The sequence below is a fragment of the Mauremys reevesii genome, linkage group 10, assembly GCF_016161935.1.
Source record: "Mauremys reevesii isolate NIE-2019 linkage group 10, ASM1616193v1, whole genome shotgun sequence".
NCBI classification, from domain to species: Eukaryota; Metazoa; Chordata; order Testudines; family Geoemydidae; genus Mauremys; species Mauremys reevesii.
This window is the reverse complement of record NC_052632.1, coordinates 25,199,966-25,776,681: the sequence shown is the minus strand read 5'-3', so window position 1 is coordinate 25,776,681 and position 576,716 is coordinate 25,199,966. Positions and strand designations below refer to the sequence as shown.

At 41.9% G+C, this 576,716-nt stretch overlaps 2 protein-coding genes and 1 long non-coding RNA gene across 12 annotated transcripts in view; 1 reads left to right on the top strand and 2 right to left on the bottom strand.

The window, feature by feature from the left end:
• The window catches only part of LOC120373318, a 3,922-nt gene extending 3,869 nt beyond the window's left edge, over positions 1-53 (top strand). Inside the window, exon 3 of the long non-coding RNA XR_005585486.1 lies at positions 1-53. This exon is cut by the window's left edge and continues 101 nt beyond it. This is a non-coding gene — a long non-coding RNA (uncharacterized LOC120373318).
• An 18,948-nt stretch (positions 54-19,001) lies between these two features.
• On the bottom strand, positions 19,002-168,568 carry CGNL1 (cingulin like 1). 9 transcript variants are annotated; one of them, XM_039492997.1, is made up of 19 exons: positions 168,549-168,568; positions 90,405-92,010; positions 89,039-89,133; positions 85,692-85,785; positions 81,932-82,033; positions 80,775-80,923; positions 80,021-80,156; positions 78,573-78,785; positions 57,230-57,436; positions 56,643-56,747; positions 47,026-47,178; positions 45,901-46,071; positions 41,490-41,651; positions 40,259-40,348; positions 30,435-30,518; positions 26,886-27,010; positions 26,177-26,285; positions 24,658-24,821; positions 19,002-21,399 (listed from the first exon to the last, which is right to left on the bottom strand). In XM_039492997.1, the coding sequence occupies exons 2-19, from the start codon at positions 91,989-91,991 to the stop codon at positions 21,255-21,257; spliced, it is 3,891 nt and encodes a 1,296-aa protein (XP_039348931.1). In that variant the 5' UTR covers positions 91,992-92,010; positions 168,549-168,568; the 3' UTR covers positions 19,002-21,254. The 9 variants fall into 9 exon arrangements, with proteins under 9 accessions (XP_039348931.1, XP_039348924.1, XP_039348933.1 ...); XM_039492990.1 differs by lacking the exon at positions 168,549-168,568 and adding an exon at positions 133,515-133,606; XM_039492999.1 differs by lacking the exon at positions 168,549-168,568 and adding an exon at positions 133,515-133,606 and having other exon boundaries at positions 19,002-21,396.
• A 30,779-nt stretch (positions 168,569-199,347) lies between these two features.
• On the bottom strand, positions 199,348-530,338 carry TCF12 (transcription factor 12). Of its 2 annotated transcripts, XM_039490758.1 has the most exons (22): positions 530,018-530,338; positions 528,220-528,355; positions 527,353-527,425; positions 414,439-414,512; positions 407,689-407,757; positions 384,676-384,778; positions 301,174-301,238; positions 265,555-265,690; positions 262,129-262,181; positions 238,428-238,533; positions 237,161-237,300; positions 236,711-236,855; positions 234,211-234,275; positions 228,738-228,816; positions 222,803-222,876; positions 221,754-221,825; positions 220,793-220,999; positions 211,216-211,330; positions 209,095-209,266; positions 207,778-208,010; positions 204,277-204,430; positions 199,348-201,746 (listed from the first exon to the last, which is right to left on the bottom strand). In XM_039490758.1, the coding sequence occupies exons 2-21, from the start codon at positions 528,337-528,339 to the stop codon at positions 204,288-204,290; spliced, it is 2,244 nt and encodes a 747-aa protein (XP_039346692.1). In that variant the 5' UTR covers positions 528,340-528,355; positions 530,018-530,338; the 3' UTR covers positions 199,348-201,746; positions 204,277-204,287. The 2 variants fall into 2 exon arrangements, with proteins under 2 accessions (XP_039346692.1, XP_039346693.1); XM_039490759.1 differs by lacking the exons at positions 221,754-221,825; positions 407,689-407,757.
• Positions 530,339-576,716: the final 46,378 nt, after the last annotated feature.

Below are 576,716 nucleotides of genomic sequence, written 5' to 3'. Positions count from 1 at the left end.
CTTTTCAAGGAAAATGCTGTTCAGAGTAACAATTCTCAGACTTACTTCACAGTCCAAAGATAGGTAACTGGGCAGGAGGGTGAGGCTTAAGATAAAGAGCTATGCACAAACACACACTCCTATCATGCAGTGATTTTGTACCAGTCACAGTTCTGGGGCTGGCTCTTAGTTTATTTTTCCATATTTAACTGGCTGGCAATCAGGAGGGCAAGAGACACAGGTCTCTGTGCAAGGAAGGTGATGGCTGAGGAGCGAAAAACTTAGAGTGGTGCCCTAGAGGGATGGGACCAGGGATGGGGAATACAAGTGCATGTGCCCTGAACTGTGACAGAGGGCCCTAAGAAACTCCTCCACTCTCACTTCGAAAGCCTGAGGGGAAAGATAGGCTTTGCAGCACGTTTGGAGGGTTAACAAATCTGAGCTTTGGTTGTGTGTGTATCTCTCCATTCTTTATCTCTAGGTTCATTAATCACTGAGCTCTGCCCCGAGTGAGATCCTTCCTCCTGCTCTAGAGCAGAATCCCAAACACAGCTAATGTCATGGTTGCATCTGACTGGAATCAATGCAAGTTCAATGGCAGCAAGATTGAAGCCTTGGTCAGCAAGGCTGTATATGACATAGAATTTATGTTGTGTCTGATGAACCAGCTTAACTATTTGCGCGGGAACATAGTTCCTTATACAGCTTCTTAAGCACTCCTAAAACTTGTGTGGAATCAGCTCTTTTATCACAGAAGCACTTTGGGCTGAGCATTTCTTGCCAGCTAATGGCTGGCTTTGCCTCACTCCCACAGCCAGTCAGGAAATACCTTCCATGCTGGTCATTATTGCTTTACTCCTGAGGGCATTCTGTGCCAAAAAAATAAAAATTTTAGGCACACAGTTTTAAAATTCTGAAAAAATCTGCAAGTTTTATTTGTCAATAAATAAATGCAGAGGCTCCAGCATGGCAGTGCACAAAGGTGGGAGATCACCCTGCAGCCTCCCCACACCCTAGCCCGGGGACACGGACTCAGTGGTGAGGCTGCACCTAACCCTGACACAGCACAAGGCCTAGGCCTGCTCCAGAATAACCCTGGGACCGTGAACCTCTGCGCCAGGTGCAGCAGGTGTGGGGCAGGCAGACTTAACCAGGCAGGATCCAAGTGTGGAGGGATGCAGGTGAGAGGATTCTGTATGGGACAATCTGGGTGCAGGCAGCTCAGTGAAGGGTCTGGGTGGGGGGATCTGGATGCAGAGAGGCTAACTGGGCAGGGGGAGGGGGGGAGTTCCAGGTGTAGAGGCAATGGGACTGTGCAGAGGCTTCCAGGTGAAAGTGGTTGGGGTTCAGTGGAGGGGTTTGGGTGTCGGTGTCTCAACGGGGGTGGGGTCTGGGTGCTGAGGGAGTGGGGCTTTGTGGGGTGGGGGTCTGGGTGAAGCTAATTGGGGGTCAGTGGCATGGGGGTCTGGATGTGGGGGCTCAGGGTAGTGCAGGGGTGTGGAAATCATCAGAGTGGAGGCTTAAGTGCAAGGAGCTCAGTGGGGGATGCTGTTTGTGCAGGGGTGGGAGTCTGGAGGCAGGGGGTCTGGGTGCAGGGGACTCCAGATGCAGGGGGATGAGGTTCAAAGGGGTGGAGTTCAGGAATGGAGGGTTAAGGGGTTTCTGGGTATATGGAGTGAGGCTTGTGGGGGTGTCTGGGTATGGGAGGTCTGGATGCATGTGGGCTAGGTGAGCAGCTCCTGATACAGTGACCCCTCCCTCCTGCAGCTGAACAGCAATGGGGGCAGAAAGCAGGAGAGCATGCTGAGCTTCCTGCAGCTGGGAGAGGTTTCTTTGGGTGGGTCTGACACAGCCTCAGCCACTCCTTGCAGGGGAAGAAGTAGTCCCTCCTGCCTCCAGCGAGACGGGATTAGCAACTAATCCCAGCTCAAGGTAGGAGCCACTAGCTGGGGTGTCCCCAGCCCTGTGGTGATTTACCTTTTCGCCAACTGCTCCAGGTGCCTGAAACAAAGTACCTGCGCAGCTAGGGAATGGTGCGTGACTGCTCTTGCAGCTTCCCTTTGCTTCCTTGTCAGAAACTCATTTTTCTGCAGGGAAGCAAAGAAATATGCAGGGGACATGAATTCTGCACACACACACTGGTGCAGAATTCCCCCAGGAGTATTGCTTTAACTGATCCATGGTGACCAACCACCATAGTTTAGTTCAATGGGTTTCATTAACATCAACCACCTAAGATGAGTTGCTTAGTTCTCAACTGAGGGCTGACAGTAGGGTGACCAGGTGTCCAATTTTTGACCAGAACACCCAGTTGAAAAGGGATCCTGGTGACTACATTCAGCACCGCTGACCGGGCCATTGCCTGTCCGGTTGGTAGTGCCACGCAGTGGGGTTGGCATGCTCCCTGCTATCCTCCACACCATGCGGCTCCCGGGAAGCAGCCAGGATATTCCCCCCTCCAGCTCCTATGCGTAGGGGCAGCTTGGGGCTTCGCACACTGCTCCCACCCCAAGTGCCATCCCTGCAGCTCTCATTGGCCGGGAACTGGGACAGGGCAGCATGCGGAGCCACCTGGCCATGCCTCCGTGTAGGAGCCAGAGCGGGGACATGCTGCTGTTTCCAGGAGCTGCTTGAAATAAACACCACCCGGAGTCTGCACCCCTGACCCCCTCCAGGACTGTAACCCCCTGCCCCAGCCTCAGCCATGATCCCCCTCCCACCCTCAGAACCCCTCATTCCTAGTCCAGAGCACCCTTCTGCACCCCAAACCTCTCATCCCTAGCCCCACCCCAGAGCCCGCACCACCAGCCGGAACCCTCATTCCCACCTGTGCCCCTGCCTCTGAACCCTCAGTCCCAGCCTGGAACACCCTCCTGAACCCCAAACCCCTCATTTCCAGCCCTACCCCAGAGCCCACACCACCAGCCGGAACCCTCGCCCCCCACGCACACACCCCAACCCCCTGCCCCAGTCTTGATCCCCCTCCCACACTCTAAACTCCAGGGATGGTAGGAGGGAGAACAGCAAAATAAAGACAATGGATTCGAGGAAGGCCGACTTTAGCAAACTCAGGGATTGGTAGGTAAGATCCCATGGGAAACAAGTCTAGGGGGAAAACCAATTGAAGACAGTTGGCAATTTTTCAAAGAGACGTTATTAAGGGCACAAGAGCAAACTATCCCCACTGTATAGGAAAGATAGGAAGTATGGCAAGAGACCACCCTGGCTTAACCAGGAGATCTGCAGTGATCTAAAAATAAAAAAAGAGTCCTACAAAAAGTAGAAACTAGGTCAAATTACAAAGGATGAATATAAACAAATAACACAAGTATGTAGAACAAAATTAGAAAGGCCAAGGCACAAAATGAGATCAAACTATCTAGAGGCACAAAGGGTAACAAGAAAACATTCTACAAATACATTAGAAGCAAGAGGAAGACCAAGGACACGGTAGACCCGTTACTCAATGGGGGGGGGGGGAAACAATAACAGAAAACGTGGAAATGTCAGGGGTGCTTAATGACTTCTTTGTTTGGTTTTCACCCAGAAGGTTGGTGGTGACTGGAGGTCTAACATAGTGAAAACCAGTGAAAATGAGGTAGGATCAGAAGAGGCTAAAAATATGGAAAGAACAAGTTAAAATTTACTTAGACTAATTAGATGTCTTCAAATCACCGGGGGCTAATGAAATGCATCCTAGAATACTCAAGGAGTTGACTGAGGAGATAGCTGAGCCATTAGCGATTATCTTTGAGAAATCATGGAAGACAGTAGAGATTCCAGAAGACTGGAAAAGGGCAAATATAGTTCCAATCTGTAAAAAGGGAAATAAAGACAACCCGGGGAATTACAGACTGGTCATCTTAATTTCTGTACCCAGAGAGATAATGGAGCAAATAATTAAGCAATCAGTTTGCAAACATCTAGAAGATAATAAGATAAGTAACAGTCAGCATGGATTTGTCAAAAACAAATCATGTCAAACCAACCTGATAGCTTTCTTTGACAGGGTAACAAGCCTTGTGGATGGGGGAGGAGCGGTAGATGTGGTATATCTTGACTTTAGTAAAGCTTTTGATACTGTCTGGCATGACATTGTCATAAACAAACTAGGGAAATGCAACCTAGATGGAGCTACTATAAGGTGGGTGCAAAACTGGTTGGAAAACCGTTCCCAGAGAGCAGTTATCAGTGATCCATAGTCATGCTGGAAGGACATAACGAGTGGGGTCCCACAGGGATAAGTTCTGGGTCCGGTTCTGTTCAATATCTTCATCAATGATTTAGATAATGGCATTCAGAGTACACTTATAAAGTTTGCAGACAATACCAAGCTGGGAGGGGTTGCAAGTGCTTTGAAGGATAGGATTAAAATTCAAAATGATCTGAACAAACTGGAGAAATGATCTGAAGTAAATAGGATGAAATTCAATATGGACAAATGAAAAGGACTCCATGTAGGAAGGAACAATCAGTTGCACACATATAAAATGGGAAATGACTGCCTAGGAAGGAGTACTTTGGAAAGGGATCTGGGGGTCATAGTGGACCACAAGATAAATATGAGTCAAAAGTGTAACGCTGTTCCCAAAAAAGCAAACATCATTCTGGTATGTATTAGCAGGAGTGTTGTAAGCAAGACATGGGAAGTAATTCTTCCACTCTACTCTGTGCTGATTAGGTCTCAACTGGAGTATTGTGTCCAGTTCTGGGTGCCACATTTCGGGAAGGATATGGACAAATTGGAGAGAGTCCAGAAAAGAGCAACAAAAATGATTAAAGGACAAGAAAACATGACCTATGAGGGAAGATTGAAAAAATTGGGTTTGTTTAGTCTGGAAAAGAGAAGACTGAGAGGGGACATAACCGTTTTCAAGTACATAAAAGGTTTTTACAAGCAGGAGGGAGAAAATGTGTTTTTCTTAACATCTGAGGATAGGACAAGAAGCAATGGGCTTAAATTGCAGAAAGGGAGGTTTAGGTTGGACGTTAGTGTATCGTTCCTTGCCCAGTCAAGCACCTGCATTTCCAGCAAAAGCCTTGAGCAATACTGTCCTTTCGAAATGAACTCCCTGTTATTGAATATGAATAGGCAGCAATACAAAATCAAAGAGCAGCAGTTGTTTGTTTGGAATGCTTGTGATTTTGCCTTGTACCCTTACAAACACTAAAAACACAGAACAATGAATGTCTAATATCAGTATGAGAGACAAGGTGGTTGAGAAGGAAGGCTCTGGGTCGCTCGTAAGCTTGTCTCTTTCACCAGCAGAAGTTAGTCCAATTAAAGATATTACCTCACCCCCTTGTCTCTCTGATATCATGTGACCAACATAGCTACACCACCACTGCAAACATAACAACAGTGTGCTCATTCTTTCTGTGGGTGTGTAAGTGGCATCTGGACATTTCCTGTCCTAGCAGTTCAGTCACATCAACACAAAAGGAATCAGAGATCTCATACCATTCAGCTGACTGGTCAGTTAGTGTGTAAAAGCTGGTGGAACGACTTAGGGGGGAAAAAAAAGGTGCAATCAGCAACTAAGAAAATGACTACGAAAACCTCAAAAAAACGATGCACAAATGAAAACAACCATAGATAATACATAGGGGAAAAGAAAGAAGAAATTCCCCGGTTGGGGCTTTTATTCTATAACTAACGCCATCTCCCTTTCCCCCACAGCTTGCCAAACAGCTAATATTATATTCCTTTCACTGAACACCTGTGGAAGAGTTTGGAGAGGATGAAATGAGATTAATCCTTGCAGGGCCGGCTCCAAGTTTTCTGCCACCCCAAGCAGCTTCAGTCTTCGGCAACAATTCGGCGGCTGGTCCTTCGCTCCGAGAGGGAGTCAGGGACCCGCCGCCGAAGACCCAGACATGCCGCCCCTCTCCGTTGGCCACCCAGAGGAGCACCCCAGTGACCGAACATCCACAGCCAACTCAACCACCAAGAGTCACCTCTGGCGGTGCACCAATCGGCCCCACATGTATCCAGAGGTGCTGCCTGGAGCCCCGGAGGAGGCTGCGTGGTGCAGGGTGCTGATCCCTGCTGGCGCCCTGCACCAGCAGGGATCACAGACACCAAGGTGGCGCATCTCACTGCCCCAAGTAACAGCTATTCAGGAGTAACTGCTGGGCACTGCAGGGAGAAGCTCCTGCTTTGCTCCCCCCACCCCCATCTCTGCTCATGCTTTGGAGGCTGTTGTGGCCTCAAAAAAATCCACTGGTGGCCACGTTTGAGAAACACTGGCTTACATCACCTTGAAGTCTAGTTTGGTAGCACTGTCACCGAGCACTTGGCTTCCCAAATGCACTGAAATCAAGACATGGTTTTAGGAGCTGATTTTCAGAAAGTTGAGGCCCGAGTCCATGCACATATGCAATTGTGGGCCTACTTTGTGTGCACTGTTATCACCATTGCATGTACAAACTGGGTTCTTCATGCATGTATGTGTCTGGAGTAATACTTGTAATTGTAGTGACCACATCCATATATCATGTACACAACTGCATGTGTATTACCCAGGTTTCAGTTTTCGGAAACTTTGGTCCTTCGTGTTTGTGAGCTTGTTAATTGCTCAGGCCCTTTGCCACCAAAGATCCTAGACTCAGACTAATTTTATGAGGCTGTGCAAGTATATACAGACGTATGTGAATTCTTCATCATTCCAGCTGTCACAGCTTTGTAGCCCTGTGAAACAGGCTAGATTTCCCTATGAGGCAGTGTTTTCAATGAACATTCAGTAGTCCAAACACGTACTTACTCAAGTATGCATGTATTTAAATTAAACCTAATTAACCTTGTGCATGTGTCACCAACCCACTCAGAAGCAGGCAAGATTCATAAGCCATTTTTTTTCAAACTTATAATGAGCACCTTCCTGTCTAAAGGAAGGAGTTGGGGCTCTGACTATAACAGAGCATACCTGCTTCCCAGGTAAGGAGTCTAACTTGCACTGTAGTCCATTCTCTCAATGGTGAAACAGGGCTGCTGATTAGTTGATAGCCACATGGTAACAGCCTAGATTTCAGCAATGGAATCCCTGGAATGGAATACCCCATGCCTGAGGAACGAAAAAGGCAGGCTGTCTTTACTCACTTGACAAAAGAGCCTGTCACAGTTAAACAAAGCTGGTGGCTCTTTGGCTGTCACACAAAAGGGTCGGGTTTATTGGATGGTCTCCAGGATAGCGCTCATGTGTCCCTCCAGAACAATCAAACAGAACTGGTATAAAAGAGCACTTCATCTCCTCCTCCTCCGCTAGCTCCTGAAAGCCCATCCTTGGGGTCAGAGCAGTGACCTACCAGCTCCACGGCTACTTTGCAAACTACAAAGGTGTGTTGTTTAAATACCCTACCTGGGACTCTGAAGTTAGGAACAGGAAGGGCACCTTTCCTTCACTGGGCATTTCGCACCGACTTTAATACCCCAGATACAGAAAGGGATCACATTTTCTGTACACTAAATCATTTTGGCCACTAGTGAGGCTGGATGAGAGGAGGCCAACCCCCATTCAAAGATCATTCTCAGGACCAGAGATGGGCTCATTCTCTCTCCACCTTAGATGGTTGGTTGAAAAAGGGTCCTAAAATTGCTTTGGTTTCTGCCAGAGCAGCTTGACTCTCGTGCTGTCAGTTCACACTCATGAGACAGATTGAAAGGAATCACTGTTCCCAACAGGACAAGAAATTCTGGCTGGGCCAGTTAAAGGTGGAGGAAACAGTGACGTAACAGTGGCAGAACAGGTAACAAATATAGCACTGGCTGGAGGGACAAAACCCAGGTCAGTGCGGACAAAGCAGGCTAGCGTCAGGGAAAATTTCTCCTTCCTGTAGCTACGCTGCACTGGTTCCAAGTTCAAAACTTCCTTTGAAGTTAGATATGCAGTGTAGTTGTAGCCGTGTTGGTCCCAGAATATTAGAAAGACAAGGTTGGTGAGGTAACATCTTTTATTGGACCAACTCCTGTTGGTGAGAGAGACAAGCTTTCAAGCTTACACAGAGCTCTTCTTCAGATCTGGGAATGTCACAGCTAAACACAAGGTGGAATAGATTATTCAGGATAAGTAGTTAGCGTATTTCAAGGGATCATTCAAAGTGATGTGGCCCATTAATACATTTCCATTCATAGGCGAGAAAGGGAAGGCGAGAAAAGGCAGCTGGGGGGTGGGAATGGTTAATGGGTTATAGATTGTTGTAATAATCCATAAATCCCAGTGTCCCTATTTAGTCGATGATTTTTAGTGTCTAGCAAAATCATCATCTCAAGCTCCCAGTATTGTCTTTTGTAGATGTTGTACAGGTTACCTTTGAGGATGAACACTGAGAGGTCAAATATAGAGTGATCTCTTTGTGAAAAGCCCATGGTGATATGGCGTTTGTCTTTGATCATTGTTCTGTGTGAGAGACTAGTGATTGTCTGGTTTCACCCACATAGTTGTTATTGGGACATTTAGTGCAGTGGATGAGGTACACCACATGTAGGACCCATGGATCTTGAAAGGTGCGTTGTGGAGGGTTTTGATCATTGATGTAGTGTAGATATTTCTACAGGTTTTGAATCTGTTCTTCTGGCAGAGTCAGGTGGGAGCTTGCATTTGATGATGAGCTTGGAGAGGTTGGGGGGTTGTTTGAAGGCCAGATGAGGGAGCTCAGGAAATTTCTTTCAGGATGTTGTCCCATCGAGTTTGGATTGGAATTGTTTAATTACACCTAGTATGGGTTCCATTGTGGGGTGGCAGATGACAAATAGGAGTGTGCAGTTGGATGGGGTTTTATTTCTGGATTGAAGCAGATTTGTGGTATTTGGGTGGCGTGTTCCATGATGCAACTACTTCGCTGGTGGGATAGCCTTGTTTGGTGAAGACGATTTTAAGTGTGTAAGGTATATATCCCGGACTTTGTTCTACCATATTCTGCGGTATCTGAGTGCTGTAGATAACAGACTTTTTGGTGGGCTTACTTGATCTGTGAAGGTAGCGTGTGGTGATTCATAAATTTGTTGTATATAGTTGTCTGTAGGAATCCATTGCTGAAGCTGATCGTGGTGTCCAGGAAATTGGCATCTACTTCCTGAGCAAATTCAAGAAACAAATAATCATCCCCAGAGGTCTCACCACCTATAACCCTCTGACCACTACATACAACTCCATATATGCTGAGCAGCTCTGCAAAAACTGAGGAACCACTGGGCTTCGTATACTCCACAAAGGACCACCTCAAACAAGAAATCATCACATGCTCCCTTACTCTGGAAGAATCAGGAAATGGAAGAAACCCAAATCAACTATCAAAAAAACTTGATCACAGCCATCCAACACAAAAACAAAAAGCAGAACCAACTACAACAACTCCACAACTTACGGAACACCAGTTCTGGGAGAACCATTGCACCAGGACCCACCACATGGACACTATATAATATTCCAACATCATCAAGACTATCCCTAACTGGGAGCTGAATTATCTATACTCTTCCAGGGACTGAATTTCTGCCCCCACCACAGAAGCTGATACCATACGTGGAGAACTAAAAGAATTCTGCCACCAACTCCATCTCGAAAATTCTTTCACAACAATGATGAAACCACCCACAATAACCAGCTCCCTCCAGCAGAATTATCTGAGTGGACACCCCACTGCAAATGAAAACCACTCATGATTATTACATTGATTGCTTCAGGAAAAAAATTGACTGTGAAATCCTTAACAAACATCACATTCACCACAATCTCTTTACCGCCGAGAGGACAGCTATGCAGTCCCTGAAATTCAGCCACCAGATAGTGAGCAACCACCATTCATCAATAAAACTCTGTCTAGAACACTCCCACACTTACTTCGACTTCCTGGACACAACAATCATCTTCAGCAATGGAACCCTACAGACAACAATCTACTTATCACCACATCCATAGGCACTGATTCTATGGATGCTGCTCCAGGGCTGGATTGCCCACAGAAAAAAGTTAGTGGGTGCTGAGCACCCATCTGCAGCCAGCTCCTTCCCTCTCCCCCAGCGCCACTCATCTGCTGGCAGCTCCTCCAATCAACTCTTCCTTCTCCCTCCCAGTGCCTCCTGCCCGCTGCGATCAGCAGGAGGCTCTGAGGAGGAGGAGCGAGGATGGGGCATGACTGGAGGAGGGGGTGGAACTGGGTAGGAAGAGGTAGGGCAGAGCAGGGGTGGGAAGAAGCAGGGCGGGGGTGGGAGCTTGGAGGAAAGGGTGGGGTGGGAGCAGGATGGAGGCCGGAGGGGGGGATTGAGCACTGCTGGTTCCCAGAGGGAGCCGGCGCCTGTGACCACACCTACCTGTCACAGACTCAGTAGCCACCCCACACACACCAGACACCTTCAAAAGAGGAGCCTGGGAGCTCAAGTTGATAACTTTGCTAGATACTAAAAGTCATGGGCTGAATAGGGACAGTCTTAGGTGCCAACTCCGTGGGTGCTCCAGTGCTGGAGCACCCAACAGGGAAAAATTAGTGGGTTCTGCATCCACCAGCAGCCAAGCTCCCCCCTCCTTCTCCCCCCCAAGTACGCTGCATCCCCGCTCCTTACTCTCCCTCCCAGTGCTTCCCAATGCCCGCCACCTAACAGCTGTTTGGCAGCACTTAGGACTTTCCAGGAGGGAGGGGAAGGAGCGGGGATGCAGCACACTTGGGGGAGGAGGCAGAGAAGAGGCAGGGCAGGGGCGGGGACTTGGGGGAAGGGAATATAATGGGGGTGGGAAGGGGGCGGGGACTTTGGGGAAGGAGTGGAATGGGGTCAGGGTGAGGGTGGGGCAGGAGCAGGGCCAGGGGCGGGTGAGCGGGGAGGCCGAGCACCCATGGGGAATAGGGAAAGTCAGCGCCTATGGGGACACTAGATTTATGGTTTCTTATAATTATATTATAACCCACTAACTAACCCTCCCCACAGCTGCCTTATTTCCCCCCTCTCCCTTCCTTTTCCCTCTATGACTGGAGAGGTGTTAACAGTTCACTTCACCTTGAATGGTCCCTTGAAATATGTGTTAACTACTTATGCTTAACAATCTGTTCCACCTTTAGGTGTGACAGTCTGAGTACATTTCCCAGACCTGAAGAAGAGCTCTGTCTAAGCTCAGAAGCTTTTCACTCTCACCAACAGGAGTTGGTCAAATAAAATATATTACCTCACACATGTTGTCTCACTGAATTTCATGAATATGGCTAGTGCGGAATATGAAACATAGGCCCAGATCCTGTTTCCTGCTACAGCTCCTTTGCCCTATTTTAGAAAACTAGCCTGCTGATTATTTTCCCACCTTGGGGGAAATCACAGGAGGTATAGACTGGCTGTGTTCTACTCCCTCCCCAATGACATGGATGTGACTGGGGTGGGAGGTCTATGCTGCAAGACTGCTGCACTCTGACTAATCCCCAGGTGGCAAAATGGCCCCTGGTGGGCTGGTACTGGTTATCATAATTTAGAACAGCTTCAGGGTTCCTCTAAGTTATACCAACAACTAAACAGTCCTAAGAGTTGGGGTGCTCAGAGCTCACTAAGCTCAGCTCATCTGAACCCAAGGTTCAAGGCCACGGAGTGCACATAAGGCCTCTGAAGTGCAGACTGGAGAGAAGAATTCTGTCACTACCTTTCAGGAAGCTGGGACTGCCTGAGAAAGGGTGAGGCTCCTCTCAATCTGAAAAACATTTATCCATGCACAGACCTCCCATTGTGATCCCCTCTCCCCTCATAACATTTAATAAACTCATAGTTCAGACAGAAATGTTGACCTGGATTCTGAGTCTAATTTTATCTTAAAATTAGCAGGATAATAGACACAATATTTTCTAAAACAACAAGGCACAATGAGTTGGGTTTAAAGTTAACACTATGGCCTTATCCAGGAAGTTCCCTGCTTTGGTTGGCTTGTGTTACAACTTTTGCATTGTTTTATTGTCTTTTTTAATTCTCCCCCATTCCTCTTTCTATAGCAGTTATGACTAACACAATAAACCATTTTCTTCCTTCAGAAAAACAAAAAACTTAAAATTCCCACTAACCCAGAGAAATCTAGACTTAAGTCTGTAGCTTTGTCTTTGAACCACTCTCCATTGTACATAGGATATTTCATGGACTGCCCGACAATGAATTGGCTCTCATGGGGTGGTGTGTTAGATCAGCCACCATTTAGAGACCACTGCAACATACCACAGAGGCACTGCAGAGTGAAGTACCGATTGTAGCACAAGCTCAGTGGACCGATTTGCAGAAAATCACACTCTTTACATGTCTTTTACTTATTTTTTTATGAAATTGTTTACATAGGAAACCTCAGCCCAGATACAGTATCTGGTTTTCAAGGAGCTCCGGTTTTATGTTCCGTTTTCTAATCATGTTGACAAAGGCAGAGAGATCAGACAGTGAGTCAGTGGCTCAGCTGGGATTAGAAACCAGTATTCTTCTGGCTCCCAATGCTTTGCTCTAAACTACTGGACCACCCTGTCGTTCCTTTGTGGTCCAACTTCCTTTGTTTGTTTTTCATGTGTTTAAGAAAAGAATTAAGTGAAATCTAGGAACGCTATGTTGATAGCTCCTTCACGTCGGAGATATCCATGGACCTATAATGATTCAGATCTATGTAACTGTTTTCTGCTAGGTATTTATACTACACTTAGCACCATGGTAGCTGATGAGCTTTGGAGATCATATACATGATTGTATTTTCTTCTGTCTTTCAAACCAGATCTGATATTGTGCCAGCAAAAATGCACACACAAATATTTGTTGACATCGGTTTGTGAGTACCTGCACTTGCATGCTTAAATCATAGGAGCTGGATACCCAAATGCATGTCTTCTTTCATTAAACAATCTGTGCACTGCTTCTTGCATAGAACTGTGAGGGAGAACAAAATTAAAAACAAACTAGTCCCAAGGTCATCAACATTACACATTCATGTGCCAGAAAGGTGCCAAAAGGCAGCCAGCCCCAACAAGTCAAGTGGAACTTCAAAGTGAACAATGGCTGGGGCCCAAAATATCTAAAAGACCATGTAAAGCGGTAGGATGAGGACCGTAGTTAATATCTCAGCTCCATGTGCACAATGGCACTGTCCACCCAAGGGTAACGCTAATGATAGAACCTTTGCAGGGTCTGGTCCCAGACTGTGGAACAAACTCCCACAAGAACTAAGATCCATCACAAACCTCCCCACCTTCTGTTCTAAGTGAAAGTTGCACTTCTTGGAACTGCCTTCTGTAATATATGTACACACCCCTTTGGGTTTAATTAAAAAAAAAACCAAAAACTTTCTCTGCCACAACACTACATTGAACACAGAATTTTCATGCTGTGGAAAAAGACTATGAATCACACATGACAAATGGTAATAATATTTCTTATGTACGCGCTACTGGCAGATGTTCAGGTTTTCCCCAATGAGCGTGATATAAGAACCTATATAGAACAGAACAGCCAAAATGCACACAGGAACATAGAGCAAACCAGCATCCCCACTACCAATTTACACTTAGGAGCGCATGGCAAACCAGCACGAGCAACATTTGTCTATGCGGGAGCTACTTTCCTGTGTGTTCTTAGGTGAATTTTTGCTAGAGGAACATGCAAGAAACAGGCCCAAACATAGCCTGGACTACAAGTTTAGGTCAGTGCCATCTCTTTCCTCCCACCCAATCTTGCACCTATACCCACCCCAACTTCAGTCAGATCTGTAGGGGGAATGGGCTTGGTGACCTCGACTCCTGGCTTTCCCTTCCCAGTTCTTTGAGGGGTAGCGTGGGGACAAAACATGCCAGGCCAGAGCCACTGCTCCCCTACCCCATCCACATGTTCTTCTTTGCAAAACTGGGCCTGAGTAACATGGCGAGGGCAACAGCTTAAATATGTAACTTAATCAGCACATTATGGAAATGTGAACAAACTAAATGCTTTATGAACCTTGATGATCACTAAAGAATGTTGCTCAGTCAGCAAAGGATAGGAACACACTGCTATGTTACTTGATGAGTACAGTTAGCAAAAATTAAGTAACCGAAATGCCCAGCTCCACTGAAGTTCAAGCAGGCTAAATACATCAACATTTAATTACTGAAATATGCTGCTTGATCCTAAAATGCATACAAACTCAATTAGTGCATAACTGGGCACACTCAGCAAAGCATGCAGTTGGCACTCTACAAATGAGAGTTGCACGCATCTTCTAGAACATGTTACAAAATCAGCTATAAATCAGAACAAATTATTTAACTCAATCTAGAAAGGAGGAAAGCATTTGACTTGAAAAGCATGAAGATAAATCAATGAAATACACAGGTTAACCAGAAAATTATACAACCCAATAACCAAGATACAGTACCTAGAGAATTTTTTTTTAATGGAGACTGTATATTAAAAAGGCACATATGCTAAACTAGGAAAATATTTGCCCACTGATTCTCAACAATTTGTATTGATCTTTCAACTTGGTGCATCAGATGTGTAGAACAAGGGCAAAAGAAATCAATATGCATTACTGCAATGAAATAGCTCATCATTTTCAAAAGGTCACTCACTTTGAGACCCCAAGGCCTTACAAAAACCATGTCAGTCAGTCCTCATATCCAAGTCTGAGCAGGGGAAGCTTTCGACATCATTAATATCTTTATTTCCTCCCATTCTATATTTATCAATAGTTTTTGTTTGCCTTTTTTTTGTGGTTTTTTTGTTTTGTTTTTTTTTTTTACAGTGGATGGGAGAAATCCTGAGTCCATTGAAATCAGTGGGAGTTTTCCCACTAATTTCAAAGGGGCCAGGGTTTCACCATACAATTCTGAAAGGTACATTTTAGTTAACAGAATTATCCCAGATAATGGGAATTAAAGCCTAGAGTCCTCCCCATGCATCAATGAAGTTAAAGAAAAATCTGTTTGATTTAAATCATGCACCTTCTCTTTTAACATTTTGTTTCATCTTTTTTTACATAACAATTCACTTATCTGACCTTTCACCTCATTCCTCCTGCACACGAGGCAAGTTTTAATTGGAGTCTGAGCCACGAAGTTCACATCTGGACCAGAAGTTTCTCAAATACTAGAGGTGTGGGATGGGATATAGGCCCCTCTCTAGCTTTAGTTTTCTCCTTCTCCACCCATGCAGTAAAAGAAATATGACCTTTTAAACGTTTAGGTTTTACTGAATAGGGATCCCTTCTTAAATGAGGGTCTGTGTTTGTAGGCATTATAGTCTGGTAAAGACTGTTGAAGAATATGGGGGCAATGTTTTTGACTGATTTTTTTTTACATTTAGCTGAAAGAGGTGCTGTTCAACCTGCATGGCAGTTGGGCCAACTCATCCATCATCTATGCAGTCTTCTTCATACAACCAATGACATTGTTGCATACAAATTAGCTATGGAGTCAAGCTGGTGATTGCTTGAGCTATCACTGATATCACAGTGCTTTAGGACTCTTGGCATGGCCTAGATACATGCCTTACCGTACCTGAATACTACACTGGTGTATTTGTAAAGTAAAAAAGGCTGAGAACTTAAGAATTGGATGGTACTAGATTGCAAAGCCCAGTGATGATTGAACCTGCTGATAGACTAAACAAAGACATTTCTCAACCATGCTTGTAGCTGCTTCCATTGTGTCACACTGACTCAAGACATTCTAGGCTTCAGAGTGACACACAGATGGTGTGACATTCCCAGAATCTTAGTATATAGACACTTTGCACTAGTATAGTACGTCTCATTCAAGAATCTTAACATACTTCATAAATATCAGTGAATTAAAGCATCTCAATCCCTTTATGATATGTATGTTTTACTATTCTCATTTTACACATAAGGAAATTGATGCACAGAGAAACTAAGTGGCATAGTCAAAGGGTCACGGCCTGTTAGAGAATGAGCAAGGACTAGAGCCCAGAGCTCCTAATTCTCAGACCCATGAATTTGCAGTTAGACGACCTGTGAGCTGCCAGAAAATTTAATATGAAAAGGTACATATTTGTTTAAAGAGAGGAGACAATAACAACTGCAACATGAGTTTAGTTAGGCAGAATGTAATTTAAATGACCATGGTTAGCAGTTTAATTCTTATGACAGGTCACATGCCATCTTTAAATGACTACAAGCTTCCAGAAGCTCAGTTGAATATCTCACCTGAAAAACACCACCTCAGTGCTCTCTAAGCCCACGTAGAGGCATAAAGTATGGATACTTTAGACAGAAAGAGCAACAGCCACTATATCACCAATGCCTGGACTCATCTTGGAAATGATCTGGCCCTGTTTATCCTGTAAAATATGCCAGGGTCAAAGCAGAAGGTCTAAGGGCTGATGGGAAAAGCTTGAAAAATTCAGAGTATGTGTAACCACCAAATTCCCTTATGCTCATGTGGGTCTGTAAGGATGTCTACACTTCAAGCTAGGAGGTGTGATTTCGATCTCAGGTAGCCATACCAGCTCTAGCTCTGATTAAACTAGTGCACTGAAAATAGAAGTGTAGCCACCATGGTGCAAGGGATCAGCTGCCCCAAGGGCGATCTCATACGAGACCCTACGTACATACTTGGGTGGCTAGCACCTCCTACTGCTTGTGTCACTGCAACTACACTTCTATTTTTAGCATGCAGACTTGGTCAGAACTAGCATAGGTTTGTCTCCTCAAGCTGGAAGTTGCACATCCAGCTTGAAGTGTACAGATACTTATATCTCACAAGAACAGGCCTTCTTAGCTTCCCATAATTACTCACTTTTTGTTAGGCCAGCAGTGTCATGAGACTAGTTTCTCCTGAAATTCAGAAGTGCAGAGGTACATAAAATACTAGTGTGAAAAAAAGCAAGGAAACTTCCATAATCTGAAAAAGGATTTCATTTGAGTCTAGAACAAAGTTTACATGAGATGGATGGAGAAATAATTGCTTGCTAATCAATTTGGACATCCCTAATCAATCTCTTTATTATGAAAGCCGCTTTGGTTGGAATATCAAAGGTTCTCAATCTTAAAACATGGTAAGCTCCTGACTGGAGCTAAAAAATATTTTCTGTGCTAAACTGAAATAATTTAATCACTGAGGAGCTGACCCTCCAACCCTGGTAAACTGTGACTAGATTCTGGTTTTTGCTAGCTAAGGATCTATGAAGTGCAAAATGTGACAGTTTAAATAGATATTCAGCTAATATCAGCAGAATAATTTCCAAGATATAATACAGAAGTGTTGCTTGGTCATATTACAAAAAAGTTTAATTTGCAAATGAAATCCCAATAATTATTGACATGGTGCAAAGACAGGTGCCAGACAGCTCTCAAGGGATGATACTATTCAATCAGAACTGCTCTATGAGTGCTGAGGGTAAGTGCCCTTTTCTGTTGCTTCAGCACGGCCGTTTAAGGATTTCTATCACCTTAAGACAATATTTGTAGAAATCTAAAGGAAAAGCATCTTTCCCAGATGAGCAGAGTTGTATTAATTTAGATGAGCCCAAAGAATCAACAGTGTTAACATTAAATAACAATGTTAAACAAGGATCAGGGCTTGGTACACAGACACCTCAGGCTGCTTCGTACCAGGGCAAACACACCATTAAACACTATTTAAAAGATACAGAAAAAGAAGGAAATGTAGTTAAAGCATTTGAAAAGTATGGCTTTGATTTTAACAGCCCTTGTTCCCTTTCCCTTTAGCTAGAGAGAGTTTTTAGAAGGAAAAACTCGTTGTCTGACAGTCTTGTAGATGGTATTACAGATGGTAATAACTGTCCTTTTGGGGGAAAAGATAAGTTAGTTGAAATGGGCTGAAGCTGCTGTTAAAGTCCAATCCCATTTCCTAGCAGACAAGGCAAACACATGCAGAAGGGGAAAGAAGGGAACAGCAAAGACAGAAAATGCAGCTTCTATCTCTAGCGTTGACTTTCACTTGCAACTTCACTGCTGGGAAAAAAAAAGGCAGAGCACATGGTCTTATCAGCCACTCTGTTGTACCAGCATCAGGCTGGTTAGGGCATTGCTTTATCAGTCTGTCTCTGATCATAGGGTTACAGCAGTGTGGCAAAATATACAGACTTGGCCAGGTAAGCCAGACTCTTACTGAACAGAAAGCAAAAGAAAAGAGAACAAATAAGGTGGGGAAGGAAAAGGACACATGCAGGGAGGGAAAGGGCCAACAAAATCCCAAGTTCCAGATGGTATTCAGGATTTAGCCAGAGCTGGCGGAGGTGGCAATGTCATCTGGGTCCCTCTCTTTGGTCCTGGTCTTGTCAGGACACGTTTTGGAATTCAGATGATGAAGGTCCAACAACGTCACAGCAGACCCTTGGGTCCCAGGAGATGGTACGGGTGGCAGGCATGATGACAAAGGTTGCTGCAGCGGTTGTTGGCAAACAGCTTCTTCTGCTGCTTCTAATCTTTTTTTGTTTTGTTTTTAGGATCCCAAAAGGGAGTGCTGGTTGGAATTGCTCATCCCCTCATTATTTTGTTCACCAATTAGGCCTAATTTCTGACACACCAATTTTGGTCCATTGATTTCTGGTCGCACATTTCATTAGTTTACCAGATAGGATCTTAACACAATCCTTGAATTATATTAGTAGGCCTCTTTGTTTGGACTAATTCACTCTGACTCCCTTTTGCACCATTTCCCATCCATATTTATTGTTAGAGGTTATTGTGACAGTTAATGAACTTTCACTCACTTCCTTCAATTCAGATTATAATTAGGATAAAGTTGTAGGCCCAATTATTACAAAACCTAACTGTATGGATAAGGGCAGTGTTAATTTCATCTATACCTTGATTAGAATTTACAACGAATATGGCTCTTTCTTCTATATTATTTTTTATAAGCTTTTTATAAGATTTTCCATCTTCTTGTAAAACAGAAATGTTCTCGATTAAATCTACCTTTCCAAGTGGAAGGAAATATAGAAACTTGCTTATAACATTAATATTTCCAGGACGATTTTTTCTTAATATATTTTAAATGCATGCATTCTGCAGTATGCAGTTCGAACACCAAATCAACCACAATTTGACATAAAAAGTAGAAATGAATGAGTTTGGCTGATACAGTTTATTTTAAATGATTTTTCTTTTACAGTTTAGTGTACCTGGAGGTAGCTGCAATGTTAATTTATCCTTTTTCAATGGCTTGAAAGAATAGTAATTTATGAACATTAAAATAAGAGTGCTGAAACAGAACGTAAAATTATCAGCTGTTTACAGTTAAATCCATGTTAAAATGTAAGATAAAACAAAAAATAAATCATAACAGGTTATTACTGGATGATTGTCAATACAGCATAGCGCAGATTTTCCAGATTATTTTTTAACATTACTGAAGTAGTACAAAAGAGATCACTGAAAAGGGATTAAATTTATATAAACCAGAAAACTAATTAAGTGGAAAGCATATATAAATGTCAGAGATAACGTAATCTGGATGATAGTAGTAATTTATTTCCTACGAACGTCAGGTGCTATTGAAATCATATATAAGATGATGATGATATGGGCTCTGATCCTGCAATTTACAACAAGGGATAGATTGCTGCACCCTCACATTGTGAATGACAGGACTGGGGCCTTAATTGTTTAGTTTCTATGTAACTGCATTGGAAGAGATGTGATATTTGCTTGTGATATGGCTGTTTACTTATTTAAAAACAAAAACAAACCCCCAAAATAAACAGTTCCTTCACTTTCAGAACTGCCAAGTTTAACTTCTTCTGTAGGTAAGTTTGCAGGAGTAAAAGGAATATTTTAACATCTCCAGGTTCTAATAATTTTAGAACTACATCAAAATAAATGGTTATCTGGTCCATGTAGCAGAGAAGTGCTTACTTAAATATCATTTGAAAGAAGTTGCTAATCAGATAGGATTTAGCTATGGCTTATTATCGAAATTATTTGGCAACAGATTTCCAAAGATGCTATATTTGCAAAAGAGCAAAGCAGGGAGGAGGCATGATACAAATTATACAGGTGATAATACATTTAGTAATGAACTGTAAAAAGTTTCATATAAAACCCACAAATTTCCAATGCATGTTTTTCAAAATTTCTTAACAGGACTGATCAAGATAATCTCCAACATGCCATAAACTGAAACACTGCATATATTCCTGGAGACTGCAAAATGTTATGAACAGGCACTAAAGAACATGGTAGAAATATAAAATCAGATTATGGGATATGTGTTAAATATTAACTCTTCCTCAAGCCTGGGCTCCATCCTGCTAGGTACAGAGCACTCTGGGACCAGTTAATCAAAGCACTTAAGAATGTGCTTAACTTGAAGCCCACGAGTAATCTTACCAAAATCAATGGGAATGCTCACGGGCTTCAAGTAAACCAGGTGCTTAAAGTGTTTTGCTGATAAGGCCCAGAGTGCTCTGCGCCTGGCAGCAATGAGCCATCTTTGGGGAAAAACATTGCAAGTACTAACTAAACTTGTTCTCAGTGTTCCCTACTAATGGCAGATGGCTTTGTAGACAAAAGAGTCCTATAATCCTAGGACCACCTCTTGCTAACCGTACCCAAGTAACGGTCCCTTTGAAGTCAACAAACAGGATTAGGATTTTAGGGTTTAATCACGAAGCCAGCATCTGACCTCTAATTTGTAGATGACATATAGTAAAATTTATACTGAATTTAAAATTCAACTGTGTTTCTTGCCTTGAAAACAACGAATCTGCTCCCTTAATACATGCATTTGTAAAATGTATGTGTTTCTTTTTTTAGTTAAAATGCATAATGTTCAAAATAGATTTAAGTACTTTTCATATGAAACTGATCTATAAAATTTTTGAAGCTTTACAAAATGGCACTAGAGTAGTTAATAAAAAGTCTAGTTTAAAATATGTACATTCTATACATCAGTTTCCCCTACTTACAATCATTAAATAATCTTCTGCACTCTGGTTTCCTAAATTCTAGGAAAAAACTCTTTAGCAACAACCTCAAATAAAGTAATGTTCAATGACTTTCAGATGGCTCTCATTTCGGTTTACTTACTTTAAACAGAATTTTAGCAAAATCACATTTCTGATGTGAAACATCATCCCAGTTATAAATGTTTTCTCAAAGGTAACAGGTACATGCCATATTTCCAGATGTTTTACAATGCAAACTTGCTTTCTGTTTTCTGTGTTACACCAAGAAGATCTAAATATGAAAATGGCACAATACAGATGTAAAGATCTTCAGCTCTCGAATCTGTCTAGTCTTTTGGCTATTGGAATCTGCAGGTCCTTGATAATAGATCAGCCAAAATTAGTTTCACAGAATCGCAGGTTTGAGTCAGTTTTAGCTTTTTGTATCATTGTCTTTTGAGGATTTACATCCTGAAGGTGCTTCATAGAGACTCTCTCCATCCGTACTGAAATCATCATCGTCATCGTCGTCATCATCAAGATCAGTTAACACTTTACTTGGTGACTTCTTCCGTCTGCTACAACAAAAATATATACATGTCTATACAGCGATACCATATGGATGGATGTGTAACATGTATTCTGGAAAACTAACACAGTAGCACTGATTATATTTATTCTGGTTGGGATTAGTGCCTATGTTACTTTAAGTAAGCCACAGGGACTTATTCTTCTAAATTACTTAGAGTAGGATTTTCAAAAGCATGTAAGTACCCCAAACTGCTATCTATATATCTTCCATACAAGTGTGGAATGAAACCCATGTAATAAATTCATTTACCACATAGCTCCACAATTTATCATGCATCTTTGAGCACTTCACCTCTCTACTAATTTACCACAGCTGGCACTTATTCAGACATTTCCAAACCTCTCAAAAGCTTCAAATATCCATCATTTTGAAATGTTTCCACTAGCATGTGTAGTTTACACAGAATACAGGGTGTGGGAGGGCTGAACACCATTCCTGAGAATTTCACCCATCCCCAACTCATGTTGATAAAGACTTTATAATACACCAGGGGTCAGCGACCTTTCAGAAGTGGTGTGCCGAGTCTTCATTTATTCACTCTAATTTAAGGTTTCGCGTGCCAGTAACACATTTTAACGTTTTTAGAAGGTCTCTCTATAAGTCTATACACTATGTTGTATGTAAAGTAAACAAGTTTTTTAAAATGTTTAAGAAGCTTCATTTAAAATTAAATTAAAATGCAGATCTTATCAGTTTAGTGCAGTGGTTCTTAACCTGGAGCGCATGCACCCCCTGGGGCAGGGCCAGTGCAAGGATATTTTGTGCCCTAGGCTAAAATTCCACCTTGTGCCCCCTCACCCCCCTTGCACATTGGTTCATTAAGGGGGCAAATCCCAACGAGCCTTTATAGACCCCAGGAGCCAGCCTGCCCAGGGGCTGCTCCCCAGACCAGGCCCCCCCCCACAACTGCCCTGGAGGGTGCACACCCCCCAGCGAGCCCTCCCCACCCCACCCCACCCCGGTGGCCCTCACCCCGAGTCCACTCACTGGCTTTGCCGGGCTTGGGCCACTGCAGCAGCTTGGCAGGGAGGAGCCGCCTTCTGGAGGCACCAGAGAGCCAGAGTGTCCTGCTTGCAGCAGCAGCGAGCCCCAGCCATGGAGGGAGCTAGTGTGGTGCAGTGGGGGAGGAGCCCTGCAAAGGCGGCAGCACTGCTAGCGGGGAGCAGCCGCACCCCACTCCACCCCTCCTGCCCAGGCGGCGGCTCGGCGCCCCCCCACGGGGGCTCCTGCAGGCTGGCTTCAGCCCCCATGCGCCCCCCAGCTCCCCCTTCACCTAGGGTTACCATATTTCAACAATCAAAAAAGAGGGGAGAGCCCTGGCCTAGCCCTGGCCCCATCCACTCCCTCCCACTTCCCACCCCGACTGCCCCCATCAGAACCCCCACCCCCCGCTCCTTGTCCCCTGACTGCCCCCTCCTGAGACCCCAACTGCCCAACTAGGACCCTACCCCCTACCCGTCCCCTGACTGCCCCAACCCTTATCCACACCCCCGCCCCTAGACAGACCCCCAGGATTCCCATGTCCCCATCCAACCACTCCCCGCCCCCTGACAGCCCCTCCGAACTCCTGACCCATCTAACCCCCGCCCGCTCCCTGTCCCCTGACTGCTCTGATCCCTCTCCACACCCCCACACCCTGACAGCCCCCCCACCCCGCCAGAACAACCGACCCATCCAACCCTGCCCCTGCTCCCTGACTGCCCCCCGGGACTCCCCTTACCGTGCCCAGGCCGGTCAGACGCTGGCTCCACATGGAGGTAAAACACGCTGCCGGGCTGCCGCGCACACAGCCCCTCCGCCGCAGAGTGCGGAGGCAGCGGGAGGGGAGGGGCAGCAGCGGCTCACAGTTCTGGGAGCTGCAGAACCCAAATACAGTGAGGGGAGAGCCGGGGGGCGCACCTGCCCAGACTGCGGCCCGGTGCCCCCCCCACCCCGGGGGCTCCTGCAGTGGATGCATGCGGACTGCAGTCCCCTTGCGCCTCCTGGCTCCCCCCTCGCCGCGCTCAGGTTCTGCAGCTCCCAGGATTGTGAGCCGCCGCTGCCCCTCTCACAGCAGGCTCAGGGCCCTGCGACCCAGTGGCTCACACTCCCAGGAGCCGCAGAACCCAAGCGTGGTGAGGGGGGAGCTGGAGGGCGCACCTGCTGCCGGTCTGGGGTCCCAGCTGCCGGCCCCACTCAGCCTCCAGCTGGCCTGGGGTTCTGTTCACTCAGCCAGCAGTGGGCTGAGCGGGGCTGGTGGCTGGGACCCCGGCTAGCAGCCACGTGCCAGACAAAATCAGCTCCCGTGCCACCTTTGGCACATGTGCTGTCTGTTGCCGACCCCTGTAATACACCATAACACATCCCATACACATACATATGCCCACATGCTATGTATGTGTGTACACACACACACACTCACTCACTCACTCTCCTATATAGTAATTATCTTTTTACTAACTTTAGCAGAGGAAACATCTAAAACTGATCTTTTTCTAAATCTCCCCTGAGATTAGAATGTTTTTTCAGGGCCTTTTAGTGAACGTACAACAGCCATGAGAAACTCCAAACTTTGCACCCAGGCACCCTCCAGCAATGGCTCTGATAAAAATCCACTTTTACAATTAAACACAGAAGAACTATTCCCCCCAATTATCATAAACAAGTTTACCTCTGCAATGAAATATAGTTATTCTGTTCTTTGACAATGGGCACTTGTTCCCTGCCTCAGCAGCTCTGCTCAGCTCAACAACCCTGGTAAACAACTGGAGCACCTACCAGGGGGAGGAGGAGAGGGGGATTTGCAGAGAAAGGTATTGCAGGAGCATTGCCGCTGGCTCTGCATCTGAGTCAGCAAACATCCTAAGCTGCCAGAGGGCAGTCCCAGTCTGATGGGCCGGAGCAGTAAGAGATTAGCATTTTCCATTTGTTTTATAAGTACATTATTGGTTTTGAGCAATGGATACATAAACAAAGATCTGGAACTACAGAGTCCTGGTTTTACGCTCCTACAATATAATTTAAAATGAAATTTGACAAAGAAAAGCATTGTTCACAGGCTAAGACTATATGAGCCAAGTTAAGCTTGCAAGAAAGTCAGGGAAATGATGGCTTACAAGGGAAATGTACACAGGCCTTTAATTTTTGCACTAATTCTCAATGCTACTAGAAGACATTCATAAGTATTCTGTGAGAACTGCACTGCAGTGTACATTTGGTGGTGTGTGGGCCTGTTCTAGGGATCTGCTTTTATAAGAAATCCCACCTTAATTCCTTCTTCACAGCATTAAGTTGTCCTTGCAATTGATCATTCATGTCCATTTGCTCTTCTAACTCCCTCTGAAGTTTCTTTTTGGCACTTTCCAGTCTGTCTATTTCTTCTTCGGCTTCTTCAACCTGACGTTTCATTGCTTTCAAGCGCAAACTCAACTGAAATATTTAAACAGCAGCTGATTAGAGGAATATTTTGATAAAGGATTTCTGTTCTCCCTGCCATTTATAAGTTGGGGAATGAAGTCTCAACTTTGCCAATGTCATGATATTGCACAATGCTACCTGGGCAGTAGTTGAAAGTCAGCATTAGTCTTTGAGACCAATCAAGTAATGGTACAGGTCTGTCGCATCTTACGCGCATTTAACATGCGTGAATTCAGCTTTACGTGGTTGTCAACAAAAAAAAAAGAGAAAAATAACAATTTAAATACTGTTCCTGTAGTGCGGGAGATTCCGCCCGCCATTACACTCAATGTAATTTTGACTATACGTGGTTTTCGCTTTACACACTGACCGCGGAATATAACCCCAGTGTAAGATGAGACAGACCTGTAAATGTAGTTTTTGAAATTGAAAAGAACAAAACAGATACCTCCTAGCTACTGTGAAGATGTAGAATTGTATAGACCAATGCAGTGGTAGCATCCAGCGTTCAAAAAGGGAAAAAAACAACTGTGCCTGGAGTTACTGGAGTGTCATAGTTAAAGCTACATAAGGTGGGTGAGGTAATATTTTTTATTGAACCAACTTCTGTTGGTGAGATACACAAACTTTCAAACTTGGTCCAATAAAAGATATTACCTCACCCACCTTGTCTCTCTAATATCCTAGGAATGACATGGGTACAACTACATACATAGTTTAAGCTACACTAACAGAATTTATATTTTTTTATATATATATTTAGATACATAAAAATTACTTTAAAAGTAAAGACTGAATGACTGTTGCCACAGCAAACATTTTGGAAAGTGTAATCTGCTTGTTCACTAGGTGGAATAAAGACTATTTGACCCAGTTTACTAAAACACACAATGCTGTAAGCAAGTAATCAGGAAAAGTCATATGAAATGGTAATGCACATTGGTACTACAAATTGCAGAATATGCTTATATTAAAAAAATCTAAAAAGCTTCTCTCTTTAGAGAGGATTTTTTTTTGTAAGGGACAACATATATTGCTTTCTAATGTATGCATTTGCAGCTGGTTGATGACACTTTCTGGTGTTCAATGAAGTTTTAAAAATAAACAAAAACTACTGCACTGCTAGTAATCTGTACATGAAATGCCTTCATTTTATTAAAGTCTTAGGAGAAGCCTAAAACATCACATTTTCCCACTTACTGCTACTAGGCTGAGGAACACAATGGCATTGGGAATAAAATAATCTTGTAAAATCAGTTCACAAAAAATAATCATCAAGCATTTATCTGTATTCTAAACCTTAAGTATCGCTGTCTTTACAATGCTCGGTAATTTATATTTACAGAAATAACAGACTTTCTGTCTACCTGGTCCTTTTGGTCAGTCAGTGAGAGATGTTCATCATCTACTTGCAACATTAATTCCTTCACTTTCCGTTCAAGTCTGCGATTGCTTAGCTGGAGATTAGCCCGATCCCTAAAAAACACAGACACGTAGAAATGGCAGCTGGAATAATTCCAAATTCTTCTGAGCCTATGCCCTTGTGATATTGTAAGTGCAAAATAAATACTAATGGTATCTGCTTTGATGTAGTGATTCTGTGCAACATATTGAAATTTTATTCAAAGCATGAAACACTTCAGGAAAAATATACTTATTTTCTCAGTGCTGTACTGAGAAAGTTCAGAAGGTAAGAAGCACTTCTCACCAAAAATCAATGCTGAAATGCATCTGCAAACAGAAATGTTTAATTATAGCTGGCATTTCTGTGACTATAACTGATGGCAACTATTGATAAAATAAGAGATATGTCTAATGCTACTAGTTAGTATGGCAACCCAGTGTTAGGGGTTGTATAACAATTCCCATATTGATTTTGTATTGATGTAGCAATCAAAAAGAACATGTTAAATGCTTGCTTTTAAACAAAATGTCATGCAAATTCAGTGCTTGTGAAAATGTTTTGCAAGGATAGACCTGGAGACTACACAAACTTCCAAGTCACACTAAATTAGCACAGTGCCACCCACCTATGTGCACACATACTTTCCAGGCTCTGAACTTAGCTTGTTTTACCTCTCTTCATTTTCTAGCCGTCCCTCTAGCTCAGTGATCCTTGCTTCCATCTGAGCAACAAGTCCTTCTTTACTGGATCTATAAGAACCTTCAAGGTGAAGGATTCGGCTCTTCAAATCTTTGTTCTAGAATTAGAACATACATTATTACTATTATATATATATTTATTTAAAATATCACCATTGGCATATTAACAAACATAAGCACTGCCTTAATACCAAACAAGTCCACACAGAGAAACACAGGGGCTAAGGTGCTTTTACATTCAGTGAGTAAGCAAAAAGAGTTTTTGGGGTTTTTTTGGACAAGAGTCAGCCGGTGAAATCTTTGTGGGGAGGCTTGTAACCCCTAGCAAACCCATCTTTGTGCTTCAGAGTTATGCTTTAGAGGATTTAATCAAGATTAAGAATTAGAAACAGGCCTGAATTGGATTCCTTGGGTTGAAGTCCCCTGAACCTTCGGAAAGTTTGCCAGGGGCTCTGTGTTATCTAACTTGTGGCCCCCTCCATTCACTGTTCTGTACATAGGTCAAGATTTCCTACATCACACTGGAATTATTTTAATCTCCATGACAAATTGTTTTGTCTAAAATTCTGAACACCTCTATGGCCAGCTGCTGCATATATAATAAAAGGTGTCACATACATGTGAGCAGTATTATAGTTGTGTCCAGTGCCACTGTTGTGGGCAAGGATCTGACAATGTTTCCATTCTTAATACTTCCATTCTTACTTTAAAAGGGTCTGTGGTTTGGCCATGCAATTCTTTTGCAGGTGTAAAAGATAAAAGGTTTTTTCCTGAGAAAACAAGACTGAGGGGGGGACCTGATAACATTCTTCAAATATATTAATGGCTGTTATAAAGAGGACATTGATGAATTGTTCTCCATGTCCACTAAAAGTAGGACAAAACGTAATGGGCTTAATCTGCAGCTAGGGAGATTTATGTTAGATATTCGGAAAAAACTTTCTAACTATAAGGGTTGTTAAACTCTGGAATAGGCTTCCAAGGGAGGCTGTGGAATCCCCATCATTGGAAGTTTTTAACAACAGGATGGACAAACCTGTCAGGGAGCGTCTGGGTTTACTTAGTCCTGCTTCAGCACAGGGAGCTAGACTTGATAACTTCTTGAGGTCCCTTCCAGCCCTACATTTCTATGATGCTGTGATTTATCGTATTTGTGGTACAATCTACAGTCTATTGCTATTTTTTCATCTCAACTATAATATGCATGACGAAAAATACTGCAGAGTAAACTAAAAGACAAGTCACTGTATTATATTCATATGCCAGATAATTATATTCCGAACAATCCATAGGCGGACTCAAATACATATTAACTAACTTAAAGGAAAACAGAAGACTTTTTAACCAAAAGAAGTCCATCTAGGTTTTCAATAAGGTTTCCTTTTCCCTCCTAGGACTCGCACATTTAAAAAAGTATATAATCAGTAGTGAGAAATAAGTCAATCAAGTTTCATTCTAAGTTTTCATGTGGTCACTAGAAAATATCCATGGATTTATGTATCTTCTCTCACTTTAACAATCCATTACTCGCCATGTGATGCCATATGGAAATCTCTGATCTCTTAAAAAACAGACTCTCTACCATCGGCAGTACAAACTAAACTTATAATTAGAAGATATCAGAGAAACACGGTGGGTGAGGTAATAGCGTTTAAACTTTTGAAAGCTTGTCTCTCTCACCAACAGAAGTTGGTCCAACAAAGGATATTACCTCACCCATCTTGTCTCTCTAATATCCTGGGACTGACAACTACAGCAACACTGCATAAAACAGTTAGAAGCTATGACACTGAGTAAGGTTTTATGAGTTTCAAAATACACCAATCAGCAAGAGACTGAAGTTAGACTCTAGTATATTGTTTGCATGAAAATGTACAGACAGTGTTCATTTAAGATATATGCATAATGTTTTCAAAGTTTCAACTTAATAATTTTATATCAGAGTTCTCTTAAAGAACCCCTCAATCATTACAAAAGAAAGTTAAAAATCAAGCAGCAGTGAGAAGCTTATATGAAGAGAAGGGTAATATTGAAAAAAAAAGTTTTGAAAAATATTGAAAAAAAAAGTTACCTCAAGCTGTGAAGTCCTCAAATCTCATAAATTATAATTTACTGGGCTATAGGGGGATAAATCAGTGCTGTAACTGGAGGATCTATGGGGAAAACCCAACTGCTGATGTATCAGTAGGTGGCACTCTTTCCTTTAAACTCATTACTGAGGTGATGTCTACTAACTATAGCATTATGTTGGCATGGCTGACTCAGATGAGTCAGTAGTGCAGGATCAGGCTCTAAAATGGGGTGAAACAGTTCCATCACACTTTTTGTAAGACTATGGGCATGAATTTTGGAATCCTGCCCCAATCCAATTCTGGTAGTTACATTCTACCTATCTAAATACCTCTTTTATTGCAAGTGGATAAAGTATTGTTCATCTCCTTTTATCCTAAACTATCATGTGGTCCTGTTAAATAATACTTGACATGTTCGACCTCAGTGGGGGCTGTGCGTCAGCAGTTCCTAGCATATGTCTGTTTGTAAATTGCTTTGTAATCCACCAGGATGAAAGGCACAATAAAAAGGGAAGAAGATTAGCTGTCTGCAAGGGAGAGTATGATAACTGTTTCACAGACATTATCAAATAGTTTTAAAACACTTCCTATTGTATAAGATAAAAATTTAGGCAACAGAAAGTAACAGTTCTCTTTCTATTAATTCTGTACTTTTTATTTCACAAGAATGCTATTTTTCTGGATATTATTATAATTATTTCTGCAGAAGCAAACTATCAGACCAAATTGCGACTGCTTAAAATTATTATTTTGGTAATGGTATGCAGGACTCCAAAATTGTATTTAGAGTTTGGAAGATCTCTCCCTCCAAATCTGATGAAGGTTTTAGATCTAGGCTAGCTGACAGTATTTTTGACATTTTACTGCATTTTCCCTACATTAGTCTTAAAACCAGTCAATATAATTGGTAGTTCATTTTTCTTAAACTAATAACTGTACAAAAACAATTTATTTATTATTATTTATAATGTCTTTCATCCCAAAACATATAGACAAACTGTATAGGGATTCCTTCCTTAACACTGAAATACTGCCATCTCTGAGATGAAAGTAGGAGCTGATAAAACTACATAGCACTGTACAGTACAATGGGTTAGGAAATAAAAGTGACAAATGTTGTATTTAATTGAAACTGCAGGGGAAATCAGTGATGAAGTACCTAATTACAGAGTTGAAATTCAGTATCTTTACTCTTATGAAACATGCCTTGGGATCTTTATTGACAACAAGTGGTCAGAAACTCACTTTCGTCTGTCTCTTCTAAAGATGGTAGGTACCTCAAGCTCACTAAGCTGATGTCGCGTAAACTAGTGAATCACCAGCACTACTTCCCACAGCCCTTAGATGCCACCTGAATGCTTCCTATCAAGGCACTAATCTAGCATGGTCTTGCTCAGTTTGTGAGATTTGTAGGGATCACACATTGAGCTGGTATGGCTACAACTCTTACCTGTCTCTCCAATGAAATCTTGTCACACTCCAAATCTTGTCTTATAGCTCTTTCTTGAAGTAGTTCGTTCCTCATTTGTTCAATCTATTATAAAAAGAAAAGCCAGAAACTTCAGTTCAGTGATTCAGCATCTATATTTATTTATTTATTCAGATGTATAAAATTCCCTTTTCCATAAATGGCATATTGAATAGATATTACAACTATAACCCCAGACAAAAAAAAGACTGACCCCTTCCAAAAAGATACCTTCAATACTTCAGCTGATAAAACACCCCTATCAATAAAGAATTAATATAGGGCTATACCATTCCTCTGTTTTATCTGAATACTTGTTTTCACTGGAAAATCCTTGTGAAGATCAAAGAAATATAACAGCTGCTGGGAACCACACAACTTCACCCTTGGAAGAAAACCAATATGGGAGCTGTTCCTGAACTACAACCATATCAGTGCAACAAGGCAGTGATGCCCAAATTCCCTCCTGCCCCTGCTCCTTCTGGTGTTGCCATCAAAATCATTACAAATGCCTTTGCAAGTAGCTAGTGTATATACAGTATTTGCGCTATTCCCTAGATAGTACTGAGTGTAAGGAATATCATCTAGGGGATACAATGAATACCATGCTAACACCAATTACTGTACTTGTGAAGACTTTTGTGAAGCTTTCAGTAGTGACTACTCTGTTTTCTACCAGAGTCAACCCGTGCCTGCTAATAGTGGAGGGGATAAGGGGAGGGAAGGGCAGAGCGAGGGCAGCCGGCTTCAGCAGTGTTACTGAGGATGCTCAGTCCAAGCCAAGCGTAAAATCTAGGGGACACATGACCCCGCATACTCCTCCCCAAGTTGACTCTGTTTTCTACATTACTATAGTTATGTATTAACTCAGGCTGAGTAAACATACTAACTAACTTTCACTTCAAATAAATCTGTAACATAGAGAGTTATCTTACAAAAAACGTTTACGTAGCCATCAGGGAATCTTACATACAAATGAAATAAATGATGTTGAGAATGTGAAGGTTAAACAAGCAGCGCACATTGAACACCTTATCCTGGATCACTTTCACCAAATTATCACCTTAAAAATCATATCTTTAACTAATCACATGTTGAAAAGTGGTCATTTAAGTTGTTCCTATAAGTTTTATATGAATACAAACAGTGATGGAATTGCATGCAGTTGTACATGTTTTATCCATGTAGCATTTCACAACAGCAGAAGGCATTCTTGAAAACTAAGGTCATATTAGTTACTGGACTACAAATGTCAGCATATGGCTCTATTCTGGCAACAGCTGAATAGAGTTCTTTTGGAACTAATTGTTGCCTATAGGCCTGGAGGTGCAATAATATCTCAGAGGTGGTTTTTCCCCTTCTTTAAATACAGTAAACAAACATTTGCTCAGTTAAGATTTAATGAAAGATTGTTTTAGTATTATGCCTTTTATGCTTTATGAAGATATTTTAAAGGAGGCAGTTATAAGCCAAAAACAAATTCAAGATGACACAAGAGTATCTAGGTGAACTAGGGATTTCAAAAACATCCTCAGCCTAACAGTAGGAGTAATCTTAATGCCCCCACAAAAGGATGACTAAATAGAGTAAGCAGGGCTGTCCTTAGGGGGTGCGGGGCCCGGGATGGAAGTGACGAACCCGTCAATTCCAGGACCGACTGCGCCAGCCAATAGCACCGGCCGGCGGGGTCTTCCAAAGCGCGGCACCCGGAGCAGTCGCCCCGATTCACTGTACCCAAGGGACGGCTCAGAGTGATTTGCAAAGTTTCTTAAAGTTTGTTTTGATGCACAAATGTGTATGAGCATCATGTATATCAGCATTCCTGGTCTTTAAATCCAGGGGTGCTGGAACAACTTTTATAGTGGGGGTGCTGAGAGCCATTGAAGCAAACTGTAAATCCGGTATATGATGGAAACCACTTCAAGCCAGGGGTGCAGCCACACCCCCAGCAACCCTAGTTTAAGCATCTAAGTTTACATCTATGTACTTGTTAGTATATCAGAAAAAGCTCTGTTGTCAGGGTCATGAAGAAATTATTCATTCTGCTATAATTGCTTCAGTGATGCAAATAGGCACAGAAAAATAAGCAAGATCTGAAGTAAAATGAGTGACTAATTAAAAACGCAACTGTTAACTAGAGAAAGGGTTTTTGTTAGATATTAGAACTTGTTTAATGGGCCACAATGTAGCTCCACACACTAAAGCACTATTGTGCTCTTACTGTGTTCAGAGGCCGTGACAAATGTGCACAACCATCACCAGGTCTTAAATTAGGGAAATATTTAAAGGATGATTATTATATCGCCAAGATAATTTCTGCTGCTGCTGGATGTTTCATAGTAAAAGTAGTGTCACAAAAAAGGAAGAGAGAGGAGAAGAATACAGTCTGATTATAGTGGACCCCAGGCAGGAATTACACACAAATTACCATAAAAAGAGGAACAACAGGATCCAAATCCTGTTGGAGGCCAGCTCCCAGTTACCTCCCTGTACTTAACAAATACACAACACTAAATGCAAAGGAAAAACAGTGCCCTGAAAAATGTGCTCTGAAAGACTACACAACAGTTAAAATTTACTGTAGGTCTGTAGCATGCAGTACTTTGTGCTCAGATTCTACCTTTTTAACATATATAATCTATTCTAATTACATTAAAATAATAAACTAACTGTGCAGCTAAAGGCAACAGTTATCACAGTTGGATTTAGAGAACGTTAAAAACAAAGCATTGTAAGAACTAATAGTGTCAGATTCTACAAAGCTGTATTAGACATAACAGCAATTAGTGCCAGCTTTAGGATTAGAAGCAGCTGCGGAGTTTGAGGTTAGTGAAAAGTAATTTGATTTCTAATAACCTTTTAGATGCTATCACCATTGTTTACCATCTCTCACTGGGTACAGAGCCTACATTTCTTGAGCAAGGAAAAGTGGAAAAAATGTATATTAACCTACTGTACGCGTACAATTCTCAAGCAGCTGACTCAACAACAAACAAAAGCGGCTAACTAAGAAAGCTAATAAAAATTGTCATCCTTCATCACTAAAAAAACCTTCATTTCCACATTTTCATTTACTAGCTTTGCACACCTGGTGCCAACTAAGGAGCAGGTGTACAGTAATCCATTGGGACTATTCTACCAAAAGGAAGTGAAGAACACCGCCAATGCAACTTTATCCTCCCAGATGTACTCTGCCATTGCCATGGAAACTGGTCTCACTCTCATGGTTACTGGAAACAACTCTGGTATCAATAGATTCATGTTTGTATTTTTTTGTGTGTGCACACAAAGATTGGTGAAGCCATGTCAAACGTGTTTCCATTATGTTAGCAAAAACAAAGTAGCCCAAATAATTTCCTTTCTTTGCAGACAAAAATGCTGTATAAAATCATTGGGCCCAATCCTCCTCCCTTTGACTTCAAAAGGCAGCAGGTCTGCTCTCTCCTCCCTCTTGTGTTTGTTAAAGTCTTTACTTTTAACATAATTAGTAGCACTTTATCACAGATCAAAATGCAAGATGGACCAGATCCATAAGACTTGTATCCTGATCCTATGTTCCCCAATACTCAAAGCTGTTCAGATATCAGGTTTTGGTTAGGCCCAGCCATGAAAGTAGTGTCTGAATGCAAAATTCCCCAAGGTTTGGAGCTCTTTGGAAGTGGAGTTTGGATTCAGGCCTATCACTTGCTTTTCAAATTAATGAACAAACATTTTAGCTTTTGATCCTTTGCGAAACTGATACTGGTAGTGCTAGTCTATGCAGAGGACTAACCAAGATAAGATTTCTATTTTGCAGTGATCCAGTACTTTGAGCGCAAGTATTCCTTGCAATTATTTCTGGTAACTGCATGTATTTTGCACAGGAAATGGATCTTCTCTGTTATATACAGGATTCATAGTATAAATTGATGGTGTGTGGTTGATCCAGTTCAGGAAAAATAAACCTCTTCAACAATCTGAAGTTACTCCAAATCAAATTTTTATGGAGAGCTGGTATTAAGTCCATATAACTAAAGAAACGATTTTCACACACACTTTTAAGTGACACTGCACCCCATAAGGCTTTATGAAAATATGCTTATAAAAGTATATATGACATAACTGGAATATGTTTTATGCTACATATGCCATGTAGCATATCTCTGTAAAGTTTATGATCTACCAAATCTCTTCATCCTATTTGTATGCATGTATCATTTTTGTATTCGAAGGTATGAATATCGGCTGTGTACTTGCTTGATTTCTAAGTAGCCTTACTAAAGCATTCGGTCAGCTTCTTGAGAAAGGAATGTGCAAGTTAAGGGCTCAAACAAGAAGCACTTAATGGACAATGGATCTTGGAAGACTCCAATCCACATAAGAAGTCTACTTGAGGTTGTTCAAGGTAGCATGTGAACCATGGATGCTACCTGTAAGTTCTGAGTCATGCATGGACATGTGACTTGCCCATGTGACTTCCATCTTGTAGCTGGGATTCTACGCGGGGGAGCAAGGGGTGTCCACCCACAAGAGAAAGTCTATTTAAACCCCGGGGAGACCTCTTCATTTGGTCTTCAGCTGGCTCAAGAGATAGCCTCTTCACCCCAAAGGATATGCAAAAGGAAGCTTACTGGAACACCTCTGAGGGTGAGGTGTTATCTGTATTCAGTTTTCTTACTGTATTAGGCATAGACTTACGTGTTTTATTTTATTTTGTTTGGTAACTTACTTTGTTCTGTCTGTTACTACTTGGAACCACTTAAATCCTACTTTCTGTATTTAATAAAATCACTTTTTACTTATTATTTAACCCAGAGTATGTATTAATACCTGGGGAAGTAAACAACTGTGCATATCTCTCTATCAGAGTTATAGAGGGCGGACAAATTATGAGTTTACCCTGTATAAGCTTTATACAGGGTAAAACGGATTTATTTGAGGTTTGGACCCCATTGGGAGTTGGGCATCTGATGTTAAAGACAGGAACACTTCTTAAGCTGCTTTCAGTTAAGCCTGCAGTTTGTGGGACGTGGTTCAGACGTGTGTGTGTGGGGTGTGGGTGTGTGTGGGTGGGTGGGTGTGGCCGGCAAGCATGTCTGGCACAGCCAGGCAGGGCTCAACTAGAGGCAGGCACCACTGCACCAGGTGCTATAGAAACACATACTAAAAGACAGTCCCTACTTGGAAGAGTTTAAAGGTAAGATAAAAGGTAGATGAAGGAAGGGGGAACAGGATACAACATACTGACTGTCACAAACAACACTGTAAGCCTGTCAGCAGGGTAATTGTGGACAGAGGCAGGTGTGGAGGCAGGCGATATGGGGGGGATGGACAAAGTGGGGCACATGGGGCTGCTGGGGGAGTCACATAGACTTGGGATCAGAAGGGCTAGTGGAAGGGGGAGACTGGGGCAGGGGCACAGGAGCTAGTGGGGTGACAGCACTGAGCCAGGGACTGAATGGAAGTGAGGATGCAGGGCCACAAGGGGACAGAGGGGAGAGGGAGGCTGAGTGGGGGGTGCAGGGCCACATGGGGGCAGAGGGTGGGTGGTGCAAGGATACACAGGGACGGAGCAGATGTGCCTGCCTAAAAAGGAGAGGCTAGGGGTATGCCAGGGTATGCATAGGGGAGCTTCTCCAACTCCCTAACAACCTGCTCCCCCCAAACCTGTTCCATACTTCTCATATCTACACCCAACAACCCTCCAAGTTCATTTCCAGGCTCCTTCCCAACAATTACTTCCCTCTCTTCAGGTCCTCCATTACCTTGACTCCCCCAAGCCTTTGCACTGCTTCTGAGAGCCGTGGGAAATATGTCTCTGTATTGTAGTTTAAATGAATTATTACTCAAAGTTCTGTATTAATATGCCTAGTAAGGAATCTATTTGTCAAAACATATTTTCTGAAATTTTTGTTGTTGTCTGTATTGTTACAGACATACTCACTGACAGGTATTTTAAAATAAAGTATCAAAATAATTGAAACCAGCCTGATTATATTGTGTTTATTCTGACAAATAAAATATGCAGAACTTTAAAATATTGTGCACAGAATTTTTAGGCATCGAATTACCCCAGGAGTAAGATGTGCAAGCATTCCCCCACTGGCCTGCTGAGATCCCTCATTTCTGAACCAGAGGGGTAACCTTGAGGGGCTACAGTGTAGTTCAGTGCTCATGCTCATTCAAATCTTCGACCTCTTTCATGAAACCAACAAGAATTGTGCCAAGTTGGTGCCACACATGGCGGAGGTTTTAGTGACCGAGATATTTGCCCATTGGGAAGTGAAGAGAGATCATTTAACGCATTGCATACAAGCACATTCCCATCTTGTGTACATGCAGGCAGACTGTGACTAAAAAACAGAATTCCTGTGTATTTCAGTGCTCATACAGCAGAGTAGCAAGACAGTGTGACATGCTTGCATCACATGTACCTCTGAAGTGGCAGCTAGATATTTGTTATGAGTAGGTGACCTAGCTAAGAAACTGAGATTTCACTCTGTTGCTACCTTGAGTTGAGATAGGGGAGGGGAAAAGAGAATAATCAGTGTCTTCTGCAGCCCTATCTCAGATTCAGGGCAGTACTGAAATAAAAAGGGGGGTGGGATAAATTTTAATTGCAAGTGAAATTTTTGACCTGTCTAACTTGACAATGTTTATTTAAATGTTTAACTTGAGATGAAAGTTAACCAGTCATTTTAATGAGTTTTTACTATACACTGGAATATTAGTCTTCATTATCAGTATATTAAGATAACACATTCATAATAAAAAGGACATTTACAGACCACATATATTACCAGAACGAATCCATTATCATTTCTCATGTCATTATAGATGCTTAGCAGACCCTGAAATACTCTTCAGTATTGACAACTTAGCCACTATGGCATAAACTCAAAACAAAACAACCTTTGTAACTCATGCGTGAAATGAGAAACTCTGGATCTCAACACAAACACTTTTGCCTGTTACGTGACATTCTAGTTACCCATCTGTATTTTAGGTTTCCATTAAATTACTGAAGTGCCCACTAGTGCAGATTTGGCTAAGGTCTTTACAGCACAGACTTGCACCACATGCATGGACTCCAGCATTCAAAGCTTCCTAATTAAACAATGACACAACTACCAATTATAATGGGTCCTTTACAGTCTGAATCACTGCAGATAATGAGAGAATCTCATACAAACTGATTCCGAGCCTGTATGATCTCAGTGAAATAATGGTAAAAAGACACTACCGAAATCCAATAAGAGTCTGAGAAACCTTAGGCCCAACAAATTACTAACAGGATCAGTGGAGTTTCAAGGACACGCAAACACAATTTGAGGCTTAACTCATTTTAAGGCACTTCAGCTATCTCAGTGGGAGATACTATTTCACTGAAAAGAGATGGAAAGCAGGATTTTATTGCCTGTGCCTCCCACTGAAATTGAAGCTACTCGTATCTCAACAAGTCTTTTCCTTAGAAATCAAAAGAAATTAAAATAATATTATATGTATTCCACTGAGTAGTATCTGACTCTGCAAGTAGTCTCCATGATTTCAAGGAAACTCCTCACTAAGTGAGGTACTTAAAGTAATAATCAGAGCTGTCCCTAGGGCATGACAAATCAGGGTGACCGCCCCAGGCCCTACACTTTGGGGGGGCCCCACACTTTGTAAGGACATGGGCGGGGAGGTGAGGTGGGGGCTGGGCAGGCGGGGAGGAACCCCCCTCCCAACCTTCCCCTCCTCTGCAGAGTCTTCTGCCCACTGGCAGGCCCTGCAAATCAGCGCCTCTCACTCCCTCCCAGCGCCTCCCACTGATTAGCTGTTTCACCACATCTGGAGGTGCTGGGGGTGAAGGGAGAAGAGCAAGGGCGCAGCACGCTCGGGGAAGGGGGCGGAACTGGGCAGGGAAGAGGCGGGGCAGGGTGGGGCCTTGGGGGAAGGGGTAGAGTGGGGACATGGCCTTGGCGGAGCTGGGGGAAGCACCCCCAGCAGACAGAAAGTTGGCGCCGATGTCCTGGGCTCTGCACCCCCCCTAGGTATGGCCCTGGTGGTGGTAATAATAATAATGCCCAGTTCTCATACAGCAATTTTCATCAGTAGATTTCAGGTGCTTTACAAGTGAGGGCAGTATCATTATCCCCATTTTACAGAGCGAGAAACTGAGGCAGAGTGTTGAAGTGATTTGCCCAAAGTTAGCCAGCAGGCCAGTGGCAGAGCTGGGAATAAAACCCAGGTCTCCTGAGTCTCAGTTCTGTGCTTTCTGTGCTAGGCCACGCTACCTTCCTCAAATGTAGCCCTCTGTCAAGATAATGGTAAGTCAATAAAAGCAAAGCAATTTATTCTTAATATACCTGCTGCCATTGGTATGACATATATAAAGGCTAGAATGGTGGTTTAACTTTTTTCTTGCTTTTTAGATTTTACAGGCTTAGTGTTATTTCTAAACTTTGGGGGAAATTTTCAGAATGGATTCAACCCAGCTTTAAAAAATAATTGTTTTGCAAAATTATTATAGCCAAGTGTTTGCATGACTAAATCTCAGACTTGTGTGCAAGCTGTATGATGTCTGTCTACCTAGTTTGTGTGCATACATGCAGTTTGTGCACACAGGTAAATTTCTTGTATGCACAAAAATCCAGACCAGGAAATATTATGCCTGCAAAAAAAATGACAGACAAACTGCATCTGGAATTTTAGAGGATCTCTTTGAAAATCTGTCCGTGTAATAAGTTGTCTCATTCATAATTCATTGCACAACTAATTCCAATAGAATAAAGCACAGTATTGATAGGTAATCTGTTTAGGGTAAACTATAAATAAAAAGCTCTATCCCACTTTAACTACTTACCATTTTGAAACTAAAATCTAAAATGGAATGAACACAACATTACATTCAAATGGCTGTGATATGTGTGTTGTCTGAAAAGCAGATCAGAATTTCACATATGATCTATATCTTTATAACTGGTTTGACCAAAATCCAAATCTGAACAATCCAGAAGTTTGTGAAAAGTTTGAAAACTATGTAAGAATTTTGTGGTGTAAGTCAATTTATGTTTGCTGTGTATGACAGTTTAACACAATATACTATCTCCCCCGCAGGACAGCTGTAACCAAGTGTGTGTACTGCTGAAGGAAAGATGATTTTGGAGTTAGAACACATGAACAGAAGTCAGAAGATCAAGATTCTATATCCATGGTTCTCACACAGACTTCATAGGTGAACTAGGAAACTCAAACTCTCGTTTCAGTTTTCCCACGTGTAAAATGCTAAATACTACTACTTATTTCAAGGGTGTTGTGAAACTAAATTTATTAATATTCATAAGAGACTAAAAGAATAGGAGTACTTGTGGCACTTTAGAGACTAACAAATTTATTTGAGCATAAGCTTTTGTGGGCTACAGCCCACTTCTTTGGATGCATGGAATGGAACATATATTGAGATCTATATACACATACAGAGAGCATGAAAAGGTGGGAGTTGCCCTACCAACTCTAAGAGGCCAATTAAGTAAGGGAGAAAAAAAAAAACTTTTGAAGTGATAATCAAGATAGCCCAGTACAGACAGTTTGATATGAAGTGTGAGAATACTTACAAGGGGGGAGAGATTCAATGTTTGTAATGGCTCAGCCATTAAGAGACTAAGAGATTCTTGCACTGAAAGCTCTATTGTTGTTGAACATAATTACTATCTGGTTTGCATGCAATACAATAAGCATCTAACTTGAAGACTGATATTTAATGCATTAATGTTATTTGTGACCCTCTTCTTCCTCATCACTACACTACGGTTGGGCAAAGCAAACTTTGTTCACTGGTCAAGTACCTGTTCTCTGCACCTACTAATCCTCTCAGACAGCAAATCTGAATTGTTTCTCTCTTCATCAAGCTCCAGTTCCAACTGGGACAGCTTGTCCTAAATGAAAAAACAAAAGTGGTTCAATGGATTAGTCCTTCACCCTCTTTACAATGCTACAGAGCATTTCTCTTTAGGACTGCAAGGGCTCGATTTGTCTGAAAACACACACACATATGTAACATGGCAGAACGATGTTTGAAAAGTGCAGCCCCTGTGACAATTTGCAGAGAACTCAGGAAAAAGTATCTGTATTGTACTAGAAAAGCCTACAAGAGTTTAACAGCCTGTTTGCTATTAACTTCATTATTGAAAAACAAAACAAAAAACAAACAAACAAAAAATCTTCAGTGTAACTTCAGAACACAGCTTTCTTCAGTGCAGTTCAACAGCTAGCTTCCACTTTGAACATGATTTCCCTTTTCATTGCAGTAACAAATTGAATAAACTGAAAAAAGTGTCTGAGAAATTCCACTGGGAAGGAACTTTGCAAACCTATTACAAGGTGACTTATGCAAAAATGCTTTTTACAATTAATTCAGTTTCCAATAACCTATTATTAAATATTCGTTGGTCAGGGACACTTGCAGTAATTCTATGAGCATAAAAAATTGCAGATATATAATATTAAAAAAAAATTTAACAATAATATTTCTCAAAATACTCTAGAGGTGCTTCAACAGAGAGTTTTCTTTAGAAATTAATTTTAATTTGTTCACAGCTATAAAAAACAAGCCATTTATAAAAGCAAGACAAGGGCCTAATTCAGTGCCCATTGAAGATAATGCAAAGACTCCCACTGATTTCATTGGGAGTGGATCAGGTTTTAAGTGCCTAGGAGTTAAAACTTTCTGATTTTCGTGCCTGATGAATTGAAGGAGAACAACAGTGGTAACTGGTCAGAACGTCCATTTGTCACATGAGAAAAAGAAAGGAAAGTATTGAAAGAGCTCTCAAAATAACTACCATTCAGAACATAATATGCCCTATTAGATGTGCTGAATGCTCACCTTTGGGAGATGCCAAAATAGTTCTTGCCTAACATTGATTTTTCCATCAGAAGAGATGAAATTATGTTGTTGCTTCCAAGGCACAACCACAGTAAAAAAAAATTAAGCGTTTCCAATCATCTCTAGCAAAAAATGTACTATACAAAAGCACCAAGCATCCAAAGGACCCCCCATCCAAAAGCTCCTTTTACCTCCATTAGTTTCATTTGTCTCGCCCGATCACTTTTCAAGTGATTTTTGGCTTCCAGTTCATATTCCAAGCCTTTCACAGTCTGTTCCAGCAGCTGAGTTTTTGTAATTGCCTCATCCTGGGCTCTCTGGTGGTCCCGTAAATCCTCTTCCATAAGACGCATCTGAAACAAGAAGGCAGGTGGCACAATTTATAACACATTTCTTTGTAACAGTAATATCAGTAAATGGGCTACACTTCTGCTAAGACTTTAAAAACAAGTTATTAAAAACCAGGATGAGGGGAAGTAGGTAGTACTGTGCGCTTATTAGAGTCATTTTTATTTCATCCACAAGATGGCACCAAGTAAATAACTTTGGATCAGAGTTCTCAGATATGAAAATACCCTTCAGCGTACAGGTTTCACTGTAGTAATAATACAAACCGGATTTTTTACTTAATTATCTTTTTCTTAGCCAATTGTCCTACAGCTTTGTGCATGATTACATCTTTGGTAATTCTTTCCATCAGGTTTATTTGCTTTTCATACCATCACTACAGTTATTGATCTTTCTTATGCCCCTTGCTCTGGCACTAAAGCACTTTGATGACAACAATATTATATTTATGGTATAATTGCTATTGTATATATTAAACTATAGCCCCATACATATATAGTAGGAGGTACAACCCTTGAGGAAGAGGGTTTTCTCTCCTAACGGTGTTCTGTGTTTCATTAAATTCTCTCACTCAAGCTTACACAGTCCCATTAAAAGGTATAGTTAGCATGAAGCTCTTAGTTTTTGTGCTGTGATGAGGCGCTCTGATTAATTTGTTAGGTGTTATATACCTTTGAGTACACAAACTCCTATGACATGATCTGAGTTTCACTTTCAGTTCTCCCTCACATTACTTATATAAGAAGTATCCAGCTCAGTGATGGAGCATTACCAGGTTATAGATTTATTTACAGAGCTATTTTCCTGTTGGAAAGGCCAAGTGAGAGAAGGCTGGATAATTACAGGCCATACATTATACTATGCTACTAAGATAGTTATCTGCATACTAATAAGAAGCATCTATATGCCAGCGTGTGACACTAAGCACCCCTGTATTCACACCCAACACACGATTGTAACAATCTTTCTACAAAATATGCCTTGTGAGGTATCCTTTGAAAACTCATGACTCACTGATCAATAATATCATGGCGAAATGTATGTAGCAACATTATAAGTAAAGTTATGAAATCTCCCTGTGTGATGTTATTAGCATGTGTTCAAAACCAGACGGCCCTGCCTAGGCAAAAGTTGTCAAACAGGCCTATCCTAAACAAAGGAATGTGCGTTCACCTCAATATACATATATATAGTAAACAGGGCCAGCAAGAGAGCAGCGGGAGGAGATGGCAGGAAACAGAACAATTTGGATTTCAGTACACACACCTGGGGGAAGAAAGAGCATGGAGCCTCCTATGCCTGTCGCCTTCTTTACTGCTTGAATAAACTTTACTTTGAAGGGTAACCTGCAGAAGAATCCACTTCAAAGGTTCACTGAACTATAAAAGAAAGGGGCGAGAACCCCAAATTCACTCTCTTTCACCTAAGACAACAAAGGCAACAGCATATTTGGGCCTCTGGGATAGATCCTGACTGAGGAAAGAGTCAGTCATCATGATCCTGGGAGACTGTGGGTGAGAAAAGCCACCTTGAACAAAGCCTTGAACCAAAACTTGCTAGATTAAGTTTTGGATTTTTAGATGCACATTTTCACTTTTATTTGCTTGTAACCATTTCTAACTACTTATGTTTGAAGTCATTTAAAATCCCATCTTCTTGTGTTAATAAATGGTGTTCTATTTTTTAAATCAATCCAGTGCTGTGTTTAAACTGAACTTTTTGGTAACTCCAGTTAAAGTAACAATACTGACTCCATACAGAAGAAATGAACATTAATATCTGAACTGTCCAGGAGCGGGCTGGATATTGCAGAATTTGGGAAAGTTCAGGACAGGGAGTGTGTTGGGATCACCCTGAGATTAGTAACCTAGGCTGTGGGTTGGTGTATTGCTGACGGGATGCTGGAATCAGACCTGCTGGACCAGGGCTGCAACTATACATAGACCTACACGCTGGAAGACCGTTTGTGAGCAGCCAGGTTAGGAGCTTCAACAGCAAAATATTGTGAGGCACCCAAGGTTATGGAGCAGGCAGTGACGCAACCTCTCGCTGGTCTGGATTGCAACCCAGAACGTGACAGTGTTTCAAATTATACTGGACTGACATCCCTAGAATCCAGTGTCTTATGTCTCCAACTACAGCATGGGCAACAGTAAATGAAGAATTCCCATACTGCCTTACCCACATACCTCAAAACTGATTTAGAGGACCACTGATATGAGCAAGAGGATGATTTAGTCTTCATGCTCATTCAGCCCTCAGCCTTTCTGTTGAGACTCTCAAAAAGGATGCCAAGTGCTATATGAATTCTTGTTGACAAGGAACTGAATGGCCAACACTGAATGAAAATGGTTATCATGAGAGAGAGAGACATTTGATTGTTCTGAAGTTTGTTTTATTTTAATATAAAACTTATTATATGGATGCTTCTTCTGAGAGGAGCTTCTCCTGTAATTTAAGGATTATGCTGTATCTTGTGCAGCTAGCTATACAATAAAACATTTCATGCCCTAACAATTTACACACTCACTTATAGAAATATAATGCAGCACTCTACAGTCAAAGTCTATAGTGACACAGTTTAAAACAAAATTACCACAGTCTTTTTTGTAGTATAATATAGGGTTGGGTTTTTTGTTTGGGGGCCAGGAGTTTTTTTTTAACATAAGAATGTATGGACTGCTTGCAGTTATAGCAGATGACTTTTAAAAAAGAGTTTCAGTAATAGTTATAAGCAACATGCGAGTAACAAATAATATGGAAGGAAAGAAGAGAGAAGAACGTACAGCGATCCTTCAAACTAACCTTTTTGTGTTATATTTTTTCTATTAACTTACAGTCTAGTTCAGAGGTGGGCAAACTATGGCCCGCGAGACTCTCCTGCCCGGCCCCTGAGCTCCTGCCCCGGGGAGGCTCGCCCCGGCCCCTCCTCTGCTGTTCCCCTTCCCCCACAGCCTCAGCTCGCCCCACCGCCGGTGCAATGCTCTGGGCAGCGAGCTCCTGGGGCAGCACAGCTGCAGAGCTGCGGCCTGATCCGGCGCTCTGTGCTGCGCAGTGGTATGGCTGGCTCCAGCTGGGCAGTGCAGCTGCCTGTCCTGGCGCTCTGGGTGGCATGGCTCTAGTGGCGCTAGGCACCGGTGCTCCAGGCAGTGCGGCAAGGGGGCAGGTAGCGGGGGGGGCTGTTGGATAGAAGGCAGGGGAGTTCAGGGTGGTGGTCAGGGGGCGAGGGTGTGGATGGGGTCAGGGCAGTCAGAGGGCAGAGAACAGTGGGGTTGAATGGGGGCAGAAGTCCCCAGGGGGCAGTCAGGAAGGAGGGGGGGGTGGATGCGGTGGTGGGGGGCAGTCAGGGACAGGGGTCCCAGGAGCTGACAGTGAAGGGGGCGGGGTTGGATGGGGCAGGAGTCCCGGGGAGACAAGCAGGAAGGGTCGGATAAAGAGTGGGGCTGGGCCACGCCTGGCTGTTTGGGGAGGCACTGCCTCCGCTAACAGGCCCTCCATACAGTTTGGAAACCCAATGCAGCCTTCAGGCCAAAAAGTTTGCCCGCCTCTGCTCTAGTTCAACAAAGAGAAAGAGAAACGAAGGGGAAGTTCTGGCCTGGAAGCTCAAATTATTAAAATATATATTTTATATACCGAGGACATCCATGGACTGTTCATTCTCAAAGGTTTTCCAAATAACGAACAACTGTATTTAGAACTTTAAAGAGGTCAGACTAATAACTGTATTTAGAACTTTAAAGAAGCCGGACTAATTTTATGGTAGAATTTACATACTAAAAAGACAGAGACTTCAAGGCTGAGGCTGATTCTGGGCTGCACAAATAGCTTTGTCATTTGAATCTGAAACATCTCAAACATCCATGACAATTTCTTTAAAAAGCTAAAGCCAGGCTGTGTTGTTGTATTTTTAAAAAAAATAATAGATCTCCATCTTTTTCTGATTTAAGGCTATTTCAAAATTCTCAACTCTCTCTTCAGCAATCAACATTAAAAGAGCAAAAGAACTTGAGCAGAAACGTTATCATATCATTTTAATAAATTCATCAAACACACTTTGCATTTATCTATTGTATCCACTGAACCTCATTGCCCTTGTAGAAGTACCACTCTGATGCTCATCCTGGAGAATCAAACACAAAAGCATGGTGATTAAGTGCACAAGAGCATGATAGCAAAGATTCTTTGTCCTGAAAATTGTCTGAGGAGGATTCTAGGTCAAAGGTTAAACATGTCATTCAACTTATGAGCCAGTACCTCATCCTGCATTTTCATGGTTGTCAGGTGTGATTTTTCTAACTCAAGATTTTTGTCTTTTAGTTGTCTCTGCATTTCTGCAAGTTCCCTGCGATTTTTCTCCTTGTACTCATCAAGCTGGTTCTGAAGCTCCAGGGTGGATGACCGGGACACTTCTACAATTTCAGCCATCTGGCAAACAAACAAACACATAAAATTTCCCAAGAGTAAAACAATGCTAGAAGAGAATCTGTCTTCATTAGTACTACAGAAGAATATTTTTCTACCTAACTCAGTCTCCTATGTTACATTAGGAACATAATTCACCGTGTAGAGAACATTTTCAAAATGGTGTATATGTCCAGCTGAATTTCTATGCACCAGTTTGAAAATATGCAACTCTAAAATTGTGTTTCTAAAATGTGTGGCAATACATTTCCCTATTTCTGCCAGCAGCATTTACAGGTGGCTTGTATTTAAACCTGTACAAATTAGAATTTATTCTATGAAGCCATCACTAAATACTTTATCATACCAAAACTAAGCTGTGTGCTCACACATAGATGGCAAAACTAATACAACAATGCCGCAGCTGGACAAATCAGCTGCAAGTCACTGCAGTCCAGCTGATGGTTGTGCTGAGCAAGGACTGACAGGGCAGGTCTTTACTACCCACCGGATCAGCGGGTAGGGATCGATCTATCGGGGATCGATTTATTGCATCTCATCTAGACGCGAATAAATTAATCCCCCAACGCGCTCCCCGTCGACTCGCCGCTGTCCTCACGGCCAGATAAGTCGACCTAAGATACGCCAAATTCAGCTACACGAATAGCGTATCTTAGGTCGACACTCTCCCCGCCCCCCAGTGTATACCAGGGCTGAGTCTGTTGTACATAATGGCATCTTATTTTAACAAAATAGGAGTGTTTTACCATGGTATTTTCAGATTGCATTCTTCCAACTACTGTTCCAGTCCAGAAAGCTTTTATTGATAGTCACCAGGTCAAATACACTAACAGCAAAGTTCACATTTCACTTTCATTTACACTGCTTTTAAGCTCTTTTCTTTGTAATTTGGCAGTTTATTTGCTTTTTTCCATTAGATACCTTATCTCCTGCTGCCTCTTTTAACTGCAACCTTACCTCCTTGTGTAACTTCTCAATAGTCTTGTCTAGTTGCCATCGCTCATTTTCCATTTCATTCTTTATCCTCTTTAATTGTTCCTTCTGGTTAGTTTCATCTTTTAACTGTTCGGTTAACTGTTGCTGTTCCTGAATAACCTGATTACATTTTTTCTGCAATGGATGGAAAAGTTACACTATAAAACACAACAGCCATAACCCTCTGAGAAGTCAAAGGACTTTGATGTAATATACTAACATGTTCCATGAAGCAACAACAATAAAAATCATAATAATACGCTGTAACACAAAATCAAAAGGAAGAAAGTTGCTGAGTCAAGCTTTGACAGTCAGTCTATGACAAATAAAACATACAGCCATGTAATATTTACTTATAAATGTCTACAAGTTCCTGAAACACTGTAGAATTCTGAGAACCTATGACTGTCTGTCTTGTTGGCTCTATTACATGCAACGTCCATAGTCAGCTGAAGTTTCACAGTGCCCGGCAAATTTTACCTTCTGCCAGAGAATTCAATATTTTATTTCAGGTTTCATATTTCCTTTGTTGTTCTTGTTTATTCTATCTGAAAGTCTCTAAATAATATACTCTTTCACCTTCATTTGCTCTGCCTTTTCTTTCCTCAGCATTAAAGAAATGTGTTTGAATTGATTTAATAAAACAAAAGTATTCTTCCAAAAACCAGTGAAAGAACTATTTAGTTATTAATGTTTTAAATTATATTTCCATAGCACCCAAAAGCCCCAATCAGGAATAGGCGTCATTGTCTTAAGCGCTGTACAAACAGAAATAGACCGGGGTCCCTCTCCTGAACAGCTTGGCAGGTTAAATAACCCCTTCATCAAAGCGTTTTATGTTACTGTTGAAGCCAGGCCTCTCTTTATGCATTAAGGATCACCCAGTTTTGAATGAGATGCAGAGCTGTACTGTACAGTCACATAGTGGGCTAGGAGCTCCAGAACACCAAATATGCATAAAGACCAACGAAGAAATTCACCACTTCAGTCAGAACTACTTGTTCAATATCTTCAACCGTATATTCTATGCCCAATAAAAAGCCACACTGGGCACAAAATTATCAGTGACACAAAGCTAAGAGCTTTTTTCACTGGCTGTCTATATAAGATGAAGGGATTGATTTTAAGTTGCTCCTGTTTGATGTTTAAAGACATTAATAGAGCTGAGGGGAGCATAACTACATTTTGAGACCATGAGTCTCATGTGGGTGGGTTTCAACTCTTTGGGGTCCCTACCCTTTAGAATTCCACCAGAGGATCACGAAAGCTTTGGCCGTGGTGGCCCCCAAGACAAGGAACCAGCCTTCCTTAGAGAACCCTACTCAGTCCTTCCATTCACACTTCAAGACATCTGAAAACTTTACTTCTTCAGAGGCATTTTCAGTTTTGACCATTGTGGCTCAATGTTAATAACCTTCTCTATTCTTTTCTTACTGTCATGCCATTTGGCTTTTCTAAAAGGTTGCTATCAGGTTTAAGTAGGGCTTACTTTTATCAAACTGAAGATTCACTGAAATGTTTCTATTACATTAAAAAAAAAATTCAACAATAACGACACAATTTAGTGATTAATCCCCTGAAGCATGTGCAACACAAATATTGCAGCATGTGCTAGTGCAAGCACGAGAAACTGAAATCAACTAAAAACAGATGATACAGAAAAGTGAAACCAAGTCGTCTTTCTTAATTGCCCAAACTGGGAGAAAAGTAAATATGAAGCAAACAGCATTAAGAGTGAAAAGCAATTTAGATTTTAAGAGTCACTTTTTAAAATCTATGCTCAAACGACCTGGGTTCTATTCCCAGTTCTGCAGTTGGCCTTCTGGATGAATTTAGGTACATCACTTCCCCTTTTTGTGCCTCAGTTCCTACAGCCGGGGGGGAAACGTGCTCGCTCATGATACTGACATCCTCTTGTAAAACTTTGAGCTCTATGGATGAAATATGCTATAAAAGGGCTAAGAATTAAATATCTGCAAAATAAATAGGTTTTTTTTCCAATTCACAAGTTTTTACTTGACAGTGTCTTTTTAATAATATATCTGGCATTTATGTGGTTTGCTTTATTATGTTTGAAGATATATTTTAAAGCATTTGTGAGCACTTCCATGGGCACTTTATAATTAAAACCCTAATTACAGTTGTAGTTTGCATATAGGACAAGAAAAGAGAGTGTCAAATGCTTTAAAAAAATTCTCTCTCCTTTGAGGTCCTTGGCATCCCTTACAATTCCGTATGCTGGTGTTTATCACATCTGAACACAGAAATGTCTAATATGTGTGTTGAAGGTACAGGCAGATGCCTAAACAATGCACAGTGATAAAGCATAGTCATCTAAGAGCTATTAAATGCTGTTCAGCAATAGTCCAGCCTAGCTGGCACCAAAGAATTTAAAGAATCCTGAAAAGGTTTATTTTAGCATTGTAGAGATGCTAAAAGCTGGAGAATCACTGGGTCCCTGCTAATGTGCCATCTTCCAACAGATCATAAAAATCTCAGATACTCCCACACTATCAGACTTTCACAAATCATTTTTGTGATGTTGCACACCATAAAGCTTTATGGAAGTATGCTTATGAATGTAAATATAACTGGAATATGTTTTATGCTACATATGCCATGTAACATATCTCTACAAAGGTTATGATCTACTGTATACATATATCATTTTTGTATTCGAAGTTATGAATATCGGCTGTGTACTTGTTTGATTTTAAGTAGGCTTAGTAAGGCATTTGGTCAGCTTCCTTTAGAAAGGAATTTGCAAGTTAAGTGCCCAATCAAAAAACACTTAATGGACAATGGATCTTGGAAGAATCCAATCCACATAAGACGTCTGTAGCATGTGAACAATGGCTACCACCTGTAAAGAACTGAGTCATGCATGGACATGTGACTTGCCCATGTGACTCCAAAAACTCTTGTAGTGGGGATTCTATACAGGGGGAGGGAGGAGTCTCCACCCACAAGAGAAAGTCTATATAAAGTCCTGGGAGACCCCTCCATTTGGTCTTCAGCTGGCTCAAAAGATACCTGAAAGAAACTGGAACAAAGGACATTAACCACGCGAGTGTGATTGATTGCTGGACCCAGACTAGTCTGTAAAAAAAGCTTACTGGAACATCTCTGAGGGTAAGATTTCATCTGTAATCACTTTCTTACTGTATTAGGTTTAGACTTGCGTCTTTTATTTTATTTTCTTTGGTAATTCACGTTGTTGTGTCTGTTATTACTTGGAACTACTTAAATTCTACTTTTTGTATTTAATAAAATCACTTTTTACATATTAATTAACCCAGAGTATGTATTAATACCTGGGGGGCAAAGAGCTGTGCATATCTCTCTATCAGTGTTATACAGGGTGAACAATTTATGAGTAAAACGGATTTATTTGGGGTTTGAACCCCATTGGGAGCTGGGCATCTGAGTGTTAAAGGCAGGAACACCTCTTGAGCCGCTTTCAGTTAAGCTTGCAGCTTCTTGGGGATGTTGTTCAGACCTGAGTCTGGGTTTGTAGCAGGCTAGCGTGTCTGGCTCAAACAGGGAAGGTTCTGGAGTCCCAAGCTAGCGGGGAAAACAGGCTCAGGAGTAGTCTCAGCACACCAGGTGGCAGTTCCCAAGGGGTTTTCTGTGACCCAACCCATCACAATTTTATTTCACAATCTGTTTACACATGCTTGAGAAACAAACCCCAGAGACACAGATCAATGAACTATACTGTGGCAGAATGGTGGTGCCAACGGAAGCTGTTCTATGCCTGCAGCGTGCTGAAAGACGGGAGGAAACATAGTAGCAAATCTGGTCAGTTTCTCAACTTCAGAATTATCAGCAGAAATCAGAATTCTTTTCACCAACACAAATTACATCTCTACCTCGATATAATACAAATTTCTCCGGGGGGGGGGGAGGGGCAGGGCTGCACACTCTGGTGGATCAAAGCAAGTTCGATATAACGCAGTTTCACCTACAACGCGGTAAGATTTTTTGGCGCCTGAGGACAGCGTTATATCGAGGTAGAGGTGTATTTTACATGTGAACATATTCTATTGTTTATGGGAGCTTAGGGGCAGGGGGCACATGTCACATTATTGGACTGCAACACATTTGGTCAACTATTGTGTCATACAAATTTTTGCCTGGTGTTCAGATAGGTGGCAGTCTAGGAGAATGGTAATAGCAAATACAGCCTTTTTTCCACGTATTGTATTGGGCCATATGCTAACATCCTGAAATGAAAATTAGTATAATTCCATATACTCGTCTCTCTTCTCTTTTTCATTCACGTTACCTTTTGCTGTTCATGACCAAGGATATGTCCACACAAGCAGCGCTACAGGGCACAGTGCTGCAGCTACGCCACTGTAGTACTGCAGCACAGTTGCTACAGCGACAGAACGGGTTTTTCCTCACTGTAGTAAGTCTATCCCTTCGAGAGGCAGTAGCTAGGGTGATGGAAAAATTATTCAATTAACCTAGCTGAGCCTACAATGGGAATTAGGATGTGAAAATTTTCAAGGGAAAACTTCGATTTTGCTGAAATTTTTCAATTTTCCTTTTGGAAAAGAGACAAAATATTTCATTTTGAGTCATTTCAACATTAAATTGTATTTCCATGTGGTGCCACAATGCCTCCTGGGAGTAGTAGTTTGGGTACTTCATCTCCCTATTCTCCCCTATGGACTAGGCTCTTTTGCCAGATTACGTCTTCCACGATGCACCCCAGTCTTCTCTCTGACTCAGCCACATGGTGTGTCACAGGAATCCTATGGCTACAAGTGCACTATGGGAGATATAGTCCAACCAGGAAGCCCAGCCCATAAGGGAGAATGGGGGGCCAAAGGGACCCAAACTACAACTCCCATGAGGTACTATGGTACCTCAGTACATGCAGATTAATAAACAAACATTGTAATTCAGTTCAACAAAGTAAAATAAAAAATTTTGATTCGGGAATGTCAACATTTTTCGTTCCAATCAAAATTTTTAAAACAAAGTGTTTCTAAATTTCCATATTTTTTAAAAGAACTTTTAGTTCTGTGAAAAGTTTTGTTATTTCACTGTTGTACCCAATTTAGGATGAAATCAAATAGCAAAATATTGGAATTTCCCAAAGGGCAAAATTTCCAATTTTCAGTCAGCTAACAACAAACTGGAATAGTTACTTCTGGAATGCCTCTCCAGACTATTCAGTCCACACTTCATTAAACAGGAAGAACTAATGACCCGTTAGGATTGCTTTTATGTCATATACTCCAAATCCCTAGTCTTTAAAGGGCACGCTAACTGCCCTATGTTGGAGTCCTGCTAGGACTTGGTTTTCTTGGTCTGTAGCTACCAAAACATAGAAAACCCACACAAAAATCTCTCCACTTAACTTAGAGCCAGGCAAAGTCTAAGGGGTTGAAAAGGAAGGGGAAAAGACCACAGCAGCGCTCCTCTTCCATCCATCTGTCTGTTTCGTGGATGGGGAGAAAGGTTGAAGAGAACTAACTGTACCCAATAAAGGGTTCTTTAGCAGTATGGCTCTATGCTTGGCCCTGGCAGAGCTGTCACTAAATGGTACAAACTAGCTCTTAGGGAGAAAGCCTGCTGTATAAAGTTTGATACAAAATATAGTTCCCCTTTTTAAAGTGACTATCTTTCCTATAATGTGTCCCCAAATTTAACAGATCTGGTAGCAATACTTCAGCAGATGTTTTCTCATTGGTTGTCATAAAAACTATTTATGAGTGGGAGAGTATAAACACCATTTGTACTATGCTGTATTCACTAAGTATGTCCACCACACATGATTTTACAGCACTGCTTCCAAAGATTAACACATTTCTAATACTCTGAGTTCTATTAGCCATAAAAGGTCAAACTTCAAAACAAGAACGCACAATTTCAGATACACGAATATATTTTAAATGTTACAGAAGTACTACTATCACTAGCACCAAGGATGTGAATATTTTGAACTTTGGTTTCATTCTGATTTACTACTGAACATCCAAATGAATAAATAGCTCAGGGTATGTCTACACTGCCCACGTTACAGTGAGGTCACGGCAGTGCTGTGACGTGGGCAGGGTAGACACACTTTATCCCCGGGGGAGAGCTCTCCCGGCGATTAAAAAATCCACCCTTAACGAGTGGTGGTAGCTTTATCGCTGGGAATGCAGCTGTCTATACTGGCGCTTTTCAGTGCTAAGACTTTTGTCGCTCAGGGGGGTGTTTTTTCACACAGGCTCAGTCTAGCACGTACACTTTATAAGACTTCAGTATTTGATACCACTGCAGTTGCTCAAGTTACAGTTTGAGTTATTACCCCAAATGCGAGTCCTGTCCACACACACAAACCCTTAATTTAAATGTGGTGGTGCTTTTATCTCAAATTGGCTGGCCCTCCGGGGGTGTAGGCTACAGCTTGAGTTAATAACTCATCAGCTGCTAACACAATCACTCTGTGTAGCTCAATTAATATTTCACAGTGTAGCTGCTCTCACTCAAGCTAGGCTAAACACTAGAAGAGTAACCTGAGTTATCTATATACTGCAGTGTTAACTCGAGGCGACAAGAACTTTACATGTTTTTCCATCCATGGCCAAAGGGCCAAAGTCTGATCCCTTAGAAGTCAGTGGCACAGCTTCTGTTGACTTGAGCAGGATCAGTTATTCGCCTGAAGTATTGTATACATGACGCTATATGTTGCAATGTTGGCAAAGGATTTAGAACAATTAGTGTCTGTTGTTTTTTTTAATAGCCTATGAGTTCTGAGATGAAGGTGGGTAATGGAAAGAATGAGCAGCTTTCTTTGAGATAGCTCTCAGGAAACTCCTAGAAGTTCCTGTTCTCAGGGACTGCATAAGACCCTGGGGAAATTTTGGCATGTGTTTTGCTTCCAAAATGCTGGAATACTGAAAAGTGGTTAAGAAACAAAAGTCATACTACAGAGGTTAGCACAAAAAAATCACTATTTGTCTGAGCTGCCGCAGCTGAAAACTGCAATAAGCTCACATCATTCTAGCAACTGGAGTCTACTTTGAATGAAGCTATTTATTCCAACTACCCACAATAACCATTTTGAAGTGTCTTGCAGCTTTAACCATTTTGAGTATGAATTTGGGAAGGAGAAGCATTGCATCTTGCTGTGTTTACTGTAATGGTTACAGCTTTATTCAGTAGGTTTCTATTGGTTCTTGATGTGTTACTCCATTATTAGTTATTTGTATTGTAAAAAGCACAGAATCAGGAATTAGAACCCCACTGTTCCAGGCACTATACACACACACACACACAGAAAAAAAAAGATTATTCCTGCCCCCAAAAGCTCACTATAAGACTCATTTCACATTATTAATATTTTCTCTTCAGCAATAGGCTACAGCTCAAGTAATGTACAAAAGAATGTAAATTAAAGACCTGTTCACAATGGCGCACCAAACCATGCCGGCTACCACTGTAAGCAAAAACTGTTAAACATGGTTCTGCTGGAGTGGTGCTGCAGTACAGACAGGACACTATGCCAAGTAGTGAGATGAAATACTCAAGTCTACTTCTCTTCCTTGAAATCAGGATTAATTTACATGTTCTAAAAATGATTCTCAAACTAGAGCTAAGCAAACCATTCACAGTAAAATGTTAATTCAACAAATTTAGCCCATCTTTGTGTTTGCTAATTATCTGCAAACAGAATTTGCCTTGCTAGTTATTTGAAAAAGATTTGCTGAATGGCATTTTGAGCATACTTCCCACCCATGGACTGCTTGCAAACCATTTGCTACTTCAAGTATTCACTATTCATAATTTCCTGTTTGTGCTGTGTGACTGGCCACCTAGTCATGCAGGACCCATTTAAAAATGCACACAATCCAGATATTCAAAACATTCCCTTTCTGGGGTGCAATTTATTAAGTCCTGCACAAAGTCTTTCAAAACAGAACTCAACCCTACAGTTTTCATCCCAGTTTCAGCCTCTTTCTTGAGGGTCTGCCTCTCCTTAAAAGTGATTTATTTTGCCTCAGTCCCAAGCTTGGCACAGCCCTTCCTCCCCGAGGGTCTGTCTTCCTGCTCTCCCAGCACCTCTTGCCTGGATTTGGCCTTCTCCACAGGCCTCCCCCACTGGTATTTCTCCCCGCCTTCGCTGATGCAGGGCCCTCCAGGAACCTTCTAACTCCCTACGGTGTTTCTCAGGCATCTGCCTACTACCACCACATGCAGCTGTCTCTCCCTTTGTAAAAGAGAAGGTTACTTACCTTGTGCAGTAACTGAGATTCTTTGAGATGTTTGTCCCTGTGGGTGCTCCACTTCAGGTGTCAGTGCGTCCCAGCGCCGCTGATCGAAGATTTTCGGTAGCAGTGCCTGGTCGGGACGCGCAAGTGCAGTAGCTGTCTCATGGTGCCATTGGCGATTCAACTAGTGCCTGTGCATCCCAACCCCCTCAGTTCCTTCTTAACCTACCACCGTTAGGATTTTGGTAAAGACTCATGGAACTGTCGACAGTCCGAATGGCAGTACTCTGTATTGGAAGTGATCTTGTCCCACTGTGAATTGTCTCTGATCAGTGGTGCCAGGATGCACCAACACCTGAAGTGGAGCATGCACAGGGACAGCACTCAAAGAAGAACCTAGGTGCCTTCCCTTAAGCCCAGCTGGGCAGCAGGTAATCAGTCCAAGTGAAATGGACCCCATTCCCTCTTAAAAGAGGCAGTCACCCTTTAATATGTCCCTATCCCTCCAGTGGGGCACAGGCCCTCTCCCCAAATATCTGCCCACCAGAGAAGCCTACAGGTTTCTTCACATTTGTCTTCCTGCTACAAGTAGTGCAAGTTTCAGGTTTCTCCTCCATAGCAATTCCTCTCTCCATCTCTTCTTTGTGTCCCCACCACTCTCCTCAGCTCAGTAACTGAAATCTGGTATGGGAGGGAGAACTGCCACTACCAACCCCATCACTCACCAGTGACCTTTAATTCTTCCAGCTATACTTTTCTTATTTATATGACTGCCAGATTACAGCCTCTTATCCTCACACATGTAAAGTCTAGCTGAAACACAACCAAAGCTGACAGATAACTAAGAAGTAATGAATGGTCACAAATTGCAGTGGGGGAGGTTTAAGTTGGATATTAGGAAAAACTTTTTCAGTAGGAGGGTGTTGAAGCACTGGAATGGGTTACCTAGGGAGGTGGTGGAATCTCCTTCCTTAGAGGTTTTTAAGGTCAGGCTTGACAAAGCCCTGGCAGGGATGATTTAGTTGGGGATTGGTCCTGCTCTGAGCAGGGGGCTGGACTACATGACCTGCTGAGGTCCCTTCCAACCCTGATATTCTATGATTCTATTCCATGATTCTATAATTTAAAATTACAAAGCAGATTTGTCAAAAACTGAACAAGTTTGCTGGGGATTTATTTCCCTCCAACTTTGTTCAATTAAAAAAAAAAGATTTTTATTTTTAAAGAAGGCAAACTTAGTTAGATGAAGCTATGCTTAGAGGAAAGACCTGAATAGTGCTGTGAGGGCAAAACTTAACAGAAGGAATTTAAATATGACCAGAGAAAGTCACCACTGCAGAAAACAAACAAAGACATTTAATATTCTGACTAAGTTGTTGTACTTACCTGCATATCCTCCAGCTTGCTTTCCAAAGACTTTTTCACCAACAACAGTTCCTTTCCCTCCTCCCCAGCATGTGCCAGGACATCTTCTAATTTTTGCTTTTCTTTCTACAATACAAAAGTTTGATAGATTCAGGAATGCTGATGTTGCTTTCTCTCTAATCTGCCTTCAGAAGAGCCACAAGCATAAAACTGCAAACACGTAAAAACATTTTCACTGGTTTCCTCTTGCCTTCCACATCAAGCTCCTCTTCCACACCTCCAGGACTCCACATTGCACTGCTTCCTGCCTACAACCTCCCATTTCCTCTTAAACTCACTCAGGCACATCACCAATGTGCCCATCTCCCACTCTTCAGTGTTATTTTCATACTGTCATGTCAGCTGAAGCAGCCTCCGTGTACCTGTAGAAGAAGCTCCAGCCTGCTCTCTCCTTCAAGCCCACTGGTTTTGCATAGGTTTTACTGCACCAACAATGACTTTGCCTGCCTGCCTTCATCTCATCTTTCATCTTTTATTTGTGTGCACTGTACCCATCCAACGAACAGGAAGAAAACCACACAAGTTACACGTCTGGTTTTGTAACTTACCTCACATCTCTCTATTTTTTCCTTCATTGTATCTTCTTCCTCTTTCATATTATCAATCTGTTGATGGAGTTCCTTAATTTTGTTCTCTAGCTCTTTAATTGTTCTCTTCAATTGTTCATTTTGCTCAGCCAACTCCTTCACTCGATTTTCTGCACTATTTTGCATCTGTTCTGCAGTGTTTCTTTCACTGGCAAGGGCAACAGCATTCTAGTAAAAAAGATAACAGACAAAACCTCCATTTTTAAAGACAATGTAAAATATGCAATTTGTTTCCAAACACAGGTCTCAGTCCATGTAATCCTGGATGAAAATTTTAAAGATGGAAATATTTTCTGATTCATATAGATAAAGGAACACTGCCAACTGGAGTTTTTGGCATTTTGGAGCAAAATCCATATTAGAGTTAAAAGTAAATTAGTTGTACCATCAGAAGATACACATGCAACCTATGCTCTCGGAAAACTTGCTTTTGAGCAAGTTTTGATTCAGAGAAGCACAGTTGCCTGTTTTATTACCATAAACTCCATTTTGAGAACCTCAGCATTCTGAGCGAGCCCAAACTCCCATCCATCTGTGACCTATAACAAGCCAGTTTGCATCCAGATCCCTAGAGCTGAAAGGGTAATAACTCTTCTTCCATAACTAAATTCTGAAACCAAAGATACCATCCATACAAAACTGTGGATGTGTCAACCTGGAATATTCTATGAAAGGTCAGATTTATGTGGGCCACAAAGGTGCATTTGTATTACTTGCAGATCCATGAACCACAATACCCAAAGTTACCAGCTATGTAGGTAAAAGAGACCTCTTTTTGAAGGCATTATTACACTTTCAAATAATATCCTCTATATTTCAGCAGCCTTTTGTCTGTTATCTCATATTCTTACTTCAATACGTCCCATTTTAAGCCCTTAGGCAAGTGTAATCTCTGCTTAAGTATATTTTAAAGTTACTATAAAAAAAACCTAGTAGATCTCAACAGCAATGTGAGCCCTTGAGGAGTAAGTTTCTGTGTATTCAGGAGGAGTTTTAATCTGTTTAGCTATAAGTGAGTTGCTGTAGGTTATATGTTTTACTGGTTAGGGCAGTGGTGTTGGGAATTTAGCTGCTGGGGTTTTGTTTTATTAACATATGTCGGGGTGCTTAAGGTTTTCAAAAGGATGCTTTTTATATATTTGCTTAGAAACAAAAAAAATACAATGCATTAAAGACAAAATTATAATAAAACTACATCCGAGGTTTTCTCACATGACATGGTATTATACTGTGCATTCATAGTTTTTTTGGCAATGAGCTTGGTTGCAGCATTTAAATCTTTGCTTTGTATAGATCATATGACTTGTATAATATTTGTCCTACTGTTTATATATGGCTATGCAATGAATTTGTTACAGTTCAGAATCTAGAAACAGAAAGCTTACTTTAATACTATTACTTTTAAACTCTTTTTATTCATGTTTTCAAAAATTAAATAAAGCTAACCTTGTGCAACTGATAAAGAATTGGGGTTTATTAACATTCAAAATTAAACTCAAGTTAACAAAAGAACAGAGAGTCAGAGACATAAGCCTACTGGTAGAGAGAAGAAACTAGTGTATTGAGGAGTCATGGAAATGGCAATGAGAAGGAGGAGATGGTGAGGAATGGTGTCATTGTCAGGGGCGGCTCTAGAGCCCAGCGGGGCAAGCACCCGCCTGGGGCAGCCCTTTCCCAGGGGGGCGGCAGGCTGGGCCGGTGGACCTGCCGCAGTCATGCCTGCGGGAGGTCCACCGGAGCCCCGGGACTACCGGACCTGCTGCAGGCATGACTGCGGACGGTTCGCTGGTCCCGCGGCTCGGCTGGACCTCCCGCAGGCATGACTGCGGCAGCTCAACCGGAGCCGCCGGACCAGCGAACCGTCCGCAGCTGCGGGAGGTCCAGCTGAGCCGCGCGACCAGCGGACCCTCCGCAGTCATGCCCGCGGCAGGTCCGCTGCTCCCGTGGCTCGGGGGCGCCTCCCGGGCATGATTGCTTGGGGCGGCCAAATTTGTAGAGCCGCCCCTGGTCATTGTTATCATTATATGTGGTGTGGCAGGTTGTGGAATGGAAGAATCATGTGACAGAACAATCCCGTAAAGATTTGATTCAAGTGAGCTTAACCATGTATGCAGCATACACATTTTTAAACACTTCAACTCATAGGGGTGACCCCCTAGGTTGACCTGATCTTTGGCCCTTTGCTTATGTTTCATTCAAATCTTCCACCAGGAACGTAAGGCTGCTCTGTGATAAAAGGTTTGGTTCTTGATCCTGGACATTTAGGCCCTAATCTTGCAAAGGAATCCATCAGCACAGATCCTTATTTCCAATACAAAATCCCATTGACTTTTGCTTTAGTAACTTTAAAAATATTTAAGCACGATATTGTGTATGGGATTATATTTACATTCATCTCAGAAATACAAAATGGATTATCCCGTGTAGGTTAAGTGAATTCTTTTGTAGATAAAGTGAAAAGAGGGGTGAATAGCTATTTTACAATGTTTTTGCTTTATCGGCAAAAAATAGAGATAAGCAGTAATTCATTTGTAAATTGAAACAAAGCCAATTGCTTTTTAAATGGAGATTACTCTCCAGGTGTAACAGGACATATCAGCAACAAAGCTACACCGTGCTGTATGCTACTGGAAAAATCAACACAGAAGAAGAAGAAGAAGAAGAAGAAGAAAGGAGTACTGCAAACCTGATTCAAGTTATACAACAGGCTCTTATTCTACAAAGGACCCTTCACTAATTGTTTTCTAGTAAGCAATAACAAAAATATGCAAATTACTCTGATAAAGCTGTAACTCAGAAATCGCTCAGACTGTCCATTTGGGTTAATGAACTCTTTATACAAAAATTGGCAACACCAGCAGGATGACAAGTTCTAGTCTTTTTGCAAGTACACAAAAAGGCAGTCAATTTTTCGGAACATACATACTAGTTAAAGAGCTTTGAAATGTATTTCTGCTGATGCTGTAACTTCACATATTTTTTGGTAATATCCTCTGTATTCATTTATTTTTGCTTTTTGTAATGCGGCATAGTTTTACTAATTAGCAGGCACTCTACTAGTGGCTCCTTTTTGTTTCATTTTTTCCGCCTTTTACTAGCTGAGTGAAAGAAGCTTAGGCATGCTGGGGAGTTCAGTGAATGGAATGTTGATTTGTCTGTTCTTTCTCATCCAACCGCCTACACACTGCTCCAGAGTTAGAGAACACAGAACAGAAGGCCCATACTGTACCTGAAGTATCCAGCACCTCATCTTGTGTGTTAGGGCTATTCTCTTGTCATATCAATATTTTTTTCCCCGCCCTGGAAGCATTGTTCATTTAGAGCACAGTACCTACATCAACAGGAAGCACTGTATGTGAGGCAAAAGGAACTTTACCCATTAGAGTTAAAAATTAAGAAAGTTCAGCCCCGTCACAGAGGCTTAATACAGTCATATCTCAGGATCTATTCTGACCTGCCTTTTGCTTTATGTATATTATGTATCACTCAAATTAAACCAAATTGGTATTCTCCCTTCTCTTCCACTGCATGTCTTCAGAAACTGGCCAAGGTTGAGGTCAAGCATGTCTAAAAGGGGAAACTTAAAAAGGAACCAACTCCACTGAACAAGTTCCAAGTATTTTCTTCTCCAACATTAGTTAAAATCTAGGGGGGGAGGAAAGGAGGGGAGAACGAGTGTGTAAGTAAAAGCTGGCTCAGGCAGCCTAAACTTGTGTGACAGCACGTAATCAGCAGCTCACCACAGGTCTCCAATGATTCTGGCTATGTTGCAGGGGTTATACTTTCACATAAATGAACTGTTCCTGAACAAATTCTCTATAATGTATTACACCTAGCAACACAAGTAGCTGCAACAAGTTTGTTATCCCATCTTGTCTCCCCACCAGGTTTTGGTCCCAGCTCTGGAGTGGACAGTCACATGCCCACCTAATCAAGCAGGTTTTGGTCATTGCCAAACTGCAGCCTGTGATCCATGTGCTCTAGTTCTCTTTGGCTGCTGGAAACCAGCAACAGGAAGTGGTCCTGAGAACAGGGCACCAATCATGTTTCCAAATCTTGCGCCACTGCCAAATACCATGAGACCTCAAGCCCACCCCAGAAGTCCCGTGGGAGCTGGAAATCTCTTGTCCTTTTTGCCCTCTCCCTTCATGAACAGCTTAGGACTCTCTTCTGATTGAATGAAATGAAAAACCAACAAAAAAAAACCCAGAGTAATTTTTTCTGCTGCTCTACTGTGGAAGTTGATTGGCTCCACTAACTTCAGGGGAGCCACATGCAGGGGACAGATAGGGAAGAGCTTGGGTAGCTCGCACTGCCATCTTCTTCAGAGAAGCTATGTGAGTGGAATGGGCAGTGAAATATAGGCCTGACAACCTGCGCAGCTGACGGTATCCTGAGAGAAGGGAAGGGGAAGCTAGGGGAGTCCACATGTAATGAATCCACATGCTGCAAACAGACAGTTATTGAATCCAACGGAACTAGAACTCTGGTCCTTTGAATCCAAAAACCTCAAGACTCTGAAACAGGACAAAAGAAGCAGGACCTTCCATAGGCCAGTCACTAGAGGGCAATGTTACACACAAAGCTAGTATGTTACATGCACTGCTGCCTTTTCAGAGAGGACATAAAGGCAACGGCCTACCTAGTCCTAAGTGAAATCCCTGTAATAAAAAGCCAGGGGAAGAATTGAGAACTGCTGGACTAAATCACCTCTATGCTATCTGGTGACAAACACTGACTTTTTGAATGGTAATTACTGTATTTCACATTCTACAACTTGAGGATGGCAAATATAATACAAAGTTTAGGGCTCCATAGGCCTGTCTATGCAAACAAAAAGGTGCGTTTTTTCAGTTGAACACTAGGCTACAACATGGCCAGCTCAAACAATGTAAAAGGTGTTATGTGCTGTTCACAGAGGCATTTGGGGGGAGAGAGGGTCACTCAATTGAAAAAAAAACAACACTTTTTTTCCCCTGTGTAGACAGTACAAATTAGTGGTAAGTGTGCTGGGTATTGTGTCTACTGATATGTGGCCCTCCTCCCTAGAAGTGGCTGCATTTCAATGATGCTATATATAAATGGCCTGTGAAGCACTTTAAGGTCCTTCAAGATTAAAGGCACTAAATAACAACAACAATTAAATTAACGAACAGGATATTTCCCATCCAGAAAGCACCGAAAACTAAAGGCTCTATATATCAGTTTACTCACGAGTATAAGAAGTTAACCAGAGAGACAGGGTCACAAAAAGGGTCAGAACCAGAACTGTATGTTGAATTTGGAAAGTGAATAATCATTTATTTACCATAGAACCATTTTGTGTTCCCCAGGCTGTCTCTAACCCTTTGAAGAGTAACTATGAAAGTGTGATTATATATGTAAAAACATGCATGGCATTTAACAGGTACAGCTAGTTGGGTGAGATTCCTGAAGTCAAAGACTGGAATGAATGCATCCATATTTAGTATACAGAGTGACCTTTGTGGAACATTAAAGTAATGGTTGTGTTTTGTAATTAGCATATCTTAATTCTCAGATTGTAGTTTCTTTAAATATTCTAGCCATGTACATTCCACCCTTCTGTCTGCCCCCGCTTTTCTGTGTCACTGTGTTTTAAAAGTAAATGGCACATCACAAAATGATGGGAAATAACAAACATCTACCAGTTTGTTCACACTGGGCCAGGTGATAAATTGTAGGGCTTTGGCAGGACACTATCTTAGATGGACTGACCACTGATGAGACATTAAATCTGACAATTTCTGTATTGCTAAACCTCATTCCATGCTGCAGCCGGGTCAGATTTAAGTTCTGATCATCAGGACACTTGTTATTGATATAAATGAATTAATGCATATTCAAATACGCACTCTAATTTGCATATTGTTAACCAGGACTGTCAAGTGATTAAAAAAATAATTGTGTGATTAATTGCACTGTTAAACAATAATAGAATACCATTTATTTAAATATTTTTGGATGTTTTCTACATTTTCAAACATATTGATTTCAATTACAACATTAAATACAAAGTGTACAGTGCTCACTTTATATTATTGTTTATTTTTTATTACAAGTATTTGCACTGTAAAAAAACAAAAGAAATAGTATTTCAATTCACCCAATACAAGTACTGTAGTGCAATCTCTGTATCATGAAAGTTGAATTTACAAATGTAGAATTATGTACAAAAATAACCCTGCATTCAAAAATAAAAATGTAAAACTTCAGAGCCTGCAGGTCCACTCAGTCCTATTTCTTGTTCAGCCAATCGCTCAGACAAACAAGTTTGTTTACATTTGCAGGACATAATGCTGCCCGCTTCTTGTTTACAATGTCAGCTGAAAGTGAGAACAGGCATTCTCATGGCACTGTTGTTTAGCTGGTGTCACAAGATATTTAGGTGCCAAATGTGATAAAGGTTCATATGTCCATGAATGCTTCAACCACCATTCCAGAGGACACGTCTCCATGCTGATTACGGGTTCTGCTCGATAACAATCCAAAGAGGTGGACAGATGCATGTTCATTTTCATTATCTGAGTCAGATGCCACCAGCAAAAGGTTGATTTTCTTTTTTGGTGGTTCGGGTTCTGTAGTTTCCGCATCGGAATGTTGCTCTTTTAAGACTTCTGAAAGCATGCTCCACATCTCATCCCTCTCAGATTTTGGAAGGCACTTCAGATTCTTAAACCTTGGCCTGAGTGCTGTAGCTATCTTTAGAAATCTCATATTGATACCTTCTTTGCGTTTTGTCAAATCTGCAGTGAAAGTGTTCTTAAAATGAACAATATGTGCTGGATAATCATCTGAGACTGCTATAACATGATTGCTATAACTGATATAACATAACTGCTACAACACATATGGCAGAATGCGGGTAAAACAAAACAGGAGACATACAATTCTCCCCCAAGGAGTTCAGTCACAAATTTAATTAATGCTTTTTTTTTTTTTTTTTTTTTTAAAACAAGCATCATCAGCATGGAAGCATGTCCTCTGGAATGGTTGCCGAAGCATCAGGGGGCATACGAATGTTTAACATATATGGCACGTAAATATCTTGTAATGCCAGCTACAAATATCTTGTAATGCCAGCTACAAATATCATGCAAATGCCTGTTCTCACTTTCTAGTGACACTGTAATAAATAAGAGGGCAGCATTATCTCCTATAAATGTGAACAATCCTGTTTGTCTTAGCGATTGGCTGAACAAGAAGTAGGCCTGAGTTTACTTGTAGGATCTGAAGTTTTACATTGTTTTGTTTTTGAATGCAGTTATGTAACCAAAAAAATAAAATAATAAAAATCTACATTTGTAAGTTGCACTTTTGACAAAGAGATTGCACTACAGTACTTGTATGAGGTGAACTGAAAAATACTATTTCTTTTATCAGAGGGATAGACATGTTAGTCTGTATCCACAAAAACAATGAGGAGTCCAGTGGCACTTTCAAGACTAACAGATTTATTTGGGCATAAGCTTTCGTGGGTAAAAAACCCACTTCTTCAGATGCATTTGTTAGTCTTTAAGGTGCCACCGGATTCCTTGTTACTATTTCTTTTATCTTTTTTACAGTGCAAATATTTGTAATTAAAATAATATAGACTTTAATTTCAATTACAACACAGAATACAATATATATAAAAATGTTGAAAAACATCCAAAATATTAAATACATTTCAATTGGTATTCTATTGTTTAACAGTGTGATTAAAACTGCGATTAATCACAATTAATTTTTTAAATCACGATTTTTTTTGTTAATCGCATGAGTTAACTGCGATTAATTGACATCCCAAAAATGACTACTTATCAACGTGTCAGACAAAAATACCAGCCCTTTAGTTAGTCTCTCCCTACCTCCCTGCACTAAACTTGCTTTTCAAAAAGATGTACTTTAACAGACTGATACGTGTGTGTAAATGAATGTAGGTGTATAGACCAGTGTCTGTCCCCTTTATTCAGTGTAGCAAATCCATCCCGACAGTATTGCTACTTAAAATATGTTTCATACCACGAAGTGCATTACTGCTACACTCCTGTATCTTCTAATACTATATGAACCTAAATGGTACCAACACTGGATGCAGCCTTTCCACGGTGAAATTTCCCCACAGAGTGGTGCAGACTGATCCGGTTAGAGGTGGAGTGGGTCGAGAGGGTCAGCTACATCTCTCATTCTTTTTGACCTTGCTGATAAATTTACAAAACAGACTTAATGCTGGCTGCAGAGTAAGCGGGTTATCTTACCGGGAGATAAAAATCTATGTCTGGAACCGTATGCGCAGACACACACGGAGGCAGCAATAATTTACTGGGTCAAATTCTGCTCTCTGTTACAGCACGGTAAATCCAGAGTACCTTCAAATCAGCTAGCAAGTTCTTTAGTAAAAGCAAAGAGCTATTTACTGCTGGAATTATTTTTATTTCAATTAAAGACGCTAACATGGCGCCCTTTTTAGTTTCATGTATTGTTATTTGTTTGCTTGCATTTCTATTTGCTTTGTTTTCTTCCCACGACCATTTGTCTGGCTATGCCAAAAGAATGACAGGAAACATTAGATATGGGTTTAATCAGGCCACAACTTTATTATAAGATGTCTGGGACTAACCTGGCAATAAAATGTGCAGTGCAGGTGAAAACCCCCACAATTAACTGAGGGGAGTGCTTTTTTCAGCACCAGCGCTCCCCCCCCCCCAACCAACCAACCACCACCACCTTTCCGTTCATGTCCCTCCAGTAGAACCACTGCCAGGAACCTTCAATTCCAGCCAATTCCAAGGGTCGGGGGGCGGGAGGCCTTCCATCCGCCCCCCCTTCATCCAGATCCCTCCAGCAATTCCCTTGCCAGGACCTTACCAATTCCAGCCAATTCCGGGGGTTTGCGGGGGGAGGGGTTTCCCACCAGCTCCCCCACTTTTCATCCAAGTGCCTCCAGCAATTCCCTTGCTGGAACCTTACCAACCACCCCCGCTCATAGGCGGGGTTAAGGTGGACTATAATGATGGGGGTTGGCTCCCTGCTGTACTAATCAGAGGAGTCCACAACTGCCCCCAGCTTGCTCAATTATCAAGCACCTTTCCTTCATTCCTTTTCCAAGCCATTTATCCATTCTTTTGTGCCTTAATTTATGGAGTACCTGCCCTGAACATCCGCTATACAAATAAAGAGTTGCAACATATGGCCTATTACCTGTCATGCTATGCATGAACAGAGCCCACCTGAACTGCTGCGAGGAAGGCGACACCCTCGCCCCCCACCCCCCGAGCATCTGGCCAATGTGGTGGTAAGGGAAAACTTCCTTCCCAGTCCCTCTTTAAGTGGGCGGCTAGCGTAACGCCCACAGCAGATATAGCTAATCACCCGACATATTTCTGACCTAAATAGGAGGGAGGGTGGGTGCTGCCCAGCCTGTTTTGAGTGATGCGGGGAAGGTCCAGGCCCAGGCTGACCTTTTTAAACCCCTCATTTCCTAGGTGGTGAGTCATCCACCAGGCTGACTGCTTTTCCAGCAGTTTTACGTCTCCCCTCCTCCCCCAAGCCAGAAAGCATTGCCCTCTTCTCCAGGCCACCAAGCCAGCCAGCCAGTCCCCCTACCCACCGGTTTAAAGTACAGGACAGTGATTTGCCTGGCCTCATGCCTGCTCCTTACATATCATTCAGTTCCTCTCCTTCCTAATTTCACCCTCACATCTTCCTCCATCCCTAACTGCTCCTCTTAATACCTACTTCCCTGTTACCCTTGCAAACCTTCCCTATTCACTTGCATCTTCTTCTTTCTTAATACCTACTAACTAAGGATCTTTCCTGCTCTGAAAAACTATATTAGGAAGTCTCATGTTTCCAAGAGTTTACACGCCCCATCAGCAAAATCAGGCCGTAGGTATTCGTTAAAGAATCATAACCTGCTGGGGGAGAGGGTCGGTAAAGGAAGGGAGGGCAGTGGGTGTATCTGGGAAAAAGATACTAAGGAGAAAAGACTAAAGTAACAAAATGTAAGGGGCTTGTCTAGAGTAGGGAGATGTACATGGCTGTAACTACACTGATGTTGCCATACCCATGCAAACGCCTCACATAACCAACTAACTACATCTACATTCGATATAGTTACACTGGTGCACATATCCCCTAACACAGTGTTTCCCAAACTTGGGACGCCGCTTGTGTAGGGAAAGCCCCTGGTGGGCTGGGCCGGTTTGTTTACCTGCTGCATCCGCGGGTCCGGCTGATTGTGGCTCCCACTGGCCGCGGTTTGCTGCTCCAGGCCAATGGGAGCTGCCGGAAGCGACGGCCAGTACGTCCCTTGGCCCTCGCTGCTTCCAGCAGCTCCCATTGGCCTGGAGCAGTGAACCGCAGCCAGTGGGAGCCACGATTGACCAAACCTGCAGACGGGGCAGGTAAATAAACTGGCCTGGCCTGCCAGGGGCTTTCCCTACACAAGCAGCGTCCCAAGTTTGGGAAACACTGCCCTAAGAAAAGGAGTACAGAGAAATAAAAGGTTAGATTAAGACTGTGCTGATTGCTTTCTTTATTTACCAAATATAATTTAATTGCCAAATATAGCTACAGAGGATGAAATGTTTGGAGGCATTCATAAATATGCTAGTAAGTACTAGTCCACTATTAAAAAGTCAGAATTAAGAAAGATTGCATCAGATGCTGCCTTTACTCTGGGCTTTTTTTTTTTTTTTTTTTAATTATCACTGGGGAATTTGTACCTTTTTGCTGAGTTGGGATTATCCAAATTCCCCAGTGACAGTTAATTAACAAAAAAAAAAAAACCAAAAAACCCCCCCACAAAACGGTAATAATTGGACCGTCCCATTAATTTAAAAGTATTAGGTAACAAGGGATTCTAAACTAATTTTTTTTCTTTACTGAAATCTATGGCTTTCTCAAGCTGCCACAGTGGCTTTACTGATTTGCACTGTTCCCTATTTAAACAGCTTTTCATACACCTCCTATTTTCTGTTTTGTATTTGCTGTTTGTTTAAATACAATTTACTCAGTTTCCTCCAGGCATCTTAACAGGAATTATTCAATAACAACAATACGGTGAGAATGTTCTATTTGCAGCATCAATCAGAGAGATCCCATATGAGGGAACTGCAATTCTGTTTGCTCTTCAGACAGAAGCAATATAGCATCAACAATTGGCGACTGCCACCATTAAATCTAATGGGTCTTCAAAATTTAGTTCAGATCATTTAAATGCTCACCCCTTTTTAGTGTGGTCATCCAAAATAGGAAAAGGAACACTGAGCCTGAGTCACTGAAAATTGACTACAAAGTATCACACCTACAATACAACATAAACTTATTAAAAAAATAAAAGTACACCAGAGTATTAGGGCTGGCTGAAAATTTTCCATCAAAACTTCTTTTCCAAGGAAAATTGGGTTTTCAATTAAACAAAATTTTCCACAAATACCATCTGCATCCATTGAAAATTTCGACTGTTAATCAAAAAAACTAACCCCCAAAACATACAATTTTAGGTTTGAACATACTGCCATGGCAGTAATGGGAGTTGTAGTTTTGGGGCTTTGTGTCTCTACTCTCCTCTATGAGTTGGATTTCCCAGCTGGACTGCATCTCCCATGATGAACCATGACCTGGGACTACGATGACGCCCGGTTCCGCAAATGGGGAAATTGTGGTGCATCATGGACGATGTAATCCAACCAGGTAGCCTGGTTATAGAAGAGAATGTAGACATGAGGCACCCAAACAACAACTCCCATGAGACATCAGTGACATTTTCAATTTGACATTCAGCCAAAATTTTTCACTTTTCATTTTTCACTTAAAAGTTTAAATTTCCCATGGACATTTTATTTTGTGAAATTCCCTGAACCCAACCAGATCTACAGAGTACATTGAACATGAGATACTGCATTAGTGTTCCACAGATTTGGGGACAAATACATTTTTGCAGCTTTTACCACAATTATTCTAAATGTTGTGTTGAATCTGCAAACGGGTTTTGTAAACCCCACTCCTATAAATATAAAAAAAAATATGGTTGTGAATTGCATCCCCATTTGAATGGGGAACTAGTAAGTGTATCACTGTGTTAAGTGAGAGCCATGTATTATTTGCAACCTTGTCTTCATAGCCACCTTACTCAAAATCACACACGTGGACACTTACAGACCTGTGTCAGGAGGATATTTCCAAGCACAATAATATTGTATAAAATGATGCTCAAATTCCACAGGGGAAACAATAGCCTCTGCTTTCATGATGATGTCATTCTGCCATGCGGAAGGAGAATTAAAGCAAGCAGCTTCTTTCCCCAGCTACACTAGCAGCTCACAAACTCAGTAGCAATGCTGTTATATAAACTCAGCTGCACACGCACTCTCTCTCGCTCTCTCTTTCACATACACTGAACCCCTATTCTAAATCCTTAGAGCTAAATTCAGTCCGAGTGCAAACGTCCACTAACACCAGGACTGAATCTAGCTTTCTGACTCTATAGTACTAATAGCACATAATCAGATGACTGCAGAAGCTCTAATGAGGATCACTGTACACTCAATCTAATCATTGACAAGCATGTTGTTATCAAAAGAACATGGCAACTGTATTAACATATTATGTCTCAAATAGGAAAAAAATTATAAACTAATCTATTTTAAATATGAAACACTGTGTATGTTGTTCTCAATGATTTTATATAACCTTCAAAACAAGGCAGTAGTTTAGTATAAGTGGATTCAAGCCATCATACACAGAACAAGTGATCAGACTCAAAATGGAAAGGTCAAGTGTGAAAAATCAGTTTAGGACAAGAAAAGGTCACACCCCAAAGAAAATAATTTTTTTTGCACAGACCGAAAACATTGGAATCTTTACAAAGTTCCCATGCACTTTAATTCTGGAGAAATATCAGGTCAAACTGCAAACCTTCCACAGATGGTTTAGAGGATTAGCCAATCAGCTTTGTGGGCAATTACAGATTTTAAATGGCTGGCTTGACATTAGACATAAAGAAGAATGAAAATATCCCTGCCAAAATAAAGTGAAGAGCAGATGTGAGCCTAGTTCATTGTTTTTAATATGAATTTTGAATGTGAGGCTTAAAAGGCACAAATCTTTATTGCAAATTACTGTCCATGGTAATTAGAATGGAACTGCAATAGTATGTATCTCAACTAAAAACACCCCCGTTCTAAAATTCCATTGAATACAGCATGTGTAAACAATTGCGATGAAGTTTCCCTATTGAAAAACAACTACACCTAAGGCTACATTTAAGTGCCTCAGCTCCACAATAAGTAGAACTCCATGATGACAGCACTGCCCTTTAAAAGGCCTTTTCTCCTGCGGGAAAATTCCTGCCTACAAGGTTCATCCAAATAAACACGAAATCCCTGTTTAAAAAAAATAAAGACTAACTTCCTGCAGAAAATGAGGGATATTTAAAGGACAGGAAAATACACCGTGTTAAGTTTCTGCTGTGCTCCCTCTGGACACACAGCACATGTTCAGGGAGAGATAAATATTCCCTCTCCCACTTCTATCCTGAAAACATATACTATAAAATATTGTGGCCTTTTCTACACATAAATTTGCACTATATGCATATGTAAACTTGTTTAATTAAACCAGTACAAGAGGCTGTGTGGGTGCTTATTTCAGTTTAAGGCTTATTTTGGTTTAAACGTGTTCCTAATCCATTTAATTTAAACTGAAATAAGCATGTCCACCCAGCCATTTGAACCTGTTTAATTAAGAGGTAAATTGGTACAACTCTGCATGTAGACAAGCCCTGAGTAAAGGTTACTATTAAGAACATATAGTTTATTTTTCTTTTGTCCTGCATAATAAATAGATTTATAGTGGTCCCTGGACCTAGGCAAGTAGGCTGCACTGGATGACCCAAGTTACAAACACAGGCCTTGATAGTGCTTCCCTAGAAAGTGTTGGTAACTTTATCACTGACTTCACTTGGCACAGGACTGAGACTTTACTGTCAGTAGAGCCCTGTGTGGATATACCATTTATATTCATGGAGCTGCAGGGCTGTACTGGGAACCCAGACCAGGCAGCTCCTCCGGCGTGGCTGTACAACTCCCAGCCCTGCCCACTGGGGTGGGCACCAGGCTCACCAGCAGCTGTGCTCTGAAAAATCAGGTCCTACATGTCCCAGATTGGGCACCCAAAATTAGTGGATACTCTTGACATTACTCTCTGTGCCTCAGTTCCCCATCTACCACCCCCTCACCTCCAAGGGGTGTTGTGAAGATAAATTAATTCACATTTGTAAAACACTCAGATACTATAGTGAAAAGCACCATTAAAAAAGCCCATGAGGAAATTAATAATGCTGTCTTCTGAGCACGGTTTGAATTGCATGCAGTAAAAAAAAGCCTAGGACCACACGATGAGCAATGAGAAGAAAATAAAAATATGGAATAGCTGTTTACTGAGTACCATCCATTCTGTGCATCGAATAAGGCAGGGGTCAAGTAGAATAAAAATGTATGTGATAATGTAATTAAAGACTATCATAATGCATACGCACAACATTTTGACCTTCCCAGAATTGAAATGTTTCATTTAAGTTTGCTGAAATGACTCAAAACACTTCAAAACACTCGTTTCAACATTAAGCTGCATTTTCCCATTGTGGCACATTGCCTTATGGAAGTTGTAGTTTGAGAGTCTGATGCCCTTATTCTCTCCTATAGGCCTGGCTCCCTGGCTGGGCCATATCTCCTATAATGCATCACACAACTCAAGTCAGAATTAATAAGCACATTACCTAATAGGAGATGTAGTCCTCCAAGGTGTCAGGCCAATAGGAGAGAGAATGGAGGCCAGAACTACAACTCCCATAGACAATGTGATAGGAAAATGAAGTTTAATGTTTCGTGGTATTGGGTGGGTTCAAAAATATTCCAATCTGAGGTGAGCCCACCTTAATGAAATTTCATTGCAATTTTCTCGATAGAAAAAAGAACATTTTCCCATAAAAATTTCTGGATTTTGCTGAAACTGCATTTTCCAACAGAAAATCGTTCTGCAAAGTTAACTGCTTTTAAGTTAGCCTACCTTCAGTGAGAGTTGCCACATGGTGAACAAACATGTGAACTGCAAAGTGATTGGATTAGCAGTAAACAGTGAAAGTATTAGCAATTGACAAGTTGTGCTAACACAAGCTGTAGTCTGTACTCCTTGAAAGGCCAGCTAAATTGAGTTAAAAGCACATCCACACTCAAGTTAAAGGTATGAGTGTGGATGGGACTCAAGTTAGGGGCAACACTTGAGTTATAACACTGTATATTTACAGCGAAAACAAGTCCTCCTGAAGTAGGATTAATTATTGAGGCAGTGTCATCTAGTCATTAAAGCTCATGATTAGGAATAATGTGATTTTATTTCTATTCCCAATTCTCTTGCTTTTTCACTTTGCAGCTTTGTGCAAATCATTTAAATTTTCACATAACTTTATAAAGTGCTGTTAGATCTTGGGATGAAAAGCGCTAACAAGTGCAAAATTTTATTGGATAGGCGACAAAAACCCAGACTTTGGTAAAGGGGAAGAGAAAGATTGGGTGAAAGCAAATTGAAATACTAAGAGTACCAAACCCAAGAGAACTAATGATGGCAGGCAGTTATAACTACATGACAAATCTATTACAGTTCTAATGGCCATTGTTTTTATTTACGATTCCCCTCTTTTCAAAAAGAAATTTCTCTGTTTTAACATATTACTGTGCTTTTGGAGGTTACTGGTTCTTAGTCAGTCATTAACTAGAGTTTTAAAGGTATGTTTATCTCTGACCCCTGAGTGGCATGTGCTGCAACTACCCTGAATCCTCACTACATTACAGTAGGTAAGCACATATATCTAAATATAAGATCATATAGTATTTTCCCCTCCATTAACAACTATAATCTCTTTATCAATTGTTTTCTAGTAAGTGACTACCTCAAAATAGGACAACTGAAGAACAAATTATTTAAATAAAATCAAACCATCTGTCAGGCAGTTGAATATTTTTTCTAGCCAGGAATATTTTCACTGTTTTGTGTTATATACCCAATATCATTTTCAAAACTACTTGGATTTTCATCTGGGAAAAGGAACAAAAGATTCCAGCCCAACATTCAGGTGCCTGTGTTCGTAATACCTTTGTTACACAGAACATACTAAACAAAATTTTATTTCGTAATGTGAACAGGACCTAATACTGAGCATTTAACATGGTTACAATAGCAAGATCAGAGAAAGAATTAACCTCTCAAGAAATAGTTATTTCAGTGTCAAATTATCTTCTTAGCTATGTATCATGACATGCTCAGATTGGCTTACGCCAACAGTTTTGTCAAGGTCATAAGTAGACGCAAAGAATATAGTAAAATATTAACTAATGTTCTAAGCTTGTACTGTAGCTTGTTGAATAAGTTTCCTCTCCATCCTCATCTTACCAAACTTAACTAGGATGAGCCATAACTATTTGTTGAGACAAGAGCCACCTTAAAATAAGTAAGCAGACACTGCTACCCTACTGATAAAGATTTAAGGGCCTCACTGATGGCATTGTCAGACAGACATATAAAGACAAAAGCATTGGACTTACTTTCAGATACTATGTCTGCAACAAAACATACAGTAGGTTAAGAGAGCCTCAAAAAATAAATAAATTACACTCTATATTTTCACAGGGTGTTTACAGAAAGACTGATCCTATAATCTGTACCTTATAGACAGGGGCGGCTCCAGGCCCCAGCACGCCAAGCACGTGCTTGTGGCGGCATGCTGCGGGGGGCGGTCTGCTGGTTGCCGGGAGGGCGGCAGGCGGCTCCGGTGGACCTCCCATAGACGTGCCTGCGGAGGGTCCGCTGATCCCGCGGCTTCAGTGGAGCATCCGCAGGCACACCTGCGGGAGGTCCACCGGAGCCGCGGGACCAGCGGACCCGCCGCAGGCACGTCTGTGGGAGGTCCACCAGAACCGCGGGACCGGCGACTGGCAGAGCGCCCCCCGCGGCGTGCTGCCGTGCTTGGGGCGGCGAAATGGCTAGAGCTGCCCCTGCTTATAGACTTTGTCTAATGACTTGCCAAGATCATTAAGTAGATTTTTACATGTGCAAAAACTTTGTTTCATGGTGATGCACTTTGGAGATTATGAAATTCTATTACAGAGTCATATGTTTTATGCTTTAAAGACCCAGAAAATAAATTAGTGCAGAATTTTTAGAAAAACACTCTCTAAAGGCAAAATTAACATGGATGCATCAATTACAACTGAAGATTGCACCTCTGGAATTGCTTTTTAAACCAAGCATTACATTATTCAACTTAAATAGAGACAGTGATCTCACAAGGTATCTATTGGGTTTCCGGGAAACGGGGCGGGCGAAGCCCACCCCATGCTAACGGATCCCCCCCCAGCCTAAGGGGAGGTTCCACAGGGCCTCAGAAACCCACTAATTGCGGGGGACAACTAATAAAAGAACAGGGACAGGAGTGCGGTCAAAGGGTCATAAGAAGGGAGCCTGACGGGGACACTGAGCAGAGAACCCCAGGAACTGACCTGCTCAGTACTTAGACTAGAGACATTTCTAAGGGACAGCAGGTTTTCAAGAAACTGGTGATTGTGGCATTGTGAATCCACATGCAACTGATTTCTCAACATGATTCTCAGCAGCTCATTTTCCCTCAATAAAATGTAAAATGCTATTGTAATTTCACAAAATAGTTGTCACCCGCCCATTACCAAAAAGAATACTCAGTTAAAAAAGACCCCAAAAAGGACTCTGGTTTTGTATTCTTTCTGTATAAGATTGTAAACTCTTTGGAACCGGGATTATTGTCTTCTTCTGTGCCTCCTACTGCACTGAGCACACTGCTGGTGCTTAACAGTTAAAAATAACAAGGAAGGGGAACCCACTGGAGGTGCTGTCTTTGAAAAAGTGTCATAAAACGTACTTGATGTGCCAACATGTGATCATTAAAGTTTCCATGTGATTTTTCATAAGAGTAGCAATGTTATCTTGTGCTGACCAAGTTCCAACTCAGATAATTACAAGCTGCCTCCCTAAACTCCCACTAATATTTTTATCTACTGGGCAAAATTCTCCACCTTCTTCCCTAAACTGCTGTGCAGTGTTCTTCTGCACTACCCTGCATTCCACAGCAGAGAAGATTGCATTTTAGTGGCTGGCAAAGGGATTCTTATTCCTTACTTCTACATCCCTGACTGTCATTAGAGAGGTGCCATTAAATTAGTATGTGTAAAATGCTATTTACCCTTGGATGGAGAAGTACTATAGAAGTGCAGAAGTATTATTAAATGGAGAACCAGTGTATTCTCTGTGTCTTATTGAGAGTCTGGGAGCATTTCACTGACAAGTGAAACAATGTTCTCTGTGGCAAGTGTGACTGTCAATCAGGGACACCAAAATGAAAACTAAAGCAATGAAAACAAAAGTCAGGAGGAAGGTTGTTACAGGAAAGACAATGAAGATCTTAATATGGAAACCTTAATTTAATACTTAAATATTATTATCACACCATGATTTACCAATGATCTGTGGCAAAACCAACCATCAAATCAGTAAGCATATGTACAGAGCTGCACATGTGACAGACATCTGCCTCTGGATTCCCATCAGATTACCCTGGCTATGTTCTAACCTGATATGAAAGACATACAAGTGGTGTGCTAGTCATGCATACTGTAAGAGCTCAGTACTCTACCTGCCAATCCACTTGGTATCTCCAAGAGTGGAAAACATTTATATTGATCTAGGATTGCTACAAAGATTCCTTCCTGTTTGCAGGGAAAACAGTTCCTTTTAAGGCTAGGACAAATTATAAAACAACATTATTTGGTACAGGGAATATGAGGCCAGGGATGCAACACAAAAAACAAACAACCCTGTATGCACACTGATGCCTATGTAGCCCCATGTACAAGATACCAGTATTCCTTCCTCCTATGTGTAAACTATTCCTACAGTATTTACACATCTGCTTGATTCATTACATACAATAGAATGACTCTTTTCAGCAGCCTTTAATGTAAACTTCCTGTATCCTGTCCTACAATGTAAATCTTTCCATGCGCTAATAATGCAAACAACACTTAAACAGGTCAACACAACTTCTCTTATATAAACTATGCTTTTCATAGTAGATGGTTGTGTATCCACCACATAGTTGTGAGACTAATAAATTGAGTCATATATAAGATAATAGTAATCAAGATATGGAAATGACCCATTACAGCAGAGTCTATCCCCCTCAAAAGGCAAGTTATAGTCTCCTGATAGATGATCTGTCAAATATACCACAACTGGTCTTAGTCAAATGTTCTTTCCATCTGGTTTTTGCTTGCTAATCATTTGAGGAATAGAAATGCTTGTAACCATTGTGATAAACTGTTTTAGTTAAATAACAGAAAATCACTGAAAGTAAAAAGAGACCAGGAGGTGCCCTTAGAGCAATGAAAATGAATTAAGTTTCACTTTTGTACATCAGATTAAACTATCAGAGTCTATGCCAGGCAAGTAAAGAATAGCTATTTATAAACTACCTCTTAGCCACAGCAACCCAGTTATAGAGCTGTTTCCCAGACTGCTTTATTGTTGTACCAAACAGACTACTCATTCATTTCCTGTCATTTGCAATTACAGCTCCATAACTGAAATACAGTAAATTACTATGGAGTACCTTTGAAAGATGGTTCATTGGGGTTCAGCTGTCACAACAATTATTGTATAATAAAAAAAATGATTTTAAGAGTTCCAGTTCTCTCTCTCTTTTAAAAAAAGACTAATTTACTTGAAGCAGCTCACCGTGAAGCAAATATCTCAATATAAGCATGCAGATAAAGGAAAATGACAAATTTGGTCAGCTAGACAAACTCAACAAGAGGTACTGCACTCTACAAATAAACTGATGTGTGTAAACATCTAAACATCTCACTTTTTAAACCATTCAAATAAATTGTACTTGTATCAGAAATAACAAATATACAGTGCCTTTCACAGCATTTTCTATAAATGTCTTTTCCCCTCACACTAGACATAAAACAGAGCCTTCTTTCAAAAGCCTAATTTTATTTTCATTTTTCAGTATATTTTGGTCCAGTAATATCAAGATACCCACAAGTCACCTAGTACCAAAAGGTATACAGATCAGGTGAGTAGTTCAGAGCTAACCTGAGCATTTTTGATTGGGCCCGCAAAACTATTTTGCAATCCCTCCACTCCCTAAATATAACAGATTCCTGTCTACTATGATCACAATACTATGCACAGGGCTGGGTGGTACCATTTTGGAAAGGGCCATGGTATGTTTCATTTTGGAACTCCCAAACTTAATGGACACACCAGCCTCCTGCCATAAGAACAAAATTCAAATTTTATGAAAACACTTAGAAAAAGCGTACAAAGACTCCCAGTTGCTTTGTATCCTGAGAAGCTTCTGGAAGGATCCCTCTGGAGAACAGCACCAGATTCACACTTCTCAGAAAGGCTCCTGGTCCTAACCAGAAAGACCACCTTATTATCATCTTTGGTGAGCAAGATGCATTTGACAATCTAAAGACAACCCTCAGTGTTTCAGTCATGCCATTGGGTCTACCACACCTTTTTGTCATACACTCTCTTTCACTGTCTACAGAGAAACAAAATTAAGCAAGTGGTAAATAATTATTTGACTTTGGATCAGAATTTCATCTATTGTAAATCAGCATAGCTCCACAGAAATTAGTGAAGTTACACTGATATACACCAGCTGAGGATCCAGCTCAGGGGTGGCCAACCTGAGCCTGAGAAGGAGACAGAATTTATCAATGTACATTGCCAAAGAACCACAGTAATATGTCAGCTCCCCTGCCCCGCTCCCAGCACCTCCCGCCCACTGGCAGCCCCGCCGATCAGCGCCTCCCCTCCCTCCTTGCACCTCCGGATCAGCTGTTTCCTGGCATGCAGGAGGCTCCAGGACGGAGGGGGAGGAGTGAGGGCATGGGAGCTTCAGGGCCTGTGGCAGAGCCAGGGGTTGAGCGGTGAGCAAGCCCCCACCCCCCCGCACATTGGAAAGTTGGTGCCTGTAGCTCCAGCCCCAGAGTCAGTGCCTATACAAGGAGCCGCATATTAACTTCTGAAGAGCCACATGTGGCTCCAGAGCCACAGGTTGGCCACCCCAATCTAGCTCAAAACTTTAACTATTTATTGTGCTGAGGTCAGAGCAGGATTTGAAAGCATATAATCCAAAAAGCCTGGCATAGGTTAATTTTTTCTCACAAAAATGCATTGTCACCATTAAGCTCACCTTTCTTGCTTCTTCTAGAGCCTCTCTTAGATTCTGAAGTTCTTTGTCATGTTGTTCTTTAAGTTTATCTATCTCCAGGTCATGGTTAGATACTTCTTCTTTCAACGCTCCTTTTAAAGCAGTCAGTTCCCGTTCTCTTTTTCTCAATATTTCTTCTTGTTGTTCTTTTGTCATGAATATTTCTTGCAGATCCTGCTTCATTTGCATCAGCTCCTAAAAACATTTAGAAAACCCTCAAATTAAAACACGTCTTTTTTATCTGGTTCTAGCAAATGGATAATGGAAAGCGCATAATCAGTTTCTATACAGCTATGGTGTTTCAGTTACAGGATATGATATAAAGTATCTTCTCCATGGTTCAGCTGTGTCATCTCAACTGGCTCTGCTGCTTCTCTCGCAGGCCTTGCTAATTTTCACACAGAGCACAGTAAATCTCCTAAATGTTTGTTGATGGTTGGGTACTGCTCTCCTCTCTTTTCTACTCCTCCTGCATGTTTTTGTTACGGCCACCTCTGAAGTAACATTTTCATTTATTGCTCTACGTGCATATTTAAGCAACGATGTGACAATGTGCTTCTTACTTGCTTTGCTGTGGTCAGCTTTTCTTTATAGTCTTGTATTAAAGAAATGTGCTCTAGTAGATAGAGCTTAACTCTATCCCTGGATCAGCCCAAGACTCACTGTAACTTTGGATGAGTCACACTTACAACCTTTTTATTCCATTTTGTATCCCTCATTACTCCAGTCTGTAAAACTGGAATAAAGCTTACCTGCATTGTAGGGGCTTACCTGCATTGTAGGGGTGATATGAGGCTTGAACCATTTTACAAATATGAATTAAGATCCTTCAATGAAAGTGCTACACTCATTCACTACAGGACTGAGGTGGGAGCCCAGACTGTAGGTATTTCTCTGCTTTCTTTTCTATCAGTGTAAAGCTAGCTTATCCTCAGAAAATAAAAGCCATGATGAAGGACATAATTGGCCTGAAAGATTACTCTGCTGTATCTGTCACACCACGGATTGCATGTGTGCTTTTCAAATCAGTTACATGAAGGTTATCTTTAGCTCCCAGGAGTTTTACTCAAGCCATTCTCTGCTCATCAGAGTCTTTTCTATTGAGAACTCTGGCAGATTTGTTTGGTGGATTTTTAAAACTGCAACAAAATACTTTACATGAAAGTTACTATGTTTTCTTAGTCTGCTGTGTCTCAGTAGTGTACTTTCACGTCCTACAAAGAGAGCACTGACCACAAGTTGAAAGATAAACACCAAAGCAGTTCATATCTCATCCCACAGTCCTCGATATAAAGGGGAAGCCAGTATCTACTAGCTGACAATCTTTAATGTTAGATACTTGTTTCCACAACTCCCATTCAATGGGACATAGATACAACTGTTCAGGATATCCTCATACACATTATTCTTGAGCTTTTTTTATTACTGACCTCTATCAGAACCTCTTTCTCTCCATCCACAGCATGCTTTGCATTATCCAATTCATCATGCATTTCAGAGAGCTGGTCTTCAAGGTCCCTGATTTCAGTCTGGTGTTGTTCCCGTTCCATCTTCACTTGAAAAAGTCTCATCAAGGGGGGAAAGAAATGTTTAGGTTTATAGTGGTGTTAAAATTGTTTTTCAAGTACCATAAAACTCTGCTCCCACTCGCCCAGCCTGGGATGGGATGGAATGAAGCAATAATAGTGGAAGCTGTGCAGGGCAGATTGGTCATCCCCCCCACAAAGGAGAATGAGACTTTGTCTTCACTCTAACGGTAAAAATGGGATATTCTCTTATGCAGCAAAAATGCACATGTGGAAAACTGAACTTTATTTTAGACTTAATCCTTTTCATTGATAACATTGTTGGCTGTAGTGCTCATGCATTTCTGTGTTTTAAAAAACCTATCCGTACTGGATAACCATGCAGTATAAGTACAACCCGCATTAAAACAAATATTAAATTTTTTAAAAAAAAATCTTAGTTTTGCCTCAAATACCACCAGATGGTCAGTTTTGAGGTAATAGTTTAAACACTTCAGGTAATAAAAAAAGTAGCACTAATTGCTATTGTATTGGGTTAGTGTCTTCTAAGCATAAACTTGGGGGGGGCAGAGGATGGGAGGGAGTGATAGATAAATTTAATCTGCAGTATTTAATAGAGGAACAAACTCCACAAAAAGGTTTTCTACAAGAAACTCACTCCTCTAAGTTTTGCCTGAGTTCCTTCTCACTTTCTCCTAGATGCTTTTTTAAGGCATCTTTTTCTTGTACACTTTTGTCAAGTTGCTGTTGTAGATCTTTCAGAGTTGCTCTTGTAGTGTCTCTCTCTTCTTTGACATTTTGCTGATTCTAAATTGTACACATTGAAAGTATTAAGCTGAGGTAAAATGCTAACAACAAAATGAAAGGCCCCGTTTTTAAAGGTATGAAAAGATTCACTCTCAATACTTCATCCTTTTTCAATTACAACATTAAACTACTTAGACTATGAAATCTCATAAGACCTGTATTGGAGAAGATAAGCATGGCTTCTGGACTCTTATTAGAAATATGAAAAGGAAAGGCGTCTCAGTATTAGTCAGTCAGTCTCCACTACACTGATCGCTATCACAGACTTAAAGCAAACTATAATCTATTACAACTAAGTTGCTTCCATAGCCTCTTCAGTGCTTTTTAGCACTTAATCATTTAGAGTTTCAGATTGAAAACGAATGCTATACCTGTTTTATCAGTAACTACATGAATTAATACAGTATATCTCCTACACCAAATATGTCTCACCATAGTTACAAAGATTTTTTTTTAAAGCTTTACTTTTGCAGCTATTTAAGAAAGTTTCACTTATGTAATTCTCCATCATGGTATCCCAAGGGCTATGTGAAGCAAACAATGGGGAGAGATTATTTTTAGAAAAGCTCACTCTTTAAAAAAAAGAAGAATGTTCCATATAAGCAAAAGTGTAACTATATGATGCAAAATGGTCACACTTGTCTGATATATTAAGCACTTATGCAAATTCCACCCACTAATATGAGAACATTAGCATAATTTGCCATATATTTACTGATATATAAATAATGATTTTTTTTAAAATGTAGGAATTATGAGAAACCCACAGAATCTTCTAGGTCTTGAGTTTATAACCCCAGCATAAAAGTTCCAAAATTCAAAGCCCCATATTACATAAGCACAAGAAGTTTACAAAGCATTCACAATCATTAGTTTAGGGACAGAATGTTTACTGGCAAGTTTAGCATAAATCTTACATAAAAGAAAATGTTAGCTTTATCAGGTTGATTGTCACTTGTTTAGAACACCACATCTATTCTTTATAATGGAAGTAACAAAATATGATACCCTAATTTCTAGATCCAGCTTTTTCTGTAGCTCTGCAACCTTGCTCTCTAGTTCTGTTTTTTGTTCCAGCAATGCTTTGACTTCAGTTGAAGAATTAGAAACCTACAATTAAACAGAGATGTTTAATCCTAAAAGTCCAAGATATAATCTTTTTTATTTCCTTTTAAAACTTAAATTAAACCACTGACAGAACTAATAAAAAACATAGTGATAATTTGTTTTTTATAATTAGCCAGAATTATGAAAGTTATCATGGGACAGTTTTAATATGGTTTGAGATAGGATGTAATTCTTGTTCAACTTCTTGCTGCTTGCTCTAGGCCTATTTCCAGTAGCACAGAAAAAATCTCAAAAGAACCATGTGTGCGTTGTATAGCTCTAAAAAACTAAAACTCAATAAACAGCAATTGAATAAACCCCTAATACTTCAGGCCAAATTCCACTCTGAGATTACTTCGTGCACCTTTGACAGACATCATTGGGAGTTGAGTATATGGTTCTGAGGGCAGAATTTGGACAGATACTTTTTATAATTATACACTTGTGTTTTATATTTTCAATCTGATCCCCTATAATCTAAAATAAAATAAATTGATAAGGTACTTCAAATTCAGTCCTCTGATCAATAACATGGTAGCAAATAAGCTTTTTTCAGGTTTCTTTTAGAATTAAAAAAACACAACTGATATCTTGGCAGGTAATAGTAACATTTATTTTTTGAATATGCAGACTGTCAAATTATGTTACTGCACTATTGCTTTTAAACAACATCCTAGACAAATTCTTTATTTAAAACACACACAGCAGAAACAGCAATTCATGCCATTGTAATGAGAGGACATTCAGCATTCTTTTCAACAGCAATAAACAACAACCTTTCCTTTAACATAATCACCTTTCAATGCATATGAGACATTAGCAGGAATTTCTTTTAGGAGTTCACACAAGTCTCCTCTCTCTCTTCCACCACATAGCCACAACCACTGGAAAATACCTTCAGTACATCACAAACACCCACCCACAGCAGGGCCGGATTAACCTTTTAAACGCATTTGTGGGCCCCCATGTAGGCAATGGAGCATGGCGTGGGGACGTTAGTCCCCAGAGCGAGGGGCCAGCCAGAGGCAATGGGCATGGCATGGGCACTATTTACAAACTGGCAGTTGCCAGACACACAGTGGCCCACCTTCCCCTCGGGGGTGGGCACGTGCTGCGCCACACAGGACCCACGGCCAACACCGGAAACCTCCCTCCCCCGCCCCCCGATTCCCTATGGCCAGAGCCCCCCTGGACCCGCTATGCCAAGCACCTCCCCCAACCTCCCCACAAATGCACAGCATCCTGCACAACACCACCCTTGCCCAGCGCCCCCCTGCCCACAGCCCTACCACCAGGGCCATCCTTAGGATTTATGGGGCCCAACGCAGTATTATTAAACTGGTGCCCCTATGCCCGACTTGGGGCACAGCCACCACCCCCGCCCGCAGACCCCCAGAAGAATCCCCACCCAATGCTAACACACACTGAGCTTCATATGCAGCAGACACTGCAGCAGCCTGGGCTCACAGCCCGGGCGGGGGGAAGGGACGAGGCACCAAAGGACACCAAGCCTCACGGAAGCGGAGAGTCACAGTTCAGCTCTGTGAATACAGCCCCGGCCTGAGGAGGCTGCAGCGTGCACTGGGTGTGCAGGAGCCGACCCGCTCTTATTTGCTGTCCCGGTGGTGCCCCAAATTTTTGGGTGCCCTATATAGCTGCGTATGCTGCATATGCCTAAGGACGGCCCTGCCCACCACAACTGCGCAGCACCCCCGACAGAACCTCTATTCCCTAGTGCCCCAACACACACAGATCTTCCCCGCCACCTCACAGCCCAGCACCCCCCCAAAGACCCACTCCCCACCCCCTGCCTTCCGGCCACACTCACTGGCCCTGCTGGGAGGTGACTGCTGGGCTGAGCTAGCAGTGCAGCCAGAGCTGGTCCCGGGTGCCGGGAATCACCCCGGTCCCTCAGGAGTGGCGCGATCAGCCAGGCCAGGGCCTGCCCCACTGGGCTCCCTCAGGACCCACTTGCCTGGAGGGGCCCAGCCAAGGCCGCACATTGTTATTCCCTGACACCTGGCTGAGACTGGCCAGGCTTCTGCACCAGTCCCAGGCGGCTCAGCTCCGGGGCGTCAGGTGGGGCCCCACAGATGGTGGGAAGCAGAGACTGCCCAGAGCTGGAGGTGCACTGGGGTCCAGCCAGGGGGCAGAGAGGAACAGGGGGGTGGGGCCACGGGGCAGAGAGGAGCCCTTGGCCTGAGGAGCAAGTGATGGGCAGTGGGGAGCCAGCGGGCTGGTGGGGTCTCGGGATGCAGTACAAGCGGAGCAGGCCAGGGCCCCTTCTGAGCACGGGCCAGTGGCGCCATTGTAAACCCGGCACTGACCCACAGTGGTATTGACAACATAACCTTCAGACAGTAGTGAGGTATCCTAATGTTACTAGGGTTGCCAACCCTCCTGGTTTCGCCGGGAGTCTCCCAGAATCACGCCCTATATCCCAGAGTCTACTGAAGCCAAACCAGGAGATATTAGGCGCTGAAAATTTAGAGGCACCACAGAGCTAAGGCAGGCTCCCTGCGTGCCCTAGCTCCGCATCGCTACCGAAAGCGGCTGGCATGTTCCTGCAGCCCCAGGGGAGGGGGGCAGGTAGCTCCACACGCTGCCCCTGCCCCCAGTGCTGACTCTGCAGCTCCCAGTGACCAGGAACTGCGGCTAATGGGAGCTGTGGGGACAGCGCTTGTGGGCACTGGCAGCACGTGGAGCCACCTTCTGGGAGTGGCATGGGGCCAGGGTAGGCAGGGAGCCTGCCTTAGCTCTGCTGCATCGCTGCCCAGGGTAAGCACCTCCCGGCCGGAGCCTGCACCCCTCATCCCCTCTTGCACCCCAACCCCCTGCCCTGAGCCCCCTCCCCACACCCGAACTCCCTCCCAGAGCCCGCACCCTGCACCCCCCACACACACCCCAACTCTCTGCCCCAGGCTCAGCCCGGAGCCCCCTCCACCACCCAAACTCCCTCCCAGAGCCCGCACCCCGCACCCACTCCTGCATCCCAACCCTCAGCCCCAGGAGCCCCCTCCAACACTCTGAACCCCTCAGCCCCACCCCCCAGCCCAGAGTCCACACTCCCTCCTCTACCTCAGCCCCCTGCCCCAGCCTGATGAAAGTGAGTGAGGGTCGGGAAAGCGAGCGATGGGGGAGGGGGGAGATGGAGTGAGTGGGATGTGGCCTCAGAGAAGAGGCAGGGCAGGACCTCAGGGAAGGGGCAGGGCAAGGGTGTTTGGGTTTGTGTGATTAGACAGTCGGCAATTCTAGTTACTCCTTAATTTGGGTCTCCGACACACAACTGCAAAATGCACTTAGACATGTCCTACATGGCAGATTCCTCTACTCTTACATTTAAAAATGTATGTAAACTTTCACAGAGACCCCAGTCCAGCAAATTACTTAAGCACGTGCTTAACCTTAAGCACAAGTATTCCCACTGAAGTCAGTGAAGCTATTCGCATGCTTAAAGTGCTTTGCTGGATCAGGGCCATAGTATACAAATCCAGCTTGTAGCTTTTTTTGCAACTTTTCAAACTCACCTACTGTGTGTATTACGCACACCCTAGTCTCCTTTTACAAACCATGTAAACAGTTTTAGACAATGATATGCAGTTCTGTACTTTACTATTTTATAGCTATAAAACACACAAACAAAAGTGATTTGATTATTTACTTGTGTACTTCCAGCAGCTCTTGACTTTAAAGTCTGGATCTTCTCAAAAACCAAGTTCACCTTCCTCTTTGTGGCATCATCATTATCAGTGCTTCTGAAACATGGACACAATGTAAGTAAACAATGCAATGATTTAGGACACCAACTATTTTGCTCTGGCTGGAATAAACGTCAAGCATCCAAATTATAATAAAATCAATTAGGAGCAAATTAGAAATAGATTTTCAACTACTATTCCACGAAGACTTTAAATAAATTATTAAAAAAATGTAATTGCAAATATTTTCTGGAAAATTACTTGGCTCTTTGATTACAATTCTGAGCTGAAGGTCAGTATAGCAAAGATGGGTGTTCTGCACGTAAGTTATTGAACAAGCTGCCTGAAACTTTAACACAATAAAGTTTAGGTTCCTGATAGTCCTGCCTGCTATGTCCCAATTGTCACAACACCCTCATTCCGGGATATCACAGCTACCAGAAACTCTGCTAAATCAATAGCTTAAGAGGCTTGAGGGGTGGGGTGCATAGAAATGTTAAGTATATTGTGTGGGTTAGAAATTCTCTGCCCCCCACCCTTTTTTTAAAATTGTTTAATTTCAGAATATACAACATCAAAAAATGTGACAATCTTTCACCTGGAGAAGGCACTTGATGCAAAGGACAAGGGGAACTTACCTCAGACTTTTAGGTGTACAGTCCACTTTTTATACACCAATTTAGGAATAGTTTATGTGAAGCTCAATTCAATTGTTGTGGTTTTAAACATTTTCCAAACTTTGACACCACAGGAGATACACTTGTTTTTTGTTTTTTAAATTAACCAACCCACAAATTTATTTTTAGTTTTTTTAAAAAGTACATTTAATCTGATCCTGAACAATATACAGCATACACGTTCTGATTAGATGGGAATTTTGGGATTCTTTGTAACCTTCAAAGACATTGGTGAGCTTCAGAATAGTGAAGTGGTATAATTTTTAATTAATTTATCCTTTTTGGTTTACAGTCTAATTTTAACGATAGTGTATTTAATTGATAACTTCTTTAAGAAAGAAGGATTACATCATCCATCCCTCCATCCAATACAACGTAGCGTTTTACTAAGGGTATGTCTACACTACCAGATTAGTTCGATTTAACTTAATTCGAATTTGTGGAATCGACCTTATAAAGTCGAATTTATGTGTCCACACTAAGGACACTAATTCGACTTTGTGAGTCCACACTAACGGGGCAAGCGTCGACATTGGAAGTGGTGCACTGTGGGAAGCTATCCCACAGTTCCCGCAGTCCCCGCTGCCCATTTGAATTCTGGGATTTCCCCACAATGCATGCTGGGGGGGAAAATGTGTCGAGGGTGGTCTTGGGTAACTGTCATCATTCAACGTGCTTTCGGACGTCTCAAGGGGAGATGGAGGAGCTTACTGACTCGCTCGGATCTCAGCGAAACCAATATCCCCATTGTTATTGCAGCTTGCTGTGTGCTCCACAGTCTCTGTGAGAGCAAGGGGGAGACCTTTATGGCGGGATGGGAGGTTGAGGCAAATTGCCTGGCTGCTAATTACGCTCAGCCAGACAGCCGTGCAATTAGAAGAGCCCAGCGGGAAGCGCTGTGCATCCGGGAGGCTTTGAAAGCTAGGTTCCTCAGGGAGCAGGGTAACCTGTGACTGTTCAGTTTCTTTACAGAGAAGCTGAACCTGCCCCTGATTCAGTTACTGTTGACTTTCTTCTGCGGTTACATACCCCGTTCACCATGTTTCCCCCCTTCCAACACACGTTTAAAAATAAAGTTAATGGAACATTGTTAATTAACAACGTTTTCTTTATTAATGAATTCGTGTTAAAGGGTTGAAACAGGGACGCAGACTGTGGTGGGTAGGGTGTGCAGTGATGTTAACACCGCTTCTACTCTCGAGGAATGATAGGCTCCTGCTCCTAGAGCGGTCTGCAGTGCCGGACTGGTTGTTTCAACGGAGCCTGCCATCCCTCCTTTTCGGGACTCTGTGTGCAGGGGCTACGTGACCTTGTGGCGGGGGAGGACGGTTACAGATTCCCCTGCTGCGTGGCTCTGTGGTCCAGGACAAGGACCGCTGCATAAGTTCTGTAAACGCCCTCCCATGCCACAAAGTCACGTACCCCCCACCCCCACAGAACATGGAAAACACCTCCCAGACTGACCAGGGTGCCTACTGACTGCACTGTGTGTGTGACCTGCTGTTGATCCTGCCCCCGTGTCTGTACCCTGGTAAAGGTGACTGTCCTATGCAATTAACAACCCCCTTCCTCCCCCCCCCCCTTCACAGACAGTCTTCTGTAGAAAAACTTGACGGAAATAGTAATTAACAGCAACCTACTTTTAATAATCAACTACACAGTTGGGGGATGAAACTGGGATTGGGGCTTCGGTGAGCCAGGAAGGGAAGGACTTCTCAACATTTAGGGAATGAGAGCCTTCTTGTATTTGTGCACTCTGCAGGGGTGCAGTGACAGTTTTCACAGCCCCTGTCGCCCCTCCTTCTTGTTACTTTGGGTGAGGGGGGTTTGGGACTTTGTGGCGGGGGAGGGCAGTTGCAGATACAGTGCAGGGGGGCTCTGTCCTCCTGCCTGCGGTCCTGCAGAACATCCACAAGGCGCCGGAGCGTGTCAAATTTTCCCTGGGCATTTCCTGTGTGGCTGGTCAGAACATCTAAGCTCGGACTGCTGTCCAGAGTGTCAACAGAGTGGTGCACTGTGGGATAGCTCCCGGAGCTACTAAGGTCGATTTCCGTCCACACATAGCCTAATTCGACATAGCCATGTCGAATTTAGCGCTACTCCCCTCGTCGGGGAGGAGTACAGAATTCGAACTAAAGAGCCCTCTAGGTCGAACTAATTAGCTTCTTGGTGTGGACGGGTGCACGGTTAAGTCGAATTAATGCTTCTAAATTCGACAAACTCCTAGTGTAGACCAGGCCTAAGACAGTGGTCCCAGTGGCAACTAACTCTGCATAACAAATCAAAGACGTCTGCATTGGATACTTATAGAACTGTCTTGACAGAAAATTTAAAAGTTGTTTTTAAATAAGTTTCTTTTTGTTATATATTCATATTAAGGGTGAAGTCTCCACGGTAATTTTTCAGCTACCATATGCTGCTATTAATTGTTCTCTATGCATCACGATATTTTATGTCGAATATAAAACACATAGGAACAGACTGCTATGGAGATTAGGAATCTGAAAAACATCCAGAAGATTACAGGTACATACTTCAAACGACCAGATAACCTCTCCCAAAAAATTAAATAAAAATCCTCAAGCTGGTACAATCTCCAATTTCTACTACAAAAGTTAATGAAGTTTACTAACCCTTCCTTAAGGTAATTGTAAAGGATCTGTTTAGCTGTCTCCTCATTTGTTTGTTGCGTGAGGTCTTGCTGGCCCTTTAACAGATCAGGAGTTGCCTAAAAACATAAAGCTGGATATCAAAATACAGACTTTTTCAATGATTTGCTTCCCACTTTTGCTTCTGCTTTGAAATACTCCATTCTATATATAGTAGAATCTCAGAGTTACACCACCTCAGGAATAGAAGTTGCTCATAACTCTGAAACGTTCGTAATTCTGAACAAAACGTTATGGTTCTTTCAAAAGTTTACAACTGAACACTGGATTTAAAACAGCTTTGAAACTTTACTATGCAGAATAAAAATGCTGCCTTTAACCATCTTCATTTAAATGAAACAAGCACAGAAACAGTTTCCATATCTTCTGAAACCTTTAAAAAAAACAAATGACTTTCTCTTTATATTTTAGTAGTTTACGTTTAACACAGTACTGTACCGTACAACAGTGCTTCTCAAAGCCGGTCGCTCACCCGCACCGCTTCCCGCAGCCCCCATTGACCTGGAGCGGTAAACCGCAGCCAGTGGGAGCCGCGATCAGCCAAACCTGCGGACGCGGCAGGTAAACAAACCTGCCCGGACCACCAGGAGCTTTCCCTGAACAAGCGGCGGCCCAACTTTGAGAAGCATTGCTGTATAGTATTTGCTTTTTGGGAGGTGGGGGTCACTGCTGCTGATTATATACTTCTGGTTCCAAATGATGTGTGTGGCTGACTGGTCAGTTTGTAACTCTGAGATTCCACTGTAGCAATTTTACCAGACAAGAAGTTCATTGAATTTTCCCATTGACTTCAGTGGGTTTCAGATCAGTCCTTATAAGTGAAAGATACAGTGTGCTTGTTCTTACTTTGACAGTCGTAAAAAATGTCACTGATCTTACTATATTCTTAAATTTATCAAGTACTTCTTTGGGGCCATTGAAAGAAACGAGCATACTACAATTCAGCAGACAGGAGAGACACCTGTTTAAAAATATGAACATTTGGACCTTTTCCTTTATGTTGTTATTTGCTGCAGTGAGTATGTTTTAGGCATCAATCACACATTTCTTTTACAATAACACTCCTAATCCCCACCCTTCTCCCTCCTCCAAACAAGAATGTGACTCTGTTCCTTAAACTTGGCTTTCTACAGCCTTACTCAGAGAATAACTGTTTACATTTACTGTTATTGAAACCCATCCTGCAGACCTTCCTGAGGTCAAACTTCCACTAAACACCGGGGGATTTGACCCACAGAAAATGTGCATTTTATACAGTGTACATCAGACAGCTTTGACTTACACAGTGCAGGTAACTTAAGAGACAACATGTTTCATATTGAAAAGTTACCTGTGTATTTGGGGCAGAAGAAAATGTTTTTACTAAGATCTTCTTCGTTCCTGGGTCGGGTGGGATTGTAATTCGATTTGGCAACAAGAGCGTAGAAGTTACTATTTTAACTTCCTCTTTTTTATTCTGCACTGGAAGTGTGGATGACCTAAACATCAAACTTGCTCCATTAACTTTATTTTCTTTATGATGTTGCAATGAACTGTAATGGTTGTTCTGAATGTCTTGAGCAGTCGGTTGCAGTTTGCCGACAGTTAGAGCAGCAACTTGTGTATCAGGGGAAGGCAACGTTTGTTCAAGAGATAATTGTTTCTGAAGGCAAATTTTTGATGGCCTTAGCAAGTGCTCAGTTGATTTACCCAAATTTTTACTAAACTCATCTAAGTAATCTGAATTCACCTCCAGGCCTAAAGACAGTACACTGTCAACACTTCTTGATCTTTTACGATCATCTGGGTGAATTCTGTTCCTTTTTCCTGATCTACCCCTTCTCTGTGGACCAATTTTCCTATCAAACTTTTCAATTAGTTGATCAACTGCAGGAATTGAGCCAGTGTCAATATCACGGCCTGTTCCGGGCAAAAATGGTATATACCTTCTGTTTTCATGTCGATTAACATTGTCTGCATAGATAGCGTATTCTTGGTCATCAAGTAAAAATTTATACAAGGAATTTGCAGAAGTTGGAGTGGTTGATGAAGACGATGATCTTCGTGACCCATCCAATACTGATCCAGCTGAATCTTGTCTGCCGAAAGAAAGAACATCTGGTCTACTTTTCCTTGTTTCTGGTTGACCAGTTGGGCTAATATGTGGGGATCCTCCACTAGATGAAAGTGACTCAAATACATGCACTTCATTTGGAGTGCTAGTAACACTGGGGCACTTGGACAGATGCTTATTTTGGTCTTCCACTGCTATGGACCTGTTCAAATGAATTGTTTTCACATTTGATTTGGCTGACTCCACAACCTGTGGGGTTTTCTGTAGGGTCACTACTTTAGATGAAGAAGTCCAAGGTTTTGTTTCAATCTTGCCTTCATCTGCAAGAGATTTAGACTTATTGCACACAGAAGATTGGTAGCTATGCAAGTTCAAGTTATTTTTTTCTGGATCATAGGGCTGTAAAAGCTCAGGATGCCTTTGAAAGTTCAACAAATTGGAGGGTTTTAATGTTCCATATTTAGAATCTGAGACTCCATTCTCTCCTTCATTGATATTGGCTTGCTTTAGGCTTTTAAACATACTGGCCTCTGTGGACTGTGTTCCAGGAAATTTTATTGCTTCACTATTTTTCTCCCCCAATTTCAGAGCAGTATTGGAGTTTGGAGCTGACCTATTAACTGTCTGAGATGCAACCTGCAGCCCATTTTCAGATAAAGGTGGGTTTTCTGACAAACACCCCTCTGTGTTGTTTAGCACTATGTAGGGATGCCCATCAATTCCTTGGACCCTAATACTGACACCATAAGATCCAGGCTTGGAGTGTTGTGTATTTCTAGCTTTGTGTGTCTCATCATTTGCAAGCTTGAGATGAACTCCACAGTCCCGTTGCACATGCTTGAAACCAGCACAATATGGCTCCATGATTAATACAGGTTTTCAGCTATGAAAAAAAGGACATACAGATAAGATTTAATTTGATTACGTTTGGTTATTTAGAGAAAACGTATGCGACGTTGCACTCTATATGATTTTATGAAAATATGCTAATGAGTATGAATATAATGTAACTGGAATATGCTTCATGCAAAAGGTCTCTTGTAAGGTATCATTACAAAGCTTATAATCTACTGAGTGTGTTCATCCTATTTGGATGAACGTATCATTCTTGTATCTGAAACTAGAAATACGAAATATAACTCTGAGGGCCTATTGTAATTATGCAAAGTGTGGGCCATTAATGGTGGTTTGGAATCTTAATGGCTCCCATTAACCTGGACAATTGTCTGTAGATGGCTCTGTTTTACTTATAAGTCTTGCTGTATGTGTGTGTGCTGGCATGTGGGTAATGAAGTCTTACAGTGACATGTTATCACGTCACCTGAACTGGAATCCATCTTTAACCTGGTGCTTTTCTATTTAGAAGTGGGATGGGGGGTGGGAGGAGGTGGGGACCAAGAGAGACAAAAGATTCCCGCCTTGTGCCAAAGCTATATAAGGGGGCGGAACACAACAAAGGAGGCTGCAATCATGAGAAATCCCCTGGCTACCACCTGAGCTGGAACAAGGGCTATACCCGGGGAAAGGATTGTGCCCAGATTAGGAAGACATCCAGTCTGTGAAAGAAACTTCTTGAAACATCTCTGAGGGTGACATTTTATCTGTATTCAGTTTTATTGCTGTATTAGGTTAGACTTGCAATTTTTGTTTTATTTTGCTTGGTAATTCACTTTGTTCTGTCTGTTACTACTTGGAACCACTTAAATTCTACTTTCTGTATTTAGTAAAATCACTTTTTACTTATTAATTAACCCAGAGTATGTATTAATACCTGGGAGGGCAAACAGCTGTGCATGTCTCTCTATCAGCGTTATAGAGGGCAAACAATTTATGAGTTTACCCTGTATAAGCTTTATACAGGGTAAAACGGATTTATTTGGGGTTTGGACCTCATTGGGAGTTGGGCATCTGAGTGTTAAAGAAAGGAACACTTCTTAAACTGCTTTCAATTAAGCCTACAGCTGTTAGGGGATGTGGTTCAGACCTGGGTCTCGGTTTGCAGCAGGCTAGCGGGTCTGGCTCAAACCAGACATGGCACTGAAGTCCCAAGCTGCCAGAGCAGGAAAGCAGAGGCAGAAGTAGTCTTGGCACATCAGTTGGCAGCCCCTAGGGGGTTTTTGTGCTCCAACCCATCACAATGTACATGCTGAGCAAAAATCACAATACTCATTTTTACTAATAAGAAAAAAGAATACCGATCATTTACATAATATTGCCCTCTGTAGAGCTGGTGGAAGGACCAATTTAAATACAGAGAAAATGAAGCATAGAAAGTAAAATGGTTTACACAAGGTCTCAAAGCAAATAAATGGCAGATAAGGACTAGAACCCATGTTCCTTTACTCCTCGCCCACTGCTTCATACTCTGGACCGGGGTAGTCAATTACTGTTTGTCAGGGTCCAAATTTCTTGGTGAAAGTATAGTCAAGGTCCAGATTCCAGAGAAACATTTTTCACACCACAATCATCATCATCATCATAAGCAAATAAAAAGATTTAAGGGTCCATTCAAAAGCATCTGGCGGTTTGAATTTGGCCCATGGTCCACCAAAGTACCTAAAAAGTAAAATGCTTTTAACTTTCAATGAGATACTTAAAAAGTTTGACATTCATTCCACAAATACAAATAATTTACGGCGATAGATCCACTGGAGAGACCTCACTGAAAATTCTGAAAAACCAAACTCTTAATGTATTTATTTTCTGCATATTTTTGCCCCCTTTTTATTGATCAAACATTTCATGGAAGCATCTCACCAATGATTTCCAGATCTCCAAAGCATAACCTAGAAGTGTTGAGAATACTCCGATGTGCGAGGAGGAAAAGAGAGGATTTCATATTTCCTGGACTAGTGTCTAACAGGTGTGATGAATCTTGCATAATTTTTAGCAAAACGCTGCCATTTTGCCAACTAACTGTGTTGACTCAGGGATGTGATTGTATTGCAGTGGTTCCCAAACTTTAACAACCTGCGAACCCCTTTCAAGAAAATATCAAATCTCGCAAACACCCTCCTAAAAATGAATGTTTCCAGGGATTTTCTCCCTTACCTGAGCATAAATGATTATTGGAAATAATTTGTTTTTTTTATGACATGCTTATTACACACTATTTATTATTACATTATTATTTATCATTACATTATTAATTTTATTACATTATGAAAACAGACTAGGGACTGAATGGCTAGGCAGCAGTTCTGCAGAAAAGGACCTAGGGGTTACAGTGGATGACCAGCTGGATATGAGTCAACAGTGTGCTCTTGTTGCCAAGAAGGCTAACGGCATTTTGGGCTGTATAAGTAGGGGCATTGCCAGCAGATCAAGGGACATGATCATTTCCCTCTATTCGGCATTGGTGAGGCCTCATCTGGAGTACCGTGTCCAGTTTTGGGCCCCACACTACAAGAAGGATGTGGAAAAATTGTAGAGAGTGTCCAGCAGAGGGCAACAAAAATTATTAAGGGGGCTGGAGCACATGACTTATGAGGAGAGGCTGAGGGAACTGGGATTGTTTAGTCTGCAGAAGAGAAGAATGAGTGGGTATTTGACAGCTGCTTTCAACTAGCTGAAAGGGGGTTCCAAAGAGGATGGATCTAGACTCAGTGGTACCAGATGACAGAACAAGGAGTAATGGTCTCAAGTTGCAGTGGGGGAGGTTTAGGTTAGATATTAGGAAACACTTTTTCACTAGGAGGGTAGTGAAGCACTGAAATGGTTTACCTAGGGAGCTGGTAGAATCTCCTTCCTTAGCGGTTTTAAGGTCAGGCTTGACAAAGCCCTGGGTGGGATGATTTAGTTGGGAATTGGTCCTGCTTTGAGCAGGGGTTGGACTAGATGACCTCCTGAGGTCCCTTCCAACCCTGATATTCTATGATTCTATGAAAACGGCAACACTTTTCCAAGATTTCATTAATTTTGCTCCTATCACTTCGATTAAGCCTCCTACATGTTTCATCAAGGAGTACCAGATGTGAAACAGCATGAAGGTATTTAAGAAGCCAACTCAATTAAAGAGTTCCTCCCACAAGCATTCGGGTCTTGAACAGTCAAGGCAAACAATGCACAACTACAACAAAGCTTAAACTTGTTCTGCCACAAAGTCATGGTCCCGGGGCTCAGGCTGCCGGCCCCTGCGCCCAGAATTCCTAGGGACAGCTCTGTCTGTCATTATAGAATTTTTTTTCTGAGAACCCCCCGATAGATTTTGTGAACCCCAGTTTGGGAACCACTGTTGTATTGGAATGACTCTTAATGATGTAAATATAGCAATAGATTTAGTTGACACTGGCAAGATCGGCAAATATGGTAGTAAATGTAACCAAGCATCAATCTGTTTGAAGAATTAACATATGCTAGACCTTTCTCCTACAAGACGGCACAAGTGTGCCAGTGACTAAGAACACAGTGCAAGAGGTAACACTGCATGTTTACTGATGACGTAAAAGCTAATGTGCTAATTTCATAAAAAATTGGGCAAGTAGAATATATAAGGGTTAAAAAGGGTAATAAAAGGTAATAATTGGAGATATACCAATCTCCTAGAACTGGAAGGGACCTTGAAAGGTCATCTAGTCCAGCCCCCTGCCTTCACTAGCAGGAACTCACAACCCTGGGTTTAGCAGGCCAATGCTCAAACCACTGAGCTATCCCTCCCCCCCTTGTTCATGATTACATCTCATATTTGTCCTTAAGAAAATATATATAGTCCAACCATAACATTAACAAAAGCAACTTCAATCACTAACTTTATTTACATCTGTTTTCCGGACAGTTCCATTTACCAATTATAATATTGCATAACTTGAAAACTGCAGGTAAAATACTGATTATAATAAAAAGTATTCTTGTATTGTCTTAAATGGTTTAGGTACTTTTATTCCTATTTATTTAGTTAAGTGTGTCTGTGAAAGTGAATAGGGATGTGCAGTAAAATGAACTTATATGATACACAAAAGTTCAGAGTCAAAGTGTGATGAAACTGAAATGAATATCTGACAATTGATGTGGGTCTGAGATGTAATGCTGGTATAGTGAACACTGGTGCAACCACTAGTTTTTCAGACGTCAAAGTTTTTAAATATAACCCTTATACATGAGGAAACTGTTGGGATTCAAGTATCTTTTGATTTAGCATAGCTCTTATTCTGGATTTCTCTAGCTTTTTTACTGGAAGTACATACCCCTCCCACACAAATGGTCAGACTGCAGCCAATAATTAATATCAGCCCTACTAATAAGAGGATGGTAGTATGCCTCAGGAGAGGAAACATATAACCAGCTATTACTGGCTTTTAGATAGCTGAAGCAGTGGAAGAAGCTCCAACATCCTCATGCTTCCAAGCTCTGCTTTTATCTGTTTGGCTTTCAAAATTTGTTTTCAGAAAAGGAAATGTGTCACTGTTTCCTACAGCTTTGCCATCCTGTGGCCTGCAAAAACTTTACTATCACTCCATCACATTTTAGTCTAAAATAGTGTTAGATTCTTAGGGCTTCTGAAAGCAAATTCCATGTACATCTATCACGTCATCTGCAGAACCCATAATGGCACAAATATTGATTAATTATACTATCAAAAATTAACTAAACAATCCTGCCACTGCTGTATCATTGCTATTGGCTTGCTCCAGAAAACTCACCACCACCATACGGCATTGCAAACAGATTCTCTGCTGAGCAGTGGAAATGGAAAATATACTGTGAATATTCTCAAATTTGATATTTCAATTATACCAGCTGAAGCACCAATGCTACTAACTCCAGATTACATGCACCAAAGCTGTTTCATTTCAAGGAGACATCAAACTAGAACAAACCTGAACCCTCAAAATTAAAATCTGTTTTAAGAGCTATTTGTTTTGTTTTTACTTGCATTGTCTCTTTAAATATAATATGTCAATAAGATCACCCACAGGAGGAATGGGGACAATAATTACAAACTACAGACAGTGTGCCAAATGCTTTAGTCTACCAGAGGAAGATGAATTGTGGGTAGAAGGATTGTGGGTAGGTTAGCACTGAAGTCAAAATAAGCAGTAAGACCCTGTCAGAGTTATCTGGCCCTTTAATGGGGTTAGGGCTCAGCTGCACCTGTACCAGACAGGATTTGCCTCCCCAGGTGAAGGGAATTAAGGATAGTTATGTGACAAAGTGTAACCCTAAGAAGCACTCAGTGCCAACTGGCAAAGAGTTCACTGTTCTGTAACAGTAACTCCTGACAAACTCAATGCACCCACACATTGCTTTGATAATATTTATCCAGGCAGGATCAAGTGAGATCTCTATTAATAGCTTATGTCATACTGATCCTCATAGTTGTTGCAAGATATATGTATGCTAGTTGTTTATATGTACTGGAAAATACGTTTTCAAGTCTGAATCAAAAGCATGGGTGTCAAACATGTTCTGACCAGACAAAGGATGTATATTCACCTGTCTGCCTCAGTTCACATGTAAAACAGGCACTGTATATGAAGGCAACATGGAGCCAGCTCACCAGGGAATAAACCGGGGGGGCGGGGTTGTTGTGTCAGCCTGACTCTGGGGACAAACAACGAACTTAGGGGATATACGGAGGAGGCAAAAGGACACCTCTTTGTCCTTCACTGAGGAAAGCAAAAAAGGACTGCATTTTTTTGCATTCATGAAAGAGAAAGCCCAGCCATGTTGATTAGAGACACTGGGAGATTGTTTTGGGCAAAAAACTACTTTAGACAAGGGTTTAGCCTGTTAAAGTTAACTTTAGACTCCAGAAAGCACTTTATACTATTTGTTTTATGTGAAACCATTTCTGTTTCCATTGTTATCCTTACTCAATATCTCTTAAATCTTCACTTTTCTTAAGAAACTTATGATTGTTTTCACTCTAACGGTATCTTAGCAGTGTGATGTTATATAGGAGCTGAGTCTCAGTTGAACCAAACACATTTGTATGTACACTACCCTTTGGGGTGGCAAACCTGGTAACTTTTGAGGCCTGGGCTACACTAGCGGGGGGGTTGAACTAAGATATGCAACTTCAGCTATGCTATTCGCGTAGCTGAAGTCGAAGTATCTTAGTACGACTTACCTGGACGTCCTCACGGCAGCGAGTTGACTGCCACTTACTTCTCCTGCCAAGGTGGAGTACGGGTGTCGATTCGCAGATCGATTTATCGCATCCAGACGAGACACGATAAATCGATCCCCAATACATCTAACACTACCCACCGATCCGGCGGGTAGTATAGATGTACCCTGAAAGTGTTCAGTGATTAAGGGTTGGACACTACAGGGGAAGGCTTCTAAGGGTCTCAGAGATTGATTGGGTTGCGTGTAAAGTAAGGTAAAGTAAGGGCTCCACCCAGAGGAGATTGTCTGGGTGGCTGGGAGCTCATACCCAGTTAACCACAAGCAAGTCACTCTCTCACTGAGCAGAGGGGTATCAAGGTGACCAAGGAAGTGTCCCACAAGGGTCACATGACTGAATCAGGCCTGCTGGGAGATCAGAGTAGCCTGTGGCTCGGACAGCAGGGAGAGTAAGAGCAGACGGCCCAGTTAGGAGGTCAGTCTGGGAGAGCTCCAGGATAAGGAGAAGACATGGCCATTTTGGATTATGGGCATGTGTTTAGTTGTTCCAGGAATGGTTGCACTGGGTGGGCATGTGTTCCCCCTATATAACATTTTGTGTGGGAGTGCAGTGTCCCCTGCTGACAAGGGAAAGAGGAGACTGACCAGAATCCAGAAAAAGGGATGAATACAAGGTGAAAGAGGACAGATCTTCAGAGGGAAGGTTGTACCCACTGGAAGAGTCTGGGGAAGAAGACTTGATTTTCACTGTATACTGGACTTAGAGTCAGTGGTGAATTAGCCACTGGGTCCCGGCCAACTGGGGGGGACTGGAGCCCCGGCCGCTGGAATCCCCTGACGCCACTCAATGGCAGTAACACCGGGCGGGGGAAGCCCCTGAGCCCTGACCCTGCTCCCCAGCAGCAGCGCCGGGGGGTAAGGTGGGGGAATCTCCCCGGGCGGCCCCGGCCTGATGCCAGCAGAAGCCATGGGGTGGCAGGGGAAGCTTCTGTGCCCAACCCGGCTCTCCAGCAGAAGCACCAGGCAGGCAGGGCAGGAGAAGCCCCAGTGCCCCGACCCTGCTCCCCCGCAGAAGCACGGGGGAGTTACGGGGGAAGCCCCTGCACCCAGATCCCTACTGCAGCCCTGGGACTGGAGGAGCTCTCACTCCCTGCTGCACCCCAGGGCTGTAGCGGGGGACACTGCTTCTCCGGTCTTGGGGTCACAGTGAGTACAGGGTGGCAGAAAGGAGCAAAAGGGGCTGTGAGGCTCCAGGGTTGCCAACTCTGACTGAAGCTATTCTGGGAGATTTTTTTCTTCTTCCCAACATGACAATGTCATTTTCTTAAAACAGCCTATTAAAATCTCCTGGATTGCTTTCAATAGTCACCGGGAGATCAATTCCGGGAGACTCCAGGTCAAACCTGGAGAGTTGGCAATCCTAAGTGGGGGGACCCTGGGTGGAACAAGAGTGGGCCCAGGGGAAGGGGCAGAAAGGGGTAGGGCTGTGGGCAGGGCCGCAGGCAGAAGGGGTGGGGAGGAGTCCCCCACTTGCTCTGGCCCAGGAAACCTTAATCCGCCTCTGCTTCGAATTAAACCCCGGAAAGGGTGAACTTTTATTTAGACTTAGCCAGGGGGCTAAGTCACTGCAGCTGCCTGACCGCTCTGTGAGTACTGGGAGACGGTGAATGACAAACACTCAGGGGAAATTGAGGCAGAGCCCTCACTGGGTTCAGTGAGACCCCGTTACAGACCCTATGATTGTTAAGTCAAAGACAAAAGCAGAAGAGGAACCATTTCAAAATTACTATAGCAAAATAATTTTAAATTTGCCATTGTTTAATAGACCAGTGTCATACAGGTAAAATCATTACACTTTCCCTGCTACCAATGACATTTTTTCCAGTGAAATAATGGATTTAAATATTGAAGTTTTTATATTGCAAGAGCGATGCTTCATTGTTCCTCTTTTAGGTACCTGTCTTTAGGAAGCAATGTATTAGTGGAAGATGCAAACAGACATCCATAAACAAAGTTGGCAAAACACAATGGTGTAATGGCATTGATTTCCATAGTTACATCACAGACCCTAGCCAAACTTATGTGTTGCATATTACACAGCTCTCTCAGTCCACTCTTGCTGCTACTTGTATCATTGAAGGTCTGTTCATACCATATCTAGTGGCAGTGGTGCTCTCTCCAAAAGTATTCTTCTAGATAGCAAATAATTGCTGTAGATTTCAATTAATACAGAACTCTGTACAAAACTATCACAACATAAAAATTACAAGAACAACTGTTTGCTGCTCCCCTTTCATCTCAAACCCAGCACAGATCAAGAGCTTAGCTGCAATGAGGACTTCAGCCACTGGTGGCCTGCAACTGATATAGTTGCACACATCTAGTGTAGAAATGCAAAACCATGATTAGCATCAGTGCTGCTTATACCAGTTTCAAACAGGCTTACCTGAACCAGTGCCTGGCCACTGACAGCTATACCTTGGGCAAATCCTAAGTGTAGACAAGGCTTAACATATAGACAATTTTGATAAACTCTCATAAAAGCACCAAAGAGTTTGAAATCAGTAGCACCACTGAGGGGAGACAATACCACTTGGACTATAGCAAATATTCCTGAAAACAGCATTTCATCTAGCTCTAGGGTTGAGTTGACAGATATACTAGCCAAAAGATACTGAACCAAAGTGCTCCAGAATGGAGACTAATTAAATGCCACATGCTACTCAAAACTGACAATCGACGGGAATGCTCAGAACAACTAGGCATTCCTCAAGATATAGAGCTCAAATCCCATAAGTTGTCCTGTGCCAAAGGCCCACAAAACAATCCTAATCGGGCCACTTTTAATCTTTGTGGATCTCTGAGAACAGCATGCCAAGAAGCCCTGGGTAACTAAATGCGCACCAAGCCTCAGATCAATATTAAAAAGTATGCAGGAAACTCAACCCACAGATGCCATGGCAATAACAGAAAATAGAAACCAGGGCAACCTAAGGAAGTGAACAGAAAAAGAGATTCTTGGGTTTTCCAAAAGAAGCATCACAAGATGTGTCAGGAATTCAAATGGCCAGAAGGGACGCACAATAAAGACATCAAAACAGAAAACTTTAACAGTTTCATTCACCTCTTGTATCTCAGCAAGAAGTGCCCCTTCAGATGTTACAACTGACAGGAGGGTTTCAGACAACATGCAGAATTTGATCCATTTTTTCCAGACTAAAAGGACAGTCCAGCTCACCATTAACCAGCCAACTAGTCTGCTAGTCACCAGCCAGTTCAACTTCTTCCCAATGGACACCCTTCCCACCTTGGCCCAAAACCAGCCACAGCCCCCTTCTCCCAGGGCATTGAGAACTTGTCCTACTTAGCAAGTATTGCCCAGTACAGCCTGTCTCCCAGCTCTGATGCCACGGGGCCAATTGATGGTCCACACGACACAAACAAAGACAGCCTCATTGACCAATTTTTTCCTGGACTGTAAAAACAGTTGGTAAATTAGCTACCATTTCTGCCAGATGTTGTTAGTTTCAATACAGGGAAATAAAATAAACAACATGGAATTTGAATTCCCTTTAAGACTTCCAGGAATACGAAGAGTCATTGAACAAAAGAAAGGGCGAAACAGGGAAGGCCAAGGGAAAGGAAAAAAATGCAAGATGATGAACAATGGAAGGAAATGACAAATTTGCCTACGTTTCATTTTTTCAGGTCTCCAATTCCATACGTTTCCACATAATATTGGAGTTTCCTTTGTCATAGTGTATGATAATATCTCTCAACAGCTACACAGCTTCCAGGTATTATGATAACAGAGATACAATGACAAATCTAATACAATAGACATTTGCCTCATCATACTGAGGCTGATCCAAAGCACACTGAAAACAATGGAGAGACTCCCACTGTTTTCAGTGGGCTTTGGATCAGGACCTTAAAAAGCAACATTAGCGCTGAATACTTGTTGGCTAACAAAGCACAGAAGAAAAAAGATTATTTACGCAGCTCAGTAAATTCACAAAAAACAAATAAGTAGATAAGAACCAAATGGTACCAACTACGGTAGCCAGTCGCTGGAAGAACAGGACAGAACCCAGATGAGGGGTTCTCAATCCTGTGCTTTAAACTCTAATCCATGCTCTCTTGCTCTGAACACATCATGGTCTTGAAATGAACAAAAACTGAAGAACTGCAAGGAGAGTAAAGTGTTTTAAATGGTTTAGTTACTATTTTCAGAAAATGTAAACAAATCTAGAAAAATATTTAACTCTAAAAAAGGAAATCTAGTTTGCGGAAACCAATACACTGTAACAATACTAGTCTCCTCAAAATCAACCATGGCATATTTGCATGTGACCATTTACATAAGAGAAACATGCTTAATATTTAATTAACAGGATATACATGTGGTTCAGGGACTTAAGCGTTGGTATGCATGAAACGGGCTCTTTGTTGATTTTAGCTAGACAGCAAAAGTCACCAATGGCAAAACAAAAGAAATGCAAACAAAACTACTCAATACTTGAAAGCTTTCAATAGCATACTAGCAAATGTGGTTTGATATTACAAAGACATGTGTTTAGTAGTCCTCCAAGAAGAGAAAGAATTTGTCAGTAGTGATAACTTTTAAGATTAACAACTAATCTCCACAAGAAAAAGATACAAAACTTTAAGGCTATGTCTACACTGCGCCATTGTAAGGTCTCCCATGTAGCCACTCTATGCCAATGGGAGAGAGCTCCCCCATTGACATAATTAAACCACCCCCCATAAGCGGCAGTAGTGGGAGAGCATGTCCTACTGACATAGCACTGTTCAAACCAGCGCTTCTGTTAGTGAAACTCATGTTCTTTTTCACACCTCTGACCAACAAAAGTTTTCCTGACAAAAGTACTAGTGTAGACATAACATAAGAAATGATTATGCAAATCAAACAACAGAAACAATCAGAGCTTAAAAAATTCTCAAACCATCACCAACTAATGTGCTCTGAATATAACATTTCAAGCAGAATATAAACAAGAAATTCAGGGCAATTTTGCAGTTTTCAGTGGAACTAGCTTTTACCAAAAAATGGCAATTCATAAATTACTTTGCAATTTACAATTAAATTGCAAACTAGATTACAAAATTTAATGAGCAGAAAGACTAAACCCCCAATATGCAAGTGTATAATCTTAAAATTGCACAGAAGAAAGGGAAGCTTTTAGATTATGCATCAGAGTTCAGTAAATATTTGCTTAAGTAGAATGCAATTTCCTCAGTTTCCCACAAAAAATTCTATGGAACAAATGTATTCATATTTAATAAAATTTTGGGGGATTTATACAAGCAGAATGCTTCATTTTCTTGTCTCAAACTTTCTTATATGAGAATAATGCCTGTAGAAATAAAAGTTCTAAAATATAATAATCTAAAAATAATATCCATCATTATACATTGGCTTAACTTCCTCGATACTCACAATACCCATATGAAATAGGAAAAGTAATTAGTCAAACTTGCTTTAGGCTATTTTATTTATTGGCACCAAGTATATAGTTATCACGATAATAGTTACATACAGGGACCACTTATGCTATGGAATCCACCTGGGGCCAGAGAACCAGGTTCCAGATTCCAAGAAATCATCAAAAAAAAATTTTTAAATTTCTCATTGATGTTTCTAGTTCTTATTGTTACAACAATAACCTTCTAAGTATGGACCAAGCACAAGCTGCTGCAACTGTGTCTTCCTGAGTCTAAAGACAGCCTGAAACAATGGTTCTTAAAAACAGCGGGGCTCCGCCTCCGCCCCCTCCTGGAGCCTCAGCGCATCAACCGCCTCCGTCTCCGCGGGGGGCCCCGAGCCCGCCGCTCAAGGGCCGCGTGGGGGGGGGGGGGGCTGGGGGCTGCTGCGCCTGGCTCGGCCTCCTCTCTCCCTGGTGTGCCCTCCCCCCCCGCCCCTCCCCAGGCGCGGCGGAGGGCCGCACCCGCCGCCCCGCCTGCGCGGCGGCTGTGCGCGCGCGAGGCTGACGGGGAAGGGCTCATAAAATAGAGAAATTTTACTTTTTTGTTTGTTTTGTTCAGTGAAATTTCAAAGTTTTCTGATGAGCTCCTGTTCTGAACGGTGTGAACTTTTAACAAAAACATCCATCTAATGTGTTTATCCTATAGTCCCACACTGCCTCTTATATCTTCCTAAAGTGCAAAAGGCCTAACTGCCCCTACCCAGCTGTTATCAACTTTCCCTCCATTATGATATGGTTATGCAGTATCAATACAAAAATCAGTAACATTTGAAAAATGTAAATGACACCAGAGTTACTGTACTGCTTGTATTACTCATTTTCATATTTAATTCATTCAAGTAGGGTTACCATATTTCAACAATCAAAAAAAGAGGACGTGAGGGAGAGCCCCAGCTGAGCCCCGCCCCATCCACTCCCTCCCACTTCCTGCCCCCTGACTGCCCCCCTCAGAACTCCCAACTCCCCCCTCACTCCTTGTCACCTGACTGCCCCCTCCTGAGACCCCCCCACTCTAACTGGCCCCCTAGGGCCCTACCCCCTACCTGTCTCCTGGCTGCCCCAACCCTTATCCACATCACCACCCCCAGACAGACCCCCTGGACTCCCAGGCCCCATCCAACCACTTCCCGCCCCCTGACAGCCCCCCCAAACTCCCGATCCATCCAACCCTCCCTGCTCCCTGTCCCCTGACTGCTCCAATCCCTCACCACCCCCCCGCCCCTGACAGCCCCCCCCAACGAACTCCCGACTCATCCAACCTTCTCCCTGCTCCCTGTCCTCTGACTGCTCCAATCCCTCTCCACACCTCCACCCCGACAGCCCCCCCAACGAAGTCCTGACTCATCCAACCTTCTCCCTGCTCCCTGACTGCCCCCCGGGACTCCCTTACCACCATGCCATTTGAGCCACTGGCTCCACGTGGAGCCAAACCAAACAAGCTGCCGCACTGCCGAGCGCACAGCCCCTCCCCCGCAGAGTGCTGAGGCAGGGGGAGAGGGGAAACGGGGGAGGGGCTCTGGCTGCTGGAGGCCAATGGGAGCGGCTCAATCAGGCCCAGCCGCCCTATCAGCTGTGCCACACTCTGCATGGGGGGGAGGGGAAATCCCAAATCTTTGTACCTTATTACCAATTCCTCCCGTACGGCTATTTAAAGACGAAAAAGCCGAACATGTCTGGGGAAATACAGACGGATGCAGGTATTTTGCCGCCCCAAGCACGGCAGGCAGGCTGCCTTCAGCAGCTTGCCTGCAGGAGGTCCCCAGTCCGCGGATTCAGCGGCACGCCTGCAGGAGGTCTGCCGAAGCCGCGGGACCAGCGGACCCTCCACAGGCATGCCGCCAAAGGCAGCCTGCCTGCCGCCCTCGCGGCGACCGGCAGAGCGCCCCCTGTGGCTTGCCACCCCAGGCACGCGCTTGGCGTGCTGGTGCCGCCCCTGGACGGATGGTAATCCTACATTAAAGTCACTGTAATTTACATGAAGCTGCGCCAGAGCTCAGAGGCCTAGCCATAAAATTTGTTTACCAAGGAGTATCCAGAGCCATGGTTATGTATTCTAAAAACAGCATTCAAAGAATGAAGATACCTTTCTACTGTGAAGCCCACTGGCTCTTTTGGGTTCACTGGACACACCCCAGAATGGATCATCCTGGGATATCACAGACACTAGAAGAACAAGAAGTTGCATGAAGACTTCTCGGGTGAAAGTCAATAGAAGTTTTGCCATTGACTCCGGTGGGGCCAAGATTTCATCCGTGGTATCTGCAGTGCCTCAGAACAATGCATCCTGGGGTGTCACCAATGATCCCCAAAGAGCAAGGAAACTTCACACACATTGCAATCAATTTTTCAAAAAGTTTTGTAAAAATTAAACATTAGGAATGGCATGTAGTCTGGCTATTGAAAACATCTGCATTCTGGAGAAAGGGCAACAGCCACTCTAGTTAAACTTCCTAAGAGTTTTTATTCACTCATATATTATTTTGGTGGTTATCTTTCAATTTCTAATAGATTTATAGCATGACAGGTGGCATTTACTGGCACTAGTGGCTGTATCAGCAAAAAGACCAATACGGCTATGCCTACACTTGCAGAGTTTTTGCGCCGTCAGTTTCACCGGTGATAGTGAACCAGTGAAAGAAAAGCAGTGGTTTGTGTACGCACTTACTTCCACAGGCATCAGAGTATTTACATTTGGCAGCACTTCCATCGATGAGAGCTGTCCTCTAGGGAAGCTATCCCACAATGCAGTGCTCTTCATTTTGACGATAGGTCTTGTGGAAAAGGGGGCAGGGGGTGATTGTGGGGCATCCTTGGTCCCTGCACAGCCTCCTCTCCCCACACACTGATCAGCTCTGGTAGCTCAGCATTGCTCCAAGCAGGGGATTATTTGCTCCGTGGAGCAGGCATTGTCACCTGGCCAGATGATAAGTGAGCACTTGCCAAGAAAATAGGAAGGGGAGTGTCAAAGTTTCCAGGGCTTTACAGGGAAAGGGGTGGCTATCTGTTTACCTGGCATCAGAGCAGCAGAGCTGCTGGCCAGAGTGGTCACCTAGACACTGTGGGATATCCTACGGAGGCTAAAAGCTCTGTAAACAGGAAGAACGTTTCTTCACTTGCATATCACCGCAAAAGCATCAACGGTAAGAGCTGTACGCCTCTCGTGGAGGTGGTTTTCTTTTTGCAGTGAAACTTCTGAGTTTCACCACAAAAAATCATTGGCAAGTAGAAGCTCCCACGGTTTTTCCCGCAAAACAGGGACTTTTTCCGCTTTAAATAGCTAGTGTCCTAACTCAGTGGACATGGGGAATAATCACTAGAGGGAAAGACACCTTGTCAAGGTATGGGGAACTTTAGAGGGTAACATGAGAAAGACTGCATTGCTGCTGTTTCAGTTCTGTACATCCATCTCCAACACTATCAGTTTGGCACCTTTCACACACACTACTGCTATTCAAATGGAATAGTTCTGTTGTGTAACATAAAGGAACTGAGCTTTTTTGTAGTCACATAATAGGATTTGTTTCAAAGGTTTAATAAACTGTTAGTAAAAGTGGAAAATGATACAATAAATTCCACAGAAAAATTTAAAACTGAAACATTGCTCCATTTGGAAGCCAATGGACTGAAGATGCTCTCGCTTATTTTTTCAACCAGCTATAATAGCAATTAGAGTGTGCTTATTGCTTCTTCAAATAAATTGTTACCTTGAAACTTTTAATGGTTAAAAAAAAGCAACACCAAAATAGTCAAAGAGAACTGTGCTTAAAATTAAATGTGCATGCATCTTTAAAGCATTGTTGACATCATCAGAATTTGTATCAAACCCTTCTAATTCAGAGACACTATCTTCTTCTGGTTGTATTTATTACTCTTGTGAAATACCTTCCTGTACGTGCAGCAACAATAAATATTCAGATCCTGTACTTGGTACGTCCTCAGAACAAAAATGTGTGTGAAGAACGTGGATTTGATTAGATTGCTCCTTATCAGAAACAAACAAAAAATACACCCACTATTATTAGCTTTGTTGTAGAGAATATACAAAAGAATGACCAGTGTTATTTCTGGAATGCAAACACTGATATCATAACAAGTTTTTCTGCAATAATTTGCAACAAGAAGTTTGTAACTGGCAAAAATTACAACACATTTTGAACTACAAAAAATTTCCTTCACACATTAGGTATTTTCATATGCTGTTTGGGATGAATATATTTTCCTTTCAGAATGTCTCCAGAATATTATGTATATGTTAAACACCTCATAAATATAGAGTCACAAATTTTAAAAATAGTACCTCAGAGTACAATACCATAGCTTTATACAGATTGGTAATTATGGTTTGTTATAGACATGGACATAACGCAAACATAGGTGTTTTCTGTAAAAATTATTGAATCAACTCCTCCATATAGGTTTGTATCACTTAAAAATATTCAGAAGTTTTATGGACTTCTTACAATTTATTCTCAGAAAGAGTTACTATAGCATTTTTATTGAGGAAGAAAAAAGCCACATCAACAGCACTGAATGGACCAATCATGGTTCATGGAGGTATAGTAATACTCATACTATATTTTAATAGTATTTTAATTCAAGATTATACAGATCAGAATCAAAGTATCTAATTAATGTACGTCCAGAAATAAAAACTGTCTTTGCCAGTCTGATAACTGAAAGGCTCTGCTAGTAAATTTCATTTTGTAGCTTGGCCTCTGTCAACTGACAATAACCAAACCAAACCATGAAATATACAAGCATGTTGAAATGTCATTAAAAATGTAGGGAAATCGTAAATATTGGGTTTTTGTTATAAAACCTTTATGAAAATACACTCCTTCATACTTTATGTAAAAGAGTTTTAAACAGATGCTCCTTGCATTTAAACTTTCAGACAGAAAACTAACTTCTAGTGCTGATAATGGATTATTTATATTGACATACAAGTCTGTCCATCATGCGCGATATAACAGGACAGTCTTTATTTGCTATTTGGTTTATGAAAGGAGGTTAAAATATTTCTTTTCTTCAGTGGGTCAGTTATTGTTTTCTTACAGTTCTTTGTTAAGGAAAAAAGCTATGTTTATCAAGCAGGGCCGCCCAGAGGGGGGCAGGGGGGGCCCCCCCCCTCGGGGCCCCCCCCCAGAGAAGAGCGAGCTCGCCTCCCCTCTCTCCCTGCCTCAGCGCATCAGCGCAGAGCCCGCCCCCCGCCCTGAGCCCCCCCCGCCCGCCCCCGCCGTCTCGGGGCGGGGGGGGGGGGGGCTCCTCCTCTCTCTCCCTCTCTCCTCCGTCTCTCCCAGCCCCTCCCCTCCCCACCACGACGGGCTCCTGGGGCGGCCGGCGGCCCCGCCCCCCCCGCCCCGCGGCGCGCTGCGGGCCGCGAGAGAGAGAGAGAGAGAGGCTGGGAGAGGGGGGGGGGGCGGGGGGGGGGGGGGGGGGAAGGCGGGCGCGCGCGCGCCCGGCGCCCCGGGGGCGGGCCCCGGGCCGGACCCGCCCGCCCGGCCCCCGCCCCCCCCGCCCGCGGCGCCGGGCGGCCACGGCCCGCACCGGGGCGGCGGCGGGGGGCGGCGGCCGGCGGGGTCGGGGGGCGGGGGGGCGGTCGGGCGGCGGGGTCCCGGCGCCGGCCCCCGGCCCCCCCCGGCCCCCCGGCCCCCCCCCTGCCCCCCCTCTGGCCCGTTATCAAGGAAGACATAAATCCAAGGTCTGGGATTTCTCTCATACTAGCTGCAGTACTTTTGGTTTGAGTAACACATTCTTGCTATGTAGTTTCAAAGGAGTAAAACTTAGTGGTGCTCTGTAAGTAAAATACATGAAGTCCTTTTCAAATGCATAGGAGACATGATTTTCAGTAAAGATCAGAGCAGTGTTTTTACATAACTTTTCATGACACTGATTTTTAAGATAATTGGTTTCATTACCTAATAAAAACAAATTCCTCTCTCTTGTTTGTGAAGAAAAAATCACAAGGGTGTGTACTGATTCAGCTGCTTATGGGAAGTAATTAATTCTACAAATTGTTAACTTTTCAAAATATTCTACTGGCTTCAATTAGATAGACAACCTCCAACATCTTTTGAAGATCAAAAATTTAGCTGCTGTTTAGAACAATACAATTTTTGATATTTTCTGGCTGGCAACAGTGTTCCAGTGCTTCATGTTATGCCAGATTTGATTGAGCAACACTTTCACCTGGAAAATTTGAAAACAGTCCAAGAAAGTAATAGCTTGGCTTTTTGCAGTTGTATTGTATTGGACTAAGCAGCTGGATTTGCTCACCAACAAGCTTTCTAAATCCAAATATCATCCCAAGTTAGTCCAAATTTTACAGGGGCATTAAATTAAAGATCCAGGGGACCTACTCAGACAAGACTGAAGCTAATTCAACTCCACTGATATTACCAAGCAAAGCCATTACAAATAGAGGTTATGTCAAAAAAATTGTCACACTACACAGTTACTTGCTTTTACTTGTAATTTCAGCCAAAGGATTTTATTTAATCAAAGCACCTCAATTAACATATTTTTGGGGGTGGTGGTGAAGGAAAAGGATTTCAAAGTGAATTTATCCCAGATCCAGCCATCACTGAGCATGATCCTGCAAATAGGACCTTGTATATGGTCCCTTCCTCCCACCTGGAATCCCTCTGAAATTTGGGTGGGAGGAAGTGTACAAGCATATGGTTCTGTTTGCAGCATCAAGCCCATTATTTATGGGACTGTTTATGTGATCAGGGCTGCAGTATCAGGTACCTAAGTAGTTCATAAAGTGCCATTTTCCCACTGCTTACTTTGGTTCAACTGAAACCTATATTTTATGTCAGTTTGTATTATAATCCTCATTTTCCAGGGGATTATAAACATTTCTGTGGGGCTAAACCTTCGTACTCTCAACCTTTTCTTTATTTAAAACAAAAATATTTGAATCTTTTACATAATTGTATCACATTTTTAAATGCTTACCAGATCTGGACAATATTTACCAAAAACCACAAAAACCCAACAACATTCTCATTACTCAGAAATTGTTTAATTTTTCAAATGAAATTGTTGATTTTTTTGGCAATAATAGAAACCAGACCTTTTTCTTGTTTATAAAAAGAATTTATCCAGATAAGCTCTAATGTCTGAACATTCAATACTGCTCTTTATAATATACGTTCTTCTACAGCAGATGGTTCCTAGGATGTGATACTTCATAAAGAACCCTGGCAGAAGCACACTGAAGGTTTAACTGGTCAAAAGTCCATTTTAAAAGTGCTAGAAAATATGTTTCTTAGCGGCTGCTATTACCTTTTTTTAAAAGGCAAATGACATGGACTTTACAAGATGCTGCCTTACAAGAAATAACTTTTTGAAATCCTGTAATTCAGAGCCCCATGCTCCCCTCCATGGCTACACACAGAAGAGAGAAGCACCATCATGCAACATGCTCTCCCCCACGCAACACCACAGAAGCCCATCCTCCATGGAGGTTCTGCAGGGGTCCAACTTTTATGGAACTGAAAGGGGCAAGTAATTGTGCCAGCTGGTCTCTTCCAGATTTTCCTGCACCCAAATCTGCAACCTCAAACTATATTAGATTGTGTTGCTGCTCCCTTCACACCCTGTACCACCTCACGCACCCTTTCTAGGAGGGAGGGGGATAAATAGCAGGAGTTAGCCACATCACGGAGAGAGACGGAAACAGCTTCTGCAGGAGCCATCTGTGAAAATGCCCCGTGCCTCCTGCAGATTCTCCAAGACTCACATTGATCTCAGAGGATTTGCTGATTGAGGGCTTGGCTACACTCGAAACTCCAAAGCACTGCCGAGGGAGCGCTCCCGCGGCAGCGCTTTGAAGTGCGAGTGTGGTCGCAGCGCCAGCGCTCGGAGAGAGCTCTCCCAGCGCTGCACGTACTCCACCTCCCTGTGGAGATTAGCGTACAGCACTGCGAGCCGTGCTCCCAGCGCTGGGGCACTGTATACACTGGCGCTTTACAGCACTGTAACTTGCTGCGCTCAGGGGGGTGTTTTTTCACACCCCCGAGTGAGAAAGTTGCAGCGCTGTAAAGCGCCAGTGTAGCCAAGCCCTAAGGCTTCTTACATGGGAGAGTCAGGGGAAGGACATACCATGCCCCTTCAATAGAAGAGCAGTAGTAAACCAACACCTGAAGAGGAGAATGGAGCCCTAAATAGGGTTGCCAGGTGTCCGGTTTTCAACCGAAACACCTGATCAAAAAAGGACCTTGGCGACTCCACCATTAAAAATCCAGTTGGTACAGGCTGGCAGACTCCCTACCCGTCTCCGTGCAGCTCCCGGGAAGTGGCCAGCATGTCCCTCTGGCTCCTAGGGGTAGGGGTGGCCAAGGGGGCTTCACGCAATGCCCCTGCCCCGAGCACTCGCTCTGCAGCTCCCATTGGCTGGGAACCACAGCCAATGGGAGCTACGGTGGTAGCGCCTATGGGCAGGAGCCGGAAGAACAGCCACTTCCCAGGAGCCACCTTAAGTAAGTGCCACCTGGAGCCTGCACCTCAAACCGCTCCCACACCCCAACCCCTGTCCTAGCTCGGAACCCCCTCCCACACCGAAACTCCCTCCTGGAGCCTGCCCCCCTGCCCCAGCCCAGAGCCCCCTCCTGCATCCCAAATCCTTCATACCCACCCCAGAGCCCATACCCCCAGCTGGAACCCTCACCCCCACTCGCACCCCAAACCGCTGCCCCAGCCCAGTGAAAATGAGCAACTGAGTGAGGGTGCGGGAGAGCGAGCGATGGAGGGAGGGGGAATGGAGTGAGCAGGGGCGTGGCCTCGGAGAAGGGGCAGGGCAGGGACAAGGGTGTTCAGGTTTGTGTGATTAGAAAGTTGGCAACCCTAGCCCTAAATCTTTACATGCCTACTGACAATTCTGAGCCGTTAGGGTCTAGTATGGCAAATGACATTCAGTTACATCATAGTTATTTTCAATTAATCTTTTTAGTGTTTTTGCTAATTCACTGCCCATAGTATTTAACCGCTGCAGTAACACAGTCTTTACTATATCAGGTTAGATTTCTGACCCATCAAGTCTAGCATCCTACCTCAAAGAGCGGCCTCTATTTGATGCTTCAAAGGAATGTGGAAAATAACCTTTGATGCACCCAGCCAACTGTGCAAGGCTGAGTTGGGGTAAAACATTCCTTCCTGACCTTTGCATTCATCAACTGATGCCCTGAGGCATAAGATTTGACTAATCCTATTTTAGCATGAGGTTAAAATTATTTAAAAATTCAGCTACAGTATTCATATCTCTGGACTGTTATAAATCCAAAAGACTGACTAAATGATGTTTGCCTGCTATTAATTCAACTGAGTGACTTCTTGTTCTTGTATTATTTTGATTTTTACTGCACCTAACTCATACACTAAAGCTAAGAACAAAATATGCAAAAATTGTCAAACAAGTATCATATAGAAAACTGAAGATTATAAAGCTTTAGGTAATGAAAAGCTGGGGGGGGAAGAACAGACTACCACTGTATGCAGTAGTGTTTCCCCACACTGAAAAACCAAAAAAGGATTAGAAAATTTGGCCCAGTAGCTTAACACAAAATAGATCTGACCTTTTAAAACTAAGCAAGGGATTCTCTATGCAGCAAACTAATAAGCTGGCATCAGTGATGCCATGCAGCAACTAACTATGTGCTAGTAGAACTAGCTACTAGGTTCTGTGGGTGGGTAATGTGGGATCTCTGGACAAGTTTATCCCTATCCACTCACAAATGACTAAGAGCCACCCTGAATGAGGTAGAGTGTTAGGTCAATGTTAGGTCAATGTGTTAGGTCAATGTTAAAATGGCGGTGCAAAGTGAAAAACAGACAGAAGACTATTCTGGGAGAAGGAAGAGTTCTTGGCACTTAGTACAAAGCAAGGGAAACAGACAACACAGTATGTGGAAGGGCCAAAAAACTGCATTAAGAACACCACGGTGAAACTTATAGACAGTCCTTGCTAACATATCCGGGTGGATATGTTACTACTCAATCCCGCCTATGATGTGAGAGCTCTGCAAGGAGAACATGTGTTTGGGTAGGTTGTGTAGTCCCTTTGGCCTTTAGGATGGGACGTTAGAATTTTCAGGAATTGGGTTGGCCTACAGTGGGGACTGACCTGAGGCAGGTGATTTAATTTAATCTCCTGGGAGTGGGAGTCCCAAGAGGTCGGGAGAACAGTGGGATTTGATGGTTGTGGATCTGGGATTAGGCTATTGTGATGCTGAAATATGGCTAAGTCATGATGAAACCCGGCAATTTCTAGCGGGCAGCTGGAATGATCCAAAAAATCAGCATCTTTCCGGTGTTTCTCTTCTCCCTGACTCAAATTAACTTTTCATTCTGCACCTAGCATACTTTTGTCTCTATAGAAATTATATAATAAATAGCATCCATCCCCCAAAATTATCAGAGAGGATAGCACACTATGGATTCAAATCAATAATATTTCAATAAGACTTCCAGAGCAGGCTTTGTGTGCTCCTGTACTAAACTCTGGCCCTGCCAGGCCAATGTCTTCAGAGCCTCTGCAAACTGCCACTCCCTGCCCCAAGGGCCAAGATCCAAGTTTTCAAAAGGCTTTTAACCGAGAAGCTGCTACAGTATTTCATCTAATGGCTTTTCAAAGAGAGCACCTCTGACTGCAGACTCTTGGCAGACAACTGTGGAAAGAAGTGAACTTGAGAATTATTATATGACTGGTCAGCTTTTCTGATGGTGACATCAAACAACTACCTAACGCTTCACTTGATGAAGAACAGGAAATTAGACCAATGGGTTTTAAAATATTTGCTTCCTTTTGTGAGCAGCCAAGAAAAGCTTCACATCCCAGCTTCTCTCCCTACCCAAATGGAATGAAATACCCTGTGACAGATTTCATACTTGCAAAATCACGGGTAGCCAGGACCCCAGACTATACCGCATGTATTATTCACAACTCAGAAAGCAGCAGAACTACTACCTCACTGAAAGATTTATGCTTGGTATCACACACTGATGGGAGACCAAATCAAGGCTGAAGGCCACCTTGAAGACTGGGATGGTTTATGATGACATGCAGAATACAAGCATACTATTGTTAATTCTACAAACTTCACACAAAATTGCATTAGTGTTCTATATTCTGCACAAAATGTTATAGAGATGAGATCACTTTGAAACCGAGCATTGATGCTCCTTCAATCCATCAATTCAACATATAAAACTATCCTCACAATCCTGAAACTTCTAGAAGAAGACGACCTGCAGTTCTCAGCTACCACTGAACTTAAAGCAGGGCCAGTCCTGAGTTTTACAGGAAATCTATGTAAAGTAACCCCACCTAGCAAGCAATCCCTTCATCTATGACCAGGTTTCCCATCTCTACACAATCATGTTATCCCAGACTCCAGCTGCATTTTTGTAACCCCTCATTGTACCCTTATGAAGGGATCTGCTACCTTATGACCCTCACCCTTGCAAAAGCCAGAAAGCCAGGAGACTGAGCCAAAGCCAATTTTCCAGATGGGAAGCATAATTTGGAAATTAATTCTCTGCTACGACATGCAGGCATCAGACAGGAGAGCCTGAGCTGGTGCCCTGGCTACTAGGTTCTGTGGGTGGGTAATGTGGGATCTCTGGACAAGTTTATCCCTATCCACTCACAAATGAGTGAGAGCCACCCTGAATGAGGTAGAGTCCCATGTGTGACATTTTGTGCAGATTATTTAATAAGAATTTGCATATAACCATAAATTTCAGCTGTGAAGACACAGTGCTGGTGAAAGACACTGGACTGTGTGCCCTGGTGAATTAAGCCCTCTGTTTATCCAACAGGCCTCAGCAGGGCTATCTTCTCACATACACTGCCCTGGAAGCATGCCTCAGTCCAGATCGGGGAGGTGGAAGAGAATATCTTCTAGAGGAATAGGAGTAGTTCAGTTTCCATGGTCTATGGCATGCAGTTCTTGGCCTCTGCTGACTCTGCCAGTTGGTGTAAAATTAAAGCTGGCTAGAAAACCATCTTGCCCCCCTGAGAAAAATTTCAAATTTTTTAAAAACGTTAATCACGATTTGGGACGAAAGGTCAAAAAGTGGAATACCAAGGAGCCAGGAACCATGGGAGCCCAGGGAGGCTCAAGAGCTGTGATGTGGGAGCCAAAACTGAGACCCTCCAAACTAATCACACTATCCATACTAGCAACTTACAGGTGAAAGGCTCCATTTCACCTTAGAAAAGTCCTGAGACATCCAAGCCCCAAGTAAATCCTAATATCATACCTTCAAAAATGAGGACAGCTATCTGGGAAAAAAAATGAATTTATTAAATCAAGTTCTGACATTTAAGATGCTTGCACAAACAGGTTGGTTCATTCTCTGCTCACACAAGCAAAATCTCCTACATCCTGCTTTCAGTCTTCCTCAAACTCTATAATTAAGTGCACCACCCTGTTCTTGAAGGAACAGCTCTCATTAACCAAAATATTATTACTATACATATAACAATAAAGCAAATATTAACATAATATCCAACTTCACCTCTAAATACAATATTTTCCAGTATGAAATCAACTGTAACTATTCTGAAGCCCTTGCACTTCTGAATTTCCCCTACAGCAGTTTGAACACAGCTCAAACACATACAGGAGTTGTTGTTCAGGCCCCATATTCTCCTATGGGCCAGGCTCCATGGGGGACTACCTTTCCCAAAACTGTAATGCAGCTTTCCCTTTGACCAAGCTATGTGTTACCATCACGGGAGTCACATGACTCCAGGTTTGTTATGGGAGATATAGTCCAGCCATGGAGCCTGGCCCATAGGGGAGAATGGGAACATCAGGCTCCTGAATTGCATTTCTCCTAAGGCAATGTGCGATTATGGGAAAATGCAGTTCAATATTGAACTGACTCAAAACAGTTTCCTTTAAACTATTATTTCTTTAAATTACTAATATTCAATCCACTAGTCAGAATTTCAGTGCACTTGTCACCAGGAACAATACAGGAGACTTATCTATTGGCCTTGCTTACTGCAGAAATTAAAGCTTTATATTTTAATTGTAACCTCCTGACTTCTTCCTACAACACACTGAATTATGATGTATTACTGTCATGCTATTAATTTAATGTTATTAAATAAAAAAGCCATCATTTTAATCCAGAAAAAAGGACTTTCCAAATACACCAAATGTTAATCAAAAGCACATCTGTAATTAAATTAAATTCTACCAATTTATAAACCATCATGTATCTAAAATGTAACTGTAAATACAATTTATTCATCTGTAATCTTTCTGTCTCTATTCATCCTGGTCTACATACAGATTTTGTTATCAATATAATAATGTAGGCTGGGGTTGGGGTTTTTTTTAAATGGAAATAGTTATATTAGTACAATCTCCAACGTGGATGCAGTTATACCAGTATCAGTGTGCTTATACCAATATCACTTATTTCCCTTCTAGTACAAGGTAAGCTATAGAAGTATAAAACACTTTTATTCCAGTACAATGGCACCCACACTTGTGGGGTTCTACTATTTTAGCTAGACCAGATAGTTAAAACAGTACAATTTCTCTATATGTACAAGGCCCTACTGATCTTCAAATACTAAAATAAAAAAACAACCCCCCCCAAACCAAACTCTAAATACTTCTCAGTATTAATTGTATATACATACTTACATTCAATTTCTCCTTTGATTTTCTGCCAAACTTACAAAAGAATTGAAGAGAAATGTGTACCCAACTATGCTACTAAGTAGAATTTTGCCTTGGCTATACATGCTGATTTTGTAGAATCCTGTTAAAGTATAACAAAAAAATGGAAACAACTACAGCTGAATAATATGGGCACACTTATAGTTCTAAAAGAAGTTTGTGCTTTCAAATACAATAGCTGGTTTGTATCCAAACATCTGATACGACCCACCGTTTCTCCACAAGAGGTTTTTCGTTGTTTTACTACATTTTCCTCCAATTGTGACTCTTGAAAGCTTTTTATTTTGTTCCAAAATAAATTCTTAATACAGCTCAATATCATCATTATTGTGTAAATAAAGAGAGAGTATCCTGTACATATTTTTAGAGGCCTAGAGGCAAAATCTAAAGTTTGTAAAAGAAAGTCTTTCAGAGAATCTTTCTTACAGAAATGTAAACAATGGCTAGGTCTACACGGGGGTGAGGGAGTGGGGGGGTTGACCTAAGATACGCAAACTGCAGCCCGTGGGAACCACAATTGGCTGAACCTGCAGACACAGCAGGTAAACAAACCGGCCCGGCCCACCAGGGGGCTTACCCTGGCGAGCTGCGTGCCAAAGGTTGCCGATCCCAGTATAACTTATTCCCCTTCATGAACAAGAATAAGGTATAACCATATAACTACCTTTATACCAGTATAACTGTGTGCATCCCACAGGATTTGTATTGCTTTAACTATGCTGGTAGAAGTAAAGCAGCCCAAATTTTGGATATAGACAATTTAAAAAATGCAGGAAAAGATATACCATGATCTATAATAGGAAATAAGAGAACAAGTGGAGTGATGCCTGAAAGAAAGGAATACTTAGCAAGACAGGTAACCAATTACAAATAATAAATAATAAAAGGGCATTCCATGGATAGTCATTAATGGTAACATTTTCATTCAGTCTATTGTAAATGGTACACATTGTTTTATTTCTTTAAATTATGGGGCAGTGGCTGCATAGGTATTTTTCACCTTGGCTAGTGGCTTAGGTCAGATTTACACTAGAAACTTTTGCCACCATAAAAATGTCAGTTAGAAGTGTCATTACCCCTCCGCCCCCAACATTCCTATACCAGCAAAAGCCCTTGTGTAGACAGTTATATTGGCATAAGAGTGCTTTTGCTGGTATAACTTATTTCACTTACAAAACTGGTATAAATTATACCAACAGAAATGCTTTTATGCTAGTATAATCTGTGTCTAGATTAAGAGAGTTTGTTGGTATTGCTATACCGGTATGGTTAAACCGGCAAACCTTTTCTATTGTAGACTAGGCTATAAGTCCTCAGACTAGTGTCAGGTAAATTAGTCAAGTCTTGCACGAAGCTTGATAGTGCTAAACCAACCCCGTGATTTGTATTCAGAAATAAAGGCTCTTGCTGCTGGAGCAACCTGGAGAGCACAGGTGTAACATTTTTCCCATGTAAGTAACACTGCTAACTAATGCCCCCGTCCCAAAAATGACTGCATATTGCCACATTTGCTATACCCACACTGAGCCCTTCAAAGGGGCTTAATGCAGCTAGTACAAGGTTCTCATCACTGAAAGTAGCTTCCCCCCTCCCCACAGTAAAGCTCAAACTTTATCATTTTTGCATATGGTGCCTTTTTACTTTGAAACTAAGCAAAATCTGTTCATCTATGTTTGTATTAACATGAGGGTAATAAGTGTGTGTGTTCACATGTGCATACTTTTCTACTTTAAACAGATTTTTAAGACTTCTTGTCCTAAGATAGCTCAAAAAGTGCTAAAAGTTTCCAAATGGTTGCTTCTTGCTGAGAACTATTTTCTGGGAAAGGTGTGTGTGTGTGTGTTATAATACTGGATTTATGAACATTGCCATTTTTAACCAACTAGTCACATTTTCATTGTTATAGTATCTGTACTTATAATTTTTAATTCTATGTTTAGGTACCATTAGAATGGGGAATGTGTCTAATGTAAAATTGAGGATTCCTAAATTCCTGCATTCTGGCTTCTGTCATGCGCAGATCTTTGAGTGTCACGGGGCTATCTGAATATTAATGACTTTTAGCATTCCTGCATGACAGAGCACAGGGGGACCCTGTAGAAGTCAGTGAATGTGCTAATGACTCCGACATCATCTGCTGTGACCAACCACATTGAGTTTTTGTCTTTTAAATGAAAGCATTTTGCAGAAAGTCTCACCATCACTTTCCCCCAGGACAGAGGAATGCTACATTGGCCTTCTAGTACAACAAGAAATGTTACAAAATAAGTGGACATGAAAAAGGCACCCTTATTACGCCACATCTGAAATTAAGGTTTACATTCTAAATTGAATAGTGTGTCTCAGCAGAACAAATAATGGAACAATGTAATTCAAATACAGCGGATTCAATGCTTAGTTAGAGGCACATGTGGAAAAACTAAGTATTTAAAGTGAATTTTAAATGTTTGGCTGTGGATTTCATCATCCATTCCGTTCTACTTAAAAAAGAACTACACTTGGATAAACTCCTTCAATGAGACTGCCAACCCTGTTGGCAGAGATGGTACAAGGTCAGAGCAAAATCACTGTGCTATAATCCCAAACACTGGGGACTCCATGACTACCACTTCACTAAATCTTTTACACCTGCAGTCCTACTATTAGTTTCTCAAGTTTAAACATTAAATTACAATATTCAACCAGAGAAAAATTTTGCCATTTAGATTTATCTCCACTAACACACAGGTGAGGTCACAATAGATTCTGAAGTTTGTTAATCTGCTCAGATGAACATGTCTGAAATAATTATTCTATGGGCAAGTAATATTTTTCACTTATGGCAACATAAATAGTAAGCCAACAATTTCTGTTGGGGTTAGAAAAATCCCTTCACCTGAGGCGAATAGGAAACATTTTCACCTACAGGATCTAAGATTTCAAGAAAGAAAAAAACCTAAAACAGCAGCAAATCAATAAAGTGCTGTCTTCCTGAGTCTGCAGCCAGCCAGCCCGCCCCAATGCCTCTGCTGCTACTCACTGCTTTACCAAGATGCCACAGAGGGGAAACCAACCACCGTTGGTTCTCAATATTGTTACTGAAAAATCTGTTGTCATCAGTGAAACTAACAGGAATCTTGTTAATTTTTCTGCAGTGTGAGGATAAGCAGCAACGGTAGGCAAGAGAACTGTTCATTGAGGATATTGATTCAGACACAAGAGCTGGGATAAGAGTACCACAGTCCCCGTTTTCCCACTTAGGGTATGTCTACACTGCAGATGAAAGCAAGCCTCCCAGCCTGGGAAGACAGGCTCATGCTAGTGGAGCTTGAGCTAGTGTGTCAAAAATAGTAGTATGGATGTTGCTGGCTGGAGCTCAGGCTCTCAAGTCCACCCTACGTTTAGAAAGCAGGGGCTGGGAGAAATCACAGAGAAAGAATGCTCTGTCTCCAGAAAGAAAAACACTTCCTGGCAGGACAGACTTTAAATTTATCAGACACCCACTTGGCAAAAAGATGTTAGTCATCAAAAATTATACAGGGACAGTACCCTGGCCTCCCACAGAAACACCCATGGAGGGGAACTCCATTGGAGGAAATCACCACACACATCAGCATGTGTGTGTAGCACTGAGCAAGTCTGGAGGCTGCAGGAGGCCTGTGCATCTGCCCCTGGCAGACTTCCTCCTGGGACGGGACAGCTCTGAAAAGTTACTAAAGCCTTGTGGTATGTTTTTGTTCTTATTGTTTTCAAACTAATTTCCACAGATCTCAGGAGAGAGAATTTTCATCCTTTTGGACTGCACATCCCTTCCCCCAGCGGAAACCTCTGCAGAGTTCAGAATGGGGGTGGGAATGGCAGCTGCCTGCATTCCCCCCTTCCTTGAGCAGATCTAGAGAGCATGATCAGCACCCTGACAAGAACCCCAGGAACTGGGATTAGTTTCCCACCTGAGTGTTGCACCTGGATAACAATATTCCTCATCTTTAATACCAGTCTTCAGCTAGTACGTTTAGTCCTCCGGCTGTAAGTGTCTAACCCGATTTCCAAGTCGTATGCCTGGATGGGTATGAGTGGGTGGAAGAAAGACAGGGATAAATGATGGGATAAATGAGAAAAGAAAAGCATGACATGAAAAGTATGATTTGGGGAAGAAATGGGAGAAAAAAAGAAAAATGGGGGAGGAAGTAGAGAATGTAATTAATGTGTTGGGGAGTGGAAGACAAAGGAGTCAGAAGAAAGAGAGAAACAGGACACTGAAGACAAAAAGATAGGAAAAGATACATCATGATCTATGGTAGGAAAGACAGAAATTATGTGGAATACAAAACCAAGAGAGATCCTTAGGGTGCGAGCTCTAAAGAGTAGGCACTGTGCCTTCTCACCTGTCTGGAAAGTCCCTAACAGACAGTGGGCAATAAATAAGGAAATAAATTAAACTGGGTTAATCAAATAGTAATCAACAAATTATCTGAGGAATTTTACCAGCATTAATGTTGAATAATAATTCAACATACACTTTTTTCACAGTATTCATCGAGCTCTGCAGCTTGTCAAACTAGCTGGTGAAAATATTATCGGACAAATTCTGGTGCAGTGCTTTGAATGTACTAAAATATTTTACTATCTGTAGTACTACTTACAATTGTTCAAATATATTACATAGACAAAATGACTGAAAATGTTACATTTATATACAGTACACACCTGTCATTTTAAATTGCAGGATGCATAGCTTTGGGGAAGGAGGAGCATAGTCTTTGGACATTACAGCACGGGTATTATTCACCCATGCGAGTACGCGCAGTCCTCAGGCTAGAAGTTGTCAGTTAAGGGTTTCAAGTTGTGCTCCATAATCACAAACCCAAAGATCCCATTTAGTAACAACCACCATATATCAGAGACAATACACCTTAACCTTAACTCTGCCCTAATAGGGATGCCAGCTTTCCACTAATCCTTTATCTAAACTCCCTAACACCACCAAACAGATCACTATCTTTTCTGCACAGTTCTGGAAAATCCTGTTCACTCACATTTGGAGTCTGGCATCCCTGCTGGGACAAAGTTAAGGGGGTAGTGTGCTGTCAAAGATGCATGGTGGTGGTCCTAGTAATGAAGTGTGTGTCTGTGAATGGAGGAGCAGAGGGCCATATTTTTCATTTCTGTGTTTTTGTGCTTAACTATGTGATTTATAGACCAGACATAACTGACAAATAATGTAATGTTATTGTGTATTAATTCTCCAGGTTTTTTAGACTGCGAAAATCTCTTCAATACAACAGTGGTTACGTTAGATGAGAATAGGATCTTTGTGAACATGTCCAGCCAGCTCAGGAGCTCCGCTTTCATTAAGATACTTTTCTTCATGAAAAGTCAGTGCTTTGTTGAAGATCTTCATCTACAACAGTGATTCTCAAACTTCTGTACTGGTGACCCCTTTCACATAGCAAGCCTCTGAGTGTGACCTACCCCCCTATAAATTAAAAAACACTTTTTAATATATTTAATACCATTATAAATGCTGGAGGCAAAGCGGAGTTTGGGGTGGAGGCTGATAGCTCACGACCCCGCCATGTAATAACCTCGTGACCCTCTAAGGGGTCCCAACCCCCCGTTTGAGAACCCCTGATCTACAACATAACGCAAATGCTATTGGCCTAGAAAATTCACTCTCATACACCATGTTATACCCTGAAACACTCAGCACTTTTCAGACTCAGGCTCATAATGTGCCTAGTATTAGGGGCCTATTTTAAAATTTCCATCACAATACTGGCTGGAAGGGCTAGACATTACTGTTATGTCATTATTGCTATGGTAATGGATTTAGAAGCCAGACTGGTAAAATACCATGGTGTGGAGAGTGAAACTAAGCCAATTTCTACTTTTGGCTAACTTATAAGAAAAAGAACACAATTTTGCCTGAAAGAACACAGGGTACTTCCTTAATATTACACTTTAACTTCATGGCAAAGTTCAAAAATTCGGAGCTGATTTTAAGCCAGGCTGCATCAATAAACCACAAAAACTTAACAATGCATTGAACGTGTCATTTATCAATATTAGTTGTTAGGTAACCACAGTACAAGAGGTACAAGTAAATATTACAGTAAAACTAAAAACAGACTCTCATATATGTTTCTAAGGTTAGCTCTTTATTCTCTCCTTTTCAATTTCCCAAATTCTCATGTGATGGACCCATAACATACATTATAATAAACTTCTTGTATATTTTACAGTTAGCAAACAAGTTACAACCCAATTTTCATTGTAAACCCCACTCATAACTTTCTGAAAAACTCTTTTGGGCTGAAGCTTCCAGTGCTTGACTTCAGTCCAAAGGTTTCTGGAATTTGTGAGCAAAATCTTTTCAATCACTTCCATTTACAAGATGAGGAGAAATTACTTCCTCCGTTCTAGTACTATATAAACTTACATGAACAAGTAACTCAACATGCCTTAACTTTTAGAAGTTCAAACTTCATTTATAGTTAGTCCTCAATAAGAAACATGTCATCTGGAAATGTTGAAAAAATATTTTAACGTTTTAAGTGCATTCACTTGTGCATAAGTGCAGTAAAATATTTCTATTAGGTTTTTGTTGTGTTATTGCCAGTTCACAAACATTGCACAGCTCCACAGTGCAACTGCAAGGGTTCACTACCAAACTCTTCTCCTTCTATATTTAAGAAGAAGAAAAATTGCAGTAATATACTGTAGGTAAAGACCCTGATCCTGCAAAGGCTTACATATGCAAATAGTCTAAATGTAGGACTCATGTTTGTACATGAACTTTAAAAAGCATCTAAAAAGTCAGGAAATTCAGATGTTAAGGCTTAAATAACTATATTAACGTGTCCATATTACATATGTAGCATTTTTTAATTAGTAGGCTGTTAGTGTAAGTTATACATTTATATGGACAAATTAACTTTGCTAACACAACCTGATCCTTTCATTTACTAACTGTGAGAGTTTGACTTCACAACATTAATGCCATGTATGTTTTTGCATATCATATAACAATCTTATGTGAAGCTGGAGTGCAATTCCTACTGAAAGCATTAAATTACAAAATTAGTTTAAAAATAAGTCTAGAACGTTGACAGAATAGATCATTTGATGGTATATGAACCTAGGGTTCCTACATGCTAAAATAATACAAATAATAGTAGTAATATTATTTAAAGAGGAACTTATTCTTTTTGTAATGAAAAGATTCTTCTTGTCATCTACTGTCACAACATTACATAGTAAAGACACTACAATTAAAGTTTTGCTAGTGTTTCAATTACGAAATCCTTGTTTTCACATTGTTATACACCATTTTAAATTACAGGTTTCTGCAGGTTCCTAGCCTTTACATATTTGATCAGTTTACAATACAAACAGCTTGTTTCCATAGTAAGAACAGAAAACAGGAGGGGCACAGAAGCTTAACTTTTTGGCCTATGCTAACTAATTGGCTTACTACCAGTTTGTAAAAACATTTATCTCATGTTGCTCTATGACCAAAGGGTTAAGTATTCAAGTCAGAGGTCATGCCATTTCACCTTTACATTCCAGATGACATGGCAGCCTCCAGGCAAACTAACTTTAACCCTGTTCCCCAAAAGATCCACTTTTAGCTATTTAGTGTGAGTAGGACTTTGAATAGACATTATACTCTTATTCACCATATGTTTCATCCTGCTATTAAGGTAAACTTCTAGGACTGCACAGAAATGAAATTGATTGCATCCATGGCCCAGTTCTGAGGAAGCCACCTATTAGGGTATGTCTATATTATGTTTTTAAACCTGCAACAGCGAGTCTCAAAGAGGCTCTGGGGCCTGGGGAGAAGGGTGACCTTCAGGACCCAAGTACCGGCCTGAGTCATAATGTCTACCTGCTGGTTTTAGCAATGTAGCACAACCCCACCCAGGCTCTGAGACTCGCTGCCACAGGTTTCAAAACGTAGCATAGACATACCTTAGAGCAGGGGTGGATAACCTGAGCCTGAGAAGCAGCCAGAATTTACCAATGTACATTGCCAAAGAGCCACAGTTACACGTCAGCAGCCCCCCATCAGCTCCCCCGCCCTCTCCCAGCACCTTCCGCCCACCGCCAATCAGCACCTCCCCCTTCCTCCCCATCAGCTGTTTTGTGGAGTGCAGAAGGCTGGGGGGGGGGGGAGGGGAGGAGCAAGGGCATGGCAGGCTCAGGGGAGAGGGCGGGAAGATGTGGAGTGGGGGCAGGGCCTGTGGCAGAGCCAGGGGTTGAACAGTGAGCACCCTCTGGCACATTGGAAAGCTGGTGCCTGTAGCTCCAGCCCCAGAGTCGGTGCCTATACAAGGAGCCGCATATTAACTTCTGAACAACCACACGTGGCTCCGGAGCCACAGGTTGGCCACCCCTGCCTTAGAGAGTTAAGTTCCATTTCTTCCACATGTCCATTGTAAAGGGAAACCCACTGTGACATTTTACACGCCAGTGGAGTGCTCTGACCTCCCCATATTCATCATTTGCATATAACTGTGATATTGCATATAAAGCATATCTTGTAAGGTATGATGGGAAAGGTTATGATCTTCTGAAACACACAGTTCCATCTAAATATATATATCATTAATGCATATGAAATTGTGAGAATTGTGTTTTATGGCTGTCACTAGAATATGCTGTGGGTTTGGGAAGTGCCCAGATACTAGCTTCCTAAAGACAATAACCAGGGGGATAACCAATGCCCGGGTGGGTGTCGAACAACCATCAACAGCCATTGTCCAGCAAGACAGCTACAATGCAATGACTCACTTGCACAAGGTCACACCAGGGGAATTGCTCAACCTTGCCTGGTGACTCAGCAATGCCCACAGACATGCCTGGACTTGTGTTCTCCAAGCACATGGACTAAGGGTATAAAACAGAACACAGTGGCTCCACGCTTGGCCTTTTCTCCTCTCCCCAACCATGCTGCAAACAACAAGGACACTGAGACACTGAAGACTCCAACAGAGGAATACAGAAACCTGTATTCTATGAACTGCAATATCTAGTGGGATGAGAAAACTGTTTAATCTAGATGTTGCCCAGCCTAACAGGGTTGAGAGTGCAGACTGCATGATTTTATTTTATTCTGGTAACCACTCTGACTTTTTGCCTATCACTTATAATCACTTAAAATCTGTCTTTTTGCAGTCAATAAACTTGTTTTACTGTTTATCTTTACCAGTTAGTTTGCCTGAAGTGTTTGGTAAATCTGCTCATGTTTACAAAGGCTGGTGTATATATATATATTCCATTGATGAAGTGGTGAACCAATTAATAAGCTTACAAGACTGTATATTCCTGAGGTACAAGGCTGGTAGCTGGGAGGGTGGGGGGATCTGGCTGGTGCCTTTCTCTGTGTGATTCATGAGTGGCTCCGCGAGCATTCATGCAATCTAGCAACTGGATGTGGGGCTCTACATGCTGTTGTGCTGAGTGATAACAGCCTGGTGGGGTCTGTTGCTTGTCACTAGCAAAGGAGTGTGAGAGACAGCCCAGGCTGGAGAGTTAAGGGGACACAGTGGTCCCGCAGCCCCAGGTTGCACCCCGGAGATTCCATCACACCCACACAAGTACAATGTTAGGAACAATTATATGTGTGTTATTAGATTATCAGACTTGCACGGATATGATATGTGCTGCTTTGCTAGGTATAAATTTGGATAATATAAATGATTATACCATTTATTAAACTAACAAAAAATAGATATTGTATTAAAAAAAAGGAGCTAATCTGTCATGGAGAATAAGAACATCTACTGTAAGCAGATAAATGCAATGCACATCCATAGATAGGTCGCCTCATCGGTAATCACTTCAAGTTTGTGCATAATACATGTTTCCTGGCTGTGCTAGTGAGGATGACTCATTACTCTTCCATTTCCATTGTTACTTTTTTACATTACTGTAATCTATTTTAGATTACTGTTTTATAGAGTTTGCATTGCACTGACGCTCAAGTAACATTTCATATTCCCTGGGATCAATCCCATGAGCATGTATCCCTGAAAGAAACTTTTTTTAACTAAACAAACACATAGCAACTCTTGCAGAACTTTTCTGAATCTTAGAAATATGAAAAATATTAAGCTATGAAGAAGATACTACCATTTCCTTCATCAGAAACCACTGCAGTGTGTGCAGAACTACACAAACACCAAACGTAAGAAGTAATCTGAAAGATAAACTCACTTCAAAAAACATTTCTAAGCCACTTTATAGAGATAAAATTCTAGATATTTCAAAATATGTTTGTTCACATTATGCATACATAGCAGCACACTAAATATTTTCAAGTTATTTGTGGGTTCTTAGATACTACATTTTGAGAATATTACATTCTATTTTTACACTAAATGTTTAACACCTTATACTTAACTACACAGGTAATTATAACCTTGCTGAATGTTCCTTTTAAGATAGATTTCAGAGGAGTAGCCATGTTAGTCTGTATCAGCAAAAACAACGAGGAGTCCTTGTGGCACCTTAAAGACTAATAAATATAAAGTCAGACTGACTGAACACAAAGAGATACTGAGTAAGGCGCAATCTTGCATTAGCCAGTGCAATGGACTAGGTGATTTAATAATTTTCCTCAATGAATGTATATCTTAGAAGGAGTCCTTGTGGCACCTTTGAAACTAACAAATTTATTGGGCATAAGCTTTCCTGCATCTGATGAAGTGGGTTATAGCCCACAAAAGCTTATGCCCAATAAATTTGTTAGTTTCAAAGGTGCCACAAGGACTCCTTCTAAGATATACATTCATTGAGGAAAATTATTAAATCACCTAGTCCATTGCACTGGCTAATGCAAGATTGCGCCTTACTCAGTATCTCTTTGTGTTCAGTCAGTCTGACTTTATATCACTCCTTAAAATATACTTTTTCCACAAAGCCTTTCAGCAATAACCTACAAGTGCATAATATACATGTGAAAATAAAAAAAACTATATTTCCTGAAATTCTGCCCTTCAACCTAAATTAGCAAGCAATAGCTAAGTTTAGTGGCATTAATGATTGCAGCACAACACATCCTATCCACCCAAAACCCTAAAAGTACGGAAATAAGAACCTAAGGGGAAAGATTGTGCATTCTTTTCTACTTCCACATTGCCTGCAACAATACTGATAACACACTCTAATTCTCTATAAGGCTTTCATTTCCATCTCCAACAGATACCGAAAAGCAATAAATACCCAATTTAATCAAATTTGCAGTTTATCACAAAACTTTTTAATAGTGACCTCATATGCCTGTCTATCAACTATATCAACAATTCAGCACATCTGGCTGTCACACATTCCATGCTTTAGGTAAGCTATTCTGGGTTTTGCATGAGACAATCCAGTGAAAAATTGCTAAAAGGGGTGATTTTAAAAATATTATTCTCTCTTTATTCACTCATTTTTAATCAAACCACCCTGAAAAATTCAAATTGTGCTCAAAGTTTATATTCTATGTTTTGGTATTAGCCATTTAAATAAGATTTTTACAAAGTAAAGGTTTAACACTTCTATTAAACTGAACTCTGTAATGCAACCTTAACTATGGTGCAGCTATTCCAAATAATTGAACTGATTTGTCAGAGTATGATTTCAACACTAATCCTGGCAACTGATCCATTCAGATGTCCATTTGCAGGATCCAAGTCTTATGTTGTACAATCCTTGGGAGAGAGACTATGTCTTCTACATTTGTACAAGTCAAGCACACTGGAAGTGTTGAGGTTAAAAAACAAAACAAAACAAAACAAGCGTCTCCAAGTATGGACTTCCATTACTTCCTTCTGGATACTATTCCATTATCTGCAGCAATGATCCTTTAAAAATATTTTGTGCAAGGTAGAATATTCAGATCATACAGCAAGAAAATTACACTTGGGTGGGGGGGAGAGTACAGGCTAGAGGTAAAAGTTGTGACAAATTGTTCTTCAGCCAGCTGCTGATGCTAGTCCATATTCACCAGAGGCAGCACTGATCTCTCTGTCATGTATACAAACACATACAACGTAACATTCCCATGGTTAACTGAAGGAGGAATGAATAGGCAAATTGTCTTCCAAGACTTTCCTATGCAAGTGAACACACACAAAGCAGGCACAATCCCCTTCTCAAAAATAAGTTAATTCATAGAATAAAAGGGAGATGAAGAAGTCAGAGGTCCCCCCACTTCAGGAATCCCTGGAATCTGCTGAAGAATGTGTGTCTACAAGTTGGCACATCCCCATCTCCACCAAAGGGCCATGGTTCGAGGGTGCTAAGATTATGCCCACACTAACCCTAGCCAAGAGGCAGCCTAGTATGCAACTCCACACCCACACACCTCTGAGATGCATGATAACCCTACCTGTGTTTCCAGCAGCACCGGATCACATGAACTCATCTGAAATCTAAGGGCAGGGCCAACCCCAGCAAGTATATTATTACTATAAGTATCACCAGTGAGCTGCACAGCGGGTATGAAAATACAGTTCCTGCCCAGAGGACTTTACAACAAGGAGGGAAAGTTGGTAAGACACAGGCCTGGTTGCACTGACTTTATTTCCCCCCAAATTCTCCCTGCTTTCCTTGCTATCACTGATTCAGCTCCACCAGTGGCAGCAGAAATTAGAGCTTGATTACTCTTATTTAACATTTCTATTGTCAGAGCCTCAGTGTGGTATGGACTGTACAAACACACAGCGCAGGCAGACTCTGCCCCAAAAGGCTTACATTCCTGCACAGCTGGAGCCAGGTAGCTACTGGCCCTTAACCCCTATACCACGTACCACAATGGTAGAAACACCAGCGTCAGGCTACACTAGCAATCCCACCTTTATGGTCCAGGTGGAGCTGACCCAGGGAAGCAATGCTAAGGGGACACTTCAAAAGCCTGCTGTTGATGCGCTCCTGAAGCAATACTACCAAGGGTGCAATTAACAGCGGTTCCGGGGAGCCTCCTCATTTTTGTCAGATGATTTTATAGGGAGTCTTGTGCTGAGTAGCTGGGGAGTGAGCACTCCGCACCCTTGGCCTGTGGGAAGACGCCGGTGTGAAGAAGAGAAAACCAAACCAGTGAGCACAGCAACTCGGAGCTGGGAGCCACAGAGCAACTTATCAGCCCCAGCTCCGAGCTCACTCAGGCGCCGCACCGCCGATCCCCTTCCTCCGCCCGGGCAGCAGCGCCCCGGCCAGCACGGCCGCGCCCCTCGCCCCGGCCAGCAGCCACCACCCCGTGCCCTGACCCCCGAGGCAGCTCCCACCCGCGCCGGGCAGCCATGCCCGGGCCAGCAGCGCGCCCACCCGCCCTGCCCGGGGCTGCGGGAGCCGCTGGTGCCCGGGGAAAGGGGCTGCGGCCGGGTACGGCCCTTTCCGCTGGGAGGCGGTGACAGAGGCGCCCCGCCGCCCCTCAGCCTGCCTCGTCCCCGGCTCCGCTCGGGCGCTGCGCGCTCTCACCTGCCCGCAGCAGCTCCGCTCCGCGCCCTGCTCGCCGCCCGAGCCAGGCACGATCGCGCCGAGGGCTGAGCACCGACTCCCCGCCTCCACTGACGGGGGAGGGGGCCACCCCGGCCGGGAGACCTCGCCCCCGCCCACCCCGAGCCAGGGAGGAGTCAGGGACGCCGCGGGGCCGGGCAGGTGAGCCGAGCGCGGGGCTCCCCGCTCGGGCAGGGGCAGAGGCGCGGGCCCTGGGGGCTCAGAAGCGCCCAGTGCGGCGGGGGCTGCGGCGCTTTGACTCGCGGTGCCCGGGCTGTGGTAGCCTGTGAGCGCCTCAGGCCAGAGCCTTGGGCTGCCGTGTGCGCACCTCTCGTGTCGTGCGGTGTGTGAGGAAAAACCCCTCGCTCCGGAGCCCGGCTTCACCCCCTGTCAGGCCAGGCTGCAGGAATCTGGAAGGAGCGGGTCAGAAAGAACAACTTCCACGTGAACCAACCCCCCCAGGCCCCAGCACACTCAGCTTTGGGCTGGTTAAAAGTCCAGAGCTCCCTTTTCGCAGCTCCAGCCAGTCTCTGTTTAAAACACGGTTCCGTTCTATTAATTCCAAGGAATGTAAGACACTGATAAGCCGGCCAGAGCTCACGAGGAACAGGGGAAGTACCGCAAAGATAGAGAAGGGTACGTGCAAACCAAACGTTAAGTACAGTAGTAGATGTAGAACATTATTAACCTAGAGAAACAAGACAGTGAGGTGCTCTCCCCCTTAAGAACAAAATAGCAAGTACCCCTAGGAAAACCTGGACAGACAGATGCACTTAAGCATTTGGAAGATTTTCAGAATCACTTCAGCTAGACTAGAAGTCTCACGAGGTCAAGTTTCCGTAATATTTACAGTGTTTCCTGCTTGAAAGAACTGAAGTGACACACATCACACGCTATGGCATTTCTTCAGTGGCTCCTTGCTGAATGTAGGGTGGCCATATTTTCCCAAAGGGAGAATGGGACACCTCACAGGGCTAGCCTGAGGCCGCCCAACCCCTAGCGCAAGCTGTCCCCCCTCCCAGCCCTCTTTGGGGCTGGGAGGGGGACAGCCCCCTCCTACGTGGGGCCGGCCCGAGGCCACCTCTCCCTCCTGAACCCCGCTGCTGCCTGCCCATATGCAGGGCTGGTCAGAGCCCCTCCTCCCCCTCCCGCCACTAGGGTGACCAGATGTCCTGATTTTATAGGGACTGTCCCGATATTTAGGTTTTTTTCTTATATAGGCTCCTATTGCCCCCCAACCCCGTCCCAATTTTTCACACTTGCTGTCTGGTCACCCTACCTGCCACCCACCCTAGGCAGGCCCGAGGCCTCTCTCTCCCACCTGCATGTGGGACCGGCCTGAGCTCCCCTTGCTGCCCACCTACAAGGGGATGGCCCAGCCCAAGCCACTCTCCAGAGCCCTCCCTCCTCTACAGGGCTGGCGTTCTGCTTGCCCCCCTCTTCCCGGCATGTCCCTCTGCTCCTTACTAGAGGTCGCACCCCATTTTTTTTGGCAAAACTGTGCATTTGGAGCACGATGATGAGTTGGCAAGAGCAAAAAGGACAAATACCCAGTTTTGCCAAAAACGGGACAGCTGGGAGAGGGCTCAAAAAAGGGCCCGTCCTGGCCCAAACGGGACGTATGGTCACCCTATGAAGGTTAAATGAGTGCTGATTGCAATACTCCCAAGTGATTAGTATTTCAAGAGAATCAGGAACAAAGTTAACTTTCTGGAACCTCACAAAAGATGCAAGTTGTTTATGTTATCTGAACCAGTCAGCTATTCCAAAGTAAGTAGTGGAATCATGGGATAAGAAAGAGGTCAGACTGATGGCAAGATCATGTCAACTCAACCATTTTGTTAGTGAGGGAAATGTAGTAGGCCTGGTGTAACTATTATTATTTATTTGTATTATCGTAGTACCTAAGAGCCCTAGTCATGGACCAAGACCCTGTTGTGCTAGGTGTTATACATACAAAAGACAGTCCCGGTCCCATATGGTTTACAAGCTAAGTATAAAACAAAGAACAACAGATGGGAGAATACAAGGAAACAATGAGACAATATTAGACATTAGTGTTAAGATGATTTTTTGGGGAAGGAGGAATTCACCATATTTGTAACTATAATACAGAAGACGGCCAGTTACAAAACTGAGCTAAAAAAGAGGTTTAGGGATGATAGACAGTAAGATGAACAGGAGCACATAGTGTGATACAGCTGTACAGAATTGGCCTGTTTTATTAAGATGTATAAACAGATATTTGGGCCAGAAAAAGTAATTCTTCTCTCACTACTACGTTGATAATTTCATTGCTGACTCACTGCATATACTACTGGGGTCTGTACTGGAAATAAAAATCAGTAAAGCTAGAAGGAATCCAAAATAGTTTATAAAATTAAAACTGATGGAGATGATTTTAAGAAACTGGATTTCTGTAGTGTATAGAAGGTGTGTGCCATATTGGTCTATAAGTAGTTGAAAAGAATCTAGCATAAATAGATAGAAAAGAAAGGCAGCTACTACTAAAACACTCAGCAGTCATGACTACCAGTTATTAGTGTGAGTTTATAATAAATCTTTTCATGTTGCCCTACCTATCATGCACTTTTCATTTCTATTGTAGTCTGGCATACTCAGTAATTTAGCATACCTCTCACCATTTCAAGTGTGTTAAGCAGGATTCAGCGCCATCAGATTTGGCCCATCCAGCCCTCCATACATGGAGACTGCGGGGCAGACAGGCCAAACTTTGAGTGATGATGTGACCTTGTGTGCCAGGTCACAATGCCACTTGGTTTGGGGGCCCTCTCAAACCGGGGCCTAGGGCAAACTGCTCTTCAACTGGAACAGGGACTTGGGGGTTCAAAGTGGGACAGCCCCTGAAACCCAGGACTGTTGGGAGGTAAAGATTTGGGAATACTTGATTTAACAATGCTAGCAAGACAGAGTCTTAATTCAACAAGACCCATAGTCCAGCTGTAATACCCTAAAAGACTATTGTCCAGTTGGATGAGGCAGTCTCAAAGGGGTGAATAAAAATACAGTGACCATATAGTCTTGTGCTAAAGATAGATTTTCAGTTAAATATACAGCATATATTTCAGCTTCCCAATGTAAGCTACCATATCCTGCCCCACATTTTTTTCCCCTTTAAACTGAGGCATTGATCCTTATTTACAAAACTGACTTGACACCAGGATTCATGTTTTACAGACTGCACAGTTCATTAGCTGGCAGTTGTAAAATACAATACAAAATGGAGTAAGCAACAAAAGCTAAACAAACAGTAATGCCCTAGACCCCTGTGCTGTGGATTAATTCTAGCTGTCAGGTGCTCTAATACATCCCAAACTCTGTTTGGCATTCTCCAAATTCAGCTGTCCTATTGAATTTCTATTTATTGATCAGCACTGAGGTCACACTGGTTTGAAAACTGCACTTTTATAACCAGAATTTGGCTTCATGTGATACTTGGCTCCTAGCAGATACAACTTTATCGCTCACCATTTGACTAACCAATGTAGACTCTCACTTTAGTAAACTGAATTGAGGCTTTACATTTACATTTCCTTTCCTGGCTTTCTTATTTTAAGGGATATTGAACTAACAACTTTTACACTAGGAAAAAAAAGTACATTTCACGATACCATGCAACTAGATGCTGCTTCTGACTTGTCCCTTCGAAATGTGAGCTATAAAGGTTTGGCTGAAAATTAAGAACTTTTAAAATAAGATTACAAAAGGATAAAAGCCTATTTCTTTGTTTAAAAATTAACTAACACTATTTAATACAATCCGAAACTGAAATGTGCTCTTTTTGATTTCCAGGAATAGAAAGTCTAAACCACTATTTTTACACACTTGATACTTCTTCAAAACATTTCATTTTAAGCAGAATTATGTCTGAGAATTTTGTCCATGGGTGAATTACTCTGAAATGTTTTAACAAACTCAAGTCATTTTTGAGTTATACAAGTGAAAAAACAAAATAAAACACAAATCCATCCATTTATAAAAGTCAAAACACTTTTGGGCTCACATAACTCCAAGAAATGGTCAATTTGTAAACTTCAAACTTGTTATAGAGTTAGTCCTCAAGGCAGATGAGTGCATTTTGTATATTTGAAGAAATATTGTTTCCTGCTTTTATCTAATGCTTTGCCAATGGACAAACTCAACTTCTTCTTCAGCTAGAAGAATGAGGGCCTCACTAAATGGTTATTCCCTTCTTATTTCTTTTTCTTTTTCCCCTTTCTTTTGTATCTTCTGCCCCTTAGCACTTCTCCTATCTCAATCTGCTTTATTCCAGCTGCATGGGAGCACTGCTCCTACAACCCATAACACTTGAGCTCCTTCTAGCTATAACATGCACAAACTGTGGAGAGGAACATCATACCAGTCTGAGAAAATTGAATGATCCCATCAGTACATGGGGCTGAGAAGCATTCTCACACAGCAGGACTTTCTGGCAATTTGGCAGGACCAAAAGGGTATGTCACGCTACGGATGCTATACTGGCAAAGCTATCTCACCGTAGCTGTGCCAGCTTCACCCCATAGTATAGACACAGCCGCTGACAGAAGAGGTTTTTCCATCACTGTAGGAACACTACCTACCTGAACAATGGTAGCTACAACAACGGAAGCATTCTTCCATCAACATAGCTGTGTCTACACTGGTAGATAGGTTGGCATAGCGATGTTGGTCAGGGAATTGGTTTTTTCACGCTCTGAACTAACATAGCTATGTCGGCTTCACTTTTAGTCATAGACCAACTTTACGCCTTGGCAAGTGAAATGACTGAAAAGAGGGATGAGAATGTAGGACAGCTGAGATACAAGATCTTGGGTGCATCTTCACGAGAAAAAAAGATGTGTTCTTACCTCATGTTAGCTAACACATGGTAACTAGCCTGAGGCAAAAATTTTAGCAGTTTGTAGTTTACACATAAGTTAGAAGGTCAAGCTGAAGACTATGGGTGTGTCTACAATGCAAGGTAAGGCCAGGGTTAGTGGGACTCAAGTCACCTGACCTGTGTTAGGGGACTCTGGGTTTGAATGCCTATATTGTATTTAGACACTACTTCTAATCTATGCTTGAACCTAGGGCTCTGCAGTGCACAGACCTGACTCAAAGTAACCATATCCCAGAGTCCCTAGCACTCACCACCCCCAGAAATGTGACCATGGTGCACTGTGGGAAAACTTCATTGCCCACCCTACACATTACCAGGAAGCAACTCGCTTTGCAAAGTCTTGATCGGTTTGCTCTCCACTGCAAACCCAGGAGGCTCTCTGATAGTGTGCTTGCAGATTGGTGATCAGAAACAGAATAGGTTAACGCTGACCTGAGGTGCTGCTGTTTGCTGAGAAGGAGAAAGAGGGCGGCTATTGTTTTCAACAAAGTGGACTGCAGATTGTTGGGATAGAGAGGACTAACGAAGTTATCCCCTGGAATTGTGGGAAACTTGGTGATGACTCCCGAGACCTGAGTCAGCTGGGGCCGCAACTACACTGCAAAGCAATGGGGATGTGTCTGAGCCCTGGGTTAGCGCAATTGCAGTGTAGACGCAAGGGGGGTTAACCTTGAGCCTGGGCTTATGGTGCAGTGTAGACATACTATGAGGTAGCCTAGTGTTTACTTTGACCTCTAACTTGTGTGAGGGCTACAAACTGCCTTCTCTTCCCCAAGATTTTACCTCATGTTAGTTAACTTGAGTTAAGAACACACTTTGTTTCCTAGCGGAGACAGCTCCTTTAGTCATTTGACTTACTGCATAAGGCTGAGTATATGCATGTGGAAGCCAAAGGAAAGGTGTGGGCAAAGCTATCACTAATTCACTTCTGTAACCTTGGGATTCTGGGCTGGCTGTGGTCCAAGAGATCCTGCATAATTTAGGCAAGGCAATAGACTGCTGTAACTTTGAGCTGTCCAGTCTGGCCTTAGAGTTCTGCACTACGTAAGACACTGCCCTTGACAAACCCCAACCCGTCCCTAGAATACCAAAGGCTAGAGAAGAGGGAACAATTCTGCCAAGGAATAACTCCCTAGATGCTAATAGAGTTTTGTCAGTGTAAAACAGACAGGAGATCTGAATCACATGCTTAGTTGTCTCTATGCTTATAACAGTGCTGCAGAACATGGATATTTCATATATACACACAGATGGACTCGTTAAATAAATGTAAATTATAACAACAGGTTTAAAAGTATTCCTGCTCCAGAGAAGATGTAAAATAAAATTCCAGTGAGGTAACCAGAAATGCTTAGCTCTTTTCCTGAGCTGTCATTAAAATTCAATGTGTCCTATGCAAGTGGCCACTAGTGTCACAATGAGGATGTGGGCATTCTGACCTAGTGGTCAAAGCAGGAGTTGGGCCAGGTTAGATATTGGGAGATCAGAGTCTGAAACAGGCCAGGGGGTAAAACTGAGAGTCAGGTGTCAGATCACCAGGAGATCAGCAGCAGGAGACAAAATTGAGAGCTTAACCATGGATTGATAACCAGAGTCGGGCCAGTTTAGGATACCAGAAAGTCAAGCCATGGGAGCAGGAAGCACAAGGCACACATTCCAAAGCAAGATGGATCCCACTTGCATAGACAACTTCCTGTTCCTGTACTGGGTTTAAGTAGGTTGTGGACCAGTCAGGGCACTTAGTGTTCTGCTGATCAGCTCCCAGGACTGGGGTGCTCTGACTGAGTTCAGCTCCTATTCTGTCAAAACTTTGCAGATTGGAATCTGCTAGCTCCAATGAGCCCTCTGGACCAGGGTTCAAGACCCATAGTCCTGGATAACTAGACACTCTGGATGTAAGTCTGTATCACAAAAGCAATATAATGCAACAGTTTAACCCTGGGGCCCCTAAATGAATGAAACTGCTGCAATAAAATAGTGATTGAATGTGAAAAAAGTGACTTTATTTGTTATTACACTTGCCTTGCAATAGATGCAAAATTTGAAAACTAAAGCATGTACTTCCCATGTCAAAGAAAGTTACCTGTACACAGAGAAGAAGTGGGAGCACATAATTCCATACTGCCATTCCTCCAAAATAAACCATTTAATAGAAAATTAATGAGATAAAGCTACTGTGTGTATTTATTTAGATGACTGGAGGCCCCTACTGGTTTCTGTGTGTATATAGTAAACATTATATTTGCAGCAGCAGCTGTGTGTCTGATATAATATTGTTCGGGGGCTTCAGGATATAATTACAACTAACCCCACCCCCACCCCCCAGCCCAGCCCATACTTGTAAAGAAGGTAACATTACACTGAAGTACAGACAAAAAATAACAGTGTATAAATTTAACTATAAGTTACGACAGTGTCCTGCATATCTTACTTGGGCAAGTCTATGAAAACAATGGGAGTTTTGCCCAAGAAAAGATTGAAAGATCCCAATCTTGATTAAGGGTATTGGTCCAACAGGGCCGCCAAGCATGTTCATACTAAAGTATTGGCAATTGGCAGACTCTGCTCGTCTGAAGTGATATAATTCCCTTCTTTACAACTTTCTTAAATTCCCTAAGGCTATGTCTGCACTACCAGTTATGTCAGTATAACTTATATTGCTCAGGGGTCTGAAAAAAACACACCCTTGAGAGACATAAGTTACACCAACTCGTTGGGGGTGGTTTAATTATGTCGACGGGAGAGCTGTCGCCTGTTGGCACAGAGCGGCTATACACAAGATTTTACTGGGGCACAGCTGCATCGGTACACCTGTGCCATTGTAAGCTCTCTACTGTAGACATAACCTGTCTTTGTTGAGCAGATTAGGCCAATGCTCAGTATGTTTGGAAATCTCACTTTTAAGTGTCCAAGACAACACTCAGATTTGTTGTGTTTGTGTTCCTTTTAGTCGTGTGGATTTAACACTAATATATGGAGTTAATTGCCTGTTTACACAAGGTAGTTAACAATATTTTAAAGGGTAGTCTGAACACTCCCCAAATGTTTGTGATTTACCAGAGGGATGTTTTGCCCAAAATACATATTGTCACTCAATTTGATGAAATGAACAATTTCTGTGTTTGAAGAAATGATATTGACAGTATTGCTTCAGTCATCATGGTAAACAGAGAGTAGTTTATGTAAAGAGGGAAAGCACAGTAAATGAAATCTGAGTTACATAATGTTTTGCAATGGGTATAGCTCTTTTTAATAGCTATTATTATGACTGACTATTTGTATTACTCTAGCACATTGAGGCCCCAACCAATACGGATTCATAGATTCCAAGGGCAGAAGGGACCAATGTGATCATCTAGTCTGAACTTCTATATAACACAGGTCATAGAACTGCCTCAAAATAATTTCTAGAGTACATCTTTATGAATTATTTCCATCTGAATTTGTTTAGCTTCAACATCCAGTCATTGGCTCATGTTATACCTTTCTCTGCTAGATTGAAGACACCATTATTAAATATTTGTTCACCATGTAGATATTTATAGACTGCAGTCAAGTCGCCCTGAACCTTCTCTTTGTTAATCTAATATCAGACAGTCCCTTCCTGACTTCAACAGGCAGGAGAAACAAAAGGAGGAAGTAATATGAAATTTGCTTTACTAGACTCTGTAATTTTCCCCGGTAAGTTTGTAATGCACTCAGGTAACACTGTCAGAGGTCTCCTGTGGATAATTTCACAATAAAGACAATGATCCTGCAAACACATACACATGGGTTTTAAGTTAAACATGTGTACATATTTGCAGGGTCAGGGCCTAAATCCTCAAGACTGACAAGCAAAGACTTCAGTCCAGTTGATGAAATCTTTTCTTTATATTTCAGAGGTATTGAATTCAAACCTCTTTTGGTTTCTTAGATTGTATATCAGGGATCATGATTTGCACATTTTAGGATATATATGCAACTTGACCTAAATCCATTATACCAATAGTAGCCAGCACATAGGGGCATAAATAATGTTGGTTTTGCAGCTTATAAGTGTACCTAATCACTACAATAATACAAATTAATAATGATATCACCTTTTTGGGGAGAAAACCAGAGAGTGCCAAAATTTGGTCCAGTATATTTCTATTCTATTTGGAGCAATAGAAACACCATCCTAGATTAACCAGAGAGACTTTGGGTCAGATTTTAAATGTATTTAGGTATCTAAAGTTGCAGATAGGTTAATTGTAAGATTTTTGGTAGTGCCTCCCCCCTTGCAGGGCCCCAGAGCCTGGGCTCCAGTCTGAGCCCAAACGTCTATACCACAATTAAACAGCTCCATAGCCCAAGCCAGCTGACGTGGGCCAGCTGCAGGTTTTTAATTACAATGTAAACACACCCGTAGACACTTAGACGTCTAAGGCCTAGTCTACACTTAATTTAGAGTGATATAGCTACATTGTTCAGGCGTGCACTCACCCCCCTCAGCACTGTAGCTATGCTCACCTAACCCTTGGGGTAGACACAGCTAGGACAATGGAAGCATGCTTCCCTCAACCTACCACCACTCAGGAAGGTGGACAAAACAACCCCTTCTGTTACTGTAGGACAGTGGTCCCCAACCTTTCAGTGTGGCGGGCGCCGGACAAGCAGCCGCCAAAATGCTGCCGAGAAGTTGCAACGCCAAGAAGCGTCACCACCGAAATGCCACCGGGAAGCAGCGTCATCAAGAAGTATCACCTCCGAAATGCCGCCGAGAAGCAGCGTCATCAAGAAGTGTCACCGCTGAAATGCCGCCGAGAAGCAGCGGCATTTTGGCGGCAATGCTTCTTGACGTTGCCACTTCTCGGCAGAATTTCAGCGGCTGCTTGTCCGGCAGCCGCACTCCTCGGCAGCGGGGCGCTCCCTTGTCAGTAGGTGGGCGCACATAAATGCCCCAGCGGGCGCCATGGCACCCACAGGCACCGTGTTGGGAACTAATGCTGTAGGAAGTGTCTAAACTGTGACACTACAGTGGCATAGAAACAACACCATTGCTGTGCTGCTGTAGTGCCCATGTCTTAGACGTAGCCTAAGTCCCATTGACTTTCATAGAGACAGGCTCCTAAGGCTCAGATCCTCAAAAGTATTTAAGGGTATGCCTACTCAGCATTTTGGAGCCCACAGGAGTGAGACTCCCAGCCCAAGCCAACAGATTCAGATTAGCAGGGCTCGTGCTAGTGCTCTTAAAATAGCTGTGTAGACAGTACCTTGAAGTTGTAGCTTGGGTCTGCCGACCCAGGCTGGAAGGCTTGCTCCCACAGGCTCCAAAATGCTGTGTAGACATACCCAAAGTTCCTAGTTCCCATTTGAAAATAGGACTTAGGCTCCTAGGTCACTTTGGAAAATTTTGCCCTTAGGTTTCTAAATCCCTAGGGGACAGATTTTAAAGCTATCTACTGGGATTTTCAGAAATGTCTCACACCTAATTCCCATGCAGTTCCCACGAGACACCTGTCTTCGGGTGACGATACATCCCATTTTGGCTGGGACACTCCCTTTTTTAAGCCCTGTCCCGGCCGTCCCAACATTTTTGGGAAAAGTGTGCATTTGTCCCATCTGCGCTTGCCAACTTGATCAGTTGGCAAGAGCAAACGGGTGCAGTGCACAGGAACATGGCGTGGGGGTGAGCAGCGACGCCAGCCCTGTGCAGAGGGAAGGCAGGGCTCGGGTGAGCAGGGACCCCACCCTGACATGGGGGGAAGGAAGGGCTCAGGTGAGCGGTTCGGGCCTGACCCACGCAGAGCGTGGGGGAGGGTTCAGGCCAGCTGTGCGCGGTATCCTGTTTTCCCTTTGGGAAATATGGTCACCCTAAAATTCTGTCTGCATCGTTAGGCCCCTCATATGTTTGAAAAACTGTCCCTGAATAATCTTTAAAAATGTATCTTAGGCTCTGAAGTCACATAGACACTTTTGAAAATTTTACCTTATGGCCAATTTTTATAATAAAAATGTGCATGTGTCTTGGTATGAACTAGGCAACGTTTGAGGTTTATTTACGTTTTATAGTTTATATTGAAGTTTTAGTCATTGACTGTGTATTTCATTTTATTAGCAGAAAAATTAGAGCTTTCATGGGACAAAAATATTGTTTTTAAATTCTAACAGGTGCTAGGCAAAGTTTGTAAACTCTTGGATAAAAGCACCTTCATATCTCAAAGATAGTAAATTCAAATCCTGTCGTATTTTATTATTTATTTTTTCTATATATGGCCTTGGAGGTTAATTCTTGCCACTTTTCTAATTTTAAAAAGAAAGGATATGAAAATCTAAAAAAACCTCATCCAAAATATTTCACAATGCTAGCTGTAAACTAAAAGTTTGGTGTATGTTGTAGTTTCTTTTGCTGATGTTGTGCAATGGCACCACCTGGTGGACAAGTTCATTTTAACACTACTGATGCTCAGACTGGAACAGATCTCAGCAACAATAATATAAAAGCATGGAAACACTAAATTTAATTTTTTAATATACTGGAGATTTTTTTAGATTTCATCCATGCTATGTTTACTTTGTCTCAGTCAGCTGAGGAAGCATGATAAAAACATAGTCATCTCTGTGGAGCCAAATTCCAAAAATTTATAAAGAGTCATCATATTTAGGCCATGATCCTACAAAGACTTAAACACGTCTAAACACACTCTGAGTAGCCTTATTGACTTCAAGCATATGCCTAAGTCTTTTGAGGACTGAAGCTTTAAAGTTCACACTTTTAAAGGAGTCTCAGTTATCTGTATTTGTGTTTGAAAAGTTCACCAGTGTAAAGTGATATCCCAGATTTGTATTATCTACTGTAGACCTGTTTGAAGCACGGGCAGTTTCTGATAAGGAATTCACTATTAATGCTATCATACACAATCATATCATAATAAAACTGTACTAAAAGGAAGCCACATTACTAGCAATTGAGTGATTGTTCTGGTTTAGACTGAAGGGAACAAGTCCAATAATTTCTTTGTCAAAGTAGAAAAACTTACGGCACTACTCACAAGTAAGGTGAGCAGAATTTGTCTCTTAAAAATTAAAGCTGCAGTCTTAATTCCCTTTCAGTGTATAACTATCAGCGTAGGTAAGGTCTGAGAGAACACCAGAACCTTTGCAACTTCCTGCAACCACTAAGCAAGCTAAAATAGGTTAAAGGTTAAGAAGTCTTAGCCTGCTGGAATTCTCTGCTTTCATGGATTGTTTTGGCAGACATTAAAGCCCTGATTCAGGAAAGCAGCTCTGTTCAGGAATGTACATAAGCACATGCTTAACTGCAAGCATGTGCTTAAATCCCATTGAAATCAATTTTCCAGAATAGAGATGGATTTAAGTACATACTCACTGCTTTCCTGGATGAGAGGTTAGGATAGTATTTTAACAAAGTTTTTGTGCTTTACTAATGCAGTGGCCCTAATTTATAACATTACTCTGGGAATAAGAAGAATTACAGGGAACCCATCTCATCCTGGACTTGCCGATGAAAATTGCGGACATCCACTTCAGGCCTCTTTTTCAATTTCAAACCCCACAATTGTCAATTGTTTCAAGAAAGGTGTATCAAAGCCTGACACTGAGTCAACCAGAATCTTCCTAGATGTTCCAAATCCTGGAATATTAAAGGCTTCAATGCTTCAGTGTGGCTCTGTGCAGTCACAAAGGTCTGCCCATACAGATCTGATGGCAGTATCAGGCCATTCTTCATAATCTCTCTCAGTGAACCTTCCTAGTATTTTTAGGATGTTTATGCTTAACAAAGAAAACTGTTGCATGACTAGTCTGTTATATTTTGGAACTGGGTAAAAGTCTCCATCCATATATTTAAATATGTCCCTGGAAACTTCTTGAGTTAGTTTAGTTTTTGGAAGCATGTTTCTGCCAAACACTGATACTATCTTCTGAGAAAACTTTTGGTACTGTCTAACAAGTTAAAATAATTACTACATAGAACATATTTTTAGTTACAAGGCCATTGCAGAGTTGGATAAGGGCTTATTGTCCTACAGGGGAGTTTATACACTCCCAACAATTTAATTGTTAAGCGAAGATAACATTCACACTGAGCCAGCTGGAACTCTGTTGAGTAACTTCTGATTCTGGTGAGGTCCATAGTCTTATGAATTGCTCCTTTGCATACTGAACTGCATACTCCTTGCATAGAGTTAACCCAATATTCCTGCCTATATATTCCTATACACTACAAAACTATAGCATTTAGGGGTGTGAAAAACCCACACCCCTTTAATAACGCAATTAAGCCGACCTAATCCCTGGCGTAGACAGTGCTAGGTCAATGGAAGAATTCTGTTCTCTCGGGGAGGCAAATTATCTATGCCGATGGGAGAACCCCTCCCATCCACAAAGGTAGTGTCTTCACTGAAGCACTGCAGCAGTGCATTGCAGCAATTTAAGTGTAGACAAGTCCTCATTGATAGCTCCGAGGCGAGGGCGGCATACCAATTTAACAAAGAATCCTGTGGCACCTTATAGTCTAACAGACGTTTTGCAGCATGAGCTTTCGTGGGTGAATACCCACTTCGTCGGATGCAAGACTATAAGGTGCCACAGGATTCTTTGCTGCTTTTACAGAACCAGACTAACACGGCTACCCCTCTGATACAATTTAACAAAATCATTCTTTCAACTGATTTAGTTAAATTGGTGTAAAAACATAGGGCTTATCTACACTTAAAACACTGCAGTGGTGCAGCTACACCACTCATAGGCACCGGCTTCCTCCAGGCCCAGGGGGTGCTCAACCCCCTGCTCTGCCTCAGACCCCGCTCCCACCCAACCCCTTCCCCCACCCCAAGCCCCTACCTCTGCCCTGCCTCTTCCCACACAGTTCCGTACCCTCCCCCCAGCGTGCCCCATCCCCACTTCTCTCCCTCCCAGAACCTCCTGCACACTGCGAAAGAGCTGATTGCAGTGGGCGGTAGGTGATGGGAGGGAGAGGGAAGGGCTGATCGGCGGGGCAGCAGGCAGGTGGGAGGTGTTGGGGAGGGGGAACTGGCTTCTAGTGGATGCTAAGCACCCACTAATTTTTTTCTGTCATTGCTCCAGCCCTGGAGCACCCACGGTGTCGGCACCTATGACACCACTTCAGTGTAGATACTACCTACGCCAACAAGAGGGCTTCTCCCATCACTGCAAGTAATCCACCTCCCTGAGAGACAGTAGCTGGGAGCTCTCCCGCTGACATAGTGCTGTCTACATGGGGGGGACGGAGTTAGGTTGGTATAACTACGTCACTCAGCGGTGTGGATTCTTCACGCCCCTGAGTGATGTATTTATACTGACATAGGTCTGTAGTGTAGACTGGGCCTGAGTTACTTTTGAAAATGGGACTCAGACTCCTAAGTTACTTAGGTGCTTTGTAAAATGTTACCCTAGGTCACTGCATGCCATAAACTTAGTTTGCCTCAACTGATTCAGTTTTTAAAATAATATTCCAATTCTGATAGAAGCTTAAAAGCTCAGAGGGAAAGTCCTGCACTATATTCATATATTCCACACACTGGAAATTGCAACTAAAGCATGTGTTGGAATGACAAAGAGACTAATGGAGCCTTTCATTGAGGACGTGCAATTTAGAGGACGGATAACTTATTTTGGTGTAGACAAAGCATGAATGCAATCATTTAAACTAGGGGAACTCCCCTTTCATCTGTGGCCCCCCTCAGATACCTGATTAAATTAAATACTTGAACTACTTATACTTCCCTTCAGTTTGGGACCCAGGAGCAGGCACTCCAGATACTGATCAGGATTGCTTTCAGTCCCCTCTCCCAGGCTGGGGTGGGGCTGGACATGGGAATATGTGAAATAAAAGCACTTATTTCTTTCTCTAAATATGAGAGTACTTTATGAGGGGAGATTGCATTAAATATAAATGGTAATATACAAAATTGTGCACTAGATAAAACTAGCCCTAGTGGTGGGAGTCAAGTTATATTTCTTTTTTGGCATTTCAGAGTACAATGGGAATATTTGTCTAGCTTATTGGAATGGCAGGGGCAGGTGGTGATGTTTGCATTTATATTTCTCATGATACTAGAGAGACTATCCTATTCTTTGGGGGAAGAGAACAAGATCTAGTTTTGCAAATGTTTTATTCCTAATCTTACAGTACAGTTGGCTTTGAAAGAGAGCTTATGCCCAAATAAATCTGTTAGTCTTTAAGGTGCCACCAGACTCCTTGTTGTTTTTGTGATAAAACAGTAGGCTGGCTCTCACTTCCGTGGAAAAAAGGAATACAGGGCTAGCAGAAAACAGATACAGTGCCAAGAGTTAGAAGAAAAAGTGCTCGTGTATTTGTTTTTCTTAACCAGTACATTATAGCATATGTGTTAAATGGTTTTGAACTCAGAAACATTTTTAATTTAATCGGTAGTTTATAAATACAAAGGCTGTGTGAAGTAGGAGCTTTGGCCAGATTGTCCAGTGTAGACTGTAAGGCACGGATTCTTGAGTCTTATATGTCCACATTTAAAAAACAGACTTGCGGTGCTTCAGTGCAATCCACCTCTCCGAGAGGCAGTAGCTAGGTTGACTGAAGAACTCTTCTGGGGGTTAGGTCAGTATAGTTATGTCTCTCAGGCGTGTGGATTTTTCACACCCCTGAAAGATATACCTATATCAATGTAAATTCCTAGTGTAGACCAGGCCTAAACCTGCATTTCACAGGTCCCATAGTGCTAAGAAGGCTTAAACCCAGTGGACCTGGCCACCAGAGGATTCCTGTGGCATGGGAAAACTGTCTGGGGGAGTAGGGCTGCCATAGCAACTCCTATGTCATCATCCTCCAAGCACCCCGTGAGGAAGCATGGCTGACACACCAGTACCCTGGCTGCCAGAATAGTCCTTGGCAGCCACATGCAGCCAACCATAATTTACAGCAGGCTTTAGGCTGTTCTGACTTCCAGAGTCATACTTCCAGCGGGCTCTAGGATAGTGAAGGGGACTTACTGTTGTAACTTAGACAGCAGCTTCCACTCCTCACTTGCCTGGTCTTGCACTGAGCACAACTTGACTGAACCCAAGAATCTGGGCCTATATTTTCACATCCAGAATTGCATGTTAGTTTTGGGGCAATCAGTTTTTTTGGCACCAAGAAGCAGTAATGTACACGTGCAAGTAGCATTTAGTCACGTAAATTGGATAGTTACATGGCTAGCTACGTAATCTGAGCATAGAGATGTTTACATGTGCATATCTGAGTTTTATGTCCCCAGAATGCAGTCGTCCAAAAACCAGAACATACAATTTTGATCTTGAAAAATTAGAGGTTGGGATGGAGCCTTTAAAGAAATGTTGCCAAATGGCAATAAACTTAAACTACTTTAATCCTTCTACCAGGAGTTGGTGGTAGCAATAAGGCTGGGTTCAAAATATCTAGGCTACGGGATCTCTTTTTGAAAAATACTGTGGGACAAGCTCCCACTCAGAGTCTCGTTTGTATCTCTGCTCTGGGGAAAAAGAAATAAAATAAAATAAGACCCTCCCTGGTCAACCTTTTGGGGCAATTCTTCCCCATCACAAGCACTCTTGACTCTTTTGGAACAGAGAACGTCTTTTGAAAGAGAAGGGAACACAAAAAACAGAATACGGGGCACTTGGTATACAGCATACAGCATATATTCAAATAAAGATTAAGAAAATCCACAGTAACTTTCAGGGAGTTTATCTAAATCCTCCCCTACCTGGTACTCCACTCACTGTATATCAGTCCATGTCAGGATAGTGCAGGGTATCCCGGTGTGTCTCTCTTCACTGGTCCTTGAGTCTCCTGTTACAGATGCTTGGCCAGGGTCCCACCCTGAGGTGCAGACCAGCGGATTCAGTGTTTCAGCTATAAAAGGCAGCTCAGCTCGGCTAACCTCTACCTGCCTGACTATGGAGTCCATCCTGTTGCCGATCCAGTGACCACCCCATTTCCACAGCTACTGTTGGTCCACCTGGTCCTCTCTGCCACCACCACCAGTGCAGCCTGTCTGGAGTTTGCATCTTTGAAGAATCATGTCTGCTTCACAGGTGTGGTTGGGCCCAGTTCAGCTCTGCCCTGCTGCCCATGCCAGTCCAATCATACAGAGGTGCTGTAATTGTGTTGCTCTCAGGATATGAGAGAGTCAAGGTGGGTGAGATGATATCTTTTGCTGGACCAACTTCTGTTGGTGAAAGAGACAAGCTTTCGCGTTCCAGAGAGCTCTTCTTCAGGTTTGGGAAAGGCTGAGTATTCAGAGTATCACAGCTAAATATGAAGTAGATCAGATCACTAAGCATAAGAAATTAACACACATTGCAAGAAACTATTCAAATTAAAGTGGGAATTAACACCCCTGCAGTCATAGGATAAAGGAGAGTTAGGCCTTGTCAACACTACACATATAGTCAACCTATGTTAGGCATGGAGCTGACAGCCCGGGCTCTCAGTGCTCCCAGCTGAGGCACACTGTGCCTTTTCCCCTTGACACCAACAGAGGGATATAAGGAGCTTTATCCCTTTGAGCTGCCACCTTGGTGCTTTCACTAACTCAAGCACAAACATCTAGCATTGAACTACAAGTACCAAGATTGTCAATATCAATTCTAGGGGGGTGCCATTTCCAAATTATAGCTTCTCTTTCCTAGAGTGACTTACTTGTTCATAAGAGGAGACAGTATTATTCCCAAAGCACATTACTACATCAGAGTAAACTAATGGTCAATCAGGTTTTGTATGGTGTCTCTGACATTGGGTTATACAGGATCATTCAAAAGAAAGTCAAAACTCCGTCATAAGGCATCTTGCTTATTGTATAATATATAGTGAAGGAAATGTCTAATAATAAAGCTAATAATAAAGTTTTATTCTCAAGCATGAAGGGTTTGTAATTTTAGACATAATAGAAAATGCTATTGTTATTCATATAAACTTCTTAGTCCCCGATTCCCAGGAATCGGGCCCCACACCTAAGAGGGCCCCGCGCCTTAGGCGCCTTTTTAATTTTTAAATTTTTTTTTACTCAACTGGCACCCACGGGGGGGTGGTGTCTTTGGCAGCATTTTGGCAGTGGGGAGGGGTCCACTCCGGGTCTTCGGTGGCATTTCAGCAGCGGGGGGTCCTTCGGTGCCGCGGAAGACCCGGAGCAGACCCCCCGCCACCAAAGTGCCACTGAAGCCCCGGACCGCCACCAGGTATTTGAATCAGGCCCCGCAGTTCATAAAGTTGGCCCTGTGTGTCTCTGTCTGCCATGCTATCTCCCCTCCCTCCATTTGTGCTGCCTTGTAGACTGTGAGGCTACATTAACATTAATGTGTTAACCCTTGAGGGCTCAGCCAAGTGCTAGTTCATCATTTAGCAGTAAGGCATTCCCTGGGAAATATCCCACCCTCTGATTTCACCACCTCAACCAAGCTTCACAATCAGAATTACTGTGTACAGTATTAAATTGTTTGTTTAAAACTTATACTGTGTGCATGTGTGTGTGTGTGTGTGTGTGTGTGTGTGTGTATAGTCTTTTGTCTGGTGAAAAAAATTTCCCTGGAACCTAACCCCTCCCTCCCCCATTTACATTAATTCTTATGGGGAAATTGGATTTGCTTAACATCGTTTTGCTTAAAGTTGCATTTTTCAGGAGCATAACTACAACGTTAAGTGAGGAGTTACTGTATCTGAAAAGGAAAATAAATTTTAAATTGTAATATTGTGCTTAAGAGTCAGTGCCTATGTTAAGGATACGAACTCTGTGATTCATGTTTATTCCAGCTATTGCTGCATCTTGCCATGAATGGAAATAGGCTGATTGTGAAGAGTGTTAGGCTGGCACGTTGTATATATTAAAAGTGTCATTACAGTCACAGTTTCAGCAGGGCTGGCTCCAGCTTTTTTGCCACCCCAAGCAGCAAAGCGGGAAAAAAAAAAAGCCGCGGCACCTCAGTCGTGCCACTCCATTCTTCCATGGCAATTTGGCAGCGGGTCCTTCGATCCCTCTCTTCCTTTTCAGCAGCAGCTCAAAGAGGGACTGAGGGACCCGCTGCCGAATTGCCGCCGAAGTCCCAGACGTGCTGCTCCAATAGTGGGCGGAGTGCCGCCCATTAGTATTGGCTGGCCCAAGCACCTGCTTCGTTTGCTGGTGCCTGGAGCTGGCCCTGAGTGTCAGGCAAGGCAAAGAGACAGAGAGATGCCTTCCAATAAATACACCCTTCTTTCGGCACAAAGAGGCAAGAAGGAAACAATTCCTTCTAATTAGGAAATAAATTGTAAGCAGTGAAAGAAGTAAAAGCTTAAAGACTGTGCTTGTCAGGGAGAGATGTTTTCTGAGAAGAATTAGGGCAATAGAGGATTATTGTTAAGCCTTTGATTGAGATCTCGGACTTTCATCAGTTCTGTAGCAATACAAGCCAGAGACCAAAGACTCAAACACATCTCCAAAAAAGAGATCTTGGAGAATGCAAATAAAAACAACCTTGGACTTAGCTTTTGGATATTTATAAATCCGAATGGGAGTTGAGGAGGTGGTATGTCCGTGTTCGGCCAGTTGATTTGAGAAGCAGAGAAAAATAACAAGGTTGTTGTTGTTTTTGGTTTTGATTTCTCAGTTAAAATCTCAAATTATTTGAAAATTTCCAGACCAGAGTGCGAATGATCCTTTAGATGAGAGCAACCCTTATTAGAGCTTTCATTCTGAAGGCTCCCTGAATGTAATTCAGGCTTAGATCCTTTAATGCAGGCAACCTCTCACTTATCTGATCAGATCCTAGCATAATGGTGCTAGCGCATGACATCCTGAACAAGTTGTATAACAGTATTTCAGAAAGAAAGTGTCTAGTCATAAGAGGGGGTTCCACTAAAATTAATGCAAACAGCTTTAACTATTTGAGGTGCTTGTTAATTGGCTTTGAGCTAGAAGAAAGTTCATTAAACTTTTGTTAAACAACAAGTAGTTCATACCTTTCAGTAAAATGGTTAACAAATGGGTAGGATGGGAAAGTAATAAAGAGGATCAAGGAACCTGGTAATAAATGTTGGCAGGCTTGCACAATAACGCTTTAAATTCACAAACTATGACGTGTAAGCTTTATGTTTCTGTATTTGCCCCTAGGACTGTCTCTCACCAATAAATACTGGAGATTTCCCACAACTCATTTGTACTTGCAGGTTTTCGGCAAGTTATGTGGATACATCCAAACATTTATCAGCCACAACACATTGAGGTCGCAAGTCCCCAGCCTCATTAAGAAACAGTGAGCCAATTGAAAAACAACTCCCCTCTCCCCCCAGGGCATCTGAACATATGCTGTAGGAGTAATACAGTTAATTTTGAAACACTTGGATCTAAAGAGGAGGCTAAGCAGTTAGGCAACATGAGGGTAACATAAAGGGTATTTAGAGATCTGGCACTACTGTCAAGCAATGTTGTTGTTTTGAGTTATATTATCTGCAGGCTAAAACTTAAAGTGTACACATGTTTTTCAAGGTTTTTACATTGGAAGATCAGGGTAACAAGTAACTCTATTAAATGGTTTCATTTAATTATATGAACAGGAGCGAGACTGTACTTCAAGTTGGAAACTTCTCAAAGCTTCACAAAACCATTCCCACTGACTAGAAAATGACAACACTCTCAGACATTGTAACACAAGATAGGAACATTACATCATCAGAGCTTTTGTTATTGTCTGAAAACATATTACCTAGCAACTGCAGAAAAAGAGAAAGAAAGCTGCTGATTAACCCTTATGTGCATCTTGTACACATCACATTTTCAAATGTACAATTGCTTCTGGACTCAGGGAGACTGGCTGTGTCATGTTCTGCCATCCCAAGCTTAAAGACCACCACCACCAACGAGGACACTATAGCACTGGAAAGTGCTGGTTGATGGTGTGCTGTCATTCTCACATGATTTGCTCATGGGACTGACATCAAAATATAGTAGCAACTCCAGTGGTTTAGAATACCTGTTCTATACAGGAGGAAGCCAGAACCCAGCACCATTAACCCAGGTGAGGAAGGGAGGTGTTACTAGTGCTAGAACAGAGGCAGTGGGGCAGAAGTGGGCAATGGCCCTATTTCTCCTTCTGCACCAGAAGAGCATGCTGTGCCCAGTTATTGGGAGTATCAATGACAGTTGCTGTAGCACAGCGATTATCAACCAGGGGTACATCAACTCATCTAGCAATTTGCCTAGTTTTACATCAGGCTACATAAAAAGCACTAGCCAAGTTGGTACAAACTAAAATTTCATACGGACAGCGACTTGTTTATACTGCTCTGTATACTATACACTGAAATGTAAGTACAATATTTATACTTTGATTTATTTTTTAATATGGTCAAAAATGAGAAAGTAAGCAAGTTTTTAAGTGAGGTGAAACTTGGGATATGCAAGACAAATCAGACTCCTGACAGGGGTATAGTAATCTGGAAAGGTTGAGAGCCACTGCTGTAGCACACCTGAGAGCATTCCGCCTGACTTTGCTGTCCATGACTCTCTAGAAAGAGCTGCTGGTGTTATGAACCTCTCTGTGCACCCATGCACATGCTCACAAAAAAAAATAAACATCTAGAAGCTACAACTCTGGTCTTTTCTTTAAATAAATTTCAGAAATCAGATTTTGCCCTCTGATGCTCCCATGTCACTTCCGCTGACTTCGGAGGTTTGCAATCCTTGAAAGGTTTCACAAGTTTGTCTTGGAGCTGTTAAGGGAGCATTATAGCAGGCTAGAACCTCTAGAATCTTTGCTGGGTCTCTGACATTATCAGAGGCACTGACTGCTACTTTCTAGCGATATTACCAACAACCTAGAACAGGCTAAGAATGATTGTTTACCCTTAAGAATGTGAAGTTTCTGTGGCTGTGCAAACTGGACACATATTTTGTCCATGACACCATCTTTGAGTGGTGTCCCTTTTGGCAGTCTGGTTTCTCTCGTGCCTTGTAATTCTTTCCAGGAGACACCTCCTGACTTTTTTTTTTTTTTTTTGCATCTGGAAACATTTATTTTCATTTGGCAGCATGGTCCCTCTGTTTTAGCTATTGGGTGAAATCCTGGCCCCACTGAACTCAATGGGAGTTTTGCCATTGGCTTCAATGGGTCCAGGATTTCATCTACTGTATTTAAAAGCACCTAAATATAGAAGTATGGAAAACTTGTTCGTTTCAAAATGCTGCTGCCTTTTGTGGCTTATTTTTGTTAAAATGTCAGAGTTGGAAAATTAGCACTAGAATGGAGTGCTCATTTTTATCTCTCATGTGACTGTATAAATAACCTTAGTCTCATTTACTCCTCCTTTCACTAAAAGAATTCTCAGCTTTGAGTATGGACTTGATATAACTTTTTGAAAATAAAGAAAGTGCAAAACAAAACAAAACACCATTCAGCCAAGATCTAGGAAACCAATAAAAATGTTTGTTTAAAAATCTCATTCAGAATTCCAGTCATAAATGTTCTTCAAAGCAATGAAGACTTTTTTTCTAAACACATCTGTTCAAATTTAGATTTCAGCAGTTTCATTGGCTCCTTTTCTTTAGAGTTACAATAATTGCAAGACTTTCAAACGTGCTTTCATTCCCTTCACCAATCATTTTGATGTAAAGCAGAGATGGGCCAGAGCTTCAAAGTATGGACCCTGGTGTAGATCTGAACTCTGACTGGGTGTCATTGTAGAAACATCAAATCAGAATGGTAGAAGTGTACTCACTTTGCATGAAAGTAAACCACAGCACAAGATGCAGGTCAGTGGAGAATCACACCCCATATTTTAATGCATAAGCCCAAGGGAGAGAATTATGACTGAGCTTTCAAACTTAATTACTTTTCCTGACTTTTCAGTGCTTGATTTCTCAACCTTAGTATTATATTAGTGCTATTTTTGATAGAATTTATAAATGAATACAATATGTTAAATAAGCGACTTAGTGTCATAGTTTTGTTTTCACTGAGTTTCAGGCCAACTGTGTTCTAAAGAATTTCTGAAGAGATCCTATATTTTTAGTTCCTACACTAAATAGTTTGGATACTTCTGGCATAGCTCTTTTGTATGTTAGTTTTGACACTTATATTTCATTCCTTTTATCAATGCAATTAAACATCTATTGGATCTCAAGGCTCGGTTGATGCTTTTATACTTTTGAATGGTCTTCTTTGGTTGTTAGTCTAAAGCCTTTCAAAAATTCCCCATTTATTAGCAGTTGAAATTATTAAAATATATTCAGGCTTTTTTCCTCATCAGCTTAGAGTTGCTATCACAAAGTTTCAAGGCACTTGAACCGTTTGTCACATCTATTGATAACTAATATTTCCTTTGTTATCTTTTTCCCAGCTGATGTTATATACACTGGAGTCTCATGTTCTGGGACAGAGAGGAGGGTGGCAGCAGCTTTTCAGCATTCAGCTTATAACAGGCAGGCTACACAGCCTAGGAAATAACTTCTGATTGTTGTGGGTTAAAGAGGCACCAAGTGCCCACTCGGACTTGCTTTCCAAATTCTTCACTTTTATATTTAACAAAAAGCAATATTCTCTTGTTGACAGAGAGAACATTCCAGGCTCTGAAAACCTGAGCCTCGTAGGTGGGGACATGTGAGTCGAGCAGACCATAAAGAGTGATCAGTACCTCAGAGAAATAGGCCCCTCCTCTGACTATGTCAGTGTTAAGTGAAACATTGGAGTAGACCAAGGTAGTGAGCACTAGTTCTGAGTTCACATGGATCCAGTATCTGGGAACCCCAAAACAGGGGTCTGGGGCACAACAAAGGGGGGAACCAAGGGGAGCAGCCCCCCCCCACACACACTTGGCCATAGACTCTACTACAAATTCACGGTCCTGGTCTCTCTGGTGGGAGAGGCCCTGGCCAGTCTCTTTTACACGGTACCAGGCCTTAGAGATGGGAAGGGAATGGCAATTGAAGCTGTCAGTGATCAGCACAGCCTGAAGCAAGGACAGCAGCTCCTTTTGGGGCTCCGGCCCCCAAAACATCTGAGACCTGGCTCCCCATTTCCCAGAAGTCTGGTCCACCATCGCCTCATGCTACCTCCTCCATCTCTACCACTTCCAGGCCTGATCCAGAAGAAGAGATGGTGGCTTGGCGAGGACATACATGTGTTGCACCACAACATTTCATTGAAATAGGATATAAAAAATCATAAATTTCATGATTTCAGCTATTTAAATCTGAAATTTCACAGTGTTGTAATTGTAGGGGGTCTTGATCCAAAAAAGAGTTGCGGGGGGGGGGAGGGGATAGGTTTGCGGTACTGCTACCTTATTTCTGAGCTGCTGCTGGCGGTAGCGCTGCCTTCAGAGCTGGGCAGCTGGAGAACAGCAGCTGCTGGCCAGCAGCAGTGTAGAAGTAAGGATGGCATGGTATAGTATTGACACTCTTACTTCTGTGCTGTTGCCTGCAGAGCTGGGCCCTCAGTCAGCAGCCGCCACTCTCCAGCTGCCCAGCTCTGAAGGCAGCACAGAAGTAAGGGTTGCAATACTGCAACCCCCCTAAAATAACCTTGTGAGACACACACCTCGCAACTCCCTTTTGGGTCAGAACCCCCGGTTTGAGAAATACTGGTCTCCTCCCATGAAATCTGTAAAGTACAGGGTAAAAGCACACAAAAGACCCGATTTCATGGTCCGTGACATGTTTTTCATGGTCGTGAATTTGGTAGGGCCCTGCATATAAGGAAACCAAGGCATAAGAACTAGGAATGAGCAAATGAGACCTTCAGTAAAGGAAGGAAGACACTGCTCTGGTGTCGTGCTAAGTTTTGACTTCCCTAATAATAATGTCCCAGGCCTTAGATAAGCTGGAGATAACCTGGTAATGGAATGCTACCGCCAGAAAAACGAAAAGAGCAGGATTCCGGCCCAAGGCAAAGTCAAATGACAAGTGAACACAACACTGACTGACCCAAAGGAGCTGCAGCACACACCAGGGAGGAGTACCCAGTGCACCGAATGAAAGGGTAAATGAAGGGATTAGAGGAATGAACTCAAAAGCACTCAGATGGATTCAATTCCCCTGGATTGTCAGGAGAATGTCAGAGCTGCATGTCTTTGTCTCTTATAATTGTTTCGTTCATCAAACTTCCGCCCCCCCCCCACAACCCAGTTTTGATATTACAGTGGTTCCATTTATAAAAGCTGCTCTTGTCTATTTCTGTACCTTTTTACATTTTATCTGCTTACTGGGTTGAAGGTCAACAGAGCTCAGGAAGAGAATATTGTAATTTGTATTGCTACCAAGCTAGTCGTTTGCCAGAGTCACATAAACAGGGTGTAATAGTAAAACTGCCCTGGCTCTGGTATGTTCCTCATGAATTTTAACCTGCAATTCAAGTCACAGTTCTGAAAATGTAACTCTGGGCTAGCTGGAAATGTGGTTTTGTGCTCTTTTGAACTAAGTTTAAGCAGCTGGAAAGTTGTTTTCACATCCTGCTCTATGACAGACATTACAATCAATTCTGTACTCCTCAGTCGTTATACGTCTCATTTGTTTTCTCCTGTACAAGAGTCTCTGGCTCTCCTCTGATTGTCCTTCCAGCCTCTGCTGCAAAACCCAGTCATTCTCCAGTCTCCCCCAGAGTCCCTTAAGAAAAGCTCAGAGTAGACCTTTCTCTGGTTCCTCTCCCCAGATCTAACAAATCTCTACCTCCCCCATTCCTGCAAAGGAACTTGGACCCTTCTCTAGTCACCCCCCCACCCCCAATTCCCATTCCAAACCCAACCATTCACCAGCCTGCTCAGCCTTCCCATGCTCTGGCTTGAGGGGGAGGGAGATGAGTGAAGTGAGCCCTTGTGTATAGCCCCACTTTGCTTGTCCTGTGCTTTCGCTTTGATCTGATGCCTGAAGTGTGGCCACCAGCCAATGCTCATTGGCATAAGTAAGGAACTATATAGTCCAGGGATCGGCAACCTTTGGCACGCAGCCCGCCAGGGTAAGCACCCCTGGCGGGCCGGGCCGGGCCGGCTTGTTTACCTGCTGCATCTGCAGGTTTGGCCAATCGTGGCTCCCAGTGACTGTGGTTCACCGCTCCAGGCCAATGGGGTGGCGGGAAGTGGCAGCCAGCACATCCCTCTGCCCACGCTGCTTCCCACAGCCCCCATTGACCCAGAACAGCAAACTGCAGCCACCGGGAGCCGCGATCGGCCAAACCTGCAAACACGGCAGGTAAACAAATTGGCCCGGCCTGCCAGGGTGCTTACCCCAGCGGCCCGCATGCCAAAGGTTGACGATCCCTGCTATAGTCCCTTTCAGGCATTACTCATGCTAGCAGTCAAAGTCCGCAGTTCCCTCCCTCTCTCCAAGCTTGCTCCACTCCTTCCTTGTTTTTGTAGCACTGAGGATCCTCCCATTAGACCAGAGAAGGAGACATTGGAGTAAAAGAAGTCTGTGCTGAGAAGCAGACTGAGAGTTAGAGGATGAGATGGGATACAAGAAAAAACATGATTTGAACTGAGCCTCCCCTTGTCTAATGGGCTTTATACCAGTGGCTCTCAACCTTTCCAGACTACTGTACCCCTTTCAGGAGTCTGATTTGTCTTGCGTACCCCCAAGTTACACCTCACTTAAAAACTACTTGCTTAATAATCAGACATAAAAATACAAAAGTGTCACAGCACACTATTACTCCCTGCTTACTTGCTCCTTTTTACCATATAATTATAAAATAAATCAATTGGAATATAAATATTGTACTTACATTTCAGTGTATAGTATATAGAGCAGTATAAACAAGTCATTTTCTGTATGAAATTTTAGTTTGTACTGACTTTGCTAGTGCTTTTCATGTAGCCTGTTGTAAAACTAGGCAAATATCTAGATGAGTTGATGTACCCCCTGGAAGACCTCTACGTACCCGTAGGGGTACATATACCCCAGCCTGAGAACCACTGTTCTATATCCATACTACCCAGTTAGAGCAGGAACTGCGGAGAGGTTGTGTTTGCAGCAGGATTCATTTAACATGAGGGAGGGTCAGACCTGGAAGAAAGTTTCAGGTCTCATGCAGAGAAGGAAGAGTCTGGAGAATGATCAGATTTCCATTAGCTTTTCATACTGTAACAAGCGGAAGAAAGCAGGGAGGTTGTTTGGGGAGGGAGGTTCCAATTGATTTCTTTCTGAAAAATTGAATTCCATCATCAGAATATATTTAAATATTGTTTATATTAGAGCACTGTTAAATTAATCAAAACTAGGGCTGTCGATTAATTGCAGTTAATCGTGTGAGTTAACTCAAAATCGTGATTAAAAAATTAATTGTGATTAATTGCAGTTTTAATCACATTGTTAAACACTAGAATACCAATTGAAATTTATTAAATATTTTGAATGTCTTTCTACATTTTCATATATATTGTATTCTGTTTTGTAATTGAAATCAAAGTGTATATTATTTTTATTACAAATATTTGCACTGTAAAAATGATAAACAGAAGAAATATTTTTCAGTTCACCTCATACAAATACTGTAGTGCAATCTCTTCATCGTGAAAGGGAAAGTTACAAATGTAGATTTTTTTGTTGTTAAATAACTGCACTCAAAACCAAAAGAATGTAAAACATCAGAGCCTACAAGTCCACTCAGTCCTTCTTCTTGTTCAGCCAATCGCTCAGACAAACAAGTTTGTTTACATTGGCAGGAGATAATGCTGCCCGCTTCTTGTTTACAATGTCACCTGAAAGTGAGAACAAGAATTTGCATGGCACTTTTGTAGCTGGCATTGCAAAGTATTTATGTGCTAGATATGCTAAACATTTGTCAGTTGCACTTTCATGATGAAGAGATTGCACTACAGTACTTGTATGAGGTGAATTGAAAATACAATATCTTTTGTCTACTTTCTTGAAGTCCATTGCCTTCATTCTGCTGTTTTCCCTCTTATCATTCCTTAGAATCATGGAATCTATCATTTCATAATTATTTTCACCCAAGCTGCCTTCCACCTTCAAATTCTCAACCAGTTCCTCCCTGCTTGTCAGAAGTAAATCTAGAATAGTGTCTCCCCTATTCACTTTCTCCATCTTTTATAATGAAAAGTTGTCTTCAGTGCATTCCAAGCAGGGCCGGCTCCAGACCCCAGCGCGCCAAGCAGGCGCGTGGGGCGGCATTGTCGGGGCAGGACGGCATTTGGCTCCGGCGGACCTTCCGCAGTCATGCCTGCGGGAGGTCCACCGGAGCCTGGTACGAGCGGACCTGCCACAGGCATGACTGCGGAGGGTCCCCTCTTCCCGCGGCTCTGCTTGAGCTCCCGCAGGCATGACTGCGGATGCTCCACTGGAGCCGCGAACCAGCGCACCCGCCACAGACACTTCTGCCCCGGCCGCGGGATCGGGGAAGGGCGGCGAAACGCGCCGCCCTGCTTGGGGCGCCGTAATTTATAGAGCCGCCCCTGATTCCAAGAACTGGTTGGATAATTGGTGCCTTACTGTATTATTTTCCCAACAGACGTCTGGGTAGCTGAAGTCCCCCATCACCATCAAGTACTGTGTTTTGGATGATTTTGTTAGTTGTTTAAAAAAAGCCTCATCCATCTCTTCTTCCTAGCTGGGTGGTCTATATTAGACACCTACCATGGCATCACTCTTATTTTTTACCCTTTTTTGTCCTGACCTAAAGACTTCCAACAGGTCTGCCTCCCACATCTATCTCTACCTCAGTGCAAATGTATACATCTTCAATATACAAAGCTACACCTCCTCCTTTTTCCTGTATCTCATATGAAGGCTATGTCTACACTGCACATCACTGGCAGTGGTAAATAGGATATGTGTAACTACACGCCACAGTGAAAAGCAAGCTGCATCCACACTGCAGTGGGGTAGCTACATGTGTCAGTGAAAGACTCTGACAGGGGAGGCAGTGGGGAAAAGCTCTGGGAACGGGGAACATTCTCTGCTATCTCCCTCCTGCTAGAGTCTTTCCCTGTTGCTGGATCCTTTCTCTGTAGTGAAAGACAGTTTTCACAGTGGAAAGAGGTAAATAACACAGTCCCCCAAAGATCTGTACTGGGACCAGTGCTGTTTAACATAGTCATAAATGATCTGGAAAAGGGGATAAATAGTGAGGTAACAATGTTTGCAAACAATAGAAAATTACTGAAGATAGTTAAGTCCAAAGCTAACTGTGAAGAGTTACAAAGGGGTCTCACACAACTGGGTGACTGGGGAAGAAAATTCAATGAAATTCAGTGTTGATAAATGCCAACTAATGCACATTGGAAAACACAATCCCAACTGTACATACAAAATGATAAGGTCTAAAGTAGCTGTTACCACTCAAGAAAGAGATTTTAGAGTCATTATGAATAGTTATCTGAAAACATCTGTTCAGTGTGCAGCGGCAGTCAAAAAGCTAACAACGTTAGGAACCATTAGGAAAGGGATAGATATAAGACAGTAAATATCATAATGCTACTATACAAATCCACAATACGGCCACACCTTGAATACTGCATGCAGTTCTGATCACCTATCTCAAAAAAGATATATTGGAAGAAGTACAGAGAAGGGCAACAAAAATGATTAGGGCTATAGAACAGATTCCATATGAGGAGAGCTTGAGAAGACTGGCACAGTTCAGCATAGAAAAGAGACAAAGTGGGAATATGACAAAGGTCTATAAAATCATGAATGATGTGGAGAAAGTGAATAAGGAAATGTTATTTATCCCTTCATATAACACAAAGGGTCACCCAATGAAATTAATAGGCAACAGGTTTAAAACAAACATCAGGAAGTACTTCTTCACACCGCAATCCAGTGGAGCTCATTGCCAGGGGTGGTAGTGAGGCACAAAGTATAACTGGGTTCAAAAAAGAATTAACTAAATTCATGGCAGATAGGTCCATTACTAGCCAAGATGGGCAGGGATGCAACTCCATGCTCTGGATGTCCCTAAACCTCTGATGCCAGAAGCAGACTGGACAACAGGATGGATCTCTCAATAAATGGCCGTTCTGTTCATTCTCGCTGAAGCATCTGGCACTGGCTCCAGTCAAAGGACAGGATACTGGGCTAGGACCACCACTGGGCTGACCCAGTATGGCCACTCTTAGGTTCTTGTTACCATAGTGCTTAGGAGACCAAGTGACAGACCAGGTCCCCATTGTGATTGGCACTGTAAAAACTGATCACCCAGAATCTACGAAAATCTCTGTTAATACAATATTTTGAGATGCAAGTGTGGTGCATATTTCACATGAAGCAAACCAATGCATTTGAAATAACAGTGCTTAAACTGCACAGAATAATGAGAGGAATGAACCTCGGGTTGCTTTGCTAAAACATTCTTTAATTGCTGGACTTTCGGATTATTGGATTAGAAGATTAAATGGGATGCCTGAAAATCTTAATTCTGAGGATGGAGTAGAGAAAGACTTTTCATGAATCAAAGTGCAATATCTCTATAAACCTCGCAGTTTGTACCAGTTACTATAAAATTGTTCAGAAGATATTTTCATTCTCGGGTACAGAAGATGCTAACTACAGCTTCTCTGGGGGCAGTTCTAAAAGTATTCTTAACTGAAAGGCTAATGTATACCTTTCTTCCAAAGAAGCAATCACAGATTTTCAAGTGTCAGTAATTGCTACAGATATTCTAAGTGTGGGTCCATGGACCACTAAGCTTCCTTGCCCATATGTTACCAGAGGAATCTAGCCCTTTATCAGACATTAGATGGTGCCCATGATTACCACTTAATTTAATTACGAGCAATGAGAACAGCCCTGATTTCTCTGGTACTCTTGCATTTACAACCATGCATGCTGCATTGTCAGGTAAATAACATTTTATGCTCATATAGTGACTTTCATTCCAAGGAACCCAAAGTACTCTGAACAACTATGGGCTATATTTTGGCTTCTTCTGCATAAGCCAGCCAGAAACCTCCAGAGGCCCTATGCATGCCAAAGGGAGAATCCGTGTCTGGGTAAGACCAGGGCTCTGGCCAACCCCACTTTCACGTACCATCTAGCTAGCACCTACCCTGGGAGGGAATGAGCCCTGCACACCTGAAAAGTCCGGGGCAGGGGGAATGGCTCCACCCACTGCTGGCACATTCAGCCTTCTGTGGCTCTGGCAGTAGTACAAGTCAATAATATGCAGTCACTTGTTGGGGGGAACATGGCAGACCGGTTGTCAAATGTGCACAGCCTGTGCACAACAGTGAGGGAGGGGAGCTTTGAGCCCACAACAATGGAGCAAACCCCTATTCTTATTAAAGGTACCATGGGATTGAACATGTCCACAGAGAGCAGAAAGGACCTCAGCTTTTAACATCCCTCTTGGAAGGCCCACACATTTAATTCCATGGAACTCAATTTATTTGCCTCAGAAGGATGGGCTGAGTTGACCCCGCTGGGATTTGCTGGTCCAGAGAGCCTAGGTGTTTCAAATGTGATGCCTAGCAACATAATGAAATTATGCTACTCCCTCCAGGTCTGGTTTCAGAATTATAAGGAAGGTGCCTTTTAATCATGTACATGAAAGAATCTCAAGACACTAATTATAGTAAGATTGGCATCAAATTCCAGGAAACCTCAGATAATTCTACAAAACTAGGGAATTCTGTACGCAGGAAATGTTGCAGGAACAGTACTAGCCACATTCCCAAGCTACTAATCCTTTGGGTAATTGTCAGCATTTTTTTCCAAAGTACCATTCTCTCATAGATTTTTTTTTTTTTGTACAGAAACACTTGCACTGTAAAAATGATCAGTTCCAGCATAAAATCCAGGGTATCAAAGTGATCAAATATGGTGACAATCAAGGACATATAAGTACCTAGAAAGGAGAATGAAAATGTGAATTTTTGTATCATAAATTAATATTTCTATTTCTTTTTTCCAGGAAAAATATGTTGAGGGTGAAATCCTGGTCCCATTGAAGTCAATGGGAGTTTTGCCAGTGACTTCAGTAAGGCCAGGCTTACATGCTGTTTGACTGTAAATTTTGTCTGGATTTAATGTATTTTTGAGCTGATCTAATTCTATATGCAATAGACTGCTTATTTACAAAGTAAAACTGTAGAAATAAAAACAGTTATTTCAATTGTTTGGCCACAGAGGTTTACTAAAGAGAAGTGCTGTCACTAAATTTCCGTTACTAAACAAATTTCATAATTGTTTATCACTGAACTGTCCAACTTCCTTTAGCCTGAAACTTCACACAACAATAAACTGAAGTTAAGTGTGGTTTAAACTGGGATCCGATTAAAAAGGATTATATTACCTGACCTAGTGTAAAATAACTGGTTAGGTGATGTAACTGATCGGTGTTGGGATGCAGACATTCACCACTGCTGTAGGTGTCTGCTTCTCAAGCCAGTACTAATGGACAAAAGTATCCACTTCACAGAAACTTCTGTCATAACTGACACTCACTGACAGCCTTAGTTTTACTAAGCTTAGTATACACTTAAAAAATAAAGGTTTGTAATTTTCTACCAGTGATAGCAACAGTGGAAGACAGGGCTCAGGGGCTTTTACCACCATGACATCTACCTCTCTTCTGAGAGAATACAGCCTTGTTCCTGATTCTGTTCTCGCTGCAATTATACATTAGCATAGAGAACTGACTTAGAGAATATTCCTCATGTACACCAGTATAAGTATGACAAAATCCAGTTTTCCCTTTTGTTGCCCTTGATATATACACACCAGGAGCTGTGTCACCTTTTATGTGTGAAACATTTAATCAGAAGTTGTATACAGAAATCTAGGTCCCAAGGCTTGGAGGGAAGGTACAAAAGTGGCTTTTCTCCAACTGTACCCCCACCCCTGGAGTCATCCCGGGTCAGTTCATCCCCTAGCAAAACTTAAGTTGTACCCAGCCGCAACAGGCATTGTAATAGCTGCGGATCATAAGACTACATTGCTCAAGGAACATCCCCATGCTCTTGGGGTTATGAATGGGGTGAGAAAGAGCCCCCTATGCTAGTTCTGTCACCCAATCATTCCCCCTCTCCATCAGGGAAGTTCCTACAAAGCCAATTAAGTTGCCTAGTTGACTTTATGGTTCCTTTGCACCACTAGAATGGCACAAAGTGCCGTATGGGGCTAAGGATCTAATATTTATTGTTCTCAGATATATTCAAAAAGTAAAAAACTCACTTCAAATTATAGCAATTTGTAGCCTGGATCATGCCATTTACACTGTAAATCAGCTTAGAAATCAAGGTTATCCTCTCGAGAAACAATTTAAGATTTCCATAGCATTCTGAAATCCTCAGCTAAACAAAGTCAAAATGGATGATAAACAAAACAGAGTTTCTTTGTGGATGATCATCATGGAGCTGCACTCCCCTTTTACAGTAACCCACTAGCTATTAATTTGAATGACATCAGCAAGCAATCCCCAGTATTCCATTAATATCTTATGACAAGCTCATAATCTTTCCAGTTTAAGAAAACTAGCCTTAACTCATTTGTCATCTCTGGTTTCGGTTGCAACTGTAACCCACGAATACTCAGTACCTGTGATCTGTTCAAAGCACCTATAACAACTGTGCATTATAAGTCAGTCAAAGTATAATTTATTGTTTTTCTTTATGTTAATATTAAGGTCTTACTGAAAAAGTTATATTATACTGTTAAGCTATACTATATAGTGAATTCATGTCTATGAAAGTACTGTCTATAAGGATCAGTATAGGATAAAATTCTGAAAAGCACCTATGTAACTCAGTAGCCTAAGTTCCATTTTCAGACGTGATTGAGCCCTGGTCTACACTACGAACTTATGTTAGTATAACTGTGTCGCTCAGGAATGTGGAAAACTACTTACTTACGAAATCAGACATAAAAATACAAAAGTGTCACAACACACTATTACTGACAAATTGCGTACTTTCTTATTTTTACCATATCAATAAATCATTGGAATATAAATATTGTACTACATTTCAGTGTATAGTACAGGGGTAGGCAACCTATCAGCACGCGAGCTGATTTTCAGTGGCACTCACACTGCCTGGGTCCTGGCCACTGGTCTGGGGGACTCTGCATTTTAATTTAATTTTAAATGAAGCTTCTTAAACATTTTAAAAACCTTATTTACTTTACATACAACAATAGTTTAGTTATATATTATAGACTTAGAGAAAGAGACCTTCTATAAACCTTAAAATGTATTACTGGCATGTGAAACCTTAAATTAGAGTGAATAAATGAAGACTCGGCACACCACTTCTGAAAGGTTGCAGACTCCTGGTACAGTATATAAAGCAGTATAAAGAAGTAATTGTATGACATTTTAGTTTGTACTGACTATGCTAGTGCTTTTTATGTAGCCTGTTGTAAAACTAGGCAAATATCTAGGTGAGTTGATGTATCCAATAGAAGACCATTGCGTACCCCCAGGGGTATACATACCCCTGGTTGAGACCCACTGGTGTAGTGGATCACAAGCTAAAAAAGAGTCAACAATGTAACACTGTTGCAAAAAAAAAAATCATTCTGGGGATGTATTAGCAGGAGTGTCTTGCTTACAACACAAGAAGTAATTCTTCCGCTCCACTCCGTGCTGATAAGACCTCAGCTGGAGCACTGGGTCCAGTTCTGGGTGCCACATTTCAGGCAAGATGTGGATAAATTGGAGAAAGTCCAGAGAAGAGCAACAAAAATTATTAAAGGTCTAGAAAACATGACCTATGAGGAAAGGCTGAAAAAATTGGGTTGTTTAGTCTAGAGATGAGAAGACTGAACAGGGACATGATAACAGTTTTAAAGTACAGTACATAAAAAGTTGTTACAAGGAGGAGGGTGAAAAATTGTACTCAACCTCTGAGGATAGGCCAGGAAGCAATGGGCTTAAATTGCAGCAAGGGAGGTTTAGGTTGGACATTAGGAAAAACTTCCTAACTGTCAGGGTAGTTAAGCACTAGAACAAATTGCCTAGGGAAGTTGTGGACTCTCCATCATGGGAGGTTTTTAAGAACAGGTTAGTCGAACACCTGTCAGGACTGGTCTAGTTGTTACTTAGTCCCACCTTGAGTGCAGGGGACTGGACTAGATGATCCACTGAGGTCCCTTTTAGTGCTACACTTATGTGATTCTATGAGTCTATATGAATTATAGAACAGAAAACGGGCCTGTATTTCAACATATGAGATAAAAAAATTTAAAAACACCTACATGATTTATGAACCTATTGACTTTCATTAAGACTAAGTACCCAAGTCATTTTTGAAAATGTAACCCTTAGGATCCTATGACACAGACGCTTTTCAGAAGTTTACTCATCCACATTATACACGCACTGTAACATACACTGAGTATATGGTACACAGTGTACATATAGCAAAATTGAATATGCATATTAAGATAATGTATCGATCTTAACTTCCCCAAAATCTTTTCCGGTGTATATTCCACAGTGAGATAATTTTCTGAGTGTTGGTAAGACCATCTCAAACTGCTTTGCTACTTATTTTCCCCTAACCACAGTATAAACTAAATGAGCATGAATTAGTTTCATGATGCAACATGTCTGAACTTGGCATGTCTAAGCCTGATGTTAATTTAGGAAAACCCCAGCTCCTGGAACCTAAGATCTGATTCTGCCCAGTGATTTTTGCTGCATTTACACCTGTGCAGCAGGGAAAGTAGCTTTTCATTTTACTGCTTATCAGTATTTCATGTCTAATAGACAGTTGTGATAAATACCTGTATAAGTGAAGGATGAAATAATGTGAATGTACTGCAAATAATTGATAAGAGAGACTAGAGCAGGCTGCCCTTTTGAAGGTGATTTCATTAAATGAGGGTAGGACAGTTTTTATCCTGATGATACACCGTGGGTTTTTTAATTTTCAAGTAAGGAGAAGTCGTATGCAAGAGTCGTAGGAAAGAATGGTTTAGTTGCGGGGAGGGAGGCATAGACAATTGCTTTATAGGATCTTCAGTCTCAAATACATTTTAAAACAATGTAAAAATATGTTAATAATTAGAGTCAAAATAATGAAGATGGCTGAGGATGGAGGCTTAATGGTGTGATGTGATGTAAGTAATTGGGATCCTGGGATACGAAAACACACAGTCATGTTCCCATCCCTTGGTCTGTGGGGGAGAAGCTTTGCATCATGCTGTCTCTGCCCTGTGAGAGTGGTAGCCTCAAATTCCTCCTCCCCCGGACACTAAAAGGGTGTGAAAGTGAAAATAGCACTTACGAAATACTCCAGTGATCTTGAGAAAGGGTCCAAAACTATACCAATAGTATAAGCCAGTGGCCTCCAACCTTTTTACACACAAGATCACTTTTTGAATTTAAAATCAAGCCAGGATCTACCCTGCCCCTTCCCTGAGGTCCCACCCTGCTCACTCCATTCTCCCCTCCTTCCATCACTCACTCTCCTCCACCCTCACTGGGCTGGGTTAGGGGGTTGGGGTATGGGAGAGGATGCAGGCTCTGGGCTGGGGAGCCCACAAGCACCACCCCCGCAGCTCCCATTGGCTGGTTCCCGGCCCGTGGGAGCTGCGGGGACAGTGCTGGGGACAGGGGCAGCACGTGGAGCTGCCTCACTCCCTCCCCCTCCCCCAAGAGGCCGTAGAGATGTGCCAGCAGCCAGCTTCTTCCAGGAGCGGCGTGGGGCCAAGGCAGGTCCAGAGGTCACAATCGACTGGCAGAGGCTCCAGGATCAACGAGTTGATGACCACTGGCATAAGCTGTGCTGGTGTGCACCGTGACTCTGCAACACTGTAACTTTAGTACTAAGCGTTATTTTAAGTTGTCTATTTTTTTTTAAACTAAGGTACACTCTTAATTCTACACTATCTGTAATGGAAAGCTTTTGATAGAGCTACAGAGAATATTTAAATAGGTAAGACAGATAAAATAAAAAAGTAAAAGGGGTGTAAGCCTACAGGGCATAAGCCAGCTACTAACTGATGAGGGCTTGCTTCATGCTCCTGTGATAACAGTGATTGTTGTCCACAAACCACAGGTTTAGGAAATTGTTCATTACAGCAGAACTCCAACCCTGACATGGTATAATCCTTTTCCTTTGTCCTTCTTTGTGTATATTAATCCTAACAAGTTCATATATCAAGAATGCAGCTCTGATTACTTTTCTCTGTCCAAAAATAAACATGGAGCAAAAAGGAAGGATACAAAGAGAAGGAAAAAAGAGCCTGTCAATGGGCCACCCTTCGGAAAACCTCAAGATCTACTGCCTGTCTATTCACGGCATGGAAATGCTTAGGAAGTGATCCCAGCTTGGTGGTCTTATTTTTAATTAAAACAAACGAGGTTCCTTCAGCTGCTGCAGATAAATATTTGATGAAGAGAGACAGGGACAGATGTAAAAAAAACCCTACAGTAAATACAGAATAAGACAAGCAGAACAAATGTAGCAGCATGTTATATACAAAAAAATTTAAAAAAAAATCACTTTACAGATTTTGTCAAATATCTTTCCAACTAGAGCCTAGTTTTGCTAAGATCACCCTAATGGCAGGATATGTAAGTTTTTGTTTATAATCATTCTGATGAAGTACAATGGAAATACAAACACATACAGATAAATAGAAGTTAAAAAGCCATTTTATTGTAGGTTATGCGCTTAAAATATAGCAGGATTAGTTTCTAGGCCATTGATGAGAAAACAGTTTAACGTTGTTCTGTATTTCCATGTTGGCAGATTATAATATGCTACAGTGATTAATAGGGTTATTCCCTGAAAGTGTATATTAAAGATGGAAGGTGTCTTGTGATACCTTATTTTCTGATACATGCGTTGTCAGAACGATAAGTATAATAGCATCAGCTTTATTGCGAGGCCTCTTACCATGTCTGAGCTGACAGGTCCTTTATGGCTGGTTAATTTTAAAAGGTGAATGTGGTACCACTTGATGAGTTCTTCCAGTCACTTTTGTACTTATTTGTGCAATGCTGAAAGAGGATATTTTAGAATATTGGCTCTAGACTTACTTTGCTTTTTAGCATATTAATTAACATTACCCTTACAAAGACCATTATTCATGAAGTAACTCAATAATTATCCACAGAAGAGTTATTAAAGAAAGAACTCAACAGTTCCCCTTCTGATACTAACCTCCATCTGGTCGTCCATTATTTGTGTATCTGAACTGTATTGGCTGTTAGGTTAGAAGCTGAGTCTGCAACTCTTACTCATATTGAGTAGTGCTATTGACTTCAGTGAGACCAGGCATTTGAGTAAGAGCTATTCAGCGTGAGTAAGGGTCACAGTATTACAGAACCCTTCTGGCAAGGAACATGTTTTCCCTTCTCTGCTGTGTGGAGTCGATCACAGTACCCTTGTACTTTAAACTTACACACTCTGTACATGCAGTTGACAAGAGGCTCTGCCTTACATTGAAAATGGACATTCCCAGCAATCCTTGTATATGTTTGTATTTGCTGTAATATGCAATGTCTTATAAAGATGTACGTTAGTGGAGGATAGATTTTTTAAATATCTCAGGAACAAAAGAAGTCCTAGGAATGGTGTAAATCCATTATTAGACAGAGATGATAAAATTGTCAATAATGCTGCAGAAAAGGCAGATATTTCTGTTCTGTATTAGGGAAGAAGCTGAACAATGTATTCATGTCTTAACACTGGCAAGGAAATACTTTCTATTCTAATGGTAACTAGGAGGGCCGCCCAGAGGATTCAGGGGGCCTGAGGCAAAGCAATGTTGGGGGCCCCTTCCGTAAAAAAAAAATTTACAATACTATATTCTCGTGGGGGGCCCTGTGGGGCCCAGTGCAAATTGCCCCACTTGCTCCCCCGCCCATGGGTGGCCCTGGGAAAAATAAACCTTCTGCATCTTGGCACAAATCCAGTTTTGAGAAAACTTCTTTACAAGGTATCACTGGTTCTCAGCATCAGCTAGTGCTAAAAGGCACTAAAGCTTATTAAAAGGGTTGGACAAATATGTGCCATCAAAACTGTTTCTGGATTGAAAACTAGGGGTTTTTAAAAAGCAGAAAAAAATCACGGACAACGTCTGCTTTCCTTCAAAATTTGTTGTGGTTTTTTTTAATTGAAAAGCTGAAATTAGTCTGCCATAACCTGAATATGGTTTGGGGTTTCAGAAGCATGTGGCCAAATATCTGCTGCTTGCTGTTTGACTGTTTAAAGAAACAATAAAAAATTCTGCTTAAAAAAAAATCCAAAACTTTTTGAACCACCTCAGCTTGTGACCAAACGCCTGAGCCCATCCAGTCAGAGATTTTTCCAGGTTTCTGATACTCTGCTGGCTTCCTTGACTCATATCTGTCTCCATAACTTTGGGTTCATTTAGGTTAGAATATAAGAACAGCCATACTGGGTCAAACCAAAGGTCCATCCAGCCCAGTATTCTGTCTACCGACAATGGCCAATGCCAAGTGCCCCAGAGGGAGTAAACCTAACAAGTAATGATCAAGTGATCTCTCTCCTGCCATCCATCTCCACCCTCTGACAAACAGAGGCTAGGGACACCATTCCTTACCCATCCTGGCTAATAGCCACTAATGGACTTAACCTCCATGCATTTATCTGTTTCCTAGAGACTGGCTCCATGGGGTCCCTCACAAACTGGAGACGGTTACTGTGGGTTTGTCTTTAGTATATCTTATGTACATACTCCATGAACTGAGCATTTGAGCTTGTTCCAAATCTGGGATGAGCCTATGTTGTGAAAACTGAAATGCTCAAAATAGCACATGCATGTGAATGGCCATAGGTTGTTAAAATTAAATTACCCCAGGGGTTCTCAAACTGGGGGTCGGGACCCCTCGGGGTCACAAGGTTATTACTGGGGGCCGCGAGCTGTCAGCCTCCACCTCAAACCCTGCTTTGCCTCCAGCATTTATAACAGTGTTAAATATATAAAAAAGTGTTTTTAATTTATAAGGGGGGGGTCACACTCACAGGTTTGCTATGTGAAAGGGGTCACCAGTACAAAAGTTTGAGAACCACTGAATTAATCCCTCAGGAAATGTAGTGGGGGGTCTCCCTTGGTAGGTTAGAAAGGAGGTAGGTGGTGTAGGATATTGCTCTTCTCATGTGATCCCTCCCCTAGTGGCTAATTTTAAATGAAGCTACCCTCCCCTGACATGAATCTCCCTATGGCACTGAAATTAAATATAGACTATAATTTGGCATTTGAGAAGTGAAAGGGATGGGAGCCCTAATGGAAAAGCTAACAGCTTGGCTCTTCTGCAAGCCTCAAACTGCTGAATGAGCTTTAGGGTAGGGAAGGCTGTGCCTCCCAAACAGCTTGGCCCTGCCCCCATCCGACCCCCACTGACTTCCTGCCCCCCGACTGCCCGCTCCCCTCAGAATCCCTGACCCATGCTGCTCCTTGCCCCCTCACCGTCCCCCAGAGACCCTCCACTACCACCCCAGGACCCCACCCCTGCTCCCTGTCCCCTGACTGCCCCAACCCCTATTACCCCCTCGCTGAGTCCTGACAGATCCCTGGAACGCCCATGATCCAACCCTCCCATTCCCTGTCCCCTGACCACCCCCCAACCTCTGCCCCCTCCCTGTCCGCGGGACTCCCTGCCCCTTAGCCAACCCCCCCAGCCCTGGCCCCTTACCCCTGGCTCCCCTCTCACCCGGAGCCTCAGCGTATCCAGGAGCTTCGCTCAACAGAAGCAGTGTGTCTCCGGCGGGGCCCCTGAGCTCTGCCCCGCTCAGAGCCATGTGGTCAGGGGGCGGGGCCCGAGCCCCTCCCCGCTCAGAGCCACGTGGTCAGGGGGCGGGGCTGGGAGCTCCACGCTGAGCTCAGCTCCCTCACCACGCGGCTCTGAGCGGCCCCGCCAGAGCCACGCTGCAGCTGTCCGGGATGCTGCTGGATGGGCTGAGGCTCCGGGAGAGGGGAGGGGAGGAGACGGGAAGGGAGCCTCAGCCATGCTCGTGGGGGCCCCTGCAGAGCCCAGGGCCCGGGGCAAATTGCCCCACTTGCCCCTGCCCCTCTGGGCGGCCCTGGTAACTAGGCAGGATGTTGAAGAGCAACCTCAAAAGTTAAACAGTTTTACATCTGTAGTCCAGATAACTTCCACCTAAAAGGTTTTTTTTTAAAATAGTGAGTTCTGAGAGCCAATGATGCTGCTATTTAATATATCTTAGAATATTGGGGAAGTCCCCGCGGACTGGAAAAAGCTAATATGATGCCAATATTTAAAAAGAGCAAACTGAATGTCCTGTGTCACTATAAGTTGGTTAGCCTGACACTGCTCTCAGTCAGAATCATGGAAAGGCACCTGCAGGATGCAATCAGTAAAGAATTAAAGGATGGTAGTATAATTAATGCCAATGAACATGGTTTTAAGGAAAATACATCTCATCAAACACTTGATATCTTTTTGATCAGATTTCATGTTTGGTTGATAAAGTTAACTTTGATGACATAATATACTTAGACTTCTGGAAGACTTAGTACCATACAACACTCTGATTTAAAAAATTAGCAGTATACAAAATCAATGTAGCACATATTAAATAGATAAAAAGCTGACTAAATGATGGATCTCAGAAAATAGTTATAAATGGAGAATCATCATTCAGTGGAGTTGTTTCTAATGGGGTTCCACAGGGAGCTATTCTCAGCCCAAGGCTATTCAAAATCGTTATCAATAACCTGGAAGAAAATATAAAATAATTGCGGGTAAAGTCTGCAGATGACACAAACATTGGTGGAGTGTTAATGATAAGTGTAGGTCAGTTCTGCAGAGTGATCCTGAACGCTTTGTAAGCTAAGCTTACTTGAGTAACGTGTGTTTTAATACCAGGGGTGGCTGTAGGAATTTTGCCGCCCCAAGCCCGGCAGGCAGGCTGCCTTCCGCGGCGTGCCTGCGGACGGTCTGCTGGTCCTGCGGCTTCAGCGGACCTCCCGTATGCGTGCCTGCGGGAGGCCCGCCGAAGCCGCGGGGACCAGCGGACCCTCCGCAGGCACACCTGCGGGAGGTTCGCCGAAGCCGCGGGACCAGCGGACCCTCTGCAGGCAAGCCGCTGAGGGCAGCCTGCCTGCCGCCCTCGTGGCGCCGGCTGGGGCCTGGAGCCGCCCCTGTTTAATACTGGCAAATGCAAGGTCATGCATGTAGGAACAACAGATGTAAGTTACACTTAGAGGATGGGGCAGTATATTTTGTAAAGCAGTGATTCTGAAAGGGACTTATGGGGTCCTGGTGGATAACCAACTGAACATGAGCTCCCAGTGCAATGCAGTGATTAACTTTGGATTATAAACAGAGGAATATTGAGTAGGAGTTAGTATTGCTACTGTGTGCAGCATTAGTGAGACCATTGCTGGAATATTGTAGCCAGTTCTGGTGTCCACACTTTAAAAAGGATGTAGGCAAATTAGAAAGGGTTCAGAAAATAGAAGAATAATTCAAGGTCTGGAAAACCTGCCTTAAAGTGAAAGATTAATGCCAGCTCTACACTAAAAAGTTAGGTCTACCCAGCTACATCATTCAAGGCTGTCAAAAATTATTTAATTTTAGCATTTCTCAAATGCGGCCATGGTGGCCGCATGTGGCCACAAGGGACTTTTCTTGTTGCCACAGACTCTTGGGCAGTGACTGGGGCTGGGGGTTGGGGTGCAAAGCAGTGGCCCCTCCCCCAGGACAGCCAGCAGGCCCTGCCCCCCTCTGGAGCCACAAATTCTAGAGGAGCAGGCAGCCAGTGAGTTCTGCATCTTCCCAGGGGCAGTGAGGCTCATGCTTCAGCCCTGGGGTGGCAGGTGGCAGGCTCCAGTTGTGGGGCTTCAGACTCCAACCCTGAATCCCAGCTGCGGTTGCCAGCCCTTGGTTCAAGACCCCCCCCACACACACACATTGCCCCTGGCCAAAGCTGCTTCCCTGGCCCCTCATCCATCCCCCCATCACCCCTGGCCTCTGCTGTCTCCCTATCCTCCTCCCCATCCAGGGCTTAATTTGTTCCATGACTTGCCAGGGCTGAGTAAGTCTGTTGTGAAAATTGATATTTGCATGTTTGTTAATATCACTTTTAATTGCCTCCCAGCTAGCTAGTAAGTCTGCTGTGAAAAGTGATATTAACAAATATACAAATATTACTTTTCACGGCAGCAGACTTACTAGCTAGCAAGTCTTCTTAAAAAAGCAAAAGAAAAAACAACAAAAAGACAAGAATGTGCAAAGCACCTTATTTGTGTTACTATTCTGTTTAGGTCCAGTAGAGAATAAAGATAACTGTACATTATTTTTAGTTATTGCATCCACAAAAAACCTCTACATAAATAAATTACATTGATTTGGGCCTGTATAAGCATATTTATTTGTTTTTCCTAAAGTTAAGTATTTTAGGAAAAATTGTCAGAGTGGCCACCAGCAAGAGTTGCTGGCCGCACTCTGAGGCCACAAAAAATTTTATTGTGAGAACCCCTTTCTAGTAGAACAAATGCACAACAAGATCCAATAGCTGAAAACTGACAGAAAGTGCAAATTTTTAACAGTGAGAAGAGTTAACCACGTGAACAATTTACCTAGGGATGTGGTGGTGGAGCCTTCATAACATGATATTTTTTAGATCAAGACTGTATGTGTTATTAAAGGATATGCTTTAGCTCAATAAGTTGTTATGGGCATGATGCAGAAACCACTTGGTGAAATTCTATAGCCTTTGTTATGCAGGAGGTCATACTAGATCACTGAACTGGTTCTATTCTGGCCTCAATACCTGTAAAACTCTTGTGCGCAGGACAGAATATTGCTTCCCTGGACTCTCAGGGTATGTTGCAACACATACAAAACATCTAGTTTTTAATTCATGGAAATAGCTGATAATTTTTGCAGATTCCAGTAACAGAAAACAAAAGATGGTTTGCCCAATGTTGGAGAGATAAGTTTTACTGTGGAAAAATGTACTTTCACCATTTAAATTTTTCTATTTATTTTTAACATTTCATTGTTTATGCTTTGTGAACTGTACCCAGGAAAGGTTTTTATGGTGGCTTACAGAACGTGCCAGGCTTTTTGTCACCCTAGCTCATAGGCCTGTTCTCCTGCCATTATAGTCAATGAGAGTTTTGCCACTGATTTCAATAAAGGCAGGGTCCTTCGACAAGAAACATGGCAAAATATTTAAACTACATATGATTAAAGGCACGTTTATTGTGAACGCAGGTTGTATTATCAGTGAGAAACTCATCAGAGTCACTTGTATTTATTCACTGCAGAAGTTTCCAAACTGGTTTTATTTATTATAACCCATTGAGGAAAATGTAGTATAATGCTCCACACTCAGTATTATGAACTGGATAAAAACTTAAGATAGTCTAACCCCTAATAAAGACATCTTATTACAGTAACATTTCATCACCACACATACAGTCTCTGTTACTGATGTCTAACAAGCCATTTGATTCCATTGTCCTTTTTAATGACATAATTAATGGCATTTGTCAGCAAAAGTAATTAATTGGGTAAAGCCTTTGTGTTGCACCATCAGAAGTGGATAGCCTGGTGGAACGTTGCTATTGATTTTTATCCAATATTTATTAGCAAACTTTGTTGGTTCTGTATTAAGGCAATTGAAAATACAACCCAGTGCAACAGCAAACTGCTTATGTGATGTACCAGCCCCTCCCTCATCCTTCTTCAGAAGCAAGTGGATGTAAAGTCCTGGTGTTTGTCTAGCAACCTGTTCCCAATAAATTAAAACCTCTGCCAAAAGTCTCTTTGGCAGATAGTCAAACATTTGAATAGCTACCCTCCAGTCTAAGCTGTATGTGGGATGATTCACAGATCCAATTCTCCCTTTTGGAATTCAGACATTAGATTCAAATCAGGTAATAGGGCATATCTACACCACGAACTTTTGCTGACAGACATTATATCAGCATAAAGCTGCCGCAGTTAGCATATCGCTTGTGCATGTGCATGCTTGACTTCTTGCATCGACACTGCATATACTCACCAGGAGTGCTTATGTCAATGCACAGCGTGGTGCACCATGTGCAACACACCACCATTCGGCACATTGTCTTTTGGGAGGTTTTGTATGTATGCCCCCACCAATGTATGGTGGGGGCAGAAACGAGTCATGCAGAGGTGATTGGGAGAAAGGGGTCAACTTACCTGCATGCAACTGTCTCCATCATATAATGTTATCTATTTCCCACAATTTTTGCACTGTTTTTAAAAATTGTGCGATCCCGCACGACTCACCTCACAGTCTGCCATCTGTGACAGAAGCATGGAGCCTGCACAGCTCTGCACTATTGTCATAAATGTTGCAAGCACAAGACTCATGATCCGCCAGTATTTGCAAAGCTGTAAGAACAAAATCAGTGAGTAACATGGTGATTTCTTGGAGGACAGATTGCTGTGGGACATGGTGAGAACCATTTCACGGTTATTGGCATTCACAGAGCAGCTGCAGACAGTGGAGCGCTGCCTTTGGGCTGGAGAAATGAACACTGACTGGTAGGATCACATCATAATGCAGATTTAGGATGATGATCAGTGGCTGCAGAACTTGTCAATGACCAAGGCCACATTCCGGGATTGTATGCTGAGCTTATCCCAGCCCTGTATCACAGGGCCACCAAAACGAGAGCTCTGCTGACAGTGGAGAAGCAAGTGGTGATTGCACTGTGGTAACTTGCAATGCCAGATTGCTACTGGTCAGTGGGAAACAATTCTGGAGTTGGAAAATCCACTGTGGGAGCTGTTGTCATGAAAGCATGCGGGGCTATTAATCATCTGTTGCTACATAGTATTATCACTGTTGGCAATGTGCAGGAGGTACTGGATTGATTTGCAGCAATGGGGTTCTTGAACCATGGTGCAGCAATAGACAGCATGCATACCCTATTTTGGCACCAGACTACCTTGCCACAAAGTACATCAACAGAAAGGGGTACTTTTCTATGGTTATGCAAGCGTTGGTGGTTCACCGGGGATGCTTCACTGATATCAGTGTTGGCCAGTCAGGGAACGTGCATAACACTCACATTTTTAAGAACACAGGAATGTTAAGAAAGCTTAAAGCAGGGTCTTTCTTTCGCATTGATGGGAAAGAAAGCCACCTCGACACCACCAAGGAAAGATTCAAATACCAGCTCAGCAGGTGCAGAATGACAGATGAATGCACTTTTGGTAGATTGAAGGGACACTGGCATTGTTTACTCACAAGACTGGATCTCAGTAAATAAAACACTCCAATGGTTACAGCTGCCTGTTGTGTCCTGCATGATATCTGTGAAGCAAAGGGGGAAAAGTTGCTGCCAGGGTAGAGGATGGAGTTGGAGCAGCTGTGTGCTGAGTTTGAACAGCTGGACACAAGTGCTATTAGAAGAGCTCAATATGGAGCTATTCAGGTCAGGGAGGCTTTGAAAGAGCACTTTAACAGTGAGCCACAGTAATATGTTGTGGTGGACAGTGCTCTACCTGGCCTGCTGTTTTGGGGCCCATTAAGAACTGTGTGGTGCTTGGTGCACAACTGTGAATGTTATACCATCAGTGCCTCTATTAATTGTGTGGTGCTTGCTGAACATTTATGATTATCACACTGTGGTTGTCCCTGGTCCTATGAGTTGTGTGTAAGCCTAACGTCAGTACTGGGCAAATTGAAACCATAGAAAAGAACAGAATTATCAGACACATAGATGACACATAGTCAACGTGGTTTTTGTAAAGGGAAATCATGCCTCACCAATCTACTAGAATTCTTTGAGAGGGTCAACAAGCATGTGTATAAGGGTGATCCAGTCGATATACTGTACTTAGATTTTCAGACAGCCTCTGACAAGGTCCCTCATTAAAGGCTCTTAAGCAAAGTAAGCTGTCATGGGATAAGAGGGATGGATCAGTAACTAGTTAAAAGATAGGAAACAAAGGGTAGGAATAAATGGTCAGTTTTCAGAATGGAGAGAGGTAAATAGAGGTGTCTCCCAAGGGTTTATACTGGGACCAGTGCTATTCAACATATTCATAAATGATCTGGAAAAAGGTAAATAGTGAGGTGGTAAAATTTGCAGATGATACAAAACTACTCAAGATAGTTACGTCCAAAGCAGACTGCGAAGAATAGCAAAGGGATCTCACTAAACTGAGTGACTGGACAACAAAATGGCAGATTAAATTCAGTGTTGATAAATGCAAAGTAATGCACATTGGAAAACATAATCTCAACTATACATATAAAATGATGGGGGTCTAAATTAGCTGTTACCACTTAAGAAAGAGATGTTGGAGTCATTGTGGACCGTTCTCTTAAAAACATCCACTCAATGTGCAGCAGCAATCAAAAAATCTAACAGAATGTTGGGAATTATTAGGAAATGAATAGATAAGACAGAAAATATCATATTGCCTCTATTTAAATCCATGGTATGCCCACATCTTGAATATTGCATGCAGGTGTGGTCGCCCCATCTTCAAAAAGATATATTGGAATTGGAATAGATACAGAAAAGGGCAACAAAAATGATTAGGGGTATGGAACAGCTTCTATGTGAGCAGAGATTAAAAAGAGTGGGACTTTTCAGGTTGGAAAAGAGACGACTATCCTGTCTGCTCTTTCCTTCCCAGGCTGTCTGCAGTACTCATCCTCCAGGCCCTTTGCTCACAGTCTGATGCAGCACTGGCTTGCAGGATCTCACTGAACATGTCATCCTGAGACATCTTCTTTCTCCTCCTTATCTGGCTCAGGGGTCTGTGGGTGTGGAGGGGAAGACTACCACAAGGCTTCAATGACAGCAGCTGCAGATAAAACACACAGAGGTACCAATGTCAGTATAGTCACAACGGAAAGTGAAAGTTAAGATTCAGAAGTCCCTTCCCTGGTCTCAAAGTTTTAAACTAGTTGCATATGGACACTTCTGCTTGGGATGGCTTGTACATGGTGCTAGTCACAGCACCAGCCATGGTGAATATGTCCCACTGGGGTGAGGGAAATGAGGGGGGAATTGCTCGGTTGCATGAAATTATGAGTATAGGACAATGACACTGAATACTGGCACCATTTTCCACAGGTGGTGGTGATTTTAACAGATATCTCACTCTGGAGGGTAACAAAGGCAGAGAGAAGACAGCTGCTGGCGTCCTGAAGCTGCTCTCACCCATATGCTGCTCGACGGTGTACTGCAATGGTGCCTGCTGAAGTTATTGCTGACTGGTGGGTGCTGTGTCTTACCACAGAGGAAGAAATAAAGGCTGCCATCCCTCTCCCAAAGGAAATAAAGGCTCTCCCAAAGATCCCATCAAATCTTTGGGAGAGGACTGCAGAATATCCCCATGAAAGTTTCACTGCGATCTCTCAGGAGGATTCAGGTAGGTTGGCCACTCATCCTGTACTAAACCAGACAGTCCTGCTTTTCTAGGGTTTGTCCCCTATCCAGTATTCAGACAAAACTGGACATGGTGTTGTCAGTATCTGACAGGAGATGTCATTTTGAAGAGTGCGCTGCTTGCTCCCTGCTGGCATGACCTTGCACATAAGGTCATGCTGGCAGGGGTAGTGTGGCACGGTCTTCAAAATGGGTCCCTCAATGTGGCGTGAACTTGGATGCAGAAGGAGACTGCTCTTTGGAAAACATGTCCCTCGATGTCTCTGAACTGCCAAGGGTAACTGTGATTAATAGAAAAGGGAGGCAAGGACCCTGTTACTACGACCCAGAGAAAAAGATAAGGACTTTGATAAGGACATCACAGTGGGCAATGAATGCTGAAGTCAACTCTTGTTTGAGTTAGATTAACCGAATGCATACTAAACATGTGAGAGCAAAGAAACAATGTTAGGAATCTGTCATTTTCAAACAACTTCTTGAGGATTAACAAGCTCTCACATGGAGATAAATGGTCAAAGTGCTGGTGTGAGAATCACTAGTTGCTCTTCGTTTCATGGACCACTAAATATGGATTATTTGCTACTCAGTCCCTACAATGGAAGAGGCTGTGTCCCCAGCTGAGTGGAGGGGGTAAAATAGGAGGTCCAAACAAGATTAGCATCCTTTGCAAAAGGCAAACACATAGCCTGCATCTCTCTGCCCTCAGGAGGGATTAAAAAAAAAAGTCTCCCAAGTAGGATCAGACATAAAGAACTCAATAGCAACCTTGCTCAGCATAAATTTAATCATGATCTGATGGACCCAATCTTAATTTGACAAGCTACTAGAGATAACAGTTAGTCAATTTCCCATTTCAACAGGCAGAGTGATAATTGAAAGCTTCCAGATATATCACATGGAGATCAAACTTGCAGCTAGCAGTAAACTTTCTGATAAAGGGCCCAAGCCATCTTCCACCGAAGTCAATGACAACCCCCCATTGACTTCATTGGTCACTGAGTCAGGCTCAAGGTGAAAAGACATTTTTGAAAACAGTTACATTCCCCTACATCCCCAGTCAGGACAAAAGACACGTCAGAGGATGCTTCATCCAGATCGTACCATGTATCCTAATTCCTTGTGTGGTGAGTTGCCAAGAGTTCTGACACTGCCCTTCAAAGGACAGTGACTGCTGACATCACTGTGCAGGTTAAAGAGAGAAGAATTCAGACAGCAAGGGGGTAAATAAATAAGGAGCTGGTGAAGACCAAACTTTCCAATAAGATTTCCCCTGTTTTCAAAGCAGTTGTAAGGACAAAGACTGCAGGCCGGGTTCTGGCCAAGCTGTGCTCAGTGCAGGACCTGAGGGTGGAGGGAAAGTGAATCTATTGCCACCTTTCCAGTCCCCTGAACCTGGGTATAACCAGGGTCCAATTAAACCGTGGCATAATGGGCTTCTCTAATTTACACTGGCCTAGGGGTCATTCCACTGGACCAGGATCACTGCACTCCAGCGGCAAACTCTGCAACTGCAGACAAGTCCCCCAAATACCCGCACGCCAGCTCTGTGCCACCTGAGGATTCCCTGATGCCAAGGATATCGCCGCCTGCCCATTAGGGGCAGCTTTACAGGCTACTTTGCTGAGCAGCTTCCCAGCTGCTTTTCTGAGAAGTGAAAAGGAACTGGATGGGGGCCAGGCATCTGGCCTCTCTTCTGATTATTTATTCATATTACAGTAGCACTTATTGTTCCCTGCTAAGCTCAAGGCCCCATTGGGCTAGGCACTGCACAATCACATAGCAGAAGACAATCCCTTCCCAAAGAGCTTCTATTTTAAATAGAAAAGACAGATGAAGGGATGATTTTACAGATGATAGAAGCACAGAGAATTTAATTACTGAGGCACAATGCGATTAAGTGATTTGCCCAAGTCACACAGGAAATCTGTGGCAGAACAAGGAACTGAACTTAGAACTTCTGAGGCCCATTGTCCCTCTCAAAATTCTCCTGCCTTATGCTGGGCAACAAGGATAATCTCATATAAGAATTTGCTAAAGTGAAGGACTGGTGCAAATACATTAACCGGTGGGAGTGTGTACTGTAGGTTCATGCTGCTACACACCTGGCTAGTAAGGGATTTCTAGAGAACAGTAATGGCAGACCCTTTTGCTAAAGATGAAACTGATTTACTGTATAATATGCTTTATTCTCCACCAGCCTGGGAAGCGGGATTACTAAGACATTGTCTATTGTGTGCCAGCAAAGATCTCTGCTTCACTGACCTCTCAGACATGCAACACTAAAATGATTTTTCTGTTTTTCAGCCAGGCCTATAAGGATTTTAAAAGACTAAATGCAATTCCATTCTTTTCAGTAACTGCAGCCAACTTCTAAGTTGCTGAAACATGAAATTTCTTCCCTCGAATAGACAACCTTGGAACGTCTAACCCAAAAGAAATCCCATTAGTCATACACTGAGTCTGTCTCTGGGAAAATTGCTAGTGGAAGTGGGACAAATAGACCAGGTAAAATGAGTAATGTATTTATTCTGGATTCATAAGAGCTGATCCACCTTTGATTTCCAGTGGGGGTAGATGGAATCGCTGTGAAATGTGTGGTTAAGCAGGGAGCTCAGACTGCTCTCTCTTTGGGAGGGGTGGTAAAGAGGTTACTAGAGGACAATTGTCTTGCTCACCTAGGGTCAAATGCTGACTGGCCTATGCACAGGGCTGATGGGAAAGACACAAAGAGCCCCTCCCCATTTTGTGCGCCCCATCCCAGGACATGTTACAACTGCAGTCCCTGCACTTGGGAGGTACAGACATTGCTATGTGTCCCTGGGAAGTACACATCACCCAAAGGGGGCAGAGAAGCAGGGCAAAGGATCTATGGCAACAGCTGTGCACCGCTCAATTCTCCCTAAAATCCACAGAGCTACACACTGCACACCTGAACTCAGAGCAGGCCTTGGGGTGGGAGCTAGTGTCAGGGGATAGGGTCAGTGTGTTTTATCACATACACTTCCTGCCCCAGCCTCTCTCAGATTTCTCTTGCCCCTCGGAAAAACATCGTGTGTGGAGCTAGGGCTAGGGCAGGCAAAAGCTGCTTTTACAGCATAAACATGCATCCGTCTCCGTGCCAGGAAACTTAAATAGGGCCTGACCGTGTCCCTAGCCTCCAAGATCAGCTCATTTAAGTTTGGGGCACACATTCTAAATTGGCAGTTTTAGGCCAAAAAATATCATGCTAACGAATGTGCTCTGCTCACGATATACTGTACAGACTGGTTAGGAAATGTTCTCTTACCCCAATTTCAGTCAGGTTTTGAAGACAAACATCCTCCACAAATGACAGTAATGGAATTTAACAGCAAAGACCACCCAAGACACTGGGAATCTCAAGTTGCTTGGCCTCAGGTTCTCTGGTTTGTTCTGCTTGGCCTCATATGCACTCTTGGTTGAGATACAAAGAAAAATTGTTTCCTTCCTTCCTGACTTGGATTTTTCTTTTACTTCTAATCTGACCATTTAGTAGATGGGCTGGAAAATTCTAGAATTTTAAATTCAACTATAGATACAATAACAAATGTTATAAAAGAGCCAAAAATCAATTGCCAGTTTATAGAGGAGCCTGAGTAGGGTTTGCCTTTTGTAAATAACTTTTCTCTCTCTGGGGTATGTTTGCATTGCAGGTGCTGCAGCAGCACAGCTGCCGTGCTGTAGTGTACACACTTACTGCAGTCAGGGAAGAGGTTTTTTCATTGCTGTAGTAAATCCACCCCCTTGAGGGGTAGGAGCGAGGTTGACAGAAGAATTCTTCCATTGGCCCAGTGGTGACTATACTGGGACTTAGGTCAGCTTACCTGCATCTCTCTGAGGTGTGAATTTTTCACACCTCTGAGCAATTTAGGTATGTTGACCTAAGTTTTATGGGTAGACCAAGCCTTAAAGAGCCTCTCCTTGCCTCAGGCTCTTTGGGAAGCATCTCAGCTTATATACCAAAAATGTCTTTTTATCCCCTTCCCTGTTCCCGTTTTCTGTTGAACTGGCCAACCCGCACAAACTACAGGACTCTTTTCACACAGTTAGCCATGGACAGGAAAAACAACCAATCAAAATGAAGCATTTCCACCCATCTCAGTAGCATCTCCTCCGTTTTCTGATCCTACTTTGAGCAGTCAGAGTAAAGGCCGGGTCTACACACAAAATTTTGTCGGCATAGCTATGTGGGCTGGGATGTGAAAAACACACCTACACCCCTAACCGATACAGCTATGCTGGCAAAACCCCAGTGTAGATGCAGCTGCGCTGACAGAAGAGTGTGTCTGTCGGCATAGGTAATGTCATTCAGAGAGATGGTGGTAGTAAAATGCCTTCTGTTGGCATACATTGCATTTACGCTAGGGGGCTCTGCTGGAATAGACAAGGCCAAACATCAGCTCACCTAAGCACCTACCTTATCAGTCTTTATAACTTTGCAAACCACAAACCTTTGATCTGTCATAGCGAACCCCACAGGAAGAACTGCCTCAGCTACACATCCATGATGGGGCCATCTCTTCCCCCCTTCCTGGCAGTGCAGGATGGGATGCTGTGTGGTTTGCTGCTCTAGTATACCCCTCCTTCACTGGATTGTGTTAACAACTTTATATTAAAGCAAAGTTACAATGAAATGATAACACACTATGACTTATGCAAGATCAGGCTAATATTCAAAGAACCTGGCTACTGGATATTTTAACAGCCCCTCAAAGCTGATGTAGATTCAGCTGTGTGGCCTTCTCCAGCTGTACTTAATTCCTCACTGTCTGGCTTGCCCTTTGATGTCTGATGAGCAAGGATCCATCTCCTCTTCCATCTCTTCACAGGTGCCTGTTAATTATTCAATTCAGAGATGCTGTTTACAGACTGTTACTCTGTTTACAGTTGACTACTGTTAAACATTTGGTCTTCACAACTCTCTTTCTTCCGCTCCACTCTATGCAACTCCTTCCTGATTTTTCAAAATAAATGTCTCCACATCAGTCTGGAAGGTCTCAGACTCACTGCCCTTCCCTCAATTGCTGCCCTTGCTCCACTCAGAGAAAGGAGTTTCCTCAAAACAGCTGCTTGTCTCCCCAAGACACGAGTGGGTTTTTTCCTCCAGTTCACTAAGGACTAGGAAACAGTGAGTCAGCATCACCATTCTCTTGCTGGGCATGTCCACACCTAACAGCATTGAAGAAACACATTAAAAAACCTACAAGCTTTAGGGCTCAGAACTGCAACAAGGTAACATGCCTGACTTTAAGCTGCTGAGCAGTTCTATCAAACTCAGCTATCCAAGTGTTTAAAGAGAAGCTTGCACATATGTCTTTGCAGGATTGGGGGCCTCAGAGGACAGAAGATATTCTGACAAACTAAAGGAAATACATACAGACGAGGAAAAGAATGAGTTATTTGTTTATGGTGCAACAATTCAGATCTGGGCTAAAAATGATTTCAGCGCTCTTTCTCATCACTCCATATGGATTTTAAAATATATTTAAAACATAAAAAAATGAAATAAACTTAAAACAAATGTTCAGTTAAAAACCTGAATAGTTTCCAATTAACAGATTATTATTACTCTCTTGTAGTGCAGCAGCACAAGCTGAGCTAAGGGATTGAGGCCCAGTTGTGCGAAGTGCAGAACAAATGGAAAGGAAGGCATAGTTTCTGCCCCAAATGCTTAGGACTTAACGTAAGACAGAATGCTCCACAAGTGTGTGACCATTGACCAACAACAGGAGAGAAAGGGAGGAAGGAAGAGTGTAGCAATAGGTTCATGCATTTACCTAATCTAACAATGGGCACAACTTGACTGTACCAAATAATTGTTGTTTTAAAACACCTTTTTTGTTGGCAAGCCCTCCTCCTTATTACAGATGGAGCTGATCGCACCACCTCTAATTAAAGGTGCCTGACACTTTCCATTAACAGACTCTGTTTTCAGTTGCTTATAACTTTGCCAAACTTTAACTGTGCAAATTGAAATCTTCCTGCCTTAGGCTGAAGTTTTTTGGAAAGTTTCAGTAAAACTGGCTCAATCATTTCCAAGACAGAGATTAAGGTAAAATATGTTGCTTTTCCTGTGTTGTTAAAATACTTACAACAATTTTGTTGAGAAGCTTTAGAGAATGGACTTGAAATTTGGCAGGAGTACAGCCTTTCTGTTGGAGAAAGGTTTTTTGCTATTCTTGTGAAAAATGCCCCAAATTTGGCCAAGTTATAAGCCTCTGAAAAATCTCAGTTCTCATGTACTCAGTAGAAACTTCTTAGAGTTTGGCAGCCAGATTCCCCAGAGATTCATCCAACGTGCACCAACCTGGGGATGATCAAGATTTTCCCTACAACTGCTCATCCCAGCAACCAGGGGCTGCTTTGCAATGGCACCAATTGAGATATTTCTTGAGGAGGACAAATTCCCACTAGCAGGGCCCCATTCTGCTCCCCACTTGCCTCCCCCTCCTCCCACAGGGACCCCAGGTCTCCCTCAGCTGGGGAGTCTCCCCTCTCTCTTACCCACACAGTGCTTGAGCCAGTGCTGCCAGCAGTTGAGTTGTCAGTGGACTCCCCGAAGTTCCACCGCACAGGAACACTCCCCATGTGCCTGGATCACAACCAATGTTCCCTCTAATTTTTTACATCCATGTGCAGAATGAATGTTGTTATTTGCACAATATGGAGGTGACGTGTGACACATCACCTTCATATTGGTGCATCTAACAAAATTAATGTGGTGGGGGTAGGGCTGAGGGGTTTGGAGTGTGGGAGGGGGCTCAGGGCTGAGGCAGAGGGTTGGGGTGCAGGGTCTGGGGTGAGGCCAGGGATGAGGGGTTTGAGGTGCAGGCTGCGCAGGGGCTGCAGTGTGGAGAGAGGACTCACCACGAGCCCTCTCTCGCCACAGCAGCTTGGGTCCGGGGGAGAAGCGCCTCTCTCTGGCAGCTCTGGCAGGCCTGGGCCTGGCCGAGGGGCTCCTCTCCCCTGGCGGTGGCAAGTCCAGACAGGTCCATGCTGGGGCTGGTGCCTGGGGAGGGGTGCCTCTCCCCACTGTGGCAGGTCCGCACTGGGGCCGGTGGGGAGGGGTGACTCTGCTCGCCACAGCCCTGAGCCCCTCCCACACTCCAAACCCCTCAGCCCTACCCGTGGGGCTTAACAGGCAGCTGTGCAGCTTAGAGGGAACTTAGGTCACAACACCCCTATATCTGACCCCGGGGGTGGCTGGACCAAATTTGACCTGCATGCCAGGTCACAATTAGGGTGACCAGATGTCCTGATTTTATAGGGACAGTCCTGATATTTGGGGCTTTTTCTTATACAGGTGCCTATTACCTTCACCTCCTGTCCTGATTTTTCACACTTGCTAACTGGTCACTCTAGTCACTGTGTCACTCGCTGAAATTTGGTATGAGTCAAATTTCAGTGGTGTTGTGACCAGGCAGCTGGAACGACACAGCAGGGCTCGCCCACAGAAGCCATATTGATTTAGTACAGGACTACTGCTTACAAGTGGTTGGGTCATAGCCCTTCCTCCCCCCACCCAACTCCACAGCCTATGGAACTTTGAGCAAGTGCAAAAATATTGGGGGGTTTGGTGCCCCACGGTTGCCACCACTGCTGCTGTGGTGCCAGGCACAGGAACTGAGAGCAGGCGGATTGTCTCTCCTTTGTCCCCACTGCTCCCGCTATTGGCTTCCAAGCAGTGGAGGAACAGGAGGAAGCTGCCTTACTGGAATGTAGAATGTACAACAGGGAGCCTGGTGGAGAGATCAAATGAGAGGCCCCGGGTGGGAATGGGAGCCTGAAGGGCTGAGGGAGGCTGGACTGGCTGGGCAAGGATATGAGGACTGAAAGCCAGGGATTGGCAGGGTGTATGTGAAGCCAGTTGAAAGGGTTAGATGGGACAAGCAGGCAAAAGGGGTAGTGCTGGGGGGGAATAGGGGTAAATGTCTGTGCCCACTACAGCACACTTACCTCTGGAGGCTGGAAAAGAACCCAAGATTGCTGAGTCTCACCATTCCTCTGCTGTCAGCAAAGATCCATGAAAGCCAGTGACAAAGCGTGTCTCATCCCCCTTCAGTGGCTGGTTCACATAGAGGTTAACAGACTACTGCTATTACCAGTTATTCTATTAGCTCAAGTGGCAGAAGTCTACACTGTGAATCTAAAAGTTCTAACCCTACTGATGAGCCATATGGGCATCAGTAGCATGCCACATAAATAAATTTCCATTTTTTTCAGGAAAGCCTAGGAAAGTAGGCACCAAAAACTAAACATGTGAGGTTGCAAAGTCAAGCACTCAAAAGATAGGAAACGCCAGAATTAAGGTTGCCTGTGCAACCTAGGTTCTTCGAGTGCTTGCTCATGTCATCGGAGATTTTTGCCTTAGCAGTATCTGTAGGGTCAGCAGTGGTGCCTCCTTGAGTGCCATGCTCATGCGTCGGTATATCAGGCGCTACCAACCCTATGCCCTCTCAGTTCCTTCTTACAGCCCATGGTGGTTAGTTGGAGTGCTTTCCCTTGCATTGCAAGGGCTAGCAGTTTTCGTCTATTGTCTTAGAGCCTTAGGGTAAGCCAGCCACTAAGACCCCTCAGGGGGAAGTGGAGTGCCGCTGATCCCCTGAGATGAAGCAGCACTCTCCACCTCCATGCCACAAGTCACCAGAGCCACAGCCCGGATGCTGTGGGGCTCGTCCTCGGTCACCAGCACCATGTTTCCGGTCACCGCCGTCTCAAGGCGGATCGCCTAGAGCAAGATGCTGGTTGCCGTACTACCAACGCCGCTCACCATCCTGCAGATAGTCTTCTGGGCACAGGTCCCAGTGACCCGCATAGTGGGAGTGCTCCCCGTCATGTCTTCAGTCCCCCCAGCACCGGTCCCTAACAGCAACAGCCAGCAAGCAGACCCAGGCATTGACGGCCCCACCGTGGTCACTGGAAGGGGATTCCTCTGGCACAGAAGCCCAGTTCAGCCCCTCGCCTGGTCTGCACCAGCACGAATGGGCACCCAAGGCTGCGTCAACGTCGATGTCGCTGACTTGGCAGCATGGCCAGTGACCTTATTGGGGCACATGGGGAGTGCTGGTTGTGGCGATGCCCCCTTCTCACCACTCATCGGCCGCCACCTCGGAGCAACAGCTGGCAGCACCAATGGCACTGGGCTTGGTGCATGAGGCATGCCCGGTGGTCGGAGCAGAGGGAACAGTGCCCACTGCTAAGCAGGAAGATGCCCTGGAACCTCCCCCAGCGCTGCAGTCATTGTCCTTGTCCCCGGATGAGACAATTGCAGGACCCTCAAGGGCAAGCCCACCAGACGATTTCAAAGACCATCAGGCCCTGCTGTGTCAGGTGGCTGAGAACTTGGGCCTGGAGATAGAGGAAATGGCTGAGCAGACGGACACCTTGTTTAACCTCCTGTCAGCTCCACCCTAACATGTGTTGCACTACTGGTGCACGATGGTGTTCTTAAGATTGCCAAGGATCTTTGGCAAACTCCGTCCTCCATCCCTCCCACCTCACAGAAGGCTGAACAGAAGCACTTTGTCCCAGCTGAGGGGTGTGAGTACCTCTATACCCACCATCCCTCCCCCAGTCTCGCTGGTGGTCTCTGTGGCCAATGAAAGAGACAAATGGGGGCATACCAGTTTGACTCCAAAAAATAAAGAGGCCAAACAGTTGGATCTGTTTGGGAGAAAGATTTTATTAGACAGCCAGTTTGCAGTTCTGGCTGGCAAACCATCAGCCCCTCTTGGGCTGTTACAACTTTAGCTTATGGTACTCTCCATAAGTTCAAGGAGTCCCTTCCACAGGGGTTGGCCTAAGAATTTGGCACCCTGGTGGAGGAGGGCACTGTGGCTGCCAGGTGCTCCCTTCTGATGACATGGGACGTGGCAGACTCGGCAGCCAAGGTGGTCACGTTGGCGGTGAGGCACGGCTTCTGACTGTAGGTCTCTCCCTGGAAATGCTGACCTCCATCCAAGATCTCCCACTGGATGGGAATGGTCTCTTTTCAGACCAGACTGATGCAAGACTGCATGGACTGAAGGACACCAGGGCCACTCTTCTCTCACTGGGAATGCATACATCACAGCCTGCGAGGAAGCAGTTCCAGCTGCCCCCGCCACCTAAGCCTTAGCAGTCTTGCCAGGGGCCTGCAAGAAAAAGGGACAGAGACGCTAGTTCAGCCACCGTTGCCCTTCTTCCTCCCACTCACCTGCGCAGCCCAGTCCAGCAAAACACTCCAGGGACCAGAAGCACTCGAATTGAAGGTGTGGTTGAGAGCGACACTGCAGTCACTGTCCAGAATCCACCCTGCTCTTTCCTCAACAGTCTGAGTCCCCTCCATTTGGCCTGGTCCCAAGTCACCACAGACCATAGGGTGCTGGACAATGCATCTTATGGTTACACTCTGCAATTTTTGGCTGCCCTTCCCTCCCATCCCCCCCTCCTTCTTGTCCCTCTTCATGGACCCTTCTCATCAGCAACTCCTCGTTCAAAAGGTTTAGAACCTCCTGTGCCCGGGGGTGGGGGAGGAGGTCCCTCGGGACATGAAAGGAAAGGGATTCTACTCCCGCTACTTCCTAATCCCAAAGGCAAAAGGGTGCCTCAGGCCATTCTGGACCCGCGATGCCTCAACAAGTCTATGGTCTCCCTGGAGTCCATTATTCCCTCCCTGAATCCTGGAGACTGGTGCACCACCCTTGACTTGAATGATGCCTTTTTTCCACATCTCTATAGTCCAAAGTCACAGACGTTTCCTCCGGTTTATAGTGGGCGAACGCCATTTCCAATTCATGCCGCTCCCCTATGGTGCCGGTTACCTCAGACATCAAGGGGTCCAGGTCTTCCCATACCTCAACGACGGGCTCATCTAGGGCAAGTCCCAGAACCAAGTACAGAGAAGTCTCGATCTGGTGCGTTTCGCCTGCCACGAGCTAGGCATGTTGATAAACGAGAAAATATCCACCTTAAGGCCAGTCCAACACGGAGTTCATTGGAGCAGTTCTCGACTCCACGCGAGCCAGAGCCTTCCTCCCAGAGGTGCGTTTTCAGGCCATGTTGGATCTGATCTCACCATGGCTCACACCTGCCTGCGGTTGTTGGGCCACATGGCTGCCTGTACCTATGTGGTCAATCATGCCTGACTCCACCTCTGGCCTCCGCAAGCGTGGCTGGCATTGCTTTACACCACCACCAGACATGATCTAGACCAAGTGGTCAGGGTGCCGGATCGCATCCTGTCGTCCCTGAATTGGTGGTTGGACACTGGGTCGGTATTGCAGGGAGTCCCCTTCATGATCCCGTCCCCATTGTTGACCCTTGTCTCCGATGCTTCAGACCTGGGCTGGGGAGCCCACCTGGGCAAGCTGAGCATCCAGGGCTGATGGGTGTGGGACGATCTGGCCCTCCACATCAACGTCAGAGAGCTCAGAGCGGTTCGCCTGGCCTGCCAGGCCTTCTTGCCCCACCTGAGGGGCAAGGTAGTGCAGGTCCTGATGGACAATACCGCCGCAATGTATTACATCAACAGACAGGGCGGAGCCAGGTCATCAGCCCTCTGCCAAGAAATCTCAATCTTTGGCACTTCTGTGTGCAGCATGCCATTTATCTGGTAGCTGCGCACATGCCCAGCACCAAGAATGTGCTAGTGGATCACCTCAGCAGAACCTTCTCGTCTCACCACGAGTGGTCCCTCCATCCGGGGGCAGCCAGTATGATCTTACGGAAGTGGGGGACTCCCCAAGTGGACTTGCTCGTGTCCTGCCAGAACAGGAAATGCCACATGTTCTGTTCACTCCAGGGGATGGACAGGAGTTCCCTGTCAGATGCTTCCTACATCCATGGTCAGGGGCCCTGATGTTCACCTTCCCGCCAGCGCCATTGATCCACAGAGTCCTAGTGAAAATCAAGCGGGACAGGGCGAAGGTTATTCTGATAACTCCCGAGTGGCTTCGCCAGGACTGGTTAGGCATGCAGCTGGACCTTTTGGTAGCCAAGCCGCTGCGACTCCCTCTCTGGCCGTACCCGTCTCAGAATCACAGCAGTCTCCTGCACCCGAACCTGGAGGCGCTGCACTTCATAGCATGGCTGCTGTGTGGCTAAATGCGGACGAGCGGGATGTTTGACCCAAGTGCAACAGGCCTTGCTGGGTAGCAGAAAGCCCTCCACCAGAGCGACCTATTAGGCAAAATGGAAAAGGTTTATGTGCTGGGCCTTGGATTGGTGTGTCCAGGCCAAGCAGGCCTCCCTGCAGGTGATCCTGGACTATCTCCTGCACCTCAAGCTCCAGGGTTTGTCACTGTTGTTAGTCAGGGTCCACCTGGCTGCTATTTCGGTTTTCCACTCTCCGTTCCAAGACAGGTCGATCTTCACTCATGACATGACGGCCTGATTCCTGAAAGGTCTGGAGCGTCTTTACCCACATGTCCGGGATCTGGTCCCTCTCTAGGATTGGAATCTTGTGCTGTCAAGGCTCATGGGAATTCCATTTGAGTATCCGGCTTCCTGCTCTCTTCTCCTTCTCTCCTGGAAGGTGGTGTTCCTGGTGGCAATTACGTCCACCTGCAGAGTGTCTGAACTCAGGGTGCTTACATCGGAACCGCCCTATACGGTGTTCTACAAGGACAAGGTCCAGTTGCAGCTGCACCCGGCATTCCTGCCAAAGGTAGTTTCCCAGTTTCGTATCTGCCAGGACATTTTCTTACCAGTCTTCTTTCCGAAGCCCCATAGTTCCAAAGAGGAGCGCAGGTTACACGCCCTGGATGTTTAGAGGGCGCTGGCCTTTTATATTGACAGGACACAGCCTTTCCGTAAGTCTACGCAACTGTTTGTTGCTGTGGCAGATAGGATAAAAGGTCACCCAGTGTCTGCTCAGAGGATTTCATCCTGGATTACAGCCTGCATCTGATACTGCTACGAGCTCGCAAGTGTGCCTCCACTGACAATAGTCAAAGTGTACTCAACTAGAGTGCAAGCGTCATCAGTGGCCTTCTTGGTTCATGTGCTGATCCAAGAGATCTGTAGAGCTGCTATGTGGTCGTCTGTCCACACATTTACATCCCATTATGCACTTACCCAGCAGGCCCGGGATGATGTTGGCTTTGGCCGGGCAGTGCTGCTCGATACAAAACTGTGAACTCCAAGCCCATCTCCATTGACACTGCTTCTGAGTCACTTAGAATGGAATCGATATGAGCAAGCACTCGAAGAAGAAAAAACAGTTATCTACCTTTTGTAACTGTTGTTCTTCGAGATATGTTGCTCGTGTCCATTCTATTACCCATACTCCTGCCCCTCTGTCAGAGTTGCCGGCAAGAAGGAACTGAGAGGGTGTAGGGTCGGGCAGTGCCTGATGTACCGATGCATGAGCGCAGCACTCAAGGAGGCACCACAGCTGACCCTACAGCCACCACTAAGGCAAAAATCTCCAGCGATTGCACACTTGGGTACCTACACACCTCTAATGAAATGGACATGAACAACACTTCTTGAAGAACAGTTACAAAAGGTAGGCAACCATTTTTTATTCCCTCCCATTTATCCTGCATATGCCAAAAAACTGAGCAAGAAAAATAGTTAGTGAACTACGACAATGCTTACAAATAACATTCCAGTGTCAGGTTTGGTTTCAGCCACGCCCTTTCCCCTGACTCAGCCAGCCCTTGATTAAATATTGTAAATGCAGTATCTGTATTTACATTCTTGGAAACCTTATAATAGAAACTTTATTGACACATTTGTTATAGTCCTATAAAATGAACTGATATGACCATCTGGCTTCAGAGAGGGACAGACACTAATTTATTTTAGGTTAATACCCTTTCATTCTGTAGCCTGTCACTTTTTATGGATTCTTTATTTGTAGCAGTCTTGCGCTCTATTGTACTCACACTTTATGATCTTGTCATTTTAAGTCCTTGCATGCTGGGATGGGAATAAGCACTTAAAAGCACTGAGTTTAATTACTCTCTCAGTTGTTATTAATTAGTCAGGCAAATTAAGTGGACATTTAATTAACTATGTTATCACTTCAAGATGGAAGCAGAGTCCAGACACTTTAAACTGGTTTTGTGTTCATTTATCTCAATTAGTCAGAAAGTGTTGAGTAAATCAGGTCGTTTAGTTATTTAACAATACAACTAAGTTACTATTTATGTTGCAGTACAGCCCAGAAGCTCTCATCCAGATCCATGCCCCATTGCACTAGGTGCTGTACAAATACAGCTCTAAAAACCTCTCTAAGATATGGCCTTTCCACTCCATCCACACAGCTACAGCTCTCACATCACAACTACTGCAACATCATCATCTTTGGACTTGACAAGTGCAACCCGGCCCTGCTTATATCCATTCAAAATGCTGCTGCAAAAATTGTTGCCCTAGCCCATCACTTTGACCATGTCACCCCTTTCTTTGTATCTCTCCATGGGCTCCACAACATCCAACACAAACTACTTGTCTACATGTTCTAGGCCTTTTACAGACCCATCTCCATCCAGCATACTCTCTCCTGTACTCTTGAGATGTTGACTCCTGCCTTTGCTCAGCTAGCAATGCTAGCCCTTATTGCCCACTTGTTAAATGGTCAAACAAGTACTGTAATGCTTCCCCCCATGCTGCCCTCGTGGTTTGGAGGAAATCCCATAAACATCTGCAACACAACTTCATTGTCCCCCTTCGGATCTCTTCTGACAACTCTCTTTTGATGTGATGCCTACAAAAATCTTGATGTTTAGGCAGCTGATGAGTTGGGATCCCAGCGTATCATGTTGACCAGCACTGTATCATTTCTCTGTGTTCCTGTGTCTGCGTGTATCCACCAGTTGTCTCTTGTCTGTCTTTTGTGGATGGCTTGTCCTACAAGGGAAAATTTTACCAGTTGAAGAAGAATACTGCTATAGTTAAACTACTGTATGTGTAGTTATACCAGTATAAACTAAGGTGTGAGTTTAAATCAAGCTAGATATACCAGTCTAACTACATTTTTTACAGAAGAGTTTTTTTTTTCCAATCTAGCGTATATCACTTTGGAAGGGGTACCGCCCCCAATCCTGCCCCCAGCCCTTCCACACAGCTGTCTCTCCTGTCTGGGGTCTGTACAGCCCCACTGGAGGATGGGGCTGGGGGCAGTACTGGTACAGCCGCGCCGGAGGAACTGCCGGCACAGGGTGCTGGCTCCTCGTTCTGCTCCTTTCACCGCTGCGGTTCCCGGGAGAGCTCTGCAGTTCAGCAGATACCGATTTCTATCTACAGATATCCACATCTGCGGATAGACATTTGTATCTGCGCAGGGCTCTACAATTCATTCTTGAAAACATGTTTTTCCAGTATGGCATACCGGCAATAAATGTCTTAATGGTACAGTGTACCTGACCGCACTGGCTTACTTGCACTACTGAATCCATTGTATAATAATATTCTGTTTACATGAGCTGCATACGAGAGCTTGTTCTAGCATACAGAGATTTTAAATTAAATGGGATTAGCCAGGAAAACAAAAGCCATTGGAGGAGCAGCAGCTTGGCAGTCCAGCCACATAATCGATCGTTTACTGCATCTCAAGGAGTAAGGTACCTGGACCCTCAGGAGCATGATGAATCACCACTTTCTGCCAAGTCATCCTGCCACGCCCTGTCTTTCCAGCAACCAGACATAGTAAGGCTCGTGGTGGGTTCTAGTTAGCTCCTTAGTTAAATGGGCACTTTAGACACCCCTGCCTCCAAAGCAGATTGGCCTCTGCTAAGAGGCCAGTTCTGGGAAGGAAGAGGTTGGAACAATGGCCTTATTCTCCTATGGGGGTATTGTTTGTTTTAGTAATGTATGTATAAAACCATGTCTGAAATGGCAGCTTTTGTCCTTTAATCTATAGACACCATCTTTGGAGAACTTAATTTGCAGTGATCTAGATTAATAGTTTAAGGACAGAAGGGATCATTCGATGAGAGAAGCTGGCACAATTGAGACCTATCAATGTTTGAGAACTTTTAAGAGTATAAAGTATCCTAGAGTTATTTTTATTAAGGTACATAAATTAATTACCAAACTACTGCTCTAATTGCTGAGTAAGAGCTAGGGAGTGGGACTGTCAGTCTAGAAAATAGTGAAAGAAATGAAAAAAACCAAATGAACAAAGAGAAATTAAGGCCAAAGTATTGTTTTGTCATCTTACTGACCAACGATCATAGTTTCTTTAGTGTTAATTTTCTTCCATGAGTTCACAGTCAAATCTTTTTGCTTTCAAGAATATTTTACTCCTGGATTTTCTTTACTAGCTGAGCAGACACTTCAAAACAGATACATCTTTTCTAAGTACATTACCCTGAACTTTGCTAGGAAAAGGACTGAGGCAGAACTTTCTCCAGCAATATAATCTGTATAGGATCACTTTTCTTCTTAGTACAGAAATAACAAAAGCTTATGTCCATCAATCATGAGTGACTTTTTGTTATTGTTGCATGAAAAAAAAAGAGATCTTTTCCTGTCCTTCCACTCCTGTTATGTAGCAGTTACTGTTCTGCCTGTTGTAGCTTGCATTTCATTCCCTTTGTGGGGCATTTAGGTAGCAGCATTAAAGATGTGCTGGTTCTTCCTTGAAATCAAGACCCAGCCATTTTGAAGTTCTTTTCAGAAGCTCTGTTAGTTCTTTGAATTGTCACCTGAAATTCTCAAAATTTGAACATTTTTAGCACTGACCTGATTTTTCTGGAAGTTCTGTTCTCTGTGGTCAGCCATAGCCCTCAGCTTTTCCAATTGGTTTGATCTTGGCTGCCATTCTGTCTAGCTTTTCCTATGCTCATTTCATCTTCATAGTGCTCATCTCTCATTAGTTATCAACAGTTGTTACTTTAAAGCCTGTGGAACCAGTGTGGGCTCGTGGATAAGAGACCAGACTAAGAATCAGAAGAAATTTTATTCCCAGCTCTGCCAATAACTCACTGACAACTTGGAAAAGTCACACAATCTCTGCCTAAGGCCTGGTCTAAACAGTTGGTTTATTTATTTTTCTTAAACTGGTATGAGTATTTTGTTCCTCCCCAACCCCGCTAAACAAAATAGTTGTACTAGTACAATCCCTACCCTGGATGCAGTTATATTGGTATAAAAGAGACTTGTATCAATATAGCTCACTCCTTTATGAGAGGAGAATAAGCTTATATCAGTAGGTAGCACCTTTCCATGGATGTAACTGTCCCCGCACCCACTAGTGCGGATGCAGTGTACTACTTTAACTGTCCTGGTCGAGTTAAAGCAGTACAACACCCTCCCCCAACCCTGGTAGCACTGGAAGCACCATGGCTAAGGTTTTCTATAAGATGTGTGTAGCAATCGCCTTCATTTTCCAATCTGTAAAATGGGGACAAAATTGTTTCCCTCCTTCATAAAATACTTCAAAAGCTATAGCTGAAATGTGTTATGTAAGTGCTAAGTGGTGATGTTACAGATTCAAGAGCCAACTGTATTACCCAGTACCTGGAATTTCTTTTTCAGGCTCAGTTACATCTCTTATTCTGCTCTGTAATGGCTTCATGGATAGCGAGACTATTTTTCTGCAGTTAGAGTCTGAGAAGAGGAGGGTCCAACAGTTTCTGCTTCGTGATGGGAGAAGAGCAAAATCAGGTTTCTATGTTTTTGCCCATTCACCATTTTGGAATGACAGAAAACCTTACCCACCATATTTCAGATGCTCAGAGATCACTAATAGGGCTTTGTTTAACAGAGACAGCCCAGCATGTATCTCTTCCCCTCAGTGGCCAGACCAACATCCAAACCAGGGGTGGCTCCAGGCACCAGCACGCCAAGCACGTGCCTGGGGCAGCAAGCCATGGGGGGCGCTCTGCCAGTCACCGCGAGGGCGGCAGGCAGGTTGCCTTTGGCAGCATGCCTGCGGAGGGTCAGCTGGTCCCGTGGCTTCGGCGGACCTCCCGCAGGCATGCCGCCGAATCCGCGGCACCGGGGACCTCCTGCAGGCAAGTTGCCAAAGGCAGCCTGCCTGCCGTGCTTGGGGCGGCAAAATACCTAGAGCCGCCCCGATCCAAACTTATTACATTTTTAAAGAAAAAACAAGACGACAAAGAAGAAGGGAATGTATCAGTGCAAAGAGATGAAAGGAAGATAGGGGCGAGAGAAAGTTGATGGAAACAAGCCAGAGGTATGGTAGAAACAGAAAAAGAGGGTGAAGAAAGGGAGAGACGTTTAAAAAAATGTATTGTTTTCAACTCCTCACACAGCCGTCAGTTTCTGACATTCAGAGGTGGGACAGGGCAGCTGTTTGTCTGAGGAGAAAGTAGGGCTAAAAGGCTGACTTTAGAATTATTACCAGGGTAAGAAAAAAGGTATTGGGATAGAAACGTGGTCTGTGCTGAAGAAAGCATCAGAAAGATCAGTCTCTCAGTCCTCAAGGGCTAGGAAAAAAGGTTACAACTGCAATGTTATGCTATGTAATGGCAAAAGTATTCATTTCCCTCCACATGCATAGGCTGGTTTTACCTGCATGGTAGATCGAGCCTCCTATACAGTATTAGGCCAGGTCTACACTAGAAATGTTTGCCAGTATAATAATGTCAGTTGGGGAGTGATATATATATATATATATATATTATATTTACAAAATACAGTAGATTCCATGTAATTGCAATCCTGATATTGAGCAATGGCATGCTGCTAATTGGCAACTTTTTTTTTTTTAGAAGAAAGATGCCACCCACTTGCAGGCAGGTCTGCAGAAGGAAGCGCTGGGACATGCCAAGCACCCTCTACATGCAGGTTTGCGAGGCTGCAGCTCGGCACACCTGCCTGTGGCTGGTGCTCAGCATGTCCCAGTACTTCTTTTTGGGGCTGCAGCCCAACACACCTGCTTGCACACAGGGCCCACACAGGGGGTGCGGGCTGGAAGGGGAGGCTGTGGGCCAAGCACTAGCAGGGACAGGGGCTGCAGTCCATATGCTGGATCTGCACAGTACCTCTTCCTGTGCTCTCCAGGCTACGGCCTCCTGGGGGGACTGTGCAGAGTGAAGGAAGATTGGGACGTGCTGAGCCCCGACCCCTGGAGAGTGCAGGCAGAGGTACCATGTAGATTGTAGCCCCAGCGCCACCACTCCCTGTGGAAAGCCCCAGCATCTAGACTGCAGCCCCGCTCCCTGCTGCTGCCCTGCCCACAGGTTTGAAGGGCTGCAGCCAGAGAAGACACATCCCAGTGCTTCCCTCCCTGGCTGCTGCCTCACAAACCTGCCTTCTGCTTATTAGCAACTGCCGGATAATAGCAACTTTTTCCGGCAAGTGAGGGGTTGTTAATAAGCAGAACTGATGTACTGTGTTTTTATACAGGCAAAAACCTACAGGTAGATGCAGTTAATACCAGCATAGAAGTGCTTTTGCTGATATAAGGCATTTTGCTCTAAGAAGCAGTATAAGTTATACTGACAAAAGCATAAGCTACATCTATAATAGGAGGGTTTGCTACAATAGCAAACCTATTCTGGTGTAGACTAGGCCTTAGTTAATACAATCATTTTCAAGATACTCTAACATTGTATAGAGAAAGATACAGGATGAGTTGACAGCTACATTTTAAGTAGTAGCTCTAAAGATTGATAATGAACACACTGACATTTCAATGAAAAATGTGTACGATAGCCATCCAATCCCCTGGTATTTTGTAATCTCTTAATTTTTCTTTTTCTTCTACTTTTCTTTCTCGGACTATTATTCTTATTTTAGGCCACAAGACAAATAAAATGTAGAAAACATTATTTAAGGTGTTAGGAGACCAAAATTTAATTGTGCTACCACTTAAAGTATTTGGTTTTAAACAAACTGCAGATTACAAACCGTAAATAGATTTCACTGTGATAATTTATTTATGCATAGTTGATACCCAATTCCTTTTTCATTTGTAATAATGGGGAAAAAAGCTAGGAAAACTTTCAAGCCTCACCCGTGCATATCTCTTTCACAAAACTTGAATAGATGTGCCAGTCAATCTGAAAGTAACGCGGGCACCCATGAATCTTATCAACACACAGGGAGGGCTTAGAGCTTGATAACATGTTAACTTTTGAAGGGCAGGTGAAATATTTCCTACTGAATTTGTAAACAGGAGGAATGAAGGTATGGGGTGCAAACTATATGCAATGCAGTAGCAACTGCAGCTACCAATTTGCTGTTTGCATATGCACATACACCTTTTGGGGGCTGCCAGTACTGCTTGACTGTTGGTCCTACTGAAATGAATGGCGGGGGGCGGGGGCGGGGTGTTTGCCATTGATCTCAATGGGAGCAGCACATACCCATTTTGTGCCTGCAATTTAAGCTGCGTGCTTTGAAAATCTGTTTGATTTTTATTGGAGTAAATAGGGTTTCCAAGCAACACAATCTCTGATGAAAGAGAAATTTTAAAAACTCACTGATTTACAATGTTAAAAAAAGATGGCACATTTATTGCTACATAAATGTTATATACATAGTGTTTTCTGTTACATTGACAGAAATTTTTTTGAACTTCTTGCTGCTGGTTGAAAAGGTTTTATCAGCAATACCTTGAAATTTGACACAGGGTACAAATCTGCAATAAACCAACAATGGAAACTGGAGAACAAGATGAGAAGCAATTCATCTCGGACAATTAGCTCTTACAATACTCCATAGGTACTACACGGTATGCTAGAACCCTACTATGGTCTTACAATGCTATTGTAAATTTCTGATATTAATGAACATGTTATGGTAAATAACCCTACATTTTTACTACCTAATATAGTAAAATAAAGTAAGAAACTTTTTACTGAAAACTTTTTCGATTTCAAAAATCTAGAAAGAGTAATATTTAGAATTCAAGAAATTTTCTTACAAGATTATTGTATAAAAGACTAGCTACAGTGAAAAATAAGCCAAATGTTTTTTTCTTTCTATTTTATGAAGGAAAGCTTCTGGGCATACTGCAAAGTCTAATATAGCCAAAAAGACGACAAGCTTAGAAGGAAAAAGGCCTGGCAGTGGCACGTGATCACTTTCACACGTCATAAGCGACAAATTTGTTTAGCTGATAAACACTGAAATGAAGAACAAGGCCACAGATATAGTCAGATATTATCTGATGATATATTCAAATTAAGTAATAGAATGTAATCACTAATTTCACAAACTACTGGTTTGTTAGGAACCATCCAAAACATAATTTTAAATTCATTAGTCTGTTTTAACAATCCTTTTTTTTTGTTCTTTCAAAATAATTGAAATTATTTAAAATGATTAACTGTTTTGTTCCTTTTTTGTATGTGAGCTAATTGGGTATTGCCTCTTTCACTGGTGGCAAACAATAGCTAAGACAACCTTGGCTTGATAGTTTTCCCCCCATGGTCATTGCAGTGGAAGACAGTTTCCATGGAAGTTCAGAGGGATTTTAACAATCAACACATTAGTGACAAAGGAATACTTATGGACACTGTTCTGGTGGAGCAACATTTAATGGTTTAATGCTAATATGGCTTGGGAGGGGGCGGTTTGTTTGCAACTGATTGAATCACACTGAATTCTTCTCCACTGACAAGCCATACAAAAATGACAAGATAATTAATGTATACAATAAGGAAAAAGATTGGTGACCATTGCTCTTATCTCCCATTATGTAATTAGCCCACCACAGCTGTGTTTAGTTCATCACACTACCTGCCATGGTGAATTTAGGATTTTACTCTTTCACCATAATTACAGCCCAAAAAGTCTCCTTTGTATTTTAATGCATTTTGTGCTTACGTACAGCTAACACTTTACATGTACTATATGTAGTACTTACTGCTTGGAAAACAAAGCAATTCTAACAAAGTAGATTCTCCTCACCCAATTTACACTTCACGTTACAAGCTTTACTATGAAGCCTAGAAGCCTAAAAAGGTTTGGTTTATAATTAGAAATAAAAATATTTATTTGAGGAAAGTCTGAGGGAAAAAATACCACTTTTTAAATCCAAGAAATGGCATGGTCACACTACTGCTCCTGTCTGCGTTCTTCACTGTACCTTCTAATGGCTTGAAGTATGGAGCTCAGTATGGAAGCTGACGATGACCATAACTGTTCAGATTACCAGAGACCAAAAACAAACAAAAAAAAAGCTATGCCAAGGAATATTTTCCCATTGCACGGAAAACACTAGTTATATGGCAAAAGGAGTGGAAAGGACAACAAAAGACTTTTCCCTTCCTTTTTTAAGACACTAATAGGTATGCTGGGAATGCTAAGGGTCAACGGTTGTCACGGCTTTGTTCTCTGAATGTGAACAGCTTTAACAAATGCTGGCATCAGCTGAAATTCTATCAGCTTTCAACATGTTAACTTTTCCCTTTATATGTAGACCTTTACAGTTCCATAACAATAAATAAAATTTGTAGTTACAATGCATTTGTCAATTCAGTTTAGGCACAAGGCAACTTCCACGATGAGTGGAGAGATCACAACAGTCTCTGATTGTGCAGAAGCGACACACTGCTTGCAACAGAATGATATGTTCAGAGTATTTCATGGGCTGAAATTCTATCTGAAGATCTTTGTATCTTGACTTCTGATGCAGGTGTTGACCAGTAGCTTTGATCATAAGATTGCATTTGGGTTTCTTGCTTCAAGTGTTTTCTCCTGTCAGATTTGTGTCTTCATATAATGTTAGTTGTCTGTGTCCTTGTGAAGAAAGGTCACCTTCTATATATCCTACCGATAATTCTGGAATTCTGGCATGGAAATAGGAGAAAAATTGTATTAGTAAAACAATTAATGAAAAATTAACAACACTATTATATAGACTGTAGCTGTATCATATTTGTAGTGTTGTTGCAGCTGTGTCGGTCCCAGGATATTAGAGAGACATGCTCGGTGAGGTGAAATCATCTTTTGAACCAACTTCTGGTGGTGAAAAAGACAAGTTTTCGAGTTTACATAGAACTCTTCTTCAGGTCTTTTTTCAGTGAATTTAGTGCAATGAAATGTACCAAATTACTGCAGTTCTGTGTCCCTCAAGCACATCCAGCAACAGTGCAAAAATATCCTACTCCACTGATATGCCGTGAAGATGGCCTGGGAAAAACATCTTTTGGTGAGGTTGACAAGATAGCTCATCATTCCAGCATGGACTTCTCAGCTGAGACTGCCAACTAAGATGTTGGTCAGGATGGTAATTCTTATAATGTGGAAACCTATCTACCAGGAATTGGACTGAAACCACTAAATCCATTTTATCTAGGCAACTATTAAAATCTTGAGGTAGCAGCAGCAGCAAGATACCACTGATTATATAGAGAAACCAAAACTAACTTATTTTTCCCCTCAACTCAAAGGAGAGCTTCACCTCTAGAACAAAACCCTACAATGGAATGGAACAATTCTTAACAATTCAGTATGGTTTAGAAGCACATGACCACTCTGTCATACGTTTTGTGTTATTTTAAAAATAAATGCCTCAACCTAGCAAAGATGAAAGAACTGCAACCAACTAAAGAAACTGATGTGGGAAAAACTGTTAATAGCCTACTCTTTTTCAGAATGGCACTGAAAATTTCCCTCTGTCTGGAATATCATGATTGTTTAGGAGGTGGTAGGAGGGGAAATAAGTATTCGTAACATTCAATTTGCAGGTCTAAAAAACCAAACAATTGTTTAATTTGTCTTTACCAAGACTACATATTTAACATTTTTCATCTAAGAATTGGACACTTTCTGCAGAGCTCTTATCTTTTCCCAAGTTATACAAATGATTATTCATATTCTAATTCACATCATTAAAGGTCAAGCTGTTGTATGTAACTAGTCAGTACAATCTTTTTCATCAGTGTTCAGATTTTGTTACCCTAGTAGGGTAATTACTTAAAAGTTTAATGACATCATGGTACTTCTTGCTACACGTTCTTTGTAAAAATGTGCACAGAAATTCAATTCTTATTGTGGCATGAAAATCCACGGTGTTGATTTGACAGGACTGTCCTTTGGCAAATTAGAAGGGGCCTAGTGTAGTGGTGTGAAATGGAACAAAAACTAGAGGAACTCAGTAGGGCTTTTTATGCTTTGAGGTAGAAAAAAGAACATTTCTTTAATCTAATTTACAGTGGAAGAAGCTGACTGGGATTGCTATGGCAATGGGAAAAATATCACCAGAAATATCTAACAAGGTTCAATTTCAGTGCCACCTTGATGTTTTGGAAGATCTCTCAGAGGGTACGCAGCTACCTTGGGATACATTCCAGGATGCTGCAGAAGGATTTGCCACACAACTTTGACCAAAGTTAATAGAAGCTATGATACTAAATCCATGGACGATGCATCCAAAATGTAATCTCTTGTCTTTGTAAAATATAAGTGAAAATAAAGGCACTGGAGCCTGACCATGGGCATAATAGCTTTGATGAGCTCAAGTGGCCAGGAAAATACTACTTTAAAGAATTCTAACAGGAATTTGCATGGTCAAAAGCGGCTTTTCATTTTTTTTTTTTTTTTTTTTTTTTACCAATTCTGTTGAAAAACAGACTGCTATCCCAGTATGGGATCATCAACTGGAGCTTTCCAATGAATGATATAGTAACCACCTGGCTACATGAGACAATACAAACATTGGTTTTTCGTGTGTGGATTCACAAAAAGCTGAAATTGTGTAGCCACATAAAGTAGGATTTTATTGAAGATGTTGACTGCAGATTGCAAAGACAGTCAAGTAATGCCTGTCAGACAAGTGGTATGATTTAAATGACTGGCCTCAAGCCAAATACCAATCCTTTTCTATTTGAAATGAAAAGCCCCTTCTGACTATTTGAGTTGCTGTATGAATCAGCACTGGGAAATAATGAGCTGATAATTAAACAAGTGAGATCTTTATATCTCTTGAGTATGCACAATTAATCTCTATTATTTTTGGCTTATCTAACCTAGTTATGAGTAGTTCCTCTGAGGTCACACTGTGAAGGCCAACTGACCCAGGAGGATATATCCATAGGCAACAATGCATGCAAATAAAAAGAAGCTACCTAAAATTCCTGGTTCTTTAGTTTATAACTAACATCTGAATACACTTACTTGTGGCTCAGATGTATAGAAGTGCTTAGTGCACTTTAATGAAGAGGCTAATGTCCACTGGTAGCTCCAATTACTAAGAATAATCACACAAATTGTGTTTTTGTTGGCTTTCAAACTTCAGTCAGTAAATCAAGTTACAGCCATCCCAGTACACTGATGGGACCCTCTCCCCAAACTGATGAACATGAAGAAAAGACATACCTGGCTGGTGTTCACATATGACCCATAGGGTTGGTAGTTTCACTAAGCCCAGGGTGGCTTCCTGGGTGTGGTGTTGGTGGCTCTGCCGATACGGCAGAAACTTTTTCTTCTTCCCTTCTCTTAAGGCAGGCTGCTTTAGGGTTTAGGTTCCTCTCTGTCACAGGAGAGAAAACAGCCCTTAACATCCTATGCACTGCTACCAACAGTGGGCATTTAGCATATTCACAATAGGCCATGGTACTGAAGAAATCTATCCATTTGACCAGCTTCTGTTTCTGATTTTTGAAGATATTTAGGCTGCTGAAGATTCAGACAAATGCCAAATGGAATTTTCAAAAGTGCCTATTCATTTTAACTTAACCACCTACATGCTTTTGAAAATTCCAGTGGGCACCAATCTGTATTTTGAGGTGCCCCAACAGCTTTGAAAATGTGACCCTTTGTTACCACAGAAATTTGCTAAACTGGAAACCAAAGAAAATGCACTTTGGAGTTTTCAGTTTCCTTAAACGCAAACCAATGAGATCCTGCCCCTGTGCTGAAGTCAGGGCAGTGAGGATGACATCATTCAACTTGCTAGACAATAACTGTGTTATACTGCCTTTTGGCTGGCCCTCAGCAACACGTAGGGGAAAGGCAGCTGAATTGGCTGTGATGGTGCTCCTCATCCTCCTTGCACAGTCCTCAAACTACCCACAGTGGGCCACTCAGTTTTCAGAAGCCCGTTAGCATTGTTAGGTGACAGCAATGTATTCCTCCCCACAAAACTTCCCACGTAACTTTGGCAAGTCATACTCAGTTCCTTACTTACTATCTCTGCAAAATGGGTCTGGGCACATTTCCGCTAAGCCAGGAGAATGTTTGGATGGGTCATCTAGGGTGATGAGTAATTTTACTATATTTCCTTTCTCTTTAGAATGTCAGCCTTTGCTGGTTTGTACCTGGCAAAAATATTCACGCTTGTCATGTTTTTTGTCAATAAGCTTCAATGACAGAGAACTTGGTCTAGTTTTCAAATCATGGCAATTTCTTAAACATGTTACTTTTCCTATTCATGAAAACTGCCTCTTCCATGAGCCAAAATAAAATTAATAAAAAACCTAGATGTTTTAAATTTTGTGGTATAATACAATCCCACTGGACAGACAAAGGCACACAAAGAATTATTAGATGCGGTCACTTTAAAAAAGGAGTAATTTTAAATGTCAGACCACTACCGAATGTAACTAACATTTTCAGATAACATTTTAGTTGTCAATGAAATTTAACCAAAATCTGAAATGTGAGGATTTCCCTCACTCTCTCTGGGATCTTGAGTAATAATAAAAAAGTCAGGTCTTTTTTTGGTAGGACCAAGGATACAACTGAAGAAATTACAACCAATTTACAACCAACCTGCAGACCCAGCACTGGAACTCTTATCAACGTGCTCCATACTTACTGACTCTACCACTTGAGCTACTAGAAGAACTCTGTTGACCATCAGCTACAGAAACACCCTCTTGTTATTTATAATTCAAAATGTGACAGTTGTGGGCAACGTGCACACATGGTGTCTATTCTGCTTCGGCAAAAGTCTCCCAAGAGCGACAATGAGCAGGATGGGGCCCCAAATTGCTGAGAGCAAAAATTGTTAACAACTTTGCTTAAGTACAACCCTTTTTTTCCTGTGAGTTTCAAGGAGGCTCACCTAAGTGGAAGCTTTGAGGGGTAATGGCAAACCATTATTTAGCTGGTGGGAGACAAAAATATATTAGGCCAAATTCAGAGTTTTAAAACAGTGTAGTTTTAATTTTAAATAAGGTGACCAGATGTCCTGATTTTACAGGGACAGTCCTGATTTTTGGGTCTTTTTCTTATACAGGCTCCTATTACCCCCACACCTCTGTCCCGATTTTTCACACTTGCTGTCTGGTCACCCTAATTTTAAATTGACCCGTAACTCAAAAAAATTGTTTGATGAATTTTCTTCCTCTTTTGTAGAAATAATCTCTTGCCTTCATAGAAATTATAGTAATTTTCAGGTAAAATCGATTTTCCAAGCCCAAGTTGCAAAGGGGCTGAAACGGGACTTCATATTGAAAGCTGGCTGCAACCTTAATTCTAGAAACACTATTGCCTCGCCATAATAACTGTGTTCATCCAGTGTTCTCTGAAGGGAACTTAATTCCATTAAAAGCTGTATCAACAAAACTATGCCTAAAAGTAAGACGTCAAATGTTTGACACAAAGTACTTATGCTCGGTGTCATTATTCACGCTGTCACTTCTAACACATATTCTTCCAGTGATTGTTTTGATATACCATGTAAAATACCACTGAAGGTGAAAGTAAAAATGAGGTGTAAGTTGCCAATATAAGCTGCAGAATACACTACGTGTCATTTAGAGATACGACACACTAAGCAAACATGAATGTTGACATCATCCACACCTGCAAGACATTTACATTCAGATTGGAAATGCATCAGATGAGAAATACAATAAAGGACAGTAGTTCAACCAGCCCAAAGGGAGACAAAATGAGAACGCTCACCCAATTCTCTTAGGCATCAACCTCACCAGGGAGACAGGTGGCTCAGATGTCTTTTTCATCATTTCTTTGACATAAATGTAAAAGGAGCTTAGACATTAAGGTCAACAGTAGCTCCATTAACATAGGACAATGGAAGTGTTATCAAGGACTATGTTTATTTTTCAACATGACCTCTAGAAGGGGCATCTAAAGGATGCCACAGATGTGTATTTGTTGATAAGAATTAAGAAAAATGTACATTGCAGAGACAGAAGTAAAAGAAAACCAAGTATGTTTCTCTAGTTGTTTTCCTTAAAGTCACATCAGTGTACAAAGAACTCACTTTCTCGCCTCCTTGCAGTGCATGTTATTTCCTTTTTTAAAAAAAACAAACAAACGTGAATTGTGAAAGACAGAGGAAAGGAGAATATATGAAAGATCAATTATGGAATTAATTTTTTTTATATTTCCTTGTATGAAGTATGAAATAAGTAGCTAAGGCATTACTCATAGTAATATATACTGTAATTTAAACTTAATTAAATCCAATCAAACTTACTTGCCTCTTATAGAAATGTGTAGGACTAGCCTTAAATTACAGACCTTTTCTTTTTGCTAACATTTCCATACTGTTAAATAAGCATATGTTGCAAATCAAAGCAGGACATTCCTCAATCTTTTCCTTAATGAGTCTATTCTGGATGCATAATGAAGAGCTGGCTAATTGCAAAGGAGCAAACACAGGATCAAAGGATCCTAAAGCTATTTTATTTTGAACAGTCCCTTGCTTTTCCCAAAGTATGTTAACATTTTTACATGAAGGCAAATATGTTTCTAATAAATTGTACATCTGGTTAGTTGCTGTGTGTGTTAGAAAAAAAATGCAAATGAAAAACATGATGCATGCAGTAAAGGGGACTGCGGACTGTTACATGAGTAAAACAACCCTCTAGCTGTGACAGCACAGTGGTTAGGTAGCCTACTAACCTCTGACTTGTTGCTCTAGACTGAGGATGACTGCCACAGCCTGGTGAAGAATAAGCAGTTTTGTTTGTGGTTTTTCACTCTTTAGGTGAAGCTGACACATACGGCCAAGTTCTTTAAATGCCTCATTAATATCTCGTACACGCAAGCGTTCTCTAGCATTATTTGCCATTCTCCTCTCTTTCTCTCTTTCTATCTTCTGTTCTGGGTTTAAGTCTTCATCTTCATTAGTACTGCTGGAAAAAAAAAACCCAGGGAAGATAAAAGTTTGATAGATATTTTGGAGGTCAGGATCCATTTTAACAACAGGTATAAACATCACAAGTGTGTTTGGCAAATGACATGGCTAAAATATCCACGTTAGATCAAAATTCCTATTTGACTCATTTTATGCTCGTATATTCATTTAACAGTGAAAGCATATAAATGGTCTCATCTGAAAAAGAAAAGTGATGATTTCAAATTGGCACATATACACAAGCAAACTGATAAAAATATATATATATTGCTGCTGCCATTCTTGCCACCTTCAGATTTCCCTGAAAATATGCATCTCAATGGCTTTTACATAGCTAGTTCACGTTGAATTACGTAAAATTCATATGTAAAGTGTCCATACATAGCACACTATTTCCAAGAATAATGGAGGACTACATTGCACCCTTGGCGAAGCAACGGTACATATAGCAAATCTGCTGCCTACTCATTGGTTGGGGGACTTCCCAAATTCAGAATTCCCCAACCATCAATTCAGGGATGCATAAAGCATCCATAATAGATTTTTAAGCTTTCCAACAGCTCAACTGCATTAAAAAAAATCATACAAATTTTCAACTTAATAAATTCATAAATTTATGAAAAATATGGTTCTTTCCTATTAAACATTTGTGCAGTTTTCAGAAACTTTCCCTTTTTTATCATCCATTGCAGATCCAGTGGAAGTTTTGCGGCTAAGGACTTCTTTATCACTCCACTCCAAACTGTGATAATTATATAGCTGCACACTGTAGAGAGGACTATGATTAACTTCAAAACTGTGTAAAAATAAGATTTCAAAATCTTCTGCTAATTGCTCTGTGCATTATTAAAATGCCAATGTGTAAAAATACCATGTTCTGCCTACTGATATATGGACATTAAGTCAACATTTTAAAACACAAGCTTATTAATATAGGACAAAAAGGAAGCTTGGAGACTGAATCTAAGGTTACCAGTGGTTTACATGCTCTCGCTGCTATTGGTAAGGACACAATATGCAAAATAGCCTGCGCTTTAAAAAGAAGCAGAGTAGAGTCCTTTGCTGGCATACCAAGATCATACCTCGTTCTTCCTCTAGATGAAACTTTGATATCCTTTTGCGAGGATTCATCATCTGATTTCATGTCATCAGATGAGGGAGGTTCATGTATATTTTCATCCTTCTCCTTATGTTCTGACTTGATTTCTGCTGGACCTATGGCCACAGATTGGCTCTGCAAGCCACCTGACAATGCTGCAAACAAACACAGCTCAGTATAAATTATACTCAGGAGAACAGCCCCCCTTCATGCTGGAAAATATTTTATAAGTGAATTGCAAGCAAGTTACCACCTTGTTGTTTATTAAGATAGAGAGGGGAGGTGGGGCAAGCTTTGGAGAGGCCTGGAGCTTAGGGGGTGAGGTTGTACAGTGAGGAAGGTGAGACAGGGATAGGCAAGGAGTGAGGGTGGAAGAGGACTGGAGGCGAGTGGAGAAGGAGGTGGGCTAGGAGGTCAGTGGGAGGACTGAGCAGTGGCAGTGTGGATATGAGAAGGATTCAGGGGACATACTGTACTTGACGTGTTGGGGAGAAGATAGCAATCAAAAGGAGTGGCTGTCAGAGGACTGTGTATCTGGCAGTAACACTGTAACCTTTTGATCTACCCTACTAACAAGGCACATGAGCTCTCTCATGGAAGAGAACCATTAACCTCAGATAAATACATTCTTTGGAATTTATTAGACAAAACTAATTCGATAGTATAATTGGTAAAGTTAGACAAAAATATTTCATAAGTTTGTGATTATGTCTCTGAATTTGACCAAATTCACTACTCTTTGTTTTTAACTCTTAAGGTAAGATGTACCAAATTCAACTGTTACGATATCATTCTCTCTGAAGAACCCTTGATTTTGGAATTCACTCCCCAACCTCTTGCTCCAAAGTAGCCTAAACTTGTTGACCTTCAGAGCATGTTGCAAGATCATTTACTTACTCTGGCCTTTGGGAAGGGTTGAGATGCTTGCGGGTGGCTGATGAATTTTTACTTTCCTATATTCAGAGGAACGGCTGGTAGATTTATGTTCATTCGGGATTGATCCGGTTTGACTATCATGCTTTAATCTTTGAGTTTTGTATATTTAAGCTACAGGCAAGTGCCTAGAGCCTTCACGTATCAGCACTCTAATTATAAACGGAAATGATTTACAGTACTGAACAAATCAGTTCTATCCACTGTTATGCATGAAACCTAGGTTTAATGCTCCATACACAGAGTGTGAGGCTCTGGGAAGATTATTTAGTATTTAGTGAAAAATGTTTCCTAGGGAATACAATGACACAAGACATCTGATAGAGAATACTGGATTGCATTTCAGGAGTATTATTTAGCATACAATTTAGAGGTTTGGTGAAAGCATACATCAGCATGCAAAAGCTTGGGTTAGGATTAAGGCAGCTTCCTGCAGAGGGAGAAGTATACATCAGCTATTAGTGATAGAGCTGATGGTGCAAAAACAGTGGAAAAGAATGTAAGCAGTTATTGATCAAGACTCCTGTATCAGAGCTAGTCACAGCACAACTATTTGCAATCTAACAGGCAGAGCTGACAGAATAAGGAGGGCAGGACCGGATCTAAATGATGCTTCTGAGCTCAATATATACTGATATATTTAGTGCAGTAAGCAAATCCTGCACATTAAGTATGAAATGCAAATCCCAAACAGCGCAGGCATGCTGGTGCATGAATTGCCTTCTTTTATATGGCCTACTTTCCAAGCTAAGAATTGAGGCAGTCTCCCCACAGCACTTTAAGGCTTTTTGTCTTTATTGGTCATGTGTTGAAATACAGGCTTGTTGTGTATTATAAAAATCACATGTGTCAGACTCCTCTGGCTGATTTACAAATGGCAACCAAGCGCTGCAAAGAAGTTCTAGCCAGTTCACTTCAGCTGGAAGAATGGTGGCTGTGATGTGAAGTCTCACATGGAATTTGGATCAGGGAGTGGCATGAAACAGGGTTATATCTGAATTCCTGTAAGAATCCAGAGCTTGGTGAAATTGGTAATCAATAGAAATTAAGTCATATGTCACAAATTACGTGCATCATCCATCTTATCTATGTATTTATGCATATTTACCTAGATCTATAGCATTCTTGTCCTTGGATTATTAAAAAGATTAATTTACCACTGTACAGTTACCTCTGTAATTTTCTTGTGTTTTATGATTTAGTTCTGTGCTCTGAGCAGACACTGTACTGGGCAGGACTGAATGGTTGCTGTTGAGGCTGACACTTTCTTCCCGATGAGTTCCAGCCTAAAGCAAAGAAAAGCAAAACTGTTCCCATCAACAATTTAATCCAAGGAAATAATCCACACTGTACATTTACACTCAACATTGATGTAAAATACAGGGTGTTTCTACAACAGAAAAACAACACCTGTAAGTATGTTGATAAAGTCTTAAAGCTTTTTTAAAAATCTAGAATTGTAGTCTAAAATATTGTGAAATGAGACATTAATATGGACATACTACATAAGGCAGATTTTCTTTCAGGTGAAATATTTGTAAACTGTTGCCTGGTCCTTTACATGGTATACAAAGTGTTCCAAAGTGCCACACTTCGCATATCCAGATGGATCACTGTTTAGATCTGCTGATGGATCAACTCATGAATAAAATGATGCATGTGCTTAAGTGTTTGCAGGACTGGGGCCTTGAGTTATGGGTCAGCAAAGGAAAGCTATAACTGAAAGAGACTATATATTGGACTAAACCAGGGGTTCTCAAACTGGGGTCCAAACCCCAGGGGGTCGCGAGGTTACTACATGGGGGGTTGTGAGCTGTCAGGCTCCACCTCAAACCCCGCTTTTCCTCCAGCATTTATAATGGGGTTAAATATATAAAAATGTGTTTTTAATTTATTGGGGGGGGGTGGTCATCACACTCAGAGGCCTGAGGTCACCAGTACAAAAGGGGTCACCAGTACAAAAGTTTGAGAACCACTGGACTAAATCACTGGATTACACCATACTGGATTAGATAACTGTTCCAGGCAGTGACCAAAACCCGATTATAATTATACAACAGCCTAGCACATTTTCAGAGTCATACCATGGAACAGGGATTTTTTTTCCTGAGGCATAAGATTTGATTTCCATTGGATCAGCTTTAGTTTGCGTAGCTGTGAATTTTAACAGTCATGAAATTGTGTTCTTTAGATAAAGTCCTCCTGAATTAATGGTCTTGACCTCATGTGGCAGGGATTTTTTAAAATCAGCTAAACCCTTGTTCTTGTTTTATGAAACAAGATTAAAGAAGAACACAATCTATTTTCACAGTACCTTTATTTTATATACCTCAATAAGTACTCTCATTCTCCTTCTTTCAAGGCAAATATGTTAATATCTATCAGTCACATTACAGTATGTGATCACATGAAAGAATACCAGTGTCTCTATCTTCATTATCTTTTCAATCTCTATTCTTTCTTAAAATGAGGTGACTAAAACTGAACCTACTTCTAACAGCTGGGGGCCTAAAGATGAGTAGTCTTAAAAAAATAATTCAAGTTTTGCATGAATTTGGACTAATGATACTTAACACCTATGTACATGAATGAAGGATATATACACAGTTAGATTTAGCAGGTAAATTCATTAGAAAACTGCTAGCCAGTAAGGAAAACTCTTCACTGCTATCCATTTAAACACTTTTACCTTAAAAATTTACATTTTTAAAAAAATTTATAAAGAGGAGATGATGAGAAATGCAACCTGAGTTTAAAATCATCTGGAAAACTGGTTTATTAAAGCTTCTAATTTCTTGACACACAAGCCTTGGGAAACATTCAGTTTTAAAACAAAAACCAAACTAATGCAATTAACAGTAAAAAAACTAAGAGGAAAAGACCAAGGATACCATCATTATTTTATACTTACAAAAATTGGCTACAGATGAGGCTTTTATTGCAACAGTAGCAAACATGTCAACTAGAAGATTAAGCCTTTAATTAAATAGGTTTATTGCCTGGAGTTACACATGAGAACCACTGTTTTTCAATAAATCCTTCAATCCTAGTAAACTGCTGAGCTTTGAATCCCTCTTGAGTAATTAATGCAGCTTTTACCTTTCATGTCTTAGTATGGGTTTTACCCAGAGAGAGATAAATACCCTTATGCAAGTTTATCCTTTGTTTAATATACACTGTTTTCTATGAGCTAACACAGAGGAACAAGAAAGGAATAATAATAATAAAAAAAAAGTTAAGCAAGCAAGCTAATACCAGGTCATTCTGGTCTATTATTTGTATCTATTGTTTTGTAGCCAATAATCCCTCACAGAAAGCTATATAGCTTGGCACTATTTACAGTGTATTTTCTGAGAATGTGCGTTATCTTTCGTATGTACTAGTGTTTATTTATGAGAAAAGTTCTACTGGAGATACAGTCATCTCAATCCTGCTCAGACTGCAGCCAGTGCAAATTCTGTGATTGATTTCAGTGAGAGCAGTGGCAGCCCCAGGCTCTGAAAATTCAGCCTACAATACAAAACAACCGTCTCAAAAAAAGAGAATGTGAAACTCTTTCTTAAAAAAAGTTATTAATATAAGACTTTATAATATACTGTCCTGAAGGTTTTGTGCTTTTTTCATTTTCCTGGTTATTCTTAATCCTAACACATGAGGGTGCTTTTATTCAAGCTACAGACATTAGATGTCTTCAAGGGCAAGTTAGCTCCAAAACCTATTTACAAAAAAATCTTCAAGCAATGTACAAACATAACAACAGCTGCCAGTTTCTTGGCAACTTTAAAATCTAGGGATGATCTAAAAATGACAGAACAATAGATCAATTCTGACAAATTCAGAAAATAGATTGGAAATAAAAAAAAGCTGAATCTAACACTACGTTCCAAAACCTGGTAGTATATGCTCACAAAACTGAAGCAAACAACTGAGGCTAATGAGCTTCGTAGAAAAATTTTACTTCAAGTATTTCATATTATTAAATTGACCAGCACATCAAAAATGTGTTCATTTTGGTCTCAAGTGTGTGATGTAAACTCAATGTATTAGACAATTTTAAAATCAAGATTGGATGTTCTTCTAAAGGATCTGCTCTAGGAATTATTTTGGGGAAGTTCTATGGCCTGTGCTATAAAGGTGGTCAGAGAAGATGAGCACAATGATCCCTTCTGGCCTTGAATAATCAACTGAATTAAAGTTAACAGTGAGAGATGACAGTTGTACATAGTTGATTAAAACACAAGTTATCAAGAACAGTACAGGTAGGTGAACTTTAATTAACTTTAATTTAATTTAAAGATAGAGCCCCAAGGAGAAATGCTTTAGATCCAATATAACAGCTTAATTTTATAAATTGTACTCTGCTTCTCTCTCTCTCACGGCTTTCATATTAACCAGACAAATCACCCTCACACACCCAAACACTGGAATTCTAATTAAAGGACTGATCCTGGGAAGGTCTCAGTCAGAATCTCCTAAAAGGTGCCCAATGCCTTCAATTCCCACTGACTTCTATGCACATAGTTCATCAAAAGGCTTGGGCCCCCTTAAAGAGATGTGAAAAGCTTGCAGCCCCTTAACTTTACTTTGTAACTGAATCCTAACTCAAATGATTTCACCTTTTCATCCCATCAGCACTTTTAATGCTTTCTTTTGGCGGGTGTGTGTATGTTTTCCCTCTTTTTAGTAAATGAACATTGGGTATATTTTTAAAAATAAACACTTCAAATACCGATCCTTTGTTAAGACTCTGCGGTTCCCTCTAAGACTGTTTCAGTCTGTTTTCTTGCACTGCAGCTACAAACACCAGTTACAGAAATACATTTAAAATATTATTTTCATAAGAAAAACAAAAGCATTTGCATTGCAGTGGAAGTATTTCCCTGTATTTACACATGTATCACAAAGCAAAAAAAAACAAAACAACAAAACCCCCCACCATCCTGTTACATCATACTATAGCAGAATGGGACTTGTTTGAAGCACGCAATCTGGAATATTTCAGCATAATGAAGTTAGCAGAACTCTTTCTTTGTAACTTGATTCCTCTCACAAATGTTTCTCCTCCATTTCCTGGAAAATTTAACTTTCACAGTCACTGTTGTCCCTTTTAACCCTTGCTCACCATATCCCTCAAGCTTTTACTCTAATCTTTATACCACATTAGAATGGGACTGTCCACATGCACAACAGGTGTACAAACAGTTCTTTGTCTCAGTAGAGCGGCCTGCTCACTAAGGCCAGATAGGATGGCGTTTTAATTGTTCGGCTCATTAGCATACAGCTGACAGCCTGCTATTTGAGTGAGGAGGGTTGATCCTCATGCAATACTTGTCTAAATTTCAATAATTGTGAACCTTCTCTTCAGAATAAAAGTCAGACTCCAAAAAATGGCATCATCTTGCCTTGTGGATTCTCCTTCTACATTGCTGTACGTACACTATGGCACTCATAGAGGGACTTGTTTGCATTTAGTTAGACCAATGGGTTTAGTTCTCACAACAGAAAAACGTTAAGTCTAATGAGTTGCTCCACAGTGAGAAGAATAAAACAATGGCACACGATGAAAAAAACCTGCATATGAGTAAAGGTGAACTAATTCTAGATCTCATTCAGTCTAGCTGTTTAAACAATAGTGCATGGATTACTGATGATCTCAAGTACGTAACTTTAATCCACATCTTGATTATTTGTGCGTCCCGAGGCAATTCACCTAATGTAGTTTATTGAAAGAGGTGCTCTATTATAATTAAGGTGGTGCCAGTATGTCCATTATAATGGATTTGCAGGATTTAATTTTTTCAAACAAAAAAGGATTGTTCTGAACTTTAACTTAGAAGTTTTCATGTTTACTTTTAAGTAAACCTTAAAGATACTTCAATTTCTCTTTATATTCCATTTTTATGTATTGAAATCAATTGACCAAGACATGCTTTATGACTGTAGATGAAAAACAGTTTCAGTTTTAGAAAAATCTGGGAAGCAATCAACCTAAAATATAATACAAATATTTTAATATTTTTCAAAGTAGTTTAGGTATTTACCATGTGTGGTAGATGCATTACTTTTCTTTGATATCTATACAAAGCACACAATCTACCACATATTTTCACTACATTGCAAACACAAAAGCTCCCAAAGATACGCTGAAATCTATTGGGTAGATGGGGGTTTTAAAAATGCTCTTTAAAGTATTTACATGATATAGAGCAATTATTATGGTTTACTGAGTGAATAATATTTATTTTAAAATGTTTCTAAATACAGGCATACATAGATAATCCATTCATAACATGTATGTAAACACTGACTACTTAATCTAAAGTTGCGTATTGTCAAATTTTTAAAAAACGCGTTTGCAAACTGATTTGGATTAACCCGATATGATTTATGAATTTAAATGGTAGGCTGTAGTAATCCTAAAGGGCCATAGAGAAAAGTGGATTTCTGCAGAGTATTTTTGATGATATAATTAATGAAAAAGTAGATGAAACATAAAAAACTGTATTAGACTATCCTAAGTGGGGAAGATTTAGAATGATATGTAAGGAAAGAAACCCATCTCCTGTTAAGTACAGTTTTGCTTCACATGCTTCACTCTAAATATTAAATTTAAACCATCAGGAGGCATAACTCACAAAAGCTGGGAAACTGAGAATTAGTCTTCACCTACATAGACAGGCCAGAGAGTTGAGCTGGACAAAGTATCAGAGGGGTAGCCGTGTTAGTCTGTATCCACAAAAACAACGAGGAGTTCGGTGGCACCTTAAAGACTAACAGATTTATTTGGGCATAAGCTTTCATGGGTAAAAGTCCCACTTCTTCAAGTGCATGAGTTTTTTACCCACAAAAGCTTATGCCCCAATACATCTGGACTAAATATTTTTTGAACTACATGACCTGGTCAATTTGGCCACAACCAAGTTTAAACTATGCTGAGTGCAGTTGTTAAACTCAGCAGAGACACCTGATGGAGCTCAGGAGTCAAAATTCTACACTCAGGCCCAATTCCACAAGTTGTTCCATGTGAATATAGTCTCTATAGAGTTGCGCTGACATCAGTGGAGACCTGTTCAGGGACAGGGGTTGGTCTGGACAGAACAGCTTGCAGGACTGGGGCCTTAAACTGCCCTTTGGTGAAAAGGTATTACAGCAGATATGGTACTTCCTGCTAAGATCACCCACTCTTCAGAGATTCCTGTTGTACCTGGGAACAACAGAGTGAGCTAAGAACTGATTTTCATCCTTAACTCAGTTTCCTGGCTTTTATCAATTCATGCTGTGCCCTTTCCATTATATTACAGACCAGTAAACAGAAAACACACTAACTGGTTTGAATAAGAATTGAAGGAGTATTTCTTCCTGTTTACAAGGAAATATTACATGAAATAAAAAACAATCCTCTGCAAAGGCCATATAATATTTGACGACTTTTAGTTATTAAAACATTTCCTTGAATAAAGACCACAGTAAGTGTAATGGACAGCCTTGCAAAACAGAAACCAAGGACATTCAGAGAGCAGGAAATGAAGCCAACTGGAGTTTTAAAATAAACCTGGCTCAAAAATTAAGCAAATGTTAAAATAAAACCATGTCTGGTTACAGTAATTACATAAAAAGGAGTTAAATTACTCATTTCCTAGCTTCTTCTGCCAAGATCATCTTCTAGGGAAATTTAATTTATTATTATTATTAAAGAGCTAAAATGTCTTGTATTCAGATTTTGCAGAAGATGAGATTTCATTTAAATCCAGATGAACATAATTCTTTGGGTAGAGAAATATATTCCAAATCACAAAAACCTTATCAATATTGATTTCTTCTATTAACATATGCATTTTGTTGGCCGATAAAAGCTCATTATTTCCTTAATATAAGTTTTATGGAAGGTTCCTCCAAAAACATAACAAAGAGATAATTAGTTACTAAACAAGCAAACAAAGGCCCATCTCTTAAAACCCAGTACACACGTCACATAAAACTCTCTCTCTCTCTCATTAGAATTCTTCCTCCCGTTTGCTTGTGTAGATACCATTTAAAAAAAAAAGAATGGTAAAATAAATAAAGCTTTCCAAATGAACAGATTGTCAAATACTGTGTCTATGGCCTTCCTATGTATATGTATGGACCATGTCCATTTTGGTCATTACTGTACTAATGTTAAAAACAGCCAGTCATGTACCACTAAGCCTAGATGCCAACCTCTGCTATGCACATGTGCGAAGGCTACACCTTGTGACCTGCTGAGTTCATTCAATTCCAAGTGACATCACAGGGCGTGCAGCAGGTCGTTGGATCAGCCATAAATGGGTCATATTCTGCTCTTTGTTGCAATAAATAGGGTTACGCTGGTGTAACAAAGAAACAGCTTCAGCTGAATGACATTTCAGTTTACCCAATTTTCAAGACAATTGAAAGGAGAAGACAGAGTGCTTTGACGGAACTTTGGTTCATACACTCAGGCAGCCTGGAATACAAAGCAAAGCATGCACTTTCTTGTTTTCCTGCCCTAAATTACATTTGCTGCTTTATTTTTTGTTTTAGATGGATGGCTAGCAACTCTCAATCAAAAATAAAAATCCAGTACAGTATTACAGACCCAGTCTACAATCACCACACTGCTGTGCTTAAACAATTTAAGCCAAAATCCTGAGGAGCTGTTTTATAATATAGTTTGGCCAGCAATTTTCCATTGGTACATATTTTGTTAAAAAACTTTATAAAGCTTATCCTAACCTACTCTAAAACACAATTTAAAAAAAAGCATTTTAATACATTTTGGCATCATCTACACTTGACTGACTATGCCCAGTGTAGTGGGAAATTCAATATGTTTTTAACCCATATATGGGGACAAAGTTTTCTGTTGGTTACAATAGATTTATACCCGTGACCAAAAGCAGCACATGAAATATATTGCTCAAGATCTTTTGTTCGAACCCTATTTTTCCTCTTTTAATCCCCCATTTTCTTTTCAAAGTGGTTAATTTGTTACCCCTCCACCCTTTTGAAAGATACCTCCACAAGAGAGCAGGGAATTAATTTTCCTGCTCTACAACAGCAGCCATAATCTATATACCCTGATACACCCTAAGATGCTTTATGATGGTGTGTGGCATTTCAAAGAATGTGCAGATTGTTTGAGTGTCTTTAGGGTGGGCAGATGTTGCTATGGCTCAACACAAATAACGGGTCAGCCACAACTCATACAGAAACAGGAGGATATACTAACCACGTAAACAAATTCAGAGTGAAGAGAAAGAAGATCAGAAGGTTTCACACCTCAGACAGAGCAATCTCCTTTGCTAAAACAGTCTTGCAGTTTCAGAGACACACATTATTTCAACTAAAAGAGCTACAGTTTTCCACCATAATACTCAACTTCAGTCTCTATATACTGGAATACCATACAATTCTCCCTTTTACAGCATTCCTTAACTGCTTGGGCAACATAAAGAAGAGAGAATTCTAATTTCAAAGGATTTATACATAACCTGCTTCATTACTTAAAGCCTATTGTGAAATGATGGGAATGCCTGAAGTTGCATGTGCTGCTGAAAATAAAAACAAAAAAACAAAAAACCTTTTTATAGGAAAGTAACCAGCCTCTTTTGAGGTTTACTGCACTGGCTCTAAAATTAATATAAATGGATATCTGACCTGTGAATGGGAAAACCTGCAACTAATTCTGTTTTATAGAATACAAACCCTTCAGCAATTGGGGTACCTAATTATTTTGATGATAGGTGAAATTTCACCTTGATCACACAGCACCCAGCTGTGAATCTGTTTTATAATAGAAAATTTCACAGCATGTAACCCGTCTTTAAAATTATGATGTAAACATGCAAACATATGGCACACCATAATATGCATTTTTAAAAACTTTTTTTGTTTAAGCTCTTTTTGGGGAGGGGCTGGTGAAGGAAGCAAAGTTATGAGCAGACTTCATTTGCTATGTAGTGTGATGCTTTCAACAAATATTTTTGATCTACAAAAGTCTTAATGCCATTTTTCTCAGAATGGTTCATATGTTTAAAAGAAACTAAAAAAGATTGATTGAATTATTTCACTCTTCTTAAGGATTAATCTAAAACTGGTTTCCTCTTGATTGTTACTTACACTACAGCTGTGCTCAAAACCCGTTTTCATTTAAAGGGAAAAAAAAAGTTAAATTTTGAGTCTGTACACACTATGGTTCCACATTCCTACAGCTTCCTTCCAGTCTTCTGCCAGCATCTGCTATTGAAGACTAGTACCAATTTACAATAAACAGCTTTTCCAGACCAGAACACTTGAAATTCTGTCCTCCTTGACTGCTTTTCCCACTCAATCTCCCTATTCACCATTTCAAGGAGAAAACTGTTCTGCCAATTATTACACATCTGGAAAAAATGCATGTATAAGCTCAAATACTCTCAGCAGAAAGTCTCAGCTTTCTGCATATGGTCACAGCAGGATTTTATGGGCCACTGACCAGGCCAAAGTCTAAGTTTTTCTCCTCCTTCCCCCCTGTGCCCCACCCTCAAAATCCCCTCTAATTGGAAACCAGTAGCAGGTGCAGCAGCCTGCCATTTCTTTTCTACAATCAGTGCATCTTTAGTATTCTTGATAAATTTCACTGAAAGTGTACATAGCACAAATTTCAGTCAAGCTTTAACATTTTAGGCTGTACTATGATTTAAGGAGATTAGAAGTTAACAGTTACAGACAAAACACTTATTTATTCATGTGTTTTAAAAAAATATTACCATTGAAGCTTGTCGATTGGTTGTTACGAGGCTAGATGCTCCATAATTTGAGTTTAGGCTTCCAATTGGCCCATTATGGGATGGCCCCAATAAACCATGTATATCTCCATGGCCACCTGACAGGCTTGTTGAAGGCCCCACAGCATGGTTTCGTAGCACATGGATGGCATCATCAAGTCTATCCAAGCGATCCTCCATTCGAGACTGCTGTTGAGAGTTAAGAGGAGCCCTAAAGGTCATTTATTATATACATCTGCTTAATTCACTATATTGTAATGGTTTCTACTTTGGGAGATATACAAGACAGCAAATGAAATGCAAAATCAAAAAGAAAGGCTTCAAAGCACCTACAGCACTATAAATAAACAGGAAAAAGAATAAGATATCTAGAGATATGAAATGAATGCCATCTCAGAAACAAAGAGATGGTTGCTTCTTAAAACAAAGCATACTATAAGGTCAATAATGTTATTTAGTTTCTTCTACACAGCCTGAACAGAAAAAAAAAATAGAACGAGTAACAAAAAATAAAAAGCTTTGTAGTGCATGAGAAAAAATATAAAATCAGTATCACCTTTTAGATAACAATTCCTAAGGTAGTGACTTTTTTTGAGGGTATATAGTTACAAAAGCTGGAAAAGGCTTTAGCCCAAGGTTTTAAGTAATTGTTTTCCAAATCCAGCTCTGCACAAATTCTGAAATGTTGTTATAAACTTCAGAAATTAAATGTATGAACATATGTTAGAACATTTTCCAACCCAGTAAATGCACAAGTTCTGTACACTGCCAGAATTTAGAGAAATAAGCAAAGATGATTCTGGTCTTGCAGCGCTCTAGAAATTAAAATGGCAAAGTGTTGGAGGCAAAAGACTGGACACTGTGCTAATTTAAGATTTTAATAGGAATATGTAAGTAGAATTAACTGAAACACAAAAAGGCACCATCTGAAGAGAAATAGTACCTCACAGACATCCTTTAAGAAGGACATTGCATCTTGCAAATGCTCGTGAAGTTGCTGCTCAACTCGATTTTTCTGGCAAAGTCAAGACAGAACAGGAAGCAAAGCACAGGTTAAGATTAATTCAAAAAAGAGGTGAGGAAACAGCTGATGTGCATGTCAGCATAAAATGTTAGTCAAGTTAATGCAACAGAGATCTGATTATATTAAGGTATGAAAAGGCTAAATGCTCAACACTGCAGTTATGTTAGCATTCTAAGATGCACATATTGTTTACATGTAATTGCAAAATGTGTGAAGAAAAGGAAATTGATTTATTTTACATTTGTTTCTGTTAGTCACAGAAAAAAGGAATTATATTTTTGAAAACTAGAATTATTAACAAATAACCAAAGCCTTGCTCAATATTCTATCAGTTCTTTTTTCCCCTTCCCGACACTGTACCAGCAAAGGAAAGACAGCAACTAAAACCCTTTGGAGATTTTTCAATCCTATTACATACAAATTCCCCTCATCTCCCCAGCACTGTAGTTTCTTCCCTGTGTTTTCTTCTGTATAGAAAGTCTGTCCTTTTCAGCACAATACAGTAATTAATGTTCCCCAATAACAATAAGTTTATAATACTTAAACCTAAACATGCCCAATTTTAATACTTTAGTGACAGTGTAATGACAAAAAGCCCACAGGATTACCATGTAAGAAAAAAAAAAGTACATATAAATGCAAAGATATTAAATCTTTTACTTTATCTTTACTCTACAAAGTGAGCTTTAGATAAGAATTAGCTATGGGTTTGTGAAAAGGTACTGGAATCTCATAACAGTGTTTTGGCACCAGCTGTCCTTAGCATAGAAGCCTGATGCCCAAGGAACAGATGGTGAAAGACACACCCTGCGTGTCTTATATTGTTCAATTGAACCAGACCATTTGTTAGCAAAAAATTCATTTGTAATGATATCCTACTGTTATCATTAATGATATGCAGGATTTATACAAAAATGAACCTTCAAGTGTTAGCTAGAAAGTAGTATGTAGCTTCAAACAATTCTTACCAAAGAGTGGAGAGAGTTTTCATAGTTTGGAGATGAGGGAGCTTGTCCTCCAGTCCTAGACCACTGACTGGCACCTGCCAAAATTGTACAGGTTAACACATACATTTATGCACCGAACGAATTTTAACATAGTGAACTATAACATAATTTGTATGAAGACAGGTTAATTTAAGGGTTGGCAAAGGAGATCGAGTTTCTTCATTTTTCTCTGTAACTGACAATTTTTAGATAATGGCACCTGCAGGTTTAAATGTTTATTGTTGATGAAAGATCCAGCTACTGTTACTTATTATTATATACAAAGTTATATTTTCTGATTTTCCAAAAAGCCAGCAACTAATGCAGTGAATTATACCTGTGAAGCTCCTGTCTCTTCCCAGTATCATGATAAAAATGTTATTGAATTTTGTTTTAAATTAGTGATGTGTAATTACGCCCCTGAAGCAGTTATAAATAAATTAGTCTATATTCTTAACTAAAAATCAGCTGGGCGTGGAACTGAAGATAAAAATTGTTTTGGATGTCATTTTTCCATGAAATCTCTCATTAAGTTGCACGCGTTACTTTGCTTAGTTTTATTCTAAATTAGTTTTTTCCAACTACCGCAGCTGAAATCTTTCTGTACACATTATGCATGTCACATTTAGGAAACTAAAGATTTTTTTTATATATATATAAATAAAAGATAAATATGATCCAGCTGTTATCTCAGATGTATTTAAGGTAAATTAGAACACATTTCATTTCAGCTGAAGAAAAACAATTCTTTATCTCTGCAGCAAAGTAGCAATTATATTCAAATTACCCATATTTTTATTGCAAGTTTAAAATATAAACATTCTAATCTGCCATATAAAATATTCACGACCATGTACAATTTAGGAATAAATAGGTATGAACTGCAATGACTGAAAAAGAACTTTCTAAACACAAAGCCTGAAGTAGTACACGTATTTTTCTCATCAGCTAATAATGCATCTTTTATAAAGACTACATGTATTTCTATGTCCATTAAAGACAGCTTCCTTTTAGCCATACAAATGTAATAATAAAGCAATTACATTAATAAATTGTGGACATACAATCCAAAACAACTCATTAAAGGAAGAGCCTGTGGGCTCGTTCCTTTAATAACAGCCAGAGCTCTGTTCCTGGAAACCCGGGAAGAAGTTTAATAATGTTATAGTTCCTTTGTTCAGTGATCCACAAACAGTTACCCTTTAAAACAAGAGTTTCATTTAAGAAACGAACTGCATCCTGCACAACTGCAAAAACATCTCGGATATCTCCTTTCAAAGTTTAAGTTAAAATGAAGATCTCTGATTTCATACAAGCACCGATTTGCCATGACTGTACTAGGATTTTCTCTCAAAATAAATATCAGAGTATCAGGGTGTAACCACAAATGTTCACCTCACTCATCTATTCCTGGTCTTGCATCTATAATCTCCTCAGCATTACCTGTCATTTCCTACTTTTGAGGATAATACTCAGTTAAATCTTAGAAAAATGTTGTCTAAATAGCTTTCAGAATTTTTAGGCTCAGCTCGAGGATCATACCGAAAAGCCATTTTAGGAGACAGCAACTTCTTATGGAAACCCATTAACTGCAGCTTTAACGAGCGCCAGTTATTGATAGGAGGGAATGAATACACCACTCCCTAAAGTAAGTGGTATTCTAAATATTAGTCAGAAAGGAATAAATAAAAGCAGAATGTAAACTGAAAACCTCAGGAAAGAAAGCAGCCTACTTATTTAATCAGACCATGAATCTTCTAAACCTGCACATATTCATCTAGCATTCAATGTACGACTACATTTTGGACAACAGAGGTGTTGTTCACTATAATTACGCCCAGAGCAAAACTATTTGGCTGAGACCCCTCACAAAAACATCTGAGTGCAACCTGCAGTTAATCACACTTCTGGTAATAATGGGGGACTTTTTAATATTACTGGTGTATTTTGTTTCCATGGCCATGCAGGTTGCCAGACGGCACTAATTTCCTGCTTGCCTCTCCCCACTGCCTCTTACAGAAATTTGTTCATGAAATCTATCAATTACATTAAAAAGCATTCTGGCACCACTACCCCTGCAATTAATAACTGCAGCTTTTAGTGCAGCACCCACATAGCAGCAGGAAAAAACAAATAAGCCAAAGAAGTGAAGATTTCCAGGGGTCATACATAACAATCTTAATGCTGTTGAATCATAGAATATCAGGGTTGGAAGGGACCTCAGGAGGTCATCTAGTCCAACCCCCTGCTCAAAGCAGGACCAATCCCCAGGCAGATTTTTGCCCCAGACCCCTATAACGGTCCCCTCAAGGACTGAACTCACAACCCTGGGTTTAGCAGGCCAATGCTCAAACCACTGAGTTATCCCTCTTGTTTTCACCTTCTCAGCCCAGCCTTCCCCAACTCCTTACCTTCCAAACATATGTTAGGGCCAGCACTGGGCTATTTCCCCTCCCCCTCCCCCTCCCCCACTTCCTCAAAGTTCACTGAGTGAATGCCTCCAATCCCAGAGGAAGAGATTCTCAAAATGCCAGGGCTCCAATCATGCAGATGTGTACACGTGTAACATTAGACACATGTACAGGTCCATTGAAGCCATGTTGAAAAGTTATGCGTGTAAGTTTTTGCAGGATGGGGATTCAATTTAGGCAAGGGAAGTTGAGACAGAGGAGTTACCACTGCTCATGATTTTACTGTTAGATCACAATATTTGGTGTTTTTCTTAAAGCTCCAGCTCTTGGAGTCTTCTTGTTATGGCATCTCTCTTTTTTAAGAAATGAACATTTCTAGTCCTCGTTGTTGCAAAGAAAAGCTTGGGAATGTGAACCTAGAGGCTCAAAAGTCAGAAGGCAAATAAAAAACACTAAAGTTATTATTTTAAAAAGATCTGTCGAGTTTTAAGGCAATCTCATTATTTCTGAACGCTTGATCCCTGATTCACAATTAAAGAATGAATGAGTTACGAGTTACCCAAGCCTAGAATAACTAGACTAATAAATAAACAAGGCCTTTTAATTATATAAAAAGGGAAGAGAGGTGAACTCTAAGAATACCATTAAACGTGTCAGCAGCCATTTTAGATTTGGCAAAAAACATCACCATTCATCCTATTTTACTGAAACTATTTTTTGGTTGGGGTTTCTTTCAACCACCGATTATAAGAAATATGAAGTGTTTTAATACACTGTTCAGAAAACATTTTTTATTTTAGGATACATTATGTGTTTACTTTTTAATACTTTTATCAAGTCAGTAATGGTGGTGGGGTTTTGGGTTTTTTGGTCCAGATAGAAGATGGCTGCCAAGAGTGTCAATAACGATAAATATAATAGTAATAACTCTGAATTTTGCCTCACTGGGTATGAGTGGCATAGCTAGGAATAGAACCCAGCATTCCTAACTCACAAGTGAGGGTAATTAACCACTAGAACAACTTATCAAGGGTTGTGGTGGATTCTCTATCACAGGCAAATTTAAAATCAAGATTGGAGGTGTTTCTAAAAGAGATGCTGTTCTCTCCCCTGAAGAAGATCCCAGTGCTATTTGGTGGAACCTACTATAGGTTACCAATTAGAACCTAGAAATAAGGATGGAATCAGGTTGAGAGTACTGGGGGGCTCTCCAATCTCTACGGAATCTAGGAAACAAGGGCAGTGGTGCTGGGGCAGAGTCAGAAGTGCAGGGACTCAAGTCTCCATTCCTCAAAACTGAAGGTCAATTCCACCAATGAATGTCATTCAAGAAAGTCTACAGTGCTCACAAAGATTAAGTGGTGTGGAATTCTTAATCAGGAATCCCAATTTGGATCTTTTTCACAGTACCAGCTTTGAAATGTTGCACCTACTCTCCTCTACCCACAAAGCACCCCCCTTTCAAGTTTTGCCTCGTTGTTAAAAGATAAAAAAATATACTGCATAAACCTATAGGCTGTGACCTGCCATCTCAGCAGAACAAGGATACACAAGACATTTTTCTTCAACTGTAACCATTGAATCAAAGAAATGCATTAATCCCTTCATTACACAGTTCAACATGCATTTTTCAGTTATTACAGAAAAAAACGCCTAAAGCAGCTGTTCAGGTATGCCATGTCAGCCAGGAGATGTTCATTCATCAACTGAATGCACGGAAAACTAGCACAGCATCCACTAAATATGGCCAAAAGACTGGATGAGGTGAGTGCATTTAAAAAAAGTGTCAAATAAACAAATAAGAGATTTACTGATTTACTTCTCTAAATTACAAGACACTTGGAGTCAAGGACACTCCACAACTTCTGCTAGCAACAGATTTAAAAAAAGAAAAAGCCCTTATTGAAAACTGGTCAACAAGGGAAAGGAAAATCAATGAGGAATGTGTAATACATCAGATAACAGAGAGTGGGAAAATAGGCTGATGTAAAAAATTATGTCAATAATTTAACAAAATTGTACTACAGGAATGAACAGAGTTAAAGTTACATCACTCTGCCCATAATTCCAGTTCTTTGTTAAACAACAAATTTAAGTCAATGGGGCTTTCACAATCCTTTCTATGTACAGAACAGCTGTTCAACTTTTACTAGACAGCTGAGGCCACAGTGTCTGTGAAAACTGCAATACTCACTAATAGCTCTAAGCAGCTGCTCATAGTTCATCTCCACACTGGAATGCTTCTTACCAAATTCACACTACTAACACACAAAGTGTGGGGGGCAGAAATGGCTGCAATATGGAGTACGTATTTTGAAAACTGCAAGAAGTATGTTCCTCACATTATGAAAATGTTCATTAGAAATATGAATGAAAACCTGCCCCACCCAAAAACTGAATGACTTCACAGGCTACTGTATTTTCACCACAGGGAACACACAACTTGTTTTGGAAAGCTACTCCACTATTATCTTGTATACAGTTCGGGGGAGGGGGGGCGGAGGGAGAAATTTCTCTCAAATGGTAGAGAAAAACATTTAACAAAGTACAGACTTTTTAATATGTCAAGTTTTACTATTCTATATTTACAAATAAGATTACTCTTATGTGATTTCTTCAAATTCCTAGCAAATGAGAATTTTTTTTAATTGGCCAAAGGCAGCATAAAATAATTATGCAAAAGTGATATTGGACTTCTTATAACTTTAATAGCAATAAGTGTTTGTGTTACAAACAAGGAAAGAAATACATCAAGGTCTTCCCCTCAAATCTGTTAAATCTAGGCTTGGGAGGATTAGATTTTTAGTAGTCAACATTTGTAAATATCCAATTTCATTACCCCCACGCACCCAGAGATGATCATCAAAATTTACAGATAGGCAAAGTAAGAAAAACATTGCTTGAGAACTTACAAGAATTTGATCTAAGGATATTTATTTTGTATATTTTGACATGATGTTGAGAATTCATGTTTTAACAGCTATAAAGTTTTAACTTTTTGAATCTCAATGTCTACTGTAATTAAATCATTATTGTCTGAATCCCTACTCTGACTCCACCTATAATTTCCCATAACCATGAAAATTTAAATTGATAAAATAAAACATGCTTCAACCCCAGAATTTCATGCAAGTTTAAAAATGTAAACAGATAAACATCTTTAAAATGTTAAAAATAAACATGATATAGCCATCAAAATGGCAAATAACTAAAAATCAAATTCTGCCAAGACTAGTTAAATAAGACATAAATTAGACAAACAAGTGGGTTTGGGTGAGGGTTTTTATGTTTTTTTGGTTACTATTTAAACAAGTGAATACATTAATTAAAACCATTTTTAATCAAGGTACAATACTAGTACATTCTACAAACAATAGACTGAAAGTTTACTGTAATAGCCATATTGCCATTAGATATGCATGGAAACTACCATGGATTTCATTGTGAAGTCAAACAAGGAAATTTTCAAAATAGCAAATAAAATATTGACAAGCTGTAGATCCTACCTGTGAGAGGTGATGGTGATCCAACTGGTGTTGATGGATTTGATGGAAAACTACTGCTGGTATGGTCAGGAGAATAAATCTAACAACAACAACAACAAAAGCATGTACACATCTATCAATACACGTGAAAGCTAACAGTAAAAATAAAAATCTGTTGATTTGGATTCACTTTTATACTTTCAGTTGTCACCACTAATGTTAATTTGATGAAAAGATTGGCTCATTTATCGTAGCTCTGTTTTATTATGTGGAAGGTTTTAAAAACGGACAGAGTCCGTAGAGCTTTCATTTTCAAGTAGTTGTCAAAACAAGCAGTGCCGAATATGCTTTTTTCAAACTACAAGAACTTTAGGATTAAATTCAAGAAGAATTGCGGGAGTCAAGTTAACAAGTCTACAGATAATTAATGAGGATAATGTATAAAAACTTCTTCAGGAAAATTTGGAGGAATAACTGTGACTCTCCTTTACACAGACAAAAGACCCTATAAAACTTGACAAATTATGCTTATTTTAAAAAAAAAATTAATCCTTAGTAAAATAGAATACCGTGAAAAGGACTGAACTCTAATTACTGGTGCCATCTAACAAAATAAAATAGTCATCTGAAATTGTGCTGTTATTACTAACATTATTTTGCAGATAAAGATTTTCCCTGGTTGATTTCTAGACAAATAGCTTCCCAAATATACACATAATACAAAGTTTTGAACTTTTAAAGTTATTACTAACTTGCCAACAATATCTTTCTATGCTTTATATAATAATACAGTTGGGTAACTTTGGATAAAAAACAGCAAATTAAATCTTTAAGTTTCCAATTAAAATCTAAAATTTGTAAGCGCCTTGAAAATCTGTTCTGGAGAAGGAACTGGATAGGTCTAGGTACTGGGATATGGAACATTTTTCTTCTAGGTCATGAGTTCAAATCTCTCACTCTAGGGCTAGCAGAGATGAAAATGTTTTAACCTTCAGATGGCTGTTTGGCAGTCTGAAACTACATTCACCCACTAGTTGTGACTTTGCACAAACGCAATCTGACATTTCAGTGGTAAAATGATGATAAGCTGGAAGCTGGTGGATTAGTATAATATTTCCTGAGCTGTCAAAGGCAGGACTTTATGGGCTGCATATACTTTATTAACTGATGTAAATATGAAAGACCAAGAAACAAAAAATACCAAAACCACACTCCAGAAAACCCCACACACCTCATTTTTCACATGTGAGATAGAAAATATATGTAAAAGAACAGTATTCCACAGACCAAGGACTTAAATGAAAGAACTTCAAATCAGTATAAAATTACAATTAAGTCTTGATTACACTGTCTTGCAAAATTTGCTATGTAAACTTTAAAAATTCCAAAGGAAAGGGTGGTATACAAAATAAATTCCATGTCCAAACAAAACATATCAAATTTTCTTTTTGCATGACCTTATCGCACATTAAGTGGTGGGGGCTGTTGTCTGGTTTGTTGGAAAAAGTGTGCGTTCATTTAAGGGCTAGAGAACCAGAGAAGGACTTGCTGCAACAGCTTCAGACCAGGTCAGGGTGTGGACGCTGACCATCCCCAACACAACTGACCGGAAGAGGAGGAACCATTTAGGTCCATGCTGGTGCAGGAAAAGCCCTCTTTTACCTGGAGCAGGTGGAGCAGCACCCATCCTCCCACCCATGGGAGTAGTTAAATACCAGGGTTTGTCATGATCTGCCGTGTGAATTATGCTAGTCGCTCCTCTCTTGGGGGGCTGGGAAGGACTTTTTCCTTCAGCACCAGATTGGCCAAGGCAATGTGGGGGCTTTTTGCTTTCCCCAGAGCAGGTTGGAGGCTGAGCTGGGGTGAACCTGGAACGAGGGTTAGGCTGTGATGTCACAACTGATTATGTGGGCGTGGGGAGGATGCCAGAACGAGTACTCTATAGGGAAGGGATATAATGATCAGATGAAATGGATTGGTAAAGAATTTAAAGGAGTTATTAAAAGAGTGGAAACGGAGAGGGAGGGTTGGGGCCCCTATGACTGGCATTGTAGAATCCAACATCTGACTTTATAGCCCCCCTTAACCCTAATTCGGGGGACGGAGGGGGGGACACAGGATGACAAGTCCCAGCAGTGGGTTGGCTAGGGACCAGGATGGGTAAAGGGGGAGGGCTGACAGCAGCCTCACCCCATTGGGTATATGTAAATGATTATGAAATTACCTGCACTGCACACTTTTATCTGCTGGGTACCTCCAGACATTTAGGAATAAAGTTGCAGCCTAATTAAACTACATCCAGGACTCGTGAAGACCGACTAAATTGACAGCAAAGTGCTCTCCAGTCAACCCCGGAACTCCAGCTCCCCGAGAAGATTAAGGTAAGTCGACCAGAGAGCATCTCCCATCGACATGGCACAGTGAAGACATCGGGGTAAGTCGACCTAAACTACTTAGCGTAGCTAGTAGCGTAACTTAGGTCGACTTACCCGGTAGTGAAGAAAAGCTCCCAGTGTCTCCTGGCCTTCTTCCAGCATAGCCAGAAAATCCATTTTTTTCAGCTATCTACATAGAAATCTTATTAAAAAAAATCATTTTAAAAAGAAAAAAAACTGTTAAAACCCACAGGTTAAATACAAAGTCAGAACGCATTCTGCATGCAACCCATGGCTGCTGTATTGTTAAATGACCAATGATGAACAACTCTGACACCTTCTGCCAGGCTTAAACGGTAACATGACTCATTTTACTGCAACAAATGAAACTCCTCCTCCTATCAGTCATGGTCCATTCCGATCAGCAGGGTGCCAATATGCCAGTATCTAATGAAAAGGGTCTTAGACAAAAGCTGCACAATTGAGAGCCCGCAGCGCCAAACCTCAGAGCTGTTAGTCCAATTTTTTAAACACTACAGTGTACATTTCAGTTAAGCTTTGTTATGTTAATGTTATTGAGTCTAAAGCAACAAAGAAACTTAATTCATGAATTACTTTTAAAAGTCAACTTCCCTACATTTTCTTGTCTTTTGTTAGGGGACCACTGGCCATTTAACTATCCAGATCACACAAAGGCCTTTACCATAGTACTGAGGTAGGAATCAAAATGCAAGTTATCACAAAGAGGTCTGATATAATCAACAAAGTTAAACAGTCCTCCTGTTTGATCTCCTCTAAATTAAAGACCAAGTGTTTTGATTTGGCATTAGGCACTGAAATAAACCAGATGTTTCTCCCTCCATATAACCCTCCATGGGCACAATCTTAAAGGGTTATTGTTTGGCAAATGTTCAGGGAAACACATTAGAAATGGCACAAATACCCAGATTTTCTTTTCTTTCTATCTACACTAGTTCATTATCCAAACTAATGCATAATCCACAGGGCTTTCGGAACTTTGTGTAAATACTTTCATGTACAATTCTCTTTCTTGCCTACCCTGAGATTAAGACCACAATTATCCAGGCTTAAACCTAAAATAAAAGAACCTTTGCAAATGTATTATCTGGCCTTACATGTTTAATCACACAGTATTCTGTATGGTCTTTAATACCTAAACTGAGGAACAAATGTTGTAGCCTCTGATGTTTCACACATGAAAGGCCTTTGTAAGATGTACATCAACAGAATCTTAGACCTAGAAATTCCTCCTAATAATACTAGTAGTGGTGTTTAACATCTAAAAAAGACAGACAGTGGCTTTAAATATGCAAGACGATTTAAGCATTTAAAAAAAATCTTTGCGAAAACAGATAAACTTTGTGAAATTGTATTAGCCACTGAAATTTAAATGCACCATTTTCACTCCAAACATTATGATTCCCTTCCTCAAAAAGTAATGTTGCTGTACTACTTACTGAACAGTTGTGAAAAGTGTGCTCTGTGTGTGTATTTGGGGTAAAGGGAGCAGATGGATGAAGCAAGGGATTTGAAGTGTGCAGACTATGGCATGCACTGATAGAGCAGATGGAATGCATCACCATCAGCTATGACAGAAATGATTTATGGAATGACCTGGCTGCTCCTGCCAAGCAACAACATAGGATGACAGAACTAAGTTACTATGACAACCAAAGCCCACCCACCAGTTAGATTAAACATTCCTGCCCTGACTTCCACTCACAGTAAATTTGGAATTTTCTCCAAACATGAGCCTGGTTTTCCCAGCTAGTCACAGTAAGAGAAAAATACCCGTGGATCTGTTCAACAGGAAAAAGATGGAGAGCAACTGAAAATCTCACAAGATCACATGGGTCTGGGCTAGCCCATAAGGCCAAGATTTTAGCAAAAAAAAATTGGCCAGGCTGTGGACCATACATGCCCTAGGAAAACTGTACAACAATGAACAGCACGATGCTTGTAAGCACTGCTATGTCCAAGAAGCTTTTCCTTCAGATTTATCAGAGCCAAAAATGGCCCAAATTCTTTACTAGATGGACAGTTCATGCAGCCAAACACAGGACTGCCCTCTGCACTCTTGAATTGTTAACTAGGTACCTCATCCGCAGAAGCAACAGGGGCAATATTTTTCTCTCCAAAGCCAGTCAGATTTAGAGAAATCTGCTACCTGATATGGACATCAGTGAAGTCCATCTGACATTATCAGAGCTGGTCATCCTTTAACATATGATCATCAGAGGAAAGCAAGACTAACAGCATCAGCATGAGTGTGCATATTTGTGTGCAGTGGGCTGAGGTGGGGAGAACAGAAAGCAGCCCAGACATAGTCTTTTGCAGCTGGAAAGGAGTCATTTTTATCTCTTGAATCAGGATTAGGCGTCCAGAGTGCTAAGCAACAGAAGTTTGCAGAGCTTTCCCAGCCACCACCCATAGATCTGGAATTTCTGCTATACAGAGCATTAAGTCAGACACTGAATATAAACAATATTTCAAAATTTGTTCTGTATTGGGGACTGTTCTATTAAAAATAATGGCTTCTTTAATACTATTAACACATACCATTTTACTGCATTGTAAAATTATTATTATTATCTACAAAAGTTTAAATAATTTTTAATAGATTAGGGACTTGCAATGTTTCAATTTATTACTTCATTTTATTTCACTTTTTGCCCTTGGATAAATTTAATTGACTTAAATGGGAGTTCTATATACATATCACAGAAAAGAAATTGCTTTATGATTAGGCTAAACAGCCAGTGTTTGTAAATTTTGCTTTGTGTACACAACTTTCCAATCCCTGCTCATCTGTGATCTTCCGCAGAATAGGAAAATGCCCAGCAAAAATCTGATGGGAATCTCGCACAAATAAAAGCAATAATTTCCATTTGCCTTGATATGGACATAATGTACACAAATGTATCATGGAGTGTTGCATTAACACATTAGGTTACTATGTTTTGGACATATTTAATGGCTAACTGTAGGTATTCATAAGTAACAAAAAGATAACTATGAATAAGAGAAACCGTGATCAACATTTTAAACAAGATGTGGTTTAAATTAATCTGAATACTGTGTCAATAATCATTACTTACAGATGCCAATGCCTTTCCAAGTGCATCACCCGTCTGTGAGCTTCCAGTCCCATTTCCTCTGTTTCCTGTAATGGGGAAATAAACACAATGCTTATTTTAAGGCCAAAGAACCAAGTTTCTTTTATTAATCTAAATTTTAGCAAATGCAGTTGAACACACTATCATTGTTTTAATGGGACACTGTCAGGAAGTCAAGATTAACCTCATGTCAATAGAACATGTTTTCATTATATTAAAACAATGTGAGTGAACACAGTCTTGTGTTTAGATTTTGGTAATCTCATTTCCCTGCACCATTTGCAGCCCAAATACAACGGCATTGTTCCAGCACGAGGATGAGAAAGTCAAGCTAGCCAGGGACAAGAGTGAAACAGATTTGCCTAGTTTCATTATCCAGGCTGAAGGAAATGCAAAAGGAAAACAGACTGTGAAAAATATTTAATTAATTTTAATAATATAAAGCAACACTAAAGGGTTGCAAATTGAATTCCTTCTGTAGGCAGGCCAAGCTCATGGGACTCTCAGTGGCTCTTTGCATTCCTCCATTCCCTCCCACAAGCTCCCTGTGTGTCACCCTTCCAAACCCTCTATTTCAAGGACTCCCTGCCACCCCACCCTGCATGCTATGGACTCTGTCTCCCCATTTCCACCTGTGCCACATGCCAAAGGCCCTGTGTGCCTCCTCATTCCAAAGGCCATCAAGTTGAACATAAGGCTTCAAAAGCTCAGCCAATTAGAATCACAGGTAAGGAATTTTTTCTTTCAAAATATGAATTTTAACCTGAATATGTCCCTTTAAGAATACAGATAAATTCTTTGCACATCAAATTCTGCCAGGAAATATTGCACTTTCATATAAAGCTGTGCAAAATGTTCACCATGGAATCCAAATCATGGATCGATCATCTGATTTTATATTTTATAATAAACTTCAAATCTTGCACTGGATTCAAGAAAACCTTTATGAACTGGACTCATTTAAGGATCCAGGTCTATGATATGTCCCCACATCAGGGCAAATATAACCAACCGAACTAAGTTTCACTTACACCAAGACTGAAAGTAAAGCTGTGTGTGAATCCATACCAAATTGAAAAAGCACTCATGCAATCTTGAGAATGGAAACCACTGAGTTTCTATGGCTGTATTAATAAGTGATTTTATGAGATACATCATTATTCACAAGTATCTATGAAAAGAGAAAAAATGAGTCCACATTTGTACTCTCTGGATATGCGGTGAAGGGATTAAAGAGAGTTAATAACCTGCCACTGACCTTTTTACTTTGGGACTGGCCAGTGATCTGAGGTCAAACTTGAGGGGAGGGGGCACATAATACACCATGAAAAAATTTGTAGCAGATCCACTCCAAAGACAAAATACCTCGAGCCACCACAACACTCCATTAATACTGCGATGGCATCTATATCACAAAACAGGAGCCTTCTACATGCTGTTTATGCACTGATTTCACAAAGCCTGGGGGACCACTGGCCATTTATTAAATGGGTGCAATTCCCTAGTAGGGGCACAATTTAAGTGTGTCTGAAATCAGTTCAGTTTAAGGCTATTACAAACCAATTTAAGCTAAACCGATTTAATACAATCACACCGGTTTGAGGATCCACACTGGGGGGATGGGGTGGTTGCACTGATTTAACTAAATTTGTTTAAAAAATATCCCCTCTTTAGTTAACTGGGCATAAATTTGTGTGCAGACCAGGCCTACCTCTTAGGGTATGTCTACACTACCCGCCAGATTGGCAGGTAGTGATCGATCTATTGGGGATCGATGCATCACATCTCATCTAGACGCAATAGATCGATCCCCGAACGCGCTCCCTGTCAACTCCAGAACTCCACCAGGGTAAGAGGCGGAAGCGGAGTCGATGGGGGAGCGGTGGCCGTCGATCCCACGCCGTGAGGACGTGAAGTAAGTCAATCTAAGTCCATCTAAGATACATCGACTTCAGCTACACTATTCTCATAGCTGAAGTTGCATATCTTAGATCAGCAAAGAATCCTGTGGCACCTTATAGACTAACAGACGTTTTGCAGCATGAGCTTTCGTGGGTGAATACCCACTTCGTCGGATGCAAGTAGTGGAAATGTCCAGGGGCAGGTATATATATGCAAGCAAGAAGCAAGCTAGAGATAATGATCTTGCTTGCTAGCTTGCTTCTTGCTTGCATATATATACCTGCCCCTGGACATTTCCACTACTTGCATCCGACGAAGTGGGTATTCACCCACGAAAGCTCATGATGCAAAACGTCTGTTAGTCTACAAGGTGCCACAGGATTCTTTGCTGCTTTTACAGATCCAGACTAACACGGCTACCCCTCTGATACTTGATATCTTAGATCGATCCCCGCCCCCCCCCCCCCCCCCAGTATAGACCAGGCTTTAGTATCTTACAGAACTGAAAAACAAAAGAAAAGGAACCTTTATTGGCGAAATAACTTCAAAGAATTCTTATTTAATCCTAAGAGAATCTTACCCAGTATATTATCTGATCCATTGATGGGTGGAGTATGTGAGGCAGCGACATAAGGTGAACTACTGGCACTGCTGCGATGGAAGCTAGACATTGGAGGAAGACTGGCATTTATATCTGTAGGCGAGACTGAATGTGGGGGATAGCTCTAGAAGGAAGCAAAACAAATAAGAGCCAATTAACCAGAATCTTTAAATACATTTATATATCTTGTTAAGATACCATTATCTAAGAAAGGGACTAGCTGTCCATCAGCCAAACAACCCATTCCATTACCAAAAATAATTTTAAAATTATACACAGACAAGATGCAACAAAATCAATATGCCACAATTATGAATTCTGACAATCTAATTTTGAATTGACACTACTAGAAGATCAGACGGGAAATGAAACAGATCAGTCTCCAGAAATATATTTACATACGCAATTGCATTAGCCTATATAACTTACCAAGCGGTCATGTGTGTGTAGACTGCCATAACTGCTGGACTGTGACATGTGAGAAGAGGAGCTTCCCAGCATTCCACCATAACCAGGCTGGCTCATCCCATTGGATGAATTCCAAAGATCAGAAGAGTTGTGGGTCCCATCTATGTTTTTTTAACAAAAGAAAAGAAAGAGCTCTCTCTAATACAAGAAGTGTACTGAGTTCTCCTTTCCTTTACATTATTTAAAAAATACATAATTCACCAACTCAATTAGCCTAATATCAGTACTGAAATAGGGAACAGCTAATACGGTGTCTCCCATTCTCCTGCCACCACACTGTGTTGCTATATTTAAAAAAATGAGGCTTTATAGCTGAAATACAATCCAACCACAGCTGAGAAAATACCAAGTACTCTGCTAATTACAAAGACCTTCAGTAAGGCCAGATTTATATCTAGAGGGATGATAAAAATTCCAGACTGCAAAAAAACTTGATGCTTGGCTAAGTAATGCTAACCATAAATATACAGTGGAAAAGATTTCTCAATCCATAATAGGCAATTTATATTTGCTAAAACATTCTAATACTATAAAATAAAAAAGGTTCCATAATAGCAGACTTAAATAACTAATAATTACTACATTATATAAGCCTCAAACCAAAGTGTGTCAGCACTGTTTTCCCTCAGCAATAAAAATTGCAATGACATTGTACACTTCAGTACTCAAAGATGATGTTTACGATATATTTCAAAACCTCATCTAACCAAAGTAAAAGCTAGTTATGTGACATCAAGTTGAGGAAACGTGGTCTCAATCTCATGAATTCTGGTCCCTGTTTGTGTGCAATTCAAAGTCATCTGTATTTTTGGCACAGTGGAGACATAAGCATTCACTGAGAACCCAGATTGATAACAGATATTGTACAGCCAAAATCCAGAATGACCAAGAAGCCCTCACCTCATTTTCTGCTATCATTCTGGTGCGTTGTTCTGAAGCTCCTACAAATCAAAGAATGGGGAATTCTGTCCATCTGGCCTGCTGGATAATCCCCTTAAATTACAGTCAGCAATTAATGTCACAAAGAAACCTTTAAATCAAAGGATAGCTCCCTTCAGCTAACAGATTGTAGAAGTATACAAAATTCAACGCTACGACTGAGCACAATACATTCTCTGGAAATGTATTTATTATATTATTTGATGCAACGCTGGGTTAGCCTCACATTTCCACCTAAAGGACAAATTACAAACATTACTGTATTTAGAGTTATCGGTACTTTACTTACCTTGCATAAAGAAAGTGCTAGCAAACATACTGCTTGGTGGTTTAGGAGATGGGTAACTTGGAGATTCTCTATTGAAATCATCAGAACTTGGGGATGGTGCATATACCTAAAAATTGGAAAGCAACAAAAAGCATGGATGTAATATTTGGCTGTTACACATAAGAAACAGCATGCTAGTACAGAGACCTAAATTAAAGGGAATAGTGCAGCAAGTCCCAATATTTAATTCATTTGTTGACATTATTTTGTTTTTAGCAAGTTGCTAAAGTACTACTGTGATCTTAACACCACACTTTCTGGTGTGCCAATTCAACCAGGTGGCCCGATAAAAGCCTAAGTGCTGATTCTGCTTACAAAGCACATATCTCAAACAGAAACAAAATAGTGGTCCCAAAATAAGCTTTGATTTTAAAATAACTCTATTCTTGTTTAAATATTTAACAAGTTGGAATCCCAACAACTCAGGTAAAACATTCATGTCCAGTGAAACTGTTGGGAGTTTAGTGTCACTGCACTGCATAATTCAATCAGAAACCTGTCTGCTTTTTTAGAGTTACCGGTGGTAGGGGGTGGGGAAAGGGGAAAAGTAATGCAAGTCTATATCATGCTGAGTGATCTAAAAACTTCAACATCAAATAACCTTTTAAGTCTGGCACAGCTTTTAAAAATCTTGTTTTGATTTGGCAGTAGAGTACCAATTTCTTCTGGTAAGCCCTTGCTTCAGATAAGCTCAGTATGAACATTGCACTGGTAAATAACCAACTTTCTCATCAAATTGAAAACTATACAGGGGACCAAATAAACGTAACGATCAAATGATTCTAATTACAGCAACTATGGTATGTATAAACAAAATCAATATAGATAATTCATCAATGACTCATAGTATAATGCAAGTTGTGCCATGGCAGGCAATATCTTTATAATGATAATTTTTCTAATTATTCCAATATGAACAATTTATATTGTTATTATTAATAGTAGTAGTATTGTAGTATCTAGGAGGCTCCAGTCATGGACCAGGAACCGAGGCATAGTGCAAAAACAAAATAAAAAATGTCCTCTTAAAATTATTTTTAGTTTATGAAAAACTGTAGTGCAGATACATTAATGTAGTAAATGGCTACTGAGTACACAAAAATGTAACTTGAGCTAAAATATTTTTGCCACATAATATGTTAAAATAAAAAAGGTTATTTTTAAAAAATTACTCAATTTTCTTCTCCCCTTTTCCCCAAAATAAACTAATTTATTTATAGGTTTCAAATGTATTATTTTTAAAAGTCTAAACTTAATAAGTGCATAAGAGATATGCCAAAATTGTAAGGTGCATATTGTGCATATTTTTGTGTGTGCATGCATACACCTAGGCACACATGCATACACCTAGGCACACATACATACACAGTTAGGTCACTCCCCTACCACTGTAACAGGCTGGGTACCACTCAAGAGAAGAAAGACAGAGACTAAAAAGGGTCTATGACTACCACCAACATCTAGGAAACCTCTATTCTAGTATGCAAGGGTGAATGTTCTAATATGGGAATTTGAGAAGTTCAGTGGGTCACATCTTGTATTTATTTGCATACAAAAACCCAGAATGCTTTTCCAGCCTGTTGTTGTCAGACCAAATGGGTCAGCATGTGTTTGGATAGAGTAGTTGTACGCAATGTGACTGATTTGCCATTCCTTTGCACAAGTTTGACACCGATGTAACTCCAATGAAATCAGCTAAGCTATACCAGTGTATAAAACACTGGTAAGGAAGTACTGAAGCCACCCTAGGCATCTTCTTTATCAAGAACTGGGTCTTGAAGCATGGAAGATAGGGAGGAAAAGTGGAAACATTTCACAACTTTTAGCATCTCTCTGTTTTTTGCATTTACATTTTGCAAACAAACTCAAGGGGACATTTTTGTTTCTATGTTTTTGTTATTTTGGCAACAAAGTTAGTGTTTCCAAGAGCTTTGGTTCAAATTGGTGGCTACTTTTTTCTGGTTACTTCCAAATGTTGAATTCCTGGAAATAAAGAACATTTTACAATGGAAAGTGCTAACCAAATCTGAGCTACAGCATGACAACATGTTATAAACTGTGTTAAGAGTATGTATGTATTTATGGTACATAATAAATATATATATGTATATATACACACACACTTCACACAGTCAAACAAAAGTGATAAGACTGTCAAATTTTAAATGCTCATAATCATAAGGCTACAAACATATTAGGCAAAACTAGGTGTAATTTACAAGTTGTCTGTTGTGCAAAATAATGCAGCATATGCTATAGCTGATGGATAATCTATCACTGTCACAGGACAGCAGAGGAAACAAAGCTCAATGACATGCAGCACTGACATAGAGATGTGCACTGATTAATGTGAAAAAATCCACCATGACATATTATACATATTTTCAACTTTGCCAAAGTAATGCTATCAACAAGAGTTGTAATGTAGGCTACAGACTGAAATTTCAATCACTTCTAATAATTTTGACATTTTATAAAACTGTCTAAACAAGCAAGCACCTCAGAAGGGAAATTAAGCTAAAAAAGTTCAGCTCCAACAAATGCATCATTTATGGTTACACATGTACAGGACATTAGCATAATAAAAATGTTCTGAAATATTCCAATGTCAGAGAGGCCCTTTCCAATAGCTACATGAAAGTTCTAGCACAGGCACATAAGTTTATATAGTTTCTATTTGTTTTTGGTATCCTAACTATAGCTTGCAAAAACATAGCTGCAATGTTATGAAGCTGCACTTGTGCCAGTCTAGATTTTTCAGATCAAAGGGCTCTGGCGGCAAAACACAACTGATGTGGTCTCAAAGACTTCATTAACTCCAGATGTGGGGAAATAGTCAGCCAATTCCACAAAAAGAGCAAGTCTCTTTTAGTTACAATCAGACCTACCCGCAAATTAAAAGCAGGCGTCTTATGTCATCTGATCACCTGCAGATGAATGCCAGTTTTTTTTTTCTGGTTAATGACCTAATCATAAGTTTTACTCTGTGTTATTATGAACAGAATTTAAAAGCAAAGGAAAAAAAAAGATTATTGAGATTAGACTACATCTACAAGAAGCAAAATGCAAACTTTTAATTATAAGTTGACAATAAAGGAAACATGTTTAAATACCCTTTCAAGTTAGGAAAAGATGCATTAGATCATGTAGCTCAAACCTTTTAAACATATTTAATGCTTAGGGCCCTTATCCAGCCTATGTGGCTCTTGGCCCTTAACAGCTCTGCAAGCCTCTCATCACACAGTGATGGAATTTGTTCCCTAGTTAGAAGGTGTTCTCTTTTGCAGCAGCTGTGTAATGAGGTTTTAAGTATGACCTGGCTGCCCAATATTGTCTCTTTGGGCTATCAAGTGATGGGAATGACACCTGGGAGGAACCAAAATAGTTCTTCCCCAGCTGACATTCTCAGGGAGCCAGGGAATAGTGCTAAAATACCATCCAGCCCAAAAAATCTGCTTGGCAGACAACTCGGTCAAGCAGGTAGAAGAAAATCCATCCTGCTAAAGGTTTCCCCAAATTCCCCTAAGCACATTGGAGGCAGGAGCAGAAGGGAACTTCAAAGAAAGCACCCATATTAAACTAATGAGGGGTGGGAGAGCTCTTCCAAAACACCCACTCCAGAGTCAATATTTAAATGGTCCATATAGTAGAGGTCTTGTCTCTCTCGACGCTATATGCAGACTTTACACTTCAATCCTAAGGTTGTAATAATTCCTGCAGACTGTGTGGCCTGAGCAGGAAGGAAGTGGGACAAGGGAGTTGCAGAGCACAGGTCAAGAGCTCCTCTTCCCTCTCCTTCCCCTACCCTGAGCCGTTCCACATTTCTCCAGTATGAATGGTTGAGTGATTCTGGATTTTTTTGTTTTGTTTAAGCTCTCTTCAGTTTGTCGATGTCTTCCCTCAATAGGCTGTACTACTGTAGTGCCAGCCTGCTTGGCCTTTCAGCGCTGGGGCAGCTCAGAACAGCATGGACTGTTCCTACTGAGTCAGGTTTAAGCAGCATATCTGCTTTCAAATGTGCGGTTATTTTTAACATATTAAATTGATACTATTATAAAAATCATTTAAAAAGTGTAATAAATCTACAAAGTATCAGGAGATTATATGCCATGTCCTTCGATTTACTAATTTAAAAATTTCCAAACATAAAGGCATTACTTTATCCTAAAAGGTTTGAGTTACTGATTTTGCTTTGTTAATAAAATTAGATCTTCACTCTATAAACATCAATTAAAGCACCAAAAACACCTCATTTGCATGCTTTTCAACTAATTTCCTTCCTATTAACGGGTTTGGTATTTTTATATGCTCATGATCCATACTACATGTAGATGTAAACAAATGAAACATGCCAGTGAAGCAAAATATCAAAACCTATTTTAAACATGCCTCCACTAAATCAGGACCAAATCTCCCAACATGCATGCTGTATGTGAAATTATAAATTATATTATTCATTTAAACCTTGCTATTCAGAAAGTTTCAGAGGTTACAAAAACTAACATTTATCAAACTGTTACATACAAACTTATTTTCTAGGGCAGTAAAAATTGATACCCACATCTCTACCTTATGAACTCCACTAACTGGCCTTTCTAAATTTCATCAGCACCAGTCATGTATTATATAAGTATGCACTGATGAATGATCCGGGGACGTGGCAGACTTTCACAATATATTATTTGTATGTACTGTAGTAAAGGCTTCTGCTGCTGAAAAGGTATTGTGATAAATGGAAACTTATTTTAGTGCTCAGCTCCTTCAGAAACATAGTGAACATAAAAACTGAGGGAATGAAGAATGGCAATTATAGTTATTCCATCCTGTATTTATAAGAAGATACAAGTACTCACACTGGCAACAAAATATATTAGGTATTGTCAAATTTTAATGAACACACAAAAACAATATTTAAGCACAACGAAAGCTAGGAAATACAAGGGTCAAGTTAGCTCTGTACTAAATACTATTTTCTGCCAAGGTCTTCAGACACCAGGTATGACGTCTCAAACTGATCTGAGAATCCCTCAATACTTAAGCACAATGGGAAAAAAAGGAGAAAAGAATGCCAGTCTAAACTATTAACCTGACCATAATTTTTAATGATAGCATAAATCTATAGAAAAATACTACAACTGTAGGAAGATATGGCTCCTTCAGTGCCTTAAAGTCCATCTTGTAAATAAATGTTTATACAGTTTTTAAGCTCATGTCATAAATGCCTATTTGAGGAGTTCTGAAAATGTGGAATTATTGATACCATAATGGTGCATTACGCAAACCCGTCTTACTTCCTGGGTTAACATGAGGTTAAGAAATGCAGTATCATGTCAAGGATGTAGTCAAATTTAAGCACTAAACTAACTTCCTAAAAATCCTGATTGAATATCTGAGGTGGAGGGGGGAGAGGGAAATGAAAGAGTGGGAGCGGAAGTAAATACACAACATATTTGAACATTCCTTTTGCGAAAATTTTCTAAACAAGTTGCCTTCTCCTCCACTTCCTAAAAAAAGATCAGACCACATTTTTGACTAATGATATGTACAGTTTAGTCTATAAAAATTCCAGTGTTTTAATTAAAGGAATTCAAAGGAAGAATGAAACTGATCATTTTAATCAACCCATTTCCAGTACTTGTTTGTCAAATTTCAGAACACCTTTATGGCTATGATATAAATTCCTACATAATATTAATACTGACCACATTAAACTAGAGGAGTACCGATACATTTTCTTTTGCTTTTAAGTTCACTTCTCTTATCTCACTGGTAATCTCAGTTTCTACAACTCATAGGCATAGACTAATGTGTTTCTACAGGCTGTCTTCAACACCAGTGTGTTTATCAAAGCAAATACACTGAACAAATGAGTGTATGTCACTGTTTGGTGCCCACAATTTTGAGAAATATAGATCCATTCAATATAGCACCTGATCCCCTCCCTAGCTGCTTTCATTTGCCCATAGAAATGGACATAACCTTCACACTGAAGCATCAATAAAGCATGTTGTAGACAACACACCCTCCTAGCAGGGGACTGCTCCTCAATAGATTGGCAGTTCTGCCCATTGGAGTTGAGCAGATAAAACTCTCCTGGGCTATCACATTGCGACCCATAATACCTCTTTGGAGGGGAAAAAAAAATAAAGTTGACCAATGCTACAAGCTCACTTTATTCAATGCCCAAAGCAGTCTACCCCCTAGAGATTTCCTGCATGATCCTATGTTTGTCCTGACTTACAAATGTTAGCTTTGACCTTGTCTGAGCTGCTATGGGCAGCATATGGTATAGGGTAGATTTAATTGTACTTTTCTCTCTGTGTGCTAACTGGTCCAATACTAATAAAACCTGAATCAAAATCCCTCTGGAAAGCAGAAAACATTTACATTATTAACACTTGGTTGGTGTAAATTTTGCAAACTGAATATGTCTACATTTATGTAAAAACAGACTTTACAGGTTTATTCCTTTTAGAAGGTACCAAGGAAAATAAAATTGGATTGATGTATTTCATCTGAGGTAATCTGCAAAATTCTAACACTTATAGTGATATGTGCTATCTTGATATTTTAATTCAATGTGCTATGAAATAACACTAACAAGCAAACCCTCTCCACACCCCCCCCAACCACCTATTTCTAGATAGTATTTTATACACCTCTCAGAAAAATGGAGAAAATAACTTTACTCAGGAACTAGTTCATCTCACTCAGGAATTAGTTATAATTTTCCACTGAAAATGTGGAAAACATGAATGATCTTCAGGAACATACATTATAATTTATGTTTGTTCTTTCCTTCTCTGTTTATCACCATTGTAACAACTTGCTATGGCAGAAGCTGAAACTCCTTCATAACAAATCCCTCTCTATGAAATTTTGCCCTACGCTAAGGAAAACATAAGAGTAACTACTTACATACTTAGTAACTAAACATAACCACATGGGACTGAGGTACCAAATTTATTCATACTGTGAACAGTACCTGGAGTATAACATGCTACTAAATTATGTCATTATATTGAATAGTGGCATTAAAAGCTGCACAAAATACACTTGAAAATTAAGCAAAATGTAGCAAAAATGTTTCTCCAAGTGATCTGATATTGTTTGATAAGCAGTAATATTGGCATATTATTCTCTATTCTGTCAAGTTTTTAACCAGTTCTCACTCACTGCTTATTTGACTACATAAGATAGTTTAAAAAAAATCATATAAATAATATCCTACATGTTTTTAATTTTCAGGCGGCATTGCTGAAAAAGCTGAGAACATTTATTTGTTTTATCTCAATGGAAACACAAACAAAAACTGTATTTTTAGACCTCTATTGGTTCCCTTTTCTACTTTACAGGACATGAACAAAGAAGCACCAACAAAATAGGTTTCCCTTTATAAAAAAAAAAAAAAAAAAAAAAAAAAAGGGTCGAAAGCAACTACCTGTAGCCATTAAAAAAGCCTGTCAGTACATGCCATTAAGTTGGCCTCAAACATCTGATTTTTTCCTTCCAAAGGATATGAAGTTAGCACCTAGCAGAAATGAAAGGAGATATGGAACTTGATAGACAAAATGGCTTAATATTTAATCGTGCTTTTTCACAATTTGAAAGAACACTCTTTCTGACTTAATTCAACCTTCCTTCCTCCCAGCCCCCAATGTATAGTTGGATGTTCTTCCCCGACACTAAGAAAATAATTTCTGGATATCAACAGGCGAAGAAAAAAGAAAAAAACATGCAGTTTTCTAGTTTAGTATAAATAGCTAATGCAGAAGAATAAGCTCATCTACTTAGTTTTTAATTTAGGGGACACATTACTCAAAATATTTCTTGTTTCATATTATATAATCCACATATTAGTAGTGTTTTATTGCTTAGTAGAGGATTTATCCTAAAATTCTAATTTTCCCTACATACTTCTCTTCTGTAATATATGTTAAAATTACCAAATTAATCCCTTCAGACAGCACGACAAAATCACATTTAATTTGTAAACTTTTACTCTACTTCCACGTAAATGCATCTGAAACCTCTTATGATCACCCACTCCGTATTACCTAGCAGTATTTGGAAGCATCTTTTTCAGTTTAATCTTATTTTGCCTATGTATTATTTACTTTGCTAACTTTTTTCCCACTTTAAAGTTAAAAATATCTTTCAAAAATATAATTCACAGATGAAAGTTTAATACTGGTTTCTGGATGCCATTTTCCACTTGCATTTTTGCATACAAATCAGCATTTCATACAGTTTAGTAGATAGCAGGCAATATGTTGATATCTAAAGTCAAAATCACCATTCAAATAAAATCTCAAAACATGAGCCAGATGCCATTATCTGCTAAGTGATCAAATGATACAAATTAAAGTAGTAGCACTTCAATATGAACTGTGGTCTTGCAGTCTTCTCGAAATGTGGAGACGTTCACACACAATCCTGAATATCAAATTAAAATATCTCTCTCTTCATTTGAAGGTTAAAAGCATTAATGGAAAGCAAAAGATGAAGGGAAAAAAAACCTCAAACCAACACGCACATACGCACTCTGCTTACATATATTGAATGAAATAGTAATTACATTCTTTATTCTAATTTATAGAATTATTTGAGGAAATAAAATACCGAAAGCTGGTAATAAGTTTAAAAAAAAAATCACAACCAAAATTTAAGGCAACATGATATAGGATTGTCATTTGATTTGTCATCTATTTACTAACTCTTCAAGATCATAAAGGTCACCTCTGACCTATAACAGGCACATGCTATCAATTTTCAGGCCATGCTCCCCTACAGCACCAGCACTTCCATCTACTATAAGCCTGGAAATGCTTAATAAGATCAAAGCTTTTTTTCCTGCTACAGAACAAAGAGAAATGTTGTAATAAGGCGATCTGTGTTCAAGAAAGAATAAAAATCAGAACTCCGTTCAAATCACACTCCTCTTGCTTCAGGGGTATTGTATTGTTAATTTTACTTAAGTCTAATATATATCTTCACATAAAACTTCAAAAAGACTGTTAACTTAGAAGCAGACATGAAAGAAAAATCATTTCACATTTGAAAGACAGCTGGCATTGATACGAAAGGAAATGAAACAGAGATGCAGTTTCACTTATTTCCCCACTCTCTCCCCAATATATTTTCTCTCATTCAAGAAGCTCATACACCTAGTTTTTAATGAGTTTAAAGATCATTCGTTTGATCATCATTAATCAGAAAACCTTGGCAAAAAGTTTACTACTAAATAAAGACAAAACTCATGTAAGCTTATGGGACAAGAAAAACAAATGAAACTGATCTATGTTACCGATCTATATATATTCCTTTTAAGACCAGGGACAAGCCAAAATCATATACAAGTAATATGAACATAAAATTCTTAAATAAAACGATTGTGCATACACTGTATAAAAGACCCCAGATTTGTGTTTTGTATTCTGCCATATAATGATATTTTAAAAAATTAAATATCAATTATGAAATAAAAACATATCATTTAATACATAGCAAATTAAAATAGAGGAATTCAAAAATTCTGTTTTAATTTTTTCAAAAGCTGGTGAATGTCCATTTTTACTTGGTAATCTGCAATAGTTCCAATAACATTTTTTCATTTTACTTAAAATGATTCTGGAAAAAATCAAATCTTGAACAAGAGCTTAATGCTTGCTTACAACTTGAGATGTACTATTTGATTCAAATGCCACCATCTCAGCAGTATGGCACAAAATGACCAGAATCCAAAACTATGAAGCCAGTCACTAAAACAGAAGTCTTGCAAGTATAAGCAAAAATGTAATGTTTTGTAATCTTTTGGAAGAAAATGGATTAAAACCCCTCTAGTGCACTATTAGGTACAACGTCTACTGAAAATGTTTTAGTGTAAATAGTGATTAAAGTTTGTGAATCAGACTAACTTTCCTGTATATGGTCAAAATACTAGTTTGATTGGAAGCAGATGGTATAACAGTAAAGTTAGTCTCTGAACCTCAAACTCCAAACAGGAAACGCAAGCCTTAATGGCTGACTGCTTCTCTAATCATTCCCAGAGATTCATACTTGTTATTTTTATAAATAACCACAAAGGCTTTCATCTTTTCTCCCTGTTGTACAAAGCAGCCAATAAACCTAAATGTCGTTTTTTTGTTTTTTAACTATCAGAATCCCCCCCCACCACCACAAACACCATTTGCAAACACATTGCAAACATGGAGATCACAGATGGTCTTTTAAAAAGAAAATACATTAGAAATGTTATGTAGTTCAATGTTAGGCTAATGTTTAAAAAATTACAAACTATGAACTTAACTGTATATTATCATAAATGCCAGCCTTACAAGTCTTCTAAAATATGCAAGTGAATTACACCAGCAATCTAAATGTACTTTGTTAGACTAATCTAAAAACACACGGGTTTCAGTAAGTGCCTATTCAGCTATGTCAGCCACTTTGAAACTATATGAACAAAGGAAAGCACCCTTACCGTTTTCCCATTGTAGTAATACATCAAAGAATTGCTGCCCATTCCAGGTACAGGGTATGCACAATACATACTGATTCTAAAAATGACACAGTCTGCAGTTAAAGTGCACTGCTTCTCTCCAAGACATCCATCCACCCGATCAAACAGAGTAATTCTTCAGTACTATGTGTACACACATGGATCTACTCAAAAGGAACTTATGCAAAACAGGACTGAACCATTTCATATGGGGAAGAGGGGGTGAGAGAGAGAGAGACATACACTGTAATCTCTATAAAATTCTATCAACCCCCCGTTTTTAGTCATAATTCCAACCAGCAAAACTCTTGCAAAAACAGTTTTTTTACAACAGTTAAGATACAGAGGTTTGTAGCTACCAGTACACTGAGAAATTATTAGCTTTGTCCATACAAATAAAATACTACAAAGGAATAACAAATGGAAAAATCCTAGTTAATCTTCTATTTTTTGTTTTAATTCAATTAGAGCACTTGTGGCAGTAGAGTCAGAGCTTGATGCATCTTCAGTGACACTACCATCTGGCTCTGTCTAAAGTTGCTTCCAACTTTGACAAACACACCACAGAGCAATCATGAACTGGAAACACTGAATCATATGTAACAAGAAGGACTAGACAGTTAAGCCTTCTACATAATCACTTCCTGGGCCAAAAAGTATTATGTCCCAATTAATTAAGTATCTCTACTAGGCCACGGGTTGTTTCTAACTGGGGAAAAAGTATATCCTCTTAAACGAGTACTGTATAGCTGCCAAACGAAAGAAAAATACAGTATGTCATGTTTAGTTAAATATATTACATATGTTTAAAACAGACAACTAAATAAAGGTAAATATTTTAATATTACAAAATCCAAATTTCATATTTAAATTACATAGCATGAAAAATGTATGAGTAAGTTTGGCCAAATTTTAAACATTTTAGACTATAAAAAGCATTTTTGTGAAAAAAACATTTTTCCCCCTCTCATACATATACACACACACACGAGAATTGGCAGAAACATACAATTTTAGTGTTAATCTGACAAAAATGTATTGCACATATACTACATAGAATCCCTCAATATACACACACATTTATAGTCTATTCTTCCCTAAACTGCATCCTCTTGGTGAAGAATATGAAATTCCCTCAGTTTGCTTGATAAATTAAACATATAATATGAAAGCCAATACGCAAGGAATGAAGTTACCACTGTTGGGGGCGGGGGATTAATACTAAAAAAAATCCCCTTTAGTATGTTACTCAGTACATCAGGAAACTACTAATCCATATGTTTGTACATAAATATGTTTATATTCTATAGATGAATACAATTGTCTGTTAAAGAATGTGCAGGGTCCAGTGAGCCTCTTTAAAAAAAAAAAAAAAAAAAGTCAAAGGGCAGAAAAAAATTACAGCAGAAAATCTTTCCCACTCTCTTTGACTGTGTCAAATGCCAAATCTGTGAGTTTGCCCTGCCTTCCCTTCTGTCCAGAACAGAGAACATACAGTAGACTAAGAAAAGAAGGGGTAACGTTCAATTCAGCCATGTGTAGGGAAAGAAAGCAAACTGCAGAAATTAGGATACCTTTGACAAGCACCTTTGATGATGGGGAAGTCATCTAACCACAGAATGAAATTTAGCAAAGAAAACAGCCCAATAAGCTGAAATACTATGATCATGTGAGACTTCCATTAGGTTTTTGTACAGTATCCATCACCTTAGTAAATAAGCACTGCAATATCTGTAAGTATACAGAATATATGCAGATTAGACACAAAAGTTTAGTCAGTGACATGCACCAGCAAAACGATATATAAGCATGACAGTTAAACTACTGTGATTATTCCAGTTTTGAATTAGGTTATCCTGAAATGTAAATGAATCAAAAAGCATGTACATTTTTACTGTTTAGCTTTATATGTTGATCAGATTGTTGCTTTTAATACATACATACACGGGGGGTGGGGGGGTGTAGAAAAGTATGTAGCATTTTAAAAGCTAATGAACCAAATTTCAACCAAACTCTTCACCCATACAAAAGACTAAGCAGCAGCTGCAAAAAAGAACATCACTGTACATCAGACTATTAAAATGCCAAGCCTGCAGAGTGACTTGCAACTTCCTCCTTCCCCCAGGGATCACAAAGCCCCATTTCAGTCCCCAGAGAACGCCGTAAGAAGCTTTGATTTACAATTAACAATGCCATTCCTTAAACCTCCTCACTATGTTTAGGCTTCTATAGACATGATATGCTAAAAGATCTTTAGATCTCTTAGACATACTGCTTCCCTAAGTATATAGTACTCCAGGATTAAAATGAATTATTTAGAACAATGTATCTTTTTATATTCAGGAAACACACAAAAAAAGCTATACAACAAAAGTCCAATTTTATTTTGGAAAAAAGAGGCAGAATAAAAGCACTCTCTCTTTTAATCAAATAGTTCCAGCACATAAGAAACTTTTATAGTGGTCAAAAATGTTTTAGCAGTGGTTAGATTCAGTTCTCCAAAACAAGGATGGACATTAATGTGCATCTTGTAAAATCAACTACTGGGTGTGTGCATGCAATAATTTGATTATTGTTGAAACACTGCAAGGAATAAAAACTGAATATTTTACTATGTGGCATATGTGTTTCATCTTTCTTGCAGCTCATCTTCTAAACTTGCACACAAAACCAGTAGAAGTTAAAAGTGTGAAGGCAATATTAATTGGTATTGTTTGCTAACTTGAGTAACATCTGTTTAAACAAGTAAATTGCTGAGGCTCATCAACACACAGGTAAGCTAGTGTCAAAAACAGCACAAAAGAGGAGGTCTCATTCAAAATGCTGCCTCTGGGCAAAGATAGAATAAAGACAAATACTCCCAACAATACCGCTCTGACTAAAAGGATTTACTTCTGACAAACCAAAGAAGTAACAATTTCATCATGCTGTGTGGGGAATTAGCTATTTTACTGGAGCAGCACAGGTACACCTATATGCACTGCACAGAAAATGATCACCGTGTTGTATGCTTATAGCACCAACATACTATTTCCCCAATACATTAGAATCATAGAATATCAGGGTTGGAAGGGACCTCAGGAGGTCATCTAGTCCAACCTCCTGCTCAAAGCAGGACCAATCCCCAGCCAGATTTTTGCCCCAGATCCCTAAATGGCCCCCTCAAGGATTGAACTCACAACCCTGGGTTTAGCAGGCCAATGCTCAAACCACATTGTCACTCAATGTATCATATTTTGGGATCAAATTATTCTGCTTTCAAGCATATCAGATTGTTATGAGTTTTCTTTAATCTCACAGTTTACATTGCCTAAAGATGATGACAAACTGACATATCTCATAATTGCAGCAAACACCACTGGATATACCTATAGAAAGTTCAAACTGTAAGTACTCCAACATGGTTCCAACAACCAAAAAAAGTTCTCTTTGTGTATGTCGGTGTTTTATTTTTTATTTCACATTTATTCTGAGCTGCACTGATTCCCCCCCCCCACCCCCGCTTTAAGAAAATCATGTTACGGTGAAATGGATCATATATGGATCAATGATATCATAGTGAATACAGTTATTTATTCTATTTTTCCTTGGTGACAAATCAAGGGTTAATCTTATGACTCAGTTTGACAGAACTAGTGAGCTGGAGACAGGGCCAATTTTTTAAACTTGATTTCAGACAGACATGCCGTCAGCAGAGAAGCACTGAATGGACATGCACTTTTGTAGCCTGAACGGTTTCCATTCACGACTCTGCACTGTGTCAAAAACAATAACCTGTGTGTTTCTGTAAGTATATAAAGAGATTATGATCTCTGACGCAGAGTGAAATGCTGACCTAATAATAAACTAAACTACCTGTTTAAGAATGTTCTCAAAAGATTAATTCATTTTCAGTCTGATTTTAATGAGATACTTGCTCTTTAAAGTCCAGCTGTTTTGTCAAACACAGAATTTAGTCTATTTTTTATCTTTGTCCAATTCAAAGACACAATGAAAACACACACAGCAAGAATGAATCACCCACCTTTTTAACGAGTTTAAAACTACCACTAAATTGACATCATATAGATCATTGGAAATTACTCTTTATAATATACCAGAGATAGGCAGAGGATCTCATCTCCACACCAGAGAGCATATCCTCTATTCAAAACTGTCCATAAATATGACCAAACATCATATCAATGTTTAAAATAAAATGTTGTGTTATATTGCTTGTTTTATTATTACAGTTATTATAAGAACTAAAAACTTTTACATTGAATTGTGTATTCTTTTCCCTTCCAATAAAAGTTATTTGCCCACCATCAAAAACAAATACCAGATAAAATATTATGAACTTCCTGATGGAGAGTCTGTTTTTCCCAAGGACTTAAACATCAGCTTACAAAGGAAAACCTCAAATAGGATACCAATAGCTCATTTTTTCTTACTTTTTTGGTACTAGTTGAAAAATGCTCTTCAATATTCGTACACAAAATCTTTGTGCCAAGGATTCAGAAACCACCTCTAAGATTCTCAATGAAAAAAACTCCAAATGTATTTATTTCTAAACAAAACGTTTATGATGATTAACTAGATCAAGCCTGGCGAGATGAATACCTATAAATTATATTGTCAGCAAACAATTAAAACAGATTCAGACTTTAAACTGTCTGAGAATTGCATGTAGCTACTTCTAGAGGAGAAAAATAGAAAATAGGCATTGTCTAGAAGACAGACCTCTACTCATGTTAACATTTAAATATCTAGCAAATTAAAAAAATCCTGAAAGCATGCCATCATGTTATTAGGCAAGAGAAAATTATCCATTTATCATGTACTATATAGTAAAAATATGCAGCAGTTTGTTTTAAAAAGCACCATAATAGTGCTTTTTAAAAAAAGAAACAGCCAAGAATAAAAACCATTATAATAAAAACAAAATCGAAACAAAATTCATAACATTAAGTTAATTGGGTCCAATTAATTTACACTAGTGTACTTTCAAATCTATGTCAAAGTTAAGTAGTAAAAGTTTTACTGTTTTCCAGTTCAAATGGTTGGTTTTCAACTTTAATATCTGTATTTCTGCAAAGAAAAAAAATTACCTGATACTAAATAAAAAATAAGATTACATATTAAACCAGTATACAGCATTCCAGAAAATAATCCTTATACTATATATACATTGATATCAGATTTCCAAACCAATTCCATGATGGCTACATGTGAAAACAGGAAACAATAATATTTTAAAAATAAGAAATTATATAGTCAGAAAAACTGAGTTACAATCGATGGGAATGGTTTTCCTTCTCAAGTACATTTTCAGCATGCGAGTTATTTTATATATTTAAATAGAAATAGAATAATGCACCTAATGAGAAGCATCTTTAAGAGCTAATGAACAACAGCAACTTCTATCAATTCCTCATATTCAGGTATTGTACAAATATTCCTTATTAGTGATATTTAACATAAATTCATAATAAAGTATCAAAGCAAGGAAGGTATTCAATATGCATCATTATTCCTAGCTTCGGAAAGCTTCAGAACTGTACTGAAGATTTTAGATATTTTGTAAAAACAAAAACAAAAAACCTAAGCAGTTTAATAGATGGCTTTGAAATGTCCTCAGGTATATCTCCCTAAGAGAAGCACTTAGTTGCACACAATTTCATTTATGACAAAATGTATGTATACATTTGTTTGTTATCCTTGACAAATGAGTAAGGGATGTTACCAAACAACAGTACTTCCTATTGGGCCAATCACAACTCTACAACATGATAAATAAATGCAGGCACATTATAAAAATCAGATGTGAATTAAATAAGAGATTTAAAAAACCTTCCAAAGTAAATGATTCCACGCTTCTGTTATTGAAAGATGTAAAAGATTAAGTTAAGTTACACATCTCTTCGTCATGAACTTAGTATGACCAAGCAAATGTATTTGAGAAATTAAAGGGAGATAAGGGGTCCCTCTGCTGGTCCAACTCCAGTATCATTTTGCTTTATTTTTTGCTCAAGTGCAATATGTTTAGCATTTCTCATGTACTCCCCCAAATGATATATAGTAACATAGCTTCTGATGCAGCTCTAAAATTTTCCAGTAGGTGGTTCTATAATCAAAACCCTGCTCCATACGAAAAACAGTATTTTAATCTATTTAATAAATTAGCATCAGAGAAGCTTTAGGAAACTTTATGTCAAAGTGTAGGTAGCGAGTTGTATAGAAACATAAGCTCAGAGGCACATTTCCCCCTTTTTTTTTTGGTTCGCTGCCTGACAAAATTCTTCAGCAAACGAAGCTGTCTGGATGATCTGTCAAAAGCAAATGACAATCCTTTTGTCATCTATAGTTAGGGATCTAGTTAGTACTCCCTTAAGGAAATTTTTTTTTAATAGGCTACCCAAGCTATCACAGAAAATGTCATGAAGTCTTGTGATTACATCTCCAGGATTGTACAACCTGTTTTCTTTATAGCCTTGAAGTGCCAAGCTCAACATCACAAGAAACTCAATGGCACTAAAATGTTAGGCAATTTTAATTCAATTTTAAATTTACACTCAGAGACTGGAACCAACATCTGCATCTTTGTGTCAGGATGACAAGTGAATCAGTAGTCTAGAAAACTTACGTCTGAAGTTTATTCAGGGGGTTAGACAGTTTTTATTTCAGTGCAATTCTTTCCAACAGCAATAATTTTTTACTGGCTATTTCTGATAATTACAAGGTTAAATCACAGCCAAAGCAGCCTGTCTAGCATTTGTATTGATCAAGCAACCAATCAATTCAACAGCATGACACAGGTAAAAGTCTTATAGATATTACCACCTATTACTCTTCTAACAGACTACACAGATTTTCAAACAGCCTTCCCACCAAAATCACAGTGAACATCATCAAGTGACAAACTATAAGAAATAATCTTTTACTTATAAAAGCTTTCCCTCCCCCCATTTGTTGTTGTAACGAAGAGCATCATCAATAACGGGGATGAACTGGCACGTAGTCAGATGGAAAGCGGTAGTTTCAGCAATAACATATAACCTCTTTGTAAAGTTACAAAAGCTGCAGTCTACTCATGTTGGGTTTTATTAACATTTTAAAGGTACATATAAATTTAAGACCTTTCTATTCAGATTTCAATTATAATTTAATAGCACTTAAATACATGCATCTGGGATGCTGTGAAAACTTAAACAGATTAGCTAATGTCAACAGAAGGCCCTCACTGAAAGTCCTGAAGACAGCTAAGGAGACCTTCTGGCAGATATAACATAGGAGGGAATTCTACAGACATGATCCCTGATCAAAGCAGGCTCTGCTTTGGTCCAATGCAGTCAGAGAATCAGGACAGACAGCCTGGATAATTCATCTGATTTCAACTGTCTTGGAAGGACATTGTTGAGAGATGATCACTTAAGAGCCCTCAGCCTAGATCAGTGAGAGCTTTACAGATTGTCAGCAAGACCTTGCAACAACCCAGTTTGCTACTTAATGACAGCTGGACACCTTGATTATGGGAGTGGAGGAAGCAGAGAAGTAGACAGGAAGCCCCATGTGACTGACTACTGCTGCTTCCAGATCAATTTCAAAGGACGCTCAAGTAGAAGTGAATTACAATAATCTAGCCTGGAGATGGTGAAATCATAAAAGGCCTAATGAGGTCCATTACGACACAGAAAAAAGGGAGGGATGGAGATGGAAACAGTCACTGCTTAAGAAGAGTAGGTCTCAACAGTAAAAAATTTTTTGGTATGTTACAGAATTTTGGGGCCTAGACACTTTAAACATTTACTATTTATTTGCTACTTTACAAAAAAAAAAAAAAAAAAAAAAAAAAAAAAAAAGCAAGCTCCTACTCTGAGGAGCTCACACTTTGATTCAGCCATAACATGTATTTTGATCCAGAAAGTCACCTTAATCCCATTCCTAATAAGCATGGCCCTGTGTCCTCCAAGTGGTTTATTGTACTATAGCTAGGAACACAATCACAGCAATAACTTCATGTAAAAATACCCTCACGGTAGAGTTAGTCAAAGGGATACTCTCAGTTTGCCAGGGAATTTTGCATCAGACCTGACCACATCACCTATTGACCTCAGAACAACCTCAACATAAGAACGGACATACTAGGTCAGACCAAAAATCCATCTAGCCCAATATCCTGTCTTCTTACAGTGGCCAATGCCAGGTGCCCCAAAGGGAATGAACAGAACAGGTAATCATCAAGTGATCCAACAAAGGATAGGGACACAACCCCTACCCATACTGGTTAATAGCCACTGATGGACCTATCCTTCATGAATTTATCTAGTTCTTTTTTGAACCCTGTTATAGTCCTGGCCTTCACAACATCCTGTGGCAGGGAGTTCCATAGGTTGACTGTGTGTTGTGTGAAAAAATACTTCCTTTTGTTTGTTTTAAACCTGCTGCCTATTAATTTCATTTGGTGACCCATTGTTCTTGCATTATGAGGAGGAGTACATAACATTTCCTTATTTACTTTCTCCACACCAGTCAGGATTTTACAGAGGTATCTCATATCCCTCCTTAGTTGTCTCTTTTACAAGCTGAAAAGTCCCAGTTTTATTAATCTCTCCTCCTATGGAAGCCATTCCATACCTATCATTTTTGTTGCCCTTTTCTGAACCTTTTCAAGTTCCAATATATCTTTTTTGAGATGGGGCGACCATATCTGCATGCAGTATTCAAGATGTGGGCATACCTCAGAGTTTCCTGGCATCAAGGATAATTCTTCAAAAAGCCAGGGCACTCCTATGCTCCCCATCTGCTAGAAGGCTATTACATTCACTCGCCATCTCAAAACAGGTAAAAACAAGTTGCCTTCATGAGGGAAGATGCCCAATGAGCTGTTACCTTCCTTCAGGCCAGCTTCCTGTCTCTTGTCTTTATGGAACACCACCCCAGCTTTATACCTACGGGATTGGGGAGGTGAAAAGCCATTCTTTTGAGGCATCTGTGAGGCATCTTTTCCATTTCTCTTCTATGCATCCAACCCAACACTCAAAGTCAATGTATAGACTCACGACTACCATAGGTGTTTGACTGGACATTTGACTGGACTGCTTACTTCTGTGTCTCTTTCCCACCCCACCCACATGAAACAAATGTAGGTCATTTTCCTTCTTCTTGCTATGTCACTGCTCCAATATAGCTGTTTTTAATGGAGGAATTCTTACAATAAATGATAAATTGGCACATGTAAGTGGCATATATCCTATAGCTGGTGACATGTCAAGACTCCCATAATCAGTGTATGAATTCTTTTATCCTGAACATGATTCTAAACTGCAGTGGACTTGAATTTAGAAACAGGGCTTTGCTATTAGAATATATTCATTGATAATTTCCTGTTAAGTGGAATTTTAAACTTTATATAAGAATTTTAAAGTACTGTCTAAAGACTTAGGTAATATGTTGACCAAAGTACATAAGATTAGTAAAATATGCAAAATAGACAGTAAATGCATTAAACTTGGCGGGGGGGGGGGTTAAACTTAAATAATTAGTACACAGATAAAATCAAGACTCCTCTTGGTAAACAGAAAACTATCTTAGCAAAAAGACAGAGGACTTGATTACTCTCTTGCATACACAGAAGAGTTGTAGATCTCAAGAAATTAGATGACTGCATATGTGTTTGTGCAGTAGCTGATTTTCTAAGATATGCATGTAAGCTGTGTACTGTAGGTCACAATCTTAGTTGGGATGAAGATGATGAAGTGGCAAAAGAAGGATCTAAAGGTATTTCCAGCATTAATCTTCTGATTTTTCACATTTAATACAGTTCTATTATTAATCTAAATTAAATGCTGATTATGGTAGTAATTAGAGCTGAATAAATGTTTCATACTGAATATTTACCATCTTTCTCTGCTAATGGAATGTCCACAATTAGCTTGCACTTTCCTCAGGTATTCAAATGCACTTGATTTATTTTTTAATTATTTCCTCCACAGACTGACCAGTTCACTGCAAGAATTCAGTAAATGCTCTTCAAAATCTGAGCTGCACTGATTAGTTACAATTGGTCTCAAGTCACATGGCACTAGTTCTGTTCCCCGAGTCTGACTGGATGAAGGTAACACTACAATCAGAAGGAAGACTGGGACAAAGGGCTGGTGTTTTTGAATCTCTATGAGAAAGGTAGTAGCCGATAAGCAGAAACTATAGAATAGTGTAAACGTATGTCTTTCGAGGTGACACAGGCCTTGTGCGAGACAACACTCTCGAAAAGTAGGCTACTGTAAAGATTTCCTGGATAGGTTTAGAGGGTTTTTTTTCTTGCCGTCTTTGCACAATATGCATGGATAAACCTAGATTTAAAGCACGTACACAAACACTCTGTGTGCTTTGGGAACCCTTGTCTCCCTGCTGTGTCAAACTGAGTCAAACTGAGTCCCATCCATATAAAATATACTATTTCCAGAGTATGAAATCTTAATTCTTGCAAATAAAAGTCACACGCTTTAATGTCTGCAGAAAGCGAACACAAAAGGGATGCAAGCAAAGCTAGATTCCTTCTGATACAAATTTCATTTGTCACTCACCAAAATGTTGGAGGTGTTCATCCAGATCTAGCAATTTTCTAGCTAGCTTGGTTTCACTACTATGACACAATCAAGAACAAGTGGAAAAATTCATCTAAAAACAAATAGTTTTGAAAAACATCTGACATGGGATGTCTACCACAAAGCAAAAGTCAAGAGAAAAAGTATTTTTACAAACCATAGGAAGATTATTTATTTTAAAATCCTTATCTTTCTAAAAGAGCAACATTAGTTTTCCAATTAAATGAAGATTACCTAGAAAGTTAAAGTACTAAGAAGCAGCATCTATGTTTACATTAAATTCATTATAAATATTAAAAGAATCTATTTTTTAGAAACTCAATTAGAAATGTCTTCCTATGGCTTGTAAAATATTTTAAGTAATAATTAATGCCTCTTTCCCCACCTTTGTTATTTTCCATCTAATGATGATTTTCATTTACTGAGTGGAACATCTGCAGCACAGAGATTAAATATGCTGATTCACTTTTTACCTTCGCCAAAATACAATCTGACTTGTTAGCACAGCATATTCCAAATAATTATGTGGGTGTCCCTTTTCATTAATTCCTACCTCAGAATTTCAAGAAAACACAAAATTCTGTAACAGTCAGTAAAATTTAATTTTGTTCAATCTTCCACCAAAGACAATGCATCTTACATTAAAAAAAATCAGAGTTTTGTTTGAATTTGGCATCATCTTGCTTAGAGGTTACAATCAGAACCTTAGCCATTAGAATACATAGAAACAATGACTTACAAAATATATCACCAGCAACTGATGACTCACAGTATCTGCTTTCTTTCTCCATCACTGAGATTTGTTCAGTGTTTAATAAAATCAGTCTTTTGCTATCCTGTTTCTTCATTTAGAAGACGAAAAATTAAATAAGAAACATTAAAAACATACTGCTTCTTAACATTAGTGTTGGGTAAGAGAAATGAGATGAATTTTTCATTCACTAATATGATCTCTTTACCTGGCCAGTGCAACTAAATATTAATATGTAATTTAACTTTTATGACTCTCCTAGAATTATAGTAATAAATTAAATGAAAATTGCACTGTTACATGTTTTAGCTACTCTGTCATTTTTAATATATTTTTGTTAATCTAGAAGAAATCATCTGTTAACTGGAAAGGCACCCCTGCATAACACACAACTGTTAAAATGTAAATTGCCAAACTATTTTTAGCTGCTGCCGGAAAAAAAAAATATTCCTGGCCTGGGGAATAATGATTTGAGGCATTGTGTTCATTTTGTTTATCAAGCAGCTATTCAGCCTCTAGTGGGGCCCAAGTGCTTATGCAAGCAAAAGCTTTTAAGAGTGCCTGCAGCTGCAATCCTGGCTTCCAGGTAGGCTGCAGGTTCAGAGCACAGCTGCCCCAGGCTGTCTAAACTATCTCAGTTCCATCTGGAAGTATTGTTAAAATGGGATTTCTGATTCAGGTTTTTGTATATTACAGTGAAAGTGGGAAGTGGAGGAAAAGGGGGTGACTAGAAGACACCATCTATGGCTTCAGATTTAATACAAAAATAAAAACATAAAATAAAAAGATCAGACCCTTTTTGCTCCTACTGTATTACTGTTGCCTGTGCAGTGTATTCTATTCAGCCTATATGGCTTTGAGTTATGACTCATCCAACTGCACCTGCACCCATGTGTTAAGTACTGCCAAATAAAAGCCCGACATCCATTTACACAACAAAGAGATGTACCCCGCAAGGCAGTAGAGCTTCTCTCCCCTCCCCCCTTGTTTATTGTGAACAGGGGGAAAAATCCTTCCTTCACTTCACTGGGGATTTTTCACTTCATGTGGATTTTTAAACACAGATTCATTTATAAACAATTTTCTTCCTTTAAAGAATAAAGTATATTTAATACCACAAAACACCCCTATAGCATTAGATTATCACAGCCATTAATGATTTTTCAACCAAAACCCTTCCAACCTTTTTCATCAAAGCCCTTTATTCTCAAAGGATAAATTTTCTAGCAAAGAGGGATCAACAAACTAGTTGCTTGAAAGCCTTCCTGATGGTAGGCTGAAGTTAGGAAAAGCTTAATGAAGGCTTTAAAATCCACCAGGGCTTCACAATGAACATCTGACTTGGTGATTTATGCATATTAATAACCTCAGTCCTACTGAGGCAAGCTGAGCCATACATGTCCTCCGAATCTTAATGTCTTCAGCTCCATTGGGATTATTACAAATGTAAATTTCTAAGATTCTCAGCTATTAATCTCTGTCTGTCCTCCTGTTCAGCAACATAATGACTAATTAAACATCAAAAGACCTGTACAGGAGATCTTCTTTGACAGCTCCTGGCCCAGCTCTCTTCCCAAGAGGGGAATTCAAATGACAGGGACAAGTGGGTAAGTGCATATGAGTGAGGTACAAACCATTGCTATGAAATCTAAAAACTACACATCAAATGTGTATTTAGACCTTAGGAACTGATCCAAAATAGCTTGGCTGTTTATGGTCACTAGATAAAGCCTTCCTAATGATAACTTAAAAGATCTGTATGTCAAGTAAACAGTGCGCTTTGAGCCCAATTTGTTTACTAGAAGTTAAAAATTCAGTACTTACAGAAGAAGGCAAACCAGGGGGCACCTTTCTTACTTTCTTTGTCTGTAAAGGATCTGCACACAGAAAACAACACATTTCATCAGCTATGCTGTGTTACAAAGGAGTAACAAGAACGAACAGCCACACTAAACAACTGATTATTTATTTTCCCCACAATACAGTCCCCATTTTCTAGCTTTATGCATCTTTTCCTCTGTACCAGTGAAAGGTGCCTTACACACATTACAAGAAGGTTACAATGACTAACACATTTGTGCCCTTTTCTACAATCCTGCCTCGCTCACATTACCTTTGATCTCAGGGGATTCTCCTTGTGGAAAGGCAGTCACCCCTGACAACAATAACACTATTAGGTACATCAATACCATAATGCATTCACTAAACAATGGCCTGTAAAGTGCACAAGGTGGAAGGTGGATTGACTGTGGACATAAATGAATCCCCTGCTTGCGTTCTTGGTAAAATTAGAATTACAAACACCTCTATGGTACATTAAAATCCAAATTAATGTAAACTGTGGCTTTTTAAAACAGTAAATTCATCTAAATGGATTACAACATTCAAATGCAGGGTTTATTGTAGCACCTCAGCTACCAGCAACAGTGAAGCTGATTAACCAACTAGTCGACACTCTTCACAAGTCACCAAGAGAATCCAAACCATCTTTCAGAACATTTGGAAAGTTGGAAATACGGCACCCACTTCTCTACCCCAATAATTGACTTCCACGTCACCAGGGAAGCCTATGGCTGCATATATTAAGAACTTGAAAAAATGCACAAAATAAAGTTTAACTCAACCACTACAGTCAACATGCAAATTAGATTTTCTGGCATTACGGGTCTGCCCCAATAAATAATTGATCTGGTGACATCATTGTTTATACTTTGGATTCATCCAGTTTTCAACCATAATACAAAACAAACTCTTTCATCTTGATTTAGAATTACAATAGTGAATTTAACATTTGGTTGTAGCAAGCTGAAAAGTCTCTTCTTCCTCTATAGTGTAATAAAGGTGAGAAGGTTCAGGAAGAGAAAGATAATAAAAGCAACGAATTTATTTTCTACCCCTCACTTCTCCTCAGGATACCTCTACTATGGTATGTGCCACATATTACGTTAGAGAAAAACTACAGTTCAGAAGTGCTTACACTGTATTTCTTAAAATTATTGCATACATTTTCAAGGGGATGGACCTTTGGTTGAGAGCACCCCTACTTTACAGCCACAAATTCTCAGGTCTTGAGTTCCAGCCACTCAGTTCCAGCAAGGACAACAAGGACTCCACTACAGATCCGCAAAGGTTTATGTCCCTTGATTTTTGCCTTCTAACAAGCACCATAAGCTGGCGTGAAATTCCTCTGGAAACAACAAATTGGACCTAATCTTAAATCAAAAACCTGTAACACCACCCAATTTTATATAGTTTCCACATAAAATCATAATTCATCCTAAATGTTACGTTTGTAACAGTACCTAAAACTAGACTAGTTTGACATGGTTGGAGGTCCCACTATGAAGGTTTCACATATCTCTAGTGTCTCACTTCATATTCAGTGCTGCTCCATACCTGTCCAGAGGAGACACATACAGTTACCAGACACCAGTCCCACTCAACACCAGAACATGTGCTCTACAGCATTCTGTCACAGCTGATTCAATCAGCACAGGAGTAAAGATCAGATCCAGCAATTGAAATTGTGGCTATGTCTACACATTTGTGCCCTTTCCTAAAATCGTGCCATGTTCACATTAACTTCGATTTTCAGGGGAAGGCAGTAATCTGAAGAGGATTACATTATATGTGAACTAGCATACTTTTAGTTCGCACCTGCAGCGTCCACATGGGGGAGTTACAGTGCAACACTTTGGTCTGAACTGTGGGGCAGTGTAGACAGTCTCCTACATAAAACTGTCCATCATCCTAGCTCTAGCACCCCGGCCAGCCTCCTCGCAAGGTGTTCTACTAAGTGTCCAGTAAGACTACATTTTCTTTAAATGTTCCTGTTCTCGGCCACATCCTGGAGAACTTTTCAGGTTTCTTTATTAGTAGTTCTTACCTGTGTTAAGAAGCATGTGTTAAAAAGGACTGTGTAAAAAAAGGCACTCCCCAAAACTAAATGGCAACTATCTTTGTGAATGAGTCTGAATGTCAGAAATGGACAAACAGGAATTAGTTATAATTTTTGTAAAGGATAATTCTAGAAAGTCTGCCATTTCTAATTTAAGACATTAAAAAAAACATTACTTCAAACATATTCAGTACCATTTCAGTAAGTCACACAAATGGATAACTTCTATTAACTGCTAAAACTCCAAGAAAAGAGGTCTAATTTCATGAAGTTTTGTTGTGGATAAACAATGGTTAAAATTGTAAAGTTAAGTACAGTCAAGTTACATATACTATGTAGCCTAAATAAATCTTTATTTTATGTATGTAGGTAAAAGTAGCACACAGGAAGAGAAGCCAAAAATGTGCAGAAATAAAGCAGATAACAACAGCAATTTCAGTGACCTAAAAATGGAAACTACAGTTTGTGATAATTTTCTAAAATGGAAAATCAGATGGGGACATTTAAATTTTTTTTTAAAAAACTAGAGCATGCATACAAAATGAAATATTTTCAACTTGGACTTTATATTATTTTGGATAGTTTCAGACTAAAGAGCATTTATATCAAAGTAATATAAACGACTAAGCACTGGATTGTATGGTTGATACGAAGACCTTACAACTTGCAGTAGTCAGATGTTCTGTTAGTGACTAACAGTAATATGTACAGTAAGGTCCACTTATCTCGGAGCAACTCCAGAATATGAGGTACATAATATTATTTAATTGTGACCAATCTTAAAAAACTCCCTTGAAGTATATTTTGCTAACAACATAACAAACCTGTTATGCATCTGATGGTATACACTAAATAAGTCTCATTTTCCCATTGATTACTATCTTTAACTGATACATAAATTACTGGGATCCTTAAACCAACTACATGCAACTCTAGATCATCCAGAACAAAGTAAGTTCAAGCATAAAAAAAAGGATAATTATTCTTCCCTTTACATTTTCATAGTGTATAATGGTAATGACCTCAAGGTCAGGCATTTCCAGGAGTTAATGATGGCCTGGGTTAAGGGCACTCAGCTACTTCAGCTGGTCATCAACTGCTACCCATCTGTCATTACTGCTTACACAATTAAGAATTTTTTGTATGCAATACTGATCAGTGCTGAACTCAAATCAATGTATTAAACAAAATTACAGCTCATTTTATATTATCCCTCATTTAGCTATCTTAAGTAGCAGGCATTGCCCTTGAAAGGATAATTTGCAACATATAAAAAAGATATTATCTAAAATAAGGTGGGATGTGAAAAGTGCATCAGTGTTAAAGGTTTAAGAATAATCCACATTACTGACCAAGAGCTGATGAGTCATGAAGTGGTCTTCGACGTGGATTTGCAGAAGAAAATGGGTAATATGGTGTTCCAGGTTTTCCTGAGGATGACAACTGACCAGGGCTTCCAAGCCCCATATCTGATCGAAGGAGACCGGACTGTAAAATAAACAATGACAAGCAAATTATTGAAATTACTAAGCTTCAAATTATGTTGTAAATGAATTATTAATTATGGTAGCTGCTTGTGACAGCTTTAGCCGTTATTCAAATTTTAATCAAGGTCTTAAAGTTTAAAGAAATGTTGATATTTTTTATTATTATTATTCAGAGAATGCACCTTTGCAATATCAGAGAGACTTACAGCCCAATTTTAAAGACCAAAATAAATTTTGCTGTGACTCTGGGAAAAGCACTTAATTCCACTTAAAAGGTCTACCTACTAATACATCATACCATACTGTAAACAAAATGATATTGATTTGCTTAATTTGTAATATAATATAAAAATGGATTCAACTGTTAAAAGATACCATATTTATAGTTTGAGATTAGGATACATTATTCAGATTTAGTATGCACACACTGGTGAATTCATAAACAGAGAGAAATTATCCTGAAGAGCAATCTAAAACACAAAAGACAAAGTATAACTTGATTACATGTAATGTGTGGAATATTCAATAATGGTGACAATGTTGTAAGCAATTCTGTATTTACACATGCATAGAGAGAGTGAGTCGTTGTTTAAAACGTCATTTTAATGTTGCTCCTGCCTGATTTTGGGTTTCATCACCAACCCAAATCTTGGGCTGAGATTTGGTCGCTGAGGAGGGCCTTTGCCATTGAAGGTGGAAAACATGCTTAGCTCTGCAGTTACAGGTTGAAACAAACCCAAAACTCAGAGTGAAACTCAGAGTGCTCTCTATACAGTAAATATATGGCTACTGAACAAAAGAAGCCCCTTTCTCTATAACAGTAACACTGAATACCTCCCACAGCTTTCCCTCATACATTAACAGTCCACACTGCATGAGCCATTTCTTACATAACAATTTGGCATCTACAGTAATATACCTTAATGGCAACTCTGAGCCAACTAGCATCTCTTATGTAAGTTCTTTGATCTCTTTTTCTTCATGCTCGATCACCACCTGAAACCTGGTGCAGATCCAACCAATTTATTTTATGTTTTATAGCTTTGCTTTTATTATACGAATCTAATTTGTGATAAAATCAACCTCCAAGATAATTATGCAGATACAAAGAAGAGCTGCTAAAAGCATGCTGCTGGGTATTAGGACAAGTTAATATTGTTAGCCTAGGCTTAAACTGTGCTAACAATACCTGATAATTGAGTTGCAGGACAATAAGTGACAGGAAATGTTGAAAATAATTTATTATTAAACATTTTAAAAAAATGCACCTTCAAACAGAGTTTCCCAAGCAGCAGAGTATTTTACAGGGGCTAAAAGTTAGCTTTGATTTTTAGTAACACTCCAAATCATATGACGTAAACAATATATAATTCAATATATAGATGGCCTTAACATTCAAAATTATCTTCAAGTCAAATTTAGTGATGTGAAAACCAAGTGGCTTACTATTTGTATCTCACCGAAAGGTGCGCTAGATGCTGCACAGCTGCCGTGAATTCCTTTCCTCTAATTCCTTTCTTGACCCTAGCCAATCTGGCTTCCACGCTCACCACTCCACTGAAACTGCTGATGGTCATTTCATGCCAATACAATGGGTCTATGTCACCTTACTTTGCATCCCATCATAACTAGGAGAAAAGCAGTGTAGCTACAGCACTGTTGTTCTCTTGTGATCTCCAGCAGCCAGAATGGCCCCTGGGCACACAAGTTGCAGCCACCTTTGTCCTCAAGCTGCAGCCATGACAAGTACAGCACTTAATTCAGTCCTGGCACTGATAAATGTAACTCCTTTTCTACTAAGCACTCTCTAATCTCCCTCTATATGTAGCTTTTTTTATGTCACACCACAATCCTCTACGTCACTCAGGCCTGTAACCTGTGCATTCTCTCTTCAATTCTTCCCTCTCACTAGTCCACAGATTCAAGGGTCCCACATCCAAATCTTGCTATCTCCTCCTCTTAAAAATGTCCAAGATCTGTCCTCTTCTTTCTGTTCATGTTGTTGACACTATTATCCACACCTTCATCTTTTCCATCTTGACTACTGCAACTTCTGAGAGGATGCTGATTACTCAAGGTCACTGATAGGCTCTCAACAGGACTAATCATAGAATATCAGGGTTGGAAGGGACCTTCGGAGATCATCTAGTCCAACCCCCTGCTTAAAGCAGGACCAATCCCCAATTAAATCATCCAACAGATTTTTGCCCTATGTCCCTAAATGGTCTCTTCAAAGATTGAAATCACAACCCTGGGTTTAGGAGGCCAATGCTCAAACCACTGAGCTACCCCTCCCCATCCCTAGTTCCTCAGCCCCTCTCCATTTGTTCTGCATAACTCTGGTGCTGAAAAGCTGTCAGAATAAAATGTGGCCCAGGGATCGCATAGTGTAAGGAACAACTCTGTGTTACTTTGTGCTGATACAAGGCTCGATACCATACCACCTTTACAACCCCTCGCCCTCAGCTGCCGCGAACCATCATTTTTGCTTCTTTATGATGAATAAAACAAGCCTGAAAACTTGACTTTAAAAATAAAAAGGGACAAGGGGAGGCAAGTCTGTGCTTTGTTTTAACCTTATTAACTTCAGGAATAACAAGTCTGAATTTCCCTGTTTTAGTTGGAGGATGCAGAGATGCTAGATGTTTCTTACATATCTTCTTTTCCAGCAGTGTACAGGGCATTTGAGTTAGAACATAAGAACGTCCGTACTGGGTCAGACCAAAGGTCCATCTAGCCCAGTATTTGTCTACCGACAGTGGCCAATGCCAGGTGCCCCAGAGGGAGTGAACCTAACAGGCAATGATCAAGTGATCTCTCTCCTGCCATCCATCTCCATCCTCTGATGAACAGAGGCTAGGGACACCATTCTTACCCATCCTAGCTAATAGCCATTTATGGACTTAGCCACCATGAATTTATCCAGTCCCCTTTTAAACATTGTTATAATCCTAGCCTTCACAACCTCCTCAGGTAAGGAGTTCCACAAGTTGACTGTGCGCTGCGTGAAGAAGAACTTCCTTTTATTTGTTTTAAACCTGCTGCCTATTAATTTCATTTGGTGACCCCTAGTTCTTGTATTATGGGAATAAGTAAATAACTTTTCCTTATCCACTTTCTCAACATCACTCATGGATTTTATATACCTCTATCATGTCCCCCCTTAGTCTTCTCTTTTCCAAACTGAAGAGTCCTAGCCTCTTTAATCTTTCCTCGTATGGGACCCTCTCTAAACCCCTAATCATTTTAGTTGCCCTTTTCTGAACCTTTTCTAGTGCTAGAATATCTTTTTTGAGGTGAGGTAATCTGTACACAGTATTCGAGATGTGGGCGTACCACGGATTTATATAAGGGCAATAATATATTCTCAGTCTTATTTTCTATCCCCTTTTTTAAAATAGTTAAATAGGTGTTAGCAAAACGCAAAAAGTTTTAAAGCATCCTGAATTAAAACAGCTTATCCACTGAATCAGATTTCACATTCTTGATATCTATGATGCCATAATCTTACTAGCTCTCTAGTCTGTCTAGAGAATCTTCCAGGAAAAGCAAAGTAGACAAAGCACAAAAAGGGAATGAAGCAATTTCCTTTCCTTTCCCAGGTCCTCTTCAAAAACCTGTACAGTTTGCCTTTAAAAAATACATAAATATACCTCATTGTTCTGCAGTGCTACTGAATTATCAAAGCTGCTACTTAAACCATTTGGCAAGTTTTTAGGGGTGACCACCATACAGAGAACTTAGTTTAGGTATGCAACTCAGTGCTTCCCACCTAACATCATTTAAAGGAACAAATGAAAACCAGTCAGCAATAAGTAGTGTGCCTATTTTAAGGTTGCTCAAAGGGCTGCAGAATTTGCCTGCAGCCCAGGAATATGTGGCTTTGGAAGAAACTACCCTCCTGCTTTGCAAAAACATCTCAGATTGGCCAATATAGCAGGGGAAAGATTCCAGTCAGTATTCAGCTGTCTCAAGATGTCACTCATAAGAGCATGCAGTGGTGTTGCAGCCTTGTTGGTTTCAGGATATTAGTGAGACAAAGTGGGTGAGGTAATATTCTTTTATTAGACCAACTTCCGAGCGAGACAAGCTTTTGACCTATGTAGAGCTCTCCTTCAAGTCTGGGAAACTCTGCGTAGGTCAAAAGCTTCTTTCTCTCACCTATAGAAGTTGGTCCAACAAAAGATATTACCTCACCCACCGTGTCTGTCATAAGAGCAGTCAGAGAGATATTGGAGCATTCTAGCAACTGACCTTATGTAATGACAGTAGCTTTCATGACACCTTTGGGGGTTTCCCTGTACCTAAAAAGGGGAACCTCAAAAGGTCATCTCTTTCACACAGGCAACAGGAGATGCTGCTGGAAATTATCCACATGAACAATCTCTACCTATACAGGGAGAAGTGGGTACTTAGTATCTGATATCTTAGGAGAAAACACTTGAAGGAAGGAAAGGACAATGAGTGCAGACATGCTCTCTTCTACCAATTCACTTCCGCCAAGTAATTCCCCAAAGACAGATGCCCACATCCCTCCCAACCCCTACTTCTCAGCTGTCAGCCTCCATTCATGAAAATTACAACCCTCAATCTTTCGAGTTGTCAAACACACCACACCCCTGTCACCTTTGCTTACCTCCTAAGTTTTACCATAACCTGATTATTTCTGCAAGGACATGAAATAAGTGTTGAAACATTCAAGAACTCTTCATTATTACTGTGTTATAATACAACTAAAGGAATCCACTCCTTTGGTTTGTTATTGCATTTATTTTACATTGAAGCAGAAATGTTAGTCAGTGGCTCCAGTACTGACATGATACAGCAACTAGGAGTCTAGAGCTAGTCAGACACAGAAATCAATGGAATAATCACAGAACTTGCATACAGCAAGTCTCAGAATATACAGTGTATTGTGTACAAATCTAATAGCAGCACAGATTAATTTGTAAATCTATGCTATAGAGTTATTCTCCAAGTATATTCTTCTGATGTTACTGCAACTGAGTGAGGCATAGTAAGTACAACTGGTTAAACATAGTTTTTTGTCTGCCACAGTAAAATAAAAATAGATGTCATTAGCTCCTCTTATTGACTTTTCTGCCTGTCTGAACCAATTGAGAAGCAATATAGACTAGGATTGATCCTGTCCTAAAGGCATCTGATGGAGAAAGGAATACACAAATACCTCTGAGGATACAATGACTAGCAAGGAAGCTTTGTATTATCAGTACAAGGCTACTCTGGGCTAACTGCTTCTAGTCTCTTCACAGGCATCAGTTTACTGAGATGATACATAGCTTAGTTCTTAGCATTAATACAGAATGTTCAAGTCCTCAGTCACCTAGAACCTCATCTGCTAAACATGTATCCAATTACTAAGGAATAATCAATGACAAGTTATCCTCCAGAAACACTGGCTAACACTGCCTGGATTAGTGTCATCACAGATAAACAGACATCATGTTAAGTAACTGCCTCTCTGAATTACATGAAACAAATACCCATATTGTAAATAAACAAGACAATTAATATAAAGGAATTTTTCTAATGATTTGTAGTAGATACTAACCAGAAAAAAGAAAGGGTTTTTATTTCAGTCAAACAAGTGACAGAACAGCCCTAATTCCAAAGAAGAAAATGACTGATTATGGAGGCAGGGAGAGTACACTCAGCTGCACTGCTTTTCTGCACCCACCCTTCAATTTAATCCAGGAAACAGCTTTGATGATGGCCTCAGTGGAATCAACGTGACCTGCCCCAAGAGGTAAAAGTGCTACAGCATTCTAGGGGAAGGGGTGATTCAGCAAAATATGCCACAGAAGGATGAAATAAAGAAGAATCACCTCTTCACACACAGGGAATAAATAAATACATACATACATACATAAAAGAATGACACACAAACATGTAATGTGTCTACTTTCAGAATACAAAAGGTTAGATTTGTATAACAGTTTTTACATGTACTGCAAGATATATATTTAATTAGTTTCAACTTGCATATTAACTGAATCTAATTAACTCTATGCCTAATTAAACCATTATGATTTTGTGAATAGTAAATATTTTGTTTGTTTGCTTTTTGAAGCAAACATGTATTTTCAAATAGTTTTAAAACTGGATTCTTTCACAGGTTTTGGGAAGGAAGAAAGGAAAAAGTTACCCCTACTATTTTTTAAAAGATCATTCTCTCTTACTTCTATGGACCTCCAAAATTCTGTTGACAGAATCTGATTCTGAAGTAGCATCTGCTTTCTATAAAGATGTTTTTGGTAGAGTGCAAATAAATAATTTGAACACTCTGGTAAGCAGCTCTTCGATTTTTCAAAGCATAATTTATGAAAATGAAAATCTGGGTGAACAAGTGTTTTAAAATTTCTCTGCATTATATTCTCCGAAGGCTCTCAAAGATTTGGGTTATTTCTAGACTAAGAAATCAGGTAATGCTTAAAAATTTGTTAGCTAACATTTTTTAACTAACGTCTTTAAATGTTAGTATAAAAATGGGTTTGCTGGTTGCCGCTGACCCAAGGCTCTCTTCTAAGGGCTCACCATGATCACTACATACATTTTTGAGGGTACTATTATGTTTGTCTTAGTTTCAAAAACGTTTTAGTTAAAATATATCAGCTAACCATGTTTCATTGGATGCCCCTTGATTCACTTTATCTCCTTGAAAGAGGGGGAGATGTAGAGTGGTGATTGTGTTTGGGGACACCAACCCCCTTCCGCATATTGATCTGAGGTCATAGCTCATCTCACTTCAACGCCATTTGTGGAGTATTTTCCTCTTCTTCCCTGCATCCAGTGTTGGTCTTCACTCATAACACCCTTAGCAGGGGCCCTTATCAGATACTATCAGCCAGAACCAGATGGAACCAACGTTTGCATTGGCAGGTGCAGGGGTGACCACACCCAAAGTAGTGCAGCATATACTGCCGCCCTACCCATTACCTACGAAACCTGGTCTATGCTTTAGGACAAACTCCATAATGTCTATGACTTTCTTGACTGATGAGAAAATCCACCAGATTTGCCACCTGGAATGTACTAACCCCAAACAAAGTTGGGTATCATCTTTTCGTAATCCCAGAGATGGAAAGACATCACATTCAAGTTGCTAGAATAACCGAAATGAAACTCAACAATAACTGTCAACAATTTGTGGAGGACACTAGTCTATTGTACTCTGGAGGAACCAGTCATATAAACAGGATGGCATTCATCCTACAAACACTTAATAAAACACTCACAACGTAGCACACTATTTCTGATGGACTGCTATATGCTAGGTTGAGGCACTGCATGGGAAGCTGTCCATCATTGTTGCCTATGCTCCCACCAAGGGGGCAACATGTTAAGAAAGATTAATTCTATCCGCAGCTAGCACCAGTAATGCAATCTGTTCCACCACATGATGAACTTATTATACTCAGAGATATGGCCACCACATCTAGTTGTCCCAGAAATGGCTTGCAAACTATTCTTGGGCCATTTTTTTCTGGAACAATAAATGACAACTCTAAGATTACTCTCCTTTTGCACTTCTCACAACATTACCATCACTGGAAGTTGATTCAGGTGCTTTGAATCTATCAAGAAACCTGGATATCCAGTGATGGCCAGACAAGGAAGGTATATTGTTCCTGAATCATAATATATTAAGGTCCTACCAGGTTTACCAAGGTGCAGAAGCCCATCTCCTTGTTGATGAAGTGGCACTTACTCCCTAATTTCAACATAAAAGTGAGCATGTTATGCTACATAAGGCATAACGCATCTGTGAAAATCCAGCACAAGTACGCTGTCACAAAGAAAAACTAACCTGATGTATTTGGTGCTTTCCTGGATGATGTAGAATTAGCCTGGACAGCTATAAACACAGGCATTTGAGAAGCCGTAGATGCCATTCTGGCCTAAAACACTACAAGTGATGGGATCTGGCCCTAGCCCTGTTCAGCTGTGCAATGGATTGGCTCCTTGAATACATACATGGTAATATCAGTATAACTGTCAGTTCAACCTCTCTGCTGACCTGGATTAAGTGGATGTCATTGACTAGTTTGGTCAGGACACAAATGATCTCAAAGATGCACTAGAGAGCTTCCAGTATGAGGGAGCTGCCCTAGGGCTAAGGGTTTCTTGGGCAAACACAAAAATCCACAATGTTGTCTTGTATCACAATTTTTGTGCCATCTGTGCTTCTGGATAAACTGTGGAAGTAGTGGATGACTTCCTCTATCTAGCCTGTAAAATATCATCAGATCGGCATAGCCAGCCAGATATCCTAAGGAAAACTGATTTAGCAGCTTCAGCTTTAAAGGACCTGCACAGGGTCGGGAACCAAAAGAATGTGAAACTATATACAAAAGTACAGATTCATCGAACCTGCATACTGCCAATTCTCTTATGTTGCTTAAACAAGACATCAGCAGGCTGGAGGCATTTGCATGTGTTGTCATAAGCCACTACTGAATACAAGATGTTTTGACTATCCGTATTAGGCACATATAATTGAGAACTGGCTTCAAGAGACATCACTGGCTACTGCCGGCTTACTCGCCTCAGCGACAAAGTCTCCGCACATCAATCTCTGAAGATCAGAATTGAGGTCAGAAGGGCACTTGGCCCGGTCATGGACTGGTGGCACTCATGCAGTTGCCTGCAATTAACATGGCTAAACCAGATCAGTAATAATTCTATGGAGCTCTTAGACTCCTGGAACTAAGTCATATAGTGTGATCATGGACACTCGGCACTATGTACCTCCATTGCCTAACCGTATTCCTTTTATTGTAGTATGTTAGCTAATATGTTCTTAAGCAATCTAATTTTCTAGTCTTGGCTACATGAGGCAAAATTCTGCCCTCAAACACAATGAGCTTGCACAATTGTACCTATTACCCAACTACTAAGGGGCTGCTTATATGAAAAGGAGGCCAGAGTTTATCCTGTTATAAATATTTCATTATGGCAAAGCCATTGCAACACCATAGTTAAGGTTGTATTCTGGTTTGTACATGAAACAGGAGTTCAACATTCAATACCAAAAAAAACCAAAAACAGAATATGACTGAAATTTTCAGCATGCAATCCACAACTATTTGAATCTTCTGAGGAGTTTCAAGAAAGTTAGCCAAATCGTTTCTGAAATTTAATCAATTAAAATCCCCCTTCCCAAATAGTTCATATTTTGAGTCTCTCTTTTCAGGCCCTTCTAGCTGAAAAGCTACAAAGTCAAAGTAGATAGTAAAAAAAAAATGTAATATGCATTCAGTGGGTACTTTTGGAGTTATATAATTATTTTGTTAATTAACAAAAAGAAAATGAATGTGTTAATGTTGTTTTAACTGAATCCTTATGCACCTTGATTAACTGATGGAGATCAAGATTTACAGAGACCAGTACCCTCTATGAAGTAAGAGCTGCTGGTTCAGCATCCACTTTCCTAAGCATGAATGAATGATTTCCAGAAGCATGCAGAACCGATCGTAAAGAGAAGTTTGGTATGTTTGTGATGCTGGGAGAGGGGGAAATTTTCACTGGGGCGGAGTTCAGTTTTTGGTACGTTGTCTGCCATTGTGCAGGATGTTTGATTCCGGGTGGAGGAAGCGAAGTCATATGCTGTTAGATGCTTTAAATTTTCATTTTATTGCTTTGGTGAGTTTGTGTTAAGTAAGCAATCTTAACTCTGACTCACCTTAGTATTTCTCTGTATAATTGAATAAAATGTGGTGATAAAGGGAACAGTCAAGCTCCACTAAACAAGGAGACATAAGGAGGAAGAAGTAACATACTTTATTAGCCCAATTTCTGTTGGTGAGAGAGAGAAGCTTTCAAGCTCGTCCTCTTTAGGTAAGTTGCACACGTACACTTCTTTTTGACTGAAAAAGCTTGTATAAAGTTAAAAATGCAATAAAGTAATTTCCTTGGGAGATTCTATTACTTTATAGACCTTCTGGCGACAAGATGGCAACTTACCCGAGTCACATGCCATTCATCACAGTCAAGTCCAAGTAAACAACTAAGACATGTAGTGTTGTATTTTTAACTCCATTCAGTTTTCTGGTATTTTTTGACAAATTTATACAAACAGACCACAATAAACTCTGAATTTGGAAAACACTGACTTTTGTGAAATTATATTATAATGTAAATTTTTTAAATTTAAATTCTAGGGATATGTTCGCAATTATCAGCATGTTAAAGAATCCTATCCTGAGAATCTCATTAGATAGTGATGTGAAATACAGTTGTTTCCATTTGGAGAACAAAGGGACCTTGAATGAGTAATCAATAGCAACGGGCAGAAAATGAGACATTAATTATGATCCTCTAGTGTTTTGTCTCAGACAAGGTTTCATTAAATGTATTGTGCTAACCTGTACAGTTTCAAGTCATTACCAATACATTTGACCATATACATTTATTGGGAGCAGGCGAGAGCATCTCAAAAAAAAAAAAAGTGTGTTACATGAAGTCTTGAATATTGTTTTTCTTGCTCAATTTGAAATAAAAGCATGGATTGCAAAACATTAGTCATTTTTTAAAAAAATACCCAAATCTTATAATCTCAGTGTAGTCTCTTGAAAATTTAATTATCATCTTCTATACCTAAAGTGTCACGCAGGTTTGAGAAGATAATGACAGTCATCCATCAATTGCACCCTGCCAGTGTAATCAGGCTAATCTAGCTCACTGGAGTAAAAAGAAGCTACCTAGGGTACTAAATACTAAAGTGCTACAACATCATAAACAAAATAACAGATATTTAGTTTTACTATTCTCCTTAATTAACATTAACACTGAGAAATACTGAGATCTCAATATATTCCTCCTCCTCTCTTTAAACTAAAGCTTTTTTCAGTACTACATCAGCTGCCTACTCAATATGTAAACCCAAGCAGAACATGCTATTGTGGATATTTCTATTCCAAAGAAAGGGTGGGGGGAGGAGGGAAGGGGAAGAAAGATGAAAATATCACAGTAAGTAGGTTCTAGAAGAATCCAAACCAAAAGACTTTTTTCGGGGGGGAGTGAGAGGGGAGGAATAAATATGGGAAGGGAGGCATAATGTTTTTGTGTTTATTCGGCGTTTAAATTACTTGAAAGCATCCAATCAATAGAGTTATTTTTAAATGACTACCTCCCTCTCTCCACTGTGATGGTTGGTTTCCCGCACTGGTACCCTAAGTGGTAAGACTACAAATGCTGTTATAGGCTTCTAGAAGCAGAACCCTGCTGATGTTGGTGTCCGATCCCTGAGGTTTTGCTGGCTCAGCTTGTCTTTTGCTCATCCCCCAGGGTGAGGTATTTTTGCTTTGCATACTGAATTCTGGGAATTCATTATTAAATACTGTGATTACAGCCTCCCCCCCCCCCGATTCTTTTTGCTACATTATGAAAGGAATAATTTGAGCTTTTTCCTTTGCATGATTATACAAAGGAGGCAGCTTTATATGGTACTGAGAAGTGTCAGGCGAGGAGCGGCTAAAGGGGTATTCATTCTACATTTTAATTTTTGGGTAACCTGCTTTTCTTTATGATTATGAGATGTGGGCATGAGAAGTTGACTTTGTAATTATAATACAGCATTCTGCCAGCTGAGTTTTAGTGTTTTAAAACTCAGAGTGTAAATATACCAAGACACTATCTCAAGCTCTATCTTTGCATCAACTTAAGTCCTCTGTATCTTCAGCACAATCATATTTTAAAATGCAGGACCACTGCACTATGTTGTATGTTTTTAGAATTGAGGTGCTGCTTCTTCTCCCCAACAACATCTAAGAGGAAGATCCCCAACCTCTTCCAAATGTTCACTCATACTGGGTTCAAAGTAGTGATGGCTCAAATCACACCTGGAGTGGATTCTAACAACATCATTTGTATAGCACTGATTTTTTTATTTTTTTTTTAAAGACCTGGGGATGACGGGAGGAGAAGGAAAAAGGTTTGCACTAGGGCTATTGATTAATCGCAGTTAACTCACATGATTAACTCAAAAAAATTAATCGTGATTAAAACAATTAATCGCACTGTTAAACAATAGACTACCAATAGAAATGTATTAAATATTTTTGGATGTTTTTCTACATTTTCAAATATAGTGATTTTAAGTACAACACAGAATACAAAGTGTACACTGCACACTTTACAAATATTTGCACTGTAAAAATGATAAACAAAAAAGTATTTTTCAGTTTACCTCATACAAGTACTGTAGTGCAATCTCTATCATCAAAATGCAACTTACAAATGTAGATAACTGTTCTCAAAAAACAAAACAATGCAAAACTTTAGAGCATACAAGTCCACTCAGTCCTATTTCTTGTTCAGCCAATCGCTAAGACAAACAAGTTTGTTTACATTTACAGGAGATAATGCTGCCCTCTTCTTATTTACAAGGTTATCAGGAAGTGAGAACACAGGTTCGCATGGGACTTTTGTAGCCGGCATTGCCGGGCCAGATATGCTAAACATTTATATGCCCCTTCATGCTTTGGCCACCATTCCACGGGACATACTTCCATGCTGATGATGTTCATTAAAAAAATGTGTTAATTAAATTTGTGACTGAACTCCTTGGGGGGGAATTATATGTCTCCTGCTCTGTTTTACCTGAAATCTGCCATATATTTCATGTTATAGTAGTGTTGGATGATGATCAGCACATGTTGTTCATTTTAAGAACACTGTCACAGCAGATCTGACAAAACACAAAAAAGGTACCAATGTGAGATTTCTAAAGATAGCTACAGCACTCGACCCAAGGTTTAAGAATCTGAAGTGCCTTCCAAAATCTGAGAGAGATGAGGTGTGGAACATGTTTTCAAAAGTCTTAAAAGAGCAACACTCCGATGCGGAAACTACAGAATCCAAACCTTCAAAAAATAAAATCAACCTTCTGCTGGTGGCTTCTGTCTCAGATGATGAACGTGAACACGCATCGGTCCGCACTGCTTTGAATTGTTATTGAGCAGAACCTATCATCAGCATGGGCGCATGTCCTCTGGAATGGTGGATGAAGCATGAAGGGACATATGAATCTTTAGCGCATCTGGAATGTAAATATCTTGCAATGCCAGCTGCAACAGTGCCATGAGAACGCCTGTTCTCACTTTCTGGTGACATTGTGAACAAGAAGCAGGCAGCATTATCTCCTGCTAAACAAATGTAAACAAACTTGTTTGTCTGAGCGATTGGCTGACCAAGAAATAGGACTGAGAGGACTTGTAGACTCTAAAGTTGTACATTGTTTTATTTTTAATGCAGTAATTTTTTGTACATAATTCTACATTTTAAGTTAAACTTTCATGATTTTTTACAAGTTGAAAATAGGTCCACATAATGGCTGTGTTAATGTACATGTCACATTTAGATCTTCTTGTCCTCTGCTGGGTTTCCCCACCAATATGTGATGAAATAAGAACCCCCACACATGCACAGACCATAGAGATTTTGCCACCAGCCCATATAATCCATTATTAATGTAACAAAGAATGTCTCTAGTGGTACAATGAAACTATGTTAGCAAAAATTTTTCTGATTAGTGGACCAAATAACGGTTAGCATTTTAATGCCTAATCATGTATGTTTTCACTTACAAAGCTGTACATATCACTGAATAACGAACTATTCTAAAGTGTTTTGATGCCAGGTTCAGTGTTATCATAGAATCATAAAATATTAGGGTTGGAAGAGACTTCAGGAGGTCATCTAGTCCAATCCCCTGCTCAAAGCAGGACCAACACCAACTAAATCATCCCAGCCAAGGCTTTGTCAAGCCAGGCCTTAAAAACCTCTAAGGATAGAGATTCCACCACCTTCCTAGGTAACCCATTCCAGTGCTTCACCACCTTCCTAGTGAAATAGTGTTTCCTAATATCCAACCTAGGCCTCCTCCACTGCAACTTGAGACCACTGCTGCTTCTTCTGCCATCTGCCACCACTCAGAACAGCCTAGCGCCATACTCTTTGGAACCTCCCTTCAGGTAACTGAAGGCTGCTATCAAATCCCCCCTCACTCTTCTCTTCTGCAGACTAAATAACCCCAGTTCCCTCAGCCTCTCCTCGTAAGTCATGTGCCCCAGCCCCCTAATCATTTTCATTGCCCTCCACTGGACTCTCTCCAATTTGTCCACATCTCTTCTGTAGTGCGGTGACCAAAACTGGACTCAATACTCCAGGTGTGGCCTCACCAGTGCCAAATAGAAGGGAATAATCACTTCCCTCGATCTGCTGACAATCTCCTACTAATACAGCCCAATATGTCACTGGCCTTCTTGGCAACAAGGGCACACTGCTGACTCATATCCAACTTCTCGCCCAAGTCCTTTTCTGCAGAACTGCTTCTTAGCCAGTTAGTCCCCAGCCTGTAGCAGTGCATGGGATTCTTCCTTCCTAAGTGCAGAACTCTGCACTTGCCCTTGTTGAACCTCATCAGATTTCTTTTGACTTAATCCTCCAATTTGTTTAGGTCACTCTGGACCCTATTCCTACCCTCCACTGTATCTACCTCCCCTCCAGCTTAGTGTCATTGGCAAACTTGCTGAGGATGCAATTAATCCCATCATCCAGATCATTCAAAAAGATGTTGAACAAAACCGGCCCCAGGACCAGGGCCGCCCGGGGGGAGGGGGAGCAAGTGGAGCAATTTGCCCCAGGCCCCCACAAGAGTTTTTCAGGGCCCCTGGAGCGGGGTCCTTCACTCGCTCCAGGGGCCCTGGAAAACTCCCACGGGGCCCGGGCCCCCGGAGCTTCTTCCACTCCGGGTCTTTGGCGGCAATTCAGTGGCAGGGGGTCCTTCTGCTCCGGGACCCACCGCTGAAGTGCCCCGAAGACCCGCGGCGGGGGGGGGGCCTTCCGCCCCGGGACTCGCCGCTGAAGTGCCAGGTCTTTGGCGGCAATTCGGCGGCAGGGGCCTCCCGCCGCTGAAGACCCCAGGCCCCCTGAATCCTCTGAGCGGCCCTGCTCAGGACTGACCCCTGGAGCACTCCGCTTGATACCAGCTGCCAACTAGACATCGAGCCGTTGATCACTACCCATTGAACCCGACAATCTAGCCAGCTTTCTATCCACCTTATAGGCCTGATAGTGTTCCAGTAGGCTGTTGGGCTACTCAGGGTTAAATATTAGACAAAAGGTGAAAAGTCCAATAATCAAATTATATTTGCATCCCAGTCCTAATATACAGGTTATGGTCATATTCCCGAGTACAAACATTATCTCAGTCTAGAATAGTTCAATAAAATATCTGTCACCCTTCCCCATCCCAGGCTACGACCCACACTCTTGAAAGATCTTCTGGGATGGTTACACAAGCAAGTATGAGTTGCATGGTTTGGTTCCCCTACTGCTATTATCAGAGTACTCAACTAGTCCTTTGCTTCCATTCAGCTTTTTTCAGGATACTGGTTTGGAGATGCACTCTCCCCTAACTCAGTTGAGTTGACATTTTATAAGAAATGGATTGTCTGCACAAACTTTATCCTCTAACAGTAGTCATCAGAATGGACTATTTGCAATTTTCTAAAAATCTCACAGCATAGCAAACCAGCCAATTGCACCTCAAAGAAATACGGAGTGGAGTTGTGGCACCTCCTCTTAACAAGACTTATTTTTTGGGTGTGAGGGGCAGGTAAATGGGGGCTTACGCAGGGTAGAAAAGTTGGAAGCATGGAAACTGAAGCATCCTTCAGTGAATTCCAGGGGAGGGAGCTCCGGGTAATTATGCTGATCTTCCTGGTCCCAGTTGGCAGCCAAGTGAAAGGGGAACAACTGGGGTCAGCCTAAGATGCAGGAACCAGAAGTTCTGGGATGCGCTGTGTAAGGCTTGTGAAATAGCACTGTTATTCACACTATTTGGCAAGACAAAGTTATGTTCTGCTCTCTCTATTACACTCACCAACAGACAGAGCTCTTACTTCCTGTTACACAGCCCTCTGTAATCTATCATACCATCAAGCATACATTTGTTTATGGAATATTCATAACCAATCTGCAACTAAGCACAGCCATAAATTCAAAGATGACAATACTGCATTCAGAAAAGCTTTCAAATGCTTCAACCCCATCTAAAGAAAAAGGTGAGAAAAGAAACAAGTTATTTATTTTTTGTCTGCCTCTTTCCTTAAGACATTCAAAATGATTTTTCTCACAGAAGTGCTCCCCATTTATAAATAGCAGTCCTCCTTCCACTATGCCTAATTTATAACACCTGCTACCCACTCCTCTCAGGGATGTCTTCCCTGATTAACTTCAGGTGATCACCTCTTGCTTCAGAAAAGCCTTGCCTCTGAGCAAGTACATCTTTACTTTCTTAAGTGTTATGCCTATGAGTGGACTCTTTATCTCAGCTGAAAAACAAGAGCCATTTTTGTGCTATTGGCAGAAGAATGATCCTCTAATAAAAGTCACAATCAAGAGAAGATTAACAGCGTGCATAATATAAAGCAAAATAAAACTTGGTTTCCAGATTTAGAGGGGCCTAAAATACATAAATCTTTATTACGGAGTATCATATGGCAGAAGCCAGAATCACTGCTTCACTTAATGTTGTGTCAGACCTTTCATTATAAAACCTGTTTTTCAAAAATTTACAGCACACCTGTAACACTGTGCTTGGGCCTGACACTTGATAGAAAAGGTGTCAGCCAAGAGAAGATTAAAAGGCAAAAATTTACAAAACAAAACAAAATTAATTTATCAGCTTTTAAAGTTATATTAGTGGTTTTTTAAAAAAACACATGCACAAATGTACAATTCTTGGGGGTTCTGCTATTTATTTATTTGGGTACTTTTGTTACTTAAAATTGGCTTGAATTTAAACGGATATTGTGGTCTCAATCAAATTCCTATTGCCACCAAACACACAAAACATTGTAACTAGCACTGATTGTAGCATTAGCAAAATCATCAATGAAGAAAACATGGAACATTTAGGAAAGGTCCTTCCAAAGTTAAGACATACTGCTGAAGCAAGGGTGGGTGGGGAAACTCACCACACCACTGATTATCTAATACCTTCCCTATGGATAAAGAACATCAGTGTCCAAGCTGTCATAGATTAGCATCTTTCTTTGGCACTGAATTCACTTTGAAAAAATTGAAATAAAAAAAAAGTCTGGAGATACAGGTAGCCTTTAAAGTACACATACACACACACATATATATATATATTTAATTTTCTGTGTATAATATAAAGGGTGTGTATACCTATTCATTTTTGCAGTTTGTATATTATACTTTATCTCAGATATTTTCTCATGTTTGTTTATTGTGTATTTAGATTTAGATTTTACTTAAGAGAACCCATTGTGTTATTGGTGGTCTTAGTATTGGGATTTATTCAAGAAATTAGAGATGTGCAGGACCGGTTGACTTAGGTCATACAGTATAACAGACTGATGAACGTGCTGAGTTTTTCCCTCTTCCTATGAATGCCCTTTGTACCACCTCACACAATTCCTCCCACTCCCTATTCAGAGGCAGATTACCATTTTGTGGGGCCCTGGGGCAGAGCAAGTGGGGGCCCTCCCTACCCTTTCTGCCTGCAGCCCCCATCCCCAAGCACTCCTGCTGGGGAGTGGGGTTGAGATGCAGGGGCTATAAGTATTTAGCATTTCCCCCTCAGTAACTTTACTTACATACACACACACCCCCACACACCAAGAAGCTATACATAAAATTCTCATAATATGTAAGCTTCTCACAATATATTAACCAGTTACTACTTAACCTTAGTTATACTTGAAATATTTAATTACATAAAATATGAATAGATACAAATTATTTATATTTTATTACACAGTTTACAAACAGCAACAAAGAGTCCTGTGGCACCTTATAGACTAACAGATGTATTGGAGCATAAGCTTTCGTGGGTGAATACCCACTTCGTCAGATGCATGTAATGGAAATTTCCAGAGGCAGGTATAAATATGCAGGCCAGAATCAGTCTGGAGATAACGAGGTTAGTTCAATCAGGGAGGATGAGGCCCTCTTCTAGTTGAGTGAAGAGGCCCTCTTCTAGTGAACACCAAGGGAAGAGAAACTGCTTTTGTAGCTGGCTAGCCATTCACAGTCTTTCTTTAATCCTGAGCTGATGGTATCAAATTTGCAAATGAACTGAAGCTCAACAGTTTCTCTTTGAAGTCTGTTCCTGAAGTTTTTTTGCTGTAGGATGGCTACCTTAAAATCTGTCATTGTGTGGCCAGGAAAGTTGAAGTGTTCTCCTACAGGTTTTTGTATATTGCCATTCCTCATATCTGACTTGTGTCCATTTATCCTTTTACATAGGGACTGTCCAGTTTGGCTGATGTACATAGCAAAGGGGCATTATTGTTGGCACATGATGGCGTATATAACATTGGTGGATGTGCAGGTCAATGAACCAGTGATGCTGTAGCTGATCCGGTTAGGTGCTGTGATGGTGTTGCTGGTGTAGATATGTGGACAGAGTTGGCATCGAGGTTTGTTGCATGGATTGGTTCCTGAGTTAGAGTTGCTATGGTGCGGTGCGTGGTTGCTGGTGAGAATAGGCTTAAGGTTGGTGGGTTGTCTTTGGGCTAAGACTGGCCTGCCTCCCAAGGTCTGTGAAAGCGAAGGATCATTGTCCAGGATGGGTTGTAGCTCACTGATGATACGTTGGAGAGGTTTAAGCTGAGAATTGTAGGTGATGGACAGTGGAGTTCTGTTGGTTTCTTTCTTGGGCTTGTCTTGCAGCAGGAGGCTTCTGGGTACACACCTGGCTCTGTTGATTTGTTTCCTTATTTCCTTGTGTGGGTATCATAGTTTTAAGAATACTTGGTGAAGATCTTGTAGGTGTTGGTCTCTGTCTGAGGGGTTGGAGCAAATGCGGTTGTACCTCAGTGCTTGGCTATAGATGATGGATCGTGTGGTGTGTCCGGGATGGAAGCTGGAGGCATGAAAGTAGGCATAGTGGTCGGTGGGTTTTCGGTATAGGGTGATTTTAACATGACCGTCATTTATTTGTACTGTGGTGTCCACGATTTCAACAGCTTCTACCCCACCATCAACCTCATCCTAGACCAATCTACACGAGAGGTCCACTTCCTAGACACCACAGTACAATTGTACAGTTTCAATTGTTGGTCATTTTTTGGTTCTCCATTTTTGTAGTGCTAGTCTTTTAGCAATTATTAGTGCTCTGCCAAATTTTTTCAGATTTATTTAGCTTTCAGTTAATGGCTATTAGGTTTAAAATTATATGTTTAGCTTGTAACACAATTGTATTTGATAGGAAAAATTTAAGTCTGCAATTAAGTTCTGCCCAAAATATCTGGGTACAGGAGCATTCCCAGAGCATATAGGTTAAGTTAGCACATGCTGAATCACAGTGCCAACATTTGTCTGACTTAACAGCATCTGTTTTGAACAGGCAGAGACAGGTTCAATTTATGCTCCATTATGATTTTCTCATGATTAATACAGGGCCACCCAGAGGATTCAGGGGGCCTGGGGCCCTGCCGCCAAAGACCCGGCACTTCGGCGGCGGGTCCCAGAGCGGAAGGACCCCCCGCTGCCAAATTGCCGGCAATGACCCGGAGCGGAAGACGCTCCGGGGGCCTGGGCCCCACAAGAGTTTTCCAGGGCCCCTGGAGCGAGTGAAGGACCCTGCTTAGGGCCCCCGAAAAACTCTCATGGGGGCCCCTGCGGGGCCTGGAGCAAATTGCCCCACTTGCGCCCCTCCCCACCCCGGGCGGCCCTGGATTAATCTTAAACAGAAGTCGAAGGAACAGTTTGGCGCACTGACTAAAATTTGTTTCCATTGGTTTAATCTTCTTTTTTAAGTCACTTTTCAGTTCCACTATTTGCTTTTTTTGTCTTTTTCTTGACTCATTACGGTTTATCTTTCTGCTAATACTATAATGCCATATGAACTGATGGGATGCCTTTCACCTGGAATGACGTTCTGGTCACTTCTCTTAATAAAGACACAGCAGAGATTGGAGGAGGTCAGAGACAGGCAATGCAAAGGATTAAAGGACTGGACAGAATTCCTTATGGGGAGAGACTGAAAAGTTTTGGACTGTATAGAGAGAAAATAATTAAGAAGGAATACATGACAGAGGTACATAAAGTAATCAATGTTATAGAGAAGGAAGCCTGGGTACTTGTGATGAGTTCCCCGCAGGGTGCCATTTAGCCCTCTGACTAACCAGTCTGGGCTCCCTCTCAGCACTGTGTTGCTGTGACAAGCTATAGATTGCTTCCAGTCCTACACTTCCACCAGTATTCACACAGGCAGGGACACACTCAGCTGCAGTTACATGCAGGCTGACCAGCCACTGCATGAACCAACAATAGAGAGGCTACAGCCAAAATAACCCCAAGCCCCCCAACATAGGACCCCAGATATGTACCATCCTGCCCTGATCGAAGCCCTGACCAGTATGAATTTATTACCCAGTTCGCCTCTCCCTAAACGTGGAGAGTAATATGCACAATATGCTTGTGTTAAACCAAGCTGAGATTTTTTCCCCAGACATTTCACTTACAGGCACACTGTACTGCACTGGATTTGCAGCTTGGGCTCCCCACCCCCGTTTCAAGTTCTTTTCTTTCAGAGTTTCTCTTAGGTGTTTAGTTGTGGGGGAGTTAAGAACAACAGATGATGTCACTCCCTGCCTTATATAGCTTTACCATATGGCAGGAACCCTTTATTCAAAAACAGTTTGTGGAAAAATACAGGTACCCAGAATGGAGTCCAGAGACATGTGGTCTATCACATGGCCTTGCAGAGTCATAGCGGCCATTGCTTACTGGCTGGCCGAAACATCCACAGGAAGGTTTACCAAGTGGGGGATAAGCTTCTCCTAGGGCCTATTGTTTTCCCTGATGGCTCATTTCCCTGAATGGGCCTTTCACAACCAGCTATTAAGACTGGAAGCATCTTGCCTAGTGGGTGTCACCCAGGTACATGTGGGCCACAGGGAAGTGCTGGCCACTACTTCCCGACATAGCACTGTCCACATTGGCCGTTAGGTCGATGTAACTTACGTCATTCAGAAGTGTGGCTTATTCGCATCCTTGAGTGGCATAAATTATACCAACGTAAGTAGTAGTTAGACATAGCCTACAACAACTTTTTCAGAAGTTCACATACAAGTTTAAAGAAGACTGAATTATATCAGGGCAATAACATTGCCCATAAGCACATTTTAAACAGAGGTGTGTTGCTAATTTTCTTCCCTCCTATCATTAGTTCATTTTTGAGCATCACCTTTGCTGCTAGTCAACATGACAAAAATTAGACCTAACTTGCTGTCCACAATCACAATCACTTTCACTTTTTCTGCTTCTCATATTTCTTCAAGTTATAAAGCATATACGTTTCAGATAATGTTTTCTCAAACATATGATCTTGCATTTTCCATTTATGTGAGTAAATCTCATTGAATTTTCTGGCTCTATTTCTAACAATTTCTGTGTTCTCACCTCCCAATTTTCATATCTCCAAATTTCATTAACATACTGCTTACTCTTTCTTCCAGTTCTTTAAAAAAATACTACGACTGGACTCAATAAATCACTGGAGAACCCCATAAAAAACTCATAGTTTGAAACAGTATTTCTTGTTTCTCATTGTTCTCTTGTTCCTCAATTTTTCAATAGTTTTTAGTTTTATGACAATGTATAAAACCAAGCCAGCCTGAATTAGTTTGAGGATAAGGTATCATGAAACACACTATGTATCTAATATTTTATTAAAATCTATATATTGTCTGCATTCTGTTCATCTACTAATTTTGTATTTCTGTGGAAAAAATAGTTTTTATTGCAAGTTTTCTTTGAGCTTGTGTTATTTCTCATAGTTATCCTCTAGAAGATTATTCCTCCAGTACACTGGTCCTCTCTAGTTCAGCCTGACTTTTCAAAAATAGACAGTATTTCAGAAAACTGTTTAGCTAATTTCCTTAATAAACAAAGAATGATGTCAAGATAAGTAAGCCAAGTAGCATAATTTCAAATTTTCCAAGTATTTTCTTAGCAATTCTTCATGAATAGTTATTTTTACAAAGTACTGACTACTAGAGCTAAGTGAAGTAGTAATTTTTCAGTTTGGTAACTGAAGCAGAAAAACCCAAACATTTCTGTGTCAGGTCAAACTAAATGTTTTGTTCTACTCAAAACAATTTTTGTTTTAATTTTTATTTTCTGCCTCACATTTTTAAAATAAATCTACCCAAATTACTGAACAAAATATCATTTTGAAATGAAGGCAAAATGTTTTATTTCTAAAATATCAAAAGAAAAAGTTACTCACCTTGTGCAGTAACGACTGTTCTTTGAGATGTGTCCCCCTATGCGTGGCTCCACTATAGGTGTGTCTACATCCTTGCACTGCTGATTGGAGAACTTCGATAGTAGTGTCTGTTGGGCCTACACATGCACTGTCTCTGCTTGTGTTGTGCCACAAGGCTAGCCAGCACTCGTGGGCTAACCATCCTCAGTTCCTTCTCTACTACAGAGTCAGAGCGAGAACTCTGAAGTAGAAGGGAGGACAACGGGTAGTGGAGCACCCATACAGGGACACATATCAAAGAATCATCGTTATTGCACAAGATGAGTAACAACTTCTTCTTCAAGTAGTGTCCCAATGGGTGCCCCACTGTAGATGACTCCCGAGTAGTACCCCGCCTTAGAGGGCTGGGACTTCGGAGTCGCGTTAGTCACAGATGACAGTACTGTGGCGCTAAAGATGGCATCAGAGGCAGAGTCCCCAGTGACTGGATAATGTTCTTTGAAGGTGTGGACTGACGCCCACTTTGCCGCTCTGCAGATCTTTGAGATGGGAATGTTCTTGAGGAGAGTGACAGATGAGAGATTGATCTCATGGAATGTGTACGGATCAAGTCCAGAGGGATCATGTTACGAATTTGGTAGCACTGTCTGATGCAATTTGAGACCCACTTGGATAGTCTTCGGGCTGACATCGCTGAGCCCTTATATCTTTCCGCCATAGAGAGAAATAGGGGACTTCCTGAAGACCTTTGTCCTATCAAGGTAGAATGCAAGGGCTCTCCTAATGTCTAGGTTATGCAGTATGGCCTCCCTAATGTCTCAGTGAGGCTTGGGGTAGAAGGTGGGAAGGTGAATAGACTGATTCATGTGAAACGAAATCACTTCAGGGACGAACCTTGGATGCAGTCAATGTGTAACCCTATCAGGGAAGAATACTGTGTACAGGTGATGCACCATCAGAGCTGCTATTTCCCCTATTCTAGCTAAGGTAACTGCAACCAGAAAGATCATTTTCATCTATAGGTATGCTAGTAAACAGGTAACCACAGGTTCAAAGGGACAATCCCCTGTCACTACCCACCAGAATCAAGAACTCCCTGGCCTGGTGGAAGAAACCGGCCAATGCATGCAAAGGGATCCCCTTCTTACAGGTGCCACCTTCATCACTCCTTACCACAAACACATCTCTTATAGGATGGGGGTGCACATTTTAAACAGTCTCACAATGCAAGGCAAATGGTCGCTTGCAGAGATCTCCCAGGACGGGGGTTTGTCCTGTAGCGTATCTAGGTCAGCCCTTATGAATTCTGGGCACTGCACTGGCATGAGGGTCAACTTCTGATGAATTGATCTGCAGGCCCAGCTCCACAAACAAGCATATTGTGTCTTTGGTGGGTTGATGAGCCTCCTGAAGCAATCGAGCTCTAAGGAGACAATCGTCCAGGTAAAGGTAGATCACTATCCCTTGAGATTATAGAGGCTGGCCACCACTGAGAGAACTGTGGAAAATATTCTCAGAGCAGATGAAAGTCTGAAGGGGAGGATCCTGTATTGGTAGTGGTTGTGCCCCAGAGTAAACGTGAGGAAACGTCTGTGAGACGGTAATGCTGACACGTGAAAGTAGGCATCTTGTAGGTCAAGGGCCGAAAACCAGTCTCCCTGTTCCATTGATGGAATGATTGTTGATAGGGTGACCATCTTGAACTTCTGAGCTTTGACAAACTTGTTGAGAGCTCTGAGGTCCAGGCTGGGTCTCCAACATCCTTTCCTTTTGGATATTAATAAGTAATGAGAATAGAACCCCTTGCCTCGCAGATGCTGAGGTACTGGTTCTGTGGCTCTTAACTGCAGGAGTTGATATATCTCCTGAGACAGTAGACTCTCGTGAGAAGGGTCCCTGAAGAGGGGCAGGGAGGGGTGTTGTGGAGAGGGTAGGGAGGTGAAGTCAGGGGCGGCTCCAGGCTCCAGCGCAGCAAGTGCGTGCCTGCGGCGGCAAGCCGCAGGGGGCAGCGTGCTGGTCGCCATGAGGGCGGCAGTCAGGTAGCCTTCAGCAGCATGCCTGCAGGAGGTCTGCTGGTCCCATGGCTTCAGCGGCAATTCAGCAGAGAGTATGCCGATGCCAGACCAGCAGATCACCCACAGAAGTGCCGCCAAATCTGCCTGACTGCTGTGCTTGAGGCAGCAAAAAACAGAGCCGCTCCTGGGTGAAGTGGATGGAATAGCCAGATCTGATAATCTCTAGGACTCATTTGTCCGATGTTATGCGCTCCCAGGCACAGGAGAATGTTGCCAAATGGTGGCCACCAAATGGGTGTGTGGTCACAGGTAATATAGTGGGGTGTGGTCTCACAGCGCCTCGACCTGCCCGTCAAAAGTGATGCTTAGGGGCAGATGGTTGGGTTGAGGACTGGGAACCAGAATTCCAAATTGAGAAACTTCCCTTTTTCCTCTGGTGCCATCATTTCCATAGTGCCGTTGTAATGGGAATTCCGATGAATAAGGCCCCTGTTGTTATTGAGGGCTAAAGTGTCTCGGCCCTGGAATCCTTCAAGGAGTGGAAAGAGGCGTCAGTTTTCTTGGCAAAGAGCTTCACCCCTTCAAACAGGAGGCCTCCACTGTGATCTGCACCTCCTTCAGAAAACCCAAGAGGTGGAGCTGCAACATCCATCTCATCACCACAGCCTTAGAGATGGTCCTGGCAGCTGTCTTGGCGGCATCGAGGGCTGACTGAAAAGCTGTTTTTGCCACCAGTTGCCCTTCCTGAATGATGACATTGAAGGAATCCTGGGAGCTCTCTGGTGGTTTATCAATGAAGTCTTATAATTTATTGTAATTCGTGTAGTCAAATTTCGCTGTGAGCACGTGATAATTGGCTATTCAAAACCATAAGGTGGCAAAGGAATACGCTTTCCTACCCACGAGATCAAAACACTTCCAATCTCTGTTGTAGGGTGTCTTAGAGTGGTATTGTCGGCCATGAGAGTTCACAGCGTCCACCATGATGGAATTGGGCAGGTAAATAGAAACTCATTCATTTGTGGGAACATAATACTTTTTGTCCACTCACTTGCATCTTGGGGCCACCGAAGTTGGAGTTTGCCACACTATCTTAGGTGGGTCTAGGATGGCCTCATTGATTGGGAGGGCAATTTTGGAAGTAGTTGAGACATGGATGATATTGATAAGCTGGTGGTGTGTATCTTTAACCTTCTCCAATGGTATGTGAAGGGTGTCTGCCACTCTCTTTGCCAGCTCTTGGAACAAGCAGAAATCATCCACCATGGAATGTGGTGATGGCATGATCACTTCATCCGGTGAGGAAAAGTATATGTCCTTGAGTGTGACCTCCTCTGTGTCCAACAGTTACTTCTCCACTTCTTGGGGTTCTGAGACCTGTGATGCTGTAGTCAAGGGGGCATGCCTGGGAGGTTCTCAGGCGATGCTCGGTGCCCTGAAGGAAGGCTGGCAGTACGCCACAGAGGGGTCCCAGTATGGCCATTGTGCTGGCATAGGGCCTGGTGGAGGTTCCCACTGGTGCCTATACAAAGATGATGGCAGTGCCATCTGGTGGTCCATTCCTGAATGCTGTTGATATTAGGCCCCATATGGAGATTGAGAGGAATATAGAGAAACCCAGTCCGGCTCGCTGTCTGATCCCTCACTCAACATCGGAAGGGCATGGCATGATTGTGGGGAAATACCCTTTGATCGGCAATGGCTAGGTGCCATGATCCCTGAACCGAGGGGGAGAGAGTCGGGAGCTTCCAACACAGCCACTGGTCTGATGGAATTCTGCTGGTAATGAGCGTTCCAGTGTCGGTGGCAGTGCTGGGGACCTCACCTGTACCACTCTGTGAGGGATGGGGCGATGCCGCTGGCAGTACCGATGACAGCTTGCATAACAGGAGCATCTTAGGGCATTTGTCCTTGTCTTTTTGTACCAAAGATTCGGTGCCCGTCACCAAAGGTTCTGTGGGCCTATCAACAGTACCAGACACCGATGGTCGCCATGAGACGTAGGTGCTGGATGATCTCAGTGCTGAGGATACCGAGCAAGATGGTGATCGCCTTTAGCTATTCCTGAGCTCGCTGAGAGAACTTCCCGCTCTCTTTTTTGATGTGTGAGAGGAGTCTGCAAAGTTGAAGGTTGAGGGGAAGACTCACACCCGGCAAAGGGCTGATGTCGGAGAGCCTCCTCCATAAAGATGATTTTCTGGTGGGGTGCTCTATCCTTACAGGATCTCTGTCAGAGCTGCTGGCAGAGGGAACACTACTGTTGGATGTGTCACTTGCCAAGGCAGTGAATGCACTGGGAGTGCTTGTCCGCATCCGGAATCACCTCGCTGCAAGTGCGACAGTTCTTGAAGTCTGGAGAACAGGGAATACCCTTGTCCGGGTGGGTCCTCTCCAGTGAGGGTCGACACAAGAACAGTCTTTTCTTTCTTCTTTTTGTTGTTGCTTTTAAGGCCTAGCCAAATAAAAGTCAAAAAGTGGCTAAAGGGTTTCTAAAAGCTGAAGATTAACAACTGAAAAGGAGACTTGATGAAGTGGGTATTCACCCACGAAAGCTCATGCTCCAATACGTCTGTTTGTCTATAAGGTGCCACAGGACTCTTTGCTGCATCTCCTAAAGGACAGTTAAGGGCTTCATCTCTAGCCAGGGTTGGTTGAGAAGGAAGAGAGGACCATTACCTGTGCATGCTGGCTAGTCTCCTGGCACAGCACGAGGAGAGACAGCACATGTGCAGGCCCAATGGACACTGCTACCAAAGTTCTCTGATCAGCAGTGCAGGGACACAGACACACCTACAGTGAAGCACCCACAGCAACACTACTCAAAGAATGAAAAACTTAGACTTTTTAGAAAAAGTTTTCCCTTTCTTTTTTTAATCCAAAACTATTTGCCAAATTTACAGATTGTTTTGGTCAACCCGAAACTTCATTTTTCAGTGAATGAACTATAAACTTATCATAGGGGATAGAAAACTGAACGGGGAGAAAGGATGTAGAAACTGTGTCCCTCTGAGGAGGCTGCTTTCTCAGATCTTTTCCCACTCCCAAGACTATTGTTTCCTAGCTTCTTCTTTCTTTCAGTCTTATTTTCCTTTCCACCCGACAGAAGATTGGTGGTGCTCAGGGGCGGCTCCAGGCCCCAGCACGCCGAGCGTGTGCTTGGGGCAGCAAGCCGCAGGGGGCGCTCTGCCAGTCGCTGCGAGGGCGGCAGGCAGGCTGCCTTTGGCAGCATGTCTGCGGAGGGTCCACTGCTCCCGCGACTTCGGCGGACCTCCCGCAGGCTGCCGCCGAATTCACGGGACTGGGGACCTCCCTCAGGCAAGCCGCCGAAGGCAGCCTGACTGCCATGCTTGGGGCGGCAAAATGCCTAGAGCCGCCCCTGGTGGTGCTCTCACTTTCTGGAGTATCTGTACATATTGATTTTTCTCCTCCATCCCCCCTGGTATAAAGGAGTTCCCACAACACTTGAGCAAAACTTAGGTAGGAATGCTTCCAAGATCTGCACTCTGCGTGCTCTGCTAACAAAAATCCCAGTGAAGTTTTGAAAGAGGCAAAATACTGACTATGCAAAGCAATCTACTTTTGCAACCAAATCTGGATTGCTGCTGCCAAAGTAATTAAACTGACAAACTGCCCAAGAAATTGACACAAATTACCGTATATATTCGATCATAAGCCAGTTCGTTTATAAGCCGACCCCCTCGTCCCCCGATGGATAAGTAAAAATGGAAAAATTTTATAACCCATTCATAAGCCGACCCTATAATTCAGGGGTCAGCAAACTTTGGCTCCCAGGCCATCAGGATAAGCAGCTGGTGGGCCGAGATGGTTTGTTTACCTTGAGCGTCTGCAGGCACAGAGGTAAACCTAAGTAAACAAAGTGCCCCGGCGCGCCAAATGCTTACCCTGAAGGGCCAGGACAGCAACTGGTGAGGATATTTTTTTTTGGAGGTGGGGGAGAAGCTGGGAGTAGGGGAGTAACCCCTGTGACCACCCTCCACATGATATCACCCCTAGTCTGGGAGCCCCACACTCTCCCCATCCCATCCCACTTTATCTGGGGAGGGCCAGAGAAGGATGCCTCTGACCTGGCTGGAACTGCTCCAGCAAGCTGGGCAGTGCGGCCGCAGCCTGCTCTGGTGGGCCAGACTGGGCAGCGCAGCCGCAGCATATTCCGGCAGGCTGGGCCAGGCGGCACGACCACAGCGTGCTCCAGCAGCCCAGGCAGCGCAGCCACAGCCTGCTCTGAGGGTCAGGGCCGAGCGGCACAGCTGCAGCCTGCCAGACCCGGAGCTGCAGTTGCTTCAGAGGCTGGGGGGAGAGCAGCGTGGCCAGAAGTGCAGAGACTCTGGCCCCGCCTCTTCCCTTTGGTCTCTGCAGGTTGTGCTGCCTCTCCCTGCTCCCTCTGTTGGGGGGAGGGGCTGTGATCTCACCTCTCCCTCTCTATACCTGTTCATAAGCCGACTCCCTTCTCTGGTGCTTCCCTTTTTCACTAAAAAAATTTGGCTTATGAATGAGTATATACAATAACTTCTATTTTTCTTATACTCTCTTTACTTTTTACTCTCTTTTAAAAAGTTGTGGCACAAAATAAAAGTGACTTGTTTGTTTTGTGGGACATTTACAACATGAAGGTCAATGCAACTGGATAATGCCATATCTGGATTTTATTCTCAATGCTCTGATCTAAGTTTTACACAATGAGATGTAACCTTTTAAAATCTCATATTAAATTCTGATGTGAATTGTGCTGACCTGGTTAGCAGCGAGGCCAGGAATTTCCTATAGAGAACAGAAGAAAAATCTGAGTGGACAAGCTCCAATAACTAGTGCTTATGTTCTATTTTCTATTTAATTATAATATCCTCCAACCTGAATGAACCATGAGCTTACACTCCAACCTCCTTATGACTGGAATCCAGATGAAGAGGATGTTTGCATATTAAAATGTAGCAAGGTTGGAGGATGATCCATAGGGTCAATCTGAGTTTTACAGAGAATGAAAAGCCAGCTAAATTCTCCTTCAAGGGACATGCCAAATAAGTGCTATATTTAAAGTGATTTTATGAACTATAAAACATATTCCAAAGCAGCACTCAGACCACTGTGTCTGCATTTAGTATTCCCTTGTAGTGTACATTCTATCCCTGTTAAACAAAAAAAATTCCCAAACCCCGTATAGTAATATTTACACCATAGGAATAAAATGAAAGTGAGAAAGAACAACAACTGTGAAAAATATACCTTAAATATATTTGCTTGAGATAAATTCCCATAAGTAACACTAACTATGCCATTAATGTGCATAAAATGTTACTGACATATTGTAAAACTCTGGCTAATTTAATAATGCCTGATGTGCCTTACATCATGTTCAAATGATGTAATAATATGCTGCTAAATGAGTCACCTCACATTAGCTTCATGGCAATAGCATAACTGATGGGTCATTAAAGTGAAACTGGTGTAGCATATTACTGGAAATACTGTTTATTTTGCCATTCATTTTTTCTTCTTTTTTTATTGATCCAAAACATAGAGCTTCTGGAACAAACATCGTTATTAGCAATAGCCACAATACTTATAAAATACTAACAGCCACAAATAAGTTAAAATCCATCTATCGTTACAGCATAAAATATTTTACAATACAATATTTTACACTGGTTGAGTAAAATGTAATTAGTCCATCACAGCAAGAAGATGCTTCCACATAATTGTATCTTTCAACAATCGTGTTTCATAGATTTATATGGCTATCAATTTCATTCTCTTAGTGTCTTTTATAATAAGAATTAGAATGTCTTGTCCACATCTGCACATACAATTTATAGAATTATTAAGTATATCAAGGCAACTGAACTGTTCATAAACATGTTACATTTAAACTGAAATATTGCTGATTTTTCTCTTCATTCTGTTCAGATCTTGTCTACTATTTATTATACTTCAGGTTTGTTTGTTTTTTAAAACTACTTTCTTACATCTTGGTAATAATTCAAAGTCTAGATAGCATTCAATACAGAATAAAAGGGATATACTTCTACACTTCAAAAAATCCACCACTATGTTCTATTATTCCTTCATGACTGTCTGGATTTACTGAAGTTGAGCATTTAATATATTATTTTCCTATATGTACAAAATGTTACTATATAATTAAGAATTAATCCAACCATAGCTGTGAACCTTAACATACAGTTACATTGTTTATGCCCTCCCTATTTACCTAGGGTGCATTTTAAAGATAATGCAGATTTGATTGCTTATTATAAAAACCAAAATCTGAATGGTTAAATATATGTGCACTGACCTCCAGATACTTTCATGACCCTAGTTAAAATCCAGCATGCATTCACCATTCAAAATGTAAAACGTAATCTCTGCTCATTTCACTAACAGAACATGTAGTTTCATTCTTACCATAGATAAACTTGATTAAAATAGGCACTTTCCCTTATTTACAAGAACTAATTTCAAAATAATGCACTCTTTAAGGTTCACAGAGGAACAATTAAAAAAAAAACCTTAAATTGATAGTGTGATTCCACATAGGAAAATATAAACATAAACCCAATTTAAAGGGACACCAAATATGGTGTTTTTATAAAGTGGCCTAGCATAGCACTTTATTCTATTAGTAGATCACAATTTCTAGATTTCTTCTAAAAAACAATGACAGTCACTGGTTTGGTTACGGCTCAATTCGACCATCTTACTAGATGTGTCCTTGAGGTTTTGCATTTTTCAAAGGAGAGAAGCTATAGGAGACAGGAAGGTGCAGGACATACCAAGGATCCAGAGGGAGGGAGGGAACATACATTGAAGCCAAAAGGAGGGAAGCAGAATCAGGGGCGGCTCTAGCAATTGCGCCGCCCCAAGCAGGGCGGCACGTCGCAGGGGACGCTCTGGCGGTCGCCAGTCCCACGGCTCCGGTGGACCTCCTGCAGACGTGCCTGCGGAGGGTCCGCTGGTCCCGCGGCTCCGGTGGAGCATCCGCAGGCATGCCTGCGGGAGGTCCACCCGAGCCGCGGGACCAGTGGACCCTCCGCAGGCATATCTGCGGCAGGTCCACCGGAGCCGCCGGATGACCGGACCCTCCGCAGGCACGCCTGAGGGAGGTCCACCGGAGCCACCTGCCGCCCTCCCGGCGGCATGCCACCCCAAGCGCGCGCTTGGCGCGCTGGGGTCTAGAGCCGGCCCTGAGCAGAATCAGGTCACTAAACACTTGGACAAACCAATTTGCTATGGGGTAAAATACCAGAAGCCGCACACAAAGCTTGTTTGGTTTGCGGAAATAGTTTTTGTGATAAATTGGAAAACTATAGTAGGCTGCACCATAATTCAGGAAAACTGCCTACAGGGCATTGTTAAGTACTGGCTATATGGGTTAAAAATGAAGGGCCTGATACTGCAAACATATATGTAGGTAAATATTTTACACATCAATGGTGCCACTGAGATGAAACAACTCCTCACATAAACAAAGTTACTTACAAGTGTTTTTGCAGGACTGGGCTAAAAAAACAGAGTAATTGGCCCCAAAAGCTTAATACTCAAAGATGCAGCAGAAAAGCATCCTAAAAACTTTTTGCTAAAAGTAACTTTGAAAACTCAAGCTCCCTATTGAGTAATTTCAATATATTTATAATTATTTCTTAATAGTTCTCTATGGCTTTAAACATTCAGCATATATAGTTTACTGCATTAAAAGTTTTATGAAGATAAATGACACAAGCCTTTGAAGATTTACAGTAAAATTTTCAAAAGAGCCTAAGTGACATACGTTCCACTGACTTTCACTAAGACTTAGGGCTAGTCTACACTTACCAGCCGGGTCGACGCGGTGAGTTCGACTTCTCGGAGTTCGAACTATTGCGTCTAATCTGGGCGCGATAGTTCGAACTCCGGAAGCGCCGCGGTCGACTCCGGTACTCCACCACTGCAAAAGGCGGTGGCAGAGTTGACCTTGGAGCCGTGGACTTCGATTCCGCGGCGTCTGGATTCCCAGGTGAGTAGTTCGAACTAGGGTACTTCGAATTCAGCTACGCTATTCACGTAGCTGAACTTGCGTACCCTAGTTCGACCCCCGCCCTTAATGTAGACCTGCCCTTAGGAACTTAAGTGCGTAAGTCTATTTTGAGAATGGAACTGAGGCACTCCTGAAAATGGTACTAAAGGTTTTACACATTTCACATTAATATTTCTGCTAGAAAATTCTCATTCAGGTCCCAATTCAACTAATAAGAAGTCAAATAAAAATCCCGTCACATTTCCACATCACTTTCCACAATGTTGAGTTACAAACAGGTCTCTGCAGAGATCCATGTCACACAGCACCACATCTAAATCAGCAAGCTGATCAATTATAACATGAAATATTGTACCATGTATCTTGAAGAGAGACATTTAAGTTAAAGCACAAGTTGTAGTCTGTCACAGAAGTTCACTGAAAATAATTAAATCAACAGATTTTACAGTATCATAATTCTAAGCCCCCTGTAAACATTAAGAAATCTTGTATTTGTAGAGGGAAAACAAAACAAAACTTTCAAAAAAATACAACTGGGATCAAAACTAACACAGAGGAACCTAATCTACTAAAAACTATTTTTCCCTTTTATTTACAGCTTCTAAAATGGGGATGGAGGGAGATAAAGAGATTGGGAAATCCCAGGAAAATCTTTTAACAAAACAAAAAAGATTAGAATAAAGAAGCTTTTGGCTTCAAAATAGTTTAATCAACAGAAATTAAAATAAAATGGAGAACTGGTGTCATTAAAAAGTGGGCATACAAAACCAATTTCTTTGAAGCGAAACTACAAGCAAAGTTAACCTCTTCTGACTGCAGAACAAAACACAGTTTTATGTAATTTGATTGTAAACCTGTTCTGCAATATAAAAAATTAGCACTAATGAAAGTAATCAGTAAATTAGCCTGCTTCCAAAATAATGTCAAACTTAAATTATTGTATTTAAATATTGCACGTACTGACTTGTTTTAACACTAACGTTAATACAATCTATCATTGTCTTGACTAGCAATCATATAAAGTCCATAACTTGCATTTAAAGAGGTATTGCCACTTTTTGGGAGACTGAATATTAATAAGAGCTTTGCGGTACAGATACAAATGGGTCTTTGTTTGCAACATCTGTGTTGCAGAGAAAAGAAGGAGTAGAGGAATCAAGATGACCCTTACTTAATAGGAGAAGCAGTGCTAAAATCAGTACTGCCACATGGTGCTGCCTTTTCACGCCTTACAAACTACTATTTAGAGACTTGGACAAGTGTCAAACCCAAGAGCTAAGTTTTTCCAAGGTTAGACATTCCTGAAAACACTAATTCAAAGTGACTAGAATGTTTACTGGAAATAAGAATATATTTTCCCCACTGAAAATAAATAATAACAAATGAATTTCTATCCTAGCACTAGACACGTAATACACTAGTTATTTAACAATTTTGGCAAAATAACATTTGGTTTTCACCATAAATTCAGGAGTACTGTCAAGGTGTAGTTTAAAAAATGTAAACATTTGCAGACCACATTCCTTTTAAGAAAAGGACTAACATGTTTTGTTTTATAAATTGTTCTGGCTATGAGCTACACCTGGATTTTTTTTTTTAAATCTAAGATGAACATATTGATACTAAAATGGAAATATGCTTGCATTTTACAACTTATTTTAAACATTACTAAAACCATTTATTATAAGATATTACACAGGATTATGTTGGTGAAAAAATTTAGAAATCTGAGAATATTATCTGCCTCAGGAGCATTAACATTAAACAGAAGAAATAGAAGAGTTTGCTAGTGCAGTGTATTACACTTCTACCTTGATATAATGCTGTCCTCGGGAGCCAAAAAATCTTACTGTGTTATAGGTTAAACCGCATTATATCCAACATGCTTTGACCCACTGGAGTGCGCAGCCCCCCCCTCCCCCGAGCACTGCTTTACCGTGTTATATCTGAATTCATGTTATATCAGTGTAGAGGTGTATATACACTACCAGCATTTCACTTCTAGAAAATTATTCAAATTATAGCTTGAGTCACAAATGAAAATTAATCTGGTGGACTCAGTGCACATTCTACTCTCACTGACAATTTGGCCTGACTAGTTGTCTGCTCAAGAAAAAAGAAGGCTGAGATTTTCAGACAAGCGATTTTGAGTATCTCTGCTTCTGGGTTCACACCTGGAAAGACCTTGAAGTGTTCTAATTTTCAGGTAGTAAATGATCAGCATTTTCTGAAATCTAAAGTTGGAGATCTCCCAAACAGTAGCACCCAAAAATCACTAGCCACTTTTGAAAAACTTGGTCCAAGACTGGAAAACCTGAGTAGTTTCAGGTCAGGATGAAAGCACATTGGCAGAAGAATACACAAAGGAACGGGAGGAAGGAGGGGGGGCAACCAAAGACTCAAGGGATGGGGTTTTTATACAGGGACTTAGTCCTCCAGGTTACTATTCAAATCCAGCCTAGGTAAGTAGTTGCAAGAAGTTCATGGTTTGGTGGCCTATATGAAATAAATCTGGTTACTTTAGTCTAATCCCAGTGAACCATCACACCAGCTGGCCAGGAGGCCAAGAATTGAAAGGACTCAGTCCAAGATGATCCCATCTAGGAAAGGGGTGGAGCATATTGGGGAAGCAAGTTGCCAAACATATACAGCACTCATAATATATATATATATATATATATATATATATATATATATACACACACACACACACACACACACACACACTCTTTTGTTAAATAAAGGACTTCAGTCTCCAGAACTGTGGAAACAGTTCCCCTTTCACAAGCACTAAACTCATCTCAAACATACACACAAAAGGTTTGTGAGGCAGTTGGACAACACTAGCTCTCACAAAGTACAATTCAAGCCAATGCTATTAGACCTTTACATTCATTTCTGTCTTAGGTAAGAACTACACCTCTACCCTGATATAACGCTGTCCTTGGGAGCCAAAAAATCTTACCGCGTTATAGGTGAAACCGCATTATATCGAACTTGCTTTGATCCGCCCCCCCGGAGTGCTGCGTTACCGCGTTATATCCAAATTCCTGTTATATTGGGTTGTGTTACATCAGGGTAGAAGTGTATTAGCCTGAAATGTTCAAGTGAATTCAACTAATTACTGAATGAAGATAATTCAACTTCTTTTCAATGATTACCACACTTACTTGACAACCTGGTAGTCCTGGGTCTCTGCCATATAGTGGAAATGGACCCCTATCCGATGTTTTTCCTACAAAGCAAAAGAAAAAAAAGGTTTGAAATAAACCCATTTTTGAACAGGCTAGACATTTTACATTAAAAATATTGTCCTGCACAACATTAAAACAAAACCTGAAGCCCTGTGCAATCTACAGAAAGCAAGTTGCCAAGTTAAAAGTGGGCTTATTCATATATTTCTTTTATATGGTTAAATATCACTCTTTAGTCTCAGAGGGGTAGCTGTGTTAGTCTGGATCTGTAAAAGCAGCAAAGAGTCCTGTGGCACTGTATAGACTAACAGACGTATTGGAGCATGAGCTTTCGTGAGTGAATACCCTCTTCATCGGATGCAACAACCATAGTACAACATACCATAGTACAGATCAGGGATAATTTTGTACATTGTTATAGCTATCAATCTGTTATAAGCAAAATGAACATTTCTAATGCTGGCAGTACTATTTGGAAAAGTGATATCAGAATGACGCAGTGTAGTAAATTGATGGCATGCAGGAAGCTGACATATAAATCTGGATGTACAGACTCATTACCAAAGTATTTGGAACTCAGAATTGAAGAGGTAAAACGTTTGGGTTGTGGTGTTAGCATGATGAGTACGCCCCTGCTAGTTGAATCACAGAACAAAAAACAGTCCACTAATGGAGACAAGGTGGTATAACAACATATGAAAACAACAGAAAAAATGGGAAAAATTAAGGAGAAAGTGCTGGCAGCAGAATAATCATAATAAAGGAAATTCTGAAGATCTTAACCCTCCAGTTCTTAAGCACAAAATGAAGCTCACATTCAGATGCCTAGGGAAGGGAGGACAAGCGCATGCAGGGGTGCACAAAAATTCAAATTTGTGAAATACAGAAACTAAAACCAAGTAATTCACAACAGGTTACTGTAATTTCATGTAACTGTTGCCACCTTTAATAAAGACATCTCATATAATCAATCATTTGCTGGGAAGAATCAACAGAGCTACTAGGGTATATTGACATTTGAAACAAATGCCACAACACAATAAACTAAAAAGTAGTGCAGGTGGTGGCACACATCCCTTCTCTGGTATTCTGTAGTGCGGCAACATGAGTTCCAAGTTTAACCAGAACATTCAGTGTCATACGTAGCCTACTTCTGTAACAAGCACTAACTAATTTAATAAACCATTTAAGTGACAATTAGTGTGGATTTTTTTCTTTTAAATAGGTTCTTCCATGTACTAATAAAGGCATGGGGTGGTGAGGAAAGAAAAATGTAAAGCAGCAGCTTAGTTTAGGCTTTCAGGAAATCAGCATTTGATGGTTCACTGCAACTGTGATTTAGTTCCCAATGAAGCAAAAGTTCAGAGCTATTTAGGATACTTCACACCCTCCCATCCCCAAACCACAAAGCAAAAGAAGTTATTGACTGCAAACAAATTAAAATGTAACAGAAACACAGTAATTTTGTAATCTATGGGCTTGGCTACACTTACAAATTTGCAGCGCTGCAGCAGGGTGTGAAAACACACCCTCTGCAGCGCTGCAAATTGCGGCGCTACAAAGCGCCAGTGTAGTCAAAGCCCCAGCGCTGGGAGCCGCGCTCCCAGCGCTGTCCGTTATTCCCCACAGGGAGGTGGAGTACGGACAGCGCTGGGAGAGTTTTCTCCCAGCGCTGGCGCTTTGACTACACTTAGCGCTTCAAAGCGCAGTTTAAGTGTAGCCATAGCCTATGATTGATATAATCAACCCGGGAAACCCACATATGCTCACTCATCCTTTAAAACCTTCTTCTCAGGAGAAAACTAACCATATAAAAAGCTCAATTAACCTACTCATTCAAGGGAACAACCAGACTTTCCCCACTTAGCCATACTTTTGTAAGGCTGTCTCCTGGCTTGCAGGCACCACACGCAGGGCTGTGCTCATCATGCAGAACAGCTGCCCAAGTATGTTGCTGGTTGGGGTTGGAGGGTGTGAGGTGTGGCAAGGTATTACAGTGCTCCACCCTTACTCTGGCCACTACTGGTAGCAATGGTCAACAATGAGAAAGAGGCTCCATGACTCCCTGTAAGAACAGCCACTTCCCAGGCAATACCATAAAGGGGTGGGAAAGTGCTCCAGAGCTCCATTTACTACAGTCATTTCCAGTGCTGCTGGCTGAGTGGGAGGAGACAATCCAGGGCCCCACCCCTTACCCTGATTATTTCAGTATGAGGGACCTGTGGGAGACTTCCTAGAGGTTCATCTTTCTGTCCCCTGCCAATGCTTATGGTGGCTTATGGTGGGGGTGGCAGATGATGGTTTTCCAAGGCTCCCTGATTCTGTTTGCTCATGCTGTCCAGGGAAAGAGCTTCTCCCTGCTCTATCCCCCCCACCCATTCTCATCTTATTCACACCCACACAATGAAAGTGAGGGAGGTGTAGTGTGGGATGGAGAGGGAAAGCAAATGGCAAAGAGGAACCAATAATGAAAGTGGGGTATGGAATAAACAAGGAGGGAAAGTGGAAAAGGAATAGAGAATGAGTGAACGATTAGATGAGAGTGGGAAAAAAAGTGAGGGGAGGGAGGGAATGGAAGGTGAAGATGTTGTGCTCATACGTTTTAAATTTAAGCTCAGGCAGTTTCAAAAAGAATCCAGAATCTGCAATATCCCTCACACAATTATGTACTGATATGTTCTAATCTTTCTGTGTTCATTGTATTCTCAGATTTATCAAGCATGTGGGATTGATGTGATTCTTTTTAAAATTTACTACTTGCTAATACCAGCTTTACAAATTGAAGTCCCAATCCTGGAAACACCAAAAGAGATAGTGCTTGTCACCAGGAATATTCCACTGAAGTCAAGTATTTACAGCATCCAGCCTTAAAATGTGGCTTTGAGGTTCTCTGTTAAATCTCAGATGTTTGACAAATAACATTAACATTGAGTAGGAACAGCCTCCTGAGTGTTGCCTCACCATCAAAGATAGTTAAAAAGTCAATCTCTGCCAAAGTGTGGAAAAAGTCAGAAGACAATCACTGACTATAGAAAACATTAACTAGATACCTATTCCAAGTGTGACAAACCATAGTATTGGACTCAAAAAATATCCAAACACACTATTCAAACCCTAATCTGAAGACAGTGATTAATAAACCAAGGATACCCACAATATTAAAAGCTCACAACATTTGAAGCATTTGAAAATGTCTATGCTTATTTAGCAACCAATGAAAGAAACCTCCCCCACAAATAATACATGTATTTTGTATTATCTTTTAGTATAAATCAGAAAACACAAATTCCAAAGTTGCACTTTGCTTTAACAATGAATATTGCTGAATTGCAGCACTCTTGGTGCATTCAGAAATAGTATACAGCTAAGAAAATCTTAGTGCAAAATAGTAAACATTAAATAAAAAAGTGCGTGATGAACTAGATAATACGCAATGAATACGGTTAGCTTTAGATATTTACCAATTTTAAATGCCAATTCTTTACTAGTTTAAATTTTTGCCTGCTAAGCAAAAGTTCATCTTGTTCATTTTATACAAATTACTACTTAAAATAGAAAAATGTCTAACTCCTTCTAGAACATCATCTCTGCATGATTATTAACATATTGGTTACTACAAATATTCTATTATAATTTGCTTGTGAAATGGGAGCATTGCTGTTAAAAAAAAAGAGAGAAAGAGAGAGAGAGAAAAAAGTGAACATTTTTCTGCAGAAGCAATTTGCCTCTAACAACCATCAGGCACCAAACAAATAAAATACCTAGCATGCAAAATTATTTGAAGTAGCATGAATCATACTGTTCACGTTAACCAGACTCAGCATTTTCTTTCCAGAAAATGAGACTCTTACACCAAATGATAAACAACTTTGACTAAAGTATGCAGTATTCCAGGCAGGCTTTAAAACAAATATTTGTGCAACAGTAAAGTACAAAGACTGGAAAAATCATCATATATAGATGGTTTATGTAACAAGTAGGAATTGTTAGACACAAGTAAAATGAACATTTTATAGATTCAGTATAAAAGCATGGCGGGCCCATAGTACCCCACCCTACGGGGGGGGGGGGGGCAGAAAATTTCACCACACCATATAGATTTGTTCTGAGAAATGATTCAGAAAAGTGAAAACTATAGTTGAAATGTCATCACCTAGAAATTCATCAAACTGATCTGATTCCTCGGTATGATAAAAATTTGGAGCAAGTCACACCAAATCAGTCCTCTAAAGGCCAAACCTTTTATGAAATACTTAAAACCAGACAGCTTTGGGATAAAGTACTGGAGCATGCTTTAGAGGGTATAAAGACTCTACTGGCCACATCCCCAGTGCTGGCATTTTATGCTCCCAAGTCTGCAGTCATTTCAGCAGAAGCCAGCTGGTCCAGGTGGGGAGCTACTCCAGTTACACAGAAAATTGGAAGCCTATAAAATATTGTTCTAGATGGCTTTACATCACCATCTCCAGGTACGCCCCGTGATGATGTATAAAGGGGAAGGTGATCATCTACACTAATATGGGTCACCACTTTTACAAAATTGTGATAAATCTTGTACAAAGCATACCTTGTGAGGTATCGTTGGAAAATCTCTAATCTGCTGAGTATTAATATCTGGTTATAATGTGTATAGTGACATGTGTGGAATTATGAAATTTTGCTATATGTTTGTAACTCAAGCATGTTGTGAGTCTGAGAAATGCCCTCAGGTTAGCTCTTCGGGAATAACAAAGGAACTGTAAACAAGAGCCACTGCATGTCATTCCCAAAGACACCTCAAACAGCACATATGCAAAAGATGCAAGCAAAAATTTGCAATTCATATGAAGAACTGATGGCAAAGCACGTCCACCATGGAACGGCTTGACCCCATAACACAGCAAGCATTTTTCCAGCAAAAAGGGTCAAAATATAAAAAGCGAGAACAAAGGCCCCAGGTACTTCTTTGTTACCCCATCTCTGGGCTGGTGAATTCTGACAGGGGAAATTCTGAACGAAAGGACTAAGGTCCCCAAAAACTATTTGGGCAACATAACAGATTTAACATTCCCGTTGTTCGTTTTGGAATACATATTTGAATTCTGCTAATAAATCTTTAGTTAGTTTACTAAAGTATTGGCTACAGCGTTGTCCTTGATGTAAGGTTCTGAGCATCCACTGACCTGTGTAAATGACTGGCCCCTTGAGGCTGGAAGAACCTAATGTCTGGTGATTTTTGGTATTAATAACCTATTATCACCAGTTTGTCTGGATGGTAATATAGGCTGGAGCGTCTAAGAGGACTGTCTGTGGCTCCATATTAAACCAATATAGTGATCCACACATTTGTTGCTAGTTTGGTTAAATCTAATTATTGTATAGAATATACCAGTGTTTCCCAAACTTGGGACGCCACTTGTGCAAGGAAAGGCCCTGGCGGGCCAGGCCGGTTTGTTTACCTGCCACGTCCACAGGTACAGCCAATCGCGGCTCCCACTGGCCATGGTTCGCTGCTCCAGGCCAATGGGAGCTGCTGAAAGTGGCGGCCAGTACATCCCTCAGCCCGCGCCACTTCCAGCAGCTCCCAAGACCTGAGGACGCAGCAGGTAAACAATGTTTACAGCAAGCCAACTGCCATCGCAGAAGTGAGCAAGGTATTTGAAATGTCTTGATAATTTCAAGTTTCTGATAGACCACGCCCCACTCATTCCATTAATAAACAAGGAAGACCTACACATGGTGTCTCATACATACCAGAGATCACTGATGCAGTAAATAACATTTAAAACACATCGCATAATGTTCAAAAGTGAAGTCCATAGCAGTAGATGGTACCCTAAAAAGAGCCCTGTTAGTCACCCAGATTCTCTAAAGGTTTAGGATGACAGAGAAGCACACCAGTAACATTTTGAGGGGCAGACTTGTCAGAGAAATGAAATGGTTACCTACTGTAACTGTGGTTCTTTGAGAAATTGTGTGTATTCCACTGAGGCATGCGTGCAGCCAGGGCACTGGAGCTGGAGAATTTTACCTCACAGTACCCACAGTGGGGCAGCACTCATACCTCGTGGCCATAAACACTCCCTTGGCTATATGAGGCAGCGCAGCTCCAACCGCCTCAGTTTCTTCGCACCGGACACTCAGAGACTAGACTCAAATGCAGAAGGTGTACAGAGGGTGGTTGTGGAATACACATCAGCATCACAGCTTGAAGAGCCAGTTACAGTAAATAACTTTCTTCTTCTTCGAGTAGATTCAGCCATGTATTCCACTTAGGTGATTCACAAGCAATACCTGCAGGAGGTGGGGCTCAGAGTCTCCTTAAACAAGGGGTGAAGAACTGCCTTCCCAAAGTTTACATCTGCTCTGGATGCTGCAGTAATGTTGTAATAGTTTGTAATTGTATGTATCAATGACCATGTGACAGCCCTGCAAATATCCAATATTGAGATGTCACTTAAGAATACTATTGACAGAGCTTGCACTCTCATAGAATAAACTCACACCTGTAGAGGGGGTGTAGCTGATGCTGTTTCATATGCAATCTGGAGGCAAAAAGTTACTCATTTAGAGATCATCAGTGAGGAGACTGCCTGTCCCGTCATGACACAAACAGAAGAGGCGAAGCCGAAAAGCGTTTAGTCCTGTACAGATAAAATGCCAGACATCGTCTCATGTCCAATGCGTGAAGACCCTGCTCTTCTGGAAATGAGGGCAGCTCAAGAAAAAACACAGGCAAATATACAGCCTGGTTTAAATGAAACTGAGAGACTACTTTAAACAGAAATTTGGGGTGCAGCTGCAATGTCACTGTCTCTGGAGAACTGTATGCAAAAGGCTCTGTGATCAAGGCCTGCAACTCTCACACTCGTCTCTCTGATGTTATCGCCACAAGGAATGCATTTTTTTGACATAAGAAAAGAATGGGGCAGGATACCACAGGCTCAAACAAAGGTCCCATGAGAGCTGCTAAGACTATGTTAAGGTTACACAAGGGAACTGGTTCCCACATTGACAGATGGAGAACTAAGGATACCTTTCAAGGATCTTGCTACCCATGGCATTGGAAAATACCAATCTTCCATGAATGGGTGGATGGAAGATTGAGATCACCACTAGATGCACCCTCAATGGGCTAAGCGTAAGGCCCGACGACTAAAGAATCAGAAAATACTCCAAGATGTCTTGGATACTAGCCAGCATTGGCTGAACTCAGCAGACCAATAATCACACTGAAAAACACTTCCACTTTGCCGAAGAGATCATCCTGGTAGAGGGCTTTCTACTACTAAGTAGGATCTGTCGAACATTTGCCAAACATCGCTCCTCCTCCTCATTCAACCATGGAGCAGCCACGCCATGAGACGCAGGGACACAAAGTGTGATCGTGATTCTACGTGAGCAGATCAGGATGGAGAGTAAGGGATATAGGAGGCTGAATCAACAGCACGAGATGATCAGAAAATCAACACTGCCTCAGCCATGCCAGGGCAATGAGGATGAGATTGGCCCAATCCACTTCCAGCTTGAGGATGACTTGTGGAATGATCAAGTTAGGAGGAAAAGCAACAGGAAAGCCAATTTCCAGCTAAGGTGGAAGGCATCAGTTAGAAGCCTGGCCTGAGGCCCCCCTGAGAGCAGAATAGATAGCATTTCCAGTTGTCCCTTGTAGCAATCAGGTTGATCATCAAGATGTCCCAGGCTGCAAAGATGACTCACAAAACACTATGCTTCAGACATCACTTATGGTCCCAGGAAAAATTCCTGCTGAGATGGCCTGGGAGATGATTCTGGACCCCATGCAAGTGATCGGTTATTGGAGCGATACTCTCATCAATGCAGAACTGCCACAACCTGATCACCTCTTGGCAGAGCACACTGGAGCACACTCCTCATTGCCTGTTCACAATACATGGCTGCAGTATTGTCAGTAAGCATGTGAACTACTGAACCCTTGATGTGATCTAGGAAAGCTTGACAGACATTGTAGGTGGTCCGAAGCTGCAGGACACTGATATGCAATGGAGCTGCCTGCTCTGACCCCAGGCCTTAAACCTCCAGTAACCCCAGTAACTCCCCAACCTATCAAGGAGGCACTGGTGACAAGAGTCCTGGTTGGTAAGGGCCAGGCAAAGGGAATGCCTTGGCATACATTCCCCTGAACCTAACTAAATAAAACTAGAAAAATACACTAAAATAGTGAGAGATTGTGAAGTTAAGACCACAGAGAGCTGAGAGTCCAGCCACAGAGAGTAAGAAGAAACTTAGAGGGGTAAGGATGGTGCTGCCTCATATAGCCAGGGGAGGAGCTATGGCCATGAGGCACGAGGGCTGCCCCTCTATGGGTACTGCTAGGCAAAATTCTCCAGCTCTGGTGCTCTGGGAGCATACACACGTAAGTGGAATACACAGCTGCATCTACTCAAGAACAGAACTGATTATTATGACCACTAGCGTGGATACAAAAGTGGAAACTCTAGCCAAGTTTATATGACAAGTTCTCTGTTTTAGAAATGGAATAATCCAGAACGACAAGATGGATTTTGCAGATGTGGCAGGACCTAGGAAAACCAGTACGCCTGGGGGAATTCTGCACCTCTGCACAATGCAGAATTTGCACAGAATTAATGTTCTGTGCAGAATTTCCTTTCTCTCTGCAGAACTGGCACTGCAGAGCTGTTGGTTGCCACTTGGGGCCACTGGACCTGGCAAAGTCCAGCTCCGCAGCTTGTAAATAGAAGACACTGCTCGGGGGGTGGGGGCATGGAGGAGGAACTGGAAGGTTCTGGGCACCTGCAATTTCCAGCATGCCTTGAAGGAAGGAGGCAACATGCAGGAAACTCCATACAAGCCTGGGACCCAGCATCAGGCTCTATCTCCCTCTGGATCCCCGGGCTCTGGGGAGTAAGGGATGTGGGTTGTTTGTGCTAGGGGGATGCCCCACAGCTGGGCTCTGGTGGGGAGAGGTGCGGGTGTCTGGGCTGATGGGGGGAGAGAGATTGCCGGTGTCTGGCCCCCCCCAGTGGGGAGAGGACACAGGTGTCTGCCCCCTCCCCAGTGGGGTTCTGGAGGGGAGGGGGCAGAGAAACAGGAACTGGGCTGTCATAGGAATTTCTTTAATTCTCTACTCCTGGGGAAAAAATTGTTGTCTGTACTGTTACAGGCAAAGTTGCTGACAGGTATTTTGAAATAAATTATGAAAATAATTGAAGCTGGCTTGGTTATATAGTGTTATTTTGACAAATAAAATATGCAGAATTTTAAAATATTGTGCACAGAATTATTTTTTTTGGCGCAGAATTTTTAGGCGCAGAATTCCCCCAGGAGTAATGCAGGAGTTTGTCCCATGAGACTGCCAGATTTTCAAATGACAACTTGCTAGTTGCACATACTGTAAAATAAGTAACTGCAATATATCAAATTATGTGCTTCCTTTGTTTTGGTTAGATTAGTGAACAACTTATTTTGCACTATCACTCAGAGAGCCATATGAGATTATAGGGAATTCAACTCAACATATTAAAAAATATTGGAATTCTAAATTGTGACATGAGTAGAGCTAAAACGCAATTATATCACAATGTTAAGTGATATGACTAAATGAGTTATGGTCATATTGCTCAAAAACACACTTTTTCTCTCAAGTGTGAGGAGTTGAGTAATTCCTATTACAATATACAAAAAGAATCGATCAAACAATTACTATCTGAAAAAGGGTCTGTTGAAAATCTTGAAGCTCTGAATCAAAATTATCACAACTTTAAAAATACATTTTATAAATGCAGTGGATTTACATATCTGGAGAGCTTGCTTCATGGAATTCTCACAGATACAGACACCTACCCCACCATGCCATCTGAGCTGAGAGGAGGGAAATCCCTAAAGGTGGTTTATACGATTTTGTATTTTAAGAACATCTGCTTAAAAAGGTAGGCACTCCTCTGCACACAAACTGCTACATTTTACAGATTCAGAAGAAAGAGTGGGAGAACATGCAATTTAGATTACACAACTTAAAACTACACACAAAAAACTATGTACTTTACAGTTGCAAAGTCAAGTAGTCAAAAGTTAGGAAATGCCAAAATTAAGGTTGCCTGTGCCTAGTGTATTAGACATTGCCAGTGGTAGTTGATGTCAGCATTTAAATTCTCCAAATTAGGTTAAAAAATTCATACCCCATGAAGATCAAATGGACTGAGAGGGGGTAATTTAGATATTGCACTGATATCTCTCTATGGCTGTATAAAATTAAGAGAGATTAGTCAGACGACTTATGCATCTAAAAGACATTCCAAGAATCTTCTTCAGAAAATCACCCCAACCCCAAAATGAATTTTCTATTATCCACTCCATAACTCCTCAAAGAAAAATCGGGGGAAAACAGGGGAATCTTGCAGCATATCTTGAAAGTCAACAACTCTGGGATCTGGAGAACCAAGAGGAAGTGAATTCCTAGAACCCAAGATCCCTAGTCAGGAATGCCCTGTCTCATTTGCAGCAGGGACTGTACACTTGATTACATTTGTGGTCATACTGCACTGCCACAGAGGAGGTTTCAGGTAGCCTTGTACAACTTCATAGGTAGATAGGCGTTTGGGAAAATAGAAATTATAATGAACATTCATTTGGAACTTGAATCATAGCAGGAATTGTTAGACACCCACTAATAAAATTAAACATTTTGGGGCATTTTGAAATATTTTAGCTTTAAACCATACAAAATAAACTGGCATCTCATGTTTTTTTCCTTCTTTCCCCTTCACATTACTCCCTTTATGTCTTCCTGAGTGGTAATATAGATTTTCCTCAAGTTTTCCCCTCTAATTTTGTTTTTTCTTTAACAGACATTCCCTGTTTCTTTTCTTTCTTCCCCTACATTGTGTTCACTTTCTCCTCACCACATACTTCCTTTAAGCCTCCTTTCTTCCTGTGTGTTACAAAGCCCATTTCCTTCAGCCAGCTTTCCACGGCTCACCGCTTCTCTAGTGCTATATTTTTCTTACGTTTAAAAAAATAGCAATTAAAGCCTTATACACAGCATTCTGCAGCCTTTTATTTTATTTATTATTTCATGAGTTGACCATAACATCACATAATACAATGATAAATAGATGTTAAAATGAACTAATTGGCTACAATTCTAAATCACATTCTTGCTTTATAACCTATCACATCCCTCCCTTCTCTGCCCTTCCTTTTTCTTGTGTAATTTCCTGTGTTTTACACTACGTTCCAGCTCAATCCATATTTCATTTAATTCAATGGCAGAATCCCCACTGACTTCCAGTTTTCATTTGCATGATTTGCATGAACATCTATTATTGTAAACCAGTGGGCAGATATACCAGCCAGAAAGATAAAATAAAGTCCAAACTATAGTTCAGGCCAAGGCCCTTTCTTCTTCAGGACTTGCTTATCATCACAAAATGATCCAAGACAGGACAAGAGTACCTCAAAGCTTTCCTAGTTTTCAGAAAGCTGGGAGGGGAGAGGCTACACCTACCTTCTGCATAGCCTTCACTGGATATCTCCTAGACCTCCACAGAGGAGCTTCCTTCAAGATCTTATCTCAACCCTTATCTTCTCCAGAATAAACCAGGAGCATTCCATTATTAAGAGCTTTTCTACATGGGGTAATTTACCAGCATAACTATACCATTATAATTATACCACATCAGTATAACTCCCTGTGTAACACTTATTCAAGACTAAATTTCCCCATGTACACGTGCTCATAGACTCCAGTAGGCAATCATATGACACCTCGTCAGCTGACCTCTCTTCATTATCGCTTGTCTTGAGCAAGCCCTGCACTTAAGAGGGCTATGTCTCATAACTGAGGTTAAGATTCTGTCACGGGTATTTTTAGTAAAAGTCAGGAAGAGGTTGCGGGCAATAAACAAAAATTCATGGAAGTCTGCAGCCTGTCCCTGACTTTTACTAAAAATAAAAGCCCAGAGGGGGAGCGGACCTAACAGTCAAAGCGCTGCCAGGGCTGACCTCCGGCAGCTGCTCCAGCCCTGCTACTGTGGCAGGGGCTGACCACCACTGGTCCAGGGACCACCACTCTGGAAGCTCTGGGGCCAGCCAGCTGCTCCAGCCCTGGGGCTGACCACCAGCCAGCTGCTCCAACGGCCCCAGGACTTCTGCTCCAGCAGCCCTAGCACTGACCACCAGCCTCTGCTCCAGCCCCAGGGGGGCTAATCTAACTCCAGTCGCTGCTTCAGCCCTTGGGCTGCTGCACTGGCCGCCCTGGGGCTGACAGCTGCTCCAACACAGCCCCGTCCTGAAAGAAGTCACGGAGGTCCTGGAAAGTCACAGAATCTGTGACCTCCGTGACAGAATTGTATCCTTACCCATAACAGAAGTATATTGGTCATGCTTGTACCTACATTCCAGCACTGTTACAACTCTCTTCAGTTATAATCCCTGTGGGGTTCACATCCCATAGTTTTGCTTCAAGTTCCATGTTTGAATCAACCCAAAAGACAAATCAAAACCACTGAGTTGGTTTTGTATCAAAACCTTAAGTCTGCCCACGGTTACTTACAAGGGGATGAGTTTTGTGTTTGCAACAAAACTCCAAATGAAGTGAGCTTCATATGGTTTCAGAATGAAAATTTCACAAAGATCTAGCAATCACAAGCATATGTGCTCTTGGACCAGAAAACTCTGATTTGCAGAAATCAAACTATAAAATTCTCACTAGACAATTTAAACCATTGGCATTTCATAAGTTAGCAAACACTGGCATATGTTGGACTAATTCTGGCATTATTAAGATTTTAGTTAACACCTGAAGTGTTATTAACTGTAATTATTTGCTATGCCCAAATGTGACACATGATTGCAACATAATATACCTCTCAAATACTGTACAAGAAATTAAATACAAAAAATTCCTCATGTTGCCTATGTAGATTTTAACAGAGAAAAGGACTATAAAGACAACAGGACACAAAGTGGAAGTTAGTCTAAAACTGTTCACCACACTAACTCAGTTGTGAATTACTTCAGAGAACCTGCTATAAATGTTTGTCTGAAGCCAAACACTCCTTTCCCATTGATTCAAAGTAACGCTTAGCATATGAGAGGATGACAGAACTTAATTGTACAGCAAATTACTTTAATTTCAGCTGAATTAACCCTTTTGAGCCTACAGATATTTTTACATATCCCCCAAGTATTTATTTGGCTGGCAGTCTGGAAAGCACCAGCATTTTTAAAGCAAAGCAATGTTCATCATCTAACGTAAATGGTGTAGTGACCACAGCTGGCAGCTGCTCTATTTATTTGTCACAAAGTGTGACTACACTACCCATACAGAGAAAATTCTTTCAGCGAATTCTGAGACATGTCTTTACATTCCTAATGATCTTTTCATTGTTCATTTTCTATATTTATTTAAACATGTCAACCTATATCCAGCATTAAACTTGGTTTATAATAAAACATCTAGAATATATTCCAGAGAAAAATCCATTTTTTTTTAAAAAGGCCTGGCATTTTGCTTTTTGTTTCTTTTTTTACTTAAACCTACATCAATTAATTTAATGAAATCAAGGGCATTTGAAAGCGTTTCACGTAAGAGTATACCTGTAGATCTGACAGTTATGATGACAACAGCTACCTACTTGCCAAACCATAAATAAACAGAAGAGTCTGATTCATCTATATCTAACCTGAAAGAAAATCTTGATAACATTTTAAATGCTTAAAGAAATTCATAATTTGTGTCTACCTCCTGAAATGTTGAAAAGTGTCTTAAGTCGAGTTGATATGAGTAGTTTACTGTTGGGAATCATATTAATTACTGTTTTAGTGGGTTTTTTAAATTTCTAGTAATAAAACTTAATACAGTATACGTTTATTCACCCACAGAATTAACAATGTTCAAGTAATTTTCTCATATTACTGTCTACCCTATTAATGAATGAACTGTAAATTGTACTGATGCTGGCAGGTAACACTCTCTATATATACTGCATACATACAACGACTTGCAAAAAAATGCACTGCAGTACATTTAGTTATTGTTCTGTAATATTTAATATTTCTTTCCATATTAAAACAACAACAGAAATAAAGTGTATGGCTGTATCATAAACTTTATGGCATGCCTACCTTGCTGTTTCCAATAGAGGTCCCCTGTTTCTACTCATAAATTTTTTTTATGGAGACCCAAAACTCCAATTCTTGCTCATCCTAGTGTAATAGGCTTCATTTCGATTACAAGATGAAGACATCCCGGCCCCTAATGTTTGTCCTAGGGAGATGGTGGGCTGCTACCATCTTAGAAACAACAGACTTCTGAGTGAGACACTACTATAATTACTGTATATGAAAAAATTGCTCACCACCTCATCGTGAAGGATCAGCTCTTCACCTCTCACTGATATTTAGTCCTTGTCCCCTACTAGAGAATTTCACAACTCCTGATTAATATCTTCATCTATTTCACATCAACAATCTGTTTCTCTCTTATGCTTTTTAGGCCATACAAAACATCATACATCATCAAAAGTAGAATTTTCTTAAATCTCTTTTCAATATTTCTGCCCAAACGTATAGAACAGAAATGAGAAAGATCTAACACAACACAGTTTGAAGAAAGCACTAAATATGAATGCCTTCCTATTCTCTTCACAACAATTTGTTTAAGTGTTATTTGCTAACATTTGTGCCAAGCACGCTGCTGGCTACACTGTAGATGTTTAAATATCCAGTGCCAACAAGCGCAGCTGCTGGACTTGCTGCACCCTCCTCCTGTTCATTCCACGCCAAATTACTCACTCAGCTATGAATGATGAACAGCAACATAGGAAAATGCCAAGTGCAAGTGAGATTAGCGATAAACCAGAGGAACCCTATAGAGGTCAGTGATTTGCAGGTCTCTAGTTGTAATCACATTTTTAACCTAGTCTTTATCTCATCATATACTCCATCTTAACTCAGCACAGTCTTCTTGTGACAGGCATCAGGAACTGCAAGCAGCTTCCCAATCAATAATCCTTGAAGTCCAACTAATACAGCAAGAGTGTTTTACCCTTGATAATAGCAGCAAGATTTAGTAATCTGAATTGTCTGCAAACTGCTTTTAACTTGCAATTTTAAAGCTTGAGATTAATAGCGGGACAATTTATACACACTACAGAACCAGTTATCCCTAAATCTTCCTGGAAACCAAGTTAATTGATACAAACTAATGCAGATTAACTAGGACTGATTGTGCATTGTAACCTTATAAAACAATACATGAGCAAGAACACTGGTTGACTGTATTCATAGGGGGAAAGGGAATTAAAATGTACAGATTCTGACTAGCCAAGTTCTTGTGTTATTCTGGGAGTGTTGTTTTACTGCCCCATCACTTAAACCAATTTCACAGGAAATAAAGCTCACAGAACGTGTTTTGTTTTTATCCCTTCAATCCGGATTTGAAAGACTTCACCCATTTTTCTTGGGTCCAAATTTTAAATGGACAAAACAAGAGAGATAATAGAATCCAAGAAGAACAATTCTAATACTAAACAAATAGAGGAAAGATATTTGGAATGGGACTCAAAAAACCTGAGTCTAATTCCCAACTCTGCACATGTTTTCTACACGACTTGAAGCAAGTCTGTGCCTCAGTTCCCTATTTGTAAAATGGGAGATAATACTTCCTTTTTCCAACCCTTTGTCGGTTTCCCTATTTAGACTGTAAGATCTTCAGGGGAGTGACTATCTCTTATGTCTGTGCAGAACATAGTACAAAGAGCCCCTATCAGATCTCATCTACTACTGTAAGAAAATTGGTAGTAGTCGCAGCAACATCAGCATCAAGAGCTCTGCTCTAAATTACAATACACTGTTCAAGACACTAAATGACTGCCTTTTACTTGTAATTAGTTTCCAAAAATATGCCTTGGTCTGAAAAAACAACTCATCTTTTGTCCTTTTAATTTTGCAACCCAGCAGTAAAATTCTAGCAGTGAAGATATTCTATTACATCTAATAATACTAAATATAAATCCTTGCACGTAATGTCTCTTACTATTAGAATGCCACTGACTGAACTGTTTACTTGTAGGGGAATTCTGCACTGCTATGCGTACACAAAATTAATGTACCCCATAAATTTTTTTGCCTCCCTGCAGAAAAATGCGGGTGCATCGTTTTGGGTGCCTGAAGCAACCAGCGCAGAGGTAAATCACCAAAGGGGGGGGGGGGGGCGGGGAGAAGGCTGGGGATGCCCTGCCAGGCTCAGCTGCTAGTGGCTGGGAGCGGGGGAGGATAGGACATCCTCTTCCTCTGCAAAGAGCGGCAAGGGCCAGAGCCACTCCCAGAAACCTCCCCCAGCTGCAGGAAGCTCATCTCCCCCCACCGCTTCCTGCCCCCATTGCTCCTCAGCTGTGGGGGAAGAGCTCACTGCTGCTCCCCCATTCACCCAACCCCTGTGCATCTGGACCCTACCATACCAAGACTCCCTCACCAAGCCTCACCCCCCGCACCTAGAACTCCCCCAATGAGCCTCCTGCACCCAAAGTCTACCCCGCTGAGCCTCACCCCCTGCATCCAGATCCACTCCACCCCCAGATCTTCCCCACCTCCATCCATCCAGACCCCAACCCCTGCATCATGAGACCACCTCCTGCTGAGCCTCCAAACTCGAACCCCAACACTGACAAGTTCTGCCCTCTCTGCAACTGGATCACCTCCTGCACCCAGACCCCCACCCCACTAAGCCCCAATCCCCCAGCACCCAGAAACCCCGCTGAGCCCCCCCAAGCCCAGATTACCATGGCTGAGTCCCATCCCCCTACACCCCCCCCCGTTGATCCCCAAACATCTTAACTTGGACCACTTGCAGAGTCCCATTCCCCCTGCATCCAGTACCCCACACCGAGCCCCTCCCTGTATCCAGATCCCTCCCTGCATCCAGACCCCCCCCACCAAGCCACCCACACCCAGATTGCCCCACACAGAACCCTCTCACCCCACAGCTCGATCCCCTCACACTAAGCCCCTCCACACTTGGATTCTGCCAGGCTGAGCCGGCTTGCTCCACACTTGGATCAGGGCCAGGGCTGGGCGTGCATGCGAGAGATTGTCCCTCTTGCTTGCTATCTTGGTGCACCTGGTGAGTGGGGCAGGGTTCTGGGGTATTTCTGGGGCAGACCCAGCCCTTGTGCTGTGTCAGGGTTGGGTGCAGGCAGCCTCAGAGTCACCACCGACTCCATGTCCCTCAGGATCAACTGTTTAAGCATTACATTATTGAATGCATTTACTAATAAATTATACACCAAGTTCTGGGGGTTTCTCTTAACTTTTTAGATACAGTATTTTTAAAATAAATGTCAGTGTTTAAAGAAGTTTTAAAGAACCCCATTCCCTAAACAACTTCACCAAATTGTCCAAGACTCTTCCATCCCATGGATATGTATCTGTTTACAAATAGAGTATTCAGACTGTGTTTGCAAAGCACTACATATATCTGGTGCTATATAAACACATCTATTAATGACTTTATGTAGTTCAGATACATAAGAGATAGGAGTGAACTGAATTCCACTACAGGTCTGTCGCATCTTATGCAAATTTGACATGCGCGAATTCAGCTTTACGTGGTCGGCAAAAACAAAAGAGAAAAATAATTTAAATACTGTACCTGCCTGGGTTTGTTTGTTTGTTTGTTTGGCTGACAACTTTCAGTGTGCCACTATAGGGGGCGGAGGAGGGGAGCGGCTGCGCCCTGCTGTGAGTGGGCTGCGCGCTCCGTCTGCCCTAGCCGGTGCCAGGTCTGCAGCAAGCCTGGCAGCCCGTGTCCTTCCCTCCCCGCCGACTGATGACTTTCAATTCACCTGCAGGCGGGAGTGGCGCGGAGCCCTCCCGGCAGGCGGCGCGGCAGGAGGGGCCGAGTGGCGAGCGCCCCGGCTGAAGGAAGCCCTGGCCGCCCCCTTTCTCTCTCTCCTGATCCCCTGCCCCCACTAGCCAGGGCGCGCACTCCACTGTCCGGGGCATGTCTGCAGCGCGGGGAGTCCCGCTAGCCAGAGTGCAGCTGCCACCCGCCCAGAGGCTCGCCAGCATGGTGGGGGAGGCAGTTACGAGCTGCCAAGTAAGTGGCACTGAAAGTTTGTACCTGTTTTTGTTGTTGTTGTTGTTGCTTCGCCGCTCCAGCTGCCCTTTTTTCTGTTGTTGTTGCTGCTGCTGCTTAGGGCAGCAAAACAGCCAGAGCCATCCCTGCCTGTAGTGTGGGCGATTCCGCCCGTCATTACACTCAATGTAATTTTGACTATATGCCATTTTTGCTTAACACTCTGACTGCGGAACGTAACCCCAGCGTAAGATGAGACAGACCTGTAATGGCTGCCCCACGGCCAGTTGCAAAAAGTCAGCTCTAGTTCTTGCAACTTGAAAAGAACATTGTTACTGCACACATATCAGTGAGATTTCATGATGATAGCTGTAAGTTACTTAATGTTAGCAAGGTAGCTTATTAGCCTAATAAACTCCAATGCAAAAGGATACAATTATTAAGGTAACAGGAAGCATGCTCAAATTATACTGAAACGTGTTCATGGTTCAGGAAAAATTTTGCCTATGTTAAATTCTTACAACCATTCCACTGGGACATTCTAACACTTCTATGCTTTGAAATAGAGACTTTACATTTGTCAGGAAGATGAGGGTCAACTGCATTAATTTAGATGGAATATGTGGTCCCAAGAGTCAAAGGTGTTAACATGACCCTGAAACTGTACAACATTAAACAGTTTTAAACAAGGTTTGAAATACAGAGCCCTCAGCCTGCTCAGTACCATGGCAAACACAGCATTAAGTCTTTTCAACAGTTAAAGCATTTGAAATGTAAAGTATTAAATAAGGATTTCATTTTAACTATAAACTTTGTTCCCTTTAGCTGGACAGTGTTTTTAGAAAGAAACCCCCCTTCTCTGACAGTCTCTTAGATAACTGTCCTTTTGGGGACAAGAGAAGTTAGTTGAGACAGGCTGAAACTGTTGTGGCTGTTGATAAAGTCCAATCCTGTTTCCTAAAACACAAACACACATAAAAGGGGAAAGAAATGAACAGCAAAGACAGAAAATGCAGCATCTGCCTCTCGTGTTGACTTGCACTTGCTGGAAAAAACAGAGGCACAGCAACAGTCTCATCAGCCACTCGGAGATCTGGCAAACTTGTACCAGCATTGGGCTGTGTAAGGCAGTGGTTTTCAACCTTTTTTCATTTGCAGACCCCTAAAAAATTTTCAAATGGAGGTGCGGAATCCTTTGGAAATCTTAGACATGGTCTGCAGACCACAGATTGAAAAACACTGGTATAGGGAGTTGCTTTTATCTGTCTCTCTCATCACAGGCTTAAAGCACTGCTGCAAAATATACAGTCTTGCCCAGCTAACCTGACTCTTATTAAACAGAAGGCTAAAGGAGAGGGATAGAAAAGAGAAGAAATAAGGTGGGGAAGGTAAAGGACACACAAGGGGTAGGGAGGAATGAGACAGTCTCATATCCCAGATGGTATTCGGAATTTAACCAGAGCATGTGGATGTGATGTTGTCATCTGGGTCCCTCTCTTTGGCCCAGTCTGGTTAGAACTTCTCTCAGGATCAGGACAATTCAGGCCAAGTGGTGCTACACTGGATCCCTGGGTTGCAAGAGATGGTGAAGCTTATTCTTTTCCATTCTTTCAGTCAGCCAGCATTGCAGTAACCAACTCTTTCTCCCTTAATTCCACCTCTGCAAATTTGCACCCCTCAAAGTCTCTTTTTTGAAGACCTCAAAAGGGATTCACAGGTTGAATAGCCCATCCCCTCATCATATTGTCCACCAATTAGGTCTAATTTCCAACAAACCAATTTTGGTTAATTGATTTCTGGTCTCACATTCTTCCTGTTTACAAGGCATGATCTTAACGCAGTCCTTGAATTATATCACTAGGCCTTCCTGTTTACACTAATCCAGTCTGTCTCCTTTTTGCATCTTTTCCCAACATCTCTTATTGATTACTGTGACACTATGAACTTTCACCCACTTTTCACTATTGAGCTCACAATTAGGGTAAATTAGTATGCCCAATTATAAAACGGTCCTCTGGGAAGAGATATGCCTTTTGCTAGTCCCATGAATATGCACCCACATTTTACCAAGTAAGAAACCTCAGAAAAAAATCTCGCTTTTTACAAAATCAAACTTGCTAAAAGTTCTGCAGATAAATTCTCTGAAAATTCCATCTGTGCTGAACATGCTCCAGCTCATGGCTACATAATCTAAGCCAGACACAGAGACTGTGATCAGGGAGATTCTCTACTGTGCTCTCAATATTTCCCTTGTTAGCACCCAGACAATGAAGTGGAGAAAGAGAAACAGCCTATTGGAATCCAGAATGGCGAGGAGACTGGGACTGAGACAGAATGGATGAACCCAGGCAGAAGGGGTCACGTTGTGGGGCGCGGAGACTATGTGGCTAGATACAGAAGTATCTGTAGCTACTAGACCACACATTCCTCATAAAGTCTAGAGCTCAGGATTCCTGAGACTCATAGTTCCTCTGACATCAGCGAATAGCTGTAAAACCCACTGGAAAAACATGTTCTTCATCTCCCTCTAGTAGCTAGCCCACACAAAAGATGATGTACTAACAGAGTAACTGATAGCAGTAATAGGCCAAGTGATAGAGACTGGATCTAAAGGTTCTACACTTGCTGATGAAACTGGTGGTAAATCAATATGGTCCCACATGATGGAACTTTCTTTAATTTACTGTTTTAAAAACTCAGAAAATTAGATACAACTACTAAATTAAAAGATTATTCTTCCACAGGATCCATCTCATTCAGTGCACAAGACAGATAATGCTCAGGGGATGAACCAGAGTTATGCAGTGAAAGAGGCTATGGATTGAAAATTGGATTCTATCCCTCCCTCTACCAGAGTTCCTATGGGATGCTGGACAAGTCACATAAACCAAATTTTTCACAGGTAGTCACTAAATGTGTCTTCCTCATTTTCTGGGTTTCCAACTTGAGACACCTGGGGTCTTACTTGCAGAAGTGCCCCGCATTCACAACTGTAACTAAGGTCAATGGCAGTGCTCTGAACAAATAAAATGCTATAAAATGCTTAGTACTCTAAAAATCAGGCCCTAGACATCTCAGATTGGGCATCCACAATTAGTGGATACTTTTGACATTAAGTCTGTGCCTCAGATCCCTATCTGTCAAACAGGAATAAAACCACTGGTGTTGCAAAGAAAAATTAATTGTTTGTGAAGCACTCAGATACCACGGTGTTAATTGTCAACGAGTCCATTAGAAAATTAATAATTCTTTATTCTGTGCAGGGTATGACCGTGTGTAGTAAATAATGCATGGGGCCACACAATAAATTATAAGAAAACAAAATACTGAGTAACTGCTCTTTCAGTAAGCACCATCCATCCTGTGTACTAATGAAGGCAATGTGTCCTGGGGAAAATTAGTATGTGATCATGTAATTAACAGGTGTATCATAATGCATTTGGACAACGAGGCTGAATTAAGGCCACGTGAGCAATCTTAATTATAGCATTTCCTAACTTGAGTGCTCAACTCTGCAACTTTAACATTCTTTATATATAATTTTTTGTTTGCAATATATTTATACATGTGTAATAAAACAGACAATAGAAGTAATGATAGCTGGGGAGTTATGCACAAAATCTGTGTAGTACCAAAATTTCAAGTATGACATTTTGTTTGCTATACAGCAGTGCCACTTTGGTGTTATCAGAAATAACTATCATTATTAATTAGATAAGTCAATATATATTTAAACACAGCAGTGCAAACAAAATCAGGATCTTGTTTTCCCTGTGTAGTGTGGACAACGAAAAAAAAACTCGAGTCAAGATTGGTAAGACAACAGGAAGAGCCATTAAACAGTGAGTTCCATACTGAACACTGTGGTCTATGGAACACTTGCTGCTGGCCTGCAGAGAGCTGGCTGGTCAGAACATGTTGGTCTTCCCCCTTCCAAGTTGCTTCAACAGGTGTCTGGGGTCTTCACTGTAAAAAGAATCTGGAAGCCTGTAAATGCAACTATGAAAAGGAAGAAGAGCCAGCCAGCTGCCAGCCACAAGTATGTGAAACATGACATGGGAAGTAGCCAGACAGCATATCCAAAGGAACAGGAAACAAATGGCATGTGGAGAAGATGACAGGCAATGGAAGAGAAGGAGGCGGAACAAGGCTTTAAAGGAACGTAAGTGGAGATGGAACAGGGAAGGAAAGATTCAGAAAAATTGGATGGGAGAAATGAAGTTAAGAGCAAAAAGCAGACCATGTTATGTTTTTTGTTTTTTTAAAAACGGACTAAAAGCAGTTACTACACTAATTTCAGTTGAATATATACACTTTTTCTAATATTAGTTTTTCATGCAAGCAATTGCTGTAGTTGCAATGGAAAATGTTATGCAATCACAAATGGGAAGGGATATGGTCCATAAAGCGGACTCCCAATTAACTTATGACCTGCGTTATGACAAAGTATGAGATGCCATGTCATAGAATTTGTTTATTTCTGGAAATTTATAAGTAGAGACAAGACAACACAGCAAAAAAAAGTGCAAAAATAGTCCAATTAACTCTTAAATAAGACTGGTCTTCTGTGCTGGAATCATTTCTGAATGCTTTCCCTAAACATTTGATTTCTACTTACAAAAACGGATTGCAGAAAGAATATTGCAAAATCACGTCTGAGTTTTCACAGAAATCAACTTTAAATTCACCAGTGGGAGTATTTTCAACAAAAGGGATTGCAAATTTATCTGATCAAGGAATAGAAATGATACCTGACCAATCACAACCAAACAACACAGTATGACCAGTACATACTGAGAGAATTGCACAATCAATCCATGGAGTTTAAAAAAAAAAACCCAAAGTTTGCAAATAAATTAGCAACAAATCTGAAGAAACTGCAATCAGCTAACAGATATCCTGAATAAAAAAGAATAATTAAACTTGCAGGGTAAATTATTCATGAAAAATTATTTGCTCAGCTCTGCCTAAAAAGCTCTTTTGGGATACGGGAAAGGAACAGTTACTTGTTTCGTAATTGGCGTTCTTCAAGATGTGTTGCTCAGGTGTATTCCATAGTAGGTGTGCGTGCTCGTCATGTGCACCGGTGCCGGAAGTTTTTCCCTTAGCAGTACCCATAGGAGGAGAGCACTGCTGCGACTCCTGGAGTGGCGCCTCTATATCGCGCTATAAGGGGAGCTGCACACTCCCCCCACCCTCGGTTCCTTCTTACCAGACAACTCCGACAGAGGGGAAGGAGGGCGGGATGTGGAATACACCTGAGCAACACATCTCGAAGAATGCCAGTTATGGAACAGGTAACTGTCCTTTCTTCTTCGAGTGATTGCTCACGTGTATTCCTCAGTAGGTGACTTCAAGCTATGTCTGATGGAGGTGGGTAGGAGTTTCCGGGTTTCCGGGACGCAGTACCCCCTACCAAACCCGGTGTCATCCCGTTCTTGAGAGACGATCACATAATGCGAAGAAAAGGTGTGGACAGAGGACCACGTGGCAGCTCTACATATGTACTGGATAGGGACATGTGAGCTATGTAGGCAGCCGACGAGGCCTGAGCTCTCGTAGAATGAGCCTTAATGATAGGCGGCGGGGGAACCCCTGCCAGGTCATAACATGTGCGTATGCACAATGTGATCCAGAGCAAAAGGCGCTGGGTGGAAATTGGCTGTCCCCTCATCTGTTCGGCTGATGCAACGAACAGCTGCGAGGATTTCTGGAACAGCCTGGTTCAGTCTAGGTAAAAAGCCAATGCCCTACACACATCTAGCGTGTGTAGGCGGTGCTCCTCGTTGGAGGAATGGGGCTTAGGACAGAGTACCAGTAGGAAAATGTCCTGATCCATATGGAAGGCAGAGACCACCTTCGGGAGAAAAGCGGGGTGTGAGCGAAGCTGGACCTTATCCTTGTGGAAGACCGTATACGGGGGTTTCAAGGTCAAGGCCTTAAGCTCCGAGACACGTCAGGCTGATGTAATGGCCACAAGGAATGCTACCTTTCATGACAGGTGAAACCACGAACATGTGGCCAAGGGCTCAAAGGGAGGACCCATGAGGCGGGATAACACTAGGTTTAGATCCCATTGCGGCACGGTGGGCCTAGCATACGAGAATGAACGAACCAGGCCTTTTAGAAAGCGAAAGGTCATACTGTGGGAAAAGACCGAGTGGCCCTGTTCCGGCGGGTGAAAGGCCAATATGGCCGCCAAATGCACCCTGACGGAGGCGGGAGCCAGCCCTTGGGTCCTAAGGGACAGGATGTAATCGAGAATGAGTTGGAGTGATGCAGACGATGGGGAAGTTCCCCGCTCCCCCGCCCACCTAGAGAACCTAAACCATTTGGCCAGGTATGTCCATCGTGTGGACGGTTTTCTGCTTTCCAACAGAACTCGTTTGACATTCTCTGAACACCTTCCCTCCTCCTCATCTAACCATGGAGCAACCACGCTGTCAGGTGAAGCGCGGCCAGGTTGGGGAGGAGGAGGCATCCCCCTTCCTGGGAGAGGAGATCAGGGTGAAGCAAAAGCCTCCGTGGAGGAGCTGCTAAGAGTTGCAGGAGGGTCCCATACCAGTGTTGATGGGCCCAATCCAGAGCTATGAGGATGACCCGCATCCTGTCTGCTTTTACTTTTTGCAGGACTTTTCCTATCAGGGGGAAAGGTGGGAAGGCATCGAAAAGTTGGCCCAACCACCGAAGGAGGAAGGCGTCCTAGATCGCCCCCCTTCCTGCCCCTCCCCAGAGCAGAACTGGGGGCAGCGTCGGTTCTGGGCGGTTGCAAAGAGATCGACCCGGGGAATTCCCCACTCTCGGAAGAGCTGTAGGGCAACCTCCCAGTGGAGTGACCACTCGTACTGGTAGGAAAAAACCCTGCTGAGGTGATCGGCCCACACATTGCGGGCGCCGGGTAGGTGGAAGGCTCACATGGAGATATCGTGGGCTATACAGAACTCCCATAGGCTCAGGGCTTCCAGCAATAGGGCCGAGGAGCACGTTCCTCCCTGTCTGTTGATGTAACACATAGCAGCCGTATTGTCCGTGAGGACTCTGACCACCTTCCCATAAAGGTGCCCACTGAAGGCCACACATGCCAGCCGTATAGCCCTGAGCTCCCTGACGTTTATGTGTATGGATAATTCCGAAGCCGACCACCTCCCTTGGGTTTGAACATTCCCTATGTGGGCTCCCCAGCCCAGGTCCGAGGCATCCGACACCAGGTCTAGTGAGGGGCAGATTTCTCGGAAGGGGACCTCTTGCAGCATGTTGCGTGGGAGGGATCACATTGTAGCACAGCAACTACCTTGCCCAGCCCGTCCCGAGCCTGGGAATACTAAGAGCCCAGCCAGAGCTGGAGGGGCCTCATTCTGAGCCTGGCATGGCGAACCACAAATGTGCATGCCACCACATGGCCGAAGATCTGAAGGCACACCCTCGCCGTTGTCACTGGGAAGGCCGTGACTGAGGCAATGACACCTTTTAGGGTCTCGAACCTGTCCCGGGGAAGAGAGGCTGTGGCCTCTAATGAGTCCAGTAGAGCCCCTATGAACTGTATGCGTTGAACTGGGACTAATGTAGACTTGGCCTTGTTTACCACTAGGCCAAGATCTCTGCATGTGGACAGAAAAAGTCCCACCTGGGCCTGTATCCGGGATCGAGAATTGCCATTGAGAAGCCAATCGTCCAGGTAAGGGAAAATTTGTACCCCTTTCCTCCGGAGATAGGCTGCTACCACCGCCATGCATTTGGTGAAAACTCTGGGGGCTGTGGAAAGGCCAAACGGGAGGACCGTGGACTGGCAATGGCCCCCCCCCGCTACCAGGAATCGGAGGAAATGCCTGTGTCTCTCGAAAATATGGATATGGAAGTACACGTCCTGGAGATCCAGGGCCACGAACCAATCCCCCGGGTCTAGGGAGGGAATGATAGACACCAGGGATACCATATGGAACATGTAGCGGACCATAAAACTGTTGTGATCCCAGAGGTCTAAGGCCTGGTCCACACTAGGACTTTAATTCGAATTTAGCAGCGTTAATTCGAATTAATCGTGCACCCGTCCACACCAGGAAGCCATTTAATTCGACATAGAGGGCTCTTTAGTTCGAATTCTGTACTCCTCCCCGACAAGGGGAGTAGCGCTAAATTCGACATGGCCATGTCGAATTAGGCTAGGTGTGGATGCAAATCGACCTTCGTAGCTCCGGCAGCTATCCCACAGTGCACCACTCTGTTGACGCTCTTGACAGCAGTCCGAGCTTGGATGCTCTGACCAGCCACACAGGAAAAGCCCCGTGGAAATTTGAATTCCTTTTCCTGTCTGGCCAGTTTGAATCTCATTTCCTGTGTGGACGTCGTGGCGAGCTCAGCAGCACTGGCAGTGATGCAGAGCTCTCCAGCAGAGGTGTCCATGCAATCTCAGACTAGAAAGAGGGCCCCAGCATGGACTGACCAGGAAGTCTTGGATCTCATTGCTGTGTGGGGCGATGAGTCTGTGCTTTCGGAGCTGCGCTCCAACAAACGGAATGCAAAGACCTACGAGAAGGTCTCCAAAGCCATGGCACTCAGAGGATACAGCCGGGATACAACGCAGTGCCGCGTGAAAGTCAAGGAGCTGAGACAAGGCTACCAAAAAATCAGAGCGGCAAACGGACGCTCCGGAGCCCAGCCCCAGACATGCCGGTTCTACGAGGCACTGCATGCCATTCTCGGTGGGTCTGCCACCACTGCCCCACCAGGGTGCGTGGACTCTGAGGATGGGATACTGTCGACGGACTGTTCCTCGGAGATGTTTGTGGACAGAGAAGATGAGGAGGACGAGGCAGTCGACAGCGCTTACAACGCTGATTTCCCCGACAGCCAGGATCTCTTCATCACCCTCACTGAGATCCCCTACCAACCCTCCCCAGCCGTTACCCCGGACCCTGAATCAGGGGAAGGATCAGTCGGTAAGTGCTTTAAGCATGCAAACATTTTTTCTAACAGAACAGGAATATTAACTATGCGAAAAGAAGGTCAATATATATGGCGATGGAACAGAAATCCTCTTGGGAGATTTCCGAGAAGCTCTCCTGCAGGTAATCGAAAAGCCTCCGCATGAGGTTCCTGGGGAGAGCTGCCTTATTGGGTGCTCCGTGGTAGCACACTTTTCCGCACCAGGCTATCATCAGGTACTCCGGGAGCATTGCCTCCACGAGCATGGCCGCATAGGCCCCTGGTTTGTGCTGGCTTTCACGCAGCATGCGCTCTCTATCTGCCTCAGTGACCCTCCTCAGGGTGATCTCGCTCGGAGACTCCTGCATTTAATTACAGTAATTTGTGTACTATCAGTATTGGGAGTGCTTCACTGTTCCTTTGCATAACAATGAGCGTCACTTTACAGCCACGTGGTGGAGGCTGCAGAGTGGCATCATACAGGGATCTTTCACAGGGAACAGACACGAGGGGGTGCAACAGGGGCAGAGTTTATGCTATCAGGATTGCTTGTAGCAAGAGGACAGTGGTATACATTGACTTTTAAGCAGCCAAAAGTTTTTGGCTTACCATGCCTGCCTGCTCCACGGATTCTGCTGTCCCGCCCCGCTTGTCTGGTCTGCAGTGCAATCCCCCAGGCAATGAAAGCGAATTCCGAAAATTCGAACTTTCCCTGAGTGAGTGCTGTGCATGGTCTTGTTCACAGAGACTGACTAGACTATGTTTCCTCTTTGCGGAAATGTATCTTTATAAGGAAGCCAATCCCTTTTTCCCATCACACAGCTGCACCTGTATCCCGACCTGCTCCAGCATGCCCCTCAGAGAGGCTGGCGCAGATTAGGCAGCGCAAGAAAAAGACACGGGACGAGATGTTTGCAGAACTTATGGGCTGCTCCCGAGCCGAGGTGGCCCAGCAGAGCCAGTGGAGGGAGAACCTCTCCCAGCAGCTCACACAGCGAACGGGAGGACAAATGGGGTCTGGAGGACCAGCAGGCGACTCAAACGCTGCTTGGACTAATGAGGGAGCAAACGGACACGCTCAGGCGCCTTGTGGATGTTCTGCATGACCGCAGGCAGGAGGACAGAGCCCCCCTGCAGTGTATCTGCAACCGCCCTTCCCGCCACAAAGTCCCATACCCCCCTCACCCAAAATAACAAGAAGGAGGTGCGCCAGGGGCCGTGAAAACTGTCACTCCACCCCAGCAGAGTGCTCAAGTACCAAAAAGCTCTCATTCGCTAAATTTTGAGAAGTCCTTCCCTTCCTGGATCACCCAAGCCCAAATCCCAGTTTCGTTCCCTCACTGTGTAGTTGATTATTAAAAATAGTTTGCTGTTCATTACTGTTTCCGTCATGTTTCTTTACAGAAGACTGTGTGTGAAGGGGGGGGGGGTTGGTAATTGCATAGGACGGTCACCATTACCTGGATACATACACGGGGGCAGGATCTACAGCAGGTCACACACACATAGTGCAGTCACTAGGCACCCTGGTCAGTCTGGGAGGTGTTTTTCATGTTCTGTGCATAGGCGGAAGGTGCCCTGCTCCAGCTATATTTGGAGCTGGGTCTCTCCCCCGCTCCTGCCTGGATCGGGCCCTGGCCCCAACGGGTCTCTCCCCCGCCACGCCGCGCTCCGTACCTGCCTGACAGTAGAGCGGCTCCCCGCAGAAATGCTGTCTGGTGCCCCAGGGTCCTAGCGCCTGCCATACACAAATGGCAAGGCAGGCTGCCCTTACCCTGCCTTTCCACCATAGCCCTGAGCCTCTCCAATGCCCCAAACCCTCAGCCCCAGCCAGAGCCCTCATCCCCCTACCCCTCCTCCCACTTCCCACACCCCTCACCCCTACGCCCCCACCCCCAGCCCAGAGCCTGCACCCCTCACCCCTTCCTTCACACCCACCTGTAAACGTCCTGCCCCCAGTCCTCCCCCGCCACAAGGCCACATAGCCCCCGCACACAGAGTCCCGAAAAGGAGGGATGGCAGTCTCCGTTGAAACAACCAGTCCGGCAGTGCAGACCGCTCTAGGGGCAGGAGCCTGTCATTCTTCGAGTGTAGAAGCAGTCTGTACATCACTGCACACCCTACCCACCACAGTCTGCGTCCCTGTTTCAACCCTTTAACGCGAATTCATTAGTAAAGAAAACGTTGCTAATTAAAAATATTCCATTAACTTTATTTTTAAATGTGTGTTGGAAGGGGGGGAAACGTGGTGAACGGGGTATGTCACCGCAGAAGAAAGTCAACAGTAACTGAAGCAGGGGCAGGTTCAGCTTCTCTGTAAAGAAACTGAACAGTCACAGGTTACCCCGCTCTCTGAGGACCCTAGCTTTCAAAGCCTCCTGGATGCACAACGCTTCCCACTGGGCTCTTCTAATTGCACGGGTGTCTGGCTGAGCGTAATCAGCAGCCAGGCGATTTGCCTCAACCTCCCATCCCGCCATAAAGGTCTCCCCCTTGCTCTCACAGAGATTGTGGAGCACACAGCAAGCAGCAATAACAATGGGGATATTGCTTTCGCTGAGATCCGAGCGAGTCAGTAAGCTTCGCCATCTCCCCTTGAGACGTCCGAAAGCACACTCCACCACCATTCTGCACTTGCTCAACCAGTAGTTGAAGAGCTCCTTGTCACTGTCCAAGGCACCTGTATAGGGCTTCATGAGCCAGGGCATTAGCGGGTAGGCTGGGTCCCCGAGGATCACTATAGGCATCTCCACATCCCCAACACTGATTTTGTGGTCCGGGAAGAAACTACCTTCCTGCAGGTGTCTAAAGAGACCAGAGTTCCTGAAAACACGCGCGTCATGAACCTTGCCCGGCCACCCGACGTTGATGTTAGTAAAACGTCCCCTATGGTCCACCACTGCTTGCAGCACCATTGAAAAGTAGCCTTTTCGGTTAATATACTGGCTGGCCTGGTGGGCCGGTCCCAGGATAGGGATGTGAGTCCCATCTATAGCCCCACCGCAGTTTGGGAATCCCATTGCGGCGAAGCCATCTATGATGGCCTGGACGTTTCCCAGGGTCACTACCTTTGAGAGCAGTAGCTCAACGATTCCGTTGGCTACTTGCATCACAGCAACCCCCACGGTAGATTTGCCCACGCCAAAGTTGTTCGCTACTGACCGGTAGCTGTCTGGCATGGCAAGTTTCCAGAGGGCTATGGCCACTCGCTTCTGCACACTCAGGGCTGCTCGCATGCGGGTGTCCTTGCGCTTCAGGGCAGGGGACAGCAAGTCACACAGTTCAAGGAAAGTGCCCTTACACATCCTGAAGTTTCGCAGCCACTGTGATTCATCCCAGACCTGCAGCACTATGCGGTCCCACCAGTCCGTGCTTGTTTCCTGGGCCCAGAATCGCCGTCCCATAGCATGAACATGACCCATTGCCACCATGATCTCCATGGCGCAGCGTACCGTGCTTTCTGAGAGGTCTGTGCCACTCTGAGACTTCATGTCCTCACCGCGCTGCCGGAGCCTCCTCGCCCGATTTCTCAGCATCTGACTGTTGAAGAGGTGGACGATAAGGTGCGAGGAGTTGACAACGGCCATAAGTGCAGCGATGATCGCAGCGGGCTCCATGATCGCAGTGGAGTGCTGTGGCGTCCGCGCTGTCACTAACAGGAAAAGTGCGCGAACTGATTTCCCGCCGGCGGGAGTGACGGTTGAATGCTGACAGTTACCCAAGACCACCCTCGACACAGTTTTCCCCCCAGCATGCATTGGGGGGAAATCCCAGAATTCCAATGGGCAGCGGGGAGTGCGGGAACTGTGGGATAGCTTCCCACAGTGCACCGCTTCCAAAGTCGACGCTGGCCCCGTTAGTGTGGCATCACAAAGTCGAATTAGTGTCCTTAGTGTGGATACACAAATTCGACTTCGTAAGGTCGATTCCACAAATTCAAATTAAGTTGAATCGAACTACTCTTGTAGTGTAGACATACCCTAAGATGGGCCTGAGCCCCCCTTTTGCCTTCGGGATCAGGAAATACCGGGAATAGAAGCCCTTGTTCTGAAATTCCACCGCCCCCAGGTGGAGGAGGCTCACCACCTCTTGCTCTAGGAGGTGGGTATGCTCCGGGTCCCCGATGCTCGCCCAGCACAGGGGTGGGGGGCGAAGTGAACTGCAACGTGTAGCACTTGGAAATAGTGTTGAGGATCCACTGGTCCAACGTTATTTGGGACCACTCCACTCGGAAGGCAAATAAACGGTTGCAGAACACAAACTTTATTAACCAGGGGGTCTCCCTGGCAACAAGCCCAGTGGCCCCCTGCAAAGAGTCAAAACCGCTTCTTTCCCTGCCTTTTGACCTTCAAGGGGCCAGGCCGTGGAGCCAAGCAGGACTGATGCTGGGACCTGTGTCTCTGTTCCCTCGGTCTCCTAGGCGGGGGCTCGTATCTGCCCCTAGCAGGAGGAGCCGAAGTTTGCAGCCTAGGTTTGTCCTTCACCGGAGGAACGTACAGACACAAGGTTTGTAAGGTTGTACAGGAGTCTTTCATCCCAGGCAGGCGGACGTCAGTTTGGTCCGCAAATAACACTTTCCCATCGAAGGGAAGGTCCTGCATCAAGGACTGGGACTCTGCGGACAGTCCGGACAGGAGAAGCCATGATGCCCTGAGCATGGAGATGGCGGAGGCCATCAAACGGGCTGCTGTGTCTGCCACATCTGATGCCGCATGGATGGCTGCTTTCGCCGCTGACGCTCCTTCCTCTACCAGATCCCTGAACTCCTTTTTGTCCCGCTCTGGGAGGAGACGTTCGAACTTTGGTAGGGACCCCCATAAACTGAAGTCATATCGACTTAGAAGGGCTTGGTGACTGGCCACCCTGAGCTGGAAACTCGCCAAGGAATAAACTTTCCTGCCAAACGTGTCCAGTCTCCTGGCATCTTTGTCCTTAGGAGTGGGTGCAGGCTGACTGTGACATTCCCAGTGGTTAACTGACTCTACCACCAAGGAGTTAGGTGCCGGGTGGGAGTACAGGTATTCGTGGCCCTTAGCCAGCACAAAGTATTTCCTCTCCACTATCTTGGAGATGGGGGCGAAGGATGCTGGGGTTTGGGCCACATGGGATGACATTAAAGAGAGAGTCAGACGGCTCCTCCATCTCCTCAGCCTGGAGCTGGAGACTGGACGCCACCCACTTGAGGAGCTCTTGGTGAGCCTTGAAGTCCTCTTGTGGGATGGGCGGCAGTGCCGCTATGGTATCCTTTGGCACCAGCAAGGGGACCGGCACGGAGCCTAGGGCGTCGGATGGTACCGGTGGGTCAATCCCCAGGTCAGAGTCTGGGCGCAGTGCTGTCGGCTCGGGACCTATTGATTTGTCCCTCTGTCGTGGAGGGGAGGCCGAAGGAGCCTGAGATTCTCTGGCCACCGAGAGGGGTCTTGCCTGGGCAGGGATCTGCGGCCACGGTGCCCATTGACACCACTGCCCTTGCCACAGTGTTCTGTGCCACTGACCGACTTGGGTGCCGGGTGGTGCAGTTTGTTCTCACAGAGCTGCACGACTTGGAGACGGGCGGCTAGGTGCCGATGAGGAGGTCGCCGACGACCGCACAGTACCGTAGGAGTGACGGTGCCATCCACGTGACCGGGACCTCGGGGACGAAGATCGGTAGCCGTCTGAGGTGTTGCTCCTGTACTCACCCTGGCGGCTGGAGCTACAATGGTTCGGTGCCGGTGAATTGCGAGATAAGTCCCAGGCGCGATGTCTGGTAGAGTGGGAGCTTGAGTCAGATCGTCTACATTGGCAGCGACGGGATCGGCTTCGATGCGAAGAGGCGCGTCGGTGCTGCTTATCCCGGTGCCTGTGTCCCCGGTTGTGGGGCGTAGAGGAGCCCCGAGGCTCCCTCGCGGGTGGCGAGCCAGTCAGCCTAAGCAGGGTAGAGGGCTGGCATGAGCTGTGGGAAGACCGTGTTGAGCAGTCCTCGGAGTGGGGACTGTGCCGCGTTGGGGAGGGTTGTCGTGCTCCCAGTGGCGGCTTCCCTCGAGACCGGGGGCCCATCTCAGGCAGCGCCCCAGGTACCAGAAGGGTTAAAATGTCACGCGCAGCCTGTGCTGCCTCTGGCATCCTCACTGCAGGGGAGGCACACGCGGACTGAACCAGGCTGCTCCACTCAATGTGAGTCAGAGGCCTGGGTCCCAAGGGGGATCGTGGGCTGCCCAGCTCGGGTCCGGCCTCACCCCTATCTTTCTCTTGGCACCGCTGAGTCTTCCCTTGCTTCTTTGAAGGGGAGCGGTGCCGGCTAGTGGAGGGGACTTCACTCTGTACCGAAGATGCAGTGCTGGGTGCCGAATCCGTTTGGGGCGCCGGGGTCAGCACTGATTCCATTAGGACAGCACGAAGTCTAATGTCCCTCTCCCTCTTAGTCCGCAGTTTGAAAGATCTACAGATCCTACAGCGCTCACTTATGTGGATCTCCCCCAAGCAGCAGAGACACTGCATGTGCGAATCACTTCTTGGCATAGAACTGCGAGGGGAGTTGCACGACTTGAAGCCTGGGGCACGGGGCATGCCCCGAACCCAGACAACTAACTGGAGAAACTATTTAAACTATTGAAGAACTGTACTACTAAGGCTAACTAGAAAAGCTGCAGCAAGGCTGGAGCACGAAGTTCCAACTACCTTCACTGGCAGCAAGAAGGAACTGAGGGTGGGGGGAGTGCGCAGTTCCCCTTTTAGCGCAATATAGAGGTGCCACTCCAGGGGTCGCAACAGTGCTCCCCTCCTACAGGTACTGCTAAGGGAAAAACTTCCGGCACCGGTGCACATGGTGAGCACGCACACCTACTGTGGCATACACATGAGCAATCACTTGAAGAAGAAGGATGGATGTGATGTGAATGTGAATGTCTGTGGACCATTTCTGCAGATTGCAGATGGATGGGGATCCAAATTTTATATCTAAAGCCCTGGAAATCTGTGGATATCCGCAGATCATTTTTGTGGATCGGATGCAGATACAAATTTTGTATCTGTGCAGGACACTACTGATGTGCCAGCAGACTGAGAATATTGAAAACTGATTTATTTAGAGACATTTTTTATTAAACAGTGACATTGTACTCATGCTATGAGCTATAATGCTCTGCATATACTTAGCAAACTGAAAATAGTCATAATACACCTTTGCTTACAAACTGTAGCCATCCAGGAACAAGACCACCTGGGATGAGAACATAATTAAAATGCTAATAGATCTGACACAAAGAAGGGATGTGTGCTTAACTTACACCCATAGGACGTGTACCTGTAACAAAAGGTGCAAGCCATAAAAAGGACAACAGAACTCTTTAAAATATTCATACAACTGAGGACAAGGGGTGTTTTTAAAACAACTACACTAAATATAGGGAAATTGAAAGACTGTGTAACATCAGAAGTGCCTTACATATCAAGGCTTATGCCATGTCTCATCATGCCTGTGAAAACTTTGACACCCAGCTGCCAAAGCTTAAGGGACTTTCTATTTAAACTGTCTGTGCACCCTATGAAAGAGACTGGTCTTCAACAGCTAACACAGAACCATAAAATCACAATAGAAAAGACAAGCTAAGAAGCAGACAGCTTGAAGGATGCCAAAAACCCCACCACACAATTACCATTTTTTAACCTTTAAATTAAGTCTATTAGGTCTCCTATCTTATGTCGACATAATAAAAAGTTTAATTGCTTCTACTTGTGTGTGCTTCCACTCTCTATTAAACAGTGTGCACTGTTTAAGTACAACTGTATTTTGGATTTGACTGTTAATTCTGGGGAACAAGTGTCAACTGACCATCCCGGGAGATGAGACATGCATTATCCTTGGGGGAGAAAGAACACAGGTGGGGTTAACTGTGCACAGGTGACATAAGGTGGTGATTGAGAAGCAGCAGAAGCATTCCTTACCAATATCAGCCTCTGGTGCAGGGAGATCAGAGGTGAACATCAAAGAGACCTTGGAGTACTAAGGAATCTGACCTGCCATTCATTACATAAATTATTTAGACTTCTCTCCCACTGTTTCATATCTAGGCTCCATCTCAATTGTCAGCTCTAGACTACGTTACTTCTTGCTACTGAAGGTTTTAAAAATCATAGTTTATCTGGATATAAAGTCCTCTTTCCTCCCATGAGTTAGTCTGCTAAGTCTCCATATCTCAAACATATATTTTGCTCCCTGGGACATTTCATAGCTGGGGAAAAGTCTTTTCACTGTATGACCCCATCTGTCACTCTTCCATCCCAGAAAAGTCACTTAAAAATGCTCATCTTCAGCTTCCTATTCACTCCAGTACATAAATGAAATTAAAACCTACCTACCTTACTCCTAATCCCACTCCTGTATCCTCCCTCATATAGGTAGGAGAATGGAATCTGCAAAAACTACCTACTTGTACCTTTCCTACCCTCTCTTTTTATTCTACTCCATCTTTATCTGTTAATTTCCCTTTCTACCTGTGAGAGAGCGAGTCCTCTTTAAGATATTTAATCTCTGCAAATAATTTTATTATATTTCTTTGGCTATACAGAATTTATGATATTTGACTATATAAAAAGTGAATAGTATTGAATAATAAAAACCTATTTTAGGTCCTGAAGTAAATGGTTTGTAGACAAAAGGTAAGGAAAGTTCTAATGGAGTAGGATAACTTGAAATTTTAAAATTCCTTCAAGTTTGAGATTAAAATTGCACAATTACAAACAAGCACTGAATGGTCACTTGATTTCAATGTTATAACTATATATTAAAAAATCTTAATTACTGCAGTTACATTTATTAAGTTCATCTGTATGTTCAAACAGAGAAAAATACAATTATAGAAAGTTTTGAGGTGGTTTAAATTGTTGCACTTTTAGTGTTTCAACTTTTGGGGTTATAGTCACAGTATCTATTTAAAGAACTGCTTTGGAAATGACTGATGTTTTATGCAGGGAACTGCTGTTTTCCCAGATAAACAGAATATCTGTTCTTTGGCTCACAGTTTCCATGACACTAAAAACAAAACATTCATCAGCTCCAACTTGGAGTTTGATGGTAAATGCAGCTGCAGCTCACAACAGTTCACAATGTATCTCATCCCTCCTCTACTGAAGTAAGGCACTGTATTTCCCCCAAAGCAACTTTATTGTTTTTACCAGTAAGTTCTTTTCTGCCAAAGACCCAAATATATAAAAAACTCTGTCTGGGTCCCATTGCTGAAATCCAGATTACATACAAGATGAGCAGTTATTCAGTTCTGCCAGCAGACATGCCTATACTTCAAAATTACTGAAGACTGATCATCTTAAATACACAATAATTAATACAAACAAAAACTTCATTGCTAATAGTAAAAAATACTTTTCACTTATAAAGTGCCTTTTCACCCAAGAATTTCAAAGCATTTTTCAAATATTAACTAAGTTTCAACTTCCTTGTGAAGTAAGTACATATGACCCCATTTTACAGATAGGTAAATGAGGTAAAGTTTAAGTTTAAATTCCTGATAAATATTACACAGCAAGTCAGAAATAGAGAAAATTAGAATTTAAATGTTCCTGACTCCCAATTCTGCCTATTCCCCCAAACCACACAGAAGAGCACCCATATATTTAGAACAGAATTTAGAATGAGACACTATAGCAAAAAAAATAAAAAATCAAAGTTAGAAATGTAAAAGACCTATTGGCTTATCTAATCTATCCTCCAAGCAGTATAGACCCCCCTGGGGGACACCACTATTTACCTCTCTCCATTCTGAAAACTGACCATTTATTCCTACCCTTTGTTTCCTATCTTTTAACGAGTTACCAATCCATGAGAGAACCTTCCCTCTTATCCCATGACTGCTTACTTTGCTTAAGAGCCTTTGGTGAGGGACCTTGTCAAAGGCTTTCTGAAAATCTAAGTACACTGTATCCACTGGATCCCCCTTGTCCACATGCTTGTTGACCCCCTCAAAGAATTCTAGTAGATTGGTGAGGCATAATTTCCCTTTACAAAAACCACGATGACTATTCCCCAACAAATTATGTTCATTTACGTGTCTGACAATTTTGTTCTTTACTATCGTTTCTACCAGTTTGCCCGGTACTGAAGTCAGGCTTACTGGCCTGTAATTGCCGGGATCTCCTCTGGAGCCCTTTTTAAAAATGGGTGTCACATTAGATATCCTCCAGTCATTTGGTACAGAAGCTTATTTAAATTATAGGTTACAGACGACAGTTACTAGTCCTGCAATTTCACATTTGAGTTCCTTCAGAACTCTTGGATGAATACCATCTGGTTGTGGTGATTTATTACTGTTTAGTTTATCAATTTGTTCCAAAATCTCTTCTAATGACACCTCAATCTGGGACAGTTCCTCAGATTTGTCACCTAAAAAGAATGGCTCAGGTTTAGGAATCTCTCTCACAACCTCAACCGTGAAGACCGATGAAAATAATTCATTTAGTTTCTGCGCAATGGCCTTATCATCCTTGAATGCTCCTTTAGCATCTCGATCATCCAGTGGCTCCACTGGTTGTTTAGCAAGCTTCCTGCCTCTGATGTACTTTAAAAAAATTTTGCTATTACTTTCTGAGTCTTTGGCTAGCTGTTCTTCAAATTCTTTTTTGGCCTTCCTAATTATATTCTTACACTTCATTTGCTAGAGTTTATGCTCCTTTTTATTTTCCTCATTAGGGTTTAACTTACACTTTGTAAAGGATGCCTTTTTGCCTCTCACTGCTTCTTTTACTTTGTAGTTTAGCCACAGTGGATCTTTTTTGGTTCTCTTACTATGTTTTTTAATTTGAGCTATACATTTAAGTTGAACCCCTATTATAGTGTCTTTAAAAAGTTTCCATGCAGCTTGCAGGGATTTTACTTTTGGTGCTGTACATTTTAATTTCTGTTTAACTAACCTCCTCATTTTTGTGCAGTTTCCTTTTCTGAAATTAAATGCTACAGTGTTGGGCCTCTCCTCTTGTGGGTTCCAGGACTAGCTGCTCCAAGAAGCAGTCATTTAAGGTGTCAAGAAACTTTATCTCTGCATCCCTTCCTGAAGTGATATGTACCCAGTCAATATGGGAATATCTGAAATCCCCCATTGTTATTGAGCTTTTTAGTTTAGTAGCCTCTATAATCTCTCTGAGCGTTTCACAGTCACTATCATCATCCTGATCAGGTGACCAGTAATATAGCCCTACTGCTATAGAGTCTTATTATTCAAGCTGGAATTACTATCCATAGAGATTCTATGGTACAGTTTGGCTGATGTAAGATTTTTCTTCATTTGATTCTACGCTTTCTTTCACATATAGTGCCATTTCCCCACCAGTACGACCTGTTCTGTCCTTATTATATATTTTGTACCCTGGTATTACTGTGTCCCATTGATTATCCTCATTCCACCAAGTTTCTGTGATGCCTATTATGTCAATATCCTCATTTAATACGAGGCACTCTAGTTCACCCATATTATTTAGTCTTCTAGCACTGGTATATAAGCATTTTAAAAAACTTGTCACTTTTTAGCTGCCTACCGTTAATGGGACTTTTTTTTCATTTGACTGTTTCTCATGAGATTGTACCTGTATTTTATCATCTTCCATCGTCTCCTCCTTATTAGGACATAGGGAATCTCCATTTATAGATCCTCCCCTAAGGATCTAACCCACATGCTGCTCTGCACATGTCCAACCCACATGCTGCTCTGCACTTGTCGGCTTTCCCCAAGCCCTTAGTTTAAAATGTGACCCCCTAAAATAACCTTGTGACCACCTCCCTGCAACTTACTTTTGAGTCAGGACCCCAATTTGAGAACTGCTGGTCTCCCCTCATAAAATCTGTAAAGTATAGGGTAAAAGTACACAAAAGATCCAATGTCATGGTCCATGATGTGTTTTTCATGGCCGTGAATTTGGTAGGGCCCTAAGTATAGCGATAGCTCCCTCTTCTCTGCTGGTGTTGTGGTGAGAGCTCCCTCTCCTGTTTGAATCTACTCTAACGACTGCTGAAGGTCAAACAACCCACACACCTAGAAATCAAACCATTTCTGAAGACTCTTCATTTATGAAGATTCTGCGCTCCCATACCAAGCCAGAACAAAGCCAGGACTGCTTTTCTGAAATGAAAAAAAGATTTCTTTCTTGAAAAACAACCCAAACCAAACACAGAAGTAGCCAACCAATCACTACAGTGGATGCTTTCCCTACCAACCCAACTGAGACACAAAACCATTCCCTAAATACTACTTCAATACCCCAGACAGACGACTTCCTCTTCCAACAAAACTCCTTCCAATTCATATCAAACTGTAAGAAATTATTGGAAGCCTATGACAATGATATAAATGTTTACAATCAAAATACAAATGAGATACATTTTATTCTTCACACACAACCTTCTGCCTTCTTTAGTTTGAGATCACACACACCCATTAAGGCAAGAAGTTTGTTTTAATGGCCTGCGTTTAGAGGCTAATGGAACTTATGCATTTCCATGTGTTATTCTTCACAGTCAATCTGTACAACAAGCCACTCCACTGATGGCTTAGTAGGATTTTATTCTCTTATCCTGGATAATCAATATAGTGGGTACTGAATGCTCCACCCACAGGTCACCATGGTTTACAGATGTAGTGAGGAGCTGGCTAGAGCAGTGCAGCTCTGCAGGAGGAAAAGGGGAAAAAAAGTATCATCACTGTCAATAAACAAAACCTCACACAGCAAAACTGATCATGCTAGTGGATAACCTGGTTAATCTGAGTTGCTTCCATTCACCATTGGAAACCAGTTTCTCTCCAGGAGAAATGTTCATGTTATTTTGGATGTATTTGCTCAGAGCAATCTCCATGGGGAAGGGGCGGAGAGGCGGGTGGGGGTGAGGTGTGATCGAAGAGGCAGAGAAGCATGAGTGGCGGGATCCTTGAAGGAAAAGGCAGAGCAATGGCAGGGCCTCGGGGAAAGAGGAGACTGGGGGCAGGAAATGGAACAGCGTGGGCAGGGCCACAGGGGAAGAGAGGATGCAGGAGTGAGACCACAGGGCGAAGTATGGGCTGGGCCACAGCCGGAGTGGCCTTTCAGAGGTGGCAAGCACCATATCCTGTTTGGGGAGGCTTAGCCTCCCCTGGTCCATTATACCCGCTGCTTATGAATGTCGTCAGTGTGTACTGTATGTGTAGCTATATGCTACAGTGAAAATAAAGCTGTGTTCATGCTGCAGTGTGTAGCTACACATGTCAGTGAAAGACACTGGCAGGGGGAGGCAGCAGGGAAAGGCTGCTGCAGCTCCCACTGCTGGAGTCTTTCACTGCAGTGAGGAAAGACTCTGCCCTGGCCAGAGCCTTTCCGCACTGCTATAGTCTTTCCCTGCAGCAGGGTAGGCTCCAGAAGCAGGGAGCTGGAAGAACCTTTCCCTGCTGCCGGGGTCCTTCCCTGTGGTGGGGGAAGGCTCAAGCAGCAGGGAGGCAGCAGGACACTACACTGCAAAAAATAGCATTGAGACGGAAGAGGTACTGCTTGAGCTATAGAGAGCTGCATAACCTATACATCCAGGTTCACACCCACAGCCTTCAGAAATATCTTTACTCTACTCACCCAAGCAGTGCCTCCAGGGGTGAAAGTAACTCCAAAGACTTACCAGTACGGGGGCCGGGGCTGGCTCCAGCTATCACAAGGGGTGGGGCCTCAGGCAGAAGGGGCAGGACTGGGGGTTCAGCATCCCCCAGCCAGCCCTTCCAGGCTACCTGGCCCATGCAGCCCGGGGCTCCAGTGGCGATTTAAAGGGCCCAGGGCTCCGGCTGCTGTGGCAGCTGGAGCCCTGGGCCCTTTTAAATCACCGGCCCCAGGACAGCTGCTCCCTTTGCCCCATCCGGTTCTCCCCGTCGGCGGCTGGCGGGGGGGCAAAAGGGACAGGGATGTTAAAACACTGCCGCGGCAGCGCTCTAAGCAGGATCCTTTGCCGCAGCAGCACTTTACCGTCACTGCCCCTTTTGCACACCCACGTCAGTGGCTTGGCTGGTAGGGTCCCTACCGGCCGGGCCGCCAAATGGGGGGCACAACTACATTAAAGCACTGCTGTGGCAAAGGACCATCCTTAAAGCACTGCTGGGGCTTTAATGTGGGCTGTGTGCAGGCCGGTACCGGCTTCTTGCCAGTACACCGTACCAGCCCGTACCTGCTCACTTTCACCCGAGTGCCTCACAGTCTACACTGCTATTTGCTATTAGAAGGGACATCCCTTATTTTTTCATCTCTGTACAACAAGATCAGGAGTTGCTGAGTGCTGCAAAAGGAGAAAGAAATACCGCTGGCAAATGTGGGTGAGTATTGCTTATTATTATTATTAATTATAATAATAAAATAATGATGATATTGATATCAATAATAATATTGGGAGGAAGGATGGGGTGGGGGTAATAAGAAAACAGTCCCTTATTTTTGAAATACAGTGTTGGCAACCTAATTTATACCCATGCTAGGGGGAGGCTAGCTGTGTATGTACTCTACAAACCACGGTAAGAAGTCTGCAGTGTAGACATAACTAACAAGTAATTATCAATGATTCGCTGTTGAAATGGGGGGACGTATCTAGTAGGGTCCTGCAGGGGTCAGTATGGGATCTGGTACTAGTCAACATTTTCATTAATGATTTGGATAATTGAGTGGACAGTATGCTTATAAAATACATTGATGACGCCAAGCCAGAAGGGATTGCAAGCAATTTGGAGGACAGAAATCAACAAAATGAAATTCAATAAAGATAAGAGCAAAATGCTACACTTAAGACAAAAACAAATGCACAACTACAAAATGGGGAATAATTGACTAGGCGTCAGTACTGCTGAGAAGTTATAGTGAATGCTGGAGTTACAGTGGATCATCACTCATCAAATATGAATCAACACTGTGATACAGTCGCTAAGAAGGTCAATATCATTCTGGGATATATTAACAGAAGTGTTCTATGTAAGACACAGGAAATAACTTGTCCTGCTCAACTCAGCATTGGTGAGGCCACCCGGGAGCACTCTGTCCAATTCTGTGTGCCACACTTTAGGAAAGATGTGAACAAATTGGGCATATTTAGTCTTGAGAAAGCAAAACTGAGAAGGGACTTGATAACCATCTTCAAATATGTGAAGAGAATGGGGATCGATTTTTCTCCATGTCTACTGAAGTAGGGCAAGTAGTAATGGGTTTAGTCTGCAGCAAGGGAGATTTAGGTTAGCTATTAGGTAAAACTTTCTAACTAAAAGGGTAGATAGGCACTAGAACAGGATTCCAAGGGAGGCTGTGGAATCCCTCTCATTGGAGATTTTTAATAACAGGGATGTTCTAGGTCTATTGGGTCTTGCCTCAGCACAGTGGGCTGAACTAAATGACCTCTCCAGGTATCTTTGATCCCTACATTTCTATGAGTCTATATCAGCTTGTTCCAAATATTTTGAAATGCCTTTTTGACACTGATACCTATCAAAACAATTTTTTTTGCTATTTACCTGTAAATAGTTTTAAAATATTCTACAGACTCAGATTATTTTATTGCTGAGTCTTGCTAAAACATTGTTGGAAGATTCCCTATTCTAATGATTCTCAAACTATGATCCGTGGTCTACCATGGGTTAGCAGAGCTGGCGTTCAAGTGGTACTGGCTCTCCTTTACTCCAACTGCAAATCACATTATAAAGAGACAGCTAAAAATACATTAGGTTTTCCTAATATTATTTTCCCAGAGCAACAATCACTGTAGTTGCCATAGAGACAGAGCTGTAACTAAACATGTTAGCGCCCAGGGCAAGCAATCATATTTGCGCCCCCTAGAGGCAACATTTGGGGGGGCACACGTGGTCATGTGTGCCCCCAGGTTTCTGCCTCCAAATTTAGCACAGAAGTTTTCAAACTGTGGACCATACCACCCTAAATGGACACATGCCACAGTTTAAAAACTGTCGTCTCCTGCCAGGAGCCAGCAGACGGAAGCTGGTGGAAGTTGCCCAGGCCACTTGGGTCCCTGGCTGTGTGCTGTGGGAGCCGGAGCACTGGTTGGCTGTCCGGCAGGCCTCCCTGCCCTGATCCCCGAGCTGGCCGCCTCTGCACAGCCGGGCACTCCCCAGGCAGGGCAGGCGGCACAGCTCAGAGTAGCACTCTGACACGCTCTTGCCTCTTCCCCGAAGGAGCTGATGCCAGACAGTAACACCCCCTGAAGCTAGGCTTTGTCCATGGAGCCTGGCTGCCATGAGATGCTCCCGGAGGTGCTCCCTGCACTACTCATCCTCCTTGAGCACCAGCTCCAGCTGCTGAAGGGATGCTGTATGCAGGGCCCCTGCTCCCACCCCCATTCACCATCCCCTTTACTTCCCCATCCTATCCCTCTTCCCCACTGTCCCTGCCCCATCTCCCTCCCACCACTCCCACATCCCCAACCCCCTGCCCTACTCCATCCCCCTTTCTGCCCCACTGCCTCTTCTCCTCACCTCACCCCCCTTCCCCAATATCCCTCCTGCCTCCTTTTCCCTCCCCTTTCCCTGGGCACTCACCCTTGTACAGAAAACTCTATGCTGGCCATGCAGGACACCCAGCACATGTAGAAGGGGAAAACAACTAGCATTAGGACGCAGGAGGCACCTGGATGCAGAGGCACCATTGGCAGGAGAAGTTTTCTTCTTCTGAGAAGAAACTGAAGTCAACTTTGCAAACAAAATGATGCAGCTCTTAATACAGGCACTGTATGTATTGGTTTTCAAGCACCCTTTACAACCCATTAGCTATTTTGGAATTCTGAAGTTCTATTTCCATTTAAGCTTTTGTATTTTAAATAAGATGTGCAAAGTGACACACAAGGTCCAACTCTGGACTTCCGGGGTCCTTAGATTTGCTTGAGTGAGAACTGCACAACCAAGCTCATACATATTTTAAGGAGTTCAATGGTAAGTGGAGTCAGAGTAAAGTGTAAAATATTATAGAGTAAAATATTATAACTCAAATTCTAAAACGCTGTCCTACACAAAACTTTGAATAAAATTACACTGAATTATGTGACAATTGTTACTCTAGACTACTGCATCTGATGTCTACTAAGCATTTTAAACAAGCAGATTCAAACCAGTTCAAAGTTTAACATTTTCATGTTTTGTATATGAAGAATTTTATTTAGATTGAAACTCCCATGCCATACATGATTTAGGATCCAATTCAACAGAGCATTTAAACACATGCTTCGCTTTAGGCATGTGTTTAAGTCCTAGTGACCTCAATGCAATTTAAGCTGATGCCTCCGTGATTTGCTGAATTAGGCCCCTTGTGACTACATCAGTCTTCCACCAACACCATCCCTTTTCCCAAAGATGTCTACTCCTTCGCTTACCTTAAAAAAAAAAAAAAAAAAAAAAAGACTGCCACTTGTGAAAACTGTTTAAAGAAAGAACGTACACAATTACCTTGTATAAGTAAGGTTGTTATATTTTTTTGGGGGGGGGGGTTTCCATAAGAAGGACAACATTCAGCAAATGATGGTGCTTTAACTTAAACTCCTAAATTCATATTTGGACTCCTACAAGAGGTCTGACTTTCATAAGTGCTGAGCAATGCCAACTTCCACTAGAGTCACTGGGAATTGCAAGGGTTCAGCACCACTTTAAAAAAAATAATAATAATCAGGCCAGCTCTTTAAAATCCTAAACACAGATATAAGGGCCTTATCCTGCAAACACTTACATACATGCTTAATGGGATTGCTCATTCTTGAAGTTACCCACATGCATAAGGGTTTGCAAAACTGGGGCCTTTTCAATACTTCCCATTAGACTGTGGCAACCTTTGAAACACAACACCCAAGTATAGGCAGTTATGTATTTAGTACCACTCTTAGACTACTCTAGAATATAACATTTAAAAAAAATATTTTGGTTCCATACAGTATGAGGAGTTAGTTCACCTTTTAAATGTGCTATATGAGTGCTACTAAAGTGTCAGAAAAGTCACTATTTTTTTTATAGTGCATAATTTATTATACTTGGCAAAAACAGGAGTTTGTTTTAACTAGCATTTTCCACTTTAACTTTGCAAAGCTTGGCGCACAATGATGTATTTCAACAGTTAGGATATAAATTAGGATATTCTTGTGCATAAATCATTTCAGGGTTTGTTCTAAAAGATAATGATCAATTTACACCTAGGTAAGTTGTGACTTTAGGTAATGTTTCTGTATATCCAGAAATAACCCTTTCACACAGTTTCACTGAGACCTTTCTTCTTTGAATAATCCATCCCATTCTTTGTTTACTACTTTTATTTCTTTAAGAATATGTCTTGTTTTCCCATTACAGGGAGGAAATAAAAAGAAATGCACCTCTTTTATGTAAAGTAAATCCATCTGGATGTTTGCTGCATGCTATATTATAAACTTGTGATCCCCAACCACAATGAGTTATAGTGAACCTGCAGGCAAACTTGTCTCCATATACCACAATCCATTATCCCTGTCAAGTTAATGTTCCATGTTGAGCCATATGGCACGGGTACACATTCAACAAAGGAAATTCCTTAAACTTGTTATAATCAGCACTTGCAGTCATCCAAAAAACTATATAAACAGCTTGATTGTGTTTTGTGCATTTCAGTTAATATCCATGACAAAAAAAAAGCAGGAAACAGTGCAGGAAAAGGAGAAAGAGAAGGAAAGTGGGGGAGTGAAGTTGCAGTTAAAAAAAAAGAAAAAAGAAGACAGATACTGTATATTTTATAATTACACAATTTTTCCTAAGCAAGTGATTTTCGATTACAATAAAGATCAAACTTTCTGACACTGAACCACAGTGCCAGATTTAAAAACAAAAAAATCTGCATCAATATCCTGTTCTGCATGCAAGTAAAAATCTTAAAGCTTCAAAGCACCTAATTCATGTAAAACATTTCATTTTTTTTAAAAACTGGATCATTTCTAATTTTCATGTTTGTTTCTTCCCTACAGTTATTGCATAATTAGTTTTTTAAAAAATGGAACAGAGCTTCATTAACAATAAGGCAATTTAAATTAAGTATCTTTATATGCATTAAGTGTAGGTCATAGATGAATTAAGGACTCCCAGAAGCCTCTGGTACCTGGCACAACCCATCACATCAAGCCGGAGTCAAGGTACAAGTAGAGCAGAACTTCATTCCAGCCCCCGCAGTGACAACAATAAAACGCTGAGAAAACACACTATCAAATACTGAACTCAGCATCCATTTCTGTTAATTACAGCCTTGTCAGCAACGTGATTATTCAAACAGCTCATGCAAATGTTAATGAGTTCTTATTTGCATATTTATTTTTTCCTTTGTTGAAATGTCATTGATTATTACATTCTACAATGATGAATGCTGCTGATGATGTGCTCTGATATGTAATTAGTCATTAAGTGGAATGAATAGATCAATTATGAAAAAGGACTGAGATTAAGAAATATCAAACAAGACCGCCCAATGTAACTATAGAATCTTTTTTAAAAAGGGAACTAATAAATAATTTCTTGGCATTTAAACTGCAACGTCAGTAGTTTTCAATAAATAAACTGCTACTTTTTTTTAGGTTAAATGAGGTCTTAAAAATTCATCACTACTTTGATAATCCAATTACAATCATTAAGATATTTTAAATTACGAGTTTGACGTCAGAATAAAAATGTAAGATTTTTTTATTTCAATTGTTTCTTAAAAAAAGACTGCAAGGCCTTCTAAAAACCACATATACAAAAATACAGAGTACAAAATAATTGGTCTTATGAAATAAATGTAAAGAAGATAAAGTACATCTTGAAATCCTAGTTTGCTTTAGAGGAAAAGACGTCTCTAGCCTCTTGCAACTGCTTGCTGTAACTACCCAGCCAGCACTTGCTATTCGCAGATGAAAAAAAAAACACATTACTGAAGACCAGATGGGAACATTCCACATGACCAAACCAATCAATCACCTCGGTGGGGCGCAGGTGCAACACAGCCGTGTAGCAACACACCATTTCACAGTCTATCGGGCACAAACACATGGTCACCAATCAATGGCACCCTAAGGACCTCAGAGGGGGGAGGCTCTCTCGAGTCTTACTGGTCCATGCCTGATGACTTCATAATCACACATCATTTCATTCACTGGAGGATACAAACTAGCATTCTAATAACCTTCTACTGAAAATGGTCATGTTGTGCATATTAATAGAGTGCTGTTTATAGCGGAGCAACTGACTTTATGCTGCAGTCTAGGCATAGCATGCAAGAACGGAACAACCTGAAGCTAAAAACTTCTGTCTGAGGAAGCATATTCCACTCAGGCTAAGATCAATGACAACATTATTCATTTTGCCACATCAAAGTCTGTGTACGGAAGCTCAGACCTTATACAAAGCAACTGTTAAAGAATAGGAAGCAGGCAGAGATAAAGGACAAAGCAGGATGAAAATCAATCAGGGACTATGGTTCTGTATTTGGTTGGGGGTTTTTTTAAACCACTACACTAGATAAAAAGCTGCAACATGACCATTAATGAAAATCAAGCAAAAACTACCAAAAAAATTTTAGATCTACACTGTCCAAATGCTCTTAATGGAGGAGTTGGATTTGATTTGTTTTAAGAGACCTCATGGATTTACAATCACCAGATGAAAAATTATGTAATGCAAAGCATTGCACCAATACACAAAACAAATACTGCTAGGTACTCTATAAAAATGGTTTGACCACGGGAACACATTTTGTTTTCAGTTCTCTGTTCAAAGAAGACAAGCATCAAATATTCATTGTCATTTACGTTAGTGACCAGTTACTAGCATTATAAACATCCTGCTTTTGGAGAAGTGTATTTTTGCACATTCTAGCCACAAACCATTCTATGCGATACTACCACAGATACTGTCAGCTTACTCTATGAAAAAAGGTAATCTTTGAGAAAAAACATCATAACAAGCTAATTTTTGTATAATTACACAATAACTCGAGGCTAAAAGTCAAGTGACTGCCAGCAGTAGTGCAATTAAAGTTAAAATGCAGCAAAAGTTAAATCTGGTAAAAAGATTTTCCTTCACTTTTCATAATTAACCTGTAGGACTCTATACCACAAGGTACTGAGGTAAAGAGGTTTTTTTTTGTTTTTTTTTTTTTAACAGATAAGATCAGATGCTTATATAAATGCAGGTAAACCACTTAAGATAAATATCTATTCAGAGATGTTAACCTTCACGCTCTAAGACGCAAGTCAGCAATAATTGCCTGGAAACAGGAAGAAGTTCTTCCATAGACATGATACTGCATAATTGTTATGGGGGCTCAGTCTACACTAGCAACTTATGTCGGTATAACTATATCGCGCAGGGATGTGGATTTTCCACACCTTTGAGTGACATAGTTATACTGACCTAACCCAGTCAGTGTAGACAGTGCTATGTTGCCAGCAGGGCTTCTCCCGTTGACATAGCTACTCCCTCTTGTGGAGGTGGAGTGCCTACGCCGATGGAAGAAGCTCTTCCATTGGTGTAGGCGGTACTTCACTAAGCACTACTGCAGTGCAGCTGCAGTGCTGTAAGTGTAGACAAGCCCAGGATTTTACAACTTCTCAAAGCATCACACACTGTTCAGGTATGGCAATTTTTGTGTTCACAACAATCTCAAACCAATAAATAAGGGGCTTGAAACATATTACTTTGCAATTAAATTAATTCAAAATAAGGAAAAGATCATCAAGCGCCATGCATTCACAGAACAACAATACCATGACGACTTTCTGAAAGTCAGAAAGCTCACTTTGTGGCCAGAATCGAAGCCATTTATCATTTATAGATAATAGTATCTACATCTTCCCCCTTGCAAATAAATTTTAAAAACTACTGCAGAATAATGCACATAACATTGCCACTTCAGTTCAAGTCAATGCCTTGTTATTTATCTCAAAGAAAGCAAACCCACAGAGAGGAACTGCATTAAACTACCTTACACTAGACTTTCTCAAATAGCCTCTCCGTGTGCTCTCACACTTGTTAGTCACTAAAGTGGAAACAGCGGTAAGAACTAAACAGAATAATGCGGAGTCATGCCTAATATGGTTAGTATTTGAAAAGTAAAACAATTAAGTGGCATGTCCTTTTTCAGTGGTAAGGTGATCTACAAAGCTCAGTTACGGAAAGCTAAAACCTCATTGCTAAGAGCCGGAGAAAACATTAATCTGCCACCACAACAAAAATAATGCATCAGTAAAGGAAGAAGAACAATTCTACCTTGACACGTACAGAAAGCCAATCATTATAGTGTCTGGACACCACACAGCATGCTAAGATCAGAATAATCTTTACATTTAAAGTAGATTCTTACCCTCCATAGGTTCAGACACTTATACTTAAAGAGTTCTCCCTCACCACAATGCTTTTTCCTTCTCTTCCCTCACCCTAACCACCCTCCTTGCCACTGCTTCCCCATGTGACATTTTCATGTGTGCTTGCGGGAAGGCGTTTACAAAAAGCTGACTTTCCGCCAAATTCTGTGAATGGTAGACTAGAGCAGTGGTTCTCAAAGCCAGTCTGTCGCTTGTTCAGGGAAAGCCCCTGGCGGGCTGGGCCGGTTTGTTTACCTGCCGCGTCCGCAGGTTCAGCCGATCGCGGCTCCCACTGGCCGCGGTTTGCCGCTCCAGGCCAATGGGAGCTGCGGGAAGAGGCGGCCAACACATCCCTCGGCCCACGCCACTTCCCGCAGCTCCCATTGGCCTGGAGCCGCAAACCGCGGCCAGTGGGAGCCATGATCGGCCGAACCGGCGGACACGGCAGGTAAACAAACCGGCCCGGCCCACCAGGGGCTTTCCCTGAACAAGCAGCGGAACGGCTTTGAGAACCACTGGACTAGAGCTGAAGTTAATGGAACTTCAGTTTGACCGAGGAGTTCAGAATTATGCCCATTTTTCAGTTATAGCAATTTGTGACCGAAATAAAAAAAGGTGTTGTATAAAAATGTGTTTGATTTTGCCTCTTTACCCATCCACCTTATGGTTAATTATACATACATTTCAACAATTACTGGGCTAGGTAAGACTAGAACAAGCAGCAGAGAATCAATGTGTGCCTAACAAATGTTACATGCATTTCTCAAAAGTTAGTTGTGGCAAGTAAAAAAAAAAAAGTAGTAGGAGAAACATATGGTAAGTAAAACCTGCTCATAACATACATAAAAGGGTAATTCTCTTTCAACAAAAACATACACACAGCCCTACCAACACAGCACTAGCTGTCCTGATCAGATTCTGCCTTTGGGAGAATTAGAGGTGTAGAAAGAACTTCCATATTTTTTTTAGAACATTAAGTTGTTAGCCTCAGACCCCCCCTTTTTTTTGGAAGGTGAGCACAGAATAGGAAGGGGATGGAACCCTAAGGATCCCCCCAACCATAGTCACTCCCCTCCTCACCCCACCACCACAATGTTAAATAAGAACATCAACTTTGGAATCATCCTAATAATCCACCCAAAATCTTTTGATAGCTCTAGATGTTGGCGTGACAAGGCTGACAAGGATTAAAAGGAAGGTGCAAAACATGTTTTTCAGCCCCACACAAAAATGCTAAGGCCAGCTCTGGTGCTGCTTAATATGGAAGTATTTGTTATCGGAAGACAAATGAGTAGTGGGGTCGGTAATGTACCAGTCTGTTTTCTAGAAGACAATTTAAGTTTCTTTTTGTTTTGTTTGTTTTTTGCAAACAAACCAACCAATCAAAAACCCACAAGGGCCAAAAGTCTCAAGACATTTTACAGAATTTATGGATTTTAGATTCTCTAACCCCACGGAGTTTTCAATCTAAAAAATAAAAGATGATACAAGAAAGATACAAGAAAAAAATAAAAATGAGGGGTGAAAGGAGAAAGGTTACAGTGAGATTGTCAGCTCCCTGGGGTATCTGCCTCCCCTTCATGCTCACAGAGCAGTTTGGAAATAGTGGCAGCATCAGGTAGATTCTGGGATAGAGTGGAATGGATCATGGAAGTTTGATTCCTGAAAGCACAATTCCTTGAGCTCCCAGGAGGCATCCCACAATCTTCCCTGAAAATTGCCTGTACACAGTGCAACATACTCTGATATAGTGACCCAAAATGTAATGCACTACAATGTAATGCACTGCTTGCACTACAGCTTGTGCCAGTGCAAGCAGCAGTGCCTACATGGCCAATCCATTTAGTTACATCACTTTACCTACATCAGTGTACACTGTCAAGCCTGCGTCTGTACTGTACCCATACAATGGATCACAACCCTGAATAAGAAACAAATAAATATGATTGCTTAATTAGTAATAATTCATGCAGCATAAGGAAATGTTCAGTTGTGATTTGTGTGTGGAGGGGTGGTTCTAGGATGCTTTTAGCTAATGTTTAATTATATTGTTATGAGTTTGGGGGAAAGCTGGCAATTTGAAGCATAGCGGGGAAGGGCAATAGATTGTGTAAGTAAGAGAAGAGAAGCTCAACCTGCAAGGTGCTTCTAGGAATGCCTTAGAGACACACACACACCCACACCCACACACACACACACACACACACCCCAAGCCCTTAGGAAAGGTTTGGATTACAAATACTGGAAAGCTGAACTCCAGTTCTTGTGAAGATGAAAAGCTCAATATAATGAGCTAAGTATTATTATTAGTCACACTTCATATGCAGCATGGGGTATGAAAGAATTGATGGGTAAACTGCAGACAAGATATCTCCCCTCAATCAGAGCCAGATAACTAAGGAACAGCTGGTGACAGTTACAGCACAAGGGATGGGGAGTAATAGCTGGGCAAGCACTCTCAGCTAAGCCTCCAGGAAAACCTCATTAAATGTTCCATTTACCTATAACCCTTAAGGGAGAGGGAGATTCAGAGGACACTTTTGGCAGAGGTGTGGCTGGGCCATCTCCATTATCACCCAGCACTGCCCCTGCTCACAGGAGTAAGCTCCTCTGTAACCTTCTGGGGAAACAGGATGTGTCTGCCATGTCTATGCTGTTATAACTCTCATGTCCTGAGAGCCAAATCTATAATGATCTGCTGCAGTAGATGATTACAGTACAGACAACTAACCCCTTTTCTTTTTCATTCTCCTTTTTTGGCTTTTACATTCAGCTGAAAAAAATATGTGAAGAACACTGTTATCGTGACCCTTCTTTGTGTCAGGAAAAATAATGGGAAGGGAGGTGGGGATAGAAGTTGGAAGAGACAGTCAACTGGAGGTGCTTAGAGTGAGGAAAAACCCATCCATCCCAAGTTAGCAAGTGCAGAAACAAGGGTTTCTCCTCCCAATTGACTAGCAGTGGGATTTCTCCTACAAAGACAGAGTAAAATGCACTAGAGAAGAGTACTAGCACAGGAAATAACGGAACTCCTCTGAAAACAGAATTTGCAAGAAACCATGGAGCAGTTACTTAATTCCTTAGTAAAGACAAATATAACACCTTGCTGTAAGAAAGGTAGGAGAGAAATACAGGGTACTAGAAAACTACCAACTAATAGTCAAGCTTTTATTCTGAGTCTATTCAATAGTGTAAGGGAATCAATCTGACAACAAAAGAAACTCATTCTCTTCATTAATCCATTAACAAAATGTTTCTCAACCCTTGTAGTCTCATTCCACTTTTGAAAAAAATATTTCCTGGCAAAGGGCTTGAATGAATGAAAACTCATTCATTTTATTAAGACTATTATATCTGGCAAATATACTGAAGTGTATTTACCAGTAAAACATGACGAATTCTTCAAACTAAATTATATGTGGAAATAAATGAGCAAAGCATGTTTTGTCATGCAGTAGCTTCCACTGTTTCTCATGTTTGTTCACTCACTCGTTACTCTGCAATGATCTTTCTGTTAGAACAAATTAATAAAGTTCTACTGTACTTGGGAAAGGGGGCGGGGGGAAGGGGTCTAATAACCAGTGACCAATACTGGGTTATTAAAATTAGCTCATGTCAATTAAATGCAATGGTGAGTGTTTACTGGTTTAATGTACAAGGGATTTCGGTAAGAGGTATGTAATGCAGTGCCATGTAATATACTCGGAGAAATCAATAATTACAGTAGATAAATAATACAAATTCCTCAGCTGATTCTATATCAGCTGCCTCAGAAGTTTTAGAATTTTCTGGCAAAAAATAGAATATTGAAGAAATCTTCACCAACCATCCTATGAAAAAGTGCAAGATTTCTACATTCCTAATGTCAAAAAGTTATGTTATGCAAAAAGCTGAACATATAAAGCTTGTGAATGAAAATGCAGCTTAAGTACTACACATACACCCCTTAATAAATGCCATGCATCTTAACATAAAACCAAGTTTAAAAAAAAAATCTATAGTGCTATTAAAAATAGTTTAATCTACTCAGTATGGATCTCTTATCAATAAAGAAGCATAAAAGCAGCTACATTTGGTACTTCAAAATTTAGATACAAGCTAGCATTTAAATCTTCTCTCTTATTTGTCTATACTGGTATCATTATTCAGCTATCTACAGGATCAAGGAAGGTAGAATATTCATTTTGTGTCCTGCCTAACTGGATCACTCATATCAGCTGATAGCAGAAAGCCATTTGATTTCTATTGAAATTTCACAACTGGATTTATTACAATATACAGGAATATGAAATATTAAATATGTAATAGACATAACTGGTTTCAACTTCAAAATACATATTTTTTAAATAATCGCACTATACCTCCAGCGATTATATCAGATGTAACCTTCATTCAAATATTTCTTCATTTATGCGCCACAAGATGTATAAATTTAAACGTATCGAACAGTTAGGAAAGCGCTTGATACCAAAAAAAAGGGGGGGGAAAGGGAAAACACTGAAGAATTTTTTAAAATGTATTTTTAATAAGAAACAGGTAATCCCAGACTAGGATTCATGAAGATTTTATCCTTTGTTGATGAAACATCATTTTCTTTACTGTAAAATAGGATTAAATTTAAAATATTTCCCCTATCAATAAAGCTTTTGTAAAGTTGCTTACAATAATATTTGTTCTGATTTTTAATACATCTAAAGTGGTTTATTTTTTCAAATTTTTGTAATGTGAAATGTGTATATCTGATTTTCACACATTTTACTCATTTGAATCTGATTCTTGGTAACAGGACATAGTTTGTGATTATGCTCTACTCAGAACTACATACATATACATTACTATACATATATATATATACACACACATACACACACATATACATATACATATATATATGTGTGGCACTCCCAAGTACGTTCAGAGTTGGCGCTCTATCACCATCTCAAAAACTAAGGAAAAGGTAGTCTGTCTAAACTATAACAGAAGCATGGCTTTGTTACACAAGACAGCCCTTAAGTCTAAGAAGTACAACACAGCACTGGTCTTTAATAATTAAATGGAAATACTTTCTAAAAGTGTGGGGGTTGTTTGTTTTAATTTTTCATTATTCTCAAAATGTAGGTCAATGTCCTCTGGCAAAAATATAGTTTTCCTTAGCAAAGAGGCAAGGGCATCTCTGAGAAATTTCAAGTTGAAAGGTAATAGGTGAACACCTCCTCCAAAATTTCCACATTTGGTGGGAAGGGAAGATTAGAACATACTCTCAAAGCGCAAATGAAAGAGATCATAGAATTCAAGATCAGAAGGGACCATTATGATAATCTAGTCTGACCTCCTGCAAGATGCAGGCCACATAAGCCGATCCACCTACTCCTTAAGCAAGCGACCCCTGCCCCATGCTTCGGAGGAAGGCGAAAAACCTCCAGGGCCACTGCCAATCTACCCTGGAGGAAAATTCCTTCCCGACCCCAAATATGGCGGTCAGCTGAACCCCGAGCATGCGGGCAAGACTCTCCAGCCATACCCTCTGGAAAAAGGCTAACAATATCCTATCATTGACCCATTGTACTAATTACCAGTGTGGCACTTAATTGACCTATTGACTAAGCCCGTTATCCTATCATACTATCTCTCCCATAAACTTATCTAGCTTAATCTTAAAGTCATGGAGGTCCTTCGCCCCCACTGTTTCCTTCGGAAGGCTGTTCCAGAATTGCACTCCTCTGATGGTTAGAAACCTTCGTCTAATTTCAAGCCTAAATTTCCTGACTGACAATTTATATCCATTTGTCCTCGTGTCCACATTAGCACTGAGCTGAAATAATTCCTCTCCTTCCCTGGTATTTATCCCTCTGATATATTTAAAGAGTGCAATCATATCTCCTCTTATCCTTCTTTTGGTTAAGGAAAACAAACCAAGCTCCTCAAGTCTCCTTTCATACGACAGGCTTTCCATTCCTCGGATCATTCTAGTGGCCCTTCTTTGTACCCTTTCCAGTTTGAATTCATCCTTCTTAAACATGGGAGACCAAAACTGCACACAATACTCCAAATGAGGTCTTACCAATGCCTTATATAACGGGACTAGCACCTCCTTATCCCTACTAGAAATACCTCGCTAATGCATCCCAAGACTGCATTAGCTTTTTTAACGGCCACATCACATTGCCTACTCATAGTCATCCTACGATCAACCAGGACTCCTAGGTCCTTCTCCTCCTCCGTTACTTCCAACTGGTGCATCCCCAGCTTATAACTAAAGTTCTTGTTAGTCATCCCTAAATGCATAACCTTACACTTCTCACTATTGAATTTCATCCTGTTAGTAATACTCCAGTTTACAAGGTCATCCAAATCTCCCTGGAGGATATCCCGATCCTTTTCCGAATTTGCAATACCTCCCAACTTGGTGTCATCCGCAAACTTTATCAGCCCACTCCTACTCTTGGTTCCCAGGTCAGCGATAAATAGATTGAATAAAATGGGACCCAAAACCAAACCTTGAGGAACTCCACTGGTAACCCCCCTCCAACCTGACAGTTCCCCCTTCAATACGACCCTCTGCAGTCTCCCCTTTAACCAGCTCCTTATCCACCTCTGGATTTTCATTTCGATCCCCATCTTTTCCAATTTAACCAGTAATTCCTCATGCGGTACCGTATCAAACACCTTACTGAAATCAAGATATATTAGATCCACCGCATTTCCCTTGTCTAAAAAATCTGTTACTTTCTCAAAGAAGGAGATCAGGTTGGTTTGGCACGATCTACCTTTCGTAAATCCATGCTGTAATTTGTCCCAGTTGCCATCGGCCTCATGCTCCGTAACCACTCTCTCCTTTAAAATTTTTTCCATGACTTTGCATACTACAGATGTTAAACTAACAGGCCTGTAGTTACCCGGGTCACTTTTTTTCCCCTTCTTGAATATAGGAACTATATTAGCTAATCTCCAGTCAAACAGTACAACCCCCGAGTTTAGAGATTTATTAAAAATCATCGCTAACGGGCTTGCAATTTCACTCGCCAATTCCCTTAATATTCTAGGATGTAGATTATCCGGGCCCCCCCGATTTACTTCCGTTTAGCTGTTCAAGTTTGGCTTCTACCGTAATGTCTACCCCCATATCTTCATTCCCATCAGTCCCTCTATCATTATTCCTTAGCCCTTCATTAGCCTCATTAAAGACCGAGGCAAAATATTCGTTCAGATATTGTGCCATTCCAAGATTATCCCTAATCTCCACTCCGTTTAAAGTTTTAAGCGGTCCCACTTCTTCCTTCTTGGTTTTCTTCCTATTTATATGGCTAAAAAACCTATTGCTATTGGTTTTAATCCCCTTCGCTAGGTCCATCTCCACCCGGCTCTTTGCCTTTCTCACTGCTTCCCTACACCCTCTGACATCAATAAGGTAGGTTTCTTTGCTGAACCCTCCCATTTTCCACTCCTTGTATGCTTTCTGTTTTTTCTTAATCACCCCTCTAAGACGCTTGCTCATCCAGCTCGGTCTAAAACTGCTACCTACGAGCCGTTTTCCCTTTCTCGGGATACATGCCTCTGACAACTCCTGCAACTTCAACCTGAAGTAACCCCAGGCGTCATCTGCCTTTAGATCCCTAAATATGTTAGTCCAATCCACTTCCCTAACTAGTCGCCTTAATTTAGTAAAGTTAGCCCTTTTGAAATTGTATACCTTAGTCTCAGATGCAATTTTGATTATCCTCCCATTTATTTTGAAACGAATTAGCTCATGATCACTCGAGCCAAGGTTGTCCCCTACAACTATTTCCTCAACAAGGTCCTCGTTACTCACCAAAATCAGATCTAAAATGGCATCCCCCCTCGTCGGTTCAGCAACTACTTGATGAAGGAATTCATCAGCTATCACGTCTAGGAAAAGCTGAGCCCTATTATTATTACTAGCATTTGTTTCCCAATCTATATCCGGGAAGTTAAAGTCCCCCATGATCAAACAGTTCCTATTAGTATTTACCTCCTTAAAAACATTAAAGAGCTCTCTATCCATATCCAGGCTAGATCCCGGCGGTCTATAGCACACCCCAATCACTATCCCAGGGGAGGCTCTAGTAGTTTTCTTCCCCAATGTGACCATTGCCCAAACAGACTCCGTATTATCCATTGCATTGCTAGTTATTTCGTTACATTTCACCTCATTATTGGTATACAATGCTACTCCCCCACCTTTACCTTTGCATCGGTCTTTCCTAAACAGCACATACCCTTCCATACCTGTACTCCAGTCATGGCTACCGTTCCACCATGTTTCGGTTATTCCTACGAGATCCGGTTTCAATTCCCGGACCAGGAGCTCCAGTTCCTCCATTTTGTTACCTAAGCTTCTCGCATTGGTGAACAAACATCCTAATTTTTGCTGTTTGGCTCCTCTCATCCTTTTCACCCAACTTGGTAAGGACACAGTACTACTAGTATGACCTGTCGATCTAGTATCCGTCCCCCCGCCCCCCTTCCTTACACCTAACCGTCCCCCTCTGGCTATATCTGTTGTTATCCTGTTGTTCTCACTCCCAGTGTATAAATTTGGCGTGGAGAGCACCTGGACCTCTCCCAACCGTCTCCCCCCAGTGTCTAGTTTAAAGCTCTTTTAATCAGATGAGCCAGCCTCCCTCATAGAAGTCTACTTCCTTCCCTACTTAGGTGGAGCCCATCCCGTGAGAACAGTTGTCTGTCCCCAAAAGCCTCCCAGTGCCCATACATCCCAAAGCCCTCCTTGTAACACCACTCCCTCAGCCAACTATTAATTGTCACGATCCTGTCACCCCTTTGGCGCCCTTCCCTAGGGACAGGTAGGATCCTACTGAAGATCACCTGAGCCTCAATTTCCTTGAGCGTCTTACCCAACCTGGCATAGTCTCCCTTGATCCTCTCTAGCGAGAATCTAGCCGTGTCATTCGTTCCTACATGAAGGATGATCAAAGGGTTCTTACCTGCTCCTATTAGGATCCTTTTCAACCTCAGGTCCACATCCCGTATTTTAGCGCCCGGTAGACAGCACACCCTTCTGTTCTCCGGATCAGCCCTGGTCACAGGCCTGTCCAACCTTCTCAGTATGGAATCCCCAATCACGTAGACCTGCCTTTGCCTGGGGACAGTGCGGTCCTCTAACCTATCCTCCGTCCCCCCTGGTTGCAAGCTCCTTCCATTCCTATCATTCCTTGTGGTTCCCGTTAAGCCATCCTGTATCCTCCCTTGGCCCACACTTGGTGCTGCCTCCATAGACTCCTCCCCTCTTTCTATCGGACTAGCCGCTCTTCTCTTTTTCCTTGGCCTCCCACCGTCAGCTACCACCTGCTTTACCCCTTCCTCATTCTCCAGACCTTCGAACCTGTTCCTTAGCTCTATTTCTCCCTCACTGGCTCTCCTTTTTCTCGGCCTGCTTCTCATGGTCACATGCTTCCACCGCCCATCTTCCTCATCCGGCGGTCCCCCCTCACTGGCCTTAGCCCCTGCTTCCCCCTGTACCCCTGGGCATTCCCCTTCAGTCACTGCTTGCCATTGCTCCATCAGCTGCTCGAACCCCCTTCTATGCTCTACCTGGGTTTCTACCTGCAGCTCTAGGCCTTGGATTTTTTCCTCCAGCAGCTCTATTAGGCGGCACTTCATGCATACATACTGTTCTGGGTCCCCCGCTAGAACCATGTACATACCGCAGCTGCTGCATGCTCTCATCCTCGGTGTATCCTCCGCTGCTTGGCTCATGGCTGCTGCTGTCTCAGCCTCGCTCGGTGTTCCTACCTGGGGAACTCGAGGGACACGGCGCCGCCCCCTTCCGCCTCCCCCTGTAAACTCCCACTCAAACTCCCCTGTTAGCAGCCCCGTTGGCCAGCTCCTGGGCCGCTGCGATCAGCTGTGCCACTGCCTGGCTGGGCGGCCGCTTTTATAGGCCCCCTCCTCCGCCTAGCTCCGCCCCCTAATCAGGGCTCAGCAGTCTGCCCCGACAGAGAGAGACACAAGCACCCCAAAGACAGACGCAAACACAAAATACCTGGCTCCTCCAATGGGAACTCCCACTCAAACTCCCCTGTTAACAGCCCCGTTGGCCGGCTCCTATTACATAGCCATCTAGTAATTGCAGGCCATATCCCACCCCATCTGAAGTCATCACTCTGCTTGTGAAAAATCTGGCAATGATATTCTACATCTTCCTCCCTAACCCATGAGAACAGAACTTGCATGGATAATCAAGGGTAAGGGAGACTACTGCTTGCTGCCTGCCTGGCTGGGGTGAGAAAGCATTTTATCAGAGGAGGGAGGAAGGGAAATTTAGAAAGAAAACAAGAAGAGAGCTCAAAAATTAGTGATTTTTATTTTCTATAGCCTTAAAAAGATAGTCAATTTGATATCTAGCCAGTTTCAAGCAATAAGTTAGATATGAGTAATTCCTGGTAATGTCTCTGCCTGCCAATATCTGTGATTTTCCTATATTTTTAAATTCCATATCCCCGTCCCATCTACACCCACTACTTTAAAGACCCACACAAAGAGAGGAAAGTAGCTGACTATACAGGGGAAACAGTGAAACTGGCTACACAAAAATTGCTGCTAATTGTACAGAATAAATAATCTGAAAAAATATGGAATAAATTCTCTCTCCTTTAGTTATAAGCATCTATGTGCTTCTTGTAACAAATTCAGTAAACAATTTTAGATAAACATGAATTTTAAATTAATGTGGTCCTTTTAAAAGGGAAAACTGTTTCTCTTTGTTCCTCTCCTTTAATTTAGATCTGCTGTTTCTTCTATATAGGTACTAATATCACACCTATTCGCCCTGCAAGTGGAGACAAAATGTGATAAAGGCTGCACTACAACACAGCTGTAAGATCAGGTAGATAGTCTTATAGGGCCTCCTTAAGCACAAGACATAGGGAGAAAGAGCTACCCCCAGAAGCTTTGTGGGAGATAAACCTTTGGGCAAAGATTGATTCATCATGTACTGCAAAATGACTGACATCCAAAGATTCCTGCCTTGAGCAGCACAATATGTGCTGCAGGGGAACAGCCTTTCCAAATAGAATTTACTGTACATCTCAGAAGCCTGACCGAAGAGGACAAGCTCTAAAAGTAATACAATGCTGGACCTTGAAATATCAGGTATTTCCTAATCATAAGAGAAAAACTAAACTATAAAGTTTCCCCTTTTGGGACTTTTGCAAATATTGGATTTCTGCACAAGTGCTGTTCATTTAGTACAGAAAGCAAAAAAATACTATTTTTGCATTTAGACCTATTCTTTTACAGGAAAAGTGTCCTGGGGAACTTCCAATATTTGGTTTGCATTCCCAAACCATTAATAAATGGTAGCCTAGCTAGACAGATTTTGTACTGAAGTGGCCCACCAGGAAAACGCGCTTTTAGCCTTTGAACTATCTTTTCCAGATTGGCAGTTACAATTTCATTGTCCATTCATCACAATCTTTAACTCTTTATTTTAAAAAAATGACAGATGTCATATTACTAGGACTCATTTTACCAACTTGTTCCTCATTTTCTTCAGAGACTAAAATAATCACATAGCCTTGATCTTCCCAACTCTAATATGTAACAATGCTTCCCCCACAATAACAATGATCCCTGCGCTGCCACTAGCATGTGGAATCTGGTCTTTTGAGCATGTGACTGGAAAGCACCTAGCACATTTTGGTTCTGTCTGTCCAAATCCCACTTAGCACTTCATCATCCTTTGCATATGAAGAGTATATAAAGTGGTGGAATCTAGGAAGTGGGCGGAAGAGAAAGGACCAGGCAAGCCTGAATCATACTGTTGACTAATATATGCTGGCTAGCATATTACATAATATATATTAATAATATGTTTATCTGTACCATAAATAAGTATGCATTAAGCACCAGTAAATATCCTGACAGCGATTTAGCCTAAACTGGCCAATACCATAATCCTGTTCCCTTATGCTAAGTATCCCATAGCTCCTTGCATTTGCTAAGTAAGCATTTGGCATAAGTAGATAGGAAACTTTTCAAAATTAAGATACATTCGTTCTATGTCTTAGTACTAGCTGGGGAAGTACCTTCACAGATGAGTACCTGGAATGCTAGTATCCAAACAAATATAAGGAAGGATCAGAACAAGTTAAGTAACTGGGACAAGCTGATGGTTGGATTTTAATGATCTGTAAAGAGACACGCAACTTGTAAATCATCATATAAATAATACCAGCTGAAATGTTTGGAGCCAACATCTGCATAAAGTGAATGTAACATAGCTGCACAACATTGCTTTTTGGAGACTGGTATCGTACAGAACCTTTTTCCTGTACTATGTTAACAAACCTGACCAACCCTGGCTATTTGGTCTCTCGAGCATATTTCATATTGAACTAAAGTGTGGTCAAGCAATTGACTATACAATTTGTTAACAGTACTTAGAACTTAATTTCTCCTCATCTTGGATATCTAAGATAAAGCAACAGGTTCTAAAAGCCTTTTACATGGGGAAACATCTCCACTGCAATGTGACATGGGGCTTATCTACAACAGTTAAAAAAAAAATGAAACCAAACAGAGACATGAAAATCCCAAAGTGCGATTGCCTGCATGCCACATGGAACTGCTGAAGTGTAACAGTCCACTGGTCCAGATAGGTGGATCTGAGGGACAGAAATACAGGTTAAACTACCAAGTAAAAATCTATGAGAAAATTGTACTCAATAGATTTGAGGGCTAGATGTTTCTGTTGGCAGTTACTGTGTAAATTAAGGTTAACATTATTTTCACCTACTGATGGTTATGGCAATTAGTTAAGAAGATAATAAATTGGCTGATGTCACAGAATTATTATGCAGAAGCACAAAAATCAGAAAAAAATCGTATAAAAAATTGCCCATCAAGGCAATGGACTGAGGAGGAGTGTTCAATTTTAACGTAGCCGTTGCAATGGAAGCTGAACATCAAGAGAACCATCGTCACTGGCACTTTAAAACACAGATTAACAGAAATGAGAGTTAATCTGATCAGACAAAAAAATTTTCTTAATGAATCACCGCCCTTCAATTTGCTATTTTATTTAAGATTTACAAAGGTTTTTATTGGCATTTGCTATATAGCTGTACCAGGGGACCAAGCTGTGTCTGTGCCTAGAAAGAACACAATGGAGACAGGGAGAAGCAATAATCAGCAATGAAGCTTGCCTTCTTCATATTGCCAAAATGTGTCCTGTTCCAAGCAACACCATTTTCAATAATAAACAGTCAATTAAAACTAATTATTGTATTGAATACAAAATAAGACCTCTATACTCCAAAATTTGCTCTATGTAGATGACACACAATGAGTCCAACACTTCTCTATACATTTCCAAGTATATATATTGAAAGTAGTACTGCATATATACATACACTTAAAATGTAAACATGTTTCACATAAAACATATAAATTTAAGGAAGTCAGATGGGCTATTTTTCCTTCTGTAAATCATATTCTTTTTAGTATTCTATAACCCTACTAGAGTGACAATGATATAAATTAATAAAAATAATTATAGTGGTTTTACTCTGGTTGGGATTCTGCAACTATTTAACGGTATTATCTTAAAAAAAATATAATGGACATTAAACTACTCTTCATCTCATGTTACACTCTGAGCCATTACGGAGATTTTTCTAAATTGAGAAATAATGCTGCAGTGATCCCCTTCCTGCCCACCAAAACAGCTAGGCTTATAGATACTTCATTTTGGGGGGGATTGCAAAACTATATTCTACCATTTCTTTTTCAAAAGATGTAGCTCTAAAGATATAGTTGTAGTCTAATAGCCAAAGTGTTAAAAATACTGTGATAGAAATAGTTACTATCCATTATTTACTAATGTACATACAGGAGAATGTAAAACAGCGGTCAAACAAAGGTGCAAAATAATGTAGTTTATTTCTGCCTTAAGTGCCAAAAATTGAAAAATATGTACTGTTTATAAATTGTCATCCATGCATAAAACCTCAGGAAATTTAGCCAGCAGCCACAAAGGCAAGTCATCATGCTTTTTTATTTAAATATACCCAACTGATCTAAAAATCAGACTAGTATTCTGAACAAAACAATGTAGCAATACATCCTAAATTAAGCATTTACAGCAATTATAGAAACAGTTGATCTCAAAGTGCACTTGGAAAGATCTAAAGCAAGCATATGCAATTGCAATACAAACTCAGATGTCCGTAAGTAACTGGCATGTGTGACTCACAGGCTTTACTGTTTGCTGTTTATAAAGCAATATTCAAAACATAATAGAGACAACATTTATCTTAAACTTGAAAAGTCTGTCACAGGAGATGAAAACTAAAAATACTGTTACATTGTAAGATATGTTACTAGATCTTATCACCACAGAATCCCTGGCTACAGAGGAAAATAATGTCTCACTTTGTGATTCTCTCATTTGAGGTTTTACATTTTGCCCCTCATTTTACTGAGCTATCATTTTCACTAACAATGTTAGTGCGTCAGACGAAGTGGGCATTCACCCACAAAAGCTCATGCTCCAATACATGTTAGTCTTTCAGGTGCCACAGGACTCTTTGTTGTTTTTTACTAACAATGTTGACTTTCCTAGACAGAAATGTAAAATGGTGCTGAATTCTCCTTTGTAAATTAAGTGCTTTGGTTCTGATGTTAGTCAGTGACCCTATATTTATTTAAAATCTGGTATGTAAATTGCACTTTTTATAAAAGCTAACAAAAAAGTGTTGTGTCCATGAATAAAATATTCTCCAAAGCTTAAAAGCACAGAACTTGCAGGTAAGGACTGATAGAGAGTGAGATTCGGTAGTTGTCTTGGTTGATTTCTAAAGTCACAAGAATGCTAGTTGGCTGAGTACACACATTTGTATTAAAAAAGAAAAAAAAAAACTCTGCCCTCTAATAAGCATATGAACGCCCACTGACTTTACTGGGTGTTGAAATTACCTTTCTGAGTACAGAATTTGATCCTATTTAAAACTATAAAAGGGAACACTTGTTTTACAGGACTTTTACAGATATATAGTTGCATTTCCTCACTTACATTTATTTATAAGGTTTATATATTATATATACACACACATATATACACACACACATACAGACACACACTAAAATTCTCACTTATGACTGAAATGAGTCAGGTTCTAAAGTACTTATTGCTGACCTTAGAGTTCAGTACTGAGGTTCGGAATAGCATTAAAGAGTCACACATTACTCTTGAAGCTTGTGGTACATCCTCTTCTCAGTGTCCAACAAAATCACAGAGAGAAGTACGGTACTAAGAGGTCTTATATTATTTATTTTGCAGTAGCTCCTACCAGCACCATTCATGTATCAGGGCCCCACTGTACAAATTCATAACAGAAAAAATCTCTACTCCAATGAGTTTACAATCTAAGTACAGGATAAGACCAACTATAGGGTAAAAAATTTGTGGCAGCCAACTGCAGGCTGCCACTAGTAAGATCCTAGGGGAAAGCTAGACTCTAAAGTAGTGCTCGCAAAGGCTACTTAATTAGAGACCAGCTTTCAAGCCTGAATCCTTTCCCAACTCCAAAATTCAATAGTGGTCCTTCTTGATTCACTCTCTTGCTTCCTTGCCAGATGCTAAAGCAAAGATCCCAAAGTCAACTAACAACTACTGCTGTAGGTGCATTAACTATGTCTGGCCTCTATGTGACTGACAACACAATGAAATATACAATTAAAATTATTCACAACTGAAGGAAGAATGCCACATTCTCTAATCCAGGTGCCTCTTCAATTACTATGAATATTTGATAGTCCGCACACTCTAACATAGTGTGTATTTTAATGGACACCCAGCTTGCACTTCGGCCACACCAGCAAGAAGTCAGTCAATGTACGATGGCTAGAGGCTGCAGGGCCACTAGGAAGAGTCAACATTTATGTAATTACAGTACCAAAAAATAGCATTATTATAGATGTATAGACTACATATATTTGTTTCTATCTCCTTAGTCCTTCAACCATCGTTTATCTTCTTAGATTGTAAGTTTTTTTGGAACAGGGACTGCGTTCACCTTTGTATTTGTACGTTACCTAACCTAATAGGGCCTTGATCCTGACTAGTGTGTCTGGGTTCTACAGCAAATAAACAGATGAAAATGTTAAACTCTCTTAAATTAAAAACTGTGCATACAATTGCTGGCTTCAAGGCATTCAGCTGCCTTCAAAAATAATTTTGTTCCATGCTCTTTTCCTGTCCCTTATGGGGATTTTTTTTATTAATTTTCCTGAAGAACAAACAATAAAAAATCCAGAACTGAACACACACAAACAGTAAGCTGTTTAACCAAATACAGAACATTTCACAGGATATCCAATACAATTATACAACTCTATAACTTGTCAAAGCTGCAAGACTACACAATTCAAAATCAGACAATACCACACAGTTGTAACATGTTAGGATGAGGATAACAAAATATACAAATAGTCAGAAGAGAGAAAAAGCAACAAGATCAGGTGGAACATTATTTGAGATCTCTCTGCCTTCTTTACCCAAAACATATCAAGTAAAGGGATCCAAATTTATCTGAATTCATATAATTGCTGTCTATGTCGATGAGCTATTCTGTCTTTCGCTGCTAAGTCACAGTTCCAAATACCACTGCCCTATTCGGCGCATAAACCTACTTATTCCTGCCCCTTTTTTAATACAATGTAACAATGAAGATAGCTACTGTTACAAGGAACTTCATTGTTCAGAACTGTGAATCTGAGAAGTAGCCATCTATCCTGTAATCCAGAGAGGAAAAACTACTTAGGATAGTATATATTTTTAAGTATGATCTGCAAAAGTAAGATTAAAGTTAGGGTGATCCTGAGCTGCAAAAATTCAAAACCCAATTTTTCAACATCTGAATCTAAAGTTCTGGCTTGTGCCCATCTCCACTCAAAATTCAGTTACCCAGATCAGTGTACAGACTCCCCATCACTAACTGAGGCAGGGGAAGCTCTCCGAAAAGAAATGCTTAAAAACCAAACAAAAAAAACCCTCCTGTCCAGCACCCCAAGTTAAATTCTCTTGAACTTCCTGGTTCACAAACATATCCCAGGAGACAGAATTCTGAGACACCAGATACTATGGGTTGCAAGGAGTCCTTTAGTATCAACATTGTCAAGGAAAAATGCACTGAATCTGGGATATTCTTAGCAAGCCAGTAGATGTAAAGATGATTTTGGACAGGCTCGTTAACTGTACAGTCCCTCCAAATAAATAAAGAGGCAAGACTTGCTTGTGATAAATATAAAGGGGATTCTTTATTGAGGATAATAGACAGAGACCGGTCTCTGTAGTTCTCCATGGTTCCTAATCTAACTGAACAAAGCATCTTCCTACGCAGTTAAAGAACGAACTAAGGAGTGCATTATATTAACTTCTTTCTATGATGAATGCTCCTCCCTCCACCCAACCATCAATTCATTGTTTTTCCCTTAACTCTGCACTTCACCTTCAAAGGTCACTACTTCCCTTAAAGACATCAAGATCTGCAATCCCAAAACTCTTATCAGTTTTCTTGCCCTTCCAATCTTTAACATAGCAAAAAATATCACAATATAACAAATTACAATCAAATTTAATATAAAATGTCAAAATTTCTGCCATTGCGGTTATTTAATAACTTGCCTTTACATAGAAAAAAATACTGTTTGGAAATGGGGGAGGAAGAAGAGGGATAAGAACAAAACCAGGAAAGTGTGACCTAAAAAGACGGTTACTTACCTTTGTAACTGTTGTTCTTCAAAATGTGTTGCTCATATCCATTCCAATTAGGTGTGCCGCGCCACGTGCGCAATCGTCGGAAGATTTTTACCCTAGCAACACTTGGTGGGTTGGCTGAGGAACCCCCTGGTGTGACGCCTTTACCGCGCCAGATATATAGGCCAGCCAACACAGCGCCCTCTCAGTGCCTTCTTGCCAGCTACTCCGACAGAGGGGAAGGAGGGCGTGTTTGGAATGGATATGAGCAACACATCTCGAAGAACAAAAGTTACAAAGGTGAGTAACCGTCTTTTTTTCTTCAAGTGCTTCCTCATATCGATTCCAATTAGGTGACTCCCAAGCCTTACCTAGGCGGTGGGGTCCGAGTGAGATGTCGCGGAATGAAGAACAGCTGAGCCAAATGCCACATCACCTCTTGACTGCTGGACGATCGCACAGTGAGAAGCAAAGATATGTACCGATGACCAAGTTGCTGCCCTACAGATCTCCTGTATGGGTACATAAGCCAGGAATGCGGAGGATGAAGCCTGAGCCCAAGTGGAGTGAGCGGTAAGGTGCGTAGTTGGGACACCAGCCAAGTCATAGCACGCACAGATACATGATGTGATCCAGGATGAGATGCACTGGGTGGAGACCGGAAGGAGACCAGAAGGCCCTTCATCCAGTCTGCCACAGCTACAAACATCTGGGTCGTCCTCCCAAAAGGTTTCATTCATTCAGTGTAAAAGGCGAGGGCCCTGCGAAAGTCCAGAGAGTGCAGCTGTTGTTCTCGTCGAGAAGCGTGTGGCTTCGGATAGAAGACCAGAAGGAATATGTCTTGGTTGACATGGAAGGCAGACACCACCTTAGGAAGGAAGGCAGGGTGTGGTCAGCTGTACCTGGTCCTTATGGAACACCATATACGGTGGGTCCGACTTGAGGGCTCTAAGCTCCAACACACATCTCTCCGAGGCGATAGCTACCAGGAAGGCTGTCTTCCAGGAAAGATACAGGAGTGAGCAGGTGGCCATCAGCTCAAATGGGGCATCCATGAGTCTGGATAGGACCAGGTTGAGGTCCCACGTAGGGGTCGGATGCCGAATTTGCAGATACAGATGTTCTAGTCCCTTGAGGAACCTGCTGACCATGGGATTGGAAAAGACAGAGCACCCATTTTCGCCCGGGTAGAAGGCCGAAATCACTGCTAGGTGTACTCTGATGGATGAAACTGACAGGCCCTGCTGTTTCAAAGACAAGAGGTAGTCTAAGATGGTAGGTACTGGCACCTCCAGGGGGGCAGTATTGCTCAGAGAACACCAGCAGGAAAAATGCTTCCACTTGGCCAAATACGTGGACCTAGTAGAGGGCTTTCTGCTACCCAAAAGTACCCGCTGCACCGAGCGGGAGCAACGTAGCTCAGATTGAGTTAGCCATGCAGCATCCACACTGTGAGGTGGAGGGACTGTAGGTCTGGATAACAGAGTTGTCCGTGCTCCTGAGTGATCAGGTCCGGCCAAAACGGAAGTGGGATTGGGGTGGTCACCGACAGATCGAGGAGAGTGGTATACCAATGCTGCCTGGGCCACACCGGTGAGATCAGAATTAAGAGGGGCCTGTCTCTGCACAACTTGAGAAGGATCCTGTGAACTAAACGGGAATGGAGGAAAGGTGTAATACAGGTGGTCTTTCCACGGTATCAGGAAGGTGTCCAACAGGGAACCTGGGGAGCGTCCCTGGAGAGAGCAGAACACCTGGCACTTCCAATTCTCGCGAGAGGCGAATAGGTCTATCTGGAGAAACCCCCACTTCCGGAAAACAGAGTGGATGACATCCGGGCGAATCAACCACTCGTGAGCCTGGAAGGACCTGCTGAGGCGGTCTGCCAAGGTGTTCTGGACTAATCGGAGAAACGACACCACTAGGTCGATCAAGTGGGCTATGCAGAACTCCCACAGGTGAATGGCTTCCTGACAGAGGGGGGGGATGATCGCACTTTCCCTTGTTTGTTGATATAAAACATGGCTGTTGTGTTATCTGTAAGAACTTCAACACAACGGCCCTGAAGGTGCTTGCGGAACACTTGGCACGCCAGGCGCACCGCTCTGAGCTCCTGTATATTGAAGTGTAGGGATATCTCTTGTGCAGACCAAAGGCCCTGCGTGCGAAGGTCCGCAAGGTGGGCGCCCCAACCCAAAGATGATGTGTCTGTGGTGTGACAAAATTCCTCCTCTACCTTGGTGGGTCCTGCGCTTATTGACGGATTTGCTTGCCTCAGAGATCTTCCCCTCTGGTGGAACCCACAGTCCGGGTCAACTCCTCCTGCATCTGATCAGGAGTTGGGAGGTTTGGGGGGAACCCGGGCCCACCCTCTACTCTGGGTTCCAGCCCAGGGGCCTGTGGACTGCAGCTGTCTATAGTGCCTCCTGTAACAGCTGCATGACAGCTACAACTCCCTGGGCTACTTCCCCATGGCCTCCTCCAAACACCTTCTTTATCCTCACCACAGGACCTTCCTCCTGGTGTCTGATAACGCTTGTACTCCTCAGTCCTCCAGCCTCTCACTCTCAGCTCCTTGCGCCTCTTGCTCCCAGCTCCTCACATGCGCCCCACAAACTGAAGTGAGCTCCCTTTTAAACCCAGGTGACCTGATTAGCCTGCCTTAATTGATTCTAGCAGTTTCTTGATTGGCTGCAGGTGTTCTAATCATCCTATCTGCTTTAATTGTTTCCAGAAAGTTCCTGATTGTTCTGGAACCTTCCCTGTTACCTTACCCAGGGAATGGGGACCTACTTAACCTGGGGCTAATATATGGGCAGTCTATCACTCTCCTGTAGCCATCTGGCCTGACCTTGTCACATATCTCCCCCCCTCCCGCTCAACCCACAGGCAGTGTACCCGTGACAAGCCATCTGCATTGCCATGGTGGCATCCAGCCCGGTGTTGTATGGTGAATTGGAAAGGTTGTAGGGACAGGAACCATCTGGTCACTCCTGTGTTCTTCTCTTTATTTCACTGCATCCACTGGAGGGGTGCATGGCCGGTCACAAGGGTAAACCGTCGTCCCAGAAGGTAATAACTTAGTGTTTCCATCACCCATTTCACAGCTAGGCACTCTCTCTCAACCACGGCATACTTCTGCTCTCGGGAGGAGTTTCCTACTGAGGTAGAGGATTGGGTGTTCTCCATCTCTGACCATCTGCGATAAGACAGCTCCCAATCCTACTTCAGATGCATCTGTTTGTAAAATGAATTCTTTGTTAAAGTCTGGGTCTATAAGCACGGGGTTACTGCAGAGGGCTGTCCGTAGATCCATGAATGCTTTCTCTGCAGCACCTGTCCACTTGACCATGTCTGGACCCTGCGCTTTTATCAGGTCTGTCAGGAGACTCGCTCTGGTAGCAAAATGGGGAATAAATTGTTGGCAGTATCCCACCACACCCAGGAATGTCCGGACTTGCTTTTTCTGATTCGGCCGGGGCCAATTTTGTATAGCCTCTAGTTTGTTTAGTTGGGGCTTGACCATGCCCCTTCCTACAATGTAGCCAAGGTATTTAGCCTCAGCTAGCCCTATAGCACACTTGGCTGGGTTGGCTGTGAGGCCAGCCCGTCTTAGCGTGTCCAGAACCACTTCCACCTTTTCCAAGTGGGTTTCCCAGTCAAGGGTGTGAATACCTTGCAAATGCAGTACTTATCGGACTGATGGGATTCCCCCAGGCACTTCAAACAGGAGTCATGGGGGTCTCCCGTAGACATCGGCTTAAGGCAGGCCGAGCACGGTTTGAAACCCGGAGACCTAGGCATCAGCTCAGGTACCGGGAAGGAAGGGGAGGAGCCCCTTACCCCCAACTACTATTTACACTAAAAAACAATTACTATTAACTACTACTAAAGAACTAACAACAACTACTTTAAAAACTATTTACAACTATAAACGAGTGCTACACTATAAGCTAGGGAAGTGGAGTTCAGTTAAACCGTGCTCCACAGTTCCAATGACCGTCATGGGTGGTAAGAAAGAACTGAGAGGGCGCTGGGTCAGCTGGGCTATATATCCGGCGCCGTAAAGGCGCCACTCCAGGGGGTGCCTCAGCCAACCCACCGAGTGTTGCTAGGGTAAAAATCTTCCGACGATCGTGCATGCGACGTGCGCACACCTAATTGGAATCAATATGAGCAACACATCTTGAAGAAGTATCTTTTCGGAACAGCTTCTCAGAGGTCTTCTCTAATATTTAAAAAGGGAACAGAGCTCCTGTTTTTCAAGACAAAGTGGTACGCTCTCTGGGTTTTATAATTAAAATAAATCCAAAAAATCTTGTTAGAGTATCTTAGGCCTCATGCTTGATGCATGAATATCGGAGAGTGACATGACGGAAGAGGAGCTCACACTGTAAAAGTCACAATACTGTTACCCTTAACGAACATATGGAGTGATCCTTGTTTATTGTTATGTGAGTTTAACTGAATGGAGTAACCTGAAAGGCTAGAGAAACTTAATATTTGTGTTATACTTCTATGAGTTAGAGATTATTTAAAATGTGGAATGTTGAGCATCTTAATACAAATCTTTCCTGCTATGTGGATCACTGACCTCTGACCCCATTACCTTTCAATACAGTCAATTACGGCATTAATCAGGCATTAAAAATTATGATTCTTTAGTTTTAAAAATATATGCTTATGCATAAAACAGTCTCAAAACATTTTAATATTTTTTCTTTTGATAATTATTAATTTCCCCCTGGTATCCCCACAAGCATTAATCCACAGCATTAAACAAAGTGGAAGTATTTTTATATAGCATGATTGCTGTATATGCCACTGTGCGACAATTCAATCTGAGAAGCTTATAATTCTGAAGGGTCAATCCTACAGTCTTCATTCATGCAAACAGACCCACTACAGGGTCTCTATAAGATAAGGGGAGATGACAGTGGACCACTGGAAGAGATCTTTGGATTTTTATTTTTATTTTTTTAAAATTGACAGCATTTATTTCAGACTTCCACAATTGGCCGGCATGTGTTTTATTCCCTTACCTGAGGAATTTGTATGCCCAGTCTTAGAAAATGTATGTCCAATTTCAGCCTGCAGCAAATGTTTATGGCTCACTTAAACTGAATCTATAAATGAAGTGCTGAAAACCCTAATCATATTAATACAAATTGTTACTATACTATTCCATAAGGCATAAACAGCAATCCCTTGGCAAAACAAAAAAAATTACAAGATTTTAGTTTCAGTTCTTACATTATCATACATTAACCAATGGCAAAAGGTGGCAGTAGTAAAATATCTAATTGCTTTTCTACATTGGAAGCCAGTGCACAGCAAGCGAGGGTGTAAATTTACAGTGCAATAGCCTCTCTGCACTAACTCCCTGTGTGGACATTCTTACTGAGCGCTAAAAGAACCCTCAGGCAGTTTAGCTTAGAATACTTTAAAGTGTAGTAGGATAAAGCACACAAAAGAACTCTTAGTGTGCACTGTCCACACAGGGAGTTAGTGCAGAGTAGCTAGTGCACTGTAAATTCACACCCTAACTTACACGTAAACTTAGTGCGCAGCACCACAAGCCCGTAGGCTAAAACACTTAAAATATTAGACAGTTGGAATTTGACAGGCTGCAATAACATGCATAGAAAATGAAAAAAAAATGAATGAAATAAAGACTGAAAAGAAAATGAATTTTATGCACCTGTGATGAAAGCCAAAACATCTTTATTGAAAAAACAAAGGCAAGATATAAAAAAGAATTATGAAATTATCTTTGAATCACCAGTAAGCTTTACATATTTTTCTGTTTGGAAGGATAATAGTTATTATTATGTAGATCTCTAAGCAACTGCCTCATGGGGTACTTACATCACCAGTATCAATCAAAAAAATTATCCTTTCCTCCCTTCTCACTAGAAAGGAGCATGGCGCCTTCAGACAGACTGAAATTTAAAATACTACAGCTTCACCCAGCTGATCCCATGCACTGGAACACATCTACAAGTGCCCAGGGATGGCAGGAGTCACAGGAGAGAAATATACCCTTTCGGCATTTCATGCACTGATGAGCCTCATAACAGATAAAAATACCCTACAGCCAGTTAAACTGACATGTTGTAATAAAGAGGAAATGCAAGATTTAAAAATTTCATCCAAGTACTATTTATTCCCCCTTTTAGGGTTGATGGAGTTTTATGTTACTACTGACACACAATTTACCTGGAGCAGATCAAACTACATTAACCTTAATTACAACCAAAACTAAAATGGATCTTTTTAATCCAAACGAGACTAATCAGAATTATTATCCTCCTCACGTTATTTTTTATATAAAGCTGTACACACTTAAATTCCTAGATTGGCAATTTAGTATTTCAAAATATTTAGTATAATAGACTCCAACATTATTAACAAAGCTTCCTATACAAATTCTTTTCTCTGATTAATATACCATAAAAATCAATGACACATTCCATCATCATTACCTCACTCAGACTGCCAGGGTTCAGAATTCCACAATGGACTGGAACAACTCTAATCTTCCTAGGAGAGATGTTTTCAAAAGGCTGCTGAAGTACTGAGGCATCATGAATGACTGATGAGGAGATCCCATAAGCTCTTTTTGTCCTCGTGCAACATTTCACATATAGTTTGCTTGGGGATTTATTTTGAAATGGAGACTTATGATTCACTTCCATGCTCCCATTAAAACATTTTAGTTGGCACAAATATTGACTTCCATGGGACAAGTGAGAAAGTGGTTCCAGGATCAGGTTCTTATGCCATTTTATAAAACTGGGCTACAATCATAGGCGTATGCACAGGGTGTGCCCAGGCACACCCTAATGCCCGCAGGCCGGATCTAGCCCCTCAGGGCTTTGGATCCGGCCCGCGGGATATGTCCCCCCTGGTTCCACAGGCCCCGCGCCGCTCTCAGAAGCGGCCGGCACGGCACCACATCCCTGGGGCCCCTGGGGCAGGGGGGCAGAAGGCTCCATGCATTGCTCCAGGCACCACCCCCCGCAGCTCCCATTGGCCAGGAACAGGGAACCATGGCCAATGGGAGCTTTGGGGGAGGTACCTGGAGGCGTGGCAAGGACAGCGCACAGAGCCCTGTGCGCCCCCCCGCCAGGGGCCACGCAGGGACGTGGTGAGCGGCGCGGCATGGGGCCAGGGCAGACAGGCAGGGAGCACGCTGCTGCAGGTAAGCGGCACTGGGCCAGAGCCCGAACCTCTCCTGCACCCCACCCCCCAACTCCCTGCCCTGAGCCCCCTGCCTGCACCCCGCCCCCAACCCCCTGCACTGAGCCCCCTGCTGCATCCTGCACCCTAACTCCCTGCCCTGAGCCCCGTCAAACCCTGCACCCCTCCTGTACCCCAACCCGCTGCCTGCACCTTGCACCCCAACATTCTGCCCTGAGCCCCCTGCTGCACCCCGCACTCCTCCTGCACCTACATCCCCTGTCCTGAGCCCCCACCTGCACTCCACATCCCTCCTCTGCCCCAATCCCTTGCCCTGAGCCCCTTCCTGCAAACCGCACCCCCTCCCACATCCCACACTCCCTCCCACATCCCAACCTTTATGATGTTCGCCTTTAAAAAAAATAAATAAATAAAATTCCCTGGGTGCACACCCTAATGAAATCTGCTGCGCACACCTATGGCTACAATGCAAGGGAATCATCATATTTTGTGAAGTCAGAGACTGCTCAGCTTTGTTTCACAGTCCTCAGATCTACAGCATTTGAACAAAAAAACTTCAAGGTGTACTCCCAACATTAATATATAGATTGTAAGTAACAAATAAACCTTAATATACTTGTACTATGCCAAGCAGAGTAATTAAGAATAATTATTTTAAAACATTCCAAGCCCCTTCAGAACATCTGAATATTCAGTGGGGAACAAAAAACAAACCAACCAACCCTATTCAGCACCTAGAGTCAAGATGGGTGAGGAAATATCTTTTACTGGACTAACTTCTGATGGTGAGAGAGACAAGTTTTCAAGCTTGGATAGAGCTCTTCTTCAGGTCACCAATAGAGGTTGGTCCAATAAAAGATACCTCCTCACCCACCTTGCCTCTCTACTATCCTGCTGGGACCAACGCAGCTACAACAAATGCATATTCAGCACCTACTCACTTCCCCCACCTCTTTAAAATGTAAATGCAGTGCCCTTAAACTGCTGAGGGCAGCAAGCTAGCTTAGTGTAAAGACTGCTATGAGCAGCTGTACCACAGACAAAGATCAGTATGACAAACACCTGTGACCTGCAAGTTCTACCTAACAGATTCCACACCTGATCACCACCTGATGACAATCACTGATACAGTACTTCCATTGCCACAGCTGCTAACTAAGAGGAGGCAAAAAATCTCAAAAGGGGGAGTAGGAGGATGGGCACCTGCTACAAATAACAATACCAGAGGATTGAGGAGAGAATATAAATTCTCTACTATATTTGTAGAAAGCCTCCAGGTACTACTGTATTCAAAAAGAGACCAGAAAATATATTTGATTGAAATATTACTGTAACTAGAAGGGAAAACTAAGCTTAATGCATGCTTTTGTGTACAAAAACCCAAGGGTAAAAATGCCCTGCACTTAGCACTGTCACTAAATGACTGTGTAATTTAATTTCCCTGGAACCCATTAGCTTTCATGAAAGGAAAATGAAAAACAGATGAGAGCAATTCTTTGGTGTGAGCAGAATTCATTTAATATAATACCTGGGAAGAAATCTAACTGTATCAACAGATATGGTATATCAGATCAGCTCTCAAATCCTTCAGACTGCAGACAGACTGTTTTGATTTAGCAATAAACAGGATGGTCAAATCTGAGGTCTCCTCAATTACGAATCATTATAATCTTCTTCTTAAAAACAAATTTTTAAAGATCTAGAACCTTGGAATTTCTTTTGTTTATTTAAGATATTCCCAAACATTTTAAAAATTGGACATTAAAAAAAAAGCCACGATTGTTTAAACAAAAAGCCTTTAGATTAGGTTGCAGAAACAAGTAAAATGTAAAATTACCTGGAAACCAACAAACAACTTCATTTCATTTAAGCCTGAAACAGCTTAGAATTCAATTCCTTTTCTATTGTGAACATCAAGATACCTCAAAAATGAAATTAGGAATTGACAATTTTTTGTTACTCTATAGAATCGTTAAACAAACAATATAATACAATGGTGCATATAAAGTCACTATACCATATGAAAACAAACATTTTTCAAGAAAAACAGGTTTTAGCCAAAATAATGTTTCAATCTCAAACATATATAACTTTGAACACAAAGACTAGTACTTTTTTAAAACCCTGAATCATGACTAAAAATAGCTCAGTATGGATTAAAATTACAAAAAATGTTGGCAATGTTTATTTTAGATTTGGAGAAGGATGAATCAGTACCCAAGTGTCAGTGAGACATTATAAATTTGACATACCAATTTCTTAGTTTCATAAAAATCTGGGGCACGGTAAAGCCTAAAATGCTTACCTAGAATCAAGATGCAGAGGTCAACACTAATGGAAATAAGCAGGTTTCTACTTAAAAAACCATTCCATAGTTAGGGCAGTTTACTTTTCACATAAGAACAGCCATTGCAGATCAGACCAGTAAATTGACTCTGACGGTGATTAATGCCAGCTGAGTAAAAATAAGGTGCAAGAAACCCTGTAGTTAGGGAATAACCTGTCAATAGAGGAAGTTTCCCCCTAACCTGATAGACTAGTAGTTGGCTTGTGCCATAAAGCATGAGGGCTTTCTCTTTTTTTTTTTTTTAATTATTATAATCATCTCCTATAAATGTGGATGTTATTTTGAAGTCTGCCAATCTCTTGGCCTTCGTAATATCAGGAGGAAATAAGTTCCATAAGTTAATTACACATCGCGTTAAATTACCTACTACAGTTTGAAATTTGCTGCCCTTCAATTTTACTGAATATTTCCTTATTCTTGTAAGTTAAGAAAGAGTGGAATAGGATAGGGGTACAATCCGTTTACATAAATGGCATTATAAATATTTTCAGGGTTTTTTCTTCATCTCAATATTTTCTGTCCAATCCCCCCTTTTATTTCTTTGGTCAATGTGCATTGATTAGAAGTTTTCAAGTCATTGCCTGCAAGGATACCCAGATCTTTTTTCTGAGTTGATATAGCTAACCTATATCCCAGTGACATCAGTGTAGACTTCAAATTAATCTTTCTAATGTGCATTACGTTACTGAATATCACATATCATGTTGTCCATTTAATATGGCTTTATTAGGTTAATCAAAACTAGAGATGACAGTGAGGAACTTCAGAAGAATCTAAATCATTTTGAGACATCTCCGGATTTTGTCACCTAATTATTCACCCCTTTTTCGAATCCCTATAGCACAATCTTAGCATGGAGTCTTGGGGCACCACACTTAACATTCTGCCATCTTGAGAATTGCCTATTTACTACTCCTCTCATTCTGTCTCCACACAATTTCTAATCCATGGTTGAACTCCATTTCTCTCCACAGAACCATTTAATTTCTCTAATAGCCTTTAGTGAGGGACTTTGCTAACGGCTTTTTTAAAGTCCTAAGTTATATTCATCTTTACCCACTATTTTGTCAACCTTCTCCAGATTGGAGAGGTGCTATTTTCCTGAGAAAAAGCCCTGCTGGTTTGTTCCCAACATTAATGCTCATCTAGATGTCTTATTTTAAAATAGAGATATAAATATCCGTTAAAAAAGTTAACCATTTATACAATTAAAATTATGTCATTTAATTGGTTAACCGATTAAAGGGAGATGGGCTGTGGCCGCTGGGGCTGCTCCGGCTGGCCAGGCCTAGGGCTGGGGGTTAACTGGTAAGACTAATAATGTTTTTGCTGGAGTGCTACCAAAGAAGAAAAGGTTAGAGATATTTTAACTACTTGCCATATTTGGTTCCAAATCACCCCAAAGCTCCTTTTTGAAACACATATTATTCTTCCTAGGCTGCTGAAGTGCTTAAATCTTTGTAAGCCAAAGCACAGATTTACAATAAAAATTAGGTATACTAATTTCACAGATTTGAAAGAACACATTGGCAGCAGAAGCATAAAGCAATCAAGAATGGTGCCAACACTACCATGCACATAAACCTGTATAGAATGAGGCAATCAGAAGTCCATTAAGATAGCTAAATGACTTCTAAAAAAATTCAGAATAAATCCAAAATCTACTGTCTGCTGATCACCCATTTAAATCTGTGACATAGTGTAATCTGTAGATACGTTGACTGCACCTTCTAAAACTTCATGGTAATTGGCTTCACTAAGGGTACGTCTAGAGTACGAAATTAATTTGAATTTATTCTATTCGAATTTTCTGAAGTGATTTTATACATTCGGTGTTCTGTGTCCCCACTAAAGCGCGTGAATTCGGCAGAGTGCGTCCACAGTACCAAGGTTAGCATCGACTGTTGGAGCGGTGCACTGTGGGAAGCTATCCCACAGTTCCCGCAGTCCCCACCACCCACTGGAATTGTAGGTTAAGCTCCCAGTGCATGATGGAGCAAAAACATTCTTGTGGGTGTTTCTGGATGTGTGCCATCACTCGCTCCTCCCTCCGTGAAAGCTATGGCAGACGCCATACTGCCAGCAGACTGTGCAGAACGGTACACCACCTGTATCCTGGTACTATGAATCCACCTCGCAATGTCCTCTCGTCTTTCTATCTACTCTTTTATCTAACCAGTTCCCACCTTTTTTCGGCTACTGTGAACCGAGCAGCACAGCTTCTGCCGCAAACTCTGCTCTCCCGCTCTTGCATCGCAAGCTGCAGAAGGCAACAATTCCCTGCCGTTTTTTGGCCATTGTGAACTGAGCCACACAGACATAGAAGGGGGTGGACCTTCATGCATACTGTTAAAATTCGCATGTTGGTGCAAGCAGAGGTCAGTTTAACAAGGCTCTTTCTCACATAACTGGGAAAAGAACTAACTTTCTTGTGAATATTTTTCTAGAATGTAAAGTAATTAAAACATTAAATATTGAATAAGCAAAGATTAGCTCTAAATGGTGCTACATTATGGCCCGTATATTTTAGTCTAATTTTGTAGAGTACAAATCTATATGATACTAATGGCATACAGAGATACCAAGAGGATTCACTAGTTTCACATGAAATACAAGGAATGGCCTCTTTTTCACACTGACAAATCAACAGGATAATTCTGGAATTCATTAGTGAGGAACACTAACTGATCCAACATAATAGCTTTATTTCCTCTGCAAAACACTTCAAAATATCTAAATGAATATGGAAATGCATCTTTCTGAGGCAAATTGTTCATTATTGAATCATTATAAACTCTTGTTAGACAAAATTTCTCTCTTTTGCAATGTACAAGATCATTAAAGTGTTTGAGAGCTCCATCATGAAAGACAGTGGTACTTTATAATCCTCTATCTCTCCAGGCAAATATGCTTATGGCTGAATGTAATAGACAAAACAACAACATCCTCTTGACATACAATTCTTTCTTTTTAATGGTGCTTTTAAGTGTTGACAGCAATGGTGAAATATGATTTTGCTCTTTCTACTAGTTTTAACTATTTCAGTCATATTACTATGTTGTAATAGACAGCCATTTTGAAGCATAGATCTCAGAGTACAATCCCCTTTAAATCTAGTCAAATCTTTCAAACAAGCATGTCAAGCTCACATTCTCAGTGCAATTCTTCCTTTCCTCCCCAAATCATGAACTATCTAAACTGCAACCTTTTAGAATAACTTTGACCTATGTTATAAGTGCACATCTTTGTGTGTGCAACTGCTAACTACAGTAGCTCACAAAATGGATTGGCTTTTGTGGGTAGAATGGCTCTGCAATTTGGGAGATTCTCTTAACCAAGAACAAACTATTGTTTCCTATCTAGTCAATCTAAACATCACAGTCTAAGAACTGTAACTTTAGTTGAAAGATCTCATTTTTCATTTTTATTTAAGGTAAGAGACAAAGAAGCCCAACAATTCAGGTACCAGTACTGAGTAATGAAATCCTTTTTACCATATGTAAGTAACCTTTTCATTTCCTTCTAGAATTCAACATCTCTTTAGTTCTGCTGAGAGAATTCTGTGCCACTGCACGTGAGCATAATTAATGAGCTGTGCATATTTTTAATTTTTTGTGCAGACAAAAAACTTCTGCTGAAAAGTTGCTGCAGTTCCACCTTTTGCCCGCCAGAGGGTGCTGTGGCGATAGATCACAGCAGCAGCTCCCAGCAGAAAATAAGGTCTGCAGTTCTGCCTTTTGCCCACCAGAGGGCATTGTGACACTAGAACACAGCAGCCGCTCCCAACCAGCTAGGGAGAGAAAGAGCCTGCCTTCTTCACAGCACCTTTCTGGCCGGATCAGGAGACAGGGGCTATTGGGAGACAGACAGTGTGGGGCTGCTGGGGGATCAGATGGGGCTCATAAGGGCTAGTGGGGGAGGACAGACTGGGACAGGGACTGAATGGGAATGGAGATGCAGGGCTACAAGGGGCAGGGAGGTGCAGGGCCACATGGGCAGAGAGGGAGGGGGTACAGAGCTACAGGGGGAAGGGGGATGGCTGAGTGGGGGCACAGAAACATGGGGACAGGGGGAGGGGGTGCAGAGACACATAAGGACAGGAGGGTGGCTGAGTGCGGGCACAAAGACACATGGGGACGTGGGAAGGGTGCAGGGCCACATAGGGACAGGGGGTGGCTGAGTGGGGGCACAGAGACACACGTGGACAGGGGAGAGGGTGCAGGACCACATGGGGATGGGGAGTGGGTATCTGAGTGGAGGGATCCATGTGCCTGACTAAATGGGAGAGGCTAGGGATCAGCCAGGGTCTGCATGGGAGATGCTCCCTAACAATCCCAACCCGCCCACCCCCACCACCCCCAGAAAAAAACTTGTTCCATACTTTTCTCACCCATACACAACAACCCTCCAATAATTGGTCCTTCCCAGCAATTATTTCCCTCTCCCTCGGCTCCTCAATTAGCCCTGACTCTCCCCGCCACAGTTTTTGCACCGCTTCTGGGGTGTATGGGAAATATGGTTCTGTACTGCAGTTTAAATGAATTATTATTCTTCAGAGTTCTGTATTAATATACCTAGTAAGCAATCTATTTGTCAAAAAAACATTGTCTGAATCTTTTTTGTTGTCTGTACTGGTACAGACATACTTGCTGGCAGGTATTTTGAAATAAATGACCAAAAATAATTGAAACTGATGCGATTATATAGTATTATTTTGACAAATAAAATATGCAGAATTTTGCAGAAATTGAAAATATTGTGCACAGAATTTTTAATTTTGTGGTGCAGAATTCCCCCAGAAATACTTCAGACTTTGTTAGTTAAAATTCACAGTGAAGAGGAATGGTACACAGAGTTGCACCTTTTTACCATTGCAATGCAAACAAAGTGAATGTAAATTGTTTTCTGTGAATTGTGCAAAACAGACAATCCTGCTGGCATATTTTTAAATACTATTTTATGGCTCTGGGATATACATTCATGCAGATGAGCTTTAGTATGTGTTCTATGGACAGACAGAAATTAAAGACAGTAGCTCTAATGGAGGCAAAACCAATGAGAAGCATTAGCTGTAATGCATTACAAGAATATTTTAGTCCACAGCTGTTACAAGCAAGTGATTGATATGCATACCTCTTACGATTCATTTAATTCCCCCTCCAAAGCAATCTCAATGGAGGCTTCTTCTCAAATCTGTACTAATGATATAATTCCATTATGTTTAATAGAATCATCTAGTCATCTTAAGTAAAACTGAAAAGCTAGGATGATATAGTAAGGCCAATAGTTTCTGCAGTTATTTATAATTCTACATAGTTTAGGAAATGGTGATTCAAAACCAAACATGAGGACACAAAGTCTGTCCCTCTTTTGTACTACAAATCAAAATATAGTTCTGCTATATATAATAATTTAGCAGAAATAAAGCAAACAAAAACAGTAAAACATGTGACTTGGAAGCCATATGTACCCTTGATTGGTATTTTGCTCAAGCCATAAATATATTTAAATGTTTCTCTCTTTTCAGCCTGAGGCAAAAAAAATTGATTTTGTTATATGAAACAATAAGGGAAAAATCTTTGTCCTCTAGCATGTTAATAGCAAGCCGCAAACTTTACTGATTTCACTGATCTTCAAATATAACACCACTGATCTAGTGATATGGACTATATATTCTCATATATACACATACATATACACAGTTATTTTAAAACCACACTATTATATTCTGAGATTCATAAGTAAGATTTAAAAGGATAACTGCTTTTAGCAATAGATGCTATCAGCCTTTGTCTGCTTCTACACTTTGCAGACGATTAAAGTAGTAAACAAAGACAGAGCAAAGTAGAAAGATTTCCAAAAGAAATTGCAGACCACCAGGATTTGGATTTAGTTAATCCACTTAGATTACCATGGCTCTGTCTTAAAAGGACAATGCTGAGATCACAAAATAGGTCACATACACAAGAAACAAAATACATAAGTAAAACAATGTCAACTTTACAAATACAAAGCAAATGTACAGAACCATCTCTAAATTTAAGGCACAAACTAGACAGCATTAGCCCCAAGACATTGCTCTGCCGAAGAGTAAATATTTGAAATTGATGTTTTTAGGCCACAAGTTCAGAGGGGTGAAAAGACAACCATCAGTACATTAAAATGTTCTAGCAATAGTGGTGTCCAAGCAAGAAAAACAACTTGTTCAACAGTTAGACTGATAACGTGTCGCTTTCTTCGCAGTTTTGACATTGTTCTCAGTTTCAAAAACAGAGGGTGAGGGAACTACAGGCACAGAAACAGTAACAGCTGGAGTTACTGTATGTATGTAAATCACTGCATATTGAAAGGAATCTATACTGTATGTTACAACCTCAATTTTGCTAGAATATCAAATGCAAATATCACCAAAGACAATGACATTTGAAAAGAGACTGTGCAAGCAAACAAGAAGGACAACAATGAAGTGTTAACTGGAGAACAACCTACAAAAATATGCAATTCAGTGTTCTACATTCTTAGAAATTGACATCTAAATATTGCAGAAAGTGCATGAGTGACTCAATTTCTTTGCAGCAGAAAAAACAAAACAAGTCTTTCTTCCAGACTGTAAGAAATCATCTTATCCATAGCTTTCTAGATCAACTATCTAAAATACTGGCACTTCAACCTCTTTCCAAAATCATGGATAATGTCCCCGTGTTAAGAAAGCTGCATTTTTGGTGCAACTTGCTCTCTGAATAAAGACTTAGATAACAAACCACTGTTTCCACGAGAAATGCAGTAACTTCCAGATGCTTGATGTGCCAGGCCTAGACAAGGGGATGAAAAATGTCTCTTTCTGACCAAAGAGGCTTTGAGGGGCTACTCGCAAAGAATTACCAACTTACCCATCAGATTTGAGTTCATGAAAGGTGTCGGGGACAATCCTTCATGGGGCCCTAATCGACTGTCATTCAAGTGATCACCATAATGAGGGCTGTCTGCAAAACCCTAAGGAAAAAAAAGACCAGAGTATTAAACAGATTATTTGGCAGCCCTGCTAATTGAGTGTAATGACACTCTCCTAATTAAATGTATAGCATTGCAACGGTCATTCATCATAAAGTTGGCTTTCATGTCTGAATATCTTGTGGAAAACACACTCTGCCCATATTTCACACTGTTTGTCTCCTCTCCCCCTCTCATCTGAAAAGAAGCTGCATCGTTTTTCAACCTAATAAGTTGTGTTTCCATGGATAAGGTTTCCAAAAATTAAATAATATAGAAGTATTACAATCTGTTTGCAGCTAGAGCACTATAGCTTCTCCTGAAATATACAGTGTTGGGCTGAAGTTATGACTGACATGAGTTTAAAGATTACTGTTCACATCTTCAAGCACCAGATATAAGGTCTGGTATGAGGAGAAAATGTATTCCAGTGAATGAGAAGAGGAAATACCACTCCCCCTTTGAAGGCTAACTTAAGGTTACAGATTAATAGGCATTTTAGTGCTATCAAGCACTAAATGCCACTGCTCATCTACAACAGGTTTGCTTACAAGAACTGATTAAGCTGAGACACCCAGCTCTGCCACCTGTCTTGCAAACAAGCATTCAAAATAAAAGGTTATTTGCACCCTTTCTAATATTAGAGTAGCTAACCTAATATACTTGGAAAGATGACTCATGTGTAAACAGGAAATACTGGCTTATCTGATAGCTTGCTCCAGAACCATGAAGAGAACAAAGAATGGATGTAGCAAACCCCTTAATGTTTCAAGCTGCATATATTGTTCCATTAAGGCAATTATTCAATTTCCTTCCATGTAGGTCAGAATGCTTTCATCTTTTTCAAACAATATTGAGCCCTAACTAGGAAAATGGTGTTAGTCACACAGACTGGTCAAAAGTATATCTGGTTAAAGGATTACACTGAATCAAAAATATATTAAATAGGACCTTGCTCTCAAAATTGCATCTGCTTCATAATCAAAGTTTTGCACAATATTCAGTAAAATCTTGCGTAACTTAAAGTGTCTGGCTACTCATTTGTTTAAATTTCCTCATACTAAATGCTACACAAACTTAAAGCAGAGGCCCAAGTAAGGGAGGAAAACCGCTCAGGCTTACAGCAACCAGAAACCACCCAGAATCCCCTGGGACTATAAAATCATCAATCACTGAACATTTATCATTTTCCAGACTGCAGGCTCACATTCAAGACGACATTAATGGGGCTGAAACAGGCCTCACTATCTTTGCAGGCGTGCTGTCAGTTCAACCAAAGGGCTAGTAACTGAGGGCTAAATAACTGTCAAATCACTCCAACTGCTTATGGATGCATGTCACAACTCCTTCTGCTATTCTGCTTTAAAAGTAATCTTCTGGGAGTCCCAACTCCCAAATGAATCTTTGGCTCATTTTATCTACTTCAGAATCAGTGATACACATGTGACAGACATTCAGAAAGAATCTTAGTGACATTTACAACTTGGTTATGACCATAAGGGTGTCCTGTGGTAACCATGACCTAGCCCCGTCTGTCAGATAGGCAGCATGTAGCAGCAGCTGCCCAGGAAATGGAGTGGCTTGTAGCTAAGGTCACCACATGTGGTTTATTTTTGTGTTGAAATGAAACAACATATTAAATGTGCCAAATGAAGAAACAAAAGATTTTACACATAATATATGGTCTATGCAGTAATCTCCAAGATGCTTAGTTGAGTGTTTAATTCATCAGCTTGTGATCAGACATTGAAAAAAATCCCAGTAAAATTGATATCAAGTACACAGAAATCAACAACCATTTTACAAGACAGCACTTAAATAAGTTTAAAAGAATAGAAGAACCCGATAAGTAAATTATTAATAAAGACATTCCATATACTAAGATAGAAAAAAAGCAGCAACATAGGCCAGATCCAGAAACATTTTAAAAAAAAACAATTAAAAAAAAGTATTTTTAGGATTTAAGTAGTCCATCTTTGGTGCAGGCAGAATACACTTCTAAAGCAAGACTCATTTCACCAGTCAACATAATTTGGGTTCTCTTACACAGCATAAGAGCGACAAATACCTATCCAATACCCAGGGCGAAGTGCCCCAAAGAACAAAAGTTAGTGTTATAATCTAATACTTCTAGGGATTTTTTTGGGGAGAGGTGGGGGGAAGAAAGAGAATTAAACAATTGTACTGGGGGTGGGAATTTACATGAATGGCAAGTCTTTTACTCTCCTCCTGTCAGTACTTCAGTAAAAGTGATTTTTCAGATTTCATTTACATATTTATTTATTCATTCATTTATTAGACTTAGTTTCCCTTCGATCATGAGCCACCATCTGATTACAAGACCCTCATAATCATACTGTTATAGTACAGTTGTTCCTAATTAGTTCTGAGTTGTTCTAAAAGGGTTCTTCCAAATATCAAATGCCATTAGACATTCAAAAGTTTATTTCAAAATGTGTTCATATACATCCACACACCGCTGATGGAGTTGGTCTACCTAAGCTAAATTGAATATTAATATTCATTGAGCCCGATTCTCCATTGTATTGCATATTGTACAGTTATTTACACCTGTGCAGAATATAACCTGCACCAAATGGCTTTGTTTCCCTCTGCTGGCTAGACCAAGCACAGAAGTTTATTGAACCTGCTACCACCTTTGAGATTAGATATTCCGACACAATTTTAGTGATTGGTCCTGGTGCTTCAGCTCAAGTACTAGAGATTTGTGGTTTAAGACCCAGCAATCCTTGGTTCAAACCCCACAGATTACTCAGATAGGGCATCATTACAAACATGAGTGCAAAGCAGCTGTAAAATGCTACCATTCTGATTTGATAACATTTCACAAATAGTATGCAAAAGAAATCAAGAAAAACGATAAAAAAGACATAAAAAGGAAATTGATTTAAATTAAAACAGAGATATTTTCCCACAAAGTAGTAGTCCTTTATATTTCTCTAGTTGTGTCTAGAATTCCCAGCCTTTAAATATCTGTATGTCATTATTCGCTTACACAAATTTTGTTAAGTTCTATATGCAAGAGCTTTATAATCTGTCACGTGTCTCGAAACCTTAAGACGCTTCCAGCAATATAGTTGTAAGTTAAGAATTCAGATTACTAAATAAGGGCATGGCTACACTTGCAGATGTAGAGCACAGCAAGTTAAACTAGCCCTCGGAGACCGCAGCAGGGAAAGCGCTGCCCTGTGTTCACACTGTCAGCTGCAAGCGCAGTGGTGTGGCCACATTTGTGGCACTTGCAGCGGCATTGGGAGCAGTGCATTATGGGCAGCTATCCCACAGAGCATCTCTTCCCATTCTGGTGCCGTGGCTTGTGGGAAGGGGGCGCACAGGGCATCCTGGGTCTTGTCCCAATGCCCCTGATGCATCACTTCGCATCCCAGCGCTTCCGTCCACATTTGGTGCCATCTTTCCACAGTTTTTGTACTGTGCACTCTGTCTTCCCTTTCGGTCTGGAGGAATGGATCCCAAACTTGTGAGGAATATGCTGATGGGTCTCGCCAGCACATCACGAATTGCAGTCGAGTTACTCCTTAAGCTACAAAGTGACAGCGAGGAGTCTGACGATGATGTCGACACACATACCGCATACAACATGAGATTGCTTGTGGCATTCATGGACATGCTCACCACCGTGGAACGCCGCTTTTGGGCTCAGGAAACAAGGACTGAGTGGTGGGATCACATCATTATGCAAGTCTGGGATGACGAGCAGTGGCTGCAGAACTTTTGGATGACGAAAGCCACGTTCATGGGACTGTGTGCTGAGCTTGCCCCCACCCTGCAGCACAAGGACACAAGATTGAGAGCTGCCCTGCCGTTGGAGAAGTGCGTGGCTATTGCAATCTGGAAGCTGGCAACTCCACTCACCTACCAATCAGTTGCTAACCAGTTTGGAGGGGGAAAGTCGACCGTTGGAATCGTGTTGATGCAAGTGTGCAGGGCCATTAATCGTATCCTGCTCAGAAGAACCGTGACTCATGGCATAACACATCTGTGCTGTGCGGGAGGAGGGAAGGGGGCGGGGTGGGGAACGGGTCAATCACAGACTTGCATATGTCCTGTTATCATTTTTTGCCTTCCTGTCTGGAGTGCCATGCAATGAGTGCTTCACTTCAGGCTGCCTAAAATTCATGGTGATGGGGGTTGAGTGCAGTGGGTAAGGGTCGTAGCTTGCAGGGCTGGGTGGTGAAGCTATAGGTGTTGAAGGCAACTGGTAGCAATAAGAAACTTGATGTTGGGGAAAGTGGGTTGGTGGTGACATGGGGGCACAAGGGAAAGAGTTATGGGACAAGGGCTGCAGGGGGGCGGGCACGGATCTGCTCCATCTGCATTGCTATGAGTGCCCGCATCACATCCACTTTGCGCTCCACAATGCTTAGGAGCCGCTCCGTGGTTTGTTGCCGGCGATCCGCATTCTCCTGGCAGAGCCTCCTTTCAGTCTCCTGCCACTCCTGTACTTTCTTATTTTCAGTAAGGGACTGCTGCATGGACTTCATGCAGAAGGTCCTCCTTGCTTCTTCACGGACGCTTCCCGATTCTTTGCAACCTTTCGGCGGTTGATTACAAAGACAGCTGGGATCTCAAGGTTGCATCTGTAAAGCCAAAATGCAACAATTAACAGAGGGAGCATTGTTCACACTAGACAGAGCAATGATTCGGCCAAACTTGAAGACAAGCACAGTGAACATAATAGCAGAAAGTGCCTCTCCCAAAGCGAGCGCACACAACCCACAAGAGCCTCAAAATGGTGAGTAACCACAGGGGCAAGGGGGACTGATTGTTTCAGGGCCGTACTGTCCTCTGCGGTTCTGTGCCTTGGGGAGAGCCAATAGCTGTAGGGGACTCCTGTACTGAACACTGTCCCCACATTTTCCACACATTATCTTTGTCCTGGAAGATATCTTGCTGCTGAGGGTGACCTGGGAAGCAAGGGAAGGTCTTCTACTACAATGCGGCTTCCGCCCTGGCCCTTATGCTGCTTGCTTGTGTGCAGCAATGGTCCCCTCACAGCATAGTGGTGCAGACATGTTAGCTTTACTGGGGCAAGGAGCACAGTAGCTCTGCCAAAGAACCTGCGCAAGCGGATTGCCCAGCTTCTGCATGAGACCTTCGATGAGATCACTGAGGCAGATTACCCCGATGTAAAAGAGCACAACAATGCCGTATTCCGCATCTAGGCATGCACACAGCCCTAACCCTTCTTTCTGCAACCCTCCTCGTCCCATGAGCCCGCACCGAACTACCACCTTCTCAAAATAAAAGCCACTTACCGGGCACCTCCTTCGCTGTTTTTTCTTCCACAAGCACTGTGAGTGGCTACCTTCCTCCTTGCTTGGAAACAGCTCCTGGATGCATGCATCTAGGGATGCAGGGCCATCCTCTGGCTCTGGGCCCCCCCTCCTCCTCAGCATCCTCGTTCCCACTTTCCTCCTCCTGCCTTGTTGCACTCTGGGCTGCCACGGACTCTGAAGTGTCCATGGTGCTCTTTGGAGTGGAGGCGGGGTCGCCCCCAAGTATCTCGTCCAGCTCTTTGTAGAAACGGCAGGTTGTGGGTGTAGCACTAGAGCGGCAGGTTTTCCTCCCGTGCTTTGTGGTAGGCATTCCGCAGCTCCTTCACTTTAACCCTGCACTGCACTGCATCCCGATCACGGCCCTTTCTATTATGGCCGTTGATATCTGCACATAGGTATCATAATTCCTATGGCTGGAGCGCAGCTGGGACTGGACAGTTTCCTCCCCCCAAACACTGATGAGATCCAGCACCTCACCGTTGCTCCATACTGGGGATCGCCTGGTGCGTGGATGCATGGTCACCTGGAAAGATGCGCTGAGCGCAGTCCACACCTTGCTGAGCAAACAGGAAGGAGAATTTCAAAATTCCCAGAGAATTTAAAGGGGGGGGTCTGATGGTTGATCACCTAGGGGCAGGGCAGTAGAGTTCAAGTGATGACCAGAGTGGCTAGAACAGGCATTGTGGGACACTTCATGGAGGCTGATCAGAGCACATTAATAGACCAGGGCATCCACACTGGCACCGTGGCACTCCAGCCGGGGCGCAGCAAGCTTTATGCTTCTTGTGGAGGTAGATTACTAGGGGCGCTCCAGCCGCGGAGTCCGGGCGCTCTACGTGCTTTGCCAGTGTGGACACCTCAGGAGTTAGGGCGCCCATGCCTGATTTAATGTGCTCCAACTTGCAAGTGTAGCCAAGGCCTAAGAAGACAGAAGGTGGTACAGATTCAGCAATTCACAAAGTAAAACTGCTGTTCTAGTAAGAATGTTACTCTCTGTGATTTGATGAATATCCCTCTACTACAATGACTACTCAAACTGGTCAGATTATCTCTAGAGTCCCTATAGCATGGCTGTGGTCCCAAAAATATCACTGTCTGGGAGCACTAACCACTGGAGCTCAAGGCAGTTTTGTTTATTGGGCTATTGTGCAGCTGGTACCCAAGGCAGCCCGAATTTCAACAGAGAAACAATCCTTCTTTATAACTGCCAAGCCAACATGAATAACCATTCAGAACACAATGGGCCCTCAACTGTCTTCAGCTAGCCTTGCTGGTATGTGACTTGAGAAAGACTAGGGAGTAACAAGAATAAAACATTAATCAAAGGCCTTGATCTTCCTTTGACCTGTTTTATCTACAGTCAAACAATGACTTTATCCACATATCAGTAATATTTAGATAGGCTACAAGCTTCTATCAAAGAGTCAACCTTTTAACATGGCAGATTGGAACAGCTGGTGAGTCAGAGAAAAAGACATCTCTTAAAACAAGTAAGTTGTTGCATATAAATGCATGCAGGGTCACCAGATGTCCCGATTTTATAGGGACAGTCTTGATATTCGGGGCTTTTTCTTATATGGGCATCTATTACCCCCCACCCGATTTTTCATACTTGCTGTCTGATCACCCTAAATGCATGTGCCAGTGCAAGGGAGTCACAGCTAACTAAACTGAACAAAGAGCAGCATAAACAACCATAAAATAATACCTCACATCAACAACATACCAGAATCCACAAACTATAGCTACCAAAAATCACACCAATTTTACTTAAAAATTCAGCTTAATATCAGTGCTTCACTTCAACAATTAACACAAATCCCTTTAACAGGCATCTTGGGCATTTTCCTGTGCCTTGATCCAAGCAGAAACTTTATTCCAGAACTCTCAACTATTTTGAGCTGCAAACCAAATGAACTCATTTTCAGATGCTATGTGTCTAATTTGCTTATTTCTTCTATGACTTCATTTTCTTTGGAAATTCCACCTTCTCATATCACTTTCCTGACTCCATGGTTCTTCTTAAGCCTCATGCAACACATGTTTATAAACCATGGTAACCTTCCTGAGTCTATCTGGCATAAATACAGTCAGAAAAAAAAATGAAGTAAAAGCAATTTAAGGCACACTCCCAAGGTTGGAAGGTCTAACATTTTATTTGCTTTTAATAATTTTCATCTTTCAACTGCCAAGTTCTGTTTGATTCTCTGAATGAGGTTCATAAGTAAAACAATCCAACGGCTGCACTGTGATTTCATCTGCCTGTTACGTCTCATCTTAAATTAAGATTGTAAGCTGCTTGTTTCTTAATATACATGCTTGTATGGTTCCTAGCAAAATGGGTCCCCAACCTTGTTGGGGCCTCTAGTTACTGCTGTCAATAATAAAAATAATTTAGTAATAATAACATCAATGCTAGTGCACTATAGAGCCTACAAATCCCACTAGCATGGTAGCATGGTGGCTAGCATGTGTAAAATTAACCTGTGCAAATATCTACTACAAGTTGCACTTCCTTGCTATGTCTGTCTATTATGTTCTTCTATTTTACCATCTGCTTACACAAAACCTGATCTTAAATGACTTAGGGTAAGATTTTCAAAAATGTCCAACTGCTTATACCCATATAGCTTATAAGCACAGTTATACAGGTATAACTGCATCTACACTAGAGTTTTTACTGATATATCTTCATTGGTAAATATTAAAGAGTCATGCCCTAACAAACATATTTATGTTGGTAAAACTTGTGTGTGTACACCAGGTCTTAGGGGCCTAAGTCCCACTGATGGTCACTTTTGAAAATGGGACTTGTGCTTCTGAAAACGTTATCCCTGATATTTTGGGTGAAATCCTGGGAATTAAGCTATAAACTTCAACAGGTTCAGGATTTCACCTTTAAAATTTAGACAAATTTAATTCTGCCCACATGCTGGCAATCTGAATTAAGTAATTCATACCAAATTACACAAACTTGACTAACAGGGAAATCCAAGTCTGTTAAAAAAAGTGGGGGGAGAAGGGGGAGGGAGAGAACAAAACAAAACAGTGGTTCAAGTATTCCCACTCCATGCCCCCACCAGCCTTTACTCCCACCTGTTCTTCACTTCAAAAAGCAAGCCTTGTATTGTCCCAAATTATGCTCTTTCAGAACAGAATACTGGGCAGAAAATTACATTCTTTCTCCTAAACTCACTGAAGGCAGCAAATTTCTTTTTGAAGAGCAAAGTCATGAGTTTCACTTCACTGTCCCAGTCTTCTCCAGTCTCTTCAGTAGATAACTACAAAGTAGTTTGCACAAAGTACATACACACATTGGTCCCTCACTTACTTACTATCACTGCTCAGCTATAATTTGTTATTGTAGGGTCAAATAAATTATAGTGCAGCCTTTTATTTTGCTCAAATACTCTAAACTAGAGCAAATAGCTGAGGTCCAGTTTTGTCATCCCCCGCTCCCCCATATAGGACCTTGGAGACAAACCAAAATCCAACCCAGCTGTGCCTCATAACTGAGCTTCAAGGATTTGAGCTGGGTGTTTGCTTTTTGGCTACTTGTTTAATATATCAGAGGGGTAGCCGTGTTAGTCTGGTTCTATAGAAGCAGCAAAGAATCCTGTGGCACCTTATAGACTAACAGATGTTTTGCAGCATGAGCTTTCGTGGGTGAATACCCACTTCTTCGGATGCAAGCAGTGTCCACTGCTTGCATCCGAAGAAGTGGGTATTCACCCACGAAAGCTCATGCTGCAAAACATCTGTTAGTCTATAAGGTGCCACAGGATTCTTTGCTGCTTGTTTAATATAGTGTTAGGATTTAAATGATCACAGCTAAGCTGTGACATTAACATTCCATTAAAATGAATGGCAGAGTTCACACCTCTGCTACTGTTTCAATCAGTATATCTGTAGACTGAAAAAACAGTGCATTAACACAAGTAGCAAAGACTATCTTGTCCGGGTGTGAAGAACATGGGAGATACAATATTTATGTAAATTGTACAGGTATGTATCTCTGTTTGATTACTAAGTCATGACCAGCTCTATGAAACACTAAGGCCTGGCCTACAACTAAAACGCAGGTTTACCTAGCTACATCGCTCAAAGCTGTGAAAAATTTCAGGCCCTACACGACGTAGTTAGGTCAACTTAACCCCCAGTGTAGATGCAGCTAAGTCAACAGAAGAATCCATTCTTCTGTTGGCCTATCAAATTCCTTTCTAGGGGGTGAATTTACTACACCAACAGAAAACCCCCTTCCATCACTGTAGTAAGAGTCTATGCCACAGTGTTGTAGCTGCAGCTGTGCCACTGTAGCATTGGTAGTATAGACATACCCTAAAGAGCTAATTCCACTGGAACTCTCCCCACCTACCCAGGAATCAGGAACTGACTAATTCAGTTGCTGGTGCACATATGGACTGGAAGTCTAGAGACATGCATAAACTGGACTGACCAGGTTCAGATGTCCCAGAATGAAGGACATGAAATGGATGAAGGACAGCCTATGAACTCATGGGAGGGACAGAGAAGCAGGGCCCGCATGAGTGCAATCTGCCTTATCCAGACCCAGTGCTGGGGGCAATCCTGGGACGAGGGTAGCCTACTTAAACTTTCAAGGAAAGGCCAAGATTTAGATAAGATAGTATATGGACAGGCATTTTGTAGAAAGGAATTTGGTAGGCCAACAGGAAGAATGGATTCTTCTGTTGACTTAGCTGCGTCTACACCGGGGGTTAAGTTGACCTAACTATGTCATGTAGGGCCTGAAATTTTGGGTTGTTATAACCTTAATATATATATTCTTCAAAATGCTGAGAAAGATGAGACCCAAACTGGGTCTCTCTTACGGCCTGCTGCTATTATAGGTTTTCCCTCCAAGTGAGAGAATGGTATGGTAGATCTCAAATCAATGAAGGCTACACTCAGAAAGACCTCAAGACTTCTGGAATATGCTGCTCAAACGGTTTCACTTTTGTATCTACTGCCTGTCCCTCCCTTCTCACATTTCTCTCCAGACTTCTTCTCTTTGTCCAGATCTATTTCGTCCCCAAAAATCTTCTATTCATTGAACTTTTTGAAACTTTGCACTTTTAGAGAGAGGTAAGGGATTGACTCAGTGTACACAAATCTGCAGAGGGACAATAGGATTGAGGTCTGTTATTTCTCACCTCTATATATTATTTATTTATTTAAAAACATTTTTTGCTATTAACAAGCATGTTATCTCTGGAGACAAAAATCCAGAGTTTGAGAACTGCAAAAGAAGCATCTCTGATGGTATCTTCTAGACTTAGCACTGAGTAACATTGGGTAGAGAGAAAGATTAACCTAAATAATCTATACAGAAGCCCCTGGAACCGCATAAGATTGGGTCCCTAAATCCATGAACTATTGGAACTTTTCTTAAACATTACATGAATATATTGTCTCATACTATAGAATTAGAATGTATAATCCCTATTCCATGATGAGATATCTTTGAGCTATAATGGATCTTAATTAAAACTATCTTTAGATAGGTTTTTTCCTCAAAAAGCATTTTACCAAAAAAATCCGATTTAAATTCAGATTTTTTAGATTTTTTAAAAAGAATCATTGATTTTTATCCACCCTGCTTTGTGTATATTTTCATTCTAACAATATTATTGTAATGAGTCTAAATTTTCATTCACAATCAACAAATATTAAAGACCAGTTCAAGCTACAAAGCACAATATCCATCCTCAGTTTCCTCCATGACTGACACTAATGCTGTTTATTATTAAAAACAACAAGAGAAAGAGATGCTTCTGCTGTAAGTATGTCACCTTTCTCTTAGCCCTGGAGATCAAGCACACTATATTGATGATATGCCTCAGCTCCAATTGCCCAAGGTGGAAAAAAACCCGGTGATCTCATACTGCACCAAAGAACCAACACTAACACCTCAGGTTATGAATTTTAAGGGAATGTGAAACATTCAAAGAGTCTCACAGTAATGGTTAGTAAATATTTAATATGGGTAACAGAAAACTCACTTTCTCAAGTGAAAAAAACAACCAAACTGGAAATGGATGGACATGGGGATGACATGTTCAATGTTATAATCAGTGTCCATTTGAAAACAATGCTGACATGTTTCAACAAGATGACAAAAATCAGATTTAAGATAGTCACTACAGTGAAAGAGAGGAGCAAGACATATTGGCCCAGCATAGCTCACACCTTACAAATCCACAGTTGACACAACAACCTCAAGTAAATATTAGAGAATGGTTACCACCATTATAAATGGCTGCAGATTAAGAATCCAGATAGGTTTAAAGACAATGATTCAAATTGTGCATGACACTTACAGTCTAAAAGCTACACACAGTATTTAAAGAAATTCCACCAGAAGACAGCAAGATTAATTGTTTAAAATTCAGTATAGAATTAGTCACACGTGGTTCTCAGCCTGGAGATCGAGAACACTAAAAATTTTTATGGCTAGTTAGAAGTGGGGAAGACAGGAAACTTTTTTCCTGATGTTACATAGGATTTTGGTACACGTAAGGTTGAGAATGACTGTACTACTTCATAAATAAGGAAACATTGTATAAACTTCTCACTTATAACCAAAGACAACTGAAAAACCCAATTTTTGTTCGTCTTGCCAACACCCAGCCTTTTCAATCCAGCGTCACTATTGTCTGGCTCTATTATTTGGTATTCTGTCTTTCCTTGGTATAATACCACTTGCTCCACAAACCTGCTATGCAGTTTGAAATCATGATAGGTAACTGAACTGCACCCACAGAGCAGAGGACAAACTTGGCCTTTGGTCCACTTTCTCCATATGATTTACATTTGCCTACTACTGCTACAGCTCTAAGCAGTAAGGCTGGACTGAGTTCAACTCAGCCATCAAGAGCTGCATTGTAGTGACAGGAGGAAAATATCCTCTTCTCTCCCTATCGGAGGCATGCAAACTCTGAAGCTGCCAGCATATTGAGGAGTGAGACACAGGAATTCAAACCCAGATCTCTTGTTTTACTGGACCCTTGAGCTGTCCAATTCTTAGTTTCTTTCAGCTTAAAAGTCACATACACATATGGTGACCAGATGTCCCGATTTTATAGGGACAGTCCTGATTCTTTCTTATATAGGCTCCTATTACCCCCCACCCGCGTCCCGATTTTTCACACTTGCTATCTGGTCACCCTACATACACAACAGAAGTTACTTAATGGCTAGGGCAAGAGACAAGGAGCTAGGTACTGCCAAACTCTAATCCTGATAGTGATGGGCAAGTCACCACCTTTCAATTGCTCAATCTCCCAAAATAAGAAACTGAATATTTACCCTCCTTCACATTGGTATGAGTATTAATTAGCCAACATAGTACAGCATGCTGTTTGAAAGTTAAGTATTATCACCCCCCTAGATTTCAGGGGATGATGGGTGAAGCCAAGAAAGTTTCTATATACATCCTCCAAAAGCAAAAGAACACTAACTTAAAATGTTTGGTTGATGTTAATAGAGACTATGTTGAAACAGGTAAGCAGCTTCTCAGGCCTGGTCTACACTAGGACTTTAATTCGAATTTAGCAGCGTTAATTCGAATTAACCGTGCACCCGTCCACACCAGGAAGCCATTTAATTCGACATAGAGGGCTCTTTAGTTCGAATTCTGTACTCCTCCCCGACGAGGGGAGTAGCGCTAAATTCGACATGGCTATGTCGAATTAGGCTAGGTGTGGATGCAAATCGAACTTAGTAGCTCTGGGAGCTATCCCACAGTGCACCACTCTGTTGACGCTCTGGACAGCAGTCCGAGCTTGGATGTTCTGACCAGCCACACAGGAAAAGCCCCGGGAAAATTTGAATTCCTTTTCCTGTCTGGACAGTTTGAATCTCATTTCGTGGTTGGACATCGGGGAGAGCTCAGCAGCACCGGCAGCGATGCAGAGCTCTCCAGCAGAGGAGTTCATGTAATCTCTGAATAGAAAGAGGGACCCAGCATAGAGTGACCGGGAAGTCTTGGATCTGATCGGTGTGTGGGGCGAGGCGTCTGTGCTTTTGGAGCTGCGCTCCAAAAAACGGAATGCAAAGACCTACGAGAAGGTCTCCAAAGCCATGAGAGACAGAGGATACAGGCGGGATGCAACGCAGCGCCGCGTGAAAATCAAGGACCCCAGACAAGGCTACCAAAAAATCAAAGCGGCAAACGGACGCTACGGAGCCTGCCACCACTGCCCCACCAGTGACCATGGACTCTGACGATGGGACAGTGTCGACGGCCAGTTCCTCGGCGATGTTCGCGGACGGGGAAGATGAGGAAGGGTTTGTGGAGGACGAGGCAGGCGACAGCGCTTACAACGCTGGTTTCCCCAACAGCCAGGATCTCTTCATCACCCTCACGGAGATCCCCTACCAACCCTCCCCGGCTGTTAACCCGGACCCTGAATCAGGGGAAGGAGCAGTCGGTAAGTGCTTTAAACATGTAAACTTTTATTCTTAATATTACAGGAATCTGAAGTATGTGAAAAGGAGGTCTCTATATATATGGGGATAGAACAGAAATCCTCCTGGGAGATCTCCACGAAGCTCTCCAGGAGGGAATCGAAAAGCCTCCACAGGAGGTTCCTGGGGAGAGCTGCCTTATTGGGTGCTCCATGGTAGCACACTTTTCCGCGCCAGGCTTTCATGAGGTACTCAGGGAGCATTGCCTCTCCGAGCACGGCTGCATAGATCCCTGGTTTGTGCTGGCTTTCACGCAGCATGCGCTCTCTATCTCCTTCAGTGACCGTCCTCAGGGTGATCTCGCTTGGAGACTCCAGGGGAATTACTGTAATGTTACGCCTGGTCCAAAGTATTTTTAAAAAAATCTCCAGACAGACGGCGTAGCAGAGACGCAGCACGCTGCTGCGTGACAAGCGTAACGGAAAGCCAAAGAATCAAATGGACGCTCATGGAGGGAGGGGGGACTGAGGACGCAAGGTATCCCACAGTTCCTGCTGTCTCCGAAAAGCATTTGCATTCTTGGCTGAGCTCCAAATGCTTCTAGGGTCAAACACAGTGTCCGCGGTGGGTCAGGGCATAGCTCGGCAATTTACGCACCCCCCCCTCACCCGCCCCCAGAAGTGAAAGGGAAAACAATCCTCTGTTGACTCTTTTACATGTCACCTATCTTTACTGAATGCTGCAGATAGATGCAATGCTGCAGCACTCAACACCAATATCCCCCCCCCCCCCCCGCCATGGGTGGCTGACGGTACAATATGACTGATATCCATCGTCATCATCAGCCTATTGGCACATGGGGCAGTGCAAAAGGACTGGTAACCATGCTGACTAGCATCAGTGAGGTCGATCAAGGGCGCCTGCTCCTAATTTTTCCTGGTAGATGGTGCAGTATGGCTGGTAACCGTCCTCATCATAGCAACAGGGGGCTGAGCTCCATCAGCCCCCACCCTTCATGTGTAAAGAAAAGATTCAATTGCCCCTGGACTAACAGAGGGATGCTGGGCTCCTCTGCTCAACACACCTCTTAATGTCCTGTCTGGACTATCATAGCAGCTGGAGGCTGCCTTCCACTCATTTCTCACTAACAAGTCACTGTGTCTTATTCCTGCATTCTTTATTACTTCATCACAGAAGTGGGGGGACAATGCTATGGTAGCCCAGGAAGGCTGGGGGAAGAACGGAATGAACAGGTGGGGTTGTTGCAGGAGCATCCCCTGTGAATAGCATACAGCTCATAATTTATGCAGGATCTGACACAGAGCAGCTGTGCTCTCTGGTTCTCTGATACAGTGGTTCTCTAGTACACTTGCCCATATTCTAGGAAGGACTGATTCTATTTTTAGATACCAAAAAGGAGGGATTGACTCATGGAGTCATTCCCAATTTTGGCTTTTGCGCCCCTGGCTGATCTCAGCCAGGGGCACTTATGACAGCAGCAAATGGTGCAGTGCAAAAGGACTGGTAACCATGATCATCTTATTACCAATTTATGGTATGGTAGATGGTACAGTATGGCTGGTAACCATCTCTGCTGTCATGCAAAAGCAAAAGCATGCTGCTGTGTAGCGCTCCTGGACCGCCTCTGTCAGCGGCATCTAGTACACATACGGTGACAGGCACAAAAGGCAAAACAGGCTCCATGGTTGCCACGCTGTGGCGTCTGCCAGGGCAATCCAGGGAAAACGGGCTCGAAATGATTGTCTGACATTGCTTTCCCTGAGGAAGGAATGACTGACGACATTTACCCAGAACCACCCGCGAAAATGGTTTTTGCCCCATCAGGCACTGGGATCTCAACCCAGAATTCACAGAAACAGACTAGACTGTGTTCATTGTTCGCAAAAATGTATCTTTGCAAGGAATTCACTCCCTTTTTCCCATCACACAGCTTCGACTGTCTCCAGACCTGCCACAGCATCCCCCTCACAGAGGCTGGCAAAGATTAGGCGGTGAAAGAAAAAGACACAGGACGAGATGTTTGCTGAACTTATGGGTTGCTCCCGAGACGAGGCGGACCAGCAGAGCCAGTGGAGGGAGACCCTCTCTCTGTACCAGCGCTCACACAGCGAACGGGAGGAGAGGTGGCGTGAGGAAGACAAGCAGGCGACTCAAACACTGCTTGGACTAATGAGGGAGCAAACGGACACGCTCCGGCGCCTTGTGCATGTTCTGCAGGACTGCAGCCAGGAGGACAGAGCCCCCCTGCAGTGTATCTGCAACCGCCCTCCCCCGCCACAAAGTCCCATACCCCCCTCACCCAAAATAACCAGAAGGAGGGGCGCCAGGGGCCGTGAAAACTGTCACTGCACCCCAGCAGAGTGCTCAAGTACCCAAAAGCTCTCATACCCTAAATTTTGAGAAGTCCTTTCCTTCCCGCCTCACCCAAGCCCCCGTCCCAGTTTCATCCCCTAACTGTCCAGTTGATAATAAAAAATACTTTTCTGTTAATTACTGTTTCCGTCATGTTCTTTTAGAGGAGACTGTGTTTGAAGGGGGGGGAAGGGGGTTGGTTATTGGACAGGACAAACACCTTTACCAGGGTACAGACATGGGGGCAGGATCAGCAGCAGGTCACACACACAGTGCAGTCAGTAAGCACCCTGGTCGGTATGGGAGGTGGTTTGCAGGTTCTGTGTGGGTGGGGGGGTACGTGACTTTGTAGCGGGGTAGGGGGGTTACAGATCTCATGCAACGGTCCCTGTCCTGGACCACAGAGCCACGCAGCAGAGGAATCTGTATCCGTCCTCCCCCGCCGCAAGGCCACATAGTCCCCGCACACAGAGTACCAAAAAGGAGGGATGGCAGGCTCCGTTGAAACAACCAGTCCGGCACTGCAGACTGCTCTGGGAGCAGGAGCCTGTCATTCCTCAAGTTTAGAGGCGGTCTTTACATCACCACACACCCTACCCAGCACAGTCCGCGTCCCAGTTTCAACCCTTTAACGCAAAGTCATCAATAAAGAAACCTTTGTAAAGTTACAGTGGAACATGTACTTTATTTTTAAACGTGTGTTGGAAGTGGGGGAAGCGGGGTGGACGGGGTATGTAACTGCAGAGGATAGTCAACAGTAACTTGGTAAAGAAACAGGGGCAGGTTCAGCTTCTCTGTAAAGAAACTGAACAGTCACAGGTCACGCTGCTCGCTGGTACTTGAAGAGTTCCTTGTCGCTGTGCAAGGCGCCTGCATAGGGCTTCACGAGCCAGGGCATTAGCGGGTAGGCTGGGTCCCCAAGGATCACTATAGGCATCTGCACATCCCCAAGAGTTATTTTGTGGTCCGGGAATAAACTACCTTCCTGCAGGCGTCTAAACAGACCAGAGTTCCTGAAAACACGTGCGTCATGAACTTTGCCTGGCCACCCGACGTTGATGTTGGTAAAACGTCCCCCATGGTCCACCAGTGCTCGCAGCACCATTGAAAAGTAGCCCTATTTCTCAGCAGCTGACTGTGGAAGAGGTGGACGAGAAGGTGCGAGGAGTTGACAACGGCTATAACTGCAGCGGGCTCCGTGCTCGCAGTGCTGTGGCGCCCGCACTGTCACTGACCAGAAAAGTGCACGAACAGATTGCCCGCAGGCGCTTTCGGGGAGGGAGGGAGGGCGTGATTGACGGTTCAATGATGACAGTTACCCAAAACCACCCTCGACACATTTTTTCCCCCAGCATGCATTGGGGGGCAATCCCAGAATTCCAATGGGCAGCGGGGAGTGCGGGAACTGTGGGATAGCTTTCCACAGTGCACCGCTTCCAAAGTCGACGCTGGCCCCGTTACTGTGGACTCACACAGTCGAATTAGTGTATTTAGTGTGGATACACAAATTCGACTTCATAAGGTCGATTCCACAAATTCGACTTAAGTTGATTCGAAATAGTCTTGTAGTGTAGACATACCCTCAGAGAGGAAACACAGGACTAGAAACCTATGCAGCCTCTATGTTTAAGAGCTTTGGAGAATGAATTCATTGAAGTAGTACTCAATTTTGGAATGGTCACAGATTCCCCTGGTTTCTAAGTCAAGAATTACACTGAAGTTGTATGGATTTAATTAATGAACCACTGAATCTAGTTATCCCAAATACACAATTGTACCTTAAAATCTCCTAAAATGAGCATCGCTATACTACATTAAACAGGATAATGTTGTTTATTTGGCTTTTTCCCAAGTATCATGCACAAAGAACTATGTTTTATTGTTGGAAACAGATTTCAATGCTTCTCTCAACACTCTAGGAAATTATATCCATATGCAACCTACAAATTGAATTGAATAATTCACTACTATAGCCTTTAAACAAAGCTTGGAAATTTTTGAAAAAACCCTACAAGATAAACTAGAATATTAATAAATGTATCTGAGATATTTTAAAAAGGAGTGTCCTACCATATTTAGATACCTACATATGGTGTTTGGAGCCTAAATTTTGGCACCCAGTTTTAAGAAAATGTTGGACATATATCAAATTAGTCACATAAACACGTGTAATGTTATATTTGGAAAAGCTTCCTGACTCTCGAATGCAGGAAGTTTTGTTTCTTTTTTAAAACAGAATTTCACACCAGAACGTCATCTCAGGTACAGAATAATAAACTAGGGGAAGCATATAAACAGCAAGAAACAAAGGACAAAAAGGACACAAACACAATAGACTTGATAACACTTACTGGATTTCTGTGTCCCTCTTGTCTTGCTTTGCTATTTAACAGCTTCCTCTCTCGTTTTGTACCTGAGGTTAAGAGGTATAAAACACTATTTCAAAACTTGCTGTCTTTTCTTGATACTGTTTTTGATTTCTTACCAAATTAAAATCTACTATTGGCGTAAAAAGTGAAGTTGGATGGATCCAAACTATACCCCATTTTGCCTCTAAAATATATGTTCAGCTATTTTAGACTTAAGGATAGTTAAGCCGTATAATCTGTTGATGCCAGAGTACTGTCTAAATCTAATGTATCAGCCCAATTCTGGTTTCAGGTATTTTTACATGACTGTGTATTTAGAAGAGACAGCTACGGTGAATGTATATATGTACATGGAGACAATTTTTCCTAGATGCAAAGGAAGGCAGATCCAATATTTATTTTATTATATACGACAGAACTGCACATGAACACTTGCAACTTAGATACCAGGAAGAAAATACAGTAGTTAAATTATGGCCCAGGTTTTTGGCTGTTAAATCCTAAGGAAGCCTACTAGGGGGAGAAATGGCTGATTTTAGCATTTTTAAATATTCTTCCTTTGGAGTAAGACATCTGAACAGATGCAGAACTAAGTCGCTCCTTTTATTAAAAGGGCATTGTTAGAACAAAACCAAAACAAAGAAAAAAAGCCTCAAACACACAGGTGTTCAAGTCACAAAAATAAAAGCCACCATTATCCAAAGTGCAGTAAAGACTTTAATAGAAGTAGAATAACCTTTAATTAAAAGACAATGTTTATCCGAGACAAAGAGATTACACCAATTTATTCCCATGTTATGAGTTTTCTTCTGCAACGGACAATTCACCAAAGAAAGTGGAAATGCTGGAGGTTGGGAGGCATATCATTACTGGAAGAAAAACTCCTGAGAGCTATGGGCCAAAATCTCACTGGATTCAGTTGCTATTTCTCTCAGTTAAGTACTGCAAAATTAGTGTCTAAGGCCTGGTCTACACTACGACTTTAGGTCGAATTTAGCAGCGTTACCTCGATTTAAGCCCTTTTTTTCGATTTAAAGGGCTCTTTAAATCAATTTCTTTACTCCACCTCCGACGAGGGGATTAGCACTGAAATCGGCTTTGCTGGGTTGAATTTGGGGTAGTGTGGACGCAATTCGACAGTATTGGCCTCCGGGAGCTATCCCAGAGTGCTCCATTGTGACCGCTCTGGACAGCACTCTCAACTCAGATGCACTGGCCAGGTAGACAGGAAAAGGCCCGCAAACTTTTGAATCTCATTTCCTGTTTGGCCAGAGTGGCAAGGTGCAGGTGAGTACAGATCTCATCAGCACAGGTAACCATGATGGAGTCCCAGGATTGCAAAAGAGCTCCAGCATGGACTGAACAGGAGGTACGGTATTTGCCATATGGGGAGACGAATCCGTGCTAGCTAAACTCCGTTCCAGTAAACGAAATGCCAAAACATTAGAAAAAGTCTCAAAGGACATGAAGGACAGAAGCCATAACAGGGACGCACAGTAGTGCCGTGTGAAAATTAAGGAGCTAAGGCAAGCCTACCACAAAACCAGAGAGGCAAACGGAAGGTTCGGGGCAGAGCCACAGACATGCTGCTTCTACGCTGAGCTGCCTGCCATACATGGGGGTGCAGCCATCAGTACCCCAACCCTGTGCTTTGACTCTGTCAATGGAGAATCACACAACAAGGAAGCAGGTTTTGGGGACGATGAAGATGATGACGAAGAGATTGAAGATAGCTCACAGCAAGGAAGCGGAGAAACCGGTTTCCCCAACAGCCAAGATACGTTTCTCACCCTGGACCTGGAGCCAGTACCCCCCGAACCCACCCAAGGCATGCTCATGGACCCTGTAGGCGGAGAAGGGCCCTCTGGTGAGTGTACCTTTGTAAATATTACACATGGTTTAAAGGCAAGCGTGTTTAATGATTAATCTGCCCTGGCATTCACGGCCAGTACAGCTACTGCAAAAGTCTGTTAACGTATGGGGATGGAGCAGAAATCCCGGTGTTTGCTGGCATTCAGGCAACATCCATTCCTTATCTCTCTCTGTGTTATCCTCAGGAGAGTGAGATCATTCATGGTCACCTGGTTAAAATAGGGTGCTTTTATTAAGGGGACATTCAGAAGTGCCCGTTCCTGCTGGGCTGTTTGCCTGTGGCTGAACAGAAATGTTCCCCGCTATTAGCCACGTGGTGTGGGGAGGCGTGAAGTGATCATCCCAGAAAATAGTGTGGTGGGGGGCATTATTTGGGTTTGTGCTGCATGCTAACCTGCAAACCGCAGCCCCTCCTTTTAAATTGCAAGCCCATTTTAAATGGCCAACCCAACGGCCGTTTGGTATGGGAAATGAGGGCGCTGCTGTTTGAAACCATTCCCACATGTTATGAAAGTTAAAGAAGCCAAAAGACTGTGGCTTACCATGGCTGCCTGCAAGCCGAATTCTGTTGCCTGGCACTGCATGAGTGATCTCTCACACCACACCAGCAGGCCCTCAATATAAGAGGCAAAACGCTACCTTGTAACGAAAGCACATGTGCTATGTAATGTGAACAGCAAGGTTTAATGGGAAAAAGTGATCCTATTGTTCTCTAAAATGTGTCTTTTTCACCACCAAGCTCCCTTTTCCCCCAGCAGCTGCAAAGGTTTCTCCTTCGCAGAGGCTAGCCAAGATCAAAAGGTGAAAAAAACGCACTCGGGATGAGATGTTCTCATTTGCCCAGGCACCCCTCCCTGAGGTCGGTTAAAAGAGCACCCGGGAATATGACGACGATGGCTGCCAATCATAACGCACCGTCTGCTGCCAATAGGCAATGAGCTGCTGCTGTGTAGCAATGCAGTCCCACGTCTGCCAGCACCCAGGAGAGTTACAGTGACTGTCAGCTGTGTGGGTTCCATGCTTGCCGTGGTATGGCATCTGCACAGGTAACCCAGGAAAAAAGGAGTGAAACCATTGTCTGCCATTGCTTTCACAGAGGAAGGGAGGGAGAGGGGGGCCTGACGACATTTACCCAGAACCTCCCACGACTCTGTTTTTGCCCCATCCGACATTGGGATCTGAATCCAGAATCTCAATGGGCAGCAAAGACTGCGGGAACTGTGGGATAGCTACTCACAGCTATCCACAGTGCAACGCTCTGGAATTCGAAGCTAGCTTTGGTACTGTGGACGCAGTCCGCCAACTTAATGCACTTAGAACATTTTTTGTGGGGACACACAAAGTCGCCTGTATAAAAATGATTTTTTTTAAAATGAATTCTATAAATTCAACCTAATTTTGTAGTGTAGATATACCCTAAAGGTGTTTAGCAAGACTTTCAAAGAGCATCCTTCTATAACAGATGTCCATGAGGCTGCTACAGTGCTAATGCAAAGGGTCATGAATCCAAGTGGACCAAAAAAAACCCATCGTTTGCTGTATGTTACTCTTTAAGGGAGGACCCTATGTATGCTAATCAGCATTGGGGCACCTATCCAACGTCCAAACATCGCTATACTTGTCCCTTTTTGTATGACCTAGGATTCACAGGACAGCACCTAATCACAACAGGAAGAAAGGTGGACACAGCATAGTAAATATGACTTCAGTCTAATCAGCTGAAAGACAGGGCAGGTTTCAAGGTTTTGCAGAGTTCCACTGGACCCACTAATTCCCATTTCTGATCCATTCCTGTAAAAAAGGAAGTCTTCATGCCCAAACCAACCATTTCTGATTATTTTTCCCATAAGTAAGTATTTACAATGAAAACCCCAGTTTAGGGGTTGCTTTAGGGAGCAATCTAAACTGGTGGCCACAGTTCATTGTGTCAGATTTATGGGTGTCAAGGTACAGGATTTCATATAAACATTCACAGGTCCAACACATTGTCATTTTAAGCACTTGTTTGAATGAGAAATTTACATCTGACAGAACTGACAATCATGCACACAGTGTAGTTTGTACACAAAAGTTGCCTATCTTGATTTGTGCCTCTTTCTGCATCCAGATCTGAGATTATCATAGTAATACTGTACAGAATGCCACGTAGAAAAGTGCTCCCTAATTTACTTTGCTAGGATGGTAGTCAACATTCCCAGAAAGCCTCACAAATGTAAGCTAAGTGATGGGACGTGAAATACGTGTAATGAAGTGACTGTCAAACGTATGTTTTCAAGCTTCTTTGTTAAGGTTTACAGCTAAATATGTAGGCTGGGGTTTTCTAAGGAGCCTAAGGGAGTTAAGTCCCTGACTCCCACTGAATTTCATTTCATTTTCAATGGGAGTTGGGTTCCTAAATTCTCTAGGCACTTATAAAAAAATCCCAGCCATATTCTGTCACTGATTTAGAGTCAAACAGTTAAGTCAACGTAGTCTGTCTTTTAAAGGAAAACTCCTGCATTAGGCTACAAGCAGATAAATCACACACTCAAATTAGAAACAAATTAAGCAGTACCTCTTGAGGTTTCAACTTTTCTATGGCTGTGGAGATGTCTGAGCTTTTTCCCTGGAGACTGCCATTTTCCTGTAAACAGGCAAGTAGTAAGAACAATTAGGACAAGACTGAACATTCTGTATTGAAATCAATGGGAAGAGCACTGGACTCTGAAGTCTTATGTTAGGTAACTTTCAATATATTAAAATAGAGACAGGTGAGTTTAGTTCTGCTTTCTTTTAAATTTGCATTATTTCTTTAGCTTATCACCAAACAAGATCTAGGAACCTCTGAGAAAAGCAAATAACCTGTACCTTTATGCCAGCTCCCTAAAAAACAGTTTGATCTTCATTCCCATAACCTAGATCAGCGCACTCAGACCAAGTTTTCCTCACAACCTGGAGGCCGAGTTGTCCTCTGATCTTGTTAGAGTATGGAGAGGAAGTCGTGTTATCCTCATGTGCAATTCTTGGACATCAACCAATAGCAAAACAGAGACTCACAAGCTGAAACAAAACCTTAAATACAAACAAAAGCAAAAAAACAAAACAACCACCCACCACCAACCATACACATAAGATATAGACACAAATTTATAAATAAATATATCCTGTCAGTTTTCTTTAAACTTGCTCTGTTAAGTCCCTGCTTTCCCATTGATTTCAATGCAGAATGGAGTTTCTCCCTGTTCTATTTTTGTAGAAACATGTGGCCACCATGGAATAAATTCTACATTTATATTTATTAGCCATTATAGCACTGTTAAATAGACAGTTTCTAAAAGTTATTGATTTTTTGAGAAAACAACACTAGTTTTCCTTTAATATAAATTAAGACTTTATTTACAAAATAGATAGATATATTTAGCAGACAACATGACCAGCCACACCTCATTTAACATTTCACACAAAGATATACAGAAAACTTTTCCCTCTTAAATATTTTCTTACATGCAATGAAATAATGGACATAATGAACCAAACTGCATTCACTACACCTTTTGAACTTTCTAAGAACTAATCTGGGTACCTAATTAGCAGCATAAACCAAGGTAGACATCTGATGTGCACAACATTTGCTGTGTCTCTGTGGGGCAAATCTTCCTTAATATTTTGTATATTTTTGACAGATACCACTTTTTTAAAAGTTTTTTTTGGATTTGTATCTACTTAAATTTTCACAGTGCTGTGAAATTATGCGGTTTAGGGGTCATACAATTACTTAATGACAGTAGATGTCAACATTCAAAAAATTAAACTTTATGAACGATTAAATCACAAATGGTCAACATCACATGTCAAACTATACAAAGTAAAAGTCCTTAGATCAACAAATCATACCAGTTTCTACCAGTCCATTTGTAACAAGCCTAACTCAAAAGTTTAAACCACTGGATTTTGACTTTAATAAGTCCTCAAAGCAGATTTTTCTTACTTTGCCTATCTATAAATTCTGATCATCATCAATGGAAATGTTTTCATTAGTTTGTATGTATACAGTGAAATCAACATTTACAGATAAAAATCCAATCCTTTCAAGCCTAATTAAACCACATAAGCCTGTCCTACAAGACTGAATATGTAAGCATGTATGTTCACAAATTATGCTAAAATAAATTACTGAAATTACCGTGCATGTCAGAGTTCTCTACAATTTAAAGCCTGTTTTGATCGAAGCAGTGTATTTAATAAGTTTGGAGTAAATATAATTTACACCATATTGACCTTGAAGTATGAACACAGTGGTACATGCAATTCTAGTTTATTCACCCAAAATTCACCCAAGATTTGAATGAGCACATGCACAACCCACATTTTTCTTTTTCCAAGATGCTCATGGTGCTACTTAACAAATCCACAATGATATATCATAAATTATTGGCATAGGACAATATGAAGTATTTACCAATATGAGAGGAACAGTAGAATAAGGATTTAAAACCAAATTCTGCCACTTTTCCCAGGCTCAATATTATCTTTGAATAGGCAAAATGATTTCAGTGAGAACCCTCCCATGGTAAAGCACTATTCAACGTGAGTAAGAATGCAGAATTTGACGTAAGTTATTGGAGGGAGCAGGGAGTATTATCCTACTATTCTAAATCAAAGGTTACTGTTGGTTGGCAATTTGTTTACCAATATTTAGCCTCTAACTCCCCACCCCCATTTTTCTTAAGATTTTCCATACACTCAAGCCAGGCTTACATTCATGGTTCTTTCATAGCCTTCAGAGCAACAAAAGAATTAATGTCTTGTCCTCCCTCTAGCTTCAGGCATACCATGACATCATCAATGTCTCTACTTTCCAATTTTGGTGTGTAACTCATGTGCACCCGCAGTTTTGCCAAGGTATAATGGTTTTAATGACACCTCTACCCCGATATAATGCAACCCGATATAACACGAATTCGGACATAATGCGGTAAAGCAGTGCTCCAGGAGGGTGGGGCTGTGCACTCCGGGGGGTCAAAGCAAGTTCGATATAATGTGGTTTCACCTATAACGCGGTAAGACTTTTTGCTGTCCCGAGGACAGCGTTATATCGGGGTAGAGGTGTATCTGCATCTCTAACCTCTAAAAACAAATTTCCAACTTCATATTATTGGAATAACAAGAATCTATATAAATGTGACCCTACAAATGCACACACATGCAATCAATGTAGGACAGAACCTAAGAAGTGGGGTAATTCAGCCTTTCAATGATTAATATCCATATACAAGTTTCTCATCCATAATTATCAATGTGTTCAAGACATTCAGAACAAAAATATCAACACAGAATTATGCATGTAATGCCACTTCAAATGTAGAAATGACTGTAAGGTCCACTAAACAAAGGGCTGGACTTCATGCCTTAAGTTACAAACTATTTAAATATTGCCATACAAACACTTCCAACACATTGTACAATTTCCACATTGCAGAAATGAGGTGGAAATTTTAACATGTTAAGTACTATGTAAAATTACCTCAGACTTTGCCGTGGTCTACACTACAGAACAAGGCAGTTTACATCAACCTAACTCTGTAAGCATCTACACTAAAATGTTGCTCCCGCCGATGTAACTTGTCCTTTACCTCAAGTTAATAACTCCACCTCCACAAGGGGCATAGCGCATAGATTAACATAGTTATGTTGACGCAGTGTCCGTTGTAGACACTGCGCTGCTTACATCGACTGTTGCTGGCTTTCAGAAGCCATCCCACAATGCCCCACACTGACAGTTCAATCAATGCAAGCGCTACTACTAAGGATGTGCAGCACCAACATCAGGAGCTTAGTGTGGATGTGCAGAAGCAACTTAGTTACTGTGGTGGCTGCACCTCGACATAACTTTTGTAGTGTAGATATATCCTTTGTGAAGGCAAGTCAGTTGTTTTCCCTCGCTGTATAAATCTGAGAACAGTTTTTTTCTGCCTGCAATTTGCAAAAGGAATGCTACAAGTCTCTCCATTTTATTTTTAAAGTATCACTTCTTTACTTGAGACATACCTGGTCTCGTACTCTGAGCACATGACTGGAAGCTAGAGTTTTAATCCTGCCTCCAGCACCAATTTCATCTGTAACTCTGACCTATATCTTAAGATCACCCAGAAGCTTCACTTGGGGCAAAATGCAACTGTCCACTTGCAAAGCAGTTTCTCTCGTACAGAACATGTTACATCTGTGCTCCCGGAACTGCACCTAGTTCCATTCCAGGTGAAATCTGGGATGCTGTTTTTAACTTTACACACTAAAACGTGTTGGTAATCTCAGAGCCTATCCCTCTCCCTTTGTGATCCCACATCAACAGAAATCAGGGTAAGGCACAGGAGCTAACAGACCTCTAGTTTAAATGTAAAGGGACTAAGGAAGAGTGTCTGCACAGTTGAGGACTCCACTGTAGAGCGGAGCCGGGAGCCCAGGCAGCACTGGTGCTCCTGGTGGGGAGTGGGGAACTGGGAAGGCACAGCCCAACTTGGAGGGGGAAGCCCAGGCAGCAACCCAACTGGGAGCAGGGAGACAAGATCCTGGGGGAAGCCTGGCTCCGAGCAAGAAGCCAGCTGCCCAGGGGGAAGAGGGGCTCTAGCTGGAACCCTCTACCCATCCCAGGGTGACAGCCCAAGCCGTGAGCAGCTTTCTTGTCAATTTTGTGGCTCTATCATGGAGCCGTGAAATATACAAGAATAACAGTAAACCGCCAATATAAGTAACCTGCAGTGTCTACTCTACATGGACACTGCATCACCCTAACTACACCGACATAAGCCCCATTCCTCTCTTGGAGGTGGGATTATAATGTTGGTGTAGTAGGGCACTTACATCGGCAGGAGCAAGGCTGTAGCATGTACACTGCCATAGTTAGGTCGACATAAGCCGTCTTATATCAACCTAATTCTTTGGTGTACACCAGCCCTACAAAACACTTTGAAAATGAAACACATTACAACCATGTAAAAGAAGCAGTGAGAGATAAAAAGACTTCCTTTAAAAAGTGGAAGTCAAATCCCAGTGAGGCAAATAGAAAGGAGCACAAACACTGCCAACTTAAGTGCAAGAGTATAATAAGAAAAGCCAAAGAGGAGTTTGAAGAACGGCTAGCCAAAAACTCCAAAGGTAATAACAAAATGTTTTTTAAGTACATCAGAAGCAGGAAGCATGCTAAACAACCAATGGGGCCCCTTGACGATGAAAATACAAAAGGAGCGCTTAAAGATGATAAAGTCATTGCGGAGAAACTAAATGGATTCTTTGCTTCAGTCTTCACGGCTGAGGATGTTAGGGAGATTCCCAAACCTGAGCTGGCTTTTGTAGGTGACAAATCTGAGGAACTGTCACAGATTGAAGTGTCACTAGAGGAGGTTTTGGAATTAATTGATAAACTCAACATTAACAAGTCACCGGGACCAGATGGCATTCACCCAAGAGTTCTGAAAGAACTCAAATGTGAAGTTGCGGAACTATTAACCAAGGTTTGTAACCTGTCCTTTAAATCGGCTTCGGTACCCAATGACTGGAAGTTAGCTAATGTAACACCGATATTTAAAAAGGGCTCTAGGGGTGATCCTGGCAATTACAGACCGGTAAGTCTAACGTCGGTACCGGGCAAATTAGTTGAAACAATAGTAAAGAATAAAATTGTCAGACACATAGAAAAACATAAACTCTTGAGCAATAGTCAACATGGTTTCTGTAAAGGGAAATCGTGTCTTACTAATCTATTAGAGTTCTTTGAAGGGCTCAACAAACATGTGGACAAGGGGGATCCGGTGGACATAGTGTACTTAGATTTCCAGAAAGCCTTTGACAAGGTCCCTCACCAAAGGCTCTTACGTAAATTAAGCTGTCATGGGATAAAGGGAAAGGTCCTTTCATGGATTGAGAACTGGTTAAAGGACAGGGAACAAAGGGTAGGAATTAATGGTAAATTCTCAGAATGGAGAGGGGTAACTAGTGGTGTTCCCCAGGGGTCAGTCCTAGGACCAATCCTATTCAATTTATTCAAAAATGATCTGGAGAAAGGGGTAAACAGTGAGGTGGCAAAGTTTGCAGATGATACTAAACTACTCAAGATAGTTAAGACCAAAGCAGATTGTGAAGAACTTCAAAAAGATCTCACAAAACTAAGTGATTGGGCAACAAAATGGCAAATGAAATTTAATGTGGATAAATGTAAAGTAATGCACATTGGAAAAAATAACCCCAACTATACATACAACATGATGGGGGCTAATTTAGCTACAACAAGTCAGGAAAAAGATCTTGGAGTCATCGTGGATAGTTCTCTGAAGATGTCCATGCAGTGTGCAGAGGCGGTCAAAAAAGCAAACAGGATGTTAGGAATCATTAAAAAGGGGATAGAGAATAAGACTGAATATATTATTGCCCTTATATAAATCCATGGTACGCCCACATCTCGAATACTGTGTACAGATGTGGTCTCCTCACCTCAAAAAAGATATTCTAGCATTAGAAAAGGTTCAGAAAAGAGCAACTAAAATGATTAGGGGTTTAGAGAGGGTCCCATATGAGGAAAGATTAAAGAGGCTAGGACTCTTCAGTTTGGAAAAGAGGAGACTAAGGGGGGACATGATAGAGGTATATAAAATCATGAGTGATGTTGAGAAAGTGGATAAGGAAAAGTTATTTACTTATTCCCATAATACAAGAACTACGGGTCACCAAATGAAATTAATAGGCAGCAGGTTTAAAACAAATAAAAGGAAGTTCTTCTTCACGCAGCGCACAGTCAACTTGTGGAACTCCTTACCTGAGGAGGTTGTGAAGGCTAGGACTATAACAATGTTTAAAAGGGGACTGGATAAATTCATGGTGGCTAAATCCATAAATGGCTATTAGCCAGGATGGGTAAGAATGGTGTCCCTAGCCTGTTCGTCAGAGGATGGAGATGGATGGCAGGAGAGAGATCACTTGATCATTGCCTGTTAGGTTCACTCCCTCAGGGGCACCTGGCATTGGCCACTGTCGGTAGACAGATACTGGGCTAGATGGACCTTTGGTCTGACCCGGTACGGCCTTTCTTATGTTCTTATGTTCTTATGTTCTTATTACATTATTTATTTCTGTACTGTAGAGCACTATACAAGTACCAACTAATACGATTAGTGTTATGTGTGAAGTCATCAAAAAATATCACCACAAGACACTAATATAAATGTTTGAAGGGATATATCCCTCGCAAATACTGCCACATCAGATGTTTTTGCTCAATAATGCCATCTTTTGTTGACCATTCCCAAACCTCCTTGGAGTCAACTGGAAACCTTACCCTTGAAGGCTCGTATGAGGGACTTGGTTGACCACTTGATCCCCAAGATGAAGCTCCTGTTCGTTCATCCATACCTAACAACAAAAAGAAAAATTCATGTGTATCATAAAATGCTAAGATGGAAAGGTAGTGGAATATTCTCTTGTGCAACAGCTTGTATCATTTTTCTATATGTAGCCTAAAATAGTATTTCTAGAAACATAACCATATTAAACTAACAAACAATGAACTATTGCCTTGCTGTCTGATTAATAAGGTAAGCTGCGAAAGAAAACCCAGATTCCAACTACTGTAGCTGGTGAAAAGTGAGTGTAAAGTACTAGATGGCCATTTCTGGGGCTTAGTACAAGTGATCCAGGTTCAACACAGAAAGGCAGCACAGACTGGTGTACCAAGCATGACAACAGGACAAGAGGGGATCCTGACCCTGGCTGCGCCACTTAATTACTATGTGGCCTTCAACAAGTGACAATACATTTGCCTCGATTTTTCCCAGTTTGTAAAATAGGGATAATACCTACCACATAAAGGTGTTGGGAGGTTAGTTAGATAAAGGTTTCCTGAGTGATCTGATTTAGTGAAGTGTCAAGTATTATTTACCGTTCTGGTCTCTTGTTACCTAAATAGCAGTAACTGACAACGCTATATGGAGAGAATGCTCAGCAGAGGTATTCATATCCCTCAGTAGTGACATTTATATTCAGTTAAGGAGCGCCAATGTCCAGCTCCAATGGCTACAATTAAAGTAGGCTAAGATCAACTTGTGAAAGGGTCCTTAAAACTCCAACTGGAATATGGAGGATCTTCCTGAGGGAAAAAAAATGGCTAAATGGACAGATTCACTTAAACATACAAACAACATTCTTAACTGTTTGATAACGGTATTATTTTTAAGGTCACCTGCTCCTTGTTCTCATACTTCATTTGTGTATTGCAGAGATGGCAAAATTTCTACCTTAACTCAGGCTCTTTCACTATAAGTGAGACTATTATTTTAACATAGAAAAATTAGCAAAGTTTTTTTTTTTAACAAGTTAAGTGTTAAATATAGGAAAAAACCCGAATATGCTAACTCTTTGGAGTCAGTTCCCTTTATGCAAATCCAAGTTACCACATTCAATTAACAAAAAATAAGGAAGGGGAGGAGGAGATGGGGAGATTTAACTTACTATAGTTTTAGCTGGAAAGTAAAATATTTAACTGATATTACTTTGTGAACCCATATTAGAATTACTCCTCATACACACTTAACCATTGAAATTTAAAAAAAAAACAAAACACTCTTAACAGCTAATAATAAAACAAACTGCAAGATTAGAAACAAACACATTCCCAACATATGATTCCCCCTGCCAGAGAAAGACAAATGGATTTTAGGAAAATATGTTTCTTCCATTTGAAATATGAACTGCTTCAAGCAATCTGATCATGCAAAACTGATACATTTCACTATTGGAGCACCAATATGTACCTCTAAAACCAGCTGATAATCTGCTGCATGAAATTATTATTCCAACAGTTACCTGTGCACTTACCTGTACAGATGGAATTGCACAGAAGACCAAAAATTTCTATTCTATATTGCATGCCTCTCTCCATCTAAGGCCTGGTCTACTCTGGGGAGGAGGTAGGGGGGGGAAATCGATCTAAGTTACACAACTTCAGCTACGTGAATAATGTAGCTGAAGTTGATGTACTTAGATCTTCTTACCGCAGTGTCTTCACTGGGGTAAGTCGACGGCTGACGCTCCCGCGTTGACTCCACCTACGCTTCTCACGTTGGTGGAGTACTGGAGTCGACAGGAGAGCGCTCGGCAATCGATTTATCGCGTCTAGATTAGATGCAATAAATCGACCCCTGCTGGATCGATCACTGCCAGTCGATCCAGCGCATAATGTAGACATACCCTAAGCTTCAAAAATAGCAGTGCTATTTCTTTCTTCCTTCCTCCCAAACAGACCTCTCAGGTAAGATTTGAAGTACAGCATATAGTTTTTAATTACAGCACTGCAAAACCTCACTACATAAAGCACCAAGTGCATGGTTACTTCACACAAACTGCTACCCAGTGCATTGAGCTCCATAACCATGAACCATTACAAACATTACAACTAGAGAACAAACATCCATATATGTTACAGTCCACATAAACTGGCCTAACTGCAAAATAAAAGCATGAAACACTAAGGAAGAAGGCACAGAATACATAACTTGAACTGTAGAGAACTAAGGGTGATACAGTGCTCTAATCATTGTTTCCCTAAAGAATGTATTGCTGCAACAATATTTTAAACTATAGCTCCTTAAAAGACAGCATGCAGAAAACATTTTATACTGAATGGTTAATTATATTACAGTGCTATCAACTAAAAAGTGTTGGATCCCCATGGTGTAGCGCAAGAAAGACCTACAGGGTGAGAAAGTGCTCTTTAAAAATGCAAAAACACTTTACAGAGCTAGCAATTTCTGTGAGTTTGCCGCATTTTGCAGCTGACAGCACTGTAGTCGTTTTATTGTAATTGATCCAGGAACTGAACAAAAAGTCACGGCTGGCACTGACAAAGGCAAAAGTAATTGTTTGGCACAAATGACTCCTTTCTGCCAGGAACAATAGCTGTAGTAATGCAAGTATTATTATAACAAGTCTTCTAGTGCCTTGGTTTCAAAACAGAGGTAGAGTGTGAAAATAGGTATTTATCAAATCTAGGATTTAGTAACATAAGAAAAATACATAATTGTCACAACAGATCAATAGATGATAATTCTATAAATATAGTCTTAAGATCTACGGACCGCCTCAGCAAACCATGTGCTTAAGTCCTTTTGACTTCAAAATTCAACTCAATGGAACTTAAGCACACCTTTAAGGACTTTGCTTAATCAGGGCATATATGAACAAGTGCTTTCATATTTTTATTCCACTACTTTTCTACTAAGATGCAACTAAACTGTTTCTTTCACAAACTGATAAAATGTTGGGAGGGGAGAAAGATGAGGTTCAAAACCCATATACAGAAGGACTTCCCAGAAAAATACAGGTACTTACCTGTAACTGGAGGGTCTTTGAGATTAATGGTCCTTATCTGTATTCCACACATGGGATATGCATGCACACCATGTTCCTGTGTCTAGGATTTTTTGGAAGCAGCGTCCACTGGCCTTCATGAGCTCTCCTCATAAAAGGTGGTGCAGGCCAACCCCTCTCTAGTTTCCCATTCTTCCTGCAGTTGAAAGAATCTGTAGCAGAGGGGACAGAAGGCGGATAGTGGAATACAGATAGGGACCACACATCTTGAAAAACTTCCTGTTACTGGTAACAAGTATCAGAGAGGTAGCCATGTTAGTCTGCATATGAAGAAGGGGTTTTTTTTACCCATGAAAGCTTATGCCCAAATAAATCTGTTCGTCTTTAAGGTGCCACCGGGCTCCTCGTTGTTTTTGTTACTGGTAAGTAGCCTCCATCTCTTCTTTGAGTGATGGTCCTTGCATGTAGTCCATATGTGAGAGATTAACAAGAAGTGGTCAAACAGGGGATGGGTGCAATGATGCAGAAGTAATAGCGGACCGTAACACTACTGTCCTCACAGCTGTATTCAGAGCGTAACATCTTGTGAAGGTCTTATGAATAGAAGCAGAGCTCTTTGTCAATATAGCTGACCCACTGATCACTAGGCTACTATCCCTTGGAGGGAGGGATAGCTCAGTGGTTTGAGCATTGGCCTGCTAAACCCAGGGTTGTGAGTTCAATCCTTGAGGGGGCCACTTAGGGATTTGCAGCAAAAATCAGTACTTGGTCCTGCTAGTGAAGGCAGGGGGCTGGACTTGATGATGTTTCAGGGTTCCTTCCAGTTCTATGAGACAGGTATATGTCCATATATATATATATATAAATTTTTTTTTTACGGAAACAAATAGTTTAGATGTCTTTCAAACATCCTTTGTTTCTGCAGATAAAAGGCCAAAGTCCTTCAGACATCCAGAGAACGTAACCATCTCTCTACTTACCCACAAGGGTAAAAGTAGATACCCGAAGATAGCAGAGATTCCAGTGAATTCTGGAGACAAGTTGCTCTGGGGAGCCAAACAAGAAAAATGCTTCCACATTGATGAGTAACAGCTTCTTGTAAAGTCTTTCTGCTTTGCTTAAGATGGACTGCACCCTTTTGGAACATGAGTGCTCTATTTCCGATGCCCAAATACCAGGCTCTGAGTTGCAGAAGTCTCAGATTGGGGCACTTGAATGTGCTCCTGTGCTACGTTAGAAGTTCCAGCAATGCAGGGATGTTCACAAGTGGTTAAAATGAGAGCTCCAGTAGATCCGCAAACCAGAACTGTCTCAGCCAGTTGGGCACAATCAGGATGACTTGAAATCTGTCTTGGTAGATTTTCCGTAGAAATTGTAGTATCAACGGAACGGGAGGAAAGGCATACCCCAGGCGACCTTTCCATTACACCTTTCCATGACACCAGAATCTCTCATTCATGGTCTGTGGAAAAGTGTCTGCTAAGGCAGTGTTTTATACCCATGGTAAATATGCTGCTGATAGGCAAAAGGTTGATGCGCCAATTCCAGAAGGTAACTGCCTCTATGCACAGAAGGAGAGATCTCACTCCTCCCCCCTCCTCCCGCTTATTTATATAAAAAAAAGTCTTTGTGTTGTCCAACATTATTTGGACACGTCTGGAAGGCACTGCAGGCTTAACAGACCGCCCAGTGTTCCCAAGAGCAAGGTTTCAGTAACGATGATTGCCTTGTGAGAGTCAGTGTGAAGAAAGGGAACTTCTCCAGTTTGCTCCACTAGATGAGAAAGTATAAAGCTTTGGCGAGACTTGTCACCTTGCCATTTATGTTGCCCTTTTCTGGTGAGCACACAAAGAGAAGCCAAGCTTGTAGGCAATGAAGACACTGCCTGGCAAACAGCGATGTACGTGTGCATGAGGCCATGCAACTGATGAGGAAAAGGCAAGTTCTGATTGACATCCTGGGTCTGATAGCGACCTGACACCACTCAAGATGTAAATATGTTCTTGCTGTGGTCGAGCCCAACTTCATCCCTATAAAATTTATGAACCTCGTGGGGGTCAATGTGGATTTTTTGTGACTGACACAGACACTCAGGGAAAGCAGAAAGCTGAGCAGCTCGCTGGATTCCTTGTACGAATTGCCCATCAGAAGCTAGTCATAGAGGTAAGAAAAGACTGTAAATCCCTCTCTTCTGATCCAAGCTGCCACTATTGAAAAAAAAAAAAAAAAAGCCTTTATGAGGACCCTCAGTGCTGTGGCTAGACCAAAGGGTAAGACTCTGAATTGGTAAAGATCTATATCAAAGATGAACCTGAGGAACTTTCTTTGGGCTTGGTGGATGTCTAATGTGAAAATATGGATATTTCATTTAGAGAACCGCAAACCATGTGCCCTCCTCTAGCAAGAGAATTACTGATGCCAAGGATATCATGCAGAATATTAATTTTCGAATGAACCTGTTCCGCTATCTCAGATTGAGAATTGGCATCCAACTCCCATTCTTCTTGGGAATCAAGAAGTAAGGGGAATTGAATCCTTTTCCTTAACGCTGAGGTGGAGCCCTTTCTGTGGCTTCCCTGAGGAGAAGGAAGTTCACTTGTTGTAGAATTGCCTCATGAGAGTGGGGGTGGGAAAAAACAGGAAGGGGGTTCATAAGTAGGAGTTACCAGAAACTTGATCAGATAGCCATCATGAATAATCTCTAATGAATAGGACCCTTTCAAATTCACGGTCATGAAAAAAGCATCACACACTGTGAAATCTGGTCTCCCCCCATGAAATCTGGTCTTTTGTGTGCTTTTACCCTATACTATACACATTTCACAGTATTGACCCAAAAGAGAGTTGGCGGGGCGGGTTCGCACGGTCATTTGAGGGGGAATGCGGTATTACCACCCTTACTTCTGTGTCGCCTTAAAAGCTGGGCAGCCGGAGAGTGGCAGCTGTTGGCCAGGCGTTCAGCTCTGAAAGAAGCACTCTGCCAGCAGCAGTGCAGAAATAAAGGGCAATACCATACCATGACACCCTTACTTCTGCGCTGCTGCCTTCAGAGCTGGATTGCCGGAAAGTGGTGGCTGCTGACTGATGGCCCAGCTCTGCAGGCAGCAGTGCTGAAGTAAGAGTAGCAATACCATACCATGTCATCCCTACTTCTGCACTGCTGCTGGTGGCGGCTGTGCCTTCAGAGCTGGGGTCCCAGCTAGTAGCCACCTCTCACTAGCAGCCACCTCTCACTAGCTGCCCATCTCTGATGGTAGCACTGCTGTCAGCAGCAGCGCAGATGTAAGGGTAGCAGTTATACAACCCTCCTACACACAATGACTTTGCAACCCATCCCCCCCCCCCCCCCAACTTCTTTTTGGCCACCAATCTGCCCTCATCCACTAAGGCCTGGAAGCAGGCCCTATCCTCCTCAGAGAGTTTGTCCTTTAATTCCATGAACTTAGTATAACTAATAAAAACCTATTTGGCCAAAAGGGCCTGATTATTTGAGATCCTGAAACGGAGGAAGGTTAAGAGAAGATCTCTCCCCCTATATGGCCAAGTCACTTGCACTTCTTATCAGAGGAAGTAACCTTTGGGTGCAGTTGCTTGGACTGCTATGTAACCACTTGCACCACCGAAAAGCTAGGCAATGGGTGAGAATAAAATCTGGCCCCCCCTTAGACGGAACAAAGTAGGAGTAGAGCACAAGAAGCAGGAATGTGTCAAACTCTCTTTGCTGGGTCCATAATGACATTGTTGATGGGGAGGGATGCTCCACTAGGAACAGAAGGCTCAAGAACGTCTAGTAAACTGTCCTAGGGCTCCTGGACTTACTAAAGCTGTAGCTCCACAGCCACTCTGTGCGTGAGCTCTTGATGTTGCATAAAATCATGTGTTGGAGACAGCAAAGATGACGAGACTGCTCTCAGTACTTTCAGAACCAGTAGATCCAGATCACCTTACCCTTCCAAACATTTTAAGAGGACCAGTTGTGGATGTCCGGGCGATGGCAAATAAGACTCCTATGCTGATCCTGGGTATCTAGGGTCAGGCTCCCACAGTCTCCAGTATTGCCACTAGGATGGATCAACTGGCAGAGGAGGACCCCATGGCATAGAGTATCACCAGTCTTTTGGCTAATCATATCTGGTCGAAGGCTGGAACCTCAATCTTCTGGGGCTCCTCTCTCATGCAACCTCCACACGATGCTGCAGACACTCCTGCAGGGTGTCAGACTCATCCAAATAGAAAGCTGGGTCCTTTACCTCTGGCAGAACCAATGGTTGGCAGGTGGGGTGGAAGAATGACTCTGCATCATTGGAATAGCCGCTTTTTCTGGTGTACCAATGTCCCGGAATACAGATGGTCCAGACAGGAGGGGTGAATACAGATAGGAAGAGCAAAGATGTCCTCCAAGGAGACGTAGGTCTCAGATTGCCCCGGGGTACGAGGAGAGTCCACTGGCAGAGCGATCGGAACAGGAGCTTCCTTGGTCACTGTGGTGACCATGTCACAATCGGTACAGAATTGGTTCTAGAAGTGGATGGGAGCACTAAGAGCTGTTTATCTCAAGCCTTCACCCTAGGAGCTGAAGTCAGAACCATCAGATACATATCCTTGTTCACCTCCTTCTCCTGTCAAGAAGATTTATTCGTGCCTAGGTCCTTAGCACCCATGTGTGCTGGCTCTCCAGACTTTCATGGTGTCAGGAAGGAGCAGTTTTAGATGAAGATGGCTTTGCCCCTATGTCTATGAATGCCCATTGCTCTCATGTGAAGCCTTCTCCTTAGGCTTAACAGTCTTAGCCTCCATTTCTAAGTTCATGCTCAGAAGGGTGATGTCCACTTGGTAAAACTGATGTACAGGAGGTGCCCCGGCCCAGATCTGATTGGGGCTCCATTACCTTCTCCATCAGATGTTCTCTGGGTCTCAGCGCCTGACCTTCACAAGTTCAGAATGGAGGGTAGAAAGGATCAGTGGCAGATGCTGCACTTGGCAGAAGTATGAGACAAAGCCAGGCAGTACAGGCAGCATTGTTTTTCGTTGCTCACCATAAAGGAGCAAGGGCAAGAAACAGTTTTTGAAACCCCTGGACCCTGGGCATAATCCCAGACTTCTTGGGGGGGGAAAGACGTCACCAGGTGGGAAAAAGAATAGGGAAAACACTATCTAACTACACTATGCTAGACTATAGTATAAAGACTACAAAAAAAAATCTGTATAAAATATCTTACACCAATGACACAATAAAAAAGGAGCTGAGAACACCAAAGATTCCAACTCAGACCATGCAGCAGTAAAAAGGACCTAAAGAGGCATTGACCCACACAATCTTTTATGCCCTCAGTTTCGAGCACGAGAGAGCTACAGCATATGTGTGGACCAATGAACACTGCTTGCAAAAAATTCCAGGTTCAGGCACACCGTGCAAATACATATCCCACATGCGGCATACACATGGGGCCCATCACTTGAAGAATAACTTGTTTTTCTGCACACTTAATATTCATCATTACTCTGGCTGATTGTATTAATATTGGATGTGAATAACTCAATTTCTATGAAGTAAAATTTGTCATTTTCTTGCCTCTTCAAAAAGATTTGTTTTTCCTAAGGTAGCAGTGTGTGTGTGCACATGCACACATGTATGTTTGTATTAATTATAATAAGCTTCCTATAAAAGACAACATGATAGGACTTTAAACACTAAATACCGAAATCCCAACTCTGAAACCTTAAATCCAATTCACATACTTTTAAAGGTTTCGTTTGTCTTTTTAAAAGTGGGAAAAAAGTACAGTACTTTAGATCTCAAGCTCTTTTTAAAAGAAAAACAAACAAAGAAGAAAGAGTTGCCTTGTTACTCTGACATATGCATTCATTTTGAAAAAAGTTCAAATATATTCATCTAAAAAAAGATATTGGCTTTTATAACCAACTGAAATGAAAATTGTTGTTTTTGCTGGTATAAGACAAAGACGACCATATTTAAAACTTATTTCAACAGACAAGCTCTAGTGCTCTTGTAAACAAGGCAAAGATAATATACTTTATAGGTTTACCATCTGCTATGGTGATGATCAAATAAATGATTTGACCAAAGAAATCAGATTGTAGCTTGTTAAGGCAGGTACTGGAGGTATGAGTTGCTATCTTTTATAGCTTCTTTATCGAATTTTGTTCTGGAGTAATGATATTCCTTCAGATAAGATTCAACAACTGAAATCAATTACAAAACAATGTACACAGAGAAACAAAATGATATTGATTATATTTTACATCCTAGACACCCAAACAAATAAATCTACCATTATACTTCATATTGCAAATGTCTGAAGTATGAGATTGTAGTGAGGCAGGGTGGCCTCCTTCTGACACAGACAGGGAGGAACCATTCCCCGCTCCCTGGTGTATGGAGTCAGGTTGGGCCCACCCCTTGCACTGGAAGCAGAGGGGCATAACAGGAAGTATAAGAGGCAGGGCCTCCAGCTCAGTTGAGGGAGAGTCAGGGAAGAAGTCAGATGCTGCTGGCCCCTGAACCAGGGACTGAGCTGCATCAACCCCTACCTCTGGAGGAATATCCCGAGGAGCTGCCGGAACTGCCAGCTGCTGAGTACCCCGAAGACCCATGAACAATGGAACATTATGACCAAGTAGGGATAAGTAGTAGTCCAGGAAAACCAGACATTAGTCCAGTTGTGTTTGCTGAAGCCATGGTCGGCGTGTTTCGGCAGGATCCCCGCTGACCCAATGGCGGGATTCCCCACCACTCTTAGGGCCCTTGGCTGAGACCCAGTGTAGTAGGGTGGGCCTGGGTCTCCCCAGGGCCAGTGTAAGGATGCTTCATGCCCTAGGCGAAACTTCCACCTTGCGCCCTCCCCGAGCCCTGCGGCAGCTCCCCACCCCTCCCCCCACCCTGAGGCGCCCCCCACCTCCTCGCGGCAGCTCCCCACCCCAGCTCACCGCCGCTCCGCCCCCTCCCTGAGCCCTGCGGCAGCTCCCCACCCCCTCCTCCACCCTCAGGCATCCTCCCCGCAGCAGCTCCCTTCCCCTGCCCGGGGAGCCATGCAGCAGCTCCCCGCCCCAGCTCACCTCTGCTCCGCCTCCTCCCCGAGCACGCAGTCACTGCTCCACTTCTCCCGCCTCCCAGGCTTGCAGCGCCAATCAGCTGTTTGGCACCGCAAGCCTGGGAGGGAGAGAAGCAGAGCGGGGCAGCGTGCTCAGGGGAGGAGGTGGAGCAGAGGTGAGCTGGGGCGGGGAGTTCCCCTGCGTGCCGTCCCCCACTTACTTGCTGCAGGCGGACCTCCCCGCGCCCCCCTGCCCCAGCTCCCTCCACCGAAATGCCGATGACGACCGAGGCAGCCAAAGATCCAGCCGCTGTGGTTGCCGCCAAAGAAAATGCCACCCCACAAATGCCAGTGCCCTAGGCAACCGCCTAGGTCGCCTAATAGGTTGCATCGGCCCTGGGTCTCCCTACCCACTGCTGCTAACCCCACCCCTGGGGTGGCAGCCTACTCACATTAGGCTGGAGGGCCTACATTTGTTTACTGTCTGTACCGATCAGAGAGCTGGACCATAGACTGCTTCTCTGCTTTGCTCTACCCCAGCCAGGGAGCTGGGCCATAGACTGCTTTTTATCTGCCCCACCCAGTGGGCTTGAGCCTAACGGTTTAATATTGTTCAGCCCTGCCCAGAGGGCTGAGCCTGCTGTGCTTGCTGCCTACCCCAGCCAGAGGGCTGGCTACAGACTCTTTACTGATTTACAGTGCTAATCCCCTGTTGACTGGCCCTCAGCCGTTAGGTGGCATAGTGAGGTGGAGTGACCTCCCTCTGATGCAGACAGGGAAGAACCACTTCAAGTCCCTACAGAAATATTATGACACAAGATGTGTCTGTGGATAAATGTAAAGTAATGCACGTTGGAAAAAATAACCCCAACTATACATACAACATGATGGGGGCTAATTTAGCTACAACGAGTCAGGAAAAAGATCTTGGAGTCATCGTGGATAGTTCTCTGAAGATGTCCACACAGTGTGCAGAGGCGGTCAAAAAAGCAAACAGGATGTTAGGCATCATTAAAAAGGGGATAGAAAATAAGACTGAGAATATATTATTGCCCTTATATAAATCCATGGTACGCCCACATCTCGAATACTGTGTACAGATGTGGTCTCCTCACCTCAAAAAAGATATTCTAGCACTAGAAAAGGTTCAGAAAAGGGCAACTAAAATGATTAGGGGTTTAGAGAAGGTCCCATAAAAGGAAAGATTAAAGAGGCTAGGACTCTTCAGCTTGGAAGAGAGAAGACTAAGGGGGGACATGATAGAGGTATATAAAATCATGAGTGATGTTGAGAAAGTGGATAAGGAAAAGTTATTTACTTATTCCCATAATACAAGAACTAGGGGTCACCAAATGAAATTAATAGGCAGCAGGTTTAAAACAAATAAAAGGAAGTTCTTCTTCACGCAGCGCACAGTCAACTTCTGGAACTCCTTACCTGAGGAGGCTGTGAAGGCTAGGACTATAACAATGTTTAAAAGGGGACTGGATAAATTCATGGTGGCTAAGTCCATAAATGGCTATTAGCCAGGATGGGTAAGAATTGTGTCCCTAGCCTCTGTTCATCAGAGGATGGAGATGGATGGCAGGAGAGAGATCACTTGATCATTGCCTGTTAGGTTCACTCCCTCTGGGGCACCTGGCATTGGCCACTGTCGGTAGACAGATACTGGGCTAGATGGACCTTTGGTCTGACCCGGTACGGCCTTTCTTATGTTCTTATGTTTTATTTCTACATACTTTGGGGGGAGGGTGAATGTGAACCAGAAAAGGATATTTTTAATTAGCCTTATAAAGCAGCCAAGAAATGTTTCCTCATAATTTTTAAAAACAAAACAAACTCACAACCAACTTTCTGCAGATTTTGTGAATCACACCAGTATTTTTTTTAATTTCTGCCTACTGAGTATCACACCCTTATTCCAGTAAGGAAACATCTTGCATGTAAAAATAAATGAAATCTTTTTCACAGAAAAGAATGCAAATATTTTATTCTGTTAACAAAGAACCTAAAGTTCATAAGGGTTCTTAAGAACAGAGAAAAGATTTCCACGTGTTATGTACCAGCGTGAAGAAACGTTATTTAAAACTGAAAGGAACCTAACAATAGATTTAATGTGGTCTTCTTAAAATACACAAAGCTAGGTGCATTTCTCAAACCAAAAGGAGAAATGAAAGCTAGGCAGACTATCAGCAATCTAACCACTGAAGTGACACGGGGGATAAACCCAGATTCACCACTGAAGTCTGATTATGGGATAACATTTTCGCTTTTCGCCAGCTAAATATTGAAGTTTTTCATGGAAAGTCAAAGAGGGGTGGAGGGGAATGGTTTAATACAATTCATGGAAGAGGACCAGATAATCCCCACTACATGTATTACTCAAAATTAAAAATTCTGTTGACAGTTTTGCCATATTAACCAAGAGAGCTGAAAGAGTCTTGTGACAGAGTCCTTTCTCAAAGCACAGTCCTTGTGGCATGGTGTGACCCTGCAGGCACCCGACCCTCAATTCCCTCCCAGTTCTCCCAAGTTCTTATTTGCAGGCCAGGGTACTTAAAGTAATCAGAAAAATCATAGAAATGTATGGCTGGAAGGAACCTCGAGAGGTCATTTAATTCATCCCACCACGCTGAGGCTGGACCAAGTGTACCTATATCTACCCTGACACGTTTGTCTGACCTGTTCTTAAAAACTTCAAATGACAGGGGGATTCCACAACCTCCCTTGGTAATCTATTACAGTACAGTAACTCCTTATTTAAAGTCATCCCGGTTAACATTGTTAGATTGCTGATCAATTAGGGAACATGCTCGTTTAAGGTTGTGAAATGCTCCCTTCTAACGTCGTAGTTTGGCAGACTCCTGCTTTGTCCACTGCTTGCAGGAAGAGCAGCCCGTTGGAGCTTGCTGGTGGGGGCTTGTAACTAGGGTGGACCAGCAGCCCCCCATCAGCTACCCGCTCCCCTAAGTTCCCTGTGCAGCAGTTGCCTAGCAAGGTAGCAATTGCAGCTGACTCTCCCCCCACTGCCATGTGCTGCTCCTGCCCTCTGCCTTGGAACTGATCCACAAGCCTCCTGCTTGCTGTGCGGGGGGAAGGAAGGGGCCTAATGTCAGGGTGTCCCCCTCCCCCCTGCTCCTACACCCTGCTTACCCCTTCTCCATATAAAGCAGGGTGGGGACACAGATGGTGAGCGATAGAGAGAGCTTGGGGCAGCAGCTGCTGTCTCAACTTACTGATCCGCTTAAAAAGACAATGTACTTAAGAGTGGGTCAGCTTACTTAAAGGGGCAGTGTGCATTTCTCTCTCTCCACCACACACAAGGTGTGTGTCTGTTTCTGTCTGCTATGCTGTCTCCTCTCCCCTCCATTCCTGCTGCCTTGTAGAGTGTGAGAGGCTACATTAACAACGTATTAACTCTTGAGGGCTCAGCCAAGTGCTAGTTCATCATTTGGCAGCAAGGCATTCCCTGGAAAATATCCCACCCTCTTCCACCCTCTAACTTCACCACCTCAACCAAGCTTCACAATCATCATAGCTGTGAACAGTATTAAATTGTTTGTTTAAAATGTATACTGTGCGTGTGTGTGTGTATATAAATATAGATATAGTTTTTTGTCTGGTGAAAAAAATTTCCCTGGAACCTGACCCCCCACTTACATTAATTCTTATGGGGAAACTGGATTCACTTAACATCGTTTTGCTGAAAGTCGCATTTTTCAGGAACATAACTACAACGTTAAGCGAGGAGTTACTGTACTTAACTATCCTTATAGTTAGAAAGTTTTTCCTAATATCTGACCCTCATCTCCCTGACTACAGATTTTAAATTACTATTTCTTTTCCAACCTTCAATGGACATGGAGAACAATTAATGTTCCCCATCAATTTATTAAATCTTTATGAAATAGTCTCCTTTAGCCCTGCAGGCCCAAACCCTTCCCTTTTGGGGTTCCGCATTTCATTCTCATTCCAGGGCTTCGGGTCCCTCTTTGTTACCTTTTTACCAGGGAGTTTTGTCAGTCCAACTGCAGCTCCTGGCCTCTCTGTAGTCTTTTCTACAGGCCTCCTGGTCACAGGACTCACAAATCCATCCCCCAGATTAAGAGATTCTACAGCCCTCCTTCATGGGACTGTGCACAGATTCAAGCAGGCTTCCTCAGCCTACCAGTATCTGGATTCCAGGGCCATTCCACAGAGCCTCACTTCTTCCTTCTCCTTCCCTGGAGTCAACTAACAGCTGGATTTTAACCTGTTCAGGAGGTAGCTCACCAATTAACACCTGACCCCCATTTCCAAAGCTTGTCTGAAGCTCCCTTAAAGACCTGTTTCCTTAAAAGGGGCCAGGTCATGGAAAAGGGTTGGCAGGCCCTGAACCCCACTACTCCTTAAAGGGAACTATCATCCTGTTAAAAGCCTAACAACAATTTAAGTCTGATGAAAGAAGTACAATACAACCGAAATATATTACATTTAGTAAAAGGAGTGACTATGGACTGCATTACAGTATACTCATGCAAAATACAAGTCTATGTTGCGTCTGGTAAAATAATTGTTCCAAGTAAGTAAAAGTTGAGCATTTCATTAAAAAGAACTTTTTAAAAAACTATTCGGTCACCAAAAGGCTAGATTCTATTGTGTTATGTTGGTTAAGTCGGAATTAACTTACCATCAATTTTGTTAGCTCAGGTTTACAACAATGTGAATTTTGCTGTCTCTAACTTCAGTATTCAATACCAAACATCTAAATCATACAGAAGCTGTTTTAAACTACAATGAACTGATGAAAAGGTTAAGGTAATGACAACATGGGCACTGGATAGCTCAGATATTGTTAATGAAATGTTGCCTTCTATCTCAATACCCCTCAATATCACTTTTAATAGTAATAATGAACAACAAATAACTTGCATTTATAAAGCATCACTCATTCTCAAGAATCCAGAAGAACTTCACCTACGGCATATAATTAAATTACTCACACAGTGAAGACATGCAACAGCCATGTGGGTTAGCATGGCAATCATTTTGCACCAGCAATGCTATACACTGTTTATATTATTTTTAGTTAGGGAAGCTGTAAATTTCCCCAATTGAAAAATTGCAGGGGAAAATGCAATTACTCAAGTGGGAGAACAGGCAGAATATAATTACTCAAGTGAGAGTTTTAGTTGGGATTGACAATCCTATTTTTGCAGAATGTACTAAAAGATCTCTTAATGACCACTCACAGTCACGATCGAAGTACAGTGCAAGGCACGGGGGAACTTGCACTGGTGATGCCTGCACTATACATGTTGTATGTATAAGCAACAGACTTTAGTCTCCAGTGCTGACAATTTAGCACCTGTTAATCGTTCTACTTTCACAACCTAAAAAAGAAAATGTAGCGTACCCATTTCTGCTACTAGGAGTACTGCTTAAAGGTGTATTTTAGGAAGCAAATGACCTACAAGAACTGCTTTCTTTCCATTATAGCACATTGTTTTTGGCTGTACACTTCATCCGTTCTTTTTCTAGCACACTAAAATAATTGGGTTGTATAGATTAGAAGAAAATGAAAAAAATATGACTTAGATTTACACACAATGACTGAAAGCCATCTTGTTCAAACTGGAAAACTGCACGCAAAATGTCTTTTGTTTGTTTTTAGTAGTACCCATTAGCATCATAAGTCAGTACCAATAAAGCAGCTCTGTATAACTATCAAGTACATTTTAGGGTTTTTTCAGTGATTACCTACCACAATTTGCTATTTAAAAACAGCTGTGTGAGCAATTACTATTCTTAGCTTAATTCCACAACCAATTCTATTCATTTCCTGTAATGAGGCGTATGTATTCCCTCTGTAGGAGAGTCTTAGACTATTAATTCCTGTAATGGCACTATACATAGATCAGCTTCTGCCATTATTTTTCTGTGTTTTCCTTTTCCTTATGTTCTCAATTTGCTAGTCTCGAAATCATCATTCCATTCATCATTCTACACACTGAACAATAACCCCTGAAGTGAACTTAAATTTTCAATACAATATAATCTGAACATGGCAAAACTGATACCATTAAGTACATTATTATAACTCACGTAGATCTATCCAAACAGCTCAAAGTTTCATTAGTGGCAAAGGAAAACACCAAATACTTCTGATTTAACACAATTCCTAGAAAGAGAAGTGAAAAAAAAATTCCCTGCAAATGAGAAAGTATGGGGAATTGGCAGAGAAATGACAGCAAACCAATGCCTAGTTCCAGACAAGTGAGATAATACTGCATTACAATAAGCCTGAAAAAGGATTTACCTCAAGTCTCTATGTGTATGTCTACACTGCAGTGTAAGCTCAGGCTCAAGTCCAAACCACCACCACCCTTCCATCTACACACAAACTGTGCTGAGAGCTCAGAGCTAGGGTCCCAAGACCCCATGGGAAGGGAGGGTTCAAGCCAGGACCCAGGGTTCAAGCCCTATTGCTTTGCAGTACAGATGCAGCCCCACTGGACTCATGCTCAGGGAATCTGCCAAAAGTATTTCACAATCTCATTCTTTGTCCTCTGGACAGTCAAATTTTCCCACACTGCACCATGAACAAAGGGCTCCAGTGGCAACATTTTGGGAATGGCTCTAGGAAGTCCAAGATACGAGTGGTTGGACTCAGGTCTGCATAATGCAGAGTAAGATGCTGGAGCCTCAGGCTGAGACCCAGGGTTCAACAATTCCTAACCTGAAGTTACAAATGAGTGTAAACTCTCAAGCCTTAGGTTAATAAACCCAGAGCCTGCTAACTCGAGTTCTATTAATCCTGGGCTTACACTGCAGTGTAGACATACCCTATGTCTAACTTTCTGATAAATAAAAGCCAAGTGCAAAGAGAAAAGTGAAAGTCTGCTAACCTTTATGGATTACAGTTTATAAGAAAATTATATAAATTATATAAATATACACACAAATACATGAATATATATTTTGCATCTTTACTTTGTTTCAAATGAGACCAAAAATGACGTGTGGTGAATGAGGCAGACAGAGACTGGAACAGCAAACATTTGGAAAGGAATACAGCTCTTTAAGAGAGATTTTACTTGCACCTCTAGCCCCACACCCAGAAAAGCATAATATACAGTGTTAAAGCCTAACAAGCCAGTCCTAACACTTATGTTAATCCACTTTACTGACAAATTTTCCTGTGGTTACTTCAGTTATGACTCAACAGCTTTATATAACCATCCACTAAATATCAACCAAGACCATGTCACAAGACTACATACAGCAGGCCATAAATGTTCAAACTGTAATTTTGTGGCCAACAGCTACTAGTTACCACTACCAATGATGTGACACATTACTGCAAGCTGCTAATTCAAGTACCATGACATCTCAACATATCGCAGTCAATCTGAATAATAGTGCTATAATACAGATGCTAACTTGCATTTTAAAAAATAACAAAATGCTGTAAACTTGCTTTTCGTGTAGCTCTTTGTAAGAGCATCAGCATAGCTAATAAAACACTTAAACAAATGGTGACAAGTTGTTATTCTAAATACAACTTGAGGTGTTCAAGCCCCAGAACCCAACGTTACCCTGTCTCTGATAGAAATTTCTAAGAAGTTCACCAATATTAACACCAGTTCAGTCTCAGCCAGATATATCTTCATTCTTGACTCATGTTTTTAGTTACATCACAAAAAGACTGAGAATTTCGTATACACTGTCCCCAGAAATATTGGACAGCCTTCAGTCTCCAAGGGCTTGTCTCCACATAACTTTTGTATCAGTTTAACTAGTTTAATTTCTAAAACAATACAGCTAAATCGGTATTAAAAATTGCCCATAGACCAGCCCTAAGTAGCAGAAACAAAATAAGGGTGCCTGGAGCTACACTGGCTCAGAATTCTCAGTTCAAAGGAGATAACTAAGGAAACAGTCCTTTAAGGTGGATCGTTTACAGTGCGGCAGTCCAAACAACAAATGGGTAATATTTAAGGCTACGTTTTAGTCATGGGTATTTTTAGTAAAAGTCATGGACAGCTCATGGGGCAGCAAACAAAAATTACTGAACATTATCATTTAATATATATTACTAGTAAAGGAATGCTACTGAGACATGTCTTTCAACATTCGCCACTTCCCATACAACAGCCATATACCTAAAGGTGTCCTAAGAAGAAACTTCTGTGGACGGAGAATACCTGGCAATGCCATTACGGTCTGAAGATTTAAAAAAACAAGTTTTCATTAATTAGACTTGCAAATAGAGACTACAGGACCCCTCTCACTTCTAGATCATTAGTTCAAATTCAGTTCAGGGGAGCAAGGACTAAAAGTTATTGGAGCTAAGTGAATACTGCAAAAAAGTATTTACAGTCAGAAAACCTTAACTGGTTGATGACTGGAGTGAGAATCAGGACACGTTTCGGAACCAAGTGGGGTATATCTACATATGTAAAATTCAAGCAGGATTTAAAACACAATGCATCAAATGAAATGAATATACCTTTGTTGACATTTACAAGACAGTTAATGGATTTAGTAACAGTTACATCTCTGGAAAAAAAGCTCAGTTCCAATGTTTCAAACACTGTTTCTTTAAAGAGCAGAAGGAATAGATAGGCTTGTAGATCGGCAAAGCAGTACACTGCTACATCTCCAAGATTGTGTCAAAGGACACAAAGAATGTCAAATACCTTATGTTTTTAGTGAATTTGTTGTTAAAAGTTTTTTATTTTTTTTAATTGTAAATTGCATAAGCAGAGAAAGACCAATGTGATTTCAGAGATATTTACAGAAATATGATTAAGATTTCAAGTATCTAAATTTGACCTGTCAGTTTGGACTGAGGAATTTTCTAAATATGTGGGGGAGATCAAACTAGTCATTTATGCAGGGGCGGCTCCAGGCCCCAGCACGCCAAGCGCGTGCTTGGGGCAGCATGTCACGGGGGGCGCTCTGCCGGTCGCCGGGAGGGCGGCAGGTGGCTCCGGTGGACCCTCCGCAAGCACGTCTGCGGGAGGTCCACCGGAGCCGCGGGACCGGCGACCGGCAGAGCGCCCCCCGCGGCGTGCCGCCGTGCTTGGGGCGGCGAAATGGCTAGAGCCGCCCCTGCATTTATGGTAGGATTTTCCTACAGCTACTGCTCCTACTGACTTCAATCAGATCTGTGGATGCTTAGGACTTCTAGAAGTCCAGTGGCACCTAGCTTATGCCCAAATAAACCTGTTAGTCTTTAAGATGCCACCGGATTCCTCATTGTTTTTGGGGATACAGACTAACATGGCTACCCCTCAGAGACTTAGGACTTCTAGGGGTTTAAAGCACTAACATACTTATAACAGCTCCAGCCTCAGCATCTGGGCACCTTGCACAGAATACTAATGCAGCAATCAATCTCTTTCAAGAGAAACTAATGTAAAAAAAACATGTAGAATAAAAGAGAAACTTAACTAGAGAGAAACAAAGTGTACTCAAGTTTACCTCTAGGACCAGTTTGTATTGCTCACATATTAAATTATTGTCTCTGAAGAGCATGTTCACAAGCCCTAGCTATAGGAGAACATTCTTGCAAGTGAACAAAGGCGGCATAAAAGCTGTATATTGGGGGCTGTTTGATTATAGGTTCCATCCCAGACCTTCATAACAGAACTTTTCCTAAATGAAAGGTGAAAAAAACAAAGCAATTAGTCTCTACATGTAACACGTGAAGTATATTCAGCATCTTATTAAATTTCCTCTCCATTATTGCATGACTACTCAACTCAATCAGTGATGTAACAAGTTAATACTGAAGTCACTGGTAAGGAGGGGAACAACATAAGAAACAAAAAATGCTGACTTTGGGTAGTCATTACACTCTGGTTCACTCCCTCTCCCCTGAAAAATCATCACGAGAAGCTATTTGGAACTTCTGGTTAATGTTTACAAAAGACAGAAGGTGAAATTGAGGCCTCACTTAAGTAAGCAGGAGTTCTGCCTTTGACTTTGATCATGTCAGGATTTTGCCCATAGATCCCACATCACAGTGACTTTGTCAGTCTTTTCCACTGGAGCAAAATCACCATTTTCCAACAATGCTGAAATTGTCCAAGCAGAGTGCGTTTTGATTCCCTCTGCCTGCTTATACTTTGAGGATGTAAATTTAAACCCATCTAACAAAGCCTTTGAAACTTTGTTTCCTCTGCAGTCAGATAAAATGATTACACTTATGCCACAGTTTACAGACTTAGAGATGGTATGGCCACTGGAAGCTTAGAACCACTGTTTGAGTATTGTTTTGAACTAGGATTTACTCTTTAGTAACCTTGCTGGGATGTAGTACTGGTCTCTCAAAAGACAGGTCCTCCTTTTGTGGAGATCTGTGTAGAGCTCTCAATAATTCCATTACATCCAAAAGCCATGGCTTTATGAGTCAGTTTGAAACCACTCAGACGACTTATTTCCCACACTGATGGCAGGGTCAGCAGTGGATGTGGAGAGAAAGTACATTAAGGGACTTTCTTCCAACTATTCTGTTATATGGCATCATTTGCTGATACTCTTAGGTCTTCCCCTGGAGGGGAGAAAAAAGGCGGCATGGTATTCTCTGTAAAGGGGAAGAAATCTATTGTTAGTGTTTCCAGCAGTAATATCTGCTGAATACTTGCTGATTCAAGTTCCATTCTGCCTCAGATGTTTATCGCCTACTGAGCCAGTCAGCCTTTGTGTTTAGAGTTCCCTTGATGTGAATGGCTTTTATTGACAGTAAATGATCTGCCCAATGAAAGAACTGTGATGAAATACAGCTGAAACTGCAGCTTTTTGTTCCAACCCTGTTTTTTGATGTAGGAGACGGTTGTTAAGTTTGTCTGGCATCATCAGCACACACTGGTAGGTAACTAAAGTGTTTCTGGAATTGAGGCTATGTCTACACTACCACATTTGTCGGTAAAACTTCTGTCAGTCAGGCGTGTGAAAAACCAACGGAAGTGCCAGTGTGGACAGCGCCAGGTCGGTGGGAGATGTTCTTCTGCTGACATAGCTACCACCACTCGTTTGGGGTGGTTTAATTATGCTGATGGGAGAGAGCTCAGCATAGAGCAGCTACACGGGAGACCTTACAGCAGCACAGCTGCAGCAGTGCAGCTGTGCTGCTGTAAGGTCTCTAGTATAGATAAGCTGCCTCAGCTACCTCAGGCTAACAGCCTTCAGTTCTAGGAAGCTTGTGCTTCTGTTCATTTCTTGTTTTCACCTCTTTCCTAGCTCGACACATATGACTTTCCAACCATTTAAGAGATTGTCTCATCAAAGCAATTCAATGTTTTCTGCCTCTCTTACTATGAGCCAGGTTTTTCTCCACCACCAAAAGGTATTTTTTCACCTGATATCTTATGGGTAACACATTCCTGGTGCTGTTAATCTAGCAGAAAATATTTCAGTTTGTTCATATAAATTCTGGCTTCTTAGTCAAATATTTAAGACTGACACCATGATTCCACTTATACCTAAAACCATGATTCCATTAACCTTAAGAATATATACCAAAACACTTTTGATTGAAAACTGAATTGCTGTCTCTTGAAAACTACCATTTTTCCACCTATCATGGGAAGACCACTTTCCATTTGAGGTTCATTAGGCAGCTTCAGTGCAGAATGCATTGCACAGTCAGCATTTGCTAAAGTGAAAGAGATCTAGTGGCCAGTCAGGAAACCTATCTGGGACTACAAATTTACCCTAATTGTGAGCTCAACTATGTCAAAAATAATTTAGATTTTTCAGTAGTGGAAAATACTATTTCAGGCTTGCAACCAGCATATGTTTTAAGGATTGGAAATCGGTTATAGTAGGAAAATATTCTGGGGGAAAACTTGAGGTGGAAAATCAAAGGAAGATCATGGATCCACTTCCACCAATCCTATAGATTGACAAATTACTTTCTGGAACAGGATTTGGGATTGAGGGAGTGATATTTCTTTAATGTCCATTCAGAATAGGTGGATATTTTTGCTAAACTGATACAATTAAATAGTTATAGCTTCATATTTAAATTGTCATAATTAGTTTTCAGAGTTTAAACTCCACCATAAAGAAAGGGGGCAGTTTACTCCTTTGTAGAGCTCATGTTCCTTAAAACTAAGAGTAGTACATTGGATCACATTCAGAAAGTAATCTTCCCAGCCATAAAAGGTAGAATAAGAACCAGGCCATAACACTGTTCCCCAACATGGATATAGCAACAAAAAGGTGTTGTAACATGGGTATTCCTAGCTAAGGTCCAGAGATGTACTAGCGCACAGTGCTGTTTGTATTGTGTACACACTATTAGTGATGTGCCAAGTGCTCTCTGTCAAGTCAGTAGAAGAGTGGGGAATAGAACTGTTGTATTAATTTAGATGGAATATATGGGCCAAAAGAGTCAAAGTTGTTAACGTGCCTGGGTAATGCTCCACATTAAACAGTTTTAAACAAGGTTTGGGGGTTTGGCATAAAGAGACCTCAGCCTGCTTAGTGCCATGGCAAACACAGCATTTAAAATCCTTTTAACCTTTTATGAATGATGCAGAGAAAGAAGGAAAAAATTAAAGCATTTGAAATGTAAAGTATTAAGTAAGGCTTTCATTTTAACAACATCCTTTTCCTGTTAGCTCGAGAGAGTTTTTAGAAAGAAAACCCCCTTGTCTGACAGCCTTTTAGATGTTATTGCAAATGGTAATAAATGTCCTTTTTGGGGGAAAAGAAAATAAATTAGTTGAAATGGTCTAATATTGTTGACACTGCTGCTTAAAGTCTAAACCCATTTCCTAAAAGACACACACACACACACACACACACACACAAAATGGGAAAAGAAACAGACCTGGCAAACTTGTACCATCATCGGGCTGTTTAGGGCATGGGCCGAAGGACGTGCTGGCCGCCCTTCCTGCAGCCCCTGCTCCTTGTCCTTGGCAGACATACTAACTACGATTGGGGTTGGAAAGCAGTGCTGTGCCAAGGCGCTACAAAGCTGAAGTGTCAATAAGCATCTCTTATGAAAAGTTTTCATGGGAAACATAACTTTCCCTTTCCATTGTCACTGTAAATCCAATGATGCACCATTCCTTTTTTATCAGCAGCTTCTGCCATGGCGGCCTTGAGAACACCTGACCCTGATGAGGACGGACAAACAAACAAACAAACAAAAATGCCCTTTATTTCGCCCCACAGCCCCGGGGCTCCCAGCCGCCTGTGCAACTGGTAGCTCCGGGGTGATTTAAAGGTCGTGGGGGCTCCCAGCCACAGCCGGAGCCCCAGGGCCTTTAAATCTTTTAAGACCACACCTCTTCCGGTTGAGGTCAGGCCCCCACTCAGGACTCCGGAGTACCGGTAAGTCCTTTCAGTTACTTTCATCCCTGCGTCTATACTACCCGCCGGATCGGCAGGTAGTAATCAATCTATCAGGGATCGATTTATCACGTCTTGTCTGGATGCGATAAATCGATCCGCGAATTGATGCCCATACTCCACCTCGGCAGGAGGAATAAGCAGCGTCGACTCAGGAGCCATCGCAGTCGACTCACCGCCGTGAGGACGGCCAGGTAAGTTGAACTAAGATACTTCGACTTCAGCTACGCAAATAGCATAGGTGAAGTTGCGTATCTTAGATAGATCCCTCACCCAGTATAGACCAGCCCTGAGATCCAATCTTATGAGTAAACACTGCCAATGTCCCTTCAATCTACAAAAAGCAATTCAACAATCATTCTGCACCTGTCCTGTGGAGCCACTACTTGAATCTTTTCTTGGTGCTGTCAAAGAAGCTAAATGTATGGTTTCATTAGCCAGAGGAGGGTATGCTGGGTCCCTGAGAATCACTAGTGGCATTTCAATATCACCAATGATAATCTGCCAGTCGAGAAAGATATCCCTGCTTGTAGCTTTCTGTACAGTTACATGTTCTTAAAGATATGAGCATCATGCACCTTTCGTCCACACTGGTATCGGTGAAGCATCACTGGTAATCCTCCAATGCTTGGATAACCATAGAAAAGTAGTCCTTTCTGTTGATGTACTCTGTAGCAAAGTGAGCTGGTGCAAAAATAGAGATATGCATACCATTTATCACCCTACTGCAGTTCGGGAACCCCACTGCTGCAAATCCATCTACTACGTCTTGCATGCTCCTGAAAGTCAGAGTCCTGTGCAGCAGGAGACAATTAATGGCCCTTCACATTTGCATGACAGCAGCCCCCGCTGTGCATTTTTCAGCTCCAAAATGATTTCCCACCAACTTTGCAAACTTCCAGAGTGTCACTGCCACTCATTTCCCTACTGTCGGTGCAACTCACATTCTGGTGGTCATGTGCTGGAGCAAGCTCACCACACAGATTCAAGAATGTGGCCTTTTATATCCAGAAGTCCTGCAGTCACTCCTTGTCATCCCAAACCTTCATTACAAAATGATCCCACTAGTCAGTGCTCATTTCCTGGGCCCAGCAGAAGTGTTCCACTGTCTGCAGTTGCTCCATGAACACCAACCACCACCTTGAATTGATTTTCACTACCTCCTTCAGCAAACTATCCTCAAAGAAATCCTCATGTCCCCTATTGATGCAGTATTTCCTGATACTGGAAATACAGGAAAATCATGTGTCCTGTATTTATAACATTCATGAGAATAGTGCAGACTTCTGTGGGATCCATGCTTCTGTCAGAGATGGGACACCAAAAAGTGCCATGCAGGTCTGTGGGATTAAAAATAAAATGTGCAAAAATTATGGGATATGGATGGCATTATGGGATGGAGAAAGCTACATGCTGGGAATTTGACCCCTACCTCCCAGAGATTTCTGGGTGAATCATTTCTGCCCACGACACATTGGGAAAATTTCTCAACAGGCAATTCACCCAACAGCAGTGCATACTGCAATACCTATCCGTAATGCACTATGCTTTATGTTGATACATGTACACATAATGAGTATTCTCACCACTGCTGCAAGCAGCCAAGTATGCAAGCAATATACAAACTTCGGTGGCTGTATGCCATAATTTGCTCTGACCAAAATTTCTAGTGTAGACATGGTCTCAGAAAAGCACACACCTATGGTAAATAAGTAAGCGTAAAGGATCCTCTGACTTTTATGTGTCATCTAAATTAAGGTAGGAAAGAGCACTTAAAGGGTAGTAAAGCAAGGTCCAAAAGGATATGAAATATTTCTGATTCTTTAGCATTGGGTAAAACAGATCATTAAGGTCACTTCCAATGGCAGGTCCAATGTAAAACACCACTTCAAGGTGGCAAGTTTTGAAATGCAAATAGACTTTTACTATTAAAACTGAGATACTGACTTTGAAAAAACTTATGTTAAAGCTGATATAGTGTCATTAACTATGTAAGTGACAGGTCAGAGCAGCGTGATTTGTGAGATTCTGTGGTTTACTGTGGATTGAGTTGGTTTTGCATAGAAACTCAAAAAGGTACTTTGTTGCAGAACATGTCACTGTGTAATCTCTAAATTTGTATGGTTCTATCATGTGTGTCAGGAAATAAAAAAGCAAGTTACCAATATGCTGAACTATAAAAATCTTTCATACTCACTTAAAAAAGAGAATCTGATTTACCTGCTGGAAATGTAGAAAGGGGTGACCAAAATTCATAGTTACCTAAAAATATCTCCTATAAACAAAATTTTCATTACTAATTACTTGCTAGAATTAGACGTTACTGAAAGTACATTTGCTCTAAAGTAATTTACTCCAGAAAATTGTTAAAATCCAACTATTTAAACTTGAGGTACTGTAATTCAGTAAATCAGTAACTAAGAAAAATTGTTATAAAATACTCATCATAGTTTAGTAAGAGTACATTTGGATAAATACAGCTCCAAAAATAGTTCCTTACTCTTCCATTCTTCAATTATATCATCTGAGAATTCAATAATAATTAGGAAGCCAATTTTCAAGCAATGGGCCTGCATGAACAAAGCCAGCTTTGAGTGAAATAAGTCTGTTCTCCTCATGCAAGCTAAATGGCTCTTATAAATTGTCATGGCCATTTTTCCTTTAAAAAATTGCTTTTCCTTTTGTAAAGGAAGTGATGCATTTTGTATTTTTATACAGTTGCCAAAACAAGTCCATTTACATGCAATGCCTGTCAAATAGTGACTTTATATTTGGATTTTGTTGGCTTTTAATCCTGCATCTATTCTTCTCTGTGTCATTATTGTTTTTATGTTTGGCAGCAGCCCTTGATCTCTGTTTAACTTAGTTCTTTTCTTTTTCATACTTTAATACTACATGTAAATTGTAAAATTTGCATAAAATCCCGGTTTATGCCTACCTGTCCAAAATAAAATCCTTCACCATAATGACATTTTAAGTTAACTTTTAACAAATGAAAGCATAAAACCACCACAAGAATTAACTCCTAGCTTTGTATTCTGTTGTATAATTTTCAGGAATAAGCAAAACAAGAAAAACAGATGAGACCTTTTAGACAGAAGCCCATTGTTTACTCCTTTGATTAGTATATAATGAATTTATTTTCTAAGAAAAGGATATTAAATGTTAATACACTAGCAGCTGAAAGTGTTTTGTAGGCAACATGCTGTATCCCAGGGTGAAAGGCATAGGGTGTCAAATGTGTCTCTACAATACCAGTTTATCTGTGAAGCAATAGCGACATCAGTTCTAAAGCGAAATATTCACTTATCCTTCCATATTAGAGATAAAGTGTTATGAAGATACATGCATAAGCGACAGGACTAATCAGAACAAATACTATGTATAAACTTTAGTTCTATATGATCATATGGACTGTACATGAAGAATTGACTCCTCTGAAAAGGAAAAAATGTTATAGATTATACTTGTAGAGAAATTATGCAAGCACAGTTATGCACTGCCAAGTCATTTTGGTGCTCACAGCAAAGACCTAAGATTGAAGAAATACAAAGACTGAAGTGCTATATACAAACCAGTTGAGGGCTATGCTAGAGTTTCATTATCATGAGATGCACTGGCCTTATATACCTATTCTGTAGATGTACAAAGGTTTTCACTCTCGGGTCCAATCACTGTGTCATTTTCTACAAGTACTAAAATTATTTTAGACAGTGATATGATGCCTAATGAAAGCAATGTGTTAATGAGTAAAAAAAATGAGCTTGGAAATTCAAAGCCAAAAAGTTCCAGTAGCAACTTAACTCTGCTGCATTGTACACAGTTAAGTATTGTGGTTCCATGAGTGAGAACTTTTCATAATGAAGCTACAACTATACAGATATTTTACTCAAGACCTCCTGGAATCTACCATTTCAACTGTCATAAAGGAATCAAAATATTATAGTAATCTGTATATTTATTCAGTGGATTAGTGAATATCAGTACTAAATACTGAATGGAAAATCAACACTATTGGGATGATATATATAGGGATATAACTAGGGCTCTACCAAATTCGCAGTCCATCCTGGTAAAAATTTCATGGTCATAGAATTTTAAAAATCATAAATTTCACAGTTTCAGATATTTAAATTTGAAATGTCATGGTGTTGTAACCACGCTGATCCTCGCCCAAAAGTGGTTTGTGTGTTTGGGGGGGGTGTTGCAAGGCTAGTGTAGGGGGCTGTAATATTACCACTCTTACTTCTGCGCTGCTGCTGGCATCACTGTCTGCAGAGCTGGGCAGCCAGAGAGCGGTGGTTTCTGGCGGCGCTGCCTTCAGATCTGGGCTCCCAGCCAGCAGAGTGACATGGTATGCTATTGCCACCCTCACGTCTAGGCTGCTGCTGTTTGTGGTGCTGTCTTCAGAGCTGGGCTCCCAGCCAGTAGCTGCGGAGCTTCCTACAGCCAGGTGAGGTTCCTGGAGATGGGTCTACCTGGCCCCAGGAGCAGCCCATGCAGGGGAAAAGGAAGTGCCATCCCTCCCCAGCCCAGCCAGGACAAGCAGCTGGAGCCCAGCACATGGTAGCAGCCTCCAGCTGGGGCATCCCCAACCCTGGCCCTTCTCAACTCCAGGCCGAATGCTTAAGGGTTAAAAGGCCTTGGGCTGGCTGTGGGTGAGGGGAGTGGGTGACCATGGTCCTCCCCAGCCCCGGCCACGATGCCCTGGGCAGTTGCCCACCTGTAGGCCACCCCTGCTCCCACAAAAAAGTGACAGCTCCCAATACCATACCACCCTCACTTCTGCGCTACTGTTGGTGGCAGCGCTGACTTCAGCGCTGGGTGCCCAGGCAGCAGCCACCACTCTCTGGCCATCCAGTTCTGAAGGCAGCACAGAAGTAAGGGTGGCAATCCCCCTACAATAGCCAGATTTCATAGGGGAGACCAGATTTCACTGTCCATGACATGTTTTTCACAGTTGTGAATTTAGTAGGGCCCTAGATGTAACATATTGTGTGGGAAAATGGCACTTACCCCCTACTTTCTTCTGAGAAAGCAGAAGCCCAAAAGGAAATGAGAACTTAATATTTGAAAAAACTAGAACCTAAGGGAGTTAGGTGCCCAACTCCCCCTGTATTTTAACAAAATAGACACTTCTAACTCCTTTAAGCACTTCTGAAAATCCCAGCCTGCAGTTTTACAATGAAAGACTAATAAATCATTGATACAAGCTACCTACCACTTCTCAAACTTACATTATAAAGAAAAGTAAATTTAAGGCCTAATTATGCTCTCAGTACATCGGGGTAAACCCAGAGTAACTCCATGTGCTTCTGTGAGGTGGATTTACACTTATGTAACAGCAGAATATGGCCTGAAGTCTGCATCTTTATTTATTTGGAGCTTTTTTCCCCTTCTAAACCAGGGGTTCTCAGACTTTTGTACTGGTGACCCCTTTCACACAGCAAGCCTCTGAGTGCGACCCCCCCCCCATACACTAAAAACACCTTTTTATATATTTAACACCATTATAAATGCTGGAGGCAAAGCAGGGTTTGGGGTGGAGGCTGACAGCTCACGAACCCCCATGTAATAACCTCGCGACCCCCTGAGGGGTCCCAACCCCCAGTTTGAGAACCCCTGTTCTAAACTACATCCATTCCCCATGTTCTGAAGTGAAGCTTAAAAGAATTCCACTAAATTTAAGAAAATCCGCAGTTTAAGATGCCACAATGCACACTGATGCCATAATCCACATTTATGATGCCACCATCAGAAGGTAACATTCATATCATATACAAATTAGTACCTCAGTTTGGTCTGGAAAAGCTTAACATCGTTTTCTTATAAAAAATGCAATTACTTTCAATTAAAAAACAAAAACAGAACCAGGAAGGGATAATGGATGAGACAGCTACAGCTAAAATCCTGTAGCATGTGATGTGCTAAAAACATATAATTCAGAGAAATACAATTTATAAAAAGTAGTCTGAATATTATGATTCCTTAAAGTTTTATTATAAATTAAAATGCACCACCTAGATTTGACTAAATATGCTTTCTAAATCTGATGATTGCACCTTTGGGCAACAGCCACAAAAGATTAATTGACATTGTGGGAATGGACTGTTGGGGGTGGGAAAGGACAGTTTTTGCTGCCTTCCTCCTCTTCCCTTCATGCTGTCAGTTTAATTTGAAAGCAGGCCCCCCATAGAATTTATTTAAGTTGTCCTTGCAGTAGAAAGTAAATCAAAGTCACCAGTGGCCCAAAGAGGCAGAGTGAGATACTTCTGGAGGTCAACTATCTTTTAAAGCGTATCAACAAGAAAATAGCACACAATGTCTAATATGCTATTTGTGCTGGACTCAGGCTCTCTGCTGTGCATGCTGAAAAAAACAACAGATGCAAATACACACAGCTTAACTGGGCAGGCAAAACACACCTTTCCTTAAAAATAATTTTGCTTGGACTAAACTACAAGGAGATGGCAAATGAAAACAAACCACAATAAATGAAAATCCGTAAGTGACTCTTTGTCAGCATTGCAACGATACCCAAAGTAAAAATATTCTTTCCTATCAACAAGTAAAAAACCTGAGATGATTAGCCACTCAAAGTTTAACACCATGCATTCTAATGAGAGCTGTTCAGTAAAATGAATATGTAAGCATAATTATCCACTTTCAAATCTTATACACCCAAATAACATGATCACATCAGTCAAAAGGATTATTTAAAGCACATAAAAATCTGCCCAGCTCTCTATTTCTTATGATGAAATATATACAACACACTAAAAAGCTTTCCCGGAAGGCCACAAAATACATGTCCAAATGCAGTCTAACAATAACCTTCAATGATTAAAAAACGGTTGTTTGTATCACAACCCAAATTACCTGTTTTAGTAGATCCTCAATAAAGAGTAAAAAATGAAGACAGCTTAATATATGGCGTATAGAAAGCACACAACATGAATTGCCTTTTCACCCTTTCACATATTATTTCATAGTCAACGTCTCTCTAGAAACATACATATGAGGCTATAATCATATTATATTTTAAGCAGAACTTTCCACTGGCTCCAGTTTATAAACTGATGCCATGTTACAGCTCTCAATTCTGTCACCTTCTACATTTGGGGAAATCTCTTACTTATTTTGTTTCAAGGCACTCTTCTATGCCAGCCCAGATACTTGGGTGCAGTTGTTCCCTGCAAGCAAATAGAGACCGCAACAAATAGAATCTTTAAATGACATCATCCCCTTGTACAAGGGGAGCTTGCAGGCTCACAGTTCCAAGATGCTTCCAAAACAAAGTAAAATGAACAGAAATCCAATAAGCCACAAACAATAGTTAGCACATCTACAGTGCTTACCATCATAGACCCTCAAGACAGTTTACAATATTAGCATATTAGGCCTCACAACCCATGGAGGTAGAGGAGCATTGTCATGTCCACTTTACAGCTGGACAAAGAAATAACCCCAGTTTATCACTGGAAACTGACCAGTTTCTGACCATAGCAGTTATAAGAAATGCAGAACACACAGGTATGCTAGTGAGACAATCTTCTTTAATTGCCTTAATATTTACTACACATTTACTCCCATTTGCTTACCTTTCTACTCTGTCTTTATGACATGCTATAGATTCTTAATTAGATGCTCTTCAATTCTTCTCCAGCTTGCCAATACGTCCATTTGGGAAACAGCTTTCACTAGATCTCCAAGTATCTACTATTCTCTGCAGCACCATATTTAATAAACTTACTTGAACCTGGCTGTCAGTTAATATCCCCAAATAATTCAGTCTCTAACTGGCTAATTTTATCTGTTCAAAATTCACTTAACTGTATTACAAGTTTGTAACACAAATGGTCAATGGTCTCATGTAGAAAAACATGTCTTTTATATATAATGTGCCTTTCCCAAGAGATAGGCTTATATTTTTGAAATTTTTGAATTACTTTATATAGCAGTTTGCAGTCCCCTTCAGGGTCCCACTAGAACATATTAGGATTTATTTTTATTTACAATAGCACAAAAAGGCATCCATCTGCTAATCTGGGATATTTTGATGTTACCAAAACAATGCAACCAAGCAGCAAGCTCTCTGAAAAAAGCAACCTTTAGAACAAGCCAAAAGGCATGACTTCCCTCATCAAAATGCCATCTCCCTATTGAAACCTCACCATCCTCTGTTACACCCAGTGGAAAAAAAATGGGCCATATGGCATTCCCAGGAGGTCAAAATCTCGAACTATCTCAGAACCAGGGCAGAAGCTTGTTCCACCATTGAGGGCCCTTCATGGAAAATGTTCTGCCAAATGGATTTCAATTCCAGCACCTCCACTGACAGCCCCTGTATTACATTTCACTAATTTGATCACTTGCTTATTTATTGTCCCTGCCATGTTTCCTTCCAGGCTGAAAGATTTAGGTGGATTCATATTTGTCAAACATGTCCTTGCAATCTGTCCTCACAAAGAGGAGTCTTTCACAACTGGACCCAGATCAAGTTTATGGAGCATGTAAAGAATTGCAGAGCTAGTTAATGGATTCTGGAGGGGACTTAATTTTTTTAAATGCATATTTGCTCAAATACTTCCCCAAATCAAGCTGCTGTTAATGTCTCTTTAAAATGACACAAGCAGATACACTTTGACAAGCTTATATTTCCCCAAGTGGCAGCAGCGAGTATCCAATTAGCTGTAGTTCGCAGACCAAGTTTCCGTCTCCCCACATCTGTAAGAGCAGACACTGCAAATATATTTACTAAGTCTTCAGTGAGAAGATGCAGGCCTTTTGGCTCCACACAATTCCTTAATGATTTGTGCAGTAGCTTGAAGCAGCAATGTTTTTATTTTATTTTTATAGAAAGGAGCAATGTGCTCCTTCTACAAAGTAATTAACCCCATGATTCACAGTCCCATCCTACCAAACCGCAGTGGCTGTGCCAGGGGTCGGGGCCACACCATGTGGCATGGTCGCACTCCAGCCGGGGCGCTGGGTCGGGGACGCACCATGCCACTCCTGGAAGCCATGGCATGGCCCTGCTCCAACTCCTATGCGCTCCAATGGGAGCTGCAGGGGCAGTGCATGAGGATGGGCCATTGTGCAGAGCCTCCTGGCTGTGCCGCCACGTAGGAGCCAGAGAAGGGACATGCCACTGCTTCCAGGAGCCACTTAGGGTAGGTGCCGCTCGGCGCCTGCACCCCCTGAGCCTTTCCCTGTGTCCCAACCCTCTGCCCCAGCCCTAATCCCGCTCCCACTCTCCAAACCCCTCAATCCCAGCCCGGAGCACCTTCCTGCACCCCAAACCTCTCATCCCCAGCCTCACCCTAGAGCTTGCACCCCCAGCCAGAACCTGCATCCCCTCCCGCACCCCTGCCCCAGTCCTGATACCACTCCTGCCCTCCAAACCCCTCGGTCCCAGCCCAGAGCACCCTCCTACACCCCAAACTCCTCATCCCCAGCCCCACCCCAGAACCCACACCCCAACCCCAATTTTGTGAGCATTCATGGCCCACCATGCAATTTATATTCCCTGATGTGGCCATCGGGCCAAAAAGTTTGCTCACCCCTGAACTATCCAATACAAGCTTTTCTTCAAGTGCATTAGCAACACAACTGCAAGTATTAAAGCACACAGCTATATAATCACTTTGCAGTTTTCCCTAGATTATTTAAAAACAGCAGCAATCTCCCTGACTCCAGACAGCAGGACAAGAAGTATTTGGTCAGATTTTATTTTATTTTTTTAATAAGTTTGTACTTTTGGGATAGTTAGCAGAGAGGGGAGAAGCCATTGTAGCCAAAAGAAAATTACTAGGAACCTCACACAAAAAATGTGACATTCATCAGAAAATCCTTCTGGCTCAGTACCCTGTGGGACAGGGACAACATGCCTGTACATAGTCACCTGACAAGAAAAAGCATCCCTGCAGCACAGAAAAAATGAGAAAGCAGTCAAACTACTAAAGAGTAATTGCTGAACACTTCCAACTGTATTCTGACTGCACCAGGAAGAAAATGAATGCAAGAAAAATAAACCCATTCCTGACCTGCTAGGGAGCTGCCTGTTGCCAAAAAACAGAATGAAGAGGAAAAGACAACTGATATTTATACGATCACACCAGGTTAGCCTGCCACACAATAAAATGAAAAACACCTAGCAGGTCAGCATTGCCATCAGCTCCCAACTCACTGTAAAAAAGTAGCTTTCACGGAATAGGAAAAGTTGTGAGTAAGAGACCATATAGACTTGGCAGAACAGTGGGCTGTGGTTAAATTTGAATTGGCCAAACAAAAATGGCTGAACTGGAAGGGTAAAGGAGGGGGGAAGAGATTACCCTTGTTTAAGGAGTCACTACTCTCAAACAAAATATTAGAGAAGTCAACCAGCATTGTAGAGGCATATTCACTGGCTGAAAAGCTTTGGTCCAAGAGGAGAAAAATAATCAAGATACAATGTGGGAAAATCAGAAAAGAGAAGGAACAGAGAGCAAGAATGAAAGACATAGTCCAGGGGTCGGCAACCTTTCAGAAGTGGTGTGCCAAGCCTTCATTTATTCACTTTAAAGTTTCGCATGCCGGTAATACATTTTAATGTTTTTTTAGAAGGTCTCTCTCTCTAAGGCTATATATTATGTAACTAAACTATTGTTGTATTGTAAAATAAACAAGGTTTTCAAAATGTTCAAGAAGCTTCATTTAAAATTAAATTAAAATGTTTATCTTATGCCGCTCAGCCTGCTGCTGGTCTGGGGTTCTGTTCACCTAGGCCGGCAACAGGCTGTTTGGGGCCTGCAACCGGGACCCTGGCTGTCAAGGGTCCGGCAGCCAGAACCGCAGACCGGCAGTGGGCTGTGCGGGGCCGGCGGCCAGGACCCCAGACCAGCAGTGGGCTGAGCAGCTCAGCCCACTGCCGCTCAGAGGTTCCATCCGCCAGCTCCTGCCAGCCGGGATCCCGGCTACCGGACCCGCTCAGCCCGCTGCCGGTCTGGGTTCCCGGCCCTGCCCACATACAGTGGGTACCTACCTTCTCCCTCGTTCTGGTCCATTCTCTTCCTCCCTCTGCACTGAGCTGAGGGTGGGAGTGGACAGAGCACAGAGCTGGGGGTGGAGGGTCTGGCCAGGAGCTAGAATGAGGGAGGGGGCTCAGGGTTGGGGCAGAAGGTTTAGGTGTGGGGCACTTACCTGGGCAGCTCCCATCTGGTGCGAGGGGTGCAGGCGGGAATGTGGGGTGTGTGTGTGTGTGCAGGAACTCCCATTTGGTGCTCAGGGTGGGGATGTGGGGGGTGCAAGAGTCAGGATGTGAGGGGGTGCAGGTGTCAGGGCAAGGGGAGCTGGGGGCATGTGAGGGGGGTGCCAGAGTCAGGGCTGGGGTCGTGTGGCGGGGGTGAAGGAGTCAAGCAGAGGGCTGGGTGTGTATGAGGGGGGTACAGGGCTCAGGGCAGGGGCCTGGGGTGTGTGCGGGGCACGGGGCACAGGGCTCAGGGCACAGGCCTGAGGCGTGTGCAGGGCTGCGGGGCTCAGGGCAGAGGACTGGGGGTGGGGTCAGGGCAGAGGCCCCCCCACACACACTCTCCTGCAGCCCCCAGCCGGCTCACCCACTCAGGGCCCCGGGGTACACCACACTGCACTAGCGCAACTAACACCCCCCGGCGAGAGAGTCCCCTCTGGCTGTGCCTGGAGCAGCCGCTTCGGGCAGCACATGACCCCACGGTATGCGAGCTCCTCGCCCCAGGGCTCTCTGGCCACCACCAATTCCTGCTCGCCCGCACCCGCTACGCGCTCAGCACCGCCAGGCCACGGGGCTCTCCACTCCTCCGAGCTCATGAATAGCAGGTACCGATCCATGGCCACGGCCAGGTGCCTCCTCCCAGGGACACTCAGCAGCCAGCACTGCTGCCGCCGCCGGCCTCTCCTCCCTCCACCACCCCCGCTTCCTGCTGCCTGAAGTCGGGACCGGGTACTGCAACGAACCTGCTCCCCCGGCACGCCGCCAATCCACCATGACCAGCTATACCAAGGCAGCCCAAGTGAGCAGGCCCCTCCGCGCCCCCAAGCAGGGCTCCTCGCCGGGTGAGGGGACGTGGAAGCCCACAGGCAGGCCACTGAGGTGGCTCCTATCTCGGGGGGAGCGGGCTCTGCCCCTCACTGGCTGTGTCCCCTCGGGACTCCGGCAGGCAGCAGCGCACCATTAAAAATTGGCTCGCATGCCGTCTTTGGCACATGTGCCATAGGTTGCCAACCCTTGGCAAAGACCAATGGAGAACAATGAAAGCAAAAAGAGCCCCGAGAATGTTTAAAAAACAACAACACACAACTGTTATAAAACTATAAGGGTAGCAAGGGAAGTGGAAAGAATTAAGGGGGAAGGGGAAATAAATATTTTTTTTCTCTTTGCTAGCTATCTGTGATATGTTTAGGGGCCTTATTCTGCATTCCACCACATAAACTCACAGTGACCTCAAGGGGCCCTGTAACAAGGCACTGGACCTGTGGCACCCTGTTTCAAGGTTCTGGCTGACCAGCTGAGTCAGGTGACCCAGGGTTACATGACGGCTCAGAGGCGGTGCTTCTTATAAGAAGCCTGCTCAGTCAGAGAGGAAACCACAATGTCAGTGGAAGGACCCTCCACATCAGCCAGACACAAGGTCTAAAAGGATGTACCTGCAGAGAGCAGGGGGAGGTGCCTTAATGAGGTCAGGCTTTAAGAAAGGTCAAGCAGCAGGAGTTTCAGGAAGTAACTATACAGTCGTCAAAAGATTATTTTTTTTAGTTGACATTATACCATTTTGTTAAATAAAAAAAACAACCAAAACTAATGAAAGGGACTGAAATTCTGCTGCTGCTGGAAGCTGTATTCAACATATTGGCCAGTAAGATGGCCTACCATCTTACAGACCCTTAAACTCAGTGTGAGTGGTTTGTTATTTATTCGTATTATGGTAGTACCTATAGCCCTGAGATCAAAGCCTCATTGTGCTGAACACTGCATAAAAGGCATAGTAGGAGGAATTCCTTCTCTGAAGTTACTGTTAGTTCCCCTGTGGCAGGAGTGGGAGAACTCCAGCATCTGGTTACAATTTACTTTAGATTTAAACATTTTCAAACCAGCTTTTAGAAATACCTGTCATTCTTTCAATCTCCCCATCCAGTGAATGAGGCTGTTGCCTCTTCTGAGGATTATATGAAGTCACAAAAACATATCAGTTTTCCTGTAAGAACGCACTGGAAATCAGATGGTTTCCAAATTGCTGTAAATCTAAAATGTATGACTACTCTGAAAACCATCCAATTTCCAATGCATTCTTACAATAAACTTGATACTTCCTTCCTGCTGTACATCAAGTTGTCAAGATAATGATTACCTATTTTATTGGTTCTCCTCAACGTTAAAGACATTTTAAAACACTTTGAGAGATTTATATTTCTTTGTAGCCAGATGTACTGAATAGAGACTTGTGTATTACACTTGATTTAAGTTTCTGCCCAAGATAAATATAGAAAACATTTAAATGGACACCTTGACCAGCTACCTGGAGGTAAAAAACTACACTTTACATTGTCTATGCTAAGATTTTACAATGTGTCTGCTGTCTCTTAAAAACTTACCTTAGAACACCAGTTGAGATGAAGCATATAAGTTATACTTCAACAGCGGATAAAGTCTGTCAAGTAAGTTTCTTGTTTGCATTCTCCACTCTGTGTTTGGGGATCGGGTGAGCAGAGGGAAATGTTGAAAGAAGGATAGAATCCTAGGTAGCCTACATATTCCAGAAAAGAGCAGACCATCCAAGCAAGAAATTATTTCCTGGGGATTTCTCCAGATCAGGAATCTATGGGTTAAGGCCAAAGAATCAGGGAAGATTAAGGGGGTACAGGTAAAGTGATTTTAATGTTCTATGGTATGGGAAGTTGTATATTTGTTTTAACTGTACAACTAAAAAAAAGACTACAGAGTAAAAAAAAGGAAGGGTTGAGCAAAAGCCTGTGGTCCCTTGTAATAACCTTTCAACCTTAACTTTAGCAAGTCATTTCAGTTTAGGACCATGTCAGAGAGTCCCTGAGAATACTACATATTCCAGCAAGGTACCAAAAAGGAAAAAATACAAAATTTAATGCAAGTTATCTGACCATTTCATACAGAGTGAACCAATTCCACACCTTGTGTAGAGAGAGTAAAATATAAACAAATAGTAATAAATTTCAATCTCTGTGATGCTGGCAGACCAGTTGCCATCTCATGCCGAAGCCCCTAGGCCTTACTGAACACTGACAAATGCATAGCTGGGAAACCAATCTCTCTCACCTGTTTGTTAGCATTGTTAAAATAGATGCTACATTTATAAGAATGTGTTTAGTCTTGAAATGCTTGTAAGATGCGGCATGTATTGATCTCATTTATAACATCTGTATCCCACGGCATAAAGTTATACTGAGTGTTTGCATTGTAAACCTTTGTAACTGTGTAACTCACCAAATTCATTAATATAAAGAGCTAGGCCTGCACACAAGAAGGCCCACTGAAACTAAAAGGAGCCATTGTGAAACAAAGAACAAAGACTTGGTTGATCACCCCCCTCCACACAGATACACACCCCTCCGTGAAGAGGGGATGGGTGCAAACACTGGTCCCATCAATTTGAGTTCTGGGGGAAGGGAGTAAAAATCCCTAAGCAGAAGGAACCATATCATTATGCTGCTTGGAAATTGGAAAGGGCAATATCTCTAAGCATAAGCAAGGAATCTCTAAGCTGCTTAGCTTGGGTTAGCTCTAAAGGACATTGAAAGCTTGCGTATGACAGCAGCTTCTATTACCTTTTGGAACTTAAGACTGTGACTCATTTGTATGTCTACCTCCTTTAACCTAGTAAATGACTCTTATTTCTTCTTCTTTGTTAGTAAATCTTTAGTTAGTGTATTGTATGATTGGCTACAAGCATTGTCTTTTGTGCAAGGTCTAAGGTGCAACTTAACTGGGATAAGTGACTGGTCCTTTGGGACTGCAAGTAATTTGTATATTGTAATTTTTGCTGTCAGGTACTATCTATCACAAAGGCAAGCTTGCCTGGGTAGCAAAATAGACCGGAGTGCCCAAGGGGACTGTAAGTGACTCCATATTAAGGCAGTTATTGTGCTTAAAGAGTTCACACTTGATACAGTATTTGGCTGGTGAAAGTATAGAACTCACAACCAGTTTGGGGTTTGTGCCCTGGTTTGTAACCAGTCAGCCCTGATGTTGGCACTCACATTCATGAGACACTCCAGATAGCTTGACAATCATAGGGCTAGTCTACACTGGTGGGGGGGGGAATCGATCTAAGATACGCAACTTCAGCTACGTGAATAGCGTAGCTGAAGTCGAAGTATCTTAGATCGATTTACCTCTCATCCTCACGGCGCGGGATCGACGTCCGTGGCTCCCCCTGTCGACTCCGCTACCGCCGTTCGCGCTGGTGGCCTTCCGGAGTCGACGGGAGCGCGTTCAGGAATCGCTATATCGTGTCTAGATGAGACGCAATATATTGATCCCCGAGAAATCGATCGCTACCTGCCGATACGGTGGGTAGTCTAGACGTACCCATATTCTTCCAAACTGATGCCCCTCTTCCGCATACTAGACCAACCTGGACAATCAACACTCTTCCTTAGGAGTGTAATGCTTTTTGTTGTTATTTTTATTTTAGTCTAAACTTCCAAATGCTTATGAAGAAGAATTTGATCTAAGCACCTCTGCTTCTGCCATCACAGGGGCACCTGAGGGGAGTTAGAGTGGAAGAGAATCAACCTACACAACTGGAGGAGACTCCCTGACTACATGGAAGATTTGGAACCCTCAGGCTTGAACAGCAGCATTTCAGCTCTGTAATGAACGAGAATCAATGCCTTAGGCAGACAAATACACCCCATAATTTAAGCAAAAATGACTCCGTTATGCTGGCTGGGTTCAACCAGCTTTACACAGGCCACAGCTCCTGGAGTCGGAAGCAATTTTTTATCTTTGTGTCTTGCTATGTTGTCAGACAGACTGGTAGGGGGAAATAACAGTTGTACCACTGAAAACAGGATGGGGAAAACTAGATTAACACCATTACATCCCTGCTTCTCCTAAAATCAACTTTTTACAAAGACACCAACCTAACAGTATTAGAAGCCAGACATTTATTCTGAGCCACTGAAAGTGGAAATAGTCAAAGCCTAACAGACACTCAAAGGAACATCCTCAATATACTGCAGGAAAAGGAAAAGACAGAACGTTCACCAAGGGTACTACTTCACCTGTTGGAAGAGAAATAACTTAAGGCTCAGAGCCTACAGACTTCTCATTCTAGAGAATAGCAACACTTCAGTTCTTTGGAATTGTTCTCTCCATTTGCTTGCAGATGGAAATTGCAACCAACAACTGTGCTGGCTTTAAATGCCCATCCAGATATAAACGGTTAGTCATGAGAGCGTGAGATGGGTGCTGGGAAGGGGAGACAGGAGTACAAAATGGAATAATAAATTGTCATTATCTACCATAACATCACATTCCATATTTTATTAAGATAAATGTAGCACTACTAGTATGGTGCAGGTCATGTTTTCCTAGGTATATGGCAGAGAGAAGACAAATAACCATCAATATATTTGGGGGTGGGGGAAAAGACAGAATAGGAGGCTTGTTCATTCTTTTCTGAAAGTCATTCTAACATCTAAATACATGCTGCATTATCATAGAAGCCTCATAGATACACTACCATTTCAAATTTTTAAAAGTTTGATTTCTTTGCATCTGTGACATGTACAATATATATACATAGAACTTAAATATTAATTCTAGTATTTTTTTCAATAGTACAATGACTTCAAGTTAGAAACAGCTAACAATGCCAACCTATGTAAGATATGGTCAGTGTCTCAGAGCAGTTTTCAGCAGGGCTTCCCAGGGTGGGGGCAAGTGGGGCAATTTGCCCCGAACCCCACAGGGGTCCTCATGAGATATAGTATTCTATAGTATTGCAATTTTTTTATGGAAGGGGCCCCCGAAATTGCTTTGCCCCAGGCCTCCGAATCTTCTGGGCGGCCCTGGTTTTCAGTGGATTGGTGTCCAGGTTGCAACTGGCACTAATTGGTGACCGTGTCAAAGAGGCAAAGGATCAAACAGGCATGAAGACACTTACCATCTCACCTGAGAATTGATCATTTGGGGAAGCTTTTACTGACACTATTCATGCTGTACCTGTTCTATGACTAAATAAAGAACTTCAGTGTCCAGTGTTGTCAATCCAGTGTCTCTCAAACATTTACTGATGTTACTTAATGTTTTTTGAAAATGGGAGATACTAAATGTCTGTTGACAACTGTGTTGAAATTTGAATATATCCAGTTTGATACATTACTTTTACATAGAACATTTGATACATATACCTCTACCACAATATAACGCTGTCCTTGGGAGCCAAAAAAATCTTACCGCATTATAGGTGAAACCGCATTATATCGAACTTGCTTTGATCCACCGTAGTGTGCAGCCCCACCCCTCTGGAGCACTGCTTTACCGCATTATATCCGAATTCGTGTTATATCGGGTCATGTTATATTGGGGAAGAGGTGTATATGAAAGGAACTATAAACACCTTCTTTAAGTGCCATAAATACAATAATGGTTAGAAAAGCATTTATCAGAAGCTAGAAAGGCTTTACAATTCTTTAAATAAATCACATACACAAAGTCAAATGTTTAGCAGCAACTCTACCCTAAAACCATGCTATCAGATCCTATCCTCTCATCTGCTACATTTAATGTCTGAATGGCATGAGCAAAGTGGTTCATGCACCCACTTTCTGTGGACCACCTGACATAAATCAAACTCAATACTACTTGATCTTATTGGAATGTGAAGTTTAACAGTACACTCAATAATCTACTGATAGAGATTGAAGACCTACATACAGGAGTTATCTGTAAAATGCAGCAACAGAAAGAGAAAAAACCAAACACTACCTACAGAAGCAAATCCAATTACATATTCTGAGAAGGGATCTCGAGATTTTCTTCTCTCTCTCTCTCTCTCTCTCATAAATCCATGGAAACCGAAAATTCTCTTTAAAAAAAGCAACAAACAATCCAACCCACAAACATATTCAAATGTGAAGTAGTAAATGGGGTAAAGGCACTGGACTAGGTGCCTACATCTTCCACTTGGGAAAAAGAGATGGATAGTTCACTACCTGGATATTGTGAGGGAAAAGTCTCTGAAAATTGAGAAATGCTCAGGCCTATGGTGATGAAAATCCCAGAAAATCCTGTACAATTCCAACTCGATCCTGTAAGATAAAGCAAACTGGGTAGGAAGACAATTTCCTACTAGGACTAATGAAGGATATTTCGAGATCTGTCCTGTTAACAAACTGTAGCCTTACAGTACTTGAGAATGCTAGTAATCTGTGCAAAACGTGAGTCTGGGGTCACAGAAAAGGCAGATATTGTATAAGTGCTTTACAAATCTACCCCTGCTATCACCACTGAGTAGCTGTTCAGACTGCCAGGGTACAATGAAAGCTCCAATCTTCATTAAGTATCTACCAAACCTAAAGCCAGGACCAGCACCTGGCATGCCATCAGATTTTATGTGAGCTGCATTTAAGATGTAATTTGAGCATTTAATAAGTTATCTGCCTCAAGGATGAATACTCCCAGTTTTGCTTCATGTTTATCTTCCAAGCCTCTTTCCTCAATCTAGGTTTTTATATAGCACCAACACAGTGGTATCTGGGTACCTCCCAACATTCTGAGCATTCTTCTCTTCCCTTCAGTCAGCAGGGACTGTTTTTTGTTTATTTGTTTTCTTTTATTGATTTTTTTGTATGTGGTGCTGTGAATAGAAACTGGGTTTGTATTTTGCTCTGAAGTTGCGATTAGCCTGATATTTTATGAGAGTCCCTGACTAGTGGGCAAGTCCCTGGTAAGAGTCGTGTTGCCAACAAAAGGCCCTTTTTCAAGTCACTTCCACAAGCAAGAGTGGAGGAGGAAACATCTACAGAGTCACAAGCTCTTGGTCACTCATCAGACAGGCTTGCTCCCAGCAGTCAGCAATTTTTCAGCCACAGCTTCCTGCATTATCAATGGGCACTGAACTCACAGGCCAGTTTAAAGGGGCAGGCACGGCTCCAGGATTCCACATCGCATGTCAAAGCAGAAACGACAGGTCTGCATATGTGCATGAGCACTTGGGGAGCAGCAGAACTCCTCAGTGGCAACAGTGGCTGGTGACACCCAATGATTCCAAAGTGGAAATAAAGCTGGCCTGTAGCCACACTAACAGAGGTGGGAAGGAGTTAGGGAGCTACAAGGAGACAAAAAGCATAAAGGTATGGGGCAAGTTTCTCCCCTGGAAAATTCTGAAAAGCCAGATTTTAAAAGTGCTGCAGTTTAGTTTGAATTTGAAGTAATCTGGACTCTCCCTATACCTCACAAAATTTATGACCTCTCCCTCCCTCCCCACCACATTCTCTCTTTCCCCTGTGCAAAGTGTGCGCGTAATGGTGGTGAGGAGTCGATGGAATATGAGACAGTCAGATGGGTGCTGTGAGGGGGAGACAGGAGGATTGCAGATATAGGGTAGCTGATTTCAGTGTTGCCAGTGTTGAGCTAATGCCAACTCAAGAAGCTGATGGGGAAGGTGGTGGGAAGAAGCTGGGGAAGAGGTGTTTCCAAACTCCTCTCCATAACATGCAAAAATCCCTCTTACCACTTGCTGAAATGTTAACTTTCACCTTCCAGCATAGCTCATATATCAAGTTACATGTGTATCTCGTATAAATGTTCCTTGACACAGAACCAGATTGTCCTGGTGCCAACACTATCAGTGCTCAACAAATAAATACAGAATCTGACTGACCATGTTGTGGTGGGGGTAAGGAGATTACACTTACACAGGAGCTCAACTCAGAAGGTGTTATTGTTAACACTGTGCACAGCCAACAATTATATAATGAAACTGCAACCACTCAAAATGTGGCCATTTGTTAAACTATTTCAGGTGTCAACATTTTTGTCATGTCAATTTCTCCCCCTCCCTCCCTCTCCCCACACACACATTCCAAAGAACAAGATCTGGCTAACATGTAATCCTGTTTTGAAGCAAAAATTGAAACTGTGCAGTTTTTATAAAGTTGGTCCAATTTTGTGAAACAGATACAAAATACAAAGTTTACAGTTGATATCCATTATATGCATTTCTAGCCATCTTCATACACTGAATGTCTTGTATAATTATCTGCTTTCTTATGCACCTTATCTCTGATTTCACTCTTCTGTTTTCAGTATGTTTCACTGCATGAGCACACAGTAAATAAAACCTAACATTACGTTTCACTGAGTTTTGTCTGAGATACCAGCCTCACGATCCAGCACATCCTCCAGTCTCAAAAATTACCCTAACATCACAGCGTCAAATGAGAATGCAAGAGCTAACAAAATACGACACACATATATCTTAGATTTTCTTCAATATATAATCAGAAAAAGTACTTTAGAAATCCAACGCGCAGTTGTCTAAGAATTTTCTTGAAACAGAATTCAACTTGAATAACAGGTTTATAGATATGATTAGGAAGACTCTTGAATTATTACATATTATTCACATGGATGTACTACACAGTGCAGCAAAGGGGTACAGGCACCCTAAGAAAGTAACAGCAGATTCCAAGTTCAAGTTCTTTTAAATATACCTTCTTCTCTCTCCCCCACCATAATGTACTATGTGCGGGACGCATTCTGAGAAAAATATATCCTTGTGCTCGTATAGAACAGTATTACTACTGACCATCTACAATGATGTCCTCCAAATGGTATCGTTATGCATTCCTTGTGTCTACACAGGGATACTACTTCTCTGCCACTGGAATAGTAGCTTGATACTCAAAATCCCCTTTTCTGATGTCTCTTTTCTCATGAAAACAATGAGACAATTTAGTAATAACAGAAGTGGCAGCCCTAAAACACAAATTTACCCACAGTATTCTGCCAATGATTTTCAGCTGCAACTTGCAATAGCTTTAATACAGAGTGATGTACTAAATTCAGCTGAAACAGAAGAGAAACCCAAGACCCCAAAAGTGAAAAGCGAATACACAATCACAGTACACCATCTAATCTATACAGAGATTTTAAAAATATATTTTAGTAGTCTGTACCAGACAAATACTTTAAGAATACACTGTAAGAACATGTATTTTCCTATACCCTTCTAAGAGAAACTATTTACATTATACAAAGTTCATGAGAGGCAGCAACTGGGTGAGCAGCCCTTCTTCAAATAGGTTATAGCCTCAATCCTAAAATTAAACGCATCTGAACTTCAGGACAAACATTTCTTTTTGGCAGCGTTTGCACTCTTCATGCCATTTAATTATAGAACAAGTCCTCAACTCCTCTCTGACACACTACACTACAATGGGAAAAGTTACAATGATATTGCCTCTTTTCAACCTGAGTAGCTAGTCAAATTTCAGGACTCTGGGGATGTTACAGCTTGAAACAAAATTGGTGACAGGTATTTCTTTGATGAAGTTTTGTTTATTTACAAAAAATGTACAAAGTCCTGCGTCTCTGAATGCAGAGGAACCAAAAACAAAGGGAGTAGTTTCTTAGTTTATGGCCCTAAACCTCTTGCTAACACCAGACTCAAAAGCTTTCTAACTTTTCCCAGAGTCACTCTGTGCTCACAGGCTACTGTCAGGCTTTCTTCCTTTCTCCTCTTTATTTTTGTCAGTTCTCAGCTTCTGCCGTCTGGTCTAGGCTACAGAGTTAGGTAAACGTAAGTCACCTTGCATCGATCTATTTGTGCATAGATTTACATTCAAGTTTGTCTCCAGCTAACGTAAGTAAAACCACCTCCCTGAATGGCATCAACCCACAGCTGACCTACTAACTTTGATACAGTGCAAGTGTAGACACTGCATGACCTTTGTTGACCTCTAGCAGCTATTTCACAATGCCTGATTCCTTGCAACAATGACCACTCTGGTCATAATTGTCAACTCCACTGCCCAGGGGTCACAGAGACCAGAAGCCACTCCTTGCATTAAAATGCCCAGCGCTGTCACATGAAAGTGAAGAAACTTGGCCAAGCATACTGCATGGCCATTGAAGCCAACAATAAATCTAGTGCTGATCCACAAACCTGCCACTTTTCCAATGAGCTGCATGCCATACTTTGCCAACATCCCACAGACTACCTGAATACCTCAGAGAAGCCAGAGCCAAAGACCCCTGCCAGGAACAGTGATGGGGACAGGAAGAGGAAGATGCAACACGGAGCTTCAGCCATGCTGCGACCCAGGACCTATTTCAGCCTCCACCAGAGTCCAGTCAGTCCCACCAGGTGAGTATCGATGAGCCTGATGAAGGGGAAAGGAATTCATAAGCGTGTGCTGCATTTTTCCTTACAATGTTTAAATGTAAAGATGGCACCCAGATCATCCTCAAGTTAAAAAGACAGGTACCAACTTTGGGGTTGGGAGATGGGCGCATGAGGAGCACTTTGTTTATGTAATAGGGATGTCCCTTTTATCCTCTTGAGATCTCAGTGAAACTTTCACCGAGATACTCTGCAATTCTCTCCCAAAGGTTTCTAGTGATGCCTATCTTATTTCTTCCTCCGCAGTATGCTACTCCAAGATGAGTTTGGCTGGAACCATAGAAGCAAACAGGCTAGCAGCATAAGGGGCCAGGCAGCTTCAGGATACCAGTAGCAGCTATGTTCTCCGTATCTTTCCAACCCTCAGGAAAGCGATATCAGCTAAAACTACCACCAGCTGTGGAAAAAGAATGCCAACATTCAGTGCCCTTTCCCTATGCTTGAACTCATGGAATAGGGATTGAAATGTTATAGCTCCATGCAATAGAAAATCCAGTCCCCACTCCTTGCCCTGGTGGGACATATTCACCATGGATGGAGCTGGAGAGTGGTGTTGTGCTGAAGTGCTCCAAAGCTAACCTATAAACAAACATTTCTTATTAAAAATGTTTATGGGAATAAGGGAAGGGAGTTTTGAAAACTTGTCTCCGTTCCCTTTCCATTGTCACTTTAAATCAAAAGCAGACAGATGTACTGTTTATCAGCAGCTGCTGCCATTGCAGCCTTGAGGGGTACCCCCTCCACATCTACAGAACACCTGACCCTAACGAAGAGGAGAAAGAAGAGGATAACAGAGTACAAGTTCTGTGACATCCTGCAAGCCAGTGCTGCATCAAACCACGAGTAAATGGCTTGGAGGGCCAATATAAATGATAGAATTGAGAAAGAGAGGATAGGAAAAAGGCCCAGGAATATCAGCAGAATCAGGAGACTGAAATGCACCAGAGCATAATGTGTCTTGTCAGGTAGCAAACAAATGCTGTGAACCCTGACTGACTTCCAGGCCCAAGAATCCCATACTCCCCACCCTTTGCAGTCACCACTCCCTACATACCACATGACATCACAGGTCACATCAGTACCCCTAACACTCCACATCAGGGGACAGCAAGGAAAATGACAGCTTCACATACTCTGACTTGTGAGAACTATGGTTGGTGTATGGGTAACCACAATGGACTACATTTGTGCACTCACATGGATAAAAATGTTTATTTCCTTTCTAATTTTAAATTTTCAGCCCAGTTAGAAATTTGTATAACATTGCCTGGATCTTTTTGCACATAACAATTCTACACTGTTGTGCGCCCACTCAATAAAGTTCTCTTTTTCAAGAATCTAATTATCTTATTAGTTCACCAGAAATGTTGCAAAAGGAATAGCAGTACTCAAAGCAAACAGTACTTTTAAATGCACACGAAGCACCGCATAATTCATATCTGCAGGAAAACACAGTAATATTTACAGATGTACAAAAAGCACTACACAATTCTTCGCAGCACTCAAAGCTCCAGGCCTAGAAAACACTCCAGCATAGAACACTACTGTGGACTGACCATTAAAGTGTACTTTCAAATCCTCTCAATCAATCACATAGCTTCACGCTGGGCTCTTCCAATAGCCCTCACGTCTGGCTGTTCAAAGTCAGCAGATGGCCACTCTACATCCGCCCTCCATCTTAGTGGCACCTTTTCTCCCTTTGCCTCACAGATATTATGCAGGACACAACAGACAGCTATAATCATGGGGTTATGTTTCTCACTGAGATCCAGTCTAGTGAGCAAACATGTTCCTTCATTCTACAAAAGGCACATTCAACAGTCATTTTGCACCTGCTGAGCCAACAGCTGACACTTTTCTTGATGGTGTCGAGGTGGCCGGCATACAGCTTCATGAGCCAGGGGAGCAAGGGACAGGCTGGGTCCCCCAGAATCATTATTGGAATTTCAATGTTGCCAATGGAAATCTGCTGGTTGGGAAATAATATTGCTGCTTACAGCTTTTGAGCAGTCCTGTGGTCTTAACATGTGAGTTCCACACACCTTCCCTGACCAGCTCACAATAATGGTAAAGCATCCCCATTAATCCACAAATGCTTACATAATTATAGAAAAGTTGTCCCGTCCTGTTGATGTACTCTGCAGCAAGGCATGCTGGTGCCAAAATAGAGCTATGTATGCCATCTATTGCCCACCGCAGTTCAGGTATCTCACTGCTTCAAATCCATCCATTAGGTCCTACACATTGTCAAAAGCCACAGTCCTGTGTAGCAGGATACAATTAACAGCCCTTAACATTTTCATGACAATGATCCTCACTGTGTATTTTTCAACTCCAAAATGATTTCCCACGGATCGGTCACACGCCAGTATTGCACCACTCAATTCTTCATTGTCAAAGCAGCTCTCATTCTGGAGTCCATACACTGGAGGGCTAGGGCAAGTTCAGCACACAAATCCAGGAACATGGTCTTTCATGTCTGAAAGTTCTGCATCCCAAGCCTGCATTACAATGTGATCCCACCAGTCAGTGCTCGTCTCTCAAGCCCAGACACAATGCTCACCATCTGCAGCTGCTCTGTGAATGCCACTAACAACCTTGAATTGTTTTTCACCATGTCCTTCAGCAAACTGTCCTAGAAGAGATTCCTAATGTTCCCCATTGTTGCAGTACTTCCTGTAGGTCTGCAATTACACAGAATTATGCATCCTATGTTTCCAACTTTCATGAGAATACTGTACAGCTCTGCGGGCCCTGTGCTTCTGTGAAAGATGAGGATGTCAAGAGGTGCTGCATGAGTTTGTGTGATTTTTGTAAAAAGCACAACATTTATGGGCTATGTATGGCATTGTGGGATGGAGACAGTTGCATGCTGAGAATTTGACCCCTACGTCCCAGAGGTCCTAGGTGAGTCCATATTCTGTCCCACAATATGGCAAAAATATTCTAAAAGATGCAATGCAGATGGCAGTGCATGATGCACTGGGTTACCTACCCATGATGCACTGCACTTTGCACTGACACAAGCACTCCTGGTGCGTATGAGCAGCATTAACGCAAGCAGCCAAGTAGGCACGCACATGAGTGATATACAAACTTCAGCAGATATACACCGATGTAACTTGCATCGACCAAGGTTTATAGTGTAAACAAGGCCTCCGTGTTCTCTTTCACACCCACACATCTGGTCACAACAACAGTCAGACCCTCCACCCCAACATGGTTTCTGGGCACTCTCTATTAAGCTTTGCCACAAGTGTGGCTACTTAACTGTCTTACATATATCTTAATTGGAAGATTCATTCACACATCAGTTTGACTAACTCCATAAAAAGGTTTCACCCTGCTCATAACAATACTACAGTAGAACCTCAGAGTTACGGATACCTCGGAAATAGAGGTTGTCCGTAACTCTGTTCAGAGTTTTATGAACATTTCTAAGTGCAGTTCGGGCTCCAGATCCAGCAGCTGACACTCCAGGCCAGGCTTCAGCAGCAGCAGCTGAGCTCTCTACTCAGCCCCAGCATGAGTTTGCAACCTTGTCCCCCACCCATCAGGGATAGGGGGGTGTACCTATGTGTGAAAACAGCCTGGGCCTCCTCCTGGGGGAGGGCGGTGTGACAAAGTTTCTCCTCTACCTTGGTAGGTCCTGCACTTATTGGCGGATTTGCTCGCCTCACAGATTCATTCTGTGGGTCAGGAAACAGTCCAGAGACCTTCCCCTCTGGTAGAAGCCGCAGTCCAGGTCAATTCCTCCTGTGTTCGATCAGGAGTTGGGAGGTTTGTTGGGAACCTGGGCCCGCCCTCTACTCCGGGTTCCAGCCCAGGGCCCTGTGGACTGCAGCTGTCTAGAGTGCCTCCTGGTACAGTTGCGCAACAGCTACAACTCCCTGGGCTATTTCCCCATGGCCTCCTCCCAACACCTTCTTTATCCTCACCACCAGACCTTTCTCCTGATGTCTGATAATGCTTGTACTTCTCAGTCCTCCAGCAGTATGCTTACTCACTCTCAGCTTCTTGCACGCCTCTTGCTCCTACTTCCTCGCACGCACTTCCTCTCTTCTGTCTCCCTGGCTCCCTTTGGCCTGACTGGAGTGAGACCTTTCATAGCATCAGAGGGGCCTTAATTAGAGTCAGATGCTTAACAGCCTCACCTGACTCTTAGCAGGTTAATTGGAGTCAGGTGTTCTCATTAGCCTGGAGCAGCCCCTGCTCTGGTCACTCAGGGAACAGAAAACTGCTTATCCAGTGGCCAGTATATCTCCCTTCTACTACTCTGCTGTTCCCAACTGGCCTGGGTCTATCACAGCGAGTAAAAACAGCACACACCCCTCTGGGCCGGGGGGTTGGACTAAAAAACAGTGTCTCCCCCTCCCGGCTGGGCAGGGCAGAGGTGTGTGAAAGCAGTGCAGACCCCAGCGCTGTCCACCTCTGCTTGCTGGCTCCAGCTGCCTTGGGCTGGCAGCCCCAGCATCTTGCTGTAAGTGGCTGTCCTGCGCGTGGGGGTGGAGGTGCAGGGGGTGCGGACAGGCAGCCCAGATGTGCCTACCTTTAAGATGCAATAAAGGCACAGAATAGTATTTGCTTCTTTTTATTTCCTTTGTTCTCTGCTGGTGCTTGATTGGTTACTTCCGGTTTCACTAGGTGTCCAGTTGACCAGTCAGTTTGAACTCTGGTGTTCATATCTTTGAGGATCTACAGTATTGACAAATGCTTATTTATGCTGGAAAAATATCCACACGTGACATTGCATTAATTTAAGCAGATCTTGCAATGTCCTCTCAGGAAATTTCTGCAGCCAAAGACTCTTGAAAACTTTAACTACACAGAAATAAATTCCTAACTGATGTCATACAGAACACTCCACACACACAATTTACAACATTTCCTTCAAGTTCTGATACGACACGGCAGCTCCTAAGGGCAAATATGAGATTCACTAGCTCTCCAAACTCATACCTCAGAGAGGGGAAGAAAAAACTTGCAGACAATAAATTCTCAAATGATCGCCCACATGCAACTTTTAGTGCAGATTAGGAAAAATAAGTTAACACTACAGTAACTTTAAAAAAATAATTATGTCCATGGAATACTTAAGATGTTTATTTAAAAAATAATCAAACTGAGAAGAAAGGGAATGCATTATTTCAGCTACACTGAGACCTCATTTTTCCTCCTGCTGTTTCCATGTATTTATCAAACTAGTTACCAGAACAAACGGAATAGCATTCCTTGCTTTTAGATCGGCGGCTTGAGCTTTGTTTCAAGCTACATCAACATAATATAATCCAGAATTCGAGAATCATATTAGCTATATATCAATAAATACTTAAATATTCAATCAACTATTTTCCTAAATTCCAAGGCAAAGGAACTCTTTGAAAAACTTTATTTGTCAGGTGTGTTCTCTCATGTTTAGAGATCAGTGACCAGGATGGATTTGATTTAAATCACTAATCAGGAAGACTCGATTTAATAATGGATTTCTACATAAAAGTGCATTCTTGTTGGTTGTTAGCCAACCTGAAGATCCTGCATGTTCAGACATGTTCCTTTCATCATCTTCAATGCAGCTTTCTCCTGAGAAGGAACACGTCTCATGATGTTGTTTCAGTTCAGGCAAGCAGGCCTTGCATTTCTTTGTTGCACTGTTTGCATTTTGCACGCATGCCTGTCTTACCCACAGGTAAAGGAAGTTCATTAAAATATTCCCAAACTGGGTCTCTTTTATGGCCTGCTGCCATTTTATGTTTTCCCTCCTAGTGAGAGAATGGTATAGTAGATCTCAAATCAATAAGGCTACACTCAGAAAGACCTCAAGACTTCTGGAATATGCTGCTCAAACAGTTTCACTTTTATTTCTACTGCCTGTCCTTCCATTCTCTCATTTCTCTCCAGACTTCTTCTCTTTGTCCAGATCTATTCCACCCCCACAACAATTTTCTATTCACTGAACTTTTTGAAACCTTGCACTTTTAGAGAGAGGTATGGGATTGACTCTGTGTGCACAAATTTGCAGAGGGACAATAGGATTGAGGTCTGTTATTTCTCACCTCTATAAATTATTTATTTAATTATTTAAAACATTTTTTGCTGTTAACAAGCATGTTATCTCTGGAGACACAAATCCACAGTTTGAGAACTGCAAAACTAAGCATCTCTGATGGTATCTTCTAGACTGAGCACTGAGTTGCACTGGGTAGATAGAAAGATTAACCTAAATAATCTATACAAAAGCCCCTGGAATCCCAAAAGATTGGGTCCCTAATCCATGAACTACTGGAACTCATTTACAAAACTTTTCTTAAGCATTACATGACTATATTGTCTTATACTATAGAATTAGAATTTGTAATCCCTATTCCACGATGAGATATCTTTGAGCTATAATGGATCTTAATTAAAACGATCTTTAGATAGGTTTTTTCCTCAAAAAGCATTTTATCAAAAAACTCGATTTAAATTAAAAAAAATCGGACTTTTATTTTATTTTTTTTAAATCATTGATTTTTATCCACCTGTCAGTGACAAGCCTATGTGGGGACATACAAGATAAATACATTGAGAAAACACATGAAAGTACTTAGCTAAAAATACAGTTTAGAAGAACAGAAAATGATTATTGTTAATAAATAATCACTCTCAGGAATCTAGTTGGTTTCTATGACTGTATCGCAGCCAAAAAAAAAAAAAATCTTATTCAACCTTTTGGACAGAACTCTCAAAACTCTAATCTAAAAGTACTCACCATTATCTATTTCTTAGGTATAGGAATACAAGGTAAAATCCCGGACCCAGTAACATGAATGGCAAAACTCCCATGGACATCGATGGGGCCAGGATTTCACCCACAGTTTAATTTTCTACTCCTCACACATAACTGAACTTTGCAAGTGCAATGTCTTCTCTGACAAATGTTACATCTTCTGTCAAAAACAAAAAGGTATTTCCTAGTCAATAGGGACTCGACGGGGAGAAGTACTTGAGCCCCCTCATCTGTTTCATGGGAAAAGGAGCAAACCCCATCCAACAAAACAATTAGCTTGAATTTTCTTTAGTGGGAACTCTGACCTTTCCTCAAAATGTGGTAGAACTAAATAGGTCACACTATGGCTCCAAATTATTAGGATAGAGCACTTGTAGCAATTTAGAGAGTAACACAAAAAAAACCTTACAACTGCTTTCAATCAACACACTTCTAAGTGTTCATGATATTAGTACACATTCAAAAGAAAGTTTCTTCACTGCAAGGCCAATTGCACAGAAAACTGGAAAGAAAAAAAACAAAGAAAGAGAGAGAGAGAGAGCACGAGCAGCCAGTTACAGCAACATTAAAATAGTGTACACAGCTGTTACTTTGTGTGTCTCCAGGCTATGACATGACTTTTTCCCCAAATCCATATACACCTTGAGTCTAAATGGAATTCACTATAAATGATAGTTGGCTAAGGTGCAAATATCAATGTTCTTGGCTTTTCCATGATCATATTTGGACCTTTCCATTTTAGATATTTTCATAATCAAAGACACCCTTTTAGCCAAACAAGTCTGAGTTCCAGTTGCTCAAAGAAAAATATTTAGACAGGTTAGTTTCATTAAGATCTCAAGCACAGGGGAAAAAAAACAACCACAAAACTTTAACATTAAATAGAAATGAGCACTTATGCATGATTTAATCATAAATGGCACTATGACAAAAAATGTCTTTCAGAGTTACAAAACATGTAATAATTAAAATAAATATACACTGATGAATTAAGAAAAAGAAAAATTAAAATTTTAATCAGAACATTTTTTTAATTCAAAACGTGCAGTAATTTTCTAAATAATTTCTTTGGGGAAAAACAGCTTTAAATAAAACTCTCGAAACCACTATTAGAGAAAATTTACTGCTCTAAATTCATCAGAATCTTTATAAACTGTGTTTTATATTAGGTCAAACTTTGCAATGAGACACTTGACACAATAGATTGACAAAACACATAAGAAAATGTCACATATCTTTATTATAACAGTGAGCTAACTCTTCGTATAAACATCAAATAGCTATGCTAAATATAAAACTTTATTTAAGATTCTAGCGTTATCCAAGCCAAAAACAACAAAACAAGAAGTAGGTGGAGTTTGAATTCTGGCCTTCACACATTGATAATGCTTCAATACTTTAGACAGTGAGAAATTTTAAATATAATATCTGCATAACTATATATGTTTGGCCAGGTAATTTCAGGACCAAAAATTCCAGGTAAAGTTATTCACTCTGAATTCAGCAGTAATGTGCATAAAACTGAAAAGTCACCGAGCACTTCATAATGAATGGGGAAAATGTAGTCCTTGAGATAAAATCTTGCCCTGAGACTACCTAGTTAAACCTGTACTCTGTGGCACATACTAGATTAAGTCCAGTAATCTTCAGGCAAAATTCTCAATGAAACACAGAGTAGGGATGTAAATATCCGTTTAAAAAGTTAACTGTTTAAACTATTAAAATTGTAACATTTAATCGGTTAACTGATTAAAGCAGTGGTTTCCAAACTTGTTCCGCCGCTTGTGTGGGGAAAGCCCCTGGCAGGCCGGGGCCAGTTTGTTTACCTGCTGCGTCCGCAGGTTCAGCCGATCGCAGCTCCCAGTGGCCGCGGTTCGCTGCTCCAGGCCAATGGGAGCTGCTGGAAGCGGGGGTCAGTACGTCCCTTGGCCTGCGCCCACAAACCGGCCCGGCCCACAAGAGGCTTTCCCTGCACAAGCGGCGGAACAAGTTTCAGAACCACTGGTGTGACAGGTTGGATCACAGAAACCCCCTTGGGAGCTGCCACCCAATGAGCCAAGACTACTTCTACCCCTGCCTTCCCTGCCAGCTCAGGACCCCAGCACCCTGTCTTGCTGAGCCAGACACTCCTGTCTGCTCCAACAAAGACCCAGGGTCTGAATTACTTGCCCCAAAGCTGCAGGTTTACCTGAAAGCAGCTTACAGAAGTGTTCTTGTCTTTAACACTCAGATGCCCAACTCCCAGTGGGGTCTAAACCCAAATAAATCCATTTTACCCTGTATAAAGCTTATGCAGAGTAAACTCATAAATTGTTCCCCCTCTATAACACTGATAGAGAGATATGCACGGCTGTTTGCTCCCGCAGGTATTAACACATACTCTGGGTGAATAAGTAAATAAATAAAAAGTGATTTTATTAAATACAGAAAGTAGGATTTAAGTGGTTCCAAGTAGTAACAGACAGAACAAAGTAAGTCACCAAGCAAAATAAAATAAAATGCGCAAATCTATGTCTAATCAAACTGAATACAGATAATCTCACCCTTAGAGATGCTTCAGTACATTTTTTTCCTCAGACTGGACCCCTTCCAGGCCTGGGCACAATTCTTTCCCCTAGTACAGCTCTTGTTCCAGCTCAGGTGGTAGCTAGGGATTCTTCATGATAGCTCCTCTCTCCTCTTTGTTCTATTCCATCCCTTTATATATCTTTTGCATAAAGCGGGAACCCTTTGTCCCTCTCTGGGTTTCCACCCCCTCCTTCTCAATGGAAAGACACCAGGTTAAATATGGATTCCAGTTCAGGTGACATGATCACATGTCACTGTAAGACTTCATTGCCCACTTGCCAGCACACAGGTATACAGGAAGACTTACCGGTAAAACACACCCATCTGCAGACAGTTGTCCTGGTTAATGGGAGTCATCAAGATTCCAAACCACCATTAATGGCCCACACTTTGCATAATTACAATAGGCCCTCAGAGTTATATTTCGTATTTCTAGTTTCAGTTACAAGAGTAGTACATTTATACAAATAGGATGATCACACTCCGTAGATAATAAGCTTTGTAATGATACCTTACAAGAAACCTTTTGCATGAAGGATATTCCAGTTACATTATATTCACTCATTATCAAATTTTTATAAAATCATATAGACTGCAACATCACAACTGGATTAAAGGGGGAGGGGCTGCTGCGTGGCTGCCCGGGGCCCAGGGCTGGGACTGGCTGGCCTGGGGTTGGGGATTAACGGTTAGGGTGGGTAGCCAGTAAGACTAATGCTTACTGATTAACTGGTTAATATTTTACATCCCTAATCCACAGGATTTTGCATGAATAAGAACTAAAAATTGTTTTGGCCTAATCTGTTTATTTTTTTAAAAATTAAGCTTCTTTAACCCTGACAATTATAACATTTTATTTTGATACAATTTTGCATGTGTAAAGTATTTTTTTAAATCTTTCAAGAAATGGACAAAAATCTTATTTGGAAATATTAATGTTGACAAGGCACATTACAGTCCTACTGTTAACTAAAGAGACTAAGAAAAGTCATAATGTGAATACATATTAGGCACTTATTTAAAAAGTGGATTTCAACATGACAAAGCGTAATGATTCTTTTCTAGTTATTTTGGTATACAGTGCCAAGACTCACATTTAGTTTATACATACTGAATAGTATGCACAAAAAGCAAATACATGAAGTAAATATTTGTATGAAATGTCTTAACGGTTGTTGATATGTAAGCACTGAAAACACTTCTAAAAATTAAGTATCTCCCTTTCATTAAATGTAAAAGCTACCTTTTGTCTACCATTTGGTTTACTGAGATTCCAGTTTTTATTTTTCAGAACAATTATTTTGGAACATACAAATCTGCCTGCTAGCACCTTCACAACAACACCCACATTAGACAAAACTTAACTTTGCCTCTGCTGAGTTTTTAATCTACGCCTCAGATACCTCTTACTTGTTCATTTCAATCTCTTTGATCTCCTCAGCTCTTCATATACTCCAAAATATGCAGATGTACTCTTTCAGCTTTTCAAGAAGTCAAATAAACTCAACCAAGCATCTCAACATTCAAACTACAACACAGAATGATTCAATACACAAATACCCTTTCCCTTATCAGTCTCGGATTCACGGCATCCTACTTCACAGAACTTGATTCTCTTCGCACTCCCCTCCAGTCTCCCACACACTGACTATACGGTTCTTTCACATACTGTTTGTTGCCCCTATTGGGACAAAAGTCTTCTCTGCAGATCATACCATCGGAAAAGTTGCCTATTTATTTCTGCCTCATCTATTCTTCATCTGGTTTCAAATCTTTCCTGAGGAAATATTCTTCTACCTTGCTTCTCTGTAAATTTCCCTTTTCTTTAGTCAAGGTTCCCATTCTGTAATAGTAATGTTACAAACCATTCTCAAATACAACTTGCATGAAAGATGCTGTGGAAAATAAAACTTACTGTAATAAAATTTTAAAACACACATCAGAAATAACAGGGTTCTACCTGTGTTCTCATGAATTTAGAACAGCTTCAAGTGATTTTTCAAAAAAGTTGTTAAAAACCAATTATCCTTCCTTTCAGTTTGTATGAAACTTTCAAAGTTTTAGAGCAAGTTTATACCTCTACTGGAGGCTGGGGAGGACTCACCCTGAAATCTCTGGCACAATGGAAGTTCTAGTACAGGCCACAATAAAAATCACAAAAAAGTAATGAGCAATGACTAACTCCCTCCCACCCACCCCAATCAAGTTACCAAAATTATGTAATTTCATTTTACAGACTCAACTAATATTTAAAAACTTTATTTGGTAAAGTCAAGAATTTTCTTTTCCAAAATAAGTACTAATCTGTGTAGTAACAGAAATGTCTGAGTCACTGCCTTCAGAAACGTTAGCAAAACACTCCCACAATTTAAGTAAGACCACAGTCAACTGATACTGATTTAATAAACTTCTGGGATTATAAAAGAACTATTCAAAAATATTAGATAAGACCATTTAAGAGCACGTACATCTTGACAGCTGCATATAAAAGTAGCAAAAATCTTAGTGAAGAAATTTGATAAAAACTGTTGAAGCAATGCTGGACTCCGTGGTATTTCTCAGCAGTATCACCACTGCACCTGCATTGGTGAAAAGGACTTTGTCAGAACAATCAAGGAGTCATTATTAAAGAGAGAGGCTCCAGACCAAAGCTTATCCCCAGCTCATCAGCAGAAACAGAAGACCCCAAACAGAGACAAAGCATCTTCAAAATCAAACTAAAGTGAAAAATGTCACACAACTGTATAGAACTTAAACCTCATGACCATGAGACCCCCTACAAAGCAGGCAGGTGAATCAATGCAGTATCTTTGAGTGCTCTCCAATTTTTGGCAACAACATAATCAGGGCCCACAAAGACTTAGAAGAACGTCACTAAGTCTATCTCACAGCATTCATTGTGTTAAGGTTCACTTTCCAATACTTATAATCAAAATATCAAACATGACATAACATGTTGGAAATAAGCCTGAAACCCTATAATTAAGAACTTAAATTTATTGCTGTATCCAAGTTTTAAAGTTACACCATGATGCAAACAGTTCTCCTTTCAGTTTTTCCCCATTTAATTCCATTGTTACTATACAATTAATCATCAAGCAAGTACTAAATGTTTAATAACTGAAGTTTTACTAAGAACTTCACAGGGAAGGAGATCAGCTCTTTGCCCTGAGGAGCTTACAGTCAAATTGTAGATGTCACATAAATATGTGCAGCAACAGAGGGAAGACGCAATGTGCACATGTTCGAAATCTTGAGTTCATTCTGGAATGCAAAAAATTTCAAAGTAGGCTCCATCCAAGGATGAGGTTTAAAAATTTACCAAAAAAATAAGTCTTGCTTAATGGAGGTTATTTTTGTATTTGCTACTAAATGTTAATATATGCCAAAGTGTTTAGAAGCAACTCCTCTGTTTCTTTCTGATTATGTACACAGCACAAAAGACATCTGTCAGTCAAGCAGTCACTTTATGAAAGTCCCTCAACAGATATAACCCAATCTGAAAAGAAAGCAAAGACCTTCAAGAACATGTAAGACCTATTCCTTCTGACAGACAAGCTGACATACGGGAAGGAACTCCATATTTAAAGGGTTGCATCTTTAAGAAGTTGAAAAAGGACATTAGCACAGTGGGGCCCCTCACAAAATTGGGATTTATAGGTGCTATCTTAATATAAATAGTAGTACAGGCAGTTTTAGGTCCTATTGTGCACTGACACATTAAAACAGATGAAGTTAACTTAATTGCTTTTTTTAAATTATCTTTTTACTCTATTGTAAATATTTGGGCATGGGTTTGAAAAATATTTTTAAATATAAATACAATAATAAAACTGGTTCTCTGTTGTGTCAATGAGTAGAACTTTAGTTTAATTAACTATGAATTAGTACCACTTATATCACTCAGTGTAAGTAAGTACAGTTAACCTGAAAACTAGTCAATTTAAGAAAAAAATGTAGTTAAATGGAGTTTACTACAATACACCTGTTCTTCAGATGCCTTGCTAGTTTATGGTTTTACAAACACATTTTCCTACCTCTTAAAAAAAAAAAAAATTCCCACACAGCAAAAAGGATTGCACCCAAGTAAACAGGGAAACTCACTGACTATGCCTGTGGGAAGAGGTAAAACTTTTTTTGCGACCAGGGGCTGCTAACAGGGAGTTTCGCAAGGGAATTCTCCAGGTGAAGGAGGAGCTAATACAGCATCTGTGGGGTAAGTGACTGTCTGAAGTGTGTGTTTGTTTGTGTTTGGGGGTTACTTGCTGTGTGCTGAGCTTGTGTTTGTCAGTCAGTCTGTTTGATTGGTTGTTTGAGGGACCATGTGCTCTGGCTGGCAGTTGGAGGCAGGTTTGAAAACTCGAAGCCTCTGGTAATTGGCTGAGCCTTAATCAGTGGGCGGGGCATTCACTCAGGCCAGGGCTTTATAAAGCCGCGCACAAGCGACCAGGGGCTGCTAACAGGGAGTTTCGCAAGGGAGTTTAGAAGGGGAGTGGGAAGGGAGTGGGAGTCCCTCACCAGCCCTAAACCCCTTCCCTGTGGTACCCCTAAAACCTATAAACCGAACCACATTTCAAAACCCCTTTCTGTAAACCACCCTTCCGTTAACTAGGAGACAATGCAGGCAGAAGCCCAGCAGCAGAGTGGGGGCTATCCAGTTTATTGCGCTGAGTGTTGCATGTATGATTACCTGCCCTGTGGGCAGGTGGCGTATGTGTGCAGTCGGTGCAAGGAGCTCCTGGCCCTCAGAGACCATGTACAGACTCTGGAGACCAGGGTGGCGGAACTGGAGGAGCTAAGAGAGGCAGAGAGGTATGTTGATGAGGCTTTCCGGGACACTGTAGAATTGTCCCAACTCCAGTCAGACAGCCCCTGCGCTGTTGAGGAGGATGAAAGGCCCAGGGAAGCAGAGCAGTCAATGGGAGCAGAGGGAAACCTTCCCGTAGTTGGGACCCTCCTTCTAGATGGTGCTGGGGTTGCCTCTCGCACTGAGGTTGCCTCTCCGGGGGAGGAAACTCCAGTTTCTAGGAAAAGGCAGGTGTTAGTAATGGGAGATTCGATTATTAGAAACATAGATAGCTGGGTTTGTGATGACCGGGAGAACCGTATGGTGACTTGCCTGCCTGGTGCGAAGGTTGCGGATCTCTCGAGGCATCTAGACAGACTTATGTGTAGTGCTGGGGAGGAGCTGGTGGTCGTGGTACATGTAGGTACCAATGACATAGGGAAGGGTAGGAGAAATGTCCTGGAAGCCAAATTTAGGCTGCTAGGGAAGAGACTGAAATCCAGGACCTCTATGGTGGCATTCTCAGAAATGCTCCCAGTTCCACGCGCAGGGCCAGGTAGGCAGGCAGAGCTTCAGAGTCTCAATGCGTGGATGAGACGATGGTGTAGAGAGGAGGGGTTCATGTTCATTAGGAACTGGGGAAACTTCTGGAATGGGAGGAGCCTATACAGGAGAGATGGGCTCCACCTAAACCAAAGTGGAACCAGACTGCTGGCACTAAACATTAAAAAGGTTGTAGAGCAGTTTTTAAACTAGGAGATGGGGGAAAGCCGACCGCTGCAGAGGAGCGTGTGGATCGGACACAGACTTTTCTTAGGGGAGAGTCTGATGATAGAGAATCTCCAGGTTATAGTCAGGAGCAGAGGACTGAAGAGTATAATGTAAGGGCCAGATCAGATGATAAACAGTCACATAAAAAAGAATCTGGCACATCAGAAAAAGGCAGGCTAATAAACAGGGACAAGTTTTTAAAGTGCTTGTACACAAATGCCAGAAGTCTAAATAATAAGATGGGTGAACTAGAGTGTCTTGTGATAAAGGAGGATATTGATATAATAGGCATCACAGAAACCTGGTGGACTGAGAGCAATCAATGGGACACAATCATTCCGGGGTACAAAATATATCGGAAGGACAGAACAGGTCGTGCAGGGGGAGGAGTGGCACTATATGTGAAAGAAAATGTAGATTCAAATGAAGTAAAAATCTTAAGCAAATCCACATGTTCCATAGAATCTCTATGGATAGAAATTTCATGCTCTAGTAAAAATATAACATTAGGGATCTATTATCGACCACCTGACCAGGACAGTAATAGTGATGATGAAATGCTAAGGGAAATTAGAGAGGCTATCAAAATTAAGAACCCAATAATAGTGGGGGATTTCAATTATCCCCATATTGACTGGGAACATTTCACTTCAGGACAAAATGCAGAGATAAAATTTCTCAATACTTTAAATGACTGCTTCATGGAGCAGCTGGTACAGGAACCCACAAGGGGAGAGGCAACTCTAGATTTAATCCTGAGTGGAGCGCAGGAGCTGGTCCAAGAGGTAACTATAGCAGGACCGCTTGGAAATAGTGACCATAATACAATAACATTCAACATCCCTGTGGTGGGAAGAACACCTCAACTGCCCAACACTGTGGCATTTAATTTCAAAAGGGGGAAGTATACAAAAATGAGGGGGTTAGTTAGACAAAAGTTAAAAGGTACAGTGACTAAAGTGAAATCCCTGCAAGTTGCATGGGCCCTTTTTAAAGACACCATAATAGAGGCCCAACTTCAATGTATACCCCAAATTAAGAAAAACAGTAAAAAAACTAAAAAAGAGCCACCGTGGCTTAACAACCATGTAAAAGAAGCAGTGAGAGATAAAAAGACTTCCTTTAAAAGGTGGAAGTCAAATCCTAGTGAGGCAAATAGAAAGGAACACAAACACTGCCAACTTAAGTGCAAGAGTGTAATAAGAAAAGCCAAAGAGGAGTTTGAAGAACGACTAGCCAAAAACTCTAAAGGTAATAACAAAATGTTTTTTAAGTACATCATAAGCAGGAAGCCTGCTAAACAACCAGTGCGGCCCCTTGACAATCAAAATACAAAGGGAGCGCTTAAAGACAATAAAGTCATTGCGGAGAAACTAAATGGATTCTTTGCTTCAGTCTTCACGGCTGAGGATGTTAGGGAGATTCCCAAACCTGAGCTGGCTTTTGTAGGTGACAAATCTGAGGAACTGTCACAGATTGAAGTGTCACTAGAGGAGGTTTTGGAATTAATTGATAAACTCAACATTAACAAGTCACCGCGACCAGATGGCATTCACCCAAGAGTTCTGAAAGAACTCAAATGTGAAGTTGCGGAACTATTAACTAAGGTTTGTAATCTGTCCTTTAAATCGGCTTCGGTACCCAATGACTGGAAGTTAGCTAATGTAACGCCAATATTTAAAAAGGGCTCTAGGGGTGATCCCAGCAATTACAGACCAGTAAGTCTAACGTCGGTACCGGGCAAATTAGTTGAAACAATAGTTAAGAATAAAATTGTCAGACACATAGAAAAACAAACTCTTGAGCAATAGTCAACATGGTTTCTGTAAAGGGAAATCGTGTCTTACTAATCTATTAGAGTTCTTTGAAGGGCTCAACAAACATGTGGACAAGGGGGATCCGGTGGACATAGTGTACTTAGATTTCCAGAAAGCCTTTGACAAGGTCCCTCACCAAAGGCTCTTACGTAAATTAAGCTGTCATGGGATAAAAGGGAAGGTCCTTTCATGGATTGAGAACTGGTTAAAGGACAGGGAACAAAGGATAGGAATTAATGGTAAATTCTCAGAATGGAGAGGGGTAACTAGTGGTGTTCCCCAGGGGTCACTAGTGGTGTTCCCCAGGGGTCAGTCCTAGGACCAATCCTATTCAATTTATTCATAAATGATCTGGAGAAAGGGGTAAACAGTGAGGTGGCAAAGTTTGCAGATGATACTAAACTGCTCAAGATAGTTAAGACCAAAGCAGATTGTGAAGAACTTCAAAAAGATCTCACAAAACTAAGTGATTGGGCAACAAAATGGCAAATGAAATTTAATGTGGATAAATGTAAAGTAATGCACATTGGAAAAAATAACCCCAACTATACATACAACATGATGGGGGCTAATTTAGCTACAACGAGTCAGGAAAAAGATCTTGGAGTCATCGTGGATAGTTCTCTGAAGATGTCCACGCAGTGTGCAGAGGCGGTCAAAAAAGCAAACAGGATGTTAGGAATCATTAAAAAGGGGATAGAGAATAAGACTGAGAATATATTATTGCCCTTATATAAATCCATGGTACGCCCACACCTCGAATACTGTGTACAGATGTGGTCTCCTCACCTCAAAAAAGATATTCTAGCACTAGAAAAGGTTCAGAAAAGGGCAACTAAAATGGTTAGGGGTTTAGAGAGGGTCCCATACGAGGAAAGATTAAAGAGACTAGGACTCTTCAGCTTGGAAAAGAGGAGACTAAGGGGGGATATGATAGAGGTATATAAAATCATGAGTGATGTCGAGAAAGTGGATAAGGAAAAGTTATTTACTTATTCCCATAATACAAGAACTAGGGGTCACCAAATGAAATTAATAGGCAGCAGGTTTAAAACAAATAAAAGGAAGTTCTTCTTCACGCAGCACACAGTCAACTTGTGGAACTCCTTACCTGAGGAGGTTGTGAAGTCTAGGACTATAACAATGTTTAAAAGGGGACTGGATAAATTCATGGTGGCTAAGTCCATAAATGGCTATTAGCTAGGATGGGTAAGAATGGTGTCCCTAGCCTCTGTTCGTCAGAGGACAGAGATGGATGGCAGGAGAGAGATCACTTGATCATTGCCTGTTAGGTTCACTCCCTCTGGGGCACCTGGCATTGGCCACTGTTGGTAGACAGATACTGGGCTAGATGGACCTTTGGTCTGACCCGGTACGGCCATTCTTATGTTCTTATGTTCATACACAAAATGTTGTCAAATGCAAGAAAACAAAGAATATTTCTCTAGTATATTTCAGTTACAGAAATACTAGGTTTGTCATGCAACACTAGGAAGGAAAATGTTTCCAAGAGAAGTGTATTTTTAAAGTTGACAGTATGCCTTTAAGCCAGGGCCGGCTCCAGACCCCAGTGCGCCAAGCGCGTGCTTGAGGCGGCGTCCCGCGGGAGGACGGCAGGCGGCTCTGGTGGACCTCCCGCAGGCATGCCTGCAGAGGGTCCGCTGGTCCCGCAGCTCCGGTGGAGCATCCGCAGGCGTGCCGCCCTGCTTGGGGCGGCGGAAATCCTAGAGCCGCCCCTGCTTTAAGCATGCTAGGCCGGTAACTCAAGCAGACAAGAACTGCACCCCTTCACATCATGAGCAGTGGGAGAGACTGGCTACCCTGCCATGTGCTTAGCCAAGAAAAAAATCCCATCATGCTCCAGGAGTTCACCTTGTGTAGGCAGCAAGAGGGCCAGGGAAAGAGACTCCTGTGTTCCAAGCAGGCAAGCATTTACTCAAGAGCAGAGATTTTAACTAGCCTGAAACAAACAGTTTTGCATACAGAAAATCCTAGCTCCTGTTGTTCACTGGAGTGAGGCTGGAGGTGAAAAAAGAGGGGCAGGAAAAAGAGACAGCAATAGTTAATGCAGGGGAAGGATGGGAGTCCCAAGGAGTGAGGGAGATAAACTAGATTGAGGGAAAAGGAGAAAGGGGATATTGAGGGGGAAGGGGACAATAGTCAAGAAAACAAAGAAAACAAACAATGCAAAAAAGTCAAACAAGTAGAAAAAAGAACTGCCTGAAGAAAAAGAAAACAAGAGAGTAAGAGAAGGAGAGAAACAACAAACACATGTAATGAGGAGAGAATGAATGGGAAAAGGCACAAGAAGGGAATGGAAGAACCAAATGGCAGCAAAAAGCAGATGCCCACACTTTATAGGACAATTAACAAGTCAAATTTATTTTACCCCTTTTATCTTTATCCAGAGATTCTCAACTGGTCTGCCTCCCACCTCCTTCCGGACCTCAGAACAAGTGTATATATTCTTGTTGTATAATGCAACACCACCTCCTTTTTTCATCCTGTCTGTCCTTCCTAAACAAGTTATACTCCTCTATACCAATATTCCAGTCATGAAACTTATCCCACCAGGCCTCTGTGATGCCAATTAAGTTATAATTTAACTCACTAATATTTCCAGTTCTTCCTGTTTATTCCCCATACTCCTTGAGTTTGTGTATAGACATCTTAAGATGCTGATCAGATTTCCCCACTGATTTCCCTCTTGTTGCTCCTATGACCCTATTGTAATTTTCCATCTTCCCCCAACATCTAATCCTATGTTAAGGTCATTTTTTATACATATCTATGGCTTTTGTCATCTGCCCCCTTTGAACCTAGTTTAAAGCCCATCTCACTAAGTTGGCAAATGGATGAATGAAGATGCTCTTCCCCTTCTGGGTCAGGTGGACCCCATCAATTTCCAGCAGACCTTCCTGGAACAGCAGCTCATGGTCGAGGAAACCAAAGTCTTCCTGTCAACACAATCTGTGCAGCCATGCATTCACCTCCAGGATCTGTGTGCCTCTGCCTGCCCTTACTCTCACAACTGGGAGGATGGACAAGAACACAATCTGAGCCCCTGAGCCCTTCATCCTAGCTTCCAGACCCTTGTAATCACAGCTGATCTGCTCAGAGTGATACCTGTCAGCATCATTAGTGCCCACATGGACGAGGAGCATGGATTAGCAATCAGGATGGATGCACCTTGGCAACCTTTCCGTAACGTCTCAGATGTGGGCTCCAGGCAAGCAGCATGCCTCCTGGAACATCACATCAGGTCAGCAGATGAATGCCTTTGTTCCCCTCAGAACAGCATCCCCAACCACCAACTCTCTGTCTCCTCAGGTGTGGTGGCTGTGAGCCTCCCAGACTGGGGGATGAATGGCTTCTCTTCCTCAACCACTGGGATCTGCTCCTCACCTCCTGTTGCCAGTACAGCATATCAGTTCTTTGCCTCAAACAGGAGATGGGGGGGGAGGGGAAAGAGAGCACCATCTACTGCCTGAGGTGGTCAGTAGCCAGTCTAGTTCTCACAAAACGGACAATTCTTCTTCCGCCTCAGGTGCTGCTATAGTCATCTATATTCCACTAGCATCCTCCATCCCAGATGTCTCCATGTGCATTCCGTTGATGAAGTCCTCATACCCATGGATGCTACACAGACAAGTCACCTCCTCCTGCAGCTCTCTTACCTGCTTCCTGGTGGTCTCCACCAACAGACATCTCTGGTGGTTCCCCCATCTGGCTTTCACTGGCAGGGATATGCAGGCAGCAATCCCAGCACGTCAAAACCAGGGCCTGGGTGAAAGCCTTTAGGGTTAGGATGCTTGTCCGGCAGAGGCATCCAAACGTGCAGGCAGAGGAAGAGATAACAGTGGTGTTGGCAACATGCTATTTTCCTCCCATGGCAGGTTCTTCCTTGTAGACCACCTGCAAGCTAAAGAAACAAAAAACAACCACCCTACCTCCCTAAGCTAGCTAGCTCCATTAGTCTCCCAGGTACCTTCATCTCACCAACCATGTGTCTCAGCCGCCACTGGAAGGGCCCCACACACAATGGGAATGGGAACTCAACCGCTCTCCCTCAGCCGCCACTAATCACTGGCCTATCCAGTCACAAGCTGCACTGCTCTCACTTCAAAGGATCCCTGCTAGAAAGCAGGTACTAACACACCTAACCGCAGGACAACCAGTCAGTCAGCAACCAAGCCTAGATTCCGAAACACAGCAAACACAGCAACCAGCCCACAGTCCTATCAAACTCAATAGCAAGTTCCCAGCACAGCACAGAATGGGCTCCTCTTTTACTCCCCAAAGTTAATCAATAGCAATAAGACAAGTGCCCCGGAGATACTATCCATCTGGCTAACTCCCTTAGTCTCTCAGCTGCCTTTGACTCACTAGCTACATACCTTACTAGCCCCAGAAGCAGGCTGCTGGAAGACTCAGGGAGTCAGACGGGGTTTTGTTTATTCTTTGTATTTATAGAAAGATGTTGTTCCAACTAGAAGACACCCATCCCATGCTCTGGATGCCCTGAGAACACTGAAGTTAATCTTAAATAACTGTCCATTAAAGCCCTGATTGAACTGAGCACTTGCTCAACTCAGCAGGACTTAAGCACATGTTTAAGTGCTTCGTTGATATTGCTCATTCCATCAGGAGTAAATGCCACCCACCCACCAAGCTCTTGAAGAAAGTTTTGAGGTAGTTGTGGTTGACAGCTAACAAGATCATAAAAAATATGAATGGATGGCAAGTTACCAATACTGTAATGAGATAAAGAGGTAAGCGCTATGGGGCAGTAGGAGACAAGTTAGTGCAGTACATTTTGTTTTCTGAGAGACTGTAAAGTATCAACTGCACAAATAAAATCTAAGTAAAATATGAATTATTTAATTTAGAGGAGAAATAACCAACTGTTGTTCAGGAAGTAATAGGCTACCAAACTAATTAAGGTCTGAATTAGTTAAAAAAGAGTTTTGATTCCTTTAAAGAAGACTTACTTTTAGTGAACTTACAGCTTTGTACCGCTGAAGTCCCTTGTAGGAACTGAACACATTAGTGTTATTCTCAAATGCTAGGATTAATGAAATACAAGAGTAACAGTTGTCCTTTTAAAAAAAGAAAAAATCTTACTTTGGATATTTTTTTAGTCAAGTTGCAGAAAAAGAAAAAAAGCTCAGCATTCTAGAACAATGTCTCCAGGGGGAAAACAGCAGCCTATCATGGTACACATTACCTCTGCCCTTAGTTCATCCATCTGCTGCACTCTGAGGAATGCCACGGGGGAAGCAAACATGTGGAGCACAGCTAATAACAGCAATTCTGTCCATATTAGAAACTAATTATCACCCTTTCCCTATTAGGATCAGAGCTTCCAGGATTATAAGCAATTTGCCCCATTAAATGCAGTCTAGAATTTAATGTTCAAAACAGTAACTCCGTTTTTTGTTTTGGGGTGGTTGTTTTTTTAAACCACTGATTAGGGCTCACACAAAATAAGAACAGTAAGTTCCTTGCAATCTACACAGCCTGCCATTCTGAAACTGAAGCTCCTTGGTGGGGGTTGGAGACAGTACTCTATTTAATCATAACCCTGTGTCTTAACTCTCAGCACAAACTTCAGCAATAGCCGTGATTAAGTTTCTCTAAATCTAGCAAAAAGTTAAAACATAGGATTTGTATTGTACTAGCTACCTTCTGGAAATAACAGCATGGAACCTCACTGCTGATTCCCTTCAAATATATTCCTTTTCATTAGATAAACAGACCCTAAATAACAAAATGAGACTACCCTTGAGATGAAACGCTATAAACAGTGTTTCACATACTGACCTTGTGACTAGAAATTGGGATTTTTATTATATCTACCTTCTATTCTCCCAAATAAAACCTTATAGAAATTAACAGAATTTACAGTGGTACAATTCATCTTGAACTGATGAGATCTCTCTTTGCTGAGCAGCTGTCAAACACATTTATAAGATTATAACTCATTCCCTTAAAAAGCCAAAATAATTTTTAAAACAAAAGCAAAACTAAGACAGGAGGAGACAAGAAACCCATATAGGGCTCTCTACTCTGATATATACACCCCATAGCTGGTCTGATACCTTTGAGGCACAATCACATCCAGATAAATGACAGTGTGGAGCAACATTAGGCTATGAAGGCCAAAGACTATTAAGCAGCATGAAGTATAGGTCAAAACTGAGGTTTTCATAGAGGCTTTATTTCCACCTAATTATTCTTTATACCTTCCCCTTATCTCTCAATCCCCAGCCCCGATCACTGGCTATCACAAGAACCAAAGTAAGCTTTCTTCTAAACTCACTTAATCCCATCCCTAGTTACCCAGCAGGTGCCACTTCTGAGCAAGACAAGGTCAACCCTCCCCCTAGGAGTTGAGCAAACTGCCTCCTGGAGCTAGTAGTCTGAATTTCGAACCCAGGTCTGCTGCTTGGGAGCACATAGGCTGCCTCAATGCCTTGAGGTAGCACTGTCAAGAACTGTTAAAGAAAAGATTTATAAAAAGGTCTCAAGGATGTAAATGAAAACCATTCCAATAAAATCACAGTCAAACTGTTCTGCTTCTATCTTTGAAGAGCAAACCCTTTGGTCTTACTTTATATTAACTATTTTGAGATAGTAGTGAAATATACTCCAAAACATATTATTCAAAAGTGAGTTTAGGGTCAGATACTGACAATTTCAAGTACATACAAAACTCCACATTACTCTTTTTAGTACAGGAACAAATTTAAGATCAACATACATTTTAAATATTTAGAAAGAGATGTAGGTGCTGCTTTTATCTTTCTAAAATAGTCAAGCTTATATTTGTGATCAAGTATGCCCTTTTACATGAAGCCATACACACAGCATGAGCATAATGCTTAAACGCCAGCAACTTGGTATAATAAGATTACAGTATATTAAGAGATACTCATCAGCATTTCCTATAAATGAAATGTAAATCCTGATAACTGCATGCCACCCTGCAGGCCATCTTAAGCTTATAATCAAGGTATCGTAGTGGCATCGCTGGTTGGTGCATAAAATGTTGGTATAGGGGTACAGTTTTGATGTCGCAAGTCACTCATGCTGAATATCCAACTCACATACACACATCTAACTCAAATTAATTTTAGAACAGATTTATTATATACTACCACATTCCTGGAAAACTAAAGGTTACATACTCTAAACATCTAATTAAAAATTATAACTGCATAGTCTGAATATATTTGGCCCAACACAAATTATTTCTAGCTGTCAAATAGACCAAGAATAACGGACATTAAAAATTACCCAGGGAAAGCAGGCTGGTAACCGGAATGACAACAGCTTAAGATCCACTGTCTTATGACTCACACGGTAAAACAGTAACACTTTGGGCATGCCAGCTTTGCACAGATATAAAGCATTTGTAACTGTGATGAATCACTGACTGTAAAAAGGTCACTGGTCCTTTTGTCTAACAGTGCTTTACTGGCACTGATTCTGGATTAAAAATATTAAATCCTGGACCATAAAATAAACTAGTGTAATTTTCTAATCCTGACAATAAATATGTTTTTACATGAAGTATCTTAGAATAAATGGCTACTTGTTTTGGGTTTTTTTGTTTGTTTTTTAAAAAGAAAAATTGTCAATGAGATCAAGTTCATTTCCCACTATTGCTTTAAAAAAAAATTGTTGAACATGCCAATTCCAGGAAAGACTCAAGCTTATGTGGTGTACCACATTAGCAACATATAACTCAGAATTTTAAACAGCATCTTCCTGAAACAGATCATTAGCTGCAAGAAAAATCTTTTAAAAATAATTTACCAATATTTTATCCATTGTATTTCAGTCCATTTTAAATTAAATGTTCTTAAAAATCTGATACTTTTAAGCAGACAACTGTATGAATATACCTTGAATGCAATATCAAATGTTCCTTAGGAACTCAGCATGATTGATCCACAATCTTCAATAAATGCATAAAGTCATGGGATCCAACATCTGCCTTCACATCTGGCTGACCTGTCCATCTGAAATATCATCCAGGTCACAGTGGCTTCTGTTTCTCTCAACCACAAATCCACATTAGAAGCAGCAACAAGAACAACTCCAGACAGTTTAGTGGAATTACCAGGAGGACACCAGTAGCCATACTTCATTTATAGGGGTATGGAGCAAATGCGTACTACACTGTAGAAGCCATTTCCCTCCCTTCTCTTCCATTCCCCCCCCCAAAAAATACCTAGGATCAGGTGCCATGGGGACTACATTTTTGCTGAACAGAGTTCATATAGTAAATCAAAAATCAGCACTGGAGATATGTTTCCATTTACTATAGAGATATGTATGTATACTTCTGTCCAAAGTTTCTTGCTAATATCTAACTAAAAATATATATAATTTAAGACACATGCAGTGTATTCAGTAGACTATAAACCTAGTGCTGGATATCTGTTTCTGGTCTCTCATAATAAGTACTAGGGGTTTAAGAGCTGTGGTGGGATTGTGTGTGTAGTGGTGTGTTTTGTTTTGTTTTTAAATTTAAGACATTTTACACAGTCAGCAACTTACAACAGGACATATAGTATAATGCCAAAATGGAAACTACTTAATCAACACATCACTCCTGGAAACACCAGACCATACATAACAGGCAGTCATCCTAATACAGTCTCGAGCTAAACTTGCATAAACTTAACAGCAGAGGTGTTCATATTTTATGTAAACAAATGTATCAAATTTCTGCAATGACCTTCTTTATTACACTTCAGTTTCACAGTCAACATTAAATGGGGAAAAAAAAAATCAGACCAGAAGGACTGTAGGGATATACAGTAAGCTCGGTGTTACAGCACTTCTAATGCTTACCAAAACCACACTCCTATCTCCAGGAGCATCCACTCAGGGTTATGACTATAATTACTCAGAAAATTTCCCAGACCCTGTCTCTGGTTAACACTCTACAAGAAAGTTTCTGCTAAAGCACTACATTTAAACCTTGCTCAAAACAAACCAATACAAAGTCTTCCCTTGAAGAAATTTTCACGGACAATTTTTAATTTTGAAATAATGCAATACTAATGTAGTAATTATATTACAGATGGAGTACTAGCTTCCACTGTAGTTAAGGTTGCTTAAGTGTTTCCTAGACATTCAAGCAAAATAGATGATTCCTAACATCAGGCATCAGTCCATAAAGGTCCATGCCCCTTCCCCCAACCTTTTTTTTGGGGGGGCGGGGGGAGAGTTAGAGTAAAAATCACTTCAGACATTTTTCACTGATAGGGTAAGTGAACGTACACATTCATCATTCTAAAAAAATAGTGTTGCAACATCAAGTCACAGTGGTTTCAAAGCTACACTTTGCCCATTCACAGAGTTTCTGGCATTTGGGGGGCAGTCTTTACCTATGACCTATATAAAAGAAGGCCACGCATACATGCATGTGCCTGCCTCACTTAGCTGCATATTCACCAGGTGTGCATTGAATACGGCCTCTACACAAGCACTAATCTCAACAGCAACTTTATAGCAATGCAAGCCTTAGGATGTCTACACTGCAATTAAAAACCCATGGCTGGCCTGTGCCATCTGACTCGGACTTATGAGGCTCTGGGCTTGGCTACACTTGAGAGTTACAGCGCTGGTGGTGGCTTTACAGCGCTGTAACTTACTCCCCGTCCACACTGGCAAGGCACATACAGCGCTGTATCTCCCTGGCTACAGCGCTGGCTGTACTCCACCTCAATGAGAGGAATAAAGAGAACAGCGCTGCTCTTGCAGTGCTGGGGTGCCAGTGTAAACAGTGATTAATCTTACTACGCTGTAACTGACTTCCAGAACCTTCCCATAATGCTTTTTAAGCAAAGATAACACTCTTTGTTTTGTTGTGATGCCTCTCTTTGTTTTGTTGTGAACTCAGGGCTCCCAGAGCTGCTTATCTAAAAAACAAACACAGCTACTGTTTGCTTGAGCAGAGGCAGGCAGGGGGATGAATGTCCACAGCTAGTGTTTGCTTGAGGAGAGAAGCAGCCCGGAGGGGGGGGAAGAGGGGGTCCGTTTTGGAGCAGCTGCTTATCTGGTCTGAAGGCTATTTGCATTTAGTGAATGAGAGAGGGGTGGGGGAAGGGGTCAAAAGTTTTAAAATGATTAAAGCTTGGTGCTGTGTATCTTTAGTCCTTAGAACTTGCAAGGCAGGGAGCTGACACAGTGTCAGCTCCAAAAATCCACTCTATCTCCCACACTACCTGTCACACACCACCACCACCCCTTTTGAAAAGCACGTTGCAGCCACTTGAATGCTGGGATAGCTGCCCATAATGCACCACTCCCAACACCGCTGCAAATGCTGCAAATGTGGCCACACTGCAGCGCTGGTAGCTGTCAGTGTGGCCACACTGCAGCGCTTTCCCTACACGGCTGTACGAAAACAGCTTTAACTCGCAGCGCTGTACATTTGCAAGTGTAGCCAAACCCTCAGGCAAAGGGGCTGTTTAATTGCATTGTAGACATTCAGGCTCGGGCTGGGGTGCAGGCTCTAAGACTATGTGAACTGAGAGGGTCCAGGTGCTTGGGCTGCAGCCCAAGCGTCTACACTGAAATTACACAGCCCTTAGACTGAACACCAAGAGTCCAAGGCAGCCGGCATGGGACAACCGCAGGTGTCTAATTACAGTGTAGTCATACCCTTAGTTGATCACCATAACAGGTTCCTGGTCATGCAGATAGAGTGGCCACTCTAAGTGCATCATTATTAATTTGTACTACAGTGATACCAAGAGGGTCTCACTCATGTTAGAACTGCTTTCTGCTAGGCATAGTACAGACATTCACAGACTGTAAACTGTGGGTGGCAGGAGCTATGAGGTCAGAATTTAAAAGAATATTTTTCAAGAGCAAGCAAAGGAAGACTTTAATGGTCTCCAACCACACCATTTTTGCCATAGCTATTGAAACAAGATCACATAAGCCTGGTGGGACACTGATTCAACATACACTCAACATGTGCAGGATCATGGTAGAATGTGCTTTGGGGAGGAGACAAAAAAAGTCAAACCATAGGTGATGCATTCTTGGAAGAGTGGTGAGAGGAAGCAGCAAGACTTGCAGCAGCCTATGCACAGCTCAAGAAACAAGTTGTTACATAAAAATGGTAAAAATAAATGCATCTGTATTTATTGAAGTGTGGGAGTTTATGAATGAATGAAGTGATGTTGCATTCATATTAAAGTACAGTAAGCTTGACATGCAAGTTACACAGAGCTTTCCCTCTCCCCTACCTGCCAACAAAATACTTAATTACAAGTTTACAGGGCAGCTGCAATATCAGGACAAGGTAATGTTTACACTACTAAGGGCAACAGAGATATTAACTGACAGGTTAGTAAAGTGTATTTCATTGGGATTCCCATTTTCCTTTCCACAGTCTTGTAAAGGAGTAGAATGGCTGGGGAACACATGCAAGAGTGAGGGAGAATAGGGGCTTTCAAATAACTAATATTGTCACTAGACCATTAATGTTGATTTTCAATAGTCTTGAAACACTGGGGAAGTTCCAGAAGATCTGAAGAAAGCTAATGTTGTGCCAATATTTAAAAAGGGTAAATGGGATGATCTGCGTAAATATAGGCCTGTCTGTCTGACATCAATCCTGGGCAAGATAATGGACCAGCTGATATGGTACTCAATTATTAAATAATTAAAAGTAAGACAATGTAACTAATGCCAATAAGCATGGGGTTTTGGCAGTGGTTCTCAACCTTTTGCACTGGTGACCCCTTTCACATAGCAAGCCACTGAGTGAGACCCCCCCTTATAAATTAAAAACACATTTTAATATATTTAACACCATTATAAATGCTGGTGGCAAAGCGGGGTTTGGGGTGGAGACTGATAGCTCGCAGCCCCCTCTCCCCCAATGTAATAACCTCATGACCCCCTGAGGAGTCCCGACCCCCAGTTTGAGAACCCCTGGTTTATGGAAAACAGATAGTGTCAAACTAACTTGATATCTTTGAGTTTATAATTTGATTAAGTATATCACATCACTACTACTATCTTTGTCTTCTGTAAGGTGTTTGATTTAGTACCACACAATATTCTGATTAAAAATCTACAATATAAAATTGACATGGTCCACAATAAATGCATTAAAAATGGCCGATGGATCGCAAAAAGAAACTGTAAATAGGGAATCATCTTTGAGCAAATGTGTTTTTAGTGGGGTCCTTTAAGGATATGTTCTTGACCTGACACTATTTAACATTTTTATCAATGAGCTGGAAGAAAATAAAATCACTGATAAAGTTAACAGATGACACGAAAACTGGGGAAGCGATAAATAATGAAGAGAAAAGGTCACTGATTCAGAGTGATCTGGACCGCTTGGTAAGCTGGGCACAAGCAAACAATATTATTTTAATAGGACCAAATATAAATGTATACATCTAGAAACAAAGAATATAGCCCATACTTACAGGATGGCAGACTATCCCTGGGAAACACACTGAAAAAGATTTGGGGGTTATAGGGGATAATCAGCTGAGCATAAGCTCCTATAGTGAGACACTTGGCCAAAAGAGCTAATTCAATCCTGAGATGCATACACAGGGGAATTTTGAGTTGGAGTCGATATGTCATTTTACCTCTACACTTGGCACTGGTGCAACTGTTGCTAGAATATCGTGTCCAGTTTTGGTATCCACAATTCAAGGAGGATGTTGATAAATCGGATAGAGAGTTCAGAGAAGAGCCCGAAGAATGATTAAGGGATTAGAAAACATGCTTTATAGTCAGACACAAAGAGCTCAGTCTATATAGCTAAACAAAGAGAAGGTTAAGGGATGACTTCATTAGTCTGCAAGTACCTACATCGGAAAACACATATGCAATAATGTGCTCTACAATCTACCTGAGAAAGGTATATCGTGATCCAATGGCTGGAAGCTGAGGCTAGATAAAATCAGGCTGGAAATAAGATATAAATTAGGGTTATTAACCACTGGAATAATTTACTACGATCTGTGGTGGATTCTCCATCACTGGCCATTTTAAAATCAAGATTGGATTTTTTTTTTTTTAAAAGAGGTGTGTTATTCAGGAGGTCAGACTACATGATCACAAGGGTACCTTCCTGCTTTGGAATCTATGCATCTATTCCTAATACAGATTCATAGATGCAGTTGTTGAGTCTACTTTGCAGCAATTCTTACACTCCCCAAAAAACATCAGTATATTGGTTGAATATTTCCTTTTTGGAGCAGTCATACTTCCATTAGCTTTTCCTTCTCATTCTGGGAACAGAATCAGAATGAAGTTGTTCAATGTGGAAAATAGCACACAACTGAGATCCATCATGTGAGCAATGCTAGCTATATAACAGATAGTATGTCTATATTGCAATGTAAGCCCACAGTTCAAACCTCCCCCCATCCCTTCTGTCTACCCACAAATCACACAAACCGAAGGCTCAGACCCTGGGTTCCAAGACTCCACAGGTATGGAGGGTCTGAGCCTGAGTCAAGCCGAGACCCAGGCTTCAAGCCCTATTCCTCTACAATGTAGACATGGCCCCACTAGAGTTGTGCTCTGAGAGTCCACCAAAAGTATCCTATAATCCCACAAAAAACTAGAGTGGCCATATTTTGGGAGGGCCCTAGGAAGTCTGGGATATGAGTGGTTGGACTCAGGCCTGCATAATGCAGTGCAAGATGCTGGAGCCCCAAGCTGGCACCCAGGGTTCAACAATGTCTAACCTGGGGTTACAAATGAGTACAGACTCTCAAGAACCTAGGTTAACAAACCCAGCATCTGCTAACTCGAATTCTACTAACTGTGGTCTTACCTTGCTGTGTAAACATACCCTACATGGCTTCTGGACAACTCTGACTTCTCTGCAGTTCACTGCAGGAAATAGACCAAACAGCCAACCTACGCAAAGACCAGTTTGCTATGGGACAGCAAAGGGAGACTCTTTGCATGACAGGAGCCATTATGCCAGCAACCCCCAGCCATATCTGTACTACACAAAAATACATACGATTAACCTCCTTTGAAGCAAATCTAGCTCAAAAGGTGGCTGGAATACCTGTGTGCTACTGGGAGTATACTCATGCGTACACACTCAAGATATGATACATGTGTACTTAGAGGATGAAAGAGCAGCCAGTCAGCCCAAGTATCTAGTATAGACAAAGACTAAGAGTGTTTAAACCCAGTGTCTTGGCCAAATTCCAATGTTGATATCTATATCCTGCCTATATACATTTATCCTGCAGTTCACAGGTGTATTATTCAAAATTTCCTACACTAAACTTCTATCATGATGATATTTATGTTGTAGTGTAGCTGGACTCCAGAAGAAACAGCCTTCCAATTTAGCAAGGTATTGAAATACATACCTAACTTTAAGCATGTTGGTAGTATTACTGAAGTCAGTGATGTGCACATACCTGTATACGTTGCTTTCCTGTGTTTGGGGAAGTAAGGGAGAGAATATTGATCCAGTCAACTATGAACCAATTAGGCATGAGAAGTGTTATTATGCTGCAAGCTCTAGACACTAGAAACAGTTCATTAAGAAGCAAAAATACGTGGGGGAAAAAACCCAAGGGTTCAAAGATTATAAAAGAATGAGACATTTTAAGGAAATTAATAAAATAAGGAAATTAAAATGAATTCAACTGGAAATCAAAAACTGAACAATTAGCAGTTAAAGTGCATAAGAGCAAACAGCGAGACTGGTAGTCAGTGAGGACATTAAGACACACGAGTGGGAAGTTAGCGACAGATGAAGGTAACGTTGCCAACAGCCCAATTAATTCTGTGTGTATTTACAAGAGAATCTGAAGGTCAACTCACAATGAGGGGGAAGAGAGGTCAAACCGCATGTTCTTGGATTAGGGAGAAGGAGAGAATCTTAAGAAATGTGATTACACCAGGGCTAAGGATCAGGAAGCTAGACATGTTAGAAGTCAACAAAGCAATAGGCCTAAGCCATTTACATCACAGAATTCTCCAGTAGTAAGGAAAAAGGAAGAGATTCGCACTGTAAGATGGCTGCTATTATAGCCATAGAAAGGGGGGCTAAGGGAAGAATTAAGAAACAACATTAGTCACAGAGAGCAAACTGGAAGCATCAAAGTTATAGGGCTATTGAACACAAACTATCATCTTGAATGAATGGGAACAAAAACAGGTCAATGCCTGACACTTTTGCTTTAAGGAAAGCCGCAAGCTAATACTACAGAGATATTCTGTTCAATTAACAAAATGTTTCACACACACACACAATTATTCTCAAACAGGTTTCAGAGTGGTAGCTGTGTTAGTCTGTATCGGAAAAAAGAACGAGGATATATGCCATCATGTGCCAGCGATGCCCCTCTGCCATGTACATTGGCCAAACCAGACAGTCTCTACGCAAAAGAATAAATGGACACAAATCAGACGTCAAGAATTAGAACATTAAAAAAAAAACCAGTCGGTGAACACTTCAACCTCCCTGGACACTCAATTACAGACCTAAAAGTGGCAATTCTTCAACAAGGAAACTTCAAAAACGGACTCCGAGAAACTGCAGAACTGGAATTAATTTGCAAACTGGACACCATCAAATTAGGCCTGAATAAAGACTGGGAGTGGATGGGCCATTACACAAACTAAAAACTATTTCCTCATGCTAATTTTCCCCCTACTGTTACTCACACCTTCTTGTCAACTGTTTGAAATGGGCCATCCTGATTACCACTACAAAAGTGATTTTTCCTCCTGATGATAATAGCCCACTGTAATTGATTTGTCCCGTTAGAGTTGGTAAGGCAACCCCCATCTTTTCATGTTGTGTGTGTGTGTGTGTGTGTGTTTCCTACTGTATTTTCCACTCCATGCATCTGATGAAGTGGGTTTTAGCCCATGAAAGCTTATACCCAAATAAATTTGTTAGTCTCTAAGGTGCCACAAGTACTCCTCGTTCTTTATTCTCAAACAGTTATCTTGACATCCTCATAGATGAGATCTCGACAGACAAATTCAGGTTCCATTAGAAACCATCCAAATTCAGTTTCAAACTTAAGTTAACAATCCACAGTAGAAATTATTGAAAATCAGTTTTTAAACTATAATAGAATTTGCCTTGGAACAACAGTGATTTTTCAAAAAATTTCCCTGTAAGTTTTCATTTATCATCTCCTTCAGAGTCCTCACTCCAGATAGGAAATCAATACTCCACGTTAAGATGGCAACATCCACAGCAAAAAGAAGCCCATTCATAGTAACAAATGTTTCCTTCATTCACACTAAAAAACCCTCTATGTTTAATATTAAGGTTGCCTCTCAAACTTTAATAGGGTAAATTTGGCAAAAACGGTATGCCAGGATGTAATTAAAGACTGTATCATACAGCATACCCAAACAGGCCAAATTAAAGTTGGACAGGCAACCTAACTTTTCCATTTCCTAATTTCTGAATGTTTCAACCTGAAAGTCTTTTAATAGAGATGGGGAGGTGGGCGTGGGGTGTGCAAGCAGTAGCACGTTTTTATCCTCTATGCACACCAGCAGTAGATAAGGTTGAGATACGTCACCATTGGGTTTTATACATATTTGTTGACAACAAAGGAATGGTGAGACTCATGAATCTTGGGTTCCATTCTAGGTCCTGCAGAGCTAGGTCTAGACTAAGTGGAGCCAGGGTGGGTGTATTGCCCAATTAGTGGTTTCCCCACTGTTTCCTGAAGGATTTTTGGTATAACTTATCATTGCCCCTTATCTTTGCCATTGTTCTGTTCCTTTGGTTTAACTCTGTGCATTCAGACAAAATAAAATCACACAGGTTAACCTCAGAGGCACATTATAATTATAAAGAACACTACATACAACCCCATCATTCTCCACAAATGGTCTCAGAAACAGCTGAACTGTTTTGGCTGAAATTTCAATAAATAAATAAATAATCAGCCTGAAACATTTCAGCTCAAATAATCAAGAGTTTGGGCAACTGAAAATACGTGCTTATACTGGTAAGTATCAAGCAACCTTAATAGTTGGCGCTACCAGCACTGCCTGTAAGAGAAACAGCATATATATTTTATCATCATGCAGTTGGGGTGGTCGCATTGCAAGTAACAATGCCACAGTCATGACATGGCTATGCTCTAGGACAGGGGTTCTCAAACTTCATTGCATCACAACCCCCTTTCGACAATAAAAATTACTACATGACCCCAGGCAGGGAGACCGAAGTCTGAGCCAGCCCAAGACCCAGGTCGGGAGTGGAGGGAGGGGACAACAAAGCCAAAGCCCAAGGGCTTCAGTCCCAGACAGGAGCCTATAAACTGACTCCCAAGGGCTAAAGCCCTCGGGCTTTGCCCCCGGTGGTGGTGCTCGGACTTCAGCTTCGAGCCCAGATGCCTCCAACTCTAAGCCAGCCTTGGTGACCCCACTAACATGGGGTCACGACCACTGTTCCCTCTAGTTTTCTACATCCATGCACAGAATGAATTTTGTTCCCTCTACATTTCTTACATCTATGTGTGGAATGAATTTTGTTATGCGCACCATATTGGTGCACATAACAAAATTCATATGGTGGGGGTGGGGTTGAGGGGTTCGAAGGGTGAGAGGGGGCTCAGGGCTGGGGCAGGTTAGACTAAATGATCACAATGCTCCTTTCTGGCCTTGGAATTTAGGAATCTATGGGTGTGTTATGAAGGTCATTCCAAACAAGGGCTGACAAAAAGCCTCCAAACATTTTCAAAATTTATCTAAAAATAGGCCACTTGCTATAAAACGTACCATATACACAATCTAGATGAATGCTCAGTATAAGAGTTTTAATCTCCCCACATCTACAGTCAATTGTATTAGCTTCCATGAGTACAACTGAAAAGATCTGATAAAAAAAAAACACTAGTCTTATTTTTCTCTAAAATATATGTCTAGCCCCACTGATTGAGAGAGATCAGATTTTTCAACCTGTCACTAGTGCAGGGCCTGGCCTGGGCTTCCATCCAGTATAATTTAGGGGCATAGGGAGGATGCGTGAGAAGAAATGGGAGCATTTCTGTGGCAGGCTGATTTTTAAAAAGGCAACAAGTTTGAAGTTGCTCAGAGGTTTGTAATGTTAGCAGTAGCCTCTACTGAGATGACTTAATGGGCAAATCGCATATGAGGCAGTCAAAGGTGAAAGGAAGTGTACTTCAGAAGATGGTTATCACCAACTCATACAAGTATATATAGAGAATATATATGTAATTGTGTGTAATGTTTTGCTGCCTAAAAGATATAACAAATCATTACAGCTTTTCTTTGATACTACAAAGGCAAAAAACAGGCATGGGGAAAAGCTATGAAAATAGATTTTAATAAATTGTCTACAGCCATGTCCTGTTACACAAGTCACATCAATACTAAGATTAGCTTGAGATGGATAATATATACATAGAATACAAGGTTCAGGGCTGGCCTCAATTTTGTTTACATTGTATGAATAACCTGGAGAAAATGTACTGTCCCAGAAGCAGCCAACTATTAATGAAATGCAAGTGGGTGTGCCCAGGACAATGCAATTGGCCAAATACAAGTCAGAATGAATTTAATAGGTTTACTAATGGATCAGCAGTTGATGCAATTCAATGAAGCCATTTAATCAGACTACAGATCAAAACTGAATTATAGCATCTATGGACTAAAAGGAAAAACAAAAAGAGAGGAGAAAAACCTGAACCACCTGGAAATAATTTGCAAAGATAATACATTAATCTTTATTATGTCCTCCTCTGGCAACAGCTGAAAAGGCAAATTAAGTCTTGGTGGATATACATTATAACAACAAAAGCCACAGAATTTTGGCACCAGCGAACATTCAGAATTCTGTGTAACTCTGAGCCTTGTATCCCAAGAAAACCACAGCAGAAAAAGCGTGAAGCAAAGTGAATCAAAATTAATGAACATATTGGGAGAGTTAATGGGGAGAGATCAGCCAGCCATGAAAGCAACAGTTTTTAAGGGGGAAAAGTGTTACTGCAAAGATAATTATGTATCAGCTCGTAATGTCCGAGAATTCCAAAGACTTCAAAAACAGTACATATGTTAATCATTGGATGGCTGTTTGCACCAAGAAGTCCACCCATAATATAGCTAATTGTCATATGCAAAAAGAAGATTCCAACCTAATTCAAAACCTGATAAGACAAGAAACTGAGTCAGGTTTTAAAACTATATGCATCCCCTTCTCTCAGACACAGTTATCAGCCATTCACCAAGCTGACACCAAGATAAACTTAACTTGCACTATTAGGCATGCCATGCTAAAAAAAAAAAAAAATACTATACTTCTTGCTAACCAATGGTAATTTTATAAGCCATTAAACATCATCAATTACTCGTTCCAACATAATTTAACATCCTAGGTCTTTAAAATGGCAGAAGGCCATCCCTGAAGGCTCAAAACAAAACCACACAGGATAAGCAATATAGAATCATTTCACAGCACCACTGTCATTCCACTGAGGGCAGAGTTAAGGTTGCCTGTGTATCACCATGGTGACAGTAGCAGATTCCTGTTCATATGCTTGGGGCAACGACAGTGTGTTTGGGGGAGAGGGGCAATGGGATTTTGATGGGTGAGAAATGGTTTATATAGCTGTATGGATTGTCTCTATTTCCTGGTATTAAGTTGGGCATTACTTTCCCTTAGCAATCGTTTTTAAACAGAGAGTTTGGGTACAGGTCTGTCTCATCTTACGCAGGGGTTCCGTTCCGCGGTTAGCGCGTAAAGCGAAAACCGCGTATAGTCAAAATTACATTGAGTTGAATGGCGGGCAGAATCGCCCGCACTACAGAAACAGTATTTAAATTGTTATTTTTCTCTTTTTTTGTTTGTTTTTGCCAACCGCGTAAAGCTGAAATTGCGCATGTTAAATGAGCGTAAGACGCAACAGACCTGTATTTTAATATACAGGTGCTCTTGATTTTTATTTCCTAATGTTATGATAATATGACCTGGCTGGTCACATTATTTCAATGTGGTGTAACTTCAGGCAAGTCATTCACTGCTTTGTGTTCCAGCTTACCCATTTGTACAACGGGTTTAAATGTCTATCTAAAACAGTAGAACAAGTGAGGGATCAGACAAAGCTGAGCCTCTAAACACGTAAAACATCAAATATTTATGCCTTAATGAACAGCAGATCACCATGAGCATAACTGCACTTGAATGAACCCCTTTCAAATTTACACACATCAAATTATAATACTAAGACTGCACAACCAGCTTCACATGCTCAGTTCTCCATGCTCCACAACATCCTTATTCCCTAAGACTCCTCAGCTTGATCTTTGCTTCCCCCTCCATCTGCCTCCCTGCAGACCTCCTGAAATTCACAGGAGCTGCGGTGGACCTCAAAGAAGTCTCGCTAGGTTGCTTAATCTAAAACTGTATGAGACCAAGGTGACATTAATGGAAAGAGCATCACAAAGTAATTCACAACAAATTTTAGTGTATTTCCTTAATAATTCTAGAGCAGTTTTCCAGTTAGAGTTGATAAGTAGATTAACACTGAAAGAAATGCTTAAGTATATAATTCTCTTTCCAAAGGGAAGTTTTTAAAAAAAAAAATTTAACTCTGCTGAAACTTAGTTCTTTGAAACATAAGAACGGCCATACTGGGTCAGACCAATGGTCCATTTAGCCCAGTATCCTGTCTTCTGACAATGGCCAGCGCCAAATGCTTCACAGAGAATGAACAGAACAGGTTAATTTATCAAGTGATCCATTCCCTGTCATCCAGCTGCAACTTCTGCCAGTCAGAGGTTTAGGGACACCCACAATATGAGGTGCATCCCTGACCATCTTGGGTAACAGTCACTGATGGACCTATCCTCCATGAATTTGACTGGTTCTTTTTTGAACCCAGTTAGACTTTTGGCCTTCACAACATTCCCTGGCAAAAAGTTCCACAGGTTAATTGTGTGTTCCTTTTGATTTAAACCTGATGCCAACTAATTTCACTGGGTGACCAAATATTTGTGCGTTATGTGAAGGGGTAAATAACACTTCCTCAACACCATTCATGATTTTATAAACCTCTATTATAACCCCCCTTAGTCATGTCTTTTCTAAGATTAAAGTCCTAGTTCTTTTTAATCGCTTCTCACATGGAAGCTGTTCCATACCCTTAATCATTTTTGTTGCCCTTCTCTGTTCTTTGTCCAATGCTAATATAGCTTTTTCGAGACAGGGTGATCAGAACTGTACACAGTATTCAAGGCATGGGCGTATTATGAATTTATAGTAGCATTATAATATTTTGTCTTATCTATCCCTTTCCTAAGAGTTCCCAACATGGTTTGCTTTTTGACTACTGCTGCACATTAAGCAGACATTTCAGAGAACTACCCAAGATGATGCAAAGATCTCTCTCAAATGGTAACAGCTAATTTAGACCCATCATTTTGTATGGATAGTTGGGATTACGTTTTCCAATGTGCATTAGTTTGCACTTATCAACACTGAATTTCATCTGCCCTTTTCTTGCTCGGTCACCCAGTTTTGTAAGATCCTTTTGTAACTCTTGGCAGTCAGCTTTGGCCTTAACCATCTTCTGTAATTTCGTATGATCTGCAAATTTTGCCACCTCACTGTGTTTACCCGTTTTTCCAGATCATTTATGACAATGCTGAACAGCACTGGTTCAAATACAGATCCTGGAGGAACCCTGCTGTTCACCTCTCCATTGTGAAAACTAACCATTTATTCCTACCCTTTGTTTCCTACCTTTTAACCAGTTACTTATCCATGAGAGGACCTTCCTTATCCCATGACTGCTTACTTTGCATAAGAGCCTTTGGTGAGCCTTGTCAAAGGCTTTCTGAAAGTTCAAGTACACTATATCCACTGCTTAATCGTTGTTCACATCTTTGTTGAGCCCCTCAAAAATTCTACCAGATTGGTGAAGCATGATTTCCCCTTTATGAAAGCCATGTTGACTCTTCCCCAACATATTGTGTTCATCTACGTGTCTGAAAATTCTGTTTATTATAGTTTGAATCAATTTGCCTCATACTGAAGTTAGGTTTACTAGCCTGCAATTTCAAGGAATGCCTCTTCAACCCTTTAAAAAAAAAACAAAAAAAACACCACCACATTAGTTATCCACCAGCCAGCTGGTACAGAGGCTGATTTAAGCAACAGATTACATACCACAGTTAGTAGTTTTGCAGTTTCATATCTGAGTTCCTTAAGAATTCTTTGGTGAATACTATCTGGTCCTGGTGACTTACTACTGTTTATCAATTTGTTCCAAAACCTCTTCCACTGACATCCTAAACTGAGACAGTTCCTCAGTTTTGCCACCTAAAAAGAATGACTTAGGTGTGGCAATCTCCTTCACATCCTCTGCTGAGAAGACTGATACAAAGAATTCATTTAGCTTCTCCGCAATAGCCTTGTCTTCCTTTAGCAGCTTGATCATGCAGTGACCTCATTGTTTGGCAGGCTTCCCCTTTCTGATGTACTTTAAAAATATTTGCTATTAGTTTTTGCCTTTTGCTAGCTGTTCTTCAAATATTTTTTGGCCTAATTATACTTTTACACTTGAAAATAAGAAGAAACAGATTCTGGCTAGCCCTCAGTAGGATTTGACTTCCAATTTTTAAAAGGTGTCTATTTGTCTCTAACAGCTTCTTTTACTCTATTGTTTAGCTATAGTGGTTTTTTTATTTGGGATATGGCATATAGTTTGAGCCTCTATGATGGTGTTTTCAAGAGTTTCCATGCAGCTTGCAAGCATTTCACTTTTGTGACTGTTCCTTTAAATTTCCATTTAACTAGCCTCATTTTTGTGTGGTTCCCCTTTTTGAAGTTAAATGCTACTAGGGTGGATTTCTTTGGTATTTTCACCCCTACAAGAATGTTATATGTATAGTTCTGAGACTGAAAGAACTGCATCATAGTTCTGAGGCATTATTTGACAAAATCATTTCAAAAAAATGGGAATAAAGGAAAAGAGAACACAGCTAAAGAACAGCTTAATGTGGGTTTTATTTCTATGCCTAATTTTTTTAATAAATTTATAGAATAGAAAAGTATTAGTATAGCAAATCTGTATAAATTTTATTTTTAAGGCTTTTTAACTAATATAATTAGCATGCAGTTGAGTTTTACATAACAAAAAAATCTAACGTTAAAGTTTGTGAAATACTTTGAAATAGTCAATGGAAAATGCTAAATCATTTTTGTAGTATGAATGTACTAACGTACTCTAACTTCTAGTAAAACCCTTAGCAGATATCAACATAGGCCACAGTTTCCTAAAGAAGGCTAACAGTAATAAAGTAATTGTAATAGATTAACATCTGACCCTTCCGCTTTAGTTTTTTGAGTCCATGCATAAGATTTTCATTAAAAGAAAATGTATCATTAATTTTGTAATGCAAAACAGTTTTATTGAAGGTAACAGTAAGTGCAGGATTAAAAATTAGCACTTAAATTGCTGTACCTTTTATTTCTAATTTCCTCAGATATTTACTAAAAGTGAATTTGTTCGTATTTTATTACATTTTGTTTGTGTTTTCTTAGCAGGGTGCAGAGGTTTTATATATAATATATACACACACGAGAGAAAAGAAGGGGTGATTTATTTTGAAGGGGGTGTTGTGCTCTAAAGGATATTTTCACATTAAATAGTTTTAGCTAGACATAAATAAGTGATCCACAAATCAAATGCTCATTGTTACGGTGCATTGTTACGATATCCCATTGTCCCAGCCACACCAAAAGAAACAGACAATGGATGTGGTTTAAGTAGGCAGTCACTTTATTCACTTAAAATAACTGGGAGTGCCCACCAATAAGTTTTACAATGAGGGTTTCATTATTTCCTTCATTGTTTCTCCTTACTTGGGAGGGGTGCCATCAGCCCTCCTCCTTCCCACCCTCATCCCAGCTAGCCTGTTGCTGGAACCCCCATCAGCCTCCCCTCATATGAGGTCCAGGGGGCTAGGGATTTGGCTCCCTGCAGTACCTGGCATTAGGTGCCCCCAAGCCTCCTTCCCCAGCTTCCTTAAAGGATGCTTCACTCTAAACCCCTTCCTATTTTATTCAATAACCATAACCCTTCTGTAACGAGCACATTACACTGTACATCTGCCACATTTTTTAGTTACTAAGTTGTGACATTTTAACCAAACTTCCCTTCCTACCCAGATGTGGAGAAGGCAAAAACTCCACCCTGACTAGGCCTATCTGGCAATGAGGGGAAAAGGCCTTCCCATCCCACAAGGAAAGAGACAACTAGCATAATCTGCAGAGCAGATCATGAAGAAACCCAGTCCTACTCTACTTTAGTGAATGAGAGGGTGAGTGTTGCCAGCGCAGTCACAGTCACCTAGAAGGGTAATGCCCTGCCTCTCCCCACTTGATCCAGACACTTGCTGCTCCATCAAAATACATTTTTCCCTTCCTCCTCCCTGCAACCAATTGCAGATGGGCTCAATAAATATACAGGCAACAACCCATTTTCATCCAGCCTGCCGGACAAGGACCCACTGCATACTGTTGCAGTGAGCACAGATCTCAAAACATCTACAGTTGTTTTCAATTCTTCTCCATTTGATATGCATTCGGTCAGCAATACTTCAGACGCTTTCCTTCATGTCCAAAATACTATATATAAAGCTTCTGTATCTTCCATGAAAATTCATATTTAATGGAACAAAGCCGTTTTTAGAACAAATTAAACAAAACAAATACAATTTCTCAGTGCAGGGGAGACAAATTGTGAAGGACTCAAAGTCAAGACCATCAGGTTAAATCAATTGGCTTCGTACAATTTTAAAATACCCAATTATATCATGATTAGCTTTTCCATCTTCCTTAAAATATACATTCTGTCCAGCTCCATCCCAATGGATATTATTAAATATTCAAAATACAGGGCACAGTAGAAATTCAGTCACATTAACACAGCCTTATTTCTTGTTTCAGTCAGAGCATGTTTTGCAAAAACAACACTTGATTACTGAATATTTTTAGATGACTTACCACCATATCCATGATTATTAGATCATAGCCATAGGCTAGACACTGGTACATATATCCAACTGTCAAAGTGAATTTAATCTATTAACTACAAAAGATAGCTACAGACAGGGCTGTTTTCCATTTATACATCTGAAGACTTGTTTTGGATTTGCTTCCTCTGAGTTAACAGATTTCGTTACTATACTTTCCTAATAGGTTTTTCATGTAATCAATTTACGGAAATACCATGCATATACAATTTGAGTAGACACACACACACACACACACACACACACACAAACAGCTGTTTGAAATTGTAGTGTTAAGTCCCAACTTAAAAATTTGAAATTTCATATTTTCAGAAGGAAACATTTTGCAATAGGCAGGCAGGAACTTAAATTCACAAAGTCAGAGAAATGTGTGTTAAGACATTTAAAGCCACAGAAATCTACCGGGGGGGGCGGGGGAATCTAACACTGGACAGGGCTTATTACAAACACATAAGCAAGCCAATTTATATGAATACTTATGAGAAGATGAAGTCATTTTTATTAATACTTTGCAATTCTATGAGCTCCTTTGGATGGAAGATGTTAAATTACATGACTTTTCCTCAATAATATAAATATTACCCATATTTCACAGCTGAAGAAACTGAGGCATGTGGACTTTTACTGAATTTGCCAAGGTGACGCAGAAAGTTTCTGCCAGAGCAAGAAACAGACCTTTCGCCTACAAGCCCGGTCCTTTCAAAACACGAGATTCTCCTTCCTCTTTTATATTATTATATAAGCTTGACAGGAATTTTTGATGAAGACATTAATTCTTGCTTCAGCTTATTTAAAGTACAAGAACAGCTTTCAGTGTCAAGTTAATAGTATCATTCCCTACATGCACAGCACTGGATATGTATATTTTCACAGATTGAAATAAAGTCCACCAGGCTTTAGAATACCAATCGAACTCAGTTTGTGAGGAAAAAATTGTGGGTTTTTTTTTGTTCTAAAGCCCAAGTGCAACTTCAAAATACCTGTGATCCAGAAGCCCACAATTTGAATCCTTTGTTGAAACTATAAGATGGTGGGAGAAGCACTAGAGAGAAAAAAAATAGTGTATTAAATACATCAAGTACATGATCTGGTTATTGAAGTGTCAGAATGCTACATTAATCTGTCACAATTACGTCAATGACATTTCCACCTGTATAAAACAGACAGTTTAGCTGTAGTAGTGAAAATGTTCATAAACATTCAAAACTTAGCAATTAAACTTGTAATGGTGCACCACAATATAATTAGTTTGAATACTGCTTGTGATGAAGCACATAGTAACATCTTTGCCACCAAGCATTTACATTTTTACTCAAAAAGAGAATGAGCCACGTGATTTACAAAACCCATGTTAACAGCCATACTTACTACAATTAAAACTTTTAACTCAGTTTATTTTGTCAAAGAACACTTCATTATTGAATCAGTAGCACAGACTTGATCCCATAATGGCAGGCACAATTTCATAGCCAAAAGCAGGACATCAAAACATGTAGTCAATGAGTTTAGTCAGGGCTTCATCTCACAAAAGCAAGAGAGCACCCAAAACTTTCACCACAGTCAATGGGAATACAGGGTGCTCACTTCTATGCAAGTTCAGATCTTAATGTAGTATCTAGCCTAAATTTTATTTATACTCTCAGGGCTCTCATAACCATATCTTTTCATAAGTATTTCATACATATTTTTTGCAAGTTTGAATTTTAAGGTATAACAAATAAAGTTCTAACTTCCCAAACATTGTGTGTTAAAACTGAGCACCCTGTGGATATTGTCTTATTAATTGCTCATCTCAGAGTGCTCTAATGTGAGCAACAGAAATAGGGATAATTGGTGTACTGCACAGAAATATTTTAACAGGTTTATTCATTTAGCAAGATACTATATATTTCAATTTATTACACTGAATTGTCAATTAAAAGATGTGCTCTTTCTTAAAATCAAATCATTTAAAGGTTCTCTGTGTTTTTGTTCAAATCTTGATAAACTGATTTGTTATATAAGGTAGTCAAAAGTGAAGGTGTACTTTAGGTTTTAGATCGTGAAGTTTAATGATGTTCCAACACATGAACTTGTAACAGCTAAAGTAAAATGGGAACTTGCAGAAGACAAAAAAAAACTTACTGGTATTTGTGGAGAGCAAGCTGTGTGAGTAAGTGTGTGCAATGACCTTATGATAAATTAAAGCTATAAGATAAATGCACTTATCAGGCAATTCTGAATATCTTTCCTACACTTAACCCTCCTTGTGAGTAACAGCCATTCCAAGCCCATGCCAATAAAGCCTTTTTAGCAAACCATTGTGTATTCCTTATTTCATTAGGTTCTTGTTATTCTGACAGGTCATAGCCTACAAGATCTAATTTTAATCATAAGTGACATCTTCAGTTTATCTAAAGTGAGGGATGGTTTTGTATTAATAATCCAAAATTATACTGACCCAAAGTCACTCCCCACATTCTTGCCTGCAGTTCTCAGTCAGCTCCTACTGAAGCCAGGGGCAAGTCCTTTGACATTACTCAATTATTACATTGTTTGTAGCACAAAATCTGATAACTCTAAGATAGCTACCCCCATATTTTAGGAGTACAGGACCATCATTTTAGAAGATTGGTAATGGAACTTAAGACTTTTCACATCTGGGTTGTTATTTCAAATGGGAGTTCTGGCTAGGGCTGACTAAATAAGGTTGCCATCTGTGTAACATCTCAGCATGCTCATTTGTCAATGAATGTATAAGGAGTTAGAGGTCTTAGACCATTTCAGTGGAAAAGTTGCCACAACAAATCAATCAGTATTATCAGATACTAATATGGCCAGGAAGTGCAAAGAGACCAAAAGACTTAATTCATGTAAACAGAACTTTCGTCTGAACCTCGAAAGGCTTTCTTCCAAAAGTAAAGAGTGTGAGGGGAGGCATGTATTGTCGGTTTTGTACCGGTTCTAAGGGTAACTAGAGGGCTTCAGTGTACGGGGCTGTCAATGCAGCACTAAACTCACTTAAAAACGTATAAAAAAAAAGAGAGAGAGAGAGAGAGAGAAAAAGAGTACAACAATACCTTGTGGAGTCATAAATGTCTTTGTTTCACATTCTCACTGCAATCATTGTTGACCTCCCCTTCTACCTATCGAAGTCAAGTCACTGCACCAAGGTCATTCAAGCCAATAACTTGTCTACCCAAGTTAAAACAACAGATGCGGATTCTGGAAGTAGCAGGACATGTCTAAATTGCTTAGTACAGCATTGCAGTAATACTTCCTAAGGCTGAGTCCAGCTAAAACTATACTTCCTTAGCACTACAGATGTCACTGATGTGATGAATGTGCTACGTGCTGGCCGTAGTAAGAGGAAAACTCCCTCCCCCCGCCCAGTACAAATAAAGTACAATAAAGACAAAGGGGATTTCACCCTTCAATTCACTTTCATGAACTGAGAAACTCCTAACGTTTCTTCTTTAATTCCTATTTACATTTTTCTTCTCAGAAAATGATGCACAAAAGCTGAAGCAAACCAAAAGAGGAGAGAAGGATAAAGGTAGGGGTGACCTCTGTGAATGTGTCTCTCTAACATTCCTTTCCCTAAAGGTGCATTGGTAACTGACAAATTACAGAAATGGAGACTAATCATTCACATGAATTCAGTGTATTGTACAGCATTTATCGGATTTATAACTGAAAATTTTCTTATCAAATTTAAATATTTTAGTCTTGATGTCTTGAAACTGAAATTAGCAAAAATCTTGATCAAATTTTATATGAAAGACACAACAGCCTTTCCAAGTCTCTATTCAGAAACAAGCAACCAGCAAATTCTTGAAGTCCACCCCATATCACAGCATATGTGAACCAGTTAGCTTACATATACCATGCTTCATCTGGGGAGAGAAAAAAAAATGCCCCACTTGCAAGGAAAAAGTTAAGCTTACATTCCATGAGATTGACGTACACAGATATTAGTCATATTTTTGACCTAATAACCATGATCGCATTCTCTAAAACTAAAGAACTTTTTTATATACGTATGCACACAAGTAGGATTCATTGTTCAGCAATCATAGCTGCTATATAGTCTCGAAGTAGAATAGGACTAAATCCTTCAACATTTAGGGATCATTGGGGGGGGGGACCTTTTTTCCACTTTAGCCATATTTATAACCTATAATAAAATTTAAACAAATCATACTTCAGCTGGAGCACAGGAATACACCATATTAATGAACATTGCAGAAAATGGGTATGTTGGCCAAGAGCACTATACAAGAACCCAAATTATGAACAGAATACTCCAAAAGGGAAAGATAGAACCACAGATATCTTTTTAACGAATAAAACTATTAAGAGTGTTAAACACCCTATATCTATTACTGTTCACAAGCGACTGCAGTATCAGAAGCTAACAGAAAACTAAACATGCAAGAAAAAACTGGTACTTCAACCTGTACATGTATTTAATTTGCTGTTAGTATAAAAGTTGTTCACCGCAAATAGTATATACATACAATAATATATAATACAAATAAATTCTGTGCAAATGGCCAGCATCCTGAACAAGGATTCAAATCACACTTAGCTTAAAAATTAAGTTGTGCATCTTAAATTAAAATAGATTTTTCTTCCCATTGCAGAACTACAGTTATGTGCTTATGATGACAGGATACTTTCATATCAACACACCAAGCACTTCAGGAGACGCAACAGCTCTGCCAAGAATTCTGCCTTCAAAGGACCTTCATTGCTATGGCAACAGCATGTTCTTCAGTAACCAAGTCAGAGGCGGCCTATGACACATACATGAAAGATGTCCAAACTCTGATTCCTCCTTGCAGCACAAGACACATTCTGTCATATACGTACCAATTTTCACTCGCAGGAATACAAGGTACGAAGCAGTATCTGACGACAGTTCAGAGGGCACTTAAGTTATCTAAAAGTAAACAGCTGCATCTAGAAAAATAAACGCTGTTCAGATTATAAAGCAGATATTGGCAATTCCAAATCCAGTGGAAAGGAACACTATCGTTAGAGGAGAAAAAAGTTTTATGCAACATCTGCCAAATTCCAGGTCTCCCCAACACCAACTCCCCCCACCACTACAGAAAAAAAATATTAAATACTGTGAATACAGTAAATTAGTAGATAATTGAAGCAAGCTCTGTCTGTTCAACAACAGCAACACCTTGATATTAGAAGCAGTTTTAATGAGAGGGAGGAATTTTGCTCAGTATGCAGAAGTACCTACTTTTTTTGACATAAGTCCTATCAAACATTAAAATAAAAGATAGCCGCCAGGATTGACACACAGAAGCTCTGTTTTTAGGACATCATCCAGAGCATAACATTTCTTACTACCACCCCCCTGTCAGTCATCACTGCCTTGAACCCCCAAAAGACCAGGCTTGAGATTTGATCCTCCAACCTTCTAGTCCAGCATTAAGAGCACTACAAAGCATGTAGGTACAAAATATAGGTTAGAGCAAACATATTACAGTGCAGTGATATCAGCACTGGACAGAGTTATTCAAATAATTAAAAATAGTAATGAAGAGTATAAAAGGGAGACTTGAGAGGATAAAAGTTTCCAAGTTTTCCTGATGAACTGTGCTTTAGAGCCCAAGAATCAAGCATAAATGATCAACCTGTAGTTCCTCACATTAGATGTAATTCCTCAATTAGGCCCATTTTTCCTTGAAGGTCAGAAGATTATCAAGGTAATACCAAATGAGATGTATAACAAGGACTCACATTCTCAGCACTCAAGATAACCATGCACTTAAAGTGATCAGTCTATTGCTTGGTGCAAGTCCCCACTGGTTTAGACAGCTTTAAGACTATTTCCATTATATATTAAAAAGAGATGACATTCTGAAGAACAATATTATATGCACAATTAGAATTTTCTTTTAAATTATATTTTTAAAAATTTGCAACCTTCCTACAATTCTGTGTGGCCAAAAAATTATCTTTTAGTAAAACTATTTTTGTCCCGACTTAAAAAGAAGTTGACCTGCAAAGGTGATATAGCAGCCGTTTTTTCTGATTCATGACAATCTAAATGATAATAATTTTTTGTTTGGTTAGTTTTTGAGGGCAGAGGTGGAGGCAAAAGGAAAAGATTTTTTTCCACATAAAGGTTGTCTCTGTATTTACATTAGAAATATCGAGTCTTGTCTAGCTTGATTTTGGTGAAGGACTATTGAGGACTGGACAACAACTAGTAGGATTGGGACATCATGAGATACTGCAACATGAAGAAGTGTGAGAGCAAGGTGCTTTTTATACAGTTCATTCGCTTGAATCAATTAGATATTTAAAATTAAACACCTGACAGAAAAATATTTTTTGTTAAAGATTCAAATACTGACTCCAATAGGAGTGATAAAATTCATGCTCCAGTTCTCTAGTGGTCAATTTAGTCCTCCAGGAAGAACAAAAGGCGACAAGCAAAAAAAAGAAAATAGAAAAAACAAAAAACAAAAAAAAACAAAAAAAACACAAAATAAAACATACACAAACCATCACATCCCTGAACACACACATGCCTCCACACCCACAAAAAACACACACACACACTTCAGACCTCCTACACCCACACAAAGGAATAAAAATATGTGCATTTATTTTATAACTCAAACTAAGGAAACAAATGATTGTTTATTGCCTCAGCTGGTCACCTTTGAACCGAATTGTTCCAGCTACCAATGCTTTAAAACACTCATTACAGAATACAGTCATTGTGACACCTGCAGAAGTTAACATTACACCTGGATGTTAGTTTTTGCAGGAGAAGGTCTCAGGTTTGTAAAAATATACCAAAGCTTTACATTACTTAAACTCTATCAGCTTCATTAAATCACCATCTCTTCATAAAGCCCTCAATTCATTTAATATTCAAAAAGAAGAAAGAGAGGCTACACCCTCATGGATTACTTCTCTATTATAAAAGAATGCTTTGCACGTCAAAAGCAAACATTATAGGAATAAATGATAGTCATTTTTGCTCGTTTGTTTGTAATTGGCAGCAAAGCGAACTGTGAAGAAACGATGATTTTAAGCTGCGTTCTTCTGCAAAGATTATGACTCACAAAATTATTGTATGAGGAAACTGAAACAAGTATAGGTGCTGCATTGAAAATCATCAAAACATTAAAAAAATAAATTGTGTCCTACAAGCAAAACTGTCTGATTTAATCATTTCACAGAAAAGCCAAAGCAGCTGTTGGGATAGCATCAAGACCACAACGTCTTGCTCTCAAATCAGTGTATTCCACTTTCCTAAAGGAGACTAAAAAATACTGCTAAAATTTGCTTCAAGTACATTAATTTTACACACACATTCTATAATCACAAATTTTCCATTCTGCTCACCACCACAACAATGCACTGAAGCTGACATATTCAGAAATCCTGCTGCAAGGTAGATATATGGTCCCACTATATTGGTACTGTGTTTGCACAGCTCTATACATAGATTAAGACTAATGTAAATAGGGAGATTCAATGACTTATGCTTCGCACTTTTTAATCATCTACATCTTTTTAGGTTGCAATCATGTTCTTTTTCAAAGTGCAGACATTATAGCTCAGTTACTTAATTTTTACCAAATTCCTTATCCATTTCTCTTACATATGATGCCCAAATATTCTTAGGTTCAAGTTATACCCATTAAAACAGGATAATTGAACTTCAGCTAATTTTGTTAACTGCTTGTTTCCCTTCGCCCCATTATTCTCTTGAAAAATTATATTTCAGTCTTTTTAATGAACTTTCAAGCAAATGTTTTAACTATTGCATGTAAAAGGGCAAGATACTGGAGTCACACACCTTTTCAAAGCAAAAATTACAAGTGGGCACAGAAGATATGAGAACTGTAAATTAATTCTCCCTAAAATATAGTGACATAATGCATCCAAAATTGGATACATCAACTCTAAAGTCTGGGTACAGTCGGAAGAGTGACTAAAAATGGACACCTTCTCACACAATATATCTGGTGCCTGTGTATGTAGTGCCATTTTGGTTTATGCTTTGACTGTTCTTTACTCCCGTTAACAGGCAATACAGCTGTGAATCAGCAAGCCAAATGCTATTCAAACTCTAGCATCAATGGGATTGTATTCAAGTATAGAATTCCTGCAGAATGTGTTACTGAAGATGATACTTAATACAAGAACCCAGCTTGACTTTCAGATTCCAGGTTGAATTTCCAGAGCTGGCAGTTAAAAAAAGTGATTTTTCTATTTATAACCGGCAAAAAGTTGCTCTGGAATCCAGTGAGAGAACATGGAACCCCAAAATCCCATTTTTACCCAAAACCACCACTTTTCAGAATATACCGTAATTGCCACAATGCATCCTACACATTGAGCTGTTTATGTTTCCCCTCTACTCTATCATTGGCTCATCTTCATCAATGAGAATAAGAATAGTGACAATTCTAGCGTAGACAAGGCACCAGTATTGGCATTTCTACCACTGGCTTGTCGTCTAGAGTTACCCTATATAATCTGTTTAGGGTAACATTTATATGCACAATTTGACAGAAGATTTAGCCAGTCTTCCTAAAATCTCAGGGTTGATGGGGTAAGGAAAACTGTTCAGCTTCAATTTGAGGAATAGCTGAAGGTTTGATCAGTTTTTATTTCATTCAAAACAGGATTGTCCAAATCAAAAAGTTATGTTCCTGCATATCAAAAACGCTCATTTTTTTCAATTGAATTATTAGCTTGTTAGACTTAGAATTACATGAACAGTACAGTATCAAAAATATGCAACAAATTTTTGGTGTTGCAAAATTTTTCTGTGCTATCCTAAACATTAATTAGTTTGGGAGAAATCTAGATATCGCTGCCAGAAAATTTTACAACTCCTTTTTACATTGAAATAAGTACTTTTAAGAAATTCCCCCAAATACCTTTGAATAAACATGGACAACTTTAAAGTTACCCCAAAATTAACTAATGGATGTAGACATTCAAGATGTTCTCTAGGCATAGTATGAAAAATATTTTTGCCTGTTTAAACAGGCAGAAACTCTCAAATTTGTTAGATTTCTTGTACATGGAAAATTAAAGCAAACTCGTAAAGATTGGGTATATTTAGTAGCATGATTATCCAGTGACAACAGTGATACATTATAAAACTTAACAAAAGATTCTTTTTGTCATCTTTCTTGGTATTCAGTTAACATCTTCACCAAAAAATATGCCCTTTATGTTTTTAATGTTATGTTTACAAACACAGCTTTGTTTTACAAATGCAAAAACACAAAGCATTCATTCAAGTAATCAAATTACCAATTATCTCATCGTAGAATCACATAATAGAAACAAACCTGTCCCCCACAACTGTCAATAAATAATGCATTGTGGCACTTACAGCACCAAGACAACCCACAAATATTCAGGTTGATGCATTCAACAAAATTAGCAACTTAAGTGCCATACCAAATTCAACCAGTGGTCTGCCAAATGCAGCAGTGGAGCTATTTCCTGCTGAGGGAAGAGGGTAACACGGGTAGAGGGATAACAGTGGATCCCTTCCTACCCCTGCAATAATCATCCAATTCCCTGAAAAATTAGATTTTATTTCTCAGATCTTAGTATCCTTAGTTACAAATACTTATTATAAAAAGTTATCAAGCCCCTTTAAAATGTAGCTATGGTATTTTACTGTGATCTGGTATGCTAATTAAAATTGAAGTGCTGCACAAAGAAGCGTTTGCTTTTGCTTTTCATTTACCTGACCTTTTTCCATCACAGAACAGCATAAAATGGAGGGATTAATTATTTTTTAGTATATGCTTCAAGAAGTGCTAATGTAGCAAATTTGAAGGTTTGGCATAAGACAGCCTCTGTTAGTCTTAAATAACACATTTTATTCACTAAACAGATTTCCTGAGATTGAACTCTCAGACAGTAAGACCCTTAGTCCACGAAAGTCTTAAAAATGAACTATTTTTATTTTGAGAAATATTAGAGGTATGAAAACCTTATCAACTGCATCACACAAATCACATCTGCCACTTTATGTAGCCTCTTTTAGAGTTTTTTTTAAACTTCCTATTAATATTTCTTCAAAACAGGATTTTTCAAAATTAAAAAAAGAATACCAAAAAACTGCATTTCAAAATCAACTACACATAGGTGCAAACCTATCAGGGTAAGTGGGGGGAGCAGAAAGAAGAAAAGTTACTCACTTTGAAGTAACAAATTGACTTCTAATTTTTACAACTGGAAGGTGAGCTATCATTCAATGTGCCAATGCTAATGAACACTACCCAGGGTAATACTGTACACCTCAAAAATAATATTACAATTTGTAGTATTAGAAGACTATGTAGAGCTCAATTCTCCATGCAGATCCTCAAACTCTGTAATGATGCATAATGCATTAAGGGGACTGTCGACAACCTCTGCTCTTAGCCACTATCCTCCAAGTTGTATGAGCCATTTCTCTACTATATTTGTGGTGACAGATCCAAAAAGACAGAATGATTTAGCAGAACACTTAGCTTGCATGCTACATCTGAGAAAGAGCTCTGAAGACAGATCATTAGACCACTGCTGGAAAAATCCCTTGAATTAGGAGGCTCCTCACACATCAGGTACTAAGGAGCTAGCTAGAAACTCGAGTTACACACATCTTTCAGCTTAAAAAACAACTAAACAAAAACTCACACGCATACTCCAAATCTAGAGCACTGTATGGGTTTGGAGTAGTGTCTTTGGGTTCATCAACTGCATACAATTCAGTTGAACGTACAAACATACACCTCTACCTTGATATAACGCAACCCGATATAACATGAATTCTGAAGAAGGTACCAACTCTTCTACATAGATCACACCAGAGGAACGCCTGCAGGAACAGAACTCACAAACTTTTCATAGACATTACATTCCTTCCTACGCACCCTTGTCAAAAACCTAGAAAAACAAAGAGTGTCGGGGTGGTGGGTGGTTCTTGATCTACAACTGAAGTTACTTGAAATTCTGGTATGTTGTAAGCAGAATTCTAGCTGGTATTTCTGTTTAAGTTCACCCTAGCAAACAAATTGCAAGGCATAACTCTGATTCCCAGATCTTCATTCTCCAAAATGTACAGAACTGAGACTGGTAAACAGTGAGGTGGCAAAATTTGCAAATGATACAAAACTACTCAAGACAGTTAAGTCCAAGGCAGACTGTGAAGAGTTACAAAAGGATCTCACAAAACTGGGTGACTGGGCAACAAAATGGCAGATGAAATTCAATGTTGATAAATGCAAAGTAATTCACATTGGAAAACATAATCCCAACTATACATATAAAATGATGGGGGCTAAATTAGCTTGCACCACTCAAGAAAGAGATCTTGGAGTCACTGTGGATAATTCTCTGAAAACATCCAATGTACAGCGGCAGTCAAAAAAGCAAACAGAACGTTGGGAATCATTAAGAAAGGGATAAATAAGACAGAAAATAATGTATTGCCTCTATATTAATCCATAGTACACCCACATCTTGAATACTCCATGCAGATGTGGGCACCCCACCTCAAAAAAGATATATTGGAATTGGAAAAGGTACAGAAGAGAGCAACAAAAATTATTAGGGGTATGGAACAGCTTCCATATGAGGAGAGATTAATAAGATTGGGACTTTTCATCTTGCAAAGGAGACGACTAAGGGAGGATATGATAGAGATCTATAAAAATCACGACTGGTGAGGAGAAAGCAATAACACTTCCTTATTTTACTCCTTCTCATAACACAAGAATTAGGGGGTCACCAAATGAAATTAATATGCAGCAGGTTTAAAACAAACAAAAGGAAGTACTTCAGCACACAATGCACAGTAAACCTGTGGAACTCTTTGCCAGAGGATTTTCTGAAGGTCAAGAATATAACATGGTTCAAAAAAGAACTAGGTAAGTTCATGGAGGATAGGTCCATCAATGGCTATTAGCCAGGATAGGCAGGGATGGTGTCCCTAGCCTCTGTTTGCCAGAAGCTGGCAAAGGGTGACAGGAGATGGATCAACTGATTACCTGTTCTTTCCCTCCGAAGCACCTGGTACTGGCCACTGTCAGAAGACAGGATACTGGGTTAAATGGACCTTTGGTCTGAGCCAGTATGACCATTCTTACGTGAAGGTCTTCTACACATTAAGCCACAAATGGGCATTTTAGAGGGAAGCTTAGAGGTGTCTGGGTTTGTCTGCAAGACTACTATACACCATCTCACACTCTATTTATTTACTGGGAACAGAGTTAATTTGTACCAGTTCCATCTGGGGACTGGATGAGGGCCATCTGATAGAAACTACTGTGCCTTGTTTTGGCTAACAAAAGAATATTTTACAGGTCAGTGCTATGACAGTTATGGCAATTTCCTGGACAAAACTTAATTTTAATAAGCTTAACCTTACTGAATTAAGTTTAACATTTTAGGAGTTCATTGTATTAAAAACCCAAATGTTTATGTATTATTGTAAAATTCCATGGAATTTATTTAGGCAGAAGACAAAATTAATGCAATCCCTGGGAAGTACTGTGAGTCTCAAAAGACTATGTTGAACAATGAAGCAGACACAAATGATCTTTTGGGTCAATATGTGTGAAATGAAATTGCTAGGAAGTACTTGGGACAAGAGGATTGCCAACTCCCATCTACAGAGTCAACCTCTGAAGCTTCGCCCTGAGGGGAAGACTTTTCGTCTGCTGATCATCTGTTACATGAGGAATGTTCAAACAGAAACTGTATAAAGGAGTAACTCATGAGAGTACTTACTCTAAGTTCAAGTTGTGATGAACTTGTGACCACAAGAAAATCTCCCATGTGGGGTTTGAAGAACTAATCACCAACCAGAGCACTTTCAAAGCGAGAGGGTGATCTCTGGTAACATTTGTAGCATGTGTGTGGGTTCTTTTTTTTTTTTTTAATAAGTTTTCTCTGTAATGCTTTTACCTTAAGAATAAATGTGATTGCTTAGAAAGAGATGTATGGTAGCTTAACTATGGCAATTACACTGTTCACCGATTCTGGGGAGAAAAGTAAATCATGCTTAGGCAACCTGAGTTTGGTCAGGAGTTCACAGTGTAAGCAGGGAGCTGCGTAGTCTGGAAATACCCCAGTCAGGAAGAAGAGAGATGCAGGTCCCCAACCAAGAGAGGTAACAGTTGAGGAGCCAGAAGCCTAGAGTGGGTGCCCTTGCTGGACAATGAAGGGAAAATATAGGCACAATTGGCTATATTAAAATAAATAAATAATAGTTTTCTTCAGTTTTTGTGAGGAGTGTATCTAAAGAGGAGACATAGTGCTATTATACATTCTGAAGCTACATATTCAGCAGACAGCAAGGAAGTCATTCCTCCCTTGACCGGCATGAGACTCAGACTTCAACACAGGGTGACGGGGGAGTGGAGAAACTACATTTTCAAAAGGGTAACCACCCACAAGACGTGAGTGGTAAAGATCTAGTTATCTGGTCAACCAGTTACCCTAACTATTACACGTGACTAGTTGGTCTGGTAACTTTCATGACTGCTGAGCACAGTTGCCAACTTTCACGTGGTAAATAAGCACCCTGACTTTCACAATAAGGCAAAAATCAAGCTAATCCCATTTCAAAACAAGGCCAAAACAAGCCAATCCCTAAGAACCCCAACACTCTATGTGACTAGATCCCCCCAGCATGCAGTCTGGGACTGTGGCAGGCCCGCTATGCACCCGACTCTCTCCCCCAATTATCCCTTGCCTGCCACCCTTGCACCTACTTGCTGGGAGCCAATCCAAAAAAAAAAAAAAATTTGCAACATGCTACAAGCCTACCAAGCAATAAGCTACAAGCCAAAAACTAGTCAACCAGCAAATCACAAGCCAATTAAGCCAAAAACAAGCCCAATTTCTGCATTTTTTCCCCACAGGTTTGGCATGTCTGCTCCCGAGGGGCAGTTTTAGTTATGCAAGCCCACAACAGAAATCATTCACATATCTAAATAGTTTCAGCATGGTTTTCTTTGGTTTAACAGTGACTACTCCAAGCACCAACTTGTAGCAAGCCTTATAACTAGGGCTGTGCTATATACACCAGTTTCAGTCTGCAAGAGTTTCACAAACCAAAACCAGATGGCATTCTTTAAAGTTCACACAAAACTCAGTGCTTCATGCAACCATAAAATAATTCCCTGCAAGAGTTTTTCTGTTTTCATATGAAAATAGATGAGCAGTTCCTTCTATTTGTACCCACAACAGGGCTTGGAACACTCTGCCCCCTTTACTACTGAGGGAATTCTACACCAAAAAAATTTATGATTCTTCAAAATTCTGCCTAATTTGTCAAAATAACACAATATAATCAGGCCAGTTTCAATTATTTTGGTAATTTATTTCAAATTAATGTCAGCAAGTATGTCTGTAACAATACAGACCAAAAAAAGATTCTGGTCTTTTTTTTTTTTTTTGACAAATAGATTCCTTACTAGGCATATTAATACAGAACTTTGAGTAATTCATTTAAATTACTCTGCACCCATCAGAAGCAGTGCAAAGGCTCGGAGTGAAAGGGTAACGGAGGAGCTGAGGGAGAGAGGAGGAGCGTGGAGTGAACCTGGAGGGTCGTTGGGTGTGGGTGGGAGAAGTATGGAATAGGGGTTTTGTTTGTTTGTTTTGGGGGGGAGGAGTGCAGGATTGTTGGGGAGCCTCCCCCATGCAGACCCTGGCTAAGCCAAACCTCTCTCATTCAGTCAGAAACATCTGCCCCTATCCCCGCACTCCCCATCCCGATGGGTCCCTGCAGTCTCCTTCCCCACCCTCATGAGGCGATGCAGCTCTCCTCCCCTGTCCCCATGTGGCCATTCCCCCCCACTCCCATTCAGCCCCTGGTTTAATGCTGTCACCCCACTAGCTCCTGAGCCCACACCCCAGTCTGTCCCCTATCCCTCCCAGCCATTCTAAACCCTAATCTGTGACACACACACACCCAGCAGCCCTATGTGCCCCACTGTGTCCTAACCTGGCTCCATGGGCCAGCTGCTGTGATGAACTTCTACTCGTGGGGAAATTCTGTGCCACTGCACCTACACAGAATTCCCCCCAACACATACAGAAAATACACTGTCCCAGACATGCTGCACTTCCGCCTTTTGCCCACCAGAGGCTACTGTGGCACCAGAACAGCCTGCTGAATTCATGCTGTTGGCTGTACTGGCACCACAGTGTCCTCTGGTGGGCGAAAGGCAGAACTGCAGCACTTCTCGGGCAGAATGTATTTTCTGCAGGGGGGTAGAGGGGCGAATTCTGCGGGACACATGAATTCTAGGTATGCACAGTGGCACAGAATTCCCCCAGGAGTACCCCTTTACGTTAAGCAGCCTTATGTGGCCAGCTAACTAGCCCACTCCATCATTCCTGTCTTCGAGAAAGCAGTCAGCAAATAAACCTATGCCCAGCCCCGCATCTTCCAAATTCAAGAAAGATCTGGAGCAAGTAGGCAGTGTGCCCCTAATTCAACTGCAGTGAGCTTCTTGCTAGACCCTCAAACGCAGGCAGGGCAGTGGACCAGAATGAAATCCTCAAACACGCTAATAATCAGATGATTTTCAGGTCCTCCAGGTCACACCTTCACCATCATCTAGATCTGTTGGGGGTAGGGACAAGGTATTCCGGTTGGAAAGGGCCAAGACAACACATGGCCAGAATTCTCACCACGTTCATAAAAAGGGGTTTGTGAACATAGGCAGAGTTTTGAGTTCATCAGGCCTAAGGCGAACCATCAGATAAGTTTTGCCTGCTTCTGGCTTTAAGGATGTTTTACACAGTCCTATATATAGCCCCTATTACAAAATAAGCAACATGCATGTATAATCTAAGGCTTTTGTTCATGTTGACATCTGTAGTATGCAAGGTCTTGGAAAAAAATTTGAAGGAGAAAGTAGTTAAGGACATTGAGATCAATGGTAATTGGGACAAAATACAACGTGGTTTTACAAAAGGTAGATCATGCCAAACCAAACTGATCTCCTTCTTTGAGAAGGTAACAGATTTTTTAGATAAAGGAAATGCAGTGGATCTAATTTACTTCGATTTCAGTAAGGCATTTGATACGGTTCCACATGGGGAATTATTAGTTAAACTGGAAAAGATGGGGATCAATATGAAAATTGAAAGGTGGATAAGGAACTGGTTAAAGGGGAGACTATAACAGGTCATACTGAAAGGTGAACTGTCAGGCTGGAGGGAGGTTACTAGAGGAGTTCCTCAGGGATCGGTTTTGGACCAATCTTATTTAATCACTCGGCACAAAAAGTGGGAGTGCGCTAATAAAGTTTGCGGATGACACAAAGCTGGGAGGTACTGCCAATACAGAGAAGGACCGGGATATCATACAGGAAGATCTGGATGACCTTGTAAACTGGAGTAAAAGTAACAGGATGAAATTTAATAGTGAAAAGTGCAAGGTCATGCATTTAGGGATTAACAACAAGAATTTCTGTTATAAGCTGGGGACTCATCAATTAGAAGTAACAGAGGAGGAGAAGGACCTTGGACTATCGGTTGATCACAGGATGACTATGAGCCACCAATGTGATATGGCCATGCAAAAAGTGAATGACATCTTGAGATGCATTAGGCGAGGTATTTCCAATAGAGATAAGGAGGTGTTAGTACCGTTATACAAGCTAATTGTCATGGTTCCCTCCCCACTCTGAACTCTGGGGTACAGATGGGAGGACCCGCATGAAAGATCCATTAATCTTATATTCCACCAGCTTGGGTTACAAACTTCCCCAACGCACAAATTCCTTGCTCTGGGATGGTATCGCTACCACCACCAAGCGAGTTAGACAAAGATTCAGGAAAAGGACCACTTGGAGTTCTCGTTTCCCCAAAAACCCCTACACCCCCTTTCCTGGGGAGGCTTGAGAATAATACACCAACCAAATAAGTACCCAAAGCGAGCACAGACCAGACCCTTGGGTTTTTAGGACACTAAAAACCCAATTAGATTCTTAAAAACAGAACTTTATTATAAAGAAAAAAAGTAAAAGAAGCACCTCTGTAAAATCAGGATGGAAGGTAATGTTACAAGGTAATCAGATTCAAAACACAGACGATTCCCCTCTGGGCAAAACTTTAAAACTACAAACAAAACCAAAACAAAAAACAGAAATAAACCTCTCTTAGTCTAGGGAAAATCTACATGCTAAAATAAAAGATAATCTAACGCATTTCCTTCCTATTACTTACAATTTGTAATCTTAGATGCTTAGTTCAAGTATGGCTTTAGGAGATGTATTTTCCCTGCCCTGGTTCCTCGCTGACCCAAAGAGAGACAAAACTAATATCTGTGGGGAAGGTTTTTAAGTATCTTCTCCTCTCATTGGTCCTTTTGGTCAGGCGCCAACCAGGTTATTTGACCGTCTTAAACCTTTACAAGTAAAGGAGGGATTTTATGCTACCCTTAGTTGTATGTTTATGACAGCATTGGTGAGACCTCATCTGGAATACTGTGTGCTGTTCTGGTCTCCCATGTTTAAGAAGGATGAATTCAAACTGGAACAGGTACAGAGAAGGGCTACGAGGATGATCCGAGGAATGGAAAACCTGTCTTATGAAAGGAGACTCAAAGAGCTCGGCTTGTTTAGCCTAACCAAAAGAAGGCTGAGGGGAGATATGATTGCTCTCTATAAATATATCAGAGGGTTAAATACCAGGGAGGGAGAGGAATTATTTAAGCTCAGTACCAATGTGGATACAAAAACAAATGGATATAAACTGGCCATCAGGAAGTTTAGACTTGAAATTAGACGAAGGTTTCTAACCATCAGAGGAGTGAAGTTCTGGAACAGCCTTTTAAGGGGAGTAGTGGGGGCAAAAGACATATCTGGCTTCAAGACTAAGCTTGATAAGTTTATGAAGGGGATAGTATGATGGGATAGCCTAATTTTAGCAATTAATTGATCTTTGACTATTAGCAGTAAATATGCCCAGTGGTCTGTGATGGGATGTTAGATGGGGTGGGATCTGAGTTACTACAGAGAATTCTTTCCTGGGTGTCTGGCTGGTGAGTCTTGCCCACATGCTCAGGGTTTAGCTGATCACCATATTTGGGGTCGGGAAGGAATTTTCCTCCAGGGCAGATTGGCAGAGGCACCTGGGGGGTGTTTTGCCTTCCTCTGCAGCGTGGGGCACGGGTCACTTGCTGGAGGATTCTCTGCACCTTGAAGTCTTTAAACCATGATTTGAGGACTTCAATGGCTCAGACATAGGTTAGGGGTTTGTTGCAGGAGTGGGTGGGTGGGTGGGTGGGTGAGATTCTGTGGCCTGCGTTGTGCAGGAGGTGAGACTAGATGATCATAATGGTCCCTTCTGACCTTAAAGTCTATGACTATGTGCAACCCTAGACCTTTGGTGCATAGAACACATGCATTCAACTTACCTGCCTTCAATCAAATCATGAAAAATATACACATGATGACCACAGAGTATTTTGGACAACTAAAAATACGAATAATGACCAAATTCCCAAAACATAAGATCTTTGATTACCTCTTCATTTTATCTGTAAGAAAGAGAATGATTGTCGTGGGCTGGCATGTATATCATTTTAGGGTTGAATTTTTCATCTACATGGGATCACCTGTCAACTCCTAGAATTTAGGAAACAGGATCAGGCAGAGAGGTTAGTTCACCAGATGTTTATAGACAAGGAGGATGGAATGGGGACTGGCTCTCCTTAAGAATTCAAGTTCTGTTCATAAAGACTGTAGCTAGAAAGGTTAAGAACAATGAATTTTTGATGTACAGGTGAAGTGTAATCCCTGCTTATTTTACTCCTCAAACATATTTCTTGAGACTAAAAGATAGGGTTTGGCTTGTCAAAAATCAATATTTTCCTCTGCAAGATATGCTATGGACTAACTAATCTCTCTCTCTGGGTCATTTCACCACACCTAGGCGATTATCTCCTGAGCCTTGTATTAAGAATTGCTAATCTAACCCTCATGACGGACTCTGGCAATTAACCTGGAAGATACAAGTCATTCCTACAGAGTTTTAATAATTGGTGAAACTGGCTATTTTTTTAACTAGATCTGCTAGGGAAGAATGTCTACTGCATCCAAGAAATTTCTATGCAGATTCAATTTGAACACATAGGGCTTGGTTCAAAGGACATTAAAGTTAATGGGAGGCTTTTCTTCTAGTACATTAAGCTTTGGATTAGGCCCCTAGTTGGTTGCTTATGCCGAGCCACTCCCTTTAAAACCCACTCGACTCTTAGCATGCAAAGGGGTAGAAAGGGCAGCTGCTTGAGTACATGTTTGCTGTGTGAATATATATAGGCATTTGGACTAGAGCAGGAAAATGATCTTGTGCGCACTGCCCTGATTTGGGCAGGTGGGAGAGGGAGGAAGAGATTTGTGTGTGCATGCACAGTGTGGACACCAATTTGGGCATATAGTTCTACACCTGCAATTGTGTGCACATGTTTCTCAAAGACCTCAGCACCAAACCAATTACATAGGCAACAGGTGTCTAACATTTTGACTATTTAAGGGAACTACAGAAACACTAATATATTGCAGAAGATAGGCATTTGCCTATTACAAAGGGCCCTTAATGGGAGTCTCTCCATATTTCTGACTAGAGCATCAGGTAAAGGTAGCCATCCAGGTTTGGAATACTTGACTTATCAGGTTTTGGTGGATGGGCCTCTGGCCATTCATTTTACTACATTCTAAATCATGCTTCCTGCTGTCATGCTACCATAAAAACATTTTTAGTTAAAAAAAATTAAATTCCAGTACAGAAAGTCCTGGGCAATGTAAGCAGTTTCTATCCTGGAGACTGCAGAAATAGAGAGAATGAAAGCAATGGGGGTGAGAGGAGGTTGTTTTGTTTTAGCAGAAGACAGCAACAGCGAAGTATTTTTGCAATTTAACTCTGTCATTCTTATTTTTTATCAGGTTATTTTTTCAATATATTCATTCCCATCACTAATCTGATTAAATTATTTGACATTATCAGCAAGTTACATGATTTACTGTCATAAAATATCATGATGCATCAGATTTACTTATTTCACCCGTGGCTTTCATTCACAAATGATGAGCCTTTAGAAGGCAAACTCTTCCCCCCCACCTCCCGCCCCCAAAAGGGCAAAACAAAAAATAAAAAACACTCTGACTCCACAAATTCCACATACCCACCAAGCAGTTTAATTCTCAAATTCCTAAACAAACACCCCAAAGCACAACATTCATGTGTTAACCTATGCTACCTCCCTGCCAAACAACATATTTCAGTCACAGTACCCTGACTTGCTGTTTTATTATACTCAGTTACACATGTACTTTTGTAATAACCAATGACCAAAACATGGCTGTATTAAATCATATCATGCTTGCTGCAACACTAAGAGATTGTCAACTTGCACCTGCCATCCATATCACCTAGAGAAGCTAAAATGTGAAAAACAAAGAGGCACTCAGACATTCTTGGACATTTGTTAGTTTGCCTATTAACAACCAAATAAACTAACATAGCAGGCATTTTCCCACCTTTAATTTATATTTTCTAGGATTGTATCTTGAAACAAATCTCAACAAGAACTTTGTAGACTCATAAATACCTATGTTTGTCTTTCTACGACTGGCACAGAGGGTTAAATTTTTTGTCCTGAAACACTTATCTTTCATTTTAGTAGATTTTAACTGGAAATTTAAGAAATGTTTCAATAAACAAACAACACTCTAGCCTAGCAGAGACAGGACATTTGGAAAAGGAGAAAAAGCTAATTATTTAAAAAATGGAAAAATAGTAAAGGAAGTAACATCCAGAAAGGCATAATTGAAAGCACAATCATTGAAAGAGTCAAACAAATAGACATAAAAAGGTTATATCTCAAATCCTGTGTATTAAGTCAAAAATGAATAAGCCTTTAAAAAGCAGGCATAGCTACATTCTCCATGCTGGGGAAAAAAAAGTAAAAATTGTTTTACAAATCCATGCATAATGTGTTTCTTGGTATTGAATACCCCTAAGGGGCAAACACCTGAAGAAATATTTTCCTTTCCTGTTTTTTAAATTGGTCTCTAGTAGTAAAAAACAGTGTTCAAACATTTATTCTACAAACTACAGAATATTCTTAAAATTAAATCAAGATCACAATGCAGAATTAAACCTGGGTCTCAGAAATTAAATACCTGTACTACTTCCACTTTGTCAATCTTCTCAAAAAGGCATCTCTATGATATCTAACAATGTCCCAGAACCGAGCTAATATAGAGTTCGTCACCTCTCAGTCCTGCAGAGAGTAATCCCTTTGGTCAAGGCTGAGGTCACTGTAACAGTACAGGGAACATAGAATCTATATAACAGCTTGCCTTGCAGTGGGGAAACTAAGATCTATAACCATACAGTCCCTACAACCAGAAACACTGTGAATTAAAATGTATCTGGTTAAGTATTACTAGATGTCGTTATTCTTACAGGAGAATGGTGTAAGTGATAGTTTGGTATACAATATCCCATTATCCTTCTCATGGGGAAGTGGCTTCTGTTGAGGTTGTAGCTTGAGAGACAGAGTAATGCATTCTCTCATGCATAGTATCTCTGTGATGATCTCACTCATCAGAAGAGATTAGGCCTCCCAATAAAAAAAAGGAAGCAACCATTAACAGGATTTCCCAAAAAGAAACCCTTTGGTGTTCTCTCTTTTCTGGGAGAATCATTGTCTAGAAGCAGGCCTGGAAACAGAATCGCCAACCGCTGAATGGTATATTTTAAGATTTATATTGACCACTAAAGATCTATTGTTTGACATGGATGTAAAATTTACTTATCCAGGAGAAGTAAACTAAGGAGAAGGGGAAAACAAAAAACAAAACATCTCCTTGTCCTTTCCATAATACAAACCCTGTCTCTTAAATTTAAAGAAAGAAAGAAAGACTCATAGAACTGTAGGACTAGAAGGGACCCTCAAGAGATCTTCTAGGCCAGTCCCCTGGACTCAAGGCAGGACTAAAGTATTATCTAGACCATTCAACATTTGATTTTCATAGAAAGTTCTTACTGGCTATATTCGCAAGATGTACCCAATTGATGTAGGATAGTTTTTGGGGGAAAGCTACACACCCAACTTATGATGCAGATTTTTGGAAAGAGATTCACCTGAAGGTTTGCATGAAAGATTGTTTAACCAACATATGGCATGCAGATACCTGTACTGCAATTACAATAACTTAAGTATTTTTAACATGCAACGAGTAAATCAAAATCCCATATATATTTTAGGAAATTTCTGAAAATATATTCTTCTGAGACTCTAGATTATTGTGTTTATTTTTTTTCAAATTTCATTCCCTTTCAAGATACCTGAAGCATGGAAGAAAGGTATCATCGTGAAATTACCAAAGAAGGGTGATTTGTCTTTGTGTGGTAATTGGAGAGGAATAAACTTGTTATCAGTGCTTGGGAAGGTTTTCTGCAGAGTTCTGTTACAGAGAATAAGACAAGCAGCAGAAGAGATCCTGAGGGAAGAACAAACACGATTTAGGAGTGGGAGAGGATGCGTTGATCAGATATTTGTACTATGTACGATAATGGAACAATCTCTTGAATGGAACTCACCGCTGTTCATTAATTATCTCGATTTCGAGAAGGCATTTGATAGTGTCCACCATCCATCTCTCTGGAATATCTTAAAAATATATGGATTCCCTTCAAAAGTGATTAACATCTTCAAAGATATGTATGCCGGCAATAAGTGTTGTGTTCGCCATGAAGGACAGCAGAGCGAGTGGTTCCATGTGAGAACGGGAGTTAGACAAGGGTGTGTTATTTCGCCCATTCTATTTCTTGCGGTCACAGATTGGGTGATGCGGAAAGCCACTGAAGATAGGCCAAGAGGGATCGCATGGGGATCCTCTGGTTATATTGAAGACTGTGACTTTGCGGATGACATCGCCCTGATTTCAAGCTCTCAGACGGACCTCCAAGAGAAGACTGATAGAGTAGGTAGAGTAGCAAGGTGCGTAGGACTTAATATCCATGCCGGTAAGAGCAAAATAATGAAAGTAAAAACAGCCAGCTCGACGAAGACAGTGTTATGTGACGTAGAATTGGAGGAGGTGAACGACTTCAAATATCTTGGTAGTTACATATCGGCTGATGGCAATATTCAGAAGGAGATATCTACCAGAATCGGTCTTGCAGCAAATGCATTCTATAGACTTCAGAATATTTGGAGGTCAACCATCTTGCAAATGAAAACCAAGGTAGAGATCTACAGGTCGAACGTCCGCTCTGTGTTGCTCTATGCGGCGGAAACATGGAGGACCAACAAGAAGATAGAAAGTCGGCTTCGGGGCTTTGAAGGAAGGTGTCTTAGGCGAATTCTTAACATACATTGGCCGCAGCGTATCACTAATGTTGAAGTGAGCCGATTAACGGGCATCAACAATATAGTGGATGAAGCCAAACAACGAAGATGGAGGTGGCTGGGGCATGTGTTGAGAATGGATGCTGACAGACACCCTCGTATTGCCCTATGATGGACACCACAAGGAAGAAGGAGGAGAGGTAGACCATTGGGGACGTGGCGAAGGACCATTGAAGAGGAAATGAAAGGTATGGGAATGAAGTGGGATGAAATCTGCTGTCTCGCTCAAGAACAAAATGAATGGAGGAGAGTGGTTGGCGCCTTATGCTCCACAGGGAGTGAATAAGAAGAAGAAGAATTTCAAGATACTGTGGATACCAAGTAGTCCCCCTCTCCTAGCTTAAATTATCCAAGATCATACAAGAAAAAAGTTCAAACAAGAACTCTATTTTTTAATATTACCACCATTAATTCATTTAGACTGCTCTGGCAACTCTAACAATATACAAAATATACAGGCAACATTACAGTCTATGTTCAAATAAATACTTGACTGTTAATTTAATAAGTGCCTACAAAGTTACCTTTTTATTTGTTGACAATAAAAACACTAAGCCTTCTTTTAATCATACAAGATACACAAAGTAATTAGAAAACTAGAAACATCACTATTGCATGAGTAAATAGTATTGTTTATTTAAAAAAAAATATTATTTCTGAGGACTATGCAGTATGAAGACTTTTATACAGTTGAGCTTAGAGTTCATATTTCAGGTTTGTCCCCAACAATTCTGAAAACTGACAACATATAGAGCAGATACTCTCTCAGTAAAGAACAAAAGAGGCACAAAGTAGTGAAATAAATCCAACATATTTTTGTTAATATATTTGGTTTTCATAGCAGTATTGACAAGGCTTAAACAAGAGAGAATCCTATCTGCCAAAGCTCAGAAGGATACAGAGCACAAGGAAATTGTAATTTCCTGTACCAAAACAGGCTCCAAAGAGAACTTTGTGAAAGGGAAAGGGGGAGACAACAAAAGAGGCACCATTTTCCCTTTACTGTTTAAAAATGTATACAATTCTGATAAATATGTTGACACGTAACAAAATTAGCAACCTAATTTATCTTGCCTCTTTTCTTTGTACAAGCCAAACTAGAAGACTTTAAAAATTAAGCATTTAAAATGTAGGTGTATTTTAAAAAATCCCAGATACTGTAAATTTTTGTACTAATTAAGGAAAAAAATGAGACTTGTTCCACCAGCCAGAGTTCTGCTATATCAACATGATGCAGCTATTAGAAAATTAGACTTCCATACTAGAACATGAGCAGTACATAAACATACATGCATTACATGCATAATTTTCCCACTTATTTATAGTTATTTCACTCTGATTGTATTTATATATACATTATTTAGCAAAGTATTAATCCTATAATTGATCATTTTCATAAGGATGGATATTTAAAATAAATTCACAAGTCTTTCAGGATGTATTTCATTATTTGATATATTAATGATATATTAATAATATATTATGGTAACACATTAAAATGGTATGTTCAAAGACATAGCTCAAATTTAGCAAAACTGAAACAAAAAGCAAGAAGTGTACATTCTGAACCCAACATATATCAAGCCCAACTTGCAAGTCTGTAGCACTAGAGATACTTGATGTTTCACTGTGCTGAACTGAACAAACAAATTGCACTTTAAGCCACAATGAAAGGCAACTATGGGCTTTTTATACTAAAAAAAAAAAAAAAAAAAAAAAAATCAGGTAGGTCAAAATAATTATTATTCAATTATTTTGATTATGTCAAATTTAAGAACATGTGTACAACTGAAAGATTGGTGGGTTTTTTCTGCATACAAAAACTAAACTAAAATATCTAAATTCAGTGACTTGAACTTTAGGTTTCTCAACAGCATCTTACCTGATCCACTGAACTGACTGCTTCCTAATGTTGTTGGTCTGGTTTTCCCACTATTAACAGGTGGGGAAAACATCTGCAAAAACAAACAAAAAAACACAACAGATGTTTAAGTTAACAACAAAACCCCCATTTTATAAATCTTGTCTGTGGGCTAAAAAAAATCCAACATATGACAGTTCACGGGCCTATATTTCTGCCAGAAAACAGGCTTTAGGACATACATTCAGAAGAACCATAAAACAAGTAATCTAGAAAGATCTTTGCAGTTTCACTAATGCTACTAAACTCTCTATTGTATATGCAAGCAATGTAAACAGGAAAACCTGAGATTATTACAGTAATTTAAAAGCTTTATTATACATCATAAATTCTACTGCTCAAAATATACAGCTTGTTATTTTATGAGATCTAAAGGCACTGGATAACTTTAATTAGTAGCCAATTTGCAAAAGGCACTATTTTTCTATTTTGTTTTTAATTATATATTTTGAAAGAAAAATCAATCTGAAAAAAAAGCATCACAGAGAAAATACTTTGCCTGTAATTTCCAACCCAAGATTGCAAAACAAAGTATCAACTGAGATCCTTGCAGCTTTCAGGCACCAGCAAGTTACATTTCTTTAAAGGAACAAGAAAACCCCCCACAAACTATCAGTCCGACACACCGGTTTAACAAAGATTAATTATTAGATTATGCCATCTCCGGGTCAGCCAGATTTTAACCAGTTAAACCAATTGACCCAGCTGGTATTAGAGCATTAAATCTGGAAGTCTAGACATTACATCAAAGTTCAGGTGTGCACATTGGCTGAGTCGGACCCAACCAAGCCCTGCAGGCTGCCGCCCCTACTTCTCGGTTCGCTTTACCGTGGAGAAGCCATAAGAAGACCTCGAAGAATATCCTACCGCACTGAAGTCCAGCAGGTCACTCAGTTCCTTGTCGGTTCCTATAGCGGCCATCCGCTGCTGCTGAGGATTCATCTTCATCCACTTCAATTAAGTCCTAAGACACAGGGAGGGAAAGAGACACGCAGCACTTTACCATTGGGCTGGTGCCTACACCACTCAGTGCACGGACAGATCTGTCCCTAACAAAGAAGGGGGCTCAAGCATTCGCATCCCTTACACTGATGGGGGGGAGGGGAAATCCGAAGGGAAAGACTCACTTTAACAGAGCACACGGATGAGATCAGCAAGCAGCAGCTTCTCAAACTAGCCAACTCTCCTTAAGTTTCCTCTGCCTCCTTTCTTCTCTCCCCTCATTCAATTTCTACTCCACCTCAGGCAACACATACACACACAAGTGAGTCTGAAGTGACAGGAAGGGTTAGGTCGCCCTGGGCCAGTAAAAGCCATAAACAGATAACTAAACCGAGCAAAAGCTGGAAAATTAATGAGAGAGATTGAGTGACTCACTGTTTTCGCAACAATGGAGCTGACAAGTTGGGCTGTGGATGTGCCTCAGCAGAGCCATGTCTGCTTGAGCATTGTTATTGCCTGATTTCCAGAGAGGGATAATTTGCTTTATCCGCACACACAATTTGCTGTAACTACCAGCTCCAGAGCCCCAAAGCTGCTGCAAACAATAAATAGTCTCTGAAACCAGCGATCTGTCTTTGCACCGCAAAGACACACACAAAGTGGAGCGGCCGGGCGAGGAGGTGGCGTTGGGGTCTCGCTCCTTTCCCTGCGCCGAGCAGGCTGGCGTGTGACGGGACACACACGGTGCCGCATTCCCAGCCCCTGCGAGTTTAACGAGTGCTCAGGGCTCCAGTCCTCCCGGGAGCGCCAGCTTCCTTTCCTGACAGACCGTACACAGGGACCGGGGCGCATAAAACACGAGCCGGAGAACTGCTGCCCGCTACAGCCCTGACAGAGCCCCCAACAAGACTGAGAGAACGGACCCAGAAGAGTCCCTACCTCCCCACCCCCGCAGCAGAGCTCCTGCCCACGCCTCCCAGCACCAGTGTCACCCTATGCTCCTTAGAGCAGCCCCTCTACAGCCTCCCTACCCCCAGCAGCTCCCTGGGGCCCTCAGCAGCTCCTTAGCCCCAAACGCAACCCTCTGGCCGCCACTACAGTCCCCTTAATGCACCCCTCTGCCCCCCAGCATGGCCCCCTGCCCCCCGTGCATCCCCTCTGCCCCCCAGCACGGCCCCCTGCCCCCAATGCACTCCCTCTACCCCCCAGCACGGCCCCTGCCCCTACACCCCCAGCACGGCCCCTACCCCAATGCACCCTCTCTACCCCACAGCATGGCCCCTGCCCCCAATGTACCCCTCTACCCCAGCACGGCCCCTGACCCCAATGCACTCCTCTACCCCCAGCACGGCCCCTGCCCCTACCCCCAGCACGGCCCCTATCCCCAATGCACCTCTCTACCCACAGCATGGCCCCTGCCCCAATGTACCCCTCTACCCCCAGCACGGCCCCTACCCCAGCACGGCCCCGCCCCAATGCACCTCTACCTCCCAGCACGTCCCCTGCCCCAATGCACCCTCTACCCCACAGCACGGCCTCCCCAATGCACCCCTCTACTCCCCAGCACGGCCCCTGCCCCAGTGCACCCCTCTGCCCCCAGCACAGCCCCTGCCCTTAGTGCGGCCCCCAGCGCAGCCTCCACCCCCCATCCTATCCCAACTTCTCCCTCCCTGCCTAAATTTACCTCCTTCCCCGCGGTGACGTCCGAACCCAGCAGGGCCGCGCTCGCGAGCGGCCAGGCCGCTGGGTGGGAGGCAGAGCCGGCCCCCCCACCCCCCCCAGGGAGGAACATGTGGGCGCCCCTAGGCAGACATTTTTTTGCTTGCGGAGCCGCAGCACCACGTTCAAAGCTTCGGCTCCGTATCCCTCCGCGGCTGCTGGAACAGCCACAAGATTAACGCTTTGCTTAACCCTTCCCTGGCCGCGGCGTTGGCTGACTCTGAGGAGGGGTCGCCATCGCCGCTGCCGGAGGGCAGGTTTCTCCGGCACTGGTTGGTGGCAGCGGCCTCGGGGCCTGACCCGAGCTCGCCGGGCTGGTGTCATTGTGCGCTCAGGGCTGCCCCCAGCCCCGGGCGGGGCGGCTCCGGGGAGTCCAGGAGCGGCGGCAGCAGCACGAGGGCCTCGGCTCCGGGGTGAGCTTGGCACCGCTCGGCATCGCCTGAGATGGGAGCGCCTTTGCCCGGTCCCAGCGGGGGAAGCTGCTACAGCCCAGCCCGGGAGGGAGTCCCCTGCAGCGCCGCACGGAGCCGGCACAGCCTGCCAACGCACACAGCCCACAGCTCTGAGCATGGCCCACCACACTCCTAATCAGCCCAGAGATACAGGCAGGGCTGCTGGAACAGTTTGCATAGTGAGGGGTGCTGAGAGCCATTGAACCAAAGTGTAAACCCTATATATAATGGGAACCGCTTCAGGCCAGGGGTGCAATAGCACCTCCAGAACTCCCGTAGTTCCAGCACCTATTGGCCCATGTCACCAATAGCCACCCCACACAGCACCGGGCACAGCCCACGCCACCTAAAACAACCCCACACATCTACAGTCACGGCCTACACCACCTATAACCAGGGCTGGCTTTAGGCCTATTCCACCAATTCCCCCGAATCGGGCCCCGCGCCCAGTGAGAATCCCTTCCCTGGCTAGAGTCGCCTTTTTAATTTTTACTCACCAGGCGGCGCTTTGGGTCTTCAGCGGCACTTTGGCAGCGGGTCCTTCAGTGCCACTGAAGACCTGGAGTGAGTGAAGGACCCGCTGCCGAAGTGCCGCCAAAGACTCGGAGCACCGCCTGGTGAGTACAACCCCCCCATGTTTTTTTACGTCTTTCTTCCTTTTTTTTTTTTTTTTAAAGTCATCCCTGCCGGGGCCCTGTCGAAACTGTTTGAATTGGGCCCCACACTTCCTAAAGCCGGCCCTGCCTATAACCACCCCACAGAACACCAGGCACAGCCCACACCACCAATAGCCACCCTACATAGCACCAGACATGGCCCACGCCACCTAAAACAACCCCACACATCTACAGGCACAGCCCACACCACCTATAACCACCCCACAGAATACCGGGCAGAGCCCACACCACCAATAACCGGCCCACACAGCACCAAGCACAGCCCACGCCGCCGATAACCACCCCATACAGCACCAGGCACGGCCCACGCCACCTAAAACAACACATCTACAGGCATGGCCCACACCACCTATAACCACCCCACAGAGCACCGGGCACAGCCCAAGCCGCCGATAACCACCCCACACAGCACTGGGCACAGCCCACACTGCCAATAACCATCCCACACAGCACCGGGCACGGCCCACGCCACTGATAACCACCCAACACAGCACCGGGCACAACCCACGCCACCGATAACCACCCCACACATCTACAGGCATGGCCCATGCCACCTATAACTACTCCACACAGCACCAGGCACAGCTCACTCTGCCAGTAACCAACCCACACAGCACTGGGCATGGCCCACGCCATCTATAACCACACTGCACCAGGCATGGCCCACTCTGCCAATAACCACCCCACAGAGCACGGCCCACGCCGCTGATAGCAATCCCACACAGCACCAGGCATGGCCCATACCACCGATAACCACCCCACACAGCACCGGGCATGGCCTACGATGGCGATAGCCACTCCATATATCTACAGGCAATCCCACGCCACCAATAACCACCCCACAAAGCACTGGGCACAATCCATGGCACCAATAACCACCCCACACATCTGCAGGCATGGCTCACACAGCAGATAACCACCCTACACATCTCTAGTTACAGCCCACGCCACCTATAACTACCCCACACATCTTTAGGAACGGTCCATGCCGCCAATAACCACCCCACAGCAACAGGTATGGTCCACACAGTACACAACCCACACACATAAACACAACACCTAAACATGGTCCACACCATACACATAGCAATACACACTGCACACAATGCCCAGACTTGGCCCACACAGTACACAACATACATCACACCTACACATGGCCCACACCATATTCATAGCAATACACAATCTACACAACCTCCAGACATGACCCACACAGTACACATAGCAATAGGCAACACTCAGACGTGACCCACACCATCCAATTCAGAGCCCACACAACATCCAAACAGAGCCCACAGCAATACCCAACAAACACACACAATACACATAGCAATACACAACCCAGACATGACCCACACAGTACCCCTAGCAATACAAAACACACACCCATAATAGGCAACACTCAGATATGACCCAGATACTACAGATTGCAACACATGCAACATCCAAACATGATCTACAAGTACATGTAACTGTATATAACACACAGTCCTGATACAAAACACACACAATAATCCATACACGACACAAAGTATAATGCATACATAGTACACCAACACAAACACAATAGCCAGAACACAATACCAACACCAATTCCCAAAACATGATACATTTATAATACACTCAAAGATGCAAACATACACAAAACATCGCAAACATACACAAAACATCACAAACAACACACACAACACAATACACGTATAATTCAAAACAAACATGCACATACAATACACCAAAACAAGCACAACACTCAGAATACACACAATACAACAAACAAAACCCAATGCACCAAAACACATAATTAAAACACAAAATAAATATACCAAAATACACTAGCACACTCACCACCAGAACACTTGTAATACATTTGTACATATTCACACACCATGTAGAGTAAAAACTACACATATAACTTTATATCAAGTTTGAAATTTTCTGATTGACAAAGTTACCACGTGGCAAAGCTAATACTGATCTACTTTGTCAGATTTTGACAAACAACTTCCTGTTTGTTAAATATAATAAAAATGAATAACTAAGACACATGCATACCAAACCATAGGGAACACACATGCTATATAAAAATGCATACATGCATACACAAACCCGGCACCTCTGCATAACAGATACAGCTAAGCAAGACAAGATAGACTTATGGTTGAGATACAGGAATGGGAGTGGCTCTGGAAGCCAAATGACTTGGATTCTATTCCGAACTCGGTGACAGCTTTCCTGTGTGAGTAAGTCACTTAATATTTCTCTGCCTCTATTTCCCCATCTGTAAAGCGGGGCTACTGTTCTTCCTTGCAGGGGCGTTTTGTGGCTTAACTCATTCATGTTTGTGAGGTGCTCAGATACAACAGAAATACCTGCAAAAAAAGTAACAGTAAAGTGGGCCTAGTGCAAGTGCACAGGGCTTTTCATAATAATAAAAGATCTTGATCCCTTTGCATAGCTTGAAGTTAGGATGTATAGATCTCTTGGGCCTGCAGAGCCCCCAGGTGACATGTAGGTGCCACCACCTAGACCTCAGCCCACTTTGCACAGCAGATGTGTAGAAATCTCTCTTTTTTCCAATCTCTAGTTCTTAAGGGCTGAATGCTCCTTTTCCACAAAAAGCTTCTGGATGAGTGAGTAAACTTAAAGAACCTGCAGAGTTACTGCTGCATTTTCATTTGGGGGTGAGACAGGGGGACAGAAGACAGTCTTCAAACCCTGGAGAACCTTAGGTAATAGCTCACCTTAACTGATCACTCTCATTAGAGTGTGTATGGTAACATCCATTTTTTCATGTTCTCTGTGTATATATATCTTCCTACTGTATTTTCCACTGCATGCATCCGATGAAGTGGGCTGTGGCCCATGAAAGCTTGTGCTCAAATAAATTTGTTAGTCTCTAAGGTGCCGCAAGTACTCCTGTTCTTTTTGCGGATACAGACTAACACGGCTGCTACTCTGAAACCTTAGGATTTGTGTGGAAGAAAAGCTACAGATCCAGACACATTCTGTGGAGGGCCTGGGGAGGTGGTAGAATGCATAGTGGGAAAGGGAATACTGCTTAAAGCAATGTTAATTCCTGCATGGATCCACCGGATTTGGAGAGTAACATGCTGCATAGAGCAGCTCCTGCCTGGCTCCACCCCCTCTGCTCCAAAACTTCCCATACCCAATTCTACAGATTCCAAACTGTGCTGTATTTAGGAGGAATGGGCAGGGTGAAGCAGACACTTACCCCCCATGCAGACACACAGCTGATTTGCGGGCTTTTCAAACCCTTTTCCTCTTTTGTGCTCCCCTCTGTGCCATGTAGTGGAGAGATCATTTGGCCTTGTGAGTCTATGAATATTCATATTTCTGTCACTTAAAAATGCAGGAAGTAATTTGTATTAAAATATCAACACAATGATTTTCATTCCCTGTGCCCTGGTGGGACATAAATATGTCTTTTTTTCTCTTTGATGTATAAATAATGTTCCACTTTAGAGAAAAACACCCAATGAGAGATCAGTGTGACATGTTTCACTAGAACTGTACTTTTACAAATATTTTTGTAGCAAGGAGGAGCCTGTATCTACTGTAATTTGCAAATGCAGTTAAAGGGTTTTCTCTTTCAAACTTTTATCAGTATGAACAGTATTGACATAGTGATGAATATACTATGGAAAAATAGATTAAAGTAACTGCAAACATTAACATACAGTATTTATTATAGAAGTAATTTATACTAATGTGCAATTGATTTAAAAATCACAAGAGTTTTAAAAATAATACATTTTGAGCTCTTTTTGTTTTGAGCTTTTAGGGTTCACATTTGCAAGTTTTTCTCTGCAACCATGAGGACTAGAAACTTACTTTTTATTTTATGAAAGCTGAGATGCTCATGTAATCCAGGATCTGGGGCTTACAGGCTCATGATACAATTGTGAGATTTAGCAACGCTGTGGGTGATAATGTAGACAAAGAAAGAATGAGTGGCAAGGCTTGACAAAAAGCTTCAGAAAAAAAGGAGAAGTAGAAGGGATTTCAGCCTATATGTATCAGGAGGCGGGTCTAAGTATAAGGAGTTGCAAGGGCACGAAAAATGCACAACTCCAGGAGAGAGAAAGTGAGGGAATAGTAGAGACATTTTGGCAGAATGTAGGGAATGGGAAGGATATAGAGAAGGAAATAAGAGGATATAGATAGGAGGGCTGCTGGAGTGGTCTGAAAGCGAGGGCTTGTCTACATCGGGATGTTACATCAGAGTAACGTTAGTTTGTTCACAGTACAGAGCCTTGCATCCACACACAACCCTTTTTTTTTTTAAGCAGATTATTTGGCATCTTAGGCCACGGTGAGTTGGAACAGAAGTAACTCTATGTCAGAGTAAGTTTGTTTGCCTTCAGGTTTGTGTGGACACATTCCTAACTAGTCTACTGTAGGCAGTCCTCCCACTGCTATCCTATACTCCATTGCTTCACACCTGCACCCTGCAGAGCTCCTGGGTCATCTAGACCATATGTTACCTCTTAGTTTAAATGCTGGCAGGCAAACAGGTGTGCCCCTTTTCGATACTTGATAGTGGTGAAATCACACACAGTCACATAACCTTTATAGCAGCCATGTCTCCTGTCCTGGGTAGATCTCTGCAGAGCTACAAGACTTGATTGCCCTCTTTGGAGAGCAGCATGTCTAGTCCCATGTGGAGAAGAGTCACCAGAATGCACACCTCTTCAAGACATTGTCAGATCAAATGAAGAAGAGGGGGCACTCCCAGAGCTTGTCCTAGTGCCTAGCCAAAGCAAAAGAACAAGAAATAGCTTGATCTGAAAAGAAAGCAAAGATATCCAAGAGCTATTCCTTCTGACAGACTGGCTATCATACTGGAGGGAGCTTCATGGACAGGGTATATTTAAAGGGTTGTACCTTTAAGAAGTTGTAAAACTACACAGTAGTGTAGTGGGGCCCCAATCTCAGTTGGGGCTCATCGGTGCTACCCGAATATAAATACTACTATAGGCTGTTTTAGATTCCATTGTGAACCGATTTATAAGTTAATTTCAGATATTTTATTTTAATTGCTTTTTAATCAACTTTTTACCGTATTGTAAATATTTGGACACTGTGATGAAATATTTAAAAATAAAATTACCAAAAAAACCTGGTTCTTTATTGTGTTGATGAGTAGTAGTTTAGTTTCATTAACTAAGAATTAATGTACCATTTATACTACTCACTGCTTACTGGTACAGCATCGCTCCACAGCAGCTCCAGTTTGTCTGTCTGTATGGGATTCTTTTGTAAACTCCACGTCAGCTGGGTCATAGAGTTCTTGGCTGCCCAGAAAAAATTCCTCTTGGTTGGACCTCATGGTATATGTGGGGTCAAAGGCACTTTCTTCAGGGTGCTTGCCATGTTGATTAGGGTGCTTTATGGAAAACTGTCCACCACCTCATTCTTGGATGCAGTGACGGCATCACTTGCAAAAATGTGGTCCACATCCTTATAGCATGGGCAGGTTGTGGGAGCATTACCAGAGGCCCTGTTATCTTACAGGTAGGGTGACCAGATGTCCTGATTTTATAGGGACAGTCCTGATTTTTGGGTCTTTTTCTTATATAGGCTCCTATTACCCCCCACCCCCTGTCCCAATTTTTCACATTTGCTGCCTGGTCACCTTACTTACAGGTGTTGTGCAAAAATACAGCGAGCATTTAAGTCTTTGGCCTGGTGTGCAGAGGTTGAGGGAGGGGCAAAGAATAGCACATAAATCCCATCAGTAGCCCCTCTACAGTTCAGGAACACCATCAAACACCTGTGCATTGCCAAGGTTTATGACCTAGCACAGCAGCACCCTTATCATAGCCTCATAAACCTCCATGACAACAGCCCCGACAATTGATCTACCATCACCAAACTGGTTAGCTACAGACTAGTAGCAATCTGTGGGGACAAGCTTCCAGATGGTGATGGCAACACACACTTCTCCATGCTGAGAGGAACTCTCATGTTGGTGTTCTGTCAGTGCTGCTCTCTAAAGCAATGACTTCAACTGCCCTCTGCCCTCAGGTCCAACTTTTTGTTCCTCAGGCACCCCCGTGTGTGTCAGACATTGGGCTGGATCACTAGGAGTGAGTGAAATGACAGAGGCTCCCAGCCTTGCTGCTCTTGGCTAAGGCAGGGGAGCTGGCTTGAGGCTCGGGGTGTTTAAAAGGAGACTGGCCTCCGTTGGTCTATCTGTGATGCTGGCAAGCCAGATGCCAGCTCTTGCCAAGACTGCAGGCTAAGAACTAACAAACTCATAGTTGGAGACCAGACCAGTTCACCAGTATGTTAATTTTGCTCAAAATAGATATTACTCTTAGGCCTGGTCTACACTAAGGGGGGGGGGGGTCGAACTAAGGTACGCGACTTCAGCTACGCAAATAGCGTAGCTGAAGTCGAACTACCTTAGTTCGGGCTACTCACCAGTCCAGACGCCGCGGGAACGAAGTCCGCGGCTCCAAGGTCAACTCCGCCACCGCCGTTCGCGGTGGTGGAGTTCCGGAGTCGACCGGAGCGCATGGGGAGTTCGAACTATCGCGTCTTGATTAGACGCGATAGTTCGAACTCCAAGAAGTCGAACTCTCCGTGTCGACCCGCGCGGTAAGTATAGACCTACCCTTAGAATGCTTTTAGTGCTTAGACTCTTCTGAAATGGTTATAAATTTCTGCATACATTATTCTCACTTGTAATGTTGGTATTCCATGCTATAAGAAAATATGTCAGTTTTGCTTTATAACTTTGAGAATGTTTGCTCTGAACTTGTGAACCCAGGCATGGGATCATCCTCTTTCCCACTCCTATCCCAAAAAACTATCAAAATCGGAGGAGCCACCTAGGAAAATCACAATACGAAGGATTGGCTAATGGCCCTATCCCATCTTGGATATGCTACCTGCAAGGAAGATCCTCCTGTGGACTTGGATGCTGAATGAAGGAAATTAAACAAGGCTGCAGGAAAATTTTCCATCTTTTCACTGTTTGAACTCTGAGAGGGCCAGAGACTTTAAAATGAGACAGAGATCCCCAGGGTTACCCCTGGGTCCTCCCTGAAATACACTTTGAATTGACAGATCACTACAACTCTGTCACTTTTAGGATCCAGATGGTAACTCATTTGCAGGGGCGGCTCCAGGCACCAGCACACCAACCTCATGCCTGGGGTGGCAAGCCGCGGGAGGCGTCCTGTCGGTCACCATGAGGGCGGCAGTCAGGCTGCCTTCGGTGGCATTTCTGCGGGAGGTTTGCCGGTCCCGCACCTTCGGTGTACCCACTACCAAATTGCCACCAAAGCCGCAGGACCAGTGGACCTCCTGCAGGTATGCTGCTGAATCCCATTACCAGCGGACCTCCCGCAGGCACACCGCTGAAAGCCACCTGACTGCTGTGCTCAGGGCGGCAAAATACATAGAGCCGCCCCTGCTCATTTGTGTGTATATGTTTGCTTGCTTTAACATGTAAATAACTCATTTCTTTTTCCTAGTTAATAAACCTTTAGAAAGTTTATTACAGGACTGGCTGCAGGACAGGTGTAAGATCGAGGTTACCAGTTGATCTGGGGTAAGTGACTGTTCTCTAGGGACTAGAAGCAACCTGAATATTGTGTGACTTTTGATGTAAGTGGACCATCACTAAGTCCAGTTTGTCTGTGTGGCAAGATAGATTGGAGAGTCTAATGGAATTGTCTGTGACTTCATGGTGAGACTGTTACAGTGATCCAGGAATTCACATTTGTTGTTGGCTTAGTAAAAATGTAATTACAGAACACCTGTCAATGTGGGGTATCTGCCCTGTTTTTGACAGTATGCCCTGTGAGATAGGCACTCACAGTCATGAGACACTCTGGATAGCATTAAACTTTCCATGGCATTGGAGCAGAGGGATCTTTTGGTTGGTCTCACTCTAATATTAAAATAGTGTGTGGGGCTGAAGCTGGCTCAGCTGCATGCAACCAAGGCTCACTGCCTAGCAAGATCACATCAACTTTATACTGCTGCGACACTGGGCTAGGCGCTGTGCCAAAGCAGTGGCAGGATCCTGGAGGGAGGTGCACAATGTAAATGTGTCAAAGGGCGGGAGGTCTGGGTGGGAGAAAAGAGATGGCACTGGGGCAGAGCCAGTGGAAAGCATGGGACAAGGCAATGGCATGGCCCAGCGGAGTGCTCTATATCATGGAAGGACGGGGACATGGATAAGCAGGGTCTCAGTTGACAGCAGAGACCCCACATTGGTGCCAATGCTCCTTGTTGCTATTGCTCTGCGAGCCATCTGCACCCTCTGTGCCACTGAGGTGCCCTCTTCCTGCCCCAGGAGGCTTCCCTCAAATATATTTATGAAGTGATTTTATTAGACATGATGATTATTAGAGATCATTAAAAGGAAAATTGATTGGGGAAAAAAAATCCAGGACAAACTCTTCATAGATCTCAGCCTTCTGCATTCTGAAGTTTTGCCCCCACTGCTGGTCATTCCAGTTCTGCATCACTATCCTGTCCTACCAGTCAGTGCTAGTTGACTGAGCCCAGAACTGGTGCTCTGCCAAGTGAAGCTGCTCCATATATATGCCCCACATGAATAACTGCTCAATTTCATCCCTATGCACCTTCTTCACCTAGAGCTATGTCACTGCAGCATCCAAAGCTGTCTGAACCCACTCAGCTAAATCCATCCAGCTGCGTGATTGCCAACACGTATGCATCTTCCTGTTCAAATTAATGACTGTCATGATTGTGGTGCTCAGCAGTGTGTCCTCCAGGCTACCTGACAACAGTCTGAAAATAGTGCTGGCAAAATACAAATGAATTATGGGATGTTGTCACAGGGTGACTGGCCCCTTTAAGAGGGAGCAGGGTCCACTGCACTTGTGACTGAATAGTTGTCTCCCAAGTGGGATTAAGGGAAGGCACCTGAGTCCTATAATGGGTCAGATAGGAAAGGGATAGGTAAGAGCTAGTGGGAGGGAGCACGTACAGGAATAAATTATGCCTACAAGTGGGTTGACACAGAGACTCCTTGGCACAGGATCCTGTTCCTTGCAAGCTCCCACCTCAGACCTGAGAAACTCACTACACCAAACACATGGCTTACAGGATATATATCCATAAAGAGTAACATATAAGTTATCTACAGAAAGCTCATAACTTGTCGAGACTCAGTCATTGTGAGATGTCTGTATTGACAATATGTAAGGAATAATGTATTTATATTGAAAGTATGCTTTATGGATTTAGAGTAGAAATTAGTCCCAGGAGGTAATGTATCTCTATGAAGGCCCCTTTAAGCAGGCGGAAGTTGTCACCCCTCCTTAGTCAGCAGGTGAGGTGATGCAAGTTTCTATTGTCTTCTTTTGCCACTGTCAGAGAAAAACAATCAAAGACAATGACAAACAATCAAAACCACTTAAAGATAGAAGAGAAACTCTCTACAACAAGGCAGGGGTTTTGGTTTGCCTGTGAAAAGAAACAAAAGAATGTTTTCAGTACAAGAGCATAGGGAAAGGCATTCATTGAGGAAAATCCCTGGCGGAGGGGTATGCTTTCAGAAACCTTTAGAACCTGATTATTGAGAAACCAGCCAGCTCTGCAGCACACTAACCATTGAGGGAAAAAATTACTTTATTAGAGAAGTGTAGCCCAGGGATTTGTATTTTATTTTTTGTTTTGTATTGTAACCACTTCTTTCCATTACTCTCCCTTGTTTCTAGTTCAATCTTTATTCTTTCTTAAATAAATCTTCTTTTATTTTATTATAAATGCTCACAAATTCTGTATGGTTTACAAGAGTGGTAGTTTAAGGTAAAACTGGTACGCTGCACCTTTGGGTGTAGAGGAGCTGGAATTTCTGTGAGTAGCCAGTGTCAGGGGCTGGATATCATAGAGGAATGATTGCAAGAGAGTTGGATATTGGGATGCCTATTGTTAGCCTGCCTAGTGATGGAAGGGTAAGCACAGGCGTGTGCCTAAGTGGCTGAAGGACATTCATTCGCACGTGAATTGTATTTTAAGGCAATAAGTAGTTATATCCTATATATTAATATTTACCACACAATATCTTGTTAATTTAAGGGACAGCATCCCAACCTAAAACACTTTTAAATCACTTTAATTTGGCTGTTACTAATATCTTAGACAAATAAAGTTGAAATTTATTTTCAAAACAGTTTTGTCTTTCTCCTGACTTCACAGTCTGTTTGTCTCCCTTCCTCTCTCCTACAAATCTACAAAACAGATGCAGTTTGTCATATACTTCAGGTGTACCACCTTGGTCACATTGTTTTACAGTTTCTAGTATATAAAGTAGCTTTTATAAGTATTAAGGTGCAGTACAGTCAAAGTCAACAAAGAAATGTATCAAAAGTAACTAGAAAAATTAAGATTCAAAATGTTGTTTTCCTTTTTAAAGTAATAAGAGAATTGCAAGTGGAAATATCACAAGGAAGGGTAATTCTGCCAGCTTGGGAAAGGGGCAGAGGCAAGAAGGCCTTGTGCCTAGATATGATGCAGGCCACAGATGGTATATAACACAAGCAATAAAGCTGACATAAAACATGAGCAGGATTATGCACAAATTACACAAAGAAGAACTAAACCACATAAAATACCAGTAAATCAAAGTTAACATTTTATCATCATGATAATCAATTGCTGCTTAAAAGGAGATATACAATGTGAGAGATGCAAGGGATGGGGGAAAAAAATCAACTGTGATAGATGAGGCAGGGAGATCAGTCAATAAGTCATTGCAATAGTCAACATGTGATATGGCAAAACAACAAGCAGTAGGCTGGCCACCAACATAGTCAACTATATATTTTGTAACAACTTATGAGCAAAACCAGCCCTACCTGGAGCAAAAAGGTTGTTCAGGTTCATAGACAACAGACATAGTGTGGAAGAATTGACTGGGAAACAAGGTCCAGGTCTTAGAAGCAAGCAACAAAACTCTATCTAGACACCAAACTTCTGACCCATATAAGTTAAACATCTTTTAAATGGTGGCAAGCATGGTGGTTAATATCATCCAAAAAAGGAGGAAAAGATTCAAATGTTGTCAGTGTAAATGAGAATCAAAGCCATGCGAATGAATAAGGAGCCCCAAAAGATATGGCAAGAAATACAGTGAGACTAGTAACGAGCAGCCACCAAAGACTGATGTACCCTGCTGCCTGTAAATGGTAAAGAAATGATTATTCTGATCTATGTAGGACATGAAAGAAGGAATACAAATAGAAGACCCAAAACACTTGAGCACAGCAACCTGAAAACAGAGAGACCTCATCCCATGTTCATCCAGTGCTCTCCTAGGCTGAATGCGCTGGCTTCTATGCACTTCTTAAAAGAATAGCATTTGATAGAGCAGAAAATCTGTTACGTATTTAGAGATGTGAGAAAATGTATTCTGTATTATTATTTAATGTATTATGCCTGTGTGAATACAAATAACTGAAAGTCTGTAAGCCTTCTTATGTTTTATTCTTAAAAATTACACTCAGTACAACTCTCCTACTACCATCCAGACAGAGCATTCTGCCCCTACAACTTCTCTGAGCAGGTCTTCACAAAACACCTGCCCCATGACTGAATTTCTAGCAAGACATTGCCATCAATTCACATATGCACACCTTGGTTCCACAGTGAACTATTCACCCATGGTAAATTCCCTCATTCCTTCAGCAAATTCCCTAGTCGAGAAAAAATACCACTACAAGCAAACCACCCATCTTGATCAATTTTTGCCCACCTGGCCTGTTCCTGCCACCATCACAACAGTGTGGTCCAGTTCCCACAATTCCAGCAAACTTCCTGGCCAACACAAGGCAATCCTTTTTCCTACCAAATAATATAGACAGGAACGATCCCACTTTCTGGCTAACTTCTCCACAAGGAGTCTTTGAACCTGATTCAAAGCCCATTGAAGTAAGTGAGAAGATTCCCCACTGACTTCAGTGCGTTTTGGATAAGGCCCTTAGGGAGGGATTCTGGACCCTTCCAAACCGTCTTTACAGCAGAAACAAACTTTAGAAAAGTATCTTGAAAATGTTTCAGCACCTTTGCTCATGTGCCCATTGATTTAATAGCGCTTACTACTGTATGTAGACCACTTAACTGAATTTACTATCATATTAACAGTGCTGTTTACATCACACTTATTAAGATTATACAACAATCTCTGTGAACTGCCCTTTCACCTCTCCCACCACTCCCCCCCCCCCCCGCCGTAGATTATAACTGAGTTGCAAACATTTGCTTCAGGCTGAAAGGTGCCATGATAAAGTCTAACTAGACTATGTCTCTTTTAAAAATATAAATTTGGATTCATTTAAGGGGGGGAAATCAATTCGGCTATTTTTAAGTCAGAAGTCATTCAGTGAAAAAAAAAATTTTTTGAGCTAAAGGTTTTCACTTGCCAAACCCAAATATTGTTGTTTTTTGATGAAAACCCAAAAATACTGAAGAAAATTTTAATTGAAAACAGAAAATTAAGTGACATATTGAAAGGGGGGGGGGTAAATAAATTCCTGCCCACCTTGACTCCTGCTAGTAAGCATTGCTGAGAGGGTGCATTACTCTGAGTTTCTCAGGAAATCATGACTGCTGTTCTTAGCAGTCAAGCTGGTAGCAGCAGCCCCTGGATTTATCAGTGAGATAAATAATGATTAGAGAGATAAGATGAGTGAGGTAATATCTTATATTGGACTAATTTCTGTTGGTGAGAGAGACAAGCTTTCAAGCCACACAGAGCTCTTCTTCAGGTCTGGGAAAGGAACCAACAGAAGTTGGGCCAACAAAAGATATTGCCTTGCCCACCTTGTCTCTGTAATGTGCTGCCATCGATTTGGCTACAACACGGCCTACACAAACACTGATTATTCATGTTTGCAACACCTAACCTCCCCACCACCCCGCAGGGGGGCTGCAAAGGCTCAACTCTGTTGCACCTGGAGGCAGTAGGGGAAGGAGTATGGGTTATGGCAGGAAGGTCTGCGGGGCTATTGGACATATAGGCCCCTTACCTAGCACAGCCTGCCTGGGGAGTGACGAGTTGGAGCCCGACAATAGCAGCGGAAGGACAAATAGTCCTGGCTGCATTGTTCTCTGCCTCACAACTTTCCACTGCAAGGTGGGGCAGCACCACTGCCAGCTGCTTTGGGAGAGGCTGGGCTAGTAGCGTGTGGCACTGCGCCCCATCCCCTCTCCAGCGTGAGTGGGGCTGACCACAGATGGGGTCTCTCCTGGGAACAAAGAGTGCTGAGGGACTACTGGGTGGACTCAGATGGGGGCGGCCTCCTCCCTCTTCCCCCTGTGGGCAGCTAGGCTGGAGCTGTGGCCCACCCACCAAGGAGCTGGGATGGGTAAGGGGCTTCCGCAGCTAGGCTGTGTGCCAGGGTTGCCTGGGTCAAGCAAAAGGCTCTCTGGCACATTGTTGCCAACTTAGTGATTTTGTTGCTAGATTAGTGATGTTTTGGTTCCCCTAGCAAGGAAATAAGTGTCAAAGCGACCAGAGACAAATCTAGTGACTTTCACTGCTGATTACAGTGACATTCAGAGAAAGAAGTCACCAATTTGTATAGTCACAAAATTGTAATAAAATCCGTTCCACGCACTTCTTACTACACAATCCTGCCAGTAGCCCTGAGCCTGGAAGGAGGAGAGATGGGGAGAGGAATGGTGTCTGGACTGGAGACAGCAAACTCGCCAAGCTTGGGGAGGCCTGAGCAGCAGCAACCAAAGATGTCAATCCACAGGGCAGCCCTGACCGGAGTTGTCGCACGTTCCAGCAGATGAACAGCTTGGCGTTCCCCTGGCTTTCAAGCCTGGCCAGGCCATGATCAGATGGAGAGGGAGGAGGCTGGGCTGGGGTGGTTTGGCTGCGTGCAGCGGAGCTGGAGCAGAAAAGATGGTGTCTCAGCTGCTGATAGAATTAGTGCCTCACAGGCACTGTGGCTGCGGCCTTCCGGTGAGTGCAGCCTCCCCCCACTTCCTGGGGATACTCGCTCAGAGACCCTGCCCTCCCCACCCTCTTGCTGGAGGGGAGACTCCCTCACATGGACCCTGTCCTGCCTCCTCCCTTCACAGAACCTGCCCCAGTTCCCCTCCCACGGAGAGGGACTCCCTCACTCAGACATTGCCTGGGTGCCCCTCACTCATTGTGGGGAGAGATACCCCTCTCATGTGAGATGGACACTTCTTATTGCATCTGTTTGAAATGTTCCTTTGTGTAGGTTATGCTCCTGGCCACCTGCTGACAGCTGCTCTAAGTGACCATCAAAGAGACCAGTAAAATCTGACCATCTGGGCAAGGTCAAAGGTTTCTGATGAGTTTAGAATGCTTAAATAGTGACATCTAGCGACTTTTCAGGGTTTCTCTGATGACTTCCTTCTATGGGAAGTTGGCAACACTTTGGCTGTGAGAGGAGTCGGGATGGCAGATAGGACCTGGGGCTTAGTTCTTCAAGCCATAAGAGGGAACAGCAGGAGGGAGGGGATGGTGATCCCCTTACTCTCCTCACACCCTGTGCTGCCTTCCAGCATGGCCTGGGCCAAGGGGTTGCACAGCACTGCTCAGACTTGCGGGGATGAAGTTGGCGGGGGCCTGCACTGCACTGACTGCTCTGTCCTTAAGGCAGCACATCTGAGTGTGCCTTTTGGAAATGAAAGAAATACAAGTGTGGTTTGGGAGGGAGGAAAAGAGAGGGGATTTGGTGAGCAGCCCATCCATGTGAGCAAGGTAGGGGAGCAGTTCAGCATGGCCCAATTTATGACAAATTTGCCCCTCCTTTCTGAAGGGTTCTGAGCATGAATTTGCTACTTCAATAACCCCCTCATGCAGGCTGCAATATGAGGACACTGCCTCCCATAAGTCTAGCATGATGAGACAGTGGAAATGGAGTGAGAAGGGATTGCCTTGTTGGGCCCCATTAAACGGAAGTCCTGGCAAAAGCTAGTCCAGTTGGCATGAAGGCTTATTTGATCTGCACCCAACTGAGAAGTACTGGCCATGTAATTTGTATGCCTGAGACCTCTATATCTAAACACATCTTATATTTTGAATTAATCTCTGGCAACTGTAAGCATGGAGGGCAGATGAAACTTTTCAAAGACACTCTGGAACAAAATCTGCACAGAACGAACATTTCTGACTCAACCTTTGAGCAACTGGTGATTAATGGTATCGCTTAGTGCCATGGAGTAAGGTGGGTGTCTGTGACTTGGAGAAGAATCGCACTGAGCAGCTGGAAGCATAGCACCAGGCATGGAAACAATGGGCAGATCAGTCAGCACAAAAAATGTCTCTGTGGCCAGAGCAATAAATGTTGTTCTTTCCAAATTGCTTTTTGGACTCATGCAAAGACCATTAGTACAAATTATGATAGCTGATGTTGTCCTCAAAATCAAGGTGACCAGCATCCCCAGGGCACTGCAGCTCCCCGCAGCATGGTGAAGCACTATGGATTTTCTTCTGGTAGTTTAAACATTTGGCTTCCTGAAATATCAATAAACTTTACTCTGGCTTAAACTTCTCCCTCCCCATTTATTATGGTGGAGATTGAGAGGAAGGAGATCACAGAGCAACACACTCTGAGAATTAAGGCTTGAAGTGATGTATCTGTGTAACATAACCACTAGTCTCAATGTGCCTATTTTCTATTTCATGGCTCACAAAAGACTTTAACAAGAACTACATTATACTAAATTCATATGTAAAGTAGCCTTGTGCCCTCTAGCATAATCATTTTTTCCAAGCCTTGTAGTTTGATTCCCATTGTTGAGTAGTAGGATTGTGGCAAGTCAAATGGCTCATCAGTACACTCAAAAGGCAAGATGAGTTTTTCATATACATGGTGATTTATTTGGTCTTTTGTTTACTACATCTTAGTACAAAATTTTCCTTTCAGATCCACCCAGCAGTTCTCATCTTCCACAGCCTGCTCTTGCTGCCTCTGCAGAATGCCCAGAAAAAAAGAATGAGCATAAGATATACATGTAGAGAGACCAGAATATCAAAGCTGAATAGTATGCTGTGGATCTGAGGAGAAGACATTTGCCCCTAGTGGTCAGAATTCAAGGAATGGACTTGGTGATTTGTCTTTCTGAGAAATTTATACCCGTTTAACTTAAGATTTGATTTTATACTGGTGCAAAAGGCTATGTGGGCACTCTTATTTTGCTTTAAATCAGACTTTTTCAGTGTGATTAAGTCAATTAGGAACAGATTTAAACTAAACCCAAATGAGCCATGCTTAAACTGAAATAAGTGTCCACCCAGGGATTTGCACCAATTTAATAAAATAGGTTTAAAAACCAAACTGATTTCAAAGGAGAGTTAAAATTAAAAATCAATTCTATGATGTAGGCTTTAATTTTTAAAATCTTTTAAAAAACACATATTTCTGAATGTCATATTCATGGAAATGTGCTGGCCCAATAGCCACGGAGAATGAAGTTCTCTATTTCACTGACTCTCAATCCTTTTTGGTGGACAGCCCACAAAATGGCCAAAAAGTCTTATGAATTTTAAAAGGTGAAAATGCAGGCAAGGTTAACAGTGCCTGGCTAAGAGGGTGTTGGGGAGATATAGGGGGATTAGGGGTGCTAGTATGATGGACTTGAGGCTCTTGCTTGGGTAAGGAGTTCTGCTGGTGAGATTATGGGCTGTTGGGGCAAATGGAAGCTGGTGCTGCAACTCCTGGGGTTATATACCACTTAAGTATACCTCGTTTTTAGGGGCATCCCTCATTTTAGTCTCAAGAGACTACACACTTTCTCCACAAATTTGGTGTTCCCACTTCCCTCCCTTTTATTGTTGAATATTATTTACTTCAGAAACAAAAACTAATGTAGCTGAGTTTATAGGAGTTATTTCCACTAAAGGAATGAATCCCACCACATGTTAAGTTTCCTGGGTGAATAATTATTTTGTGACCCTCATTTTGGACTTTCATGACATGTTGCATCTCCCATTAGGGCATTGACCTTTGAGAGATAGGCCTGAGGCCAGGAGTGCTGCAGTCTAGAGTAAAGGAGATATGTCTTTCACTTAAAACTTACCCCTTTTCCTCATTTTTCAATGGCTTTCATTCCTGTGAAAGATGTTGACTTGATAGACCTGTTGAGAAACTGGAGACTGAAGTTCAATCTCCATATAGATACAGCAGGGGTAGTGCAATGCAATGCATGCATCTCCTTGCCAGTGTGCCTCTACCCTACACTGGATGGGCTAGCTTTCTGGCTGTAAGCATACCTGACTATTTTTATAGTCCATTTAACCAGTGATATTTCTGCTGAGATTGCCAGCAAGGCTGGCAGTTAGTGCCAGGGTTTTTTGATTGAGGATACCTGCCCATGAGGAACATAGCTAAGATCAACAACTCATTTCATGCAAGCCTTTAATGTGTCTTAACTCCCGGATTTCATGGCAGAGGAGGAGTTCTTCCTCCACTTGACCAAAAGCAATAAAATCCACAATTAACATTTTTTCCTTTTTTAAACTGCTTTAAAACATTGTAATTGAAGTGTCTCTACAGCTGGTTGACAGCTGGCTTATTTGCAGTCAGTTTCAGATAGCTTTCCCTATGCATGCTTAGTGGACTCCTACTGAGCCCTGATCCTGTCATTGACTTCTGTGGGAGTAGAATCAGGCCCTTGATGTAATCAATTGGCCATCTGACTATGAATTATAGGGAACCAAGAGTAATCGAGAAATTAGGCAGAAGCCTAGAGAGGGAAAGCACAGCTGTGAAGACAAGAGCAGGAAATCTTTACACCAGTAACATACACAGAACTATATTTTAAATAGCAGTGAAGTGGAGTTTCATTTCTTAAATTTGTGAAGCAATAGTGCATTGTGGGTAGTATTGTTTTTTTCATATTGGTTTGTGGTTTTTTAAGTTTTAGGAAACAAAGTTTAATTAAAGCCTCTCATGGTAACTTTTATTTTGAAGAATGCTGTAGTATCATTCTTAATTTATCACTGTCATATTGAAAAAATTTTCAGTCTGCAGATGTGTTCCATCCATTTTTCACCCAGCATTAATTTGTCCAGTTACTTGACTCATGGAGCATACAGGACTAGTTTGAGTGTTACTTTAGGAATTAAAAATACTTATCTTGCTACAAATGTTTATAATTTGTTTCACTTTTAAACCCATTTCAAATAATTCTAAAAACATAAAGAGCCAATCCTGAAAGCCCTCTGTGCATGGAACTACTGTTGACTCAAGTGAAGTCAGGTTCAATCTGCAGAGGGCTTGTGGGATCAATCTGATCACAATAAAAAGACTCCATTCCCTACTGTGTTTTTATTCAGGTAAGGACACAAAAAACAATGTAAGTTTTGACTGAGGCCAGGTCTATACTACAAACTTAAATTGGTATAATTATGTTGCTATGGGGCATGAAAAATCCACACCACTGAGTGTTGCACTAATACTGACCGAACTCCCTGTGCAGACAGTGGTGCTATGTCAATGGGAGGGCTTCTCCCATTGCCATGGCTACCGCCTCTTGCAGAGATGGATTAACTATGTCAATGGGAGAAGCTTTCCCATCCATGTAGTAGCATCTTCACTGAAGCACTACAGAGGTGCAGTTGTGCCACTGCAGGATTTTAAGTTTAAACCTGCCCTGTGTAGGAACTGCAGGAGTTGACCCCACTTGCTCTTTTTCATTCTAAGAGGTTGTTGATTACATGGGTTCCACCTAAATGTGGTTTAATTGATAGTTTTAGCATCTTAAATCTGGTGTTTTTCTGTACTGGGATAATTACAATTCTAAGGAAACTATATGGTGTATATTATATATAGTTACACTTTATTAGTGTCTTGACAGTACAGTGCCTTTTTTGTGACATAAGGATGGATGATTCAATAACATTGAATGTGTGTTTGGTGAAATAGTATCTGACACAATAAGGTTTCTTTGATCCAGTAGCAGAGGTCTACCAGATCTTATTCATGCTTATTAAAAGCATTGGACCAGATAGGCTTTAATTACAACTAAGCACTTTCCAGATGCCCTCTTGTTTGGTGCATCCTATTCTAGCCTGTGATTTAAAACAGAATTTTAACTGTTTGCCCTCTAATTATAAACAGACAGAATGATACATGTTTTTCCAGGTACTGGTTAATACCATAATTTCTTATTAATTTAGTAGTAAAATACATTGAGGAGAATTGGTTTTATACAGTATGGTCTCCTGTTGTTTTGCATATATCCTCCAAATAGTATGTATACATGTGCTTCTGGTCTCCTTTGCCTGCCCAACACTAGTTATAGCTTGTAGTGTGAGCTAACGCAAGTCAGACATGACCCCACCTTAGCTGCAGGTACTGAAGAGAGAATCAGCGTGTGTCAGATGAAGATGTCTAAATGAAATATGAACTTTAATAATGCTGAAACAGCTGCCCCAATAGAGCTCCTTGTATAGAAGCATAGAAAGAGACACTATTTTATCTGATTTGTTTCAATTATGCTGGTCTTGGTTTCTGCAGATATATTCCAAGGGAGCAACTTGTTAAAATGTAGCAAGGGAGAGCCAGGTCCTCATCAGCTGGAAGACAAACACTTTGCAGCTGACAGTCCTCACCATCTGATTTAGAGGGGCAACTGTAGCCATGTGGACTGAATGAGGAAATCTGGGTTCTGGTTCCTGATGCACTGACAGACTTTGGGTAAGTTAATTAGGGTATGTCTACAATGCAATTAAAAACACGTGGCTAAGCCTTGCTAGCTGACTTGGGCTGTGGGGCTCAAGCTAAGGGGCTGTTTAATTGTAGTGTAGACATTTGGGCTTTGGCTGGAGCTCCAGTCTCTTAGGATCCTGTGGGGGTGGTAGGGTCCCAGAACTTGGCCCTAGTCTGAATGTCTACACCTTAATTAAACAGCCCCTGAACCCCACAAGCCTGAGTCAGCTGGTATAGACCAGCCATGAGTGTCTAACTGCAGTGTAGACATTCCTTTAGCTTCCCTGAGCCATGGATTCTTCATCTGTAAAATGGATGTAAGGTAACCAGATAACAATGTTTTTGGGAGGGGGGAGGGGTATAGTTGTCTATACAAGACAAAGTCCCTAATATTGGAACATAAGGTCACCCTAAATGAGGGGTGCCCATCTCCCCAAACTGTGGGGTATGCTCCCCTAGGGTATGCCTTGCCAAATGTTCCTCTGCGTGGTGGAGCCCAGGCCAGCCCCCACAAAGGGTGGAGTGTGAATACCACCCAGCCCCAGCCTCACCCCCAGCCTTGGCCCCTGACCGTGGCCCAGCCCCAGCCCCCCCTCCGGCCTTGGCCCCCAGCTGTGGCTCTGCTCCTGGCCCTGTCTCCAGCCCCAGTCCCAGTTGTGGCCCCAGTTCCCAGAGGTGGAGGGAATGCAGACAGGAGTAAGGAGGGGGGTGACCATGAAAAGTTTGGGTACCACTGCCCTAAATGGAGGCAATAATGCTTACCCACCTTTAAAATGTTATGAGATCTATGGAAGAAACAGTGCTAAGTATTATTGAATCCCTATAATCAGGGTACAGTACTGCCAGGTGCTCACTGCCCACTGCTCTGAATGAAGTTAGTCATTCTTCAGTCCTTCTGGGTTGAAGGAAGAGGCAAGAAATACAAAAAAACCTTAAGCCAAATTTTCTACTGGCAAAACTCTAGCCAGCAAGGCATTTGGCCCCATTATGGCTGGAGAAGTATCTTGCATTTCTGCCTGCTTTAATCCTAGTTTAAAAGTGACTCTAAAGTCAGAGGAGCTGGATGTACAGGTGCTCTCTCCACCATCCCACTCCCTACCCTCCCATCCGACACACATTTTTTAGTATTAAAAGTATGTGGAGTCTTTGTACATCCAAATGTACCATATGGAAAACCTAAAAAAAAAAAACCCAGAAAACACGCCTACAATGAGACCATCTATTTTAACATTCGTAGCTTGTAATAAATAGGAAACAACAATAAATACATTGCACCTAGTTTATTTTAAATGCAGAACAATTTAAGATTCAACAAAAGCAGAGCAGATTAAACTCTTTGCAAAAATGTCAGAAAAACCTCAAGTATTTATAAACCTTACAAAAAAAACAACTCTCTCGCCTTGATTCTGCTCTCATTGAAGTCAGTGGGTATGTCACAACTGACTTCAACTAAAGCAGACACATTCAAAGCATGAGATACACAGCATCCCATTTGCAATGTTTTTAGCATTAACCCCTAGGGTGACCAGATAGCAAGTGTGAAAAATCAGGACAGCGGGTGGGGGGTAATAGGAGTCTATATAAGAAAAAGCCCCAAATGTTGGGACTGTCCCTATAAAAGTGGGACATCTGGTCACCCTATTAGCCCCTCATTTCCTCTTTCAGAATCTTTCATATTGCACATAAAGATTTCTCCTTAAGTACTATATGAAAAATTGTTTTTTTCAAAGTTGAGGTTTTTCTTTCTAACATTGTTTTGTGCTGTCTTTTTTTTCCAACGTGCACACACACACAAAAATTAAATTAGTTCTATAGTCCAAGGCAAATCCAGAGCAGTTGATAGTGTTTGAAGTGGTTGATGGTTGTTAGAGATCTGAGCAGCTGTTTTGCCATTTAAGTCCTGGCTCTGAATAGTAAATTAAGGCAGTGCTGAGTCAGAAGATGAGTTCAAAACATGTCTTTTTTTCCTCTGAGAGGTCAGCACTCAGGTATAGCTTGGAAAATGCCTAGTGTGGCATTGCAGGTTCATTTCTCTGCAGTCCTGCCTACTGGCCACTCAGGTTCATTGGTGGTCCCCTTTGCCTTGATATTTGGCCCTCCCTCCTAGCCTCTCCCTCTAACCAATGTTCCAGCCCGGAGAACCTTGTAACAAGGTTTAAGGTCTGTCTTGTCAGACCTCTTGCTTCTTCCTTGGGCTACTTTCTATGTTGGCTCACCACCTCATAAGAAACATAAGAACATAAGAAAGGCCGTACCGGGTCAGACCAAAGGTCCATCTAGCCCAGTATCTGTCTACCGACAGTGGCCAATGCCAGGTGCCCCTGAGGGAGTGAATCTAACAGGCAATGATCAAGTGATCTCTCTCCTGCCATCCATCTCCATCCTCTGACGAACAGAGGCTAGGGACACAATTCTTACCCATCCTGGCTAATAGCCATTTATGGACTTAGCCACCATGAATTTATCCAGTCCCCTTTTAAACATTGTTATAGTCCTAGCCTTCACAACCTCCTCAGGTAAGGAGTTCCACAAGTTGACTGTGCGCTGCGTGAAGAAGAACTTCCTTTTATTTGTTTTAAACCTGCTGCCTATTAATTTCATTTGGTGACCCCTAGTTCTTGTATTATGGGAATAAGTAAATAACTTTTCCTTATCCACTTTCTCAACATCACTCATGATTTTATATACCTCTATCATGTCCCCCCTTAGTCTTCTCTTTTCCAAACTGAAGAGTCCTAGCCTCTTTAATCTTTCCTCATATGGGACCCTCTCTAAACCCGTAATCATTTTAGTTGCTCTTTTCTGAACCTTTTCTAGTACTAGAATATCTTTTTTGAGGTGAGGAGACCACATCTGTACACAGTATTCGAGGTGTGGGCGTACCATGGATTTATATAAGGGCAATAATATATTCTCAGTCTTATTCTCTATCCCCTTTTAATGATTCCTAACATCCTGTTTGCTTTTTGACCGCCTCTGCACACTGCGTGGACATCTTCAGAGAACTATCCACGATAACTCCAAGATCTTTTTCCTGACTCGTTGTAGCTAAATTAGCCCCCATCATGTTGTATGTATAGTTGGGGTTATTTTTTCCAATGTGCATTACTTTACATTTATCCACATTAAATTTCATTTGCCATTTTGTTGCCCAATCACTTAGTTTTGTGAGATCTTTTTGAAGTTCTTCACAATCTGCTTTGGTCTTAACTATCTTGAGTAGTTTAGTATCATCTGCAAACTTTGCCACCTCACTGTTTACCCCTTTCTCCAGATCATTTATGAATAAATTGAATAGGATTGGTCCCAGGACTGACCCTTGGGGAACACCACTAGTTACCCCTCTCCATTCTGAGAATTTACCATTAATTCCTACCCTTTGTTCCCTGTCCTTTAACCAGTTCTCAATCCATGAAAGGACCTTTCCTTTTATCCCATGACAGCTTAATTTACGTAAGAGCCTTTGGTGAGGACCTTGTCAAAGGTTTTCTGGAAATCTAAGTACACTATGTCCACCGGATCCCCTTGTCCACATGTTTGTTGACCCCTTCAAAGAACTCTAATAGATTAGTAAGACACGATTTCCTTTACAGAAACCATGTTGACTATTGCTCAAGAGTTTATGTTTTTCTATGTGTCTGACAATTTTATTCTTTACTATTGTTTCAACTAATTTGCCCGGTACCGATGTTAGACTTACGGTCTGTAATTGCCGGATCACCCTAGAGCCCTTTTAAAATATTGGCGTTACATTAGCTAACTTTCAGTCATCGGGTACCGGCCGATTTAAAGGACAGGTTACAAACCTTAGTTAATAGTTCCGCAACTTCACATTTGAGTTCTTTCAGAACTCTTGGGTGAATGCCATCTGGTCCCGTGACTTGTTAATGTTGAGTTTATCAATTAATTCCAAAACCTCCTCTAGTGACACTTCAATCTGTGACAGTTCCTCAGATTTGTCACCTACAAAAGCCAGCTCAGGTTTGGGAATCTCCCTAACATCCTCAGCCGTGAAGACTGAAGCAAAGAATCCATTTAGTTTCTCCGCAATGACTTTATCGTCTTTAAGCGCTCCTTTTGAATTTTGATCATCAAGGGGCCCCACTGGTTGTTTAGCAGGCTTCCTGCTTCTGATGTACTTAAAAAACATTTTGTTATTACCTTTGGAGTTTTTGGCTAGCCGTTCTTCAAACTCCTCTTTGGCTTTTCTTATTACACTCTTGCACTTAAGTTGGCAGTGTTTGTGCTCCTTTCTATTTGCCTCACTAGGATTTGACTTCCACTTTTTAAATGAAGTCTTTTTATCTCTCACTGCTTCTTTTACATGGTTGTTAAGCCACGGTGGCTCTTTTTTAGTTCTTTTACTGTTTTTCTTAATTTGGGGTATACATTGAAGTTGAGCCTCTATTATGGTGTCTTTAAAAAGGGCCCACGCAACTTGCAGGGATTTCACTTTAGTCACTGTACCTTTTAACTTTTGTCTAACTAACCCCCTCATTTTTGTATAGTTCCCCCTTTTGAAATTAAAGGCCACAGTGTTGGGCAGTTGAGATGTTCTTCTCACCACAGGGATGTTGAATGCTATTGTATTATGGTCACTATTTCCAAGCGGTCCTGCTATAGTTACCTCTTGGACCAGCTCCTGCGCTCCACTCGGGATTAAATCTAGAGTCGCCTCCCCTTGTGGGTTCCTGTACCAGCTGCTCCATGAAGCAGTCATTTAAAGTATCGAGAAATTTTATCTCTGCATTTCGTCCTGAAGTGAAATGTTCCCAGTCAATATGGGGATAATTGAAATCCCCCACTATTATTGGGTTCTTAATTTTGATAGCCTCTCTAATTTCCCTTAGCATTTCATCATCACTATTACTGTCCTGGTCAGGTGGTCGATAATAGCTCTCTAATGTTATATTTTTACTAGAGCATGAAATTTCTATCCATAGAGATTCTATGGAACCTGTGGATTCGCTTAAGATTTTTACTTCATTTGAATCTACACTTTCTTTAACATATAGTGCCACTCCTCCCCCTGCACGGCCTGTCCTGTCCTTCCGATATATTTTGTACCCCGGAATGATTGTGTCCCATTGATTGCTCTCAGTCCACCAGGTTTCTGTGATGCCTATTATATCTATATCCTCCTTTATCACAAGGCACTCTAGTTCACCCATCTTATTATTTAGACTTCTGGCATTTGTGTACAAGCACTTTAAAAACTTGTCCCTGTTTATTAGCCTGCCTTTTTCTGATGTGCCAGATTCTTTTTTATGTGACTGTTTATCATCTGATCTGGCCCTTACATTATACTCTTCAGTCCTCTGCTCCTGACTATAACCTGGAGATTCTCTATCATCAGACTCTCTCCTAAAAGAAGTCTGTGTCTGATCCACACGCTCCTCTGTAGCAGTCGGCTTTCCCCCATCTCCTAGTTTAAAAACTGCTCTACAACCTTTTTAATGTTTAGTGCCAGCAGTCTGGTTCCACTTTGGTTTAGGTGGAGCCCATCTCTCCTGTATAGGCTCCTCCCATTCCAGAAGTTTCCCCAGTTCCTAATGAACATGAACCCCTCCTCTCTACACCATCGTCTCATCCACGCATTGAGACTCTGAAGCTCTGCCTGCCTACCTGGCCCTGCGCGTGGAACTGGGAGCATTTCTGAAAATGCCACCATAGATGTCCTGGATTTCAGTCTCTTCCCTAGCAGCCTAAATTTGGCTTCCAGGACATCTCTCCTACCCTTCCCTATGTCATTGGTACCTACATGTACCACGACCACCGGCTCCTCCCCAGCACTACACATAAGTCTATCTAGATGCCTCGAGAGATCCGCAACCTTCGCACCAGGCAGGCAAGTCACCATACGGTTCTCCCGGTCATCACAGACCTTGGTCCCCAGGTGTTAGTAATGGGAGCAATATGGCTGATAACCATCTCTGCTGTCATGCAAAAGCAAATGAATGCTGCTGTGTAGCGTTGCTGAATCGCCTCTGTCCGCGGCATCTAGTACACATACGGTGACAGTGACAAAAGGCAAAACAGGCTCCATGGCTGCCATGCTATGACGTATGCCAGGGCAATCCAGGGAAAACGGGCTCGAAATGATTGTCTGGCGTTGCTTTCCCGGAGGAAGGAATGACTGACTACTTTACCCAGAACCACCCGCGACAATGAAATTTGCACCATCAGGCACTGGGATCTCAACCCAGAAGTGCAAGGGTCGGGGGACACTGCGATGGGGTAGAACAGGGGCAGAGTTTATGCTTTCAGGATTGCCTGCTGCAGGAGTGCGGACGAGATAGGTGCTGTGCATGGTGTTGTTCACAGACACAGACTAGACTGTGTTCATTGTTCGCAAAAATGTATCTTTGCAAGGAATTCACTCCCTTTTTCCCATCACACAGACCTGCCACAGCATCCCCCTCATAGAGGCTGGCAAAGATTAGTCGGCGAAAGAAAAAGACATGGGATGAGATGATCGCTGAAGTTATGGGGTGCTCCCGAGCCGAGGCGGACCAGCAGAGCCAGTGGAGGGAGACCCTCTCTCTGTACCAGCGCTCACACAGCGAACGGGAGGAGAGGTGGCATGAGGAAGACAAGCAGACGACTCAAATGCTGCTTGGACTAATGAGGGAGCAAACAGACACGCTCCGGCGCCTTGTGGATGTTCTGCAGGACCGCAGCCAGAAGGACAGACCCCCCCCCCGCAGTGTATCTGCAACCGCCCTCCCCCCCCACAAAGTCCCATACCTCTCGTCACCCAAAGTAACCAGAAGGAGGGGCGCCAGGGGCCGTGAAAACTGTCACTGCACCCCAGCAGAGTGCTCAAGAACCCAAAAGCTCTCATACCCTAAATTTTGAGAAATCCTTCCCTTCCTGACTCACCCTAGCCCCAATCCCAGTTTCATCCCCTGACTGTCTGGTTAATTATTAAAAATACTTTGCTGTTAATTACTGTTTCCGTCATGCTTTTTTACACAACGCTGCGTTTGAAGGGGTGGGTGGGTGGGGAAGGGGGTAGGGTATTGCATAGGACAGTCACCTTTAGCAGGGTACAGAGACGGGGGCAGGATCAGCAGCAGGTCACACACACAGTGCAGTCAGTAGGCACCTTGGTTGGTATGGGAGGTGGTTTGCAGGTTCTGTGTGGGTGGGGGGGTATGTGACTTTGTAGCGGGGTAGGGGGGTTACAGATCTCATGCAACGGTCCCTGTCCTGGACCACAGAGCCACGCAGCAGAGGAATCTGTATCCGTCCTCCCCCGCCACAAGGCCACATAGCCCCCGCACACAGAGTCCCAAAAAGGAGGGATGGCAGGCTCCGTTGAAACAACCAGCCCGGCACTGCAGACCGCTCTGGGAGCAGGAGCCTGTCATTCCTCGAGTTTAGAGGCGGTCTTTACATCACCGCACACCCTACCCAGCACAGTCTGCGTCCCAGTTTCAACCCTTTAACGCAAAGTCATCAATAAAGAAACCTTTGTAAAGTTACAGTGGAACATGTACTTTATTTTTAAACGTGTGTTGGAAGTGGGGGAAGCGGGGTGGACGGGGTATGTAACTGCAGATGCTAGTCAACAGTAACTTGGTAAAGAAACGGGCAGGTTCAGCTTCTCTGTAAAGAAACTGAACAGTCACAGGTCACGCTGCTTGCTGCTCGCTGGTACTTGAAGAGTTCCTTGTCGCTGTGCAAGGCGCCTGCATAGGGCTTCACGAACCAGGGCATTAGCAGGTAGGCTGGGTCCCCGAGGATCACTATAGGCATCTGCACATCCCCAAGAGTTATTTTGTGGTCCGGGAAGAAACTACCTTCCTACAGGCGTCTAAACAGACCAGAGTTCCTGAAAACACGCGCGTCATGAACTTTGCCTGGCCACCCGACGTTGATGTTGGTAAAACGTCCCCCATGGTCCACCAGTGCTCGCAGCACCATTGAAAAGTAGCCCTATTTCTCAGCAGCTGACTGTGGAAGAGGTGGACGATAAGGTGCGAGGCGTTGACAACGGCCATAACTGCAGCGGGCTCCGTACTCGCAGTGCTGTGGCGCCAACGCTGTCACTGAGCAGAAAAGTGCACGAACAGATTGCCCGCAGGCGCTTTCAGGGAGGGAGGGCGTGATTGACGGTTTAATGATGACAGTTACCCAAAACCACCCTCGACACATTTTTTCCCCCAGCAGGCATTGGGGGCTCTACCCAGCATTCCAATGGGCAGCGGGGACTGCGGGAACTGTGGGATAGCTTCCCACAGTGCACCGCTTCCAAAGTCGATGCTGGCCCCGTTACTGTGGACTCACACAGTCGAATTAGTGTATTTAGTGTGGATACACAAATTCGACTTCATAAGGTCGATTCCACAAATTCGACTTAAGTTGATTCGAAATAGTCTTGTAGTGTAGACATACCCTTAGAAAAGTATGTAAATGGTAATTAGGGCCATTCCATGTTAGATGGGCTAGAACAGTGGTTCCCAAACTGGGGTTCGTGAACCGCAAATTTTACAGGGGTTTCTCAGGGAAAAATTCCCTAATGGCAGACTGAGCTTCCCTAGGGACCCCGGGCAGCAAGGGGCCAGCAGCTAAGCAGATCAAAGCGAGCATATCTATCACACTGAGGAGATTTAAACTTCAAGACTCCTTATAAGAAATGGAAAAGAAGGTGGATATTTTTTGCTGTTTTTAAAATTAAATAGGCAGCTAGTATTGTTTTTTAAATTATTATGAAGAACAAGTTTAAGCTTTGTTGTAACGTGCGTCGTTTGCCTGGACTTCTCAAGCCCTGAATGCTTGTGTAGGAGGAACTCTTTGAGTTGGCTTCTTAAATATCTTCATGCTGTTTCACATCTGATACTCCTTGATGAACCATAGGAGCCTTGTCTTATAACAGGCTTATCCAAAGTGATACAAGCTACGAAAGTGAGAAGAATGTTGCCATTTTCATAATGTAATAAAAATACTGTAATGATAAATAATAATTAATAATAGTGTGTAATAAGCATGTCATAAAAATAAATTTTGTATTTCCAAGATCACTGCTTTTATAATTTATACTCAGGTAAAGGAGAAAATGCCTAGAAATATTCATTTTTAGGAGGGGGTTCGCGAGACTTGACATTTTATTAAAAGGGGTTCACAGGTTGTTAAAGTTTGGGAACCACTGGGCTAGAACTTTGAAATGCAAACCTGTATTGTTAGAGAAGTAGAGGTGATACTAATTATATGTGATTACTTATATCTTGTTAGATATTAGTAATGTAAACAGACAGTTCCTGTCTATTACTATAGCTATTGATTCAGAGATCAAAAGGGAATATTAACATTTAGATGAACCTTAGGTGAAATAATGTCATTGTCTATATGTCTCTTTAAAGTTTGTGATAAACTGCTTAATGGATAAATCACTTATGTTAATCCATGTAGTAATTACCAGTGACGTTTAGGAAATAGAAGGAGCCTATTGTTCACCCAGGACTGTATGGTCAAGACGCTGCTAGAAAAATGTATTAAAGGATTAGGTCCCAAGAGCCTTTTATCTCAGATCTGGTTGATGCTTTATGCAGGGGAAGCTTGAGTCGTAAGACTCAGATCTCCAGTCCCATCTGGATCACCCTGCACATGAACATAGAACTATAACCTATGCACTAATTCTGAAAGAACTTTTGGCAACCACAAAGCTCACCATCTCTTGTATGACTAGGGTGACCAGATGTCCCAATTTTTCACAGTTGCTGTCTGGTCACCCTAACTATGAATCTGATCTCAGAACTGTACTCATATCTATATGTATACTGATCTTTTAACCAATACGCTCTCTCTTTTCTTTTTTAAGAAATTTTAGTTTAGTTAATAAGAATTGTCTGTAAGAGTGTATTTGGGTAAGATCTGAAATATTAATTAACCTGGGGGGTAATGTATCTGATTGTAACAGGGCCGTTACTCACCCCTGCCGCGCCTCCTGCTGGTCGGTCCCGGAATGTCCCTCGGTCCGGCCCTGGAGCGCCCTCGGCAGGCTGGTGACCCTGTTCTGTTCTGGCCCCCCCCTCTCCCCCCCCCCCCCGCTATCTATAATTGGGTCTCCTCCTCCCCTCCCCCCCCACCTACCCCCCCTTCCCTCCTCAGTAGTGGTGGCAGTCAGTCATCATCAGGTCCCCTGGGGGGCAGACCCCACATCAGCAGCATCATCACAGCAAAGGGGGTTTGGACCTGCTGCTCCTCCCCTCCCCTAGGCCTCCCCCTCCCCCCCCCTCACCCCTGTGCCCCCTCCTGCTAGCCGCTGCCTGGGCCTTGCTAGGCTGGAGCTCCCTCTCCTCAGCCCCCCCCCAGCCCTGCCCCCAGCACTACTTTGTCTTAAGCCCTACTTTGCCAGGCATCTCTCTCTCTAAGCAGAGCTCTGCTCTCTCTCTCTCTGCTCTGGCTTCTGCTCCTGCCTGCTCCTCAGGGCGGGGCTCTGCAGCTCAGCCAGCCACAGCTGCAGCAGCTCAGCAGCTCAGCCCACACATTTTACCCTTAAAACCCCCCCCTGCACCCCCCCCCCTGCTACACACCCCCTCCTACCCCCTCCACCGGGGGCAGGTGGGGCAGGTGGCTCCCCAGCTCATCTCTCAAAGAGGCCCTCAGAGAATCTCTTTCTTCTCTTTGGCAGCATCAGCTATTGTCTGAGCCTCCTGCTTCCCTCTTCTCCATGGGTCCTCCCCATCATGGTCCTCCCTGGGTTTTGGGTTCCCACCTGGCCCCTTGGGGCCCCTGCTCTGCTGGCCCTGTGTGGGGGTCTCTCTCCCTCTCCCTCTCTCTCCCTCCCTCTTCTCTTTTCTCTTCTGGGGCCTCCTCCTTCCCCCAGGCTTCTTCTTGGCCAGCCTTGGTTCTTGCCTTGCCTTTTCTTTTCCAGGGGCCATGCCTTGGCATGCCCTTTCCTGGCACGGCCCCAGCCACCCCTGGTTTGGGCCCCGCCTTCCCTTGCTGCTGGCCTGGCCTTGGGAGCTCCATGAGGGCAGCCCTCTGAGCTCCTCTGGGGCACCCTCCCCACCACCCCACAAGGGCCCCCCCCCTCCACCCAGCAGGGCACACTCCAAGCCCCCCTGGGGGGCTCCACCCCCTGTCCTGGTCAGGGTGAGGCCTTGTCTGTCTGAGTGAAAGTGTCTCACCAGGCCAAGTCTCTCCTCTCTCCCACAGGCATCTCGGTCCCCTCCGCCACCCCAGCCTCCCTGCCTCGGCCTGGCCCCCAGCCGCAGCAGCTGTGGCCTGCTCGGGCAGCTGAGCCAGCCCCGCCCGCTGCAGCCTCAGCCGCAGCTTCTCCTCTCATCTCTCCTCCCTCTCTTCTCTCCTCCTCCAGTCTCTCTCTCACCACTCATTCCCCTCTCTCAGTTCAGGCCCCCCCAGCAGGGGTTGCCCACTGGCCCTCTGGTCCCCAAACCAGGTCAGGTCAGGGCAGGCCCTCGGTATCAGGGGTGTGGTGGCCCCCCTGCGCCCCCTGTCCTGGTCCCTCTGTCCCCCCGCCCCCTCCCTGCCGGACCGCCTGTTCTCTGGCCCCGCTGGCTGCCTGGACCCTCCCTCCGCCGGCCCCCTCCTCCCCCTCCTCGCTCCCCCCCTCCGCCTCCCCCACGCTACTATCCCCGCCTCTCTCCCCCTGGCTAGTCCAGGGGTCATGGGGCCCACCCTGCCCACCAGTGCAGGCCAGCTGGGGCACGGGGCAGTAGCCTGCAGGCCTCCACACCTGGGCCCTGTTGGCCCCTGCTTCTGCCCTACTGCTAGGCCTGGGTTTGGGGCTCCCCTCCTGCCCCTTCCCTGCTGCTGCCTCTGCTCTCTCAGCTCCTGTCTGGGCCTGCTGCCTCACAGCTCTCCTCCTCAGCCTTCCTAAGCAGGTCCTCATCTCTCTCTCTCTAAGAGAGAGCCCTTCTCTCTCTGGCAGAGAGACTCTCTCTTCCTTTGCCAGCCTGGCCCTGCTCTGCTTCCTGGCTCTCTGCTCTCAGCTTCTCCCTGCTCTTCCTTTTTTTAGACCAGCTTAGCCCAGCTACTTCCTACCCTACTGATCCTTTGGAGTTGGTAGAACTTTCTTCTATGATGAATAAGATTTTCAGTAATTGTCATCATATTTGACTTGGGTGTCTGGGTGGAGGCCTAAGATTGGGTTGCTTTAAGGGAACTGTGTTTTGGCTTCTGGGTATCCAGTAAGGTACTATAGAAGCTGTTTTGCGGCTACTTTGGTAGATCTAAGTACTGGAATTGCTACCAGCTTTGGGGATTGTCTGCCCCGTTCTTTGCAGTTTGCCCTAATTAAGTAATCTCAGTGTGGCCCTCCGAGGACCCTGGTCACATACATGTACAGGACTATAAGCATGCTGTACTATATGTACTTTCATGTATACATATTTATGTATTACACGATAATTACACATATAAGGCAAACATTTCACAGCAATGATGGTACAAGCTGAAGTTTATTTGTATTTATTTATTTATTTATTTTTAAAGCTGGTAGTGTCCCTCTACAAAGTCACTACTGTAACTTCATAACATAGGGTTTTAAAAAGAGCACACCTTATGATTTCTTTACATACTACTTCAAACTGTATGAAAAACATAACATATGTTCTTTTATATGTAACCCCTTTGGGGTTTAGAGAGCATGGCCCCTTTAAATCTTTTTCCAGGGAGGGTGGAGAGTGAGGAAAAATGGAGAGAAACTTCAGAGGGTGACTCTAAGTGGGAGAGAGGGAGAGGGCAGCCCGCAGGCCCTTGCAAAGGAAGCAGAGAGAGAACCTGCTGGAAGCCTGGGAAGGCCAGGGCAGCCGATTGGGGACAGCCCAGGACAGGAGCCAGGAGGAGCCCTGTGCCAGGGAGGAATCGCTGGAGAAGGACAGGCCGGAGCTGGGCCCAGTATCACGGCTGCCCAGAGCTGCGTGGGGCTGTGAGTACTGGGGCTTGTGACTCTGCATTGGGAACAAGGAGGGAGGCTGTAGCTAGTTAAGTGGGGAGGTGGTCGCTCTGTGGGGCTTTGCAGAGAGCGGCAGAAGAGGGCACCGGAGGGGTTTGCTGGGGACAGTTCACTAGCGCCGAAGACGACCAGGAGCACCCAAGACTCATCACTGGACTGGAACTTTGCTCAGGACTCCTGAACTGTGTGTGCAGACACATTGCTCGGTGTCTGTCCTTCCAGACTGTGCTCCCACTGGGCCCGTGGGGCCTTGGTTTGGATGCAGCCCTGTTTTACTGCTCCCCCTATATTTCCCCTTGTTGTTTTTCTCCTCTCACCCCTCTGTAAATAAATACCTCCCTTTGTTATATCCATTGTACTTTTCCTGTGTGTGTGTTCACTCTGGGGGGTTTGAAACAGGTACCCCTCGGGTGGAAGGGATTTTTCCTGCTGCATTCCTGCACACGCCTTCTCTTGGCCAGAGCTGCCTGCAGAGCAGACTCCATCTTGGCCACGAGGGCGCTAAAGTTACATATGTAAATTATTAAACATTTATAATTATGACCTAAATTTTAATAGGTATGCAATATTAAAAAAATTCAAAAATACAGCATATATTAATTGTAAAAGCAAGAATTGTCCAATTTAATTAACATCTGCATCCAGTTATCATAAATTAAACTTATTTTTTCTGGCAAACCCCAATCCACAAACTTTTTTCTGTAACTGATCATGTTTAAGAATATCAATTAGTTTTAACTAGGTGGTAGTCCCAGGGATGTATCCTCTATCTGATATTGTTAGAACATTGTTAAACATTTTGTATCATATAGCCTCTAAATGCTCAGCTGAAAAACAGACACTCTTGTAGTCTCTCTTTTGTTCAATGAGACCCACTTGCCTGTTTTTGCTGCAGCTGCGTATTTGTGAATAGCATTAGGATTTATGATGGTTAAACTGAAACATGAAGTGGGTGTGTCTAAAATTAAATAAAAATGTTTGTCTTCCTAGCATGTGAAGTTGAGCCCTGTCTTGGACAACTCTAAAAAAAACCCAGACATTTCCTCCATAATAGTTTTATAGTCAGGGGCGGCTCCAGGTATTTTTGCCGCCCCAAGCACAGCAGGCAGGCTGCCTTCGGTGGCTTGCCTGCAGGAGGTCCCCGGTCCCGCGGATTCGGCGGCAGCCTGCGGGAAGTCCACCGAAGCTGCGGGACCAGCGGACCCTCCGGAGGCATGCCGCCGAAGGCAGCCTGCCTGCCGCCCTCGCAGCGACCAGCAGAGCGCCCTCCGTGGCTTGCCACCCCAGCCACGTGCTTGACATGCTGGTGCCTGGAGCCGCCCCTGACTAGGACATATATTTTTAAAGCCTATTGGCTGTTTTTAATGTTGGTGTCAAAAAGCTATATTTGGTGTTGCCTTGTGTAACCGCTTTGCACAAGCAGACTAGTGGAAAGGAAACACAGGGCAGGTATAGAGCCCCCCCTCCATTACATGGGTGGGCCTCTGAAGGAACCCCAGACACAGAGGGCACTTCAAGAGGGTCATGGGCAGAGCACAGGTAGGAAATGAACTGACCAGAAGAGGAAGGTGGCAGTCTGAGATGTGGCTGGATCTGTGTTCCCAGCCATTCTGCACTCTTGCAGTGGTCCACAGGCCTATTCCAAAAGAAGCACAACTTAGGAGAGCTTTCAGGACTGCACTGACCTGAGCCAGGGGCCACATTGGTCTCAGAAGTTGCTGAATAGGAGGAGCACAAGCTGCCTATACCTTGGTCCCTGGAGCTGATCTTCTGTCCACTGTTTGTTTTAAACAAATACACTGTATATATTTAAAGTGTCTTTAGGCATGTACTAGTTTAAATTAGCCAACAGCCTTTTCTATTGGAAAAGTATTTTGCAGTGTAATTAGCAGTAATTTCTTGGGGCTACATCCAGTGTCAGAACACTTCTTTAGGCCATCTTCTTTGCTTGCATTTTAACCCTTCTGTTTTCTGGTTAGGAATATCACATATTTCTTATATAGAGCTTTTTGTCTTTAGATCTCAAAGCACTTTACAGAGAAGGTCGGAAACAGGAGAGAAGTGGCTTGCCCATGGTACCCCAGGAAATTAGTGTCAGAGGGGAAAACTGAACACAATTCTCTGGAGTCTTACACTAGTGCCTTATCCACTAGGCTATACTGCCTCCCTAAGTAAGTATTGTAATGTAAATGAATGAATCCTATTTACTTAGGAGTCGATTGTGGAATTTCTTGACAATGTTTTAATAATCTTAACACCTCTTGCAATTTTTAGGGAGGAATGTGGCAATCTGCAGGGTCAACATTTAGTATTAATATACAACTATGGTTTATTATAGAATAAGAGCAACACTTACACAGCTTATACAATATTCTTCCTGAGATATTGCATACACACAGCTATCCAGTAGTAGGATGATGCTACAGCAAATATCATGAAAATTTGCTATATTATAGATACACAAATAAGGAACTTCTCATCCAAATGCTTTGAGGACTATTAATAGAGAGGGAGAAAACATAGTGTCATGTACTGGATAAGGACTTCATGCTTGTAAAACCAAACTGGCTCTTTATTAAGAAAACTATTTACAGAGATACTGCAAAAGCAGTTAACATTCTAGTGCATGTGTTCAAAGACTGACTTTTTGGTGCCTGCTTCAGACTTTTCACCTTCTCAATATGTGTTCTCCCTCCAAGTTCCACAGAAGAGGATACATCTTTTAGTTTAACAATTGTTGTTGTTGTGTCTTTTGTGCAAGCATTTGTTGATTTGCAGAGGCCAGCGGTTACTAGAACATAACCCACCCTAGGGATATGGCCTCTACCATCATCCCATTGCTCTTCTTCAAACCAGTCTCCCATTTCTTGTGTTGTTGCTGTTGGTGGAGGACTTGTTTCCACCTGTTGCTACCTTTATTCTGTTGGATGGCATCCTGTTGGTCCTCTGTATTGCTCATGTATGTAATTTAGTTCTGACTCTCCTACCTAAGGCCAGTTGATGACTGAGGCTCTTTCTAGGTCCTCCTGGTCCTGGACACATGTATCTGGGTGGGCTGTCTGTCTGCAGCTACTCTGCAGCTGTTTTTGGTTTTGTCTCTACTGCTGTCTTGAGTCTATAGCTACCTCATATAACCAGTGTCCCAGTGCAGCTTGGACTCTTACCTTTTGCCATTGTTTAGCACCACTCACTTATGTGTAGTGGCCTCAGCTCCTTGGCTCCATTTGTTGTAGTGGGCTACCTGCTTAGCCTGGCATTCCCTTAACTGCTTACGTGTACTGTCCATTGTTCTGCTGGGCTGCAGCAGACTGCACGGGCTACCACAAGCACATCAAACCTGTCCTGGAGTTGCAGCTAGCAAGAGATGTTAAGAGTAACAAGAAGGGTTTCTTCAGGTATGTTAGCAACAAGAAGAAAGTCAAGGAAAGTGTGGACCCCTTGAATGAGGGAGGCAACCTAGTGATAGAGGATGTGGAAAAAGCTAATGTACTCAATGCTTTTTTTGCCTCTGTCTTCACGAACAAGGTCAGCTCCCAGACTACTGCACTGGGCAGCACAGCATGGGGAGGAGGTGACCAGCCCTCTGTGGAGGAAGAAGTGGTTCAGGACTATTTAGAAAAGCTGGATGAGCACAAGTCCATGGGGCCAGATGCACTGCATCTGAGGGTGCTAAAGGAATTGGCGGATGTGATTGCAGAGCCATCTTTGAAAACCCATGGCGATCAGGGGAGGTCCCGGATGACTGGAAAAAGACTAATGTAGTGCTCATCTTTAAAAAAGGGAAGAAGGAAGATCCGGGGAACTACAGGGCAGTCAATCTCACCTCAGTCCCTGAAAAAATCATGAAGCAGGTCCTCAAGGAATCAATTCTGAAGAACTTAGAGGAGAGGAACGTGATCAGGAACAGTCAGCATGGATTCACCAAGGGCAAGTCATGCCTGACTAACCTAATTGCCTTCTATGAGGAGATAACTGGATCTGTGGATGAGGGGAAAGCAGTGGATGTGTTATTCCTTGACTTTAGCAAAGCTTTTGATACTGTCTCCCACAGTATTCTTGCCAGGAAGTTAAAGAAGTATGGTCTGGATTAATGGACTATAAGGTAGATAGAAAGCTGGCTAGATCATCAGGCTCAACAGGTAATGATCACTGGTTCCATGCCTAGTTCGCAGCTGGTATCAAGCGGAGTGCTCCAAGGGTCGGTCCTGGGGCCAGTTTTGTTCAATATCTTCATTAATGATCTGGAGGATGGCATGGATTGTACCCTCAGCAAGTTTGCAGATGACACTAAACTGGGAGGAGTGGTAGATACCTCGGGGGTAGGGATAGGATACAGAGAGGGACCTAGACAAATTAGAGGATTGGGCCAAAAGAAACCTGATGAAGTTCAACAAGGACAAGTGCAGAGTCCTGCACTTAGGATGGAAGAATCCCATGTACGGCTACAGACTTGGGACCGAATGGCTAGGCAGCAGTTCTGCAGAAAAGGACCTAGGGGTTACAGTGGATGAGAAGCTGGATATGAGTCAACAGTGTGCCCTTGTTGCCAAGAAGGCTAATGGCATTTTGGGCTGTATAAGCAGGGGCATTGCCAGCAGATGGAGGGACGTGATCATTCCCCTGTGTTTGACATTGGTGAGGCCTCATCTGGAGTACTATGTCCAGTTTCGGGCCCCACACTACAAGAAGGATGTGGAAAAATTGGAAAAAGTCCAGGGGAGGGCAACAAAAATGATCAGGGGGCCGGAGCACATGACTTATGAGGAGAGGCTGAGGGAACTGGGATTGTTTAGTCTGCAGAAGAGAAGAATGAGTGGGGATTTGATAGCTGCTTTCAACTACCTGAAAGGGGGTTCCGAAGAGGATGGATCTAGACTGTTCTCAGTGGTAGTAGATGACAGAACAAGGAGTAATGGTCTCAAGCTGCAGTGGGGGAGGTTTAGGTTGGATATTAGGAAAAACGTTTTCACTAAGAGGGTGGTGGAGCACTGGAACGGGTTACATAGGGAGGTGGTGGAATCTCCTTTCTTAGAGTTTAAGGTCAGGCTTGACAAAGCCCTGGCTGGGATGATTTAGTTGGGGATTGGTCCAGCTTTGAGCAGGGGGTTGGACCAGATGACCTCCTGAGGTCCCTTCCAACCCTGATAGTCTATGATTCTATGATCTGGAGTTCTAGATTTCAGAAGTAGCTGCATGTTCTGTCTGTAATTAACAAAATGACTGTGGCTATTTGACTGCAAAATAGATTGTAACAGTTATTTGTACCTTTGCCATAATCCAAGCTGGAGATTAGATCTTCTGTGTTGATGAGCATGGTATAATAGAATAGACTAGAATACTTTTTTATGCCATCAGGAAGATTCAGCCAGTACAGAATTTAGTGGTGTAAGCATTAGGAAACATTCAACACTTCCCTCCAGCCTTAGTTTCCTATTTGTTTCTGGACGCAATTCTAGGTGGTGATTTTGATCAAGACAGTCCCATATAGTGTTTGGGTCATGGCTACCTGGCAAACATCTCTCTCTAGGCACCAAGATTGACAGGATCTTCTTTTGTTGATAATTTCTATATTGGGTATTGGGAGACTATTCATGCTGCAAAACATGCAACTGTGAAACATGCTTATTCAGTCAGTCACAACCTGAATCTGTTGAAACTTTCCAGGCACAATATTTTATCTTCACTCTGGTTATTATTATTTTTATTTTTTTTAGATGGCATAGCTTGGAGTGATTTTGGGGTATCAAACCAGCCCATGGCTGTGCCTTAGATACAAAGCAGACCTTTTATTTATAATTCTTGTAGCATTCCCTTTTGTATTGTGACTCATACATAGTATAATTTTGTATAAATATTTTGGGATCAATTTGATCTACGATGTACCTTCCAGTAGTACCATGAACTAAATCCTCAGAACCAAAATCTGCCTTTTCTCTTCTTTACTGTTACTTATGACTTTTAATGACAGACCATTATGTATAGGAATGGTTCTGACTTGTAGAATGGCTATATATTTTTTTTAAGAAATCAAAAGAAAAGGGATAACTATCTCATGACTGGGAGGTGGGCAGTCATGCCCAGTGGTTGAAGAGGAATCAGTAGCTAGGAATCTGAGCCCAGAGTCAGAGGCCAGGTGCCAGAGACAAGGATCATGGTCATAATCAGAGGTCAGTCAGAGCTGAGGGTCAGAATTGGGTTATCTGGAGTGAGGTAAGGCAGGGGTAGGAGACATTACATTCATAGGTGAACACTTTGAACTGCTGCTGGGTTAAAGTCACTAGCTTTTTTTTTTACTTTGATGTAGAACTAATGCAGGCTACAATATCTGATGTTTTCTGGCACTGGTGAGTAAAATAAACAGGCTACTTAAATATGAGAACAGATCATGTAGCTGAACAGAAAATGTCTATGGAGTCTGCGTACAACATATCGCATAGTATTTTCCTTTATCCTAGCCTCTACTACAGCAATTGTGCACTATTTTACAGGTTAGGAAATTCAGATGTGAACTTGAATCCCTGATCTACTGCAGGTAACGTGCTCAGCCTTTATGAAAGTTAGTGTCTCATAAAACACACATGTGTGCATGCACACACAAATTTATTGAGTAAATGACTGCAGTATTATTGAAAAAATAACACTGGATTAACTAGCAAAGGAAAACATGAGAATGATCTCAATTGTCATTAATGGTGACATTTACACCTCAGTGCCAAAGGCCTTAAAAGGCCATATACACCACTTAACCACTGCACTGCAGCCCAAATCCACCTATCCAGAGAACAGCCTGAATATAAGGGTAACAGGAATCCCCTATGCTATGCTGTAGTTGTAGAGTCATGCCACAATTTACAGTTGTCCCTATAGCCCTAATATACCCTGTGTGTGTATGTGTGGGAGAAGATATGGGTGGAAGTAAGGATACAAAAAATATTCTCCTAGGGTGTTTTTGAAATGTCACACTGTTTAGATTGGGGTTGAGAAAATTGGAAGATGGGGTTCCTAAAATAGCTTATTATAGTGGAAAGCTAATTACAGTTTTAACGATGAAGTTGCACCCAGTAGCTTTAAGGTAAGAAGGGACTAGGTGGTGCAATGGGCTGGAGCACCAGTCTTAAACTTCTGGAGCCTATATTACAATCCTAATGTAGGTCACTAATTAAATTGTTTAGTGCATATTTGTCCAAGCCTTAGAACTACACAGCTGGAAACCTCTGAGGAAAAGAGGCCCTGGTCTAAAATAGCAGGGGTTCTGCAAGATGGGATTGAGAAGAATTGGTAGCACTGTATGGGGGAAGCTTGTACGGTCTTTTTCTGAACTCTATCTAGTTTCAGTAAGTGCTAATAGTCCCTCATTTTCATAAGCATGAGATTCAGTCAGAAATTTAAAGGGAAAATATACCACATGAATGACTGGGGAAGAGAAAAGGCATTGTCAGAAAGCCTGAGAGGAGAGAGGATGAGATTTGTTTGCATGTTTTCACTTCATGGTGTGATGGATCTGCTAAGCAGGGGATTACAGCTCCCATCAACCCACTCCCCACTGCACATCTTCTACTTGGCCAGGTACAGAGAAAGGGCCTGAAATACGTGTTGGCTGGGCTCTGTTTGACTAGCCAGGTGCTGCAGGGAAACTGGAGGAAGAAAAGATTCCCAGGACCTGTATGCAGAGCCGCGTGTGGAACAAGCTGTGACTGGCAGATATTGCAGCTGGATGCTGGTCTGTGTGAGACTTATGGGGAACAGCAGCCAGTGCATAGAGGCCCCAGTAAGAGACACTAACTGAGCCTGGCCTGGAAACCTGGAGGTGCCTATTTGCTTGGAATAGAAATTTAGCTGTGAATTCATCCTAGGCAATAGCCTTGAAGAGCTCCGACTCTGTTGGACTGCCCCCAGGGACCCAAGTAGAGAACTGTTATTGCTCACTTTAAGTATTAAGCCTCTGTCTTGGGTATTTGCAACCCTTCCTTTTCCTGTCAGTAAAATAATCTTTTCCTTAGCCATGTGTCCAAGCGGTTACTGGGACTTGGTTTGCCCACAGTCCTGCATTATGAGGGACATCCCTTATTTAAACAAAAAATTGCCTATCGGATACTAAATTGGGATAAATTATCCATTTTTCAGTAAAATTACAAAAGTGTCACTAGAACTACCTTTAACTCAGGACATGTTGTGTAAGTCATTTCTTCAGGGTTTTTGCGTTAACTGTGTTTACCTTAATAATTTGGCTGACATCAACCATTTAAATAAAATCCTCCTACAGAAAATGTCTGTTTCAAGAAACGCTTTGATACAAAAGATATCAGCAATCTCCTGGTGAGCAGACCCTGTAAATTCTTCATATATCTGTACTGGCCCTGGTGTTAGCTCCATCTGAATAGAGCTCTATAATCTGGGGGTGAAACTGCCACACTTATCTTGTTGACATGGAGCTGAATTCAGCCACTCCTTTTATTAGTGACTGCTTGAATTATACCCCAATCTCCAGTTTGTATGTTCCAGTGCACATAACTCCACCAGACCTTTGGGATGTCATTAACATTAAATCCTCCTGTGACAGATAAACCAGCCTATTAGATATCTAGTTGTCTGATACCACATTCTCAGACAGGAAATAATGCTCAGCACCAACTCGAAAGTCTGCTCATATTCAGGGGAGGAATCCCACTCCTGCGTACCAGGATGTGACATCACGGCTGATCTCTCAGCCCCCTGTGCTACAGCAGTTTATGCACTCTGGACAAGAATGGTACTGGCCCTTTACCATGCACAGACAATCAGTGCTGCCAGGGAGCTGAAAAATAACTTCTTATAGAGTAGAAGCATGGGTGAGAGAGAGTCTAATACACTAAGTTACTCCCAAGAGTTTGTCATTGCACTTGCCTTCTTGTCCACTTGATGTGTTCCTGGACCAAACTCAACAGGTTATTTTCGGGCTCATCTAAAGTTGATGCAACTATGCACCAGTTTGGCCTGGTTTCCTCTCCACTCTGTGGGTCAGCAATACAGACAGTAACTCATGTGGAAGAATGCCCAATTCAACATCTGAAGGGCAGTGCCTAGCCTCCTTGATACAAAGGCTATTTATTCTCTGTTATGGAACCTGGACATTGAGCTCTGATGTCTGCATATGAGAGGAGGAATATCATTGTGAAGTATTAGAGCTCATTTACTTACTTCTCTACTCCAAGACAGTACAAAGACAGACTTTGGCACCACCACAGGCAAAGCAGGACAAAAAGGATAAAGGACTGGCTATTGTCTAAAACACACATGTTCTAAAATTGTTTAGATGCCTGTGTTCATACTTCCAACAATGGGATATTGTGTAGGAGTACTAGAGAGGCAAAGAAAATAAGATTTCTATAATGAACTGCTGGTCACATGAAATCTGATTAGATTTCTTGCAGCAAAATCTACACTGAGCAAGGACTTAAACGTATTCGTATTGAGAGACCACAGCTATGCTGGCTTGGAAGAATGCATTTGTTGAGCAAGAAATCTGCAAACAAAATATTCTGGTTAAAAATGCAGATACAGAAAGTTATCTAGACATTGTTGTACTTCTGAATGTGAAGTCTTTCATGGCTCTCTTCTATATCCTTTAAGTATATTTTCCCCATTCCTCTGAGCGAGTAATTCTGCAGGTGCCAACCAAGAACATTTTTTAAACATGTAATAGGCCACTAGCTCTTAATGTTGACTAGTTTTCCTGTGGTCTAGGAATCAACTGTGCATAGTAACCCTTTCTGGACTGTTTTTTCTTTAGGCTATAACAAATGCATAGGGCTAATTCTAGACAAGTATGTAATCACATAGGGCATTGGTCTGTCAGTACCTCCTCCTAGTATCCCCCCCCTTCCAGTTGTGATATGCTACCTGAAAGATTGGACTCTGTTCTTATGACACTGGAACAAGCACTCTGATATTGGCAAGCAGGTGACATGTTCCCTCCTCATGGGCCTGAGACATGGACATTAGTTAGGGTGACCATATTTTCTCAAAGGGAAAGCAAGACACCCCATGGGGCCAGCCTGAGCCTCCACCCCAAACGTGTGGGGCTGGCCTGGCCCAAGCTGCTCTCCTGAGCCCTCCCTCCTACACAGGGCTGGTGTTACTGCTCATCCCCCTGCACATTCCTTCATGCTCTGCTAGGGGTTACACCCCACTTTTTTGGCAAAACTGGGCATTTGTCCTATTTGCTCTTGCCAACTGATGCTCAACTGGGAAGAGCAAATGGGACAAATGCCCAGTTTTGCCAAAAAAGTCAGGACAGGGCTTAAAAAAAGGACTCTCCCAGCCAAAACAGGACATGTGGTCACCCTAACATTATTCAGCTTTCCATTCACTTTATGGGCTTTGGATCATGACCCATAATTCCCTGACCCACAGCTTTCCATAGAAAGCTGCATAAGTTTGCTTGGGATCCCACACATTGTGTGTTGCACAGGACCTGGGAAAAACAAGGATTGGTTGTGTTTATATATGTATCATTTTTCTTGATATATAGTTTTAAAGTAAGGAAAGGTGGAGGAAAAACCCTCTCCTGAAGTAATCCAGATCTTCAGGAGTTATTGTACAGAAGTCAGGGGTGGCTCCAGACCCCAGCACGCCATACGGGAGGCGCTCTGATGGTCGCTGGGAGGGCGACAGGCAGCTCCGGTGGACCTCCCGCAGGCGTCCCTGTGGAGGGTCTGCTGGTCCCGCGGCTTCGGTGGAGCATCCGCAGGCACGCCTGCGGGAGGTCCACCGGAGCTGTGGGACCGGCGACCGGCAGAGCACCTCCCGCAGCATGCCGCCCTGCTTGGGGCGGCGAAATGTCTAGAGCTGCCCCTGACAGAAGTACCCCCTTGAACACCACTGTTAAATCAAGGAGTAATCAGGGACATGCACAAGGGGGGGGGGCAAGCAGGGGCACAGCTCCCCTTCCCCAGTAAGCAGGGGAACAGAACACCTCTGGGTCTGGGGTAGGGAGAGCGAACTCCTCCAGCCCCAGGGCTGTGGAGGAAGAGCCTGCTCCACCTGCCATGGCGGAGACAGTCAGCTCCTCTGCCCCAGGCTGGGGCGGGAGATGAAAGCTCCTCTGGCCCTGGGGCTGTGCGGGGTGGGAGGGAGAGCCAGCTCCATGAGCACCAAGGCTGCGGTGGGGAGAGGCGGTGGAAAGAGGCAGCTCCTCTGACTGCGGGGGACACAAAAAGTGCCCTCCAAAACTGGCCAAATTCTTATTTTTGTGCATGCTGCTGGGAGTAATGGTTTAACATTCAAAAAGTTATACTTAGTAAGAAAAAAAAAAGCTTGGTAATGAGGCTGATCTGATGGTGGAACAGGATTCTTTAAGGAAGGATGGTGCGTGGGGTTGTAGTTAGTGGGAATTCGGTATAGCCCTTTTTGACTGAAGCAGGGGTAAGGGCTATATTAAGAAGCACACAACATCTGGGCAAAGAGATTCTTGGTGATGGTTTTGTTTTAAAGAAAATGCAGCGCAGGCAGGTAGGCAGGGGGATGCTAAGGATTGGCTAGCCATCTGGCCTGCATTCAGTAGCTGCAGCTGTGTACCTGAGGAGCACAGTGGAAGGGTGGTGTGACTTTGGTTGAGAGTAAGGGAAGAAACAGACATCAGGCAGGGGGGTGGTTAGATTCAGGAAATCCTTTCAAATCCTTTCATCTATGATTCTATAATATACACACTCTGAAGTGTTTAGTTGATGTCCTAAACATGAGGTTTGATTACTCTTGTAACATTGTCTTAGCATGTGTAAATTTGTTGCCGATTAGCTTACAGTTATCCAAGTCCAATTGGTCTAAACATGATTACACAAACACAAGTAGTTTCTGCCAAGCTTACAGACTGGTCAGCATTCTTGCTGTTAAATAGTTTAAAATCTAAGAATTAGGGCTTTTTCTTAAACTGTGGAACTGTTAATAATCCATTCACAAATAATTTTGTGCCATTCACAGATCCAGCTAATCAGATTTGAGATGGCAAAAGTGTGGCAATATCTGTGGGTCTGGTCAACAAGTTATTTCAATATGGTGGGCCAACTTCTTACCTGGTATAAGTGCTTTGAAGTCAATATCTTTACACTAGGCATTAATTTATTCCTTAGTAATATAGTAATGGAAATAATAAGATTTATTAGGGGACTCATTACCCATTCCATTTATATAACTAGATGTATAATAGATGTTACAGACAGACATTTTATATTCTGTTTCTGAAACAGAGATGGTCAGTATACATATAATGGTTGTGTATATGTATGTATGTATGTGTATGTGTGTATATATAATATGTTTAAAAAAAAATAGTGCTGTCAAGCGATTAAAAAAATTAATTGCAATTAATTGCACGGTTCAACAATAATACCATTTATTTAAATATTTTTGGATATTTTCTACATTTTCAAATATATTGATTTAAATTAGAACACAATACAATGTGTACAATGCTGACTTTATATTTATTTTTATTACAAATATTTGCACTGTAAAAAAAACAAAAGTGCAAATATTTGTAATAAATATAAAGTGAGCACTGTACACTTTGTATTCTGTGTTGTAATAGAAATCAATATATTTGAAAATGTAGACAAACATCTGAAAATATTTAATAAATTTCAATTGGTATTTTATTGTTTAAAGTGCGATTAATCGTGGTTAATTTTTTAGTTAATCGTGTCAGCTAACGGCAATTGACAGCCCTAATAATAACTAAATTGACTATCACCTTTTACTGTAGTTTTCTCTGGAGACCATTATTTAGCTGTCTCTGAGCTGTTTGCACTTACCTGCACAGAAAATATTAATCTGTACACCTGTTACTGATGGACAAAGGCTAAGAAGCAGCTGCTTTTACTGTAATTGGTGGTTTCAGCACAAAGGCATTCAGAGGACGTCTTTTTGAAGG

Bases quoted from the DNA above. Each gene is read 5' to 3' on its own strand.
- CGNL1 (XM_039492997.1), bottom strand. From the start codon at position 91,991: ATGGAGCCATATTGTGCTGGTTTCAAGCATGTGCAACGGGACTGTGGA. The intron at 89,134-90,404 runs GTAACTTTTCAA...TTATGTTTTTAG, and splicing joins CTTCTGCCCCAAATACACAG to GCAACTCCTGATCTGTTAAA. The intron at 78,786-80,020 runs GTCAGTAATAAA...AAATGTTTTTAG, and splicing joins AGAAAGAGGTTCTGATAGAG to GAGCTGATGCAAATGAAGCA.
- TCF12 (XM_039490758.1), bottom strand. From the start codon at position 528,339: ATGAAGATGAATCCTCAGCAGCAGCGGATGGCCGCTATAGGAACCGAC. The intron at 237,301-238,427 runs GTAAGTAAAGTA...AAAAAAACATAG, and splicing joins TAGCACTTTCTTTATGCAAG to ATGGGACCCACAACTCTTCT. The intron at 209,267-211,215 runs GTAACTGTACAG...GTTTGTTTGCAG, and splicing joins AACACAAGAAAATTACAGAG to CATTGTCAGGTGGCTTGCAG.